The 576716-nt window shown below is 38.7% G+C and overlaps 3 protein-coding genes, 1 long non-coding RNA gene and 1 pseudogene across 18 annotated transcripts; 3 read left to right on the plus strand and 2 right to left on the minus strand.

The window, feature by feature from the left end:
- Positions 1 to 22327: 22327 nt before the first annotated feature.
- On the plus strand, positions 22328 to 64323 carry LOC125100654 (uncharacterized). Its single transcript, XR_007127622.1, has 4 exons — positions 22328 to 22468; positions 43310 to 43424; positions 56367 to 56504; positions 63707 to 64323. It is a non-coding gene; the product is annotated as an uncharacterized LOC125100654 (long non-coding RNA).
- Positions 64324 to 70261: 5938 nt separating this feature from the next.
- Positions 70262 to 385974, plus strand: ATG10 (autophagy related 10). 15 transcript variants are annotated; one of them, XM_047731007.1, is made up of 9 exons: positions 160425 to 160640; positions 168346 to 168454; positions 174773 to 174892; positions 218678 to 218785; positions 275290 to 275347; positions 309812 to 309950; positions 322629 to 322726; positions 383804 to 383901; positions 384530 to 385974. In XM_047731007.1, exons 3-9 carry the CDS (start codon positions 174864 to 174866, stop codon positions 384627 to 384629), a joined length of 630 nt encoding a protein of 209 aa, XP_047586963.1. In that variant the 5' UTR covers positions 160425 to 160640; positions 168346 to 168454; positions 174773 to 174863; the 3' UTR covers positions 384630 to 385974. The 15 variants fall into 15 exon arrangements, with proteins under 15 accessions (XP_047586953.1, XP_047586954.1, XP_047586963.1 ...); XM_047731001.1 differs by lacking the exon at positions 275290 to 275347 and having other exon boundaries at positions 384530 to 384645; positions 384791 to 385974; XM_047731000.1 differs by lacking the exon at positions 275290 to 275347 and having other exon boundaries at positions 384530 to 384645; positions 384943 to 385974.
- Positions 186348 to 187277, minus strand: LOC125100650 (nucleophosmin-like; annotated as a pseudogene).
- Positions 385975 to 398661: 12687 nt separating the features above from the next.
- On the minus strand, positions 398662 to 400471 carry RPS23 (ribosomal protein S23). The gene is made up of 4 exons (XM_047731361.1): positions 400331 to 400471; positions 399723 to 399882; positions 398961 to 399081; positions 398662 to 398852 (listed from the first exon to the last, which is right to left on the minus strand). The coding sequence occupies exons 1-4, from the start codon at positions 400332 to 400334 to the stop codon at positions 398706 to 398708; spliced, it is 432 nt and encodes a 143-aa protein (XP_047587317.1). The 5' UTR covers positions 400335 to 400471; the 3' UTR covers positions 398662 to 398705.
- Positions 400472 to 419109: 18638 nt separating this feature from the next.
- Positions 419110 to 443323, plus strand: LOC125100874 (V-type proton ATPase subunit S1-like protein). Its single transcript, XM_047731359.1, has 7 exons — positions 419110 to 419228; positions 426322 to 426365; positions 426623 to 426684; positions 428231 to 428466; positions 435025 to 435075; positions 437465 to 437705; positions 442209 to 443323. Exons 1-7 carry the CDS (start codon positions 419134 to 419136, stop codon positions 442509 to 442511), a joined length of 1032 nt encoding a protein of 343 aa, XP_047587315.1. The 5' UTR covers positions 419110 to 419133; the 3' UTR covers positions 442512 to 443323.
- The last annotated feature ends 133393 nt before the right edge of the window (positions 443324 to 576716 follow it).

Raw genomic sequence — 576716 nt, forward strand, 5'->3', positions numbered from 1 at the left:
TTTGGACAGAGTGTGATGTGATCTGCTTCTTGGAGGGCAGCTTACTAATTATATACTGATTTTTTTTTTTTTTTTTTACATTTTCAAGGTAACTAATAACTATTAACTTTAGGAATTACTTCAAAATTCAGAAAACATTACCACTTAATTAACAATCTGCTCTCTGCAATACCCTGTGACCTGAGAAGCCACTCTAATGGTGATATGCTGTTATCATTAAAATTAACTAACAAACCAGAAGAATAGTGCTGTTCAGGTCAGATATAAAGAGACCATAATTAAAAGAAAGTGAAACTAAAAACAAGTATCAGACCAAAGATCAACACAGTGTGGACGGCCACTGTGCCAGCTTCCCTGTTTTGCACTGCCAAAGCAGCTCCCCCCGACCTGTGTCTGTGTGAGTCCTCAGAAATTCCAGACCTAGGCCCTCCTTGAGAACAAGGTTGAGCCAATGTGGTGGGTGGTTAAACAAAATGGAGGCTCAAAGGGAGTAGGATGAAAAGTTCCTGAAAAGGACTTGCTTTTAGAGTACCTTCTATTATCTTTACACATAAGAATAAAAACCCATCGTTGTACATGTGTCTTATCTTTTCCTAGACTCTAGGAAAATCTTTCCAGTGACACAGGATCTTCCTAATGTAGAAAACTTCTGTTCAGCGAGATGCAATATAGGCTATCATGTGGAGGCCTTTCCAGCATTTTCCTTGCTGGCAATTCTGCCATTGCCAAGATGTTCTTTGGTTCAGGGAATGCAGACCTGGAAGAAAGGGTGTTGGAGAAGAAGAAAAAATTTTATGGCTAGGAAAATAGTTTTACATTACCTAGAAAAGATAATTCTGGAAAAGCTATAGGATGAAGCCAACAGGAAAGCAAAAGATTAGACAAGATAGTTCTCTATCTATGTATGGACAGCACAGTCCTTGAGAGAGGCAATATTTAAATTATTTGGGGATTTTCTTTATCACTGGGACGTGTTTCTTGGATGACATGACAACCTGAGATTGGACCTCCCGAATTTCAGCCTCAGTAGAATTATTTTGGGGATGATTTATACGGATAAAGTTCTACTACTACCCAGTTCTCCTGCTGCTAGAGCCCACCTGTCTTCTGCAGCTTATATACCCAGGGGCCTCAGAGTCATTGTTGGTACAGGACTCCTTACATAACTCTGATCTCCTGCTCTTGCAAAGCTTCCTCAGCTTTGTCCATCAGCTCCATCCTGTGTCTCTCCCCTTACAGGTATTTAGGAGATTCATAGCTTATAGGGAATGAAGGTGTGGGGTTAGTGCTACCTTAAAAGAGTTTAGAAATGGGCTCAAATCAGAGGGCTAAAAGCCACTATGAGTTAAGAATGGGTTTATTTGCCCTTTTTTTGGGGGGGGGTCTGAATTGATTATCTATCATTTACACATTGTTTCTTTGGGAAAAATGTGTTCTGGATTTCCAAACAATGAATGGATATAAAGATTTTTAAAAGACAACCTAATGTAGGTCTAGGGCTACCTTTCAGAATTCCTCTTGGTTTATACTGGTGTTGGTCTGATTTGATTTTTATTTCTAAAAAACACACTCACCATTTAATTTTTAAAATATGCATAAGTAGGTATTATAAGATTATTGATATATGCACCAAGATGCTAATCAGCAAAATAAGGTTATTGAATATGCACCAAGATGCTAATAATAATTATCTTTGGGTGGCCGTATTATAACTGATACTTTCTTCTTTATATCTTTATTTTTTCCACAATGAGAAAACAATAAGGTTTTTTTTCATTTTTTTAATTAAATAAGATTGGAAAATAAAATTTATAACAGCATCCAAAAACATTGTAAACATTTAGAGATAATTTAATAAAAGAAGTATAAGATTTCTATGCTGAAAAAAATATACAATACTGCTGATAAAATTGGGCGGGGGGAAGGCCTAAGTAAATAGAAATAAACATGTTCAGGGATTGGTACATTCAATATTGTCAAGATGTTACTTCTCCCCACAATGATCTATAGATTGAGTTCAATTCAAAATCCCAAAGGGCTTTTTTGTAGAAATTGGCATGCTAATTCTAAAATATATATGGGTGATATGCCTGGGTAGCTCAGTCAATTAAGCATTTGATTCTTGGTTTCAATGCAGGTCATGATCACAGGGATAACCCATAAGGGCTTGAGCCCTGCATCAGGCTCCATGCTCCATGTGGAATTGCTTGAGATTCTCTCTCTTCCTCTCCCCCTCCCCCCCACACTCTCTTTCCCTCTCTCTCTAAAATAAATAAATAGAATCTTTAAAATATATATGGGGGTGCCTGGGTGGCTCAGCCAGTTAGGCATCTGACTCTTGATTTTGACTCAGGTCATGAGATCGAGCCGCACATTGGGCTCCATGCTGGGCATGGAACCTGCTTAAGATTCTCTCTCTCTCCCTCTGTTCCTCCCCTGCCCACTCATGTGTGCTCTCTCTCTTTCTTCAATTAACTAATTAACTGATTGATTAATTAATTAGTTGAAAAATATATGGGAAACCAAAGGACCTAAAATAGCCAACACAACTTTGGAAGGGGTAAGGGAGAGAGAAAGAACAAAGCTGGAAGACTTAATCTACTGGGTTTTTATTTCAAGACTTACTTTAAAGCTATAATAATTGAAATGGACTGATATTGAGTAAAGTTTAGATAAATCAGCAGAACGCAAGAGAGAAGTTCAGAAGTAGACTAACAATTACAGGGTAAAATGATTTTCAACAAAGGAGCGAAAGAAATTCAGTGGGGTTAGAGGGATGGTTCTGCTAGTGAGAATTGGATACCTATATATGCCAAAGGATGAAACTGGACCTCTGTCTCACATCATATACAAAAAATTAATTCAAGATGCATCATATGGGGGTGCCTGGGTGGCTCAGTGAGTTAAAGCCTCTGCCTTCGGCTCAAGTCATGATCTCAGGGTCCTGGCAGGGAGCCTGCTTCCCTTCCTCTCTTTGCGCCTGCCTTTCTGCCTGCCTGTGATCTCTGTCTGTCAAATAAATAAATAAAATCTTAAAAAAAAAAAAGATGCATCATAGGCTTAAATATATAAGGGAAAATCTTTGCAGTGATGGGTAGGCAAAGATTTCTTAGACTATCCAGAGAAAGCACTCATTATAAAAGGGAAATATCAATAAATTGGAATTTAACAAATTAAAAATAAAACTGCTTATCAAAAAACATTGTTAAAATAAATAGTTCACAGAGTGGGGAAAAAAATTTCACAACACATGTATGTGGCTGAAGACTTACCTCCAGAACACATCAAGCATATCTACAACATAATAATAAAAAGACAACACACTTAAAGAATGGGCAAAAGACTTGGACATGTCACAAAGGAAGACTTACTTATAAGTAGCCAATAAGTATTAAAATATGCTCAACATCGGGACGCCTGGGTAGCTCGGTCTGTTAAGCGTCTGCCTTCAGCTTGGGTCATGATCTCAGGTTTGTGGGATCAAGCCCCAAGCCCCTGGTTCCAGGTCCTCGCTCCTTGCTCAGCGAGGAGCCTTCTCCCTCTGCCCCCTGCTTGTGCTCTCTCTCACCCTCACTCTCTCTCTCTCTCTGACAAATAAGTGAATTTAAAAAATCTTTAAAAAATAAATAAAATAAAATATGCTCAAAATCATTAATTATCAAAAGCCAAGTCAAATCAGTGATATAGCACAACGTAGTTGCTAAAACGAGCTAAGATTTAAAAGATTGACAACGTCCAGGATTGGCAAGGATGTGGAGTAGCAGGAATTCTCATCGCTGCTGGTGAGAATAGAGAACAGTACAATTACTCTGAAAAATTGTATGGTATTTCTTTTTTTCTTCTTCTTCTTTTTAATTTAATTATTTTTTCAGTGTTCCAAGATTCATTGTTTATGCACCACACCCAGTGTTCCATGCAATACGTGGCCTCCATAATACCGACCACCAGGCTCACCTAACACCCCCCAACCCCCTCCCCCAAAAACCCTCAGTTTGTTTCTCAGAGTCCACAGGTCTTTCATGTGTCATCTCCCCCTCCGATTTCCCCCAACTCACTTCTCCTCTTCTTCTCCCAATGTCCTCCATGTTATTCCTTATGTTCCACAAGTAAGTGAAATACATGTCTATGCTGTGTACACCAGTTCTACTCCTGAGTGTTTATCCAAGAGAAATTTTAAAAAATATGTTCACAAAAGACTTGTGCTATATTCATAGCAGCTTTATTCCTTAAAGCCAAAACAGTGGAAACAACTCAGAGGGGAGACTCTGCCTGGTCAGGCCCCCCACTACCTGTCTGTTGTCATGTCATCTTACATGAATCACCTTGCCCTTACCACCCTTCCATTTATACTCTCAGAATACACCAGTCTCTGTCATGTTTATGCCTCTGAACAGTGCAACTCCATCTGCCCAGAATTTCCCCTCCCTCTTTCTTGTTCTCCAAGTCCATCCCCTCCAGAATCAGCTTGAGTTTTCTGTGTTATCTTTCCTCCCTCCTCTTTGCAGTCTTAAGCTAGCTTTCCCTTAGGATCATGGAACGATCATGCTGCATTATAATCTGTTATGTGCATGTTCATCTTCTCCACTAGCTCATAAGCTTCTATCTTCTTACGTCCCTAGCACCTAGCCTACATCTAGCACACGGTAGCTATTAAAAGAAAATTGGTTAGATACATGTCAGAATCTAACTGATTCTGTATCTGATGCTGAAATATGTTCTACTAATTTTCTTTTATTTCCAAATGCAAATAAGTTTCATGATAATGTTGCCAATTGAATACTTTCCTCGGCATGACCCCCTATACCTTAAAGAGTGCCTGTGGGAAAGTTGAATAAATATTACTGTCATATTAATCAATGGACTGTGCCAATTATCACAAGTTCTCATTGTATTTTACCAGTTGTTCTTAGCCCTTTCAATTCTTTAATGATTTACATGCTAGTGTAGTGGAAGATTCTTAAGTAGACGTGTTTCTGAAAAGTGTGCTTTTTGCTTTTTTTTTTTTTTAAAGATTTCATTTATTTATTTGACAGACAGAGAGGCAGGCAGTGGGGGAGGGAAGCAGGCTCCCTGCTGAGCAGAGAGCCCGATGTGGGGCTCTATCCCAGGACCCTAGGATCATGACCTGAGCCAAAGGCAGAGGCTTTAACCCACTGAGCCACCCAGGAGCCCCTGCTTTTTGCTTTTTATAGTGACCTGGGCATGTGGGTTCTGCGTGGTTTATACCCTGTCATTGTCCAAGGAGATATCATCTTTTAAGAGTGGAAACTTTTCAAAAAGAGGTGGTTTCTTTGTTGTGGGGGCTGTCCTTTGCATTGTATGATGTTCAGCAGCAACCCCAGTTTCTACCCTTCAGAAGTCAGAAATACTCTCAAATTGTGACAGGCAAAAATGTCTTTAGGCATTGCCAAATATCCAGAGACATATACTACCACCAGGTAAGAACTTCTGCTCTATAGGTTAAGAGAAGTTCCCTGGAATCTGATCTTTGTTCACATTCATGCTCTGTCACTCAGGGATCCAGGTTAGGCTATTACCTTTCTCTATTCAGCTTCTTAATCTGTAAAATGTGAATTGAATGGAAAATTATGAAAGAATTCTAGTAGACCCAAAGATTACTGTGTATTTTCAGTTGAAAACAAGGCATGTATGTCTAGTCTATCCTTCTAGAATCTTTAATTCTATCATCTCTACTTTTCATTGTCTTTGAGCTACTTTATAATTCTGTAGTTTACAGAAAATTGATAAAATCGTAATTCTTTTTCTCTTTGTTTTTTAAGGAGAGAGAGAGTGGGGGTGGGGGGACGGAGGAAGACAGAAAGAGGATCTAAAGCAGGCTCCTCGCTCAGCGCAGAGTCCAACCTGGGGGGTTGATCTCATGACCGTGACTGAGATCATGACTTGAGCTGAAGTCAAGTGTTGGATGTTTAACTGCCTCTGCCACCCAGACACCCTGATAAAAATGTAATTCTTGAGGACAAAAGACCAACTTCTGTCTGGTAGAATGAGATCAATTATTTGCCTGTGAATACTAGTATACTTTTCCTCTTTTTGCATCTTTTTAAAAAAATATTTATTTATTTTAGTAAGAGAAAGAGTGCTTTCTCTCCTGGGGGAGGGAGAAGCAGAGGGGGTGGGTGAGGGAAAGGGAGAGACAGAATCTCAAGCAGACTCCCCCCTGAGCATGGAGCCCAATATAGGGTTCAATTTCACAACCCTGAGATCATGAACTGAGCTGAAACCTAGAGTTGGACATTTAACCCACTGAGCCACCCAAGTGCCCCCATTTTTGTATCTATTTTGAAATTCATTTCAACATACCTTATTTGCCCACATATAAGTGGTATTGTGAATTTTCCTTTGAATCCATTGAAACATCTTAATGGTTCCCTTATTAATTAACAAATGAAATGAAATCTTTGACATCTGTTTAAAAAAAAAAGTGGTTGCTTCTACAATGATCCACTCATTCTTTTAGGGATGAAAGCATGATACTTGCCTAAAGACCTCCAGAGCAGAGATTTTTAATATGCAGGCTGCTTCAGCCAAACCACTCTTTTGATTCATTATATCTCTTATAATTATGCATTAATGAAATAAATTATATTAAGTTATTTATATGAAATAAATAAAGGAATAAAATAAGGGTTTTGGAACAGTGGTAGTGTCTACAATGCTACTTTGATTCTCTGGATTCCTTGTTTTCACTGTAGAAAGTTACTAGTTCAAATGGCAATCTGTGCTAGAGTACCAAACACCATTGGTGACAAGAAGTAGAAAAGGATCCCTGATACCCAACAGGGACACAACTGCCTCATCATTTGCAAAACCAAAATGCACTTCATATCTTAATTGATAGAGATCGTATTTCCTATAGAAGTCATTATTTATAAAAACAGTTTAATTGTTAACTATACCAGACTGTTATTGCCAACCTGCTTATTGAAATGAAGTCTTCCAACATGAGCCTGTAGCTCAAAAGGCTTCAGAAGTGTGGAAAATTTACTTGAACTCCGAAAGAACTGTCTTAAGATCTATGAGAAATTGACTTTGGTTCTTTCTAGCTCTCTGCCCCTAATTTGTTTGTGCCCTTGGGGAAGTTCTTGGATCTTCCTGGATCTCCCTTTCTTCATCCATAAGGTACTTGAACTAGTCTACCCTTAGCTTATTGTCAGGTTCAAGATTCTATGACAGTGTGATTCTTTAGGCGTGTTCTCAAGAACCACATAGAATCTGCATTTTTCAGAGAAACCCAGGTACAGAATATCTGTGTGGATGTTCTCTAACTTTCCATTCCTCTTGGTTTATGACTCTCCACTGCGTTTGGTCCCTACCATCCGTCTTTGGTCCAGTAACAGGGCTGCCATTTGGAAACTGATACCCAGCAACGCCCTTAAAAGTCACCTTACCCTTTGCCTCTTGCTCCACATGGGTGAGAAACCATCTTCATGAAATATTTCCTCATTGCTATGGACAAAGGGATTTTTGTTGTTGGGGTTCTGCATTATTTTCAAGTCCAGCGATTCCTCCTTTATTGTTTCCATTTCCTCTGATTCCTTGTCCACCAGCTGCTTCTCTTTCATGGCTGAATGTTTCTTCATTTAGTGTTGAGGGCTAGGTCAGCAGCTGCAGGAGAACTTGATTAGTGCCTTGCCTCTGTGCAGACACATTTCCCTGACAGCATCGATCCTGGGCAGTTTCGCTTTGCAGGCAGCTCCACAGAGGAGGAGCTTGTGCTGCAAAGGAGGTGGACTGTTGTCTGATCAAGGTGAGTTTGGGGCAGGCTACTAATTCATGCCTCTTTGCTCAGCTGTTAATTTTGCTTAAATAGGAACTGCTTGCAAATTTTTATTTAAAAATCCACTGCCTGCCTGAGACCTTGTGATGTCAAGATTCAAAGATAATTTTTTATTGCTAAGTTATTAGTCCTTTGAAAGAAGGAAAATTTGATGTTTAATATTTAAACAGTTTCTATTTTGCTGAATTCTTTGATATCTGAATGTTAACTGTGTAACCATTTAAGGTCCATTTCTAGAGTCTTTCCCAGACATTTAAAAAGCACTACAGGAATTTATTTGTAATGCTCTTGCGTGAAAAATTGCCATCTATTTCTTACCATCGTGGTTCATTGCCAACAGATATGTCCATTAGGAGTGAAATTAAAAAATGTTTTATATTTTGATGCATTTCCATTTATCTATTATAATAGACTTTGGGGGGTTTTTTGAGAACAGGAGTAAATTCTTCTCATCTTTAAAATTTTATCACTTTCTTAATTTTGGAAAAATTAATCAAATTTAGCATAGGGAAATTGCAACATCTTTGGGCCAAGAGGATGACTCCAAGCACTTTTTTTCTTTTTTTTCTTTTTTTCTGGATTTCTGGTTTGAGGTTCAGGAGTCATTAAAAAAAACTAGCACAAGTGTGCCTGGATGTAGATGTGATTAAAGATTAATTTCTCCATGCTTTTAAAGACATGTCTCCACCAGGAAATGCCCAAACTTGGAAACCTTACTAAATAGGTAAACAGGGGCATCAGGGTGGCTCAGTGGGTTAAGCCTCGCCTTCAGCTCAGGTCATGATCTCAGGGCCCTGGGATCAAGCCCTGCATCGGGCTCTCTGTTTGGCAGGGAGCCTGCTATCCCCGCACTTCCCCCCTCCCCGCCCCGCCCCTGCCTGCCTCTCTGCTTTTTGTGATATCTGTCAAATAAATAAATAAAAAATATTTTTAAAAAAATAGGTAAACATAGCAATCACGTTTGCACCTCCCAGGTGACACCTGTGGACACCCGACATAGAGACACCCAATGGCAGTGACGAATCAGATCTTCTCTCATAATTAAAGAGTCTTAAAAGTGTCCTCAGATGACAGTCTGGTAATCATGAGAACTTGGGATCTCTAGTGGCCATTTTCAACCATGAGCATGTTGATGAATAGGTAGAGGGTACTAGAGAATGGAGATGTACAGAGAGAAGCAAAAGTAGTAAATTATGAGGTGACAGGGGAGACAGAGGAAAGTACTTTGGTTCTAGGTTTATTTCTTAATCCATCCAGGGACTGTACATTAATTTTTTTTTTTTCCTAGGATGGCCAGATGATGGCCCATTTTAACCTCACAATAAACTTCCCTTGAGTGGCTTTCTCTTCCTGGCAACAAATAGAGCTTTGGCTAAAACATTAATACCACAATTGAAAAGGTCATTACCAAGAGCACTGTAGATTTTATTGTATGAAAACCAAAAGTTTCCAACTGTCCTTTGTAGCTACCAACATGAAACTCTTTCCAGATTATGCTTTTCCAATTGTAAAATGCTGCCTGGACCACAGAAGATTCAAGAACAGTCTTAATTCACAGCATGGATTTACCAACTAGGTTTGAAAATACATTTCAAATATCATGAGATGTTACCCTCCAAATGAAGTCTCCTACTGGTCCTTCTTATATGAATTTTCAGATTCTAAAGAAGACAGCACAGGGTAGTGGAAATAACATAAATTCCAAAGTTAGACCCACATGGAAGTTCCGGCTCCTTGAGAGCTGCATGAATTTGGTCAAGTTATTTAACGTCTCTGAGCCTCAATTTCTTCATCTATACATTGAAAATAATATTTCTCCTTCAGTTTGTTGTAGGGAATAAATGAAATAAGTTATAGAAAGAGCTTGACACATTTCAGATATTCAGCAAATGTTCATCTCCTTCCCTTCACTCACCATTTGAGTCGTGGTTTTTTGTTTGTTTGTTTCACATAATACTATTCCAAATTAATAAGCAGGGTATGGAAACCAGAAGGGGAGGAAAAAAAAAGCCTCTTTTGACTTGTTGACCTAGTCAGCCAGCAAGTTTCTTATATTTGTGTAAAAAAAAAAAAAGGAAATACATAGGTATTAAAATCAGATTTTAGGCAAAAGGGACTGAAATTGAAGAGAGAACCACAGAGACCCCTTTGAATTCAGATATGCATATTTTGGTCAACAAGTTACTTTCTCAGTGCAATACAGCTGCTGCTAATACATGTCTAAGGTGGTGTGTGCTTGTGTCTACATGTACTAAGAGGGCACAGCCGACAGAGTGACTTTTTTTCCATCACATAAATTCAAGACTGACTTGTTAAGCATATCTGCTTATTTGCATGAAGAAAGCTAGAACGCTTCCCATACTGGGCACACTACTTCATTATTTAGTAATAAAATCTACTAAGCTTCATACGTTATTATTTAGCTTACAAGGGGAATATTCTTGACAAGAAAGCCCTGTGAGAAATGTAATACATGATATCACAGGAAATGATTTCTGGAGGATGACAATGAGTTTAACCAAATCATTTCAGACATCTCCAGCCCTGTCAGTCCATGAAACACTATAGAAAAATATGTGCATTCATTAAAATGCCTGATTTCCTGTGTGATAGCCAGACTTCAGAAGGTATGACCTGTTTGCTGCCTAAGATTCAGACTGCCTGTTTTCAATGGAAGGACACAAAAAGAAAAGAGAGCAAGAGGATCATACTAGCTACATACACAAATAATTATTCTTCAGGCAACCTGATGGAAAACATGGAAGAATCATGAAATACTTTTCCAAAGGGGACGCTCTCCACATTCTCTCCATCCATCTATGTCTAGTCCTGACGCCAGGACCAAAGAATCGTAAAGTGGATATAGAATATAGAGACATATTGTATTCTAAAAGAAGAACTCCATTAAAAATAAGCTGAAGAATAAGAACAATTTCCTTTTATTTGTATTATTTTTCTTAAACACTATGCTCATTACATGCTAATCCAACACTGTAAGGAAAGGTGTCAACAATAACAAATCAAGTTTAAGGAGGTTATTTAAATTGGGAAATTTGATAGCATACCAAAATTAATAAAGCAAAATCCACCGGTCCATAGTTTTATACCAGCCTCTGCCTATTTAAGGTCAATTCAGAAAAGTTTTCAAGCAACTACTCTAAACCTAACTCCCTTTTCCATTTTCCTATTTGATTAGTGTTTAACTAGATAAGTTCATGATATAAGCATTATGACTGTCAAAAAAAAAGCGCTCCCACTCTATCCCCCAAAAAACCCTCACTAATTTAGGTTAAAAACAAAGTAATGGCAGCAAAAGTGTCTTTAAGTTTTGCAATAATCCTTCCAGTACTTTTGCATCCCAAAAGGCTCCAGATGTGACCAGCCACTGCAAAATGGTTAAGTTGTTTATCAGCATTCTACACTGGGAACTGGCACCTGTAATTTTATTCTTATTTTGCGTCAGCATTATTAAAATACCTAAAAAATGACCAAGTGAAGGTTTTGTGTAATCCCAGATACACCTTCAGGGTGAAATGCCCTGTGGGCTGTCTGTCGTCCTGAAGGTGCTGGCGGCAGCAGGCAGCTTCCTTCTCTCTTGCCTGCGTAGCTTCTGTGAGCCTCCTTCTAGAGGGAGTTTATGCTGGTCGCTGGAGCTGTGAAATAATGGTAAAATGTTATTCTGGCAGCCTTTAAAGAATTGGTTGTTGATCACTTTTGATAATGCAAATAATCAAAATCCTTTTCTTGTTTTCATTCATTTTTTTCCCTTTCTTTGCCCTTTTTTGTTGTTTATAGTCATCTGTAGCTAGGAAGAGGTCCCTTATCCACCCCAGACTACGGTGAAAGTTTAAGAAATAAACATATTTGAATCACCTGATGACAATTAACCACTTTGTTAAACCTTAGATCCCCGTTTCATCTTTACCTCCTCTCTTTAACCCTGGGGCTGTCACATCCTGCCTAGTTTTCCTAGCTGCTGGCTTCAGCCTGCTCCCATCTTGCTAGAGGTGTAAAAACATGACCACCTACCTTTTGCTTGCTGGCACTTTAACAATGCGGATTCTTGGAACTTCACTTTTGCTTGACCGCAGATTTCTAACCCTATATGGCAACTGACTATAATTTGATACTGGTGTAAATTCAACAGGGGCTAGAAGTTTGCTTTTTTTTTTTTTTTTAAGTTTCTTTTCTTTGTTCCTGTAAAATGATTTCCCATTCAGATGCTTGAAAACAGGTCATTTTTAAAAAGTCTTCTTCTGCATAGTCTTTGAATACATGTTAAAGGGAGATGAGTAGGGAAACTGGTTTAGTGGTTTAAGTGAGTAGGTTTAAGTGGTTTGCCTCAGATTGCACAGTGAGTTATCACCAAGCTGAAGCTGGGACTCAGTGTTCCTGAGAGTTGATGGTCAGCATAGTACATTTGATTATATTACCTTTGGAATTAGGTTATATTACCGTAAAATTTTCCTTTCTGGTTTAACTTGAGCTTTGACTAGTTCTGTTTCAACTTCTTATTGATGGTGATTAAACATGTATTGATACTTTAAAATAATCCCCAAACCAAGGACAGTTTAAGTAAGGTTGTACAGAAACTTTTAATTGTTGCTGTATTGCATAAGCATCCTGAAGCTTTGAATGCTAAGAGTACCCAGCAAAACCTAGTGTAATCTTTATTTTCCTGAGTTAGGTATTAAATTATCATTTAGGTCAGAGATGGTCAAAATGTTTACATTCATCTGAATTACTGACCACAAAAAAGACTTTCCACTCTGCAGTTCACCTGGAGATCAATGTTAGGAGAGTCTATTATCAAATATGCAAGCTTGTGAAATGTGTTAGGGGTATGGGAAGACAAAAAGAAGTGAAGTGGTTTTATCCTTGCTCAGATGTACATGGGACCTCATCATGCATGACCAGCCAGATGGGAGTGTTCATGGTGCCCAAATGAGGACCATGTCAGGATCTATTAACACTTTATAACTTACAGGGTCCATCATTAAGCCTCTCCTCAACAGAGTTTGGGGGGTTTGAACCCCTTCCTCTGCATGTTGCTTTATTTTAAAAGGTTATTATTGGGGCGCCTGGGAGGCTCAGTGGGTTAAAGCCTCTGCCTTTGGCTCAGGTCATGATCCCAGGGTCCTGGGATCGAGTCCTATATCGGGCTCTCTGCTCGGCAGGGATCCTGCTTCCTCCTCTCTCTCTCTCTCTCTCTGCCTGCCTCTCTGCCTACTTGTGATCTCTATCTGTCAAATAAATAAATAAAATCTTTAAATAAATAAATAAAAGGCTATTATTCAATATAGGAGAAAATATCGATCATCAGAGGTCTCAAAAATAAGTTTTTAAATGTATAATAGAATATTTTCTAATATTATTTTATTTTTTAAGATTTTATTTATTTATTTATTTATTTATTTGACAGAGAGAAACGCAGTGAGAGAGGAAACACAAGCAGAGGGAATGGGAGAGGGAGAAGCAGGCTTACCGCTGAGCAGGTACCCTGATGCTGGAGTTTGATCCCAGGACCCAGGAATCATGACCTGAGCTGAAGGCAAATGCCTAATGACTGAGCCACCCAGGCACCCCTTATATTATTTTAAAGAAATAAAGTGACACTCTTAAACGCTCAAGCCAAAAGATCCTTCTGGTTTGGGAGTAGATGAAAAGACCCTTACCTTCTTCATCAGAAGTGTTTAGTATAGGAGAGTCCCTTGGGAGCAAAAGGAAGTCTAGAGAGAACCAGGATCTCCCCCTGAATCATCAGAAGCCCTTGGAGGAGTTCTAGAACCACCTGTCTCTAATTAGTCTCTTCTACTGTATTCCCTCAACACTTACACACTCATAATTATATTTATGATTGTAATTGTATTATATTACAGTTCAGATCCCCTTACAATAAATACTGTCATAATGAAAACCTCACTATTATAAAAAGATTTCCCAGCCTTAGCCTGTAACTTACTTATTTCAAGCATATTCGATACAATAAAATTCTAGTGAAATAAAATAATTTGGATATCCCTTCAATGCTGCAGTAATGGACTTTGACCTTGTAACTATTAACTCTTGTGTGATGGTATTTAAGCTCTTCCACTGGATGTGAGATCCTTAAAAAAAAAGTCCATAACACAAAGTTTTATACACAGTAGATGGTTAATATCCACTAAAACAAGTGAATGATTTGTAATAGAATTGAATGTGAAATAGAATCTAATTTCCCAGTGTATAGCAATGGCACCACTAGAATTGTTGAGATGCAAGTACATGGCCTTTATTCTTCATCACTATTTTTATCACTGTTTGAAGGAATTAAGTGTGGAACTGTAGCCTGTTATCTTCTAGGCTCTTTGTTGCCTGATGCGTTCTTCAAAAAGTAACCAACTTAATATCAACCAGTAACAGAGGGCTGTTTGTGGCAACATGATACTTACCACAGTGGCATTAACTGGTCTGTACTTGTCTGGCCTAGGATATTTCTGTTTCCCCATACCTGTAACAATACCAACAGTACCATTGATATAAATCCTTCATTACTGTGAAAAACATTTCCACATGGATACCATTGGTCCATAGTATTACTTTTATATGTAAAACATGGCACATATTTGTTTACTCTTCCAAAAATTCACGTATTAAGAGTAACTCAATAGCTCAGTCAGTAGAGGATGCAGCTCTTGATCTAGGGGTTATAAATTCAAGCCTCATGTTGGGTATACAGATTACCTTAAAAAAAAAAAAATCCACATTTTAAAAAGATAGTGCCATAGTGCCTACACTAAAAATAAAACATTTAAAGTTGAAACAATAAATGAGGAAAGTAAAAACAAATTCATTTTTTATCAAATATGAGTGGGATCACTGAAACAAAGAAGCAACATGAATATTAACACTTCTACCTCCACTTGATAAGAAAAGACAATATTAGAAGGTAAAAGAAATGGGGGACTTGGGGTTACCCTATGGGAAGATGTTTCTCTGGGTATATGCTATATATACTCAGGAAGAAAGTAATTAGTATATGAGAAGAAAAGAAGCATGTAGGCTCTGTATATTTCACAATGATTTCTTTCATGGTTCCAAGTAGAGAAGACATCTACATAAAAAGGAATAGGCTTGTAATTTCTATCAATAAACTCACTCTAATATACAAACTAAAGTGGCCTGAGAGCAAATCACTGCAATCAGAAATCTGGATTTTTTTGCACCAGCAACTTATGTAAGGTAAATAGATATTAAGCAAAAATTTTGTTTTCCATCAAGTCTAGTGTCAACATTTGCACAACCTTGAGGATATACTAATAACCACTGAGTTAAGTGTCTTTAGTTTTTAAAAGATTTTATTTATTTATTTGAGAGAGAAAGAGCACTAGCAGGGGAGGAACAGAGGAAGAAGGAGAAGCAGACTCTCTGCTGAGCAGCGAACCTGACTCAGGGCTTGATCCTAGGACCCTGGGATCATGACCTGAGCCGAAGGCAGCCGCTTAGCCCACTGAGCCACCCAGGTGCCTCATGTTTTTAAATCATTAATTAACGTATGGCATGTGAATTATGTCTACAAGGAAAAGGGAGTCCCCACGTCTTTTACATCTAGGTTTCACACTGTGTGTACATAGGAAGAGTCACCAGTTCCACACATTGCAGGGAAGAAGGCCTGACTGGTCCTGAGAGAAGCTGTGTATTCTACGAATCTACCCATTGATAAACCAGCAAACCAGGGGATAAACTTGTCATTTGTCTGAGTTCAAGTGTGTGTTATACTCGACCCTTGGCACTGGGCCTAAAAACCAACCCATTTCCTGAAATATAAAGGCAAATACAACCTTTGGGTCTGTGGTCTGTGGGTCTGGTTCAAGCCAGGAGTCAGACCCGTGAACAGAAGAGTGAACCAGGGAGTTCAGGATTCTAGCAAACAACATATACCTAAAAAAAAAAAAAAAAAAAAAAAAATCACCTAGTTCTGTACACGAAACAGAGCCAAGTAAACATTTGATTCTGATAGACACATTTTATAGATGGCAGTTGGAGCCAGTGAACCCTACCCCTTAGTCATCACCATGAGAATCACTGCAACAAACATAATACATAACCTCTAGAGACAGATTTTGTTCAAATCCCATCTCTTCTCCTTAGTAAGTATATGACAGTAGGCAAGTTATGTAACCTTTCTGAACCTCTCTTTCCTTGTTAGTAAAACAGGGCTGCTGGTACTGCTAGAATGTAGTTCGTAGGACTTTTTTGAGTATTAAGTGGCAAAATACAAAAATCATACTGGGCAAAAAGTAGTGTTCAACATTACTGCTATTATTATTTTTAACCGTTCTTTGTTCACAGATTAAAATTTGACATCATTTCTTCAAAGTTATTTTTTTCTACATGCCCAAATGTCTCTTATTAGATTCAGTTTTTTTATTATATTGCTCTCATTAGGGGATAGAAGCTACTTTCTCTTAAAACAGATAAATTAATGATCATACAAGCTTCATTCTTCAGTATTTTTGTAGCATTTTGGGATTTTATAGATCATTCAGGAAATAACACCGAAATTAGATTAAGCCTTCTAACATTACTTTTATAGTTGATAATTTTCCTCAAAACTGAAATTTTTATAACAATTTATCCAAGGAAGTTATCATCTGGGCTCTAAAATTCCTTCAGATTCCTATTCCTGATGAGAAAGAAAGCCATCAGGAACTTCAGATAAATAAAAAATGGGACTGTGGCTTTGGAAGATGCTTGAGTAATACTGTCTTCAAAGTTCTCAGGAATTAAAGGATGTACTTTGGAATAAAACCAGTACATTTTGGAGGTGGGACATTTGCACTGCAGACATGCCCCCCTAACTACCCAGACCAGCTGCTCCAGAGGGCCTTGCTGAGCCCCTCAGCCATGGGAGTTCCCCAGCCCCTCACAGCTCTTTCAATGGCACTTCATACGCAATCCAAACATAGCAGTTATCACATGGATACCTTGGCTTGGTTGGGCTTGTATTTCATCCAGTGAGATTTTTTTTTTTTCTAAAGAACTGAAATCTAAATACGTTTCCTTGTCTGCTCAAAATCTCTCCTACTAACTTCAGGCAAAGAATATGAAAAACAAAAACAAAACAAAACAAAAAATCAACCCCAAATTCTTCGATGTATCATCCCAGGCCACTTATGAGGAGCCATGCTTCCTTTTCTACTTCCTTCTTTTTCCACTCTTCCCTTCCTCAGCCTTTCTAGGTGCAACTACAGTGAACTGCCGCAGCCTGGGCCAGACTGTGGTCCCTCTTCCCTTTGGGTCTTAGACCTGTTGTTTCAATATCGTTATTGGAGCGCTGCCTCCACCATCCTCCTTCTCTAAACACTGTTCATCTGGCTGGTTGCTCTTAATGTCACTTTTTGTGGAAAGTCCTTCTCCCTCAAGATGGGGTGGGGTGACTCTTGAAAGTGTTCTCATAACTACCAATATATCTCCCAATATCACACTTAACACTCTGAGTTAAAATCTATGTTTTCTTTTCTTTCTTCCCTGATGGATATTAAGTTCATTGAGGGCAGGTACTGGGTTTTGCTTACTGCTATAGTCCCAGCTCCTAGCCCATTGCCTGGCAGATAAAAGACCCTTAGTAATTATCTGTTGAAAAGATGAATCCGAATCTACATGCTTAAATTCAACAAACACGATATTAACCTTTCAAATAATAAAGTGTATGTAACATGGAGAAACACTCCCTTCTTGCCAGCTGATGAGAATTCCTTTGTAGGAAGAGCCTTGCTTTGCAATAAACACTCATAAGCCAGCTTTGGGGTAGGAGCAAGGTTCCTGCTGGGGTCCTGGTTTTGTGCAAATGAAGAAGAATCTACTTGAGGGAGAGCAGGTGGGCAGGTGTGAGGCCAAAGGCTTCCTGAGGAAGGGGTCAAAGGAAAGATTTCACTGTTTGGTCCGCTTATAAAGGAACTTTGGGGGGAAATGCATAATGGGGGCTTTATGAAGTTGTTTCCTATGTGGTATGTGATAAAAACACTTTCCTCCATCCATCTTATTATTCTTTGGTAGTCTACTTTGATGATGCTTATGTGTATAAGGTTTTGTGATTTAGGAAGCTTAAAGAGGACAAGCAGGAATCAATGTATGGTTGAAAATATATTTTTAAAAGTGTACATCTTCCTAAGTCTTGCTGTTGACTTCCAAGCAAGTTAGGCTCCTAAGAGCCTGTAATGAGAGGATAACCCAAAATCGTCTTTAGGTCATATGGATTCATCCTCCTTCCTGAGGAAACAGGATTCAGCAAGGAGCAGTTGGGTCACTTGATTTCACCTTGAGGCGATGTATCTCCTATCATACAGCCTATCATACAACCATACCTAACTCAGGGTTTCTTTGAAGAGTTATTTTGTGCTAAGCATTTTCATGTGGCTAGGCAAATTTGGAGAAAGTGGAGAAATTTGGTGAAATGGCCCTGTTGTATAAAGGGTTTATGAGAGTGTATCATATGCAAGCAACAGTATAAAATCTAGCTTGATCTCATTTCCAAAAACTAGTAAATTCTACATGACTGATTAATATATTTGGTTTGAGAAGATGATATCTCATACCATCAGTGTTTATAAATGATTTGAGAGTCACTATAAGGACTATAAAGAAAGCTTTATGTGAGGCCCTTTGTAGCAGTATTTATTCCTCAATTTCTTTTCTTCTCAGATGCATAAAATCACTGTTTAAAATCACCCACTTCTGACTTTTTTTTTTTTTAAATCATCAGCACCCCAGACTTTGCACTTGGGCAGTTTCGTAATCAGTATTGTTCTTCCTCCCACATCTAGTACAGCATAGCTGGGTGGCAGGTAGCAGAGCTTTTGTATTGGAGTCCTTAGGCACAAAAGATATGTGTACTGGGAATCTTCTGCTCTCTAAGGGAAAATAAAGCTAAATACCTTTTGCCTGACCTGGGGGTCTATTGGCCATGTTCCTGCTATATTTTCCCTAGCTTTCTCATATTCCATATCCTCTCAAAAGAAGGAAAAGAAAAGAAAACACTAATATGTGTTAAGCATTTACAAGCCATCTGTCATGCTAAATACTTAATATGAGTAACCTCAGGCCTGCATATTTCCATAGGTATCTACCAAAGAGTTAATAGACTAAGGAACCTCACCTGGTTATGGGCCATTCTGCCATTGCCTAAATCAGTAGCATCCCAGCTATAAGGTTTACAAGTAGATTATTTGAGGCATGAAGATGGATTTTGTTTAGACTGAGTTTAAACTACCTTCTTGATTGAGAGATATCCTGGAGAACCTAGATCAAGATTTAAGGGAGAGGAGCTACTACTTATTGAGAACTTCGTAATTGACAACTGTAGACTAAATACCTTAAATATCATCTTAAAATCCACCCCCAGGATTTTAGTCAATTTAGCATGGTACCTGGAGAACAGGAAGAGTTTCACAGAGGAGAGCTAGCACCTCTCCAAGTTCTTTGGAATTCCTCATTTTAGGATGGGGGAGGGATAATCTAGAGCCTCTTTTTCCCCACTGATTTTTTTTTTTTAGTCAGAAGAAATCAACTTGGTGGTTCCTGACTGCAACAAATTGTGTGGCTCCAAAGCCAAATGGGTTTAAACTCAAAACATCCCAAAGCCATCAAGTTAGTAAATAGGTCACAGGAGGTCAGGACATACTCTGGTCCTCTATGGTGGCTAATTCTATTGGCACTTGGAAATATACAAATTGATACTCCAGCTTACGTAATATGTGTATGACTTCAGTGACTAGCACTCTTTAGAAAATAACAGATTTAGAAGCAAAGCATACCTATGTATGTTCAAAATTTTTTTTACTTTTTAAGAGAAAAAAGCCTATACAAGGGTTAAAAGGCTTGTAAGTGGAGGAATAGCATTAAAACATGTCAGTGTTAGAACCAGGTGAGATTTACTTATGAGAAAATTAAACATATAAATAGCTTTGTAGTCTATTGCCATTTTGGGCTAGTTGTAGTCAAAATAATTTTAATTCTTAAGAATAAGGAACATCATAAGTCTAAGATAAACATGAAAAACAATTTACTAAAATAGTGATTTAATAAAAAGTTATTTCTTTTTATTTTAAAAATCTTAAATCACATAGTAGCATTACCTTGAATGAACTTGGTATTAACCCTCAGCTATAAAATTATTTTCAATAATAAGTAGAGACATAATATCAAGGAAAGTTTCCCAACACAAATAAGAATGTTTAGAGAGGGATGCCTGGGTGGCTCAGTCAGTTGAGAGTCTGCCTTTAGCTCAGGTCATGATTCCAAGTTCCTGGGATCGAGTCCGCATTGGGTGCCTTGCTTGGCGGGGAGTGTGCTTCTCCCTCTGCCTGCTGCTCCCTCTGCTTGTACCCTCTCTCTCTGACAAATAAATAAATAAAATCTTAAAAAAAAAATAAAAGAATGTTTAGAGAGACTAAATAAAAGGTGAAACTTTTTCCATGAAACTGACCGAAGAAAGAGGCAAATTAAGAATTTACCTAAAATAGAGTAGGAACCCATTTTATTAGAAGTAAAGCAAAATGAAGTCTTCAGCCACCCAAAGTCTCACATCAGTGATTTAATTGGAAAGGTCTTTCCTTATAAACAGGATTAATTCCAATTAGTTGAAAATTCAAATTATGCTTATAAACACTAACAAAATCCTATCATTCCATAGCATATTACTTGCACAGCACCTCTCCTATAAGACATTTTATAAAAGACAAAGGTTCATTAATTTTGCTAATTCTCCATTTTATAGATGAAGAAACTGAAGTATAAAGCATTTAAAAGACAAGCCACAACAAGTTTCCAGAGAAGCTGAAGAATTTCATTCCCTCTTAGTCCTTTGTTCATGATAGTCCCACAAGGAAAATAAATAAATAAAAGCAAGTCCCAAGTAGCACAAAATGAAAAGGGGAAAGTAAAGTATTCGTTTAAAGATTTATTTATTTAAGAGAAAGAGTGAGAAAGAGAGAGTGGGGGGAAGGGCAGAGGGAGAAACAGAACTGCAAGCAGACTCAACATGAGTCATGCCCAACACGGGGCTCAATCCCATTACCCTGATATCATGACCTGAGCTGAAATCAAGAGTTGGACACCTAACTGACACTAGGTACCTCAAAAGGGGAAAGTTTTAGAAGGGTCTATAGCAGCAATCCAGAAGAGATTTGGAATTAAAAGAAATAAATATGTGTAAGTTGCAAAAATTTAAATTTTCTTCTCTCTAGCCCATTGTAATAAGGCATGAATTCAAGCTGTTGCTTTTTCCAGAGGAAAAACTTCTTTGTAACAAAGCTCTTAGGTTTGTAACTCCTGACATCCTCTATTTTGGACTTGGTGACATTTTATATCCTTGGAGCAAGTTGAGTTCATGCCTTTGTTGACACCACCAGTCACAGAGTCAACCTGGCAAAGTGCAGGTCCTTTATGGAGACCTGCCCTACTCTGTAGGGCCAGCTCAGCTTCTGACCTGCTGCTCTGGGACTGAGATCTCAATTAGGAAAGCTCACAGCCTGGCAGGTAGGAGCAAAATGCTGTCTGACCCAACAAACAGAGAAACACACCTGCTGAGATTCTCTTATGAGCTGCCCAAAGCCATTGTAAGTCCGTGTCCCAGGCCTTGAGTGGGGGTTGGGGGAGCACTAGAGAAAGCAAGAGACAAATAGAAAAAACAAACCCAAGGGACCTTTATTGCTACTTGCCTTCTTCCAGACGAACTCCTATGCTCCTATAGTTAGTTTACCAGCGGAGCCTAGGGCAGGAGAGGAACACCAAAAGATGTGTTTGGGGAAGAGGGAGGGGCCAGGTCAAAGAAGACCCGCACTGCTCTCATATTGAAGAGCTCAGATTTCGTCCAGGAGGAATTTGGAAACAGATAAAGGTTTCTAGCAAAGAAATGCACTTGAGAATGAGCATTCTGGCTAGTGCTTCATGGAGTGAAGTGAGCAAGAACTGTCTTGTCCATCACTGTAGCACAGTGTCTGGAGTAAAATAACCTAGTAGATGCTCAATAAATATCTGTTGACTAGATGCGTGAAAGAATGAGTGAATGGATAATTTTAGTTGGGAAGAAAGAAGAGCCTGGCAAAGAGCTCACTTTGTTGAAGGTTGCCAATAGTATCTTAATTGCAAGACAAATGAGATTTTCTAATGTGTGTGTGTGTGTGTTAACACTTTCTACTTCATAGAAATGATTATCTTTTAGGCACTTTCATTGGTGGCGGGGGTGGGGGGGAGGGACACAAAGACAGTTAAGTAAACTATTAACAAATTATGACTGGAATCATGAAACCATGGGCCAGGATAGGGAATAACAAAGGAGACCTATTTTGGAGGAGATGATGGAGGAAAATCTCCCTGAGAATGTGATATTTAAGCTGAGCCCCAAAGGAGGAAAAAGAATTAACTATGTGAAGAACCAATGTAAGGGCTTTACAGGAAGAGGAAGAGCTTATGCAAAGACTCTAAGGCAGGAAAGAGCTCATTTTATTCCAAACACTGCAAGAAGACCAGAGTGACTAGAGCTCAAAGCCCGAGCAGGAAAATAATAGGCAGGGCAGATCACTCAGGGCTGGCGTATCAGGAGCTGACAGCTTCGTCTAGCCAACCCATTCCCATTCCAGCATGAGGAATGCAAGGAATCTAAGGGAGGCAGCAGAACACCTAAGAACTGTAAGTATGAGGGGAATTTCAGACCAGGTTTATTCTAGATCTTCCCCAGAAGGATTGCTATAGCCTCGAAATACTCTAAAGGGAATGGAGTGGGTGCACTGAGAATAAAGACTCCGAGGAGATGCTCGGGAAGTCATATTCCTGGGTAAACAGCCTTTCTCCCCAGGAAAAAGTATCACTCACCTGCCTCATGGAAAGAGTGCGTTTTTAGTTTTTATTTTTCCCTTCAACATTATAGACCACCCCAAAGTAAAATGGACAAAGTGAAAAATGTGAAAGAAATAAACAGGGGTGAGGGGGAGAAGTTGCCAAGGAGGTGCAGAGCTTAGAAAGGAGAATTACTTTTTTTTTGCCTTTTTTTTTTCAATGCTTCCCAGCATCCTTTTCCTAATGGAGACTGGACTGGCTGGGTGTAGGATTAGGTGGCACAGAGGGAAGAGTTTTGTTTTGTTTTGTTTTTTTCTTTTTAACCTCCTATCCTCCTTCAACTTAGTGTATGTTATATTTTTAACCTGAACAAAGATACACCTACAAGGGATGTTCTTTTTACAGTGGGGACAATGTCCTTTTCTTTTATTCTCTTTGATAATTCCTGATTATAGGTCTTCAGATTTTGCTTGTAGCTCCATAGTTCCATTAAGGGAAGAGACATTTTGTAGCTAAAAGCAGATGGGATCCCAGTACTGAGAGGAGGAAGTGTGTAACCCCTATGAACTGGGAAAGTCTGTGAGATGAAGGACTAGTTCTATCTTGGGTATCTTGAAACGCCAGGTGGGACTTCTCCCTGAGGCTCATTCACACTCAGCGTTAATAAATATGGGGAAAATCCCAGATCTATCATTTACACTACAAGACCTTGAACAAGTTACTTTAGTGGTTCAAAAAATAACTTTTTTATAACTCTTTGTTTTTCTAAGTTTAGTCATCATTAATGGGTCATGAAATCAGTTTATCAGCTTGACAATCTTTTTTTTTTTAAGAAATAGAATAGAATAGAGAGTAATAGAGGGTTTTTGCTTTTTGTTTTGTTTTTGCTTATGGTAAGGGCTAAGTATTGTTCTGAAACTTTTTTCAGATGTGTTTACGTCACAATTTCAAATACATTGCTTCTTGTGGGTAGTGTAGTAATTAGAGAACTTTGAAAAATCTGATAACTTAGTTTCTAGCTTCTATTTCCCAAGTAGGGAAAGGGTTAAAATTGTACGTTAAGCCCTACTCAGCGTTTTTCAGTTTCAAATTGTCTATTTGGGGGTTTATTTCCACTCTCCCCTCCCCTTTTACTTGCTTTTCCTTCTCTTGTGTTCCTCCTTCCTTCTTAGACTGGACAGTCTTAGTCACAGTGCTTGGTCTTAATGGCATTAGAGCCTCAAGGAGACAAACCAAGCAGTAGTAAACCCCTAACTTACCAAAAAAGAGAGAACAGTTTCTTAAACTAACATTGTAGGTACCTGGGTGGCTCAGTGGGTTAAGCCTCTGCCTTCGGCTCAGGTCATGATCTCAGGGTCCTGGGATCAAGCCCCGCATTGGGCTCTCTGCTCAGCGGCGAGCCTGCTTCCCCCTCTCTCTCTGCCTGCTTCTCTGCGTACTTGTGATCTCTCTCTCTGTCAAATAAATAAATAAAATCTTAAAAAAAACACATTGTATACTATGCATATAATCTGCATATGAGCCTCAGTTTCCCTATCTGTTAAACTTGCTTAAACATGCTGAAGATCAGATATGCTTAATATTTAAATGTCTGCCACATTTTAGGTATTAGATAAACATACTGCTCTTATATTGCTCTAAGGCTTTCTTTAAGCTAGGCCTTGGTCTCCGAGAACTTAGGCTGGGATATGGATGGATATGGTACATAGAGACAGCAAAATGAAAACAAATCAATACATCAATGGAGTGGAAGGTATTTATATCATACTCAGGTCAAGTGTGTTTTATGGCCCATGGCCAAGCAAGATATCTCAACTGATGAATCCTCCAGGAAACTACCTCCAACATATTCAGATTAAAACAAAACAAAACACAAGTATAGTTAAACTGCATGGGCACAGGCAGGGCTAATGAACTATAAGCAAGACTGAGTGGTGAATGGGATGTTCCTAATCCCCCTGCCTCCCTGCCTTGCTCCCTTGTCACAGCCTGGTAACAGTCCTCTCACTGAGCATGTGGTTGTCTTCATGTTCCTTTCTCAACCCAATCCCCCCAACCTCCCTGAGAAGATTCTGATAACCTGTAAAATAAGTGACACCACAAATAAAACCCATTTTTATGGAAGTGTTCCTGTGGGAGATATATATACACATATATGTAATTTTTTTTCTTCAAGAAATTTCCAACAGGATCAAGGGACTTAAAGGAAACTTAATTTAACCCCCGTAATGGGCATAGCAGTTGATGGGATGGCTAGTGAGAGGGGAAAAAGGACCCATAGTCTAGCCACCCATGGGGCACACCCTTTCCATCTGAAGACCCTCTGCCCTATCCCTGAAGCAACTGAGATAGAGAAATGCCTCTACCCTCTCAGCACTGAAGCTTGCCTGCCTAACAGGAAATGAAAGGCCTCAACCCACCAGGTGATTAGACCCTAATCTGTCTCCCACTTTACTGCTGTATTGGTCAGAGTTGTTAAGAAAGAAAAATCCAACTGAATATATTTTAAGATCTCATTGGCTTTATTAAATGATTTATGAATCCAGCAGCACCCTAGTTAGCAAGTGAGAGCTCTGAGCTTGTGTACAAAATGGAAAGTTTATATAGAAAGAGGGTGGGGCAGGAAGCTAATAAGCAAAAGAAAGGAAAGGATTGTTCCTTATCATGCAGATTTCCTCATCTTCCTTTGGGGGTTGAGGAGGCCTGCTGATCCGAAAATTCTTGACTGAGCAGTTAAAACTACATTTCTGGGGAAGTTTGAAACTGCAGTTAGGTTACGTATTAAGTCCTGGTTTTGTGATTTGGCCTAAGTGAAGCCATTTTTGGCCTGTGGTTTTCTTTTTAACAGGTTCTTCAGAGAAATAGAACTGATAGGATATACAAAGAGAGAGAGAGAGAGAGAGAGAGAGATTGAGATTGAAACCCAGACTTGTTTGAAGGAATTTTCTCCACATGATCATGGAAGCTGTTAAGTCCAAAATCTCTGTTGTAGATGAGTGGGCTGGAGACCCAGGGAACAGCCATTGTTGTGGTTGAAGGCTGCCTGGTGGCAGAATTCCTTCTTGCTCTGGGGAGGTTAGTCTTTCGTCCTACTCAGGTTTTCAGTTGATTCTTGTGGGAGGTGGGTGAGCCCCATCCACATTATGGAGGGCAATCTGCTTTACTCAAAGTCCAGCAGTTTAAATGTAACTCTCATCCCAAAACACCCTCACAGGGTCATCTGGGTGGCTCAGTTGGTTAAGCATCTGGCTTCAGCTCAGGTCATGATCCCAGGGATCCCAGGGCTCCCTGCTCAGCGGGAAGTCTGCTTCTCCCTCTCCCTCTGCCCCTCTCCCTGCTTGTGTGTGCTGCTGCATGTGCGTGCGCTCTCTCTCTCTCTCTCTTTCTGTCTCTGTGTCAAATAAATAAATTAAATTAAAACAACACCACCGTCACCAAAACATCCTGAATAATGTATGACTAAATATCCGTGTACCCTATGGTCTAGCCATGGTTAATTCATCAAAACCATTATACAGCCAGAGCTGGCCTTCCCCAGCATACCAACCTTAACCCAAACTGTTTTCCAACTGTGGCATTCTTTCAAAATTCCCAGCTTCAAAATGTTATATTCTAACACATTTTAAGTTATTCAAGTGTTTAAAGATTGATCATGCTTGTAATTCCTTCTCCTTATTTGACCCACAGAAAGATAGTTTCATACAGTTGTTCTCAGAATTTTTGCATTCAGGACCCTCTTACACACTTAAAAATTAAAAATTGTAAAGATCTTTTATTTGCATGGGTCATATCTCTAGATACTATGCTTTAGAGAAATATATTATCACATTAGAAATGAAAAATTAGACATTTAGAAATATATTTTTCTATTTCTTTCATAATAATAATGCTAACAAATATGTTAACATAGATAATATATTTTTATGATTAATAACTGTTTTCCAAAACAAAAGAAGTGTGTCACCTCTTACAGTTTTGCAAATCTCTTTAATGCCTGGCTTAACAGAAGATGGTAGAATTATCATATCTGCTTCTGCATTTAAACTGTTGTACTATGTTTTGATTAAAATATATAAGAAAACCCAACCTCACACAAATGTGTCACTGGAGATGGGAAGACTTGCCCAGGTCTCTTTGGACTATACTTTGAGATCCACTGGTTTTATAGAACTACCTCTCCTTGTGAGTCAGAGACCCCAGGTCCTCATCTCTGTTTTGTCGGTAACCAGCTGTGCCTCATCTAAAGAAGTCAAGGAGTGAACATATATGTTGAACACCTCCTATGTGTCAGGCAGAGTGTATATAGCATTTAATGGAATCTTTATAACTACCTACACCATAAGCCGTTACATGATGGTAAATGCTTAACAACCAGGGGGGAATTAGTCCAAGATACTCACATGGGTGTGACTTTTATTGTAGAATGGGACATCAAACCCTAGAATAACAACCGCACTTTAATCTACTACCTGTGTGAATCAGTGCACACCCCTGATTACTTCTTTCCTGTGAAGAATGATGGTTTGGTGATCCAGGTACCTGCTTTTCCCATAAACCCCTCTACTGAATTAATAGAAGTTTTTCCTTAATGTATGCTGTAAAATATATTTGGTAAAGTGCGGTTAGCATTAAATTACTGGTTTCTGTTTCCGTCTCTCCTGTTCCTCCATCCTAAGGCATATGGGACAGGTGAGGGGAAAAAGCAGGTATCTGAGGAAGTAAGGGCAGGTAAAGGAGGGGAAGAGATGTAGTGGGAGGGGAAGAGTGAAATTTGAATTTGAATAGTGAAGTAGGGTTCATCAGAAGAGGAAAAGGGGGAGTTAGAGTTCACTCCTGTGAAGGTCAGCAGGTTAAGGTTAGCATGCTAGGGGAGCCCTAATTTGTAGCATTTGCCAGTTTCCACAGTATGAATACTTCATCATGGCCAGCTTCAAGCTTCCAATCTGACACTTAGACAAGGAGTTGGGAATAGATGTATACAATCGGCTTTCGAGAGCTGGTGCCCATATGAGCCTCTCCTTTTCACAGCAGACAGAAGGATGAAACTGAGGCCTATGAGATTAAAGGACTCAACTGAGAACGTGCAAGCACAGACACATCCCCAACACACTAAACAAAGTGAATTCAGATTATATTTAGTATAAATTCAGTCACAGAAACAGAAATACATCTGTGTATGAATTAACTGTACATAAATGATAAAAAAAAAAATGGCCAGACAGCTATGTACTGAACTATGCATACTGATTTATTTGGGGGAAAGCAGTGAAATAAGAAAGAAGAGGACAAATAATTTCTATTTTTTATTCTCTATGTTTCTGTATTGTTTTAGTTTTTTTACAGAGGCTGTAATTATTGCCTTCCTTGTATAATTTAAAATAAAACATTTTTCAAAGAGATGTAGGATGGATTAGATCTTAATTAGATAGCCTTAACATATATGATTTCAAAAATTTCAAAGGGCTTCAGAGCAGACTGGTAAATATCAGAGAAAGAGAGAGAGGAAAAAAGACTATATATTGTTGTGGTACAACTTCTGCCAGTTCCCTTAGCAATTCTTTTTTCAAATAATTTCTCTCCAGTGACTAAAATTATAGTATTGAACATAAAATGTACTATATTCTCTAGCTAATTGGAAAGGCCAGTAGCTTTTTGAGTAGACTAATATGAAAATGAAACTTTAGTCTCATATGTAAGCTGGGACTTAGGTCTTAGTTTGTCAATACATACTGAACTTCTTAGCTTAGTTGGGTAAATCTGGGGTCAGCACAAACAAGCTTCAAGTTGTTAACCTCTTATTCTCAAGGTGTGTGTGTGTGTGTGTGTGTGTGTTCATGAGCATATGCATGTTGGGGGGGGGGGTACTTCTTTTGATGACCTGGACTAAGTAAGGAAGAACAGAAAGGCAGTTTTCTCACCAAGATAGTTTTCTCACATGTTCCACAAATTAAGGATTAACTTACCTGTTAAAATCTTCTTCTAAGGGTAAGAATAAGAATCATCAATACGTGGGGGTGCCTGGGTGGCTCAGTGGGTTAAAGCCTCTGCCTTCGGCTCAGGTCATGATCCTGGGGTCCTGGGATCGAGGTCCTGGGATCGAGCCCTGCATCGGGCTCTCTGCTCAGCAGGGAGCCTGCTTCCTCCTCTCTCTCTCTGCCTGCTTCTCTGTGATCTCCGTCTGTCAAATAAGTAAATAAAATCTTAAAAAAAAAAAGAATAATCAATACCTGGACATAAATTAATTTAGATGGGTAATTGTCTTGCTTTTAACCTTACAACAAAAACTTAAAGAATAGGATAACTAGGGAGTACATAAAAGGTTTTTGTAGTATGGGGAACCAAATGTGGCGGTGTGGGAGGAAGGGTCGCTAGAAAAAGGGCAGCCGGGTTGTGAATCTAGTCTTTCCCTTTTTTAATTTTTCCATTCCTAGTGCAAATTTCTCACCTTCTCAGATACCAAATTTCCTGTACTATACAAAAGGGATTGTATAAATGACAAGATTGTTGTAAAGACATATATATGTGTATATATATATATATATATATATATAAACATCTGGCGTAGAGCCTCAGACATAGTGACTAGTCAATAAATGGTAGTTATTAATTTGGATAACAAGAAAGGATAGCCAAAAGACTTGAGGGAAATTCTCTGAATTGAGATACCTTTAAATAAGCTTAAGCTTCGTAAATTACTTTTTAAAAAAGATTTATTGGGGCGCCTGGGTGGTTCAGTGGGTTAAAACCTCTGCCTTCAGCTCAGGTCATGATCCCGGAGTCCTGGGATCAAGCCCCACATCGGGCTATCTGCTCAGCAGGGAGCCTGCTTCCCTTCCTCTCTCTCTGCCTGCCTCTCTGCCTACTTGTGATCTCTCTCTCTGTCAAATAAAAATAAATAAATAAATAAATAAATAAGATTTATTTATTTATTTGTTTATTTGAGAGAGAGAAAGAGAGCACACAAGGTGGAGGTGGGGGGAGCAGAAGGAGAGAGAGTCGTAAGCAGACCCTGATATGGGATTTGATCCCATGACCTGAGCTGAAACCAAGAGTCAGATGCTTAACCAACTTCACCGCCCAGTTGCCCCTATAAATAACTTTTAATTTAAGCACCTACAGGTTAGGTTATCAGATGTCAAAAGTTGGAGCCAGCCACTTTCTAAAAATGGGGTACCTAGCATACCAGAAACTGAGAGGTATAGAAAAGGGTGTGAAAAGAAGACAAAGGAAAACTCCATTCCATGATGACAGAGGAAACCTACAATCCTGTTTCTCAAATGCATGCTTATGGGCAAGAGGAGATTAAGCAAGAGTGATGGATGGTTACCATTCCTCTTTAACTCAGAAAACAACCCCAGTGGGCAGCCCAGGGAAGCTGGTCCTAATGCCCTCTTTCTAGAGCAAGAATGTGATGTGTTAATGTGTACTGTGCCTCACCCATAAGTAGAAAGGATGCTTCCGATAATGAATTAGATGAGGGAGGCCAGTTCTCCTCAGGCATTCTCAATTCAAATAGAGGGCATTTATACAGAGAAGAATGGGATGTGTGAAAAGCAAAGCCAACAGACAGGGACAGAGATTAGTTTCTGCCATCAGTCATCACTGACACTGGGCATTTTTTAGATTATTGTGATGGTCAAGGAAAAAGCCTTATAGGGGAAAATGAATCTTTTGGAAAGATGTGAGGTTGCTTAATCCAGAAGACAGAGGAGGGGTTTGAAGGAGAATAAGACTGAAGTGATGGGAGAGAAAGATTACTAACAGAGGATTTTGAAATGACTGAAGCAAAGAGAGGAAGGAAAATTAGTTTGCAATAGTTGAGGTGTGGCCTGACACAGGTAAATGTGGTGTGATGATGGTGATGACAGTGATTCCCAAGCTTATAAAGGGTATAACACTAAACTACCCGTATAGTTTATAAATTACTTCCACAACCATCCTTTCATCCTTTCATCCCACCCCCCCACCCCCGCACCATGACCCATAATACCCCAGAGATACATAGAGATGGTAAACAAATTGTCAGAATTCAACAACTGAATTCATTCAAAAAGCTGTCAACATTAGAACTGGGGGAAGTAGGGGAATGCAAATACCAAGTTTTTAAACTCATAGATTCATCACAACTTTAAATGAATTTAAGTGTTGGAGGAACAAAAATTTTGCTATTAAAATGTACAGTTAAGCATTGGCAGTATCATAGCCAATGAGGTTTATCCAAGGCACGACTATTGCTAATTAAAATATACAGTTAACTATATTATTTTTCTAGGACTATGAATTCTCCATCACAGAAAGTGTCCCTTAATATTAGTCAGCTAGAATCTCCACATTCCAAGTAGCAGTGGTGAAAATCCAGCCCACTCAACAATATTCAACCAATCTAGGTAACCGGATTGTCTCCATACACTGGCCATTTCCCCCTCTCTACCTAATATTACTGTAAAATACTCGAAAATCCAAATTAAAATAGTTGCTGTAAAAGCAGACATAAAGGATTAAAATAAAAATGGAAAGGACAACTGCTAGCAAAAGCATTGTAGGGATGGCAAATATTACATTTAACTCCACATTAATTCTCTGAAGGAATTCAACACAATTTCTCCCATTCTAACTCAAAAATTAATTTCTGTATATTGTCCTTGAGATTTGGATTGGGAATGAAAAGGAGAAAACCGTTGAAAGTGTGAAGATTTTATATGAATTAATCAACCAAGAGTTCAGACACTGGGGACTGAAGATTAAACTTTATAGTTTAGAAACCCAAGGACAGTACTTTTTCTCATGAGTGTACCTCACATCAAAAAAGTCTCTGCTGATATATTTGTCTCATTTACAACATTCAAGTTGAGAGGTAGTCTTTATGACATCCCAATGAGAAGGTACAAAGAGGTTAAACAATTTATAAAAAAGTCAAGGAGGATTCAAAATTAGAACAAGATGGCCACAGTCCTGGCATTATCTGTATTCTAGATGCAAAGATAATTTGTTTCTCTGTCCATTTATGTTAAAGCCCCTGGTGGGTGAGACATGCCAGCCTTGAAAACTCAGAGAAAGAAACTTGTTATTGTCTGTGGGGTATTGGTATTCAGAAAGAAACTGTAAAGGTCATAATCACTGCTGTGTTATTCCAGGAGTAATGGTGGCTCCATGGACCTATGACCATCTCTGTCCACTTCAGACAGCCTGTTGAAGCTGTCAGTCACTGCTTGAAAGAATTCAGTCTTTTCATAGAGGTTTCTCTGTCTTGGTCTCTCCCAGGGTTAGTCAGAAGTACTCTATGGAACTGACATATGGCTTAGCCTATACGGATGCCTGACTGTGTGGTAAGGGACTAACTTTGTAAGATTGCCTATTCCGGATATCACAGAGTATCTGAGTCTTTTCCAGAGCAAAAACTAAAAAGAAATGTGTGAGCAAATGGACCTATGAGATCTGCCAGCCTTCATTGTTTTCAAGTACCAGTCAACTTATAAAAGTCCAGAATGCCACATGGTTTGATTAGGGGTTGGGTTCCATATCCCATACAGTGAGCAAATTCTTCATCTCTGTCATACAAAATCAAGCTGGTGGACCAGACATAAAAGAGATGCCAGGGATAATTCATTCCATGTTAGACTTTAAGGCCCTTGAGACATGGTGATTTTTTCTTTTTCCCCTGTGCAGATCTCTAACACTCCCATATTGTTTGGTCTGTGGTACATACTCTTTTTGTGTATTCAATCAACAATTATTAGACACCTCCTGTGTGGTTAACCAGGTTGAAAAAAAATAAATATAATATGTAATCTTTGCTAAAGACTTCACAGTGGATCTGGGCTTACAAGAAATAGCTAAGAACATGTACAAACGTTATATTATATAAGGAAATTATGCATCAAGTATTAAGAGAGGGTCAGCGTGACTGTGGGGGTTGGAGAAAATAAAGAGAAGTAAGTTTCTCTGCTTCTTGGAGCTCTCCAAATATTCTATTCCTTCATTCTTTCTATACATGGAAAACCCCAAATAAAACAGAATTTGTTCACACTTAAAGATACTGAGAATTTCCCACTCCTAGGAAGCTGGAGTAGATGTGATTTTCCTCCAACTAAAAACAGTTGAAAACGCTGGATATTCTATATAAAACAAGCATGAGAAGACTGAAAGACAGAAAGAAGGTAAACTTGATAGGGACCCTCAAGATCTGAGGAACAATGTGGTCAGTGCCCTTGGTTTCTTTTTGTACATTTATCCTAGGCTCAGAACTGAGGAAGTCAGCAACCCCAAACACCAAAGAGCACAGGTGAAAAGAGCTTCAACCAAAAAGCCTACTCTCTCTAGCAAAAGGACAAGGAGAGGGGCAGCCAAGAAAGACAAAACTTTTAGACAATAACTGTTCTACTGTAGCCAAACACCGAAGAAAAGCTACGGCTTACATACACCCATACCAACAAAAGTCTAAGTGTTAAAGAAGGCAAAGCAGGGAGTCAGGACAATCATTAGCACTGGACTTACTGTGATAATGGACTAAACCGTTCCCATATATCCTAAGTAAGAGGTATACTTGGGGTGCCAAATTGGGAGAAAAAAATGTCATTCCTAGGACAATCCAAAATAGCAACTTTAAGAGCTGGGAGTGTGTAACAGTATTCTTTGACCACTCTAACAATTAACCACAAATGCTAACTCAAAGCAGCAGAAATGTATTCTCTCACAATTCTGGAGGCCAGAAATCTGAAATCAGTATCAGATTTCTGGGTGGAAAGCAGGGTATCAGCATTTTCTAGGGGCTGCTGGCATTCCTTGGCTCATGGCCTACCACTCCAATCTTTGGATCTCCTTCTGCTTTGCCTTCATGTTACCTTCTTCTCTGTGTGCATGTTTATTCCCTCTCAGCCTCTGTCTCATAAAGACACTTTGTGGAGTGCCTGGGTGGGTCAGATGGCTAAGTGTCTGCCTCTGGCTCAGGTCGTGATCTCCAGGTCCTGGGACGGAGCCCCGCATCAAGCCCCATGCCAGGCTTCCAGCTCAGTGGAGAGTCAGCTTCTGCCTCTTCCTCTGACTCCTGCTCATGCTCAAGGGCTCTCTCTCTCTCTCTCCCTCTCTCTCATAAATAAATAAAATCTTAAAAAAAGAAAAAAAAAAGACTATTTGTGTGGTAACATTTAGGGCCCACCCAGTAATCCTGAATAATCTCTCCTTTCTCAAATTCCTTTAAGTAATCACACCTGCAAGATCCTTCCTCCAAACAAGGTTGCATTTATAGGTCTGGGAGTTAGGGATAGATATCGTATGATCAGAATAAAATATTATTCTGCCTACCACAATGTGCTAAGCAATCCATTGTGTGAAAATAGTGTAATATATTTAATGAATCTATAATTTACAGAACATTCAGTGTGTTCTGTTTTTCTTTACCATAAACATTAATATTTTTTGAGCATCTGCTATATATCAACTTCTCTTCTAGGCACTGGGGATAAAACACTGAACAAAACAGGCAAAAACATCTCCTTCACGGAGATTATATTCTAGTGGGCAAGGAGGGACATAAGGAATGAATGGATGAGTAAAATGTATAGAAGGTTAGTTTATGGTCAGTGCCATGAAGAAAAATAAAGGCAGGAAGGATAGGAAGTACTGAAGAGCTGCAGGTTGCAGTTTTTTTTTTTTAAAGATATTTTTTATTTATTTGACAGAGAGAGAGAGAGGTCACAAGTAGGCAGAGAGGCAGGAGGAAAAATGGCTCCCTGCTGAGCAGAGAGCCCAATTCGGGGCTCGATCCCAGGACCCTGGGATCATGACCTGAGCCAAAGGCAGAGGCTTTAACCCACTGAGCCACCCAGGTGCCCCTGCAGGTTGCAGTTTTAAATGGGATGTCAGGCAAGGTTGGTGACATCTGAGTGAAGACCTGAATGGGATGGGACGTCAAGTCCTGTTTATTTATATAGAAAACAAACTGAGGGTTTTGGAGGGGAAAGGAGTGGAGGGTTGGGCGAGCCTGGTGGTGGGTATTAAGGAGGGCACGTATTGCATGGAGCACTGGGTATGCTGCATAAACAATGAATTTTGGAACACTGAAAAGAAATAAAATAAAATAAAATGAAAAAAAAAAATTGCAGCATGGCCAGAACAGCAAGTGCAAAGGCCTGAAGAGCAGTGAAGAGTCAGGGTAGCTAGAGTGTAGTGAGGGGAAAGTTGGTAAGGATTGAGATATATTTCTTGGAACTCTTCTCTACTTATTGCTAGGTGGGATTAAAACAAGGATTATCAATTTGTGAATGTTCCCATTCTTTTCTTCCTTCCTTCCATATCTGCTGGTCCCTTCACTTGTAGGGAAGACACATTCTTGGTCTTTGTGGTACAAAGGGAGAGAGGAGAGTTACCTGGGGCAGAGGCAGGAGGAGTACTTTAGGGCAGAGTGTCTGAGGGGGGCAAATTCAAAGCACAAGGGTAGTGAATTGGGAAAGAGGATGAAAAGAGACCGAATATATAATTCCGTGAGTCCATCTTTTCCATGGTGTTCAACGCTAATAAGTAAGTAAGTAAAGGGCGTGAGTTATTTTGAAATTACTTTGAACTGTGAATTTACTTAGAATTTATGAACTGTGTATTCTAATACACCATTGGGACCTGAGATTCATGGACCTTTTTTCAGGGTAGATTCCTACAAGCAAAATTGCTGGGCCAACAGGAACACTTCAAATTTTGATACACAGTATCAGATGACCCCTCCTCCCTGCCCAGAAAAGTTTTGTTATTTTATACCCCAAATAAGCTTGTTACCCACAGCTTCAACATGCTGAGTATTGGCACTCTTAATGTGTGTCAGTAAGATATGGGAAGAATGATTTCTCAACAATATTTGTAAAATACGCATCTTGGAAATGGGAGGGTAAATGTCATTTCCTATGTTTATTGACCACTTGTGTTTCCTTCTTGGTGAACTGTCTGTCCATATCCTTTGCCCTGTTTTCTTTTGAAATATTTATCTTCCCTTATTAAATTGATAAAACCATGTGTATTTTCAGGGTATTTTGCTTTTGCCCCTAAAACACTACAGAGTTTCCCACTGTATTGTTAGGGGTTCTTGAGTGTGTGCAACAGAAGGTAACTGGTTTATTCCAGCAAAACAAAAACAGAAACAACAATAACAACAACAAAAACCCAGTGTTTTGAAAGGGCATTTAGTAAATCACAGAATCATGGGAAAAGCTATGAAGCTAGACTCTGAAAATAGAGTAGCACAAAGAGAGGTGGGATAGACAGCAGCCAAACCACGCTTAGGAACTGCCTGGTGAGGGTCTCGCTGATACTGACATTAGATGCTGAAAACCACTCTCAGCACCTCTACCCTCACTGGCCCTCCACACTTGCTGCTACTGCCACCAAATTGGGCTGTCTGTGTCCCTGATTCAGAGTCCTGGGCCAGAGGTTCTGCTAGCTGATCCTTTGTCACAACCTGCATCCTAGTTGCCTGAAAGCTGAAAAGGTGAATACGGGGACTTTTCTTCTGCAGTGGAAAAGAGACCCTGGGTTAATCTAGAGTCATAGAGTGGTGAATAGCAGGGGCAGGCTATGGGGCGAAGGGGAAGAAGGGAGCCTTTATAACTTTCTTGTTGTTTAACTTTTAATTTTTTTTTTATAGTGCTCTTAGCTTTACAGAGAATTTAATTTTTTGGTGAATATAACCCAAAAATATCTTCTTTTATGATTTCTGATCTTAACAACTCTGCCATGACTTTTACCCTCTCTACCTTCCTGTAACATCTCTTCTGAATGGACTAGGTCTGCATTTTTTTCTTTTTAAGGACTTTCTGTGCTTTTACCAAAGGCTTTGCAGACTATCCTTTGAGTTTTTAGGCAGCTCTGATGTCCCAGGTCTTCCTCTCAAGTCAGCAATGTGCTTGACCCTGAAACATGTGTGGTTCTGCTCTGGAGGCTAATTATCTTAGGTGGTGACCCTTTCACCTTCTATGTTGGGAATCTATTACCTCTCAAAATGTTTAACATTCTGCCTTTTAGACGGGGGAATTTTTTTGACCTGTTCATCAGATATGTGCTTTCATGACTCAGGAGTCCCCTAACTCTCCTAGTCTCCTACTGCTTTAGATATATTTTATTGCTCAGTTAGTTCCAATTGACCTAGCAAAACATCATGGGATACTTGACATTTGGATATCTTAGGTATTAGATTGAAAAGCATCTAGTGGATCATTTTCATGCAGCCGTCCTAAGTTCCCCTTCCCTACTCAGAGGGATGTGGTATAGTCTTCAGGATATGTTGAATATTTTCTTTATTCATATTTGAGGGGCTTAGTCATCTTTGCTCTTCTTGTCTGCATGGCTAGAAACCTGTCCACACAGGTTGGACAGACCAGTAACCTCAACATGCACTATTACGGAGAAACTTTTGAAAGATTCTCTGCTCACTCTGTGTATCTTAAGTTCTAATGCTGACTCTCTATAACAACCCTCTCCAGACTCAGCTGTGGAAGGAAGGAGAAGAATTAGCAGGTTTGAAAATGATGTGGCCACTCTCTTTCATAGCCAGGGCAGTCCTTGCAGAAACTGACCCAGCATGGCACATCAGGAATGGAACTTGAGGGGTACCTGGGTGGCTCATTCAGTTAAGTGTCTGCCTTCAGCTCAGGTCATGATCTTAGAGTTCTGGGATCAAGCCCCACATTGGGCTCCCTGCTCAGTGGGGAGCCCGCTTCTCCCTCTCCATCTGCCCCTCCCCACTGCTTGTGTGTGGGCCCTCTCTCTCTCTGTCTCAAATAATAAAATATTTTTTAAAAAGAAAAGGAAAAAAAAATTAGAAAGAATGGAGGCTTTATGGTTGGAGCTATGCCTGTAGGAGCTTGAGCCCAGATGTGAGAGATCCAATGTAGATGAGCAGAGGCTTGGAGACCAAAGTCCCCGTGGATGATGGAAGGAACTCTACCAGAAAGGTGTCATCTGGAATGTGCAGAGACAGGCTTTAGGTAGCATCCCAAGCATCTCTTTAGGTAGGGATCTAGAAGAAAGAGACCTAAAATTAGGTGGAAGGAGCAGGATTACTAGCCGTAGGCCCCAGGGATTTGTGGTGAGGACCTAAGACCTCAGGCAGCTCATCACCACAGCACTGAGACAGATAGAACATATTAGAGTCTTGATCTTTGTAATGTAAGAGCAAGCTAGGGGCTGGGACAGACGAATAAAAGAGAAGCTTGTTAGGGAGGAAGTAATTAAGCGCATGGCTTGTACAACCACCCTGCCTGATTTCAAATTTCCCTTCTGTCACTCACTATCTGTATGACTTTGGTTGAGTTACTTAGTGTCTCTGTGCCACAATGTCCTCATATACAAAATGAGAATAATAACAATATCTACCTCATAAGGTTTTGTGAGAAGCAAAAGAGTTACTGTATGTAAAGTGATTAGAACAGGGCTAGCACAGACTAGGTGTTATAAAAGATAATTGTTGTCATTATTACTACTAGAACCGGCACAAATAATCAAAGCAGAAGAATCAACATGGTGGTCTTGATGTGAAATCACCAAAGTTATCCTGATTCTTCAGTTCCCTCTGAGTAGGCATGATTGGTCACAGATCTGGGGTGAGGCGAAGCTTCCAGATGGGGGTTACAGGGTGGGAAAGAGCAGCAGAGAAAAGGAGCCAGGCACATTTTTGCCAAGTACAGTTGGGAGAATGACTTCTTTTGGAGGACAGGTTGCAGATGGGGGCAAACTCTAACACATGGTCACTGTGGCCTGCAACGAGTCCAGAATTTCTGGGCTCCTGGGGAACCATGTTAGAGATGTGAGTAGTGAGAGAGCAGCAGTCTGGAAGGCTCTCTCCTATCCTGGGGACTCAGCTAGAGGCTGCTTCCTCTAAACCTCCAGGATGTACAATGGCCACAAGAGAGGTCATCCACTTCCGGCATTATGCTGGCTCTTTTCTCGCACTTAAGGCATTAAAAAGTACAGACCCTATTTCACAAGTCATGCCCTCTTGGTTCCCTGTTGCACACACAGAGACAAAACAGGACTTTTTAAAAGTGTTTATTTACAATCATAATAATGGCTGCCGTTGTTGGAGAGTTTAATCATGTGCCAAGGCACAGTGTATCTACCTATCTACCTGAGTGGCACTCAGGTAGATACACCATAATCCTCATAACAATGCTGTGGGCTGTGTCTTATTATTGTCCCCATTTTGCAGATGAGGAAACAGGCTCCAGAGGCTCAAGTAATTTGGTGGAGTCAAATAGCCAGCAAATGGTAGAGCCAGAATTCCATCTCAAATGGTTCAATGCTTGAGCCTGAGCTTTTAACACGAAGAGAGACAAAGAATGCTTCGGAGTTGCTATCTGAAAGGAAATACAGCATTTTTCACAGAAGCGAAATATGTGCCGTTTGCTTCCTTCCTTGGTGAGCTGACACCAACCTGAGACATTTGCTCCCCTCCCTGGGCAGCATCTGTTTTATTTCTCCAAGGACAACAATTCACTCTGTGGAGACTCTGTGAGAGGCCAAAGTTCCTTATAGCTTCTCAGATCACAAAACCCTTTTCAACAAGATCCCTCAGGCCCAGGGCCCTAAAAACCATGTAATAAATTTACCATCAAAATAATCTCACTTTGTCCCTCTGAGACCATTATGCTACAAACAAAGGTAACGTGATATCCCAATAAATATTTCTCCTGTGAAGTCATTAGGGTTTTTATCCCCTCTACGCAAAACTGTATTCTTCAAATTTAATATAATTTCATAGTTCCCCTAAATCATTCATGGGTATATATACAACACTCGACAGTTCCACATCCTGTCATTTGAATAAGAATGATTATTAAAGTTCAGGCTGAGACTAAAATGCAAAAGCATTTTACTGTTTTTATTATTAAAAATGCAGTAATGGAAATATTTTAAAACATTATAGTAATTATCTTTTCATTGCACAAACCTGAATTGTCAACTATGTCACATTAAAATGTTAAATCACTATTTTAATATCAAATTACAGAAAGAGATAGAACGAAACTGCTGAAATACATCTTCTGTGCAGTGTATTTCTCTCAGCATTTTAGTACATGTGGTCTGTCATGGTTGAGAGGTGCTGCATTATACAGGAAACACCACAGATTTTGGAGGTCCCAGAGTTGAAATAATGAGGAGTTATAGGAAATGTGTATTTTTTCATCACTTTAAAAATTTGGGATAATTAGCTATTTTTCTGGGTTCCCAAACCCAAGCCTGCAGGACATCACTGGCAAGTGAGCAAATCCTGAACAGCTGGGCTTGAAAAAATGAAATGAATCACAGAAGTCGTTCTGTAGATTGTATGCTTTGGGCATCAACGTCGTGGTCTTCTCTAGTCCTGCTGGGCCACCTGCATTGGGTTCTCACCAGCAGAGGTAACAGTAGAACAGTAGGGCAGCTCTTGTTGCCCTGGGACAAGTGTTAATGAGGAAGAAACATGGAGATGAGAGATACTGCATTCAGGCTCTTGCCTCTCAATGAATCCCACTTGGTTCTCACAATATTATCTATAAAACCGCGCTACATGTCTTGATCACATTGGATATAATCATTACACAGAGGACTTTGACCTGGGACTTTGTCCCATTAGGTGATTAAAATACAAAAAAGTACATTTTTAATAGATTTCATGAGGGGCTAATTGTGTATGGCTCTGATTGCTTATGGGAAACTATCAGACGAGGTCCATACTGGTCAGTAACTCACTTTCATGCCCTTTGAATCATGTGGTCTTATCTATGCAGTTTTTAAAAACGAGCTTGTTACCAAAACTGATAAATCATCTGAATAGTACCAACAGGTTATATTATAAATGAGTTACACTGTTTAGGAGGATTGCCATTCAGAAACTACTTATCTAACGGGCAGTTAGTAAATACTTCGCTAATCGATTTATACTGGTGTTATTCACATCAAATCAGCCTGAAGGGATGCTACAAACTGAAAGCTTCTAATTTAAAAGAAATTTACTTTATTAAAATTGAAGTAACTCCTTTTACCTGTCCCCTCCCCCCACATTAGCATCTTTGTTCGGTTCCTGGGTATCTTAGGTTTGATTCCTCAGGAAACAAAGATGAAAATAAGTGTTCAAGAATTTTGTCAGGATGTGCTTTGGAAAACAACACTTGTAAGTGGGTGAGGAAAGCAAGATTGGGCCGAAGGTGAGGTTCAGTTGTGATGCTATTGCAACAACGCTACAGCCAGTCCCACCGATGTCTGAACCTGGATTGTGCCTCAGAGAGGTCCCCAGATTGAGGCAAGAGGGCTGGGACTTGGTACCCCTCATCAACCAGTTATGGGATGTGGGCTACCCCTGCGGAAAGAAACATAACATTGGGCAAGACAGTTTTGGCTAAAGGCCATTTCTAGAGAGAGACTCAGCTCTGAGTGGTCAACAGGTAACGACCCTAATAGGTGGGAGAATAAGTGCCTGGGTCCTGAAGGTGGAATTTGGGGGCACACCATATCCATTACATTGGATTATACCAAAAATTCGCCACATGGGAGCTAAACTCAGCCTCTTCTTAAGTTAAATTTTCCTTCTGACTTTCCTCTCTTTGTAATCAGCATCACCATTTTTCCTTACCCAAGGTAGTAGAGTAGAAATCTGAAGATTTCTAAAAATTGCCTTGGGCGATTTTTAACAGTCTGTCACATTTAATTTCCAGCATATTTATCCTTTTAAACAATTTTAAATAATTCACTACAAAATGAAATCTGGCATAAGTCCTATCTGTCTTTTACTCCCTGAATTAACTGAAGAAGCCAAGACAACAGATTTCTAGGCAGTTTGGAAACTGGTGATATAACTAAGGAATGGGGAGGTGCTGTCTCTTTTTCCTCTTTTAGAGAAGAAAGCTTAAGTCCGTGGTCAGGCAAATAGTCAACTATTTTCTGGAAGTGCAACTCTGTTTACAAGAATGCAAATGAATGACCTTGAAAAAGAATGTTGTTATTTTATGAAAAAAAAATTGTATTAACATGAGAGAGATGTTTTCAGAGATTGAGATTTAAAAAAAAAAAAATCTAACTAGTAATTGTGGGTACAGTCTCACCTTCCCCTAGAATAACTATGCTGTCAAAGACCTAGCTGCCACTCCAAACACTGTCCTCGAAGTACTCGCACGGAAACACAGGGGATATTAAATTATCATGTAATTAAATTAAATTATCACTTTGCAATCCCACCAATAAGGCTGAGATGGCACTTCTGTTATGAATCCTTGCTTGCAAATCCTTTTACTCTGGGATGAGAACTCCTTCCTGGCAGCAGTAGTTTCGGTTTAAAGGTGAAATTGTAGATTAGATGACTGGACAAGAATGCTTGCACCCAGAGGATCCTAAGGACAAAAATTAAAACTCATTTGCTATTAATACTTATGATCTTTGGTGTTCAAATAATTTTACTTGCCCAAACATGGGTCTGTATTGTACATATTGATAAGTTCATGTTCTAAATATCAAACAGTTTTGGAATACCTTTTTTGGTTAAGTAGTACATGGGGACATCTTAACTTTTGGAACTTTAAGATATGCAAACAGATATCTGTTCCTGAATGAAGAGGCCAGAAACCAGTACTGATGGTTTGAAGCAAGAGCAGTGAAGGTCACCAGCGTTTGTCTCCGCCACACTTACTAGAAGCACAGCATTTACAAGATACCATAATGATGTTCACGGTGCAGGAAAAAAAAAAAATGAGCTCAGATTTCTAACAATATAAAAAGGAAAACTGGGCAAGAAGACTCTTGGGACTCCGTTTTCTTCTTTAAGCCCATGAGGTTTCTTAAGCAAGTCTTGTTAGACGCATAAAGAAGATGAGGTTTCTCCCAGAAACCACCCATAAGGGGCGCCTGGGTGGCTCAGTGGGTTAAGCATCTGCCTTCAGCTCAGGTCATGATCCCGGAGTCTTGGGATTGACCCTGGGTATGTGCTCTTGCTCAGCGGGGAGCCTGCTTTGCTTCTCCCTCTCCCTCTCTCTCTCCCTCTGCCATTCCCCCTGGTCATATATCTGAAGTATACTCAGGGGCACTTCTTTGTGTCAGCTATACACGCTCCATGTGGACACAGAGACTTTAGGTGTGGTTTTGTTTCATTTCTCTTTTCCTTTTCTTCCTTCCTCCCTTCCTCCCTTTCTTTCTTTCTTTCCTTTATTTATTTGACAGAGAGAGCCAGAGAGTATGAGCAGCCCCTTGTTTAAATAGTTTATTCAGAGCATTCCCAAGTGAAGCCTGCTGGGTCAAAAAATGTTGGCCTTTCATCACCATGTGTATTTCAGCAGGGCCTCTATGTGTCCACTCTGTAGTCCCACTATGCACGATGCTACTATGATGCATCCATTCATTGCCACCTGGGGCAGCTAAGGAGATCCCAAGGAGAATTCGAAGGATAAGGGCAGGGCAGTTAAAGACACTCTATAGGGTTCTCTCATATGGCTCATTCATGGCAAGGTACTCCTGCAATGAGAATGTGTACTTTCCTGTGCAGGCTTCACTTGGGAATGCTTTGAATAAACCATCTAAACAAGGGGCTGTTGAAAGGATGGCTTAAAGCAGAAACTCTCAAACTTTGGCCAGCTTCGGAGTCACATAAGAGTTTGTTAAAACACAGACTCCTGGAACCTACCCCTGGGGTTTCTAATTTGGCATGTCTGAGATGAAGCCTAAAAATTTGCATTTCTAACTAATTCCCAGGTGCTGCTGCTGGACCGTGGATCACACCTGGAGAGCCTGAAGAAAGCTTCCGCTGCTCTCTTCTGAGGTCCTCAGTTCATTCAAGTTGCTGGGCCCGGTGGTAAAGACGATGAAGGTGAAGCTGAGTGAAGGTTGAGCGAGTGTCTTCAGGTGGTGAAGATGAGTCAGTGATCTGACATGGGGCAGGGTGGGTGGAGCAGGTCTGCATGAAGACCTTGGGAAATGCGACTGGGAGCAATTTGCATTTCTCCTTCTTAGTAAATGGTATAGTAAAGTTGTATAGCTACACCTCCTTTCATAGATGCATTTTGTTTTGTCTGCACAGAAGAGCATTCCCGTTCGCTGGGAGAACTACTCTTCCCCCGACTCCAATCATTTATTCCTGGTGGGCTTACAGAGCATTGTGTTCTTGGGCCGCAGAGGGGGTACATGACCCTCTTCCCTTGGCAGATATTCCTGTGGCACATCTCTCATCTTCTCGCTCTCACCTTGGTTTGTAGTTTGCTTCTCTCTTGGGGTGGTTGTGGTTGGGTTTCTATTACTGGCAAAGGAGAGAATCCTGGCTATTATCCCTCTTAATCAAACCATTAAGGACAGAGGTGGAAAAAAGAAGCCACAGAAGGGTGCTGGTGATGAGATGCTTATATGGACTGCCAGGTTCTTGAGGGTACAAGGAACAGAGCCTCATTCAGGTCTCCCTAAGAAAAAGTCCAAGCACACATATGCAGAGATTAGAAGTGTAAATAAAGCCACCGAAAAACTGGGACAGGTTTAGAGCCAGCAGCTCTTTAGGTCTATCTCTTCTGGCCTCTGGTGCATGTCATCTCTGCTCCTCAGAGTGTCTGTTCCATTCTGCCTTCACTCTTATTGATCAATACTCTCTCCGTTTTGCAGTTCAGATCCCAGGAGGTCAGCTAATGATACTGCTGTTCTTGTTGTACAGAGTCCCTTGTTTCTGGCCTCTTGTGGGTGGCCAGCCAACCTCTCTGGACAAGGCACAGTTTCTAGTCTCATCAGAGCCCTGCCCTGAGCCATAATAACGAAAGCTGGGGAATTTAGAATGAGGCATTGTCCATTGTAAGAGATGCGTGTTCCAGAACAGTAGGAATGAAGCGTCATGATATGAAACATCAAACAAATATTTAAATACACATTTGCAACAGAAAATTTAAAGTGCACCAGAGGGTTGGGAATGGAGAAGAGAGAGGGCAAGGGCTTGCTGAAGTGATCTGGGTCTGAGCCAAGGGCTTCAGATACTTCAAAAAGCAAGACCAGGATGGACACTTTTAAACTCAGTGTTGAGGCTGTTCACAGCCCCAGCAAAGCCTTTGGTCTCGACTTGACTTGACTTATACTCTTGACTAGTAGAAACTGGGAATAGTCCCCACATATTCTACCCTTCCCACCATCTCTCCAGAACCATCACATATATCTGGGGTGGTATCCACATAGCTGACCTTGGATAAGTTTCTTAGCTTCAGAAACGTTGGTTTCATCTAAAGATGGCATTGTCTGCTTTCAGAGCGTTGTTGTGAAGAGCAAATAAGACAATGCCTGTCAAACAGCCTGGTCACAGGCACACTGTGGTTCATTGAATGGTAGTTATTATTCCCATATCATCATCATCATCATTATCTTCATTTTCATTATGATACTTTCAAGGTGAGTGAGTGTAATAGTAGTCCAGGGATACATTTGTGAACAAAGCCTACCTCTCTACCTGTTTGCCGATACTAGTCATTTCTCTAACAAACATCTCTCACTTACAAGGAAAATTAAAATCCAGATATAGTTAAGCTCTACAGTTGTATGACCAAAGTGAATACTACTTTATACAACTCAGAAGATTTTATTTTAGAAGACTTTTATTTAAAAAAAAGAAGAGGAAGAAGGAAAGGAAGGAAGGAGAGGAGGGATGAAAGGAGGGAGGAAAGGAAGTCAGAAGGACTTGTAGAAGTCTTCTTCCCCTTGTAATATTGTATACTTCATTTTGGGATTAATTTTTATTGTCAGTTGAGGTATCAGAGCAACAACAATGAAAATCAACCAGAAGAAAATACCTGAAAATCTTTTCATTTTATAATACAGAATATCTGGGTATATTTATGTAAGATATATACCTCATGAAAGATAGTGTAAAGTCATATCATACACAGACCTTACGTAAGATACTGTAAAATCATTCATTTGGTCTAACATGCCTCTAGCGTTATCAAAAGTTTACTTGAAAAATATATGAAAATGTTGTGGCTTAAAAATAATCTTCAAGTTTAAAATTTAATTTTACATACTGCCATGCTGTCTCATTAAATATGCAGGAAAGGGAAAAGGGGAAGAGTAGTATTCTTCAGACTTGAAAAAATTAATCCATGTTTCTTGGCATGGACAACCCTGTTATATTTAAAATATACATATATAATGTGAGACCCTTTATCTAATAAAAGTCATGAAATCTATGGAAGTTGATCAAAGAAAACTACTTCCATTTTTATTACATTGTTACTATTTTTATGGATAAAATGTAAAATGTATGATAAAAATCCAATATACAGTAATTGAAATGTACAGTCTGACCTCACATTGTTCTGATAAATCTGTTCATTTCTGGCCATTTTCAGTGTTGCTATAGTGAACAGTGTTGACAAGTGGATGAAAAAAAGCTTATAAATGGAATTCTGATCATAGATAAGACTGAACATAAACTGTCTCCCCACATTTCTGCATGTTAGGAGGCCCGGCTTGTGCCCCAGATGGCCATCTCCCAATAATACATAAAACATTTCTTGCTAGAGCTCGGCACACGTTGAACGCACAGGTCATTTGAACAGAACAATAATTCAATTCACTTAATAATGACCTCACTGGGAACAAACACAGACCCAGGATGATGCTGTTAGAAGAACAAAATCGTATTAGAGTTTTAAAAATGAAATTCTTAAAAAGCTGCCATGCTCTCTTGTCAAAATAGCACTTAAATGTATTCAGTGTTTAGCGACCAGGCAGGCTCACCGAGTTTATTTTAGTCTCTTGAATTTTACTGCTGTGTTTCTGTGCCACGTTTCTTCGGTTTTCATGCTAGTAGCTTTCCCAGGAAGGTCAGTGGTGTCCACTGAACCCTCTATTGGCTGATCGGCTGAGCTCATTGATGAAGAAGCCTGGAGTTCATCACTTTTTCTTTTCTTCTGGCTGAGATGGCAGTCAATGAGGAATGACTGCAGAAAGTTTCAGAAGGACGCATGGGAATCATTTAATCAGACCAATAAAATAAGCTATTTATGTATGTAACAGTTATAATAGCCTCAATCAACAAGGCAGTATTTCTCTAGAATAATTTTTAGGTTTAAAGCTGATTTTATTTCTAGCCTATAAGGCTTAAAATTCAGGATTCCCTTCTTTGGCAGAAACGAATGAACTCAGCCAGGAGAAATCATAATCTAGAATGACCCCTTTCTGGCATCTAGATATTTGCTAAGAAGATAGCTTCATGTTTTGACACCACTGATATACGTGAGATCAGGCCCCACCTACCCGGAATTTTTAGTCATGATGTTCATTTCTGTATTTTAAAACTAAGCCCAGGGGCACCTGGGTGGCTCAGTGGGTTAAAGCCTCTGCCTTCAGCTCAGGTCATGATTCCAGGGTCCTCTGGCTCTCTGCTCGGCAGGGATCCTGCTTCCCTTCCTCTCTCTCTGCCTGCCTCTCTGCCTACTTGTGATCTCTGTCTGTCAAATAAATAAAATCTTCAAAATAAATAAATAAATAAATAAATAAATAAATAAAATAAAACTAAGCCCAAGTGCTATTGAAATTAGGCCATTTATTGTCATAGTTTTAACTATTAATACCACGTTTTCTAATTTAATAAACATCAGGGGCTTTAAATATGTTTTTGCCTGATACATTTTATTAAAAAGATCTTTAACTTTCAGGATCCAAATCGTAAATTTGCAGAAAAGAGGGGTTCAAAAAAGAGAACACAAATACAGTCTGTTCAAATCATTATTATTTTAATGTTGGAGAACGGGGAGAAAATTTTGTAGAAATTTTGTCAGCAATTGTGTTATAATTACTTTATTATTTTATTCCTTATTCTCCCCCCCCCCACTCCCCATCTATCCTAGTAGGCTTGAAAAAACTAGATCTCCTTTCCAACAGAGCAACGCTTTTATGCATGTGAAACATATATCTTTATAGGAAGTACCCCTTAGCTTATTTCTGTACCTGCCTCATCAATATTAGTTGGAATACCCTGTAATAGTGGCAATTTACTAACCTCTGATGTAAAAGCAGGAGAAAGAACACTCATGCTATTTTTCCCCATGAAAATGTGTTTAGGATTAGGGGTGTTTTAGGGATATAGTAGTATGGGGGGAGATGAGGAGGGGTTAAAGAAGCAGAGTCATTTCCCACTACACATATATAAATTTTTAAGAATCAAAGAGGTATCTACAATCCAAAAACGATATCCCATTTTCCTTCATTTTCTTCTCCCTGCTTCTACTGATAACTTCTCCGAGAAGACATAGTCCTTGCCTCTAAAAGAACCTATTGTCGAAGGAGAGAAAGCACAAAAGACAAATAAATAAATGTAACAGGCAGCAGATAATTTAGGGACCATGTTGGTAGTATAGGAGTTCAGAGAAATTTGAGATCAGGAAAGACTTCTTGAAGGCATTGCATGACGTTGTGTGCAGATTTTGCTGCTGCCATCTATGAGAGGTTGCATCTCAATTCTCTATGAGGCTGAAGGGGGATTTCCCTTCCTCTCATATCCCAAGGAGCTACTCTCTCTCCCCACCTCTAAAGACGCAGGATGCTATGCCCGTCCTTTCAGTGGCAATGGCTTAGCTTCTCAGTTTACCTGCCTGAAGGCTATAGAGCCCGAGAATGGTGGTAAAGAGTTCTGCACCCTTTTCAAGAGAAAAGGACAGGAGTGGGGCACAGGGGGGCATCTGGGTGGCTCAGCGGGTTAAAGCCTCTGCCTTTAGCTCGGGTCATGATCTCGGGGTCCTGGGATCGAGCCCCGCATCGGGCTCTCTGCTCAGCGGGGAGCCTGCTTCCTTCTCTCTCTCTCTGCCTGCCTCTCTGCCTACTTGTGATCTGTCTGTCAAATAAATAAATAAAATCTTTTTTAAAAAAAAAAAAAAAGGAGTGGGGCACAGGAAGCCATACTCCTCTTCCAGCTCAGGCACCTGGAGAGGCAAGCAGGAGGCAGGAAAAGTCCAGCACATGCTGCTAATCATCACAATAGTAACATTTACACAGCACTTATTGTGCAAAGAACTGTTCAAAGCTATTGCCATGGGTTGTTAACTCAGGTGATTCTCCTGACCACCCTATAAGGAAGGACTATTGAGATCCCCATTTTACAGATGAGGCACAGAAAAGCTAATTAACTTGCCTAAGATCACACAGCTATTTAATTGACATAGTTGGGACTTGAGCCCAGGCACGGCTGGACCCCAGCACCTCTGCGCTTTCATGGTTCACAACTCGGGCTGCACATTAGAATCACTTGGAGAGCTGTTAAACAATATTGATACCTGGGCCTTTATCCCAGAAATACTGATTTAATTGATCTGTAGTGGGGCCTGGGGCAGGAGTACTTGTAAAATTTCCCCAGGTGATTCTAATGTGCAGCCAGGATTGCCAGTCTGGCCATTCTACCTCTCACTATCCTGTTACCTCATTATCTCAGCACCTCTCCCCTCCTCCCTGTTACTTGGATTATTCTGCCATGATCATAGACTCTGGCCTGCTCCATTTTTCCTCCCTCACAACATGGCTCTTGCAATGGTTTTAAATATGTCCGCCAATTTGACACTCCTCTCTTCAAAAGGTGAAGCCTAACTCCCCTCCCCGTGAATGTGGGCCAAGGAGGTGACTTGCTTCTAATGAATGAAATCTGGTGAAAGCGATGGTCTGTGACTTCCAAGACTAGGTCATAAAAGCCATTGCAGCTTCCTCCCTGTCCGCCCTCATGAATTGTGGGCTGCTTACTGTGGGGGAAACTAGCTACTATTCCATAAGAACACTCAAAGAGCCCTATGGAGAGGACCTATCTCATGGCAAGGAAATGTGGATTCCTGCCAACTGCCACTGAAGAGCTAAGGCCTTCCAGCAAATAACCACTGAGTGAGCCAAATTGGGAGTGAATCTTGCAGCACCAATGAATCCTCAAAATGACTACAGCCCCAGCTGACATCTTGAATGCCACCTCATAAGAGATCCTGACCTGGAGCCATCCTGCCAAGCTGCTCCCAGATTCCTGACTCTCAGAAACCATGTGAGCTAATAAATGTTCGTTGTGGTACGCTGATAAATTGTAGGGTAGTTTGTCATGTAGCAACAGATAACTAATAAAGCCGCTTTCATCCCCATCCTCCCACATTGACTTGGAGCTGGGGAAGTTGCCAGGACTGCAACAGAAAAGTGTTCTGACATCCCAAGGTGGAATTCTGAATGTATTTGCCATAGAAACATAGCTCCATGCATATTTATGTATGTACATATATGTATGTAAATGCCTAGGAAAAGTCTGGAAGGAACAAGCCATACTGTTGATAGTGGTAGAGCCAGAAATAGGAGAGGGAGTGGGATCAGGAGTGGGGGAGGAAGCCCAGGGGAATTTTCCCTCCTGCCCTGTAGACTACTGTTTTGTTTGGGTATTTCAAAATGAGAATGTATCTATGTATCACCCGGGTAATTAAACATATTTTTCCTACATAAAAGCAAGAGGAGTAAAAAAAAAAAAAAAAGGCAGCGTAACTGTACCTGAGTCTGGATTTCTGTTGAAGTAGAGTATTATTAGGAACATAGTTCTACAAGTACATTACGGATACAACAGTATTTCATAGTCTGTCCTGACAGCCTTAACGCCAGGCAGAACACTGCATTGCGGGTGCTGTAGTGATGAAGAATGAGAAGAACAGGCCTTGGAGGCTGACCCTCACACGTGTTTGATTCCCGACTCCGACACTTGCCAGCCTGGCAAGTCATGCAACTGTTCTGAACCTGTTTTCCTCATCTGTAAAGTCAAGATAATGATATGAGAATTAAATAGGGCTTCACACAGGGACAGATCCAGAGGCAGTACTCATTAAATGTCATTTTACGGAAAACTATGTTCCTAGTTCCACACATCTATATTTTGGGATCATTACATGTAAATAAATTGAGGGCTCCATGAATTATATGTTTTTGTTGATTTACCTTTTTTCTTGGTAGAAGGTTCATGACACAAAACAAACTTTTAAAGCACAATAACTGCGTGAATATTGCAAACATTGCAGTGGCCAAATATTTGTTTTTTATTTAAAGTGATAAAGACCTGAACATATTTCACATTTACAATGGAGAAACTGGGGACAGTGAAGATGAACATATAATCCCAAAGGGTTGAAACAGTGCTAAATCTGAAATCTACTGGACGTTAGCCTCAAAGAAAATTGGACCATCCCTCCTGCACACACACATTAGAGGTTGGACACGGGGAGCCTGCAGACCCCAGAATATCAACAGAGGTGTTTGATTTAGCCCATACAGTGTTTTTGAGAAACATTTTAATTTGTTGCCCACATTTAAACTTGGAAGATTTTATATAAATATACAGATTTCAGACAGCTTTTAGAAAACTGATGTATCTGGCTGTCATGGGCCAGTTGGCTTAGATTGAATCATGGATTTTTCTTTTAGTCAGGTTAAGGGTTTTCCAAGAGGCCACAATTCCTCCTTGGAATGGCTGGTGTTACTCATTAAGGTTACTTCCTTGTCCCTGTATGCATTGAGTTTGTACCTCTGAAACTCTGGATGTTTATTCCAATGCAATGAGAGTGTTACCGGGACAGGACGATCATGTGCTTCTACAATTATAAAAGTTGCCTAAGCATGCCCGCAATGCAGAGGTCCCAGAAATGAAGGCCATCTCTCTCTGTTAATCTTTTAATGAACTGAAGGGGGAAAAATGTAGAGCTCTCTGAAACACTTCTACAAGAAAATGAAGAGCTGCTATTTATAATCCACTATACTTCTACAATGAGCTAATATTTATTAGGAGGACCTCTAGTCTCTTAAATGCCCAGAAGTTGCATGTTATCATAGTTAATCTATTTGTATCATTTTTCCATTTGACCGAGTAGGCTGGGGTTCTTTTCCTCAATGCATGCTCAAATCCTACCAATGGAAGAAAAATCTGAACCATGACCCTTGCCTTTGATATATAGAGAGAGATACTTATCAACTTTGGTCATATTGAGTTCATTTTTAATATCATGGAGTCACTTGTAAATCAATACCTGTCCAATACTTGTGAAATAAATGTTCCTGTGTGGTCATTATTAAAAACAAAAAAAAATCAGTCCTATTTCCTTTGCTCTGCTTGAAAATCTCTCCATGGCAAAATTATTCCCCATAATTAACCAAAGCTAAAGATGAATTTGTGGTAGAAAAAAGATTCTTCCATTGACTAGTAATTTGTCTTAGTCTAGGTCATTTTCCCCTAATATTTTATTAAGAAAACTCTTTTTTTTTTTTTTAAGATTTTACTTTTAAGTAATCTGTGCACCCAATGTGGGGTTCACACCTACAGCCCCTGAAATCAAGCTCTACTGACTAAGCCATCCAGGTGCCCTAGAAGACTTTCAAACATATGGAAAAGTTGGAAGAATGACACAGAGAATACCTATATAATCATCCAGATTATACAATTTACATTTGTGATATTTACTTTAACACATATACATTCATTCCTCTATCAACCTATCACTTCACATTCACTTTTTGATACATTTCAAAAGTAGTTGCAGACATTAGTGCATTTTACCTCCCAAACACCTTAGCATTAGAATTCAGTATTTGCTTATGGGTTTAAAAAAATTATTTTAGTGTGGTACAATATGTGTAACATAAAATTTACCATTTGAATCATTTGTAAGTATATGATTCTGTAACATTAAGTACATTCACACTGTTGTGCAAACATCACCATTGTCCATCTCCAGAAGTTGCCATTTTCCCTAACTGAAATTCCGTACCCATTAAACAGTAACACTTCAAACCCCTTCTTCCCCTCCCTGCCCCTGGCAACCACCACGGTACTCTCTGTTCCTATAAATTTTATTACTCAAGGTACCCATATAAATGGGATCATACAATACTTGTTCTTTTATGTTTTTACTTCATTTAGCATAATGTCCTCAAGGGTCATCCACATTTTAGCATATGTCAAAACTGCCTTCCTTTTTCAGGCTGAATAATATTCCATTGTATGTACTTAGTGCATGCTGTTTATTCATTCTTCGATTGATGGACACTTGAGATGCTTCCACCTTTTGCCTATTGTGAAATAATGCTGTTATTATGAACATGGGTGTACAAATGTCTGTTCAAGTCCCTGCTTTCACTTCTTTTGGGCATATTCCCAGAAGTGGAATTGCTAGATCATATGGTAATTCTATATTTAATTTTTTGAGGACTTTATGGGTTCTTTTTTATGTAAAATTTACACACAGTGAAATACACACATCTTAATCTACAGTTTGATGGGTTGTGACAAATGCATACTCTAGTGGATATTTTTTGTTTCTTTTTTAGGTCCTGAATATATGTAAGTTTTTCAGTTAGAATGTTGACATTTTCTGTGACCAAAATCCTGATGGAAAGAATATGGCCTTGAATGATAACAAGCATTCATTTTCAGGATCTACTGACCTTATCAATTCTCATATTTTGAAATCTGTGAAAAATTCTTACAGTCGTGGGGCACCTGGGTGACTCAGTCTGTTAAGTGTCCGACTTTTGATTTTGGCTCAGGTTGTCTCATGGTTGTGGGATCAAGTCCTGTGTCTGGATCCACGCTCAGCATGGAGTCCGCTTGAGATTCTCTCTCTCTCTCTGTGCCTCTGCCCTTCCCCCTACTCACACTCTTTTTCTGTCTCTCAAAATAAATAAATAAAATCTTTTTTTTTTTTAAAGATTTTATTTATTTATTTGACAGACAGAGATCACAAGTAGGCAGAGAGACAGGCAGAGAGAGAGGAGGAAGCAGGCTCCCCGCTGAGCAGAGAGCCCAATTCGGGGCTCGATCCCAGGACCCTGGGATCATGACCTGAGCCGAAGGCAGAGGCTCAACCCACTGAGCAACCCAGGCACCCCAAATAAATAAAATCTTTTTAAAAAGATCTCACATTCCTGAAATCAGGAATTTGTGAAAACAATTATCTACGTCTTCCACTACTGACTATAATCACTTCAGCTCATGCAAGCAATGACTGCAGTTGTTTCAGAGAGAGATTTTTAAACAGAAGAATGCATGTTGAGCCCAATTTTTCCGCTCCTCACCATTACCAGGGATGAGGTGATCTCCCCCTCCATCTATCATGCAGATTTTCTGGAGCCTATAATGAGGCTCTTCCTAAAGATTCTAAGCAGTGAACAATATTTATCTTGCACATCAAGAATTTATATTATTGACAATGAAAACAACAATGTATATGGCAATCAGATTGGCAAAAGTGATAAGTCTCATTGTGAAGGGTGTGGAAAAACAGGCATTCTGAGATGCTGTAGGTGGCATTAAATGGTAGGACGATTTGTTACTTAGAGCTTGTTAACATTTTTAATATACTTTTCCAACCCCAGGAGTTTCACGTCTAGGAATTTTTTTTATTTTTTTACAGAGATGCTTGTACAAGCATACCCAGATATAATTGTACACTGTTGTTCTCTGCTGCATGGCTTATAGTAGCAAAAAATTGGAAACAACCCAAATATCAGTCAGTAGGTAACTGCTAAAAATAAATCCTGATATACCCGCATTTAACTGGTATAACTTGCTTTACCAGCTTGGACACAAATAAGGTTACATCGTTTTTATTTTTTCAAATTTCATTAGGCCTGAACATCTACGTGCCGGATTAGTGCCAGAGGAAGTCCACTGCCTGTCTCCTTTCTTAAGACCTCTTCCTCCCCTGAATTAGCCAACCACCCTGGGGCTTTACTCCTTGCAAAGTGGCCAGTCCTGCTTCTAAATGCCTCATGGAGAGAGAACTAGGGAATCTGATTAGTCTATTAGAAGTCTTATTTTCAGCGTCTGTTGCTTCTGTTTGCCATAATATGACTGTTGAAAGCTGAAAAAGTAATAAATAGGGTCTACCATTGTATAATAAATAATTTTTTAAAAAGGTTTGATTGAGACTTTGTTTTGAAAAAATAAAATATTATCTTATCTTTAAATGTGATTTATCTTTGAAGACACACATGTAACAACTCTAATTGCAACAATGCTCTAATTTTTAGAATAAACAAAGAAGGAATCAAGTGTTGATTTAGTGAGGGGGATAATTTTCCCAGCAAAATTATATGATAGCAAATTTTGACACCCTTCACTTCATGCTGACTTTTATAGCAGAATCATACAAAGGTCATTTTGAAAAAAGATGTGAAGGCTTCATCAATTTTCCTGAGAGCTTCTCTTAATCCTTTGATATTCAAATAATTCTCCTTTTGAAGAATTTATCCTCTTATCATCCTTGTTGTTTTTCTCATCTTTAATTGTTAACTGGTCTAACACTGCCGGATACTCATTTGCTTACGGAACAGTTCTCCAAAATCACTTTCAATGACTTCATAAAATTCTGCATCTTTTGCGAGATTAGCAAGCTTACATGGCCACTGAAATGCATTTTATTTACATTGTATTCTCAGATGTTTATAACATCTACCATCAGCAAAATTGACTGACTCGGTGGGGAGAGATGCTGGTAATAAGTTGGGAGGGCTATTTAAGTGGGGACTAATTTTAGTAAGTGGTCAGTTTATTAGTGGATTTTTTTTTGTTATGACCAAGTTTTGCTTTTCTACACAACTTAGCAACTACTGTGATTCAGATAATGATAAGGAATAGCTGGAAAACAAGAGATTTCTATATAATGCAGCACAAAAAAGGAATGAGGTATATGTTGAAATGGAAAAACATTTCACAATGCATTGTTAAATGAAAAAAACAAGTTCTGAAAGATATGAATAGCATAACAATGTTTCCAGGAAATAATAATAACTAGTAGTGTATGCATCAAAAATATAAATAAATAAATCAACTTGGAAAAGTATAGTCTATTAGCAGTTATTTCTAATAGGTGTGTGGGGGAGGGGATAAGCTCATCCTGGTAGCCTTGTTTTTAATGAGTATTTATTATACTTTCAACGATGATGAAAGCCAATTAAAAATATCTTTTAACTAATACAGCTGTGAAATAGCCAGAGGTTAAAAAAGGAAAAAGAAAAAGAAGAGAAAAATGGGCTGTTACTACGTAAGTGTGTCCAGTGTACTCTCAGGAAGAGCTTTCACTGGCCCATTTTGAAGGGGTATAATGGGATTCTTCAATATGAACGTGTTTTTTTATAAACACCCCAGGGCTCATTCTCAGAATAATCAAGCCACAAACATTTACAGAGAATCTGTTATTCTCATGGCACTGTGCTATACTTAGTGCTAGGAGGAATATAAGGGTCTATAAGACTACTAGAGCCTTTCCTCAAGAAGCTCACAGTTTAGGTGAGAAGGTAAGAAGCTCCTCACTGAATGAGGTGGACAGCAGCACCTGGTCCTCAGAGACCAAGGTCTGAGCAAGAGACTACAGTTGTGCCAAGGTGGAGAAACTGACCAGCTAATTTTCAGAGTCTTTGCTCCTGCTTAGAATTCAATGGGTCCAAACATTAGAGGAGACTCAAAATTGAGCATAGATATCAATCTTGAGAGAAGAATGTAACTCTTCATTCTACACAGGGAGATAAATTCATAGATTTGTCCAAAGACTAGCTAGAGCTCCATTCATATCTTGTGAGGGCTTCAGGGGGCTCTTGATGGGGATACTGATGAAATGAGACAGTGAAGAGCGGGGTTTGTATTTTTTTGCTCTTCTGCCCTGTTTCAGTGAATGGGAGATCTAACACCGACTCAAGGCTATTGCTGCTAAGGACGGAATCAGAATTTGAATCCAGCACTTGTGACTCTCGAGCCCGTTCTTAATTTTTATAATCCACTCCTTTCTCATTGCAGATTATAGGCTATTCGTCACCTCTACATGTGGAAGGAAGAGATTGTTTGGCATGGCACTGATCACTATGTGTATTAACGGGGAAGTTTATCCCCAGGAGAAAAGAAAAAACCAGCTGTGTGAATGGAACTTGGAGAAAGGTAATACCTCCTTGTAAACAACAATAAGATCCATGAAATCTCCATAGTCTTCCTGGAAAAGCAGTTGCCAAGATTTCTGTAGACTTGGTCTTCCTTTTCACTCCTGGAAATAATCCATTCAGGGCAGAGTTGAAACACATAAACAGAGTAGCACTTTCTCTTCTGCCTCTGTTCTGCTTAAGCAGTGAATAATCAAAGGTGCTTTGGATTCTGAATTTAGCTACAACAAAATTCACTAATAAAAATTTGCTGTTGGGCACCTGGGTGGCTCAGTCAGTTAAGCATCTGCCTTCAGCTCATGATGGCTTTCAGGGTTCTGGGATCAGGTCCCATGTCAGGCTCCCTGTTCAGTAAAGAGCCTGCTTCTCCTTCTCCTCTCACTGTACTCTTGCCCTCTCTCTCTATTACTCTATCTCAAATAAATCTTTTTAAAAATTTAAAAAATAATAATTTGCTGTCGATATACTTCAATTGCCAACTTACTTTTCTGTTTTGTTTTGTTTTTTAAAGATTTTATTTATTTATTCGACAGAGATCACAAGTAATCAGAGAGGCAGACAGAGAGAGGAGGAAGCAGGCTCCCCATGGAGCAGAGAGCCCGATGTGGGGCTCAATTCCAGGACCCTGGGATCATGACCTGAGCTGAAGGGAGAGGCTTTAACCCACTGAGCCACCCAGGCGCCCTGTTTTGTTTTGTTTTAAAGATTTTATTTATTTATTTGAGAGAGAGAGAGAGAGAGAGAGCACAAGCAGGGGGAGCGGCAAGCAGAGGTAGAAGCAGGCTCCCGCTGAGCAGAGATTCCATGAGGCTCCACCCCGGGACTCTGGGATCATGACCTGAGCCAAAAGCAGATGCTTAACCAACTGAGCCACCCAGGTACCCCTACAGACTCACTTTATATGACATATTCAAAATCTAGGATAAAAGTGTTTATATGTGCTATACAGCATAACCTATAGTGATAATGTAGTGTGCCATAATATTTCCCACTTAATTGTACCAACTTGTTCTTTAGAACTCCTGAAAACACAGGGAAAGTGTGACCTTATCATTAGAGTTTAGCCTGGATCTATGAGTCTTTCCAGGAAAGTTGAGAACTTTTAAAATGTGTACATTTTATTTTTTTAAAAGATTTTATTTATTTATTTGACCCACAGAGAGAGATCACAAGTAGGCAGAGAGGCAGTCAGAGAGAGGGGGAAGCAGGCTCCCTGCCGAGCAGAGAGCCCGAAGCGGGGCTCAATCCCAGGACCCTGGGATCATGACCTGAGCCGAAGACAGAGGCTTTAACCCACTGAGCCACCCAGGCGCCCCTAAAATGTGTACATTTTTAAAAAAATCACTTGATCTTTTCGGCAAAGTTTATTATATGTATGAGCTTGCAGAATAGTATCATAGAAGAACTGAACATAGAAAAAGATTGTTTTAGTTCAGTACTGTGGTCATCATGAAACACAAGACAACTTATTTAGGTCCCTTCCCTTGTTGCAGAATGAAAACAAACTGCTTCTTTCATCTACTTTTGAAACTCAAAAGTAGCCCCTTTTAATAGAAAATGTCTGGGAGTCACTGCCTTGAAAATTTTCTAAAAAGTACTCTCAACAGGGCACCTGGGTGGCTCAGTGGGTTAAGCCGCTGCCTTCGGCTCAGGTCATGATCTCAGGGTCCTGGGATCGAGTCCCGCATCGGGCTCTCTGCTCAGCAGGGAGCTTGCTTCCCCCCTCTCTCTGTCTACTTGTGATCTCTCTCTCTGTCAAATAAATAAATAAAATCTTAAAAAAAAAAAAAGTACTCTCAACATCCTAAATTATAGGAAAATAACTTGTGGATAATGAGCTACACATTCTTTCCCTCCTTCTCTACCCTCTTTATCTCTGAGAATGTGAGGAGTTGGCATTGAACGTAGCAATGACTTACGGACAACCTCAAAGGTCTATAGAAAAAAAAAAAATCTGTGGTTTTGCTGAGGCAAGCATCAGAATCCCAAGCATTATTGTCTGAGAACAAATCACTTGATTAGTGAGTGGGCTCAGCCATCCACCTGGTATTCTCATCTTAAGCAAGATCTTATGGTTCTCTATAATTGTCACATCTGCAATAAATCCCGAGAAAAGATAATAACTTTGTTTCTTTGTAAAAATCACCCTGAAAAGAAAGTCAACTGCCAGTGCAGTGCTGAAAAGTGATGGCATTTATTAATTTGCATTATCATATTTAGATAATTACATGATTATATTTATATTTAGATTGTAATTAGATGCATGCCATTGGAGCCTTCTTGATATACTTATAAATTTGAAGACTCTCTGTGTATACAGGCATTTCTCTGCAGACTGGCACATGACTTCTTTAAACAGAGATGGGAAGACACCTTCTGGTTTTACCTGTTGGTTAGGAAAAAAGAAAGAAAGAATTATATTATTATGGTTTTTTGGGGGGTAAGTACATTTGGAACCTAAAAGGTACTGTGTAACTGTCAGGGTCAGATTGCTGTTTGTCAACAAAAGCTCTCTTGGGTGAGTAGAGTGGTTTCTTTTCTCTAAATTTTGCTTTTAAAAAATCCTCTGTAGTTGACCTCATTCACCATGCAACTGAGAAAGGGCTCATTGTTTTCAGCTGAGAATTCCATATAGTAATCACAGTAATCCTAGAATTTTATAAACGACAGAATTAAGGTGGCTCCCCAACTGGATATCACCAGGTTGTTGACAGTGAAGAGCTTATGCCGTCTTTGACATACATTCCCAACACCCATTTCCCTGGAATGTTTTTAGGCATGTTAGGTTCTAACTGGAGGCTAAAGTTGAATCACTTATTATTCTGCACATACCCCTTACTGGTAGTCAGTGAAACTCAAATGAAAATAGCCTATCCAGCATTTGACTGTGATGACACATGGCAAGATGTCAGGCATCTTCGGAGGTCTTAGATGTTTGGCCTAACGCCATTTGAGAGATGGCCTCTGATTTTCATTTGGCCTTCATGAGAATGTTGCAAAACATTGTTCTCATAACTGGTGCTAGCTATAATTCTTCTCTCTCTCTCTCTTTTTTTTTTTTTTTAAGTTTTTATTTATCTAGGTGTAATTCTTAATGGTTGTCTTGGAAAGGTGGCAGCATCATATAGTTATTTATAGATCCTGAAGAATCTTTGTTGTCTCAGAAGAACTCAAGGAAACTTAATTTCCAAACCTGGGAAAGATTCATTTTTTTGAATCACTTTGAATCACTGTTGCCTTGAGTCAAATAAAGTGAGTTACTCTTTATGAAGCATGAACAATGCCAGAAACACGTCATTAGAACGTTAATTTAATTTGGCTTGTTGAGGTAAGAATCCAGACAGTTTGGTTCACCTAAAAGTGACTGGGATTAATAATGTTGTTGTTGTTTTAAAGATTTTATTTATTTATTTGAGACACAGAGAGAGGACATCAGCAAGGTGAGAGGGGCAGAGGGAAAAGAAGAGTGATAAGCAGACTTTCCACTGAGCAGGAGCCCACTGCGGAGATGCAGAGCTCGATCCCAGGACCCTGGGATCATGACCTAAGCTGAAGGCAGACACTTAACCGACTAAGCCTCCCAGGGCCCCAGTGATGTTGTTTTCGATCTGGAATAATTCTGGTCACATGAATGAGAATTCCAAGGCAAAAAAATGGAGGATAGTTATGAAGATGAGTTCACTGCCTTTGCAGTAGGTTCAGGGCCAAAGTATAAAGTTTACTTTCTTCAGAGCTGTTGATTGTGTGCTTTTGGCAAGGCAAAAGTTAAAAATCTATTTGGCTAATAAGTTTAATTGTGTGATCCTGAATTTTTCTTTTATTCTTCACTTCCCAGCCAACAAATTTGAACTGAAATGGAAGATCTCTTTTTCATATGCTATGAGTTTGTTTTGCAAATCACCAGCAGGTCCATAGTAGAAGTTAAAACTTTGCAAGCCAAGATATCACAAGAGCATTCTTTTTCTATTTGCCAAGATAAAATCCCAACTCATGGTTTGGGACCATACTGTAAAATGTAAATAACATTTTAATGAACACTATAGAGGAAGACTGTGCTGGGCCAGTTGCCCACCACTGAAGGGCTGGATTTAAGTGTACCTTGGGTCATAATGAAACTAGTTTGGTGGTCTTAGCCTCCCTAGTAGACATTTTCCCACATTAGAAAACCAACACAGGAGTTCATGCAATTCCCTACAAAGGACAATTGTAGCTCTGCCAAAAACCAGAACTGGAGTATGGATGGGATAACTGGAGGAGAAGCTAGAGGAGATCAGTGAGCCTTTTAATCCTAAATTAAACTTCTGTCTACATTTAGCAGGAAAAGGGAAAATAATTACATTGTGTATTTTATTCCTATCCACATTCTGTAATCTCAGACACTATCTAAGGACATCTCCTTGTTTCCATTTCCTTCACTATCCATATTCCTGAGTCTGTGAGAATACATTTTTCAAAAACATTGACTAAAAGCATCATGTTAAACTCTCTATCCTAGTAACTCCTGTTCCTGGGGTTACAGGACTGAACATCTCAACTAAATTCCATACGAAATATATTGATATCTTTCTAATCTCTTCCTGATTCCAGATTCATCTTCTCTAACTAGCTGTATCTTACCTGTCCCTTAATCGAGGCCCTGGCCCAGTTCCTACAGGGCGCTCTCTGTTATGACAAGAGCACACTTTCCTCTCGCCTAAATCATCTACATTTGATAACCACATTTCCTAGTACTGTTCTATTTGACTGATAGAAAATATAAGTGAATATTTAAAAGATGGATTTAGAAAAAAACAAACACCAAACCTCCAAACATAACATGCTACATTCCTGACGTTATTTCAACGAAGAGGATTCTTTAGTCCTTTTTCCTTTTTGGAAAAAGACTTGGGCTCTAAATCCCTTAATATTTCTACCTGATTTAAATCTGACTTTAATCCTGCATGATAAATGAAGATTCTGTATCTTTTCACCCTTGCTTTTTGGAGTAATTTGTCTAACCCAACACCTGCGTAAATAGATCAGATTGTCTAAGTGATCCAAACGCATTCCATTTAGGCAAGGTAGCATCAGCCCCAAGAGTAGCAAACAATGCCAACTGCCACCCCACCAGGGGACATCCTGACCTGGAGAGTATGTAGGTGCTTCTGGAGTGACTGCTTTTAGAAACCCACCCCACCCCCTAAAGGAAAGACATCTCATTCCTCTGATTTCATGTAGAGTTCCCTGAAAAGCCACTACAGGTCTCCATTTACAGTATTTCCAATGCCTCACCCACCCCCTGACCAAACTTAAAAAAAAAAAAAGAAAGAAAGAAAGAAAGAAAGTCCTCTCGAAGCTCTAGGTAGCCGTCTAGGAGAAATCCCGGCATTTTCCCAGCCCAGTGCTTCCCTGTGGCAGGAGAATGTGCCTTTCCCTGAGTGAGGCTGACTTTGCCCTCAGGTTACATTTCCACACAAAGAAGTCTTTAAGGGTGCTGTAACAGGCCTCTACACTGGAGGTTTAGGTCTGTCAATCTCAGAAAAAAAAGGAGGCCGTCATAAAACTGCAGGAGCCAGCAGTGGGGAATTACAACTCCAGGATCAGCGGAGGTCTGCCTCACAGCCCTGCTCTATGCTGAGAGTCGGCCTCTCTAAGGACAGAGAACAATAAAGCAGAAGGAATGTAAGTCAGTTGGCTGCTGGATTGCAGGAGCAGGACTCCGGGAAGGGGGCCCTTGTGGAGGGTGCTGCACTGACTCTTGGCCACTGCCACTGTGTCAGCCCAGCTGGGCCACCCGAGTCTGAGAGAATGCGAAAAGTGGTCCCAAGGCCAACAAGCCAAGAGGCCTGTGGACACCCAAGCAGGAGGCTGCGTGTGGAGCAGCCCGAGCAACTCCATGTGTAATTCAGTCGATTTGTAGTTAATAAGAACAAATACTAATTAAGATCTCAGTGAATGACCGCAGCAGGCAGAAAAACAGGAAATATATCAGAAGGTCACCTGAACACTTTGCAGAGAGCTATGAGGGAAAACAAAGGTGGTGGCCTCTGGGAGGGAGGCAAAGAGAGGGGTGAGGAAGCTACCAAGTGGATCTGATTGGTTCGGAGGATGGGGGGGCGGTAAGTGGGTAATGAGCTGAGAATAGAGACGGCATCACTACCACCTGTCCGGCAGCTCCACAGCCCTGATTTTGGCAGGGTGGCCCTGATGCCTGCGCAAAAGGCTGGTTGGACTTAGCTCGAGAGCTTCCTAAAATATCCATGGGCCTGATGCAATATCACTTTGTGATAGCACTGCATTGCGATGTGGTGACAGGATAACCTGGTGCTGAGGAAGGAGGGCCTTTTATGTCTTCATGATTGTGTCTGAGAGAGGCCAAGTGATGGGAGCATTCCCAAAGGAGAATGGGTCAGCTGGAAGAGTGCTTAAGCTTTCTGATGTGGAAGGAACAGAGTTCCCACCCACCCACTCCCACTGCAGAGGCTGGACACCTGGGGAGGGCTCATTTAGGAGATTGAGACTTAGGAGGACAACCCCTAGGGGCCCCTCAGCAGTCCACAGGGCATTCTCAAAAGCAGAGCAAGGGGAGAAGGAGCTGTGCTAACCAGTCTTCACCGAAAAAGCAGCAGAAAGAAGAGGGTAGCTTCCTTCTAAGTATGTCCTCTGAGCAAAGGCAGAGGAGTAGGTTTGGGGAAGGGGAGAGGAGACAGACCTAATCTGGAGAAAGCCACCAAGAGCCACCAAGAGCTGGTAGCACTGGCCAGGTTTGGCCTAGGTCTCCAAATAAAAACAATTTGCCTAGCTCCAGGCAAGCCCTTGTTCTGCATAATGACTTGAATTCTGAAATGTGAATTAAACCTTGCAAAGGAATGCAACTCTTTCTCCCTTCGCCAGGCCATTCTACCATTCTTACAGGGTAAGAGGTAGTTTTAGAGGAAGATTTAAAATTTTTGCCCCTTTACCAAAGCATGGAAAGCGGCAACCACATCTCCCGCCATCCCTACCCCCACTGTTCAAAGTGTTCGAAACTAAAAGCTGCAACATCTTTTCAGCAAGTAATCAGCACAAGTTGAAAGGCACATGCTGTCGCATTTCTGATCAGATTGTATGTTAAGCAGGAAAATATACCCCCTCTACACCCCCCTCTTTTTTTTTTTTTTTTTTGGCTAAATGCATGTCTGTTTAAAGAGCCACCAGGCAGTGCCTCTCACTTTGTCTTGGCAGGGCACAACCATCAGACGAAGTGGGAGGAAGAAACATTAACTTCAACAGCTGTTTCTTGACCCCGGCTGTCAGTCTTCCCAAGAATAAATTTTGGAGAGTCCTATTTGAAACAAAGAGGGAGTTTTTGAGGAGAGAAAAGTTGGTTGGTTCCAGGGAGGCCGCCCAAAGAAGCAGGGAACAAGATGTTTGCAGTTACCACGCAGCCTGCAAGCCTCTGCCGGGTGCAGGGATGGAGCAAAGTAACTTGAAAGCTCCCCTCTCGGCGCCCTGTGCCTACAGCTTCCCCCCCTAACGTGCGCCCAGATCCAGCGCCGGTGGTAAGAGCCGTAGCTCGACTACAGTAATTCCCCAGCTCGGGCGGCTTGAAACTGCTCGGGCTGAATAGCATTTGCTGTTCCGTCCTGCGGCCGCCTCCCGCCGCCGCTGCCGCGCTCCCTGCAAAGCAGCTCTCATTATCCCGGAAGTTGTGCTGACACAGTCTCGCTGCCACCAGAAGTTTGTCAACATCAAACTTCTCCTGTGTGGGGTACGTTCACCTTCCACGAGTATTTAATCGAGCCAACAAGCAAACAAACAAACCCAAATAAACCTGCCCGTGATGTCATGGTCTTTTTTTTTTTTTTCCTTCCTGGAAGGCTGGGGCCGTTAGAAATTTGGTGGTCGGAGTTTAGAGCGCCAGTGGGTTTTGGGGGGGGGAGATCAGGGGCAGCCCCCGGGGTGGGAGTGGGGAAGGGACTGCGGAGGGGGCGTGCGGGCGGTTGGAGCTGGGCGCAGGATAGGTGGTTAGGGGAGTGGGGCTGGCGAGTTGGTCCTGCAGCCTCCTGCCTACCGAGGGTTTGGATACTGCACCGTCAGGGGCCAAGATTGTCGCTTGGCGTCCCCCAACCACGCAACAAAGGTTACCTGGAAGCGCTGGCCAAGTCGCCGGGGGAGGGGAGCTTTCCACACTCTCACTGCTCTTTTTGCACTCCTGCAGGACATTTCTGTAGACACCTCTTGAGATCTTTCGCAATAAAGGGCATTAGGGTCATAAAATGTATTTTGGGGCTTCAGCTGCAACATAAAAGAAATCCTTGCGATTTAAGGGCAGGGATGTGCTACCTTTTCTGTCTTTAATAGGTCTGTTCTGATACCTTGATTAAACCATTCGTTCTAAACTTAACTGACTCCTTTCTCTAAGCCAGGTCTCGGGTTTAGTTCAAGTTGCTGCTGCCCAGTTTGGGTGTTTGTGGTTTCCAGTTGCTCCCCAGCTGAGACGCTCCCGGCGCGGCAACTCCCACCCCCTAACTCCCCAACCCCCCCAACCCCCCCCCCCCCCCCCCCCGCCCAGCTTTGGGGAGGAGGGGGAGAGGAGGATGCTGATTAACCCTTTCCATTCCGTACTTTTATCCGAACGTGATCAATCCTGCTCGGACTGTTGGAGAAGGCAAGGCCTAACTTGCATGGTTTTGACGCTAGGCATTCATGAAGCGGTGCCATTTGGGGGCCACAGGTTTTCCTGGAGGAGCTGGAAGCTCAGACACTGATATTAACTTTGAAAGGCTGTATAATAGCATTCAGACCCTGGAGATCAGAAAGAGGATGGCTGCTGTCCCCCACCTAATGTAAAGTCAGGTGTGGGTTGCTGAGAGGGTTGGATATACCTAAAGTAGGCAACCCAAGGTTTGCTGCCTTGAACTGGAAATCTATCCACTTTTGGGGGGCAGGAAAATTCTTTTCTACTCTTCAAAAATAAGTAAAAGTGTATAATGTCTCCAAAGATAATATTACCCGTTATCCCATTAGGATATTGTGAGTGGAGAGGAGGTTTAATCCATTTAGGAAGCCAGGTACTTCCTTTACTCTTCTTGTTTGTTGGCTGTTATTAACCATGTTTTTAGAAAAAATCATGTATACAGCACTGTATCTCTGATAACAAGAAGGAAGACACTTTTTCCTATTTTTCAAAATGTCCTTAACAGGAAAAATTGTACTAATCCCAAAGGGGTCAGTTTACCTTAAACACAAAACAAAAAGCCAAAAGCAAAATCTAAAGAAAATGCAATTCAGGTGTTTCTCGGGGACTAGAAGATACTTTTGAGAAACACAAGTCAAACTGATACAAATACAGTTATGGAGAAGGGAGTTCTTTAAAATATACACACACAACAACAAAAAACAACACAAATGTGTTTTCTTGAAAGTTTAGCTATTCACTACAGTGAATTTTCCAGTTGGCCATGCCTCAAAAATTTCCCTGCATTATTTAGAATTCTTTGGGTGGCATTTTAATTTTTATTTATTTATTTTCTTCTAATCTACAAAGTACTACTCAACATGGTTGTACCTTCGTGTGAACAGGAGTCCACAAGGACATGTGGAGGATTCCATTTCCAACACCACATGCATGAATTACTTGCCCTGGTTGTTAATCTGTCATAGCGTTAAAAACCTGATTTATAAAAGGCTAGAGGACTTTTGCAGAACAAGGTAGTATACAGTTTCCATGGTTGGGCTTATTTACAAATAAAACTATTTTCCATTTCTGTCCACAATTTCCTGGTTGCACAAAGATAATTTTCAGAGTTTTCAGTTTCTAGTTCCCCAATGGGAGCCGTAAGCATGAGGAAACAATTTCTTTTTTACAGTGATGTGAGCGCTATGCTCATCTGGATTTAGTTACTTCATAAGGTAAATATCACTAAATGTGCACTGGGATCTTTAGGGATCTAAGGTGCTGGACGGGTGAAAATAGTCTACTGTGAAATGCTAAAGAATGTCAAACAACTGAATTTGAATTGGTTTGCAGAGCTAATTGGGTCAACTATGGTATTTTTTTTTTTTTTTTAAGATTTTATTTATTTATTTGTCAGAGAGAGAGAAGGAGAGAGAGTAAGCACAGGCAGAGAGAATGGCAGGCAGAGGCAGAGGGAGAAGCAGGCTCCCTGATGAGCAAGGAGCCCAACGTGGGACTCGATCCCAGGACGCTGGGATCATGACCTGAGCCGAAGGCAGCTGCTTAACCAACTGAGCCACCCAGGCATCCCAACTATGGTATTTTTTAAAGTGGAAATTAATTTGAACATTTTTCAAAAGTATTTTCAGTTTTCTTTTGGTTACATTTAGGTTATTTTGGTCACTATGATTTTTAGAATTTTACCCCAGGAATTCAATTAAAACAGACCCATCTGAAAAATATACCCTTCAGTGAATAATATCTGCTAATGAAAGTGTAGGTTTTGAATTTCATGCTAATTACATTTTTAAATAAGGATGTTCTTGAAATTATTTTTATTTAAAGGCAAAATATCTGCATAGATAATGGCCAAAGCTAACCAAACTGCTTTAAAAATTAATGAATATTAATGAAGTTCATGAATAGCACAATACTGCCCCTGCCTGCCTTAGGAAAACAAATGTATTGACTTCATTCTCCTAAAATAACAATCCTTAGTTACTGATGGTTAAAATAGTTTTGTTGCTAAAAGCTTGTACATAGTGCAGTTTTTGCAATTAGTAAGACTTGGCCTTGTTTAGTAGACTTCTATCTCTTCCCAAAAAGTAAGCATATTTTATCTTTTTACATACCTGAATGCTATTTTTTTTTATTAATTTGCCATCTCGTGACATTTCATGATTTTTCTAAGTTCTCGTCCCCTGTCAGTTTAGTAGCTCACATGAATGACTTAGGATTTTCAGGCCTTCATATATATTTGGTATATAGATAATGGCATCATTAGTCAGCACTTCCATTCATCTAAATTTGTCTAAGCACATGGGAAGCTGCTTAGGACATTTTGCAATGAAAGTGACAAATGGATGTCAGTCAAGTGGCCCTACCCATTTCAACCTTATTTTCTATGATGTGTAAATGTTTGTGTATATTTATTCCATGAGATAGGCTATAGGCTATTTTTTGATCTGGACATGCGCCTGCTAAGGCAAGTTTCCCAGGCAGATCACTGGTTGGCATTAGACTAAATTTGGGAAATTTAACAAATGAATGACAAAAAAAAAAAAAAAAAAGAAATACGATATAAATTTACGTAATGATGGGATCCATTCCCTTAAGAAAAACAATTTTTGATACTGTAAATTTTTAAGATTCTATAGTTTTACTTCAAATGAATTTGTAATGAGAAAGGTAAAATCATTTCAAGTAAGCCAGCAAATTTGAGTCAAAATGAAAGCAGTTCTGAGAGAGAAAGAGAGAGAGAGAGATTCCTGCTTCCCATAGGCCTGGTTGGAATTTTCTATTTAAAAAAAAATACATATATATATGTATTTATTATATATTAATATATACAATGTAATATATTACATATATTAAAATATGTATATACACATATGCACATATATGCATAATATACATATATACCTGTTTAAATATACACACACATACTATACTATAGTGTCCTACTTCTGTTTTCATTCCTTGTTTTTAATAACTAGTCCAATCTCTAGTGTTATATGGTAAGCGAATGTGCTTATTAGAACTTAATGCCAGTTTTAATCTAAGATTACGTTGCACTTGAAACTCTTTTGCTGTTTTATAACCTGTAACATGTTTTTACATGTTTAGGAGTGCTGCTGCTGCAGAAAAATTCTGTCTCGATATTATAATGAGTTTATATGTTTAGCCAAAAAAGTGCAGTATGCTAAATTAGACAGTAAAAATTCTAAAATCCTAATGTTTTAGTAAACCCTTGATAATAATTGTAGTTCTATGGGTAAAAAAATATTGTAGTATTTTAATACTGCATAGAAGTATAGTTGTTGTTTCTTTCCTAAAGTTGTGGAATTTCTTTGTCCATAAGGAATATTAAAGAAAAAGTTTATCATTTTAAGTTATTTTATTTGGAAATGCTTTGGAGTGAAGCTAATCTTTACACCCAAGACTACAGATTGCAATTTCACTTACCATTATCCATGGCAAGATGTTTAATTTTACTCCTGTGAGCCAAAGAATTTTTAGTGACTTTTGAGAAGTGGAATGTAGGAAGTAGGTCCAGCTCATTGTGAATGTGGGAATTTGATAAATCATGCTTGAAATGACCATTTACTCTATGACTTGTTGTATAATGGGTAGACGTGAAAAAGAACTTATCAACTTAACTGTGAGTTTGAGTTTAGAATATCTTTTGATTGAGGGACAGTCAGAAGTCATCACAACAATTACATTTAGCTTTCAATATATTCTTTGGTCCACCCGTGCTTTTTGTTCCAAATTTCTGTATATAAGGGCACAAATGAGATTTTTCTAAATGCCTATTCCACAAACTTGCTTTCTAAAAATCAGACAGGGCATCTTTTTCTGTTTACATGTGGAAACAAAGAATACTGAATTAGGAGGAAAAAAATGACTCTCTTCCTTATGATTTGGAAACAAAGCATTATTTTATATATAATAATAATAATAATAATTTTAGCAGGCAAAAAGCCTTGGTTTTGTTAATAAACAATACTAACTCAGCTCAAACTACTATTGGGAATTAGATACGGAAAGGTTCAAGCTGTTCCGACTTAAATTTTCAGATATGTAACATATGTGATGACCACCCACCTAGTGGTTGAATAATATGTTTACTTTCCTACAATTTCCTGAGGCCACTTGACTTTGGAGATTTAAATATGGCATAAATCTCTGTGCTCAGGAACCTGGTGTCGGAACTTTGAAGTAGCAAGAGCCTCCAGCCTTGACTCTAGTTCCTGTCAGTCTTTGTTCCAAATCAGTGGTTTGTTCTCCATCCCACACACTTGACTCTTCTCTCCCTGTAGGGAGAGAGCCCCCCTACTGGGGCTGTCTGGGGCACCCAGAAAGCTGCTGTTGGATGGCTGTATCACATCCTAAGGGTATAGTTTGACAGGTTCAGCCTCACCTACAAGGTCTTTAAGACTAAAATTAGCAGGGTTCCACCCCACCCCCCTTTTTCCAAAAGGCTATATTTAGCCAAAGGATCTTAAACATGAAGAAGTTCTACAAGAGGCCTGTAAGCTGAGGTGGCATTTACATTCTGGTTTCTGAAGAATCCACAGTCCAGGGCCCAATGGCCCTTTGAAATGTTTTGTGATTGTTGGGTGGGGGGAGTGGGGGTTGGCTGTGAAGGAATCCCTAAATGCCATTAAAAATCCCAGCACCCTCCATCTCTTTTAGCCTGTGCTTGCAACCACACTGAGCCCATTCCCTTAACAAGGACATGAAGAAGCTTTTGGGTAGGCTTGGAAAAATGACAAGGATGGATGTTTCTCATGCCACTGTTCCAAGGAGAAGACTGGAGGACAGGCAGCTGAAGGGACAGATAGCCGGTGCAGACACTTGACAACTACCGGGCAGAGGGCCAAGTCCAGGGCCAAGCACTGGGCGAGGCTCCAGAGGCCGGGCCCATGCCCAGGGCACTCAGTGCTTCAAAGCTGGCACAAAAAGAACACTCCTGCCGGCAGGAAACTGAGTTGAACAGATTGGGAAAGAGCAAAAACAGGCTGCCCAGGAGGCTGTCTCCCAGGCCTCCAGTTTCTAGTTGTCAGTGGCAACCCAGGATAGAGCAGATTCTGGCTTTCCTCCTGCCTGAGGGGCTGGTGGAGGTGGACTGAATCCAGGGAGTATGCAGTGCACAAGGACCCAGAGCAGGAAGGCACAGAGGAGAGGTTTGGCATGTCCCTGCTGGAGAGAAGCCCTTCATCAACTTAGAATTCCCAGGCCAGCTTTGTCTTGGCTCTGAGAGTAAGTCCTGACGCTTTATAATTTCTGTAAAATGTTAGAACTTCCTTGCTGCGGGATTTACTTCAAGAAGTTTCTGTGGGAGGGTAAGGTGAAGAGCACAATTTTCTTAGCCTTTTATTTCATTTCTCCTATGTAGTGCTTACTGTGTTTATAAGAAAAAGAAACAGCGAAGACTGTGATCAATTCCCCTCCTGTTGCAATAGCATACTCATATTTTTGACGTGTTAAACCAGGACAGCTATTTCTTAAGGGCTAAAAGTTGGCGAATCAGTGCCACTTCCCTCCTCCTAGAGGAAGGCAAAATAGTTCTGAGCTTTATTAAAGAATTCTGGATGCTAAGGAATCCAGGCATTGTGTTGAAGCCAAAAGAAGAAGAAAGAGAATGAAGCTTTGGATATGTAGAAATCCAAATGGACTCCAGGTTAATAGCAAGGGATTTTGGCCAGTGGCCTCTATAATTAACAGAAAGAAAAAACAAAAACACAAAAACATTTCTTTTCCTTCTCTCCGTAAGTAAGACATGACTGTAAAACTCTATAGTCACATCAGACCTCCTGAACCAGCACCTTTAGGTGGAGATGGGAGAGTGTGTTTGGGAATCTGAAGCTTCAGCAAGTTTCACAAGTGATTTTTATACGTGCTGAATTTTGAGAGCTACAGCCATATAGCTCAGGAATAATGTCGTCCTTCCATTATCCTCAATCATGAAGGTAAATGAAGACTTAAGTGCTTAGCAAAGTATCCCCATTTTACAGATGAGGAAACTTGGCCATGGAGAGGTGAGGCAACTTGCCTAAGGACAAGATGGTGGCCGAGCCAGGTTTCACACACAAGCGTGGGGCATTAAATTCCCTTCTAGTCACTCTGTTCTGGGCAAGATATATCATCTCTATAGAATTTAGTTTTCTTGTGGCTACCATAGGGACAAAACCTACCTCAAGAAGGTGTGAGGGTGGGGCGCCTGGGTGGCTCAGTGGGTTAAGCCACTGCCTTCAGCTCAGGTCATGATCCCAGGTCCTGGGATCGAGCCCCGCATCGGGCTCTCTGCTCAGCAGGGAGCTGCTTCCTCCTCTCTCTCTCTGCCTGCCTCTCTGCCTACTTGTGATTTCTCTCTGTCAAATAAATAAATAAAAATCTTTAAAAAAAAAAAAAAAGAAGGTGTGAGGGTTAGATATTACTGTAAGTAAAGCTCCTGACACATAATAGTCACTCAATAAATGATTACTCTCACCGAGTGATGGAGTAAGTCAAATAGTGGGTAGTCCACACAGAGATAACCAGTAATTCAGAGGACTATCTGAATAAGCTTCATGGTTACATTTTATTTCACCTGCACACCTACTTCATCCTTATTTTGTATAAGAAAGTCATTCCCTTGTCTCTCTCCAGTGCGCTGATTTGGGACTATAATAAATGGGAGGTGAACAAACCACAGAAAGGCTAGAATCTATTGCCGGTTTTTCTAATGCCAATCTGGATGGAATCTAAAACTCATTTCCAAACACCCAGGATAACTGGCTGAATTTGTCTTGCCTAATGTATACAACATCTAAGGAAAATTTCTTAAAGCAGCTATGATGCCACATGGCATTTCTAGAGCTTTGAAGTCCATTTTAAGAAATTGATTTGGTTACATCATTGCTTTATTAAGGCCATAAAGTCTGCCTACCTCGCCTGGATCATCTCCCTAGACAGACTTTCCAACACTCTCCAGTATGCCTTCCCACGTGTTCTCTGTGCTGGAATATACCTTCTTCTCTCTCTCCCTGGAATGCTCCAATTCATTTTTCAAGGCCGCATCTCAAATATTACAGTCTGTGTGACATCCCTCCGTCCACTTCCCCAGAGAGAATCACTCTACTCTCTGCTTACACAAAACGCAGTTAAACCTCAGAGCACCATCACGAAATATCACATTGAAATGATTTGTCTTGTGAGCACTTCCAGGCCAAGGACCATGATTTACACATCTTTGTGTATGTCAGAAACTGGCACAGTCAATGGCACATTTTAAGTGCTTTAGAAATGCTTGTTAAATGAATAGAAAGTTAGAAGTGGGGCAGGGTTGGTTTTTCTTTTTTGTTTGTTTGTTTGTTTGTTTTTTAAATTTGTTAAAGGGAATTTGATTGTACAAAGCAAACCTCACTGGTTTTCAGCGAGCCAACCTAGGAGTTCTTGGTTGTTCATTGTGATTGAAGAAGTAAACACAAAGAAATGAACTTTCCTTTGTGAACGTACATATTGTCCTCATCTGCAGTGGGGGATGTCATGCTTATGAACTGACTTTGGACAGGTTAAAGAGAACCAAAAAAAAATGCCAACAGCTACAATGGCTGCAATTGAATTGCTAGGGGTAGAAACCCAGAGGACGTGGCCTTGGGTTAGCATCAGAGTTGAATTTGAAGTGAAAGATGGCCCTGGAACATTTTAAGATCAATAGTGCCTCTTCAATTTTTAGCTGCCCCATATTCTAAACTATGCCGTATTTCCCCCTCCTTTATTCCTAGAAAAATTCTACTCTTCAGGAGTACCTGGGTGGCTCAGTTGGTTAAGCATCTGACGTTGGCTCAGGTCATGGTCTCAGGGTCCTGGGATAAAGCCCTTATGGGACTCCGTGCTCAGGTAGGAGTCTGCTTGTCCCTCTGTTCCTACCCCAGCTCGTGTTCTTGCCCTCTCTCTTTCCCTCTTAAATAAATTGTTAAAAAAAAAAAATTCTTCAGAGCCATCTTGAGCTAGTGGTGAATGGGAAATTAAGGAAAAGAATAAAGTGAAATAAGGCATTTTCTTCATTTTTCTTTGGCTAGGACCAGCATCTTGTCAAGAAAAATGGTGTCTTGTAATTCCACGTGGTTGCCAGTGGTGGAATGAGTGGAGATTCTGGGCCCTACATTTTGTGGTCTCTGCTTTTCCTTTCCAGCATTATCAGGTACAGGACACCCTCAGTGTCTGTCTGCTCCAGCAACACAGGTCTTCTCTGTGTGCTGCTCCTTACAGAGATTACATAGGCAATTACAATTGCCAAGGGAGCCCTTTCATTCCCTTTTCATCAAATTAATACTTTCTCATCCTCAATTCAAGTATCATTTACATAAGGAAACTTTACCCAATCTCCCTGGCTAGGTCAGTTTCCTCCTGATAGCCTTCCTTTAGTAGTGCATATCATAGTTATAATTTTACATTTATGTATAAGTTTATCTCAGTGATGTCTGCCAGCCCTGTGCTCAGAAGCCCCACCAGAGCTGTTTTGCAACGTTATATTTCTAGTGCCAGATTCAAAGTGGGTTTCAATAAATAATTGTTCAATAAAGTAAGGCAGAGAAGCAGGTTCCAATGTGGATTGAATCAGAAGCAGGTATGAGAATAAACTACTTTTCTTCAAAGACATTAGAGGTAGGTAATCCTTGAAATGGAAGGCAGCAAATAACTGGGGTTCCACGTCCATTCACTGAGTCCTCCTGTGTGCCAAACACTGTGCTAAGTCTTAAGACTACATGGTGAATTTTTTTTTTTTATTTTTTAAGATTTTTATTTATTTATTTGACAGAGAAAAATCACAAGCAGGCAGAGAGGCAGGCAGAGAGAGGAAAGGAAGCAGGCTCCCCGCTGAGCACAGAGCCCAATGCGGGGCTCCATCCCAGGACCCTGAGATCATGACCTGAGCCGAAGGCAGAGGCTTTAGCCCGCTGAGCCACCCAGGCACACCAAGACTACATGATGAATGAGACACTGAGTGTTGTCCTTATGGTTTCTTTAAAGATTCTCTTAACTATGTATAAGCTAATTATACTGATGATAACAGTGATGCTAATGTAGAAGGGACAGTGAATATGTACAGTAGACTGAGCATCTGTTACATACAGGATACAGTAAAATGGAGGTATCTTATGTTCATCAGTTTACTTGATTTTCACACAATTTATAAGGTAAACATTTTATCATCTCTAAGTTTATACCTGAAGAAATGGGAGTTTCAGAGAAGTTAAATTTCTTTTCTTTTTCTTCTCTTTTTTGAGCCCTCTCTTTTTTTCTTGAGTCTGGCTAAAGGTTTATCAATTTTATCTTTTCAAAGAACCAGTCTGGTTTCACTGATCGTTTCTACTGATTTTTGGTCTTTATTTCATTTATTTTGGCTCTAATCTTTATCATTTCCTTTTTCCTAGTAGCTTTGGGATTTGTTCTTTTTCTAGCTCCTTTACATGTAAGGTTAGATTGTTTATTTGAGATCTGTCTTGTTTCTTTTTTTTTTTTTTTTTTAAAGATTTTATTTATTTATTTGACAGAGAGAGATCACAAGTAGACAGAGAGGCAGGCAGAGAGAGAGGGAAGCAGGCTTCCTGCTGAGCAGAGAGCCCAATGCGGGACTCAATCCCAGGACCCTGAGATCATGACCTGAGCCGAAGGCAGCGGCTTAACCCACTGAGCCACCCAGGCGCCCCTCTGTCTTGTTTCTTGAAGTAGACCTGAACTGCTATAAACTTGCCTCTTAGAACTGCTTTTGCTTCCACCTAAAGATTTTGGAGTCATTATGTTTTTGTTTTCATTTGTCTCCATGTCTTTTTGGTTTCCTCTTTGCTTTCATGGTTTACTTATTCATTTTATTTTTATTTTTTTAAAAGATTTTATTTATTTATTTGACAGAGATCACAAGTAGGCAGAGAGGCAGGCAGGGAGAGAGAGAGAGAGAGAGGAGGAAACAGGCTCCCTGCCAAACAGAGAGCCCAATGCAGGGCTCGATCCCAGGACCCTGGGACCACCACCTGAACCGAAGGCAGAGGCTTAACCTGCTGAGCCACCCAGGTGCCCCTAGAATTTTTCTGGTAGTTGATTTTTAGTTTCGTACTATTGTGGTCATAAAAGATACTTCATGTAATTTCAGTCTTCTTGAATGTATTGAGTCTTGTTTTGTGGCAAAACATGTGATCTATCCTGGAGAGTATTCCATGTGCATTTGAAAAGAGTGTGTATTCTGCCGTTTGGGGATAGAATTTCTGTATATATCAGTTAGCTTCTTGGGGTCTAACGTGTCATTCAAAGCCACTGTTTCCTAATTGATTTTCTGTCTAGATGATCTATCCATTGATGTAAGTGGGGTGCTGAAGTCCCCTACTCTTACTGTAGTACTGTAAATTTCTCCCTTTCTGTCTGTTAATGATTGCTTTATATATTTAGATGCTGTTATGTTGGGTGCATAGATATTTACAGTTACTCTATCCTCTTGTGGGATTGTTCCCTTTATCATTATGTGAGCTCTTTTTTGTGCCTTGCAACAGTTTTATTGTTTTTAAGATTTTATTTATTTATTTGCTTGAGAGATAGAGAGTATGAACAGGGAGAGGCACTGAGGGAGAAGCAGACTCCCCGCTGAGCAGGGAGCCTAATGTGGTGCTCAATCCCAGGATGCTGGGATCATGACCTGAGCCGAAGGCAGACTTTTAACCCACTGAGCCACCCAAGCACCCTGCAACAGTCTTATTTTAAAGTGTATTTTTTCTGATGTAAGTATTGCTATCTTAGCTTTTTTCCCACTTCCATTTGCATGGTGTGTGTTTGTCCATTTCTTCACTTTCAGTCTGCATGTACCTTCAGGTCTGAAGTGACTCTCTTGTAGGCAGTAGATAGAGGGATCTCGTTATTTTCATCCATTCAATCATCCTATGACTTTTGTTGGGGCATTTAGTCCTTTTACATTTAAAGGAATTATTGATAGATATGTATTTATTGCCATTTTGTTACTTGTTTTCTAGTTGTTTTTGTGGTTCTTCTTTGTTCCTTTCTTCTCTTTCTCTCTTACCTTGTGGTTTGATGGCTTTCTTTAGTCTTATGCTTGGATTCCTTTCTCTTTATTTTTTGTGTAAAAAAGTTAAAATTTCTTGTTCAAGATTACTCAGGACTCAATCAGATACTGGTCTAGTTAATTTTTAAGACTGTATTTTTGTAGATTAGAGATAGGAATGAAAGGCAGAAATGGCTCTGAAATCCCCCTAAAATCTTAACCGCTAATATTCTGCTTCCTGACCACAATTTCCTGTTCTTCCACATCTGTCTTTCTCTCATTCCTAATCCCAGTCGACCTCACAGAGACTCTCAGAGTTTCAACCTCTTTTTCTCCCTATCCTCTGGCTTCCTTCCAGCCCCACTTCTGTCCTCAGCTTTCAAAGGCTTGATTCCCTCATAGCCTTCTACTTTCACTGCATCCATCAGTGAAATCTCAGTGTTATGACCAACCTCCTCTACTCACATACAACCTTATCCTTACATCACTATCAAGGAGTTGATTTAAAGATTTAATAAGTCAGTACATGCACTCTCTAAGAAATACGTCACACATAAATAGTATTATTGTTTTTATTTATCCCCGAGAGCTAAACACTATTGGAAGAAAGCTTGTCTGTGCTGACTTGGTCAACTTTAGGTGGATCCCTAATGTTTTTGTCTGCCAGTTTTGTTACTTGGCAGAGTTAAGCCCCCATTTATTTTTTTATTATTTTTTTATTTTTAATTTATTTTATTTTTTTTAAAGATTTTTATTTATTTATTTGACAGAGAGAGATCACAAGTAGACAGAGAGGCAGGCAGAGAGAGAGAGAGAGGGAAGCAGGCTCCCCGCTGAGCAGAGAGCCCAATGCGGGACTTGATCCCAGGACCCTGAGATCATGACCTGAGCCGAAGGCAGCGGCTTAACCCACTGAGCCACCCAGGCGCCCCCATTTATTTTTTAAAACTATTCCAAATCTCTATTCTTCAGAGGTCTGCTACTCAACTCCCAATACCATTGGTATTAGCAAATGACCTTGAAAGCAGACCTCTGTTGTTGCTTGCTCACCATCCACTCCCCTTTCATTATGGTAATTACCACCCCCGCTCCCCACTTCGTCCCCATTCACCCTTCTCATGTCTGTGGTTTGTGTGAATGACCAGATCTTCTTGGTCATAGTAATTGCTTTAGGGGTAGGCATTTGACCCAAGGTGAGCTAATCACAAACTTTCCTAAGACCTCAGAAGCATGAATATAAAAGAGACACTTTCTCCTTTTGAGATAATTGTTGCTAAGTAGTATAAAAGAATGGAGATGTGAACACATAGACATAGCCTTCCTAGAAACAAAATATAATCAACAGAGCCAAGAAGAAGACAGATCTTGATTCTGTCTCTTGAGTATCTAGTTTTAGCTATACCTGGTGACAGTATACTCCTTTTAAATTATGTGAAGTAATGTACACCCTTCTTTTTTTTTTTTAAACTTTTTCAGATTGGTTTCTATCACTTGCACACTTGCAATTGGAAAAGTCCTAGGGTGCCTGGATAGATCAGTCAGTTGTGTGTCTCCCTTTGGCTCAGATCATGATCCCCGGGTCCTGGGATTGAGTCCCAGATTGGGCTCCCTGCTCAGTGGAGACCTTGCTTCTCCCTCTGCCTGCTGCTCCCCCTACTTGTGCTCTCTCACTCTCGTTCTAGCTCAAATAGTTAAATAAAATCTTTAAAGAAAGAAAGAAAGAAAGGAAGGAAGAAAGAAAGAAAGAAAAGGAAGTCCTGACTACTGTACTTCCTAATCACTGATAAAATGAAGGATAGTAAAATTCTTTCCTTGATGTTTGCTTCATTGGTTCATTTCTCTATATCATATCATTTCTTCTTGGCCCAGAGAATGAATGCATCCCCTGGTTCAAGGCTCACTCCCTACCCCTTTGCTTCCCTCTCTTTATCTTCAACTGCTCTCCTCCTTCTCTTCTTTACTCTTAAACTAAAATGCACTAATTTCCCCCCTTGTCTAACATATTCTATCTTTTTCTTTCCCTTTTCACCCAAACTACCCAAAGGGTTAGTTTATATCACTCTCTCTATATCCATACCTCCCATTTCCTTCTCTGCTTTCACATTCCACTCACTTTGGGTCTCCAGTGATTTCATATTGGCAAGTCCAATTACATCTTTGGACCTCTCTTTTACATTTGACAATGTCTCTAACTTTGTTTCTCAAAGCTGTCTCTCTACCTAGGTTCCAAGATGAGACACTGCTTTATTCTTAGTTCCCCCTAAAACCTTCCTAGCCACTCCTTCTTTATTCTCCTATAGATTCTTCTGCAATCCACTGCTTTTCATGCTACATTCTCTTTTTGGGTCATCTAACTACCTCATAATTTTCATTTTTATCATATGCTGATAACACGGAAATGAATTTCAAATATTTGCTATATATTCTAAGGGCATCTCAAATTCAACCTAATAAAAGCAGAACTTATCTTATTTTCCAAATCTTTCTCTGCTGTATTCCCTATCTCATTTTATACTGCCACGAATTCCAATAGATGTAAGCCTAAAGTCTTAAGAACCATTTTTGTTTTCTTTACCTCCCAACAACTTGTTGGTCTTCCAAAATATTTATTGAGTCTATTTTCTCCTTGTAGTAGACACTGATGGCCATCTGTCCGACAAACGCTCTCCCCACCTTCTTTTAACAGAATTCCAGTTTTGCAGGTATCCACATGATTGTGTAAAGCTATGTGCTTGAGGGAAAACTGGCATCAGTCTTTGTCCCAATTACAAAGGATGAGTCTTGATTTGTCTGTTTTATGCCAATCATGATAATTCTTGTTAAAGAAAAACTCAAAAATGTTTAGGTAGTTATCTACATATAAATATTTGCCTCATATAAAGGGAAACTCACTAAGTTATCGCCAATGAACAAAGATGAAACAACAGGAATTATTGGGTGAGGGAAGGAAAAAAACTCACAGACATTCTGGGAACATTAAATCTTGTTTTATATTCTGGATAAACCAATTAGCCTGCAATTGCTTTGTTCATTCTACAGCTGCATTTTGCAAAATCCTTTTACCCTCTCTACCTTCTGCTATCTCTACAGGTACCATGTTTTCTGGGATACCTTCCTAGTCAACTCCCAACCCCTGTTACATACTACATGTATTAGAAACCCTTTGTTTGGGAAGCGCGCGCACACACACACACACACACACACACACAAAGCATTACATGTTAGCTGCTAGATTATGCTTTCTCTAGTTGTATGGTTTGGGGAGTGGTATATGTGTCACATGCCAAATGTAGACCTGTTTGGGTATGGTGGATGTTTTTTAAAAGGGAAGAAAAGGCCATATTCATTGCATCTGATTAGTTGTGATTAAGGAACCTTGGTGATCTGCTATTCTAGAGGTTAGATTTTCTCATATACATCATTTCTGAAATGCGTGGTTACTAAAGTTGAACTCCTACAACTGGAAAGAGACTCTCTTAAGGAGACACACAGCTAGATCTGTCATTTATTTAGCATGTTACTCAAGTGTTATAAAGTGCTTCATCATAGCCTTGTTAATAGATGCTTGCCTGGGGCAAGTAATAATTTACTGGGCAAGGTATAAAGGTTCTCATTTTATTCATTTCCTACTATATATTTTGTATGGTGGAAAAAAACTTAGAGAGCTTTCAATTCCCTCCTAACTTTTTATTTTGAAAAATTTCAAGTACAGCAGAAACTCATCATACCCTTCACCTAGAATCATCATTAACATTTTGCCATATATGCTCTTTCTTTTCTTCCTTTCTACCTCTCCCCAACATGAACACACACACACTCACACGCACACACATAATTTCTTTTAGCTGAACAGCCTGAAAATAAGTTGTAGATACCATCCCTTTACCCTGCTACATGTTACCTCCTAAGAATAAAGACATTCTCCTACATAGCCACAATATTGTTGTCATATGGAATTTAGCCTTGGTACAATAAACATATCTAATATATAGTCTATATTCAAATTTCCCTAATTGTCCTAATTCTGATTTAGCTCTTTTCTCACTGGGATCTTATTAAGAATCATGCATTGTACTTAGTTATGTTTCCCTAGTCATCTTTTCTCTAAAACAGTCTCTCCGCTTTTTAAAAAACTTTCACAACATTGTTATTTCTGAAGAATCCAGACCCATCATTTTATAAAATGTCCCATAGTGTATATCTGTTGCCTTATGGTTGAATTCAGGTTAAACATGTTCAGCAAGAATATCACATGAGATATTTTCTTCTTAGTACAAAGAATGAAAAAGTTGTTCCATTATCGGTGATGTTAAATATGATCAATTTTCTCTCTCTGTCTCTCTCTGTCTCTCTCTCTCTCTCCTCCTTTTAGTGCCTTTCTCAAGTGAATCATTTATTATGGGATCCTCATAGAGATGAGACCAATATCTCCATTTACTGAGCATTTAGTAAAGTAAAATGAAGAATAAGATATTTATTTTTAAAAATACTTTTAAAATAAAATGGTAAGGTTTCAATTACCTGGATATTTTCATTAAAACATTTATAACATCTTAGGAACAGAATTATCTGCACAGTTGTCTCAAATCTGCAATTCTCTTTGTTCACACAGATCTAGCCAGCTAATGGCATCTATTATCTCCAATTTGCAAATCAGCACAAAATTTAAATGGCTTAAAAACAACACAATAGAGTGGAAAAAAAGAGATTAATCAAGAGCCTATAGTCGTCAAACTTGTCTATTGACCTTAAGCAAATCATGTGCTTTTCCTGGGCCTCAGTTTTCTCTTCTGTGTAATGGAAAATCAGGACTTTAGTGTCTCTAAACTTCTATCATTTTTTTTAAGATTATTTATTTATTTGAGAGAGAGAGAGAGACAAAGAGCATGAGCAGGGGGAGGAGCAGAGGCGAAGGAGAGGGAGAAGCAGGCTCCCCTGCTGAGCCAGGAGCCCCATGCAGGGTTCAATCCTGGGACTTCAGGATCATGACTTGAGCTGAAGGCGGATGCTTAACCAAATGAACCACCCAGGTGCCCCTAAACTTCTATCATTTTATCTTTTTTTTTTTAAGACTTTATTTATTTATTTGACAGAGAGAGAGAGAGAGAGAGATCACAAGCAGGCAGAGAGGCAGGCAGAGGGAGATGAGGAAGCAGGCTCCCCGCCAAGCAGAGAGCCCGATGCGGGGCTTGATCCCAAGACCCCGAGATCATGACCCGAGCTGAAGGCAGAGGATTTAACCCACCAAGCCACCCAGATGCCCCAACTTCTATCATTTTAAAGGTTTATTTATATCTGTAGTTAACTGCCATATACTCTGAATGTTTGACTCATAATTACAAATGCTTATGCCTTGTGCAAGATCAAGTTAACTTATTTTATTTATTTATTTAATTTTTTGGGGTGGTGGGAATAACAATTTTAGGAATAAGAAGGAGCTATGGGAATTATCTTTTTAGCCTCCCACCTGATGTGGGAAACACATCCTATTGGTGGCCATCTGGATTGTTCTTGAACACTTTAGGTGATGTTGTAGTAACCCTGTGAGGTAATGTATCTGTGTGTGAGCTCCGAAGTTATGCCTCAGCCATTTTTAGATCCTTCCTGATGATCCATGACATTCCCAGACTCACTGTCTTAGTCTGTGCAGGCGGCTACATCAAAATACCATACACTGGGTGGCTTTTAAACAATAGAAATTCATTTCTCACAATTCTGGAGGCTGGGAAGTCCGAGATCAGGCACCAGGGTGGCTGCGGCCTGATGAGAGCTCTCCTCATTCAAAGCTGTTTTGCATTGTTTCCTCACACAGGGGAGAAAAGGGATCTTCCTCAGGTCTCTTTTATAAGGGCATCAATTGCATTCCATACAGAGAGGTGCACCCTCATGACCTAATCACCTCCCCCAAACCCCACTTTCTAATACCACCACATTAGGCATTAGGATTTTAACAAGAATTTTGCGGGGTGGGGCGCCTGGGTGGCTCAGTGGGTTAAGCATCTGCCTTCCTCTCAGGTTATGATCTTAGGGTCCTGGGATAGAGCCCCCAACGGGCTCTCTGCTCAGCAGGGAGCCTGCTTCCTGCTCTCTCTCTGCCTGCCTCTCTGCCTACTGTGATCTCTGTCTGTCAAATAAAGAGATAAAATAAATTAAAAAAAAGAATTTTGCGGGGGAGATGAGGAATACAAATATTCAGCCTCTAGCACTTACCTTCTCTTGACCTCAGACATCCCTTCCTTCACTCTCCAGCAATGCACCTGTGAGTCTATACCTAGAATTCACAGCTCAGCTCTTCTCTGCCTCGGAGATCCAGGTATTTGGTCTTCTCTCCTTTGACCGTCCCTTTCACCTTCCTCATTGCTCTTGAATAACGCTGGGATGTAAAATCCCTGGACACTCTCCTTCCTCCCTATCTAGCCTACCAATTCCTTACGACTATATTTATCTTCTACCCAGCCTGGGCAATCACTTCAGCATTGCCCTTACAACTTCTTCAACACCCACAGCATTTCTAATTTTACCAGGTGTACTTGAACATTTATTTATATGTGAACTACTGCACAACATACTTGCATAATATAGAACAGCTGTGCAGAGAAACAAAAAATCAACTTGTGAAGAATGCCCTAAGGTGAGCATATACTTTTTAGAATAAAAATCTGTATTTAACTATATTGGTGATGTAACCAAGCAAATACCACCGACCAAATTGTATATTATTCATGTAGGGTAATAATGGCAACACTTCCGGGTGAAAATGAGACACTTGCCAACTTCCTAATGGGAGATTGAAAATATTGCACATGTAATCTCAAAGATCTTAAGACATTGAGGGCTACAGACATATGAGGTCAAATATTTCTTCTGTTGTGTAGTGATGTGCTATGGTTTAAGTTAGAGATGGAATATAATGATTGTAGATCACAAAATGTGCCCTAAGGGTTTGGATGGTTTTTTATTGTATTTTTCAAGAGTAAATAAGTACATCATATTTCAGAACAACATGCTTTTAATGCTAATGTAAATCATAGGTGCCTTTCTTCATATTTTGCTCCCAATACATTTCTTTGCAAGGTCTTAATGTAAATAGTTACATTTAGAAATCAGAATAAAATACTGGCACTGGAAGGACTCTTAGAGATCATTCATTCTGTGAGAGAACCGAGGCCCAAAGGGGCAAGAACATTTTTTCAAATCTTTTAGCTCTGGTGATTGAGCCAGATATAGAGCCTGGCTTCCAAGTCTAGCTATTTTCTGGATGATTTTTCAGCTGTTTATCTGGGAACTTTGGGTCTCTGGAGGTGTGTTAAAACTACCTCGGAGAAGACAGTTGATCATTCCTCATCTTCAGTTAGAACTATACTACTTTTGAATGTTTTATATTTTGCAGTTCTCCTTAAAAATTTAAACTAGGGGCGCCTGGGTGGCTCAGTGGGTTAAGCCTCTGCTTTCGGCTCAGGTCATGATCTCAGGGTCCTGGGATCGAGCCCCACATCGGGCTCTCTGCTCAGCAGGGAGCCTGCTTCCTCCTCCCTCTCTCTGCCTGCCTCTCTGACTACTTATGATCTCTGTCTGTCAAATAAATAAATAAAATCTTTAAAAAAATAAAAATAAAAAATAATTTAAACTAAAGAAAAGAATTCTAGTGTTAAAACACACATACTGGGGGAGGAGTCAAGATGGCGGAGAAGTAGCAGGCTGAGACTACTTCAGGTAGCGGGAGATCAGCTAAATAGCTTATCTAAAGATTGCAAACACCTACAAATCCAACGGGAGATCGAAGAGAAGAAGAACAGCAACTCTAGAAACAGAAAATCAACCACTTTCTGAAAGGTAGGACTGGCGGAGAAGTGAATCCAAAGCGACGGGAAGATAGACCGCGGGGGGAGGGGCTGGCTCCCGGCGAGCGGCTGAGCAACGGAGCACAAAATCGGGACTTTTAAAAGTCTGTTCTACTGAGGGACATCGCTCCAGAGGCTTAACCGGGGTGAAGCCCACGCGGGGTCAGCGTGGCCTCAGGTCCCGCAGGGTCACAGAAGGATCGGGGGTGTCTGAGTGTTGCAGAGCTCACAGGTATTAGAATGGGGAAGCCGGCTACAGAGACAGAGCCGAGGAGTGACTCTCAGCTCGGGGTTACCTTGAACCGGTCGCAGGCTCAGTCAGCTCGGAGCGCGGCCGGAGGCCAGGGTGGCGGGAGTCATTGGGCGCTGTTCTCTGGGGGCGCACTGAGGAGTGGGGCCCCGGGCTCTCGGGTCCTCCGGGTCGGAGACCGGGAGGCCGCCATCTTCATTCCCACCCTCCAGACTCTACGGAAAGCGCTCAGGGAACAAAAGCTCCCAAAAGCAAACCCGAGCGGATTACTCAGCCCGGCCCCGGGTAAGGGCGGTGCAACTCCGCCTGGGGCAAAGACGCTTGAGAATCACTACAACAGGCCCCTCCCCCAGAAGATCAGCAAGAAACCCAGCCAGGACCAAGTTCACCTACCAAGGAGTGTAGTTTCAATACCAAGGAGAGCGGCGGAATTCCAGAGGAGGAGAAAGCAAAGCACGGAACTCATGGCTTTCTCCCCATGATTCTTTAGGCTTGCAGTTAAATTAATTTTTTTTTCTTTTCTTTTTCAATTTTTTTTTCTTCTTCTGCTAAATTTTTTTAACTTTTACCCTTTTCTTTTTTAACATTTTTTAACTAGTTTATCTAATATATATATATTTTTCCTTTTTATACTTTTTCTTTATTGGTTTTCTTTTTTTAATTTTTTTTTCTTTCTTTCTGAACCTCTTTTTATCCCCTTTCTCCCCCCCGCCCACGATTTGGGATCTCTTCTGATTTGGCTAAAGCATATTTTCCTGGGGTTGTTGCCACCCTTTTAGTATTTTACTTGCTCCTTCATATACTCTTATCTGGACAAAATGACAAGGCGGAAAAATTCACCACAAAAAAAAAGAACAAGAAGCAGTACCAAAGGCTAGGGACCTAATCAATACAGACATTGGTAATATGTCAGATCCAGAGTTCAGAATGACGATTCTCAAGGTTCTAGCCGGGCTCGAAAAAGGCATGGAAGATATTAGAGAAACCCTCTCGGGAGATATAAAAGCCCTTTCTGGAGAAATAAAAGAAATAAAATCTAACCAAGTTGAAATAAAAAAAGCTATTAATGAGGTGCAAACAAAAATGGAGGCTCTGACGGCTAGGATAAATGAGGCAGAAGAAAGAATTAGCGATATAGAAGACCAAATGACAGAGAATAAAGAAGCTGAGCAAAAGAGGGACAAACAGCTACTGGATCACGAGGGGAGAATTCGAGAGATAAGTGACACCATAAGACAAAACAACATTAGAATAATTGGGATTCCAGAAGAAGGGGAAACAGAGAGGAGAGCAGAAGGTATATTGGAGAGAATTATTGGAGAGAATTTCCCCAATATGGCAAAGGGGACAAGCATCAAAATCCAGGAGGTTCAGAGAACCCCCCTCAAGATCAATAAGAATAGGTCCACACCCCGTCACCTAATAGTAAAATTGACAAGTCTTAGTGACAAAGAGAAGATCCTGAAAGCAGCCAGGGAAAAGAAGTCTGTAACCTACAATGGTAAAAATATTAGATTGGCAGCAGACTTATCCACAGAGACCTGGCAGGCCAGAAAGAGCTGGCATGATATATTCAGAGTACTAAACGAGAAAAACATGCAGCCAAGAATACTATATCCAGCTAGGCTATCCTTGAAAATAGAAGGAGAGATTAAAAGCTTACAGGACAAACAAAAACTGAAAGAATTTGCGAATACCAAACCAGCTCTACAGGAAATATTGAAAGGGGTCCTCTAAGCAAAGAGAGACCCTAAAAGAAGAGATCAGAAAGAAACAGAGACAATATACAATAACAGTCACCTTACAGGCAATACAATGGCACTAAATTCATATCTCTCAATACTTACCCTGAATGTTCATGGGCTAAATGCCCCAATCAAAAGACACAGGGTATCAGAATGGATAAAAAACCAAAACCCATCTATATGTTGCCTACAAGAAACTCATCTTAAACCTGAAGACACCTCCAGATTTAAAGTGAGGGGGTGGAAAAGAATTTACCATGCTAATGGACATCAGAAGAAAGCAGGAGTGGCAATCTTTATATCAGATCAATTAGATTTTAAGCCAAAGACTACAATAAGAGATGAGGAAGGACACTATATCATACTCAAAGGAACTATCCAACAAGAAGATCTAACAATTTTAAATATCTATGCCCCTAACGTGGGAGCAGCCAACTATATAAACCAATTAATAACAAAATCAAAGAAACATATCGACAATAATACAATAATAGTAGGGGACTTTAACACTCCCCTCACTGAAATGGACAGATCATCCAAGCAAAAGATCAACAAGGAAATAAAGGCCTTAAATGACACACTGGACCAGATGGACATCACAGATATATTCAGAACTTTTCATCCCAAAGCAACAGAATACACATTCTTCTCTAGTGCACATGGAACATTTTCCAGAAGAGATCACATTCTTGGTCCTAAATCAGGTCTCAACCAGTATCAAAAGATTGGAATCATTCCCTGCATATTTTCAGACCACAATGCTCTGAAGCTAGAACTCAATCACAAGAGGAAATTTGGAAAGAACCCAAATACATGGAGACTAAACAGCATCCTTCTAAAGAATGAATGGGTCAACCAGGAAATTAAAGAAGAATTGAAAAAATTCATGGAAACAAATGATAATGAAAACACAACGGTTCAAAATCTGTGGGACACAACAAAGGCAGTCCTGAGAGGAAAATATAGCGGTACAAGCCTTTCTCAAGAAACAAGAAAGGTCTCAGGTACACAACCTAACCCTACACCTAAAGGAGCTGGAGAAAGAACAAGAAAGAAACCCTAAACCCAGCAGGAGAAGAGAAATCATAAAGATCAGAGCAGAAATCAATGAAATAGAAACCAAAAAAACAATAGAACAAATCAACGAAACTAGGAGCTGGTTCTTTGAAAGAATTAATAAGATCGATAAACCCCTGGCCAGACTTATCAAAAAGAAAAGAGAGAGGACCCAAATAAATAAAATCATGAATGAAAGAGGAGAGATCACAACAAACACCAAAGAAATACAGACAATTATAAGAACATACTATGAGCAACTCTACGCCAACAAATTTGACAGTCTGGAAGAAATGGATGCATTCCTAGAGACATATAAACTACCACAACTGAACCAGGAAGAAATAGAAAGCCTCAACAGACCCATAAGCAGTAAGGAGATTGAAACAGTCATCAAAAATCTCCAAACAAACAAAAGCCCAGGGCCAGACGGCTTCCCGGGGGAATTCTACCAAACATTTAAAGAAGAACTAATTCCTATTCTCCTGAAACTGTTCCAAAAAATAGAAATGGAAGGAAAACTTCCAAACTCATTTTATGAGGCCAGCATCACCTTGATCCCAAAACCAGACAAGGATCCCATCAAAAAAGAGAACTACAGACCAATATCCTTGATGAACACAGATGCAAAAATTCTCGCCAAAATACTAGCCAATAGGATTCAACAGTACATTAAAAGGATTATTCACCACGACCAAGTGGGATTTATTCCAGGGCTGCAAGGCTGGTTCAACATCCGCAAATCAATCAGTGTGATACAACACATTAATAAAAGAAAGAACAAGAACCATATGATACTCTCCATAGATGCTGAAAAAGCATTTGACAAAGTACAGCATCCCTTCCTGATCAAAACTCTTCAAAGTGTAGGGATAGACGGCACCTACCTCAATATTATCAAAGCCATCTATGAAAAACCCACCGCAAATATCATTCTCAATGGAGAAAAACTGAAAGCTTTTCCGCTAAGGTCAGGAACACGGCAGGGATGTCCGTTATCACCACTGCTATTCAACATAGTACTAGAAGTCCTAGCCTCAGCAATCAGTCAACAAAAGGAAATTAAAGGCATCCAAATCGGCAAGGAAGAAGTCAAACTATCACTCTTCGCAGATGATATGATACTATATGTGGAAAACCCAAAAGACTCCACTCCAAAACTGCTAGAACTTGTACAGGAATTCAGTAAAGTGTCAGGATATAAAATCAATGCACAGAAATCAGTTGCATTTCTCTACACCAAAAACAAGACAGAAAAAAGAGAAATTAAGGAGTCCATCCCATTTACAATTGCACCCAAAACTATAAGATACCTAGGAATAAACCTAACCAAAGAGACTAAGAATCTATACACAGAAAACTATAAAGTACTCATGAAAGAAATTGAGGAAGACACAAAGAAATGGAAAAATGTTCCATGCTCCTGGATTGGAAGAATAAATATTGTGAAAATGTCTATGCTACCTAAAGCAATCTACACATTTAATGCAATTCCTATCAAAGTACCATCCATTTTTTTCAAAGAAATGGAACAAATAATCCTAAAATTTATATGGAACCAGAAAAGACCTCGAATAGCCAAAGGAATATTGAAAAAGAAAGCCAAAGTTGGTGGCATCACAATTCCGGACTTTGAGCTCTATTACAAAGCTGTCATCATCAAGACAACATGGTACTGGCACAAAAACAGACACATACATCAATGGAACAGAATAGAGAGCCCAGAAATGGACCCTCAACTCTATGGTCAACTCATCTTCAACAAAGCAGGAAAGAATGTCCAATGGAAAAAAGACAGCCTCTTCAATAAATGGTGTTGGGAAAACTGGACAGCCACATGCAGAAAAATGAAATTGGATCATTTCCTTACACCACACACAAAAATAGACTCAAAATGGATGAAAGATCTCAATGTGAGAAAGGAATCCATCAAAATCCTTGAGGAGAACACAGGCAACAACATCTTCGACCTCAGGTGCAGCAACATCTTCCTAGGAACATCGCCAAAAGCAAGGGAAGCAAGGGCAAAAATGAACTATTGGGATTTTATCAAGATCAAAAGCTTTTGCACAGCAAAGGAAACAGTTAACAAAACCAAAAGACAACTGACAGAATGGGAGAAGATATTTGCAAATGACATATCAGATAAAGGGCTAGTGTCCAAAATCTATAAAGAACTTAGCAAACTCAACACCCAAAGAACAAATAATCCAATCAAGAAATGGGCAGAGGACATGAACAGACATTTCTGCAAAGAAGACATCCAGATGGCCAACAGACACATGAAAAAGTGCTCCATATCACTTGGCATCAGGGAAATACAAATCAAAACCACAATGAGATATCACCTCACACCAGTCAGAATGGCTAAAATTAACAAGTCAGGAAATGACAGATGCTGGCGAGGATGCGGAGAAAGGGGAACCCTCCTACACTGTTGGTGGGAATGCAAGCTGGTGCAACCACTCTGGAAAACAGCATGGAGGTTCCTCAAAATGTTGAAAATAGAACTACCCTATGACCCAGCCATCGCACTGCTGGGTATTTACCCTAAAGATACAAACGTAGTGATCCGAAGGGGCACGTGCACCTGAATGTTTATAGCAGCAATGTCTACAATAGCCAAACTATGGAAAGAACCTAGATGTCCATCAACAGACGAATGGATAAAGAAGATGTGGTATATATACACAATGGAATACTACGCAGCCATCAAAAGAAATGAAATCTTGCCATTTGCGACGACGTGGATGGAACTAGAGGGTATCATGCTTAGCGAAATAAGTCAATCGGAGAAAGACAACTATCATATGATCTCCCTGATATGAGGGAGAGGAGATGCAACATGGGGGGTTGAGGGGGTAGGACAAGAGTAAATGAAACAAGATGGGATTGGGAGGGAGACAAACCATAAGTGACTCTTAATCTCACTAAACAAACTGAGGGTTGATGGGGGGAGGGGGTTGGGAGAGGGGGGGTGGGGTTATGGACACTGGGGAGGGTATGTGCTATGGTGAGTGCTGTGAAGTGTGTAAACCTGGTGATTCACAGACCTGTACCCCTGGGGATAAAAATATATTATATGTTTATAAAAAATAAAATTAATAAAAAAAAACAAAAAAAAACACTTATCTCCAAAAAAAAACCACACACATACTTAAAAATATTGAAAACTATGCCTTATCCATCCAAATGGTGTTTGAATTTTTTTTCTCTGTAGCAATTACTCAATACTAGTATGAAGTTATAAATTATATACATTTCACATATTTTTATTTAAATTGGTTCTTTAAGGAAATGCATCATAAATGTTGCTATAGATAAAAATGGAGATGTATTGGCGCCTGGATGACTCAGTGGGTTAAAGCCTCTGCCCTTGGCTCAGGTCATGATCCCAGGGTCCTGAGATCCAGCCCTGCATCGGGCTCTCTGCCTCAGCAGGGAGCCCGCTTCCTCCTCCCTCTCTGCCTCTCCGCCCACTTGTAATCTCTGTTTGTTAAATAAATAAATAAACAAATCTTTGAAAAAAAATGGAGATGTAGATAAACTGAATAAAATCCTTTCTTTTGCTATTTTCACAATCAGAAGCCTTCTTTTTGACTTTGCCGGCATGCTACCTAGCTATTTCAAAATGAAGAGAAACAAAATATGGTAGGTGCCCTGAGAAGAAATAAAAAATAAGCAAGTTTTGGTTTTGAAAACTCACCCTGCACTCACCTGTGGGAGCCTGATGTATTGTTGTACATAAGTGGCTAGAAGCCTATGATATTCATACATTATGTAGCAGGAACATTTATTTTCACAGCTCTATTCCTTCTCAAGAATTCTTCTCTGGGAATACAAATGTTGATTGATATCTAATTAATTACACACATTTTCCTCAGTTTTCTTGCATATTGCTATTAATAGTAACAGATAGCTTTCTAGCATTATGGTGACTCTAGCTATCCATGTCTTCCTAGAGTCATGGATTGGTATATATTTTAGTCTCTGTAGGCTTTCTGGCTTTCTAATTAACAGATATTTTCAGTTGATTTAGATTATCGGTGCCTGAAAATTTTCATTGATCATTTTATCTTTCCTTAATCCTACAGAGGATTTAATTGTCAAAATAGAGTTGAGCAGACTGTTAAGAAAACAAATTCCCAGTAAGAATATTTCTTGAAGTGGTTGTTTTCCCCATTGGGACATACTCAGTTTGCACAGTGATAATTCACAAACATTTTGGATTCCAGTTATGAGCGTCTCTCCTTTTAGAGCAGTTAAGTTCTATGAAAACAGAAGCTTATTTCAAAAATACCAGGAGCATGAATTTCACTTAAAATTTTTTAACTTTCACAGAAAATTGAGATTATCTGAGCTATAATTTGACTCCATTGACACCTAAAGAGATGTATAACTTTCCTCAATCTAGCTGTTTTTCTTCACTTTCTGTGGTGATGTGGTTACGATATTAAAAACCAAAGGCGTGGACGAAACTCTGGCACTGATGTTTCTAAACTAATTCAGCATGAGAAGAAAAGTGATTAGAAAGAAGACAGTTCCCAATGGAAGATGGATAAGCTATTTCTAGAAACTACCATCACTACGGGAAAAAAAAAAAAACTAATTGCTTTCCTCTCCTTTTTGGATATTCCCACAAGTTCAAGAAGGACAAAGTGTGAAGAAACTTTGCCTTACTGCTACTTATAATGGCTTCTTTCCTGAAACTGCTGAGAGCTTTCGATTTCCAAAGCAAAAAATTTTGAGGTGTGTTTGTTTGTTTATTTTTAGAGAGAGAGTACACACACTATTGAGGGGTGGGTTGGGGGTGGGGAAGGGCATAGGAAGAGAGAGAATCTTAAGCAGGCTCCATGCCCAGAGTGGAGTCCAATGCAAGGCTTGATTTCATAACCATGAGATCATGACCTGAGCTGAAATCAAAAGTTGGACACTTAACTGACTGAACCACCCAGATGCCCCTCCAGAGCAAATTTTTAAGATAATAGACTAATATGCTTATGAAAGAAAAGATGAAAATGTTTCTCTGTTCATGAATGATTAGATCAGCAATGTACTGTTGATTTAGTAGGTATTATGGAATTATTATTATGTGACAGGCACTGTGCTAGATAAAAACAACTAATGGAGAGTCTTTGCCCTGGATGGGCTTGCATATTAATTCTAATATGATGTAAATAATAATAGACAGCAAGAAAAATTACTATATGAGTCCTAGGAGAAGGAATGCCCCTAAATACAGATGGTCCTCAACTTACAATGATTCAACTTATGATTTTTCAACTCTAAAATGGTGATATTCATTCAGTAGAAACCATACTTTGAATTTTGAATTTTAATCTTTTCCTGAACTAGCAATAAGTGATACAATACTTTATCTCTCATGATGCTGGGCAGTGACAAAGAATCACAGCTCCCAGTCAGCCGCAATCAGGAGAGTAAACAACCAATATACTTACAACCATCTTTATCCATATAATCATTCGGTTTTCACTTTCAGTATAGTATTCAATAAATTACATGGGCTATTCAACACTTTATAATAAAATGAGCTTTGCCCAACTGTAGGCTAATGTAAGTGTTCTGAGCATGTTTAAGGTAGGCTAATCTAAGCTATAATGTTCAGTAGGTTTATTAAGTACATCTTGACTTATGGTATTTTCAACTTATAACGGGTTTATTGGGATGTAGTCCCATTGTCAGCTGAGGAAGATCTGTATCACCCTGTACCATTTAGGGGCTTTGCAAATTTGTTCTAAGCCAGTTCTACCAAAACTTACATTAGGCTAGCATTATATGGGTATGGCGGATATATATCTATTCTTAAGTTCTATGAAGTTCAATATAACAAACCAATAGTACATCATGAGACCTGATAATATTTGTGTTGATGGTGGAGAGCCTCAGAGTTGTCCAAGCGACTGTTCTCTATGGCGTTCTTCCAGTTATTCCAGTTTATTCCAGTTCTTCCAATTATTAATTGAGTTAGCAGAACAGTGCACTTAGTTTTTCTCAGTCTTGGTGTCCTTATATATAAAATTAAGCTAAAAATATCTTCCTTGTTGCTATGAGAATAAATTGAACAAATATATGAAAGCACTCTGTAAAATTTAAAGTCTAATAAAAAGTTACTTTTTTTATAGCAAACACACAACAGTGTCCATTCATCAACATGGAAACAGTACTGTTGTAGCCAAAGTACTAACCTTTCAGAGGAATGCTTGTCAAGTTTTCAGAATTCCTAGTGGAAAATGATTGCAATTCTGTGAGTGTTAATGGTGGATATTACCATATAGCTAGTTAATATTTTTAAGTAATGATTATTGGATTTTGTGGAAGGAAATAGGGGGTTACCAATTATATAAAATTTATATAAAACTGGATTGATAAACCAAAAAGACAAACTAAATGAGAATCATCTCCATAATCATATGACAAAGTAATAGAAACTTACCACCTAAAAGGAAAGGAATTGTATTGGTTGGGATATTTTTGGTTACAAATATCAGAAAACCCAGTAAACATGGATTTAAGTTAAGGGTGTTTACTGTTTATTTCTATGTCACAAGAGTCTAGTTGTCGGCAATCCCAGAGTTTATTCAGTGACTCGACAATATTAGAGTTCGGAAAACAACAGCAGCAATAACAACAGCCAAACAATCTCAGGGTTTGGTTCGGCATCTTTGGCATTATCTTCATCTTCTGTCATGCTGCCGCCTCACGGGCAGCCAGTCATAACACCTATATTTCAACTCCAAACATCAGGACCTTACATCCCTATTTTAGACAGGAAGAATAGGAACTTGCCAAGAAAACCTCCTTAAATACCTATCCCTTTGTAAGAAACCAAGATATTACCCAGAACGCCCGTAAACATTCCCCTCTGACATCTGATTGGCCAGAACTGGGTCATATGACCACCACCTGCTGCTGAGAACATGAATATCCAGCAAAAGAGGTCCTCACTGTACCTTGAAAGTCTTAGACCTATCATGTTTCATTTCCTGGGGCTAGGCACACCGTGGCCAAACAAAATCAGCATTTCAAAAATTAGAATAAAGGAGGATGGGAAAAGATGGTTGGAAAACTCCCTGATGGTGTCCCTCTGACATATCTGAATGTATGTATACAGCTAGTTCATGAGCTAGACCATGTACAAAGGAAGTATCATCATTGTCTTTTAGAAGAGAGATTCTGAAAACCGTAGACTGAATTGTAAGGTTCTGGTAAAGAAAGGCCAGAAGGTCAGCAAATACAATATTATATATTATAGCAAAAAATGTCAAATTACAAGCCAATTGCCTCTATCACCTCTGAAGCATATCCAATCTATGACTCAGTGGTTGCTTTCTCTCTTATGAAGTACTGATCCTCTGAAATGATTATTTTAATGTTTTAGCCAACAAATTCTTATCCATCCAAGTATGAATTCTGTGATTAATCACAAGGTATACAGCTCTTGTCAAGTTATCTGCCTTTTCTCTTAAGCCACTTAAAAATTAGTTTCTTAACTGAGGCCGGGCTTTGATAATATAAACAGAAACTCTTAAGAACCAACTCCTGCTTGCTAACTCAAATGAGAGCTATTGCAATTTGCCCTCTTTCCATGTTATGTCTTACTGATAGCTGACTTACATCATTCTCTGTTTCATTAAAGCTAGGTCTAAGTTGTGACAAATTGCTTTTTTATAAGTGCCATCTTTTCAACCCCCACTAGATCTAGCCAGAGACACACTATTTCATGATCCCACTGAATATCCTTTTATAGGGGCATCTGGATGCTCAGTGGGTTAAGCCTCTGCCTTTGGCTCAGGTCATGATCTCAGAGTCCTGGGATCCAGCCCCACATGGGGCTCTCTGCTCAGCGGGGAGCCTGCTTCCCTCCCTCTCTCTGCCTGCCTATGTGTGATCTCTCTCTCTCTGTCAAATAAATAAATAAAATCTTAAAAAAAAATCCTCTTAGAAGGAACATTAGTTTCAAAAGGAACATAAGCCAAGGACAGCCTAGAAAGGTGATGACAATGTGTATTAGTTCAGACTTTGGATCCCTACTAAATTTTAAAAAGTGATCAAGTCCTCAGGCTTATTTCTTTGGCACTTAAAATAAGAAATCTTGCTTTTTCCTCCTTCACAGTTTAAGTAAATTACAATAGTATTTTTATCATACCAGATATAAGATGAATGAGCCCCACTGGCAAAAAAAAAAAAAAAAATCCAAAGGAATAATTCAAACAATTACAACTTATTCCCCACCCTCTCTTCCCTTTTAGCTTACACCATCTCTCAGTCTGGTTTCAGATATTAGTAAGTAAGGGAATAATATACAGGAAATTAATAACCCCTCCCCTGCCCTGTAAATCAGAAAAGTCATTTACAGGAGCTGAGTGAATGGAGGGAGAGGTGTGTGGTGAGGGAATTGAACCTTAATGGCCCCTCAAGAGCTATAATCGTCTCTCTACCACTATATCTCTCTTTCTCTCTCCCTTCCACCGCATCTTTCCCAATATCTTTCCTCTCACCATCCTTCTTCTCTTCTTTCTCTTTCAGTCTTTCTCTCCCCCTACCTCTCTCTGATTACAGATCTCTCAGGCCTGGGGACTGTTGTCTTACTTAGTGGTGATCTGTATATTTTAAAAATTTATTTTTAATTTTTATTAAATTTTTTATTTTAATTTCAGTATAGTTAACATGCAGTATTATATTTATATAGTTTCAGGGGTCTAATATAGTGAGTGGTCTGTGTATTTTTTTTTAAAGATTTTATTTATTTATTTGACAGACTGAGATCACAAGTAGGCAGACAGGCAGGTAGAGAGCGAGGAGGAAGCAGACTCCCTGCTGAGCAGAGAGCCCGTTGCGGGGCTCAATCCCAGGACTCTGGGATCATGACCTGAGCCGAGGGCAGAGGCTTTAACCCACTGAGCCACCCAGGTGCTCCGGTCTGTGTATTTTAAACATCGAATGAAAAATTCTTCCAAGTACCTAAGTCATTCCTTGAGGTAAACTTTACTTTTTTTAGACAGTGGAGTATTTCATGATCGGTCCTCCCCAGTGGCCCCTGTTTTTTCTCTGTAGTTTCCTACAAGATGTTAATTTGTGGTTCAGTTCTATATGACTTGTGAAAGAAGTCAAAGTCATGGAAAAAAAAATCAAGATTAGTAAGTAAGAGATTCATCAAAACGCTGCTTTAGAATGTATTTACTACTTATATTCAAATATGGCTACTGTAGTAAACTGAGTATTTACAAGACTTCAAGCAAAAAAAAATGGATATTTCTATCAAGTTTTTAAGCAAAAGATATGAAGAGTCATAATTCTTCTCTTTCTACTTTCTGGTACCTCCTTTCCTTCTTTCAACTTCAAAGATACCAGTTTCCTTCTCAAGATACCAAGATATCATCTAAACTATTTAAACCTTGATTGTACATTACAATCACTTTGGGAACCTCAAAAAATACTGACATTTGAGTCTTTCCAGAAAATGATGTCATTTATCTGAAGTAAGCCCTGGACATCAAGATTCTTTTAAATGTCCCAGGTGATTACAATATATAACCACAGTTGAGAACCACCGATTGTTATGGAAAAACTTATAAAACAAAGATGGAAAACTGGTGGACAACAGTTTACTTTGTGAAGGACTGTATAAGTTAGGCTCTAAGTTTGACTGCTGTGATAGAGATCCCAAATAACCATGGGTTAAACACAATAAAAGTTGTTTTTATTTTATATTACAGACTGAGCTCATGGGCATCTTTGCTCTGAAAAGTTGTCAGAGGTCCAGGGTCCTTTTATCTTGTTCTTTGCTGTCATTCACATAGTACAGAACAACTCACAACTATGTCCATATTCTAGTTACTAAGAGGGTACATTCTCCTTTTAAGGAAAAACCTAGAGATTGCACATGTCCCTTCTACTCCCATCTTATTGGCCAGCACTTAGTCACAAGGTCACATCTCATTGCAAGGAAAGCAAGAAAAGATAGCCTTTTTTTTTTTTTTTTTTTTTTTTTAAAGAAAAGGTAGGGACACCTGGGTGGCTCAGTGGGTTAAGCGTCTGTCTGCCTTCAGCTCAGGTCTTGATCCTCCTAAGGTCCTGAGATTGAGCCCCACATCCAGCTCCCTGCTCAGGAGAGAGCTTGCTTCTCCCTCTCCCTCTGCTGCTCCCCCTGCTTGTGCTCTCTCTCTCTTTTTCTGTCAAATAGATAAATAAAATCTTTAAAAAAATAAAGAAAGGATGACCTTTAATGTGAGCAATGATGTGCCCTGATAAAACTTGGGGCTTCTATTACCCTGAGAAAGGAGGATGAATTATTGGAGTAAAACTGGCATTCTTTGCCATGAATATCTTAATGTATTTCCAAGGCAAAGTTCCAGAGGTCCTGAAGAGGATGGGCTCAGCAGGAGGAAAGGCATGGTAGAAGAGAGATAGAACTCTGTGGTTAGGAAGAGTTATTTCAGTGTTGAAGGTGTTACAATAGGAGTCGGCCAGGAACTGGCTTGGGTGAGTCAAGTAATGATAGATGAGATTTCCAGAATAAAGGAGGTGTAGGAAGCACAGGGCTACAAGTCTCACATGTGAAAACCACTGGTACCAAAGGCTGTTGTCACTTGATCCTGCACCGTGGATGCTGTTGCTTTTCCTATCCTATGTATTTTATAACTAAAGCAAAATGGGGCTATTTTTCAGTCATACTCCGATCCCTGGATGGGCTTAAGAAGTAATGATTTTTACACCTTAGAATTGCAAAACTTAGTGTTGGGTGAAGGATTTATACTTTTCTTTCAAATACAGGCCACTACTGGTGGGCATAGAACCCAGGTTGTGTTGATTGCTAACATGATTTATGGCAGTCTCTGTGTATTCAGCTACATTCCATGACCTTTCTTCCACAGTGTCCTCTGCCTTGATAAAATCACTCTAGTCTACGTCAAGTCCTTTTAATCCTTTTTTGGAATCAAGTATGAAACAATTTCCAGTGCATTCAACTCAAACTTTCTTTGCTCAATGTTTATCCCCCAAAGACTGAATAATACATTAAGAAGTTGAAAAATTGGGAGCTGTTGCTTTGTGCACAGGACAAATTAATTTTTTTGTCCAGGTTTTCAGCCTGGCTTCAGATAAACCCTCCCCCCAACCTTTTTTATACATAAACTTTAGGTTTCCAAAGTTAATCATTTGAGATTGCAATTAATCATTTATATCTCCAACTATTGGGCACATGAAGGGATAATTGTACATAGAAGAAAGAATGGTAATGAAATAGTTATGAGGAAAAGTAGTATCACAAAAATAAATAAATAAATAAATAAATAAATAAATAAGTGGGTCTTAGAAAGGATTGGAAGTTTAGCCCGTTTGTCTATGCATCTATCCATTTATCCATACATTTGTTTATCCATTAATCCAGCTATCCATGCATCCATCCATTATTCCATTCAAAAATCTTGTAAAATGTCAGTCTTTTTTGGAACTCGCTAAAATTCAAAGATATTAAACAATGTTTCCATTTCTTGAGGACTTTATATGTCATGTTAAGCAGACTCAGTTTTGATGCATAGTCAAGAAGAAAGAAATGAAGAGAGGTTATGCATCAACTGCATTTTAACTAGTCTGGGAAGCTTTACATATATAATCTTATTATGATTAAGGCTAAGGAAGACAAAGGCTAATATCACAGTTCAGTGGAAGAACACTGATGTATAAATAACTGTAACCCCATGTCATTGGTGCTATAATAAACGTAGGAAACCAGATAAGGGACAGGCTGATTCTGCGTGGAATAGATGAGGAAAATTCCCTAGTGGAGCTCCAACTTCAGCTGGATCCTGCTGGATGATCAGGAGATATCCAGATAGGAAGGTGGGGAAGGCATTGTAGGTGAAAAGAACAGTGTGCACCAAAGGGTAGTGAGGATCAAGGCAGATTTGGGCAATATTGAATGGTTAAGGGCTAAGAGGAAAAATTGGAGAGCTGGGTTGGAATTCCGTGTGCCAAGGAAAGGCATTTGAATTGTATTCTGTAGGTAATGAGGAGCTATTGAAAATTTATAAGCATGGGAGTTACATGATTGGATTTATGTTTTGGAAAGGTGACAAGAAAATAAGGAAAGGGGGAAAAGACTACATTTACTCATTTTCACCTAGCAAATATTTATTGCATTCTTACCATATGCCAGGCATCTTCTTGGGCTGGGGATACAGCATTACAATTGTCAAAAATTCTTGCCCTTCAAGTGGTGGAGGAAGACTGTCTATAGAGAAAAATGTCTAATTATTCAGGTAGTGATAAGTGCTATATTGAGAACATACAACAAGAAAGGAACATAGATACAATCTTTGCAATTGGGTGACCACCTTACCATATGTAACATAATCTTCCACTGAAAGAGATGAGAGAACAAACCTTGTGCATGTCTGCAGGAAGAGACTTTGATGCAGAAGGAATTGCAAGTGCAAAGGCTTCTCTCTCATAGGAGAGCTCTGCAAACCCCGAAATGACACAATTGAGGGACTTAAGACTTAAATTCCCGTATTTATATGAAAGGGGCACTTGGCCAAAGAAATACTGATCGTCTCTTATATATCATTTCAGAACCTCTAGTCATTTGTCTATAAGGATTTGAGTTTCGCCAGAACATGATCTTATATAGATCATTGTGGGGCGAGCATTTTGGGCAGAGGTAATTAAGCTGTTTTCTGCTATCACTCAAGACTGGCAATTTTACATTTAAGCACTGAAGCCTTGTCATCATGCCAAAGCCAGGAGGATATTGTTCTTTTTCTCTTTTGTAGTTTAAAACCATACATTTCACTTTCATATGCTCTGTACTTGCATTTTATATGCAAAATGAATAAATGTAGTCTTTTCCCCCTTTTCCTTATTTTCTTGTCACCTTTCCAAAACATAAATTTTATATTCAAGTACAGATGCATTTCATCTGCACACATGTAAGGGAACTTGCCCCAAATCTAAGAAATACGGTGGTGTGGATGGCACATGTGGAAAACCTTCAGCAAATAAGCAAGATGAGTGGAATTGGGAATGTGTCTGGCTGATGGTGATCTAGCTGAGTGCATTGCACACACTCAGAGATGAAAATGCAGCTAGAATCTGGAATGAGATCATTAGTGTATACCATTCTGGTACTGTAGTCAGACCACACACATATTTAATGCACTGAACCCACCTTGAAATGCCCCTCATCCCCAAGAGAACAAAGTACTAGAAAAAATAAAGGGGAGGGGAGGATGCCGAATGATCCATAATGCTGTCAATGTCACAATCCATCCTGAACACCAGAATAAAGTTAATAGGGAAAGTTCTTCAGTGCTTGTTCAGCTGCCTGCCACCCAACTCTGTGGCAGAAAGGCAAGGAGAAAATAGATGTATCATTATAGAATGTATCAATAATGGATTATAGAGATGACTTACATATAAGAAGTAGTTCCCTATATCTATTTGAAATATCAGTCTTTAGGGTTGTATATTTGACCACTCAATGTAAAAAAATTGGACAGTCTTGAATCATTTTTAAGACTATTGGTATTTTAAGAATTAAATTAATAAACTGGTAAAAAAATAGTGAAGACAGGAATTTAAAAGTGTCAAAAAAAATAGAAAAGAGGTAATATTTCTCCCCGTGTTCAATAAATAAAATTGCCTTGGAATAAACACAATCTATTTATAGCATACGTATAGGAACATCTCTGGAAGTCAAATTTTCTATCTGAATTCTAAGCATTATTTTTCAGCTCAGATGATTTCATGGTTTGGAGTAGAATATTTTCATTCCAAATCTAGATTCCTTTTACCTCCTAAAAATATTTCTTAAACTATTCCAGCATTGCACTACTTGGTTGTCGAGTTAAGAACTTATACAATTCAACCCACAGAGTGGCTATCAAACATTTATTTAGAGGTTAAACACATTCTATGTCCAAGGCTCCAACTGGGCAAGGGCTAAAAATGCAAACTGAGTAAAACCTAATGTGTGTTTACAAGGATCATAGGAGGTGAAGTCAAAAATGATAATACAATGAGGCAAAATATGTCAAGTAACCTAAAGGCTCGAAGGAGAGACAGATAACCATGAGATAGAGAAATCAAGGAAGTCTTCAAGGAAAAGTGGCATTTCCTTGAAGATTTCAGTAGGCAGAAATAGATTGGTTTGAATAGGGTGGGAAAAGCAATTCAGGTTAAGACAGGGCCCATTTGAGAAGAGAGTTTCCTGTTTTGCTGTAGTGTGTATATGCACATGGGAGTAGAGGGAGTAAAGGCGGAAAGGTGGGATGTCAACCCGAGGAGTCTGGACTAGATTCAGTCAGCAGTGGGGCTCTATCCAAATCACTGTGATATGATGTGACACGACATTGCTCTGTTTATGCTCCGATGCCCATGCTTTTGTACTCAGTCTCTTTCTCCCGCTGAAAGGGTGAGGCTGATTCTCCAGCTGCTGGGGGAGAGATTGGTTCTGTACTACAGATATACTTGGAGGGCAGAGCACAGTAGGAGTCCTTTGGGTGTATCCCTCCCCCAAGCCTGGAAACGTGTAGCTGCTGATTGTGGCCCCTGTGTCCTGGCCACTTGATATCATTTGAACTCCTGAATATTTTCAGAAGCAAAAGAAAGAAACATCATCTTCCACAAATACAAGTTAAGTGCCTCCTACATGAACAGCGGCAGTTTTACCCTGCTCTAGATTGGTAGTAAAGTAGCACTCAAATCCAGAAGCCATATAAAATCTTGACCTCGTATCAGAATAGTAAAGGGCTAACTTAATGATGGTGCCCCCAGTAGATAGGCCATTTCCAATACTGCCTTTGAATGCTGTACTATTATAATATCTTCTCAGCTAATTTTTTTGAAGATCTAATTTAGGAAAAGCAGGAACAGTGTTAGGGGTTTAGGGAGATTCAGAAGAAGTGAGAGCCATTCCTGAAAGACATTCGTAGAAACTTTAACCTATAAATAATACACAACATGTAATGTGATATACAGATAGTATATAAACTCCCAGGATGTTTTCTGCTTGGTTATGTTCAACAGACATGAATGTTGTTTAGACACCTTCTTACTGGGGGATCCATTCTGGGCTTCAGAGGCTAAGCTGCAGTGGTCATTTGGGTCCCTGTAGTCTAAGGACAGATTTATTTCTTTTTCTTTTTTTTTTTTTTTCATTTAAGTAATCTCAACACCCAACATGGGGCTTGTGCTCACAACCCTGAGATCAAGAGTTGCACACTGTTCCAACCGAGCCAGACAGGTGCCCCAACCAAATACAGATTTTTAATGGTACCTAAAATGCTTCTTCACCTTGAGACTTTTTAAAGATAGAGAAACCTTAAATAAGATTGACTGAAACCATTGTAGAATGAGAACTTTACAGTAGAAACTTATTTGATAAGACCAAAAGCAGTAATGGATTAATTAATCCAAAAATTTGGTTAAACTCGGAAGCCTAAAAAACACAATGATAAAGCATGCATAATTCTTCATTTGATGGTGTTTTGCTGTAGAGTCAATGTCTTCGCCCCTGCCCCTCAAGTGTAGATTTTTATTTTGGAGACCTTCTTGCATAAATCATATCCATAATGCATCTATTTCTAGTTTCAGTTTATTTAAGGTAAAGGTGGCATTTCTAAGGCAACCTAAATCTAGAACCTGATAGGACTTTCCTGATTCCTGTTACAATCTTTTACATACAACTATGATAATAGTCATTTTTTTAAAAAAAATGACTTGGAACTGTTGAGTCCCAAGCATTCAATTTCATTTTCTGAATAACAACGACTCTCTTCTCTGTTCTCCTTGTCAATTTTCATATTTAATTAAAATATGATTAATTTAATTAATTAAAATACTACAATCACAAGTCCCAAACATGTTTGGGAACAAACACTACTGACTTTTGGGTAGCAAACGACAACAGAGTGGGAGCAGAAGTCCTTGGGTACATTGGAGAGTAGTTACTGCCCTCAAGTGCTCAGCAAGTTGTGCATAACAGAAAATTCAGTTTGCAGGGAAATGGAGAGCATCTGTGAACCCTGTCGAGTTAGTTGAGGGGAAGTAGTTGAGATCTTGTATTCCGTAAAGCTAGCTAAGCATTGGATTATGTTTGTTTAACTATCCACAATGTGCTATGTGATTCTGGATTAACATCACTGAAGAACTGGGCAAATACACACAGACAAACACATACCCAAGAGCAAAAATATTTTTATCAGGTGTGTATAAAGGAGATGTTAGTGCTGGCTCTATTATGAACTTCCATTTATTTACTTGTTGATATTCTTGGGTTCTAGCCTGAATGTCCATGGGTACTGTAATATCTATGTATTGGACTTTTATATTAATTACAGAACTTTAAAATATCTCAATAAAATACAGATATTGATTACTTTGTAGGTTTTTGTAAGAATTAGTCAAACGATGTGTGTGGAATGTTTATCCCTGGGCTGATGAGTTTCAGCACCCTCTATTCCTTTCGCTTTTAAATGTGATTGTCCAAAAATCAGACCATGAGTACAGAGTCTTCATCAAAAGCTTACCGACCAGCTTGAGGGGTTCCCTCCAGCCGACTTTGGAATAATCCATGCATCAAAATGAGAACAATGACAGGAATTGACTGAACACATTGAATTTTTAAAGTATCTGTGAACTCATACAGATTAGGAAATAAACTTAGGGAGAAGGGGAGAAGGGAAAGCCTTTCTTGGGAAAAAATGCCAATTATAAATGTAGCAGTTATAATAGAATAGGAAATTATCATTTTATAACCCATTGTAATTACAACTATTTAGTCAAAAATTATCAGGGGATACTAAAATCACTGGGTAGAAAGAACATTAGGAAATAGGATATTCAAACAATTTCATCCCATAGATGAACCACAAAGGGAAAATGTACTTTTACAATGCAGAAATCTGGTGAATATCACCTTCGCCAAGAGACCACACTTAGTACCACCCATGAAGTACAAAATTGACATCATGAGGCTCCTTTTTTGATGTACACAATGTCATCTCTGAAGTATTTCTGCCCTACCTCTACAACTCCCAGTTTAACTTGAATCTAATTATGAGAAAGTAATCAAAGTGATCCAAATTGAGAAACATTCTGTAAAACAAAACATCATCAACAACAAAACATGCTCGTCAGTGTCCTAAAAACAAGAGAAAGACTGGGAACTAATTTAGATTAAAGCAGATTATAGAGATAATTGGGGGAATTTGACATGTGATACATAATGGTATTGTATCAATGTTAAATTTCCATCCTTTTTTTTTTTTTTAGATTTTTATTTCATTTTTTGCAAGAGAGAGAGAACGCATACACATGAACAGGGGAGAAGGGCAGAGGGAGAAGAGACTCCCTGATGAGAATAGAGCCCACCATGGGGCAAGGTCCCAGGACCCTGAGATCAGGACCTGAGCTGAAGGCAGATGCTTAACAGATTGAGCCACCCAGATGCCCCTTAAATTTTCATTCTTACGGGTTATGAAAGAGAATGTTTTTACTCTTAGGTGTAATGTGTCAACAAAATAGTAATAACAATAAGAATAATATGCATATTTATGTGCATATATATATATAAATGTATATATTTATTTAATTTACATATATAAACAAATACATACATACGCTGACAGGGAAAGCAAATGTGATAAAATATTAATAATTAGGGAACCAAGATAAATTTTATATGGGTGTACATTATACTCTTCTTAGGAACTTTCTGTAGGTTTGTAATTTTTCAAAATAAAAGCTGAGGGACGTAAAGGTGTATCTAAAGCTCTAGGTACTGCTCTTCCTAATTTGCTGTCACAGAGATCTGTGTAATAGCAGACCATCCAGTGCAGACTGCACAATTGTTCTCTGTCACCCAGAAATAAGTTTGATTTGTGTGGTTCAGTCTTCCCATAGCTGCTACCTATAACAAAACATGTAGAACTAAGGATTTTCCCTTGCAGAATAAAGCAAAAGCAGTTGCAGTATCTTTAAGTAGATTATATTTAGATTTTAATGAAACTTGTTAGTAGCAAGAGGCATAGAAAAGAGCAGTACTCCGGCTGGGCCTTCGAGGTTCTTGCTAAAATTCCCACGGTCCAAACCACAAGCCAGAACGTTCACAGAGGAGAGAAGGTGTAATAGAGAGGTTCAGGCTGACTTTCTGCCCACAGAGTTGATGGAGACACATCCAACTCTTGAGCAGAATAATTGAGAATGACTGTCTTAGAGGCTGACCAAGTTCGTGTGTAGTCAGTTCTTCCTGAAACTAAGAACTTACTTTGGTGTTAGTAAAGGGCACCTGGCGGCAGACAACAAACTCTATTTGAGAGAATAATCCCCTCATGTTAATTTATCCTGGAGTCACAGGACCAAAGCACTAATACCTGTGTATGATGGCAACAGAGCCACCTACCTCTGGTGTGAAAGGATGGTCATATTTGCTTAAGCTAAGAGCGCAAAGACATTTTGAATACACGCAATAGAAGTCAGTGTTAGGAGAAATATAAAAACCAAAGAGCCAAAGTAGGCAGCCCATGGGAATTAGTAAACATGTGAGCTGTTGCTCCACTTACATTATTATATATGGGTTTTGTGACCCTGGGATCAAGGTCCTGTAGGAATCACAAACATTCTAAAGAATATAAAACATCAAAAAATAAATGATTTAATTATTTAAATATGGTAATACATGGGATAACAATGTCTAAACTTTCCAAGTACTTATAATGTGTTCTAAGTATCCCATCTCATTTACTTCAATTCTATGACTTAGGAGGGCGACTATTCCCATATTACAAATGGGGAAATGAAGGCATAGGACAGTTAAATAATCTACCCAAGGCAGAACTGGGGTTTGAAACCAGGCAGGTGGGCCCACCTGCCCTTAACCATTGCTCTGTGCTGGAATGTCATTAACCATAACTATCATCTTTTTGGAAACTATTTACTGGCATAGCAAAATGTTAAAAAAAATTAAAAAGACTGGTTAGTACGTGCAGTATGTTTTAAAAACATGAAGAATAGGGGCACCTGGGTGGCTCAGTGGGTTAAAGTCTCAGCCTTCGGCTCAGGTCATGATCCCAGGATCCTGGGATCAAGCCCTGCATCGGGCTTTCTGCTCAGCGGGGAGCCTGCTTCCTCCTCTCTCTCTGCCAGCCTCTCTGCCTACTTGCGATCTCTGTCTGTTGAATAAATTAAAAGAAACAAACAAACAAATCTTAAAAAAAAAAACCATGAAGAATAAAGGATTGAGAAAGCAAGACTGAGAGACAGAAAGTAAGATCAGGCTCAATGGAGGAAAGCAGGATCAAGATGCAAGCAGCAATTTCTCAATGGCAGTAATTGCTACTTTCTTCTTTCTATTTTCATGAAGTTTTCAACTTTCTGTAGCTTTTATAATTAAAAAAAAAAACACATCCTATATGTCAAAGAAATATCCTAGAAGTTTAAAAAACAGCCATGTTGAGTATTCATAGAAGCAGTCCTAATCCTTGACTCATTGTTTCTCCAGATTCATCATTTATGTGCCACTTCCATAGTTTTTTACCACATGCATTTCACTCTGTTATTTGCTTAATAATCTTTTCAATTAACTCACTATTTTTACATAGCCTCCTAAGGCATATCTATGAAATCATGTTTTTTTACCATTTTATGGATTTTTAAAAATATAGATTAAAGTAAACACAAAACTATTAAAATGTCTTGAGCCACCAGAGTATGAATGGCCCACTTTGGGAAAGAATATGCTCCTCCTCAGGGCACCTGGTTGGCTCAGTTGGTTGGGTGTCTGACTCTTGGTTGTGGTCTTAGGGTCTGGAATCAAGTCCTGCATCAGGCTCTGCACTCCATGGGGAGTCTGCTTGTCCCTCTCTCTCTCCTACTGTCCTCCCCCCACTGTGTGCCTGCTCTCCCTCTCTCTCAAATAAATAAATAAATAAGTAGGAATATGCTCCTCCTCTACTGGCTTTATAATCACTTAGGAGAAAGAGGTAGGTTGCTGGATCTACTAAAGCAGAATTGCAGAGAAGGGTCCTGGACACCCACCTTTTAAACACATTCTCGAGGAGATTATTGTGCAGCATAATGTTTCAGAACTATCATGCTATGGTTTCTTAAAAGGATGGATAATGGTCAAGGATTTGGTATTGAATCTGAGGTAATTAGAGAATTTAACCAGATAACCAGTTTGAAATCCAGAGCTGTACTAGACCACCCCAGGAAGTAGCTTGAGGAAAGTGTTAGAGATAACCTGGATGATGGTGGAGGGGGGAAAGCTATTTATTGCAAAATAAATGAAATCCCTTCTTCCTTTTGTTGCCAAGAATGACACCCCTGGAGAGTTGCCTTGTTGTCTTGTTTGAGTGATAGTTCTTACTGATGATAAATTTATCACAGAATGTGTTAAGGTAGCAGTGTGTGACAGTTTGTGTTGAGGTTAAGGTAGGCTTATAAAGATGGAAACAGAGAGCTGCCAAAAACCAGAATTCCAAAAAGGAGGTGGGTTGCTGCAGCAAAGGGAGCAACAGAACCTCATTCCAGTGAGCCATTAAGAGCTGTGGGCAAAACAAGCAGCTGGCCAACCAGTGGGAATCAGAGGTATGAAGTTTTCGGTTTTGTTTCCCATGTAGCTGCCAGAAGAGAATTTCCATGTAGAAAGAGACCAGCCTTTGTTGAGAAGATATTTTGTTAAGCCCACAGTAGAGTGGAAGGAAGCCTCAGGGCCTGGTGGTAAGCTGGGGAAGAAAGTACCTGTTGCAGGCTGGAGAAAATAACCAGGAGACAGAGCTAGTCAAGGCCTAGGAGAAGGGGGCAGTGTCTGAGGAGAGGACTCTGTGGTGGCTTTCAGAGTCTTGGAAGCTACTGAGGTGGGGGGAGGTTGATAATGGCATCAGTGTAATCTGTGATAAATTAACCCATGCACAGAAAGGGACAGTGTTATATGGTTTATGCAATTAGTGGGGAATTTGTAGGTATGTAAGACTGGGATAGAGAATGGAAATGACTTTGTTCAAACATGTCACAGAGGTATGTGGGCAATGCACATTTAGGAGAGCACCACAACACACCAGATGAGGCCCAAAGAATCTAGGTCAGCACAAGGTAGGCTAGATGAGAGATGGGTATGAGTACAAAGCCCATGTAGTGGTACCTCTTTGGGGACAATATAGAAATCATGCTGTAATTTGAAAAGGGTTTGATAAAGATGACAAAGGGAAAATGTGGAAAGAGGACCAGGAACCCTGAAAAAAGCATCACCCTAACCTGTGACTTGGAAGCTGTTCTCTTTCTGTCACCATGTAACCTGGGGCCCTCGGGATCCATTGACTTGATTACCTCTGGCCTAGATACTCTTGCTTTTTTGGTTTAACTATTTCATAGACATATTCTAAGTCTATTATTTTCTCAAAGTCTGTTATTTCTTTTCTAAAGTTCTGAAATATGTAATTGCTATGTATATTTAATCTCTTCTACTATACACACATCATTTTGAATTTTGATTCCATCCTTAGTATTGGTGATTCTCAAGAATTTTCTGGCCCAACATATCCCTTGATTTCCCGTTGCCCTTAGTTTTCACAGAAGCCTTTTAAATACTGTATCCCCACCTCTCAACCTACCACTTCCACCCCTCAAAAAAAAAAAAAAAAAAAAATCTAGGGTAGCTGACCAGCAAGATGATTAGAAAAAGGAAGGGAAAGGAAATTAGCATTCTGTGGAATTGATTACCCTGGGGTTTCAGGGTGGTTGAGGCCATACACTCTGTCACATAACACTATGCAAATTGACTTTACCCTTCCAAATTTAAATGATACTGTGGTCAACAAAGAGATGATACCATGTTTGTCATGATTCAATGGATGTGTGTCTCTTTTCCCTAGTTCCACCAAGGAAGCTGTATTAGGGTGGTGACAAGGGTCAGCTGTACAGGATGTGGAATCAGCTACACAAGGGGGAGAATCAAAAGAGGCCTTTCACTGCATTTCTTACCCCCTACCATGTTATCCCGAGACCCCAGCCAAGTTACTTTATATGGTGACAAAAACTGCTCTGGGCTAGCTATAGCATTTAGGTTTCGGAAACAGTTTTTTCTATGTTATAAAACTATGTGGCCAAACCAGCCACTGATAGTATCTAACACCTAGGCATGTACATGAAGTCATACCGCAACACCGTGATGATGACCAGCATATGGACACAAGCTGTCATACACTCAGTGGGGCTTTATACTGACGAGGCACTGAGTATGGCAGGTCTGGCCATCACTAGTAGCTAAGCTGTTTGAGGAAGAAGGGCCCTGAGCTTGCAGATGAATTTACGGCCGTGAGGAAGAGGGAGGTGGTGAGGCAGGGCAGAAGTGGTGGAGTAGAGGGACTCCGGTTGGCCCCAAGAATCATTCCTGAGAGTGTGCCCAATATTGCACAGAAACATACCAACTGATAGCCACCACAGCCAGAAGGCCACTCTTTAGAACCCCTCTGCTACCATCAGTTGAGTTTTATATCTCCCCAGACCCAGGTAATTTCTTCTTCAGCCTGTTTCATCCCAGTTAAACTTGTCATTATTATTAATAAACTAAATTAAATGTTACATAAACATACAACATATGGGTACAAAAAGAAGGTTTTTTTGGTGAACTTGGTTGAATATTTATGAAAAGATTCAATGAAAATGAATTGTTGAGCAATGGTTAAAGTGGGAAAGCAATTATAAAAATCTAGAGGGACTTTGCACTCAGTTTGTCTTTAAGGTTTTTCTTCTTTTTAAAGAAATTATCACTGGAAATAGTAAAGGATTTGTAATGGGTGTGGTTTATGACAGAAAGATTAGGCCAAACTCCAGCTAACTGACCAACATTCAAAGAAAAAGCCTGGGCTTTATATCAAAAGCTTGGCAAAAGAATGCAGTTACTTTCATTTAAAATAAACATTTTGATGTGCATATCTGTAATTTTTTGTGTGTGTGTGATTCACTTCTTTAACCAGTATCTTCCATTAGCCAATGAATTCCCTGTCCTAAGTGCATTTGATAAAAGGGTCTCTGTGGAACATCCTCTTTCATCATTATTATGTTGAGATCCGAGGGATTAGGATTCCCACGATTAATCTCTTGTTTGAGGTATAGGGCAGCAGCATTTCAGGAAGACAGAACTTCTAAAGATTTTGTATAATTCAATTCTCCTTTAATTCTCGCCTAATTATGGCCAAAAAGGCACAGGTATTCCTACTCATTGGCTAAAAGTGGCACCACTATAAATCTCTTACATACTAGTTTTGAAATTGAGATTCTTGATAAATTTAGAAGCAATTTCAGAATTTGCATTCTTTCCATTTTGGGCATGAAGGCTTACTTTATTATCTTATATCACATAATTTCAAATTGCCTTAATTCTAATTTGCAAAAAACAGGATTGCTCTGTATCAGAAGCAAGTTTCTCCGCCTGGAGCACTAGAAGTAAGCATCTAGAAGAAGACCTTTCAAAATCTCTCTTCTTGTTGATACAAATGTTTCCCCTTGAGCTGGTTTTGGTGTAGAAATTTATGTTCATGATAATCAGTGATCTTTTCTGAGCCTTTTTTCTGGAATGAAAAAAGAGCTTTTCTGTTTCCTCACATGCTATGAGTCTCTAGCAATATTTCTGGGCTTCAGCTCATTCAAGTTCCTCTGGGAAGCTTGTGAATGACAGCAGTTTATTTTATTTTTAAGGTATAGATCCCAGATATTTATCTACAAAAGCATTTAACACCTCTAGGCAACTAGATTTCTTCAACATGTCTTTCTCTATCAGTAGGCCTCTAACAAGAGTGTCAAAGCACTCCAGACCCTTTCTAATACTTTCAGATGACCTGTTACAGTCCTTCAGATTAAATATGAGGCACTGATACACATTATCTTGGCTCTACCAAATAGCTTTGACTAGTGTTTCTCAAATTGAATTCTAGGACCTGAAAAGGTCATTAGAGAAATCAGAGGAGCAGGGGCAAGGACTCCAACATAAGGAACTATTCTCCTCTTCCCTCGGCCCTTCTGTCTGAATTTCCTGCTTTTATTCTGAAATAGTTCATTTATCTGGAGGCCCCTTACACAGTTACGTCAGTCAATTGGCTTGTTTTCTGTATTCAGAAGTTGAGCAAAAAAAGACTTCTAAACTCCCAAACTTATCAAAATGTCATTCATGATGTTTAGGTCCTTGACTCTTCTTTATAGCAACTTTGCTGAAATCTAACTCACGTGTCATAAAATTCAATCTTTTAAGTGTACAATGCGGTGGATTTTAGTATATGTTCGTTGTTATGCAACCATCACCACCATGTAATTCCAGATCATTTTCATCACCACCCCCACTCAAAAATCCCAAACTCATTAGCAGTCACTCCCCTTACTCCTCTCCCTTCAACTCTAGGCAGCTACTAATCTACTTTCTGTCTCTGTGAATTTGCCTGTTCTGGGTATTTCACGTAAGTGGAATCATGCAATATGTGATTTTTTGTGTCTGGTTTGTTTTACTTAGCATAATGTTTTCAAGGTTTACCCAAGTTGTAACATACATCAGCACACCATTTTTTAAAAGTAGCTGAATAATATTCTATTGTACGGATATATTGCATTTTATTTGTCTGCTCACAAATGTCGATGGACATTTGGGTCATTTCCGCCTATTGGCTATTATGAATAGAGCTACTATGAACATTTGTGTACAAGTTTTTATTTGAGTATCTGTTTTCAATTCTTGTAATAGAGGCCTAAAAGTGTAATTGCTAGTTCATATGGTAATTCTATGTAAAACCGGTTGAGAAATCCAAACTGTGGCTGCACCATTTTACATTCCTACCACCATTGTATGAGGGATCCAGTTTATCCACATCTGGTACTTGCTAGTTTTCCTTAAAAATAATTATGGCTGTCCTAGTGGGTGTGACTTGCTACCTCATTGTTGTTTTGATTTGCATTCCCTGATGATTAACAATATTGAGAGTTTTTTATGTTCTTATTCGCCATTTGTATACCTTCTTTGGAGAAATGTCTACTCCCAAGTCATCTGTTTTTTAAAGTGGGTTGTCTTTGTCATTGAGTTGTGTGTTGGTGAGTTATATATATCAACTTGGCAAGACTATGGTGTCCAATAGTTGAGTCAAACATTTGTTTACATATTGCTGTGAAGATATTTTATAGATGTGGTTGCCATTTGTAGTTGACTTGAAGTAAAAGAGACTACCCTTGATAATAGGGGTGGACTTCAACCCCATCAGTTGAAGGCCTTAAGAGCAAAAACTGAGATTTCCTGAGGAAGAAAGAATTCTGCCTCAAGACTAGAAATCCTGCTTGAGTTTCCAGCCTGCAGGCCATACCCCATAATCATATGAGCCAATTCCTTAAAATAAATCTCTTTATGTGTTTTTGTGTGTGTTTATAAGTATGTGTACAGGCATGTATTTTATAAATAATATATGCATAGATGTAAGCATATATATTTGTATATATGTTATATATACATATGCATATATGTTATATAAACATGTACACACATGCATACGATCTACATGCATATATGTTCCATTGGTTCGGTTTCTCTAGAGAACATTGGTTGATATAAATTGTTAAATTTCTTTGTATATTTATATATTCTGGATACTAAATTCTTATTAAATATATGAAAATAGGACTCTTATTTGCTTAAGTTCCTCTGGTTGTGTTCGATTTTATGGCCATATGCGGCCATAAAATCCTCAGTAAATCTCAAGTTTGTCTGAGGAGGATCAGATAGAAAAATGCAGGTAAAACACTTAGAACAATGCTTGACAAATAACCCAATTAATATTGTTATTATTATTTTATCACATTTGAATTCATTTAGAACTATGAGTCCTACCCCACTCAGTAAGCCCTAAAGATGTTCATTATTCAGTAAATGCTGATGAATCTCTGTTGTGTATATGTTCCTGTGTGGAGTGTGATGCAGGATCAACTTGGTGGTGTGCACCCTTGATAGTCGTTTAGGGTCTTGCGCCTGGTTTAGTGTCCTGCTGCCATCATCTTAAAATTCTTGGGGTGCCTGGGTGGCTCAGTGGGTTAAAGCCTCTGCCTTCGGCTCAGGTCATGATCCCAGGGTCCTGGGATTGGATCGATCTCTCTCTCTGTCAAATAAATAAATATAATCTTAAAAAAAAAAATTCTTAATAAGGGACGCCTGGGTGGCTCAGTTGGTTAAGCGTCTGTGTTTGGCTCAGGTCATGATCCCAGAGTCCTGGGATCAAGTCCCACATTGGGGTCCTTGCTCAGTGCGGAGACTGCTTCTCTCTCTGCTTGCTTGGACTTACGCTCTCTTTCCAACAAATAAATAAATAAATAAAATCTTTAAAAAGTAATAAAAAAATAAAATTTTTTTTCTAAGATTTTATTTGTTTATTTGACAGACAGAGATCACAAGTAGGCAGAGACATAGGCAGAGAGAGAGGAGGAAGCAGGCTCCCTGCTGAGCAGAGAGCCCAATGGGGGGCTCAGTCCCAGGACACTAGGATCATGACCTGAGCTGAAAGCAGAGGCTTTAACCCACTGAGCTACCCAGGTGCCACCCCCCAAAATAAAATTCTTATTAAGTCTTGAACAGGAGGCTCTGGATTTTTATTTTGCACTGGACTCTGCACATTATGTAACCAATTTTGTTACGACGACTAGAAATTTTTTTTTGTTCAGACTAATAATTTGATGTTTCTAAAAATTATGATGTGTTATTCAGGAAACATTAAATCTTGCTAAATATACTCTAAGAAGACTGAGAAATATACAGTACCTTTAGAAACATCTTGCCAAACATAATGTAAGTAAATGAGATTTTGACATTTAACAGGTAAGCTTTAGTTATCTGAAAAATTTACTTGTTTAGAACAGTCAAGAGCCTGATAAATGAAATATCAATATATATTGCAATAAAAAGAAAGAGAGAAACTGCAGGCTTTGTTGTGGTAGTAGTGGTTAGAAGTTGGGGAGTTTACATTGCTAAGGTTTTAGGGGATTAGGAAATAAAACTTTTGAAATACCTGTCTTCTCCTCAATCATTATTGGTATAATACACAGGAACTCACTGTGAGCCATGAGACTAGTTGCTTAACCTCTCTTAATCTTCATTTCCCTTTCTATAAAATGAGAATGATGAACAGCTGGCAAGTCTATGCAAAGCATCAGATTTTCAGCCCTGTGTCATATGAAATAAATATCCTTTTCCCTGAGGTTTCCCTCTCAAAGATGTATGGAGCACCTACTCTGTGCTATGCTTCATCATCAGCACTGGGGACACATTGTTGAGTAAGGGTCCTTGTTCTCAAGAAGATTCTGTTCTTGTAAAGAAAGAGAGATGATACACCTGCCAAGGTAAATAGGGTTCCTTCAGGCTGCAGTGAATGTAAATGAGGAGGATTAAACGGGTGGAACTGCCAGGAAAAAGCTTTCTGAGGAGGTGACGTGGAAGTTGAGATCTGAAGATGACCATGAGGAAGTCAGGTGAGGATGCAGAGAAACACGTCCTTAGCAGAAGTCACCTCAAGCTCAGAGACCTCATGAGTGGAATGTGCTCGGTTTGTGTGGAGACGGGGAAGAGGCTGTGTGATGTAGAACCAGGAACAAGGGAACAGGGCAGGCTGGGACAACAGACGGACAGGTGCCACAGCACATAAGTGCAGGAGTTTGGATTTCATTCTAGTTCAGGGAGAGGTCTTTGGAGGGTTTTAAGCAGGAGAAAAATATAATCTGATTTATGCTTCAGAAAGATTCCTCCAGCCAGCTGCTCTGTGGAGGAATCCAACGGATGGAAGGTTGGCAAGTCTGGTGGCAGTGACCCCTTCCGGGGTTGCTGCATCAGTCCAGGAGAAGGGAAATGGGACTCTGACTAGGGTCCTAGTCTTGGGAGCTAGTAAGCAACAGCTGGATTTGGGATATACTTTGGAAGTAGAGCTGACAGGACTTAGTGCTGGATTGAATATCAGGGTGAGGAAAAGAGAGAGTGTTTTGTTTTTCCCTGATGAAAAATTTAATACATGTTCACTGCAGAAAGCTTGGGAAATTCAGGGACGTGTTCAGCACGCTACCTGTTTTATTATGTAATATGATTTACATTTAATATTAAACATAGCTTTCTCTTGCACAAGGAGACCTTCACTCTTATTGACCATTATTGCTACCCTTTTGAAGACTGCAGTGTACCTTTACTTAGTAGACACGTGGAAGATCCTTGAAATTAAAAAAAAGAAAAGAAAAAGGAGAGAAAAACCTGCTTTACCCTACTTAATACAGAGTTTCCTAACTTTATTTGACATTTTCTCCTTTTTTTTTTTCTTTTTTAGGATTTATTTATTTTAGAGAGAGAGAGAGAGAGTACAAACAGGAGGGGAAGAGGAAAAGGGAGAGAGAATCCGAAGCAGACCCCATGCTGAGTACAGAGCCCAATTCCAGGATCAATCTCATGACCCTGAGATCGTGACCTGAACCAAAACCAAGAGTTAGACACAACTGACTGTGCCACCCAGACACCCTAACCTTTTTCCTTTTTGATGGTTGTTTTGTATAATATCTACTACCATCTCTATCAACTATCACCAGAAAACATGATCTAATACTGTATTGGTTCTTTCCCTCTTATTTCCATGTCCCTTACACATAAAAGTTAGCTTTACAGGTTTTAAGCTCAGAATCATTTATGGAGTACACCAACACAGCTCTTCATAAGGATTTCATGAGAACTTAACCTTCCACCAGATTTTATCCCTTCTCTTACCATTCTATGAGGAAAATGTTGCCTTGATTACATTGTTCTAGAGTGTTTTTAACTGTTTCTAATCCAGAGCTGTTCGATCTACCAGTTATTCTTATAAAAGAGGAGGGAACTTGTGTAAAATCTTTAAAATTGACATTGTCTCCCAAATACCTTAACTTTCTCTTAACGTACAAGGTAACAGCCAGTGGTATAGGAATTACATTGATAACATACAATTGGTAGAAATGGGGGAAACTGAGTTTTAAACCTGAGAATGCACATCTAGATGTTTGTAAGTATATACAGTCAAAATTCCTTATCTGTAATTTGTCCTAATCTGTAATTTGGGAGCAACCACAGTGGGCATTTTGTGAGGTCCCAAATATCCCATGTAGACAGAACAAAAATATATTTTCTTTGTCCTTGTATGACTTGGAATTGTCTAAAATGTCAAGAGGAAAAAAAAATCTCCTTAAAAAAATATTTTGGTTAGGTATTGTTAATAATAATATTGAAAGTTTTTATGCCCCAGTAGTAGTTGGTGCTGCTTATAAAACCATTGAGGGGGACATGGTGTGCCTTACTTACACTCAGCTTAATTTTAAGATTTTAATAAATGAAAAAGTCGGTAGGAAGTGTGGTATATCATCACACTTAAAGCAGCCAATTAAGTTAGTCTCTTGATATAAGCTACTTTATAAACTCATTTATCAAGTTAGCTTGGTCTGACCTTTCCACCCCTTCGTGGATAAGGATGGTAGCAATTTCTCAGTAGCAAAATTATCGCTTTTTTCTTGACAGAGCTTCTTTTCTAGTTTGAGTTTCTTTCTTTTGTGCACTTCCCTTCTTGTGTCACCTTCTCAGAGACTGGGGTCCCATTTACGTGTTGGCAAGAAAAATGCTGTTTGGAAGAGTATGGGAAGTTGTATCTCAATGTCCAAGCTAATTAGCCACACCCAAACAATTCATGAAGGCATTGTGCTCAGTATGGAATATTTATCTTATTCGATAAATAGAAGAACATGTTGATTATCTTTTGAAGCTTGGCCTATTTGCCAAGCAAATTTCAATCCTTCTTTTGTTGCACTATTGAGACTTGTGTGCTCTAATACCTTTTTCCTGAATTTTCACACAGATTCCTACATGTTAGATGATGATCATTTTGTCACGTGCAATACTGACATGGATTATTTGCTCAGCTAATTGAAAATGTTTCCCTTTATCAATAACTTTTCATGGTTTGGCAAGGTATTTCTTTCCAGGGAATAATTAGAAGGTAACTATAGCCTTTTGCCAGATTTGAGATATTTAAAGAAAATAACTATCTTATTACAAAAATTGCATCTGAGGTCAGTCTTCGTAAAAGATAAACATTTTCCCAGAAAAATAAGGGGGGCAGGGGTCATGGATGGAAGAGGACCTATACTTACTGTGTATCCATTATAAGCCAGAAACTGTGCTGGGAGTTTTATGTACATTATTTCCATTAACATGAGGTTTTTCTTTTATCTGCATTCCGTGGTAAAACCAAGGCTCACAGAGGTCAAATATCTCATGCACCAACTAATGGATGTTTGACCTGGGATCTAACACCAAGTCTGTTGGACTAAATTCCATTCCTTCCATTCTACTAGGCTTTGCTGCTTTGGTTGTCATAATCAATGGGATCCCCACCACTCTGAGGGTTGCAGCAACCCAGTGATCACAGCTCATTCAGATGCATGGCGTTCCGTTGGCTGGTTTCTCAGTAGTGTTGCTGGAGGAACAAGAGACCCTTATTCCATTACCCAGGGTCAAAAGCAGATAGTCTCCTAGTGTGAGTCTGGGATACCGAAAATCTCTGTGTGCCCTTACACAGAGAAATGAGACTATCACTGCTTCCTAAAAATGGTGGTTCGAGTTTTCCCTCGGTAGCTAGGATTTTGTTCTAAGGAAGAACATTATTATACATTTTCCTCTGTGCTACTTGCACCATTGCTGGTAACCACTTAGGCCAACTGCATGCGTTACTCGTAGGTCCAGTACCCTAGTATTCTAGCCTATTCTTCTTAGTATTCATAAAGCTGTTGGGATGTCTGTTTAAGAGAAACTAACAAAGAATCATAATAGGGACATTACTGTGCTTATCCATCATTTTATAAACATAACTGCTAAAAAGTAATTCCTTTCTGCTTTGGATTGTATTAAAGTTCCTTAAACACAGTCCATTTTTCTCAGACCACCCTTTAAAAGACTGTTGAGTTAAAAAGCAAACAAGTAAAATAAGAACTGGTCTCAGAAATTTTTCTTAGTAAAATATATTGACATTTCACTTAGCCCAATACCTATGATTTCCCCAGGCCAAGGTTGAAGTCACCAGGTAGCTTATTTTGAAAGAAGCAAAATGGATTCCATCTGAGTAGTCAAGTTAATTGCTTTCCAACAACTAAGGACATTAAAGATCCAAAGCAATCTCAAATTTTAAAATTTACTTCTTTGCTTTTCTTTTTTTTGGAAGATTTTTTATTTATTTGTTTGACAGGGAAAGAGACAGTGAGAGAGAGAACACAACTAGGGGGAGTAGGAGACAGAGAAGCAGGCTTCGTGCTGAGCAGGAAGCCTGATGTGGGGCTCGATCCCAGGACCCTGGGATCATGACCTGAGCCGAAGGCAGACACTTAACAACTGAGCCACTCAGGCATCCCCAAATTTGCTTATTTTCTGACTATTAAGGTAATGCCATTATACTAAAATTTTTAGAAAATGCACATGAGGGGCGCCTGGGTGGCTCAGTGGGTTAAGCCGCTGCCTTCGGCTCAGGTCATGATCTCAGGGTCCTGGGATCGAGCCGCACATCGGGCTCTCTGCTCAGCGGGGAGCCTGCTTCCTCCTCTCTCTCTGCCTGCCTCTCTGCCTACTTGTGATTTCTCTCTGTCAGATAAATAAATAAAATCTTAAAAAAAATAGCTTTAAAGAAAATGCACATGAAAGAAGAAAATTAAAATTATCTGTGATTATATATACATAAAGATAACCATTATTAACATTTGGTGTACATCTTTTCTTTTGTATTTTAAATAACAGTGCCGTATGAATCAGGATTCTTAGCCTGCAAGCCACAGAAAGAGTGTCCCCTCCTTTAAGTAGAAAGGAATTTATTGAAGAGATATTTGGTAGCTCCGTAATTCACAAGAACTCCTGAGGGACCAGTCCTGGGAAAGAGTAGGAGTAGAAGTAACCAAGGGCGGTTGAAAACCAGATACTATCCTAGAATTATTCTGATGAGGCTCCCATACTGCCACGATAAAGACCTTTCACTGAAGCCAATCCTTCTGCAACAGCCAGGCCAGACAGTGGTGGAGGTGCTGCCGGTCCTGCTGTCCTCAGAAACTGTGTTGTCTCACTGATAGGAGGAGTTTTTGCCGTCCTTGCTTCTGTGGGTCACCGGCTCCAATTCCAAGTCTGGGTCAGTCTAAGTCGAGGTTATGTGCCTACTCCGGCTGTCAGAAGATGATGACGTAGAGGTTCTTAATCCCTCGCCTCTGTAAAGGTAGGAGGCCTTCACTGCACAAGAATCATGTGGTGGGAAATTCCCCAAACTTGGGTTGGGAGTTTAGATGCTGAGCCGCCAAAATCCCACATGATGTCTGCCACAATGAGCTCATACAGCTTTATATAGCTCTGTATCCTGCTTTTCTCTCAAACATTAAATCATGACTATTTTCCTAAAACATGAAGTATTTTCCAAAATTAGGATTTTTGGTGACTCTGTAATAACAGTCTTGATTTGATCGGTAAATAGCATATGTGATATTAACGGTCCAAAAATGCTTGAGAATTCAGCATGGCAGTTACAAAGGTGGGAGCATTGATCTCAGCACAGAGCTATCGGAATTATTTTTCTTGCTTCGGGTAGCACTCAGCTGGGAGAAGTCAGCCTCTTGCACTGACTTTGTATCTTGGGGCACTGCCTGAAATGACCTAGTTAACCTGAATGAGGCACTGGAAAGGATAGGTTGGGAAGCTGCCTCTGCCTGATAGACTGGGGCAGGCACAGACCCAGCAGCAGGAGCTAGAAGGGAGTTCAGTCCAACAGCAAAGGAACTCTATATCTGGCCTGGTTTGGGTCCAGTCAGGAGGCTGCCAGCTTTGGGGCATTATGTAAAGGAAGAGTCCAGAAGTTGGTGACAGTCATGGATTGAGAATTCTAGCCCTTGGCCTCAGATTCACGAGCAGCCCTGGCCTGAAAAATAAAAAGGCGGGGCACCTGGGTGGCTCAGTTTGTTGGGCAACTGCCTTTGGCTCAGGTCATGATCCTGGAGTCCCAGGATCGAGTCCCACACTGGGCTCCCTGCTCAGCAGGGAGTCTGCTTCATCCTCTGAACCTCCCCCTCTCTTGTGCTCTCTCTCTCTCTCTCTCTTTTATTCTCTCTCAAATAAATAAAATCTTAAAAATAGAAACAAGGTGGGTTTTAGTTCTAGAAAAATTCATGATAGATTAAGTGACCAGGATGGGGACAAGAAAGAGCAGGGCCCAGTTACAAGACCAGTGAATAGGGTAGGACCAGGTCCTAGAAGCCTGGGTATCAGAACTAGAGCAGATATCCTGTGTTAGCTGGCCAACAGCGGATACTGAATTCCAGGCTCACTTACCTTAAGTTGTTCCTGAGTCTGGTTGGGTGTGGGAGCTAGGCTGTAGGGATGAGGTTGACAGAAGAACTACAGGTGGAGCCCAGGGATTCCCAGCTTCGTGGGTTCAGAACAAGGCCATGGGAGACAAGCTCCGCTAGTTGAGATGGAAGTCAGACTAGAAAGAAAGGGCACAGCCATACGAAGGCTCTGAGGAAAAGCTGCCTTCTCGCCATCATTGTTGTCTCTTCGGAGGCTGTGGAGACTTAACCTCTTTTGTTCTCCCTGGAACCATATTAAAAAGTCAGCTTCTCTTCCTATTCAGTTTGTGTGTGGTGTTTTGATCCCTATGGACTTTCTGAAAATTCCACCACAGTTTTCAGATGCCCCACTAATGATTTGCAGATACCATGGCTCAATGAATTTGCCCTGTAGTATCTCCTCTTTGGATGGTCTGCAACTTGCTGTGTGTTTGAAGGACCTAGCACAGCAATGCAGAACCAAAGGTACATGCCGAGTTAGAGCCCCAGAGACTAGGATGGAATTAACTGGAGGAGCATTTGTTATTCTCCCTCACGTAACATGTTTTCATTCCATGGAATTTTAGCCACAAGAACATTATTCACAGAGTGTGTTTGTGGCATATTTTGCACTGACTACCAAGAGAGAACACTGCATTGGCCACGACGTAATTACACTTCCTTCTGCATTGCTTCGTTCACGACTGACATGTGGAATCCACCCAGGACTGGTTGTGAACCCTCCGAAACCACAGAACGATAAATGATCGTCATCGTGCCTCAGAAGGCTGTGTCACATTTGCCCACAACCATTGGATGAACCTACCTTTTAAAAATAGATGTGTTTTTGCACTCTTGAAACTACTTATTTTCTTACTCTTTGTCACAGCCAGCCTAGTTTAAACTGACGGTAAAAAGAGGTTTTGGAGGTTTTCCACCACAAGGTTATTTAAAGTTCTTTGAGCTGCCGCCAGACCTTCATTTAGCATTTTAATAAACTTCCTGGGCCAAGGAGTAATTTTCCTGTATCCTCTTTGTCCTCAGCATGAAGTAATAGTACAAAAGAGGGTCATCATTTTTAGGCCAGTCATCTGCATTAATTATAAAATTATCCTTATGAATAACCAGATATAAGGTCTGGGATAGAGAAAAGGGGGGAGCGGGCTTCTTTCTGTGGTTAACATTTAAAAAGGGGAGTCATAGACACATCAAGGATTTAAGAAAGTGCCAACAGAAATATTTTTTTCACACAGATAGTTAGAAGGGACATTAAAAGAAACTGCACATACAGTCAAGTTGTTGCAAGATAACTAGAATTAAATTGCCTCAACGTTTGCTTACTTATGGTGTTCTTATCTGGAGACTCTCTAAAGGCAGAAGTACCAGTAGACTCCCATGTTTACATGGTGATATGGAAATCGGCCTCCAAAACAGTTCATTGTAAGGATCCCCAGAGAATTGTCTGGAACCCAAATCTCTGGGTGCAGTGTGATGTCACTTTTCAGTGTTTCTAGGCTTTGGGCCAAAACTCAGTTTCAGGAAAATAATTGCAAAAATGTTTAAATAATTTGCATGAGGTTTGTGAAAGCAAAGAAAAAGCTGCCTGCTCCATTCCCAAAGGAGATTTCAAGACACAATCAATGTTAGGCCGCAAAACACTGTTTAGACAGAATAATTATCAGCCCTTTCCCTTCTCTTTCATTATTAAACTGAGGCCTATTCCCTCTGAGGGTTTCACCTGGCATATGGAAAGACTGTTGTTGCTAAGTCCTCTTTATGGATGTTCAAATAGGCTAAGTAAATTCAGAGTTTACTAAATTGGCTCATTCAAGGTTATTATTTACATGAAGTTGCTTCTATGTCGTGATTACCTGTTTTGTTCCTATTCATGTTATAATCCAGTATGATGGAATTATCTAGGGCAGTTTCAAACTATGTGGAGAATTCTTGAAAATGGATCCCAACGCTGAGTTCATTTCATTCATTGTTGACTCCTTAAAACTGAGCTCAAAGAACCCTAAGTGACAGGATCATCAAAACAGCCCACAGAACGATGCAGTGGGGGGAATCGTATTAAGACAGAAAAGTGAAGCCGTGTTTAAATCGTGTTACAGCTATCAATGCCCAAATTACAGTACAGTTATTTCTTTAGGGAACTACTTAAAGTATTGTTCGAATTGAATCAAAGTTATTTTTTTACAGTGAGTCTTGAAATGACATTATCTGATTTAAAGAGACATGGCTACTTTTTATGTGGTAGTTTATTGATTTTGATAGTTCAGGAATGAATACGTTAAGTAAGCAGCACAGTTAGAGTGCACGCAAATACCATTTTACTTCTCCTCCCTCTTCCCATTCTGCCTATTTAAACTCCCTCTCTGAAATTCATTTTCCCCTCGCCTTTGGGGAGGGGTCGACTGGTAGGGACAATTATAAATATGTATTTATATGGAAATCCTTAGCTAACAAAATGTCTTTTGGACACTTTTAACCAAAAGTGAGACTTGTGTTAGTAATTAACGCCTACTCTGTGTAATAGTTAAAACTTAAAACACTGATTTGAAGGTAAGTATCTTTTTCCTACTTGGAACTGCCAGTAGGAAATGGGGAGAAGCTGACTTCTCTCTTCATTCTGCCTTTTCTTTTCTATCATTCACTGTGATTTCTGACCCCTCCAGGGTTGGGATGTGAGTGAAGGAGAAAATAAGGGATAAAGAAATAGGCAAAGGTTTCCTTGACGGGTATCCTTCTGAGCCTGTGTTGGTCCTCTTCAGAACTGGTGGATGGTTAAGCCTGACTTTTTCTCTCATGGGCACATCTATGGATTTTCTGTCTTTGACTCCCAAATCTCTAGGGATCTCTTACTTGGAAGGGCCTTTGGAAAACAGAGACCTGTCTCTTCCAGGTGGTTCTTTCTAATGCTTCCGTTAGCTCTTGAGTATCTCGCAGAAAACTTGTACCTCCTCATGCTCATTTCCTCACCTTTCCAGGTGCTCCTTCTGGGCAGATCCTTGGACGGCACTGGCCTGACTTGCTCATTCATGGCTTCTTCATCTGCTCCATGCAGCACTGGTCTGATGTCACTTGGACTACAGTGTTTCCCCTCCAATCCATGGCTGAAGGAGGCTTGTGCCAGTGCATATTTTTTTCAGGCTGTGTCAGTCATGCAGTTCCCATCTCATAGGGAATGGGATACTTTCTAGGTGGTCCCAAAAAGGGCCTTCTCACACTTGAGATGAAGAAATATCTCCCTCCCCACCTGACCTTTAGGGGAGTTAGAGTCTCAACCCAACTCTCTCCAAAGACATCTTTTCTCTTGGCCTCTCCAACCTCCTTTTTTTTTTAGGGTAGTGTTAATAGTTTCTGCCAACTCTTTTGTAAGTCCTGCTTAGATGACCTTGAAACTCACTTTGAAAATTTGCTGTAGATGAAAGCCAAGCCAATGGTGAATGATTACGCAGTTTGCATCCTACATAAAGATATCAAGCTAAGGGGATGAGTAAGTGCTGACTCCAGCCCTTGCTCCTCTAGCAACACAGGGTGCCAGCAGGGGCACTTTCTTGTAATCCACCTACCCAGTGGGGTTGCTTTTTTGCTTAAATGCACAAAGGCACCTATTGCCTTAGAGCCCTGGTTGAATCTGAGACAGAGTCCCATTTAAACTCCCATCTTTGGTTAGAGAATTGTAGGATTGGTGGTTTCTCTAGATGAAAACCACTGCAGCTACTGATGATACTTGTGACAACTATTCAGCTGACTGTCAGAAGTCACCAAGAAGCCAAAGAACACCCATTTGTTATCCTACTACTTTTTATTAAAACAAAATATCATATTTTTTAAGGTAGAGGTTTTTTTTTTTTAAACAAGAGTACCAAGGCAATTCAGTGGGAAAAGAATATTCTTTAATATAAGGTGCTTAGACAACCAGCTATTCACATGCAAAAAGAAAAAAAAAGACCCCCAACATCATGTACAAAAATAACTCAAAATGGGTTATAGATCCACATATAAGAGCAAAAACTCTTAGAAGAAAACACAAAAACAAATCTTTGTGGCCTTGGATTAAGTGACGGTTTCTTAGATACAACACCAAAAGCACAAGATGCTAAAGAAAAATCGATCAATTGGATTTAATCAAAATTAAACATTTTCTGCTTCAAAGGACACCATCACGAAAGTGAAAAGTTACACCCAAAACTAATATACTCGAATTTTTTAAAAAATTGTAAAAAAAAATTAACCATTACATCAGAGAAAACTCTTTACCAGGAGAAAAAAAAAGACAGTGAGAAGACAATTCACAAAAGGGAGAAAACTGTTAGCAGATTACATATCTGATAAAATATATAAAGAACTCACAACAACTGAAGAAACAACCTAGGGACATCTGACTGGCTCAGTTGGTTAAGCATCTGCCTTCCTCTCAGGTCATCATCCTAGCGTCCTGGGATCGAGTCCTGCATTGGGCTCCTTGGTCAGCAGGGAGCCTACTTCTCCCTCTGCCTGCCACTCTCCCTGCTTGTGTTCTCTCTCTCTCTCTCTCTCTCTTTGTGTCTCTCTGACAAACAAATAAATAAAATCTTAAAAAAAAAAAGACAACTTGGGACGCCTGGGTGGCTCAGTTGGTTGGACTACTGCCTTCGGCTCAGGTCATGATCCCGGAATCCTGGGATCGAGTCCCACATCAGGCTCCCAGCTCCGTGGGGAGTCTGCTTCTCCCTCTGACCTTCTCCTAGCTCATGCTCTCTCTCACTGTCTCTCTCTCAAATAAATAAATAAAATCTTTAAAAAAAAAAGACAACTTAAAAATGGACAAAGGATCTGTATAGACATTTCTTCAGAGAAGATATTCAAATGACTAATAAGCACATGAAAAGATGCTCAACACCACTAGCCCTTAGGAACTGTAATTAAAACCACAGTGAGATACCATGCCTCACCCACTAAGATGGCTATAATAAAAAAGATTATAAAAGGTTTTGATGACTCAAATAAATAAATAAATAAAATCTTAAAAAAAAAAGGGGGGCGCCTGGGTGGCTCAGTGGGTTAAGCCGCTGCCTTCGGCTCAGGTCATGATCTCAGGGTCCTGGGATCGAGCCCCGCATCGGGCTCTCTGCTCAGCAGGGAGCCTGCTTCCTCCTCTCTCTCTGCCTGCCTCTCTGCCTGCTTGTGATCTCTCTCTGTCAAATAAATAAATAAATAAAATCTTTAAAAAAAAAAAAGGTTTTGATGAGGGTGTAGAGAAATCAGAAACCTCACATACTGCTGGTGAAAATGTAAAATGGTGCTACTACTTTGGAAAACAGTTTGGCAGTTCCTGACAAAGTTAAATATCAAGTTACCACAACACTCAGAAAGTCCACTTAGGACATTCAACACAAAAGAGTTGAAAATGTATGTTCACACAAAAACTTATACATGAATGTTCATAACAGCATCATTCATAATGCCAAAATGTGTGTGTGTGTGGGGGGAGAATCCCAAATGACTATCAGCTCATGAATTTGTTAAACAAAATATGCTATATCCATACAATGAAATATTATTCAGCAATAAACAGGAAAAAGAACTGATTCATGCTATAAGATGGAAAAACCTTGAAAACATGCCAAGTCAAAGAAGTCAGTCACAAAAGACCACATATAATATAATTCCATTCATATGAAATGTCCAGAATAGGCAAATCCATAGAGACAGAAAGTAGATTAGTGGTTGCCGAGGTCAAATTTATTTTGGGATAGTTCATTGTCAGTGTATAGACATAAATTGATTTTTGTATATTTATCTTGTGTCCTGGATCTTTGCTGAACTTTTTTTGTTTATTGGCCTTTTAGTGGATTCCTTAGGATTTTCTGTATACAAGAATGTTTCAGCTACAATAAAAGTAATTTTACTTATTTTTCTATCCAGATGCCTTTGATTTATTTTCTCTGCCTGACCTCCCCGGCTAGAACCTTCAGTACTATGCTGAACTGACGTGAACGTAGGCATCTTTGTCTTATTCCTCAACATAGGGAAAAGCATTCAGTCTTTCACCATAAAGAATGATTTTGCCATAGATTTTTTGGAGAGTCCCTTTTGTCAGGTTGAGGAAATTTTTTTCTATTCAAAGTTTATTAATAGATTTTGTCTTTTCTAAGATCATGAATATATGTAGAATTTTGTCAAATGCTTTTCTATATCTAATGAGTTGAATATATGTTTTTTTTTGTTTTTATTCTGTTAATATGGCATGTTATAATGAATGATTTTCATATGTTAAGCCAATCTTGTATTCCTAGGGTAAATTGCACTTGGTCGTGGTATATAAACCTTTTCATATATTGCAGGATTTGGTTTGCTAGTATTTTGAGGATTTTTGCATCTACAATTATAAGGCCCTTTATATTTTGCTTTCTCTCAGCCTGTTTTGTCTATTTAACTTTGAGCATTGTATCTTTAGTTATGCAGTTTTCCAACTTTTATGTAGCTGAACTGGTCAATATTTTCCTTATGCTTTCATAGCATTTTTTTCTTGTTGAGAAAGATCATTCCTACTCCAAGAACATAAAACTGTTTGCCTGTAGTTTTCTTTAATATGATCATTATTTTATTTTATTTTTTTTAATGTTTAGAGAATTGGTCAGTTGGGAATTTATCTTTATATAAGCTATAAGGTGAAGACCCAATGGCCTGTTTTTAAAAATGTATTTAGTAACTCACCAATTTATTAAAAATCATCCAATAAAATTCTTAAGCATCTGCAAAGTGCTAAACACCATTCCAAGCATTGTAAATAAAACTTAAAAAACAAACAAACAGACAGACATGGTCCCTATTCTCATATAGTTTACATGAGAGATTCAACAAAAAATTAAACAAAAAAAGAAATAAGGTAATATCAGATAGCTAGAAGTGCAATGAAGGAAATAAAACAGGATGGTATGATGGAGAATAATAGAGCTTTGTTAGATACTATGGGCAGGGAAAGCTCCTCTAAGATAGTACATTTGTATTGAGGATCCAGCCATTGGAAGACCCAAGAAAAGAGGGTTCTAGGCAAAGGAGCAAGCACAAACAAAGGCTCTGAGGCTGCAACAAGCTTAGTGCTTTCAAGCAACAGAGTAAGACTCTCCTATGGATAAAACGACGGGAGTAAGACAGAGAATATTACCAGATGAGGCAGAGTGTTGGATTAGGGCTAGTTCATGCAGGACTTTCAGGCCACACTAAAGAAGACAGGGAAGGTGCCTGGGTGTATCAATTGGTTAAGCATCAGCCTTCAGCTCAGGTTGTCATCCCACGGGTCCTTGGATGGAACCCAGGTCGGGCTTGCTTCTCAGTGGGGTCTGCTTCTTCCTCTGCCCTTCCCAACTGCTTGTGCTCTCTCTCTCTCCCCCACCTAAATAAATAAATAAATAATTTTTTAAAGTTAAAAAAAAAAACAGTGAAAGTTATTAGTAGGAGAATATCTGATCCAACTTATAGTTGAAAAAGGCCTCGTGACTGTGAATGTGGAGAACAAATTATAGTAGGGCAGTAGAAAAAGTGGCCAGGGTTGCCTGGGTGGTTCAGTGGGTTAAGCAACTGCTTTCGGCTCAGGTCATGATCCCGGGTTCCTGGGATCGAGTCCCACATGGGGCTTCCAGCTCCACAGGGAGTCTACTTCTCCCTCTGACCTTCTCCTCTCTCATGCTCTCTTTCACTGCATCTCTCTCAAATAAATAAATAAAGTCTTAAAAAAAAAAAAAAGGAAAAAGAAATAAATGGCCAGATGAGTTAGAAGGGATGATAGTGGCTTGAACTAAGGAGGTACACATGAATATGGAGAGAACTAGACAGATTTAAGGTATATTTTGGAGACAATAATAGTAACTGACATTTATTAAACACATTAACAATGCATCAGCTACTGTACTCTTAAGAACTCGTTAATCCCAACCATTACCCTATGAATTGGATAATGGCATTATCCTTGTTTTACAGATAACAGCTTGATCAAGTGTAGATAGGTTGCCCAAAGTAACAACAGCGTTGGTCGTTGGTAGAGCCAGGATGGGAACCCAGATGGCTTGGTTTTAGGGCTCATGTTCTTAAGCACTCATTTTTACTCTCTATCCAAAGTAAAACCAGTGGATGTGCTGGTAGAGTGAATGTTGCAGGTTGAAGGAAAAGCAGAAATCAGAGATGACTCAGGTTTTTGCATTGATCACCTTGGTGGATAGGGGTTTATTTACCAAGATAGGAAATACTAAGGGAGCTATAACCTATGCTATAATCTGTGTTTATGTGTTTAGTGGTGGGATGGGGAAGGTAGAAGTGGAAGGGGAATTAACTTGGTCTGGTGTAGAAATATTAAATTTTATTTATTTATTTATTTATTTTAAAGATTTTATTTATTTATTTGACAGACATATAGAGAGCACAAGTAGGCAGAGAGGCAGGCAGAGGGAGAGGGAGAAGCAGGCTCCCGATGAGCAGAGAGCCTGTTGCAGGGCTTGATCCCAAGACCCTGGAATCATGACCCGAGCCGAAGGCAGCCGGATAATGGACTGAGCCAACCAGGCACCTGAAATATTAAATTTTAGCTATCACAAGTAGAATGTCAGATAGGCTGTTTATGCATAACACCGGGGTTTAGGAGTTAGATAAGGGTTAGAGAGACTAAGTTAGGACGCGTAGGTAGGGAGTTGGTATTTAAAGTCAGATTTTCAGGGGTCCTGGATGGCTCAGTCAGTTAAGCATCCGAGTCATGATTAAGGATCAGGTTATGATCTCAGGGTTGTGAGATCAGGCCCCAGTTCAGCCTCCACTCCTAGTGTGGAGCCCTCCCGAGATTCTCTCTCCCTCTGTTCTCTCCTCCCTCTTTCTAAAAAAATAAAAAATATAAAGTCGGATTTTCAGATAAGGGAGGTGTAAAAAAGAAAAAAAAGTAGGGTCAGTGTTCAAATCCTGGTGCACAAAGATGGAGAAGGAGAAGACAGTAAATGAGACAGAAAGGAGCAGCCAATAACGAATGGGGAAAACTTGCAGAGTGTGGTATCTTGGCAGTCATGACACAACTATTTCAAGATACAGTTTATTGAACAACCCATCCCTTTCCCAACTGATCTGAAATTCTGCTTTTATCATATTTTTAAAAAAAAATGTTTACTCCCCACCCCCAATATTTACCCAGGTTTATCTCCAGAATCTTCCACTCTACCTGTCTATTCTGCCCTAAGCACAAACAAGGTGTTATATTAACTGTTGCCTTATATTAGGTTGCAATTTTCAAAAGAAGTTTCTGGCTGCTGTCACATATTAGTTTTTCAAGATCTGCACTAACTTGTCATATTCCAAATAATCCCGTTGGAATGGCATTGAATTTACACAACCCCTTGGCAGAATATTGATGTCTTCATAACAGTCAGTTCTCAGTAGGCAAAGGGTATGCTCCTCTTCCATTCAAGTTGTTTCCTATACCCTCAGCAAAGATTTATAGTTTTCTTCCTGGAGGTCTAGCATGCTTGCTCGTAAATTTATTCCTGGATATTTTATGGTTCTGGTTGCTAACATATATCAGCTTCTTTTTACTGCAGTCCTTAATTGATTATTGCTGGGTTTATTAGAGTTCTTTGTTGTAACCCACAGATACCAGCTCTGACCAACTCGAGCCAAAAGGGAACTGAATGGGGGAATTCATTTGATTAAAGGGAGATTGATGAACCCAGCTCAGAATACAACTTTTTATAATAACAAGAAAAGGTGTTTTAATTAATATATTTTATAAAAGTAATAATCAAAGTTAAAATCTAGTAAAGAGGCTTAAAGTAGGAACATGTTAATATCTTTATTATATAAATAACTCCTAAAATTTTAGTATACTATGAACCCAAAAGATAAATGTACAAAGGACAAAAATAAACACTTTACAAAGTAGAAAAAAACAATAAACAAATACATGAAAAATTCATCAGCCTCACTATTAGTAAAAGAAATGTCATATAAGTACTACTTTTTCATCTGTCAAATTAACAAAGTTTTTTGTTTTTGTTTTGTTTCCTAAACCCGAAAGGATTTAGGAAACAATTGAGTATTTTTATCCACAGTTGGTAAAATGTAAAATGTAAAATGTAAAATCGTCTAAGAAGCGTCAGAAGCCTTAAAGATGTTTGCAATTGTATAAGGTCATTGACTTGGTAGTTAAACTTTCAGGGTTCTATCATTTGAAAATGAGCTAAAATATAGAATAAATTCTATATGCAGCTTTATTTATGAAATAGTAAAATACTGGAAGCAGCTCATATGTGGGACATGGTTAGGGATGTTATAGCACATCCACTTGCTAGAATATTAAATGAACTTTAAACGTGAGCCTTATGAAAACTAAATTATAACTAGAGTTGCTAATGTTAATATGTGGAAGGGAGAGAATACCAGTTGTCTGGAAGGAAATATACTGCAGTGGTATCTTTGTTTCCTAGGACTTAGGTGATGTTTGCCTAATTTTCTATATTTTTCCTAAATTATTTTCTATATTTTTCTATATTTTTCCTAATTTTATATATATATATATATATATATATATATATATATATATATATAATTTTCCTAAATTTTCTATAGTGAGTACATTTTACTTTTATAATATAAAAACTTGAAAAAATTTCAGCAGAGCCTATGTCTACTTTGAGTCGATTTTTCTTTTAATTCTTATTTCCTAAAGGCAAGGACATCAGACGTGAATTTTCCCATCTTTCCTACTCTCTGCTTCAAAACGCGGGTCTGTATCATCTTGGATGTTCTCTCTCTTTTCCAGGCTAAGTCGTCTTTCCTGGAATGCTGCTCCATCAATTTTCCTCAGTCTCCAGCATTTTCAATCTCTTCCTCTTCACTGGTTCCTTTCCCTCAAGCAACACTATGCACAGGTCTCATCTTTCTCCAAACAATCGTTACTTGACCCTGTTGCCCTTAATGCTCACAATCCTTTTTCTCTCCTTTTTATCACCATACATCCTTTCTTTCATTATCGTGTTTTTTCTCTCTCACCTCTATTCAGAACACATCCTGCGAGGTCACTGGCAGTCCTCTAGTTTGTCTATATTAAGATGGCCCTACTCTTGGCCAAACCATCTCATTTGTCAGATTCTGGCACTGCCATTTTTTGGCTGTGTCACTTTAGGCTTTACTTCAGTGCCTCAGTCTCTTTACTTGCAAAATGGGAGTAATATCGGAAACCTATGATGGAGGCGTCGTGGGGAATAACTTCATTAATGTATAAGTACTTTACCAGTGCCTGGCACGTGGAAACATCCAATAAAAGATTACTGTTTTTTCGGTAACCACTCACAAAAAAGAGAAGTTTTCACTGATGTGAGGAGCCTTGCCTGAGGCGGGGCGCACCAAGACTGGAGGCCCCAGTCCTGGTCAGTCCTCTTCCCCGCGTTACAGTTGTCCTCACCTACCTGTAGTTTCACTTTCCACCGTTTGGTTACTCATGGCAAAGCACCCTCTGGAAGCAGGTGGTCCTCCCTCCGACGGGCCGGGAGTGCACCAGCAGCTCACGGCTAGGTCCCAGGGCCTGGGTCATTCAGCTCGTGTCATCCCGTCACGAAGACATTTTATCGTGAAATATTTTGGGTATGTATGAGAGACCACATTTACATCACTTTTATTACAGTATGTTGTTATAATTATTCTATTTTAATATTAGTTATTGTTCATCTCTTACTGTGCCTAATTTGTAAGTTACTTTATCATAGGTATGTAGGGGAAAACATTGTGTATATAGGGTTTGGTACTATCTGCAGTTTCTGACATTCACTGGGAATCTGGTACATCCTCCTGCAGATATGGGAAGGAAAGAACTACTATATACTTCCTCTTAAATTCTTTTTTAGGTCTTCTTTTCTACAGCCTTTCTGTGGCATTTGCAATTATTGATTCTTTCCTCCTTGAAATCCTCAACTCATGATAACACTTCATTTCTCTATATCCTTTGATAAAGTTTCTCTTTTACCCCCTACATTTTTCCCAAAGTGCAGTCTTAGCCCTATGATTTTCTCCTGGTTTGCTCTCTCCCCTTAGTCTTATTATGTCCTGGCTTCATCTATTTCCTCCATGTGTTAATTCCCTGATCTGACCAAGACTGTGGCTTTGTACAACCCTAAGGTGTGCCTTTTACATCCTAGTCTATGTGAATGTGACCCCTTGGAGTTATGCAGTGCATGGCCTTATGTGTCTGTGTGCTATGACTCTGGTCCTGACCTCTGCTTTTAGTGACCACCCCATAAGTCAGATTGGTGTCAGACATTTCGATTTGAATGTCTCATCATCACCTCTAATTTATGTGTGCCAAGAGATGGCTTTTCCTCACCTTTTATTTCTATATAAAGAATCTCCATTCAACCAGCCCTCAGCGCCAGGTCCTAAATTCCAGGATCATAGCCTCCCTACTAATGTCTTATCACTCATGCCCAATCACTTTTTCAGGCAAATGAGTTCTGGTTTTGAAATCAGCACAAACCTAAAGAGAATGCAGCTTCCAGTAGTTCAACCGAGGCTGGTTTTCTGGAGAAGATGCTCAACTGGGTAAGACAAGGGGACCAACATGAACGATGGTGATGGAGAGAGTCAGAGGTCAGAATCAGAGCAGGAGTGGTCAGATGCAAAATGCGAGAGAGAAGTGTACAAAGACAACGAGGCAAGGGTTTGGTGCTGCAGATATCAGGAATAAGTCAAAACACAGAGTGCAAGGCTGAGTGAGAGCCAGACTATGAGAGGAGTGAGGTCTAGCCCTGAAAGGTACTGCTTTCAAAACATAAGACTCATCCCTAAGATCTTTTGTTTTTGTTTTTGTTTTTTGTTTTTTTTTGAAATGGCTGTCCTTTTCCCATTGCCATTATCTTAATTCACTGCCGTGGTGCTCTTTTTGACTGTTGAATCTCCTTGCTTCTGATTCTACCCCTCCCCTCAGAGTAGTCTTCTGAATTCTCTGCTTTGAGCATCCGTCCTAGCCTGTCCGTGCTGCTATAACAACAATTGCATAGCCTGGATAGCTTAAAAACAACATTTATTTCTTGTAGTTCTGCAGTCTGTGAAGTATCAAGATCAAGGTGCTGGTAGATTTGGTGTCTGGTAAGAGCTGGCTTCCTGGTTCATAGACAGCATCCAAATGCCATATCCAGGGGCAAATAAGCCCAGGAGAAATGCAGCCGGCTGCGTGAGTGAGGGTACCGTGTTTATCCGCTGAAGGCTATGTTTGAGATTTGGGCATCAGCCTCTGAGGCAAGCAGTGGGGTTCTGAGTGGGAGTCACATAGGAAAGTCTCCTCAGTCATCCCAGATGGGGGTCCAAAAGGGGCACTCAAGTAAGGAAACAGAGGGTTCATTTAAACAGAAACTGGTCAGAAGAACAGAATTGCAGATCAGAACAGTGTGTGAGCAAATGTGGGAGGGCAAGGTCAAGTACCCCGATGAGGGATTCAGGGCACCCCTGCTGCCATCTCAGCTGGCTTGTGCCATCACTGACAAACACGGAGTGACTTTCAACATGAATGGCACCTAAGTCTGTGCCTCTCTGTAAAGCAAGGCACAAAAATACCCAGTACTGGGCTTTTTTGTGAGAAACTTTAAGCCATTCTCCCCCCCCCCCCCCCCCCCCCCCCCCCGTAAAGCAGGACTTCTCAATACCTGCGTGGCTCAGCATGAATGCTCATGGAGGTCAGGATCAGAATCTTTTAAGTAATCATGAGGCATATGGAAGAAGCAGTATCACCACTGTCCAGGTGATGCTTTGTTGGATGCTTCCCTTTCACCATGTCCCTGCAGTGCAGTTTTCTGCCTCGGACCTTCCCGGCCAAACTGTGGACTTGGATGGAAGCCAGGCAGCTGAGGGGGAGTCTCTGTAAGATGGAAGGTGATGTTGCTCATGGGAAAACAGGTGGCGAATGTAATTCAGTTCCTCTTGGCTCTTTTACCTGGATGATTTTCCATTTTTATCAGATTTCAATATCTGATATTTCAATATCGGGGATTGCTTTTATTTAGGTCTCGAACAAGAGCTCAAAAGGTCAGAAAACTATGCCATGATGAGGAATTATACTAGAAGCAACACATGCATGATTTATGCTTATGAGAAATTGTTGGCGTATATGTAGATATATAGACAACTGTGTATATTTCAGGTCGCCAAACCTTAAAAAAGACAAAGAGGATAAAAAAAAATGAATATCCTTATAAGGATCACTAAAATGACTAAAAGGCAATGGTGGCTTTTGTTATGAGAACGGACTGAAAAGATTAAGGCTCTTCTTTCTACAAGGGGCTCGGCTGCAGCCTGTAAATCAAGAAGCAATGGGAATGCTAGGGCAAATTCTGTTTTGTCCCTCACGTCCCATGGCACAGCCACTTAGAATCCCACTTAAAGCTCGACAAAGGTCCTTTCAGTGCACAGGAAGATAGGTGAAAATGTACACATTACGTAATAAACAAGACCTGTGTTGTTTCGTGGGTTGTGCAAGCTGAAAACATAAAAATGTTCGATGAGAGTTTATAAACATTGATCAATGCACTATAATGGACAAGTTAGGGATTTTTGAAAAATACTCCTGATATAGACTTTTGGGGTCATGGAGAGAGATAGAGATGACATTTTGGGTTGAGTAGTTCAGACACATGAGCTAGTATAGCATTTCCTACATTATTTTGAGGCACCTCTTCATATCTTTAACATTGAAGTTCTGACCTTTGTTCTCATCATCTACACCTGTTTTTTTATTCCCTTATTTTAATTCTTAAACAGAGGGCAGTCAGGAACTCATGTACTGGATCTTTTGTTTTATCATAAAATGGTTTAAAATACGTATAGTTCTTTATGTCATTACGATTGGTGGAGGGAAGATAACCCACTGAAAAGTAATTGAAAAGTTGTGTTTAAATGTGAGGACTGCCTGGTTGGATCCAGGGTCCTTCTCAGTAGTCTGAAATTAGATTCAGAAATCTTTATTTTTAAGTCAGTTCCTAAAGGATACTAATGTAGTTAGTCCTAAGACCATGGTTTGAGAAACATTGAAAAAAGAGGGTTTCTTTAGCATTGTTTGAGCCCGTTATAGTGCCTTAGTGAGAATTGGATAAAGGCACTCCTCCCTCAAACACTTGATTTCCATATGCTGGAAATTAAATATACAAATCTACAGAGGTGAACAGTGCTCTGGAGCTGTGCAGTGCACAGCCTGCACACATGTATGCGGCCTTGTTTTCTTTCAAGCTTTCAGTTTAAAGCTTAAGCATCCTTTGTGCACAGGAAGCAACAGAGAGCGAGTGCATCTGTCCCTGGCAGGAGGCCCTGGCAAGACGCTTCTTATTTCCTTTTCACCCTTGTTATCGTAATTGACTTCCAACCAAAGCATGGGCATGAGGAGAGACACCTCAATAAAGCAAGCGTAGAGGAACAAAGAGGCAGTTTTAGGTTTTTAATGAAAAAAAAAATTAATCTGTAAATATTAATAATTGATACTAATAACTTAAAAATAGCAACAAGATTGCGGGTATAGTATTTATTTGAAAATAGTAACAACAATAAACTTCAAGTCTGAGTCTCAAAAAAGAAGTTGCCACTTTTACTTGACATTTTGGAATATTGGTCGGTCTCTGCATCAGTTTTCCATCTGCAAAATGGCAACGTCCAGTGCAGTTTCAAGTACCTTCCATTAAAGGTTATATACAAACAACTAGCAGTTTACTTTTCTAGACACAAGTATCTTTCCTGCAATGCAAGTTTCACCAATATCTTGTCCACTTTCTTTCTATCAGGCCTTATTTTCTTTATTTTCCCACTCTCTTTGTCTTTTTTTCTTCCTCGTTAGTGACACATGTTACAAGCCATGTGGCAGTTTCCAAACACTGTCACTCACTTTATCCACTGTTCTCCATCCGTTCGGTCCTCACCTTAACCATCTGCCATAATCCTATGCTCGGATTACTGCGTTCAGCAATTCTTGGTGTCTGTGCCTCTGGAGAGGCACAGATGTCTATTCTGGACATCACAGACAAAACAATTTCCTAAAATAATTTTTCAGAGTGTCTTTTCTCTAGTTCAAGAATTTAAGTCACCCATTCAGTTGACTTCTACTGTACCTGTCCAGCTTCCCTCTCACTGGCTCCTGTCCTGTTGATTGCAGTAACATCCGTCACAAACATGATTTTATCACTAGCTCAGTTCCTTTGCTCGAATGTTCTTCCTGCAAAGACATCTTAGGGCGAAGAGTGGTTTGTGTATCTATTTCAACACGCCCTTCAATGGTGGTCACCTCGCTTGGCTGTGCCTCTGAATCACTGAGAAGGAAAGATTTTCAAATACACAGGGCCTCACAGCCCTGGTTCCTAGCTGGGTGGGTCTGGGTGGGGCCTGGGCTCAGAGACAGTTTAAAAGCTTCACAGGCAACTCTGGTTGGCAGTTTCACTCGGGAGTGAACATGCAGCAGGTGCTCCGTAATGTCTGGGGGAATGAATGCATGGCATCACTTTCCCTAAAACATAACGATGGCTCCCCAAAGCTCTTAGGATAAATACTGACCTCAGTTTAGCACACGAGACTCTTCATGATCTGACCCTTGCCCATAAGTCTCTTGCTTCACCTTCCACCATCTCCCCACCTCAGGCTTTTCTGCACTCATACTGCACATTCCCTCCCCTAAGTCCCCATAGTGTTCGATTTGTATTTCTTACAGTGTAGGACATCTTATCTTCCATGTCAGGACCTGTGTCCATGCCTGAGCTCTCCTACAAGACTGTAAGCCTCTTGAGGAGAGATCTCTACCTGGTGCATACCCATCTCTCCCACAGTGCTAGCAGAATATCACACAGTATATCTATTGCCTAAATGAATACATAATTACCAATAATGTCTCTAATACACACTTGTATGAATAAGTACATTTCTCTTTTCCTTTCATTGTTCATTTTAGATCAAAACTTACTGTGCAATGCAAATTTTCTTTACACCTTTTTAAAAATGCCCCTTCAGATGGAGTGTTGACATGATTTTTAGCGCATAGTTTGTGTGTGAAACAGTAAATGAAACTAACACACAAAATCTTTTCATTAAGATTGCCATTGTTGAGGATATAACTGAGAGTGAAAAAAAATGAGGGCCCATAATACATTTCAAAGTATAATTATACTCATGGTGAGCATGCAGACAACAGTAACTATATTTCCATTCAAATTTAGGATAAGCTGTTCTTCAAATTTGCTTGACCTCTAGAATAGTGTTTCTCAAAGTGTGATCTAGGGACTGCCCAAGCCAGGATCCCTTTGAGGTGTATTTTAAATGTAAAGGTCTGGCCCTCACCTAGACACTCCTTGGTCAAAATCTCCAGAGACTGGGTTCCCAAACTCTGTATTTTTGACAAACATCACACATGATTCTTAATGCCAGAAAAGTTTGATACCCACCTGGCTAGAATTAAAATAAATGCTCCTTTGCATTAATTTAGTATGGATAATGGCCTGATTTTAAAGCATATTTTTATTAATGAGAACTACTTAGGAGAGGATGTATTAAATTAAGGGCTAGTTTGAATACAAGATAAAAGAACAAGATAAAAATCTCTTTGGTATTCATTAAAACGACATCCACAGCTTAGATTTTATGCTTCTCTTGAAATTTCTGAGGTACTTCCTCAGCAAGAAAATTTTTAGAAAGGTCCCATGGAACATATAGATATCTCAGCAGTCTTTTCGCAGAATTTAAAATTTGCAAAATATACTCTCAGGGATGGGATAGTTACCATTCTTGAACCTTTGACTGTGTTGCTGACTTATTTAGTAATTCTGTGTCACTGTTAAGGCATTGGGACCCACTCTCCATTATGTAGTGTCACACCAGCAACAGTGGAAGGCAGTAAAATCTCCACTAAAATAGTATAAACTTTTTCTGCAGAATTCTCTTTAAGGTTGTGTTAGTCTGTTCTGACTGCCACAATGAAATACCGCAGTCTGGCTTAAACAACAGACATCGCCCTCCCCAGTTTTGGAAGCTCATCCGTGATCAAGGTGCTGGCAAATTCAGTTTCTCGTGAGGACTCTCCTCCTGGCTTGCAGATTGCTACCTTCTCGCTGCATCTGCACATGGCCTTTCCTCTGTGCTCACTTGGGGAGTAGGGTAGGGGGGAGAGAGGACTGGTCTGGTGTCCCATCCCCTCCTTCTTCTTCCTCTTCCCTCCCTTCCTCCTCCTCCTCCACCTCCTCTTCCTCCTCCTCCACCTCCTCTTCCTCCTCCTCCTCCTCCTCTTCTTCTTCTTCTTCTTCTTCTTCTTCTTCTTCTTCTTCTTCTTCTTCTTCTTCTTCTTCTTCTTCTTCAAGATTATTTATTTGAAAGAGAGAGAGAGAGAAAGAGAGTAGGGAAGAGGGGCAAAGGAGTAGGGAGAAGGAGAAACTCTCAAGCAGACTCCCCACTGAGCACGGAGCCTGTTGGGGCTTGAAGTAGGTTTGAGGCAGGGTCATCTTACCACCCTGAGCTTGTGATCTGAGCCAAAATCAAGAGTCCCATGCTTAACCATCTGAGCCACCAGGTGATCTTCCCATACAATTCTTACCAGTCCTATGAGATTAGGGCCCCTTCTTATGACCTCATTTAACCCTAATTAACTCTGTAAAGGCCCTATCTTCAAATACAGTCATACCAGGAGTGAGGGTTTCAATATGTGAATGGGGGGGGGGCATAATTCAATCTATACAAGGATGCTTTCAGTGTCATCGACCTTGTTTTTCAGTCTCTCAACTTTAGGACACACAAGTGTATTCTATTCATTTCCATAGAATTTTTCTTTCAATTTGGGCCAAATAATATCAGTTCCTAGTGGCCATAGGATCTTACTGGGATCTTCTCTAGATTTATCTAATTTAGCTTTTTATGCTAGCTCACATAGCTGAAGCCATAATATGTAAAGGCTCTGTGTTGTAGGCTTCTTCACGGTGAGCCTTCTTTTGAATTCAGTGCAATGAAAGAACATTGCTCTTCTCTAGGCTCAAGTTACTAATTACCTGTCTCATAGAACACCGAACCATGACATTTGCTTGTGAGAATAACCCTGTCAGAGGTAGTATTAGTGAAACAAATAGATATCTAAACACAAAAGGGCCAGCTCCAAATACAGTAAATATAGCTATGTCTAAAACAGTGCTATCTGGGGCACCGGGGTGTCTCAGTCGGTTTAGCATCTGCATTCGGGTAGGTTGTGATCCCAGGGTGCAGGGATCAAGTCCCACATCAGGCTCCTCACTCAGCTGGGAGCCTGCTTCTCCCTCTTCCTCTGCCTTTTCTTCTGCCTGCTTGTGCTCTCTCTCTCTCTCTCCCTCTCTGTGCCAAATAAATAAATAAAACCTTAAAGAAAAATAAAAGTAAAACAGTGCTATCTATCCAGTGGAATTATAATGCAAGCTACAATGTAATTTAAAGTTTTTTAATAGTCACATTTAAAAATGAAAAAGAGAAAAAAAATGAAAAAGAAACAAATTAAATAATTTTTAATGTATTTACCTAACTAAACATTGATTTCAACATATGATCAATATTTAAAGATGTTGATGACATCTTCTAGATTGTTTATTTTTAGTAAGTCTTCGAAATATGGCATACCATTTAAACGTACAGCACATCTCAGTTCAGACTTGCCACATGTGGCCTGTGGCTAGTGTATTACACAGCATGGGTCTAAAATATTCATATCTGGCTATAAATCCCACAGCCTCAGAGGGAAGAGAAATCCAGGAGGTAGATTTTTTTTTTTTTTTTTGGTCATGTGAAATGTATCCATGTATACATTTCCACACAGTAGGAAACTACTTCTGTTATATTTTTTCACCCTGTGGTAGTAAGTGTCTCTCTCTTAGGTGTCATTATTATGACTTAAAGTTTTTCCTGACAATCAGGTGGGTGTCTGTTCTGATGTGAATTATTTGTCTACAGTGATGCAGAACTTTCATCATCTGCCATCACAGGACACGGTGATAAGTCTTGCTAATTAGAGGAACCATGTTTTCCAGTCCTAGCCCTTCACCGCCCAAGGCAAGAACTTACTGAAAGAATTAGTACAGCTTCCAAAAGTATATAATGGCTTGGTGGTAGCTTAGGTACCAGGAGATGATGGCTCCTTATGGGCAGGCAGGTATTAGATTTAAATTGCTTTGAATTTTTATTCATTTTCTTGAATAATAAAACTCACCGTCATTCATTACCCTTTGGGAGCAATGCAGGCTTTTCTTTTTTTGGCCTCGTCTCCCATTGTCCTAAGTCTGATTTTTAAATGTCACATTTCAAAATGTAGCATGGATGATGTCAGGCTTGATGAGATTCTTTAAGAGAGGATACTACAACTGGGCTCCTTGTTCATCTGCTTTGGGTGGAAGCATGTCAGTCTCATGCCCAAGTAGCTGCCTCTAACTCCTCTTTGGGTCTGCCACAGCTTTCATCACAGGACCCTGCATGTGACAGGTACTCCCCAGATGTTTTTTGAATGGATAAGAAAATGTTTTATAGCTAGATATCCCAGTTGAGCCTACACGTGCATCAAATTATTAAGTGATTGGAGTGGAGAGTAGAGGAGCTTTTTTGGGTGTTTGGGGCCAGGGACCAAAGCAACAATGAATTGGAGGGGATAAGGTGATATCTAACCACCCAGACCTGTCCAGAGAGCAGGACTAAGACGAGTGGCATGGTCATCCTCCCCATTTCCAGTCTATAGAGCCTGTAGGGAGTTTGGCTCCAGCGTTGGGAGGATTGATGGTATTTCTGTGACACTCTGAAGGCTTTGCTGAAGAAAATAGCACTCCAGGCAAGTCACCTTCCTTCCTAAGGAGCAGAGGAAGCATCCCCTTCGGGCTGTGGGGCCCACAGGAGTTTGTAGACATGATGGTTGCACAGAGGAGATTGGATGCAAAAGTAGGAGAGCACATGCTCTTGAAAGTACTGGAAACAACCCCCAGGGGCTACCAGAAGGACCTCAGGTAAAGGGAGGTATTGGCAAGATGCCAAGGTCCCACAGTTGTAAAAGTTGATGGTGCCCTCAAGCCACATAGGTGAGGCCTGGGACATATAATCCACAGTTCCAAAGTTTCAGCAGCTGAGCTAATGCTTAACACTCACAACAACACCCTCTCACTACTTGCATCCGTGCCCTGAATTCCACCTCCCTTCTCTTTCTCTAATCACATAGACATTAAGTAATCCATCACATAATACCCTGGGTACTAAAAGGGGTATCAGAATATACTTTCTTGCAAAAACCCCAACAATCATGACACGTTTTATTAGAGGCTAGTAGTTGTTGAGGAAACACTGAAGAGAAGGCTATTATTTTGAATAAAAGAAGCCTTTTAGAAGGATTGGCTCTATATGGCTTGGTAAGTATATAATTAAAGATCCAGGGAGTTGTATAATTTTATTAAAACCTAACTGTGGATCAAATGACTTAAACTTTTTGAATGTCAAACATTGATTGTCACAAATGAGGGAGTTCATTGAACATCATGTAATGCCTTTATGAAATGTGGAGCAGGAGGTTTCAGGAATGCATACCTGAGCAAATAAGCTGGCAACTCTTGAATTCTAGAAGGAGTTCGATTTTAGCACTAATGATATATTGGGCTGCTTGAATAACAAAGTTGCATAATACACATCAGAAGAGCTATTAACTTACATCAGTAAAACACACACACACACACACACACACACACACAATCACTTTTATATTTTTTGTGGTGGAACTGATTATGATAAAACCTGAACTGAAGGTACATTTTTCTAGTGAGGAATTGCCTTTGCTTCTGCCAGATGTCTGGGGGCATTACTGAGCAAGAAGCACTTGGAACAAACTTTCCTAGACCACACAAATTAATGTGCATACCAAACCTAGTGTGGGCAGGTTTGCGCTTATGAATTTGCCAGGTAAATTTTTTTTCCCTCTTACCTCATGATGAGGACTGTGAGAGACAGCTTTCCTTTAATGGTTCTTTTTTCAACAGATTCTCTCTCTCTCTCTCTCTCTCATCCTCCCACTGTAGCCTTTCCAAGATCTTCACTAATGTTTGTAAAGGCCTCTATCCTGACTCTCCAGTTCACAATTTCAAGGTATCCTCTCCTGTCTCCTCCTTTACCATTAATTATTGGAGTTTAATTTCCGTTTATGGACAAATCTCTCAGATTAGCTGGTGGTGATTTTCTTACCATACTGGTTTCAGCTTTTTTTTTTTTTTTTTTTTTCCAGTCTGGTTACTTTGGATTTCCCTATGTTATACAATTGCTTCTTGGACTTTTGGCTAAGATCAAGCGTGGATTTCCCTATATTGTACAAAGAGGCTCGAGGTGAACACCACCAACAGTATTTGGCACAGCCTATCAGCAGGTACATGTGCCCCCAGTCTCTTGCCATCTGGTGAAGAGGCAAGCTTAGTCTGGTGTGTGGCAGGATATACCGTGAGGTTCAACCTTTCTTTCTCTTCCCTCCCTTCCTTCTTCCCTTCCTTCCTTCCTTCTTTTCTTCCTTCCTTTCTTTCTTTCTCCTTTTTTTTTTTTAAAAGGAAGCTCTATGCCAAATGTGGAGCTTGAACTCATGACCCTGAGATCAAGAGTCACATGTTCTACTGAGTCAGCCAGGCACTCCTAGGCCTCCCTTTGTGAGTGAGTGTGAGAAGAGCCTTTCATGGAGTGGGAGTGCAGGTGTTGTCTTAACTTACTTTTTTAGCTGGGTATAAAATTCTTGGTGGCAATTTATTGCATCTCAAGCCTTTTTAACTATTATTATATGGACTTCTATATAATATTTGTATTATATCCTGCCAGTCTACATCCTATCCCATTGTAGGCAATCTGTTTTGTCTCTGTGGTAACTCTGAATACTTACTCTTTTACTTGGTGTTCTGAAAATTTGCCATGATGTATCTGGGTATAACTGTTTTTATTATCTGTGATCCCTGGATCTTAAGATTCTTATTTTTTATTCTTAGATCTCATATTCATCAATTCTAGAAAATTCACATTTGCTTTCTTTTTAAATGTTTCCTCTTTCCATTCTTAATATTCTTTCATTTTGGAATTCCTCTTTTTGGTCCTTCTCATTCTATTCTTTATGTCTGATAACTAAGGTAGCCAATCACCCAGTTTGCTTACTATGACTGAGGAATTTTCAATCAGAAAAGTCTTAGGCAGAACAGAATAGATTGTCTGCCTACTCTTAACTTCTCATATTTTTAATCTCTATAGTAGCTGCATGCTCTGTAATTGTTTCATGTCTTTCTTCTAGTTTACTAATTGTCTCTTTAGTCGTCACTGTTAAAAATCTGAGAATTTCTCACTTCTTGAAATACTGTTTTTCGAATCAACCTCTTCTTTTTTATAGTTTCTCAATCCTTAAAATATGATTTGGATTTTTAGTATCTTTCATATGATCATATTTTTACAGATTCTTGGCCCCATTCTGTCTTTACTTAATCAGAAAACTTGGTGGGAGGGGGTTGGAGCTCAGTAATCTGTGTTAATAATCTGGGTAATTTGGATGCACCTTAACTGAGAACTGTTGGTATCATCTCCTTAGGATTCAATTTACTGCAAATGCCAATGTTTTTTATGGAGTGGGATGTTGTTTTCCATGTGACCACAGTAAGTTTTCATGCATTGGAAAGCATTAACCCTCAACCTTAAGTTTCCTGCCTCGCCAGCTAAGACAGGGATATTAGATTACCTTTATACCTCTCCTTCCTATTACGTTGCAGTGTGTAGTACTACTTCTGTTTAAAGATCTGGGTTGCTTTTTGTTTGTTTGTTTGTTTTTTAAAGAAGTCTTGTCATTTAATTCAATAGGAAAGTAAAGAGTTTGGAAGCTAAACCTTCTTTTTTATGTGCCAAATGTGTTAAAAAATGTTGAACACCATTACTCTTAATCTCTTGTGCATTTTTATTGAGTAAGTAGCAGTTGAATCTTTGGATCTTTTACCACAGATCAAAGATACTCCCCTAGATTTATGACTTTACTGTCTTAAGTACTGACGAAAAATAAGCTATACTCAAATTGCCTCTCAAGTTTAACAGTGTCTTAACTAATTGTCAAGAGTGTTTCTCCAGCAATTATTTCTCCATGTAAAATGTTTTGATGCTCTTCTCCCTTTAGCAAACATGTATTTATCACCCCATGCCAGGTAACTGTACTGGATGCCAAGAATACAGCCAGAAGCAGGACTGACGTGGTCCCTATCACCACCGAGCTTAAAGGTTGGTGGAGAGATAGACAAGAGCACAGGTGGTTACAATACAGCATGATAAGTATTATGATAGGTGAAATAAAGGGCACTATTGGAAGTGCTCTCAATAAAAATGCAACATAACTGCTGTCTGAGTGATTTATTGCTCCTGATTATAAAATGCGCTCACAAGATAGAAGCTAACTCCTACTCATCCTTCAGGAGATAGTTCAGGTTGTCATGTCCTCACATCCTCTGGGGAGTCTTTCCTGCCACCCTCCCTACCCTGTCCCCCACCTTGGAGATTGGGGTCATTCCTACATTCTTCCATCAAATTCTGCATACAGTTCCATTACAGTACTTCTCACATTACATTCCAGAGGTCTATTCAAATGTCAGACACCCTGCTATATTCTAAGCTCTTGGAGAACAGGTACTCTGTTGTTTGTGTTTGTAATTCTAACACAGTGTTAGTTCGGTACCCTTTTGTACTCTCTTTATTGGGAGATTTAAGTTTGGTTTTCACTGTCGATCAATACCTTGAAAACAAAAACAAACTTAAAAAAAAAGATTTATTTTATTTTTTATTAGAGAGAGAGAGAGAGAGCATGAGTGGAAGGAGAGAGAATCTCCTGCAGACTCTTGCACAGAGCACTGAGCCTGAGGCCAGGCTTGATCTCACAACCTTGAGATCATGACCGGAGCCAAAACCACTAGTTGGATGTTTAACTGACTGTGCCACCCAGGTGTCCTGAAAAAAGAAATGCATTTTTAAAAATTGATCTTTTCGCTGCTGGGAACATGAATTCATTATAATCCTTTACCCCCAATGGTGATGCTTCTATAGAAGATGTACTTTAATATTACCTCAAAATCAGGATCAATAGTAATCTCTATGGAGTACAAATTAATTTCTAAGGATGATGGGAAGGCACTAATGAAAATATTATCTGGTAGATCATCTCTACTTCCCTTAAAAAATATGGCATATTGACAACCCTTAGCAGTGATGGCCATAGCATCTCTTTGGGGAAATATGGGGGACAAAGTATATGGATTGAAGTTGTGAATTAAAGTGAGTCTTTACAATTCCTTTGGCCGTTGAGCATCCAGATTCTCTTTGTATTTCAGGGAAATTTCCCCCTGTGTGGGTCTTAGCGCCCTAACTCCCTCTCTAAAAGCCCCATTAGCCAGATATCCCCTCTTCCCAATGCCAGCAGAGAGGGTGTGATCATGAAACCTGGGTTTGAGCAATCAGATTTGGGAATTTGAATCTGAAATGAATCATTTAAATGGGTAAGGATGGTTAAAATGCGGTCCTAGGGGCCAGTGTTTCTGGCATGGTGTCTAGCAGTATCTACCTGTGACACCGTTAGCAAAAGTATCCTAACTGAAGCTGGAGGTGACCTTGTGGTTCTCACTGTCTGATTGCTATTAGCTCCTGCCTGCTTTTTTTTTTTTTTTTTAATTTTCCCCCAGTCTGGTTCTTCAGCCTTCCTGTTGATTCTATGAGCTATTTGATATTCTGCCAATAAATTCCTTTCCTGCTAAAATTAGCCAGTCGGTTTCTATTGCTTGTGACCAAGAACTTCATCTTTATACTGTTTTGTTCAAAGTGCTTTGTGCTTACCGAATAAGTAGTTGTTGAATGACCAAGTGGCTCTCATGTTTTACATGTTGCCCAAGCATCTTTTCGGTGTGACTATATCCCTGATTTTATTTAACGGAGTGACCATTTTCCGGAATGTGTATGTTCTATGAAACAAGTGATATGATGAAAGATTTGTAGTGCAGCAGAAAGGTAGGGGGCCTCAGGCACGATCCTGTGGAGGTTGGGAAAGCAAACACAAGATTGAAATCCCTAAACCCATCCTAAGCCAAATCCCTCCTCCTAAGGGAAGGTCAGCTTGTGTTTCAGTCTGGTATTTGTTCACTGAGCCTTAGCCACAGTGAAACCTGAGATGGCAAGCCTCCCAAAGGCTTTACTGGGCCCTAAAAGCTTATGCTCAAGCCTCAGGTTGTGAGCGTGTGCTGAGGAGGCTAAAGAGAGCTGTTGGCTTCAGGATTTGAGGCTTGCATGTTTTGTACTCTAGGAATATGGGTGTATCATCAAAAGTTTTTGTTGCTTTATGTTCTTTATTCTTCCTTTTTATCCTCTTCCCGATTCCACAGCACAAGTTAGTTATTTTTAAAGGTTTTGATTTTTTGTTGTTGTTCTTAGTTTTATATCTTATCAATTTTATTACATTTACTTATGGAAAGTTTTGTCTCTGATCACTTGACATTGTTAGTTTACTTTTTATCTTCTAGACCCTATTGGGCTTTTTATTGAAAATTTTTCATATATTGACTATATTCATAGATTTGGTGATGTAGGAAAACTTATTCAAAGTGGATCTAAAATGGTTGAATGCTTCTCTCTGAAATTTGCTGATTGTAATTGAAATACTCATGTTTGGTAAAGCTTGCCAAGTGTCAAAGGAATAATGATCTTACATGTAATTTACATATAAGTCACATATTATCTACCTACAATTCATGTGTAGTTCTTTTCATAGCTCTTGTCATTTGGTACTCGGAATAGCAATCTATAATAGTGTTTCTAAAAGCATCTGAGAAATGTTCCATCTTGCATGCATAAAACATTTAAATTTAGCTTTCATGTGATTCTTAGGTATTATGTTTTAGAATGACATTATATAGTTCTGTGGTTGTTTTGCTATTAAAGCATTCTTAACTGATTTCCATATCAGTTGATTCTGTGCCTTGTTGTAATGTAAATAACCCCTAAAGAAACATTAAACTAGTGTTTGCTCTTTAGTAAACAGCTCTATCAATGACTTTTTCAAAGACATGGGCAGGTTTATCAATATTATCAATATCAATTCCTACCAGATTGCATACCTATCTTTTTTCTTGAGAAAGCTTTGCTTGATTTAGCCTTTAACCTTCCTCTCACAACCAGATCTCCCGAGCCTCATAACATGCCCAGGCTGAAAAGTTTTTCTGCATATTTGTCTGGGGTCTTACTGATTAAAAGCTCTAAACTCCTGGGGTGCCTGGGTGGCTCAATGGATTAAGCCACTGCCTTCGGCTCAGGTCATGATCTCAGGGTCCTGGGATCGAGTCCTACATCGGGCTCTCTACTAGGCAGGGAGCCTGCTTCCTCCTCTCTTTCTCTCTCTCTGCCTGCCTCTCTGCCTACTTGTGATCTCTCTGTGTCAAATAAATAAACAAATAAAATATTAAACCAAAAAACAAACAAAAAACTCTAAACTCCATTAAGGCAGGGGCACTGCTCGTCTTGTTCTTGTATCTCTAGTGCCTAGCTCAGTGCCTGGCATATGCTAGATTCTTTATAAATTTGTGAAAAGAATGGATGAACGTTAATAGGTTTAACAGTTTCCATTTTCCACAGAGAGCCTGTATGAATGTAGACCTACAGTGACAGTTCATTTTGTCAGCTTGATTGATCTAAGAGATGCCCAGATAGCTGTTAGAGATTACTTCTGGTTGGGTCTGTGAAGATGTTTCCAGAAAAGATTAGCTTTTGAATCCAGAGACTGAGTAAAGAAGATCACCCTCACCAATGTGAGTGGGCATCATACAATCCGTTGAGGGCCTGAATAGAACAAAATGGTAAAAGAAGGGCAAATGTACTATCCCTGCTTGAGCTGGAATATTCATCTTCTGGCCATCAGTCCCCAGTTCTTGGCCCCTTGGACTCAGGCAAGCACTCACACCATTAGCTGTCCTGGTTCTCAGGCTTTGGGTTTGGACTAGAACTACACCACTGGCTTCCTGAGCCTCTGGCTGGCAGGCAGTAGATCATGGGATTTCTCAGCCTTCATAATCCTGTGAGTCAGTCCCTCATAATGATTTTCTTTCTACATATCTATATATATCCTATAAGTTCTGTTTCTCTGGAGAACCCTGACTAATACACCCACCTATTTGAAACACAGGTCTCCTTGAAGTCTCTACTTTAGCCTGGCTCCTTTCCTCAAAGCCTGAAAGTATTGCTAGCATTCTCCTAGCTCCAAAGTGCCAAATCCAGATCACTTTACATTCCCATCAAAATTTTTCTTGAGTTGGTTCTATACCAATCCATCTGTACCATTTCTAATGTTCCTCCTCACCATTTTTTACTTAATTCTCCACATTCATCCAGATTCTTGGATAATGAAGGATAGTAGGAAGAAAGGCAGGCAGGCACACCTCCACCCCCCTAAGGGGAGACCACCCTTAAAAGGATTTTACACCACCCTGGAAGGAACCCTCCACCCTTTCCCATAGGATAGATGACAAAAACCTGATTGGATGGCAGGCACAGGGAGGGTTAATCAGATTAAAACAGTCTGCCAAGAAGCCCATAAGAACTCCTAGACTTAGAAACTCCGGGAGCAACCCTCTCGGGTCCCCTCCCTCTTCAGGAGCTTTGTACTCTCAATAAACTTCGCTTTGCTGCCCACCACTCTTCGTCTGATCTACCTCTTCATTCTTTGAAGCAAAATGACCAAGAACTGCAGGCTCTAAAGGAAAAGAAATCCTGTAACAGTACCAGGCTCACAATCTTTCTCTCTAACCCGACTCCTGCAGAAATCTCAAGGCCTTCATGAATGACCCATTGACTACAATAGTCTCAAGTTCGTGGTCTATTCAATGCTTATGTCTTCATGTCCATTCTATTTCAGTAGCCCACTGTGGATTGACCTCATGGGCCTTGTCCTTACCTGGAACTCACTAATCATACATGTGAAAGTTTACGCATCAATCTCTTCTCCAAATATACCCTCCTATTCTGCCTGTCATCTCCTGGTTTTACAAGCCTACTCTCTTAATGACATCGTGGTTATCTCAGTCCTTTGATTTCTTGCTTTTTCCAACTCCATTGATGCCCTCTTTTTTTTTTTTTAATTTATTTGATAGACAGAGATCACAAGTAGGCAGAGAGGCAGGCAGAGAGAGAGGGGAGGAAGCAGGCTCCCTGCTGAGCAGAGAGCCTGATGCGGGGCTCGATCCCAGGACTCTGGGATCATGACTTGAGCCGAAGGCAGAGGCTTTAACCCACTGAGCCACCCAGGAGCCCCCCATTGATGCCCTCTTAGCATTCTTTCTTTATCATCCTGATCAGCTCCCATGGATCTAATGTCTACACTCTTCTACCAGTGACCTTAATTTATTCTACACCTTCAATTCTTCTTCACTCATCTACTTTTTATACCCCTTCACCCAAGCAGGATGAATAGTACTGGAAAAAAAAAAAATCACACAAAGTGTCAGAATTAGTACCTCTGGAAATATGGGAATCTGGTCTTAAACCCTCAAATGCTATAAACTCTTCCTCAGCTTTTCTTATTTCCTTTAAAGACAATTACAAATTTTTACATGTGTTTTTAAGCCTCACTTTCAGAAATGGCTCCGCTAATGTCCCATTTCACAGAGAATGCAGAATCTATCAGAAATGAACTTCCCAGGCTCCTGGGTGGCTCAGTGGGTTAAGCCACTGCCTTTGGCTCAGGTCATGATCTCAGGGTTCTGGGATCGAGTCTGGCATCAGGCTCTCTGCTCAGCAGAGATTTAAATGAAAATTTAAATGAAATTTAATGAAAAGAAATTTAAATGAAATCTTTAAAAAAAAAAAAAGAATTGAACTTCCCTCAAGTTCTACTCCCCTACTCTTCTCTCCTAAATAAAAAGACGTTTATTTTCACCCCTGTCACAACATACTTCTCCTTTGTCCTCCTTCCAGGTAGTGCAAATTAGTACTTGGGACTCAACTTCCTTTTTCCTTGGGGGCTGGGAAGCCTCAGTTATCTCCTCTTTCCTTTTAGTTCTTGTGCTTGACTGATACACTAGGTCAACTCGCACCCACTTAAAAAGTGGAATGCCAAAATGCCCTCCCTTGCCTCAGATTCTCTGTTGCTTGCTACCCTATCCTTTGTTTTCCTTCATAGAAATGCTTGAGGTGTTCACTTCCTTGCTTCCCTTGTTTGTTTTTTTAAAGACCCATCTACTTTATAATCCATCTGAAACAGACTTAGGCCACCACCATAATATCAAAACAGCTCTTGCTACCTCATCATTGTCTTCTTAATTTCCAGATCCAATCAGTGATCACTTTTGACCATTTGGAATGATCAAAGGAGTACTTATATTCCTTGGTTTCTTTGCTTTATTTTTGATCTTGTTAACCACTCTTTGGGAACTCTCTGCTTGGTGTTTTATTATCTGCTCTTTCCTGCCTCCCTCCTAATTCCTTTAGAAAATTTGTGGGCTCGCCTATTTCTAAAATATTGATGTTCTCAAGGATTTTCTCCTCAGATCTCTTTTCTTACTCTGTATAGTCTCCCTTGATCAAAGCTGGAACTGTCACCTGAATATCAATGACATCCAAACACAGGGGAGTGACTTTTTCCAAAGGGGTTAGGATCTAAAGTCAGTGTGAAAGGCAAAAATAGAGTTAAAATGCATTTGAAAAATCTCCTCTAAAATCCTGTGTACATGATTCTGAGTGTATATACTATCAGTCAAGAAATCGTACACAGCCGGTTTTCCTCTGCTATTGGAACAGAAGGTTGTTTCTTAAGTTGAACACCAGATGAAGTTGTTGGCTTGCATTTAGGGTCCATGTTATAAGAAAAGTGTGTGGGGGTTTTTTTGGCTTTTTTTTTTTTTAATTTTGTTTTGTTTGTTTGTTTGGTTTTGGTTTTTTTGGCAAGCACATAGAATCAAGTTAAGTAGGCATGGGATGTAAATCCACTATATGTATTTTCAGCCTGACCTCTTTCATGAACTCTGAATCTATACACTGAACTGCCTACCAGATATCACCTTTTGGATATACCAATCTAAAACAATTGTTTTAGTTATATTTCTGAAAGATGAAGCTATCACATACTTGTACACTGCTTAGCAAAGGCATTTATTAAAAGGATACAGTGATGTGGCAAGGGTATAGCTCACATGCAGAGTGTTTTCATATCGAATGGGTTGATGTTCTTATTCCAGGCATATGTCCTCCAGCATTACACAGGCTGGCTAGAGCCATATGCAGCTTTGTATTGGTGGAATCTCTAAACCAAGTATCACACAAGTCAGTAACCCCTGACTAAATAACTTTATTGAGACCAAAGGAATTCATAAGCATCTAAGAAGGCATTGCAATTCTTTTTTTTTTTTTAAGATTTTATTTATTTATTTGACAGATAGAGATCACAAGTAGGCAGAGAGGCAGGCAGAGAGAGAGGAGGAAGCAAGCTCCCCACTAAGCAGAGAGTCTGGTGCAGGGCTCGATCCCAGGATGCTGGGACTATGACCTGAACCGAAGGCAGAGGCTTTAACTCACTGAGCCACCCTGGCACCCCAGCATTGCAATTCTTTACTGGTCTTTTAAAGCTCTGTGCTTCACCCAGTGACTCTTACATCACCCTACAAGACCATCTTCATCAGGCCAATTCAGCTAAGTGAAATAGCATTTCTGACGAGACCAAACATTTGACTATTACAAGTAGGATTAAGAACCAATATCAGGGGCACCTGGCTGGCTCAGTCAGTGGAGGGTGTGACTCTTGATCTTGGGGCTGTAAGTTTGAACCTCTTTGGGTGTAGAGATTACTTAAAAATAAAATCTTAAAGAAAAAAAAGAACCAATATCAAAGACAAGTCTGTATGGCAATAAACTTCACCTCCTCTTTAACAAACACACCAAACAGCATAAATAATTAAAAGCATCATAATACCGAGCAGTCAAACATTACATCAAAGATGTAGCAGCTCTAACTCAGCTGTGGCCTGTTTCATTTAACATTTGACATTTGTCCTCTTTCTTGTCATTATTCATGTTCCATAATATGCCTCTTAACATGTCTTGAGTATATATAGAATAAGGATGCCTGTTTATGTTCTTCTACTATCTCTGCCTATATATTTATACTATTAGCCCCTTAATTTGCAGAAGATTGAATGATGAAGGAACATTCTCCATGGCCAATAACTGGGTTGCAGAGGGTAGGAAATTGTACATTTGGAATGTCCCAATATCATCCTCTACTGGCCATCACATTTTGGCTTTTCTCCCTTTGAAGTTGACCTCTTTGCCTCCATGTTTACTCCCTTTACAGAACAACAGGATATAATTTCATCCAGATAACATTCTTTTCTTTGTGTCAAATATATATTCAATAAAGTTACACTGTAACTTTATTACGTTTTATGTATTATCATTTACAAATGATTGTAAATGAATGTAAATGTAATTATTATTTACAAATGATTGTAAATCATTTGTTCCCACCCAAAAATTGCAGACATCAATTTTAATTTTTTATCATTCTTTACATTTATTATGAAAAGTAACACATTGATGATACATTATTTCTTCTAAATTTGAAATAACAAAAAAGTACGAAGAAGAAAAGCCATTCATAGTCCCCTTATGGAGGGATAGGCATTGTTAATTTTTAGTTGTAACCTTTTATTATTTTTCTATAGGATCATAAATGAAGTCATACTTTAACATATTATTTTGTATCTGGTCATCTTTCTATGTTAGAAAACACAGATTATTGATTATATTAATGATTGTATTATTCTATTACCCTTATGTGTCAACCTCATAAATTTGAAAATGTGTATCTTTTTGTTTTTTCCACACTCTGCAAAGGTAGGATTATTACTAATTCTATTTTATAGATAAATAGATTCTGAGGTTCAGAGAGGGTAAGTGACTGCTTGAAATCCACACATCAAGTAAATGGCAGAAGTAAAGCTTGCTCTATGACTTCTTGCTGCCAAAACGGTACCATTTCCACAGTGTGCCTTCCATCTCTCTGAGATAATGCAGACTAAGGGGCCGAGCAAATGCACATTATTACTATTTATTTTAAGAGGCAGGCTAAAGAGAGTCATTACCTTGGGAGCAACTTCTGATTTGGTCTGGATCTAGGGCAGCTTTGTGAATTAAAATTGCACAAAGTCTTCCTGGGCTCCAGGCTGAACTTGTCTTAATGCAAAACATCATTATAACACACCGATATATCAATATGCAGTTGAATCCCACAATCAGAATTAACTCCTGATCAGTAAACATAGCCATAGAACATTAAGGAAATAGGTCATTATTGAACCAGGACATTTAAGTCCTTGTGAGTAAAAAGGCAGACCCTATGCATGTACACTGATCTCTCGTTACCCTCCTGGTATTTTCTTTGCTGGGTGATGAGTGGAAAGTCTAGCAGGGATAACAATCTTGCGGTGTATTTCTAAGGAATCTAAACTGTGGTCTAGAAGGTACAGAGAGCTTGAGCCAAAAATTCTGAGGAATTTGAGATTCTGTAGTTACTTCTTTATTCTCTACCTGTTGCTTTACAGATTAATGGATTCTGGATATAAGGTGCTGCAAATATCTGTATGATTTTTTTCCCCCCACACAGTCCAAAGGTGAGGCACATTCTTTTACCAAAGATAGTTTGCTATTTATTTACTTTCTTGTTTACTTTTTCTTCGGCCTCACACCATCTTGGTCAAGATTTTGGTTTGTCTGGGCAGCTGTCCTGTTATGCCTCCAAAGACTCTGGACTGCTTTCCCTTTGAAGGTCCTGAATATTTCAGTGAAACTTGGGACTGAAAGTCTACAGTGAGAATTTATTCCTGTGGGGTTCTTGGGTACAAATTGCCAGGTCTCTGTTGCAATATAATTTTTAGAGAAAGATAAAATCATGACTTCATACAGATACAAAAATGAATATATGTTAAAGAATTCATTTTACTCATGTGAGATCAGGAAACCAGGCAAAATGGCACAGAACTGATTTTTCCGTGGAGAAAATGGGGGAGTCAATTAAAATCCCTACCAGACAGGACAGAAGATACATATATCTATCAATTACTTACAATTTACAAAGGGCATCAAAATTGCTTAAAGACAATGAACAAAGCTAGAATCTGATAACCCAGAAAGATATGCTATAGACATACATAGGTTTTTCTGTACACCCCCCAAAATAAAAGAACAAAGAGCCCTCTCAACCAATTTCAGTGGGAAAAAACAAGCAACTTGAGTAATACCAGATCACTGCCAGAGTGATCCTTTTAGAACTCAATTCACCTGATGAATTTAAAACAAAAGTTTTGGTTCCTAAATGTCCTCAAGATCCTTGAAAAAAAAAAAAGTCCAAATAAGAATATTAGAAAACAAAGACTAAATATCAAAATCCACTAAAATATTCTGACCTTTTATTCAGACGATTCAAATTGGATTATTTCCTGAAATGTGTTATACTCTTCATCACACAAACTGGACCCTCAAGGATAAGATCTTCAAAATATAAGCACAGCTATCCAATCCTACTGCTATACGTTGTTAGCTACAGCATATGGCTGCTGAGATTCTATGTTAACATTATCCTTTGCTGTCATTAAGACTTTTACAATTTGGGGCATCTGGGTAGCTCAGTTGGTTAAGTGTCTGCTTTCGGCTTGGGTCATGATACCAGGGTCCTGGAATCGAGTTTCACATCGGGCTCCCTGCTCAACGGGGAGCCTGCTTCTCCCTTTCCCTCTGCTGCTCCTCCTGCTTGTGCTCTCATTCTCTTTCTCTCTGTCAATAAATAAATAAATAAATAAAATCAATCTTTTTTTTTTAAAAAAAAAAGGCTTTTACAACCAATTGTCAGTAACCTTCAGAAATTTTCTAAAACTGTTCTTGGGAAACACAGGTAATTACATAATTATAGATTGTCATTAAAATTGACAATTTTCTATTGCTATTTCCATACAAATACTTGAATCCATGGGTGCCATGCCAATTGTCCCTGACTTCATATACTTTAAGTACATATGCCTACTACTAAAAATCAAATGAAACATACAGTAGCTTAAGCTCAGCAACAAAAGTTTCTCTAAATTAGAATTAGGAAATAAGACAGGCCCTCAGCTAGGGAATGTGATCAATATAGAATTATAGTCAAAGAACACAACTTGTATTTCCATACTGATCCCAAAATATATGTCTACTCCTAGGCATTTACCCAAGAGAAATGAAAATATATGTCCAAAAAAATACTGAATGATTATTTACAGCAACTTCATTTACAATAGCCAGAAGCTGAAAACAACCTAACTGTCCTTCCCAGATGAATGGATATACAAACTACGGTATATTCATGCAGTTGAGTACTAAGCAGCACTAAAAAGGAACTAATTACTGATAAATGCATCAATGAACCTCAGAAACACGCTGAGTAAAAGAAGCCAGACACATATGCACATATGTACTGTATGTACTGTACGATATCATTTTCTAGAATCTGCAAAGATAGAGTGACTAATCTAGAGGAAATTAATGGTTGCTGAGGGTCTGAGGGTGGAGGAAGTAGTCACCTACAGAGGGGAAGTAGGCCACTTTTTGAGATGATAGACATGTTCTAGATTTATATATATATATATGTATATATATATATTCATATTTATATATATTAAAAAATAAACTTATATATATTAAAAATAAATAAATATATATATATTTTAAAGATTTTATTTGACAGAGAGAGAGAGAGAGAGAGAACATGCACATAAGCAGGGGGAGCAGCAGAGGGAGAAGGAAAAGCAGGCTCTCCACTGAGCAGGGAGCCCGATGTGGAGCTCAATCTCAGGACCCTGGGATAATGACCTGAGCCGAAGGCAGACATTTAACCGACTGAGGCACCCAGGTGCCCAGACGTGTTCTAGATTTTGATTATAGTAATGGTTACATGGGTGTATCTGTTTGTCAAAATGTACTGAACTGTAGACTTAAAATGGGAGCATTTTATTTTATGTAAATTACCTTTAAAAAGGTTGATGATAAAAATAAAAAACAAAAAACCAAAAAATAGGTCTGTACTGCAGGTGTACTAAAAGTAACAAATAAGAGGTGGCATGATGGACAGTTTGAATCAACCTATTGTGATGATTATTGATTTCCTAAAACCCCATTCTTTGATATGGACTATTGGTTTTTTTCAGTGTTGTTAAAAAAATTAAAAAACGTTTTTTTATTTCTTAGAAAATTTTTGTTTACAGGGGCGCCTGGGTGGCTCAGTGGGTTAAGCTTCTGCCTTCAGCTCAGGTCATGATCCCAGGGTCCTGGGATCCAGCCCCGCATGGGGCTCTCTGCTCAGCGGGGAACCTGCTTCCCCCTCTCTCTCTGCCTTCCTCTCTGCCTACACAATGTCAAATAAATAAATAAATAAAATCGTAAAAAAAAAAAGAAAGAAAATTTTTGTTTATAAAAAACTGAGCAGATTATAGAGAATTCTCATGTATGCCATTCACAGTTTCCTCTTTTATTAATGTCTTGCCTTAGTGTGGTACATATGTTATAGTTGATGAGCCAATATTGATAGATTGTTGCTAAGTCCATGGTTTATATCAGAATTCATTCTTTGTGTTATGTAGATTTTAGATTTTGACTGAGGTATAATGTCATATAACCACCATTTCAGTATCAAAAATGATAGTTTTGTAGTCCTAAAAATGCTGTATGCTTTTTTATATTCCTTTCCCCAGACTCTGGCAACCACTGATCTTTTTACTGTTTCTATAGTTTTGCCAACTATAAATTTTTTCTCCACTTTTTTAGGTAAGTGGCTATGTACATACAGGTTTATGTTTCTTATCTCAGCCATCCAATCAGATTACCTCCATAACTTTTTCTTTTATATAATTTATCTTTTCCTGAGGACCTCCTGGAGGGTGGTAGAAGAGATCTGCCTACTATAAGCTGCAGCAGAGAGAGCTATCCCTTCTCAGTATCCTTTCTCCCCTTCTTCCTTTTAATAATTAAAATAATCTCACTCTGTCAAGGTTTGACTGAGCTCTCGGCTACGACTGCATTTCCTACCTTCTTTGTATCTTGGTGTGGCCTGTGGGATATGAGCAGGAAGAAAATGTACAATTGATATGAACTGACAAGATTGAGAAAATAAGACATTTACCACACAATTTTAAAGATTTTTGTATGGGTTCCTGGCTGGCGTAGTCAGTTGGGCATCTGCCTTCAACTCAGGTTGTGATCCTGGGGTCCTGGGATCAAGCCTCACGCAGGTCTCCCTGCTCAGTGGGGAGTCTGCCTCTCCCTCTCTCCCTGCTTGTGCTCCACTCACTTGCTATTTCTGTCTCTCAAATAAAGAAATAAAAATCTTAAAAAAAATAAAGACTTTTATTTACTTTTATTTTAGAAAGAGCATGTGAATGGGAGGGAGGGGTAGACGGAGAGGCAGACAATCTTCATGCAGACTCTGCTCAGCACGGAGCCAGACTTGACCCAGAGCTCCATCCCAGGATCCTGAGATCATGACCTGAGCCAAAAACCAAGAGTTGAATGCTCAACCTACTGAGCCCCCTAGGTCCCCCCGCCATGTAATTTTAGACTTGTGTCCCATTCCTGGACTGTACTACCTAGAGAATATTGTGAATTAATATTATATTTGTGATGGACAAATAGACTCCTGTGAGGGTAAGTAAAGGAGTGGTCAAGTGAGCTAGAGGGAAAATCAGGAGACTGTGGTTTTATGGAAGCTAAGGGAAGCAAGACTTCGTAGATGTAATCAACATGTCAAATGAAACTGAGAAATCCAATGAAATAAGGAATGGGGATTTGATCATTAGTCTTAGTTTTCATATCTATAAAATGGGTATCTTGTGTGGTTATCATATGGTAGACTAAACTAAACTAAGCTCTGGCTTATAGTGGGTTCTCAATAAATTTTAGTTTCCTTCTCTTTTTGTGATTAACCCATTGTTTTATTCAACAAATACTTATTACTAGTGACGAACTCTGCAAGAGACTGGCTATGCAATCATGACAGACCCTGCCGTAAAGCACTCTGTAGTGTTGTAGGGGCCATAAACATAACATGAACATAAACAGGCCAGTACTATTCCTTTCCACGAGTGATATGATGAAAGGAAGTATATGGAAGTTACCTGATTTATTTTGTTTTGTTTCTTTGGTGTTGGCAGGTGAATTACAAAACTTAAAAACATCTCAAGTGCAAAAAAAAACAAAAACAAAAAAAAAACACCAAAAAACCAAACCCCCCAAAAACCTTTCTTTTTTTTTTTGTTAACATGATATTGTTGATGCATGAAAGTGTTTCTAGATTACTGAATACAATGCCAAGCAATACATTCTTATTTTTGTATGTGAAAGTTCTGTTTTTTGAGTAACTGCTTAAAGTTGAAGGAAACACCCATCCACTAAAGTTCTCAGTCCTTACTGCCCTGTATCAAAAAAAAAAAAAGTGAATACTTTCAATTGGCAGCTATCTAGTTCATTTATATCCATAGTTGCTCAAATATGTTAGGAAATTCATTTACTAGCAGTATCCTTTTTTTTTTTTTTCCTTAAGATTTTATTTATTTATTTGAGATAGAGAAAGAGAACACAAGCTGGAAGGAGGATGACAGCGAGAGGGAGAAACTGACACCCCCCTGAGCATGGAGCCTAATGATGACAAGTTGGGGGCGGGTTGGGGGCGGGGCGGGGACACGACACACTCAATCCCAGAACTCTGAGATCTGAAGGCAGACACTTAACCAACTGAGCCACGAAGGCACTCCTAGCAGTATCTCTTTTTAAATTGAGTTTTATTTTACATGCAGTAAAATCTATCCTTTTTATGAGCTCTGGCAAACAAAACAACCGTGTAATCACTAAGACCCTGAAAGTATAGAACGGTTGCATCCCCCCCCCCCAAATTTCCTTAGGCTCTTCTTTAGTCAACTCCATTCTCAGGTCACCATTTATCAGTGTTCTGTCCCTTTTTAAGAACTTTTTATTTTGAAATAATCGTAACCTCACAAGAAACCGCAAAAATAGTACGAAATCTTGTGTACCCATCGCCTAGCTTTCTCCAATGGTGACATCTTACATAACTGTGGTACCAGATCATAACCGTGCCCTGTAATGTTTGAAGGCAGGTTTTCCTTTCACTTCTTTGCCTGTGTTTACTTTTTTCTTTTCACACAAATGTAATTCTGTTGTGATAAAAGGAGCAGATGCTAGTTTTCCCTCAGATGTCTGCTGTTGTATTTCAGTATTTCAGTTCCATCACCCATGTTACTCCTACATCTTTCTGTGGTCTTTTCTTTATCCCACAGTCCCCCCACCCCCATTTTAATTCTGCGGCTTGATTTTTTTTCCCTTTTTTTTTTTTCTTTTCTGAGCTATGTGCCACAGATGGTTCTATTGTAATTCTCGAAATGCTAACTTCTACCTCGGTCCTTCCGTTTTTGAAGGAGGTAGTCGTGTTTGTGCTTAATTGTCGTGGTGCTTACAATAGTTTTACTGTGTGTGCGTGTGTGAGCGTTAGCCGATTTGGATCTCCAGCCTCGGGGAAGGTTTTTGCTCTAGCCTTTCTCCATTAGTCACTCATTCATTTTGCAGATATTTGGCTATCTGTTGGAAGAAAGGGTGCAGCGGCCGTTAAAACTGCTGGCACCCCCCTCTCCCAGGTTTCGGCTTGCCTACCACACCTCCCTAATGGGCCGCCTTTGTGCACTCAGACCGCACAGCCCTCGTTCAGTTCCTGGGAGGCCGGAGGGACGAGAGGCGGAGACTCGGCTCACTGGTCCAGGGCAGCGGGAAGGTCACGCCCCCTGGCCCGGGTTCTGCGCACGCGGCCCGCGACGTCAGCCACCCGCGTGAGCCTGGCCCCTTGCGCGGGAGGTGCTGGTGCGCATGCTCCGATTCGGTCGCTGCGGCGGCGGTGGGTGAGGGAGGTTTCGGTCTCCCTCTTGGAGGGCCTCTTGCGCGTTCCCTCGGTTCCTCTGCTGTCATCCCCGTGGCCCCTGGGAGCCTATCACTTTCCTCCCTGGGGCTGCTGGCTGGACGGCAGCTGGCAGAGCGTTGGGCACCTCACCCCGGCTCCCCGCCCCCCGCCCCGTTGCCCCGCCTGCGCTAGGCTGGGCGGCGGGGTCAGGGGCCGAGCGGAGCGGGGTGAGTATTCCCACAGCCTTTGCTGACCTCTTTTCCCGGCTCTGCTTCCCGCACGGTCCTCACCCCACTCCTGGGATGGTGAGGAAGGGCGGGTGCGGGTACGCGGCGAACAGCCCAGCCCTAACAAAAGAGTGGGAAACGGGGTTCTCGCCAGTGAAATGTAGGCCGAATCCGGCGGTCGTGGAGCGAGAGTAGAGGGTGGGCGGAAGGGGGAAGGAAGGCCCGCGCCCAGCCTGACCGGCACTCTTGGCCACTACTGAGCGCTCACGCCAACGTGGGTAGTCACTGCCCTGTGTTTTAAACCAGCGCAGGGATAGCAAGTCTGTCTGTGTAACATTGCAACAAAGGGTATCAAGTTGCTCGTGATTCCAGTGGCCAAGTTCCACTTAAGTTGAAGGGGTTTCAGATTCATTAAGTATCTGGAGGACTAAGTTAATATTTTTAGCCAATTTTTCGTCTTCCAAATAACCTTTCTACTCATAGTATGTGATATCATGAATTGGGGGTAGTTAACTGATTCATAGAACATTTATGACGACAAAAATTTATAAACACCTAGGAAAAGCAAAAGAATAGCTCAGAATGTAACCTTGCCTAAGAGGCCCACCTGAGGCTGAATTAATTATCTAGGGGACTGTACTGTTGCTTGACATAGTACTGATTAGGGCCCAGGCCCAGCTCTTTCTTTTTCCTGTGTGTGTGTAATGGAGATGCAAATTATTTCTGACTGGGAGGAAAAAAAAAAAAACAAAACAAACCACTCCTGAAGATTGTGGCTTCATTGCCCTATTTCCAAGATTTTTATAATTTTTACCACTCAGCTTACTCCATCATGAGTTCAATAAATCTTTGCCACAGGCTCACTTTGAGAGAATTATGTTTATAACTTTAAAAAATTACAGTTTAACAGGGCCTTACTCTTTAGTGGCAAAAGCTTAAATTTGTACTTTTTAGAATTGGAAAACATGGGCCCTTTATAGTACTCAGCCACATTAGAGGACCTCAAGTAGAATCCTTAACTTCTTGCTTCTGAAGAGTCAAATATGGACAAAAGGAAACATGTACAAAATGAAAATTTAATCAAAAAGGAAATGTTGAGCATTGAGAAATTCGAATTAAGGCATTGTAATTACAAGGATTAAAAATCGTTACTGGTATTTTAATTGAAGTTAGTGGAAATAGTTTCTAGTTCTACAATGGATTCATTTGGATATAGATAGACTATTACAAGATTATTTCTCCTTACCTTCTCCCATTGCCACTTCCTTTCCCCTTTTAATATTAACTGAAACACTGCTACATCACGAAGCAATCAAGTTGGGCATAATGTTTTATGACAAATTATAAATTGATAGTTCCCAATGCTTATAAATTTCTGAGAAAAATAAGCAACACTTTAGGAAAAATATGTCAGGTAAAGTTTACATAAGTGGATTGTGTAAGCCTGGGTTTGATTAGATTATTAATATCTTGATGTGTTTGGGACCCTGGAGGCAGTGTTTGAATCATAAACATAGTCTGGAACCATAACAACGACAAAGTACCGTAGAGATTATTTAGTGATTATGTGTTGAAAACAAACGTCTTCAGGGGCTTAGCAGACTGGGTATGAAACTATTGGAAAGTAGGGGAATGGAGAATAAACTGCCTAAAAGCATCCAGGTTAGGGAGAAGTTGCTGAAAACTGCAAAACCAAGAGGCACCTCTAAAGAACCTGGTACCTCAGGCCTTGAATTGCTGATCTCATAGGTTTACAGAATCCAGGAAGAGTACTTACTAATATAAGTTTAGCTTTGAGGTTAGGGTTATTTCATATCACTCTCATTTAATAGCCTTCAGAGAAAACTTTTAAAAAGCGTCTTTACCTAGCTCAAGGACCTACAATGGATTCTTACTGCCCACTGCTTTAAATGGAATTTTTTAAGAGTTTTAGGTTTATCAGTAAACAGCTTTCCTTCATCCAAATTGGCGGCCTCTCCATAGGCTAAATTCTCAGCTTCTTGGTGGCAAAAGGAAAGAAAGAAGCATACTACTTCTCAGGAAAAACACAGCTTCCTTGGACGTCAGTATTTATTGAGTCAAATGTAGGCTGGGATTTCAGATATCAAAGTTATGCTAAGAAACCTTATGGTTAAGTTTTCTAGACTTTGTTAAGGTTCTTTTTGTTTCATTTTGTTTTGTTTTAATATTTTATTTATTTGACAGAGAGAGAGAGAGAGAGACAGAGAGAGAGAGAGAACACAAGCAGGGGGAGAGGGAGAAGCAGGCTCTCCACTGAGCAGGGAGCTGGATGCAGGGCTCAATCCGAGGACTGTGGGATCATGGCATGAGCTGAAGGCATACTCTTATCAACTAAGCCACCCAGACGCCCTAGACTTTGTTAAGTTTTAACCTACTTCCCAGTGTTTCTTAAAGGGAGCTCAACTAGCATTTTGGTGGGACCGTCTCATACATTGTAGGATACTCATTGTATCTGCCCCCTGAGCACTAAATTGCAGTAGCAAATTATAACCCCTCCTCGTTGTGACAGCCTACTGCGATCTCACCCATTTCCAAATAACACCTTTGAGAATGATCCCTCTTAATGTGGGGAACCATTGGACCATATCTGCCTGTACTTTACTACCCACCTTATGCTCAAGTATTGCCATTTTATTTTTAAAACTTAGCAAACTTTTCAGGCCCTGTGTTGAGAAGCTCTTCCATCTTTTCGGCATGGCTTTGTCTCTACTTGGTAAGCCTTTACTCACATGTAAGTCCTTAAAGAACTGAATTCAACTCTTTCAGACTCCCTCTTTTAGAATCTTCTCTGATTTTCCTAGGAAATAATTTGACATTCCTTCCTGTGAGGATACATACACACAGCAAATGGTTAAGATATTGTAGGTGCCAAGTGAACGTAATGAAAGCTTGTGGAAATAAGACAGTGCATTAATCTAGTTGTTAATGAAGACTTTGTAAGAAGAAAAGGGGAATGTCTCTTTCATTAAAAAATGTCCAACTACTATTTTTTTTTAATGGCACTTGGTAGTATATTTTAAAAATGCATCACTATCATCTATTTTCAGAGAAGCACTGAGTCTGTAGCTTCTGATACAGTGCTGATTTTTTCTGTATCTTCTTTTTAGGGGGGGGTATTTTATTTTAAAGAAATTTTGTATTAATTATTTTTATTAACATATAATGTATTATTTGCCCCAGTTGTACAGGTCTGTGAATCGTCAGGCTTACACAATTCACAGCACTCACCATTTCACCTACCCTCCCCAATGTCCATGACCCAAACACCCTCTCCACGCCTCCCCTCCCCCCAGCAGCCCTCAATTTGTTTTGTAAGATTAAGAGTCTCTTATGGTTTGTCTCCCTCCTGATCCCATCTTTTTTTCATTTTTTCTTTCCCTACCCGCCAAAACCCCCACTCTGCCCCTCAAAGTCCTCATATCAGGGAGATCATATGATATTTGTCTTTCTCTGATTGACTTACTCCGCTCAGCATAATACCCTCTAGTTCCATCCACATTGTCACAAATGGCAAGATTTCATTTCTTTTGATGGCTGCATAGTATTCTATTTTATATATATATATATATATATATATATATATATATATTTATTTATTTTCACACACACACACACACACACCCCCCACCACCACCATATATATATATATGTATATATATATATATATATATACACACACACCACATCTTCTTTATCCACTCATCTGTTGATGGACATCTAGGTTCTACTGTGGACATTGCTGCTATAAACATTTGGGTGCACGTGCCCCTTTGGATCACTATGTTTGTATCTTTAGGGTAAATACCCAGTAGTGTGATTGCTGGGTCCTAGGGTAGCTCTATTTTCAATTTTTTGAGGAACCTCCATGCTGTTTTCCAGAGTGGCTGCACAAGCTTGCATTCTCACCAACAGTGTAGGAGGGTTCCCCTTTCTCCACATCCTCGCCAGCATCTGTCATTTCCTGTCATGCTCATTTTAGCCATTCTGACTGGTGGTGTGAGGTGGTATCTCATTGTGGTTTTGATTTGTATTTCCCTGATGGTGAATGATGTTGAGTGCTTTTTCATGTGTCTCTTGGCCATTTGGATGTCTTCTTTGCAGAAATGTCTGTTCATGTCTTCTGCTCATTTTTTGACGTGATTATCTGATTTTTGGGTGTTGAGTTTGATAAGCTCTGTATAGATTTTGGATGCTAGCCCTTTATCTGATATGTCATTTGCGAATATTTTCTCCCATTCTGTCAGTTGTCTTTTGGCTTTGTTGACTGTTTTCTTTGCTGTGCAAAAGCTTTTGATCTTGATGAAGTCCCAACAGTTCATTTTTGCCCTTGCTTCCCTTGCCTTTGGCGCTGTTTCTAGGAAGAAGTTGCTGTGGCTGAGGTCAAAGAGGTTGCTACCTGTGTTCTCCTCAAGGGTTTTGATGGATTCCTGTCTCACATTGAGGTCTTTCATCCATTTTTAGTCTATTTTTGTGTGTGGTGTAAGGAAATGGTCCAGTTTCATTCTTCTGCATGTCACTGTTCAATTTTCCCAACACCATTTGTTGAAGAGACTGTCTTTTTTCCATTGGACATTCTTTCCTGCTTTGTTGAAGATTAGTTGACCATAGAGTTGAGGGTCTATTTCTGGGCTCTGTATTCCGTTCCATTGATCTGTGTGTCTCTTTTTGTGCCAGTACCATACTGTCTTGATGATGATATCTTTGTAATTGAGCTTAAAGTCTGGAATTGTGATGCCACCAACGTTGGCTTTCTTTTTCAACATTCTTCTGGCTATTTGGGGTCTTTTCTGATTCCATACAAATTTTAGGATTATTTGTTTCAATATTTTGATAGGGATTGCATTAAACATGTAGATTGCTTTAGGTAGCACAGACATTTTCATAATATTTGTTCTTCCAGTCCATGAGCATGGGACATTTTTCCATTTCTTTGTGTCTTCCTCAATTTCTTTCATGAGTACTTTGTAGTTTTTTGAGTACAGATTCTTTGCCTCTTTGGTTAGGTTTATTCCTATGTATCTTATGGTTTTGGGTGTAATTGTATCTTCTTATTTGTTGAATAACTTTGGCCAGACTCGTACATGATCAGTTCCTGGTTCTGGCCTAATTAGCATACATAGAGATGGGAGTTAGCTCTTCAAGTCACACTTACTATTCAAAAGTAACGAGAGGGGCACTGGGTGGCACAGCTGGTAAGGCATCCAACTCTTGGTTTTGGCTCAGGTCCTGATCTCGGGGTCCTGGGATTGAGCCCCATGTCAGGCTCTGTGCTCAGCACAGAGTGCACTTCAGATTCTCTCTCTCTCCATTTGCCCCTCCTGCTCTTGCTGTCTCTCTCAAAAAATTAAATCTTTAAAAGACACCCAAAATGACAAGAGAGTTGGATGGATCAATTTAAATCATCAGAAGTGGTGGAACAGCTTCATTTATGTGCTTGCAGAGAAGTCTTGTTTTATATAAAAGTATGATAATATTAAAAATAATTACACTCATGGGGCACCTGGGTGGCTCAGTGGGTTAAGCCTCTGCCTTCAGCTCAGACCCTGATCCCAGGGTCCTGGGATCGAGCCCCGCATCGGGCTCTCTGCTCAGCAGGGAACCCGTTTCCTCCTCTCTCTGCCTGCCTCTCTGCCTACTTGTGATCTCTGTCTGTCAAATAAATAAATAAAATCTTAAAAAAAAATTATACTCATATCAGAAAGATGAGATGTCACATAAATCTATTGTCTGGTTGGGGAAAGACCAATTGGTGAATAAGCTTGAAAGTTGAAGAAATGTACTATGGAGAGGTAGAGAGATATAAAATAAATTCACTCAAAATTTTTAATTTTTCTTTTACTGATTACAACTTTAATGTTTATAGTGTGCCTAACTTTGTTGTAGATGCTAAGACACAGGCTTGTAAATCAGAAATTCTCAGATATTTAGACATTCCTCTGTTGACTTTTGGTGTTCTATGAAGGACATGGTGGAGGCTACCCAAATTTTTGTTCCTTTGTAGGTAAACTCTTCTTTTCTGCCTGTATCTTTGTTTGTTTGTTTTCTTTTTTAAATTAAGATATTCTACTAGGGTACTTCTAGGCATAGTTGTTGTTGTCATTGTTTTTTCCAATAGTTTTCTCAGAAACAAAGTGAATCCTCTCAATTTAGAAGAGTAAATACGTTTGATCCTTTTTTTTTTTTTTTTCACCAGCTCAGGAATAATTTTTCAGTGGTATGTTTGCTTATTATTTCAGTTCAGAAATGGCAGTTATTTGTAGAATTGGATTTGTATTTTTTGTCCTCCCTATCAATCAATATGCTTTGTTTTCATCTTGTTCTTTTTTCTTTTGTGTTTGGAGCGCATCTCACATGTATATGCTAAAATACTAATTAGATTTTTTTCCAGCTTCTGTACTCCTATTGCCTCTCATATAGAATTTAAATCTTTACTATTATTATATATTTGAATTCCCTTCCAGTTTTGTCTTATCCAGTTTCTTTTTTACTCTCAGCTGTTGTTTCCCACCTCATCTCTTGCTTTTAGAGGCTGTGTTTTTCTTTTCCGTTTGTCTTTTTCAGTTGGGAATGTAAAGTAGATAATTTCCAAGTTTTTCTCCTGATTTCCAGGGTAAGTCCACTACAGAAGCAAGCTTTCTCTCTTCCTCTAAATGGCGGTGTTCATCTTTCTTATGGTTGAAGAGCATCGTCTTGGTCCCACACTGTTACTGATGTTTTTGATTTTCTTAAAAATTGACGGCAGAGGGACTTGGGTAGGGATGGTATTGTTCACTCTTGTCAGAGTGAGCAAGCCCTCTGCGTCACTCTCACTACCTCTAGGTGCTGAAGGACTCTTCATCTACATGTGAGGTAGGAGAGCGAGCCGTTGGAAAGATACAACCAGATTTCTGAATGATAAATCTTTCTGTACTCAGAAGAGGTCTTCCTTTGCCGTTGTTTAATTTTTCAGCCCTGTGTCTATAACAAGGGGGAGTGTTTCTGTGTGATTTGAAACAGTTTATAGTTTTTTGAGTTTTTGCAGGGAAAGTGGTAGTGGTGAGACTGTAATCCTCTGAGGGCTCATTCTGTTCCCGCGCCTCCTGTTGCTGACTTCACAGAGTAGTATGCATTGCTCCTCTTGGCTTCACCTTCCACTTCTGGCCATGAACATTTTATTATTGAGAGAGAACTGCCTTGAAAGAGAATTAGCAATGGGCTTGGAAGCCAGTAGTGGAGGGGTTACCTCAGGGTCTTTTTTTTTTTTTTTTGAAGGAAATGTAGAATAGAGTAGAGCGAGATGCCTTTTTAGGCTCTTCCTAACTGGACCTCCTGCTGCGGAGGCTGTAACAAGCATCCAGCTACCAATTAACATTTTTCAGTTCCAGTCCAGGTATAATGTTGTATCCTGTTTAAACTTTATTTGGGATATATATTTCACTGGGAAGGCAAGGAGGGAGTGCTGAGCTTTCTAGTTAGTTGCTGCTGAGACTGAGACAAACTTTCTCCCTTTTGCTGCTTCCCTGTGCTATTTATTGAATTACTGGGTCTATCCCTGCTGTGCCCCATCCAGGCTGTCAAATGCCTTGAAATCCAGGTCACTCACTAGCCCTATCAAAACAATCCATCTTTTGTCTCAATTTCCTAGCATGATCCTTCCTCAAAAGTATGCCATGCTAATTACAAATATTTGTTTGGGGGATTTCAGAATCAGGTAATCTCTCTGGCCTGGGCCTTAGATTCCACATTTGAATCTGTACCCTGGCTCCTTCTTTGCTCTCTGACATTTGAGGACCACTGCCCAAGGACCCCGTTAGGTAAGTGATTATCTAAACGAATTCAAGCCAAATTCTCATAAAGGGATTGGGTTCAGTTTATGTCCTTAGCTAGTAATTGCATGTTTTTGTTTGTTTTCTTAGGAAAGAGTCTAAATCTAAATTTATCATAATGTGGAATTGTTACAGGGAGGGGAAAAATGCAGAAGAAATTGCCTACTTTTATTTGTTAAAAATTGGCTTTAATGTTTAGAGGTATTCATAGTATATTCAGTGGTATGCACATTTTAAGTGATCATAAGTTCTGGGGAGATTTATATTTCTTTAAGTGTTTTAGTTTCACTGTGATTCTGATGTACATTGATTTATAGGTTCATCAAAGGAAATGTCTCTGACCAAAAATAAAATAAAATAGAATTAAATTAAATTAAATTAAGTAAACACAAAGAATCAGTTTCTCACACATTAGATTAAAAATTTATAAAATGGAGAATGGTAGTGAAAAAAATTGTTTTTAACTAAAAAGGAGACTGAACAATGATTATACACAGTATTAGAATTTACTGGGGCTGTTTTCTGAAAACATAATTAGTAGCAGCAGAATAAGCTTCACACTGTCTAGTCTTAGGGCTAACCTCTAGTTTAGAAAGACTGCCTTCACTTGGTGGGAAGAAAAATTATTCTACCTTCCCAATCTTTAGCCTCTGCTGAAGCAGTTAAAAAAAGGTTTTGATTGTCTGAGCTAAAAAAAAAAAAAAAAAAAAAAAAAATCGAAAAGCTTTCCAGCAGGAGTAAGACTCAAGCAAAATAGATGCATTAACAACTTACATTTTATGTCATGAAAGAGCTCAAACTCATTTCTAACTTTAACTTATAATAAGAAATGAGAAGTTCATTGTTTAGGATGAGATGAGAATTGGAACTAGTCTTTCTATTGAAAGTTCACTTGTGTTCTGTTTTCATCTCTAGTCTGAATTTAAGATACCTTCAGTCTGGAAATGGAAACAGGTCTAAGGAGTTTTACATTTGCAAAATAAATTTTTGCGATTTTTGCTTAAACTGCAGTTGTGGTTATTTCCATTTTTTAAAAAAGATTTCATTTATGAGCCAACGAGAGAGAGCACAAGCAGGAGGAGGGGTAGAGGGAGACAGAGAAGCAGGCTCCTCGCTAAGCAGGGGGGCCAACGCAGGGCTCCATCCCAGGACCCTGGGCTTATGACCTGAGCCGAAGGCAGATATTTAACTGACTGAGCCACTCAGGCACCCCAAGTTATTTTCATCTTTGACCATAATTTCAGCCATCTCATAGTAGGAAGTTCTAATATTCTAATTTCTGCCTTTACTAGTCTATATATTTGGTAGAAGATCAGAGTGTTATATATTGTATTATATATTGAAAAGTACATATGAAAATGTTGATTGTATTATATTTTCATTTTTAATGAGTTGAAATATTCTTACTTGAGCAAAGAGACAATAATTATTCAGTGATATTTCATTATGGCATATTACGATGATTCAAGTTGAGATGGATAGCATTTTAATATAATACAGTTCCTAATTTTGTAATCAAGCTGTGAGTGTTTATATTATTATATGTAATATCCTTCAGCAAAGCCCAGTCTTTAGATAATTTTGTAAGTATTCAACCAAATATTAATTAGTGCTTTGATGTGCTGTCATCTTGTTAGTGGCACAGTGCTGTTAATTAGATAAACTATGGCTATTGAGTGAAATTTTATGTTTTGACTAACATTTTGAATAGTTCAGTAAACCTCAAGTAACTGGGGGGCTTTGGGAATGGAATATTTTTACTTTAGTTCAGTTTTTTTGTTAAGTAAGGGTTTGTTTGGAATTTATAAAATATGCCAAAATGTATTAGTATTTTTTTATGTATTAAATTCAGTTTTCATTTGACTTAGTATCTCTCAATATATGTCAGGGTCACTGTATCGTTAGAAAAACTAATTTTCCGACTGCTCCATTTTGGTCTTCCTAGTCTACTTCTGTATCCTCCCCCTGAGTGATCAAGTGTGCTCTGTTATCTATATAATGTTGATTTAAATCAATATGTCCGGCCCAGATTTCTCTTTCTTTCTGAGTTCCAGATCCATCTCAAAACATCCGCTAGATTCTCCTCACATGGGTATTGCACAGGTATTTCAAACTCAAAATCAGTGTGATTGAATTATGTCCATCTCACTCCCCAAATCTGTTCTTGCTCGGTGTATCACCACCTACGGTAAAGAGCAGGGAATCTTCCTTAAATCTTTTCTCCCACAGATCCCTCACCTACCAAGATCCATCAGTTGTCATGAGTATACTATCAAAATATCTTTTGGATCCTCCCCCTTTCTACCCTACTTCCAGTCTTTGGCTTTGTTTGGAATTATTCTGTCTTTCCTGTATTATTGCAAGAGACTTTTAATAGGTGTTCATCTAGTCAGGCAAGAACTGCAGTCTCCACCAGAAGCCAGAATGCAAATACCAGTTTACTCCCACAGTCAAAACCCTTTTGAGCCCTCAAGCTAGCAGGCTCTCCTTCCTCAATAACCCTCCTCTACCTCTGTATTTCAGTCAAGCAAGAGTTCTTTAATTACCAGACCTTCCATTGTATTCAGATTTTTGGACATTCTATTCCTTTGCCTCCTTCCTTTGCTTAGTTAACTTCTGTTCTTCCTTTTAATGTCTTCTTAGATGTCACTTTCTTATGTGTGCACTGAAGCACCTTAACCAGGATTTCGTGTATAACCCAGAGATACTTTAGCATACCTGAAATGTGTGAGAAGACTGCCTCAGTAGAAGCCCCTGCATTTTATTGTCTCTTATGTACTCAGAATTCCTGTACTTGGTACTTTTCCTTTCCCAAACCTGTTCTCCACTGTTCTCCTACCCTCTCAGATTTTCCATTGTGATCTCTGGAGCACACATCCCTAGTAAACAAACTTATCTTGATCCTTAACGCGTTATTGTCTTTACTGCATTCTGTGGAGTAAGTTAAGTGTTCCCAGAAAAAGAATTTTATGGTCAAAAGGGTCAGGAAACCCTGAGTTAATAGTTTCCCCATCACGATGTATATTGTGAATCTCCAGGGTGGTGGTAGTGAGTGGATACATACCGTGGATCAGTTTCCACACTTCATCTCACATGGTGTTAACATCTTCACAGGTCGCTGCTTCCACTAACTAGTTTTAGAGGAAATTTGGCTTTGGAACAAGAAACAACAAACAAAAACTGAAACTGAGTGGAAGCTGCTCCTTTCTCCAACCTACGAATTGTAGGGTCTGGAGATGACTGGTAGCCCCTACTTCCCCAGAGCAAATTTTAGGTCACTGCTTCTTTAGCTTCATGTAGAAATCCCAGCTCCTTTAGGCCTTCTTTGAAAATCTTTTGAGGAATTTTATATCCTGTGAAATTCAGCTCTACCCAATATAGCGAGCTAGGTCTTTTTCTCACATATTCACTGGTAGTGTCACATATCCCTTTTTACTGGCAGTGGCTCCTTTTTGCACCATCTTGAGAAGGAATCCAAGGCTGTGTTTTGGCTCATCAGGATCACCTGTATTAGTTTATTAGTGATTATTCTTGATGGATTTAGCATTATACACCATCTTCTACCATTTGTCCCTTGTCATTTACAAATCGCTCATTTGATCTTCCAGCTTCCTTAAAGAGCTCTCCACACCCCCACCAACTCTCCAGATAATTCTAAGTGACTTCAGCATCCATATGAAAAACAGCAAATATAAGCTTCATATTTTTCTAAACCTCTGAGCTCCAGTGACCTTTATCTGTAAGTTACTTTATATACTTGCTGAGACCTCCTGAAGTTCTAAAGTCTCAATGTCTTCTGGTCTTCCTTTTCCTTCCTTTCACTATGATGGTTCTTAGCCCTTTTTGGTATCTGATATTCTTTGATACTACCGTGTTTTCCCAGCCCCTTCAATCTTCTCTTGGTATTTTACTTTCCTGCCTCATCTGGAACTATGAGCTTATTCTCACCAGCATATTTTATTTCTTCTTCTACCTTTATCCTTCCACTGAATCAGCCCAGCAAAACCTCAACTTTGCATGTGTGCTCAGTGCAGCTCCCTGCTGGTTCCTGTACCTGGGGAGCTGAGCATTGCTAATGGTAATCACAGCACCCTTCCTTCTTGTGTGGCATGTAAGTCTCCCGTCAGAATTTTATTACTCTTCAGTATTATACCTTTGAAGCTTTACCTCTGCCATTCTGCTCCAATAGAGAGCAGACAAGTTTAACTTGCATGTGACTAGACTATATCTGCCTACACTTCCTGCATCATGTTTGTGAGATCAGACTTGGAGTTCTCTGCACCCTGACTTGCCTTTGTTCATACCATTCTCCCTGCTTGGACTACTATTCTCACCCTTGTGCTTTACACAATGACAGTCTGCACTACAAAAACTCTTGTATAACTTCAAGATGCATCTTCATGCCCACCCCACACACCCTCCCACACTATCCCCTCTTGGTAAGGGACTCAATCATTTGTATATACTTTAAACATAAATCCTGTTTTCCAGTGCTGTAAGGATTGAGAGTTGATCAATTCACTGAAAAAGTTAATTAAAGCTAGAGTTAAAAAAAATACATGTAGACATGAAACATTTTATTTAAACTTAGAACAGAAATACATTCCTGTCGATTGTCTCATGTATGACCAAGGGATTTTCTTTGAGTATGTATACTTGAATGGAATTCATTGTTCCTTCATGAATATACTGAACGCAGAATGCATCCTCTAGATTTCTAGTTTGCATTTAAAAGAAAGAACTCAAGCTATTTATGTAGCAATGTGAGCACAGGATCCTAGATTTGTATGTTTTTTTTCCCCCACCAGTCTTTTCAGTTGCATTGTCCATACCTACTTCAATAAGAGTTTTTTTTTCTTATGGAGACTTATCTTTATAAAGTCTTTCTAAGGCATTAAATCTTAAAAATAGCAGTTATTTTTCTTTTTTACTTGCATTTTATGGGTTTGGTTTGTGTAGCATTTAATTAAAGCATGTATTTATAATATACAAATGTGGTTTGTGAATATAAACTCAACTGATGGTAGCAGAGGTGTTCATGATCAGCATGTTGTAGACATCAGTATTTACCAAGGGAATGGATAGTATGTCAGTTAACTTGGCAAGTTGATTGACTGGAGGTTGGTTAAGAGAGTTTCTACTATAATGATTTTTATTGCTTATCTCCCTTCATTACAGTGTGAGCTCTTACAAGGCAAGGGATATATATATATATATATATATTTTTTTTTTTTCATTTTGTATATCTAACCTTCACCTATGCATAGTACCTACTGTAGATATTCAGTCTGTGTTTCTTGGCTGAATGAGCAAATTCTTCTCTAAGTCATACTAAATTTGAATAATCAGAAAGAACGCTGTACTAAGAATCAGCTAGTATAGACAGATCACTGGCCTTGGAGCCAAATTGGGGTTTGAATCCTTTCTCATTTGCATTTCTTGAGCAGATTTCTTTCTCTTATTCTTTTGGGGAATGGGGGTAACAACAGTCTTTGGGTTGTGTGAGGATTAAATGGGGATGTAAAGTGTTTAACGTAGTGCTTGACATAGTAAGCAATCAACAAGTGGTAATTTTCCTGATGATGCTCATTACCAGTGAGGAAAATGTAGGAATTCAGTTGGTCTAACTTTTTCATCAAAGGTCTTGAACTATATAATTTAACATTTTCCTTCTTTCTCTAAATTTCTCTTATTATAAACAATGGTTCATGTTTTGGACAGATTTTTGTAAGAAAATTGTGGCTATTCCTTGATTTGTTACATTTGTAGATTTGATAAAGTAGGTAATTACTTAGGTGATCATAACCTTACACCTTGAAAAACAAAACTTTCAGGCTTGAGAACATCATTTGTTAGTGAATTGAACTCTCTAATAAAGTGTGAAGAACAGAAGAACAGCTCAGCTTTACTAAGCACTACCACACTATCTATGTAAGAGCTAAGTAAGGTAGAAAGTAGAGAAGGAAGCTCTGAGGAGATTGTTCAGAAGCATTAGCTTAGAAGAAGTGAGATAAAATTAAGCTCTTGAAACTAAATTTATGGACAGATTTAACTTTTTGAATCATAGATGTGTATTTGTTAGAAATCTAGGTTTTAAGTTTTCATGTTGACCACATTTTCTTTCTGATTAAAAAATGGGGATTGGGTAAGAAGGATGGAAACGTAGTGCTTTTTTGGAATGGCTCTGAGGATATTTCCCATTCTTTGTCTCAAATTTTGGTTTGTTTAAAGAAGTAAGTGATTTAGCAGAATTCCTTTTAGCATTCATTCTACAGCTCATACTTATACTTAGTTTTTATATTACAGTTATCATTTAGTATGGAAGAAGATGAGTTCTTTGGAGAAAAAACATTCCAGCACTTTTGTGCAGAATTTATTAAACATTCACAGCAGATAAATGATGGTTGGGAATGGAGAACTTCGAAGGTAAGAACAGAAACTTTTATTTTCTATTTTAATAAAGTGTTTTTTTCTTTGGCTCTATAAAGCCTCAGTAATTTAAACTAATGTATGAAAGCTAGTTTGATTTAGTAAAAGGCTTAAATTGAAGACTGTTTTAAAACAGATGTCCATTTTATTGTTTCAACTATATATACTCATTATAATTGGGCTAATAAAGTATTATCTAGAAAAGTCCTTAGGTGACCTCCTTTAATTTAATAGATAAGAATGCTTAGCATATTAATTATCTGAATGTAAACAGATGCTTCTGTGGTGCTTTAAACCATTTATTTATACTATTTATTTTCTTAGGAAAGTGCTTTTGTCCAGAGAGTGGAAAGATAATCCTGAAACCAAACCAGAGTCAAACAATCACAAAGTCTGAAATATTGAGGAATGAATTAATTGGAAATTTCTTAATGATGTAAACACATTCCAAAGCATTCTTTCTTTGGTTCTATTCAGTAATGATGATGTAAAAGGTCTATGGACTCATCTATTTCTACACATATACTTAGTATGGATTATACTTAGGAAGGTTTCTCTCTCAAAAGCTCCTCGAGATAATTTTCTGATAGGATAAATTTTCTCTACTTGATTTCTTAATCTGATACCTAAAAAAAAGTGGTGATTCCCAATTTTTGTGATTATTGGCTCTGTTTGCTATATGAACTCTGAGAAATGTGAATACTTTAGAGCTGATTCCTATGATTCAGAAGTAGGCCAGGGAAATGCAGTTCTTGACCCAATCCACAGTGTCACCAGAGAGAGAAGCCATGATTTCCCTTTGGGTCACATGCCAGCTAAGCTTTCATGGGGCGGGAGTGGGGGAATATCATGAGAGACTCCAGCCCCACTCTTTTAAGTTTGTGACTGGACAGTTCATAAGGCATCTCCTGCTCTGGGATAACATGATTTTATTATTAGCACCTTTTATTAATCTTTTTCCTGAGTGTTTTATAATTTTGATTGCTATTGTGTTTGAGTGTTTATTCATCTTTATTCATCTTTTATTTTCTTCATCCTGACTTTATTTATTTATTTATAATCAGAGATAGAGAGAGAGCACACAAGGAGAGGGAGTGACAGACAGAGGGAGAAGCAGGCTCCCTGCTGAACAGGGAGACCGTTGTGGCACTTGATCCCAGGACCTTAGAGTCCTAACCTGAGCTGAAGGCAGCTGCTTAACTGGCTGAGCCACCCAGGTGTCCCCATCCTGACTTTAATATCATATTTCTGATAGATGGTTTCTTTAAAATTTGGCTGTTTATTCATTGGATAAATGTAGGTTTCTGATCCCGTTTGATCTGTAATAATTTGTATGGTTATTCCTGAGAAACTTTTCCTTTCCTTTCCACAAATTTTTTTTTAAAAATAAATTTTAAAAAAGAAATTTTCTTGTCTTAAGCTAGAAGTAGAATAATAGATGCTCCAGCTACTATTTCAGTGACCTGGTAGAATGGGGGGAGGAAAAGGTTAGGGAGGGAGATGGGACTGTGTGTGTGTATACATGTGCATGAGTGCATTTCCACGCACATGCACAAACACACACACACACACACACACACACACGTTTGTTGGGGAATGCTGGGAAGGGTCTCCAGGAGGGAGATTCATGATAATATTATATCTGTTAGAAATGTCTTCTGTGAATTTGTTGAATCTAGTGTGCCAAGAACTAGTTTCCAGGATTTGCTTTTATTCTTGTCTGTCCTCTGTTTCAGGGGTGGGGTATGGCTGTCATTGGCTTCTTGTTCGTTGCCATTGCCTGCTCAGTTAGGAAAGTTACCTACCCTTCAGAGTTAGAATTGCACCTCTAATTAAGGGCAGGTTTTTTTTTTGTTGTTTGTTTGTTTTGTTGTTTGTTTTTTAATGTGGAGGTGAGCCCATAGATAGTACCAAAACAAAACAGAACACTGTTTAGAGAAAATCTTTGTAACCTTAGGGCAAGGACTACAGACTCAAAAGCCCTGGAGTCCAGGTATTTGTAACATAAATGGATCAAGCTGCCAGGTACAAGACAATCTGGACCCTGAGTCCTAAGGCCTGTGCCCAGCAGAGTGTTTGCTCTCTTGCCAGGTTGGGAATGTGACACAGGGGTTACCAGACCTTTCAAGAAAAGTAAATTTTCAGATATTGGCAACTACTTAAAAAACATTTTTCAGAAACAGGACCAAACCCAACATGCTACTGATGAATAATATGTGGGATATGTGTGGTGATTTACATTCTGTTATTGGGTATGTGTGTGGTACGACTGTGGTTTCTTGCCCAGCCCTACTTCAGTGCATGTTGCTGATCTGAATTATGTAAAGGGGGCTCTCGGCAAAGCAGATACCTCTCTTGTGAATTTTGGTAGGTTAGTATTTTTGCCACTTAATATCTGCAGTGCTGTCCCACTTTTATGAAGGAAATTCTGAATCAGTCACTTGGTTTTTTTCCTTCAAACCTTCATTCAGTCTTTATCTCAGTCTTTTGTGGGACTGTTTGGAGAGAATACTTATACTGTTGTTTTACTTTATAGGCTCCAGAAATTTGTTTTTATTTTATCAAAAAAATAGTAGTCTTGAGGTAAAATTGGGTAACAACAAGCTGTGCGTAAGTGAGGCCGATGAACCCTCACTACAGTCAAGAGGGTGATCATACCCATTACCCCAAGAGGTTGCTTTTATACCTTTATAATGCCTCCCTCTGCCCCTGAAAGTCATCTATTATTTTTTTTCTCACAGTTATTTTTAAAAAGGATCTTATTTATCCCTTTATATAGAGCCTCCTTTAAAGAGTACTCAGACCTTCAGGTTTGTTTATAAATACCTCTCAGGAAGGTGACATACTCTTGTTGAAGGCCATTGTTTAACATAATGGTCTTTTAGATATTAAAGATATTCGTTAAGAGTATGGACTTCAGAGTTAGACATGGCTACAAATCCTTGCTCTACCATTTACAAGCTGGATTTTGGACAGATTTCTTAAAGTTTCTAAACTTCATTTTTTTTTTTAACCTATAAAATAGGAATAAAAATAATACCCACCATATAGTATGGTAGTTGTGTAGATTAAATGGGATTTACATTCAAAGAGTTTAGCACAGTCTCTGGCATATGGAAAGCCATATTATGGTTATGATTTTTAGCTGGTTGTTTGAAGTTTTTCAGTCTTTTATTTTAGAAATAATGCTATAAATGAAATTGTAGTTAAGTTTTCAGAAAACTCTGTAAAAATCTATTTACCACCAAATATACAATGCTGGTCTTTAGTGTATTATTCTGAGTCCTCCAGGATGAGAGGAAGAGCAAAAGATGGCAAACAACAACGAATGTATGCAATGAAGGTATTTTTTCCCCCAGATTTTATTTATTTATTTTAGAGAGAGTGAGCGGATGCGCACACACTCCTGTGTACTCGAGTCCAGGGTGGGATGGGTGGGGAGGGGCAGAGGGAGAGGGAGAGGGAGAAGTAGGCTTCCTGCTGAGCAGGGCACCTGACCTGGGGCTTGATCCCAGGACTCTGAGATTAGGACCTGAGCAGCCACTTAACTGACGGAGACATCCATTTCAGCCACTTCTGAAATACAATATTTAGAGAGACATAGAGAGAGAGAGAGAGAGAGAATGAACAAACACAGGGGAGAGTGGAATAGAAGAGTCTCCAAACCTAACTCACTGAATATTTTTGTTTTGAAATTATTAATCAAAAGGAAAGAAATAAGCATTTATCTTACCTTTACTGTATTATCTGTATTTCATGTTAACTAAATAGACTGATTTGATAAGGAAACTTTTCCCCCCAAAATTCCATCTGATAAATGTAGAAAGGATGGTAGAATTAGAAAATCACTACTTTTCAGTCCATAATGAAATGAATTAGGTGGCACTAATCAGTGGATGAAATTATTAGGTGAAGGGTTAATGGGGAATTTACAAAGGAGGGATTGAGCTATCATCACCTGAACCCTAGTGATTAATCATGGCATTACTAGGCATTACTAAAAATAGTACATCCAGATATTATATACTTGCTGAAGTTTTATAATTTGAATCACAGAGCACAATCCATGAAATATTCTTGCCCAAAATATTGAACCTGAATAGAATCAATTAAGAAAGTCAAGTGATGGAGAACCAAGTTAATTGACACCACAGGAAACAAATAGAGAATAAAGAAATCTAAAGGGCAACTGACTCAATTTCCTTAAAAAGTTAATGGTTCGGTAAAGAAGTGAGGAGAGGATTGCATATCTAACTATCTGGTATTGAAGACCAAGCTTGTTTTGTTTTTAAAGTACCCTTTTTGGGGGGTGCTTAGGTGGCTAGGTCAGTTGAGCATCCGACTCTTTCAGCTCAGGTCATGATCTCAGGGTCATGAGATTGAATCCCATGTTGGGCACCATGCTGAGCATGGAACCTGCTTTACATTCTCTCCTTCCCTCTCCCTCTGCTTCTGCCCCTCACACCACTCTCTAAAAAAAAAAAAAAAAAAAAAAAAAAAAAAGGTATCTAAATCCTTACTTTTCCTTTCTGACTTTATCTTACCTGAATTTATCTTATTGACCTATAACAAGGAGTTTGAGCACCGGTAACAGTTTTTGGATTGACAGCAATTAGTTCTTGAACTGACAACAGTTCAGACCATATTCTAAGCAGCACTACTCTAGATTAAAAGAAATTCAAGAGACATATCCTAATGTAACTTGTGAACCTTATTTGGATCCCAAGTCAAACAAATCAACTATAAAAGGACCTTTTGAAACACAAGTAGGGATATTTGATTATGGAATAAAGTATAAGATGACACCAATTTAGCTTAACAAAATAAAAGACAAATCAGGGGTAGAAGAAGCAAATGTGGCAAAATCTTGTTATGTATTGAATATGGGTGATGTGTGTATAGGTTTGAATTTGGTACTTTAGCATACTTTTTACATAGCAACACACCAGAAATATTTTGATTACTTTCTTTACAGCTTAGGAACAGCTGATTGAAAGGGCTTATTTCCTAATTTAGATAGAGTAAAATTTTACAATTTCATTTTATTCTTAGAAATTTAAGATGATTTTTTAATTCTTTCCTTTCAGTAGTCTTTCTGGTTAAATGCACGTTGCTTTTCCCTAAAAACCCCCTCACCATTATTCTAATTACATCAAATTCATATTTTTAAAAATAGATTATAAAATATGTCAATATTTTACTTTATTCCATCCTTTAACACTATCTTGGTAGAAAACCCAGGTTGCCATTCCCATCAATCTTGCTGCCCTCCTGAATTTCATACTTTGCTTATTTGCACAGCTGTCTTTATTTTAAATGTCTTATAAAAAAATTTCAAATGTACGAAAGTAAAGAGAATGGTATAATGAATTCATATGTGCCTATCACCTAGCTCCCACAATTATCAACTCACAGCCAGGTACATACTGTTTTAAAGCATCACTAGCGTATATAAAGTGACAAAACATATCTCAATATAATTAACTTGGCTTTCTTTTTTCCTGTCTTAAAATTATTGGTACTTCAAGTGCACTCTAAATTTATTTCTCATTATATACTAAAAGTAATGAATAAACTCAGGAAAAGATACAAAGACATATTATTTCTATGTTTTTTTTAAATTTTTACAATTTTTAAATTTTAAAAAAAATTATGGTTGGGTGCCTGGGTAGCTCAGTTGGCTAATTGTCTTACTTTGGCTCAGGTCATGATCTTGGGGATCCTGGGATCTAGACTGGCATGGAGCTCCCCACTCAGGGTGTGTGCTTATTTCTTTCCCTCTGCCTCTTCCCCCAATCATGCACACTCTCTCTCAGATAAATAAATAGATAAAATCTTTAAAATTCTGGTAAAATACACATAACAACATGTAATTTACCATCTTAACCATTTTTAACTGTGCATTTCAATAGAGTTAAGTACATTCTTACTGTGAATACAACCAAGTCCCAGAACTCTTTTCATATTGCAAAATTAAAACTTTGTACCCATTAGGGGCACCTGGGTGGCTCAGTGGGTTAAGCCTCTGCCTTCAGCTCAGGTTATGATCTCAGGGTCCTAGGATGGAGCCTGGCATCAGGCTCTCTGCTAAGCGGGGAGCGTGCTTCCCCCCCCCCCTCTCCTAGTTGTGATCTCTCTGTCAAATAAATACATTAAAACAAAACAAAACTCTGTACCCATTAAATACTAAAGGGTATTCCCATTGGCCCCTCCTCTCAGCTGCTGGCAATCACCATTCTATTTACTCTCTCTCTGAATTTGATTATTCTAGGTATCTCATATAAGTGGAATCATACAGCATTTATCTTTTAGTGACTGGCTTCTTTCACCTAGCTTAATGTCTTCCAAGTTTATCTATTATTTCTATAAATTTTGATTTGGGTTTTATGAAGTAGAGAGCTAAACAGAGAATTGGGATTGAATTTCTGTTAGATGAGGAATCCTGAATTGCATAGCCTCATTCTGTTAAGAGATTTCACTTCTTTTATTTCTAAAACACACTATTATTAAAGAGGATTAAAAATGCTTCCATGTATATCTGAGAAGACTAGTTCTTGACCATGTCTCAAATTTGCTGATAATATATAAGCCCAACTAGGTATTTCTATCAGAAACATAATCAAATTAAGGAGTAAATAATGGAATTAGTATTTTAAGTACAGTTACTTTGCCTACCCATTCGCGTTAGTGATATTTATATATTGAATTGTTGGAATTAATGATTTTTATTTCAAAAATGAAATGTTAAACACCCATTTTTTTTTATCTCTGCATACATAGTATGTTTTGATAGGTTCTTTGCTAAAGTTAAATGACAATTTTAAGGTTTACTAAAAGAAATAGACGTTTTTCATAGGTTTCTTAGATATCATGTTTTTTTATGTGAGTAACAAATCAATACCTTTGTTGGTTAATACTTAATTTTTGGTTAACTTTTCTTTTTCTTCTAGCTTATTTAAAAATTATATATCACTATATTAATAATCATTTTTAGGGAAGTTGTGAGCATGTTACTTCTGTTAAATTTTGGCATAATGCTGTATTTGTTTAAGCCATCCACTGTGAGTTAATGAAATATTATTTCTGGGCCCAAATGTCACTAGATAAAGATTAAATATATTGTATTGATATAGTCTCTTGATTAGACTAAAGTAGATTGTTTTTAGTGTATCTTTGGAGATTAGGAGAAAAATGCACTTGGAACAGCATGCTGTGTTTTTCTAATAAACATTGAATCATAGTCAGTTACACTAGATTTTTCATTCATAATTTATTGTGTGTTATGATATGATTTGTCACTTAAGCATATGCAAATCTTAAGCAATCATTTCAACAAGAGTAGGTTATATCACTTGTGAGTTAAATATTTTTGAGCATCACTTTTAAAGATTATCAAGAGTATCAGAGAAAGAAAAGCTATAATACTTTACAAATTTATAAATTAAAATTTAAATAGTGATAGTAATTTTGCATGCTTAACAATTAAAAGCACATTCTTGGCTCACAGTGATGTTTGGGTTTCCTGGGCAGGGTGACAGGCTGTATTTCAAAAAGCCTTGTGGAGAGTTAACTTTACAGTGGTGAGTTTATGAAGCCCAGGATCATCTTACCCTTGAGTTCTAAAGTTTATATATATAGAGAGAGAGAGGAGAGAGAAAGAAAGAGGAGAGAGAGAGAGAGAGAGAGAGAGAGAAAGAGGGGGATAGAGAGGGAGACAGAGAGAGAGAGAGAGTATAGACAGTCTAATTTATTAATTTATAACTAATAAAATTGTCAAGTGAACTGGAACGCTCCTGTCATGATGATTCATTTTTGCTTCGTAGATGGGCCAATCACAATTGTATGAACACAGAATAAGTACAAATTCTCATGTGTAGTTGTAATACTGAGATATTTAATGACATAATCTGAGAGTGGCATACCTCTTGCTCTGTAATAGGGGTAGTCTTACCATTGAGAAGAAATTGCAATTTTAGGTTTATAGGGTAAGAATCTCTTGCTTGAACTGTCCAGTGGACACTGCCAAAGTTTCCTTCACTGATATCTCTCTCTCTTTCTCTCTCTTCCTCTCTCTCTCTCTTTAAATTTTATTGATTGGCCAGTCTCTCTTTTGGTTGCTATCAGATTACAGTCAAATCTTGCTGGCTGGGGAGCCATTCTCTCTCATTAAATAATTCACCTATGTGCTCTACCTATTATGGGTTATTTTTAACTTGAAACTTGAACTTGAAAAATGCTTATTTCCAAAGCCTTGGGAAAGGCCTTCAACTACAGACAATATTATTATGATCATGGATATTTGTAAAAATATAGGGAAAAATTATCAAAAATCATACTACCCTAGTATAGTTGTAGTTGTTTTGATGAATTTACCTCATATGTCTATTTCCAATTGGTATTTTTAATGAATATTATCTTAAAATTTATAAATTTGGAGTGCAATTACATATCTATAACATTGTCTTACCTTTTAGGAAAACAAGTTTTCACTTTATTTTTTAAATTTAATCTTTTTTTTTTTTTTTTTCCCTAAGAGAGGGAGAGAGGGGATGCTCAGGCCAGAGGAGCAGAGGGAATCTCAAGGGACAGAGAGAATCTCAAGTGGAATCCATGCCTAGCATGGAGCCCAAAGCAGGGCTCGATCTCACAACCCTGATATTATGACCTGAGACAAAATCAGGAGTTGGTTGGTTAACCGACTAAGCCACCCAGGCACCTCAATAAGTTTCCACTTTGTTAAATTTTATTTCTTTATTTGTCAGAGGGAGAGAGAGAAAGAAAGAGAGAGAGAGAGAGAGAAAGTGCACAAGCAGGGGAAGTGGCAGGCAGAGGGAGTGGCAGGCAGAGGGAGAAGCAGACTCCCCGCTGAGCAAGGAGCCTGATGTGGGACTCCATCCCAGGATCCTGAGATCATGACCTGAGCCAAAGGCAGATACTTAACTGACTGAGCCACCCAGGCATCCCAAGTTTTCACTTTAAAGATTGATTTTGCTAGGTAGTTTTGGAACTGGTTAACTAAATGAACTGTCTTCTACCTCTAGTACTTTTTTTTTTTTTAAAGATTTTATTTATTTATTTGACAGAGAGAGATCACAAGCAGACAGAAAGGCAGGCAGAGAGAGAGAGAGGGAAGCAGGCTCCCTGCTGAGCAGAGAGCCCGATGCGGGACTCGATCCCAGGACCCTGAGATCATGACCTGAGCCGAAGGCAGCGGCTTAACCCACTGAGCCACCCAGGCGCCCTACCTCTAGTACTTTTAAAAATAATTAATTGGTGCTTTCCATGTTATCTGACATAGTGAAAATATGGTTTCTTTTCCAATATTTATGGCTTCATTTTGGTCATATTATTAGTTACAGTTTCCAGATAAATTGTGTGTGATAGCAGCAATCAAATGTATTCTTATTTTACAGCATTCTTTTTATGCTCATGACACTCATGTAAGTATATAGGGCGCTTAGGGCAGTCTTACTGTCTTCATTTTGTGTGAAGATAACTTGAATAAACGATAGACTTTGGCACCAAAATAACAACTGACCTGCCCGAGTTTGAGCTAGAACTGGAGCGAGAACTTAGGTTTCTGGACCACTTTGGTCCCGTGTTTAATGACATAAGCAGTCTCGCAGTTCAGAATTCTGTGAACCCTGAGCTCAGTGTAATCAAAACTGAGCTCATCATCTTTCAACCTCCTCATTTGAATTCTTTGTTTTAGTAGGTGTTTCCACCATCCTTCTGGCTCAGGCCATGAACCTGAAGACTTTTACATTCCACTGTCTCCTCAGCACCTACACCTAATGGATTATTCCATCAGTTTATTCCCCCTTTAAACATGTTTCATATTGACTCAGCTCTGCCTCCTCTGCTCTCCTTTCCATTGCCACTGTCTTGGTTCAGGGGTTATTCCTGGTCTCTGTGTCTCATCTTGCCCTCTGCCAACTTGCCTTCATCCTAAAATGCCAACCCATTACTCCCTGGTTAAATCCTTCAGTGATTCTTCATGACTTCAGGATGTAACTCTGGCACCTTAGCTAAGCATACACAGCTCATGCCTAAAAAAGATGTACTCTTTTGAGTCTTGCTTCTTTCTTTCAACATTACATTTATGTATAGCTTCATAGTCTATGGTTGGTCAGAGTTATGTTCCAACACCCAGAGCATGAAGGGTGGAGTAAGATTTCTACCCGCCTGAAGGATCTGTATGTGGGCTGGGAGCACATTCAGAGTTCAGGCAGGCTTCTAGTCTGCCCTGGCTTCTAGTTTCTCCCATATCCTCTGTGCATGTGTGCAGCCCTGCCATCAGCCAGGACATGAAGAGAGCCTGGTTTCCTTAAGACATGCAGATGGAAGGCAGCCAGGGTTGTTTGCAGAGTTCAAGTCCCTCTGTGGGTCTCTCATTACTAGGATCTTTCTGTTACCTTTCTGTTTATGTTGCTGGTTGGTTGCACGTGCTAACTGGGATGGCTACCTCACACTTGCTAGTGAGATTGCTTACTTATACTGGAGACACTGCAGATATATCACTGGAGATATTTTTTCCATATTAAATTTAAGCATTACCTCCTTCAGATAGGCAACCCTAACCCTCATGTTTAGCTAAGATATGCTCCCTTCTCTCTATTTCCATATAACTGGTGCACCATTCTATGTGGTGATTATCTGTATACTTGTCTGATTCCCCATAGTAGTCTGAAAGCTTGACTGCCAGCACTTTGTTTCTGTATCCTCACTTCTATATGCTTGTTGTTTAGCATGATAAGCACTCTATACGCATTTGTTTAATTGAGTTAAAATCATATAAGCTGCAAGGAGTTCTGCCAGGTTCGTTACTTATATAAATACATGTCATTGTATTTCATTTCATTGTATAATGTATTATTTGAAATAAGTGGGGTCATTGAGTAGTGTTTAAAAACCTGTTTGTTTTAGAAGAATTTTTATTAAATAGCAAAATTCTTTTTTAGTGGAATGAACCATTGGATACAATATTATGTAATGTCATCAGTGAACCCTAAGTTCATTACCGCTAAGCTCATTAGTAAATTACTTGATCTTTAGTAGTTTTTGACAGGATTTATCATTCTGTTCTTGTTACACTTTTACATTTGGTGTTTTCACTCTCTTGGTTTACCTCTTAGATTACTCTTCACTCCTTTTCAGTCTCCTTTGTTGTTTTTCTTTTCTCTATAACCTTATAATATTAGTGACCATGCTATGTCTTACTCTCTTCTTTTTTCACTTTATTAAAATACTGAGTTTATTTCACATGTATATTTTTGTCTCCTCACCATTCCATTTGTCTGACCACCACTACTACTATGTCTTATTGTAACATTCCATACATATTTAAAACCAAGCAAAGGGTGGAGTTCCAGCTTTAAAAACTAAACAGCATTTTAGACAACACATTCTTGGCAATGGAACCTGGACATTTATCAGACATAGAAGAGAAAGTTCTCACTGTGCATTATAAAAGGGACAGCCAGATATCAACTGTTTCAGAAATGAAATAAGATGGAAAATTTTAACAAACTGTTTAAACTGTTTTCTTGGAGAGACTTCCTCCTCTGCCAGAGACCTTCAGTGGCCTCTTGGTCAGTCATCCGGAAACAATTCTTGACGTGATTGATGAACTTGGCTTCTACTTTGTGAAGAGAACCACTTACTTGCATTTTTGCTTTAATGTCTTCTATAGAACAAGGTCCTTTCGGTGTTTTGGGAGTCTTTTCCTGTGGTTTGAAAGATTTTTTGATCTTGGTGTTGATGGTTTTGACTCTTTTCCATTCTGGTTTGATTTTTGTACATTTTTGGCTGGAGTATCTTGTATAGATTTCTTTACTGGAATCTTTTCTTCAGTTTTCTCATCATCAAAATCATCATCATTATCATCATCTTCATCATCGTCTTCACTGGCGACAAGTTATATTTTTTTTCTTTGGACGCTTACTACCCCTTCCAGGGGCAGAATGCTTTCCAGATACACTAAGGAGTTTCTTCCTTTTTTTCTTCTGACTCTGCATCTTCCTCCACAGCTACTAAGGGTTGTCTGCTAGTACGCACAGGCCCTGAACCACATTTCAACTGTAAGACCACAGGTGGTGTTACTACAGAGCCCCGAAGGGAAACCGTTGGCTGTACAGACATCTTCAAAGTTGCCAGTGTGGCTTTAATCGGACTGCGTTTGTAACTCATTGTGTCCGCTTCAACTGTGTCCTTTTCATCCTTTGCACCAACCCCTACACTGACCCTTCTTAAAGATAACTGGTGCTCATTTTCATCATTATCCACCTTGAAGGGATAATATTTGTCAGTCTTTAGGTTCACAACGGAAAGGATAGTTCTGGGGCCTCAGGGGACTCATGTCCATGTTCATTAAATCTTCCATGGTGTGGTGGCATGAACTTAGGTGGGAGAGAAGGCAGACAGAGATAAATGACTGCTGTTCCACAGGAGAGCCATGCAGGAGGGAATCACACCAGGGACTGTCTCATTCTCTTAGCTATTCTCATGAACATGGAGGTCATCATTTAAATTGCATCAAATGCTAATTACTTCCAAATATATATTCCCTGTCCAGACTTCTCTCTTGAATTCTAGATTCATCAGTCCAACTTCTTACTTTACATTTCTACTTTAATGTCTCCTCTTAGATCCTGAAGTCAACATATCCAAAATTAAACTCTGAATCTCCCCCCCACCCAAACTTACTCACCCACTACCACCCAAACTAATCTTCTCTCAAATGATAATACTCCATCTTCCCAATTGTTCAAGCTACTGGAGTTATCCTTACGTTCTCTATTCCTCTCAGACCCCACATTCAGTCCATTAGGTCATCCTGTTGCCTCCACCTTCATAATAATCTAGGATCAGGCCATTTCTCATCATCTCCCCTTGCTATCACCCTGATGTAAACAACCATCAACTTTCACTAGGATTACCTTCCTATCTGCCTGCTTCCACCCTTGCCTTCTGATGGTATAACATTACCTTTTAAAATGTGAGTCACGGGGCGCCTGGGTGGCTCAGTGGGTTAGGGCCTCTGCCTTCGGCTTGGATCGTGATCTCAGGGTCCTGGGGTTGAGCCCTGCCTCGGGCACTCTGCTCAGCGGGGAGCCTGCTTCCTCGTCTCTGCCTCTCTGCCTACTTGTGATCTCTGTCAAATAAATAAATAAAATCTTTAAAAAAATGTGAATCATATTGCATTACTTCTCAACTCTAGGTAAAAGCTGAAACATTTATTTCTAAAAACATTTATTTATTTATTTGAGAGAGATAGAGATTGCGTGTAAGTCCGAGCAGGGGGTAGGGCAGTGGGAGAGGGAGAGAGAGAATCCTCTAGCAGACTCCCCACTAAGTGCAGAGCCCCAAAGTGGGTTTTGATCCTAGGACCTTGAGATCATGACCTGAGCAGAAATCAAAAGTCAAATGTTCAACTGACTGAGCCACCCAGGTGCCCCACACAAAAACATTAATAATAGACTATAAACTATGGGACCTGCTCCTTTCTCACCTTCTTATTACTCTTCTGACTTCACCTCCTATTTCCCTTCCTTTCATTCATCACCATCCAGGCACACTGCTTCCTTGCTGTTCCTCAAACACACTAGAGAAACACTAGACAAACATTCCTGCCTGGTGCCTCTAAATGGTCTGGCCCCTTTGTGTAGACCATTCCTTTTTTAGATATGGCTGACTGCCCACAACTCACCATGCCTTCCTCTTTCATGTGTTCTCTCAAGACATCTCCTTCTTACCACCATTAACAATGTGTTGGACCGGTTGGTCTCCCTACCTGCCAGCCTCACTCCTGACTTCCCTTATCCTACTCCATGTTTTCTTTTTCTCATACTACTATTCACCTTCCAATGTGCATTATAATTTACTTTTTTATTATGTTTATTGTTTAATGTCTCTCTTTCCCAGATTAGTCTATGAGGACAAATATCTTTGTTATCTTTGCCGATATGCCCAATGCACTGAGAATATCACCAAGTATTAAGTAGGCACACAAACAAATATCTGTTAAATGAATGATTACCTGATTTTCTGTAAAAAATAAAAATTCAGTTTGTCTGAAGAACTTTATTAGGTGAAAAGTTTAATTTGAAAAATTATGAGAAATTTTTAAAAATGCCGATGTTCTTTTATCCCTTAATTGGTGAATTAGGATCCATGAAAACACCATAAAATTTACATAAAAAGTTAATAAGTATCATTCAAATAACCTCTTCAGGGCAGTCTTTTTAATAAAACTGGCATTTCTGTAAAAGTGGAATTTTTCTATAATGATATGCAGAATAGTGGAATTTAATGCATACTTGAGATTTAAAAATAACCATGTAACAGTGTTTTGAGTGGGACCTTTTTATCTTGTTCCAGAATTGCAGCTAAGGCCTTAAGCTGAAGACAAAATACCCTGAGTAACTAATTTTCTATATTTAGATTGTTATGAATAATCTACTAGCCACTGGGATCAGAAACCTGCCTGTAGAGATTGTTCTGAGGAACCATTCCTGAAAAACTGGGATCCCTAACCCCATCCCAATATGAGAATAGGATTCAGCAGAGGAGAAGTGCAGAATCTGTGATGAGGAATGATTCCTTCCCCTCCCAGAGCCTTCCTTCCTTGTCCATGGAACCATTTATAAACAGTATGGAATGCCCTCAAGTCAGAAGGAGGGTCATTTCTTTTCCTAGTTGAACATTTGCTTAGCATTGGACTGGCTGGTCTGCCCTTTTCTGCTAAACAGGGCTAAATGGAATTGAGAGTGATAGTACAGGGGGAATGTTTAATCTGTTTAATATATTCTCTCCAGAGAGTAGCTAGGCTTGGTCTATTTTTCTGTTGTCCTGCTCAAGCCAGGAGGTAAAGGCAGCTCTGCAGGGTTAGAGGGTATATGGTCACTGCCTGTATCAGTAAATGTCCAGGGGGTGGTTTCCCTGCACGATCTTCTGAAGAGTCCATACAATCACCCCACCAGGGAGCTGGCAGCTGTGTGCCTGCCACGAGCAGGGACACTGACAGCCAGTTAGTATCAGCCAGAGAAGCAACAGCAAACAGCAGAGAGGGTACTGTGACTCCAACCAGTTAAGGAAGGGGATAACTGTCCTTTCCGCTTCCAGTTCTCAAGCCATGGGCCCCTGGAAGCCATGGTGAGGGACGGCAGGTTACTCTGAGCAGGACTGTGCTTCATTTCTCCATTCCAAGCTGTAGAGAGTGTGGGTTGAACCAGGGAGAAAAGAGCTTCAAATCGATTTTGAGTCTGAAGGCTTCAAAATAACAACAACAGCAACAACAAGAAGAAGAAGATTGAATTCTTTTTTTTTTTTTAAAGATTTTATTTATTTATTTGACAGACAGAGATCACAAGTAGGCAGAGAGGCAGGCAGAGAGAGAGGGAAGCAAGCTCCCCGCTGAGCAGAGACACCCCGCCCCCCGCCAATGCGGGGCTCGATCCCAGGACCCTGAGACCATGACCCAAGCTGAAGGCAGAGGCTTTAACCCACTGAGCCACCCAGGTGCCCCAGAAGATTGAATTCTAATTGTTTGAAGGATAGAGTTCTAATAACTGAAAATGCCTAACGAGTTAGCGTGTGGTACTGAGTTGTTTAAGGATCCTTAATGTATCAGTAAGGTATTGCTGCATAATAAACCACTTTAAAACTTAGTGGTTTAAAGCAACCATTTGTTATTTCTAAGAAGCTTATGCATTAGCTAGACCATTCTGTTGATCTGTGACAGGCTTAACTGATGTCCGCAGGGCTTGTGTATGTCTCTACCGTCAGCTCATGGTGGGTGGGAGCTGGCTTGTCCAAGACGGCCTCATTTGGGATGATTTGACTTGGTTTAATGTTCCAGGAGGCTAGTCTGAGTTTGTTCTTACGGTGGTGGCTGGGGTCCATAAGCAGAAAGTAGAAACACTCAAGCACTCTTTAAAACTTATATTTAAACTTTTCTTGGAGGCCAAGGTCAGAGTCATTGTGGGAAGGCACTACCAAAGGGCAAGGATATAGTGAGGCATGAAAAATTGGGGCCATTAATGTGGTCAATCTGCCACACTTAACAGGTGGGAAAGGAGATTCCACACAAGAGAGTTAAGAGCAGTTATTGGGGGAAAAGTTGCGTATTTGTACTCTGAGGAGTAGGAACCCTTTAATCACAGGTTACAATTGATTTGAACTACATGGGTTCCTAAGATAGAGTCTGTTTCTTCTATATGTTCTTTCTGATGTATAAGTTTAACAGAAATCATTTTTTAATGATTGTGATTTTTTAGTTTGAGGGTCACCCTGAATTTGATGTATCAGGGGAAAGCTATATGCATAAAATGTATGGAATTTGGAGATGAATGCCAGAAGATGTAACAAGGAAAGTTGCAAATGGTTGCCTCTAGGTAGACTGACCAGAGCGTGGGGAGGGGTAAGAAAGAGCTGTTGATTTTTGTTATATATATGCATTTTAGTGCTGTTTGACTTTTAAAACTATGTGTTATATTGTTTTGATTAAAATGAGTCATAATTTTTTTTAAAAAGGAAACTCCATTTTGAAGGTATCATCACTGTGCTATTATTTACATATAGTAAATTCATTTAATCCCCACAATATCCCTATGAATTACCTATTATTATTTCTACCTCAAATGAGATAGAGAAGGCTTAGAGAAGTTAGGAGACTTGTCTAGCCGGTGTTACATTGTCTCTATGTAAGAGGCAGGGTCAAGATGGGAACCAAGGTGTGTCCGCTTCCAAAGACTACCACCTTAACCCCTAACCTGTAGTTTAATATGTGAATCGCTCACTTAGTTCGAAGCTGAATTTTAATCTGCTCCATACCAGAGTTTCACACTATTATGTAACTCCCGCAATGGAACTAGAATATATGTATTTTTTTTTCTTACTAACAAAATTGCTTCTTATCAACGTTTAGGCTTCAAATGGAAAAATAGTGATTGAGTAAATTCTTCCATCATATTCCAGGGGAATATGATGAATATCCAGCATGTTTAAATTTGTTCTGAGGAAAAAAGTATTTACTTTTACTTAATACTTAGATACATTAGATGCTTAGATTCCAGATATTGGATTATAATACCACATAAATTTAAATATTTCTTAAAAAGTATGCTTGTAGCATCTTTTTGTATAAGGAAAGTATTTATAATTAGGAGTTTAAGAAGAACTGATTTGCTTTCATGAATTTTCCAAGTTACCAATATCCAGCTATATTATCTTACTTTAGGAATTAAATGTGATACAAACTTCATCTACTAATTGCTTTTAACAGCTGCTGTAGATATGTATTGCAAAATGTCATTGAAAAGACAGATTTAATATATTAGTTTAGTACACATGGTGATTTAAAGATTAGAGTATGTTAAATAAACTGTGTCAGAAATTATAAATAAACTAAAATGAGTAAAATTATCCTAAAATTGCTAGACAAGTCTTCACATTTAATGTTACATTAATGAGTTTTGTACAGAGACTGTTTAGAATAAAATCCTTTTTCATCAGATGTTGCACATATGCCTTCACTGTTTGTTTTTCTTCAAAGTAAAACTTAATGAAACAGCTAATAAAACCCAATTTTACTCCTGATCCTTGAAGGAAAGAAGCCCTTGAAGTGCACCCACTGTTTATTCTTTTGCACTGGTTTTTGCTACTTTTCAGCATGTAAATTTTCCAGTAATGGAAAACAGTCAAAGCCATAAACCTTTTCTTCCAAGTTTTATAAACCCAGTATTTATTTCTTATTTGTAAAGTGATTGCACAATGGAAACATGCTTTGCACACATACAGAGAAGTTTGGTCTCAGATCTTCATGTTCACCTCCTGCTGGCTTCAGGAGGGCATAGTGCGTGTGCATTTAAATGGATCTTTATTATGTAAATAATGAAGAACCAGAATGGGGGATTTAACTCACCCCCTTTCCGAGTGCAAGGCATATATGAGACTCCTATACCCTGTTACTCTCATAAACCTGAAAATGTATTAGATTGGTGAATACCTTATGAAAAAGGATCGGCCTCCATGAATTAGAAATATACAGATGGCGGATGTGTGCGTACCCCAAGTGGCTTTTCACTACCCATAGCATATGCCATTCTGTGTCTTCCTCGTTCTTTTATGGAGAGGATTGTTTTTGACTTTGGTGACAGGATGGAGGTGGATATTTGGGTTGAGATAAGAGTCAGTGTTACTCAGAAGTGTGGCCCTGGATTGGTACCAGTGCAAGGAGATAAATGCAGAAATTGAAAATGAGTACTTAGAAACTTGTAAGTAATTTGACAGAATAGTATTATGTCTGTCAAATATAATTTGAAAATCGATACAGATAATAGGGGAAGCTGTGTGTATGTGGGAGCAGAGGTATATGGGAGGAACTCCACCTTTCTTTCGAATTTTCTGTGAACTTAAAACTGCTCTAAAAGAATAACAACTTTCTCCTCCTCCTCCTCCTTCTTCTTCTTTCTTTTTTTTTCTTAAATTGGGACTTATATTTTATATGTTTTGAATTTTTTAATTTCATTTTTTTTCTAGTAATTCATTTTAGTGTTTTTCACAAAAGCATGTCTATGACAGATTGGAAATAAAATTCCTGATCTTTTACCACAGATGGTTTGAAAAGCATTTGGTCTAGGATGAGATTTTCAAATGTTGATTTATGTTCCTTTGCCCCATTACATAGCATTTGGTATTCAAATCTGAGTAAAAAGAAAAGGCTATCATTTATAATTTCAGGACCCTAACAAAACCACTCGATGACATTGAATGTTTAATGAGCTAAGGGTTGGATAGTAGAACCTGAAATAAAGGTAGTCTGTGTTTCCCATTAAGGGCAGGTCCATATGCTCTAATGACCACTGGGTGAGAATTGGTACTGACATTCTCATAAGAAAATCAGAAGGCCTGACCAGGATTTGTGTCCACATGGAAGTAGGCTATTGCCAAATTGAGATTTTTAAAAATTAGGGCAGGGTTTTAGGTGGAGGAAAAGTGAAGAACAGAGAAAGCTGAGCTGTATTGTGTGTATCACTCTTCAAGGGTTAGGAAAACTTCAAACCACCATGGGATACTTTGTGGGCCTTGACAACAGAGTGTGGGTAGAAAAGGGAGAGCATCAGTGGCAAGCTTCATTTACTTCTCAGTTTTACCCAGCATATTTTAATGCTACTGAAAATCATGGTGAGAGATGTCTCTTTGATACGTATGTTATTCGTAGCTGATACCTGGACAATCAGAATATAAAGCTGAAATTTATGTGTTATATAACATTGAATCATAAAAGTGTTATTAAGTCATAGATGTTTAGCATTAGCATAGAAGGTCACATAATTTACCTTGCTCCTGATACATCTTCTAGTAAGATGGTTTACGATGAATTAGCTTTTCTCTAGCTCCTCTAGGTATGAGTTTATGCCCATGGTGCTGGAGGGGAGGTAACTTGGGATAGCATTCAGGAAATAGGGCTCCCAAACCTTGATTGATCTAAGGATGAGATTTACCCAGAGGATTGTCCAGGAATAATATGCTGAGCTTAGGAGAGAGACAAGAGGCTAATCAGGGAGAAAGTTGGAAGTTGAATACTTGAACAGTCTATAAGTGGGCTCAAGATACTAATGGTCATAATTCATTAACAATGTCTCATATACCCATTCAGAAATTTATAGTAATTGAAATGACATATGAGCATTATTTAAATGACTCTATATGTAAAGTACCTAAATTCAGCAGTTACTTTGGTGTGGCACCTGTGGCCAGAAAGTTCTCTGTATTAGCCATATCATATAGCACCTATGCTTAATGTTGGACCTTGAATCATTCCAGTGTGTCTGATTATGTACTTATGGTATACTTCTCATCAGTAATATTTTTTAATTTTTATAATTGTGGTAAGCATATATATATGCATATATATGACAAATGTACCATTTTAATCACTTAAATTAATTTTTAAAAATTATGGTAGAAAATGCATGACATAAAATTGACCATCTTAACTCCTTTTTAAGTGGTTCAATTCAATATAAGTTTTAGTAGTATTAAATACATTCATCATTATATAGCTATCACCACCATCCTTCTCCAGAACTTTTTCATCTTAGTAAACTAAAACTCTACCCATGGAACAAGTCTGCATTCCCTCTTCCTCCCAGCTTCAGGCAACCACCATTTACCTTTGTGTTTCTATGATTTTGATTTTTCTAGGTACCTTATTTAAGTGGAATCATATGGAATTTGCTTTATTATAACTGGCTTATTTCACTTAGCGTAATGTCTTCAAGGTTCATCCACATTTCAGATTTTTTCCTTTTTAAGGCTGAATAATATTCCTGTGTGTGTGTGTGTGTGTGTGTTTTATTTATCCATTTGTCTGTTGATGGATATTTGGATTGCTTTTATCTTTTAAAATTTTGTCTTTTAATACATGTAAAATATTTGTATTTTAATTTTGGCTTAATTTATCATTATCACCATCATCATTATTTTATAATTTTGCTGACTTAGAATTTATACTATGATTACTTTTATTACATTTTCTGCTACTGAGTGTTGCTAAATAAAACATTGATTTTGTTATTCTTGATTTATTATTTACTTAGTTTTTACTTCTGGTGGTAATAATTAGCCAAAGTCACATTCTTGAAAGAATTTTGGAACTATTATTTGTTTTTGGAAATTAAAAAATATTTATTTTTAAAAATCAAGTAATGATTGAATGTGATTTAATTAGGTTTGTTCATTAAAAGGCTTTCTAGCTTTAGAAAATACATTTGTGAAAATATTTCTAATCACACATCAGTGGATATGCTATATATTTTGTGAATATGTAAAAGTTTTAGTTTTTAGAATAAGAAAATAAATGATGAATTATTTGAACATTTATGAAATTTGTTTTGAAAACATTTTATTTTCTTAAAGATCTGATTTATTTATTTGACACAGGGACAGAGAGAGAGAGAGAGAGAGAGAACAGGAAGGCAGAGCAGCAGGCTGGGGGAGAGAGAGAAGCAGACTTCCCAATGAGCAGGGAGCCTGATGTAGGGCTTGATCCCAGGTCTCTGAGACCATGACCTGAGCCAAAGGCAGAGGCTTAACTGACTGAGCCACCCAGGCACCCCTGTTTGAAAAACATTTTAGTGAACACAGAAGATTCCCTATTCCTGCAAATAGATATCTGTAGTTGTAAAAGTCTATAGGCCCCATTAGGTCTTTATATTTGAAAAAGATTTAAATTTTACAGATACTGTACTTTTCAGTCTTAATGGATAACCTTCATTAAAGCTGGAGAGCCTTCATAAAAAATAAGTTGAAGTCACTAGTTAGGTGATGAAATGAGAATCATCCCAAATTTGAAGTTGTGAGCTCAGTAACTTTCTCCCCTCAACCTAAATGCAATACTGGCAGGAAAAATTATTGTGAAGACACACTACAGAGCAAACGGGGCTGGCACCTCACCACAAAAACTCATCCTGTGCAGGAAAAGACTGGAACATTCTTAAGTTTTGCAAAAGGAATAAAAAAAAAAATCTTTTTGAGATTGGTTCTAACAATGAGCTTTTTCAGTGTATTTAGATTAAGCTAAATAAACCAGTTATAAGATCATACCTATAAAAGCTAAAGCCAAGTTGCCTCACACAAGGATAGAAGCCCTCATTTTACCAGCCAATCTAGATGTCGAAGTCAATAAAGCAAAAGAGATGGAAAAAGCAGTACTCTCAAATAATACTTGTAAATACATTGATGATATGTCAGATGACATAAAGAAAACATTAATCCAGATTATTATTAAATCAAACACATGTTAGAAACTGCCAAATTCCAGTGCAGCTAGAATTCCTAGAGAGAAATGCTGGGAAGAATATCAGTTCTCTGTAAAACAATACCAAAAGAAATTATTGGGGATGAAGTATTGAAGGTGGTGAATTCATACTTTGAAACAAATAAGGTATTATGGAAACATGATTGGGTTTGTATACTGCTGGAGTGAGTGTGAAGACAGGAGGATGTAATGGCCGTCCATTAAAAGTCATGAAAACACTGGGTGCCTGGGTGGCTCAGTGGGTTAAAGCCTCTGCCTTTGGCTCAGGTCATGATCTCAGGGTCCTGGGATCGAGCCCTGCATTGGGCTCCCTGCAGAGAGCCTGCTTTCTCCTCTCTCTCTGCCTGCCTCTCTGCCTACTTGTGATCTTTGTCTGTCAAATAAATAAATAAAATCATTTTTTTAAAAAAAGTCATGAAAACACAAAGATTCAAATAATATGGTATTTTATTCTCAGAGAAACTCTTTTCTGTAAAAGTTTGCCTGTACATGAATTTCACATAGTCTGATGTGTCTAAATGGAGAATATGTATAGCTGAAGCTGCTTTATTCACATCTGTTTTCAGCTTCACATGAAGAAATGGGATTGGAATATAGCTTTCCACTGTTTTGTACTGAAGGGCGGTCTGTGTCCAAAGAAGCGTTCTGTCAAAGTTGATGAACTAGAAGGAGAATTCAAACTTTTTCTGTAAACAGTTCTTGCTTTGAAGATTTGTTAAAAGGTAGTTACTGCCTTGAAAAAAAAATAGTTTCATTAGGTGAGTGAATAAACCTAACAGAAAATTGCCAGGACCTCATGATAATATATTTGCATGTACTGATAAAATTTATGGATTCAGTGCAAAAATTTAGCCTTGGAAATCTTCTTAAAGAAGATTGATTTGTGGGGCGCCTGGGTGGCTCAGTGGTTAAAGCCTCTGCCTTCAGCTCAGGTCATGATCTCAGGGTCCTGGGATCGAGCCTCACATCAGGCTCTGCTCAGCAGGGAGCCTGCCTCCTCCTCCTGTCTCTCTTTGCCTGCCTCTCTGCCTACTTGTGATCTGTCAAAAAAAAAAAAAAAAAAGAGATTGATTTGTGGCATTTAGTTTGTTGCACAGTTTGAAAAGTAAAGGTTGATCATGAGGACAAGTAGAGCAACATCTTGTATAGTTAGGGAAGAGCTGCAACATGGATTTAGGTGTATGATTTATTTATACTATTGTAAGAAATTTTCACGTTGCATTTGTTGATGAAAGTAAAGGAAGGTCTGTTTGATTTGCTAAGTGATGGCAATTTTGAAGTACAATTTAGATTTGAATTATCCAAATTCTGGTTAGTGATGAGAAAGGAATTTCTATCACTTGTCTCTGTAGAGAGAGAAAGTAGATCAGCTTGGGGCTGGAGGTAGGAATGGGGATTGACTAATAATTTTGTAATATAAAGAAAATGTATTTAAGGTTTTTTTTTCACTAAGTTTCATATGGACACCACTGGATTCCCTCAAGTTTACTCCATTATACTGTTCAAATATGAATTTTCATGTGTGTCATGATGTGAGAAGTTTAGGAAGCAGTGGACTGAATCCTATAACAGTCTGGAAAGCCAAGGCAAGAATGTTAACTGTGACAGGTCTCAAATTCAATAAGGGACTTCTGAGAATGGAGTAAAAAGTGAGGACTGGGAGAAGGTCAAGTTTCAGGAAATATACCTACCGACTGGGCATGTGTGATGGAGCAGAGCCTGTAGTATCTTATGTCTTACTGAGGTGGGGATAGATATGGGCCAGCAGTAGTGGGATGGGTAGGTGGCAAGGGGATGATGAACCAGACTCAGCCGGACAAAGCAAAATAGCTAGTCAGATGGTCCCTTAATTATAAATAAATAGAATATATAAATCAATATATAAATAATATATAATTTATATTATAAATATATAAATAAAATTATAAATTATAAACTTTATTTATAAGTGTATAAATAAAATATTGAAGAATAAAGGCCTGGGAAGAGAAATAGGTTATTCTAGTCTTCTATAATTCACTCATGGGGACTGATCAAAATCAGTTAAGATTTGAAGGAGAAACCTATTTTGGGGGGAAAAATAACCCCACTTCACTAGTAATTACTTTGTGTCAGGTTCTATTTTTAGTGTTCTGTCTGTATGTATTAATTCAGTTTAATTTTATACTGGTTGGCAATAGTACTCATTATTATTCCCATTTTATAGGTGAGGAAACTGAGGTCACTCTTATTCATGGTAGAGCTGGTATATAAATTTGGGCAGTTCGGCTCTAGAGTCTGTGTACTTGACTCTATGCTCTACTTCTTCTCAAGTCTGTAGGAATCCTAACTACTCATTTCCTTCTGAACTCCCACCCTGATCTCAGTGCAGACTGCACACCCTGGGCCTTCTGTGAAGGATGTCGTCAATGGTGGGTGCTGTATTAGGGCCTCCTCCTAGGTTATTACCAATGGGCCCCACTTCAGTTGCTTTTTGGGGGGTAAGTTGATGAATATAGTATGATCTTAAGATGTCATCAGCACCCCATCATTTATGTAGCTATGCTTTAGCATATGGTGGCCACTAGGTACATGTGGCAATTCAAATTGAAATTTAAATTAGATAAAATCATATCCAATAAAAACTTGGTTCTCTGATTACAGCAGCCACACTTCCAAGTGCTACTGCCTACCATTTTGGACAGTGCAAGAAAGTTTTCCATCATCATAGCAGGTTTTATTGGACAGTAGCATTCTTGTTGTTTCTCTTCTCCAGGTCTGCTTCATCAGAAGTGAGAGCTTGTTTCCTATTGGCGTCTAACTCCTCAGGTTGCTATATACTTCAGTGGTTGGCTCCACTGATTCTGTCTTTCCTCATTTTGTAAAAGACAGCAATACCAGAAAATAATAGATTTTTGTGGCCATTAGTTGCTGGTTCATACAAGATTTGCATTCTTGAAACAGTTCTACAGTACTGTTGATCTTGTTCTCCTTACCTTATTCTGCAAGTATCTTAGTCACAAACTGAGTTCTAAGAATTCTGCATATGATAGCCTGTCACACTTCATTTCCTAATGAACTTGAAGGCATCTGTAGCTCTTGTGGCTTAAAAGTGGACATTACTGTTCAGCAAGAGCTCCTATAGGTATGTAGTATGTAGGATTTTTGCACCTAATTTTAGGATTTTTTTTAAGGTTTTATTTATTTATTTGACAGAGACACAGTGAGAGAGAGAACACAAGCAGGGGGAGTGGGAGAGGGAGAAGCAGGCTTCTCACTGAGCCGGGACCCCGAGGATGTGGGTTTGATCCCAGGATTCCAGGATCATGACCTGAGCAGAAGGCAGATGTTTAACGACTGAGCCACCCAGGCACCCCAATTTTAGGTTTTTTAATACAGCCTGAGTATCATCTCATTTTTCCCAGTTGTGACTGAGGTTTTGATTTGTTTTTTTTGTTTGTTTGTTTGTTTCTAAATTAAATGTTGATTTGATCACCTGAAAACCATTCTTATTATTATACCCAGCTTTAATAAGCATTCTTTTGTAGGTTGGCTAAAAAAAAGTCATGTCAGACTGATCTTTTTTTTTTCTTTTGATAAGGTTACCAGATGGGCAGGATGCTATAGAAGTAGTGTTTGATCTCAACCAACTCATTTAGAACGTTTTCAGGGCCTGGCAGTTAGATGAATAAGGACTGCAGAAATCACATCAAATTTGAGAAACCTGAGAATATTTAATCTGCAGAAAACTAGACTATTTTAGATATTCAAAAGACTGTGTTGAGTGAGCAGTGTTGATCGGGAGGAGAATTTACTGTTATCAGAGGAAGTTGTTAAGGTTACTTATGAAAAATATGAAGTAATGTTAGTATGTTTGGGGGAACACACATAATTTCCCAAGACCTTGGGGCAGCACTGCATAAGCAGGGGTAACTGCAGGATTTTTTCATTCTTGTGACCACAAAAGTGAAGTGAGCCAAAAAACACAGTGGGAATTAAACGAAGTAGGGTTAAGTTTTCATTAAAGGCTGTGCGGTGCATTCACCACTCCTGGTTGCCCTGGCAACCAGGCTCCCTTGCATGCTAATGGCATTATAATGAGAAAAAAACCCACATGCAAATGCAGTAAATAGTAATTAGAGGCAGAGCCATACATGGAGTGGTGAGCTCCACCTTGGGAAGTTCTGGGGAAGAGCTGCAGAAGGGTTTGTACTGAAGACAAAGAGGTAATGAAAGAAAGACTTCGAGTTATGAGTTACGTATAAAAGGGTTGAGTCCACATAGAGCACACTTCAGTATTTGCTTCCTGCAAATACCTGTTGTTTCTCCAAGCAGAATTTAAAGTCAGAAGTCATGCAGTTGTACATTCCCACTGTCATAACCATTCTACCTGTTGGCATCATGAAATGGAAAGAATCTTAGGTGTAATTTGCCTTGGATGTGGATCAGCTGCAACAGCCTGCTGGTTGGAAGGTCCATTCTGCCCACATTGGACGGGGCTGGGCCCAACCAGACAAGGGTCATTCTTGGTGAGGAGACAGTAGAGACTTTGTTCAATGTTGCTTCAGTTGAGACAAGTAGGACCAATGAGGGACCTTATTTGGTGAATATAAGGTGTAACAGATTAAGAATACATGCTGTCTACATCACTGGAAATGTGTCAGAGATGCTTGTTGACTGCTTCTCTCAAATGTGATAGTGTTTTTGATTTGTCCAAATGGTTAGATTAAGAGTCTATGAATCAATGTTCAATTTCATTCTCTTCCCTTTATTGAATTTTATTCAGGCTCTTCTTTTCTGTCTTTTCTATTTTTATTGCCACTTGTCTGTCTGTGTATCTTTCTTGGAAATGAGTAGAAAATGTTATATCTCCTGCTTCACGTTATCCTAATTCTTTGATTTATCTTTTCAGTGTCAGCTGAACCATAGATTACTGAGTGAAAAATCACCAAAAGTAGCCATGGAGATTCATAAATTTTTGCCATTCTTTTTCCTCTTTAAATTAAAAAAAGTTTAAAAATTTCACAAGAAATGCACGTCTACTTTGTAAAAATTTGCATTAGTATATTATTAACAGTTAAAGTAATATATATACATATATATATATATATGTATACATATATATATATATATAAAATAGAGTTTTTAAGTCCCTGGCAGTCACCTCTCACATCCTCCGCTAACTCTCAATCCCAAATGCCAGAGAAAGCAAGTATCAACATTTTGGAGAGTAAACTTCAAAATCTCTTTCTATGAATTTATATGTGTGGTTATTATTTATTATATACATGATTAAGATATTACTATCTAACACTTATTGAGTGATTGCTATGTATCAGACACTAATCCTTTTTGTACACTAATTCATTTAATCCTCAGATAACCTCCCTTTGAGGGATTTTATAGAGGGAAGAAGAAAGGCCAAGAAAAGTTAAGAAACTTGCCTAAGGTGATAAGCCAAATTTAGATCCCAGAAAGTCTGTTTTGGAGCTCATGCTTTCTCTCATCACACTATCCTGCCTGTTCTGCAGGTAACATACACATATATGTTTTCTTTTTCCATGTGTCTGGAATCAATCATTCCATAAGATTATTCTTCAAGTAGTAACTTAATATTCAGAGATCATTCCATCTCAGTAACTTACCTCATTTCTTTTAGTTATTCCATTTTATTCTCTTGTTCAGATATACCATAATTTAAGCAGTCCCCTACTGATGAGCATTTAATTTGCTCTAACAAATGATAATTTATTAAATATCCATGCAGAGAGCAGTTTTCATTGTGCTTCTATATTTCTGTAAAATAAACAGTTCAAAATGGAATTGCTGAATGAGAGACTATTCTTACTTTGCATTTTGACAGATACTGCAAAATTAGCACAGTTATCACTCCCTTCTTGAAAATACTCTGTATTTGGCATCTGGGACACTGACCTATCAGTGTCCTTCTCCCTTGAAACTGCTTCTCTTTGGCTTCCTCTGCTGGTTCCTCCTCATCTCCCAACAGCTGAACACTAGAGTGCCCCAGGGCTCAATCTTTGGACTTCTTTTCTTCTCTAGTTAGGTTCACTCTCTAGGATATCTTATCTGGCTCCTTGGCTGTAAATACTATATATTCACTGATGGCTCTTAAATTGTATTTTTGGTGCCTATCATGTCCCTGAACTTCCAGCTTTTATATCCAGCAACTTGACATTCCATTCGAATGTGTACATGACATTGCACATTTTCACTCATTTTTCCTTAACCTCCCTCTCCACCCCAACCCGCTTCTTCTACCAACTTCCCTATCTCAAGAAATATTAGCTTCCAGTTGCTCAGGACAAGAACCTGAGGTTCTTTTTGACTCCTCTCTTTCTCTTGCATCCATGTTTGAGCCATTAGTAAATCCTACTAACTCAATCTTCAGAATACATCCATAATCAACCACTTCTCGCCACCTGGGCTGCACCACCCTTAGCACAGGCTGCGTCATTTCTCGCCTGGCTTATTGCAGTAGCTTCCTAACTAATGCCCATTTAGAATCTGGTCTTTAAACAGCAGCTAGAGTGATCTTTTAAAAATGTGAGTCCCGTCATAGAATTCTGTGGCTCAGAGCCCTCCAGTGACTTCCAGTTTTAGAATAAAATCCAGAGCTTTGTTGATGACTTCTAAAGCCTAGCTGGTCCTCACACCATTTCTCTTATTCCCTAGTCTTAAGTTCTGTCATTCTCTTACTCTGTCATTCTGCTCCAGCCATACTAATGTGCCTGCTGTTTACACCATGGCGCCTTGGCACTTCCCATTTCTATTGTCTAGTGTGTTCTTCCCCCAGATACCTTCATGACTTACTCCCTTACTTGTGTTATATCATTACTTACCTTATCAGTGAGGACTGCTATCTATCTACCTTATGTAAAATAGCATCTAACTAACCCAATAATATTCAATCGCCCTTACCCTAATTTATTTTTATGGCACTTAAAACCCCCTACCTTACATATTGAGTTCTTTGTTATCCCTTCCACTCTGCACCCCGTCCTCAAGAATGCAAGCTCTGTGAGGAGAAGAACCTCTGACTGTGTTGTTCATTGCTGTATCACTGGGGCAGAGTGCAATACTTTGCATGAGGTATGTGCTCATAGTACTTGTGGAATGAATGAGAACGTGGACAAAATTTCTCTCCAAACATATTCTAGCAATTAATTTTCCCATCAAAAAATATACGAGTATGCCCATTCTCTGATACTGTACAAAATTAGAGATTCCTGATCTTTTTAAATTTTTTCATTCTCAAAGGTAGAAAATGATATATTGTTTTGATTTGCATTTTCCTCATTACATTGATGTTGAGCATATTTTCATATGCTTATTGGTCACTGGCATTTCTTTTAGGAATTTTTTGTTTATGTCCTGTGTCTGTTTTACAGTAGGGTTGTTTATCTTTTTAATATTGATTTGTAGGAATAACTTATATATTATGACTATCAATCCTTCATTTCTTATATGTACTGCAAATATTTTTTCCTAGACTGTCACTTCTCTTTTAACTTTGTTAATAGTATCATTTGTCATATAGGAGTTTTAAATTTTTAATAAATCTGCCCGTATTCTGCTTTATGGCTTCTGGGTTGGAGTTTTGCTCAGGAAATCCTTCCTAACTTTAAATTCTGAAAACATTCTCTTTTATTTTCCTCTAGACCTTTATTATTATTATTATTATTATTATTATTATAGTTAGGACTTTAATCCATCTGGAATTTATTTTGGAGATTGTGTGGGATAGTAAGATAGTTTATTTTATTTAATGGTAAACCAGTTGACTTCATGTTTATTATTGGCTCATCCATTCTTCCATCTATGATCCAACTTTTTTATTATATATTAAATTCTAACGTGAGTCTACTTCTAGACTCCACATTCTATTCTAATCCTTGATCTATTTTTTCTTCTCTGTCACAAAAACAAGATTTTAATTATTGCTAGTGCTCTTTAATTAATTTTGATATCTGATAATTATACCATTCATTGCTCCTTTTTTTTTTTTAAAGATTTTATTCATTTATTTGTCAGACAGAGACCACAAGTAGGCAGAGAAGCAGGCAGAGAGAGGAAGGGAAGCAGGCTTCCTGCTGAGCGGAGAGCCCGATGTGGGGCTCGATCCCAGGACCCCGGAATCATGACCTGAGCCGAAGGCAGAGGCTGTAACCCACTGAGCCACCCAGGTGCCCCCATTCATTGCTCTTTTTAAAAAGATTGACTACCCCTGTGCATTTGTTTAACATAAATTTTAAAATCATTTGCAAGTTTCATTAAAAAAACTTGTGATTTTTTTTCATGGTCTGCTGTAAAGTTATAGAGATTTCCTGATGTGGTAGGTATATTCCTGGATATTTGGCATTTTTTGTTCAAGCTGGGAATGGCGCATTTTATCTTTATGATTTATTGCTACATTTGTAAAATTATTGATTTTTATATGTGATCTTTTCCTGGCCACTCTCTGAAAGTCTCTTGTTTATTTTAATTTTTCTGGTGGTTCTCTTAGAACCATATCTGAAAATTCTGATTTAATATTTTTGGTTTGGTTTTCTAGTTGTTTAAGATAGGAGGGTAAAACTAGTCTCCATTATTCTATAGAAGACTAAAGAAACACTTAGAAGAATGTAAAACTTCTTGAAGGATACTAGTGTGTATTGCCATTATATGAAATGTAAATTTAATGAATACAGATTTTAAGCTAATGGTAGATATGCAGTCATTGGTTCAACTGATTTCTTTCCAAACCTAAGATTGGGAATATAGCAGTGGGACAATATAATTAACTCCTGGAAATGAAGAAGAGTTATTAAATGTTGTCTCCCTAAGATTTGTAACCTAAGTGTGAGACAAGAGGGTGTGCTTCTATTCCTTCTGCTATTGCATTGTATCAGCCTAGCTTTCTCATAGCTCCTGCCTTGACATGGAGGTAACAGACTTCCTTCTTCTTCTGACACTGGCTCATATCAAGCTATGGGAAGCAGGAGTTCTGGTAGAAGATACAGAAGGAGAGGACATTCACTGGAAGAGCTTAAACGTGCACAGGCTTGGAATGGAAATGACTATGAGGGCACAGATTGGGACTCATTCTGGGAAATATATCAGGGAACTTTTGTTACATTAATAAAAAAGTCTGAGTGGATAACATTTTCCCTCTCTTTTTCCACCTCTTCCCTCTTCTCTGCTGACAGTGCAAGTTTGCACTGTCATACATACCTGGTATTAGATCCAAATAGTGGCTATCAAATGCCTTTTGGCAAGTAGAGTGATTTTAGTAAAGTCTTCAATCTCATATTATCCAGGTGGGACAAAAAGTAGTAATTGTACTACTGCTGTGCAGCTTTCTCTAAAAGCTCTCAGTATCTTTTCCCCCATGATCTGTCAAAACCCTTTTGGTTTCCAGCAGGAGTCATGAGAATCTGGCCTAGTGTGCTCAGGCTGGAATAGCTTCTGACGTCTTGGCCATTGGCTCTATCCTACCTTGGCCTTTCTTCTGGGCAAGCTGCCTCTGCGTTAGGTGCAGGAGCTGTGTGACTACCTTTCTCCCACCTCTTTCTGCTTTGCCATCTCTACTGAGTTGAATAGTGTCCACCCCCCCCACCCCAGATTCATGTCCACCCAGAACCTGTACCTATGACTGTATTTGAAAATAGGGTCTTTGCAGATGTAATCAAGTTAAGATGAGGCTATACTGGATTAGAGTGTGGCGTAAGTACAATATGACGAGTGTCCTTGTAAGAACAGGGAGATTTGGACACAAGAGTGATCGACACACAAGGGAAAAGGCCACAGGAAGACAGAAGCAGAGATTGGGGTGATGTGTCTACAGGTTGGCAACAACCAGAACCCAGGAAAAGGTAAGGGAGAATTTTCCTCTAGATAGATTCTAAAGAGAGAACGTGTCCCTGCCCGCACCTTGATTTTGGACATCTATCCTTCAGATTTGGAATGGTGAGAGAAAAATACATGTCTGTAGTTTTAAGCCACCCATTTTATGGTACTTTGTATGGCACCCATGCCAGGAAGGACTTTCTCACTTCCCCTTTGGCTTTTTCCCACCCTTATAGCAGGAACCTTCTCTGAGTAAAACTGCCTAAATTCAGGTACCCTTTATTTCTTGAAAAACTAGGAAAGGTAATAAATTATTTGCAAGAATAGTGCTTTGAAATCAAAGTGACAGCTTGCTACCCTAATAATTTTCTACTGTCAGACTTTCAAATTTCTTTCAATTTAGTTTAAGTACAAAATTACTTCAGTACTCTTAATTCTCTTGAATGATTTGCTTAGAAGAGATAATGTTATAAAAAAGGAATTACTTATTAAAGGAATAAGATTTAGGGTAACTTTAAATCTAGAAATCAAAACAGGGAAGTTCAGAACATGGGTCATTTTTTTGTTTGTTTTTTAAGCTATATTAGAAAAGCAATGATAAACCTTTGAGAACATTTTAACTGGAACAAACAAAATATGGTAAATCTCTATAAAGTTAAATTGAAAGTAGAAACAGAGAAAATTTGTTTTTCTGCATCAAGTTTTCCACATGCCCTCTAATCAATTATAGTAGCTGTTGGCCATTCCTCGGGCAGAAGTAAGTAGGAATGCTCTAGAAGGCAAAACCAAATTGTTTAATATAAAAAAAGTATGAGGGCACGGATGGAGGTCCCACATCTATGAACTGAAAATTGAAAACTCAAAATGGGCAAGTTGGAAAACCTGAAAACATTATTAAAAAACAAAAGAGGAAAAGGAGAATGAAATCCCACAAAATGGTTAACAGTGAAATTTAATATTGTAGAGCTATCTGTTGAAGGTGTTAATAAGGAAAATGGAACCGACGTGATTTAAAGTTATTTTTGATGCTTTGGCTCTAAGAAAGGGAAGGGATTTAACATCATTTAAACTGTAATCATTCTTTAAAAAACTTGCATGAAATAGGCAGGCTGTGTAGGTGTGTGTAAACATATAAATGCATGCTCTCCCAGATAATGTCACCAGATTGGCACAGTAACCTTTTCTCGTTTGATAAGTGGCTAATTTTCTTCTACTCTTTTTTCTTTAGGGCCACTGTGCTTTGCTGTGCCTTGACCTGCATTTGGGAAAAGGGAGAGTAGTGAGTCTACCACTCGTCTCCAAAGTCAGGAAGGGGTGGGAGGTGAAAAGAAGGGGGACATGGGAAGTCTGAGAGTCTTGCCAGGGAAAGGGAGCCAGGACTAGTGTAAGAAAACCAAGTTTTAAAACAAATGAGCACAGTACTGGGCTTCCCTGTATGTTTTTATTGAATGAAATAGAAAATTGAAAGCCCTTAAAAATTGAAATTTTAGGTGACCAAAAAAATGCCCACTTGAAAAACAAAATGAAGATACACTATAATTCTAGGAAAGAAGTATCAGCCTTGTTTTAGATTAGCAACTAGAGGGTTAATTGAAAAAGGAGAGAAAGTAAAAACAAAAATTAACATTGTATGCAAGAACATTTTGTGGTTCTTAGAATAATTTTGATTTCAGAGTAGAAGGAAAATTTTAATGAATTTTCCTAATTCAGTCTTCCTAGCACAGTGTTTTTTCTTTCATGGGTTGGGTCTTTATTTTACTTTATTTGTTTTATTTAATTTTTATAAGGAAAAACAGTATATGGCCATTGTAAAACTCTGATAATACATAAATATATAAAATAAAATGAAAATATTTTCTTCCCTCTCTTCTGACTCCGTTCTGTAGTTTGTTTTCTATATGTGTGTGTGTGTGTAGAATATATATGTATATATATACATGAATGCACATTTATAATGTATTTACATAAATGGGATCATTGTTTTGAAACTTACTTTTTTCACCTAATATTATATCATGGCATCTTTCTTCATGAGCATATAGAGAAATATTTCATTATTTCTGATGGTTGCATAGTTGCATATTTCATATTTCTGATGGTTGCATACAATCATCCATTGTATGATTGAAAGCAAGGGGTATGTTTATTGGAGCCTCTATTGATGAAGAATAACTCCCTAGTTATTCTCATAGTTATCCCTGTAACTTTATTTTTTTTTAAAGATTTTATTTATTCATTTGACAGAGAGATCTCAAGTAGGCAGAGCGGCAGGCAGAGAGAAGGGGAAGCAGGCTCCCCACTGAGCAGAGAGCCCAATGCAGGGCTCGATCCCAAGACCCTGAGATCATGACCCAGGCCGAAGGCAGAGGCTCAACCCACTGAGCCACCCAGGTGCCCCATCCCTTTAACTTTCAACAACGTATTTCTACTTACTGATTTCTCATTTTTGGACAATGATGATTGATTTCTGCTGTGATAGATGAGGGACTTATTGTGCTTATACTATCTCCCACATTCCTTCTTTTTCTCCTTCTGATTTTAAAATTATATTATTATTTTTATATCATCAAGATTTATAATATTTAGATTTTGTTCATTAATTATAATTCGTTCTCTGTGCTTTGTTTATGGGTTGATTAGAAATTCAAATCTAATAAAAGTGTATAGTGAGTGTGCTCATGTAAACAAGATTGACTGCTGAACTAAGTATCATGATAGAAGACAGTGTAACCCTCTGACATGCTGCTGCTGTGGAGAGAATATTTCATTCAAAATCCTACAGATTCTCTTTTCGTTTCATATCATGGACAGGCTAAGAAGGCTCTTTTAACTGGGAAAAGCCAGAGAGCCTCTAGGCAAGGGCCAATGGTCACAGTGTTTTTGTATTGTTTAATTTCCAGCTAATGAACAAATGTGTTCAGTAGGCATTCACACATTAGATCACACAGGTAAAAGCAATAACTATGGGTTGTGTTGTGCACATGTTAAAGCAAGGGGGTATCAGCCTTTACTGGTTGGGACCCAGCCAGCAGATACAATTTTTCTCAAAAGGACAGCCCCAACTTCCTCAGCTGGATCTGAGCTGCATCTCCATTCCTTGCCCCTAGAAAGTTTTGAAATGAGCATGGGCTATTTAATAAATGACTGTTATGTTTTATAAACTCCAAAATACTACAAGACCAGGGAAGATTAGAGATGTACAAAGCTCTTTTTCAAAGATGAAGTATGTTATATCCTCACTTTTAGTTTTGCATTTTGGTTTCTTAAGTTTTTGGTTTCTTAAGTTTTTAAATTTTTACCTAAGTGAGTCAGTGGGTATATATTACCCATGGATTACTTTGACTGGATCTGGTCACTCTTGATACTGACTCTGAGGCATTAGAGTCAGCCATGGCCAAGATCTACATATGCATTTGGAAGGTTTAACAGGGATCAGAAATTGAAACCAGAGTTAGTGAGATTGGTGGGTGTTAGCTGTGGGCATGAGGAGGGGACATACTAAATATTTAGAATTATGTTTTGGAGGATCTCTAAATCCTTAACAATTACTTTCCTACACTATCTAATTCTGGCTTTTTAAAAAGTAGACAGATATTAGTTTAATGTCTGATCTCTTCAGTGTAATCTTTGCTTTTCAGCAGCACTGTTTTCTTTTTTTTTTTTCCTCCCTAAAATTAATCGGCTGTGGGCAGCTGCTGGTAGTATTGATTTGCTCTCTTACTGAGGGAAAGAATAATCACTTGAGATCTGTGTCCTAGGTTTGGCCTGTTCCTCAGGGTTCCACTGACCCTGAAGGTCTTGTTGTTTGATCAGTGTTGGCAGTGAACTAGAAACTTCCTGGTTGTCTTAATTGCTCTCCAACGGCCTTACCAAGCCCTTCCTGCAACTGGTCAGTCTGGGCAGTTCACTTGAGTTTAAGTCCTATACGCAGTACTTTGTTGTGATGTAGAGCTAAGGCCCTTAGATAAGTGTGTGTGTGTGTGTGTGTGTGTGTGTGTGATTTTTTTTTTTTTTAGATAGTAGGGTTTTTCTAGAGAAGATCATTAAATCTGTATTAAATTCAACTTAGAAGCCCTATGATTATTTGGATAGCTGGATTCCAACAGGCATAACAGCTCTCTGGGTGGGATAGTCCATAGCAACTTGTGAGAAAACAGACACAAACTTGTTCTATTAGGAGATCCTTAGATCCCCATCCAATACTCAGTCAGCAGTACACTAGAAAACTTGGTTGTCTCTGTAGGGTTCTATATGGCTTCCAGGACATTTTCTCCCTAGAAGTTCAAAATTGGAATTTATTACAGCAGTGTGATAGCCTGGAGGCATATGTTCAAAAGGCAGTCAATGAAGTACTTGTTCAATATGAAGTGTTATTTATAGGCACAAAAGGGTTTGTGTCTTAAAAAAGTAAGTTTCCTTCCTAACACTCCCACCATCCTCACCCAAACTTTTAGAGGTCACCAAAGATTCCAGTGTCTTGGGCATCCTACCAGACATATTCAATGCACCCACAAACACATGTGATTGTATTTAAATAAATGATAGCATAATATACATACATGCATACTTTTCAGCACATTTTTTCCCTTAATGATCTATCTTATTTATTATTCTGTATCAATTCTTACAGAACTTACTCATTTTTTATGGCTGCATAACATTCCATTATTTGACTATACTATAATTTAACCTCACTGATAGGCATTTAGGTTGTTTCCAATAGAGTGCTATTAAAGCAATACTTTTTACATATCATTGCATGAATTTTATTTCCTGCATGTGCAGCTATTTCTGTAAGATGCATTTCTGGGTAGAAGATAGGTGCATTTTTAATTTGGATAGTTATTGCCAACTTGTTCCCCAGGGAAGTTACACTAATTTAAACTATCCTGCCCATGGCAATGTATGACAGTGCCTGTGTATTTTTTCTACATTTTTATCTACACACTGTATTTGTTTTGACCTTTGCCAATCTGATAGGTAAAAAAATGGTATCACATAGTTTTAATTACATTTTTTCTTATGGGTAATGTATCTGATGAGTAAAATAGGTTTATTTTTATATGGTTAATATTCATATGTACTTCCTCTTTAGTGAACTGTTTATATCCTTTGCTCATTTTCCTGTTGAACTCTTGTCTCTTTATTTTTTAATTTTTATTTTTTAAAGATTTTATTTATTTGAGAGAGAGAGAGATTGAGAAAGAGATAGCACATGAGTGGGGGGAGGGACAGAGGGAGAAGGAGAAGCAGACTCCCTGCCAAGCAGACTCCTTGCCGAGCAGGGAGCTTGATGAGGGGCTCAATCCCAGGATGTGGGGCTCAATCCCAGGATCCTGGGAACATGACCTGGACTGAAGATAGCCACTTAACTGTCTGAGCCAGTTAGGAACCCCGTTTGTCTTTTTCTTATTGGTTCACTGGAACTACTAATACATGGGAAATGAAAACTATTTATATATTGATAATAAAATCCATTCTTCACATTTTGATATTTGTCTTTTAACTTTATGGTGTTAAGATTTTTTCCATGGAGTAGAAATTATCAGTATTTTGTTATGACTGTGGGGTTTTTATCTGTTTTTAAAATACCTTTAAAATACATATATAGGGGTGCCTGGGTGGCTCAGTCCTTAAGCGTCTGTCTTTGGCTCAGGTCATGATCCCAGCGTCCTGAGATCCAGCCCCGCATCAGGCTCTCTCTCTCACTCCCCCTGCTTGTGCTCCCTCTCTCACTGTGTCTCTCTCTCTCAAATAAGTAAATAAAAATCTTAAAAAAAAAATATAAATATGAAATTGTGTGTGTGTGTGTGTGTGTGTGTGTATATATTCCAGTGTTTTCATCTAGCACATTGATGGTATTGTTTTTCTCATTTAAGTCTTTATTCCTTATTTTATTGTAAGGTAAAGGTATTCTATGTAGATAACTTGAGTTTTGACTGTGAGGAGGAAGTGTTCTCTTTTTCATTAGTGGTGTCTGGGCTGCAGCACCTGGACATTTCCTATTGTTTCTCTTCTGCAGTGACAGAGTGAAGCAACCTGCTTTGTTGTGGATGGTCAGTAGGAGTTCTGATGGCTGAAGTGTAGTTGGACATGGGACAGTGACAGTGTTAGGTGGTCATAAAGACCACTTAACAAACAGTCTTGGTGGGGGGTGCCTGGGTGGCTCAGTGGGTTAAAGCCTCTGCCTTCGGCTCAGGTCATGATCCCGGGGTCCTGGGATCGAGCCCCGCATCGGACTCTCTGCTCAGCGGGGAGCCTGCTTCCTTCTCTCTCTCTGCCTGCCTCTCTGCCCAGTTGTGATCTCTGTCTGTCAAATAAATATATAAAATCTTTGAAAACAAAACAAAAAACCAATCTTGGGAAGACAATTATCATATGATCTCCCTGATATGAGGAAGTTGAGAGGCAACATGGGGAGTTTAGGGGGTAGGAAAAGAATAAATGAAACAAAATGGCATCAGGAGGGACACAAACCATAAGAGACTCTTAATCTCACAAAACAAACTGAGGGTTGCTGGGGCAGGGTAGGGGAGTAGGGAAAGGGTGGTTGGGTTATGGACATTGGGGAAGGTATGTGCTATGGTGAGTTTTGTGAAGTGTCTAAACCTGGCGATTCACAGATCTGTACCCCTGGGGCTAATAATACATTATATGTTAATAAAAAAATTAAACAAGATGAGAATTTGGTCAAGCTGATAGTTCGCGGAGGCCAGTTTAGCATATGGAGAGCTCCAAGCGAGCCATGGTATTCCTAGAGGTTGGGAATTGATTCGTGGCCATTACTCTTGAGACAGCTATGGATTACTTGGTTGACCCTGTTCTCAGAATTTAAAATGGCAGCTTCAGTGAATTAAGTAAAGTAGTTCTCAACCCTGGCTGCTGTCTACACTACAGGAAGATTCTGGTCTGAGGGGGACCCCAGCTAGGGATGAGAACCACTGTTTAACGTAATCGGTTTGCGATGCCTTTGAATCAAGGGTTGAAGTGCTTGTTGCCTCAGTGCTTCCAAATGTGTACACAAATCATCTGGAATCCTGTTAAATACAGATTCTGATTCAGGGTATCTGGGGTGGAGCTTGAGATTCTGCCCATCTAACAAGCTCCCAGGTGACGAGGAGGCTGCTGGATCCCAGACCACACTTGAATGGCTTCAGCTTGTTACTCAGAGTGGAAGGTGTGGGTTTACACGCCGTGAGAGTCAGTAAACATGTTTCTGCCATGATCCGGACTCTAGCAGAATTGCTTGGTAAAAAGAGCACTGGGTCAAGAGGCCTGACTTACACCTCCAGTACTTCCCCCAATTAGCTATAAGACAAGTCTTTTAAAAGTACTTCAGTCCTTTCACTCTCTTATCTCTAAAATGAGATGGTTGAACCAGATAAATTCCTCCCCAAAGTTCTCTTTGTTCCTACTTCTCCTGTTCTAGTTCAAGAGTTTTTCAGGAACCAGGGACCAGGTTTTTATATGGAACTGTGCTCTGTAGTTAGGACCCTTTCTTCCCCAGGGGCTGGGGCCTAGCCCCCAACTTTGGATTAATTGGGGGAAATAACACATGTCAAAAAATTAAAGAAAACTTTTTAAAAAAAGATTTTATTTATTTGAGAGAGAGGGAAAAAGCACAAGTTGGGGGAGGGTCAGAGGGAGAGAGAGAGAGAAGCAGACTCCCCCTGAACAGGGAGCCTGATGTGGAGCTCAATCCCAGGACCTTGGGATCATGACCTGAGCCAAAGGCAGATGCTTAACTGACTGAGCCAACCAGGCCCCCAAAATTAAAGAAAACTTAATGTTGAATTGTAAGCTATCTCAAGTACAGAAAGAATGCAGGAAAGATAGAGTTGGGTGTCTACCAGAAAAGTCAGTTGAGATTTGAGTCAGTTATCATTTATTGAGCCAGATGGGCTGTAGTGCTAGCTCAGGGGGCAGTTCTCATGCTTTTATGTTTGGTTGTTTCTACAAAAACAAACCTTCAACAGTGAAGAACAAAACATATTTTTCTGCCTTAAATTAAAACAGTGTAGGAGAAAAGCCTACTTTTGTGCAAGTAAATGTTTGAAAGGAAGCTAAAATGCTGTAAACTGTTTTTTTTCTATACTTAATTTTTCAAGGCTTATCTTGACTGTTGAAAGATTGATACCAAAAAGAAAATTATCATGACCAGATAGAGGCTGAGTCAAAAACCCTTCTGCATTTCCCTATAGACACTAATAAGTAGCATCAGAAATTATCTAAAATAGAAATAAAATACCTTAAATTATAGGTAATATTAAAAATGACATATTTCTTTACTTTAATTCATTGGAAAAGAGATCAGATAATACATTTAGATTTTATAACATAGGTGCATAGGAATTTTGGACTTAACCTCTTGATGTCAAAGGAAGTGTATTTTACCTTGTAATTAGGGTTTTACTAAATTATAGTTTGCCTTAGGAAGAGGTTGTATTATCAGCGCTCATAAAATAGAATAGTTACTCTCATTTGATAAATCAGATTCAGTACAAAAGTTTAGTTCTAACTCTTCTCTGAATATCTTAAGAGTTTTTTTTTCCTATATAGCTAGATTATTTTTAAATTGCAGACTGCTTGTACTTTTTGTCCCACAATCACCTACTATTGATGGCTTTACTATATTTGGTAAACCCTCTATATCATCAGCTATTGTTTATCTGTTATAATGAGGGTAATCATATAATACAGTAGAAACCATGTAGTTTATTCATTCAAGTCAAAGTATTTTATTGTTTAAGAGATTCTTTCTGCGGTTGTAGGAGGCTCATTTTCAACAATAGGAAAACCTCATCTAGTTTTAAACTAATAACATTTATTAGGTTAGGGTACAGCTAGCTTTAAGTGTGGTTGGTGTGAACACTGTAATCAAGAACTGGTCTGTCTGCATCTTGTGGCATTGCTTTCCTCTGCATTGGCTTCATTCTCGGGCTTCATTTGATTACGTGATGGCTGCCAACACTGCCAGGGCTTTATCTTCCTGGTCCAAATCCAGTAGAAAAGAGAATATCCTCCCCCATCCCCTAACTCAAGTCCTGAACTGTATTTCACTGGCCCTGAGCAGATTTCTTGCCCTCCTGAATCTCCGAGGCCAGTAGGACTGATGCTCCTATTGGCCGGCAGAGTCTGGTGTCCACACTGATAGGGGAGAAGGGAATGATTCCTCAGAAAGAGGTGGGCTACTGTTTCAGAAGAAGAGGAAATGGATACGTGATGTAAAAAGCAAGAGCAACAACTACAATCCCTACATCTTTCTCAATTTAAGCCAATATTAAAAGTCTTTTTGTTGTCTAAAGATTGTAGTGGTGGAAGGCCCTCAGGTGTACTTTGCATTTGGATGATGCAGAGCTAGAATTTAAAACAATAATTCCATCTACAAAATGTATAACTTTAAAGAAATAATTAAGGGTGTTAGTGTTGGGGTGACGAGGTGGCTCTATTGGTCAAGCATGGGACTCTTGGTTTCTGCTTGGGTCTTGTTCTTGGTGTTGTGAGATTGAAACTCCCATGGGCTCTGCTCTGGCACAGAGTCGGCTTGAGATTTTCTCCTTCCCTCTCTGCCCTTCCTCCTGCTCATGCCCATGCACTTTCTCTCTCAAATTAATAAATAAAGTAAAATATTTTTTAAAGATTTTATTTATTTATTTGAGAAAAAGACAGAGAGAGAGAGAGCATGAGAGGGGAGAAGGTCAGAGGGAGAAGCAGACTCCCCGTGGAGCTGGAGCCTGATGTGGGACTCAATCCCAGTACTCTGGAATCATGACCTGAGCCAAAGGTAGTCGCTTAACCAACTGAGCCACCCAGGTGCCCCTAAAGTAAAATATTTTTTAAAGGTGGTAGTATTGGCTACCTGATAGCTTACAATTCAGAGAGGAAGGATATTTAAATATTTAACAGTCTGTGACAGTGGCATCAATCAATCAAAATAAGTTGGGTCCAGACAATAGATCTGGTGCTGAGCAGGACCAACCAGCAGGGTTCTTTTGTGAGTGCTGTTGGGATGTCAGCCCAGCTAACTGGGAGACATTGTAGAGGTGCTGCCAGATTTCTTAGAAAATATAGTTCCTCTATTAGTTTCCTAGAGCTACCATAAGAAAGTACCATGAGCTGATTGACTCAAAACAAATGTATTCTCTTCCAGTTCTGGAGGTTGGGAGCTGAAAATCAAGGTGTCTACAGGGCCATGCTCCCTCTAAAGTCTAAAGAGAACTTTTCCTTGCCTCTTCCAGCTTCTGTTCGTTGGTGGCAGTTGTTGGCATTCTTTATCTTATAGATGCAGCGCTTCAGTCTTTGCCTCTGTCTTCCCCTGCCCTTCTCCCCTGTGTGTCTGCATCTCTATAGCCAAATTTTCCTCTTAAAAGGGCACTATTCATATTGGATTCAATATTCAGTTGGATACCCTATTCCAGTATGACCTCATCTTCACTTTATTACATTTGCATAGACCCTGTTTCCCAAATAAGGTCACATTCACAGGTTCCAGGGGGCACATGAATTGTGAAGGGACATTATTCAACCTGGTACTATTACCTAGAATCCAATGCTCTTCCATAGTTGGCATGATACAATTTTTTAAAAAAGATTTATTTATTAATTTTAGAGAAAGAGTGAGCAGAGGGGAGGGGCAGAGGGTGAGGGAGAGAGAGTCTTAAGCAGACTCCACGCAGAGCACAGAGCCTGACATAGGGCTTGATCTTGACCTGAGCTGAAACCAAGAGTCAGATGCTTAACCAACTATGCCACCCAGGCGCCCTGGCATGACACAAATTAAAAAAAAAAAAAATTCAATATTGAATCACTCACAAACACTGTAAAAATTTTCTTATTATGTAGTTAAAAACTGAATTTTTGAATCTTAGTAAAATTATTTAAGTGAATTATGAATGGTTTTAGTTGGAATGCTATTCTGTACTTTTGTTGCTGCATCAGATTAATCACATTTCCTTAATTATAACTATTAAATTCTGTTAAAATGTGAGTGTTAGTGTGACGGTTTGGTGGAGAATTAATAATACTCATTATTATATAATGAGTATATATATGAGTATATATAAACATACTCACATATGTTTGTGTATGAGGAGGTATTACATTTTATATATGACTTTATTGAATTCAACCAAGTTTTGCTTTTAAAAAATGGAACTGACCACTATTAGATAAACAGTGTATTTAAGAGCAAGTATAAGACAGAGGTGAGGGGCACCTGGGTGGCTCAGTGGTTAAGCCTCTGCCTTCGGCTCAGGTCATGATCTCAGGGTCCTAGGATCGAGCCCCACATCGGCCTCTCTGCTCAGCAGCTCTGACTACTTGTGATCTCTGTAAAATAAATAAATAAAATCCTTTAAAAAAAAAAAGAGGTGAGAAATACAACTGGTGAAGGGTTTGGAAGTCATATCTTCTATGGAACATTTGAAAATGATGGTAATTGTCTTCAAGTCTATGAAGAATGGCTTTGTGGAAAAGAGTTTAGCTTCTGGAGAGCAGAACTAAAACCAGTGAGTTAAGGTTAAAGAGTGCAATATAAAATAGTATTTTCTTAGTGAACTATGTAGCATATACCAAAATGGAGGTGGTGGTCATATAAGGAAGTAAAGCAAGGGTTCCTGGAAGTGCTCAGGTAGGCGCTGCGTAATTATCTCCCTGTGATGTTGTGACAGAGATCTTGCCTTGAGCAAGAAATTAAAATGGACGGTCCCTTCTAGCTTCAAGATCTGTTGCAAGTCCTCTTTAAATTTCTCTTTTTATATAGGCCATGAAATCAATATTAATATGTGAGAAAGTATTTCTGTAAGTTTAAACGCTTTTTAACAGCTGCCAACCTGAGGTTTTGCTCTATGACTTATGGGCTATGTACTGCTTGGAAGAAAAAGGAGGGGGGCTACCTAAGAGAAGGGGAAACATCATTAATAAGTGAGAAAAGTAGGGGATTAAAACTTCTGTTCAATGAATACCTACTATATGCAGGGTTTATTTGATGAGTTTCTTTATCCATAATATATCTCATATAATTTAATGTACTTAATTTTTTATTACTCGGTTTGGAACTTAAAAGAAACCATAGCTCTTAATATGATGAATTCTTAAAATGGCATTTTCTTATGTATTCTTCATGTGGAACACAGGACTGTTCTGAAGGCTACATGTGCAAAACACAATTTCAAATTAAACCTGGGACACTTGTATTACATCCGGGAACATCTGCCCACGTCCAGACATGTCTTCCCGTGGAGGTAAGTGGCTTACTAAATCATATTCTCCCTTTCAGTCATTGTGAAGTATAAATGAAACAATTTAAATCTGTTAAATATGTATTTGAAAAAAATAACTGGCATTGGATCCTGGGCCTACCCTAGGGGGAACATTGAACATCATTGGTTAGGAGATATTTTCTTCTATAATATTGAAAGCAGAAATTGTGGTAAAGTTAAGATCCGCTCTGAGTCAATACAGACTGTGGATCTGAAGACCACAGATACCTTCCATTGCCTGTTGACTTTTCTCCAGTGAAATCCTCCTAGGACAGCACAGACCTGTCCCCCAGCTGATTAGTACGTGACTGGAGATCTCTTTGCCTAGGCTGTCTGCATTTAACTGTTTTCTCCTATGCCCTTTAAAATATTCTGGATCTGGGTCTCATTCCTTAGGGGACTTTAACCTTGACTTGAAATTCTTGGTAAATTAAATTTTAATAAGGTGCTAATGGCTTAGTGATTTTCTGGGATATTTTCAATTTTATTTTTATCAAAATGCAAATAGCCTTCTTGTATTGTTATTGTTAGTAAGGAAATTTTTAATATATCCATGGCAAAAGCAAACAATAAAGAAATATGTAAAGAGTAAAAAAACTCCCATATGTCCTTTAACTGGAGATAGCCACTTTTAATATTTTAGTAAATATCCTTCCACACATTTTCTATCATCCAGACGCATATATATTTTTCCTTTTTTGCAATGTACAAGTCATATGTCATGGAGATCTTTCCATGTCAGTAAATGTAGAATTCCATAGTTCTTTTTAAATGGCTTCATTGCATTCCATCCTATGGATATACCATAATTTTGGAGAGCCCATACTGAAGTAAAATACTTGAATTCTAAAATAGAATTAGTGGAGATCTAATTGTTTCAACACAGTGGAAGAAAATACTAATGCTTGGAATTCTGAGCATCCTGGTAAATGGCAGAGGACACTTTTCTTGTGAAGGAAGAGCCCTTTCTCGGAACCTGTTAAATCAGCCCGATTTGGCAATCCAGTGTTAGCTCTCCCCTCCCCCACCCATATAGGACACTGCCCTGAAGTAACTCTTGCCAGTGTAATTCAGTTTGCAAGTTATTCTTGAGGGTATTGTATTTGGTAATAAGCTGAGTGCCCCTGGGTGGGCACTCAAATCCTGATTACTGCTTCATAGTTCAAATAGCCAACATCAAATCTGAGGCCAAGCATTTTAGGAAGCTTTTCAATTCATTATATATTAACTTTAAAAATGCACACGGAAATGGTGATTTTAAAGATGAATTTCCAGTTTATGCCTAACACATTGGTAGTGATTGGAAAGCATTAAAATGTGGTGTTGACAGTGTGAGGGAACTGACACTTTTTGGTTGATGTTTTAACTTCACAGAGTATAAAGATGGTCACATACTATGAACAATTTTTTCCAATTCTAGGAATTAACTTCATAAATAGAAGTCTTTTCAACATTTTTCATTTTAAACATTTTCCAAAAAATTTCAAACATGAAAAAGTTGCAGAAATTTTGCAGTCAACATCCATATTGTTATCACCTAGTTTCTACCATTAACATATGCTGTGTTTGCTTTATTTTATATCTGTCCCTTTATTCATCTATCAGTACATCTTATTTTTTGATTTAATATTTTTACTTCCAAGTAGATTACAGACAAATACCCATAGAATAATTAGAAATGTACACAGATTTACCTGCAAGTACATTCATCTCAACATTATTTATACTAGAAAGAAATGGGAACTACTGAAATGTATAACAATAATGGATTGGTTAATGATGGCACATCTCTATGATGGCATTTTTGATTCAGTAGGTCTGAAATAAGGCCTGAGAGTTTGCAGTTCTAACAAGTTCCCGAATTCTACTGTAGCTGCTGATCCAGGGATCACATTTTGAGAACCACTGCATTGATTTATGATAGAATGCTTGGCATATTTGAGATGCTGTACAGCTGAGATAGTTAGATCATTAGTTAGATCATTAATATGATATATGACAGAGTCAATATTACAATAATCTTGGTGGGATGAAAGATGCCTCAGGTTGGGTTTGGCAGAAGCAGAGCCTGGGATGGAGTTGCCTGTTCAAGTGATTTGTTAGGGATGGGCTCTTAGAAGAAAGAGAGTGACAGAAGCAGAATAAGACAAGGGATAAAAGCTAAGGAAGAATGTGGTCTCTGCTAGAAACTAACTTGGGTCTGATCCTGTGGGAAGCTACGGAGCACAAACTACACCCAGAATTAGTTCCACTTTGTGTCATTGGGATGGGTCTTTTGTACTCTGTGACAGTTATTGGCTTGTCATTCAGTCATTGGGTAAAGTGGAGGTGAAGGTAGCTTCCAAAGCCAGGTGGCTCCAGTGTTATTAATTCTGCTGTGTGTTGTTATCAGCTAACAATCAAAATAGCTAAGTGAGGATGGGTGTACTGGCCTTAAGGGAGCTAAAATGGGCATCACTAGTGTCCACTACCAAAGAGTGATGTGAAACCAACAAAATGAGATCCGCAGGGAACTATATATTTAAGTTCTGTATTTAGATGAAAGGAGGGAGACAATGCTGTTTTGGAAATGTGTTTATTTTTCATAGAAATATTTCATAGAAATACGCGATTATGTTAACATGTGTTTTAAATGAATGAATTAATTATAAAGTTTGGTTTTAACTGCTAATACAGTGAATGTCAATAGATAAAACTCTCTTAAACAGAAGCTCATTGGGATCCTCAGTGATTTTAAATGTGAAAACAGGTCCTGAGACCAAAAAGTTTGAGAACCATTGATGTAGAACAAGGAAATATTTCATTATTACATATGAAGAGCTCTGATAACTAGAACATATAATAAACATACAAGTAAGAGTTGAGAAATCATAATAAATAGAATATTTATCATAAGTAGAATTCATTCAGGCAGAGAAGCATCCCAGGGGCCATAAGTAGGCTTGCATATATTGCTATGAGGAATATTTGGGGGCTCTGGAGATGTTAAGCTGGAAGTGAAGACCTAGGAAAGTTAGTTGTCTTCAGATATCTAGAAGCCTGTTCTGTGGAAGAGAGAATAATAAGCTTACTTTGATTCTGAGGACAGAACTGGTTTGTGTTTGGAAATTATTTTAGAAATTCTCAATAATGTTTAGCGTTGTCTACAGTGAAATTGGTCAACTTGCAAAGTTGTATGCTTCCTCCCCTTTCATGATGATGTTTAGCAACAGAGTGAGTGTAGTGAGTGGTCATCAACTGAAATGCTTGGTTGCTTAAAACAGCCGGATGATGGGTGAGTGAAATGCGCTGATGGGAAGTGCGGTGGGGAAGTGGAGAAGGCATGACTCATCCAATAGGGGCAGCAGACCTGCAGCTCCAGGTGAATTTTAAAGATGAGGCAAAGATCTGGATTTTTGTGCATTGGCTTAATTAAAACAAAGCAAAACATAAACTGTGGAGGTCATGTAGACTATACTTACGGGCTGTAGGTTATCCTTAGGCCACCTCCCTATAACCTAACCTCTTTTATTATAGAAAGGAGTCCTGCACTGTAGAGAAGACTAAGCTAGGGGACCTCTGAATTCTCTTTAGACTTTAAAGCCCAAAAGTTCCATATCTCTCTGTTTCCAATTTAAAGATATTCTGCTAATAGTTGTTTCAGTTTTTTTTTTTTTTTAAATTTTGGCCATGTATAATGTGGGAAACTTGTCCTTCCTTGTTCTAACCAGAATCAGCATTCTTGATTGTAGAAAGATAGCTGGTTTCATGATTTCTTAGGAAATAAGAGTATCTACAATGGTATGCAGATAATCACAGGATTTTTAACATTTATTTATTTGTTTATTTATAGTTATTAATTCTTAAAAGATTTTATTTATTCACTTGAGAGAGAGAGAGAGAGAGCGCGCACAAGCAGGGTGAGCAGGTGAGGGAGAAACAGGCTCCTGCTGAGCAGGGAGCCCAACACGGGGCTCTGTCTCAGGACCCTGGGATCATGACCTGAGCCACCAAGGGACCCTGATGACTGGATTTTTAAAATTATTATTATTTTTTAAGATTTTATTTACTTATTTGACAGACAAAGATCACAAGTAGGCAGAGAGACAGGCAGAGAGAGAGAAGAGGAAGCAGGCTCCCTGCTGAGCAGAGAGCCTGATGCGGGACTCCATTCCAGGACCCTGGGATCATGACCTGAGCCAAAGGCAAAGGCTTTAACCCACTGAGCCACCCAGGCGCCCCTGACTGGATTTTTAAAAGCAAAGCAACATATAATGGAATATATAAGTGAAGTAGTTTGTGAGAATCATAATCACTACCTTCTTTGCATTTTTAACATGCAATTCAAAATGATAGTTAAAAGAATAAGATGGTATTCAGAAATCTAAATTTACTAGGGTGTTCTTTAGTACTGGTTTGGGAGAACAGGAATTCTTATAGTTTAATCATATTAGATAACACATTTATTGAGAGTAGTTAATATGATTTGCTTGTGACATTTCTGAATTTGTGAAATAACAACCAAGACTCTGGCAGTTTTTGAACAAAATATTTTATCAGTGACCGAAAGAAATCCATTCCCTCAATTTAAAATCTTGATATTTTCACCAGGACCCACAACTCTGGTCCTTGAAATATCTTATGTAACACTTATTTCTGTAAATGGATATTGGTGTTAATATTTCACTTTATCACCATATGATTTTTTGGATTTACCTAAATATTTTTCTTAGGTAAATTAAGATTTGATCATTTATTTAACAATGTTAAAAAACATTTAATAATTGGTCTGCTTTAACAAATATGAGTTTATTGTGAAAGTCTTTATTGAAGTCTTACTTATGTAAATTAAATAATAATTTAAGAATGAAAGTAGGAACACAAGCTGTATATGTCAATTAGACAGATATTTGATGAAAATTTGTCATTATAAACCTTTAAAATACATATGTATATTATTGCAAAATAACTGCTAAGCTTTAAAAATATTTTGTAGGATTCTAGGTTAACTCATTGGCTCATTGGCTAATAAAGACTTCAGTAACCAGTGCAGAGAAACAAGGTGATAGTTTTCTATCATGTATAGCATTAAACCACTCTTAATAAAAGGAAACAGTGAGATGGATATTCAAAATGGGCATTGACTATTAATAATCAATAGTAAAAATGACTGGTGAAGCCTCAAAGTGGAAAATATCTGAGAAATTCTTTTTCTTTTTTTTTTAAATATTTTTATTTATTTATTTGACAGACAGAGATCACAAGCAGGCAGAGAGGCGGGCAGAGAGAGAGGAAGGGAAGCAGACTCCCCGCTGAGCAGAGAGCCCGACGTGGGGCTCTATCCCAGGACCCTGAGATCATGAATCCTGAGCCGAAGGCAGAGGCTTTAACCCACTGAGCCACCCAGGCGCCCCTATCTGAGAAATTCTTACCTATAGAACTAGTTTTCTGGCTGACATTGCTTTGCATGTTTTCATTTTATCTCTGACTTCTTCATTTATGAAAATCTGAATCATTTTCATAGAATGGAGATGCCCAGACTTTGGCCTTTATTTAATCCATTTCAGGCACCTATATATATTTATTTTAAGTTGGTCAATTATTTTTTATGTTTTTGCAGTTTGGATTCTTCTGTCTAAAGTTGATTGCTAAAGTTCCATTTCTTCCTCTTGAAGAGGTATTAGAGATGGGTGTGGAGCATATTTTATTTATTCATTTACTATCTTCATTACTTTAGAGCCTCAGGTTGCACCTTCATTACATTTTTTAAAACTATGAAAATGATAGAGTCATAAAAATAGCAATAGTATGCTCCTGGAAAAAGGATTTTTGTCCTAGGGCCTCAGAGTTCACTAACTGGGACTTTCCTTAGTCCAGGGCAGGTAGAATATTATAGAGAGCCCTCAACAAAAACAACCTATCATAAATTCCCTGAAGCATAAAGCTGAGAATCAGTAACTGGAGATGATCTCAATTGCCAAAAGAACATATTCAAGAGAATGATGCTCTTCTGAGGTAACCAGGTCTTCAAATATACTCATTTGCCCTAAGGATTTTATTAAGTGGCTTCTAGGATGAGTTCTATTTTGTATGTCCAAAATAGATTCCTATGTCAAAATATCGTGGTGTTTTTTTTTTAATAATGGAATAAATGACAAGCCACAGTTCTCAGTGTTTACAGTTTTTCTGTAAAGCAACTGCTATTTTTATTTTATTTTTATTTTATTTTATTTTATTTATTTATTTTTTTTATTTAAAAGATTTTATTTATTTATTTGACAGACAGAGATCACAAGCAGGCAGAGAGGCAGGCAGAGAGAGAGAGAGGAGGAAGCAGGCTCCCTGCGGAGCAGAGAGAGAGGAGGAAGCAGGCTCCCTGCGGAGCAGAGAGCCCGATGTGGGGCTCGATCCCAGGACCCTGGGATCATGACCTGAGCTGAAGGCAGAGGCTTTAACCCACTGAGCCACCCAGGCGCCCCAACAACTGCTATTTTTAGACTAAAGTATAAACATGTTGGTAAATGTAAATGAGTAATAAGCATGATTTCCCCCAGTATTTGAAAATGTAATTATTAAAGTAATGTTAAAATGCCAGAAAAATCTTTTATTTTTAATGTGTGTAGACACAGATGGAAGCATGTATAGTAGTCACTCAGTGTTTATTTATTGATATGATTAATCTAATGTTGATAGGTAAATGAGTTTTAAAAGAAAATAACTATTAACATAGCAGACCCAATCCCACTTGTGTGTTTTCTTCAGATATTTTGAAAAAGTTAAAAGACAAAGCAAGTCTTGATTTTATTTAATTTGGAGTGTAAATATATGCCATAGAGTGATGTGCTATTTGACAGTGGCGAGTATAGGACGTTCTCAAAACCAATCAGGACTGATTAGGATTTACCACTCTAATTGTAATTAGGATTACTAATTGTAATGTGGATTATTATACTAGAGGTAGTATTTTTATGCAAATTATATTTCTTTACTATATGACAGAAGTGTTATCTTATTCTTAGAACTCATCAGAAACTACACATAAAGATGTAGCACTAAAACTGTTTGCTCTAATGAAATCTTAGGGGTGTTAAAGCAACTTAGTTTCTTTTGTGAGGCCAGAGGGTCTTACAGGGAAATGTTGCACATTCTCCTGACTCCTCTAACTTCTCTAGGTCCTTGGTACCTGAATAAGTATCACTTTGCAAAATTCAGAGAGTGTATTAAGTTCATTGAGAACCTATAACCTACATAGCTTTTAAAAGTTACTTCTACATTTGAAATTCTCTGTACTCTGTTCTCCCTGGCAGAGCAAAGTGAGAATCTGGTTTTTTGAGACAAATCAAGTTGAATCAATTCAGGTAGATAGCTAATTCCTTTTCTATTTATCAAGCTAGTAAAAAAGCTTTCATAAAGGCACCTGATACACTCATTGTATTTTAATTCAGCAGCACATTATATCAGAAAGTTTCCTTTATATATAGTTCTAATAATGTGGGTTTTTTTTTTTTAAATCAAAAGTAAGATTATTTCTAGTCGTAGATATGTACTTCAGAGAATACTGAACTGGTATTTCTGTATAAAAGTCTGACAGGCTTTCAATGTGGAATGCTTATGTTCAGTTGTAAAGCTCTAGCAGGAACCAATTGTTTCTGAGGAAGGACACCTAATGTATTACTTTAATTGTTCTAGTTACATGTTTCTCCCATTTCTTCTAATGAATTTGAGATGCTTTCCATGAAATAGCTTTAAAAAATATATTTAATGGATTGATAGACGGTTTCAAACTTTATGTGGGTCTTTTTTCATGGAGAATTTCTGAGCAGGATATCTTGATTTTATAATCAAATCTAAAATAAATGAAACTAAAACCATTATTTGGTACTTATTATCCCCCCCCCTTTTTTTTTAGCCAGTGGAAATGCCATGTGTGTAAAGGGATACATTGTCTAAATCTTAGTTAAATTGAACAGGTTAATTAAAAAAATATTTTCTGGAGTGAAAAATATGCATTAGCATAATTTCCTATTTTCCTCAAAAACAGTTTTGTCATATATATACTCTAAAGAAATTGAATGTTACAATGGAAATGTGTGATCGCATGGAAAACTATAATCTTCAGATATTTAGAGGGTTGTTTTCTGGGTAGCTTGAATGAAATTAGTTGCTTGTAGGGGTTTTTTTAATTGTCAGATAAAGATGAACTATTGTATCGAGTATTATTTTACTACAGAACCATTGCTCAGAACTAGGGACAGTCATACATGTAGATTGCTATTTATATAATAGGACTCTATAGCCCCCAATATTTCTTCCACTAGTACCTGAACTGCCTGCTATTAATGAGCCTTTATTAAAAATGCAGATGGATTATTTTGCAGGGAGAGAACAATACATTTTCAAATTGGATTAGTGGTTCTGAACCTGACTATTGATCTGGTTAGATTACTCTGATCACCACTGTGTTCTTAGAAGCATCAGTGCCTGGCATTAAAAAATGCCAAAAACTAATATAGTCTATATTTGATTTTTGTGGATTGAATTATCTAGAATTTCCTGTCTCCTAATATCTGCTGACTTAACTAAAAGTCAGCAATATTAGAATAAATATTTTATCATTATTAACTTATTGTCTATTTATTAAGTAGTACTTACAGAATGAAGTGCCAGGCATATTTGTTTAAGTTTACTTCTGAATTTCTGTGCCTAAGGGTGAATAATAGCCTTACTTTAAACTATTGGACTGTGTTAAAGGTTTCAAAGTGAAAAGCGAAGGGGAAAAAAACTCTAAGAGTAAGGCATCAAAGTGTTTTTAAGAGTTACTGTTTTTGATTGCATAAATGGGGTATGGGAACTTCATTTACGTTTTTTCATATGGTGCTTGCAGATTTACTGTTTTAGAGGTATTCTTTGCTCTTAGGACATTCTTAGTCTTTTGTATTTGTGATAAGCATTGAGAAGTCACATCCAGTTCTAGCTGACCCCAAAGAAGCCTTTGGATACAGAGTATAGGTTTGTCTCAGCTATAGTTTAGAATGGATTGGGAAGAGTAGGAAGGCTGTCAAGCCAGCAGTGTTATATAAAGAACATCCAGGTGGATGCCTGAAAGAATGCCTTCTTTGGCTCATGGGTCAGAGGGTATAGCATCCTGGCTGATTAAATGTGGTCTCTATACTCTTGTTGCTCGTCCCTTGCTTATTTTGAAGGAAAAGTAAAGTAGCTGTAATTTGAAAGGGACGATTCTCAGATGAGATAGTTAACACGACCACTGACTAATCTGAAGTGACGTTATTAATGCTTTTTTTCCAATAATTATTTATTAAATAGTTCGCTTTCAACCTCCCTTCAGGTCTGTTAGATGTGAAACAAAAGGGAAAAAATACATGATGATCTCAAATTATGAAATTCTCCTGTTTATAAACCTCCTTATTTTCAGCTGTATTCACTTTTCTCCCTCTGAATGTGCTCTGTACACGCTTTTTGTCTCAAGACCCTCGAAGATACCAGTTGCTTTTTTATTTCTCTTACCTTCTTTCTTAGTCTTGACCTTGCCGTCTCAGTAATGCCCACAATACCTAAGTTCCATGGTCCTGTACCTTTACACCATCCTTAGGTTGCCACTTTTTAGTCTCTTCTATAATCCTATCTCGCCTCTTTCCTTCACTACCTGATTTCTTGAATAAGTAATCTATAATCCCTTCCTTCTTGTCACTCCTTTCAACTTCAACTCTTTTTCTGTTGACATCTATCAAAATCAAGCTATGGACATTGACTTATTCTAAGTTACTAGTTACCTTGTAATCACCACATCTAGTGTGACCAGGTTACAACATTTGACATGATTGATTAAGCCCATTCTTCTTAAATTTTCTATCCGTTTTGCCTCTGGGACACTGGTGACAAATGATTGTTTTTATTCTAACAGGTTATTTTCATTATTTCTCTGTGGCTAATATCTTCCCTGAATCAGAGTCCATGGGGGAGTGTTGAAGGTCACCTCATGCAAACAAAGATGAATCCAGAGGGCAAGGGTGGGGCTGGAAATGAGAAACCATATCAGTAGTCACGACTGTAGAGCAGCTCATCAGGATCTTGGGCAATTACCTCAAATAAAGCTGAAGTGCCCATAGCTTTTCAGTTTGACAGCTGGCATCCTGACAAGTCAGACTGACTTAAAAACACATGGTTGGAATCTGGCAGTGAGAAACTGGAGGGCTGGAATTCCATCTGTCCCTCTGTCCCTCTGGCTGCCTTATGAACCCATCGACCAATCTTTGTTTCTACACTGACTCTCAATACTTAGGAAAGAGGCTGTAGCATATGCTGAGCATTCTTGAAGTGTGATTCTAACTTCCAAAAATGCTTTTCCAAGTCATACTCACTTGGTGGCACAAGGTGTTGTAATTAACCTGCCAGGAGGAGTCTAGTATCTTTTTTTTTTTTTTTTTTAACTGCTTATTACATCTTGGTTTCTTGGGAATGGCTGTAGGAGAGCTACATGGTGGTAAGTATAGAAGGCAGTGGTGGGAAGCAAGAGGGGCTGTGCACTAAAAGTAATTTTGGATGGAACGTGAGAATGTTAAGACTTTAAATTGGTTTGAGAAGTAGTTGAGTTTTTAGCATGGTTTGTCTAAATCTCCCCTTCTGAGGAGTAGTAGGCTGTCCATGTTAGGGCATTTACCAGGTTGTTGGTGTGTTGTTAGGTTCCTGAATTTGGGATTTCCATTCAAGTTAGTAAGGAGTACAGATCAAGTCAGAGCCTGTTAAGGAAAGCTGAGGTTGAAGTACCAGGAAGCTCAGTACAAACGTGGACCGCCTCCTCCCCACCCCATTCCCCTCCACCCACTCAGAGTAAAGGGAATGATGGTGTCATGGGTTTCAAATTCGGCATAGATGAGACTGCAGTGAGGTTAGGTGGCAAAAAATAGGAGAAGGACCTGAGTGACTGCCACAACCAATTTGGAGTGTGCGGGATCTTCTTCGCATTTCATGGATGAATGGCTTCGAGTATGTCAGACAAGTTTAAGGGGTGAGGCAGAGTGGAGAGGTAGTGTGAATATGTGGGAGGGAGAATCAGATGAGGCCTATAATTTGAATGCTTTCTCTTAGCTCTGGTCCTTGTCCGTGTTCCTTGTTTTAGTCTCTTGCTTACTTGAGGTATCTGGTGAGTCTTTCTGGATGTTCTGTGGCTGTTGCAGATATGGCTGGTAGCTGGGGTTATTTATAACTTTGATCAGAGGTGATGGGAAGCAGCTGAGTGGAAGCTGTGGTGTCTAGTGTTATCTCCCCTAATCGACTGCTGGCTCCTTGAGGACAGGATCCACAGCTTACTTAATTTAGAGCACTTTCTCAGGGCCTCATTTTGAATGAGGGGTATACCAGAGGTATTATAAAGAACAACCTATAGAAAGTTTTATTCTATAGAAGAGCTTTTTGTGAAAATATGCAATGTGGCGTTATTGCTGTATGATAGGCATTTTATGAAATAATGAAGAAAAAAAACGAGAATATACTTGTCTGAAATCAGTTGTTTATGGAGGCTCCAAGGTATAATAACATGAAATTTCAATTGCCATATATCCCAAAGGACCAAAAATGTCCTATTTGACAGATCTTTTTTTTTTTTTTTTTTAAAGTTTATACAGTTTCCACACTGGAGCTTTTACATATGATTGGTAGTTTAGTGTTCTTTTTAAAAATAATAAACAAATGAATGTTTCAGGAAACCTGTGATAGACTGAATCAGGTGGAACTGATTTAATGTTATGGATAATTACATAATTAGTGCTGTAAAAAATAAACCATACTATCTACTTGATGGACTGGAGCTGCTGAAGGAGGTGTGTAATTATACAATCAGCATCCTCCTCCTATGCTGATTCTAGGTAATCCTTTTTCTGTCTTGTCTGAGAAGGGACTTCCTGTCTTGTGTTGTATTTCCTGATGTTATTTAAGTGAACAAAGCTGAACACTGAATAGATTCCAGTCCCTTGATAAGTCTCTTCATGTTCTTTTTCTATGTGAGAGCATCCTCTGAGACCAGTGGCTTTCCAACTTTTTGATATAAACCCACAACAAGAAATACATTTTGCAGCAGGATCCAGTACACTCCACATACACATGCTTGAAACTGAGATTTCTGAAATCATTTGTTTTTATATAACCTGCTTTACTAATCTATTCTGTAGTATTTAATTAAAAAAAATGCTGGTTGAGGCCCACTACTTGATTTCAGAACCTGCTAATGGCTTATGACTCTTACTTGGAAAATACTTCCTAGACTTTTGGTGATTGCTAATGTTAGTCGAAAGGATTCTGAGAGTAGTCTAACTAGGCTGTCATGGGCTTTGGGTAGCAGGTGGCATAGCATGGTTGATAGAGCAAGGGCTTTGGAGTTGGGCAAATTTGGTTTTAAATCCCAACTTCCCTTCATTTTAACTGTGTACTTTGAACATGTTACTGAACCTTTTTGAGCCTCAAATCCCTCGTCTGTAAACCTGGGCCCCAAATACTTAAGGGCGTCAGGAGATGGGGAATCAGAGGCTGTGCCTACGTGGGGTTGATGTGTGCATTAAAGGATGTCATGGAAGAAACACCTGGCCAGTCCTGTGAAAGTAAAACACATGTTGCGGGCAGTCTTCATAACATTTATATTCCTTTCCCTGCTCTTTTTCAACATTGGATGTGGCCGCAGTAGAAGGGTGTGGAAGCAGTCCCTGCCTCACAGGGTGGTTTGTGAGGATCAGATAGGGTGATGGGTGCAAAGATAAGAAATGTTAATTTTTATTAGTGCATCTTAAGGCAGCTTTAATGTTTCAGAGTAAATGTGTGCAAGGGGGATTAAGTCCTACAATGGTTAATTGACAATAGTGGAAAACACAACTGGTTCTGAAATTCTGTGTTGTGACTGTTAGCAGCGAGGATTGTTTTGAGATACAGTGGTGTTGCATGTTGATATTGGAGAGCTGCTACCAAAACTGCCGAAGAATGATTTATGATAGTGCCTCTTACAAATTGCTACATACAAGTTGTTCCATTTTGCATTGTATGTAGAATTTAAAGAAACTTAAAAATTATTCAACAAAGGATTTTGCTTCATTAAGACCTGGAAAATGAACATCGGGAAAACAACTAATTACTTATTGTATAATATTTGTCAGGCTTTCTTTATCTTAACTGGAAACAGTGTAATAAATGTAATTGTGAGGCTTAAAAAAAAATGTAACCTCCATCTGACTGTGTGAAATCTTGAGGGGAGAATTATCATTGTACAATTGTACAATGTTGTTAGAAAACCCCCTCCTTTTCTTTCAATGTGTTATAGTTCTTACTACTTCTGAAATCGTTCATGACTTTGAAGTGCTGTTTCACTAATTCCAATTTTTAACTTTCTTGCCTCAAAGGAAATTTCTCAGTTTTTATGCTGTCTGTGCTCCTCTCTTCCATGCATCTTTCCTCTGGTGTTCTACAGATACTGTGGTTATTTAGTGGTAACCTGGGCTTTGTTGGTCATGAGAAGGGATATAAATCAGCTAAGGCAAGTATGAAGCAATGGCCAACTACAATGCATCTTTTCCATCTCTTGTTTTCCACGATGTCCAATCTCTGCTTGCTCTGAAATTTTTAGTGATATGTTGACTGATTGCACTTAATTTCTGTGCTTTTTCTGTGTTTTCAGCCCCTTCAATCAGGTTAAGAAATCCCTTACCGCTTGTGTTACGTTCAGCTCACCCTTACTGACAGTCATGAGAAAAGGCCTGGCTCCTTTAAGACAGAAGCACCTTTTTCTCTGCCAGAAAGCTCATTGTAAAACTGAAGGGCTTAACCAAAAAGGGCTTTAATGTAAATTGAATATTGATAGAGAAAGGAGGTTAATTGGCCTTAGTAACTTGGTTGCTAAGGAAGCATTTTCCTGATTGGGAGGAAACTCTCCTGGGTGTTGTGCATCTTGTTGTGGACCTAAGATGCTTTGTTTTATCTCTTGCTTTCTGTGTCTGAGTTGGAAAAGGAAAGAGCAGAAAGCTATCATAGGAATGAAAAGCTGTGGGAAGCAGATGGTTGCTCTCTCTTAGCTACAGAAAGAGAGAGCTAAATACTGACTAGCAACAAGCCAATGCCAGCAAGGACTCTTTGTTTAAGGCAGACAGTTGGAAATACCATGAGGGCTAGATATAAAGAACTTGCATAGGAGAACATAGAGATGCTGGACTAGGGTTTTATCAGTTCCTGAAAACATGCAGGTGAGAGAAATTAAAGGATATTGTGAGTGGATATCCAACAACCACATTAAATAATAAGGTTACATGTTTTCAGTGTGGTCGAGGTTATTAAGAGAAGTTATTCAGCTTGTATTTAGTTTGTATTTTGAAGGTTTTATACTATATTATATATGAAATTTAGTAGATTTAGATGTCAAACACCTTAATAAGGAATGTTTAGTTGCAGACATCTCTTTATGTTATCATATAGTTTATTGCTTAGTGTAATAAAAGTAAACTTGGAGTACATAAATTAAAGATTTTCAGGGAAATAATTTTTTTTCCAAAACAAAAATGTCTTGAATATTGACTAATTCATATATGCTAAGCTCTCTGACTATCTTTTAAGTGATTTGTGAAATATTATTTCCACATACTAAATGGTATTTCACTAACCTCAGGGAATTAGTGCCTATATTTTAGTTAATTTCACTTTTTTTTCATTCACTGCTTGATTCAACAAATATTTTTGAGCATCTGTTGAGCATCAGGTGTTATCTTAAAGGGTATCAAAAGAAATAAAGCTCTCGTAGGAAGAGTGCTTTAGGAGAGTGTTTGAAAAACTCTCAGGAGAGTTTGGAAAACAAAAGTAGTTTGGTGTCATTTTATAGCCTGTTCTGGCTTTTCTAGGTCTTTTTTCATTGTTGGCATTGAATATTACTATTTGTACTGAGTATCATTATTTAGTTTTTTATGACACTTTTAAATTGTGAAATTCTTTTCAACGGTGTTATTTGGATTTATTTATTTGTTTGTTTGTTTGTTTATTTTATACAATAGACCTAAAGAGACCACTAGAAGTTCTTGGTCCCTCCTGGGGTGCTCCTTGATAATCTCTCTGGAATTTACTTGTTTTTCCTGGCCATATAGTTCTTGTACTCTGAGTGTGATAGGAGGAAAAACAAAACATGGTGATCCGTTTGAGGGCCTCTGATCATAATGATATTCTCAGAGAAGCTCATTTACCATGGAACTACTTAAGTATAACCAGAAGGGTTGGTAAATATATGCGTGGTCATCAGTGATGACTCTCACCGCTGCAAGGCGAGACAGCGTGATCAAGTAAAACACGCTGGTAGACTAATAGACTAAATTGGATCCCCTCAATGTGATAGGAATAAACTAACATATTAAATATATGGAGAGTGCTCATTGATTGCCTTCCTTTGTAATATGAAAGTACCGGTACTTTCTGACAGTTAAAAGATTTGTATGCTAAGTCCACGTTTTCTTTTTTCTTTCTTTTGTTTTTTAAAGATTTTATTTATTTGACAGACAGAGATCACAGGTAGGCAGAGAGGCAGAGAGAGGAGGGGAAGCAGGCTCCCTGCTGAGCAGAGAGCCAAGGGGGGGGGGGGGGGGCTCTATCCCAGGACACCACGACCTGAGCCAAAGGCAGAGGCTTTAACCCACTGAGCCATCCAGGCACCCCTAAGTCCACATTTTCAGATTTATCTGCTCCCTAAGTCAAATCTAGCTTCACAGTCTCTTGGTTTAGGATTCTTATATCCTTTGTAACTTGGATTGTCTCTCGGAGATGTGAGGTTTAGTTAACGAATGGGGTCTTCAGGAGAAAGGAGAGCAACAGATACAAAGTTCAGTGTTAAGGGCGCCTGGGTGGCTCGGTGGGTTAAAGCCTCTGCCTTTGGCTCAGGTCATGATCTGGAGGTCCTGGGATCGAGCCCTGCATCGGGCTCTCTGCTTAGCAGGGAGCCTGCTTCCTCCTCTCTCTTTGCCTGCCTCTCTGCCTACTTGTGATCTCTCTCTGTCAAATAAATAAAATCTTAAAAAAAAAAAAGCCTAAAAAAAAAGTTCAGTGTTAAAAGATAAATATTTTGTGGATTTTAAGCAAAATGATGAATAATGAGAGAGCACAATGAGAGAAACTGACATGCCAAAATTTAGTGGCCCTTTGGATGTCACATTTATTTTAACTCAGTATTCATTACCTTGTAATAAGTGTATTGTTTATTTATTTATTTTTTTCGTACCTGTGAGAGAGACTGCACTGAGCTGAGATTAAAAAAATTTTTTGAGAACTCAACTGCTTCTATTAAGATGAAGCTCGGCTAGTAAACTCATTAAGTAAGGACCCTAGGCAGTTCTCTAGTGTCGAGACTGAAAGCACAGTATTGCAGACATCTTTGCATCACCGTCATGAATGACCTTGAAGGAAGCCAGCACTTCATAAAGCAAAATCCTCTCTGTGGCACTTCGTTCTGATTTGATTGATGCTTTAGAAAAAGCTGTAAGATTTTCTTTTCTTTATAGTGTAGGGCCTATACTCCTTATACTTCATAGATTTTTGCACTTGTCTGGAGTATTTTGTTGGCAGGTTCTTACAGGTTCTGATCTTTCACTGACTGTAATACAGGTAAGCAGTGAAGACTCTCTCCTTTGATCAATTATTATTAGGGAGTGAGGTCTTGGTGCATTGGGATCATAGTTTTTACGAATGGAAAAATACTGACTTTCTAACTTGAGTGTAATACAGTCATTTTTCTTCCATCATAATCTTTCCAAGCATCTCAGTTGGTCACAGGGTCTTTAATACTGACATTTCATGATTTATATTATTCAAAGGATATACATTTCTGTCTAGCCACTATCCACTCTGCTTTCTTAGATTGATAGTTCCCCTCCTTTTAGTTTTTACCTTAATGTTCAGTGAAGGTTTAGTGTACATTTTTATATCCAAAGAAGAGGACACCAGAAATCTCGGAAGATAAAATGATTATTTTACCTCTTTGGAGTTAACTTGGTCATCTCCTGTGGAAGACGTTATAAGTAAGGAGTAATCATTCGTCTTCTCTGAGCACTGCTGTAGGAACATCAGGGGGAAATTCTTTAACATTTTGGCTCTGGAAGATGTGTAAAAAGGCTATATGGAGACCCTTGGGTCTCGGTGTTTAGAAGTTCCTATATGCATTACAGTGAGGTGGGGGTGGAGGTGGCGCCAGGGCCGGGTCCAGACTGATGTAACTGCAGAGACCCTGTAGAGCCTCGTCCGCTCTACCAGCGAGCCCTGACAGCCCGGCAGCCCGTCACTCCAAACCTCAGTGCCTCACTTAACCCCTTTGGGATCTGAATTTGCTATTCCTGACCCATTTCTGCTAACTCGACACTGAATTTTGCATCTTGATTGGCCCACCTTTTTGCTTTTCCTTCTACTTGGTCCTGTATGAATCTCCAGCTGTTTCTGCCTGTACCCTTGTAATTTGATTCAAATTCCTGGCATCTCTTCCTTTGTTTTGCAGTTTGGTTTCATCCTGTATGGTTCTATCTGAACTAAGCTGGTCATTTGGGCTTTTTTGGGATAGACTTCCAGTCCTAATCATTAAACTTCTGTCTTATGAAAATAAAAGGATAAAATCAGACTTTTTTTTTTCTAGGCCCCTTGACCATAGCAATCCTTATCTCCTGGAATTCAGTGAAGTGACTGTATGAGAAATTTTGAAGAAGGTAGTAAAAATATGAGAAGTGTAATTTAGGAACACCTAAATACCTATTCTCTTAGATCTTCTCATTCGTTGAACCCAGAAATAGCTCAGTAAACAGGTACTTAGCCAGGCTGAGTTTGTTTGTTTTTCTTCAATTACTTGATTAACGTCATGTCTCATGGGCAGCTTCATTTTGAAGACCCTCTTGAGAGGGTTTGAACATCCTTAATTTATTCTAAATCCCTTATATAATATATTTTCTGACTGATGGACATCTAGATTTCTTTTAGAAGTATATTGTCAATGCATTGAGGCAGAGTTTCAGCCTTTTATCCAGCTGTTAGTAACTTTTCATTCTTTTTTTAACCAAACTGCTGAAATGATTAGAAATCCACTTACTTTCATGAAATAGAAAGCAAATCAGTAAATGTGGAAGACTGAGGTTTTAGTAAACAGATATATTTGTAATTTTTCCAGATAGTCACAATGAAAGTTTTCTTCAAAACTGATTTTATAAACTAGGTGTATAAACAGTTACAGCAGAAAATTAAAAATTATTAATGGCACACATAGAATAAAGAATTGCAGTGGGTACTCACTAAATTTCTAACAAACTGTTGCTCTATTAAGATTGTAAAGTAACAACGGATATTTGCAAAAATTTGTTAAAAAATTCTTTTAGAAAAGGTTTTGTAGCTTTGTTCAAAAGTTATATTAAAGGACTATTGTACTTCATATTAGGCCCTCAAATGCATTTAAAATGTCAGAATATTTTAATTTTATTTGTGAATTGGTTGTTCATTGATTATAATATGCATTTTGGGATAATAATGAATTAAAGTTGGTACTATTGAATTAGAATAAAAGCTTAAGAATTTTAAACAGATGTGACTGTGGATGTCACATAAAAAGTCTTTATTTTAAAAAAATTTTTAACTGGGTCAGTGGTGGATTCATTACAAGGTGTTTGAGTTTTTCACTAAATGATCAATTCAATTATCAACTTTTACTGAATAACTACTATGTACCACTTAGTAAAAAGAAAAAATAATTAAGATGTTATTCCTACTTCCAAAAAATGTTTAAAAGCTGCATATTTTAATAAACAGCTGAGTGGATTCTACAAAGAAATATTTTCTGTTATTATGTTACTGTTATTTATAAGCCAATTATAATTTATAATATGAAATAATGAAATAAAATTAAAAGTGGCAATAGAATTAACAAAATAAAACCATGAAAAGCAGCAATAGACAAATAAAATAGTACTAGCTTTAGGGATATAACTGAAATACAAAACATATGTATATTATAATCCTGTTTTGCATGTGCCTGAGTGATTATGTTTTAAGTATGTGTTTGACTCTTTATTGCTGCCTTAAAAAGCCACTGTAAAATGTAGTGATTATAAGTAAAATTCTGAGTGTAGAGTCACTTGATGTCTCAACTGGACCACACATCCAAGATGGCTTTTTCACTCAGGTGTTTGACCCCTTAATTCAGATGGCCGGAATTCTTAGCGCCTGGCAAGACATCTCTTTTCTTTCTACAAGTCTTCGCTACGTGGCTTTGGGCTTCCTCTAGCATTGATGTTTTAGGGTAGTTAGACTTCTTAGCCGGTGGCCTTCTTTCCCAGAACACAGAGACCAAGAGACCCACATGGCACCAGTAGGGATTCTAACTAACTTAACCTTGGAAGTCATGCCACATGACTTCGTTCACATTCTCTTGGTCAGAAATGAGTTTCAGGCCACCCAGCTTCAAAGGATGAAACCACACAGGGGCCTGTATATACTCAGAAGGCATGGTTTATTGTGACAGGGAGGAGGAGAATGAGGAAGGAGGAGTTATCACAATGTGTAATATTTTTTCATAAGTACATTATAATCATTTCAGCATAGATTTGATAAAATTTTTATCAGCATACTTACAAAATTAAAATTGATACTAATTTTACAAGGAGCAACATTTTATGGCTAAATTATACATTCATTTGTAGGTTAGTAAGGGTCTTAGTTGCAACGAGAAAAATAAATCTTTCCAAAATATTGGGATTAATCCTTTCATTTCAATTTATATTGAGTATATAGTAGGTATAGAGTATTGCCCAATTAGTTAGGGGAAGATACTGGGAATTATAAGACCCTGATTTACAAGACCCAGCACCCAAGCAAATGTTACTTTTTGAGGCAGGGTTAACATATCCAAAGTTAAATAGCAACCCACAGCAGTGACACAAATTTTCAAAGAAGGGAGAGATAAACATGGTCTAATTATTTAGGAAGCCTCTGTAACATAATTAAGACTACCCTAGGGACTGCAGAATGGGTGAAATGTTGGGTAAATGAAAAATCCAAGGACAGTATAAACTTGAATATGTAAAATCATTCAGTATTTTGAAAAGTGCTATGTGATAACGGAAATTGTTATTAATAGGCCTTAGGAGATCCATCGGCTAATGAATAGAACAGATCCATGTAATGTATGACTAAACTGTGGAGAGCTTTTGTATTGGTATCTGTTCTTTCTCCCTTTTCAGCTCTCATTTTTCACTTCTCTGATTAGGTACTTTTATTTTCCCTCAATTGATTCATTTGGTGAATATTTACTGAGCTTATACTATATTTCAGAAACTTTTTTTTTTAAGATTTTATTTATTTATTTGACAGAGCGAGATGCAGCGCGACAGGGGACACAAGCAGGGGGGAGTGAGAGAGGAAGAAGCAGGCTTCCCACTGAGCAGGGAGCCCCGTGAGGGCCATGATCCCAGGACCCTGGGAATATGACCTTGGTAGAAGGCAGACGCTTAACCTATTGAGCCACCCAGGCACCTCAGGTTTTTTTTTTTTTTTTAAGATTTTATTTATTTATTTATTTGACAAAGAGAGAGAGAGAGCACAAGCAGGGGGGTAGGGGCAGAGGGAGAGGGAGAAGCAGGCTCCCCAATCATCAGGGAGCCCATTACAGGGGGCTTGATCCCAGGACCCTGGGATCATGACTCAGCCAAAGGTAGACACTTAACCAACTTAGCCACCCAGGTGCCCCCAGACACTGTTCTATATGTCAGAGATACAATGGTAAATATCACTGTCAAAGCCTAGCCCTTAGGAATCTTCCTTTATGTTCCCCAACTGGAAATTGTTTTGTTAAGACAGTGAATCAAAGTGTCCTGCCCTCCCCAAGCCTAGGGTAAGCATATGACTAATCTAATAGAGGCCCAAGGATGGGAAATGGATAGAGTTGACTCATTCTGACTGTGGTGCCCTGAGGAGTCTCTTAGTTTTTCTCATCTACATCCTCAGAGCTAATATATTTCCTATCTTTTTCCTAGGCATAGTTAAGTTTTTCCTTAAATTCTAGTAACTACTGGGCCCCTGAGTGGCTCAGTAGTTAAGTGTCTGCCTTCTGCTGGGGTCATGGTCCCCGGGTCCTGGGATCCAGCCCTGCATCAGGCTCTCTGCTCAGGGGGAAGCCTGCTTTTCCCTTGCCCACTCCCCCTGCTTGTGTTCCCTCTCTCTCTCTCTGTCAAATAAATAAATAAAATCTTAAAAAAAAAAATTCTAGTAACTACCACCCATCCTTTAAAAAAATTGCTTTTTGCTTTGTTTAGCTTCAGAGTCAGTTTCGATTGCTTGCACCCAGTGAGTAATAAGGAAATATTGTATTCCTATGTCTTTTCCTAAGGGATTTGAACTAAATTGTGTAATCAGTAAGACACTCTTGGCAATTTTTTTTTAAAGATTTTATTTATTTATTTGACAGACAGAGATCACAAGTAGGCAGAGAGACAGGCAGAGAGAGAGGGGGAAGCAGGCTCCCCGCCGAGTAGAGAGCCCGATGTGGGGCTCGATCCTAGGATCCTGGGATCATGACCTGAGCCTTGAAAGCAGAGGCTTTAACCCGCTGAGCCACCCAGGCGCCCACTCTTGGTAATTTTTGAACAGAGTGATTGGTTGATTGATTGATTGACTTAAAGTAGGTTCCACACCCAGCCCAGAGCCCAACACTGGGCTTGAACTCACTAACCTGAGATCAAGACTTGAGCTGAGATCAAGAGTCTGAAGCTTAACCTACTGAGCCACCCAGGCTCCCCAAGAGAGCTTTATTTTTAAGGAAGTTTGGAGATGTCTTGATACGTTAGAACAGAAAAAGATTGCAATTAGATTGACCATAGGAATGCTGTTAAAATGCCCAAGTATTTAGGAATTAAGGGGTGAATTATGCTGAATCCAGGAGTAGAAAGAAGTAATGGGAAAGAGTAGGGCTGGGACTAGTGTGAGGCAACAAAGGCATACTCACCTAGCATGAGTGCCTCCTTAAATTTTTTGCCCTCCATGCCTCTCTTACCTCATCCTAGACCTCACCCTGGGGATGATTTATTTAAAGGAAATATTGAAGGTCTTGATGACTGATTAGATACAGGGAGTAATCACAGTCATAACTACACCTGCTACTATGTGCAGAAACTGTTTCTAAGCACTCTACCTTTAACTCAAAGATCCTGTGTGGGGTCAATTTTACTATCCCCATTTTCCTGTTGAGTAACCTGAAGGAAGCACAGTGAAAGTTTCAGGTCACCTAGGTAACGAGGGAAAGAACTGGGGTATAAGAAAAGGGATTGAAAAATGAGAATTCTACTAAACATGTGAAGAAAAACTAGTGCCAGTTCTATACAAAGCTCTTTCAGAAGGTGTAAGAAGAGGGAACACTTTCCAGTTCATTTTATGAAGTTAGTATTATACTGTTACCAAAATCAAACAAAGATCGTACAAAAAATAAAACTATAGACCTATATCCCTTATGAATATACATACATAAATCCTTAACTAATATTAACAGATAGAATTCAGCAGTATAAAAAATTGTATACCATGACTGAATGTGGTTTGTTCTACAGAAGCAAGAGTAGTTCAACTATTTGAAAAATAAATCAATATAATTCACTGTATTAACTGATTAAAGAAGAAAAATGACATGTTATTCAATATAGAAAATGCATTTGTTCATGATACAAACTGACAAGTAGGAATAGAAGGAAACTTCCTTTATTTGATAAAATATATAGTTAGTATTCTATTTAATGGTGAAAAATCAAATGCTTTCCCCCTAAAACTGGGAATGAGTCAAGACTGTCTCCTCTCACCATTCTTATTCAATTAGTGATAAAAGTTCCAGCCAGTGCAGTAAGATAAGAAGAGGAAATAAAAGACATACAGATTGAAAAGCAAGAAATAAAACTATCTCTATTTGCAGATGACATGACATGATTTTTTATGTAGAAAATTCTAAGAAATGTATTTAAAAAAAAAAACCTCAACAAACCTCGAACTAATAAATTAGTTTATCAAAGTCACTGGATATAAGAAAACATACAAAAATCAATTGGTTTTCTCTATACTAGCAATGAACATGTGGACAATGACATTAAAAATAACACTTACAGTTCTAAAGAACTGGAACATATTTAGGTATAAATTGAATAAAATGTAAATAGAACTTATATGCTGAGAACTATAAAATGCTGATAAAAGAAATCACAAAAAATAAATGGAGAGATAGTCTGTATTCATAAACTGGAAGCTTTGACATAGCAATGATATCAATTTTCCCAAAGTAGATATATAGATTTACAGAATTCCTGTCAAAATCCCAGCAAGATTTATTGTAGATATAGATAATATTGTCCTAACATTTTTATGAAAAGGCAAAGGAACCAGAATTGGAGGAATCAGGGTACCTGATTTTCAGACTTATGTAGTCACAAGAATAAGGATCATGTGCTGGAGGGATAGACACTTGCTCTCAATGAAGTAGAATAGAGACTCTAAAAATAGACCCACATAAATATGTCCAACTGACTTTTGACAAAAGTACAAGAACAATTCAATTGAAGAAGATATCCATTTCAACAACTGTAGCTGGAGAAATTGGACATCCAAATGCAGGAAATGAACCCTGACATAAGTCTTTCACCTTATATAGAAATTAACTCACAGTGGATCATGGACTTAAAAATACAATATAAAACTGTAAGGCTCTTAGGAAGAAAATAAGAGAGAACTTTTGGAATCTAGGACTATAAAAATAATTCTTTGATTTGAGACCAAAATCATTATCCATAAAAAGAAATATCGATAACTTGGACTTCCTCAACTTAAAAACTTTCGGTCTGCAGAAGACCCACTTAACAGGATGAAAAGAAAAGTTACAGAGTGGGGGAGATTATTTACAAACCACATATCCAGCTAAGGACTATTATTGAGAACGTAGAAAGAGCTCTCGTGGGGCTCCGGGTGGCTCAGTCAGTTGTGTCTGCCTTTGGCTCAGGTCATGATCCCAGGGTCCTGGGATCGAGCCCTGCGTAGGGCTCTCTGCTCAGCAAGGAACCTTCTTCTTCCTCCCCCTCTGCCTGCTACTCCTCCTGCTTATGCTTTCTCTCTTTCTCTCTATTAAATAAATAAATAAAATCTTAAAAAAAAAAAAAGAGCTCTTGAAACTTAAATAGCCCAGTAGAAAATGGGCAAAAGACATGAAGAATTGCTGGAGAAGATATAAAGATGCAAATTAAAACCACAATGAGATATCTGTACACACCTACCTAAAATTTTAAAACAAAATTTTAAAGTGGCTAAACTTAAAATTTAAACTAAAATTTTAAGTGGCTAAACTAAAAATTTAAAACAAACAAAAAACCAGATTCAATACCAAAGCTTTCAAGGATACAGAGAAACGGAATCACTCACACAACTGCTGGTTGAAATGTAAAATAATGTAACCACTCTGGAAAAAAAAAAATTAGTGTTTTCTCAAAAACTAAGCCTTCAACTACCATTTGACCCTAGGTACTTAGGTATTTATCCTAGAGAAATACTCCTATTTATCCTAGAGAAATGAAAATGTGGGTTCATACAAAAAACTGTACACAAATTTTCATAGCAGTTTTATTTGTAATATCCCCAAACTGGAAATAACCCTTTAATGGGTGAATAGTTTAAAAAAACAACAACTGTGGTATAGCCTTACTATGGAATGCTATATAGGAATAAAAAGGAAAAGTACTGATAGGTACAACAGCCTCGATGAATCACGGAAGAACTATGCTGAGTGGATGAAATCAGTCCCCCAAGGTTACATAATGTATGATTCTGTTTATATAACATTCTTTAAATGATAAACATAGATTGGAGAACAGATGATTGGTTACCAGTGTTAAGGAGAAGGTGAAGGTGGGAGAGAAATGAGTGTGGCTATGAAAGGGCAACACAAGGGATTTTGTGATGATGGAAATGCTCTGTGTCTTCCCTGTATCAGTGTTCATATTCTTGTTTTAATTTTGCACTCTCTCTATATCTGTATCTATATCTATATGGGTACTGATATCTATAAAGATATCTAGAGTGGTATCTATCTATCTATACCTATATAATATCTATATCTATATATCTATACCTATATATCTATATATCTGTATATCTGTACCTATAGATATAGGTATCTATCTATACCTATATAATATCTATATCTATATATCTGTACGTATATATCTATATATCTGTACCTATATATCTATAGGTATACATATTTTTAGATATCTATAGATATCTATCAACCTATCTACATCTATATCTATGTATGTACATAGACATAGATAGATATAGATATCAACCTATCTATCTATATCTATAGATATCTAAAAATATGTATGTTTTTAGAAAGAGAGTGTGAACAAGGTGGGGAGGGACACAGAGAATCTTTTTTTTTTTTTAATTTTATTTATTTATTTGAGAGAGAATGAGTGAGAGAGAGCATGAGAGAGGAGAAGATCAGAGGGAGAAGCAGACTCCCCAAAGAGCTGGGAGCCCAATGCGGGACTCGATCCTGGAAGTCCGGGATCATGACCTGAGCCAAAGGCAGTCACTCAACCAACTGAGCCACCCAGGCACCCGGGACACAGAGAATCTTAAGTAGGCTCCATGCCCAGTGCAGAGCTCAACTCAGGACTTGATCTCACAATCCTGGGATCATGACCTGAGCTGAAATCAAGAGTTGGATGCTCAACTCACCGAGCCACCCAGGTGCCCCTACTTATGCACTATATTTTTGTAAGAAGTAGCAGTTGTGGGGAATTGAGTAATGGACATATTCCTTGTCTTATTTTTTATAATACATGTGTATCTAATGTATGTTTATAACCACCTTGAGATTAAAAGTTTAGTCAAAAAATGATTTTAGATTTCAAAGCTAATAACAGGGAGAATGAAGGTGCTTTTTAAGGAACTAAGAAAATCCCATTCCTTCAATAAGTTTCCACAACTTATTAGAAAAATCCACTGAAAGAACAAATTAACACAAATGTGATGATGTTTGATAAGCTCTTAACATCTTAGAGATTTTTGTATATTTTAGAGAGAGAAAACTTAGTGACTGAAATCAATCTCTAATTGAGATGATTTCAAGCAACATGATCAAATTAAGTGGAGCAATCCTAGTAATTTGGGACGTTTTTGGGGGAGGGAGTAGTGTATAGCAGGCAGTTCTTTCTAGGGACCCCATTATAAGTCAGCTTTTTTGCTATGTCTGCCTTTCTAAAGCTTTTTTCCCTTCTTTCAATTCAGTAGCTTTTATGACAACCATAAAGGAAAATATGACAATGGAGTAGAGCTAAAAGGAGGCAACTCAGGAGTATTCATTTGAATGTATACTTTTTTACTTGAAGTTAAGAATTGATTTCTCCTTTAATATTGTTAGCATGCTTTGTGGGTAGGGACATAGGATTTAATCTCGCTATTATAATAATTTCCCTGTCTTCTTGCAGATTTCACACTAAGGGACTAGGAAAACTCCCAAGAGACCTGCATGTTGACAAAGTCCTACCTAAAATTTAACAAGATCTATTTTTCCCATACTTTTGTTGTGTGGAAAAAAAATTGGCTTGAATTTTATCTCATATTTGTAGATTGCAGTGAAAGCTTTTCAAGAAGTGTTTTCAGTTAGATTAATACTCACTTAAGGTCATTTGGTTAATACATAGTCAGGGAGCTGTAGAAACCGCATTATAAGATCAGGGTTAATTAGGACCAATAAAATCATATTATAGTGAATATAATACTAAAAAGTTTTCTGAATAATAAGACTATTTCCATAAGAAAATTTTGGAAAACACATGTTTCTGATTTTCTTCTTGAAATGAAAAAATAGTTGTATTTATAATAAAGTTTGCACATACATACTTAGAATGGAAATAAGGAATTTTTTTAATAGAAACACTACTAATTTGGTTTAATGGTTTTTGTATTTGAAAGTGAGTTTGGACATTTTTCTTTTGCATTTTCCCTTTATGTTATCCTCAAAATTTAGTATACGGTAGAAGTAGCATTCAAATCAATGGAGAAAAGAACAATTATTTATTAAATGTTTTAGGATAAACAGATAACTATTTGAAAAAACAAGATTGGGTACATCTTCATATCCTATGCCAAAACATATGCTAAATATACAAATTCAAATATAAAAATCTTTATGTTTTTAAGAATATGAAGTGGCAGGGGCTCTGTAAACATGACACTAATAACAACAACAACAAAATATGTTCCTGCTCTCCATTGGTAACAAACCATCCCAAAACTTAGTGGCTTAAACCAACAGTGTTATTGTATCTCTCTTAAGAGCTTAGAGTTTGGTGAGGTATTTCTTCCATGGGTTTCATTTGGACTCATTTATGAGGCTGCTTTTTTTCTGGTGGGTTGGCTGGAGCTGGAGGGTCTCAGAGGCTGCAACCTCTTCCTCTCTGTTGTGTCATTCCGTTATCCTGCCCAACTGTCTACATGATGGTTGGGTCCTGAGAAAGTAAAGGCAGAAGGTATAGGGCAGAACCCTCTAGAGGCCTCAGTGGCCTAGGAGGGCTAAGCTCCAGAACTCACACTCACTTCTGGCACATTTTAAGATTGATTTATTTAACGGGGGGTGGGGGGGACAGGGGGCAGGGAGGAATGGCAGAGGAAGAGACTGCCTCAGGCAGAGGGAGAAGGCGAGAGAGCCTCAAGCAGACCTGGAAACACCATCTGAGCCGAAATCAAGAGTTGGATGCTTAACTGATTGAGCTACCCAGGCACTCTTGAATAGAGATTCTGAGTATCTTTTCATGTACCATTTGGCCTTTTGCACTTTTTCTTTGGAAAAATGCCTAATCAGGTTTTCTGCCCATTTTTTGAGTTATTTTTATTATTATTTTGCTATTGAGTTGTATGAGTTCTTTATATAGTTTGAATATTAACTCCTTACTGGATATATGGCTTGCAAATATTTTTTTGACATTCAGCAGGTTGTCTTTTCACTTTAATTGTTTCTTTTGTTATGTTGAGGCTTTTTATTTTGATGTAGCCCCACTTGTTTGTTTTTTATTTTTTTGCCTTGGTTAGGTGTCATATCCAGAAAATAATTACCAAGGCCATGTCAAGGAGCTTTATTCCTATGCTTTCTTCAATGAGTTTCGTGTTCCGTGGGACTTTTTTTATATCTACTAAACATGTTCAACATATTCTCTAGTCAGGGAATGACAAATGATATCTATACACCAAATCTGGCCCACAAGATTTGTAAATAAAGTTTTATTGGAACAGAGCCATGTCCATTCATTAACACATTATTTATGGCTGCTTTTTGCATTACAATGGCTGAGGTGAGTAATTGTAACAGAGACTGTATGGCCTGCAAAACCTAAATTATATACTATCCCTCCCTTTACAGAAAAAAAAACAAAAACCTGACTCCTGGACTACTTGAACATAATGGAATACTATTATAATAGCTATTTTACTATGTTTACTTATTTTATCAGTGGTGTCATTTCTGGGTCACTTTCAATTGATTGATTTTTTGGCTTCATTTTGGCTTGTATGTTTCTGCTTCTTTGCATGCTTTTTTTTTTTTTTTTTTTTAATTAGAGGCCAGATAGTGGTGGATTTTATCTTGTGTGTGCTGGGTACTTTTTTGTATTCTTATAAATATTTTTGACCCTTGTTCTGGGATACAGTTAGGTTATCTGGAAACAGTTTGAACCTTTACAAATTTTAAGGTTAAGCTTTGTTAGATGGGACCAGATAGTTTTTTTCTAGGGCTAATTTTGCTCATTAATGAGGTAAATCTCTCCAGAGGATTTTATCTAATGCCTCCGAATTATGGCTAATAGGACCCCAAATTACCCTCTGCCCTATGCAGGTATCAATTTCTTCTAATTCTTTTGAATGGTTCTTTTCTTGAGCTGAGTTTTTTCTTCAAACATGTGAGCTAATCCATACTCAGCTCAAGATATGAGGGACTTCTTTCTTCTGTGCTGCTCTCTCCTTTCATTCTTTGTCCTGCAAAGTCTTGAGTCTTGGCCTCCTTGGATTCTCAGTTCCATCTCCTCTACTAGGGAAGCCTAGTGAGCTTAGCCTAGGTTATACCTCCCTGCACGGTCGCCTGAAAACTCTCACGAGGCAGTAAGCTGGGACAGTCTTAGGGCTTTACTGTACTTGTTTCCCATGTCTCAGGGATCACTGTCTTTTGTTGCCAGATGTCCAGTGTCTTGAAAAATAATTCTTTCATATTTTGTTAAGTTTTTTAGTTGTTTCAGGTGGCAAGATCAATCTCTTCTCTTACTTCCTCTTGGCTAGGAGTGGAGGTCTTCTAATAACTTCAAATGTCAAATGATATTTGTATTTTACTACATTAAAAATAAATAATAATACTATAGAACAAACTATAAACCAACTTGAAAGACAATTGACAAACTGGAGAAGAATTTGCCACTGTTGTGCCCCACTAAGGATTGATAGCTCCAATATATAAGCAGGTCTTTTTGTAAATCAAAAAGAAAAAGGTGAACAATTCCAGGAGAAAAATCGGACAAGGTATTTTTATTTGCTTATTTGCTTTCGTTAGTGGGTAGATGGCAAAAGAAGAAACTAAAATGACCAGTAAATAGGTGAAAAGATTTTCTGTTCTAATGCTAATCAAAGAAATACTAGTAGAAATGACTGAGAGATACTACTTTTCTCTCATATATTGCCAAGGAAGAAAACAAATGATATGTATTGGTGACAAAACAGGTTCTCATACCCTTAGGTAGAATGTAAATTTTCATAGCCTTTCTGAAATGCAGTCTGGTAATCTGTATGAAAATTTAGAATCAGTATTTGTCTTAACAATTCTAATCTCAAAATTTATCCTGGCAAATCATCTCATAAATTTGTAAACAAAACAATTTATTGTAGAATTACTCATAAAAACTGGAAATAACTTCAGTATCAGTTATTAGTCAAGTAGCTAATCTTTATATATGCAATTACTTATTATTTTAAATCCTATAATTATGTTTATAATTTTTTATAGTTATTTCCTCAGTTGTAAAATACAGGTATGTATATATATTCAGGATACCACTATTTGACTATTACAAACAATGAGGTAGATATATATTTATTAATACAAAAAGATGTCTTCAACATATTCAGTGAAGAAGGCAAGTTATAAACTAGTATGTGTAGGTGATACATGAGAAATATAGATACATAGAAACATACATACACATTCTCTGGCAGGTAGAATTATAGGTGATTTCTATTTTCTGGTTTCTGTTCCCACATTTAAAAATTTTTGAAAGTAAGAGCTTGTATAACTTTTACAGTCAGAGACCAACCAACCAACCAGAAAGGAAACCAGAAAGGAAAGAGAAATATTGTAAGGTTCTGAGAAACTACGTTATAGAATGAAGATGAAACCTGTGATTTGTCACTTGAGTGGTCTGGGTAGTAGAAAAAGCAAGACCTGGGTTTGACCCCCGATTCCTCTTTTTGTAAGTAGGGTGATCTTGGGCAAATAATTTAACATCTTTGACTTTAATAGTTCTTAAAGTCATTACTTTAATATATCATATAACTATTATATTTATGTCACAGGTAGTAGAAACATCCAAGAAAGAGTAGTTTGATTTTTAAAATTATTTCTTAACAAGTAAAATAGGGGACTAAGAATAGTTTTCACCAGGCATCAAATCTACTTAGATGATGGGATGCGTTTATTACTCTCATGGTACAATTAGCGAATACTAGTTATCTCTGTATGAGAGCCATCTTTAATTTCATTTGAGCTCAATTTTTATCTAAAATGTGATCTTTGATTAAGAGAATCACAGTCTTATTTCATTTTAACCAGGAGTGGTGTGTGTACTTGCAGCCAATAGCTCCTCTTGTCCTCTCTTCCACCAGCATGCCACAGCCCACTGTGGCTTATGCTTGGCTCCTTCGGGCTGGGGAGGGATGGCATTAGGCAGGCAGGGCCAAGGTTTATGTCATTGCTGAAGAAGCAGGACCAGTGATTTGGTGCCTTTCCTCATGAGGTTCTCTCAGCTCTCTCTCAGTCCTTCACTCCTAGACATACTGGCTCTACAGAGCAAGAAGAGCCTGTGTTTCTTAAAACAAGGTGTATTACTTTAGTGGAAAAATTAATAGACATTAATGATCTTGAACTCTTAAAAACATTACTGTATCCCTGTGTACCCTTATGACAGCCCAACTATGGAGACTTTGCAGAGGCAAGAAATCTATCAGTTTCTTTCCTTTGCCTTACATGTAGTTATTTGCCACTAATATTGGACAATAGAAACCAGAGTTTATTACCAAAGCTATTACTAATCTTTCAGATGAAAATACTGGCACATTAGCTATCACATGGATATCATTTTATAGTCCAATAAAGACTCCTAAAGCATCATCTCTACAGTCTGTCTGGGTTTGGAATATTTTTATGCACTGCTGTGAGAAAAGCAGGTGCACTCACACATCTATTTCTAAGATTTGTCTGTTTTGTCATATGATTTGGGTTTAAAATTTCTGCAGATGTCAATCTCAGCCATTTTTGCTATTAGTAGAGCAACTTAAAAGTTAGCTTTTCTAAGTCTAACTTCATATTTATTTTAGAACAGCTTAAACCTTGTAGCCTATTTTCTCTCTCAGATAGGGTTTTCGTGGAATGACTTAAATCCAAAGTTAGCTCAAGATGGAACCCTTCCCCTGTTGAAATATTGCTGTTTTAATACCTCAAAATCTTTTCCAGTTCATGGTATCAACACTGCTTTGCAATTTCTTTTGCTGCCCTCTAGCCCTTTGGCTCTCCTTTCCATTACTGTATTTCCTTGATGAGTACCTGTGCCAGGCTTGGAGGCATCGAGGGAAGGGGTCTGTAGGTTACAGGCTTACTAGGCGGGCTTTATTATCAAAGACTTGAGAGCTCATAATGAGACCCATCTTTACAAATGGCACAAAGTTTGTTAGCTGATGTTAGCATCCTATTGAGAATGATGAGCTGGCCTGGTAATTTAGCATTTTATCCAAGAGTGAAGTTTTCTTTGAACACATAACATGGACTAATGCCCTTCCTTCCCAAAGGAATTAACCAATTAATAATTCCATATCCTTTCATACTGTGCTCTGCCACACCCCACTGCCCCAAGTTTTGTTGTAAAATCATCTGATCGGATAATATTGTCTGTCTTTTAACCACTGTCTTTAATGTTCATACTGTATTATATTATCTTAAACTACAGAGAAATACCTACAAAGAGATACCTATGAATTATGTACAAAGAAATATCTTCTGAGTTACCTCAAGGCTAAGGTAAATTAGCTTTGTTTATGTAGTAGTTGTATATGCTTTTTGAAGCAATAATCGATTTTTAAATTTTGCAAAAATATATCTCCCTATAAAATTACAACCAGTTATATTTAAAATATCTTAAACTTGTTATATGTCTTGTAAAATAGAATTTTCAGTCAACCTTTTTTTTGTTGTATTTGAAGAAAAAATTTCTTTCTTGAGGAAGAATGCCATGTAAATACAAAATATTATTATTGTTATTATGGGTACTAATGACCTTTATCCCTATAAATATTAGTATTAAAATTTAAAAACACCTTCTTTTTGCCAAACCCAAACATTTCTGAATAAAGATCAGGGGTCACAAAACTATGATGATTCAGTAGTAAAATATCACAGTATTTAGAAAATCTTTTTTACAATTGCTTAAATTATGTGAAAAGGTTTATCAAAAGGTCTAGGACCATCTTAAATTACAGCATAATATTTGCCCAAAGAAGTCTCAGGAGAACTTACAATAGGTTCATGCTGCAAGAATTTCAACCTTAGCAACAAGATAGCCTTGTTGAAAACCTAAACCCAAACTAGAAACATGAATCATTTTCTTCATTTAATTTAAAAATGCATTTCCAGGGGTGCCTGGGTGGCTCAGTCATTAAGCGTCTGCCTTTAGCTCAGGTCATGATCCTAGGACCCTGGGATTGAGCCCCACATCGGGCTCCCTGCAGAGCAGGGAGCCTGCTTCTCCCTCTGCCTGACACTCCCCCTGCTTGTGCTCTCTTTCTGTCAAATAAATAAATAAAATCTTAAAAAAAAAATACATTTCCAATAATTTCCCATGATAGTAGATCCATTTTAATAGTTTAAGATGCTGGACTTAGAGGGTGCAAAACAATGGACGTATTTTTACTCTAGCAGAAGTTTTTTTAAACTATCATTCGTATTGCTCACAAAACCAAACAAAGCAATCTTGTAAAATTGGGGTGTTGTTTATTATACCCTGTTCACAGTGATGTGGGACTAGGAGAAAATTGGTATGTGGAGCTGGAGAAATAGGAAGACAATTGATATTTTAAAACTGGTTTAAGGGGCACCTGGGTGGCTCAGTGGGTTGGGCCACTGCCTTCCGCTAAGGTCATGATCCCAGGTTCTGGGTTCGAGCCCCGCATCGGGCTTTCTGCTCAGCGGGGAGCCTGCTTCCTCCTCTCTCTCTGCCTGCCTCTCTGCTTACTTGTGATTTCTCTCTGTCAAATAAATAAATAAAATCTTAAAAAAAAAAAAACTGGTTTAACAACAAAAAAAAAACAATAAAGATACCACGTGGAAATGGATCAGTTGTTGCTTCATGGAAATCTTGTTTCCCACTGTAACATTCAGTCTGGATCCTCCTGTAGTTTTGATTGTCTCATTTAAGATGGTCAAGAAAGTTGTTTTTCAGCCCACGCTCTCAGAAGCTAAGACCAGGTAAAGGCGTTGAGTGCTTTTAATTTAGATTAATTAATTGATTTTGAGACACAAAAATGAAACATTTAGTATTTCCTTAGGTTTAATATGTTAATATCTAAAGAAATAGTATTATATGATAATAGTCAACTAAGTTTATTTTTATTGAGCTCAGCCTCCCCCCCCAATTTATTTGCTAATATTAGTTTTAATGCTCTGCAAACAAAGGGATCATTGTTTCTCAAAGTCCATACTTGATTTGACCTAAAGACAAAGCTGTTAGCTAATGGGACCAATGAAAAATTTTCAGGTCCTTTAAAAATTGAATAAGATTCATTGAAACAGTCCTACCAGTCTGCTGCAAGAACAATGAGTTTCACAAGTACTGAATAGATAGTTCTCTTTTAAATGGTCCCCAGCAAGTCAGCTTGACCAAATTACATGGAACTTTGTTGAGTTCACCCACAACACATACATAGACTTGTTGACAGCATTGAAGCAAGATGGAAAAATGAATCTATAAAAGCAATAAAGCAACATTACATTTTGAATTTAATTTAATTTGGATTTAAGTGGGGACTTGAATTGCCATCAACCATGAACAACAATTAGACAAAGCCATCCTAATTTGTAGATTTTTCCCCCCTCACAAAAGGAAAAAAAAAAATGAGTGGTTCAAAATGCAACCTACCTAGGTTTATATTTTCTTAAATTACTCATTGGGGGATAAAAACCACAGAAAGAAGAAAAATGTAAATAATTTGTCAGCCAAACCTGAATGTTATTTAATTGGGAAAAAAAGTTTAGCTCCCCAAAGGAAAGAATGGATCCAGTTTGTCTTCTATTTTATGGCAGTGTAATAAATTTAAAAAATATTTTCGTTGATACCAATATTTAATAATTAATTTAAAAACAATGATTGTTTATGTAGAGTAATAGCAGTTAAGATGCAATATGCTTAAGGGATAGTACTGTAATTATTAATAAAGTATTATAATTTACTATGTATGTTTCTATTTTAAATTTAAAAAAATTTTTTTACTATGTATGTTTCTTAATCAGACGTAATAAGTGCATATTTAAATATTCTTTCTGTATATTTTTAAATTTTTAAAAATTTTTAAAAGATTTATTAGAGAGCATGCATGTGTGCTGTGTGCACACAAGTGAGAGGGAGGGGCAGAGGGACAAGCAGACTCCCTGCTGAGCTCAATCCCAGCACCCTGAGATCATGACCTGAACTAAAGTCAGATACTTAACTGATTTAGCCACCCGGGTCCTCCTGAATATTCTTTTTTTAATAAATGGAATGACATTTATAGATATAGGAACATTTAATTTACCGTGACTGAACCTACACAAATTAATGATTAGTGACAATGTAGTAAATATCTAAATGTTTTGCATTGTGTATGTTAGACTATGCCTCTTGTTCAGAAAATAGTGGTGTAGCTCTTTTAAAGTCAATAACAGTAATCATAAACAAGATAATTCCATCAGCACAAGTCAGTCTTACTCTGCATATATTAATTTAACACAGTATTGCACTTAATAAATTATCGTTAATCATAAATACATTTTCACATGTGCATATTTAAGTTCTGTAATGTTTGCTTCTTGGTTTTTCTGTAGGGCTAAGGTATAAGACACTCATTTCAAATACGAGAAACAGCATAATCAGTCTTTTGAAGCCCACTGCAATCAATATCTATGCAAATGGGGTAGTTATGGAATTTACACTGCTTTGTCAATCAATCACCAGTCAAGTCCCCACCCTACACTCAATGCACTAATAGATTTTTTTCTTTATGGGAGAAAAATTTTTTTTCTTTTTAAAGGAAGAGACTTCCTTTTTTGCAAGTATCTGTAACATAAACAAGTGCCTCTACCTCCTCACACTTACCTCCCTGCACAGTGAGTCAGCCCATGCTGCCAGTCTCTTTCTACATGGTGGTAGTCAGGTTCTGGGCTTCCTATGTGCCATGTGTGGCCTCCTATGGCCCTCTCCTGGGGCAGAGGCTCAGCTCCTGAAAGAAGAAGCAGGTCTTTGGGACCCAGAGGTGGTTGGACAGGCATCCCTAGTGTGTTGATTATGTGCTGCCTGCCCACTGGTAGAGAAGTCTTCAGTGGCTCAGTAAAGGGCTCTGTCTTTTGCCTTATGTCAAGTTCTTGCAAAGGACTGGGTGGGGACACAGAACACTTGTTAACCAAATAAGCAGACGACAGAAACAAATGAAGGATAGTTAATTAGGTGGGATACCAAAATTGGGGTTCAAGGTTTATTTCCATTGCATGGAGTAGTAGACTGTAAAAAGAAATGTAATAAGGAGAAATCTGAAATCTTATGCCTAGATTAAAGAGAAGGAACAAATTACTAAACGTATGCAAGTAGGGAAAGTTTGGTTTAAGGGTACTTGCAGTGGAAACCAAAACAAAGTAAAAACTAGATACTTTTTTAGCTACCTCTAACCGTGGTAGGAATCTTTAGTCTTGAGGACCGCTGAAGAAGCTGATGCATAAGACTGTCTTGGAGTGACAACACAGGAAGTGAATAACCCCTCTGTTTTCTACTGGTCAACTCATATCTGCTGGGTGCGTTGAGTTCTATTCTGAAACTTCTAAGGAGTCTGAAAAGCTTGAGCCTGTATGAAAGAGGGTGACCCCAATGATGAGGAAGTTGAAAAAGTTGGTTTCAAGTACAGAGGCTGTAAGTAGAATATGATATTGCTCTTCAAATATTGAAAATGTTAGGGCTCCTGGGTGACTCAGTCCGTTGGGCGGCTGATTCTTGGTTTCAGTTCCGGTCATGATCTCATGGGTCTTGGGATTGAGCCGTATGGCAGGCTCCTTGCTCAGTGGGGAGACTGCTTAAAGATTATCCCCCTCTGTCTCTCCCCACCTTGTGTGTACATGCACATGCACCCATGCGTACTCTCTCTTTCTCTCTCTCTCTCTAATATGGATAAATAAATCTTAAAAAATATTGAAAATGTATCTGCAGACTCAGTATATGAGTTAGGAAATAAGTTCCTGAGTTCTGTGTAACAAACAAACACATAGGTTATTCTTTTGTGTAGATGAAGTCTGGGGATGGATAGCCCAGGATAGCCCAGGGCTAGAAAGACAGCTCCACAAAGTCTTTGAGGATCCCAACTCTGATGTCTTCAGCAAAGAAATTTTGAATTAATTAATTTGAAATTATTTCCATTTTCAAGATCACCTCATGGTAAATTACTGGAGCTCCTGCAGGCACATCCCTATTCCAGACAGCAGGAAGAAGGATGGGTATGATACGGAAAGGCACACCTCTCCCTTTTAAGAACCCTTCCCAGAATTTGCACAGACATTTCTACTGACATTTTTTGGCCACAACTTAGTCTCCTGGCCAAAACTGGCTGCTATGGCAGCAGAATAAAACCAGTAGGCAGAAGCTTGAAAAGGACAAACTTTACTAAATATTGAGAAGAATTTCCTAATAGCTTTATGTGCCCCAAGTTGAATGGGCTTTTTTAGAGATGCTGATGTAACTATTGTTACAAAAGCAACTAGAAAATTGCCTATCAGGGGTGCTTGGGTGACTCAGTTGGTTGGGCAACTGCCTTTGGCTCAGGTCATGATCCTGGAATCCTGGGATCGAGTCCCGTGTCAGGCTCCCAGCTCCACGGGGAGTCTGCTTCTCCCTCTGACCTTCTCCCCTCTCATGCTCTCTCTCAAATAAATAAATAAAAATCTTAAAAAAAAAGAAAAAGAAGAAAAGAAAATTGCCTATCAGGGACATCTTAGGGGGAGACATGATAGATACAGTTCCTTTGATACTGTGTGCCAAGACTATTTCAATATATGTGTACACAGGCCATGCTGAGTTTTAGTTTGATTATCTTTTCTTATAAAAAGAGATTTTGATAAGATTAGACTTCTACTTATTACATATCAATAATGACAAATGTTCCTTAAAGTGAGTACTTAGTACACAAGTCTTTTCATGTTTTTCAGAAGCTAGCATTTTCTTTTTTGTTAAAGATTTTATTTATTTATTTATTTGTCAGAGAGAGAGAGAGAGCATAAGCAGGAGGAATGGCAGGCAGAGGGAGAAGCAGGCTGTTTGCTGAGCACAGAGCCCCATGTGGGACTCCATCCTAGCTGGGATCATGACCTGAGCAGAAGGCAGCCACTTAACCGACTGAGTCACCAGGCATCCCTAGCATTTTCTGTTAATGGAAGGCACTAGTGAAATGGTGTTCTGTGGACATATAATGACTTTGCACACTTAGCAATCCTTCTGATATTGAAGTTTGGGGCCTTATGAATTTTCTTATTAATTTGCTTCAGGAAGTATTATTGATCAATTGGTTGAACCAAATTTCATTCACTGTAACTATAAGACAGACACATTTTAATATTTGTGGCATATCAAATGTATATAGCTTCAGTCATTTTATGATGGATTTTTATTTTCTTTTGGTGTTTATGAGAATTTCTTCAGAAAATATTATGATGTTGATGTGGTATGTGTTTTTTATTTGTATTTACAATTCTATAATTAAAGAGATCTAACATATTGAAGTTACGAGTTTTGTAATTTTAAACTATAGTACCATGCCCACACCATAAGTCTGTTGGAGGTGGACTGAAAATGCTTTAGTACTACCTGTAGACCTGTGTTCATTCTTGCTGACACAGATGATATTAAAAACTTAGACATAATAGTTATTGGATGCTGACTCCATTAGAAGCAGAAGGAGAAAATCTATTGCTTGCCAAATTAGAAAAATGTCATATAAAAAAGAAGCTTTGCCTTTAGCTGCCATTTTGCGTCCCCTGTGTGCTTGTGCACCTAATCTCAGCTGGTCTGCTGGAGACCCCCTGAGCACCAACCCTAGTTCTCCATGTGGTCCCATTTCTGTTTCAACAAGATGAAAGGAACTATTATGAACCAGGAGAAACTCACCAAACTGCAAGCACAAGTGCGCATTGGTGGGAAAGGAACTGCTCGCCGAAAGAAGAAGGTGGTTCATAGAACAGCTACAGCAGATGATAACAAACTTCAGTTCTCCTTAAAAAGTTAGGGGTAAACAATATCTCTGGTATTGAAGAAGTGAGTATGTTCACAAACCAAGGAACAGTGATCTACTTTAACAGCCCCGAAGTTCAGGAATCGCTAGCAGCAAACACTTCTCACCATTACAGGCCACGCTGAGACAAAGCAGCTGACAGAAATGCTACCCAGGGTTTTAAACCAACTCAGTGCAGACAGTCTGACCAGTTGAAGGAGATTGGCTGAAGCTTAGCCCAAACAATCTGTGGTTGGAAAAGCCCCACTTGCTCCTGGAGAGGAGGAGGAGGATGAAGTTCCAGATCTTGTGGAGAATTCAGAGGATGCTTCCAAGAAGGAAGCAAACTGAACTGAGTCAACTTCTGAAGAAGATAAAACCTGAAGAAGTTTTTGGGAGATGGTATTTTATAGTATGATTGCTTTTTAAAATTTTGTTCATGGATCTGATAAAATGTAGATCTCTAATATTTTTAAGCCCAAGCCCCTTGGACACTGCAGCTCTTTTCAGTTTTTGCTTACACACAATTCGTTCTTTGCAGTTAAGCATGCCGAAGAAGCCTGGGAAGAAAGTTTGCAACAAGGTCAATAAAGTTCTTTGCCTAGTGAAAAAGAAAAAGAAACAAGATTCCAAATAAGAAACCCAGGTATTATTAAGCATACAATGGTAAACATTGCTAAATTGTGCTCTTTTAGAGACTGAAATGAATTTTCCAAAATATAAAAACATTGACCACACTTGGCCTATACACATTTTCAAGGCATAGTTTTGGTTATTTATACCTGTATTTGTATCTTCATGTATTGGTACATTTTTATCTGTATTTATTCTTCTTAGTTACAGAGAAAGCATTTTGCTTCAACCTGTAGTCCATATGGTATGATGCAAGGCAAAAAAGGACAGACTTGTGGGGAGCTCTTAGGGAGGCTGTCCTTCCCACCAGTGTGTAACTGATGCCCTTGCTTAATACATGGGCAGCTCAGCTTTTTGGAAGCAACTGTTAGATCCCAGGGCTTGGTCTTCCTCCTTATAGGCTTGTAGGTCTTTTCTCACACACAGTTTGAAAAGTTTTAGTTTGAGGGATCCTATCTTGATCCTAGGTTGAAATGCTTAACTAATATGATATGCACTATGTTGAACTGACTTGCGCTATACCTTCTAAAGATCATGATTTATTCTACAGGGAGAAGTATTAAATTAAAATGGAGGGATTGAGTACTTTTTTTTTTTTTTTTTAGATTCTATTTATTTCTTTGACAGAGACAGATCAGAAGTAGGCAGAGAGGAAGGCAGAGAGAGGAGGAAGCAGGCTCCCTGCTGAGCAGAGAGCCCGATTTAGGGACTTGATCCCAGGACCCTGAGATCATGACCCGAGCTGAAGGCAGCGGCTTAACCCATTGAGCCACCCAGGCGCCCTGGGATTGAGTACTTTTGCCTCTTTTTTCTTTCTTCCTAACTCCTCCTGAAGAAAAAAGGTTTGAACCTTTCCACCACTTGCATTTTTTAAAACTTTGCACAAATAACTCATCAGGCCTCAGATTCTTTATCTGCAGACAAGAATAATAATACCTATTATGTAAGGATTATGGTAATTAAATTCAATAAACATCTTCTGAGCTCTTTCTGTATCCTCGGTCTAGTAAAATGTAAAATAATTTCTTTGTAAAACTTTTAGCCCAGTATCTGGTACATAGAGATAAACAATTATGATTCTCTTTGCATTCTAAAATGAAGTCCTAATATAACAGGGACCCCAGTGAGCCCATAGTCCCAGCCCTTATCCCATGAACCTCTCAGTTGAGCTTTCTCACACTGTGCTTATGAGAGTGGGATTCACTCTCTCATAAACCTGACTGCCTCTTTATTTTTCTTTTTCTACCACTTTTCTTTAGTATGTTGATAGATCCATTTCTCAGCTTCCCTCTCTTGTCCTGCTTTCCACTTGTCTCCCTCCTCCCTGAAAGACTTATCTTTCCTTTAGAAGTCCAGATTAAATTACAGTACATGTATGCACGCCCCAGGTGGTCTTCACTGGCTCTCCCGTTGCTTCTGCCTACAGGTTTTTGTTTTTTTTTTTTTTAAGCTCAGTGAGCATTCACAAAGCAGTCACACCCATGTATCCAATATCCAGATAAAGAAACAGAACATTACCAAAACCATAGGACCCTCTCCTTAGGCTCTCAGTCACTACTTACTCTCCAATGGTTATGCTAATCTGATTTCTACACTTAGAATTATTTTCCCTCTTGTTTCTTTGTGTTTGTTTGTTTGTTTAAAGTTTCTATCTTTAAATAGTTTCTACACCCAACATAGGGGTCAAACTTACAACCCCCCGAGATCAGGAGTCACAATATTTACCGACTAACCCAGCCAGGTGCCTTTGCCTCTTCTCTTTTAATCTTATATAAATATGTCACATACTATATATTCTTTCATGTCTTTTTTTTTTTTTTTTTAAGATTTATTTATTTGAGAGAGAGAGTGCACAAATGGGGGGAAGGACAGAGAAAGAGAGAGAGAATCCTAGACAGTCTCCCCACTGAGCAGGGAGTCCAACACAGGGCTGCATCTCACTGAGATCATGAGCATATTATAGAACATAATAAGACAGACGCAAAAGGGTGCGCCTGGCTGGCTCAGTCAGTTAAGCATGTGACTTTTGGTTTCAGCACAGGTCATGACCTCAGGGTGAGATCCAGCCCTGTGTGGGGCTTCCTGCTCAGCAGGGAGTCCGCTTGGGATTCTCTCTCTCCCTCTCCCTCTGCCCTTATCCCCTCTTGTGCTCTCTCTCTCTAAAATAAATAAAATCTTAAAAATAAATAAATAACAGTGTTTTTAGATAATACTAAAATATTTTCTGTTGGTTTTGCATCAAACTTTGTACAGTTACAAAATGTCAATATAAAAAATTAAATACATGGGGACGCCTGGGTGGCTCATTCTGTTAAGTTGCTGCCTTTGGCTCAGGTCATGATCCCAGGACCCTGGGATCGAGTCCCGTATTGGGCTCCTTGTCTGGCAGGGAGCCTGCTTCTCTCTCTGCCTCTGCCTGCCACTCTGCCTGCTTGTGTTCTCTCTCTGACAAATAATAAGTAAAATCTTAAAAAAAAAAAATTAAATACATGGAATCTGTTTTTCTGGATAATAATCAGGAAACTGATTTAACATTTGATTTTGAGGTTAAACTAAGTAGTGATGTCAGTTGGTCAGATACTGTACTAGTTTTGGCTGCCATATTGAGATTAACTAAAGGCAATAAATAAAATAGAGTTATAAAAGTTTAAAGCTAATAGTTCTGAGGCACCTGGGTTCTTCAGTCTGTTGAGCGTCCAACTCTTGATTTCAGCTCAGGTCATTATCTTGCGGTTGTGAAATGGAGCCTGGTGTCAGGCTCTGTGCTCACCTCAGAGTCTGATTGTCCTTCTCCCTCTGCTCCTCCTCCCCCTGCTACCACCCACCCCATCCCTGCTTGTACTCTCTCCAAATAAGTAAACAGAATCTTTTTTTTTTTTTAAGATTTTATTTATTTATTTGTCAGAGAGAGGGAGAGAGAGCAAGCACAGGCAGACAGAATGGCAGGCAGAGGCAGAGGGAGAAGCAGGCTCCCTGATGAGCAAGGAGCCCGATGTGGGACTCGATCCCAGGACACCGGGATCATGACCTGAGCCGAAGGCAGCTGCTTAACCAACTGAGCCACCCAGGCGTCCCAGTAAACAGAATCTTTTAAAAATATAGATAAAACTTAGTTTTTTCATAAACATCATTCTTTTCTTTTCTTTTTTTTTTTTAAAGATTTTATTTATTTATTTGACAGACAGAGATCACAGGTAGGCAGAGAGGCAGGCAGAGAGAGAAGGGGGAAGCAGACTCCCTGCTGAGCAGAGAGTCTGATGCGGGGCTTGATCTCAAGACCCTGGGATCATGACCTGAGCCGAAGGCAGAGGCTTTAGCCCACTGAGCCACCCAGGCACCCCAACATCATTATTTTCTTAAATTAACTTTTAGGCAAGGGTCTAAGGAAGTACACCTTTCGAGACCTGCTGGTCTTAAAGGACACAGAACTTAAGCCTTGTTGTTGAAGTTCTATGTGAAATTATACTGAGTGGCCATCACTAAGATCTCTTCTTATTATTATTATTTCCTAGGGGGAAATCATCTGGAATATAAATTTATATTTGTTTATATGTATTTTTATTTCAAAATGTCTAGTATTTATTGAGGTAGGTGTTTTGAAATAAACGTGACATAACATGAGTTGATTGTTGTCAGTTCATACTGTGTCACAGAGTCTAGAAAGGACTGAGTTATTATGATGAACATGTAATAATGTCAGCATTTGATGTCAGACACTTGCATTTAATGACATAAACACAGCTAAAGCCTGATAAATGGCCTTCCTTGACATTTTCTCAGAAAATATCAGTAATTTCATTCAGAAATGAAATTTTCTCTACAGAGGCTTTCAGAAATTGCTCAGTACTTTACTGTACTGTTATTGGCTAATAGTGTAAATGGATTACCATAAGGAATGAAAAAAGCTTAACTTTTATTGGATACTATTTTCATTTTACAACAAACCACATCATAACTTTCCTGTGTTCATTCAATATTGGATATATATTATGTTAAATGAAAATGAATCACATATTCTGAATATTTTTTTCCATACTTCAGAATGCCTTTTTTAGATATTGTCTAACTGCCAGCTAATTTACAGCTCCGAAACCTTGTTGTATCATTTCTGAATAGAGCATTCAATAATTTAAAGTGAAGTGAATCACTGTATGATGAATTGCTGTTAAATCTTTTGGGATGTAAGGGTTTCTTCGCTACAGTCATATATGTGATTGTACATTTCAGTGAGGATGCCCTCGGAACGTTAGAGGACGTATTCATGAGCTGAATTTCCAAAAACAAATCTAATGTTTTGACAGCCTTGCTCAAAAGACAGCAGCTCAGCATTTCAGAGGTTGCCATGCATTGGATTACAGAGTCATGGTGAGCCTGTGAATATCCTCTGTGCTCTGACCTTCTGCTTCCTCCTCTGCCTGGCCGCTATTGTCCTGTGGCCCTAACAGGGAGGCACCTAGTCACCAACTAATCTCTCATCTCAGTAGTCACAGGGAGGGTGGGGGTAAATGTTGTGAATCCCAGCACAAGAATGTTGTCAGTGGCACATGGTCATGGCTAAAACCCTTGTTCTTGTTCACATAGCGATTCCTTCCTTCCTTCCTTCCTTCCTTCCTCCTCTCCCTCCCTCCCTCTCTTCTTTCCTTCTTAAAATTTTTATTTATTTATTTGAGAGACAGACAGAGAGACAGAGAGAGCATGAGTGGGGGTAGTGCAGAGGCAGAGGGGGAAGCAGACTCCCCACTGAGCAGGTAGCCAGACACAGGGCTTCATCCCAGGACCCTGGGTCGTGACCTGAGCTGGAGACAGATGCTTAACTGACCGAGCCACCCCGGTGCCCCAACACATGACAATTTCTTAAGGAAAAATAATTTCCAAGCTCTGCAGAATAGATTAAAAATACTATTTTGACATTCTCAAGCTGATTTCAACAAAATTCTTACTGCCTAAATGTTAAGAATAGAATAAATATTTTCATAAATTCTTTGGAAGTAACCATAAGCAGATCCAAATATATTGACTCTTTTTTCTATTTGGCTTCTTCTGACTAGACTTTTAATATTACTGCTTTTAATATTACTGCATTTCAGTTTTACAAATAATCAAGAATGTTCATGAAACCTTAATTTCCAACCAGAAGGATAATTGCTTGATGATCATTTACTTTCTTTAAAACATAACTGAATATAAATAGGATAGGAACTAAGAAAAAGAGTGCTTTTTAAACATGGATGGTATTGAAATGGCATGTGAAATCAAATGACATATGAAAAATGCACTCACTTTTTTTTTTTTCTGTCTTATACCTGTAACTCAAAGTGGACCTAGGATCTAGTTCATCTGTTTAGTCACAGAATCATAGATAACATCTTACTGATCACTAGTAGTCTGTAAGGTTGGGAAATGGAACCTACCCTGTTAAGAGATTTCCTTAGTAACAAGAGATAACTCCAGCATCTATGCCACTTAATTACATAAATCCACCGCTCTGCCCATTTACCTATGGTTTACCATTGTTCTTTGTTCATCGGCAAAGGTAAGATCTCATCTAACATGTTTTAGATTAAAGATATTTTTAGTACACTTGAAAGCACAGAAAACACGAATTTATGAGAAAAGACACAAACCTTTAACAGTGACGTCTCTACTGGTCTCAGGTTAATCTTTCTGAGATATCAGTTCTAAATATATATATACACATACACATACATATATATGTGTGTGTGTATATATATATTTAAACCATAAGGGACTCTTAAACTAAGGGTTGCTGGAAGGGAGCCGGGTGGGAGAGATGGGGTGGTGGCTGGGTGATGGACATTGGGGAGGGTATGTGCTATGGTGAGTGCTGTAAATTGTTTGAGACTGATGATTCACAGACCTGTACCCCTGAAGCATATAGTACATTATTTGTTAAAAAAAACAAAAAACAAAACAAACAAACAAAAAAACAGAAATAGTAACACCAAAAAAAAAAAAAAATTAACTCCACTAAGTCCTATCATAGCTCTTATGTACATATATGCCAAAACAACTGAAGTGTGTTGTGTGAATAAACATTCCCTGACCCAACCTGACTTTCTTACTACTCTTTCTATAAGCCAAGCAGAAGACCATTTAAATAAGAAAAGTGAAGGAAAACAGAGAAGTAAGAAAGGGCAATTTGAGCAGTAAGTGCACTATGGTATCCGTGGGACCCTTCTCCAACTTCATGTGATAGCGTGCAGTATAGAAAAGGTTCTTTCAGCAAGTGTTTAGGAAAGTGTGTTCCAAAAGATCTGCATAACATTAGTGTAACCAAGTGTTCCTCTATGTGGCTTCCTGTTTTGGAATTAAATGCCTTCAGGGTACTCAGAATAACTCTGTTTAGAAACACAGGGAGAATTTAACCTCTTATGTTCCTCATAGGTTTTTAAAAACTATAGATTAATTTGGAAAAAAAAGATCTCATCCTACTTTGTTTCTCAGTAGTTTTTAGCTAAAATTTAAACTTTAAAATTGCTTATATATAAAATAGATGGTTTAACTAAAAAAAAAACAAAAAAAAAGGTATAAATGGGAATTCTGACATTACCACTGAAATTGTAACATGAGTTTTGTCTCTTTATAAACAATTTTGTTAGACCAACTCTTTTGCAGATAGGGTTATTTCCAAATGAACTCAATTAAAAATTTCAACTCTGGTTATTTGTAGGAGGTATATGCAGGGAGCAGATGAGCTGAATCTATGTTTACTTCTTTGTAGTGTTATTGTTCAACATTCCTAACTTGCTGCTGCAAAGCCAGCAGAGGGAGCACCAAACAATATTTTTGTTTAGCTTGAAGCTTAGTAATGTAGTTGAAACTTTTTTCCACCATTTTCATTTAAAAAGCTACCTACACCTAGTTATTGGCTATACATTTTCACCATATAATGTAGTTCTGACTTTTTATATGCTTCTAATTCTTCTTTGAAATTAAAAGACTTAAAAGAGCCTTTTTGTGCAATTCCGTTCTACACATGATTGTTAAATGTGTAATATACTGTGTATTAGACTTCACAAGTCACAGAGAGTCAAAGGTGAATACACCGTTGTCTCAGTCCTTAAGGATTTTTTTTTTAAGACTTTATTTATTTATTTGACAGAGGCAGAGAGAGAACACAAGCAGAGGGAACAGCAGGCAGGGGAGAGGGAGAAACAGGCCTCCTGCTAAGCAGGGAGCCCAATTCCGGGCTTGATCCCAGAACTCTGGGATCATGACCTGAGCTGAAGGCTGACGCTTAACGACTGAGCCAACCAGGTGCCCCTTTAGGAATTTATAATCTAGTTGAAGACAGAATTGTAAAGATCCTTCTATTTACAGGTAAAATATGGGCCACCTACCTTGATGAAGATCAGTGGAGGTATTATTGAGAAGGTGATATTTGAATTGGACCTTGAAAGAGAGGTCTCCTAAATGGAAATTCTAGCCTGGAGGAGACAGTATAAATGTAGGGTGTATTTGGGGAAAGGAAATTATAGGGCGGTGCTTTGATAGAACATGGGTGATAGAGGGTATATAGTAGCAGATGAGGTCAGAAAGTAAGTTGGGGTCAGATAAAGGAGCACTTTGAAATCCATGCTTAGGAGTTTGAGTTTTATTCTTTTGGCAAAGGAGAACAAGCTGCAGACCATTAAAAGGAAAAAAAAATGGTGTTTTAATAAAGTAATCCTTCATTCAGGGTAAAACGTTACCTGGAGAACTGAGATATTAAAATTAAGCACTTTTTAAAAATTATTTTTGAGAGAGAGAAGGCAAGCAGATGCTTATAAGTGGAGGGCAGGGAAGAGAGAGGGAGAGAGAGATCTTAAGCAGGCTCTATGCTCAGCACAGAACCGGGCTCAGGGCTCAATCTCAAGACCCTGAGATCATGACCAGAGCCAAAGTCAGGAGTCAGATGCTCAAATGACTGAGCCACCCAGGTGCCTCTAAAATTGAACATTTTTGTCTAAGATAATATGAGATGTTCTAACAGCCTAGATAATAATGTCTTCCATTTGTATTTGTATACATATACATGTTTGCATGCATTTATATAGACACCGTTGTGTGGATGTGTGTGTATTCACACACATACGGTATATACAAAAATACTGTTCCTAAACTATATATATGTGTCGTTATCCTGTGATTTAAAGATTTGTACTAAAAATATGTTAGGCAATGTGTACAAGGTCTCAAAGTAAATTCAGGGCAAAGCTGGTGCTCAAATTCTAGGTCTTTTGAGTCCAGACCTGCTATTGTTTTCATCAGAATGTGCTGCTTTTGCATTAGATGTTGTCAGTGTGGGCAGGAAGGATAGAATGTGTGAGACACATTATGGAGGTATAAAAGGAGTAGATACAAGGACAAGAAAGGAGTAGAAGACAACTCCCAGGTTCTCATTCTCTGTGACGAGGAAGCCAAATGTGTTGCCCCTGCCCGCATTGAAGATGTCAGGGAAGATGCTGGTTGGCAAGAGGGGAGAGAGATAGGCCAGGGGTGGGAGGAGCAGGTGGAAGATAATTCAACTTTGGCATGTCAAATTCAGGATGCTGGAGGGCATCTTTGTAAAGATGTCTAGCATATACTTCCCATTTTAGGTTTGGAGCTCAGAAGAGGAGCCAGAGCTAGAGTTTGAGAGTGGATGAGATAATTCAGGGAAATGAGACTGAGAAGAGGAGTGAAACGAGAACCGCCCTTGGGGGATGCCTGTGTGTAGGCCGGTAGGGAAAGAAAGAAGCGTGGGCAGAAGCCTGCAGAGACACTGACAGAGATGCGAGCAGTCAGGAGAATGTCCCATTCGTCACTCAACAATATTTGCATTGCTGCTGTGTGCAAGGCACTGAAGCCTCTGTTTGGAGTGTGAAAGGAGGGTGTCCTAGCAGAGTCAGCTGTTGCGGGAGACAGTTGAAGACGGGAACTGAGCAGAGGTCACTGGATTTGTTTACTCAGGAGGATCAGACTTCCTAAATATGCACAGAACTTTAGTTTGTGTCCTAAAAACAAAATAGACTTCTGCCTCACAACTCTGTTTATGAGAAGTTAGATCCCAGAGGATCTTGGCTCAAGATCTATGAACTATGACCTTGATATCCATGTGTATTGTTTGTAGGTCAAACATATTTCTATAGCTTCCAAAAGATGTACAATCCCTTGTAACCTTGATTATTTATCTTTATTTTATGTCGACTTTTAATTTGATTTTTGGTAACAGAAAAAAATCACTGTTATCTTTGTATAATAAGTTCATTATAAAAAATTAAAATACATAGAAGAAATTTAAAAATTACCCCTCAGATAACCACCATAATACATTAGATAGCCAGAAATACACCTTCCTTCGCTTTCTACTTCCTCCTCCCTCCCTACTCTCTTCTCTCTAAAGGATTAAATGTATTTTTACTTAAATGGGTGAAAAGCAAAGGAAACTAAAAGGTACCTAAAAGAAATGTAGAACTTCCAAATAGGTACTTCACTACAAATAGTATACATATTGGAAGATCCTTAAAAAGATTTTGGGAAACAATGTTAGATTCATGATTTTCAGATGCAAATTTCTGTTCAGACCTTATATGTGATCTGTTTTGAATGATGTACATATTATACTCCACCTTCCTGTCCTCTCCCTATTTTTGTTCGTTATGCATTATTTTTTTACCAGTTTGAGCTTTATAGCATTCATATTCTGTTTGTAATTAAGGTCTATACTTGTTTAATTCTAGTTCTGTATTTAACTGGAATATAATTAACTGGAGTTCAGTACTCACTATGTTTTGTTTTGTTTTTTTACCTTGGCTTTTTCACCCTTGAATTTTTTTTTTTTAAGATTTTATTTATTTATTTGACGGAGAGAGATCACAAGCAGGCAGAGAGGCAGGCAGAAAGAGAAGAGGAAGCAGGCTCCTGGGAGGATGGACCCAGGACCCTGGGACCATGACCTGAGCCGAAGGCAGAGGCTTTAACCCACTCAGCCACCCAGGTGCCCCCACCCTTGAATTTTAATTTTGACTTTTATTTTAGTTGTCTCACTTCCATCATTAAGTAGAATTCTCTATGAATGTGTCATAGTGGCTGTTTCATGTTGAGAATGCCTTTGTTACATTTATCCTATGCTGTCATATTGGTCAGGCAGTCTGCTCTTGGGACCTAGTTTCTTTCCTTCAGAACTCTACGAACACTGGTCAGTTGTCCTCTGGTGTTGAAAGTTGCTGTAGAGAAATCTGATGCTACCTTAACTGTTCTTGGTTTTGTGTGATTCCCACTTTTTCTTTTCTTCTCTTTTCTCTTCCCTTAAAAAAATTTTTTTTTTGCATCCTTTATCCAATTTTAATGCTATAAGCATGTGGAAAATAGATTAAATTGAAATTTTATTTCAAAAAAATGCCCAAGAATAAAATCCTAGGTGGACTGAATAATTAAAAACTTTGAATGAACGCATACAACTTGTAAGTGAAAACACTGGTGACCCTGTAACTTTCTAAGAATGGCCTCAAGATAGAAACCATGAAGAAGGGGCATCTGGGTGCCTCAGTTGGTTGTCTGGCTCTTTGTTTCACCTCAGATTTTGATCATGGAATCTAGCCCTGTGTTGGGCTCCACACTCAGTACAGAGTCTGCTTCAGATTTTTTTTCTCTCTTTTCCCACTGCCTCTGCTTCTTCCCCGCCAACCTCTCCCACTGCCCACCCCCCATCATGTGTGCACTCTCTCTCTCTCAAATAAGTAAATAAATAAAATCTTTAAAAAAGGAAAAAAGAAACCCTGGAGAAATGGTCTGTAGTTTTTTGTTTTTGTTTTTGTTTTTTTGCATTGAAAGAAAAAAAAAAGAAACCAAGACCAACAGTAAAATATGAATCATGTTAAAGGAAAAATTATAGTAGGTAAAATAGTCATAACAAATAATGGATGGTGGATGTTTGTTGTATGTGTATGTATGTTTTATTCAGGATAAAATCAATACTGCAAAAGAAAAGTGTGTAAAGGGTATGTAGAGTCATTTAAAAAGTGGAATAATTCGGGGGGCACCTGGGTGGCTCAGTGGGTTAAAGCCTCTGCCTTCGGCTCAGATCATGATCCCAGGGTCCTGGGATCGAGCCCCACATCGGGCTCTCTGCTCCACGGGGAGCCTGCTTTCTCCTCTCTCTCTCTGCCTGCCTCTCTGCCTACTTGTGATCTCTATCTGTCAAGTAAATAAATAAAATCTTAAAAAAAAAAAGTGGAATAATTCGGGAGAAGACAAGACAATCATTTTATGTAGACATAACGGTGAACTTTTAAAAAAAGATTTATGTATTTATTTTAGGCAGAGGGAGAGAGCATGCATGCAAGTGTGCACAAATTGGGGGAGGGGCGAGGGAAAGAATCTCAAATTCCCACTGAGTGTGGGGTCCATTAGGGAGCTCCATCTCACAACCCTGAGATCATGACCTTAGCCAAAATCAAGAGTCAGATGCATAACCGACTGAGCCACCCAGGGCCTCCTATAAAGGTGAACATTTAAGAAATCAGAAAGACATTTTCCTCTTTGGAACACAAGATTTTTCAGGAGTAGTTACATATATTGGGTTAAATAGGCTTGAACATCCCTCAAGCTGTGAAATTCCATTCTAAGATGTTTATGTCTTATCCTTGGTGTTAGATTGTTTTTTCCTTGATAAGTCCAAGAAGGATATCTTATACATCTTTATGCTCTTCATAGTGCATTGCTCAGAACTATGTATGTACTGTTCCTGAAATAAATACTTACTGGGTAATAATTGTAACGAGCTTTCTAAAATTGGTGATTGCCAATTCTTGGTGATAAAATTGGTGATAGCCAATTGCTAGCCATTCTTTTATGAAATGTATTTGAAAATTTTAGAATCTTTTGTATAGATACTTTACTGATAGTAGATTGTTTTAGATTTTTTAAAGCAATTTTTGATATTTAGTCTTATATATAGTAGAATTTTGATTAATGCATTTTACTATTTAAATAGAAAGGTTTATTCTTTTATAGGGTAATTGTATACCTAAGCCTCATTTTGCAAAATTCAATCTTTGTTCCTTTTACTAGATGATCATATACAGATTCATATTTTTAGACCCTGATTCCTTAAGAACTACAAGGAATTTTGTTTACTTTGTACCTGGTTTATTGGACACAAATGCTAAAATTATTAAAGAACTTTTAAAATGATTCTCATGTGAAATGACAAAACTGGCATGAATATGCACATTTGCTTATATGGATAAAGGTTAGTGACTATCATTTTTGTTATGTCATTTTGTTGATATAAATAGGGAGACTGAAGGTTTTCTTAAACGAAGGGGCATATTCAAAGTGACAGTATGATTTTATAGCCTATTTAACAGCAAACTTTCTTTGGAGAACCATATGTATAAGCGGTTAGTGATATTAAAATTGGTACCAGTCTTGGGATACCAAATGTATTTATTTTTAACTTTTATGCAGATATAGTTATTAAAATGTACATTTCAAGTACATTTCAAGTGTCTTTCAAAGTAATTTTGAAGGATTCCATTTGAGAAGTAAGGAGATAGGTTTTTTAGTTATTAATCCAAATATAGTAATATAGTTTATTTTATTGATCTTTCTATGATTTTTAAAATTAGCAGTGAGAAAAGTCACAGACGCAGTTTGTTGACATATTGCAATCCATATGTGTGCTTCTCTGATAAGGAAGGTATAGCATATACCATCCCTCCAGAACATTTAGCACCAGATTTATGATTTTTCTAATTTGGTTTGTAGCTTGCCAAAGAGCATGTGAGTGCATATTTGATCAGAAGCATATTTTGCCTTGAATCAGATGAAGAATACTTAATGAGTCAATGCCAAGAAGCATTGCAGAGAAGATGCAGACTAGCAGACTAAAAAGGCTTTAAAATGCCGTAATGTGAAATATAATAGAGATAAAGCAATACTACATAAAAAGTAAAGTTTCTTAGTTTTTCATGCCCATTCCCTTAATAAAAATTTCCACCATAACTATTGAGAACGCTATTTTGCATTTATAATGATGCATTTTGCATTTTTAATGGGGGTGAGGACTTACTTTGAGTGCATTATATTCATTCTCTCTTGGCGGCTGAGAAAGACACTGGCTGTACCTTAGAGGTGCCAGTAGTTTTGTTCTCTCTAGCAAGTCTCTCTCTAAGAGTGAGTGCTAGAGTTACAAGATTACCAATTAAAATTACGTTTTTTCCTTGTTTGATAGGAATAAAAAAGGTATCTGTTTTGAATTTAATTTCTGGGTTTATCAGTGAAGTTAGAAAATTTTTCTGTTTATTTAGCCATTTGTATTTCTTCCTTAATAAGTTACTTATTCTTTGTCCATTTTGCTGTTAAGGTACTCTCTTATTGGTTTGAGATTCCTTATTTTTGAAGGATAGTAGCACTTTGTGGTGGATATTACAAGTATTTTGCCTAGCTTTTTGTATTCTAACTTGATGTGCAGTGTTTTTTGGCATAGATAATTAAAAAAATAATTAATGTCAAATCTAATAATCTTTTTAGTCTATGATTTCTATCCCTGTTAAGATTTGAAAGAGCTGCACCAACCCTACATGATATGAAATTTTCTTTTGAGAGTCATGTAGGAGCGAATAATCAGGCAAAGCCCTTATATTGCTTAGTTAAAATAAGCTATAAGGAATTACCTTTGTTGGAAAGTGTGATTTTTATTTATAATGGTTCATTTACAAATATACCATGTATATGGCTGTCTGTTTTGCCTCAGCCTGGGGAGGGCTCTTCCCAAATAAAATGTCTTCCAACATTACAACCTCCTCGCTGTGGAAGAAATGGACATGTTTCTAATGACACTCTTTTCTCTCCTTCTCTACCCTGAAGAGCACTTTTACATACAGAAATTATATTATGCATAATTATTTGGTTTCCTGGCTAGTGCACAATAGCAATAATAGTCTTTTCCCCCCTACTATTCATTGTATAAAATTTCAGCCATGTTTTGAGTTAATTGGGATTTTCAGGGTAGCCTGGGAACCTGGAGAAAATGGTTTCAAGTACAAAACAAGTTGCAAATAAACCTCGAGGACATAGGCCATTTGTAGGTTGTGTTGTGCTTGTCAGTCTTTTTGGGAAACCACATCTAAGGATCCTGGACCAGAAACAATCTAGTTGGTTTTGGATGGCTCTCCTGAGCCCTCAGGGATTCTGTACATTAGGTTTACAGTGAGACTTGTTTCTAAGTTCTGTAAAGTGAGAGATGGTGCATAAGTATGTCTTCTCTTTAGACTCTAGAGCAACATGACCCAATAGAATGCCCTGTAATGATGTAAAATGTGTATCATATGACTATTCACTTACCAATAGGAGAAATGTTCTGGATCTTTGCCATTCAGTGCCATGGTAGCCACTAGCCACATGTGGCTCTTGGGCAGTTGAAATGTGGTTAGTATGACTGAGAAACCGAATTTTTAATGTTACATAATTTTAATTGATATAAGTAATCACACAGGGCTAGTGGCTATTACATTGAAAAATATAGGTCTGAAGGTTTGTGTTGAATGAAAGTCCTCAGTTTCATACCAAATCACAGAAATTAATAAGTATAAAATTTAATGCCTATTAAAGTCTCTGTCCCTTATTATCTAATAGAAAATGTTATAGAATACATTGCTCTTAGTTGGATCCTGTTTAGGAAAAACAAACTGTAAAAAATTTAAAAGACAATTTTGTGACAATCTAGGATTTTTTTTTAGTTGAATAGAGTTGACACGCAATGTTACATCAGTTTTAGGTGTACGACATAGCAGTTCGACAAGTTTATACATTATGCTGTGCTCACCACAAGTGTAGCAGCCATCTGTCTCCATACAAGCCTATTATAGCATCAGTGACTGTATACTCTATGCAGTGCCTTTTATTCCCGTGACTTATTCCTTCTACAGGTAGAAGCCTGTATCTCCCTCTCTCCATCCGTTTTGCCCATCATCTTTCTCCCCTTCCCCTCTGCCAGCCATCAGTTTGTTGTTTATAAATCTAATTCTGTTTTTAATTTATTCATTTGTTTTGTTGAGATTTCACAGGTAAATGAAATCATATGGTATTTGTCTTCTTCAGTCTGACTGACTTCATTTAGCACAATACCCTCTAGATCCGTCCATGTTGTCGTGCCTAGCACAATCACGTCTTTTTGCATGGCTGCATAATATGCCTCTGTGTGTGTGTGTGTCTAACATCTTTCTTATCCATTTGTCTTCTGGTGGACACTTGGGTTGCTTCCTTAACTTCACTATCATAAATCATGCTGTAGTAAACATGGGGGTTCATATATCCTTTCAAATAGGTGTTTTCATTTTCTTTGGGTAAATACCCAGTAGTGGAATCGTTTAATCATCTGGTATTTCTGTATTTTAATTTTTTGAGAAACATTCTCTACTGTTTCCACAGAAGCTGTACCTCCAACAGTATACAAGGTTTCCTTTTTTTCTGCGTCTTCGCCACAATTGTTATTTCTTGTCTTTTTGATTTTAGCCATTCTGACAGGCGGAAGGTGATATCTCATTTTTTTTTTATTGTAGTTTTGATTTGCGTATCCCTGATGATAAGTGATACTGAGTATCTTTTCATGTGTTTTTTGGCCATCTTTGGAAGAATGTCTGTTCAAGTTCTTTGCCCATTTTTTTTTAGATTGTTTGGTTTTTGGTGTTCAGTCTAGGAAATTTAAACACAGCTTGGGCATTAAGTGATTTTATGGAATTTTTGTTACCTTTGTTAGGTGTGGTAATAGTGATGAGTTTGTGTTATTAATATATAACAATGAAGTTTTCAGATGGAACGTCGATACCCCAGAGTTTGCTTTAGGGGAAAAATGTATTCGTTGGGGAGTGGATGAAATAAGATTGGCCAATTTTCACAGTTCTAGAGCTAGCTGAAGGACATTTTAATGGTTTTATACTTTTGTATGTGATGAAAAGTTTTCATAGTAAACAGTATTGAATTGGGAGAGCTCCTTTTATGTCATATAGTTCAACCTTTTGTTCAAGTTCATTTCCTCAGCCATTAAAGGCAGAGTTAGTATTCAAATCAGTCCTTCAGGTCTGAGTTCAATTGATTTTCTATGACAGCACACTGTATCACAGTTTAGACACATGGTTCTCCATCCCACCTGCTCTGTGACCCTTGACAAGTTATCTTGCACATTTCCCTCTTGGGTAGGTAAGACCAAATTTGGTAGTAGAGCAGGGCACATAGGTTGGTAGAGAGTAGTCTTTCATGGCAAGTTGGTTCAGGTTGGCATGTTATAGGATCCAGATCTGAAGGCTACATACAGATAACAGCTTGGGAGGGAAACCAGAGGAGCAGTAGCAGTTGTGGATTCAAGAGAGGAAGAAGCAAGGTCAAATTCCCTAAGAGATTTGGCATAGATACATGATAGGACCAGCCAAAAGACTGAGAGCATAGTTTGTGCAGAAAATAAGGGTGCTGACTGCTAATTATTGGTGGGAGATAGGCTGTAGTCTAAGGACAGGTTTGCTAACTTGACATAGTCATATTGATATTCTTCATTGTGAAATTCTTGTTCCATTTTACCTGATAATCTCTATTTCTTTAATATAAAATAATTTTATTTAACATGAAATAATTCTTTAATATAAAATAAAATAATTTATTTGTCAGGGGCTGTTGAGGTCATCAAATCAACTCATTTATTTCTAAGTGTTAACAAATTCATATTATATTTCCAAAGGGTAGTTGGCATTGAATTATGCGCCATAAAGATTATAAAATTTCATCTTGTATGTTCTCAAGAAGATTTTGAGATAAGTAGGTAATAGTTATGATTAGTCAAATGATAACACATATTTGGTTAAATTGGTTATTAGTTGAAGTAGAGAAAAATAGTTTTATTTATAAAATGAAATTTATTTTATGAAACATAATTTATGAAATATATTTGCACTTATATTTCTAGTATCAGGGCTATTAGTAAGCAAGAATTTCTCTGATCAGTAGATGAATGGCCACATGGCATACATTTTATATGTATATCATAAGTGTTTTTGTTTTACATTTCATGCTAGGAATGTTGGAAAAAGGATGGCTTCCGCAACAAAGCCATTAGTGCTTAGGACTAAACCAGTAAGTAGAATGTGTGTGTTATACCATTACCTCACTAGGACATAACTATTTCAGAGCAAAACAAAACAAGATGTTATTGAACAGCATTGACATTGTGATAATTTTCTGTTATTTAGGTGCGCCTTTCTTGAGCTATGTGAATATATCTTTTTGACTCGTACTTCTGAATTCTTTAAAGCCAAGAAAAAGTATTTTTCTTCTCCTCTTCCCACATTATTCTACAATCAAAAGCAACAAGCTCCGGAACTCAATTTCTAAGTTTAATAGGAGATATTTGTACTTAATTAGGTACCATTAAATTAAGAGTACTATCCTCATTTGTTCACTCATAATTCATTATATTTACTAATTAATTTAACAACTTACTACCTCTTACCATTCAAGATGAAAGGATGAATAAGATACAGTTCTTACCTCTTGCTGTTCATATTTTAGCTGAGTAAACAGACCTGTAAGCAACTAATTGTGTGAGTATGCTGATATAATGGAAGCATATGCAAAAGACTCTGGGAATATTATGGAGAAAAGGATCAGCTAGGAAACAGAACGGGGATGGGTGACAAACAGTTTTCATGGAGAGGAATCCTGAAGAAAAAATTTCCAGTACTCATATTGGCAACTGTGAGAATCAGATTTTATAAAATCCATTGAAATTCTCTATCCTTAGCTTTAAACTTAATACTTCTGGTTTCATTTTCCCATTGTCTGTTCCAGATACCTTTTGTTCTACAACCTCTGTCCTATCTGGTTTTATTCTTCATATCTTGGTTGGCATTGTGTTCATTTTAGATAACTGACCTGACTTTGAGCTGTGTACTGTTAGTCTTACCTGGCTCTCTCAAAGGACACCGTTTTTAGTAACTATCCCTCTCTTTGACTTATTGCATCAAGAAAAGGGAGTTTCTCCAGCATGATTTTGCCAGGCCTCTAGAATCCTAACTTGAACAAGGAATCCAATGCTTTCCAGCCAGTTTTATTTTTCTGAGGTTGAGTATTTGAAAAGGAAGTTCTGAGAGAATGCAGTTGTGATATAGCTAAAAACCAGGATACAAGGGATTGAGAGGGATATGATAAGTTTGGAAAGGCAACTGAAGGCTGGACAGGGAAAACCATGGATCTGGAGCTTTATTCTTCATACTCAATAGGACTCATAAATTGTTTTCAAGAAAGCTGTGATACCATTACAGCAATAGTGTAGGAAGGTAACAGTGTAATGACTGGAACATAAAGAGGAGAGGTTGTAGTCAGAGAGGCCAGTTAAAGGAAATAGATGATGAAGCCCTGAAATGAGCAAGATAGTAATGATGGAGAGGAAAATATAAATCAGAAGGATTTCAGAGATGGAACTTATAAGAATCGGGGCACTAATTAGAAATTGAGTGTGAAGGAAAAAAAATTACTGAAGATATCTTCAACTTTTCTGCTTTGGGTGATTGGACAGATTATTTTTTCCTTTGTCTTTACAATTATAATTAATGTAAAAAGTTAATTATACTTGTAACTATTTAATGGATGTTTTCTCCATTGAACTAATCTTTCTGAGGAAAGAACCTTTGTCTTTCTTGCTTTTGTCTCTATTCCACAGCACATGGCATAGTGTCTGGTCATAATAATCAACTCAATTAATAATTATTGACCAGCTGACTAGCTTCATGAATTCAGTACATTTTTATTTCCAAATGTAAATTTTTAATAAATACCAAAACTCTTCTGGATGAATTTTAATACCTTTAACTAAGACATGAAATTGTGAGAATGAGCAGTTTCAGTGAAAAGATAACATTATATTTTGGACACACTGAACTGAGATGCCATGAGACATCCAGTTGGAGATGTGAATTTATCTAAACTTCAAAAAAGTGATTTTGGTAGGAGAATCAGATTTGAGATATAAGAAAAACGTGAAGCCATGGAATATTTGAGATTAATAGAAAGAGTAAGTGAAGTGAGGCTATTATGACTGAAGATAGAAGTCTGGGAAGTTAAGTAAAGAAGAGTTAATGAAAGCAACTTGAGAAGGATGTGCATAGTTTTAGGAGACAGATCAGGGGGTAGTGTTGTGTCAAAGGGAGGTGAGAAGAGAATTTTAAAGAGGAACATGTCTTGGGATGCAGTAGTAGTGAAATTTGAGTCCCTGGAGGAGTTCTAGGAAGGCCAGGGATTCCTAAAGTATTCTGTTTTTTGTTTTGCCTTAGAATTTGAGTTTGAACTCTTTAATTGATAATCAAAGTACTTACTATAAACTTAGAAGACTTTCAACTACATTATGCATATGAAATTAAAATAAAATTCCTTCTGTACTGGTATTGTTCAGTTAATAAAGCCTTAAGATTGTCACCTGAGTATGAACTGAAAGAAGAAAGGACAAAATTTGGAAAGAAGTTTCTATTTTAGATGAAGTGTATGTCCTAAACTAGTTTCCTCTTTAAATTTTCATGCTCCCTTCACTTGCATAAATTTTACTTTTCAATCATGATAACACTTTTAAAGCAATTAAAAGACAAATGAATTTCTAGCCATTATAAATTATTGTTAATGCATAAGGATATTATTATGATATTTGTGCATATACTAAATATGTCATAGAAAGGGGAAGCTGTAAGTCTTTGATTTGTAAGGCTTTCTGAGTTATTATGACTTTTTGAAAAAATAATAAAGATCAGAATTTTGCTTTTATTCTCCTGATTTTCTTTGGAAAAAGAAATTATTTTAGCAATAGAATAATTCCTTAACATTCAAATAGTCAGAACTAATAGAACAAAAAAGAAAAAAAATTCTTTGGAAACAGAAACACTTGAAGAATTATTTGGCTTCAGGAATTCACTGCTTATTATATATATGTATGTGTCCTCATGAAGATCTGTTTGGTAACTCTGAATTCATAAATTGGATGGGCTGCTACTCCTATAGTATGACAGATTTCCTTGTTAATAGAACCCATTAATATTGTACTGCGCACCCACTAGATGATTAGTAAGTTTAGGTTGAAAGATTGATTGTTGACAAGACTTAGATTACTTAATGTTTCTAAAATGTCTGACTCATTGCAGTTTTTACAAAATGTAGAGTCTAGTGATTCCCCGTCGGTTGTTTTACGTGGCAGAAACGAACCTGGATCATTGGTAGTCATATTGGGTCCACTGATGTTTTTCAGCCAGGTTCTGGGAACGTCTTCAATAATGGCGTAGATGTTATGGAACCATTAGCTCAGCAGAAAGTTTCAGAGCCTATGGGAAAGGCTCTGAAGTGTGGGGGAAAAGTCACAAAATAGATGGACTGAATACATATTTAGGACTTGGGTGTGAAAAAACTGTAGAAGGAGTATTTGTGTTTTCAATTTAGGCAAATCTTGAATACAATGGAAATGACTTGATTAAGGGGAATTTATCTAATCACCTTTACCACGGTTTCTTTTTTTTTTTTTTTAAAGATTTTATTTATTTATTTGACAGACAGAGATCACAAGTAGGCAGAGAGGCAGACAGATAGAGAGAGAGGGGGAAGCAGGCTCCCTGCAGAGCACAGAGCCCGATGTGGGGCTCGATCCCAGGACACTGGGACCATGACCTGAGCCGAAGGCAGAGGCTTTAACCCACTGAGCCACCCAGGTGCCCCTTTACCATGGTTTCTTAATAGAAATTGATTTTGGTGGTAGATAGGAGATGAAAAAGAATACTTGCTTCCACTTTTTCTGTTTGTTTTGTTTTTATTAGTCTCAGCTCTTTATTCTAACAAGTTTTGCTCTTTATTGACAGCATACTCTCTTTTCTAGGCAACATTTTCATCTCCCATGGCTGAGCAGAAAACTAAGTAGTTGGCCTAAAAGAATGATTATAACTCAGCCAAGATTTAGGACAAGAATCAGTAAGACAGTTTGGAGGTCTAGTGGCTTGAACTAGGATGGAGAGTAGGAGTGTTATCTGCCCTTTTAGGATGAAAGGGTTACAGTATTTCTGGCAGGAAAATCCATATTTATTGCCCTAAATTTATTTGAAAAGCTTATGAACTATGCTCACAAGACTTCAAAATATGTGATAAGATTGCATTCAACAAAATAGGATTCAATAACCCTAACATGGACCTAGGAGTAAGGGTTATACCATCCCAGAGCCCTCTTTCTGAAAAGGTCATGTCCCCCGTTCTTTTATAGTTAATTCTTCAGCTTGGTAAAAGGAATCATAACTTGGGGATTTCATGGAAACTCCTAAGGTGGTCATAGATTGCTTCAGTTCTGTGTCCCTGCCAATAGGAGCCACTGAGTGTCATGGAGCACAAATGCCCTCTTCACACATTTTCTGATTTGTCTGTTCACAGGTAAACCTACAGAATAGACTGAGCCCTTTGCAAGGCTGTGAATTGGACTGAGTTTCCTTTGGATATTTTTGCTTTGTTTATGGAGACTGCTTTTTACAAATAGAAGTTGGGGGTGGAGCTTATAAACCCTAATCCAAACCCAAACATTTGTTAAAATGAAAGGAAATGGTTGAGTTAAAAATAAACTATTTCTTGTTTAATTCCCCTTATGCCCATAGATAGTTTTTAGTATATCCAGCAGATAAATTTTTGTATGTTTGTAGAAAATGTTATCAATAAGAATGTTACTATTTGAATTTGGGGATTTATTTTGGTAAGAACAAAATTTGAAGCCATCTAAATAGGATTAAATTAGAGTAGGGTATATAAATTAATAACCTGTGATTAATTTTTTTATTAAAGCCTATTATGCTTTAAAGGGTTTCTTGTACTGATACACTTGATTTCAGCACTATCATTACTAATTAAGCTAATTAAGAAAATTGCTTTTGAGGGTTGAACTTTGAAGTGTCCTTTACTTAAAATATATGTGGACTGTGCAGAAAATGTTTCTTGCCTAATGCCCTCTTTTAGTCTCAGTCATAATTCGAGTTTGTAAGGGGGCATAAAAATGAAGAGGCAATGCTAAATTTTCATTTAGAAGTATCAGTCACAGTATACCCAGAAAAATACTGAACAGATGAAAAAAAAGAAAGAGAAAAAAAAACTAAATTGGGCAAAATGCCCAGAGATTCCAGCAAATGGAGCTTACTTGAGACCCCTCCCAAAAAGAAAATAATAATGAATATATAAAATTTATACCTAAGAGTAAAAAATTTCCTTCCTTTCCTTGAGGTAGTCTCTTCTGTCTTAAGGATCATTCTTATATATATTTTTATAATCAAAAATTCTTACTAAGGGGTGTGATTATAGACAGTCAGTACAAGCTATTTAAAAAATATAGAGAGTTCTGAAGTTTCCTTTGTGAGAAGATTTTTAACTAGAAACAGATTGTTTAAAGATACAGAGCTATTTAGAGTATTATTACTACTTTTTAAAGTGAATTTTGATAACTGTTCTTTCATGGATCTTATCCATTTTATCTAAATTGTAAAATTTTTGGCATACAGTTGTTCATAACATTTTCTTAGTATTCTTTTAATATCTGTACAATCTTTAGTGATAATTCCTTTTTCATTTCTAGTTTTGATGATTTTTGTTGTGTTTTTCTTTGTCAGTCTCACTAGAAGTCTATCAGTTTTATTGATCTTTTCAAAGAATCAGTATTTGGCTTATTTTTTCTCTGGCTTATCTATTTTCCATTTTGTTGATTTTGCTCTGATTTTTGTCATTTTCATTTTATTTGCTTGGGCTTTACTTTGCTCTTCTAAAGGTTGAAACTTAGGTCACTAATTTTAGACCTTTCTTCTTTTTTAAAATTAGCACCTAAAGCTACAATTTTTCCTCTAAGTACTGATTTAGCTGCATCCCACAAATTTTATATTGTATTTTTACTATCTTTAAGTATGAGATATTTTATAATAACCTTTCTGGTATTTTAATTTGACCCAATGATTATTTAGAAATATGTTGTTTAATTTGAAAATATTTAGGGTTTCCCTAAATATCTTATTTTTAGTGATTTCTAACTTAATCCTATTGTGGTTAGAGATACCATGAATGATTCCAGTCCTTCCTGATTTATTGAGACTTCTTAAGGGCCAACCATATGGTCTGTTATGGTTAATGTACTGTGTGTACTTAAAAATAGGGGCACCTGGGTGGCTCCATTGGTTAAGCATCTGGCTCTTTACTGGGACTCAGGTTGCTGTCTCAGGGTTATGAGATCAAGCCCCTGTCGGGCTCTGCACTAGGTGTGGAGCCTGCTTGGGATTCTTTCTCTCTCTTCCTCCCCCTCTGCCCCTTACCCCCACTTTAAAAAAATTAATATTTTGCAGGGGATGCCCTCTTTTATAAATATAAGTTAAATAATCCTTTATATAGTCACTAAATTTTTGTTTAGTTTTTCTATTGATTGCTGAGAAAGAGAAGCTAAAGTTTCTAACTATGATTATTTCTCTATTTCTTCCTTTAATTCTTTTAATTTTAGGCCATGTCATTAGGTCTATATACGTTTATGACTGGTGTCTGTCTGAAAAATTGACTCATCATTATGAAGTGTCCCTCTTTATCTTCAGTGATACTCTTTGTATTACTGAATTATACATGTAATTTTTATTTGAATTAATATATGTACCATGTATTTATGCCAGACTTAATGTATTTTGTTCTGTTATTATTATGATCTTTTTCTACCTACTTAGTTTTCTCTTGTAGACAGAGACAACCTTGTTTTCTTAAAATCCATTCTGATTAGTAGTGCTTTTTAAGTGAAGTGTTTAGTACATTAATATTTAATATAGAATACAACTGATTAAATCAGTAATTTTTTTCTGTTACTACCTCCTTTTTGTTGTTATTGTTCGTTTCTTCTTTCTTGCCTTCTTTTAGATGAATTTTTAGGCTCTCATTTTATCTATTGACTTTTTGGATATACTTCTGTATCATTTTATGAGTGATTATGTACAGCATACATACTTAACTTTTTGTAACCTACTTAAAGTTAATGTTATACCACTCTACATAAAATGTAAAGAAACCTTATAGTTATATACATCCATTTATCATATCCCACATCATCTCTTATATTATGATTGTCATGTATATTATACCTACATTCATTATAAACTCTGTTATGGTTTTTGCTTTAAACTGTCTTTTTTTTTTTTAAGATTTTTTTAAAGTAATCTTTACACCCAATGTGGGGCTTGAACTCACAGCCCCAGGATCAAGAGTCACACATTCCACCAACTGAACCAGCCAGGTGTCCCAGTATATATATTATTTTAAAATTTAAGATAAAATTATGATCTTTAATATTTGCCCAAATATTTACCTTTTCCTGTGCTTTTCATCCATTCCTCCAAATTTGAATTTCAACGGTATCATTACTCTTTAACTTGAAGAACTTCTTTGCCATTTCTGTAGTGTGGGTCTCATTTCTGTAGTGATAATAAATTGCCTTAGTGTTTCTTTATTAAAAAATATCTTTATTTCATCCATATTTTTGAAGAATATTTTCATCAGACGAGGTTTCTTTAAAAATGTTTCCTGTTGCCTTTTGACTTGTATTATATCTGATGAGAAGTTACCTAGTAATTGTAATAATGATTTCCCTGTGTGTAATGTGTTATTTTCTCTTTATTATTGGTTTCATCAATTTAGTTGTATGCCTATGTGTGGATTTATTTGCATTTATTAGATTGTGGTTTTCTTTTCTTTTTAAAAATTGTTTGTTTATTTATTTATTTATTTATTTTTGGGACAGAGAGTGAGCAGGGGGTTGAGATTAGAGGGGGAGGAAGAGGGAAGGGAAGAGATCCCAGGCAGACTCTGGTCTGAACATGGAACTTAACACAGGGTTCAGTTCTCAATACCTGGAGATCATGACCTGAGTTGAAACCCAGAGTCAGAGGCTTAACCAACTGAGCCACCCAGGTTCCCCTAGATTGTGGTTTTCTTAACTTGAGTTAGTAAATTTATTTCTCTCACCAAATTTGAGACCTCTTCTGTCACTGTTTCTTCAAATATTATTTTTCTGCTCAGTTCTCTCTCTTATCTGACTTCTGGTACTCCATTTTTGTATATGACTGATGCTTAAAATTGTTCCACAGGTCCCAGATGCTCTGTTTCTTTTTTATTGTTTTCCATCTTCAGATTAGTTGATTTCAATTCATTTACTCTAGAATTCACTAATTTTTGCCTTTGTTATCTTCAGTTTGCTGTTAGTCACACACATTGAATTTTTATCCAGGTATTTTTTACTTCTCAGTTTTGAAATTTCCATTTGTTTCTTTTTTGCATTTCCTATATCTCTTCTGAAATGTCCTGTATTTTTAATCAGTTTGAGTATATTTTCCTTTACTTTACCGAGTATACTTAAAATTGCTTCTTTAAAGTCCCTATTTGTTGTTTACAACATCTGGGTCAGCTTTTATCAGCAGATTGAATCACATATTCCCTGCTCATCCTATGTTGAAAAGTTCTGGAGTGTATCTTGGAAGTTGTAGCTATCATGTTTTGAAGGCTCTGGATTTTGCTACATTCTTCTGAAGAGTGTTGATATTTTCCTTTCAGTCTTCATTTGATTCAGTCAAATTCAAATTGTAAATTGTCATGTGTGTGGTGGGCAGTGGCTTAGATCTCAGTTTAGTTCTTTAAATTTTAACTGTAAGCTGATTTTCAGTTTGTTCTACTCCTGGCTGAGCACAACTTGAGGCTACATCTCATGATCCTGCAATCATGACTTGAGCCAAAACCAAGAGTCGGGTTTAACTGACTGAGCCACCCAGGTGCCCCAACGGCCTTTAGTTTTTTTTATCATAGTATGTTTGTCTCTCTCTTTTTCTCTGTCCTCCTTTTTCTTCCTATGCTTTTTCCCTCTTCTCCCCTTCATTCCTTTTTTTCTTTTTTCTTTTTTCTTTTTTCCAGATTTCTTAATCAGGCAATTGATTAGGAATTCATTCAGTGACTTTTGAGGAGGTCAACATGCTCCTACCTATACTCTTTTGTGAATGCTCAAGACAAATCTAACAGGAAGGTAGAAGTCACCAGAAAACTATACTTCTACAAGTCTTAAGCTCCAAAGAATTTTGGAATTCAGATTTTTGGGATTGTAGAAAAGTAATATAATTTTATAAAAGTAAATTCTGTGTTATGTTACATTCCCACTGATGTCTTGTGGGCAACAATATTAATATTTCTTTAGATAAACAATATGCACACAAAGTAGAGTGAATAAAGAATGTAAGTCTCAGGTAAGAATTTGCCACCAACTGAGTTTTGGTGCCAAACTTATGAAGAAATACATTTTTAAAAATTTTCAGAGCTTTTTAAATTTGAAAATTATGGCTAAGAGATTGGACACTTGTTGTTGAGCTCTTGCCCAGACCAGCAGTGGTGGTCACCAGCCCGGTGCATAGCCTCATGCCGTTTACTGTTCCGATGTGTGCTGTGTTTATTGCACACACCTGTAACTCTGTCTGAGGGCATTTTGTGGTGGCAAGGGCATGTCCTGCTCCCATGTGAGGTGGCCCTGCAATTCTAGCAGTTAGCACACCAAAGCAGTCTTTGATCAGTAACAGATCAAGAGTTGGTAAATACATATCCCAACTTCTGAACCCCCCTTAGGTGGGACAAGTGTAAAGTGTGTTTCCTGTGGGAATGAGCCCCAGTGCTCGCAGTATAATCTGCTTACTAATGTGCCCTGTACTGCTTTCTTCCCCCATCCCACCTCACTTCCTCACTCTCTTACTGGTGCTCCTGAAATCATTCATCGAATAGATGACTTGTGTTCAAATCCTCCTTTCAAGTTCTACTCTGGGAGTAACTCACTCTAAAACATGGACCCCAAATACAGCCTGGATCTTGGATTAAAGAAGAGTATTCTTGCAGACTTCCATGTAGTTATTAAACACTATTTGTCATGTTTTTAAATTTCATAACTTAGAGTTGGGGGATCTCACTGGACTAAGAAGAACAGGTTACCACTTTATAATTGCCACTGCTGACATTCACATACCCCCGTTCAGACCTTCCTGTTGCTGCTACAGTTTCTGGCTCCTACCTGCCATGCCGGGAGCCCACTGTCAGTCTGAAAATTTGGTTAACGACTAAAAAATTTTAGCTTATTATGATTTTTAAAAAAATTATTAGTTTTTTTAAAGGTTTTATTTGTTTATTTGACAGATAGAGATCATAAGTAGGCAGAGAGGCAAGCAGAGAGAGAGGAGGAAGCGGGCTCCCTGCCTAGCAGAGAGCCCGATGCGGGGCTCCATCCCAGGACCCTGGGATCATGACCTGAGCTGAAGGCAGAGGCTTAGCCCACTGAGCCACCCAGGCACCCCATGCTTATTATGATTTTAAGTGATGCATATTCTCCTGGCTTGAAGACATTTAAGACACAAAGAAGTTGATATCCAATGGCTAATTCTCTGGCTGATCCCTGGGCAAGTGGAAAGGTGATTTGGTCTGGAGAAGCCTTTCTTGCAGCTTCAGATTTCATTGTGTTGGGTGTAAAGGCTGAGTCTGACCCTTTGTTATTTATTCCTATAAATGATTCTGTGTTCACTTTCTTGCAAGTAAATTGCTTGAGTTAAAAGTTGAAGTTCTTGTTACAACTCTAAATTCATTTTTTTAAAAGTGAAATTCATTTATAGAGGAACTGAAATCATTAATTACGTTGTAGCTCCTTATCTTTTTTATGATACACGTATTGCTGTGAGTATAGTGCTCTAAAACATCTGCTCAATAGTCCGTTATAGCAGCACAAGAATGCTTTTACATGAATGCAATAAAGTAGCAGATGCTTTTTAACGACAACTTCCCAATTCATTTAGGAAACAAGTCAGTTCTGGATTTGGTTTTTCTTCCAAGTGTGGCAACTGTGCAGGCAAATGATTCCAAAGAGGTTAGAATTGACAAATCAAGACACTCTGTATAATTTTTTAGGGTTCTGTAAGTTAGTCTAAAAGCCTTATCTAACAGCAGTTTAATAAAATTAGCATTTTTCCCACTATGCAAATAATGCTTTACCATTATAAGTAACCAGGAAAATGCATTAATTCAGTATTACCGGTTTAAGCTTCTTTTATTTTCCGCTTTGGGAACTTCTGTTGAATGTTGATTTATCATTACCATTACAAATGGAAAAAGTGGTTGAATGCACAGGCTTGATAACAGGGAAACATGGGGATCCAGCAATTAGAAGTCAAATGTATCTATTTCCTTCTAGGAGAAGTTTCTGTTGCCTGAAAGACAGATTGTGAGGCACTGGTGATGCCTGCATGTCCCTCTGCATGGTCCTTTGCAGGACTGGTGTTCTCCAATCATCAAGAGATGACTTGGAGTAGACAGTCATCAAGAGAGTGTGTTCTGAAGGGCGCTGGAGAAGCCATTGCTGGTCCTCCCCCCCCCCCCCCCCCCCCGTCCCCATGTCTTGTTTTCTGTTACAGAAATTGTATGGTGTGTGGTGATTCATTAAGATTTCCCTGCTCAGGCAAACTTCTCTTCAAAGGCAAAGACTCTTGGTTGGATTAACACGTCTACCTTGTAACATTTACTGTTGGTAAATCAATCAGGTTCTTTTGCTTGGAAGATCAGATCAGAAGGTCTGAATTTGGAAGCTTTGTGCTAAAAGAGGAAAACAAAGCCATGAAAACTAGATGTAGGGGATGCCAAGGATAAATTTCATCTTCTTTATGTTTTGTTTAACAGTGGTGTGGGTCACTAGCTGATAGTTTTTTAAGTGGATGTTTGCACCCCAGAGAGCTTGCAAAAACAGTTCTTTGAGATGTAAGAAATAATGTTTGAACTGCTATTTATATTTACTTTTACTTACTTATTTTTTTAATGAAGCTTCACTAATATTTGAGCACAGCCTCATGGTGGGACTTCACACTGTTCATGTGTCAGAAAACCAGGTGTCATACGTCACTCGAGACATCAAAAGGCACAGGGGGACCCAGACGATAGACAGGAGCTAATAGTGGTGCCTTCATTCCTTCCAGTCTTTGTTACATTCTTCCATGTTCCGTGGCCTGGATTCACCAGGATGATACCATCCAGTTTCAGTTAACACAACTCCTACTGGTCAGACTGAGTTCTTTATAGATTCCTGCAAAGAACCTGTCACGAACAAAAGAAATGGCAGGGTGTAAAGAAATGTATAATCAGACCCTTCAAAAAATTAGTTGTCCAAATTTGAAACTTAGACTACTTCAGATAGGATTTATATTTACTGTTGTTAATGAGGACTCTTATCTTTTTGTTTTGCCTGCCAATAGTAGGAAGCTATCTGTGTTGATTAGCAACTCATTGAAAAGCATCCAGAACATGAAGACAAACCTCTTTTAGCTGGAGAAGGAGATTGAAATGCCAGGGTCACGGTCTGCTAAGCACAGCCTGTGATATACAGTAGCTGGCCTTATCCGCTCTTTGCTTTCTCTGGTTTCCGTCAACCATAGGCCAGAAGGAGGTGACCCTCTTGACAGATCCTCAGAAGGTCAATAATAGCCTAATCCTATGTCACAGTGCCTGTGTCATTCATCATCACATAGGCATTTTATCATCTCCCATCACCACAGGCAAAAGGGTAAGTACAGTAAAATACGATATTTTAAGATAAGCACCACATTCATATAAACTTTATTGCACTATATTGTCATATTTGTTTTATTTTATTTTTTTTAAGATTTTATTTATTTATTTGTCAGAGAGAGAGAGAGAGAGCACACAAGCAGGCAGAGTGGCAGGCAGAGTGGCAGGCAGAGGTGGAAAGAGAAGCAGGCTCCCCGCAGAGCAAGGAGCCCAATGCGGGACTTGATCCCAGGACCCTGGGATCATGACCTGAGCCGAAGGCAGTGGCTTAACTGACTGAGCCACCCAGGTGTCCCTTGTTTTATTTTATTATTAGTTTTCATTGTTTATCTCTAACTGTGCCTAATTAATGAATTAAACGTTACTGTAAGTATGTATGCATAGGAGAAAACTCTAGAGTGCATAGGATTCAAGTACCATCCATGGTTTCAGGCATCCACTGGGGGGTCTCGGAACATACCCCTGCAGATGAGGGGGGACCACTGTACTTGTTCCAGGTGGATTTGTACATCTTCCTCAGCGGTTGCAACCACTAAAATCACCTATCCAAAAAAAAGGAAAAAGAACTGAAGCCAGACCTTTAAAATGCCATCTCACAATTAAGATTTAAAACAAAACAAAATAAAACAACTGCAGCATATTCATATATAATCAAATTGTTCTTACCAAAATACCACTGGCAAAAAGGTATCTACACCATTAATAAATAAAATAACCATATTTTTCTATAACATTTTATTTATTGTATTGATTATACTTTTGGAACCCAGGGCTCTTTGTTACTGTGCAGATTAGAACAGGGTTCTTTATGAAGAGAAAGGCCCTTCAGAGTCAGTTTTGAGTTAAGTCTGTGTGCCCAGTGCTGGAGAGAGAGGCAGGACTGCTGGGCAAGCAGGATCTGTGCATTTGGTGTCCAGCTGTCGGATAGTCCGGGACTGTGATTGGGACTGGCTGCTTGGAGCTGGGAGCCCAAGGAAAGGCAGGCAACAGTGGGCTCATTTGCATGCTATTTACATGTGTGACCATTTTGAGGTGTTAAATTTTTCAATGTGTATGTTAAAATCAACATTTCTGCAACTTAATTTAGCCACAGCCACTGGCCCAGAAAGCTGAGTACAAAATGGGCAGGAAGCCCAGAGAGGTGATTGCAGGGTGCTAGTGAGGGTTCCCTGGTGCTCAGAGCAAAGAGGAGGATGGAAAGGCTACTTCTACCAGTACCCCAAGTATCACCTAACTACAACCATTACTGGAAAAACAGTTCTCTTTCAAATTGGTCTCATAAGTTTTCCATTTTAATGTATTTTATAATATATGTAGTATATTATACAAACATATAGGTTCATAATTGATCGAAAAGTGCATATTCACATATTAAAGATCAGTGCTTACATGTTTTGACTCCTGGAGTCCAACCAAGAAAAGTGCATAGCTTTCTGATTTATAGAGGGGAAATGGCAACAGAAAGTTTACACTTACTCTGTTCATTTATTTCATTGAACAGATATTGATTGCATGTCTCTCGTTTGCCAGGTAATGTTCAGGATGCTTGGGATACCTGAGTGAATAAGATAGGAATAAGCCCTGCGCTCAGGGCAACCTAAGGGATGTGTGTGTGCCATGCAGAAGAAGCCTTTCTTCGACCCTGGACCAGATAAGGCCCCAAGATGCTCTCTTACATTCTTAGATCATTTGTAACCCTTTAATGAGATAATTAGAATCCCTCTAGTTATAAGTTCCTTTGAGAGCAGAGGCCATGTCTGTTTTGTTCACCAACCTCTCTCCAGTGGCAGCGCCATGCCAGACACATAATAGTTGCTTAGTAATCACTAGTGAATGAGTGTGTCTGTGCTCTGTTCACACACCCTGTGCACAGGCACACACACATATGTGAGTAGGTGCAAAGCTGAGAAAGAAACATATAGGACATTGTCAAACAGAAACTGTTGTGGAGGGCAGCAGGAATGGAGTGAACAGAACGATGTGTGCAAGGAGATCTCTTAGTGGGCAGCAAGAAGAGCTTGTCAGAAAGAAGCTTGGATGGTTAGGGGTCACAGAGGTGACATATTCTAGGTGATGAGGAGTCTGGTGAACATGGACCAAAAAAACTCCTAAAAATCTATCTGGAGGGATGGTATGGTCATTGAACTAAAAGTAAACCTAGGGAAACAGTGATTGGGATGTTTAGGAGTTCCATGCTACGTAAATTGGTTTATACTTCAAAGAGCTGAAACAAAAATGGTTAGACTCTCATACAAAGAGTTTATAGATGTGATAAAATTATATACACTCTGGGGACTGTATATTTTCTCTAGTAGCACTTATTATGATGATAATTTCATTGTTATTTGTGTGATTGCTTAACGTGTCTCCTCTTTTTGGGGGCACACTGTCTGTTGTCCTGCCCTCTGTTCCCAGATACTAGGACTGTGTCTGGAACAACGGTTGTCACACTAATGCCTGCTGCCTATTTTTGTACAGCTCACAAGCTAAGAATGGTTTTTACATTTTTATATGGTTGAAAAAGAATCAAAAGAATAGTGTTTCATGACACATTAAAATTATATGAAATTTAAATTTCAGTGTCCATAAATAACGTTATATTGGAACAAAGCCACACTCAATTTACATATTGTCTAGGCTGCTTTTGTGCTACAATGGCAAAGTCGAGTGGTTTTGACAGAGACATGTGGTGCACAAAGCTGAAAATATTTACTCTCTAGCCCTTTAAGAAAGTGTCTGTTGACCCTTGGTCCAGAACACAGAAGATACCCTGTAACATGATGATGAATGAATGAATAAATTAATCTGTATACCTACTATGTGTCGGATAGTTTTAGACTCTATCTTGTTTAGTGCACTTCAAACAAGGGAATAATGGGAGAAAAGTGGCTTCATTTAAGAAGTAAGCAACTTTAGGCTCACCAGGATTAAGTGATCTGTCCATCCAGTGAGAGGCAGAGCCAGGAATTGAATCCAGGTCTAACTACAAATTCCATGCCTTTTTCCACATTTTTTTTTTTTAAAGATTTTTTATTTATTTATTTGACAGAGAGAGATCACAAGTAGACGGAGAGGCAGGCAGAGAGAGAGAGAGAGAGGGAAGCAGGCTTCTTGCTGAGCAGAGAGCCCGATGTGGGACTCGATCCCAGGACCCTGAGATCATGACCTGAGCCGAAGGCAGCAGCTCAACCCACTGAGCCACCCAGGCGCCCCTCCACATTTGATTATACTGTGTTTCTATAGTATCTGGCAGTTTTTATCTGAGATTTCGAGTGTATTCTTACACCCCAGTAGAAAGATGAGAACTTTCATTGTGCTCTCATTGCTGCTGAAATAGTATTATTTAAAAGGAATACCATGGGGGCACCTGGGTGGCTCATTCAGTTAAGTGTGTGACTCTTGATTTCGGGTCAGGTCATGATCCCGAGGTCGTGAGATTGAGCCCCACATTGGGCTCTGTGTTCAGTGCGGAGTCTGCTTGGGATTCTCTCTCCCTCTCTCTCTCCCCACCCCCTGCTCACTCCCTCTCTCTCTTTAATAAATACATTTTTTTTAAAATCTTTAAAAAATAAAGGTGACATCATGACTTGTCCTGGCACAGACACAGTTCCTGGGATGTGGTGTAGGTACCTCTGGAACTCTTTAAGGGCTTCTCTTGGTAACAAAGCCAACAAGTAAACAAACAAAGCCCTGTTCGCATCCGCATAACCGAGACACAGTCCTGAGGAAGTGGGAGGAGCTGCTGGCTTCCTTGAAGGTCCCCGAGAACAGTTCTCTGCTCTTTCCTCCATGTGCCGTTCTTGTGCTCGGGGTATGGGAGAGCCCGTGCAATAGGTGCACCACACTCTGAAAGTACTACAGTGCTTGCCTTTTGGTCTATTTATTAAGACCTTATCATTTTCACTCTTTGGCAGTGAAATTTACCCATTTCTGGATTTGAGTATAGAAGTTTATTCAAATGCTGAAGAAATTTGCAGTTTATTCATCAAGACATTTAAAAATCTCACTTGTTTAAATTAGGGTAGTGCTATCTCTGCTTTAGTAAATGACTTCATCCAAACTTCAGCCTATTGGATTCAATTAGCATCATTCTTTGAGGCTCGGAATTTATCCCCACGGTAAATCCAACGTAACATCCTGAGATAGAAAAAAATATAGGAAAGGGGGAAGTTCACCAAATGGAGATGTAGCTCCTTTAGTAAAGTTCTGCTTACTACTTATAAAAGCACAATAAAAAGAAATTAAAGGAGGCCTGAAGATGGGATTTGTAGGGATAGGTGGACTGAGGTCTATGGGCCATACCTTACTTTTGTAAATAAAGTTCCACTGGAATATAGTCCTTTTGTTTACATGCTGCTAATGGCTGCTTTTATGCTACAATGGCAGAGACATATGGCCCACAAAGCCTAAAATATTTACTATCTGGCTCTTTATAAGGAAACATTTGAGACCTCTGGAATTAGGGATATAAGAAAAAAAAATAGAAGAACTAGGATTGTTTAATATGGGAAAGAGATATCTGAAGGTAATACATTGGTTCATCATTTTGAGAGGTATTATAGAAAAGATGAATCTTGTTTCTTAATTCTCTGTGAGGGTAAATCTAGTGGAACCTGATTCACCCTATAGCATAGGGAAGGATTTTCTGGCTCTGGATTTAAAACAGAGTGGCTTATAAGGCAAGTCTTACACACTAATGGTTACATGCATGGTGCAAAACTTACTTCTTTTTAGCACTCCAAATTCCACTAGTAAAGATTCCTTTTGATTAGGGCTATTGGCTACAGATCTGCAACTGAATGTAATAGTCGATAAAGGAGTATTGTACTAAGCCATCAATGGCCACTGATACTTGAGCAAGAATCAATTCAAAGGAAAAAGAGAAATGAAGGGTTTTTATTTTGTTTTTGTTTTTGATAGGAGGAGATAAAAGAAAAGACCACTCTCTGTTTCCCTTGAGTGGGGATGGTGCGCTATGCCTTGGGTTAACAGAGCTGCCTAGAGTCCCACTGAGAGGAGACCAGTGACATAGCAATTCTCCTGAAGACACAGATGAGCAGCCACTGAAGGCAAAGCTGGTTTATTGCATAGTTTTGAGCCTTGGTGATTGGGCTTTCTTCATGGTGTAATCCCATAGACTACAAAAGTAAAGAATCCCAAAGTAGACCCTTCGTGTATTATGTGAAGTAAGTCTTTCTGGAGTGGTTTGCTGACCACTTGCTTTAGCATCACCTGGAACATTGTAAACAATGTAGATTCTTAAGTACCATCCCAGAAGTACTGAGTTCAAAAGCATTAGTTTGGGGATGGAACCCAAGAATACAAATGTTTAACCTTCCCTACCCCCTCAAATCTGATGGTCTTTGCAGAGTGATGGAGAAAAACATAGAAAAGATGTAAACTGATGCTGGTTTTTCTTTTCTTCTTTCTTTCTTTTTAAGATTTTATTTATTTATTTGACTGAGAGATAGACAGTACAAATAGAGGTGCAGGCAGAGGGTGAGGGAGAAGCAGGCTTTCTGCTGAGCAGGGAGCCTGATGTGGCGCTCAATTCCAGGGCCCTGGGATCATGACCTGAGCCAAAGGCAGCAGCTTAACTGACTGAGCCATGCAGGTGCCCCTGATGCTGGTTTTTCTTATGAAACAAGCAAAGGGGAACTCTGAATAGAATCACATTTGACTGAATCTGAAGCTCAGAATACCAGGTAAAAGTCTTTCCATCTTTCTCCAGCTAGTCCTGATTCCCCCAAGCAATGTCTGCTTTTAAAATCCCTTATCCTATGAACTATTTTTGCCTACAGCTGCTCAGGAATCCTAAAAAGTAGATGACAAGAACCAAACTTATCTTTTAAGAAGTCCTTCTCAGCACTTCTGATTTTTTTTTTTTCCTCTCAGAAAACAATGCTATTTATATATTGTTCTCCTGTCAGGGCTAATTGTCATTGACATATGATAGGTGCTATTAAACATCACTGTTCCCTCCCACCAGGGGAGTGGTGTTCTCTGGCATGGAATCTAAGCAGCAGTCTCTTTCACAGTCTGCGTGTACTCATCCGATTGGCTAGCTGTCCAACTCCAGACTCAAGCTGTCTTGCCATCTCTGGCACAGTCCTAAAGGGAACAGGAAGGGCCTAAGAAGCACAATGGAGCCAGCTGTAAACATTCAGAAAACTGCCAGATGTGCTTTGGCGGGTTTCTGCGTTGCTTCCCTCTTGCCTTGCCCTAGAGCATGCCAGGCTGCAGACGAGGATTTAATCCCTCACAGGAGACGGATTCTTTCTCTCTGTGGGAACCCACAGTGGCCATGCTGATGCTAATTCTCTCCCCTCTGAGGAAGCTGGGAAAGCAAAGAATCATAGGTGTTGTTTTTCTTCTTAAAAAACATCAGGAGGAGGAGTGATAATATTCCTGGGAACTGGGGAAACCTCACTGAGATGCTCTGCTTGGGATCATCTTGGTAACCGCCCTTTGTTTCGATGTCACCCTGGGTACTGTAAGACACATGCCTGCCTTGTGTCGAACCCTCTCTTGTGTACCAGATACTACATTTACAATTGCTGAAAAAATGCCATCACTTGGAAAGATTCTTGTGAGTCATTTACTCAAAGCCACAGAAATCATGAAAAAAAAAGTCATTTTAGGAGTGAAGACAGTAAAAAGACCACCCCACTGTAAAACATGTGAAACAAAAAAAGGGCTGCTTTTACTTAAAGTCCCACTTAGATTATTTTTATAAGTCACTTTATAGTTTCAATAATTAAAATTCTTTCTTTCTTAAGGAATTGATTTTTCATTGGTTTGTCAAAAAACTTCATCATGCTATCACTTTTTTAAAAAGATTTTGTATATTTATTTGAGAGAGAGAGAGAGAGCAGAGGGAGGGGCAGAGAGGGACAGACTTCCCAGTGAGCGTGGTGCCTAATCTGAGGCTCCACAACGGGCTTAATCCTAGGAACAGGAGACCATGACCTGACCTCAGAGGCTTAACTGATTGAACAGCCCTGGAACCCTCAGTCGTTATCACTTCTGAAGATACTAAAAGCTGTTGGCATAAGAACATCAACTGATGTTTTTTTCTGTAGCTCATTTTCCCATTGTGGTGAGATGGCTTATGTGTCCACAGATAGATACAGCTGCAGATTGTCTCTGAACCAGCATTGCCCCCTGTCACGCTTTGGCCTCCTGACTATGATTCTGCCCCATTACTGTTAGGTTTGAATTAAAGACCTGACTGGTAGAAGATAAACAAATAGACTCTCTTTTCCTCAAGGGGACATTATGAATAAAGCTTGTTACTTAGGTTTGCTCAGTAATAGTAATAGAGATTTTTGGTGATAGAAGAAAAGTTTTTCTTCCTTCAATTACTTTTCCCTGTAGGCTAAATAGAGATATGGATCTCATTTCCTAAGCCCAACACACTATTTGGGTTCGATTTCAATAAAATATCTATGAAGTGTCTTCAGCATGATCCCTGTTTAATGGGATTTAGTTGTAAAGCTTAATTCATATCAGATTTTCTAAATGAGAGATCACTGTCAACTTATTGTTAATTGAATTCAATAAAATCAAAATTTCTGTAATTAATGGGAACCACTTAATCTTTTTGCTCCTTGAATGGATGTAATTTTGTAAACACAAGTATCTTCTAATTTAATGAAATAGCAACATTTCGAGGAAAATAAGGGTACATGTGACTTCTTTTTCAAGTAACTCTTAAATTAAATATACCTAAATCCTTCTTTAAAAACCTAATAAAAGAAAAAAATTAGCAAACTTACTGAAAATGTTGCTATTAATCTTATGTTGTCCAGAACATTAGTGCAAATTAAGTATGGGAATAATTAAGAAGGGGCATACTACAGTACAAAGAGCAATGGTTTTAGTGTTTCCTCATGGGTTATAGGCCTATCTGTGCCTCTAACTAGGGGTGACATTGGGTAAACCACCAACTTTTCTGGGCTTTGTTGTTGAGTGTTGGGCTAGATAAAATGATTCAAGTTCCTTTCACCATTAGAGTTCCAAAATTCTTTATCCGGCAACATGTTTTCAGAAAACATTATTATCTTTTTTTTTTTTTTTTGGAAGATTTAGAATATTAACAAAAGTAGACAGAATGGTATAATAATAAATACCAGTGCACTCATTAAGCAACCCCATCAGTTACCACTCCATGGCCAAATCATGCCCCTTCTCTGCCTCCATCCACTAATCCCTCTCCTGTGTTATTGTAAAACAAACCCTAGACATTAGCCTGTCTTTACTAACCTGATCCATCTGCCATCTGTATTGTTAGCACCTGAGGTCTTAGAAATTTTAATTCATTTTTAACAAGACTCAAATCGCCTCACTATCTTTCCTTTTCATTTTTTAATAGAAATATTTTAGTTAACTGTAGATTCACATGCAGTAATAAGAAGTAACCAGAAAGATTTCATGTACTTTTTACCTAGTTTCGCCCAGAGGTAATGTCTTGTGAAATTGTTATATAATATCACAACCAGGAAATTGACATTGATACAATCCACTAATCTTATTTGGATTTCCCATTTTTGCTTGTGTGTGTATGTGTGTGTGTGTATTTGGTCTATATAATTTTATCACATGTAGGTTCACATATCCACCACCAGAGTCAAGATACAGAACAGTTCCATCACCACAAGGATTCCTCATGTTGCCCTTTTGTAACACTAACCCATGTGCCTTCACCCACCTCCGAACACTAATCTTTTCTCTTGTCTTCATTTCTAAAAATCTGACATTTCAAAAACGTTATATGAATGGAATTATATAGTTTGTAGTCTTTTTGGATTGGCTTTATCACTTGCATAATTCTCAGGAGAGTCACCCAGATAGTTGTGTGTATCAATAGTTTGCTCTGTTGAAGAAGTAAAAACCAAAACCACAGAAATACAAACAATTATAAGAAAATATTATGAAAAATTATATGCCAACGAATTGGACAACCTAGAAGAAATGGATAAATATCCAAAACTGAAGCAGAAAGAAATAGAAAATTTGAACAGACAGATTAGCAGCAATGAAATTGAGCCAGTAATGAAAAATTCCCAGTAAACAAAAGTCCAGGACCAGATGGCTTCACAGGTGAATTCTACAAACATTTAAAGAAGAGTTAATACCTATTCTTCTCAAACTGTTGCAAAAATTAGAAGAGGAATTCAGTGAGGCCAGTATTATCCTGATACTAAAGCCAGATAAAGACAGCACAAAAAAAGAGAACCATAGGTCGCCATCTCTAATGAACATGGATGCAAAAAATCCTCAACAAAATACCAGCAAACCAAATCCAAAAGTACATTAAAAAAGGATCATTCACCATGAGCAAGGGAGATTTATTCCTTGGATGCAAGAGTGGTTCAATATTCACAAATCTATCATCTTGGTCATCACATCAACAAGAGAAAAGATAGAAGGTAAGTCAGTCCAAGATGGTGGAGGAGTAGGAGACCTTAATTGTGTCTGGTCCCAGGAATTCAGCTACATAGCTATCAAATCATTCTGAACACCTGCAAACTCAACTGGAGATCAAAGAAAAGAATAGCCACAACTCTATGAATAGAAAAGTGACCACTTTCTGCAAGGTAGGAGGTGTGGAGTAGTGAATCCGAGGCAATATATTGGAAGATAGATCCCGGGGGGAGGGAGTCTTTGTCAGCCAGCTACTGGCAAGTGATAGATTAGCAGAGCATGAAATCAGAAGTTTAGAAGACTGCTCCAGTGAGGGACATCATTCAGGCTGCCAAGTGGGGACGAAACCCTAGCTGGGACAGTGTGGTCTCAGGATCCTTGGGATCACCAGAAGACCAGGGGTGTCTGAGTGTGGTAGAGCTCCCAGGCATCAGAGTGGGGAAGCCATCTGCAAAGAGTGAGCCTAGGAGTGGGCTCTCAGCTTGGGGTTGCCTTAAACCATGAATCACATCACAGTTAGGCCACTGCTTTCTGAGCAGGGGCCCAACAAATGACAGAACCCTCCTTCCTTCCCTGGGAGGAGCAGCTCTGCAACATGCCACAGGAGTCTGCAGGTTTTGGAGACTTGAAATGGGGTTGCATGCCTGAGGTAGAAATGCTTGGTCACAGGTTGAGTGAGCACAAAGTGTGGCCAGAGACCAGGGAGACAGGAGTGCTTTTCTCTGAGGGCACACTAAGGAGAGGGGCCCCAAGTTTTCAGTCTAGGGCCGGAGATTGGGAGGCCGCCATTTTCATTCTCGTCCTTTAAAGCTGCATGGAAAGCCTTCAGGGAACAAAAGGCACATAGAGCAATCTGGAGCAGATTACTTAGGGCCTCTGGCAAGAGTGGTAGAATTCTGCCTCCAGCAAATACAGTTGAGAACCAGACAGCAGGCCCCTCCCCCAGAAGATCAGCAAGAACATCCAGCCAAGACCAAGTTTACCAAGAATTGAGAATTGTAAAACTGCAGCTCTAGGGAAATACAGCACATAGAATTCGTGGCTATTTATTTATTTATTTTTACTTTTCCAACTAATTATTTTATCGACTCCTTTTTAAAATCCTCTTTAATTTGAATTTTTACAGTTACATTCTAGCCCTTCATTGTATCTAATGTTATTTTGTATATATATAAGTTTGTCTTTCTTTACAATTTTGGGATGCATTTTCTTCTAACAGATCAAAATACACCCAAAATCCAGGGTATGGCCCTGTTCTATTCACTTGTCTGATTGTATTCTCTTTTTTGTTACTGTTGTTTTTCTATTTTTTTTTCTTTTTCTTCTTCCCTTTCTCTTCTGTTTTTCTTTTTTGTCTTGTTAAAGCCTTTTTAAAATTTTCATCTTTACAGTTACATTCTATCCTTTCAATGTATTTAATTTTATTTTTATTTTTGTATATGTAAGTTTTTCTTTCTTTACAACTTTGAGATGTAGTTTCTTCTACCAAACTGACCAAAATACACTCAGGAGAAGCATATTGCTTTGTTCTATTCACATGTCTTTTGCTATCCCTTACTTTTTTATTGTTGTTGTGTGTTTTGTTTTGCTCTTTTGTTCTTTTAATTTCCATTTTTACAGTTATATTCTATCCTTTCATTGTATTTACCTTTATTTTTATACATATATATGTTTTTCCTTCTTTATAATTTGGGGTCTAGTTTTCTAAAAAAACAACCAAATTACACACAGATTCCAGTGTATTGCTCTATTCTGCTCACCTGACTGGTTATATTCTCTCTCTCTCTTTATTTCCCCCAGTTTCGAGTCTCATCTGATTTGTTTAGTATATATTTCTCCGGGGTCATCATTGTCATTTTAGTATTTTGTTTTCATGTTCATCTATTCTTCTCTGGACAGAATGACAAGATAGAAAAGCTCACCTCAAAAAAGAACAAGAGGCAGTACTGACTGCCAGGAACCTAATCAGTATGGACATAAGTAAGATGTCAGAACAAGAGATCAGAATAACAATTATAAAGGTACTAGCTGGGCTTGGAAAAAGTACAGAAGACACTAAAAAATCCCTTTCTGGAGAAATAAAAGACCTAAAATCTAACCAAGTTGAAATAAAAAAGGCTATTAATGAGATGCAGTAAAAAATGGAGTCCCTAACCTCTAGAATAAATGAGGCAGAAGAGAGAATCAGTGATATAGAAGACCAAATGATAGAGAATAAAGAAGCTGAGAAAAAGAGAGATAAACTGGATCATGAGGGGAAAATTTAAGAGATAAATGATACCATAAAGTGAAACAATATTAGAATAATTGGGATCCCAGAAGAAGAGGAAAGAGAGGGGCAGAGGCATATTGGAGCAAACTATAGCAGAGAACTTCCCTAATCTGGGGAAGGAAACAGGCATCAAAATCCAGGAGGCACAGAGAACTGCTCCCCAATAACAAGAAAAATAAGTCAGCATTTTGACATACAATAGTGAAACTTAGAAGTCTCAGAGACAAAGAGAAAATCCTGCAAGCAGCTCCAGACAAGAGATAAGTAACCTATAAGGATGGAAACATTAGACTGGCAAAAGACCTATCCACAGAGACATGGCAGGCCAGAAAGGACTGGCATGATATACTCAGGGTGCTAAATGAGAAAAACATGGGACGAAGAATACTTTATTCAGGTAGGATATCATTCAAAAAGAGAAAGAGTGATAAAAAGCTTCCGGGACAAACAGAAACTTAAAGATTTGTGATCAGCAAACCAGCCCTATAAGAAAATTTAAAAGGGATCCTCTAAGCAAAGAGAGAGCCCAAAAGTAACATAGACCAGAAAGCAACAGAGATAATATAAAGTAATAGTCATTTTATAGGCAATACCATGCACTAAATTCATATCTTTCAGTAGTTATTCTGAATGTAAGTGGGCTAAATATCCCAGTGAAAAGATACAGGTTATCAGATTGGATTAAAAAATAAGAGCCATCTATATGCTGTCTGCAAGAGATTCATTTTAGACCCAAAGGCATGTCCAGATTTAAAGTGAGGGGGTGGAAAACCATTTACCATGCTAATAGACATCAAAAGAAAGCTGGGGTAGCAATCCTTCTATCAGACAAATTAGACTTTAAACCAAAGACTGTAATAAGAAATGAGGAAGGACAGTATATTTTAATTAAAGGGTCAATCCAGCAAGAAGACCTAACAATTGTAAATATTTATGCCTCTGACATGGGAGCAAACAAATATGTGGGCCAATTAATAACAAAATCAAAGAAACACACTGATAATAATACAATAATAGTAGGGGACTTTAGCACCCCCCTCACCACAATGGACGGATCATCTAAGCAGAAGATCAACAAGGAAATGTGGGCTTCGAATGACACACTGGACCACAGTTATATTCAGAACACTCCATCCTAAATGAACAGAATACACATTCTTCTTGAGTGCACATGGAGCATTCTCCAGAATAGATCACACCCTGGGTCACAAATCAGGTCTCAACAGGTACCAAAAGTTTGGGATCATTTCCTTCATATTTTTGGACCACAATGTTTTGAAACTGGAACTCAATCACAAGAGGAAATTTGGAAAGAACTCAAATACATAGAGGCTAAAGAGCATCCTAGTAATGAATGAATAGGTCAACCAGGAAATTAAACAAGAATTTTTAAAAATCATGGAAACAAATGAAAATGAATACACAACTGTTCAAAACCTTAGGGATGCAGCAAAGGTGTTCCTAAGAGAGAAGTATATAGCAATATAAGCCTTTCTCAAGAAATGAGCAAAGTCTCAAATACACAACCTAACCTTACACCTAAAGGAGCTGGAGAAAGAACAGCAAATAAAGCCTAAACCCAGCAGGAGAAGAGAAAAAATAAAGATTAGAGCAGAAATCAATGAAATAGAAACCAAAAGAACAGTAGAACAGATCAATGAAACTAGGAGCTGGTTCTTGGAGAGAATTAATAAGATTGATAAACCCCTAGCCAGACTTATCAAAAAGAAAAGAGGAAGGACCCAAATAAATAAAATCATGAATGAAAGAGGAGAGATCACACCAACACCAAAGAAATACAAACAATTATAAGAACATTTTATGAGCAACTGCATGCCAATAAATTAGGCTATCTGGAGGAAATGGATGCATTCCTAGAGAGTAGCAACTACCAAAACTGAAACAGGAAGAAATAAAAAGCCTGAACAGACTCATAACCAGTAAGGAAACTGAAGCAGTAGTAAAAAAAATCTACCAACAGACAAGAGCCCAGGGCCAGATGGCTTCCTAGGGGAAATTCTACCAAACATTTAAAGAAGAAATAATACCTGTTCTTCTGAAGATGTTTCAAAAAATAGAAATGGAAGGAAAATTTCCAAACTCTTTCCAGCATTGAAGGAAGGGCCAGCATTACCTGGATCCCAGAACCAGACAAAGACCCCATCAAAAAGGAAAATTACAAGCCAATATCCCTGATGAACATGGATGCAAAAGTTCTCACCAAGATACTAGCCAATAGGATCCAACAGTACATTAAAAGGGTTATTCACTCTGGGATTTTGTCAACATCTGCAGATCAATCAATGCCATATACTACATAAAGAAAGGACCAGAACCATATGATCCTCTCAATAGATGCAGAAAAAGCATTTGACAAAATACAGCATCCTTTCTTGATTAAAACTCTTCACAGTGTAGGGACAGAGGGAACATACCTCCATATCATATAAACTGTCAATGAGAAACCCATACCAAATATCATTCTCAATGGGGAAAATTGAGATTTTTCCCTTAAGGTCAGGAACATGGCAAGGATGTCCACTCTTACCACTGCTGTTCAACATAGTACTAGAAGTCCTAGCCTCAGCAATCTACAACAAAAAGAAATAAAAGGCATCTAGATCAGCAAGGAAGTCAAACTCTCACTCTTTGCAGATGACATGTTACTGTATGTGGAAAACCCAAAAGACCACCCCAAAATTGCTAGAACTCATGAAGGAATTCAGCAAAGCAGCAAGATATAAAATCAATGTACAGAAATCAGTTGCATTCCTATACACTAACAATGAGACAGAAGAAAGGGGTGTTAAGGAGTCAGTTCTATTTACAATTGCATCCAAAACCATAAGATACCTAGGAACAAACCTAAACAAAGAGGCAAAGGATCTGTACTCAGAAAACTATAGAACACTCATGAAAGAAATTGAAGAAGACACAAAGAAATGGAAAAACCTTTCATGCTCATGGCTTGGAAGAACAAATACTGTTAAAACGTCTATGCTACCTAGAGCAATCTATATGTCCAGTGCAATCCCTATCAAAATACCATCAACTTTTTTCACAGAGCAGGAACAAATAATCCTACAATTTGTATGGAACCAGAAAAGACCCTGAATAGTCAAAGGAGTATTGAAAAAGAAAACCAAAACTGGTGGCATCACAAATCTGGACTTCAAGGTCTATTACAAACCTCTAATCATCAACAGAGTATGGTACTGGCATGAAAACAGACACACAGATCAGTGGAACAGAATAGAAACCCCGGAAATTGACCCTCATCTCTATGATCAACTAATCTTTGACAAAGCAGGTAAGAATATTCGATGGAAAAAAAGACAGTCTCTTCAATTAATGGTGTTGGGAAAATTGGACAGCTATATACAGAAGAATGAAACTCATCCACTCACTCACACCACACACAAAAATAAACTCTAAATGGCTGAAAGACCTCAAAGTGAGATAGAAATCCATCAAAATCCTAGAGGAGAACACAGGCAGCAACCTCTGTGACTTCAACTGAAGCAACTTCTTGCTAGACATGTCTCCAAAGGCAAGGGAAACAAAGGCAAAAATGAACTATTGGGACTTCACCAAGATAAAAAGCTTTTGCACAGCAATGGAAACAATCAGCAAAACTAAAATGCAACCTACTAAATGGAAGAAGATATATGCAAATGACATATCTGATAAAGGGTTAGTATCCAAAATATATTAAGAAAACTGATACAATTCTATACCTAAAAACAAATAACCCAATTTAAAAAATGGGCAAAGGAGATGAACAGACATTTCTCCAAAGACATACAAATGGCCAACAGACACATGAAGAAATCCTCAACATCACTCAGCATCAGGGAAATACAAATCAAAACCCCAATGAGATACCAGTCAGAATCTATAAAATTAATGTCAGGAAAAGACAGATTTTTGGCAAGGATGCAAAGAAAGGGGAACCCTCCTATAGTGTTGGTGGGAATGCAAGCTGGTGCAGCCACTCTGGAAAACAGTATGGAGGTTCCTCAAAAGGTTGAAAATAGAGCTACCCTATGACCCAGCAATTATACTACTAGGAATTTACTCCAAAGATACAAATGTAGTGATCCAAAGGGGCACCTGCACTCCAACATTTATAACAGCAATGTCAACGATAGCCAAACTATAGAAAGAGCCCAGATGTCCATCAACAGACGAATGAATAAAGAAGATGTGGTAGATATATATATAATGGAATATTCGGCCATCGAAAAATGAAATCTTGCCATTTGCAATGATGTGGTTGGAAGTAGAGGGTATTATGTTAAGTGAAATAAATCAGTCAGAGGAAGACAAATACCATATGATTTCATTCATATGTGGAATTTAAGAAACAAATAAAGGGGGAAAAAAGACGCACGCGCGTACACACACACACACACACACACACACAAATCAAGAAGGAGACTCTTAACTATAGAGATTACCAGGATTACCAGAAGTGGGTGAAATAGTTGTTGGGCATTAAAGAGTATGCTCATTTTGAAGAACAGTGAGTAAGGTAGAGCATTGTTGAATCACTTTTGTACACCTGAAACTAAACTAATACTGTATGTTAACTATATCGGAATTAAAAAGCTTAATAAAAATGAAAGCAAAAAAACCAAAACAAAACAGTTTGCTGTTTTGATTACTGAGTAGTGTGGAACACTGTATCACTGTTTAACCATGACCTGTTGAAGGACATTTGAAATATTTCAAGTTCTGGGCTATTCTGAATAAAACTGCTGTGAACATTTGTGTACAGGTTTTTTCATTTCTCTGGGATAAATGCCCATGAGTGTAATTGGTGGGTTGTATGTTAATTACCTGTTTAGTTTTATAAGAAATTGCAGTATGATTTTATAGCCAAGCAGCAGTGTATGAATGATCTAGTTTCTCTGCATCTCCACCAGCATTATCACTGTTTGTTATTTTAGCCACTCCGATAGATACATAGCGGTATCTAATTGTACTTTTAACTTGCTTAATGGCTCATTTGCCATTTGTTTATCATTTTTGGTGATCTTTTGCATTTTTATTTCTCCATTTCTTTTCAGACTTTGTGGTGGGGATGGTGTTGCTGGTGAATTAACAATGAAGTTTGTTGTCAAATACTTGGATGGGAGGAAACAGATCTGCTCCTGAAATAGAAAGTGTTGCTCACTATGGTTCTCAGCTCTGTGTTAGAGTCTCTGGGAGTACAAAGACGAATAAGACAAGAACCCTAGTCTAATACCATTTGGCACTTTCAGAAGGGGAAGCAGAAAAGATGTAGAAGATTGAGGTTTCCAAATTGCATGACATTTGCATGAGTATCATAGAGGTGACTGTGAATGATGGATAGATCCCGGCAGATATAAGCTGAGGATTCAAATTCATTTAATATGCAAAAATGTCTTTGCCCATAGGTAGCTGCCCAGAGCGAGGGACTGGGAAACACAGCAGCCCTCCCAGTGAAAGAAGTGCTCAAACACTCCTGTTTTGAAACCCCACAAAGGTACTCCTGCTGATGAGAATAGTGATTAGAGTGAGACTTCTCATGGCTCTTCAGGAAGCTTGTATGTCTGTCCCCTTTCTTTTTTATTTATTTATTTATTTGACAGAGAGAGATCACAAGTAGACGGAGAGGAAGGCAGAGAGAGAGAGAGAGGGAAGCAGGCTTCCTGCTGAGCAGAGAGCCCGATGCAGGACTCGATCCCAGGACCCTGAGATCATGACCTGAGCCGAAGGCAGCGGCTTAACCCACTGAGCCACCCAGGCGCCCCCTGTCCCCTTTCTTATTCCTTGGGCCTCCTAACTGTTCCAGAGAAATTGGATTTATGTCCAATTGATCACCACTGCAAGTACCTGGTGTCAACCCCAGTGCATACCTGAGTGTTGAATTTGAATTTAAGTGAAGGAGATTCTTTCTAGGAATTTTATCCTCCCTAGCAGGACTGAGTCTCAGGCAGTCTGTATCTGCAGTTTGCTGCAGAAATTAATGACCCACTTCAGTATTTACTAAGAATTGGACAGTGATTGTCTAAGGAGAGAAATAGCTCAGTAGAGAATAAGGAATAAACATACACACAAATTTAATTTACAGTAAAGGTGGCATTAAGAAGCAGTGGGGAAAGAAGGACTATTAGAAATCCTTTGGGAAAAATTCTCACACCATATGCAAAAACAAAATTTAGATCGACTAATGATCTAAACATAAAGTTAAAGACATCATAGGTATGTGTGTGCAGAATAAAGTTTAACATTTTTATAATTTTTAAGGGTGAGGTGGACCATAGTAGGTGGCCTTTTAATGAAGATGGGTAACTCAGAATCTGCAAAAAGAAGATGTATGGATTTTACTACATAAAAGTGACAAAAATCTTTTTTTTTTTAAAGATTTGTTTATTTACTTGAGAGAGAGTGAGAGAGAGAGAGCATGAGAGGGGAGAGGGTCAGAGGGAGAAGCAGACTCCCCGCTGAGCAGGGAGCCCGATGCGGGACTTGATCCCTGGACTCCAGTATCATGACCCAAGCCAAAGGCAGTCACTTAACCAACTGAGCCATCCAGGTGCCCGAAAAAAATCTTTATGATAAAATAAGAAACAAAGTTAAAAAGAAAACTGAATGAAAATGTTTTTTATATATACACACACATACATATACATACGTATACATATCACACATATCTTTGTGCATCTTTGTTTTTGTATGATGCAGAGGGATATATCTATATCCAATAAAAGCTATTTCTAATATACAAAGAGTTTAGATACTTCCATAGGAAAGGTGCAAACTAAATATCAAAAAATAAGCAAAGGGTAGGAACAGGCAAACCACAAAATAATGCAAATTACCAATACACATATGAATAAATGTTCACTTTCACTAGGAATCAATAAACTGGAATTTAAAACCAAAAAATGCTGGGCACCTGGGTGGCTCAGTTGGTTAAACATCTAATTCTTGATTTTGCCTGAAGTCATGATCTCAGGGTGGTGGGATTGAGTCCCAAGCCTAGCCTATGGAAGTATCTAAACTCTTTGTATATTAGAAATAACTTTTCTCTTAGCAGGGAGTCAGCGTCTCGCTCTCTGCCCCTCCCCCACCTTTCTAAAAATAATAGTAATAATAATAAATCTTTAAAAAAATTTTTTTTAAAGATTTATTTATTTATTTGACAGACAGAAATCACAAGGAGGCAGAGAGGCAGGCAGAGAGAGAGGAGGAAGCAGGCTCCCCGCGGAGCAGAGAGCCCGATGTGGGGCTCGATCCCAGGACCCTGGGATCATGACCTGAGCCGAAGGCAGAGGCTTAACCCACTGAGCCACCCAGGCGCCCCAATAAATCTTTTTAAAAAGGCAACAAAAGGGGTGCCGGTGGCTCAGTGGGTCAAGGCCTCTGCCTTCGGCTCAGGTCATGATCTCAGGGTCCTGGGATCAAGCCCCACATCAGGCTCTCTGCTCAGCAGGGAGCCTGCTTCCCCCTCTCTCTCTCTGCCTGCCACTCTGCCTATTTGTGATCTCTCTCTGTCAAATAAATAAATAAAATTTTTAAAAAAGGGCAACAAAAAATGACATTTAAAAATTCATCAAATACACAAAAATTAAAAGCAAATAATATTCAAGTACTTATGGGGTGCGGGAAAGGACATTCTCCTACATTCTTGCTGGGAATGTAAATCGATGCAGCCTTTTTCTGAGGACAGATTGGCAATTATCTATTGAACTTTAAAATGCACATAGCTTTTCATATAATAATGCCCTCTTTAGAAATCTACCACAGAAAAATAGAGGTGTATAAGGATATATGTGGTATGATATATATTATAGTATTAGTTGTAGTAGCAGAAAATTATTATCAACCTAAAATAGCTAACAATATGAAAATGCTAAAACAAACTATAGCATAGTCATGTAATGGAATACAGTGAAGCCATTAAAAGAAAGCAAAACAGTTGGTTAAGTAACTGCCTTTGGCACAGGTCATGATCCCAGGGTCCTGGGATCGAGCCCCACATCGGGCTCCCTGCTCAGAGGGGAGCCTGCTTCTCCCTCTCCCTCTGCTGCTCTGCCTGCTTGTGCTCTCTCAGGTAAATAAATAAAAATATTTAAAAAAATTTAAAAATGAAAGAACAAAATCTACAGCATTGACATGGTAGGACGTGATAAGATGTCCATGACTAAAAAGCAAAAAAATCAAATCAAGGAATATATGTATTTTGTTTTGGTTTTTTTTTGAGAGAGAGAATGTGTGCACATGCACGTGTGTGCGCACATGTAAGGGAAGAAGCAGAGGGGAGAGGGAGAGAGAATTTTAAGCAACCTCTCTGCCCAGCACGGGGCCTGAGGTAGGGCTCAATCTCATGACTTTGAGAACATTTCCTGACCTGAAACCAAGAGTCTGAAGCTTACCTGACGCACCCAGGCGACCGTATACATCATGATTGAATCAAGGGTGGATGGGTGGGTGTAAGTGTATGGGTGTGTGTGCACGTGATTATAGGCCAAACAATTGTGAAAGTCTGGGAAAATACTCACTGGTTAAAAATGGTTACATACTGGAAGAATAGAGGTGCTGGGATGAGGGGAATTTCCCTTTTTATTTTATATACTTGTGCAATATTTGCAATGTATTTATTTACTTAATTTTAAGAGAGGGATGAGAGGGTGCAGGGCAGAGGGAGAGAGGGTGAGAGAATCTGAAGCAGGCTCCATGACCATTGTGGAGCCCAACACAGGGCTCGATCTCACAACCCTGAGATCATGACCTGAGCTGAAATCAAGAGTCAGGGACTTTACTGACTTAGCCACCCAGACACCCCTGCAATGATTTTTTTTTTTAAATCTACAAAGACATAATGCTTTATAATGTTAAAAAAAAAAAAAAAGGAAAGAAATTATAAATACAAAACAAACTAATCTTTGTCCAAAAAGAAAGAATTTGGTTTGAAGAACTGCTTTAAAGGAGATACAGGTAACTGCCTAATGAAAAACCAAATAAACAGAAAAACCTCTTTCTTGCGACTGTATTAACTTTCTGTATTTGGAATATATATTTTGTTGATTTCTCTCTGGTTACTTAATTCGTTCTATTTAATTGATAGTGTTTACTGGAGTTTAGTGAAAACTATTTTGTAAGTATCTCGGTTGTGATTTATCCAGTGTAGTATCTCCCCCAATGAATTGACTGTGAGTGGGCAATTAGTAAAGCAGATACAGATCTGGAGAGGAGTCTGTGGCTTTGCTTATCTCCATAGGAAACCTTATTTCATATTGATAAAGTTTGAAATCTTTCCTGTAACTCTTTCCAATTGTTCATTGTTGTACAGTTTTAATGAGGGGTAGGAATGAGCCAAACCAACCTGCTTCTTTCCTTTTACTAATTTAATTTCAAAGGAAATTTTTCAACTCAAATCAACCCAAATAAATGAGTGTAGATAGAACGAGATTCTGACTTAACATGTCCAATCAATTGCTTCCAAACATTAAGATAAATTCCTTAGAAACACCCACAAATAATAATAATTTTTAAAAAAATCCCTCAGTAAAGAATGATTAGTGAGAAGTGAGCTACCTATAACCATCTTTACCTACAAAAACCGTGTTTAAGTTGGCATTAGCATTTGCCATTTATTCTATTATAAATATCAAGATATATTGTAGAAATATGCCACAGATAGCACAATAATAAAGAAAACAGACTCATCTCAGGTTTTGAAATGTACCTAACATACTCAGCCTCTTGCAAAATAACTTTCTCATTCAAAATGGAACTGGGAATTGTTCCGCACACAATGAATCATCTTTTGGCAAGTACAATAGAATCTTTAGGGACATTTCACAGTCTCTTGTTCAATTGTTAGGATGTTTTTAGCTTTCACAGGTAGGGAAGAAGGTAGCTTGTAGAGCCATCATCTTGTTGCTAAAATTGTACAGTAAAGATTTTTCAGAGTTGCTGTTGCAACATACCTTTTGCTTCCCCCCCCCCCCTTTCCTTCCTGTTTCTTTACCCAGAGCTGCTTTGTCTCTCAAAAACAATCTGGAATTACTTAATGTTAATGTTTTCTGGTTTTACTATTTACCCAGGACTCAAACATTAAACATTAGTGTTGGAAACTCCCTTTTCCTTACCTCATAGTCCTATATTTATTTAACTGTTATTTTGCCAGAAGAAACTCTCCTCTTTCCCTTTCTGTGCTAATGTACTCTTTTTTTTTTAAACTGACAAACCCATTTTGTTTTTGTTTTGCTTTGTTTCAGGAGGCTTTAGAACTACCCCCGGATGATTTTGAAGTGACTGAGACCACAGCGGGAAGTGAAGTGGTTAAATACGAGTATCATGTCTTATACTCCTGTAGCTACCAAGTGCCTGTGCTTTACTTTAGGGCAAGCTTTTTAGGTAAGACCATGTCGCTTGCTAAATGTAAATTCATAACATTTACATATAAGGCAGAAAGCAGATTTAGAAAATTATTCTTGAGAGGGAAAAAAAAATAAGAGTTAAAAATAAGAAAACTGTGGGTGAGGTAAGGTTTTACCAGTAAATTTTCTCATGCTTTAGAAAGAGTATCAAGACTTCAGAGTGAATGATATCATCCCAGCCTTAAGTCTGATCTTCAGATTCTTGGCCTCCTGCCCAACGTTGACTAAGTCCCCTGGCCCTTTTTCTTTTCCTTAAACAAGTAGGAACAACTTAAAGCTACAATGTTTGTGTACTTCTAACTTTACAGTAAAAATGTCTTTCACTCTTAAGTGATTCTGTTCATCAGAAGCCCCCATGCCACTTTCCCCAAATGCTAATAATGATTTCACAAACTCTTTATCAAGTAGTTCAAGCTACATTTAAAAATAGCACGAACATTTCCTTCGGCCGTCTATACATCTCCAGTGCCATAGCTTCCTGAGGTGCTGTTACTCAACTCATTCCCCTTGCCAAGAAGGTGGAACACCCTGTCTCCTCTGAGGCCTTGGCTAATAAAGCTTATTTAATCAGCAGCCACATGGAGTTCTCACCCTGTAGTGCGGCAATGACTCCCCCTTCTCATCCTCTGACTAAACCGGGTCAGCACTGCAAGGCCCTGCCTCCTTGGGCACAGGGACTACAGGAGCTCCCTCCCCAGCCCATCTCCTCCCCCATTTCTCCTTTTCTTTCTGGCCTTATCAGCAGCATTTTGCATTTTGAACAGCCTTCTAACTTTTTCTGAATAGCTAAGACATCTGAATTTAGCCAGTGATATTTTATTTTTAATTAAAAAGTAGCTTAAGCTGCTTTGAATGTGTATTTGGTAGATTTAATCACTTGCTGCCTTATATTGTTTAATGGTCTCTAATTTTGCAGTGTTGGCGGTTTAACAAGCACTTAGGATTTAAAACACAAGAACAAATTCTCATAGACTCCCTGGTGGGAAGATTTTAATCTGAGGTGCAGTTCCTAAGAACTGACAATTTAGGGTAAATTTTCAACATGGGACGTGGGGAATTGAGGACACTGATAGTTACTAATTCACAAGCTCTTGCTGCACATTTATCCATATGATTATTATAGCCTTTAAAACACTCACTTTATTGTTGTAATCCTCTTTGGTTTGGAGCCCAGAGGTTAAAGGAGGTTTATTGTCAGTGAACTCTGTTATTCTAAAAAGTAGAAGGGGATACATTTATTTACCATGGGGGAGGAGATATTTTTCTTGGTTTTGGTTTGCAGTGGCTCTACCTGGTACTTTTCTAGACTCAGAGACACATTCAAGGCTGCAGGTAGAGGAAATAGGACTCTACTTCTTCAATACTGTCCTTTCCTATAATTAGTATTCACCATAAGCAGTTAATCACCAGAGAAGAGCTCCCAGAGACAAAACAAGTTGTTTAGCTTGTCAGCATTAGGGAATCGGAGGTGTTGAAACATGACTGCTTCTAGCTGGAAGTGGGTCTTGCCGAGGCTGGTAGATGAGCTCATACGTGTACTTTGCTCTTATGTGCCAAGAGCTCCCCTTACAGTACGGCACAGTAATTGTTCCTGCAAGTCCAATTATATTTTAATGAAATTTGTAGACTTCCTAGATCTTTTCTTTATTATGGCTTTCTATTCCTTAAAAAAAAGAGAAGAGGAAAATATCAAAAAACAAATACCCCACTAGCTTTCTTGGATCCTATCTATATACTTGCAAGACACCCTTTATTTATGGCTGGTAAAAGAAAACCCAAACAAGTCATTTATTTTGTGTGGCAGCATTCCTCTTCTTCTCTCCTCCCATTCTAGGTTGTGTGGAGTGAGCACTAGGGATTTTTAAATTCCAGAATTCATTTAACATTTACTCAGGTACATTAAAATATCTAATTTAATTTTTCCAAGCACACTGAATGCTTTCTTATGGAGAAACATGAAAAATGATTCTTTCCTTTATCATTTTCTAAGAATTTCTTTTCTCTTTTCCACTAACTTAACCTAATGATGTCCTAAAAACTGTTTCGCCCTTTACTCTGGAGTCATAATTTTTCATTTATTCCCCTTAATCTGTTCCCTTTTTCTGTGATATCTGATTACTCTGGCCGTCCATCTGTTTGTTAAACAGATCTCTGTCAGTGTGGCGAATGGATTCCTAACATCTTCCTCTTATTCCAGGTCCAGATTTTTCTTTGTCTCATTCTAACAGAGTTCCGACCTAGAAAGAGGGTGATTATAAAAATTTCTTGCTTAGGGGTCTTTTTTGTTGCTTCAGAAATAGTTCACTTAGCCCTGTTTTTGACAGAGATTTAGAATTTCTTCTGCATTTGATTGTTAGTAAAAAATTAGTTTCTCTGCTCTGCTCTGGTTTTCTTCTGCTACTTTTTTTTTTTTAAGCAAAGCAATTAGTAGTAGTAATTCCCATTTAAATTGACATGACCTTTTCTTTTATCAACTGGTTTAGATTCCAGAAGAAATATTTATTGTGTTTCTTGAAATACAAATCCATTGAATTGTGATTACTTCTTATTCCTCTATGTTGGCCAGTGTCCACCAGGCAAACTGTGGCCTAGGACTCAGCTGACTTGGCACGTGCTCCTGTCACTCCCATGTCATATTTCATACCACATCATTTCACATTATATCACATATAATGTCGCAAATTTCACTATAACAGAATTATTTGTTTGCTTGTCCCCATTAGAGTGGTAAGCAAGAACATGGAGCTGTATGGTAAGAAGAGGAAGGAAGGAAATTAGTAATGAATACCTACAACCTGCAAAGTGACAAGCTTTATTCATGGTAGTGTATGTGTGCGTGCATTATACATATATGACATTTGTTATTTTTCTTACTCATTTTGATGCCCACAGTATCTGCTGTGATATAGTATCAACAAGTATATATTGAATAAATCAATGGTGGGCAATTTCTAACCATTTCTGCAGACAGCCCAAAGATGGGAACATTGTGATGGTACCTTATTTGAACTGCTCTGATGGCTTATAAGGAAGAGACTGATGTTGTCTTCAGGAAGCTCAGTACCCAAAACATCTCTATATCTTTACTCTTTAGTTTGATACTTCTCATAGACTGCAGAAGTAGTTGACTAAGGAAAATGGCGAATCTTGAGTCCTTAAAGGGTAGGCATCCAAGCTAGCTGAGCAGCTGCCCTGCTTCTATAAACACATATTTTTATTCGATCCTGGAAGGCTCATAGCCAAATTGCACCAGCATCCTGCTACTGAGTACCTCTCCTTCCTACTACTTGGACATTTAGGAGCCCGGTTCCCTCAGATTTAAAAAGAGAAATAAATCCTTTCCAGTATTCTTTTTTCCCCTAACTGCTTTTGCCATTTGAAGTTTGAAGGAAGTAATGGGACTCAATACCATTTGTTACCCCTCAGTGGGTAAGAGGTAACTACATTCCTGTCCAGTAGTAATAAATAGCTTATATTCGAATGGTGCTTTATATTTCATGAAGTCCATTCTCACTAAACACTGACATCTTCAGTGCTCACTGTTTCCAAACCCCCTCCACCTGTTTTTGAAGCACACTGTTTTTAAAAAGTATTTGTATCTTGCAAAAGGCTTTGTCTGTTGCCCATCATTCCAGTACACTTTGTGTCCCATTTTTCTTTTTTGAGAACTTGGTTTTGGTCAAAAACTGGTGGCAAGTGTTAGAAATGTAGTAAAAAACTCAGCTATGTACATAATGTCTGAGGGCTTCACCAGAGTCCTAAGCTTACATAGTTTTCCCTTTCATTACAACTGGAGATTTCTATATTTATTTCAGCTTGAATTCTGATTTATTCCTGCCCTGTCTTTCTTCTTTTCCTTTGTTCTCAATCTCTATTGAAAAATAGACCAAGTGGTTCTTCTCATTTTCAAAATATTTAATTCTTTGGCTGACATATGGGTTCTTCTTGGGAACTGTTTTGACATATTTCTTTAATTAGTCAGAAGGGCTGCTTTTGAATAGGAAGGCAACATTTCTTCCATTCAGCAACTGAATGTCTGTTCTTTCTGGAGATCTATTCTATTATTGGCCCAGAAAGTAAAAGTATAGAATTAAAAATGTAACCCAGATATTTCATGTGGAAGATTTGTCCACTTGTTATATGCGTAAAGGATGTTCATAGAGGAACGGGGAGAAAGAAATAGCCAAAGAATAATTATCTCTCAAAGGCAAACCGCGATAAAGGCCAGCATAAAGGAAGAATAATGGAAAGTTTGGACTTAGAGCAGTATATAAATCATCAAGGAGGAGGAAGAAGAGGCTTGTTCAACATGGTCTGGAACAAGAGGAAGTCTTTGGAGTGCATAGAAGAGATAACAGGAAAACAGAAAGATGAAGTTGGAAGAAGTCGGAGAATAAAAGTAAAATATCCACAGCTCTGTCCAACAATTTGCGAGGGAAGGTAACAGGTTGGCTTTTCTGAAGAGTCTGGAGAAAGCACTGGAGAAGAGGAGGAGGGTGAGTGCCAAGCTATAAGGCTGGAGAGAGCATGGTGTATTTGGAGAACAGTAAAAGCAAGTTTGGAGTAAAGGTTTCTTTAAGATGAACTGTGGACGAAATGTTTGGAAAGATATGCTGAGATCAAATTATGAAAGTGATGATCGGTTAGAAGGGGTTGCCAGCACAGTGAGAGTTAAGGTAGCTTGTTGAACAGGAAAGAAAAGGTGGGTTATAGAGGTCCTTAAAGATTGAGGTAAAAATGATTCTAGTTAATTATAACAATGAGCAGAACATAGAAAATGATTTGAAACATAATTTAATTTAGAGCCTTATTTGATTGTAGAGAAACTTTTAAGAAAGTTCATATGTGCCATGTAAACTTATATAAAGTTATGATAATGGAATGGAACATGAATTTTGGCACATTAAAAAGAGGTTCTATGGATTGAAATCAAATTTAAGAGCAAATAGTGAAAGTTATTAAGAAAAATAATGAAAAATTATTTTACTAATATAAAGCTGCTCAAATTGGAAAATCCAAACAATAGAGGAAATCCAACAAGAATTATTTGTTGAACCATGTAAATGTTTTGAAATAGTATGGGGAGTTAAGATGCTTGTTTAAAGCATATGACATGGGAATAAAATCCCATTGAAAAATCAAGTCCTGGTTTAAAAATGTTTTAAAAAAAAATGCTAGAGAAATGTGAAACAAAACTACTGGGAGAACTAATTAGCCAAAAGGTTTATTCTAACCTGTGTTAGTGCAAAACATCATATATACAAAAAGCTACAGATTTTAAATGGATCCAAGGCCAGGAAGAGGACATGAAAAGGTAAATTTACTTTCTTACCCGAAAGAGAATATATCTTAGCTTTCCTGGATAGATGAATGTTTGTGTTGTGTTCCATAAGGAAAAAAGATTTCTTTGCTTACTCTTGGCAAAATGGTTCCTGTTTGAAATATCCATGGGGCACCAGGGTGACTCAGTTGGTTAAGCGTCGCCTTTGGCTCAGGTCATGATCCCAGGGTACTGGGATTGAGCCCCGCTTCACTTTGGGCTCCCTGCTCAGTGGGAGTCTGCTTCTCCCTCTCCCTCTGCCCCTCCCCAGCACTTGTCCTCTCTCACTCTTTCTCTCGTGCTCTCTCTCATATAAATAAATAAATAAATAAAATCTTTAACCCACTGAGCCACCCAGGCGCCCCCCCTTTTTTTTTTAAGATTTTATTTATTTATTTGACAGAGAGAGAAATCACAAGTAGGCAGAGAGGCAGGCAGAGAGAGAGGGGGAAGCAGGCTCCCCGCTAAACAGAGCCCGATGTGGGGCTTGATCCCAGGATCCTGAGATCGTGACCTGAGCAGAAGGCAGAGGCTTTAACAATAAATAAAATCTTAAAAAAAAAAAATAGAAACATCCATTAAAACATATATGAGTGCCTACTGTGTGCACAGTATAGAAACTCATTAATCTGTTTTCCAAATCTGCTGGAAAATATCACTGCTCCACTTGAAACCAGATTACTGCACTTCTCCTTCTTTAAAGTCATCAAAGCAGAGCGTTTTAAGTCCATATATCAGGTGCCCCTAATACTTAGACCTGACCATGACAAGTAGAAAAGGACTTCTGGGAAAGGTAGAACTTAGAGGCAACTGGATACCTTAGAATGATAAGATTAAGGAATCTCTACCTTCCTTTGGCTTCAGTGGTGAAAACGGGGCTCTGCCTTCTACTGATTTTGGAATTTCTCTCCCACACTGGAAGTGTGTTTGGATACTGAAAAATCAAACATCTGCGATGTCTTCATCTACTTGGTACTATAGATGTATATGAGTTTTTAAAATTATAAATTGTGATTTTTAAAATCATGACAAATCAGTATTAAGAGCCATAACAAAGGTTAAAAAAATTGCTGCCAGGCAGAGTAGATTGGTGGTTGCCAAGGTTCTGGGCAATAGCAGAAATGAGGAAATATTAGTTAAAGGGTACAGATTTTCATTTATAAGATGAGTAAGTTCTAGGGATCTAATGTACAGCATGGTGTCTGTAGTTAAAATACAGTATTGTACACTTAAAAGTTACAAAGAGAGTAGATTTTAAATGTTCTAAACACCCCCCCCGCCCCCCCACACACAAATGGTAACTATGAGGTGATGAGTGCCATAAGTAACATTTTGTGGTAAATATTTCCTACGAAATACATGTTCAAATCATGTTGTATACCTTAAATTTACAGTGTTATATGTCCGTTTTATCTCAGTAAAGCTGGGGAACAAAATTGCTACCAAGGCTCAAAGAACAGAGATTTTCTTGAGCTGGACTGATCAAGAGAGACCATGGCTGGACTTGGGATTTGTCCATGCAGTGATGAGCGAAAGGGCAGGCCAGCCTAGCAAGAAACCCAGGAAAAGGCAAAACTCTGGATGCTCCTAGGTTAGGCAGTGTTGGTGGAGAACTACTAGTGACAACAACAGCACAACAAATACGTGTGCATTGTTTTAAATGGTTTGCAGAGAGCTTCTGGGTACACAGACGTTGAGTGTAGTGGTGAAGGTGCAGGGTTGGGAGCCAGAATGTCTTCCTTCTGATTCTTAGTTGTGCTACTAACTAGCTGCATGTCTTTGGGGCAATTATTGAACTTTCTGTTTTCTTTCATCTGAAAAAAAAGAAGCTGAGATGATAGTAGTAGTAGTAGTAGTAGTAGCAGCAATACCTACCTCATAGAGTTTTGAGGTTTGTCAGCTAATATATGAAATATAGTAGGGCTTAGCATATAGTAATACTATATGTAATACTAGCTGTGTTATGTATTTTGATTCTCACGGTAACAGTGTAAGGTAGGAGCTGTTATTATTCTTGTGCATGTACATAAAATCTGAGTGCCTGATGGGTTAAATGATTTGTTCAAAGATACATAGAAAACTATGTGGTTGAGATTCAAACTCTTCAGCCCATTTTTTTTAACTGCATGATATAGTAACCAGAAATTCAGAAAACGTCCAAGTTAACTGATGTCATATGTAAGTAAAGAGAAGTTGCCATAATCTGTATTTTTGGAATTTTCATTCAGATTTCCTGAGATTAATAAAGATATAAAGTGCTAAAAATGTATGTAGGGATAAATAAGAATTACAGAATTAGGCAGCATAGTATCTGATATGAATGCACATGAACAATTAACACTCATTTCGTGTCACAATGTAATTTTCTCACTGAAGCAAAAATGAATTTTCCCCTTTGTTGGAGCATCATCTCTGCCTTACTGTGGAGTATGACATGAATTTTTATATCCTTCAAAGCTCTCTTGAAGACAGTATATTGAATAACGACATATTGCACTGTGAATAATCCACCCTTTCCTTTTTATTTCTAGTGACCACATTCAGAACATTATTTTTAAACTTACCGTAGATAAGATATATTCTCTATAATCTTCATTTTAGGACCATGCACAGTAGGATAAAGGTGACTTCAGCATGCTTGCCCTAGAGTTAGGTGGTACCAGTGAAATCTCTCGCTGTTATTTGATTCATGAAAACTAATAGCCTTGAGAAATTTAATTTAGAGAGCTACACATTTTGAGTAATATATAGATTACTTGACATGTAGGTTATTATTCAATTGAGAGATTTTATATGAAAATTGTTAAATGCTACTGGCAGTTGCTAAAGATTGTACTTTTTAATTATTCTATTTTTCATCCAATGTCTCTTTTTCTTTTAACGTTGACAGTCTAGGTTGCTGACAGAATATTCCTTTAGCTCAAATGTGTGTTATCATTCCGGAAGATAGAGGCACATAGTAGGCATTCAATAAACACTTGTTAAATGAATGGCCTTAATTTACCATGCTTACTTTGTGGGTTGCTGCTGAAATTATTTCAGCTCCTGCTTCAATTTTTCAAGTAGGCAGGGGATTTTACTGAGCTTCTCAGCCTCAGTGTGATTAATGAAATTTCTAAACATGTTAAAATTGGTGCTATCGAATATCTTGGGTTTAAGACTAGAGAGTTGTTGATTGAGTATGCTTATGTCACCTCTGACTGAGGCCAGACAGAAAAAAAATAGACCCTCTTGGCAAGGTGTAAAGTTTCTGATTGAAGATACCTTCAATTGAACATGAAGGCACATAATAATGTGTTTCATGAGCTTAACCAAGTATTTGTTTATGTCCACAACTTAATTTTAAGTTGAAGTTTTGGGTCTTTGGTTTTCATAAATAGATTTAAAATCACAAAGTTCTTCAAGTTTCTGCAATATTTAATCTCTACTTTTATGGTGTGATTTTTTAAATATATTTGATGATCTCCATTTAATGGTTTCAGTGGAATTTCTGAAGGTTCCATTTGGTTTTGAAATAATTAGAATCACAATCATATTTTGAATACATTTTTTGCATCGATAGTGTATGACATGGTTTTGGAGATATTGCTGATTAGGTCAAAATTTTTTGTTTTAGCATAAAAGATCATGAAACTAGCTTTTGAATGTCTTTGATTGTAAGGCATGAACTGTGACTGGGCAAGTCAATGTAAAGATGTAGAGAAAAGAAGCCACATCACAGTCGTTATTGTCATATCTGTATGTGAGAGAAGAAGCTCTATTAGCCAGATCATCTCCAGTGTGGATGGTCAGCGGAAGCTGGAGAGATTGGCACTCTTGTCAGAGTAGCTTGCACGGGACTTGTTTGATCATCATTAACATATGCATTTTCTTTTTTTAATACATGCTTTTTCAAACAGTCTGTAAATGCATTAGAGAATGCAGTCACATCTATTCACTTAGAAAACACTCTTCTCTTTCTAGCAAGTGGGTAGCACTCTTACAAAAATGCATGTAGGACCATGATGCATCTTTTTATGTTTGAACTTAATATCTTTTTTTAAAGATTTTATTTATTTGACAGAAAGAGATCCCAAGTAGAGAGAGAGAGAGGAGGGAGCAGGCTCCCTGCCCAGCAGAGAGCCCGATGCGGGACTTGATCCCAGGACCCTGAGATCACGACCCCAGCCAAAGGCAGAGGCTTAACCCACTGAGCCACCCAGGCAGCCCTGAACTTAATATTTTTAACTCTGTAATTATCTGTTATTCTAAGTTGACCAGATCATTGTTTTAATTCCTGTATTGTAAGATGTTAACTTACATCTTGTAAATTTGAGATTATCTGAAAACACGTCACACGCCCTCAATTCTAGCATCAAATCTGATGAAATACTCTGTTGCCTTTGTTCTGGGTCTTTCCACATTGTTGTTAGTTGCTGATTATTGCATTTTGTATGAATGGTTCCAGCAGAGTATGCAGGGTTTTGACAGTGGTAATATCTGAACCCCCTACTTACTCCACCCTTAGATTGTAGGCTGAAATATTTTAAGGAGTAAAATTAAAATCATTATTGATGGCCAGATATTAAACCCAGCGTTCTTCTCTAAGTTTTCAGAGCCTTTCTTGGTCTTAGAGGAAATAAAGTTAAGGAGGGCATCCTTTCATTTATCATTTGTTCAGTAAATATTTATAAAACATTTGCAGTGTGTGAGTGGGGCTTGAAACTACACTGTAGGGCTACAGTGGTGAAAGGACAGGTGCAGTCTCCGCGCTCAGAGGCTGTAGGGAACGGCAGAAAGGACACTGACACCTGCCCCCAGAGGCTGCAGGGAATGGCGGGAAGGGAACTGAAACTTCAATTCCAGCTCTAGTGCAGTCATGAATTGGCTGCATGATTTTGGCTGATGTATGTTTTTCAAGACCTTGGTTGCCTTAATTATACCAGCTCAAACATTTTATTATCCTACAACTTGATTTCTTGTTAACATCAATGTCTGAAAATTATTTCGAAAGCATGTCATCTTTTTATAATTGGATTATTTGGTTTACCATCTGACATTAAAGTACCTAAGATCCTATTCCCCTCTTCCAACATCAGCACGTACACACACACACACACACACACACACACACACACACACATGCGTGCGCATATTTTGAAGATATGTAGAGCTTATCTTAAGGGCAAAGTTTGGCCCTGCTCCGTAAATGTGTACAGAAAACAATATAACACAGATACTGAAGGCAGCTTGGTTTTAACTTGTACCTAAACATGACATTCAAATGTTAATTGGATGAATAAATCTTGTTCATTTTACAGACATGGAAATGTCAATGGAATAAAACTATTTATCACAAGATAATGGTCTCCTGCCGCCAGATAAATGCCAAGATGAAAATACTTATTGAAAATGTATCAAAATATTCAATTGCTATTTATTAAAAATAAAGGTTGAGGAAAAGTTCAGCTTTTCAGGTCAAACATGAGAAATGCCCTGCCTCTAGTATTAGTATATCATCAAACACAATGTGCCTGGTGTAGAAACATGAGAAAATTCCAAGAAATAGTGGTCTGTAAGTGAATCCTTTAGCTTTATAATATGAGAAGTACTGGAGTGGTGCAGTGGGGGCTGGGAAGAGATACCTACTAGGTATTAAGCTCAGACTGTGTCCTTGGCAGTTTTGGGTCAGTGCACTGATGCAAGCCCATTCACATGCACAGGATTTGAGAAAGATAATTATACTCATTTATAGGTAAACTTGAAAGCCAAATAACTTGCAGTCACAGAGAGTAAGTGCTGACATCAGAATTCAAACTCAGCCCAGGCTCCAAGTCCAGTGCTCTTCTACAGTCTACATCTTTACTTAAACTCCATGAATCTGAGTACAATACCTTTTGCTTGGTGATGGGGGGAGGGGTTGGGGTACATTATTTCCCCAAGTTTTATTGCACCTGATGACCGAATACTTCTTTGGGTCTAATGATTTGATATATTGATGAGCTAGCTTTCTTTCTTTCTTCTTTCTTTCCTTCTTTCTTTCTTAAAGCTCTCAGGAGTGAGAGTACTTTAGTTTTTGTTTTTGGGTTTTTTTTTTAAGATTTTATTTATTTATTTGGGAGAGAGAGAGAGAGAGCCGTCATGAGTGGGAGCTGGGAGTGGATGGGTTTGGGAGAGGGAGATGCAGGCTCCCTGATGTGGGACTCCATCCCAGAACCCTGGTATCATGACCTGAGCCAAAGGCAGGTGCTCAGCTGACTGAGCCACCCAGGGCCCCCCTTGATGAGCTTTCTTTAAATGCTATTGTCCACTTGCCTAAGGGAGCATACCCCTAAGCTCTGAGCACCTGAGAGCTCTGAAGGGCCAAGTAGCATTAAATTCTAGTAGTAAGACCATCTTCTGTCCAGGGGTTTCAAAGTCTTTAGGTAATTTCTTCTTTCTACTTTATTTTACAATATTAGATACCTATTTCTCTACTTGTGCCATAGTGGTCTTCATAAAATACACTATTTGGATTGTTATGAATATAGGTGAATTGTTGTGATTGTTATAGGTTAATTGTTGAATTGCTTAAAGAAGGAAAAAGTGAATTATTGTTCGCTGTATGTTATCCTAATGTCTTCATGCCAATTCCTTCTCACGTCCCCCCCACCCTTCACAATTCCCTTGCTCCACCTGCCACAAACAGTGGATGTTAATGTCTCCTTCCTCTGGACTGACAGAGAACTGCAGTTTTCCTCTTGTCAACAACGACTTTCTATCTAGTATTTTGGTATTAGTATTCTATTGATACACTTGTCATAGTTTCCCTAGTAGATGGTAGGCTTCTTACTAGGAGAAACAGTGTGCTTTCCTTTTCTCTATTCCCCATAGTACTCAGCTGAGTGATTTGAACATTACAGATAGTTAGTCAATGAGAGAGTGAAAGAAGCGTGTGTACGTACAGTCTTTGATTTAAGAACTAGAGGAATTATTAAGCTTTCAGAGGTATTCGTAGTGTGCCCTTGTGAATATGGGAATCCATCCACCTGGTCCTTTGCCTGTGCTTGTATCTATCAGTTCTCTCTAAAATACATTTGGATTTTATTTATTTTGCAGAATTCCTACAGGCAATGAATGAGCAGATAATTTAACTGCTAGACAGTTACAAAGGAGAGAAGCTTGAATGTTTAAATTTCCCTCAGGAAGAAAATAGTAATTCATATAGCACTATTTTGATATATAAGTAATATGTGTACCACTAGCAAAGATTTAAAAAAAAAATCATAGCATTCTTCTAGGAGTTTTAGATAAACACCAAGCACCATTGTGTCAAATAGACTACTGACTGATGGTCTTTGCCATGCACTTTTGCAGATGGAAGACCTTTAGCTCTGAAGGACATATGGGAAGGAATCCATGAGTGTTACAAGTCACGGCTGCTGCAGGAGCCATGGGACACCATTACCCAACAGGTTAGAGAGTACTTTCATTTTATTATATGTGATTCCTTCCCTCTGCTCATCTTTTCTTCTAGTTCTCTCCTCTACCCTTTCCTATTTCATTCCTCTACATCCTTATAGATTTCAGTTCAAAGACAGTTTCCTTTAAAATACTTTCTCAGACCCAGAGATGGTTTCTCTTCCCTGTTACAAGCTCTCAAAGCAACCTGTAGTTTTCCTTTATAGTGCTTATCAAAATTTTCAATTATATATTTGGACAGTTTTTTTTAATTAATGTATTTCTTTGTCATTGTACTGTGCATTCCCATGTGGGCAGAACCTTATTTTTCTCTCTCTCTCTCTCTGCGCTGAGCTTGGTATCACAACCCTGAGATCATGACCTGAGCGGAAATCAAGAGTCGGATGCTTAACCAGCTGTGCCACCCAGGCACCTCTTTTTCTCTCTTTATTGTACACCCAGGATTGGCACAGTACTTATCATATAGTGAATGCTCAATAAAAATGTATTAAGTAAATGAGAGTAGTAACTAAGTTGGCATATTCACTAAGAAGTACATGATTTAGCTTGTGTCACCTACAATGCTTCAGAGTTTTGCTAATAGGTACATTTGCAAAAAAATAATAAACTTTTGATTAATAAGAGGTTTGCAATAGGGATCTGAAAAAAGTAGAGAAAATACATCTGCAAAAGTACATATAAAAAGTAGAATTGCAAAAGTAGGGAAAAATAGATCTGTCAATCATATAAGTCATTATTAGTGCCTTGCTAAAATCAGCAGTTAATTATTTTAGAAATTTAAAAATACTCATCACCTTGCAACCAATCATGGTCTCCTTAAAAATAATTTTTACTTATGTCAAAAATCTTATTTTTTCCCAGGCTCTGTTAAAGCTAATCAAAGCTTCCTTTAAAAATGATTTTATCAGCCATTAGAATTTTTATGCCCTCTTATGTGTTTGATCATAATAATGACAGTTTACCTCCCAATCAACGTAAGAATCCTTAGCATCTTGTAAGTAGTTCATTGACAGTAGCTGTAAATGACCATTTTCTAGGTTTTAATTGAGGACAAAACTAAGTTTAAGTACATGCATATTTCACACAGCCCCTCAAGTTAATCCTTTCCTCTCCTTTCCCACCATTGCCCTCTTAGATCAAGTCCTCTAGCCTCACCTGGAATAGTTAGTAAGGCCTCAAACCTCAGTCTTCTGCTCCTTCCTCCCTGCCCTGTCATTAATCACATCCTCCTAACCATGATGTGTGTATCTTGCCTATGCACAAACCTGCAGTAGTGGTCCAAAGGCCTATGGCATGTGGTCTAAATGCCTCACCTGGACTCCAGTGGCTGCCACTCCCTGGCTCCAGCCTGTCCTTTCAAGCTTATCTTTGACCCCACTGTACACAGTCTCAGCTCCTGCCAAACATGGCTGTTCGTTTCCCAGAAGCCATCCTGTGCAGTTTGTTCTTGGAAGTCTTTCCAGCCTTGTCTTCCCTGTTGCCTTTGTTGTATCTTTCTGTTTCCTTTTGTTCTCTCATGTTCCTTTATTGAAACCACTTCAGCTCACAAAAATGGTCCCCTCTGAAATTCCAGTTCTGTAGACCCAGGCATGGGTGTTTGCTCTGAAGAAGAAGAATAAGATACATAAGCAAATGCATCATAGAGATTTTTGGCAAGAACATTTCATTTTATGCGAAGCATTTTAGATAACCTTTAAGCATCAAGGTGAGTGCTAAGAGCTTCAACTTCCAGTGTCTTGCCTGTGACCAAAGGCTGTCTCAGATTGTATACTGTGGTGTCAGAATCCACAGGACCCAGAAAACGTTTGGTGGGAAGAGTCAAGGAAGATGGCAAAGGTTAGAGGCAAAAGATAGATGGCAAAACATCCAAAAGTACATCTGCATTTACCTTTAGTGCCTTTTTTCTCTGCTTCTTTTCATTTACATTTTACATTATGTTCTTGAGCCCATTTCTTATCCTTTCCCTTTTTCTGTCAGTGTTATCAATCTCAGTGCAAGCCTATAGCACAATTCCTGGCGATTTATGTCATTTTGGGTTTTAATTCTATGTGTCTCTGTTCTGACTTGTGACATATGAACAAGACTTTGAACTCAACTGCATTTTCTTAGTTTCCTAATACGATGTTGCAAAGAGATTTCTGCTGGTAGAACTCCAAGCTGCTAAACCGACCAAATAAACCAATCTGTACATTGATTGTAACTGAATTGACTAATATCTTTTAATCTGTAGTCACTTAAGTGTCATGTAGACAGCCTGTTAATGGACCATCTACTCCTCCTGTCATAGTATAGTAGTAATGATCAAATCCAATCACAATAAGCATTATTATTTCTAAGACCCAAGTGTGAGGGCTCACTTAATGGGAGAGATGGTTGATATATCCAAACTGCAACACAACTGGAACATTTAGGTCTTCCTTTGGGATTTGTCTTATGTGGATTGGTCCATGGACAGCTATCCCACCTTTGACAACAAACTTTGTGGCAGCTTTAGAATTGCCCTTTGCAGTGCATGTGTGGGCATTAAAGACCTAGCCAGGGAAACTCACTTGTCGCTCTTGTATTAGTTGGCACTCGAAAGTCATCGTGAATCTCTCCTTTGGTGGTCTTGGCTTTTATTCCTAGATTAGCTAATGGATTGGTATTTACATGCTCTTCTTTGCCTGAGATCTTTGAGAGAGTGGATCTTCATTTTTGTAAAACCACATGTGGAGAGAAACACTGAGTGTCCTCAGCTGGGAGAAAGGGAGGTTATGATAGAGCACTGGGGGAGAATGGGCTGATAGACTATCGGTGGCACCAAACAGTAGATAGTGTTTTGCAGAATTATAGTAAAGAACCATTAGCTTGCAGACTGAACGTGATAATAATATCCTGTCCTTCAGAGAGGCTCAAAAACAAAAGCAGCCTCTGCGCAATAGAAAATGCGTTTCACTTCATCTTCAGGCTTGATTGTGCTCATATAGCTTGTTGCTCTTCATCTTTAGTAATCACACTTCTGTTCTCTCAGTGTTTGTCTTGATGATAAGGACCTGTTCATGTCAGACATGAACCCTCTCTTTTGACGACAAGCCACTAATGAATCTCACACATTTGATTATGATGATTACTTACCTGCTTTTGTCCAACATTATGAATTACCTATTATCTCAACCCTGTAGCCTAATAAAGAACTTCTGAAAGAAAGTTAACAGATGCCTAGGTTGCATCTGCCCATATTGGTACAGTGAATGTTACAAAAATGATTACTTGCATGTGCGGGCTCCATGTCTTAGATAAAGAACTCCTGTGATCTTGGCACAGATTAAAAGTCATAACAAAGCATACTTTCAATTTTACTTGAAGATGTGTGTGTTTATGTGGAAGTGGTCAGATAAGTAATTGTTCCTTACCATCTTCTTATTTTTAAACCTTATATTATGAAAAATTATAAACATATCCAAAAGTAGATTAGTAGTGTAAAGCATTTACAAGCTAATGACCAATCTCATATATATATATATATATATATATATATATATATATATATGCATATATATATATAGTATCTCACCCAATCTGGAATATTTAGGAAGCAAATCTTAAACATTATATCTCATCCATACAAATTTAAGTATGTATCTTTAAAAGACAAGGACTTTATACCTAATGTTTATAGCAGCTTTATCCATAATAGCCCAATGGAAATAACTCTGATGTCCTTCAGACCATGGAGATTAAATGAAGTTGTGTGTCCTTACTAGGGAATCCTATTCAGTAGCACAAAGAAACCAACTACTGGTATACTGAACAACCTGGATGAGTGTCCAGAAAATTATTCTGAATTCCAAAAGCCAATCCCAAAAGGTTGCATAATACATGATTCCACTTAATCTAACATTTTTGAAATTAGAGAGGGGATTTGTACTTGTTGGGTGTTAGAGAAGGAGGTGTAGGTGGGACGGAAGAGAGTGTGGCTATACCAGGCAACATGAGAGGGAACATTGTAGCAATGGAAATGTCCTGTGTCTGACCTATCAATGTTAGTATCTTGGTTGTGATATTGTACTATAGTTTTGCAAGGTGTTATCATTGGGGAGCTGCTGAAGGGTATGAATAATCTTTTTGTATTATTTCTTACAATTGCATATGGAATCTATTGTTATCTCAAAAAGCTTAATTGAAAAAAATGTAAGGACTCTTAATAAACATAACCACATTTCTGTTATCACAATAAACTGATAATAATTTCTTAATATCCTTAAATAAACAATTAATGCTTAAATTTCCACAATTTTTTTTATTTTTTATAGTTTCTGTGAGTCGGATTCAAATAAGGTTTATATATTAAAATGTTTAACATCTCTAAAGACTTTTGAAAACAAGGATTCTCATTCTTTTCTCTTTTTTTTCCTCATACATTTTTGTTGAAGAAGCAAGGTTGTTTGTCCTGTAGTATTTGTATCTGTTTTTTGTTTGTTTCTTTTTTTCCTAATTGTAATCCTGTGGTACTGTTTGGTATGTTCCTCCCTGAGCTTTCTATAAACTGGTAGTTAGATCTGGAGGGTTGATCAGATTCAGGTTTGTTTTTTGGGGCAAGAATACTTCAATAGGTGATTCCGGATACTTCTATCAAGAGGCACATAATGTTTGGTTATCATTCTTTTTTGTGATGTTAGCAGCCATTCAGGATTATTATTTGGTTCCGTTAACTCATTAAGGGTTGCAAATGGCGATGTTCTAATTCCAGCATTCATTATTTATTAGTTGGGCTGCTTTATAACAGCAGTTTCCCTCACCAGATTAGTTACTTGACACATGCCTTGTATAGAAAATGCAGGATAAATGTTCTAGCTTAAGATAATGACCTTGTTTTCTAACATCCTAAGGTGACCAAGAAAGTTTTCTTATGTATCTTTGTGGACTCATGGATATAGATGTTTTATGCATTTCAATTCATTATAGTGGTTATCTTTATCGTTATTCAATTGTTGCAACAACAGGGATGGAACTAGAGGGTATTATGCTGAGTAAAATAAGTCAGTCAGAGAAAGACAATTATCATGTGGTTTCATTCATATGTGGAATTTAAGAAACAAAATAGATGAACTTAGGGGAAGGGAAGGAAAAATAAAATAAAATGAAAACAGAGAGGGAGGCAAACCATAAGAGACTCTTAACTCCAGGAAATAAACTGAGAGTTATATCCAACTGGGGTAACTGGGTGATGGGCATGAAGGAGGGCACTTGATATAATGTGCACTGGGTATTATATGCAACTGATGAATCACTGAATTCTACCCCTGAAACTAATAGTACGCTATAGTGTATTATTATCTAAATTGAATTTAAATTAAAAAAAATTTTAAAGTCTCTTTAAGTTGGCTCCTGAGTTATTTTGATATAACCCAAGTAGCTTTGATGGGTTCTTGCTTTTTGAATTGACCAATTGTTTCATATTCACATTGCAGAATTCATGCCCAGACTCACCCGTCCATTTTCCAAGGAGTCTTGCTTTCTTTCAGAGACTTTATCGAGGTGCCAGAACCAGACAGAGTGAGCACCACTGCTCACTAGCTGTATGAACTCAGGCATAGTTCAAAAACTCTGGGCATCTTATTTTTCCGTTAAAGATAATGGCAGCATCTACACAGAGTTGGTGGAAATATTAAAAAAGAGAGTTGCGTACAAAGCTCAACCTGTGTCATATGCCCCTGCAAATATTTTCCAACACTGTGCACTTTAAATTTGGAAACCAAGATTTTGGAGGTCCTTTGTTTTCTGATTCTTCATGTCTAGGAAAGGCTGTCCAAGTATGAGTAAATGAATGGGATTGGGTGGATAAAGTTGGAAAGAAGCTCATTATATTTCCTCATGTGATCGCACACAAGTACTATGAGAGAACTGGATTAAATATTTGCAGGGAGTAGAGTTAAGAGGAACCTGTTTAATACATATTTTACATACCCCAAATACCATTAATTTCATTTTGAAGACTTCATCATGTCTAAAACATGCAAAAATATGGTAATTAATTTCAGTGAGTTTTCATTATATTTCCATCATAAATCTCTCCAGATTAAAAAACAAAACAAAACAAAACAAAAAAAACAAAAACCAAAACTCAAACAACAAAAAAAACAGAACTCCTTAGGTACCTTTTGGTGAATAGATTGCTTTTGACTCTCAGTGATGCAGGAAGTCACTGGTTAAGGAGTCTTAAATAATGAAGCTTGGTATGTTGCCTGGTGATTTATAATGATGGCTGATAAACTGATGATTTAATTGTGCTTCCTCTAGTAATAATCTTAAGTGCTCAGTGAAGTTCCAGTGATTGGCTTTCTTCTGAACTCAGTCTCCCTGGAGTCTTTAGGCATCTCTTTTACACAACATCCGATAACTGACTTTTAACTGTTCCTATTTTAAATAATACAAATCAATTAAAACACACAGCTGTTTAACACAACTTCTCAGTGTTGGTATAGGTCTCGGTGGGTATTTCCTGATGGCTCATAATGACATCAATTTCGTGCACCTGGTAGGATCTGTGTGAACTGGAAGTGGCTTAATTCTTAAATGACAAGAAAATTAAGAAGCCTTTTATGGATTGCTGCTGCTGCTTTAGAATCCCTGCCAGCACCACTGCAGACTCTTTCCTCGTGGAGTTTTATTTAAATGGGACTACAGACTTCATAAGGTTGTTTTCTCTGTAATTTGCTGCTCATTTGTTGGATCTGGGTTTCTAGGTATTCGTTCTGGACATTAATAAGACACTTTAGTGGGTAGTTTTCTAGTGCCATAATCTACCTGGGGGACTTTTTATAGAAGCTTTCTAATGTTTCTACCAGTACTCGATGGTTCTAGCACCCTCTACTATCTTAGAAGAGTGAAATACACTTTCATCACCATAGCTCATGTTCTTTGGTGTTTTCGGGTAATGATGACAGTGCTATTTTTCTCTGTCTCTATCAGTAATTATTTCTAGATTGTCAATCTGTACAAGCATTGTGACTTTTTTTTTAAAGATTTTAATAAAGATTTTATTTATTTGACAGACAAAGATCATAAGCAGACAGAGAGGCAGACAGAGGGGTGGGAAGGGAAGAAGCAGTCTCCCAGCTGAGCAGAGAGCCTGATGCGGGGCTTGATCCCAGGACCCTGAGATCATGACCCGAGCCAAAGGCAGAAGCTTAACCCACTGAGCCACCCAGGCACCCGCATGGTGACTTTTAATATTTATCAAATGCTGATGCTATGGGTACTTCACTTTAATTCAGAAATATCCACTGTCTCTTATACACTTTTTGTGCTTTTCTTGTTTTGGGGGTAAAAACCACACTTTTCTTAATTTTTTTCTTGTTCTTCAGACTTTCTTTAGATTAAGAAGTATATGAAACTTTGTTCTCAATATCTTTGATGAAACAATTAATTTCTCTCAAAATTTTCTTTGATTTTTACATCCTGGAATGTTTTTGGAAAGCCTTAACTTTATCCTAAGTGCTCTTTAGGCCTTGGGATGATATTACTTTCTCATCCCACTTTCACTTTCTAAGGTTTTCTGGCCACTAGCCACTAATTAAGTGTTTAAATGACTCTAAGTAGAAGTGGGGGCTGATTTATTATGGAGATCCTTTTCTTATTAATTTTTAAGGTGTTTTGTTTTATTCCATCTTACTGAGAGTCCAAGATAAATATACAAGGAATGTATTTTTTTTTAATAAATAATCAGCTTATACTGGTATGTTTGGGTTTCACTTCTCTAAATTGAAATTTATTTCACTAGGCGATAAAGACAAGAAACTGGTTAATGTACTTTGTTATCTGTGTATCTGGTTGAGGGGAGGGCTGCTTAGCCTCTTACCGTCAGTCACACTGTTGACTCAGCACGTGTCTTGAATTTATAGAAGGGCTTTAAAGAATTTTCCAGCTTTTCACTGATCCTTAAAATTTCTTTTTCTAAAAAAGGAGCATTTTATAAGTGTCAGAGTAAAATACCACTTAAAATATTTATAATTAACTTTAATATGACTCATCTTAGCACATTTCATTTTGATAATTACCTACCATCAATTTTTAATTTTTAATAAACATCTTAGTTCCACAACTTTACATTTGAGGAATATTTATATTCTCGTTTCTGGTTTTTGAGAAAGAGGTTATTGGTGGGTAAGTGGAAAAACAGCTGCTATAGGTAGAAAGAGAAGCCTGGGGGAGCAGAAAGGCAGGCACAGGGCCCGGAGGGAATGGAAGGTATTGTGCAGACACACTTACCCACATAGGCTTTGAGTCCCCTGTAAGGGTATAAGCTTCCTAAGAAAGTTGCTGCTCATTTTATCTTACTTTTGGCATAATGATGGCTGCACATACATATTCTACCATGTAATTGTCACACATTTTTTTCATTCCTCTTCCTACCCCCTTCAGCCTTTTCTTTTTTTACATGTTGTTTTCCTGATTCTTTTCCATGTGAGCTATTACATTCTCCATATTTTATATACAGTTTGTATTTTATAGTTTAAAATTTAACCAATAAGTAGGGATAATACCAAAGTATATAAAGTATGTGTGCAAGTCATTACAAGTATTGTCTTGCATTGCTAATATTTTTTCACTATATTAACTATTTTCTACTTGTCTCTGTCCAGTCTGAATTTCAGAAATATTTCTAGTGGTGTCAAAGTACAGTCTAATATAAGAGTAATACATATACTGTAACCATCAAAGCAAGTGAATGAGAACTAAGCGGTGGAGGGTAAAAGACAGTTGTAGCAGGACAATCTAAGCTAAGGGTCATTTCTGAGTTTTCTTGAACAATAAGTAACTAAAAGGGAAAGCCAATTAAATCCATTTTTTATTGTTATGGAAGGAAGCAGACAAGTTTATTAAGAAAGACAAACTTTTCTTATGTTAAATTTTAGGAAGGTAATTTTACAAACATGAAAACCTGGTCTCCTTTATAGATACCACTTACACCAACTTCAGGAGATGGGGAGGGAGTGATGTCCAGTTGTAGTTGTGTGAGAGTTTAAATAATGTATATTGTGTGTTTAGGTTTATACAGCAAAGGCCCTTTTTAGCGGCTTCCTGTTCAGAATGAGCCTGCCGATGTATGCTGAATGCTTGGAAATATTTTTTGAATTTGAATGCCTTTGAACTGGATATGCCCTCTGTAGTTAATCATGGTCACTTACCTTCTTTATTGCCTCATACCTTGTCTACACTTACTTGCTTAGCCTACCTGTCTTCTAGAGCCCTTTGTGTTTGCCTATTCCATACAAAATACAAAGAAAGAGTTTAGAAATTCTGTATGATTCTGAATTTGTGAATCTTGGTATGTATTTTGGGCTACCCTCAGATAAAAGTGCTATTGTCTGGGCTTGCATTTTTAATAATTGCTATTTTTTTCTGATTAACGAAAGTAATACATACTGTTCATTTTTAGCAAGAAGAAAATAAAAATTACTCATAATCTCAAACATTCAGTGGTACTATTGTTAACCTTTCAGTGCATAGCTTTCTAAATATATTTATATTTATATAACTACACATATATAATACATATAGTCACATATATGTATATATTATATATAAATATACACAAATACAAATGAGATTATACTATGTACCTGGTTTTTGAAATTTACATCACAGACATCTTTCCGTGTCAATATTTAAATACATCTAAATTTTACTTTTAGTAGCTGCATAGAATTTGATTCTAAGGCCATGCCATAATTGTTTTAACTTTGAACATTGAGTTCTTTCCTAATTGTTTGTATTATAAACAATTCCTAAGTGAAGATCTTTGAAGTATGATTTGTGTAGTTCTCAGATTATTTCTTTGGAATAAATTATTAGAAGTGAAATTGGTGAGTCAATAATTATTGACTTTTAGAGATTTTGTTAAATATTTCCATGTCAATATCAGAAAACTCGTGCTAATTCTTACTACCACTAGGATGTTTGAGAATCCATTTCCCTAAGTGTTCACTGATGCTGGTCATAATTGTTCTTCTTAATGAGCTACAATCTGACATCAAGCAGGCATTGGATTGGAGGCAGATAGTTGAACACTGAAGTTCTGACGAGTAGCTGAAATGTAGGTATTTCTTGCAGTTCTTTGGCACATACATTTTAGACACTAAGGAAATTGACATATGGTCATAATTAAAGGGTCTGATTTCCATTCTTGCCAACACGGAACATTGTTTCTGTTGTCCAGAGGTGGCTCATGGGAGTACCTGCCAGCAAGGCTGAGGCCTTTTTTTTTTTTTTTCCTTTGCAAGCCTTATTAGATTTGCCCAAATGATTGAGCAGAATCCATGGTAGCCTGTAAATCCCGCTCCTTTAAGTACGAAAGATAGGGTGTTAGATAGCAAGATTTTTTTGCCAGCAGGAATTATCAGTCATCCACCTTGCCCAGCTAACAAGACTTGCATGGACTACTTGACTGAGTAAAACTGTATCTGAAGGGGCCTGCCAGATGATGTAACTATTAATACACACCCCTGCAATTAAGAGTTAGCGTTTTGAATACTTTCAAAGTATTTTCCATGTGGGTCCCAAAGAATGCCTTCCCAAACTGGCAACTTTGGTTTTGGCACAGACTTGAACTGGCAGTAATAAGCTGCTAGATTAATATATTCTTTAAATAGAATGAAGTCATCACCATATAAACAGGAGCTTGTCTTTCTGTTTACTGCCACAGGATATCAAGTACTCACTTCTTCTATGAGCATATGAAAGTGGGAATAAATTTATGTATGGGGCATGAATGCAAGTCTTTTAAGGTTAGAGTTTATCTTGTCTAAGGATTGTTCTGGTTACAACAGCTAACATTTAGGGGGCATTTCTCAAGAGCCGGGCATTCTTCTGAATACACATATTATTTCGCTTGATCTTCTGAACACCCCTGTTAAGTTGAATCTGTTCTCCAGATTTTAGAGAAGGAAAAACTGAGGCACAAAGGCATCAGACAACCTGCTAAAGTGGCAGAACCAGAATTTGAACTAGTGAGCGTGAGAGCTCCTGTCTTAATCACTATGTCTGAGTCCCTTGCACTATGCTAATCTCGTTCTCAAGATTGTTATATTAATACAGATATATTAAAGTAGATCTGACCCCTTTCTGCGTTGTGAACCCCTGAGAATTTGATGAGAACTCTGGAAACTTCTCCTAGGCATACAGTATTTTGCAGTCCTAATCAGGAGAACCCTCAAGAGGAAATCCGAATCTTTGGAACTCATAGTGGCTATTGTGGATTAGAACTCAACATTCATCCTACCCTCCTTCTCTTGTGTTCCTCCTGTACTGCAGACACTGGGCAGCTAAAACATAATTCTCCATCTCCCTCTCGGAGAGGGGTCTGAATTTGATTTAGGTTCATCACATCAGATGCAGGGGTACGGGATTTGGAAGGCAGAAGTGTTGAGGCTGCAGTTTGTTGGAAGCACTGAAGGTCATGGAGGTCCTCTGTGTGGCTCGTGTTCAGTTACTAGCGTTGGGTGTGTCAATAGGCAGATGACAGTCATTCTGGTGTGAATTACAGCAGGTGTGGTGTGGCCCTGGTGATGGCCACAGAAGAGACAGTTTCTGATCATGGCAGTGGGGGTCTGATTCTAGAATGGCAGATTCTTGATCTTGGAAAGAAGCAGCAGGTCCCGGGTGTCCAGTTCGCCAATAAGAGCTTAGAAGTTGTTCTTGGAAAGTCATATAGAATTTGTTTATTCAGCCCTTCCAATGAGGGCTTCAGCTAGTCAGAATAGATTCTGGTTTTTGGCAACTGAGCCTTGACTGTGACAGGAATGTATAGCTGGACCCGAGGATAGATTTTTCAACAGGTTGAGAATTTGGCTCCGAAGTCAGAAACACGTGGGTTCTTATTTAAGTTCTACTTATTAACATTGTGACCAAGGACAGATTACTTGACTTTCCCCCTTCCTCATCCTCAAAATGGAGAATTATTCTCTGTGGGAACTATTATAAGGACTACCTCACTGGTTGTTGTGAGAAATTATGTGAGCTAATGCATGTGATTCCTAGCGCTGATGCTAGGAATGTGAGTAACTATTATCATTAATCCATTAATACTGTGAAAAGGAAAAGCAGTGGACATAATTTCTGTTTCATATAAAATAGAACACTGCAGTGGTCAGTAGAATAATCGTTGAGCCTTAGGTTTCCTACAATGGTTTATTCACAGATACAAACTGATAGTTTATTAAGAAGCTGGTCTAGAACCTGCCCACTCTTTTCTAGAGACTTTGGTATACAAGCTGTCTTTTCACTGTACTTCCAGACAAGAATGTATTTTCCCTGTTTGCTGTGAAGGAGCAGCCCCTTCCCCGACCCCCCTGCCCTTAGCTGCCGCATCCCTGTAATGCCCCACTCAGCCTGGGCCCTGCCGCACGGGACCAGAGCGCCCCCATAGCCAGTGCCCTGCTTGGCAGTCCAGCACCAATAAACTCTGGTTGGGAACAAGAAAGAAAGAAAGGAAGAAAGGAAGAAGGAAGGAAGGAAGGAAGGAAGGAAGGAAGGAAGGAAGGAAGGAAGGAAGGAAGGAGCTGGTCTAAAGTACTTAGGGGTAGTATTTTACTTAGTCGACCAAATAGGAGTTTTGTAGTTCTCATTCAAAATAGCATTCGAAGAGTTCTGGTAGTGAATCTCCTGTCTCAGGAGAGACCTTAGCTATTTCAATGTGCTGCATTTTACGTGATGGGATTGGCAAGTCATGGCAACAATGTCCCAAGGCTGCAAGAACAGAAGTAGCCCATCTGGGCCTGTGAGAATCCATCTCCACAGTGCTTCTCCCTGAGCCATGCCATGAACAGTTTCCTTCTACAATCTGCAGTTGTTACTGGCCCCATGGCTAAACCCCCAGCATCCTACTGAGACATAGATATATCTTAGTATACCCTACCACACATCTAGAATTGAATGCTACAGATACTGTAGTCAATGTTTTTAGACCACTTGCTGGTAAAGGAGTTAAATTGAATTGAATACATGTCTAAGTAGTTTCCTCTAATCAATATAACCCTTTCTGTCAGTCTCTCTCCCTACCCACACCCTCACCCCCAGCCTTATTCACATAGTCATTAATAACCAACAGTGCAAGGGCCTGTCCCTCAAACCCTCACAGGACAGTAAGGCAGGCTTTCAAACTAAGATTTGTTAATATGCAACCAGTGGGGAGCTCCAGGAAAGGGCAGTGAGAACACTAAACAGTTTATATCACGGAAGGTTGCTTATATAAGCCATTTAAAATTTCCTAAAGCTTTCTTCCCCCCACCTTGATTTGCGGGTTGTCACACATTCAGTTTAATTGCAAACAGCTGATAAAGGAGAAAATACCTTTAAGAGTCCTGTAAAATGGTCACTTTGGATCCTCCAAAGTCCATCTCATACATAGTAAAAAAAAAAAAAAAAAAAATCAACAAAATTCAGTTATTTTCCACATTTTATTTAATTTCTTCACAGTCATGTTTGATAGCAATGTCACCACCAGGCAAAGCTAAACGACCATTACTTCTGGTCTCTTGAATATGTTAAGCTAGGCAACTAACCTCGCCTTGTTCCTTGACAAGGGGAATTTTCATATTGATACATGTCAAGTCTATCTTTTGAGAGAGTTGAGACAGGAATATATAAGTCTATATTGTTTCTAGCAGATTGCCCAGAAAAAAAAAAAAATGCCTTTTGATCTTAACTGACATCAGTGTGGCCAGGCCTTACTTTTGCATCTGTTAAAGTTACTTTGTGGACTGAGTGAATAAAAAGGGCTCTTAGATTCCATAGCCTTCGGTGTTTCAGAGTTCATTCTGTCAAAAAAGTCATTTCTAACACTAATGATAATGATTCACAAGGACGCTGATCAGGGTGTTTGAATTTACCTGACCATCCTGGCTCTTCACAAGCCACAGACTTTTGACCCTCTGGGTAAGTTCTTGAGCTCCCTTAGAATAATGATAGGGAAAAAACAAGAAAGAAAAGAAAAGAGAAAGAAAGAAAGAAAGAGAGAGAGAAAGAAAGAGAGAGAGAGAAAGAAAGAAAGAAAAGAAAAAATGTAGCCAGTTAACTTTGGAAACAAAGGTTCTTAGGTTTCCATAGCTGCCAGTAGTGTCTCCTTTTTTCTTTAAGCTCACTCGGCTCATTTGTACCTTAGATACAAAGGCCAATCTGCAGTCACACCAAGATGGCGCAGGGAAATCACCCAGGATGCCCCTTCTTCCTTGCTTGTGCAAAATGTGTTTTTACTCTTGTCTCATTCCTGCCTGGTTTCAAGTACTTTATTGTTTAACTCCAGTGTTGACACTCTCTGGTCCCATGACCTTGGTATTTGAGAGTGATTTTCCTGAGGCACAAAGGCTCTCTCTTGGCAACATTGGCTTGGGTCTTGGTTCCCTATGTTACTTGAAGAAAATTTCTCCTGTATTCTTCTGGCTCTCAAACAACAGATGTGGCAGGATCTTCCCAACCATCCTGAACTTTTTTCAGCCAGGACTGGATGGAGACTAAAGCAATCTGAAGTACACCATAACCAGCCAGTCTTACTATCATGGGAGATTTTTCAAACCATTCTGTCTAAAGACAGTGGGCACTTCCCAGGTGATGGTTAGGAAATTTTAAGGGCCCCTTATTTTATGTCTGTCTGTCTGTCTCTATAGATAAAATGATTTTTGCACCCACACCAAGTTCACATTCGGGGTCTCAGGTGACTGACCTCAGCTGAGTCCAAGTGCCCTGAGTACTCTTGCCAAGGGCTGGTGTTTATCAGGCAGTGAAGTCTCTTTCCTCATCTATGAGTGTTGTGTCCAAGTCCTGATTACTGTGTGATGTTACGTGCCCTGTCCACGGAGACGAGAAGCCCTCATTTTTCACAGTGAAAATATGAGTGAAAAATGAGGGAGGGACCTGGCCGAGGGAAGGTTGATTAAGGGATTCAGCTAGTAATGCCATGTATTTCCCTTGGGGTTTTCACTAAATTTACCTGCCCCATTCTAGATTTTATTCATAGACATTCTAAGTACCATTAGACCACATGTAGGTGAGCAGAATAAACCAGATTTGCATTTAATAACCAAAATAGAAGGCTAGGATAAAGGATGCACATTTTCTACATGTTTTCTGTAGTTTTGACCTCAATGTTAAACTCACTTTCAAAAACAGAGATTCCGCAACCTGAATCCCATGGTCTGAGAGGTTATTGCTTTCAATTTGCAATATTCTACAGACAGACAGCTGTTGTGTTTTAATTGGAAAAAAAAAAGAAAGAAAGAAAGAAAGAAAGAAAGAAAGAATCCTGGAATGGAACAGTACTAGAATAGGTTCTTGGGATTTGGGGAATTGCTTGAAGCTTTATTTAATTGCTGTTTTGCATGACTTTTCACATTGACTGTTCTGAAGACTGAACATACTAATTTTGTTAGTGCAAGTATTACTTAATAAGTTAAAAGCTTTACTTGTAACTTATGGTAAGGAGCACGATGTACCCTAAACATTTTCAGGTAGGTATGCATATTCAGCTCTCACACGAATACATTATATAGCTCTGTTCACCCAGTTTTTCCTGCAGAGGTTTCAATTAAAACCAGCCAGGTTCCTTTGATCATTTATCTCAGGTGCTGGATTTTTCAACTATAAATGCTAATATTGATTTTTTTTAATTTTTAAAATTTAAATATACTTAATTAGCATATAATGTATTGTAAGTTTTAAAAGTATAGGTCAGTGATTCATTGGTCTTACCTAATTTGATTTATTTTTTAGAAGTCGATTTCAGAAAAAAATGGATTTTTTTTTGAAGAAAGAACTTAGTAAAAATTTTGAAATTTTGGGTGGGAATGATAAATTGTTTCTATTATCATGAAAAAAAAAACAAGGTAAAAAATCTCCAAGTCAAACAAAAACAGTCTCACCTGTATTAGTTAAGTAAACATTTTTCTGGAAGAATGTTTACTGATTTTTTTCAAAATATGAAAACAGCATTTATTTCATGGTGAAATTTTTGTGCTTGGGAGGGATTGTCTCAAACTTTTTTTAATTAATAAATTTCCTAAGTTTTAATAACTAGAATCTGAGTCATTAAGATGTAATAAAAAGAGCATAGACTTTATTGTAAGCGAGAGGTGGACTAAAGGCTGCATCTGCTCCTTACAAGCTATATGTCTTTGGGCAAATTGCCCAAAGATTATTTTGCCTGACATTAACATAGCTACACCAACATTCCTTTGGTAGTATTTGTTTGATAGATCTTTCTGTACTTTTAATTATTCATCTTTCTCTGGTTTATTTTTTTTCCTGGTAAATAGAACACTATTTTTTAAAATTTCAGATAGAATAAATAGCCTTTTTTGGTGTACAGTTTTGTGAGTATTAATAGATGCATAGAATTGTGTAACTCTTGCCATAATTAGGATACTGAACAGTTCCCTTACTTGCCCCAGACTCCTAGGTGCCTCTCCTGGTAGTCAACACTTTCTCCCACCCCAGCCCTTGTTCTCTGTGCCTATGTTTTGCCTTTTCCAAAATGTTACATATAGATTTATACAATATGCAGTAGTTCTCTTTATCCACTGTTTTGCTTTCTGAGGTTTCAGTTATCACTGGTCAACCATGATCCGGAAGCAAATGATCTTCCTCCTCAGAAAGTCAGTAGTAACCTGACATCACAATGCCTATGTCATTCACCTCAATTCATCTTATCACACAGGCATTTTGTCATCTCGCATCACCATCAGAAGAGTGATGTTTCTATTGTTGATTTTCTGAAGAATCTCTGTAATGTTTTCACAGTGGTTACACCAATTTACATTCCCACCAACAGTATAGGAAGGTTCCCTGTTCTCCACATCCTTACCAACACTTGTTTCTTGTCTTTTTGATATTAGGCATTCTGACAGGTGTGAGATGATATCTCATTGTAGTTTTAATTTGTATTTCCCTGATGATTAGACTGTTGAGCATTTTTTCATGTGTCTGTTGACCTCTGTATGTCTTCTTTGGACAAATGTCTTTGCAGATCTGCTGCCCATTTTAATCGAATTATTTGCTTTTTTTGGAGTGCTGAGTTGCATATATTCTTTGTATATTTTATTTTATTTAAGGTTTTATTTATTTATTTATTTATTTATTTATTTATTTTCCATGAGTGGGGAGAGCGGCTGAGGGAGAGGGAGAGAGAGAATCCCAGGGAGACTCCGTGCCTACTGTGGAGCCCGATGCAGACCTTGATCTCATGACTCTGAGATCATGACCTGAACCAAAATCTCTTGATTTTGATTAACTGATTGAGCCACCCAGGTACCCCAGTTCATTATATATTTTAGGTATTAACCCCTTGCAGCATATATCATTTGCAAATATCTTCCCTTCAGTAGGTTGCCTTTTTTGTTGTTCATAGTTTTGCACAGCAAATGTGCAAACGCTTTTTATTTTAGTGTGTCCCAGTGGTGGGTTTTGTTTTTGTTTTTGTTTTGTTTTGTTTTTTGCTTTTGTTTCTGTTGCCTGAGGAGACGTATCTAGAAAGAAGTTGCTACTACTGATATCAGAGAAATTACTTCCTGTACTCTCTTCTAGGATTTTTAGTTTCAGGTCTCACATTTATTTAGGTCTTTAATCCATTTTGAATTTGCTTTTCTGTATGATCCTAAGAAAGTGGTCCAGTTTCCTTCTTTTACATGTAGCTGTCCAGTTTTCCCTAGCACCATATGATGTCCCTCATATATGGAATCTAAAAAAAAGAAGAAAAAGAAACAAAGAAACAAAAAACAGAATCAGACCTGTAAATACAAAGTACAAATTGATGGTTGCTGGAGGGGAAGGTGGGGGGAGGTGACAGGCAAAATGGGTGAAGGGAAGAGAAAAGAGGGAGATAGAGGCTTCCACTTACAGAAGGAATAAGTCGTGAAAATAAAAGGCACGGCATAGATTATATAGTCACTGACGCTGTAATAGGCTTGTATGGTGATAGATGTAGTGTAGATACCTACACTTGTCGTTGGGCATAGCATAATGTATAAACTTGTCAAATTGGGATGTTGTACACCTGAAACTAACATTGTGTGGCAACTATAGTAAAAAAAATAAAAAGGGTAAGTACAGTCCAAAAATATGCTTTGAGATCACATCCATACTTTTTTGCAGTATATTGTTATAATTGTTTTCTTTTATTGTTAATTATTATTATTAATCTCTTACTCTGCCTAATTTATAAATTAAACTTTATAATTGGTATGTACATACAAGAAAAACATAACATGTAGAGTTTAATACTGTCTTTGGTTTCAGGCATCTCCTGAGGGTGTTGGAATGAATTCCCCCCCGCCCCCCGCCCCAGATAAGGGGAAGAGGCTACAGTTTAGGATTTTGAGTCTGGTTTCTTTCACTTAGCACCACTTTGAAGCTCATTCATGCTGAGGTGTGTATTGATAGTTTTAACTTTGTATTGCTGAATAGTATTCCATTGTATGAAAGTACAACATTTTGTTTATTCATTTACCAGCTAAAGGAGCTTGGGTTATTTTCACTTTTTGTCAGTTAAGAATAACACTACTGGGACGGCTTGGGTGGCTTAGTCAGTTAAGTGTCTGCCATTGACTTGGATCCTGATCCCAGGGTCCTGGGATTGAGCCCCACATCGGGCTCTGTGCTCAGTGAGGAGTCTCCTACTCCCTCTGCCCTTCACCCTGCTTGTGCTCAGTCTCTTTCGCTCTCTCTCTCTCTCTTAATTTTTAAAGAAAAAAAAAAAAAGAATAACACTACTGTATATTAACTATACTTCAATAATAATTTTTTTACAAAGAATAACACTGTTATGAACATTCATTAACATGGTTTGTTTGTTGATGAACATTTTCATTTCTCTTGGATACTTAGGAGTAAGATTATTAGTCTATAGAGTAAGTATTTATAAAAAACCACTAGACTGTTTTCTGCAGTATCTGAACCATTTTGCATTTCACGGGCAGTTTCTGAGCTTTCCACTTGTTCCATATCCTCACCAGTACTTGGTATTGTTAGTTTTTAAATTTTTTTAACCATATCAATTAGTGTAGAATAATATCACAGTATAGTTTTATTTTATTTATTTACTTAATGACATGTTACTGAGTATCTTTTTGGTGTGCTTGTTTCACATCCTGTATATTCTTTGGTGAAATATCTATTCAAATCTTTTGCCCATTTTTAAACTGGATGCTTGTATTCTCATTATTGGATTTTAAGAGTTCTTTGCATATTTCAGATACAAGCCCTTTATTAGATATGTGATATACAGACATTTTCTCCCAGTGTGTGACTTCTTTGATTCTTTTAGCAGTGTGGCTCAAAGAGCAAAAGTGTCTAAATAATACGAAGTCCAGTATATCAAAAAATATTTTTTTAAAGATTTTTTATTTATTTATTAGACAGAGAGAGATCACAAGTAGGCAGAGAGGCAGGCAGAGAGAGAGAGGAGGAAGCAGGCTCCCTGCTGAGCAGAGAGCCCCATGCGGGACTCGATCCCAGGACCCTGAGATCATGACCTGAGCCGAAGGCAGCGGCTTAACCCACTGAGCCACCCAGGCGCCCTCAAAAAATATTTTTGTACTGTACTTTTAATGTTCTATCAAATAACTCTTTGCCTAGCCCAAGATCACAAAGACTTTTTCCTAGATATTTTAAAGCTTTAATTTTTACACATATCTGTGATCCATTTTGAGTTAATTTTTGTGTAAGATATGAGTATGGGTTCAGGTTTATTTATTTATTTTTTTGCATGTGGATGCCCAGTTGGTCTGGCACAATTTGTTGAGAGATTATTCTTTTTTGATGGAGTTACCTTGTAACTTTGTCAAAAATCAATTGGCCATATATGAGTGGATCTATTTTTAGGCTTTCTTTTCTTTTCAATTGATCTATTTTTCTGTCCTTTCACCAATACCACACTGCCGTGCTTATTGTAGCTTTATATTAAGTCTTGAATTCAGAGTGTAAGTCTCTCAACATTGTTCTTCTTTTTTGAAATTGTGCCCACTATTCCTTTGCCTTTCCATATAAATTTTAGAACCAGCTTGTCAATATCCACAAGATTTGGAATTTTAATTGGAATTCTGTCTGATCTATGTAGATCAATTTGGGGAGAAATAGCATCTTAATAATAATGAGTCTTCCAATGTGTGAAAAGGTGTAACTCTGTTTTTGTATGTCCTTTTCACTTTCTTTCATCAGTGTTTTTAATAGTTTTGAGTATATAGATTCTATATGTATTTCTTAAATTTTTACCTAAATATTTCAGGATTTAATGCTATTATAATCGGTAGTTTTTTAAATTTAAAATTCCACTGTTCATTGTTATTATATAGAATTAGAAATGCAAGTAATTTTATATATTGGCCATATATCCTGAGACCTAGTTAAATTCACTTACTAGTTCTAGAAGCTTTGTTACAGTTTTGAGACTTTTCTATGTTGATAATTGTGTCATCTGTGAAAGAAGACAGTTTTCTTTTTTTCCTTTTTAACCTGTATGCCTTTTCCTCCTTTCTCTTGCCACATTACACTGGTTAAGACTTCCAGAATAATGTTGAATAGGTGTGATGAGAGCCGTGATGGCTAATTTTATATGTCAACTTGACTCGGCCATGGTGCCAAGATATTTGTCAAACATTATTCTGGATATTTCTGTAATGGTATTTTTTAGATGAGGTTCACATACAAATCAGTAGACTTTGAGTAAAGCAGGTTACCCTCCATAATGTGCGTGTGCCGCATTCAATCGGTTGAAGGCCTTAATAGAAAAAGACTGGCTTCCCCAAGCAAGAAGAAATTCTGCCAGCAAACTGCTTTTGAATTCTAAATACTCTTGCATGGGTCTCCAGGCTGATAGCCTACCCTGCATATTTTGGACTTGGCAAAGCTGCCACAATCATGTAAGCCAATTCCTTAAAATAAGTTTTTGTCTATTTATCTATCTATATCATCTATCTATCTATCTATCTAAATACACATGTGCACACACAGACACACACACACACACACTGTTGGTTCTTGATGAAATTCATTTTCTCATTTCAGATATTGTATTTTTCAAAGTTTCTACTTGGTTCTTTTTTGTTTGTGTGTACCTGTGGAGAACTTCTCTTTTTTTCATTCATTTCAAGAGTGCTTCTCTTGACCTCCTAGAGCATGTTTACAATAGCTGCTTTAATGTCTTTGTGTAATAATCCAGTATTTGGGACATTCTGGGATTGGCATCTTTTTCCTTGAGAATTGGTCAAATTTTCCTGGTTCTTGGTTTGTCAAATAATTTTGAATTATATCCCGGTCATTTGACTATTAGGTTATGAAATTCTGAGTCCTGTTAAAATTCTGAAGACAATGTTGATTTTGCTTATTTGTTTATCTTAGCAGGCTGTCAGCCCACTGAGGTTCAGACTACAAGTTCTGTCTTATCTTCTCTGAGTGGTGTTTCCAATGTCAGTTTAATTTTCCAAGCATTTGCTATGCTGCTTTGCATCTCACCTTTGCGTGCACTTCTCAGGCATTACTCTGAGACTTAAGTAATATTTTGTTTAAAGATTTTATTTATTTGACAGATAGAGATCACAAGTAGGCAGAGAGGCAGGCGGCGGAGGGGAAGCAGGCTCCCCAATGAGCAAAGAGCCCAACGCAGGGCTCGATCCCAGGACTCCGAGATCACGACCCGAGCCGAAGGCAGAGGCCCAACCCAGTGAGCCACCCAGACACCCCTTGAATAATATTTTAAGTTGCTGTTCAGTTTTCACAGTTTTTGCTAGGCTGGTTTGGATCTGTCTTGGACACAGAGGCTCCTTTTCCTGATCCTCTGTCCAGAAAAACGGAGCTTCTCTTGGAGTTCTAGCCTCTTGATGTTCATGTAGTTTTATGGAACTGAGACCACCCTAGAGAAAAAGCAGCAGGAGAGAAGAGAGAAGAAGAAAAACAAACATGTATTCCTCTACAATCTTCAAATCACAGTGTCTTCTTTTCCCAAATGCCCTGACCAGACACAGATTTTTTTCATTTGTTGTTTGTTTTTCTCCAAGTTTTAGGTTGCCACTGCAGTGCAGGTCCATGACTGGGACCACCTTTGGGCCAGGACTGTTAGAGAGCAAAAGAAGGAAAGAAAACATCAGAGGATCTTCCCCTCCCATCCCTCCATCCTCTTCAACTCAGAGAGACCCCTTTTCCTGGCTGTCTGGCCAAAGAGGGGATTATCTAAGTATTTTTGTTGTCTATAGTTCTTACGCAGTTCCACAGTGGGACAGCCCTTGTGTCAAAGCTGGGAGAGAGAAGAAGAAAAACCAGGGAACTTACTCCCATGGAAGTTTTTCTTCAAGTTTGCTACTCTTTCCAATCTGCTACTATGTTTAAGTTTTCAGAGTCCTAGGATAGCTGCTTTTTAAATTTTGGTTTTTTAGTTTTAATTAATGAGAGACATAGGTTTAGTGAGCTTACATCTTGGCTGGCACCGGAACTATAGTGCTCTTATGTTTAAGTACTATACATATTTTTTCCTATATTGCTGTGTCTTAGAAAGGCATACATTTTTGTCGTTAAACTGGAGAGTTTAGTCTGTTAACTTTTATTGTAATGGCTGATATACATCAATTTTTTTCTACATCTTATTTGTGCTTCTGTTTGTCTTACCTTTTGGTTTCCTCCTGGAATATTCTTGTACATCTTAAGGAATGATGTAACTTCTATGAGACTCTTTTTTAAAATCTCTAAAATAGAGATAAAGGGATCTAGCTAGAGTGTTATTTTAAAGATTAATAAGATAAAATATTTAACATAACTAGCACAGTCCCAGATATAGTTAATTTAATAATATTCATTGAGCACCTTGCATGTGTTTCATAGCAGAACAGATATAAATTACTGCTCTTGTGGAACTTCTACGAGGGAAGTTATCAATAAACAAAATAAATAAGTAAATTACATAGTCTGCTATGGGAAAAATAAAGCAGGGAAGGGAATATGGAGAACAGTGGTAATGTCAAAGTGGCAGTTGTAAACTGGAGAGATCTTTTCTGTATGAAAAAGTACTGCTGGGTGCCTGAGTGGCTCAGTGGGTTAAGCTTCTGCCTTCGACTCAGGTCATGATCTCAGGGTCCTGGGATTGAGTCCCGCATCAGGCTCTCCGCTCAGTGGGAAGCCTGCTTCCCCCTCTCTCTCTGCCTGCCTCTCTTCCTACTTGTGATCTCTCTGTCAAAGTAATAAAGTAATAAAAAAAAATTTAAAAAAATAGTACTGCTTTATTTTTTGCATGTTAGCACTTTATATTTATGGCACTTTATATTTATTTGTATTGCTTTATTTATTTATATACTTACTTACTTACTTACTTACTTACTTATTGGAGAGGTGGCAAGGGGCCGAGGGAGAGAGAATCTTAAGCAGGCTCTACAAACAGCACAGAGCCTTACGTGGGGCTTGATCTCACAACCCCAAGATCATGACCTGAGCTGAAATCAAGAGTTGGATTCTCAGCCAACTGAGCCACCCACACACACCTGTATAGCACTTTATATGTCATTTTGCAAAGCACGTTAATATCTCATGGTTTATTTTTATTGATTCAACAAATGTAGGCCAGGCTTGTGCTAGACTCTGTGGAGAATAAAAACAGTTGTGTATCTGTAGGAAGTCTTTAGGGCTATTTCTACATTATTTCCATGTTAGAGGAAATCACTAATACCAGTTCACTTATCTCTTTCACAAATATTTCTTGAATCTTACTGTGTACCAGATACTATAATAATTGATAGATTAGCAAGTTTGACATGTTTGTAGTCTTATGAGTCTTATAATTTAGTGATAAGACAAATGTTTAAACAAGCAGTTGCCTTTTCTTGCTCTCGTAAGGAGATGATTGGAAGGGAATGGGACTGGACAAAGGGGGCCAGTTAGGAGCAAGAAGTCACCCAAGAAAAAATGATAATGGTCTAGATTGGGGTAGAGGTATGTGGAAATAAAGAATAATACTAGAGATAAAGAGAAACTTTATTTAGGAGGTGGAATTACAGTGCTGGGGAACATGGATGATGGATGATACCACTCGCAAAGGAGGAATGAGAAGAGTTCAGTTTCCAGGATCCCAAGTTTATTAGAGAACAGAGCATACAAGACATCCAAATGCCATGTCTCTGAAATTCATGAGACATGCCAGAACTAGAAATGTGGATTTGAAAGTTATCAGCAATAAATAGTAACTGAAGGCATAGGAGTAGATGAGGTCATCTAAGCATATATAAAATGAAAAGAGAAAATGGCCTAAAAGAGAATTCTGGGGCATTCCATCACTTAAGAGGTGAGGAGAAGACTGTCTATGAAGGCCCTAAGAAAGGGTAGGCAGAAGTATAGGAGGAAACACAAGAGGTGTTGAGGCCCTGGAGCCAAGGGAGGAGTGGGTTTCAGCACTGTAGACATAGTGATATGTAGAAAAGCCAACTAAGAGAAATTGAAGTGTGCCCATTGGGTCTGCCACAAACAGGTCATTTGTGTAGCTACGGTAAGTAAACAGACTGTTGTGGTGGGATGCCTGAAAGGGGGATGAGGAAGGAGACACAAAATTAATTGTCATTAATTGGAGAGGAAGATAGGATGATTCTTGGAGAGAAAAATGGAGGGGAAAGAGGATTTTATTTTTCACTGTAGTTTATTATTTTTTTTAAGGTGGAAAAGATTTAGATATTTTAAAAACTGATAGGAAAGAGCCAATGGAGAGGGAAGATATAGGAAGAAGAGAATTGAAGGAACAAAGTCCCAGAAAAGATGGGGGTGATTGAGGGACAAGAGACGACTCTTCCTTTTTAACAGAAGTTATAAAGAACAAGATATGGTTATGGATTCAGATGTATTTTTAGTTTGGCAAGAAAAGGATATTTTATGGTTTCTATATTTTCTGTGAAGTTGGAAGCAAACTCATCTGCTGACAGAGAGGTATTTCATAGCTTTAGAAAGAATGGAGAAGATTTGACTTCCTTCCATGGGGGATAGAAGAGTAGACTAGAGAAATATGTCAGGACAGGGAGGAGGCATGGAGGGTCCACTTGAAGCAAGCCAAGTTATATGATCTCTAGCAGTGCTCAGCAGCCTGGGTGCAAGTGCAAAAGAATCAACCAAAATTGGGATTTTGCCAGGTATTAAAATGGAGAGACAGTAGGTAAGGAAATTGAGAATATTGGTTAAAAAAAAAAAAGTGATTGAAATGACTAAGAAAATAGTCTGAGTTTAAATAGGAAGAAAGGAGTGAGCTCTTGGAAAATGTGGACCAGAGGTTCCCATGAGATTAAAGACCTGAAGTCTAGGGAATCTTCTGAGAAATCTGAAAAGATAGGATGCTTTGGTCTGACAATGGTTTTAGAAGGGGCAGTGACTCCTGATGTTGATAGTGGGACTTGAGGTAGAAGAGAAGGCTGAATCAAATGCTAAAAATTTAAGAGGCTAGATCAATAAATAACAGCAATGAGAAGGAGGTGAAAGGTTTTAGAATCTAATGGCAGGTACATCAAAGATTTTTTTTTTTTACATTCTCTTATGGAAGTACAACATATATTAACAAAAGTATACCAAATCTGATATATGCAGATATTAATTTTCATGTAGTGATTTTATTTGTGTAGCCACCAGTCTTTCGAGAAATACATTTCTGAACTCTCAGAAGCCCCCACCTCATGCTTGCTTCCAATCACTTTCTTTCGCTTTTGCATAAAGAAAACCATTTTCTGATTTCTAAAACCTTGTATTAGTTTTGCCTGTTTTTTGAACTTTATATAAATGGAATCATATGCCGTGTACTATATTCTTTTAATTCTGGTTACTGAAGCACAATATTATGTTCATGAGATTAATCCATGTTGTTGCGTATAGCAGGAGTTTGGTTTTTATTGCTGTATCATACACTATTTCATTGAATGACTATACCACGATTTATTCATCTTTCTACTGTCAATAGATATATCCCTCCCCCCACAAGTTTTAGCTATGATCATTCTATGATCATGTCTTTTGATGCCTATACGTATGTACTTCTCTTAGATATATACTGAGAATAGAATTGCTGTGTCATAGTATAAATATGTTCAACTTTAATAGGTAATACCAGTTTTTCAAAGCTATTCTATCAATAGAGACTCCTGTCAGCAGCATAGGGATTTCGATTACTCCATCTTACAAATACCACTGTTTGACATTGTGGTTCTTTTAAAATTTAACCATTTTGATGGATGTGTTTTAGTATTTCATTGTGGTTTAAATTTTATTTCCCTGATAATTAATGAGGTTGATACATTCTTTTGTGAAGTGCCTGTTCAGGTCTATTGCCGTTTTTGTTTTGTTTTTTTCTCTATTGGGTTGCCTTTCTCTTACTGACTCATAGGAATATTTTGTGTATATTTTGGGTATGAACTTGGTGGGCGTATGTATAATAGATAGCTTCTCCTACACGGTAGACTGATACCTGATTTCCTTGCTGGTGTCTTTTGATAATCAGAAGTTTTTGTTTTAATGTAGTCTAATTTATGACTCTTTTCATGGCTTGTGCTTTTTGCAGACTGTTTGAGATAATTGTCTACCCCAAGGTCATGAAGGTAGTTTATGTCCGGTGCTGTTCAACAGAAATTTTTCTAAAAATACAGATGTTGGGGCACCTGGGTGGCTCAGTGGATTAAGCCCCTGCCTTTGGCTCCAGTCATGATCTTGGGGTCCTGGGATCCAGCCCCGCATCTGACTCTCTGCTCAGCAGGAAGCCTGCTTTCCCTTCTCTCTCTGCCTGCCTCTCTGCCTACTCCTGATTTCTCTCTGTCAAATAAATAAAATCTTTAAAAAAATAAAATTAAAAAAATTAAAATGCAGATGTTTTTATCTGTATTGTCCAATGCAATAGTCAGTAGACACATGTGGCTCTTTAGACGTAGAAATGTGGCTAGTGTGACTGAGGAACTGAGTTTTAAATTTTATTAAATTTTAAGAAATTTAAATAGTCACATGTGGTTGGTAATTGTGCTATTGGGCAGCTGGTTACCTAAATGCTTTATTATTTTACCTTTCAGATTATTTCTGTGAGGCTCTGGAACCGTTTTGTGTGTGTGTGTGTGTGTGTGTTTTGTGGTATGAGGTGTACAGGTCAAATTTCATTTTTTCCATATGAATATCCAGTTAGTGGCATAGCACCATTTATCAAGAAGATTGTCCTTTCCACACTACTCTGTCACCTTTGTTGCATATTAAATTTCCATATATGACTAGGTCTGTTTTTGGATTCTCTGTTTATTCAGTTGTCTGTCTTTTTGTCAGTATCACTTTATAGTAAGTCTTCATATCCAGTGGAGGAAATTGCCCAATTTCATTCTTCTTTTTCTTAGATGTTCTTGACTCTTCATTTTCATTTAAATTTTATAAGCAGCTTATCAATTTCCACAAATTCATTCTGGGACTTTGGTATTAAAGTAGATCGGAGATCAACTTGAAGTTAGTGGAAATTTTTACAATAGTGACTCTTCCAATTTGAATATGGTATATCCCTCCTTTAATTTAGTTAAAATTTTCCCTTTAATATCATTTTATAATATTCTACTTATAGGTCTGCCATATTTTTTATTGAATTTTCTTAGCTTCTTGCTTTGTGTATGGCCTTCAGTATGTTGCTAAATAGAAGTGATATGGGCATCTCATTCCCAACTTAAAGGGAAATCTTTCAATACTTCAAGCATGAGATTTATGTTAGTTTTATTGTAGGTATTCTTTATGTGATTAAGGAAGTTTCCTCCTATGCCTAGTTTACTCAGTGTTTTTGGAATGTTGAATTTTTTAATTCAAAGCTTTATCTGCGTTTTTGAGATGATCAGTGACTTCTCTTTTACTCTCTTAATATGGTAAATTACATTGATTGATTTTCAAATGTTAAATTAACCTTACATTCTTGGGGAAAAATCCAATTTGGTTTGAATGTATTTCCTCTTCACTATATTGCTGGATTTTGTTTGCCAGTATTTTGCTTAGGACATTTTCATTCATATTCATAAGAGAAATTGGCCTACAGTTTTTCTTTCTTTTCTTTTTTTTTCGGTTTCAGATATTAAGGATACATTACCTTCATAAGATGGGTTGAGAAAGGATCTTTTTTTTCCCCCCCGACTCTCTGGAGGAGTTTATGTTATCTTCATGTTATTTCTTCTTTAAATGTCTGGGAAAATTAATGAAGCATCTGGGTCTGGAGTTTTCTTTATGGGAAAGTTTTTAATAAAAGACATGATTTCTTCTATAGATGTAGTACTGTCTAGCTTTCAGTCTAATTGTGGCTCCTTTGAAGGTAGTCATTTTTTTCCTCTGGCTGCTTTCAAGATTAACGTCTTGCTTTTTTTTAGCCATTATATGTATATTTTCTAGTCTTTATCCTCCTTGAGATTCATGGTTCCCTTTAAATGTGAGGCTTGATGTTTTCCATTGGTTTTTGAAAATTTGTGGCCATTTCCTCTTTAAATATATTGCTTCTGCCCCAGGCACTCTATACTCTTTCAGTGTCTCTAATTACAGGTATTTAAACCTCTTTACCATATCATATCTATGTCATGCTCTTTTCCCTTTCATTTTGTTTTTCTGTGCTTCATTCTAGATTTTTTCCCCTGACCTATCTTCCAGTTTCCTCTGTGTAAATATGCTATGAAAGCCTTTCATTGAGATCTAAATTTGAGTTATCATATTTTCGGGTCTAGCGTTTTAATTTAGTTCATTAAAAAAAGTCCAGTTTCCTACCAGAATGCTTAAGCTCGTCCTGAATATATTAATAGAAGTCTGAAGTCCATGTCTGCAAAATTATTTGGATCATGGGGTTGTTACTATTGTGTTTTTTTCTCTTCGGTTTTGGTGAAATCTTTTCATCTATCTATATATTTAACAGCTTCTTTTTATTAGGATCCAGATGTTGTATGTATAAAACTTAGAGAGATCCTCTAAACCTCTGTGAAATGTTATTTTTCTCCAGAGAGGATTTATTTCTGCTTCAGGCAGGGAGCTAGCGTCGGGCACTAGCAATTCCTGATCACATTGATCCGGTTAAGGATTGAGATGTTTGGAAGCTAGGCTTCAGTTGCTGTAAGGACTGATCTGTTTCTAGTTCCCTTACTTTTTAAGTTTAGCCCTTCTAAATCCCATCCCAAATCCTCATGTGTTTACCAGGGACCCTCTTCCTTGGTGGACTCTGAACTCTCAGAATCAGCAGTCACAAAGGCAAAAGGCACCTCCAGATTCCAGATTCACTTTGGTGGGCTTCCTTCTCCTCTTGATTCTTTGTCCTGTAATCTCATGTTTTTGTAACTTGTGGATGCCTTCTAACAGATGTTAAATTTTTTTTTCCAGCCTGTCTAGTTCCTAGTTGGAACCATGCTGGATATGGAACTTGTTTGAGCTGGGGCTTTTTGATGAAGGTTAGGCAGGGGCTGTTTGGAATTGGCAGTGAGAAGGATTCTCCCTGCCCCAGAAGAGTTTCTACTTGAGAGAATTACGAGGAAAACAGAATCTTAAGGGGTTGTCAGATTTTAGCCAGAACAAAAGTTAAAGGCTATGTGCTGAGAAAGTTGGAGAGTTTGGAGGAGGGGAGGATCAATGTAAATTTTTTTCCCTTCTTTTTTTTCTTTAGGATGGATTGGTTGAACTAGATGACATCTAAGTTTCCATATAATTTGAAATTCTAGGATTCTATTAAATGAGCTGGGCTTCCATTCAAGTTAATTTAGAAGTTTAATTAGAACTTAAAATTTCTCCTATAGAGATAAGGAGGCTTATCATCATAAAGAAAACTTCCAGGTTTTAATTTCAGCACAATAGCTTCCAGTTGTAAAACATCGAACCAGCTTCTTTCCATAGAGCACAATGGGATTCTAAAATCTTAAGTCCAAAGGGAACCAGTTGCTATATTATCTGCTAGGAATTTTCTATTCTGTGGATCATTATATAGTGTACATTTATGGAAACTGCCTCGTTTTTTAATATCTTATAGTGTATTATGATTTTATTATTTCTTATATATAACCCACACATTCTGGATCATTCTCTACCCATGATGTAATGGCCTCCAATTATCTAACTTCTCATGGATCCTCAGACTCATTCCCTCCTGCCTTTTCTGTCCCCCAACTAAGTTTCCCACTTCTCCCTCCATGCCATACTCTTCACTGTGCTGTCTGGAATTCCTCTTCTGTGGGGGAGAGAGTTTCAATTATTCTCAGCCTTTCCAATGACTATTCTTTTCAGAAGAATTACTGTCTTTAATGGAATCTGGCTCTCTCTTCTCCTGCAGCCTTCTCTTTCTTGAACATCTCTAAGTGTCATGTGAGGCTTATGCCCCCTTCAGCTTTGTGTAAAATCTGTAGCCCCTTATGGCCAGGGCTGTTTCACCGCCCACCATCCTGATCTCTCGGGACTGCCTCTCATTGCCATATTCATGTATTCCTGCTCCAGCAGCTCCCAGCTGCACTGAGTCCTTCCGTTCACTTACTCATTTGCTTTTTACACTCACCACCTCTGTACCTAAACATTCTCTATAGCGTGTGTAGGCTCTATGACCCAGGTCAGCACTCCTTCTCTTCCAAACCCTTTAATATCCTACATCTCTCTCCTGTTGTGCTCATCTTCAAGCAATTGAACATCTCTGGGGGGGAAAAAGTCACACAGCCATATTGTTGGAGCCCACTTCAAACTGATGACCACAAATCTGAAAAGGACACACAAGATGGCCGGGTCATTCAATGCCATTCCTCTGGTATATTCACTTTCCTACTCCCCTATTTCACACCTTTTCCTCTCATGGCTCAAGCTCCTCTTCCCTGCCTCAACGCCCACCGCCCCCCCCCCACAGTGAGAATAAACGCAGTCAGGTGAGTGCCATCTCATTTTCTTAGCATGAATCCTCAAGCCTACCAACATCTGTACACTGATACTCCACCTTTATTACTATTACTGTGGGGAAAGTGAACCTGCCCCTTTCCAGTCACAACCCCTACCTTGTGGCCTGGATCTTCTTCCTTCTCAGGGAAGTGACTCCCACAGGAATGCCCTTCCTCTCTTACATCACCATGTCTTCCTGCTATGGGGTCCTTCCCATTGCTATATTAGCACCCTTATTATCGCCTAGCTTGGAAAACTTTCCCTTCGGAGATTATGAAGAGGAAATCCATAGACAGGTACAAACAAGCATGTTAGATATTTGAAAAGATATTCAAGCCTACTCATACAAAGAAGAACGAAAATTACAACTACACTGTCTTGTCGTTTTTAACCTACCATATTAGCAAAGATATAAAAGTTTGAAAACACATAGTACTGAGACGAGTATGGGATGAAACAATATTTTCATACTGCACTATTGGGAGTAAATAAGTACAACCTCAGTGGACATCAATTTGACAATATCTAGAAGAATTACTAAATTTATATGCCCTTAGACCCAGCAATCCCACTTTTTTTTTTTTTTTTAAAGATTTTATTTATTTATTTGACAGACAGAGATCACAAGTAGGCAGAGAGGCAGGCAGAGAGCAGGGTGGGGAAGCAGGCTCCCTGCTGAGCAGAGAGCCCGATGCGGGACTCGATCCCGGGACTCTGGGATCATGACCTGAGCCGAAGGCAGAGGCTTTAACCCTCTGAGCCACCCAGGCTCCCCAGCAGTCCCACTTCTTGAGTTAATCCTTGTTAGACCTGCCAGTGCTAGAGTGCCCCCAGGGCTTAAGAGACCTTCTGTGTCTGCTTTTTCTTTCTAAGTGGTTTTATCCAGTTCCATGTCTTTTATATGCCACATATGCCATATCTTTTATATGCCAGCAACTCAAGTTCCATCTTCAGCCTGGAGATTCCTGTGCAGTCCAGACTAATTTATTTAAACTGTCTATGTGGTAGTTTCATGACATCACAAAGTTAAAGTGGCCCGAATAGGATTGATGTTGTTCCTCCCTAGTCCCTAGTCCCTAGTCCCTAGTCCACTCCTCCCCTCATCAACCCTTTTTCCTTTCAATCAATGATTCCACTATTCTCTCAGTTTCTCAGGCCAGCAAACAGACAGTAACTAATGACGTATGTGATTCCACTTAGTCCTGAACTTTTTGTCTTTATTTATTCCTTGGCGTCATTCCATTTGTACCTCACCTTAACTCAAAGACATTGAATTTGCTTCTCACTGTCCCATCTCTGTTTCATACTTTACCTTTGGACTTGAAACAAGTTCTCATCTTCCACACTTGGAGTTTGGTATCTCCTGACCATGGTTTTAACTTTTCATCTCTCCCCTCCCTTCTGACTGCTTCTCCCAGTCCTCCTTGGCGACCTTTTTCCCGCTCTGGCCACCACCTTACTTAAGCTCTTTGGGCAAAACTCAGAGAATGCTAACCAGTTAAGTGGCTAATAGGGAAAACTTAGAGTGTCCGTGTATTAATTTATAACTATGACAAAAGAAGGTGAGAGCTCATGTTAGCTGATCAGCATCGAGGGAGATGACTGGAAGCTATCTTATAATGCAAGTATTCGCCAGTGAACCTAGAAGCACGGCAAGGAGAGTTTGATTACTTTAAAGGCAACATCTAGCCTGGTGTGGCCACCTCCACCACGCATATTCCTGCTGGTTAGACTAGTCCCTTTGTCTGTCATCTGCCCCAGTAAAATGTAGAGTTTGTGATAGCAGGGTCCATACCTTTTGGGCTCGCCCTTAAATCCAGTGCTTAGCTCGTGGATTAATCCTCCTAGAATTCTCTGTCCTGGACAGTGCTACATGAACACTGCCAAAGTCTGCTCTCTGACTTCCATTTTCTCTGCTCTCTGCTAATTCTTTCTTTTATGTTGATACATTCCTATGAATTATTCAAACCAGAGTTGTGTTCTCGCCACTTAGATACTGTCTTTTAAGGTAACTTTTGATAACAATTGATCCCAAACATTTGGAGTTGATTTCACAGTTTGATTATGAGGTTCTGTCTCACTGTCACTTTGTCCCTCCTCAACTACTCCTTGACCTAATTGTGCTTCCAAAAGCTAGAAGAGTGAAATGTCTGCTCATATCTATGGACCTCCATGTGGTAATCTTTGAATGCTACTTTGTAATCCACAGATATTTAAATATGAATGACTTAAGATGTTTCTAAAAATGTAATTGATCTTCAGGAGTACAGATTTACCACCAAAAGAATGTGCCACAAAATCTGAAGGCAATGTGAATATAGTTGAGTTTTTTGACAGGTGAGACTAGAACAAAAAACAAGGCATGACAATGAGCTAAATGTATGATATTTTGTAAGCCTGATAGGAATAATTTAGTAGAAGCAGATGAAGACTAGTAATTTATGAAAGATATGAAGTTGCATTGTTGTCGCAACAATTATAATTGGGCTCCAATTATAATTACTATTATGATTAGACTAATGGGGTAAGTTTTTTTTTTTAATAGGAGAAAAATTTATTCAAGACCTGTTCTTATCCTTCATGTGTAAAAGAATCTGAGTAATAAAGTGTCACTACCTGCATATTCAGAGCTCTTGTATCTGAGAAGACTGTTGGCCCCTCAGAACAGGGGATGATTGCCCAGCCCAGGCTATAATTTACCAACGGCCTTCTATGGGAGAGCGTATCCCTGAGGCCAAGGGCCCTTTCATCACCTTCGGTAAACACTGATCAAAGTTCCTGTGGAGAACCAAATGCAAAGTGACAGTCAGGGAAGGGCATACAGGGCAGGCTTCTCCTGGGCCCAGAGGACAAGGACCACATGTGTTCCATTCTCCACAGCATTCCTAGAATCTAGCCAAGTGCCTGGCATATGAGAGGCTCTTATAAATATTTACTAAATAGTATGAATCATGACACTAGGCATTTTAGAGCGTTTATTTGTTACTTATTGCTGTACAAAAAATTACCCCAAAATTTAGTGGCTTAAACCACTTATTATCTTCCAGCTTCTGTGGGTAAGGGAAACAGGCACGGCTTAGCTGGGTCCTCTGGCCCTGGGTTTACTCCCTGCACTGCTGTCATGTCAAAGTTCAGTTGGGAAGGATCCACTTTCTGGCTCACTCATGTGACTGTTGACAGGACTCAGTTCCTCACTGCTGTTGGATGAGGCCTCATTTGGTTCCTTGCCATATGAGTCTCTCCATAGGGCATCTTCCAACATGGAATATGCTCCATCAGAGTGAGGGAGTGAGAGGGCAAGAGAGCATCAGCAAGAGAGGGAAAGAAAGCTGGTATTGTAGAAGCTATGGCCTTTTGTAACCCAATCATGGAAGTGACATCCCTTCACTTTGGCCATATTCTACTCATTAGAAGCAAGTAAGGAGATCCAGCCCTCATGGGGAGAGAGGGGATTGCACAAGGGAATGATTACCAGGAGATAAGGGTTATTGATCCATTTTAGAAAACTGCCTACCAGACCTTAAGTTTGTTTTTTTTTAAGTGATGATATTCTCAGAAAAAGAATTTTAATTTTTATATATCCTTTAAAAATTTTGAATTAGATATGACATATTTGTTAAGAAGCATCACTTCATTTTTTCCTGAAACAAACAAAAATGGTTAACACTGATAAATGAAGCACCTGCATTAAGCATATTTTAAAAAATATTTCCAGATTGTTACATTGTAATAAATAATGACTTTCTGAGTATTCAAAGACCCAAATAGAAGGGAGTGTATTGCAGCAAGCTTAATCAATGTTTAGTGATGATGGAATGTAAAATCGAAAAGCCAAGGATAGAAATCAAATTGCCTTTCTGCAGAAAGATCCTCAACAATTGAAAAACTGCTCCATAAAACTAAAGAACAGCTTGATGATTTAGAAAATAGAAACTGCAGAAATATTCTATAGTTCCTAGATATGTCCTCACTGCTTATTAGCTTGTCTGTTTGAGAGCGAAGAGGAAGGGCAACAAAAAGAGATTAAAATTAGTGAATTTTGCTCTGGCCCCAAGCCATGCTGGCTTAGGACTATTAACTCTTCAATATATCCTGGACTAAAAATAAATCTTCTGCCCTTTCATTTCCAAGTAATTTTCTTTCTGTATATTCAAACTAGAACACAGACGTATATTATTAATTTATATTCAGACTTATTTAATGGACCCTTGAGTGAATGAACTTTGATGTTTTGATATGGTAAAATTATTCATTATATCCACAGTAATATTATTGTTTTGAAATAATACAGTCGAATTAGTCAGCCCAGCAACTTGTGTGACTTCAGAATGCTAACTGAGTGTGTATAGAATGGGATCAATGACAGACGGGCAACACTTCAGCAAAAGCCACTTCTAGATACTTAACCTATGACCGGGAAATGTCTTAGCCCAGCAATAGATTATTCTAATATGCCTAGCCAATAAAGCTCATGCTATTAAGAGTTTTCACTAGATTTATTTGAGTTTACAACTGAAGAATGAAGGTAGCAGCGGCCACTTACATTTTCTTTTTATTTGTACCCATTTCCTAGAAGCAAATTGCTTAACTTCTGTAAGAATCCTTAGATCTGTAGTGAAGTTGGAAAGGTCATGGCTTTGTAACTAGGCAGGCATCAGCCTCTGTCTAGTTCCTTGATAGCTGTGTGACGTTGAGTAAGTTACTTAGCTTCCTTGGATGCTCAGTGTCCTCCTATATGAAATGGAGAAAGGACGGTGGTGGTGGTAATGATCACAACTGACATTTGTTAAGCACCTGTTATATACCAGGTACTGCATTGTTTTTTGATTGTGCATTACTTTGTTTACTCCTCATAATAACCCTATGAGTTGTGAATCTTAAATATGTCACATATCACAAACACACATACACACACGCCAAGGAATTCTTTCAGTCTGCCCATTACATGGTGATTTGACCATTTTCATCTTTACTTACCTCCATCCCAGAACCATCATCACAGATTTTGGCTAGACTCTGACTTTCTTTTAGTGGAAGACGCAAATTGCTTGTGGAAGCTTATAACGCCACAGATTATTAGGGGCCATTTTTGCTTTCTGTACCATGTGGTTCTTTTCTGCCACAGGTTCTAAATGCCTTTTTCTCCCTTCCTAATACTTTTTATTATACTGAATTCTTTGGGGTGAATCACCTTGAATTTGTGTGTCTTATTTTTATCTTTGGGTGATATGTGTGAGAGTGTGTGTGCAGAACAGTCATTGCTATTATAGCTTGCTTTTATTAAACAAATTCAGTTGTTTTGGGTACAACAGCCAGGAGGGAGTGGTGGAGATAGACCCATCAATCATGGAATATGTCAATTTCCTTCATCTCCTATTTACTATCCCCCAGATCGGGGGCTGTTTTTACACGAATCCAGAGTGTGTGCTTTTTCTGATATGTAGTTAACAATCTGAATGACATGTTCTTTATAGTACCACAATAATTCCGTCCATTACATCACTTAATTTATGGGAGTGCTAACACCAAAATCGATAAACATTATTTCTGAAATGTCAAGAGTGTTAATGGTGTGATTAAAAAAGAAAAAGATTCTAAAATCTCTCTGCACAGAACCCTTTGATATACTGTTGTTGAGGTGCGCCTATCCCAAGCTGTGATATGGAAGACTTAAATCATTAAGACTCCGTCAACTTTAAAAATGTGTGTCGGCAGGTATTTTTAGCCACACGAATCTTTTGTGCCATATTGTGGAATTCTGTTAGCAGAGAGAGGGAGAGACTATATGTCTCAGAGAAGATTGTCTCAGGTTGTTTTGAGACATATCAACAGTTGCTAAGGAACCGCCGCTAATGCTTCTGGGAAATCCTGTAATATTTCACTTAGAAATTGGGAGAAATTTTTATAAGAGCAAAGCTTCTTAGACAAGGAAAGCGCATAAAGGGTGATATTAGGGAACAGTTTCAAACTAGAAAAAGTATTTTAAAGTTTCCTAGAAGATTGAGTTTAAATGGAGTTTCTTAGCACCATATAATCGCCTCTTACAGAATCCTGGAAGCTTTCATTTACATCTGATTTTAGAACAAGTCGCATTTTGAAATCTGGTCACATTTCAGTTTATTTTCCATGATTGATGTTTTAAAATGGAGATTAGCATTTCTTTTCACACAGAGAATTAATTAGCATGCTACGATGGTGGTTCCACCAATTGTCTTATTTTTTAGTGAAAGACTATATTAATCGTTAACACTTAATAGGCACTGACTGTTTACTAGGGCCTACAGAGACATAGTCTTGGCATGTAATGGTTTTATAATCCAAATAGTTCCCTCTGATGCAGTGTGGCCTTGTAGGTAGTGAAGAGATTTTCACCAGCCACCTTCACCGAGGCTTCTGTTACTGAGGGAGTCGGGTTGGCAGCTTGACACAGTTCAGTGCACCGTCTGGGGAGGACGGCTGGGCCAACCACTTGCAACAGTCCAGCATCCTATGAGCTAGAGTCCACCTGGCCACACAGAGCAAGCTTGCTTCACACGGGAACATCACTTCTAGACAACTGATTTTAACCACACAATTTGATCTACCTGCTTTATTACTGCCAGGCTTACTATTAGAATCCAGGGGGAGAGGAGCGGTCATTCACTTTTTTCTCTTTCTTTCATGCACAAATAGTAAATGAGCATCTGTTACCAGCAAGGAGCTGGGGTTAGCCCTGGGGTTAGGACACAGCACGGAGTCCTGGCCCTCAAGGAACTTATATTCTGGTGGAGAGACAAATCTGCAAGCAAGCAATTGCAAAACGGTAGGGTAGGAGTCATCATGAAAGTGTGGAAAGGGCTGGGTGAGGAGCAAGTGCAGTTTTCCTGTCTGGGAGGAGGAATGGCGGCCTCCTAGATGGAGCCGAATAGTTTGGGGAAGAGGAGTAAACGGAAGCAAGCAGTGTGTGCAGGGTCCCAAAACCATGACCAGGAACAGGCGCTCTACTCAGTCCTTAACGATGAGGCCGGCGGCAGGAGAAAGAGTCAGAGACGGGGAAGGACAGGTGGAACACAGGCTCTGTCGAGGAAGGCCGGTTCTTCCAATGCTGACGCAGTGTTTCTCCCACTTCTTTTGAAACTCTAGAACCCCTGTGTTTTTTATTAGAAGACTACGGCATGGGCCAATAATAATAGGGATGGAGAAGTAATAATACCCAGAGGGAAATGATGTTACAGGGAAATACTAGGAGGGACAATATGTAAAGATGGGTGAAGGAGCCGGGGGTGGGGGTGCCAGTTGAGGAAATACGTGATCCAGCTTTCCCCCAACACACATAACTTCGTTCTCTCCTGTTCTCCATCCACCTATGGCCCTCTCCACACCGGGCTATTTCACAGCTGCAGGCCTTTGCTTCCTCTGCCTGGAACACTTTCCCACTTGGCCTGCTGATCCTCTCTGAGTTTTCACGGCAAGCCCTCACGATGCCTCTGGATTCCCTATTTAGAACACCAACTGGAATCTGTTCAAAGATATGTGTCTCCTACTTAAGTGCAGCCTCTTTCACAGTAGTGGCTGTATTTTGTTTTTATTTATGTAGCATGCATAAGCAGTGTATAACTTTTGCATAACTAAGGGCTAATAAATGTTCACTGACACGAAGCGATTTGATAGAGTTAAAAAAAACAACAACAACAAAAAACAAAAACCCTGCAGATCAGGTACCAAGTACCGTAATAATTTAGAAAACACCCACATGTCAGATGATCACAGGGACAGGGAGGCCCAGATGACTTGTCTTCGTATTGCCACTTGTCTTAGTGTCTGTTTACTTGGGGGTTTTTCCAACAGCCAGAGAGATCAGAGCCAAGGCAACGTTAGGCCATTTGTTTGGATTCCAAATCCACAGCATAGAGATGGTTCAAGGACTTGATGCTAGCAACGTGAGATGCACGTAGGCAAAAATATAGATAGAGATGAGTAAAACTAATGATAGCAGCGAGCAAATACCAAGTGCCAAATAGACGGTTCAGACAGATCTATGCTCGAGGAATACAGAAGTGGTACAGAAGGCCAATAGCCCTTGAATGTAGTTATTAGAATAGTTAACAGAATTAACTCAGCATTAATTCCAACTCTGAAACCCTGACTTTGGACTCCAATCAAAATAGTCACCAAATAAAGATTTAGCTTGTCTTTCAGTAAATGTATTAACAGAGAAGCTCGTATCAGAGTTGCATTAAAGGTCATGCTCGAAGCAGACCAAAATGTGATATTGATTAATGCATTTCTTCTTAGGCTACAGAAGCAGAAGCTATCAGAGAAAATGTCTGTGATGGTTTGCCCAGTACCCTCTCCCCAGTGTCATAGAAAGAATAGAAGCATTCCTGATGACTTTGTGCTTGTTTTACTGGAAACATCTGGTCAGACAAACTGTTGGTCATCACAAGGTCAATAATACAAACAATTGCATAGAACATGTTTTGTTGTGAAGGTAAAGATTCCTTGGAGGAAAACTCAGAATTATTAATATTAGGCACCTATCTATAGACCAACCCATTGAACACCATATGTTTGGAATCATGATAAATGTCTGAGATCATTTTTCTCCTGACGTGGCAAGACAGTAAGCGTCGCCTCTACTTCGCAGTTTAAGAGTGAAACTAAATAAATGAGAGGTAGTATAACAAACACAATGTTAAGAACATTGATTTAGTGCCAAACTGCTTGGATTCAATTGTTGGATTTCCCAAACTAGTTGTGAGCCTAGAGCAAGGTACAGAGCCTTTCCATGCCTCAGTTTCCTCATTTGTAAAATGGTGACAGTACTTCATGGGGTTGTTACATGGGTTAAATAAAATAATAAATATAAAATATTTAGGATAAGTCCTAACACGTCATATGCAACCACACAATAAATATTAGCTATTAGTGTTATTAATGATCTTACCTCAAGTTGATGATAAACATCATCTCCATTAATGAGTATTAAATTCAATACTCATAGTATTAAATGCAGTACTACTGTGTGGTTAGTATAGGACATAAGCTCAAATAACAAATAACATTATGCTTATATAGAGATACACTCATATTTTTTGCCATCCAACAGTCTTCATTTGGTGGAGCATTTGGCGATTGTAGCTTTATGGAAATCTGCCACCGGGGTAAATAGCAACGCACATGGAGATTGCCCCAGGCTCTGGAAGGTAGAAGACATTCTTCAGGATTTCAAAGGCACGTTGTCAACTGTGCCATTGCATAGGCATGAGTAGAGCTGTACATGCCAGGATAACAATCAAGACATATTGTTCTTTCAGGTTTCAAAGAAAATAAGTATCATGCTTAAGAAATTCAGTCACACCATCTCTGATACAGTCCTAAGAATAGCATTGTAATTTGTATGCCATATACTTGCTTTTAACAAGGCATTTGATTCTGTTAAGTACGTTGGTAGGTTAGAAAATCCCGCAAAGGCAGGCTATATGGGGAAGTTTATAAGCAACATTTGTTTACTCTGCGAGGAAATGATGGTGAGAGTTATAGATGCAGACAGAGATAGAAAATGCATTTATAGTGACTAATAGCACCAAACAAGGCTGCATTCACTAGACTTATTATCATCAGCTATCAGGTTTTTTGTTTGTTTGTTTGTTTTAAGATGCCCTTTTTCGCCTTCAAAGATTGTGATTCAGGTATTAACATGAAGGTTAGGTCAGATAAGAATGCATCCAATCTCTGCCATAGGTAGATGGCAAAAGCAAATTATTATTTAGAATATAAACAACCTTATTACATATTGTCTGCATGCTGATGACTGCACCTAGGTGCCTCACCGTCAGAATGATGAATAACAGTGGTTGGGTTGGTTTGCTAAGTTGTACATCACTTGGTCATGCTATCAATCCCTAAGCAGAGAATGCTTCTCTGAATTTTCTTGGATTACCCCTGAAAGTTAGGGAGAAGTTTTATCACTCCAGTAACATCATCTCTTGCCATCGATCCATGATAACCAACAAAGAGAGATTTAGCAGTGGTGTGTATAAGAGGCACTGTGATGGACAGCATTGGTCAGGAAATAGAAATCTATACCGTGGTCCCCCTTTCCAGAGATGGGGCAATAATTCACAGATTATACAGCAGAATTAATCAGCAATAATAAGTTATATAATAAGACAGCTCTAAAGAGGTACTATAGGCATTATATGAAAAGGTACAAGATCATTGATAGAGATTACAAGAAGAGTTTTATTGTGAACTGAAATGGTCTAGAAAGAGTTCCTGAAAAGAGAGAGGCTTGAAATTGTCTTTGGATATTTGGATATATGGGGAGGGAGATGAGGGATTATTCCAGATAGGGGGATCAGCACAGAGATGAGAAAACACTAGGTAAACTGAGAGTAGAGAACAAACCCGATTAAAAAGAGTATAAGATACATGAAGAGCTAGGTTTCCAAAACTAGGAATTGCATACCTTTGAGGATACGTGGTTGTAGGTCAAGGTGTGACAAGACACGTCAGATAACTGTGGGTTTCTAGAGTATGAGCAACAGTAGAAGCTTTGCTGTTTTATTTGCTGCTATGTCTTTGAGATTTAGAGAAGTTCCTGGCATATAGTGGGTGCTCATTGGAGATTTGACTCTTGCCTATGATTAGGGGTACTCTGACAGAATATAAGACTTGAAGAATAATTTGATGCCAGCTTACAGGGAAACCGAATCGAGGGCCACACAGCTCATGATACATAGTTTTGGATTTCTCATTTAAGGGTCACAAATCCTCAGGCTTCAAGGGTGTATGCAAACCCCTTGAATCATAGGCAAAAACCTGTGTGCATTTATGCATTATTTCAAGGTCCACAGCCCTTACTGGATATTGAAAGGGATTGATGCCCCCAAAAGGTTAAGCTTTGCTTAATAAGCAATGACTAATAAGGAATGATTTTGAGCAAGAGAGTGACATAAAATTGGTAATTGGGATGATGAATTGGGTATCTGTGCAGGGTCAGAGTGGAGAGAGGGGAGCATAGGAAACAGGCAGGAGGCTGTGGCAGGCTGGAGGGAAAGATGTGGTGTGTGGAACCGGACTGTCTTCAAGGAGACAGAGGAAGGGGTGGTAGGGTAAGGGAGGGACAGTAAAGGAAAGCTATGCTTTGGGGAATACTGACAAAATGTTTGTGGAGAAGATAGAGAAATGGGAGGCGGTGAAGTTGGAATCAGTTTCCAAAGAAATCAATTGATCAGTATTTACTTACACAAGCCTCTTGAGCCTTCACCACTTTCATGTAAGGCTTTTGCGTAAAGACTGTTCTTTTCACAATGAGAGCTTAGCTTATCCTTGCAAGATCTGATTGGAAAGATTGGGGTGCCTCCCTCTCCCCCACCCCAAGTAGTAAACAAGGACATCAGAGAATTGTAAATTGTAAGCTGCAAACTCACGTGAATGCCAAATTCAAATAGTTTTTCCCCCCCAAATTATCTGATTTCAGATTTATGGTTAAATTCATGGAAGTCAAAATACCTTCAGATGTTTTGGATGCTTCTGTTTTTTGCAGATGTTTAGTTGACCATTTGGATAATTAAGCTCTTTGATTGTCTTCGTGTCACACACTCCCACCTCAGGAGATTTCAAATTTTGTAGGTAGCTCAGAAACAGAATCCCTCATTTTCTCACTGCCAACTAGTTTGGCTTGCCCCTATTTAATGAGAGAATATTAGAATCCTGAAAAATAATATATTCCATACAATAAAAAAAAATGAAATCTTGTACCTTCCTCTCAGGTGCTACAAATATTTCAGGACCATCACACTATGGGAATGTTCACGTTTGCCCTTGATCCCCTGACTCAGTAGGGAAAATGAACCTTCTGGGCTCTAAGTGAACCCCACCTAACCATTTGAGGTTCATCACATCTGGAAAGCAGAAGCCAAGGGGGAACTATGGAAAGGAGACACTGCGTTCAAAAGATAAAAGTACTTTGCTGTCCAGGCAGATTCCAAGTCAATCCATCTGCCACAAGTGATCTCAAAACCAATGGCTTTGGCCCCATTTTCTGAAGGTGGATATGGCTGTAGCAGAGCCACCTTTAGGCCTCTGCTGCTGTTGCCTCTGCCGGAGCCCTTTGCAGACAACCTGGTGCCTTCCTTGCTGGTATCCACAGGGTAGGTATATTAAGGAGCCTGTCCTGCCTACTGGGTGATTGGATGGCTCTCTGGCGGTCTCTGGTGGTGAATATTATATATGCTTCTAGAGGGAACAGCTGAATGCTTGACTCCATTAGAGAGACACAAAAACAATCGTTTGAACAAATATGCTAAAATTCTCTGGTATGAACCGAAGTCTGATAGAAATTTCTAGTTGTTAGCTCAGAAGGATCACGGTATCATTTATTTATGACATAGAGTAGCATCTTAGAGTGAGTTATCCATATAATATTTAATCTCACTCTCCCTCCCTCCCTCTTCTACCAACAAAAACTCAATTTCTCCAGTAGTTCTTCTAACAGGCAATCCGCAAGATGTGTCTGTGGGTGTGTTTCGTTTACTGTTAACTTTTTGATAACAAGCTCTCCATAGAGCTGAACATTAAGTCTTAATTACCACAGTTACAAATGTCCATTTTAGCAATTTGCTATTGAACCAGTTAGTGAATTGGACGCACTAAGTTGTTATAGCAAAGAGAACTGCTATGTGTACCTCAATACATACATATCTGGGCTGCATTTTACTAAGTACATGAGGGTTCTTTTTAATTCTTAGTATACTGTGTATAATCAGTAACATAAACATCATCCATTAGTCAGTTCAGCCTTCCCTGAAGTATTAGTATGCTAAACAATCCCATTACCAAAGCATTATTTTGATACTTTATTAAAAGTCCTACAGCTCTAGCATTGCTATACTCAAACATAGCTTTATGCAATTAGGATTATAATGGAAGCTTTATTACAATGATATACAACTTGTATCATTCTAATAAAAGTTCCTGTACATAGCAATGCTTTAATAACGTTGTTTCTGTAACAGTGATTCCTTAGTAATGGAGCTTCTCTCATGGCAACTTCATTATTAGGAAATGATTTCAGTAATAGAAATGCAAATAAAGATTTTGAGAGGAGGGTTTTATGCATGGCTCTATTACTGACCTGCTATCTTTTCATGCATTACATCTAATCATTATAAAACTACCACGTAGATTATAGTTATGCTTATTACCATCCTGTTACATTTTAGCATTTGTGTCCTTCCGAATTATTGAAATTAACTGCCATTTTAAAATAAAATTCAAGGGTTAAAGTAATTTAAATTTTAATTAAATTTTGTTTCAAAAGCATTAAAAATGTTTCACAAAACCTCTAATTTGTATTGTATCAGAGCTTGAGTAGACCAGTCGCATTCAAACTGGAGTGTATGTACCCTCGGGTGTATGTGAAGACTTCCCAAACGGTGTGTGGGTATGGAGAATTTTAAAGGAATTAATTTCCAGATCTTCCAGTTCCATATGCATCCTCTCATAGAATCCATCTGTCTGAAAAGGCACTTGTGGCCAAGATTTTTCCTTTCCCACTTTCCCTTTTTGCCTTTATGCCGCGGTACAAAACAAAGGCGTAACTCATACCCATCCCAGCCCTTACTTACCATGGCGTATTGCTCACCTGGGCCACTAAAAATAATATATTGGACTTTATTTTCGCCTCCCTCTTCTGACCTCAATCTCTATTTTTAAGAGTCGTGATGTACTGGGCAGTGGTTAAGTGACTGGACTATGGAGCCAGAGGGTCTATGTGCAGATCCAGGCTCTGTGACCTTGAGACGTCATTTAAGCTTTCTCCACCTCAGTTTCCGCATCTATAAAATGGGGTTACTAATAGTAGGGTGTTGTGAGGATTAAGTGGACTAAATGGATTCATACATGTATGATACTACTATGATTTCCAAAAATAATTCACTTTTTATGTATTATTTTTTCCAAATTTTATAACATATTTAGTTTTTATTAACTGAGCACTATTAATAATTATAATGATGACTCAGTTGTCTTAGTTAATTTAACAGTTAGAGCAAAGTGCTCATGGGAAATTTTGGAAAACGAATTCCTTTCTATTTTTTGTTTACAAGAATATGATCAATAAAAAGCTTTTAAGCATAAAATATACATTAGGATAAAGTTCTTTGACAGAAGCAGAATGGAGATGAATTCAAGGAGAAAAATGTAAAAAATCCTATTGTTTGTATATTTTTAAAAATGAATGATGGTAGGTATCAATACTGTAACATTTATTTTCGATTGAGTACATATAACAGGTGACATCGTAATATTATTTAGAATTGCATATGTATAAAAGCATGTATTTAAAGTGGTCAATATTCATAATACACTGGAAATGACACCCTTTGTAAGTATTTATGGAAACATTTAGAAGTCAACTTATGTTCCTGTCCCTGGAGGGGTGTTTGTGTGTGTGTGTGTTTGTGTGTATCTTTTTTTAAAGATTTATGTATTTATTTTAGAGAGGGATGGAGGGGCACAGGGAGAGAGAATCTTAAGCAGACTCCATGCCCAGTGCAGAGCCTAACGCAAGGTTCAATCGCACAACCCTGAGATCATGACCTGAGCTGAAACCAAGATTTGAACACTTAACCAACTGCATCACCCAGGAGCCCCAGTTGATATATATTTTTAAAGTGTAGGTGTGTATAAGGAAAAATACTCAAAGACATTGGAATAAAACACTGATTTGTAGGCGTAAAGATGTAAGTGAAAGTACTGGCATAAAATTACCTTTCCAATTTATGCTTTCTGAGTACGAGGTGTTAAGAATATAGGTATTGGGATGCATGGATGGCTCAGTGTTGGGCCTCTGCCTTTGGCTCAGGTCATGGTCTTAGGGTCCTGGGATCAAGCCCCTCACCGGGCTCTCCATTCAGCGGGAGCCTACTTCCCCCTCTCTCTCTGCTTGCTTGTGATCTCTCTCTCTGTGTAAAAAAAAAAAAAAAAAAAAGAATATAGGTATTAAGAATAGTATCTTCTTTATCAAGTTGGGAAACTAAGTACAATTCTGGAATTCTGAGGCTTCCCTAGTGGAAAATTGGATTGACTCTGTATGAACTAACTTGGCTGAGTATCTCCAAGTGCTTAACAGAGAAGGTCAGGGCATGGACATCACACATACACTCCCAACTTGATTAGTGCATAATGCCTGGAAGAGAGCCCTCGCCTTGAGGGGGACCTGGATTTGTTCTTTGATATGTTTGTAGATAGGTCTGTCTCAGAGTGGATCTTGTCTTGAGGCCAAAATGGGGAGGCTATTCTGCTTGGTGAATGCTCTGAGAGTTTTACATCTTGCTGGAAAAGCAGCCATTATTACTACTAGAGGAGCACTAGCAAGGCCCTCCCCTCCCCCCTCAAAAAAAAAAAAAAAAAGAGAGAGAGAGAGTAGGCCTCATGAGGAGCATGCTAAAAATAATGTTTTCAATGTAAAAAAATAAAAACTGTTGAAGAAAATTCACATTCCCTCAGGTGTGTTTATTGCCGATTATATTTATATCAGTTTGACATTCTTATTTCGTGCCATGCTGCAAGATGAAAGTTTGGATACCATTTTCTTAGTGGGCAAGTTTCATGTCAGCATATCCATAGTTATAATCATAATGAGTATACAATGTTGTGTGCTGGGTTTTACACTTAACATTATTTTCCAGACCCTTGCCAAGTTAAGTCAAGAGCTTTTAGAGGAGTGATACGATAATACTATAGCCATATTTACACCAACTGCCACAGAATCTGAGGAGAGCATGAGCTTTAGTTAATGTGATTTCTTATGGCCTATTTTCATGGCCCCTTGAGACCCAGGTGCCAGCTTATTGGAGACTCGGGTAGGATCATACAGGCCTCCTCAGAGAGACTGAAGCTTTGGCATAGCTTCCTGAGAACATGGTGACCCTGCCCCAGCCAATCTGGAAAAACAGCATCAAGGACATAAGGTGTTTACGAGCATTTGAGAACGTCACCCCAACCCTGCCCTGAGCCCTAACCCTTCTCCATGTGTTTGTTCTCCTACACCAAGTCATTAATTCCCAAGGGTTGCATCCTATGGCCAAGTCAAAAGTGGCATAAAGCCTAAACTAGTTGCCTAGAGTCTTCATAAAGTCTGTGTGATGTTTCTGTGAAATAGTTCCAAGGAGGATTTAATTCTAACATTAAGACGGTGCTACTTTAAACAGTGAGGGAAGTTTGTCTTGGTGGCAATATACATTAGTTTAATAATATTGGAGGGAAATGTGATAATACAGATGAACAGCCATATAGATACCCCCACAGTTTTTACTTATTCCTGAAATGTTATAATGAGGAAATAATCCATAATGCATAATAGTATAATAGTATAAAATGTATAATAGTATAATAGTATAAAACTGGAAAATGGTTTAAATATCTAACAGTGGAATAATGGTAAATTCTATTATATTAGCCAGATAGAATATTATATAGCTAAAAAGAAAGTTATAAGGAGTATGCAAAATATAGAAAAGTATATATGAAATAATGTTAAGAGCTAAAAAGAAAAGAAATGAATCACAAAATTATATATTCACTGTGTACATAACTATGAAAGATAAGTAGATAGATAACAATAACATTGGGAAGAAATTAACCTTTAAGAGAAAGGAAAGACAAAAATTCAAGGATGACCTAGTCTGAAACAATCATAAGATTTATTGATTTCACTGTTGTGAAGGGACATGTAAGAGAATAATAGTGATCTCAGAGCTCAGCCTTGAGTTCATGTGGGAGGCCTGCGCGGATTTCCTGGTACCGGTTTTCTTTTTCAGTTTTAGACTCTCTTTTTTGTGTCCTAGGCTTTCTTGTCTAGAAAATACTGAACTAGATCCAAGCTATAAAAATCAGTTCTTAAAATTCCAGCAGAAGTTACTATGGAGAAATGAAAAAAAAATGGATTTGGTTGGAAAGTGGGATTAGAATGTACATTTTTTTAAATCCTAACTTTGCTTACATTTTTAATAAAATATCTTTAAAAATAAGTAGCTGCCATCCTTATCCAAATACTTGTTTGCACAATACCAGGATATAATTGTCTGAGGAAAATCTGCGATTATAGTTTTATATGGAAGAGTGTAGTTTCTTAATACTGTGGTCTATTAGTAGTGTTGTTTTTGTTACCTCATTTCTAATTATTAGTAGTCTAAAAAGTGGGAGCAATATCTCATAGTAGCTAAATTTTTATATCTTTGCCTAATACATTTCATTACTAAATAAGCAATAACAGATTTGTAACAGGTTTATCACATCCTTAGGAATTTTCTTCATGGAGTCTCTTTTGAGAGATCTTCTAAAGAGTAAAACTAATTTTAACTTGAATCACTGGGAAATCTGCTTCGGGGAATAAAAGGGATCTTTTTATTACCAAAGTTGGATAAGAAGCAGGAAGGAAATACATAACGGTTAGCTGTAAACTAGGGTTCTTTTATTAGGAATTTACTTTGATTATATTTTATCTGAAAAGAGCATTGATACTTTTTAAAAAATCATCTTGAAGATTCATCTGTATGTCTTTTTGTTGCCTTAAAAAATTGTGTTTGGCAGCGTTCTAAAAAGCAGTTAGACTAACAGACTGCTGTCTTATTCTGTGTTGCTCATAAAACATCTTTCCTGCACAATAGTTTTCAGATATTAACATCTGATTATCAATGAATTAGGTTGTTTGTTAGTTTGTTCTTGAAAATCCTTGAATTTTATGATTGCTGATTCACCTCTCTATTATACCCCCAACATCCCCAGCTCTAAAATAGTGTCACTGTTTTGGTGAGTATCTCAGAAATAGACTTAGTAAGCCAAAAATGGTCACCATTATGTAATATAGTGGAAGAGGGAAAAAAAAAGAATTAATGCTTGGAAAGAACAAGCTCCCAATTGTTTTCCTTTAAGACAAAAATAGAATAAATGTAATGCCTGCAAGTTGCTTCATGCCGAAGTGTTGCATTTAGTCCTTAGCAGGCTTGGCAGTGGCAGGGGAAGACTCCGTTCTGTTCTGGAATCTGACATGAGTCTCAGCTCCATCATTTCTGAGTGCTGTGACCTTGGACAGGCCACCCCTCTGAGTAATTTTCTGCAGGATGGGTGGAGGCTAAATGAGGGTTCTGTCTAGCCCTGCCAACCCTCAAGGGTTTGACTAGAGAGAGGCAAACCGAGAGTGTCCTCTACAGATGCCACGACCCATCAGGTATTTTTTTAAAAAATGGATGTTCCCACCAGAATAGAACATTTTAATAAGAACATTGATATGGGACATAACAAGGTTTTTAAGCAGAGACTTAGAGTCCTTTTTGTCTTCATTTAAATCTGTTTTATTTTTCTTTCTATGACGCTATATAAAAATCTCATCAATATACAAAATCATTCTGAGCCTCAGATTTTCTCATTTTCTCTGGATGAGAGCTTTGATTAGCTTTTTACAAGTTCTTCATTAGTAATTGGCTTGCTCTTTTGTTTTTGTTTTTGGCTGTTGTCTCTAATAAGTTTCTCTTCCATCAAAGAATTCTTTGAGGAGACTCTGAAATATGCTACTGTGTATTATGTTACAGAATATTACAATTTAATATTCTTTATAAAATGCAACCAACAAGTGCTATCGGGATTAAATGTTCATTTCTTCTTTTTGATGCTGGTGGCTGGGTTGGGTTGTTCAGTCTTATCATCATGCCTGACCTAGTTGTGCAGCCGTTCCTGTTTAATTAATAGACATTTACATAAGCTCTTTTTCCCCCAGCAAGCTTCATAATGGTCTTGTTGGTTATCTCCTCTCACCCTATGAAGTATCAGCAGTGCTATTTCTATTTTGCATATCAAAATACAGAGAGATTAAATAATGTACAACAAATTGATAACTGAAGAAGTTTGGGAACTCAGGATTCTGACATATTAATGGTGTTGCTTAAAGCAAAAACCTATATCGAGTCTATAAATATATTCAAACTCTGCTTTCTAATCCAGGAGTTGGAGTTAGGACTGTCAGCAGCCCAGGGAGGGAGCCCTTTGTAGATGTATGTAGGAGTGGGAGAATTAGTTTCTGGACTCCCTCTGGAGCCAAGAAAGGAAAGTTTTTGTTAGCAGAGGAGGTGGTGTCTATAAGAACTATTGCTGTGATGTTTGTAATTTTAAATAAATATTCTAGGAAGCCTGGTGGCTTCTGTGCAGCATATGAATTTGAAGAACTCCCCCCTTTTTTTTAAATCTGCCTTTGCAAACACAGTTAAGATTTTATTCCTAATTAACTGGCCACAAAATGTCAACAGGTGCAACTTGGGCCAAATGTGGCTTCCCTGAGCTCCCCTTGCCTGTCCAAAAAACAAGGAGAGACTTGCTAACCTTTCAGGGTACATGGGCAAGACTTGCATTTCGTTCCCACTTGAATCTATTTTTAAATATTCTCTCACTGTCCTTGTATCTGTAATCTCTCACACACTCATTTGGGATAGGTGTCTGTCCTGGGATATTTCTCTCCTCACCCTGTTTTTCCCTGTCTCTTTTCAAAACTGTAAGAAAGAATTGCTTGTACTTCAAGCCTTGCTTCTTTGCCTTGGCTAGGTCTTGATTACTTCCAGAGAATTCTTTGGATCTGACAGGGGTCGCTTCCGTTATTTAACAGTGTTGCCAACACACTAAACAAAAATGGCGTTTTTTTTCTTCTCTAACTTTACCAAACTTCTCAGTCCTACCTAAAAGGTGGAAGTCTGTGTGCCCCTCACTTAACTCCCTCCCCACTAAACTTGGAGTAATCTCTTTCTTTCTTAGAACCTTCAACCACAGGCTTCTCTTCCCGCACCCCAAGTCCTGCCAGCCATTTCAGGCCTGGACCGGATGAAGTACCATGTGTTCAGGAAGTCTTTGCTGCCTCCCACCAGTCCGAACTGACCTCTCCTTTCTCTGAATTCCTATATTCCTGGATTTGTACCTTCTGAGTGCTGCGCAATCTGTTATGTGTTACAGTGATTTCTATAACCCTTGAACCGTGGGTGCCCTAATAAGCAAGGGGAGAGATAAGGAGTGGGGAGGAGCTGTCCTCTTCCATTTGAGTCCAGGTCCCTCTGAGCTCATAAAAATATACACCCTGTGTACAGCCCGGTGTTTCCGACTACACTATACTCAACACAAGTGTTATGGAAACCCCTCACGGTACAATGAAATAGTAGTTGAGGAGGCATCAGGATCTCACCATGAGTACCACTCCGGGAAACAAAGAGTCTTTCCACCCATGGGTCCATGGCCCAGGCTGCCTCTCATTTATTGGCAAGCTCATCTCTGGCCTCCAGCGCTGCCGGCCTTCCTCAGGATCCCCAGCATCTCACAGCGGGAAACCTCTCATTCTCCACTAGTGTCCCTGAGATCCCTACAGTCTTCTCTGGAGTGGGAAGCCTCCTCATGTCTCTTCTCTAAATGATGAAAAGAAAAATCCCTCCCACAGAGGGTATCTCTCTGCCAGCTTTTCTGGTTTCTGCTCACAAGTCTCACTACTACCCCCACTCCCAGCATCAGGCCAAATGAAATTTCTGTTCTCCCTAAGGATCGCTTTTCCCATTCTCTTTAGAAATCCTAAGTGGAGGGGACTGAGTGGTGAAAAATGTATTTGACCTTTGAAATTCTCTCCCCAGAGGTCCAAACCAGGACTTTGAGTATGGGGTGGGGGAGGGGGTACAGCTGGATTATAAACCTCAGGAGCTGAAATAATGGGATGTTCTTTTATATCTTTCTACTACCTAAAACTAGACTACAAACTCCATGAGAGCAGATTTTGCTTCTGTCTCAAGTATGCTTATATCAAGTATGCCAACAGTGGCTGGCATATAGAATTATGCTCCATAAATATTGCTTTGAGTAAATGAATGGGCAGATGGATAGATAGATGGTTGAATGTTTAGCATGGAGTCTCACTCACAATAGGTATTCAGTGATATTTATTAACACATTCGTCAAAAACATGTGAACTGATACAGGAGTGAGTTACATATAAATTCGTGAGTTTATTATATATTTTAGTAGTGTTTCTTAGTTTCTTAGTCTGGGTAACACACCTTAGGGGGATACTGTGGTGTGGCAGGGGGTAGGCTAACTCAGAGAATTAAAATATGCATCTTGGCACATCAATTTTTTTCAGTAGTAATATAAGGTATTATTTTTTGGAAATAATAAACACCATGGAAGCCAATACATAGATCTTAGAATGTATTGCATAGTTGGCATTTTTTTTTTAAAGATTCGTTTACTTATTTGAGAGAGAGTGAGCAGGGGGAGGGGTAGAGGAAGAGAGAGAATCCTGAAGCTGACTACCCACAGAGCACAGAGTGGGATGCATTGCAATGCAGGGCTCAATCCCAGGACTCAGAGGTCATGACCTGAGCCAAAAATCAAGAGTTGGCCACTCATCCGACTGAGCCACCCAGGTACCCCAGTCGACATAAGTTTTTATATGGAGAGTTATTCCTGGCGTGCCTCTAGACCCTCTCCTTTGTTCTGAGATGCATTTTGGAAGAAATACTTGGAAAAACAGATATTGAAGTTCTTATCTAGAGACTCACAAATGTACAGAAGGTACTGCCCTGGTTTTGTGACAAGGTGAGAAAGTGTTTCTTTTCCTTGAACATCCCCAGAGCCCCATAGGGGGCCACTAGGGCATCCCCACAAATATGCCCCTTATAAAACAGGCAGCATATGCTGATAATTTACATTGGCACAGTAGCATGTTTTGTCTAGACAGTGATTCCACTAGCATTTATTGAGTGCCTACTTGGTGAAAGGCACTGTTACGCATGCTGAGATTAAAATAGTAATCAGAATCCTTCCACTGCCCTCAAGGAATTTTAGTTTAGTAATGGAAGAATCCTGTAAACTATTACCTAGGCAGAATGGTGTGGAACTAACCAGTAGGCTTAAGCAGGAGGTGCAGTGGGAACACAGAGGGAGGGCACCTGGTGCAGGACTGGGGTAAAAGAAAGCTGAGATCTGTGGGAGGGAAATGGGCATGAGTAGGTGAGAAGGGGTGGAAGGGTATTCTGTACAGAGAACCTCATGTACGAAGGTTTGGTAAGAAGAATAGTGTATTTGGGGAACAGCAAGTAGTTTAATGATAAACTGTACATAAATATAAGTAAATACCCAGTTTTCTAATTCTGAATAGGATTTTTAAACATAAAAATGATAAAAGAAATGAAAGAAAAAATATAGATTTACTTAGTTAATATTATATTCCACATGTAAATCTCCTGAGCAAAATTTAAGGACAATGAACAATCCAGAAATTTAAAGTATTTTGAATATTACAGCATCTTTTATGGGAGCTGGTGTTATTTGTCTGTGTACCACTCTAATACTAATATTTGAACTAGGGCATGACTCACAGTGATGGTTGAGTGAATGAAAAGAATTAGTGTCCTCACAAGTTATGGAAGAGCGAATACCCATTAATAAGAAACCCCCTGCAAATCCTCACTAGACAAAGAGTCAAGAAAACAGGAGCAGACATTTCAACTTGGGAGTCATTATTGGCTCTTTCTTTTTTCTCACACAGAACATTGAATCCTTCTACAAATCTTGGTGGCTCTCTTTTCAAAATAAATCTCAAACCTGACCATTCTCCCCCACCCACACTACTATCACCTAGTGCAGGCCACCTTCCTCTCTGAGCTACTACACCACGTGCTAGCTGCTCTTCTGCTTCTCCTTCTCCAATATCGAGACTAATATTTGAAACTGTAAATCAGAATATGTCACTTTCTTCAAAATCTCCCCAAAGTCTCCCCCATTGTACTCATCATAAAACTCCAAATCTTTTCCATGCCTTGCAAGGCACTCCATGATCTTACCTTTTGGCTTCCTTTTGCCACGATCACCCTTCATTCCACCCGGCCACCTTGTCTTCATACTGTTTTTTGAGCACTGCAAGCACTCGTCCTCAGGAGGATCTTGAGGTCTTTGCCCTTGTTGTTCCCAAGCTGAAATTACTCATTTTCCAAAGAATTACGTGGCTTGCTCTTGGTCAGCTCTTGGTCAGCTCTCTGCTCAAACGTTACCTCTGCAAAGAAGCCTTCCCTCACCAACTTGCTGAAAATAGCATGCCTCCCCATCATTCTCTATAAAGTTTTTTTTTTCCTTTTACCCATTTGACCCTTTCTACTTTACTTAATTCTGTGTAAATCATGTAAGAAGAGTAAAAGAAATTTCTTAAACATACCTCTTCTTCCCTCCCCACCCTTAGGCATCAGAAAAAAGCATATGTGAACTTCTGTGGAAGGATGCACTTATAATACTAGGCCTCAAAGAATTACTGCGTTTATAATTCTACTAGGTCACAATTTTAAAAGTACAGAATTTATAACAAGCCACTAGAAGCCAAAGCTTAACAAAAACAACAAACTGTAGTATCAGATGCTCAAATTCATATCCTAAAAATTTTTGATGCAAAAATACAAATAAATATGTTGAATATAATTATTAAAATGGAAGAAAATACAGACAGTAAAAATACAGGAAGAAAAGACTATCAAAAATGATCAGGTAAATTTAATAAACAACCAAATAGAACTTTTGAAAAGAAAGCAATCTAATTAGAAGGCCTAAACTAAAAAGCAGATAAATATAGTTAAAGGAAGCATTGATGCGTTAGAAGAAGACTCTGAACAAATTATACACATTGTAGAAAAAAATTAAGAGAAAGATGATAAATATAGCAGGCTAAGAGACACTAGGGAGGGAGGAGGACAAAGATGTGTCTAATAGGAGTTCCAGAAGAAGGAACTAGAGGGAATGAAACAGAATGAATATTCCAAAAAGCTAATGCTGAGGCTTTTCTAGGATTGCTGAAAGGACTCTGATATTCAGATGCAGAAAGCTCAGTGAATCCAAACAGGATAAATGAGAAGGAATTCACACGTGGATACATTTTAGTAGGGAAAGAGAAGATCTTATAAGAAGTGACAATGTAATCGAAAGTTCACTTCCAAACAGACAAAAATGGAAGCCAGGAGAAAAAAAGGGGATAATATATTCAAAGTGTTGAGAGAATGTAATTGTAACCTAAAACTTTTTACCTACAAAGACTTATTTTCAAAAAATGAGGGCAAGATAAAGCATTAACAATATGGGGCATTTACCGCCTACAGATCTTCACTCAGGGTTGTTCTGAGGGACGTATTTCAATGATAAAAAAAAATGATTCCAAAATGAATACCTGAGATATAGGGGGAAAATGGCAAGCAAAAAGAATAGTCAGATGTGAGTCAATTTCAAACACTGAGTTCAAAACATTAATAATTTCTAGTTCATGGGATTAAGAAACAAAAGATACAGCTGAAATACTGGACTATGATAGTGCAGATATCAGGAAAGAATCATCAGAGTTAAACACCCCAGGGCACTTGAATTATTTGGGAAAAAGGCAAATGTACTGAGTAACTATATTTTATCAAGTCAAACGTTTACTTAAAGATTGTGGGATAATTTCAAATTCATAAAAAGAGAAAAAAACAATGAGAAAAAAATTGAGCCTATACTCAATCCAATGGAAAGCAGCAAAGGAGGAAAAATGAAAAGCAAAAGAAACATTAAAAATAGAATAAGGAAGGGGCACCTGAGTGGCTCAGTCAGTTAAGCGTCTGCCTTCAGCTCAGCTCATGATCCCGGGATTCTGGGATCGAGCCCCACGTCAGGCTCCCTGCTCAGCGGGGAGTCCGCATCTGCCTCTCTTCCTGCTTGTGCTCTCTCTCTTTTGCTCTTGTTCTCAAATAAATAAAAAATTTTTTTAAAAATAGAATAAAAAACTCTAAGGGGCAACTGGATGGCTCAGTTGGTTAAGCATTTGACTTGATTTCGGCTCAGGTCATGATCTCGGGGTCATGAGATCCAGCCAGGCATCAGGGTCTGCAATGAACGTGGAACCTGCTTCAGATTCTCTCAATCCCTCTCTCTCTGCCAACCCCTGTCCACACCGTATACTCTGCCCTTCCCCCCATTTCTGCACATGTACTCTTTCTCTCTCTAAAAAAAAAAAGTCTAAAATACACTGGAACAAATTAAATTATACCAGGGATCACAAAGTCTATAAGTGAAGTAAGCACTCCATTTAAGAGATAGATTATAAAGGTGGCTTTCTTAAAAACCTGTCAGTGTTATTTTTATGGGAAATATATTATTTATATGAAACATGAGGATACTCGTTGAAAGGCAAATAATATTTTAAATGCATAAGGTAAATGGAAAGTTGGTATGGCTATATTTTTATCAAAAGTTCTTTTTGGAGGGCAGAACGCATAATCAGAGATAAGTATGATCACTTTGTATTAAAGCTTCATTCCCTAGGAAAATATATGCATTTAAATAAAACAGCTTCAGGATATATAAAGCAAAAATTGACAAACCACAAACAGAAATGGACAGATCCGCTATTAGAGGGGAGATCTGAACTTCCTTGAAAATTCGTAGATCAAGTGGATCCAAGTCTAGAAAACGTGGATAACACAATAACCCAGCTTGATCTAGTAATACCTGGAGAGCACTGTAGGCAACAACTCAGGGTTCCATATTCTTCATATGTAATTCTTAAGCACCCATGGAACATTTAAAAATTAAGAACAACAAAATAAATCCAAACAAAATATATGTAGGGAAAAAAATAGAAATAAGTACAGAAGTCTGTAAAACAGAAGACAAAGCAATTTCACAAACACCAACAAAAAAACGTATGGCAGGGAGTGGCATGTAGTTGGCTCTCAAGAAACATCTATCTGTTCAAATGAATAAAAAGCAATAGAAAACTACATGTGGGCCCATGATAAAGTTTGAAATTCACCAAATAGTGGTTAAATCTGAGTTGGGCAGTTTTAGATTATCTTGCTTTTACTCTGCTGTTTTCTGTATTTTCTGAGCTCTCTCAGAAAATGTATTGCTCTTATAATTTTATGAAAGCACATTATTTTAAAATAAAAACAAATAGATTTTGGAAGAGGTGGACTAGAGAGGATTAAACATCCTTGCTGCCCCCTCCGGTCAGTGGGGGGAGGGGGTGCCATGTAAGACTGGACTTTGGAAGTGCTTCACCTCTCACTCCCTGGGTGACTTTAAACGTAATCCCTTTGAACCCATTCCCCAAAGTGGCAAAAAGAAAGCCTTCCTCAAAGAATTACTCAGATAGGTGACCCCCATGCAAAGCATTTAGTACAGCGTCTCATTCTGTAACTGTTCAATAGCTGTGTTCCTTTCCCTGCTGGAGGAAGCAGGCTTAGGAAATATCCTCTCCATTTCTAAGGAATGTACCCTGAGTGGAAGGCAAATTTGATCAGTCTGGAATATGAAACTGGATGAAAGCTCAGTATGTGAAATTATGTTTGTGCCCTCCTGGAGAGCCAGGAAAATTAAGAAACGAACCAAGAAATTCATCCCCTTTATTAGATGTAAGAATGAAGGTGCAGTATTATCATTTCCTTGTGATAGTCATATCTAATAGTTCTGAAACCAATTCACAGTATTCATGTCAGACTTATTTTATGAAACATTTAACCATTGCTAAATTAAATTTCATAGGAGAATGTGCCTATATAACTCCTCTGGAGTTACAGAGATAGAAATCTGACCCATCATTTCTATTTTCACGGAAAACCATTTAGCAGAACTTTGTTCCAGTAGAAGTGTTTATTGAGTTGTAAGCCTAACACAGTTCATTGGCTGCATGTATTTCCACACTGACATTTTTCTCAGTGCAGATTTGCATCAGTTCATTAGTACTGACAGCAGATGGTAGCACTTTCACACAAATTTACCTTCTGAATTGATCTAAGAAATGTCACTAAAAAGATCCTGACAGTTTTGATGTTCTTCCATTTCTGAAAATGGTATGTTAAACAAATAAGGTGTAGGATTTTAGATTTTTTTTGAACTCCTGCACATAATTCCCAAACTAAAAATGAAAGACGGCTTTCATCTCTGATTCTGGCTGTCTGAGGGAGAAAGTAGAAAATACAGATAATCTTTCCAGATAGCATGAGCCTTAAACAATCTCCATTGTAGAAAAATGGCTTTTGGAGAATATTATCCAGATTGATTGTCTACACTGATCAGATGGCTTGAATTATTTGTAAATTCTCTACCTTGCCTTGAAAACAAATTGCCTGACTTGCAGAAGTAACGGATTGAATGTGACTGAAAGCAGAGTATTGGCTCAGGTCATAAGGCTAACTTTGAATTCTCTCACTTCTGCAGCATTAGGATATCTCTAAGATTAATCACATTTTTAAACTATGGATCCTTTTGCCTTGAGTTAGGGTTAAGTCATTATAAAATTATCAGGCAAGAAGACAATATTTGCTAAGTGAATAAGGGAATATATGAATTCTAATCACATCAGGGAAACTATTTTTCTACATTATATAATGATTATTACATTCATAATAACTAAGGTGATTATGTCTTAAGGTATTCAGTAGTCTTACATATTTAGAAACAAGGATTTGGGGGTACTTTTAAAATTAATTTTCCACCAGTATTTGAAAAGCAATTAATGGTTTGGTTAATTTGCCATAACTAAGAGAAGCTGTTGCATTTGAGAAAGTGTTGGGTGTTGGCCATATACAGTTTAACCATGGAAGTGATTATGGATGTTTTTGACACATTGCTAGAAGAGTGGTCATGATGAACAACATACTTAAAAAGATTTATTTAACAAGAAGGAGCTTTTGGGTTCCAAGTGCTCTCAAAATCAAGGGACCCTTCTTATTTTGTTCATGGCACTTACTATTATTTGGATTATCTTGTTTCTTTATTTGTTCTGTGTATTTATTGGCTGTCTCTTGCACTGGCATGTAAGTTCCATGGGATCAGGGACTTCGTTTATTTCTGAGATACAGTGATCTCTGTCACCATATCCAGAGCTGTTCCTGGCAGACACGTAAGAGATGATCAGTAGAGGTGTGTTGAATTAATAAATACTAGTTTAAGGCAGGTAAGGGGAGCCAGAATCAAGCTGGACAGAAGGACTTGCTATAGGCATCACACATTTGGGGTGTGACCTCAGGGTCTGCTCAGTGATGGGAGGGAGGGGTAGTGAAAGAGCAGAAAAGAGGGAGCCCAGGCTCTGCTGTAAGAGTCAGGCCACTGGACAGACTCTGGAGGTGGTGGCACTTGGGAGACCTACACCGACCTACACCCAGTCCTCAATCCTCATGAACCCCCAAACCTCCACACCCAGTGTCTCCAATACACAGTGGAGGTGCCTCCAATTTCCCATGAGTAGGTTTGTGCACATGCACATAGACGTGAGTGTTTTGGAGTTCGAGGCCAGAGTTAGCAGCAACAACCACACGTAATTCTTTCCAGGGATGCTCTGAGTTCAGCTCCTCCTTGGACTGGCTGAGAAGAGGAGAAGAAGCCAAGAGAAGAAGTTAGGCCCCTAGTCCAAATCCAGCCAACAGGCTTGTTTTATTTGGCCCAGTCTATGTTGGTTTTTTTTTTTTTTAAGTGCCAAAATTTAAATTTAGAAGGCTTTACATAAAAATCTGGATTCCTAGGCTATTTTGACAAACGGGAAGACCTGGCACACAGAACCTGCATTCCCACATGGCACAATTGGCTGGAGCAGAGTAGCAAGCCTAGTCTTGGCTGGGAGCACCCTCCAGGCCCCCACGGTCCCTGTCACCAGCTGGTGTAGTCAACTGACCTCGCTCCTTCAGGTCACCTGTGCAGTCTCTGTAGGTATTTGTCTTAGACTGCTTGGGCAGCTATAACAAAATACCATCGACTGGGTAGTTTATAAACAACAGAAATGTATTCCTCACAATTCTGAAGTCTGAGCTCAGGGTGCCAGTCTGTTCTCATGAAGGCCTTCTTTCAGGTCGCACACTTCTTGTTGTGTCCTCACGTGGCAGAAAGGGGTGAGCTAGCGTTTAGAGGGTGTCTTTTATTTTATTTTATTTTATTTATTTGTTTATTTTTAAAGATTTTATTTATTTATTTGACAGACAGAGATCACAAGTAGGCAGAGAGGCAGGCAGAGAGAGGGGAAGCAGGCTCCCTGCTGAGCAGAGAGCCTGATGTGGGGCTCAATCCCAGGATGCTGGGATCATGACCTGAGCCGAAGGCAGAGGCTTAACTCACTGAGCCACCCAGGTGCCCCTAGGGGGTCTCTTTTATAAGGTCCTAAATCTCACTCCGGAGGGCTCTACCCTCCTGACCTAATCACCTCCCAAAGCCCCACCTCCTGTAAGACCGTCACCCTGGGCATTAGGATTTTAATATATGAATTTGGAGAAATGCAAACATTTAGACCATAGTAGTATTTGCGGTTGCAGTCTTTGGCATAATGGTGAGTCTACAATGTAAACAACCAATAAATTTATTGTGAATAGTTGCTTTAGCGTCAGTACAATTTGTTCGAAGTAACTCGCTACATGGAAACCTCCTAGGGCTCCCTGTTGTTTGTCAAATGATGTGCATTCCCCGACCTTGGCTGCATCTGACCTGTACTTCTGTCTAGTCGTTCTCTTACAAAGGCAGTGGAATTCCATCGAATGGGCTTTTGACTTCCAGAAACTGCCCTATAAGCTTGGAAAAGACAGAAGGATAGAAACAGATAAACTCAGGAAGAGAGACAGACAGACAAACAGAAGTATAGCAATTTAAATAATGCAGGCCATTCTCCTGCCTCGTCCCCCTGCCAATTTACCCATCGAAAGTATGCCTGTTGCAGTACAGTCAGGCTCAAAACAATCAACATGTTGGCCTAGTTTCTGAAAAAAAAAAAAAAAAATGTGGAAGATTTTGGTCCCCTTGCAAAGAGGCAAATGAAATGCGTGGTTCAAATGGTCAGGCTTCTGGGCTTCGCAGACATCCTTGAGGGAAAACTGGAGAATAATTATAAGCCAAAGAGAAACACCAATTGACAAAGAGTTCAAGGGAACGGATAAAATTGATCTACAGTTCGTATTGTGTAAAAAAAAGCCGTGTAGCCTCCTGTCCTTGACTATACTACTTTATCAATTCCTAACTCCTTCTCTCCAGCTTCTTCTCATGTTTGGATTATGAATTACATTTCAAAACTGAAATTGATCTGTATCTTAATTTAGTAACTTGGAATTTAAAATACACGTTTATTTTAACAAACCAGATTGTGCGTTTTAACTTTTTCAAAGTAACTCACACCGGCTATCCCGGACCAACTCTGATTCCTACAGGAGCACCCAGTGCTTGGACAACCCTTCTTTGTACTTCATCCCTGCAAGACGAATGAATTCATGACTCCTGTGTTAGAGAATTCTCGAAAAATCAATAGGTAAGAAAACCATCAAGATACATTGGCTTTTACTCTTATTTTAAAAGTGTAAATCTTTTTATGTGACTCTAAAAGCTAAGCTAAAAAAGAAATATTTTTTGTAATAATAGTAATGGTTAACAGCTATTGATTTTCGCTGTGTGCTAGGCACTATTCTAGGTATTTTAGATATATTAATATGTTGGGTTTTTATAACACCCCTGAGCTAAGTTCCATTATTTTACCCAGTTTACAGAGGAGAAAGCTAAAGCACAGAGAGGTTAAATGACTTGGCCAAGTTCACACAGCTTGTTAAGGGGTAGAACTGGGATTTGAGCCCGGGCATTTTTACCTCAGAGCCATGTTCTTAACCACTCCCTCTGCTACCTTAGCAAATGTGGTAAATTTTAACTGTCAAATTGGAATCACCAAGAGGAGTCAGGAGCCTTAATGCCTTGACTCCTCCTTTAACTACCTCAGTCTCTTTGGATCTCAAGTCCTTGACCCGCAATGGAGCTAACATTTGGAAATGACTGGGATTCCACGTGGTGGGCACACACCTTCGAAGTCAGCTCGTCTTTTCTGTTGGTGGTAATTTTCCACCACTCATCCAACATTAGAGTTGCGTGTGTTTTCACTTGTTTCCTAGGAGTGTCAACTATATCACGTCATGGCTGAGCGTTGTAGGGCCAGTTGTTGGGCTAAATCTACCTCTGAGTTATGCCAGAACCGCCTCTCAGGATGAATGAAGTGTCACTTGACAAGGTAAAAAGGAAAGCCTGCGCTGAATGTTTTGCTATTATAAAGATCCTGTTGTCTCTGTTGCACTTGGGGTCACTACTGGCCCCATCAAATATTAAGTCTTCTTTCATCTTTAATAATAACGGCTGAATATGAACTGTTTGTTTAGGTTCCTGACCAACCTGTGCCCAAGCATTTAGGAAGCATTGGACTTTGCTATAATAACACTCACCCAACTACAGGAGTGGATGATTTTATTTCAGAATTGTTATTCTTGAAATAAGTCTTTACTGTTCAGTTAACCTTCTTTTATTCTCATAGCTTTTGTTTTGTTCTTGTTCTTCACTTTCTTCCATTGAGCCAAAGAACCTAGAAATTGCAGCATGAAGAACACCAAAAGCATACCTGGCCAGCCCTGGTTTTAATAGGACAAATACCATGCAGTAGTTCAACTCACCAAGATTTTGACATGGATTTATTTTTCCACTGGAAGCAAATTCTGCAGTAACCGACAGGCTGTGTCCCTCATCTAGAACTGTTGGTTTGGAGTTGCTTGCTTTGTTTTTCATTTTATCTTGCCAGGGGCTGAAACTAAAACAAAAATATAATTGTCTCTTTAGAGAATCTAGATGCAGGATATACTTCAGGGTCACCTGAGAATCTTTTATGACTGCAAATGCTGGGGTCAACCTCCTGGAACAGCCTCTTTGGAGTGATTATGACACACCTGCTTTTGGAGAACTTCTGGTCTGGATGTACTGTTGGTGTGGTATTTATTCGTATTGTTTGGGTCTCCCAACAGGCCTTTTCTAATTCTGTGTATAGCTCCAACAAGCTGGACTTACTTCCTAACACTGGGCATTGCCCTGAACCTCCTGGTCGGGAGGAATATTCAGGAGATGTGTCTGCAAGGCAGCCTGCTCAGAGCAAGCGGTCGGTCCATCGGTCTGTCGGTCGGGGAGAGGGGATTATCTGCTGGCCAATTGCAGAAGACTGTGCTTGTGCTTTTAGTCTGTAGGTTCGGGGCTGATCTCTCACACAGGGAGCCGAAGTAGAGAACGGGTTAATTCAAACTGCTAGAAAAGCTAAAAGTAAATTTTAAAATGCTGAGCTGCACATATTCATGCTGGGATGAGAGCCTGCTTACATGCTTGCTGGGCATTTTGGTATTTACCACTTAACATCTTTTCAACTTCTTCAGGGATTTCCACCCCCACCCCCACTCTCCCTAACGTAAACACAGATCTCTCAGCAAGTCATTTCTCAGACCATGTCATTCCTAGGGTAAAACAAAACAAAACAAAACAAAACAAAAAACTAAATAAATTATAATAATATGTTGTCTGGATGGTGTACCTGTCTGGAAATAATAGTTATTCTTTGCTAACAGATTCTGTATCGTTCCAATTTTAGTATATGTGCTGCCGAAGCGAGCACTGCTAACAGATTCTGAGATGATAGTAGTCAGTCACTGTAGGGACAGTGTGTAGGTTTTTTGTTGGTGTTGGTGTTGTTTTTTTTTTTTTTAAGATTTTTTTTTTTTTTTATTTGACAGAGAGATCACAAGCAGGCAGAGAGGCAGGCAGAGAGAGAGGAGGAAGCAGGCTCCCCGAGAGAGCAGAGAGCCCGATGCGGGGCTCGATCCCAGGACTCCGAGATCATGACCTGAGCCGAAGGCAGCGGCTTAACCCACTGAGCCACCCAGGCGCCCCGTGTTGGTGTTGTTTTTAAGTTAATTTTTTCCCCCTCTGATTGATGAAGACCTTAAAACTCATCAGTAGCAAGAAAAAGTTCTGAAAAGCTCTTCTAGATTCTAGAGACCTCCCTCCCCAGAGAGATCCCTTTCCTCGGGCTACTCTCTTCCTTTTCAGAATATTTCCACTTAACAAAAAATTTTAATTTTTGGTTGATAAAAATTTCCATTTTTAAGAATGCAGCTATATAACAGACTGTTATCCCAACAGTTATAAAACATTAGAAAATATTTTGTTTTCTCAAAGTAACAGTTCTTACTCTGCAATATGAGGCTTTTGCCTCTGGGTTTCTTCTCCAGTTAATATAATGCAAAACCCCTTCAAGCAGAAATAAGGCCGGTTAAAACTGCTTCCAGCCAATATCCTAAACTCTGCTTTTGTGTAGCATTGGAAAACTTCCTTCACCTCTTTGGTCCTCAGCCGTGTGATTTGTGAGAGCAACTGCAATTCTCGGGTCTGTGAAATACAAGTGTAGAGATCTAGACTGTGAGTTTGGTTAGCTGCCAGCTGTGTGACTTGGGCTAATTGTCCTCATCTTCATCTTTTACCATTTCTATGTTTAAAGGGTCCCTTAATACCCATCCCACCCACCTAAAAAGAGCAAGGAGGAGACCAAAATGGAAAGTCAACCTGAATGCGCTTCATAACCAGCACAATGGCACATGGAGGAAGAGGGATGAGGGATAATTGGCCCCTTGCTCCTTTTTAGCGTCAGCATACCCTCCGAGCTCATTTCAGGCTTGATTCCTCCCGACACACATGGGCTCCACATCCTTGTCTGACGGTTGTTCATGCTGGTTTGCACCTGGAAATGCTTTCTTCTCCATCTCTCTACTCGATTCCCAACCTACTCTATAAAATGCACTCTTACAAAGCCATCTCTGACTACCACAGCCACCACTGGTCAACCTGCCCCTTCGTTACTTACTATACTTAGTCATATCAACATTTAATTGTCTCCCTTTCACTCTGATTTCTTTCCCACACCGTAATGATGGATAATAAGTAACTTACCCACTTCTTCTTTTTTTTTTTTTTTTTTTTTGGTATGTTGTGAGGTGGCATGCAGAGAAGAATTGCTGCCTGCCCCTCGTAAGTGATCTGGGAAAGGCTGTCAGTCCAGGGATTCGACTGGGTGGGCGAGAAGCTGTGTTAACCATTCAGTACTAGCTTACAGACTGGGAGTTAAAAAACAAAACCAACCATCCTCCTAACACAGATGTATTAGATAAAGAGAAAAAAAAAAAAGACGCTAAAACTGGGTTTTTGCATCCATTTTTCCTAAGATAGGTATAGTTCTTCTTCATACTCTGAAGATATGAGAAAATGGAGGTCTGCATTGTCACAACCAGCTCTTACATAATTCAGGGAGCTGGTATTCCAGTGCGTTGGGGTTTTTATTATTTTACGATTAAAATGTGAGAGTAAGAATATACAAATACTCACTCCAGCAGATACCTATTGAGTTCCTCTTATATACTGAGTCCTAGGCTAGCTGCCAGGGATGATAAGCAGAAAGACATGACCCTGGCTCCTAAGAATGCCCCTAGTCCACTGGAAAAGACAGACAAGAAGATTCAGGGACCGACGGTTGTGTGCTGTGGCAAAGGTGTGCAAAGCAAGCACGTGGGAAGGTTCGTAGAAGAGAAATGTGAGTGGAGTCGTGACAAGCTTAGGATTTAGCTAGGTCAAGAATGCAGGAAAGCCCTTGAAAATGCACGGGGAAACGTCAGGAGTGAGGTTGGCTAGCAGCCTGGAGGAGATCGATTGCCACGCTGCGAATTTGTATTTGGTCTGAAAACCAGAGAGAGCCACTGAGAATTCAAGTAGAGGAGGTGAAGTCATCACATTTGCATTTTAGAAAGATCCTGTATCTTTAAAATGACAATTGCATATAACCAGCAGGTTCTGGCCCACAGGCTTTAGAAGGTAGGAGTGGGGAAAGTGCTGGGAGTATGCCAAGGACATTTTTCAGTTTTTGCCCAGGCTCTTCCAAAACAAAACTGCCAGTGTCCTGAAAAGCCTGAGTCTTGGCTATGTTACCTGGGGCAAGTCACTCCACCTCTCTGAGCCTCTCTTTCTGAATGTATTAAATGGAAGGAAGTGTATTAGATCATGTAAAATCCAGTTACTACTTTATGACCTATATATATGTTTTTATGAAATAGGATATGTCTGGGAAACACTCCCTGCATGTCTTCTTTATTCTCACACTACTACACTCACAACATTTCTGACTCTAGATGTGTGGGTTTTTGATACAACAAACAATTCTGCAGTACCAGCTGGGGTCCTACAATTCAGTTCAGTTCTGACACTATCAATCTGAAGGTAGGATCAAATCCTGTAAGTTAAGACTTAAGTCCCACAAGACTGGCCCACTTTAAGACTCCAGTCACAAGTCCCAGGTTGTGAGCTGTATTTCTAACTGACCAGTTATAAACCAGCATTACCATGACCCCTCCTTGGGTTCAGTAATTTGCTAGAATGACTCATAGCATTTAGGGAAACACTTATGTTTACCAGTTTCTTATATAACAAAGGATATGCAAAGAACACAGATGAATGGATACCCGGATAAAGAGCTACACAGGGCAAGATCCAGAGGGTCCCAAGTACAGGAGCTTCTGTCCCCATGGAGTTGGGATCCACTACCCTCCTGGCATATACATGTGTTCACCAGCCTGGAAGCTCTCTGAACCTCAGACTTTGGGGATTTTTTTTTTTAAGATTTTATTTATTTATTTGACAGAGAGAGAGAGATCACAAGTAGGCAGAGAGGCAGGCAGAGAGAGAGGAGGAAGCAGGCTCCCTGCTGAGCAGAGAGCCCGATGCGATGTGGGGCTCAATCCTAGGACCCTGGGATCAGGACCTAAGCTGAAGGCAGAGGCTTTAACCTACTGAGGCACCCAGGCACCCCAGACTTTGGGGATTTTATGGAAGTGTCATCACATAGGCATGAATGCTCATTAACTCTTCCTGGAGGATGAGGGACAGGGCTGAAAGTCCGAAGCTTCTAATCAGAGCTAGGTCTTTCTGGTGACCAGCCCCCATCCTGAAGCTATTCAAGAGCCCACCAAGAGTTACCTGCTTAGAGTAAAAGACACTCCCATCACCCAGGAAATTCCAAGGGATTTAGGAGCTCTGTGTCAGGAACCAGAATCAAAGGCCAGATATTAGAAGAGCTGCTCCTCATGCTCTCATCATTTAGGAAATGATAAGGTTTTTAGGAGCTCTGTACCAGGAACTGGGGGCAGAGGGCAGAGACCAGTATGTGTATTTTCTATTATTTTACAAATACATGGGGGAAAAGCGCATGGTAAAGATATTATTGTTTTCTGAAACTTTGGTTTCAGATATATTTACACATCTGTTTATATGGGTATGTGTGTATTTGCACACGTGCATACAAGGTGGTAATGTAAATATATTTCTAACTCCAGGGAATGGGGATTTGAAAACTGATGGACAAATAAGATCCCTCCCAATTCTAAGACCCTTTGATTCCTCCCTTATACTGCTGGACAGTAAGTTGCTTAGGGTTGTTCTAGAAGGATATAGGCAGTACTTAACTACTATTGTGCCCATGGCACTGAGATACTTAAATATGCACATAGGTCCTTTTATAGGGCTTGTCTGTAAAAGTGCTTTCACATTTTTATTCTTAAATGCTGTAGTGTTCCTTCAAACGGTACTGTAATGCGAAGTCCTTGCTTTTAACTTTTGTGTTGTCAATAGCAACACCTACTGGTAAAAGAGCCCAATTGCAAGTATCCTGTATTCTAGACTTAAAACTGAAAGTGATTTTAGGTATCACTAAGTCCCATTTGTAAATTATTAAGAACAAACTGGAAACTCAGATTTTTTTCCTACACTGAAATACACTTTCATTGAGAATAAATAAAACCTATGGTTGCCTTATGATTTCTTGTATTTCTTTGAAGCTTTTCAGAAATCACTGTTACAGCGGAGGCAAAAAATTAACTAAGCATACCCCGATAGGTTAACCTGGAAATCATAGGTCAGTATATCTCCAGCCTTTTGTGCCTTGTAAATTACAGTACACGTTGCATGCCAGATCTTCAGAGTTTAGCATGATGCCTGGCACGTGGTAATACTCAGTAAATCTTTGTGGAATGTTTGGATATGTGGCTGAATATTAAGCGCAGGGAAAGATCTGGTGATCTTTCTGCAGGCACCAGGAATTGGACCTGCTTTCCTCTTTTGAGAACCATGACCCACTCTTTTCTTTGAGAAGATTTCTTTTCCCTGGCACAGCGGTGTCATGGGATGTGTCTCCTCCCCCCATTTCTTCAATAGATTCCGAGAGAATAGCCAGGCCCTTACCTGCTTATTAATAGGGAAATGGCTAAATTAAACGTGATGCCGTATGGCAGTTAAGGGGAATGAATTCACATAGGCAGTTCTCATAGATAGTTGAGTTAAAATAGAAAACAGAAACTAGATGATAAATATGCATGCAACTTAATACTATTTATATAAAAAATACACCAGTACCACACATTTTCTATAGTACCTATTACAGTATATGTATCTGAAAACATTGAAAGTGATCTAGAAGGACACACCAAATTTGTAAGAGAGGTTACCTCAGAGAGTGGAGAGTGAGAACTTGGATTGAAAGAAATCAAAGATGTTGGCTCTTTTTATAATGCTACCCTTATCTAGCTGTAGACTGTGAAACTAAAATTCATTTTTAGTCCTCATAGATAACTTGGAAGCCACAGAAACATTTGAAGGAGAACATTTTAAATGTGCCTAAGAGTAAATCACCCATGGGTAACTGCAGTTAAATTTTATGTATTTCTTCATACTAGTTTAAACATAATTAATTAGGATCATTCCGTATATGGTTTTACATTACGATTTTTCCCATTTAACATTATATTGGCAGCATTTTCCCATGTCATGTTGAAGAACAACTTAAAATGACTAGTAATCTTCTATATCAAAATGTCCCAACTAGTTCTCCTATTGTTGGACTTTTAGGGTGTTTCTAATTCTTCACTGTTTAGTTAGTATACACTCATTGAGCACTCAACCTCGTACATGGTCAGGACCTGTGCTAGGGAGATAGTGGTCCATAAGGTAGACATAGTCCCCCTCTCAGAGAGCTTCAGAATGTAATGCAATGAGAAATGTGTGCAGAAATAGTTGCTCACATTTGGTTTCTTTAGGTTATACTATTACAAAGGGAATGAACAGATCAAAGAATATGGAGTGTCTTTAGACTTCTGATTCTTGTCGCTAAATTGTTCATCAGTAAGACTATAGGGATTTACATTCACAGCAGTAGTCTGTATCTTACCATTTCCTAAAATCTTTGAAAATAGTTTTATTTTCCTTTGCTTTTATTATGGAATCAATCATTTTTCTCTTCATGTCTTGGTAAAATTTGCATGGATGCTCAGCTTTGTTTCTTCCCAGTATCTATGCATTTCTCAGTGCCGCTACCGCAAGTTTTCCAGCTTCTTTATTGTCCATTTTATTGCCCCAAATCCCTGTTTTTTTACTATCAGAGCTGACTGTCCATCTATTGGTTCTATTACAACTAGGAAGCATAGAGTTAAACAGTTAGGATTTGTATGTAATTTTTAAAAAATATTATGGAAAATTTTATGTGTACTCAAAAGTAAATAATATAATGAACCCTCACATACATCAGAATCAGAATCTGTAATTACCAAGATTTTTGACCTATTTGCTTCATTTAACCTTAACTTTATATTTGCATAAATATTTTAAAGAAAACTGCAGACATTATGTCTTCTGTTTTTATAGGTGTATACTAAGTATTTTTCATTTGTTCTATTCTGACAAGTTTTACATCAGTCTTAGATGTTAAAACATCTTTGGGTTCTTGTCCTCTGCTCTTCTCCTGCGGTAGAGCTTTGCACCCTCTTTCAGATTTTGCCTTTGCCAGTAACATTGGGGAACTTCCCTCTAAAATGGCCCACTGTTGAACCCTCTTATACTGTTAGTAGGAATGCAAGCTGGTACAGCCACTATGGAAAACAGTATGGAGGTTCCTCAAGAAGATAAAAATAGAACTACCCTATGACCCAGCAATTGCACTACTAGGTATTTACCCCAAAGATCCAAATGTAGTGATCTGAAGGGGCACCTGCACCCCAAAGTTCATAGCAGCAATGTCCACAATAGCCAAACTGTGGAAACAGCCAAGATGTCCATCAAAAGAAGAATGGATAAAGAAGATGTGGTGTATATGTATATACACACACAATGGAGTATTACTCAGCCATCAGAAAGAATGAATACTTACCATTGATTGACATTGACATGGATGGAACTGGAGGGTATCATGCTAAGTGAAAAAGTCAATCAGAGAAAGAGAAAATCATATGGTTTCACTCATAAATGGAATATAAGAAAGGATCATATAGGAAGAGAGGGAAAACTGAATGGGAAGTCATCAGAAAGGTAGAAAAACCATGAGACTCTTAACTCTAGGAAACAAACCGAGGTTTGTTGGAGGGGAGATTTGTGGGGGGATGGGTTAATTGGGTGATGGGCATTAGAGAGGGCACATGATGTGATGAGCACTGAATGTTACACACAACTAATAAATTATTGAATACTACATCCGAAACTAATGAGGTACTATATGTTGACTAACGGAATTTAAATAAAAAAATAGTGTGTTTTAAGAAGACCTCAAAAAAATGGCCCACTGTTACATAATTAGGTCAGCTGGTACCATCAAAACAGAATGTGAACTGTATATTCTGCAGCCTGGATCCATGTAGTTTCACCACACTGGAGACATTTCATAAACGATGTCAAACCATAGACAACTTCTTGTGACTGTTCTCAACTGTGATTAAAACAGACAGTAATGTAATATGTGACTAAATCTGCTCACTGCTGTGTAGATTTAAACAATAGCTGGTTTCTTGTGAAGGTACGCCTTTATAAGTCTGAAAATGTATGGAACCTATTTTCAGAAAAATGTGTGTGTGATATATGTAGGTGTGTGTATGTATACACACAAACATCCCTGATATATATCAGAAAATTCTGCATACATGGGGCACCTGGGTGCTGAGCTGGTTAAGCATCCTACTCTTGATTTTGACTCAGCCAGCTCATGATCTCACAGTGGAGCCTGCTTAAGATTCTCTCTCTTGGGGCACCTGGGTGGCTCAGTGGGTTAAGTCTCTGCCTTTGGCTCAGCTCATGATCTCAGGGTCATGGGATTAAGCCCTGCATCGGGCTCTCTGCTCAGCAGGGAGCCTGCTTCCCCCTCTCTCTCTGCCTGCCTCTCTGCCTACTTGTGATCTCTGTCAAATAAATAAATAAAATCTTAAAAAAAAAAAAAGATTCTGTCTCTCCTTCTCCCTCTGTCCCTCCCCACCCAACCCATGCATCCACAAGCACGCATTCTCTCTCTTAAAAAAAAAAAAAAAAGGCAGGAAATTCTGCATACAGTTGCAGGAGGTACCTAGACCCTTTAAAATCTATGAGACAAATCCTAGATCAAGAATCTTGGTCAATAAATTGCATTCACAATGGCTTTCTTCTATTACACACACACACACACACACACACAAATATGCAGGCACACACGCATGCATTTATGTCATGGGCAAGAAAAAGGAGAGCATAGTGACAGAAAAAAAAACCCCTACCTAATTATAATCATTTAAAAATGTATAAAATACTGAAGGGACAAAATCAATTATTGCATATAGAATTAAAAGGGTTGGGGAAAAAATGGAACCTACTGGGAACCTGAAGAGGGGGGAAAGTGGTCCTACTTACCTGTAAATGTGCACAAAACAGCGCCTGAAGCTGTCAAACTATATAGAAAAAAAAGTTTAAAGACTTATAAGAAGCCTGGATACATTCACAAAGCTGATGGGGAAAAATGATATGACAAAACAGTCTATTTCGTATCACAATTTCCAAAGCAGGTGTTAATGGACAAAACATGTTTCAACAAGTAATGTTTCCCTCAACTGTTCTCAGCTGTGATTGAAACATTATTTAAAACGTGGCTTCCTTTGCCCACTATTGTACAGATTTAAACATTAGCTGATTGGTTATAGGGGTAAGGAAGCATAATAGTATTTTCATTAGCATCTAAACTTACTTGAAAATCTGGTTACGTTCAATATGTCCTACCTACTCTTTTAGCCCAGCCAAGTAACTTGACCCCTTGTTCCGTTTCTAATGAAACACCACTAGACTTTAAAAAAAAGAAGCAAAACCAACTCATTGTGAGTAGATTTAAGAACAGAATTCATGTCAATAACTTATTACCACAAGTAATCAAGCAGCTCACTGGTAAGTACTTCTCTATAAGCTGTGAAGGGGTAATCCGAGGCCATGATTTCCTCCTCTCCCTCCTGGGAGAGCAACTCTCCTTGGCACTTGAATTGCTGTTTGAAAGCTTCAGGTTGTCTGGGAAGCAGAATGTGTTAAAGGAAGGGATCGTGATGGTGCTCATTATGTCTGACTAAAAGTCCAAGGTGCTGGGTGTGAGGGGCCCCTCTTTTTTGAAGATACACACCATATATTAAAGGCTTGAGTGACAACCTCAATGAGAGGGCGACTGTGCATGTACAAATTTGGGAACGTTATTTATCTGTGGCTCAGGGCTCCCTTCAAATGTGACATTCTAACGATGACTTTCTCCTATGGGACATTTTATGCTCACAAAATTTAATGTTTTAATGCTTTGGTCTAGAACCCCTGTGGTCACGTTTTCATGATAATAAGATTTAAAATCCACTTATTTTCCTCACATACTAACAAACATAATAACTTCAGTTTACCAAATAATATGGCCGGAATCGTGCTAGAAACTAAGAATGCTCAGTACAACCTGCCAAGACAATCCCCCAAATATAATGTCTTAAGAAATGTGAGCGAATACTTGAATGATCCATTTAAACAGATTTTATAGGCTAAAATAAAGATTATACAAGCCACTGTTAGTGAAAATTTTATAGTGATATGGTAATTTACAATCTTGGTCTCTTTTCTTGACTGTGCTAAGCCAATAAAGAAACGTTAGCTACTTGGACAACCTTGAACCAGACTCCAGGAGTGTTATCCACAGCATGGCCATTATGACCACTAAATCCTGCCACCATATGTCTTCCTAGAGTGAAAGAAGGAAAGTCATGTATTTTGGAAGAGGATCATTTGTTTCCTTACTTTTGAGATTAGAAAGTTCTTTATGTACTTTTGGTAGTCTATTGTTTGGTGTGACTTGCAAATATTTTTGTCTAGACTGTGGTTTGTATTTTCATCCTCTTAATAAGATCTTTCAGAGTAAAATTTTTTAGAAGTCCAGTGTATCTTTTTTTTTTTTTTTTGTGGAAGGTACTTTTGATGTATTGTCTAAAAGCTCTTCACCTAATTGTAAGTCATGAAGATACTCTGTTTTCTTCTACAAGTTTTATAGCTTTACATTTTATTCAGATACTATGATCCATTTTGAATTAATTTGTTTAAGATGTGAGATTTAGGTTGAGGTCCATTCTTTTTTTGCAAATGAAAGCTGGTACTGTTTATTGTAAAAACTATGTTTCCTCCATTGAATTGCTTTTGTATCTGTCAAAAATCACTTGGTCTTGGTCTTACCTGTAAAGTCTATTTATGGATTCTATTTTATTGATCTGTGTCTGCCCCCCTTCAATACCACACCCTCCTGATTACTGTAGCTACAAATTGTCTTAAAACCAAGTTTTGTGATTCCTCCACCCTTTATTCTTCATTTTCAGTATTAACTATTCTAGTTCCTTTGCCTTTTCATATAAATTTTACAATTAGCTTTTCTATTTCTTTTTTTCTTAAAGTTTTTATTTGAGAGCGAGAGAGCACATGAGCAGGGGGGAGGGTTAGAGGGAGAGGGAGCAGCAGACTCCCTGCTGAGCAAGGGAGTCAGAGGACATGGGGCTTGATCCCAGGACACTACTCAGGTGCCCCAGTTTTTCTATTTCTATAGGGGGAAAAAAAAATCTGCTGGGATTTTGTTTAAATTTTGCACCCGGGTGTCTATTTTCTCTGACCCTACAGCTTCCATGTGTAGTCAGGCACAGCTTAGGACTGGGCACACACTTCATGCTAGAACTAAGAAGGGACAACATCTGTCATAAAGGTGGTGGGGGATGGGTGAGAGGAATACACAGGAGACAGAATGAGCCATAAGAAGGCAGATTTGTTTCAAAAATTGGGATTAGGGACACCTGGGTGGCTGAGTCGGGTTAAGCGTCTGCCTTTGGCTCAAGTTATGATCCCAGAGTCATGGAATCAAGCCCCACATGTGGAGCAGGGAGCCTGCTTATCCCTCTGTCTGCTTGTGTTTGCTCTCTCTCGACAAACGAATAAAATCTTAAAAACAAAACATTAGGATTAAAACAGTCACAGGTAGATTTGTGTCAGTCTGTCGGTCACTTAACTAATGGACAAAAATCCAGGGTACACCCAGCAGACAAGTGCAAACCACTGTCACAGGATGTCTTAACTCCTAGGTGTGTTGTTCTCTACAGGTTTGGCTGAGGTTTCAGCAGAGCCGGAAATAGGACATACTGGAGAGGGGTGGGTTGGGTGTCGGTGTCACCCCACCCTTTAGCCCTGTCCAAGCCTTCTCCACACTGCATGGCCAGGCAGCACCTCCTAGCTCTCTGCACTGCAGCTGACCCAGTGCTGATGCCCAGGTATGGACTCTTGTGGCCCTTGGGGGTCTCTTGCAGTTCAGGCCTGGGGGGTGGTGTGAGACCCAGAGATCTACTGGGTTGGGTCAGTTATGTCCACCCAAAAGCATCTGGTCAGCCTTTGAGAGTGACTTAACCAATATCTGTGTAACTAAACCAATATCTGTGTAACTACATACACTATTAAGCCCTGGAGTAGAAACCAAAAATAGCCCATCTTATTACCACATATAAATGTATCAAATTAACATGTACTTCTTAAATTTATATATACAATGTTTTATGTCAAACTTTAGTGTTTCAGTTAAAAAAACCAGCCACTCTCCATCCTTGTGGAAAGACAAATCACAACAATCATTTGTGGGAAGCATAAGCACCAAGTGTGCCATGTTTGGGGATCAGTGAAGTCTGAGATGGAAGCAGTAGGTGACATAAGATACCTCCTAAAACTGCACAGGGAATCCAAGTTTGAGCAAGGGGAGAATATTGCTGGACCAGGTACCAGATAGAACACACATTATCTCCTGGGCTGTGGAAAGGATCATGGTCTTGACCTTATGGGATATGGAAAGCCAAAAAAATGCCATTTTCCAAGATCCTAAACATAACCTAACACTAGGCTTTGATCAAAGAGAAAGTAACTCACCTTAATGCTGCCAATAGCAGTTCCTTTGATCACTTTCAAGAAAGACACTAAATTTTGGACACGAGATTTTTACCATTTTTCTCCTATGGAAATTTGGAAACAATTTACAGACAATACCAAAAAAGATTCTTAACTTTAGACAACAAACTGATGGCTACCAAAGGGGAGGTGGACAGGGGAAGGGTAAAGTGGAAATTAAGGAGTCCACTTGTCATGAGCAAAAGGTGATATATGGAATTGTTGAACCACTATGTTGCACACCTCAAACTAATGTAACACTGTATGTTAACTACTGGAAAAAAAAAATAATTTATGAACAAACCCCATGTACCTAACACCCACCTTCCAACAATTATCAAGCTACAACCCTTCTCCACTGTTTCTAACTAATTATACTTTGTGCCTTGAAATAAACCTCAAGGTCAAAACTTATCAGTTAATGAAGTCAGGATAAAGAGCATTTAGGTAATCTTTCTATAGTTTAACATCCTTCCTCTTAAACAAGTTTTTCTCCTGGGCCTTAATTTGCCAGGTTGTACACTTCCATTAACTCCTATCTGCTCAATCATCAAGTGCCTTTCTTGCTGTCATAAACACAGAACTGGAACATGGATCGTGAACCTTTACTCAAATACCAAAGCAGAAGCAACTTGAGGGGGTATCTGTCATACTGGGTCCCCAGGGAAATTGATCCCAGGATGTATGTTACCATGGTTTCCCAACATGATTGCTGCTTTAAGTGCAGTGAGTTTATTTAAACCCTACTATCCTGCATTTATTCCAGATTACTTACCATTTTCTTTATTTCATAGAGAGAATAACTATGAATCCCATTTACTCTAGAGAATTCTGAATTCATGATATTCCCAGTCTCCTAAAATGTCAAGGCATATACTGCATCTCTGTAGTAAGGAAAATAAGACACAAAACATACTTCTGGCTTATGAAAATTTATTATCACGTTTTTACAATCAAAATTTATGACCTTGGTCTTTCCTTCTTGCCTTTGTACAAGGCCAAAAGAGAGACATTGGCTACTTTGACAACCTTAAAGCGAACTCCAGGAATGTCACCGACAGCATGACCTTTGCGACCAAATCCAGCAACCAGAACTTCATCATTTTCCTGGAATAAAATCAACAATTTAGTTCTGCTGTCACTGGCAATCACTAAAAATATCCGTTCATTGTATAAAAAACTAGGAAAAACCATCACAGGAACAGAGACACTTACCTCAATAAAATTCAAACAACCATCATTGGGTACAAAGGCTGTGATTTTCTTGCCATTCTTGATCAGCTGGACCCTGACACACTTCCTGATGGCAGAATTTGGCTGCTTGGCTTCAACCCCTCTAAAACACAAACAGCACAACACAGTGAGCCGCCTTCTTGAGAAGCGATACCTTTTAGTTAGGCATAAACAATTTATTAGACATTACACTGTTTCAGCCTTTTCAGTCTAATCCTAAATTGGCAAACTCGTGTTTATCAACCAAGCTTTTCCTCAGTCTGCCACAACAGGGAAAACATCTGGCCCCTTTACCGGCTGTAAAAAAAATATGTATCAAGAAATGGAGCTACAAAGCTTGGATTCAAATCCTGACTGCTGACTGGAGCCTTAAACATGTCTAACCTTGGGCGAGAAACTTCTCTTTATCTTAGTTTTCCCAAGTAGAAAGACGCGATTGATTTCAAAGGTTAAACGGTTGACGGTGCCAATCGCTTAGAACAGTTCCCACACATTTTCAGGCTCATAACGTCCCTTATTTCATTACGGTCACTTTTCCCGCCCTCAATGCAACCCCAAATTCATTACAAGCTAACATTAAGAGATTAAAAACCTTAGTTACCTAACCCCCCAAACCCTCATGTTACCACCTTTCAGACACTGCTACAGAAAGACCTAGAATTTACATCACCGCTTCTTCCAATGTGTTTTGAGTTACCATAGTAAAATCAACCTCGAAGGAACAAACGGTGGCCTTCCACTTACACTTTTTCCAGCACAATTCCTTTTGCATGGGAAGCGCCTCCAAAAGGGTTGGCCTTCAGGGCTGTGCCCAAATGGGCTTTCTTGTACTGTTTATCATGCCACTTCTGATCTCGTCGGTGGCTGCGGAGCTTCCTGGCAGTACGGAGACCGCGACACTTGCCTGAAAGTCAAAATCCCTTAGTGCCTCCGAAAACACCCCAGACATATTTTACATCTTCCAAGACCCTAGCCTCACCGAACTACAAGCCGATAGGATTTTTCTTCACTCCTTAGCACATGGCCCAAACCTCCAAGTTTCCCTCAAACCAAAGAAGACGTTGACACAAGCGAACCACTGGGTGCATTTTCCCCAAAGAAGGAGCCTCCTCATTAACGCTCCCGGTCAACACTGCCACCCAACCTCCCTGATAAGGCGAACTCCACGGCCTTTGCGCCGCACGGGCCCCTTCCGCACCCGGCCATGTGCCTGCGACAAGGGCGCTTCCCTGACCTTCCCCATCTGGTCTCCCGGGGGCATCCTCCTCACCGCTCTGTTCCTTTCCGCCCTCCCGCCTCCGAGCCCCCGAATTCGGCTTGTGGTCCCCTCAGCCCGACCCCAAACAGCTCACCCATCCTGCCGGCGCCACGGGCCTCAGCAAAAGAGAGAAGCAGAGCAGGAAGGAGCCACAAGCCACTGCGAGCAAGCTCCGCCCAGCCAAGGACCCATGCAGCTGTTTGCGCAGCGCCTGGTCCGAAACTGCCCCCCCCTTATTTGAAAACGACGAGTTTGCGCCACTTTCCAGACTGCGTCTTATTTAATTTGTGTGAAACTCAGTGTTACCTAACTTGCATTGTTGTTTATTTCGTTTTATGTCAATACTAGAGACAGAAGGAATGTGGACTACCAATCCCAGAACTCTCTGCATGATATTCGATCCAGGCGCAGGCGCTCTTGGCAAACACACAGGGGCGGGGCTTAGTGGCGCTAAATCGGAGTGAAGAGTGGTGACCAGTGTATGTGTGTGGTAGAGTGATGCAGTTCTGCTTGTAGTCGGAAAGTTACACCTCTGAACCTTAAACCTTACTCACGAGCCGAATCGTAAAATGCAAAAGAAATTACTGAGGGGATATGTTGTAGTAATTGGAGACAGACAAAGCCTAAAACCAAAGCTTCCACTTATGGGTGGTTGTGCGAAGTTGGGCGATTCATTTAAAATTTTAAACTGAGGTTTCCCTGTAGAATGAAATAAATTTGAGAGATTTCTGGGATCATTATACAACTATTTTTTAAAAATGTTTTCTTCGTGCCAGGCGTTGTTCAAGGCTCTGGGGTCACAGTAGTTAAAGGAGAGTAAAGAGGTCTGTTTTTATATTCTAGGTGCAAGACGGCAGAAAAAAATATGTTATTTAAAGATAATCAGGAAAGTTTTAAATACTGATAAGGGTTATAGAGAATATAAAATTCGTTAGGTGGCAGTGACTTGGGGATGGGCGTGGCTAATCTGGAATAGGGTGTTTCAGAAGCCATCTCCGTGGAGATTACATTTGAGCTGAGATCCTAAAGAGAGGGAGCCAGTTAGACAAGTATATAGGGTAGAGCTTTCAGGAGGAAGGATTCTCAGTAAGTAGAATGGGCTGGCACTTTTCCAGAACTGAAGGATCAGGGAGGGAGGAGCTCTGAGTGAGGACCAGTGTGGCACTAGATGAGATCTGAGAGGTGCACAGGGAAAAGAACGTCATGGTAAAGGCTTTGTTTACTCTTTGTGTGCTTGAATGCCATTGGGAAGTTTTGAGCAGGGTACTTCTATAGAATCTCTCTGGCTTTTGTGAGGAGAATAAGAGATGAATCTGTGAGGCCATTTGAGAGGGTGTTACAGTACTCCAGTTGAGATATAATGATGGCTTAGATTGTCAGGTGGGAAAAAAGTGGGTAGATAAGATAAATGGTTGAGCCAGTAGGATTTGCTGAGGACTGTAGGATGGGAGATTGGAGTAATCGTTTTCAGTCTGAGCAACTGGGTGACTTGTGGTGTTATTTTTTGAGTGGGATATACTGGGAGAGGGACAGTTTTAGAAAGGGAAATTTAGAGTTCTGTTATGAATGTGTATGTTAAGTTTGGGATCCTGTTAGACATCCAGGTAGGAAGGGGAAGTAAGTAGTTGGGTATATACATATGGAGCTTAGGGTGGTCATCAGTGAACAGACAGTACTGATAGCCATAGCCCTAACTAAGTAAGATCACTTAGGGGCTGATTATATGTAGAAGAGAGAAGGGTTGGAGACCTGAGCCTGGGCAAAACCTAGTGATACAGAAGAGAGAGGCAGGTGAAGCTAAATAGTCTACAAAGTAGACAATGCTGTACTCTAATCAACACCAAGTGGAGAAATAGAAGTGAGCAAGTGTGAAGAGGGGGTAAGATGAGGACTGAGAATTGTCTTGCATTTGGCAATGTGGAGGATATTGGTGATTTTGTCAAGTGGGGCTGTGCAGTGGCAAAGATGAAAGCCTTATTGGATTGGAGCCAAGAGAATATGGTAAAGAAGGAAGTGTAGACAGCAACTGTAGACATGCTTTTGAAAGGAATTATCTATAATCTGCAGAGAAAAGAGGTTCTGTCAGGAGGAGGCTTAGTTTGTGGAGGCAGGATGAGTTTGTTTAAGATGGCCAATTTTATGACATTTTTATAGGGGATTGTTCCTGGTAGAGAAGAAAAAAATGGGTAGTTCATTAGAAAAAGGGGATAATTGCATAAATAGGTGCTTAAGGAGACTAGAGGGGTGCCCAAGTAGAGGAATTGATTTTAGAAATAATAACAGTTTATCTGTAGTACTAGAGAAGGCAGAGTATGGGGTACAACTATAAGTAAATTGGAAGGTTTGTTGATGGGGAGATGTGGAACTTCTCTTTTGATTGTTCTTTCCTTGAGTTCAGCAACGTCATCTGAAAGAGTAGGGCAAAGATGTTGGAAGAGAGAGGATATGGTGTGAAATGATCTAGAATAACACTATTTAAATAGTGTTATTTAATACTTATTATATGCCACATACTGCCTTACATTTATTAACTCATTTAATTCTTAATAACACTAAAAGACAGATACTTTTATTATCCCTGTTTTACTGAGGGATAGCGCTTTAGTCCATTCAGGCTACTCTAACAAAATACTGTAGACTGGGTGGCATATAAATAAGAGAAATTTATTTCTTGTGGTTCTGGAGATTGGGAAGTCCAAGATCAAGGTTCTGGCAGATTTGGTATCCAGTAAGTGCTTGCTTCTTGTTTCTTTGACATCTGTCTTTGCTGTCACCTCAAGTAGAAGGGCCAAGGCAGCTCTTTGGGGGTTCTTTTTTATTTGTTTGTTTGTTTGTTTTTCCAGTTTTATTGAGATATAGCTAGCATATTGGGGTCTTTTTAGAAGGGCCCTAATTCCATTCATGAGAACTGCACCCTTCTGATTTAATCATCTCCCAAAGGCTCCAACTACTAGTAACATCACTGGGGAATAGGTTTCAATTTATGACCTTTGCCTCCTAATCTAAAAGTGCGGGAGGATAGTCTGACAAGACAATATAGGAATGTTGAACAGTTCTGAGGGCCCATTTGACACTGTAGTTAGAAAGCTACGTCAGTCAGTATGATTTTGTGCGTTCTTCAGATCCATCCAGTATAATGACTTAGTAGGTGGAGAGTTGATTTTAACAGAGCTGGCAGTAGAATCTAGTCAAGTCAATGTGATGGAGGAAGGGCAAGGGAGTTGAGAGTGATTGCAAGGGAAGGATTGCAGTGAACCATGAGACTGAAGCTGGAGGAGTAAAGAGCCAGGAATAGTCAGAACACTTCTGAAGACCTGGCCCTACCAGATAGGAGAAATTTCTATGAAGCTAAATAAGGTAGTTTTAGTACAGAAGTAGGTCAGTTGACCAATGAAGAGAACAGAGAGGCCTGCAAGAGATTCATGAATGTAGAATATTTTTAAATAACAGAGTTAGATTGTCAGATCAGTGTATAAAGGGAAGACTGATGGAGCTGTACAAAATCTGGTTACTCAGAGGAAATTGGGTCACCATGTCAAGCTAGAAACAAAATCAACTCCAGATAGATGGAGGACCTACATGTCAACAACAAAAATTTTAATTTCTTGATAGAAACAAAGATGAATATCTTCATGAACTTGGGAAAGGAAGATATTTCTGAACAGGATAGGGAGAAATGAATTACTGAATTACCTATAGTAAGGGATAAGGAAGGACTCAGCTGTATTGCTTAGGGACAGAATTTGGAATAACTGTGCTACGATAGTGTTTTTTGGAAGGTATTTTTAAAAGATTTTAAAATTTAACTTAGAGAGAGAGTCTTAAGCAGGCTCTAGACCTGGTACAAAGCCTGACACAGGACTTGATCTCACAACCGTGACATCATGACTTGAGCCCAAATCAAAAGTTGGATCCTTAACCAGCTGAGCCACCCAGGTGCCCCTCTTCTGAGTTTTAATAATTGCTTCATAAAGTTGTTCAGACTTTCTGTTACGTGTGAATATATGAATGCTTATATATGCTATTGGGAGGTTTTTAACTATGAATTCAGTTTCATTAGGAAATGTAATACTATTCAGGTTATTTATTCTGAGTGAGTTTTGGTAACATGTACCTTTCAAGGAAAGTGACCATTTTGTCTAAGTTGTCAAATATATGGCCATAAAGTTATTTTTAATATTCCTTTATAATCCTTTTAATATCTGTAGATTCATAGTGATGTCTCATCTTCCATTCCTGATACTGGTAAGTTGTGTCTTCCCTCTCTTTTTCTTGGTCAGCTAGAAATTTATTAATCTTGTTGATCTGTTCAAAGAACCAGCTTTTGCCTTAACTGATTTTCTCAATTTCTCAGTTTTCAGTTTTATTGATTTTTGGTCTTTTGTGTATTATTTACTTTCTTCTGCTTGCTTTGGATTTAAATTTTTGCTCCAGGTTTTCAAAGTGAAAGCTTAGGTCATTGATTTGAGACTTTTGTTCTTTTCTGGATATTTAATGGTATAAATATCTAAGCACTGCTTGAACCGCATGCCAGGAGTTTTGGTATGTTATAGTCTAATTTTTTGTTTTGTTTTGTTTAGTTTGTAGATTTTATTCATTCATTTGAAAGAGAAAGAGGAGCTGGAGCAAGAGGAGGGGCAGAATGAGAGGAACAGGCAGCCTCCCTGCTGAGGAGGGAGCCCAGCACATGTCTGATCCTAGGATCCTGAGATCATGACCTCAGCAAAGTCAAATTCTTAACCAACTGAGCTACCCAGGTGCCCCTGTTATATTCTAATTTTCATTTAATTCAAAACATTTGCTAACTACTCCTTAGAGCAATAGATTATTTAAAATTGTGTTTCTTAATTTCCAAATATTTGGGGACTTTCCAAATATTTGTGTTGTTCATTTCTAGTTTAATTCCATTATGATCTAAGAACAGATATTTTCTTTTACTTTAAAAAAATTTTGTTGAGGTTTGCTTTATACCCCAGAATATAGTCATACATGATGTATGTTCCATGTACACTGGAAAAGAAAATATCTTCTGCTGATATCGGGAAGAATGTTTTATAAGTGTTAATTAGCGCATAGTGGTTGATAGTGCAATTCAGGTCTTCTGTGTCCTGTGTTCAAGATGATAATAGTGATGAGAGGTGGGGGGGGGTGAGGATCATAGTTGGATGTTGGGTTATGGTTTATTTTACGTAGTGAGTTTAATTATTACATTATTATAAAAACAAAAAACAAGGCAAAAACCAATGGTTAGAATGCGTTATGAATGAAGGATTTTGATTACGCTGGCTAAGAAAAGGAAAAAAAAAAAGAAAAGATCTCATTTTTGTTTTTGGACCTTTGAGTTTTTCATTTCCTGATAAAGCATTTAGTACTTAATTTGAAGCCTGAAAAGAGAAGGAATTTTCTTTGACCTTGGGTCTAAATTTCTTAAAAGGGCCCTAAACAAGAATTGGGTTTAGGAATTAGAGGGGAGAAAAGAAGGCTGTCGTGGCTGAAGCATAGCAAGTCAACAAGATAATAGAGGCAGGTAAAGTTAGAGACTTGGACAGGACAGCTCAAGTCCAATGTGCAGGCCAGGATGAGGAGTTTGCACTTTATTCTGACTATGATGAGAAGCTAGCCATTGGAGAGCTTCAAGTAAGAGAGTGACAAGATCTGATCTACATTTTTTTTAAAAGATTTATTTATTTATTTATTTTAGAGAGGGAGCACATGCACAGAGCCTGCAGCAGGGAGCAGGCGGAAGGGCAAAGGACCAGGGAGAGAGTGGGAGAGAAACATATTCCCCACTGAGCTGGGAGCCCATTGCAGGGCTTGTAATGAGCCATTGCAAGGGCTCATGACCTTGAGTTCATGACCTGAACCAAAATCAACAGTTACACGCTTAAGTGACTGAGCCACCCGGGAGCCCTGATCTGACCTACATTTTTAAAATATCACTGTGCCTCCTCTGGAAGGGCACTATGAAGGGGCAAGAGAACACTTGGTTTATCCAAGGAGGGGACTGACACAATAGCGCTGTCTTGGGAGATGAAGAGATGTCATAAAATTCCCAGTATAATTTGGATGTAGATCGTGATGGAAAGAGCAACATCATTGACATCACCAGTACCACCATCTGTAAAAGGTTTTAAAAGCTATTTAGGTGCCAGGCATAGGACTTCACATGCCCAATTTTTTTTTAGTCTTCAAAACAACACCTGTGTGGTAGGTGCTATTTTTAGCGCTGTTTTACAGAGAGGAAACTGAAACTTAAAGAAGGTAACTTACTTAACCAGAACATGTTTGTTCATTTCCAGATTAGTTATAAAAGCATAATCTTGATTTTTAAGGAATTTAGAAAAAAATTGTAATGAATGTTAAGTAAATAAGGCACAAAATTAATGAAAATAATTTTCTACCCAACAAAGTACATTCTTCATATTACCTTAGGTAAAGGTAAAGGATACATTCTTCATATTACCTTATTGTTATTATAAGTTATAAGATGATATCTGTAGGTTGTTAGAGGTACGTGAAAACTGATAGACACTTTGTTATGAAAGAATTGTGTTTGGTAGTTCTTGAAATGTTGGGGAAGTAGGGATAAGAGGTAGAACAAGCGTTTCCCTTTTCTAGTATTTCCTTCTGAGTAGAAGGAGTTAAATTAGTATAACTCCTTATTTCTCTGCCAAGGTACCTATTCTGTGCCAGCTAAGGGTAACATCTGTGGTAAATTATGAAAAATAGTCTAGGTATGTTCAGCTTTTTTTCCCTTTTGGAGACCCAGCCTCTCCATAGAGCATACCTTTCCCGTTTCTTCTGTGGTAGGCCTTTCTTCCTTCTTGAGAGCCCATGATGCCATGATGACAGTCATGTCCATCTTCTGCGAGAGGGGTTTGGTTACAATACATTTTGTTCCTGAACTAAGCTTTGTCTGCTTTCTTGGCCTTTCACGGTAAAGAGGGGGGTGTTTTGGTTGCCACTAGTCTTACCCCTTGTTTTATTTCTCAGTTGATTTAGCACTCTGATGGGGCAGAGAGATATTATTGTTTAACTTATCTCAGAGTCCCCCCACCCCCCCCCCCGAAGAAAAAAGAAAGGTCTTCATAAATTAGATCAGTTGATGAGATTTAGGTCACAGATGATGCTGATTCTTTGTACTGTATGAGAGAGAAGTTAGCTTTTGGGCGAGAGCAGCCAAGGGTTTTAACAATGTTGACAATTTGTATTGGAGCATTTAGAATAGTTAGAAATTACTCCAACTGTTTTAACTATAAAGATTGAGGTATTAGTTGCTATGGAAATGAGACAAGTTAAAATAACAGCTTTAAGTGAGAAAGAAGCAGCAGTAAGAATAAGACCGAGGATTACATGCTCTGTAAAACTACTAGTGATGAATGTTGAGTGCTTCATTTTACCTGATTAAATTATTAAACACAATTTTTCCCTTATCGAAAATGAACAAGATTTCTTGTCCTCTCATTCTAGCTACTTTTGGTAGAACGAATATTTCTTCTCATATCTATTCCAAGGTGGAACTAAAGAAATATGTGTGTATTACCATATAAACTTAACAATATTCAGGCCTGGTCTTTAAAATCTTGTTATTATAATTAAACCTCTGTGTAGGATCTAGGGGGAATTGACAACACTGTTCTTTGATGCTCTTTGTGAAGTTCCTGGAAGGGAGTTATCATTTTAGTGTGCGTATTGAAAGTTATTCTCCAGGTATTCTCTAACTTGGCTGAGAACCAAACAAAAGAAAATAGGCTTTTATTTCTTCAGGGATCTTTGAGTTGTAATAAATGATAAGAAATGATAATTTTTCTCACTAGGAAAAGAAAGATAATTTCTTTCACTCAATGGAATATTAGGTTTAAAATCTCATTCCCTGGAGAGGTTTAAAGAACCTGGTATATGGGTCAGGTCAGTGTTCTCTGTGAGTTCACTGAGAATGAGCTGATCTTCAGTGATGAGGAGTGGCCAAGGGTCAGTCTTTCAGCTTTTGCATTCCATGATAAAATGAAATTTCACTAGGACTATTTCTAGATTATTTAAATGTGAGAATATGTAAGCTATTGTAATATAAATATTAAAAATCCTATAAAAGTAAGTGCATTTTTATATCACAAAAACATTATTGCTTAAAGGACTTTAAATAGGGTGAAATAGGATTTCCCTGCCTTAAAAGAAAAAAGAAGAAGAGAAAAGGAGTGAGGAACTAGAGGAAGAGAGGAAGAAAAGACATGAGGGGTTCTGGGTTTATATAAGTACAAAAAGGACAGGAGTAATTTTTCCACTGATTTCACTATTGGTCCTAGCGGTCATTACTGATTATTAAGATAACCCAAATGAATCTGTAACCATTTAATAGATATGGTCATTTTTCTTTCTTTCTTTTTTTTTTTTTTTAGATTTTATTTATTTATTTATTTGACAGAGAGAGCACAAGTAGGTAGAGCGGCAGGCAGAGGGAGAGGGAGAAGCAGGCTCTCCGCTGAGAGGGGAGTCCAACGCGGAACTCGATCCCAGGACTCTGGGATCATGACCTGAGCCGCAGGCAGCTACTTAACTGACTGAGCCACCCAGGTACCCTCATTTTTCATTTTTAAAGGAATGTTTATTCAATTTATTTAAACTCAAAAAAACAAAAACAGAAAAACCCAGTTTACCCATTTTTCCCATCCTCCACTATCCTGTGCCCCTGGTAACCACCAGTCTGTTCTCTGTATTTATGAGTTTGGTTGTTTTGTTTTCTTTTTTACATTCCATATATAAGAGAGATTATATGTATTTGTCTTTCTCTTATATATTTCACTTTGCTTAATGCCCTTGAGGTCCATCCCTGTTGATGCAAATTGAAAGATTTCATTCTTTTTTATAGCCAAATAATATTCCATTATGAATAATATTCCATATAAATATAATTTATTTATCCATTTATTCATCATAGTTAATCACATTCCAACAACAAATATATAGAAACATACATAGATGTAAATTAGATGCCTGCCCCTTAGGTCAAGGTTTTAATATAAACAGGTGAGCTTCCCTCACTGTAAGTCTGGATGTGATCAGCTGCCTCTGAGCTGGGCCCTGGGATGAGTGATCTGAGAGAAAGAGCCCTTCTAGGGGCATTTCTTAGATCACTACTGTCTTGTGGGTTTTGAACATGAACCCGCTGGTTTTCAAAATTGGATGTTTTGGGAGCTCATCTCTCAAGTACATGTCTTAAAGGTTAAGGTGTCCAATGTGGAATTCAAACTCTCCAGTGCTCAAGAAGAAGCTCTGGGTTTGAGTTCCCCGCAGTTGTGGGTTGCCACACCTGGAGTGGTGTCCCGGCCTCTACTACACACTTAAATGATTTGGTTTTCTTCTAATTTGCCTGATGTGTAATCATCATTCAGCCAGCCTTTATGTTTTTTTAAATAGGAACTTGTTCCATGTGTAGTGGTAGACTCAGCATGTCTGTGGACTCAGCATGTCTGCAAGTTGAGGATCTTAGAACATAACCATTTTAAAACCAGAACTCTGCTCTGAGTATCATTTTTCATAGTATGGAATGTGCATCTGCCAACCAGTGTTTAAAATTTACTTGGACAGGTTTTTTTAAGTTAAAATTTCCAATGATATTAAAATTTACTCAGTTTTTTTTTTTAAAGATTTTATTTATTTATTTGACAGAGATCACAAGTAGGCAGAGAGGCAGGCAGAGAGGAAGGAAGCAGGCTCCCTGCCGAGCAGAGAGCCCGATGTAGGGCTCGATCCTAGGACCCTGAGACCATGACCTGAGCTGAAGGCAGAGGCTTTAACCCACTGAGCCACCCAGGCGCCACACTTAGACAGGTTTTAAGTTAAAATTTCCAAACTTAACTTTAACTATTTAGCAGACAACATCTTGGATTTGTAGCCAGTAGCTACATACAGTGCTGTCTTTGAAACTAAGTGTGCTGATTAATTTTTGTCCAATCAATTTTGCACTAACTATAAATGATGGCCTGATCTGTAGGGCAGCATCAAAAATAGCACATATCCTCAATATGAGTTTTACTTCAGTGAGTTAAAACTCAGTCTCTCTTGAGGTGGGGAATGTGGGACCTGCATGTTCCTAGTGAGCATTTTTGAGATTGTTGGAGGCCTTTTCTTCCTTAGGACCCAGATCTGTTAGGTTTTCCCTAATACTTAAACCCTCCTTTCTAATCCATGCCTCTAATTATCACACTAAATTTGGTACTTAGCATACCCTTCTAATAAAGTTTCTTTTGCACTATAACTAACAGAAACCCATTTCAGGCTGTGTTAAGAACAAAAGCCAAGTTACTGGAAGGACACTGGGATAAGTGACAGACTTCAGCCGCAAGAGATACATACTGACCTCATGAGAGAGTAGAATCAGGAATTGGAAAACAGCTTCATACTCTTCCAAAGAGTTAGTCATGTCTCATCTCTTGTCTCTTTATTATATACCTGCCTCCCTCTACCCCTCAGCCATTGCTTGGAGTAGAGGGGTGACCCAAATCAGTGGAGGTCACAGGATTGCTATGTGAAACATCCCTAAGATGTTTGCACTGGCAGTTTATGCTCACATTTCTGTACACCACGGGGCTAGGAGCCTCACGGCGGGAGGAGTGGGTCTTTTTCATCTTATATTCCTGGCATGTAGCATATGGCAATGAATATTTGTCTAATGGACCAATTTATGAAAGAGTAGGACTCTTATCTCAGTTTAGCTTGAGAACCAAGAACATAAATATATGCCACTAATTTGGTATATTATTTGTGTTCTAAAAAGCCAAAGGGGCATCAAAAGTAAGAAAAATTAACATTTAAATCAAAAGCACTTATAAGTATTTCATTTACTAACCCGATTCTAATCAACTCAGAAATTGATTTGATGAAAATTAGTAGAAGTCATGGCAGCAATTAGGCTCTGAACTTAATAAAGCATCTGTATTAGTCTGGATTCTCCAGAGAAAACCAAATATATATATATTTTTTTTTTTTCATGTATGGATGTATGAAATTAATGTTAATTAATCCTATATATGATTTATTACAGAAATTGACTTATGCAGTTAATGGAGGCTGAGAAATTCTAGTATCTGTTGTCACCAAGCTGGAGACCCAGGAGAGCCAATGGTATAGTTCCAGTCTTAGTGAGTCTGAAGGCCAGAGAAGGCTTCCCTGCTCCAAGACAGGTAGAGAAAGAGAAGTCTCTCTTACTGCACTTTTTTATTCTTTTCAGACCTTTAGAGGATTGGATGAGGCCCACTCATATTAGGGAAGGTGATCTGTTTTATTCAGTCTACTGATACAAATATTAATCTCACTTAGGAACACAATCAGAGACACAGCCAGAATAGTGTTTAACCAAACACTTGGGCACCTTGTGTCCCAGTCAAGTTGACATGCATTAACAGAGTCACACACCCAGAAGTACATAGTCTGGTATTTTGCTAATGAACTGATGTAACTTGGATTTTGTATATTTGTGTTTTCAAGATATGGAATTTGATGAAATACCTGTATTAGTTGATTTTCTAGTACTAAATATTTAGTCCTGGGAGTCACAACCATGTGAGATGAAGTGAGAATTTTCACAGGCTTATTCGTTATCCTATACACTTTATTGAGCATCATCTAGGACCAGCAGAACCTGAGGCTCTAGGTGTACCACTAGTTAGATGCAGTCCCTGCTGCCTTGGAGCAGACCTTCCAGTGAAGAAACACACTGTAAATAGGTAACAAGAAAATAAATGTCCCATACAAAGGTGATCTATGTTATGATGAGGGTGAACAGAATGCAAGGAGGGTTAGGAGAGTATGAGGCGATCTCTACAGATGGAACAATATGTATAGTTACTGAGGTGCAAAAAAGTTAGCATTTGGAGGGTGCTGAGCAAAATCCAAGCCAGTGTGCTGGAACATGGTTTGGGGAAGGGTTGACATAAAATGAAGTAATAGAAACCAGCAAGGGCCAGATCATGCAGGGCTTTGAAGGAGGTGGATGGATTTGGATTTTGACTCCCTGCGTGAAGACCATTGTGATTGATAGGAACATTTGACTATAGTAACTTTGGGTCTGAGAGCATTTAGATGATTAGAGACTGTAGTCTGGCAAATGCTAGTTATTCCTTCAGGCAAATATTATAATTAAGTTAGAGCCATTTTTTTTTCCTTACGATAATACAATTCTATATGGTCACATATGATATTGGGAAGATAGATCTGTGATAGTCAAATTTTCAGGTAACAGTAATATATCGTAAATCAAAACATGAAGCAAACACAAGGTATTTTCAGTTGAAAAGAAGGCAGCACGGATGGACAATCTCCTGTTCTCTCAAGAAAATTGTTGGGATATTATCCACACCCCTCTGAATTTTCTGCCTATCTTATGCGTGAGTCACTAACCTTTTTGTTTTGGAATATCTTTAGGATATATGTATAGTGAATGGCCTTGAAAGGTAGAAATAGTGTCTTTCTCTTACATAGGGCAGGTTTACTTATAGCCTTGGAAACTCAAGGTTTCTCCTGAAATGAAATCCACTGTGTGTACAAGCATCCACGCAGGTCCAGTGGGATTGCTCTGTGAGCATGAGAAATTGACACAATATACTGTTGCTCATGCTGCTTGCTTCTGTGGTGAGGAATAAAGTTCTTTGTCTCTGACCCTGAAGTCTTGTGTCTTCTGCCAACATCCTTGAAACTGGCAGCTACCTCGTTAGCTTATCAGGTAAAACGTCAGACCCGTCACAGTTCTGGACAGGGACTCTTCTGCCATCTAAGCAGGGAGGTGTAGTGCCAGGCAGGTGATATCCTAGCGCTTTGCAGCCTGCAAGTTATCGCATTAACATTTTTGTCACTGCTTTTCTCCTCTAAAGTCACAAGATGAGCTATTCTCTGACAACCACATCTTAAGTGTGACTTCTATTTTAAAATACATGTGTGAAACCTACTAGCTACTAATTATTTTACCTTAAATATTCTTAACCAAGTGGAAGAAAATGTCAACAACAGAAAGATTGCTATGTTGAAATTTTAGGATTATTGAGTCATAAAATATATTAAAATGAAAATGATTTAAAGTTAAAAATCTTGTATCCATTTGTATGCCTGAAAATATAACTGAGGCATATGTCCATGGAAGGATTGTCACATGGTAAGCTCTGAGGAGCTTCCACTCTGGCTTCTGAGTCTTAACAGTATCATAATTATCACAGTGCAGTATCTTCATGGGCTTGGCTTCCTACCTTCCCCGACCAGAAATTTGGGGAGCAACGGGTCAGGCAGTGCTGCTGCTGCTGCCATGGGACACCATGAGGTACTGCTCTGGCGGCTGGAGGATTTGTTTTATATATGCACCGTCCGGTACAATGACCCCTAGCCACAGGTGGTTACTGACCACTTGAAATTCTGGTTAGATCGACATGAGATGTGTGTAAGTGTAAATTATATACCAGATTTCAGACGTAGAGCCGAAAAAGAAGATAGAATATCTCGTTAATAATTATGTTTGAAATAATATTTAAGGATGTCAGGTTAAAGAAAAAATAGTAAAACTAATTTCACCTGTTGACTTGAACTTCTCTCAGTGTGGTGGCTACTAGAAAATTTTAAATTACATACGTGGCTGTCATTATCTTTCTGTTGAACAGTGCGATTCTAAATCCTTGCCACTCACAGAACAGTCGGCAGGCCAGCAGCTGCAGCTGTCATGTGAAAGCTTGTGAGAAACAAAGAAGCTCTCGCCCTGCTCCAGACCTACTGGATCAGAATTTGCATTTTAACAAAATCTCCTGTGATTTGTATGCATGTTAAAATTTGAGTAGCACAAAGCTCTAAGACTGGGATTGCCAGATTTAGCAAATAAAAATATAAGTTGTCCAGTTAAATTTAATTTTGGATAAACAACAAATGATTTTTTTTTGTATAATGTGTCTAAATATTGCATGAAACATACTTATTATTAAAATTTTTGCTTTTTTGAAATTCACATGTTACTGGGTGTCTTATATTTTATTTGGCAAACCTGCCCAAGACTAAACTCCTCCATTCCAAACCTGTCTTGCTACCTGAAATTCCACATAATCACGAAAAAGGCAGAAAGGCAAAAGACATGAGAAGTGGAAGTAAAATGAAAGAACAGAGAAGAAAAGGAAATATGATGGGAAGTAGGAATAAGATAGGCATGGAAAGGCCGCCTTGATAGTGGTGACCTTTTCTATTTCATAATATTTCTTAGCATCTTCCTTCGTTATTTCTCCATCTCCATTTCCACCCCCTCCCCCCCAGTTCCTAGTCATTGTGCTTTCATCTTCTCTTCTCATTTTCTGTAGGGTTCCTTAGAGCTATGTTAGAAGATGCTGTGTGTGCAAAGTAGATAGTAAGGAAGGGGAGTATGTCCTTAGGGTCAAGTCCCCAGACTTCCTATAATCAATCAGCTCTGAAATGTCACTTACAGATAGCCCCTTTCAGCTACCAGTACTTTGCCATTAAAGAGATCAAGGTTCTTAAGTGCCAAAAATGCTAATGCTTTTGTTTTGGAGAATTTTCTTTATTGTGGCATTTTAATTGTATTTTTTTTTAAATAATTATTTTTTTTAAAGATTTTATTTATTTATTTGTCAGAGAGAGAGAGAGAGAGAGCGAGCACAGGCAGACAGAGTGGCAGGCAGAAGCAGAGGGAGAAGCAGGCTCCCCATAGAAGAAGGAGCCCGATGTGGGACTCGATCCCAGGACACTGGAATCATGACCTGAGCCGAAGGCAGCGGCTTAACCAACTGAGCCACCCAGGTGTCCCTTAATTGTATTTTTTTAAAAAGATTTTATTTATTTATTTGTCAGAGAGAGAAAGAGAGAGTGAGCACAGGCAGACAGAATGGCAGGCAGAGGCAGAGGGAGAAGCAGGCTCCCTGCCGAGCAAGGAGCCTGATGTGGGACTTGATTCCAGGATGCTGGGATCATGACCTGAGCCGAAGGCAGCCACTTAACCAACTGAGCCACCCAGATGTCCCTTTAATTGTATTTTTAATTTTATTTTATTTTTAAAGATTTTGTTTATTTATTTGACAGAGAGAGAGAGAGAGATCACAAGTGGGCAGAGAGGCAGGCAGAGAAAGGGAGAAGCAGGCTCCCTGCTAAGCAAAAAGCCCGATGTGGGCCTTGATCCCAGGACCCTGAGATCATGACCTGAGCTGAAGGCAGAGGCCTAACCCACTGAGCCACCCAGGCACCCCTAATTGTATATTTTAAAGCCAAATAACTCTTTGGGATTTTGTTGTTTGGTTTGTGTTTTTGCATACATTTTAGGTGGCAGAGGAGTGAGAGTGAAGGCTGGTAAGGAGGGAATAACAATAGATAGTCTTTATTTAGCTAGGCATTGAAGTAAGAAAAGGCTTTCCTCTATTATATTTATTTATTTAAAATTTTATTTTATTGTGTTAAGAACACTTAACATGAGATCCACCCTCTTAACAAATTTCTAAGTGTATAATACTGCACTGTTAACCATAGGTGTGCTCTTATACAGCTGATCTCTAGAATTTATTAGTTTTGCCTAACTGAAACTTTATGCCCATTAATTGGTAACTTCCTATTTTCTCCTCCCTCCCCTGCTGCCCAACCCCTGGTAACCACCATTTCTCTCTTTGATTCTATGCTATGCCTATTCTAGATGCCTCATATAAATGGAATCATGTGGCATTTGTGACTGGCTTATTTCAATAATAATAATGTCCTCAGGGTTCATCCATGTTGTCACATATTGCAGAATTTCCTTTTTTTTTTTTTAAAGGCTGAGTAATTTTCCTTCGTGTGTGTATACCATATATTCTTTATCCATTCATCCATCTACAGACACTTGGATTGTTTTTACATCTTGGCTGTTGTGAATATCAGTGCTGTAGTGCACTAATACTTCTTTGAAATCCTGATTCCAAGTATTTTGGGTAAATACCCATACATGCAATTGCTGGATCATATGGTAGCTCTATTTTTAATATTTTGAGGCATCTCCATATTGTTTTCCACAGCAACTGTACTATTTTGTATTCCTACCAACAGGGTACAAGGATTCCAGTTTCTTTACATCTTTGCCAACACTTGTCTGTTCATTTGTTCTTTCTTACCTTCTTTCTTTCTTACCTTCTCCTCTTCTTCTTTGTCTTCGTCTTCATCTTCCTCTTCTTCTTCTTCTTCTTCTTTTTATAATAGCCATCTTGACAGGTGTTAGGTGATACCTCTTTATGGTTGTGATTCACATTGCTGTGGTGATGAGTGACATCGAGCACCCCCCCCCCTTTTTTTTCTTAAAGATTTTACTCATTTATTTGACAGAGAGACACAGCGAGAGAGGGAGCACAAGCAGGGGGAGTGGGAGGGGGAAAAGCAGTCTTCCCACCAAGCAGAGAGCCCAATCCGGGGCTCTATCTTAGGACCCTGGGATCATGACCTGAGCCAAAGGCAGATGCTTAATGACTGAGCCACCCAGGTGCCCCTGAGCACCCTTTTATATATATGTTGGTCATGTGTATGTCATCTTTGGAGAAATGTCTTTTCAAATCTTTAGCTCATTTTTAACTTAAGTAATTTGTGTTCTGTATGCTACTGAGTTGTAAGAGTACCTTACATATTTTGGAAATTAAAGATTTGTTAGATGTATGTTTTCCAAATACTTTCTCTTATTCTGTGGATTGCCTTTTACTATTGTTTCCTTTGCTCTACAGAAGCTTTTTAGTCTGATGTAGTTCCATTATTTTTGCTTTTATTGTCTGTACTTTGGTGTCATATCCATGAAACCATTGCCAAGAACAGTGTCGTGAAACTTTTCCCTATGCTTTCTTCTTCTTTTTTCTTTTTAAAGAATTTATTTATTTATTTGACAGAAAGAGAGAGAGAGAGTGAGTGAGTGTGAGTGCACAAGTAGGAGAAGCTGCAGAAGTAGAGCGAGAAGCTTGCTCCCCACTGAGCAAGGAGCCCAACTGTGGGGGTCCATCCTAGGGCCCTATGAACATGACATGAGTGGCAGGCAGATGCTTAAGCCACCCAGGCGCCCCTCCCTTTGCTTTCTTCTAGGTTTTAAGTCTTTAATCTATTTTGAGTTGATTTTTTTGTCTGGTGTGAAATAAGTCTCCAATTTCATTTTTTGCTTGTGGACATCTAGTTTTCTCAGCACCATTTGTTGAAAAGACTGTCTTTTTCCCATTGTGTGTTCTTGGCACCCTTGCTGAAGAGCAGTTAGCTGTATATGTATGAATTTATTTCTAGGTGCCTGTGCTGTGTTCTCTTGATCTATATGTCTTTTTTTTTTTTAAGATTTTATTTATTTATTTATTTGTCACAGAGAGAGAGAGAGAGAGAGAGAGCGAGCACACAAGCAGGCAAAATGGCAGGCAGAGGCAGAGAGAAGCAGGCTCCCTGCCGAGCAAGGAGCCCAATGCGGGACTCAATCCCAGGACCCTGGGATCAAGACCCGAGCCGAAGGCAGCAGCTTAACTGACTGAGCCACCCAGGCATCCCTCTGTATGTCATTTTTAAAAAATATTTTATTTATTTATTTACTAGATGGAACGAGAGAGAGCATGCACGCACACACAAGCAGGGGGAGCAGCGGGGAGTGGTAGAGGGAAAAGCACGCTCCTCACTCAACAGGGAGCCTGATGCAGGGCTCGATCTGAGGACTCTGGGATCATGACCTAAGCTGAAAGCAGATGCTTAACCAACTGAGCCACCGGGTGCCCCTGTACATCAGTTTTTAATGGCAATACTATGTTTATTTATTTTTTATTTTTTTAAAAGATTTTATTTATTTATTTGACAGAGATCACAAGTAGGCAGAGAGGCAGGCAGAGAGAGAGGGGGAAGCAGTCTCCCCACTGAGCAGAGAGCCCAATGCGGGGCTTGACCCCAGGATGCTGAGATCATGACCTGAGCCGAAAGCACAGGCTTAACCGTCTGAGCCACCCAGGTGCCCCTGACAATACTATGTTTAACTTACTGTAGCTTTGCAATGTATTTTTAAATCAGGAAATGTGACACTTCCAGCTTTGTCCTTTCTCAAGATAGATTTGGCTGTTTAGGGCCTCGATATATCTTTGCAACAGTTCTTCGAGTAAAATACTTTTGTCCCCACTCTGCAGATGGGGTAACTAGAGCTGTGAGTGCACTTGAGGGGTGTCTGACTCCAAAGTCAGTGCTCTTTACCATTATATTCCAGATCTCTTAGCACATGGAGAGTCATGAATTTAATAGGAAAATGTGAAGTAGGACACATATGTAAAATTAAATAAGTTTCAGATATTTTTATCATTTATTCATCTGAAAAATATATGTAATGATATATATTTTGTAGATTTTTGAGGAGAATATAATAGCTTCCTGAAAAGCAGTATGAGATTCTTACTAAGAGTATCAAAAACAAGGCTAGTTACGGGCACCTGGGTGGCTCAGTGGGTTAAAGCCTCTGCCTTCGGCTCAGGTCATGATCCCAGGGTCCTGGGAACGAGTCCTGAGTTGGGCTCTCTGCTCAGCAGGGAGCCTGCTTCCCCCTCTCTCTCTGCCTGCCTCTCTGCCTACTTGTGATCTCTGTCTGTCAAATAAATAAATAAAATCTTCAAAAAAACCCCAACAATGCTAGTTTCTAAAAAGAGGTTAATTGAAAATTTGCTCCCTAATAATCTTTCATGAATAAGCAAACATCCTAAATAGATCCACTGCTTTCACTCTACACTCTAAATTAAGCAGTATCAGGCCCCTCCCTCCACCCTCTCCCATGCATAATGCATCCTGGGAATATGGTCTTTTTATTGGTTGAATATGTTGTCAGTCACAAGACATGGAAAATACTGCCTCTGCTCTTTTTGCATTTAAGAATTAACAGATGTGCTTGCTTTGAAGAAATTGATTCATTTCTTGATGGGAAGAAAAATCTTCTTTAGTTTTTCACTTATCTTTTTATGTATAGGATTTTCATTAACTTTGGATCAGATACTTGCCAGGAAGAATGTAAGGTGAGTAACTGCACGTTTTTTTTAATTCAGTGCATCTGTAAACTTCAACACAAGTGTGAAATTAGATGGTTCTGTAATTTCTTTATATTGTTGCATAGTAATATTTGTTTATAATTCAAATTGGTTAGATTAGATCATTCTGTAGCTAATAAAATCATTGAACTAGAGTTTATAAATAAGAGATGAAAATACAGTATTTATTATAAGAGGCAAGAATTATTAAAAATGCACAAGAAGCATTTGTATTATGTATCAAAGTATATATGTGAGAAAATGACTCAAATCAGTGTTCAGGTTTCTTTTATACTTACAAGTAAATATTCATTTGATGATTTTCTCCTGCTGTTGTTACAAGAGAAGAGAACAAGGAAAAATTTAAAAACCTCAGAAACACATAACCTGTTCTTCAAAGAAAAGGTGTCAAATCATTTTAACTGGTAGGAGACAGTAGTTGTTTGGAGTACATACTGTTGAAAACTAACAAGCAAAACTTCTATTTCTGTATCCTTTGTCTTTTAGCTCTTTCCATCCGTGTGAGGGAGACTATAGAGATTTATCTATAAGGGAAGATATTCAGAATCTGAATAACACTTAACTTATGTTCTGTCTCCTAATTGCTCATCATGTGTCATTACAATAAATATCAGGGAATTTAGTGCAAACACAAAGGATAGCGCCAAGTAGGATGGTCTGCCAAAACTCATGTTAAAGAATCTTTAAGTCACCAGCTGATAAAAACTATAAGTACAGGCATATCCTATTTGTTTTTCCCATTGTTTCTAAATCAGTTAGTGCTTTCCCTCAAGTTCATTTTCAAATAATAAGAGACCTATACTTCTTAGGTTATTAAAGCTTAGTAAGGTTTCCTTACTTTGTTTTTACAGAGATGACTAATTTGTGTATTACACTGGTAAAATGTACACCAAATACTATAAAAATCCCAATTCTGTTTTTGAAGCAAGGTTAATGGGTTTAAATAATCTTAGCTTCAGAAGGGACCCTAGAAATCACATCAATTGATGATCATTTGAATCTAATAATGTAGCATATTAATTTATTATGAAAGAAACAACAGTTGCTATTTTGTGAATGTCTTCTAAATCATAGATCTGAAATTTAAAATATATCAGTTTTATGGGTCAATTCAAGGGTCTTAAGTCTCTAGGAAGGATGACTGTATTTTAAATTAATAGTTGTTTCCTAAGCTTAGAGAGAGTAGGGGTCACCACTCTTTTACATATTGCTTCCTCAAACTAGGTTTAAACAATTCCTTTAACAAAAGAAAATCTTTTGTCTCTCACACAGCATCCTTTGTGATCTCTCTTTTTCTACTTCTCTTTCAGACTTTGTTTATTAAATCTGTTCATTCATTCATGCATGTAGCACATATGGTTTTTTTTAAAATATTTTATTTATTTATTTGACTGACAGAGATCACAAATAGGCAGAGAGGCAGGCAGAGAGAGAAGAGAGAAGAAGGGAAGCAGGCTCCCTGGCGAGCAGAGAGCCCGATGCGGGGCTCGATGCGGGGCTCGATCCCAGGACCCCGGGATCATGACCTGAGCCAAAGGCAGAGGCTTTAACCCACTGAGCCACCCAGGCGCCCCAGCACATATGTTTTTAATACTTGGTACTTCTAAATAGCTAGGTGCTGTGCTAGGTACTGGGTCTACAATGGTGAGCAAAACAGATCTAGTCCCTGCCTTCATGAAGCTTTAAATCTGGTGGAGGAGGTACTCTTATTAGTCAAAGTGAATCATGCTGTGAAAGAAAAGTGTGGGAGGCTATGAGCGCGTCTAACAGGCGGATCTTAACTGGTCTGAGATGGTAGAAATAGTGCTCTTAAGGAAGTGACTTTTTTTTTTTTTAAAGATTTTATTTATTTATTTGATGGAGAGAGATCACAAGCAGGCAGAGAGGCAGGCAGAGAGAGAGGAGGAAGCAGGTTCTCTGCTGAGCAGAGAGCCCGATGCGGGGCTCGATCCCAGGACCCTGAGATCATGACCCGAGCCGAAGGCAGCGGCTTAACCCGCTGAGCCACCCAGGCGCCCCAGGAAGTGACTTTTAAGCTGTGATCTGTAGCAAAGGGAGGAAGAGGAGAAGGGGAGGATAGAGAACATTCCAGGTGGAGAGAACAGCAAATGCTAAGACTCTTAAGAGAGAAGAAGGAAACATGAAGCCTTCAAGGAGCTGAACTAAAGACTACTGGTTTAGCTAGAACAGACAGGGTAAGAGGTCAGCTGAGGTGAGTATAGTTAGCTCCTCTTTCCGGGCCGCAGAGGCCAATGGTGGGAATGTGGTCTTCATCCTGCACAGAGCCATGACAGAGCTGTTTCACCTTCACCTTCGTGAAGGTATTACTTTGCAGACTCATGAGGGACCACCGCGTATTTTAAAAAATATGGCACCAGCCACTACAAGCTTCGGGCTCTTGATTACTTTTCAAAGGTATTGCAGAGATCCCTTTTACTGAACAAGGACTGGAATATTTTAGAGACAATATAGGTTTTGTTTCTTTATTTTTTTCTTTAAAGAAATTTTTTTAACCAGTGTTCCTCAGTTTATTCACATGGATAACTTTAACCAGTTAATTCTTTACAATTCTTACTTTAGTTCAGAGATTTTGTAGTGATGTGAAAATATGTGTGTGTGTGTGTGTGTGTGTGTGTGTGTGTTTATAAAAGATTTTATTCATTTATTTGCCAGAGAGAGCATAAGCGGGGCGGGGGCAAGGGGCGGGGAACAGCAAGCAGAGGGAGAAGCAGGCTCTGTGCTGAGCCAGGAACCTGATGCAGGGCTCAATTCCAGGACCTGGAGGAGATCATGACGAGCTGAAGGCAGATGCTTAACCATCTGAGCCACCCAAGTGCCCCAGAAGTCATCTTTTTAAAACGAATAAATTAGAAAAAAACATCAAAGTAATGTATGTACATGGTTTTAGGAAAATCAAGTGTTACCAAGACACATAATAAATTATCGAAAAAGAAGTGTCTCCCATTTAGTCAGCTTCTCTAGTAACAAACAACTTCAGCTTTCCGGAATCATATGATCGCAAACATTTATTTCTCACTCATGTTACCTGTTGATAGCTGTTCAGTGGCTGTTGCAGGCCTGATCTAGCTGTTTCCCATGTCTTGTCATTCCAAGACCTAGACTGAAACAGCAGTACCTGTTTGGGCCCACCATTACCATGGCAGACAGAAGAGGACAAGAAGGTGACAGACACATGTAGCACCTTGAAATGTTTCTGCAGAGCTGGTACACTGTTGCTTCCACTCATGTTCCGATGACTTGACCAAGAAACATAGCTGAGACTTATTGTGGGGCAGGAAATATTCTCTACATACAGGGAGGTACTGCAAAGCAAATGGCCAAAGGCAAGGATATATACATCTCGGATGATTTCCAGGGAGTTGGGGACAACCATACAATCCACAACCCTGCCACATTATTTAAATATATGTAGGGGATTTCTCACTTTGTACATTTTATCTTATTTTTTTAAAGATTTTTTTATTTATTTACTTGAGAGAGAATGAGTGAGAGAGAGAGCACGAGTGGGGAGCCCGATGTGGAGCTTGATCCCAGGACCCTGGGACCACTACCTGAGCTGAAGGCAGACACTTAATCTATTGAGCCACCCAGGCACCCCTCAATATATACCTTTTCAACATTGTCTAACAACTTCTTATTCTTGGTGACAAGTTTTTGCCTCCAACACTGCCCTCACCTTTCTTTTCTTCATACCCCCCCACCCCTCTAATACATAGTAACATTACTACTTTCAGGTAAATCTATGCTGGCATCAGTGTGACTATGCACATATTATTTACTGACAAGCCAGTTAGCCTACTATAATTGTTTCTTTTTCCTTTGTACAGCTCTTTCCTTTTCTCTTAAGTTAAAGATTACCTTTTTTCATTTGCAATATTTAAAAATATATGTATTCTTTTTTGATTATTTATTTGAGAGAGAGAGAAAGAGAAGGGGAATGGGAAGAAAGAGAGGGAGAGAGAGAGAATCTCAAGCAGACTCTATGCCAAGTGCGGAGTCTAATGTGGGGCTTGATCTCCCAACCCTGAGGTCATGAACTGAGATGAAGCCGAGAGTCTGATGCTTAACCAACTGAACCTCTGAGGAAAAAATATATGTATCCTTAATTCTTTTCGCAAGTCCCCTCAGCTATCATGTAGTGTAGCATCTCAAATCCTTTTACCTAGAGCCCTCCCTCTAGGTCTCCTCTTTGGAGCTCTTTTGTCCTCTTGATCTGGATTGATGCTCCCTAGGTCTGATGTGCAGTCGGCATCCTGAAGTTTCTCTCCTCACTCTTCTACGTTAGAGCCTCTGTTGGTTAGTGCCTGTGCTTTCCTCTTTCTTGGTTTCCTCTCAGTTTACTAGAGCACATCCTCCTTTAGCTTCTGTGAAAGGGTGTGAGAGATATATTTTCTGAATCCTTGCGTGATTCTTGTTTTTTGTTTGGTTTGGTTTTCAATTTCTGGAAACTAATAGGATGATTTCCTTATCCCAAGCTCTAAAATATTACAAGTACCTCATCTCATAAGTACAACTTAAAATGGGTAACAGAGTTCAATGTAAAAGCTAAAACTTTAAAACTTCCAGATAAAACACAGGAGAAAATTTTGTGACATTATGTTAAGGAAATGGTTTAGACTCAGAAACACAGACAATAAAAGAAGAAAAACAAATACATTAGACATTATGAAAATTAAAATGTTTCCATTTTGAAAGTCACCATTAAGAAAATGAAAAAGGAAGACAGAATGGAAGAAAATGTTTTCAGTACGTATATCTGACACAGGACTTGTACCCGTGCAGAAAACTCTTTCAATTCAATAAGAAGAGGACAGTTAACGTAATTTAAAAATTTGATAAAAGATTTAAACACATAGTTCACATAAGAAAATACATGAATGTTGAATAGGCATGAGAAAAGATGCTCACTCGTTAGTCATCAGGAAATGAAAAACTATAATGTGATAGCAGCCCATACGTATGAGAATGGCTGAAATCAAACATTTACAGTACAAATATATTACAAGAATGTGGGTCCACATAAAAGCTCATAGAGTGAAATTGATTGGGAGTTTTGTTAAAAGTTAAACTTTTACTAAATGACTCAGCCATTCCTCTCAGTATCTATTCAAGAGAAACAAAAAAATATTCCATATAAGCCCTATACACAAATATATTTATATCTTTATTTGTAGTAGCCCCAAACTAGAAACATCATAAATGTCCATCGGTGAATGCCTACACAAACAAAATGTGGTATATCCACACAGGGAAGCATTCCTCAGCAATAAAAAGGAATGGAATATTGATCCATATAATAACCCCAATGAATTCTAGTCATTATGTTTAGACAAAGAAGCCGAGCACTGAAGAATATATATGATTCCATTTATAATTCTAGAAAATGCGAACTATAGTGACAGAAAGCAATTCTTTAGTTTTCCTGTGGCTGAAGGTGGAGGGAACATCTCTCTACTGCAAGAGTGCATGGGGAAACTTGTGGTATGTAAAGATATTCTGTATCTTTATTATGGTGGTATGTTATGGATATATGCATATGCCAAGACTAATCAGATTATACACATTTGAGTGGGTGTAGTTTATTGTACTTAAATTATATCTCAGTAAAGTTGATAAAGTGAGAATAAGTTTGTATACATGCAGGAATTTATTAATAACAATGAGTAGACATCATGGTCACCGACTTGTCATCTTCAGAAATTCTCATTAGATAATAGAGATTGTATTGCCAAGAGAATGATGCATTCATTGTGTAATTGGTTCCACATAATTCATTTTAAAGCATTTTATGTTACAGATTTAGTAACTCTTGAGCTAAAATTTATGTTTTGCATATGGACCAGTTATGTAATATGTATATATATTTCTCTAATTGTAAGTATATTGAGTTAATATAATAATTATTTATATAGGTCTTGGATAGCAATCTCTTAAGTATAGAATTTGATCTACATTCTTATATACTACAAGGTACAAGTTCTGAAAAATTTTAAATATACAATAAACAAAATTTTTATGATATTTATGACACAATTAGAGATTTAAGCCCCGATATGATAGTTAATGTTAAAGAAATTATTAATATTTTCTAGATGTAATTGGGCTATTATTATAAAAAGCCCTTCTCTTTTAGAAATACATACTTAAATCATATAATATCTGATATTTCCTTCAAAATAATACCAGAGAGGGGAAATGGGTGAGCTCATGGGTGAAACAAGATTGCTTATAACGTGATAATTACTAAAGCTGGATGGTGGCTACAAGTACCTGGGGGTGGGAAGAGGGCTTATGTTTTTCTATTTATATTTGTATGTGTTCACAATACTCTATGATAAAAGATGTATAGATCTTCTAAGTTAGGGTCTAAGTTATAATTACATAAGGAAATATTTGTGATATATTTTTAAGTTGAAGAAAATTTTGCAGGCTCCAAAGCAGGATGTTTACATATACCTGTTTTTGAGTTTTATAAAAAGTAAATTTATGTGCATTGTGTGTTTAGAGTTCTGTGTTTTGTGTGTGTGTAGAGTAAAAACCTGGAAGGATATACATTATAATTTAAATCCCCATAATTTTCAGAAATAGCTTTGTGGTAATTGAGTGTCTTTTTTTAATAAAAAGGATTGAATATTTTTGCTTTAATATAGTAACAGTACAATGAGTATAAAATTTCATTGTAAAAGATTTTATTATGCTTCATTATTTGATTATTTGTTTACTATTTATTTTGGTTAGACCTCAGTGTTTAGCACACTACTTGGCACTTGGTAGGCCCTCAACCATAGTATTCAATGGATAAAATTAGGGTTGATATTTACAAATTTTAAGAAGTTCTGACTTTTCCTTATTTTCTTTGAAGAACATGTATTATTTTTTAAAATCAGAAATTCACTAGGAAAAAGTGGACAGTTTTGAATTCTTTTAAGTTTCTGTCTTCTCTTGAGATGTAATAAACAAATATCCTCCTTAAAACTTCCTATGAAATCTGAAATATAGATCTTTGTTCAGCATCTTTTTTTATTTTTGTTTTTTCTAGTTTCATCTCTAGAACATCTTCAAATAAAGAAGTGGTTATAAATGGTAAGAACTGTATTTGCTGGCATGATTCCTTGAAGGGTTGAGGAAAAGGGTGTTGTTTGTGTTGGGCTTCTATAAATATGGTGATTGGAGCAGGGGTATCTCATGTAAAAATCTCTTAAACTGGTGTATTCTAAGGTTATGAGCCAGAAGAGGCCCAAGCCTCGTATATTTTATAGTGCTTAGCATTTTAGTATCATTCAGGTACATTAATCAATCAGTGACATTTAGCCTTTGTATTCATATCATTTATTTGACAGATAAGCAGAGTAATGGAGATGTGAATCCAATCCAGAATTTCACAACAGTACCAATCACTCAGGTAAGGATATATTAGAAAACTAGGTTGTATCTTTAAAAAAAAATTTTTTTTAAATACAATTGAATTAGGTCAGAAAAAATGTGAAAATATAAATAATAATTTTTTAATAACTAACATTCTTGCTTAAGCTTTGGGGGGAGAATGGTTTATGGTAGTCTTCTAGTAAATAAAAAACTAAAGTTTTACTTGCTCTTGTGTATTTTCATTACAATATTCAGTTTTGCTTTTGTTGCTGTCCAGAGAGGATCAGTATAGTGAGAGTTTATCTTTGGTTACTGGTAAGCTTGGATTGCTACTACCCCTTTAATTTCTCTTTTAGCTGTACTTATATTGGAGTAATTGGTATGGAATAGTTGATCTAGATAAGTGGATCTTCTTTCAGATATCTGTGACTTCAATAATGAAGTGCATTGTCTCAGATTTTGTAAGACGAAGAATGACGTTAGAAGACCCTGCTAGTTTTTATATATTCCATGATCTGGAGCTGCACTGTCCAAGGCAATAGCCACTAGCTACATGGGGCTATTTAAATTTAAATTCAAATGAAGTAATGTTAAGTGAAATTAAAAATTAATCTGAGTTGCACTGCCTCCATTTCCAGTACCATAATAGCTACAGAAGTCAGTGGCTGCTGCACAGGACAGTGCAGATACAGACTATCCAATTTTGCAGAATGTTCTGTTGGATATTAGTGGTCTGGAGAATTAGGCTTGATTCTAGAAACCTCTTGTTATGTTTGTTTGCACGTTAATTTCTTAATTTTAAAATCTTGCCTTATTTGGGTACCTATTTCCTGAAGAGATAAATTACTACCATTAGTTCATGGCATGGTGAATTTTTGTCTTTAATTACTAGACTTTTTTTTTTTTTTTAATAGTTTTAAAAGGGTTTACAGAAGAAATTGAACAAAATAGAAGATTACCATATGCTTCCTCAATCCCTCCCCCTCCAGTTTCCCCTTTGTTTAACATCTTGTGTTATTGTGGTATATTTCTTAAAGTCGAGGAACAAATATTGATACAATATTATTAAGTAAGGACTATAGTTTACATTCAGATTCACTCTTGGTGTTGTATATTTTGTGGGTTTTAACAAACGTATGATGATATCTGCCTACCAGTATGGTATTTTACAGAATTATACTTTTGTGGCCTTAAAGATCTGTGTCCCACCTATTCATCCCCATTATCTCTCCCAGCCTGGTAACTTTTTGAAGTCTATATTGCTATTATTATTATTTGTAAAGTTGGCTTTTTTTTTTTTTTTAACAATTTAGTCGTTTCCAATTTGGGTGCTTTGTAGAAGCACCCAAATTGTAGGTAGTATAGGTAGATTCGTATACCTTTCAGGTATACCTATCAGTTTAGGCTTGTTAAATGATTAAGATGGGCCCACCTGTCATCTCCTTTGTCTCACAGTAGCATGGACTCTGGAGTGAGAGAGATAAAAGTTTCAACAGGTTGTAAATAAGTCCTTTTGCTCCAAGAAGCGTATTGTGCCGTGGAAACAAACCTGTCTCTTAAACTTTGTTTATTTGGTTAATTAGACTCTCAGCTACACTCTGAGCAGACATGGACATTTAGAAAAAGAACCTTGGAATGCATTCAGCCACCATAGCCCAGTTAATGTCTCCATGGATGGAATTCCCTGCATTCTTTTCTGGGCCAAAGGAATAACAATAAAATTTAAGAATCAGACCTGGCTGGACCTTACAGATGAAGCTTTTGGCCAGAAGACAACAGTGGACATTAGCAACTCAAACTGCAGTGAAGAAAGTGCCATGTAAGTTGACTGCTTTGCTTGAGGAGACCCTTAGAGCAATTGTAGTCTGTTAACTGGGAAGCCAAGTTTTCTGACATTTCAGAAAACGGAAGTAGGTTCCTCTATAGTGAACTTGAAACACATCTCTGATGAAATGTTTAATGTCTAAAATGAAAGAAAAAAAATCAGAAATTAATTTAAAAAAACTTTTCCCCAAGCAATTCTCCTGTTACAATGCCTTGAGGAAAATCAGGGTTGTGAAAGTGAAGGTTTTCCAAATTCATTCTGAAAAATGAACAGGATTCCAGGCTTGGTATCAACTCCAAATGTGAGATGTCCAACGACTTTTGTCCTAGCAGGAAGAACTCATGTATCATGCAGCAGAGGCATACATTTCCCAATGGGTAAAAAAAGATAAGGCTGATTGTAGCCAGGGCAGATTTCTGCTTCTAGGGAGTGTTCTGAAGTAGTGGAACGTTGCCAATTTGCAAATGTACAAGGGTACCTTTGAATGGCTGTATTTCAGAGAATTCTTTAGGACATTTGTTCAAAATGATTTTAATAATTTCTTTTGATTTGAGATAAGCAGATTAAAAAATATCCCTTTTGAAGAGGAAATCAATTTCCAGTACCTTTCTCTGCTTTCTAGTCATCCAAGCAAAAGTTTTTGCTTGTATTTGTTTTGGTCGAGGAGTAAGTCTGGCATATCCCACTTGCTTTCTGTAAATCTTGCTTTCAACATTTGCTGGTATAATAAAAGCTTTTGGAAGATTGTCTGCATTTGTCCTGGCCTGGTTTAGATGGGCAGAATGCTTTGTATACTCTGTGTGTGTGTGAGTGTGTGTGTGTGTGTATTCATTTTATATACTTTGGCTGGAAATACTTTTTTACTACTGAACTTTACTTTTCATTTAAAAATTATTGATGATGGGTAAAAATGGATTGTTTTAATATTACAAGTTTTAGTAAGTATCTTGCTCTTCAGAATGATTATCTCTTATTAGGGAATTAGGAAATTTTAAGTATAAGCATCCAGAGTCCTCCCAGATTTGTTTATTCTGTGGCAACACAGACTACCAGAGACTCCAGCACTCCTGAGCGTTTAGGACTTTATCCTTGGGCTCTAATTAATTCCCTACAGGGCTTTTTATTTGTGGTCAACTGCCTGGAGAGAGCCTGATTGCCTGAGGATCATCTTGCCTGTCTGTGGCTGACTGGCCTGCCTTGATTCCATTTATTCTTACCCCAGGATATTTGTGGGGAAGATCAGAGCACCACAGTGTTTTTGTTTGTTTGTTTGTTTGTTTGTTTTTTTGTTTTTTTTTTTTTTTTTTTTTTGCTGGGTTTTAGAAATCTTAATGATCACTGGGAACTCAGAGACTGAAAGAATGAGAAGTTGGCTTCTAGTGCCAGTTCTGCCAGTGAGCTTTGTGACTTTACAGATAGGAGACACCATAGGATCATCATCTATGAATGGAGATGATGGCATTTATTAGTTGTAATAGGCCTGAAGCATTTGCCTTGGGCCGGGCACAATATCTGTTATTCCTCACAATACTATTGAGTCACAGACTGTTACCATCCAGAAGCAAGGCTCGTAGAGGTTAAGAAATTTGATAAGATCATACAACTTATTTGGTAATAGAGCTGGGACCTAAAATTCATCTTTTTTTTTTCTTTTAAGATTTTATTTATTTATTTGACAGACAGAGATCACAAGTAGGCAGAGAGGCAGGCAGAGAGAGAGGTGGGGAAGCAGGCTCCCCACCAAGCAGAGAGCCCGATGCAGGGCTCGATCCCAGGATCCTGGGATCATGACCTGAGCTGAAGGCAGAGGCTTTAACCCACTGAGCCACCCAGGTGCCCCTAAAATTAGTCTTTAACAATGATGTTTTACATCCTCTTTCTTGGCTCTGTCTCACTGCATTGTGAAAATCAAATTGGGAAATGGATGCATGAGAACTTTGAGAACTCTTCAAGTGCTATGCAAAGTAATAATATTATCTTCCTAACATACTAATGATAACTGGAGTAAAATAGTGCCTATGCCTTGTTACCTGGTGAAGGGACCTAGGGAAGCTTTGGTTTTCAGGACGCACAAAGGAATGATTGGTGGGACCTGATCTTCTGCTTGGTGAGCATCTACATATCCTACTAGGATGTGTCCTGAGTGAGCAACATCTACCTCCTGGAGTCCTGTCCAGGCGAGTGTGTGGACATCCTGGACAGCCCACCCATGGGGATGAATCAAAGGCTTCCCAGTACATGAGGCATGCAGGGACCAGATACTGAGACCATCCCTCATTCCTGTGAATCATGGATGTTAGTGAGATGCCTTTGTTCTGCTGGCAAGGAAATCTTATATTCTCAAGAACCAGGGAGGGAGTTGCTGAAAGAATAAAGCCAAGTAAAGACATAACCATGTAAGGTCAAAAGCACAGATTAAAAAAAGGTGACCTTGTTTTAGTGCTTGGAAACACAATGTTCAGGGAAAGGCAAAGTGTTGGCAGACTGATTTGCTACGGAAATCTTTCTAAATAGTGAAAGCCCTACAAACAGAGCATAATACGAGCATCTGGGGGTATTTTGAACTTAGGCAATTATGGTCTGAAGAATTCAGAGTCTGTTTTAAACGTGGGAGGTTGGGACACTTGGAAGAGTAAAAGCAGGTCTCTTTTGAGTGACTTGCTAGATTGTATTTCTCCTTCATGTTCCCAGGTTATGGTGCAGTGCCTGGCACTTAGGAGAGTCTCACTGAATGGTTGTTGAATTTGCTGTGTTGAAATCAGGCACGTTCTTTACTCTGCAGCAGAGCATGTTAGCAGCTTTCACTGAGATCATGACTGCTGGAGAAAGCTCTTGGAGTACCACAAGCTTAGAGGCCATGGAGCTGCTCCATCAGGAAAAGGGGACAGCAGTTAGGTGGATTCAGTATGGCCTTGCTTTGAGGTTTAGTTCATCAGCTACACAGTCATTTTATGGATAGCCAAGCTATTCTGATTCTTTGGAAGAAGTAGAGAAATTTCTGTTAAAGTTAGTGACCAAATTTGTAAAATACTATTCAAGAAAGAAATTTTATTTCATTAAAGTATTTTAAGTACTTTGTAATAGACTATGAGATATTCTTAGAGAAAGGCCTTTTTGGAGACTTGCTTTACTGAATAAATCAGCTTATAAAATGTTCATAAATGGGGGCACCTGGGTGGCTCAGTGGGTTAAAGGCCTCTGCCTTTGGCTCAGGTCATGATCCCAGGGTCTTGGGATCGAGCCTCGCATCGGGCTCTCTGCTCAGCGGGGAGCCTGCTTCCTTCTCTCTCTCTGCCCGCTTCTCTGCCTACTTGTGACCTCTGTCTATCAAATAAATAAATAAAATCTTTAAAAAAAAAGTTCATAAATGAATGCTTCTAATGTATCTAAGCTTACAGTGTTAGGAAATAGAGATAATTCTCTTAGTAACTTTATCTGGTTTATTTTATAAATATACAAAATATTCCCCTTTCCCCATAAATAGTATGATAATAAATTTCAGCTCAATCACTGACATTTCTATTTCTTGATAGGTAGGACCAAACTAATGAGATTACATTTGTGTGATATTGTTTCCAAGCTTGTAATTGAGCATTTATGGTTATGCACTTTTGCTTTTTTGGTTTTATAATGTATGTTGCGGTGTTATAACTTCTCTACATTATAATGTCACATAGCTGCATATCCTTTCTGTATTTAAAATTTTCACATTTTCTCATTTCAGTTCTTTAGCTTTTTCTCATTCTTATTTTTCAACCTTATTGAAATATTAATAAAATACACTAAACTGCACATATTTAAAGTACACAGTTTGATCAGTTTTTACATATTTGTACACCCACAAAACCATTACTACGATCAAAACAACAAGCATTTTCATCACCCTCAAGTTTCCTTGTGCCCTTTGTAATCTTTCCCTCCTGCCACTCCCAGGTCACCCCTCCAGGTAACCACTGGTCTGCTCTGTATAGTTATAGGTGAGTGTGCATTTTCTAGAATTTTATATAAATATAATCATATAGGGGCACCTGGGTGGCTCAGTTGGTTAAATGTCTGACTCTTGGTTTTGGTTCAGGTCGTGATCTTGAGGTTGTGGGACTGAGCCCTTCTTGTGCTCAGTGCAGAGTCTGCTTCAGATTCTTTCTCCTTCTCCCTCTGCCCCTCCCTGCTCTCATACACTCTCTCCAAAATGTATAAATAAAATCTTTAATAAATAAGTAAATAAATATAGTCATATGGTATATACTCTTTCAGTCTGGCTTCTTTCACTTAACATGATATTTTTATATTCTTCTACATTGTTACACATATCAAAGTCAAAGTGATGTTTCTTTTTAACTGCTGAGTAGTAAGTATTCAATTATATGGATAGACTACAACTTATTTATCCATCCGCCTCTTTTTTTAAAATTTAATTAATTAATTTATTTGAGAGAGAGTGAAACAGTGAGAGAGGGGGAGGGTCAAAGGGAGAAGCAGACTACCCGCTGAGCAGCGAGCCCATTGCCGGACTCAGTTCTGGGACTCCAGGATCTTGACCTGAGCCGAAGGCAGTTACCCAACCAACTGACCCACCCAAGTGCCTATCCGTCCACCTCTTGATGGAAATTTGGTTTTGCCCCAGAGTTTAGATAGCTTTCTAAGGAAAGTTGCTTTAAACATTCATGTACAAGTCTTTGTAGGAGTGTATATTTTCCTTTTTCTTAAATACCTACGAGTAGAATGGCTAGATCATATGGTATGTGTATGTTTAGCTTTTTAAGAAACTGCCAAAGTGTTTTTTTAAAGTCATTGTATCAGTTACCTTTCCACTAGCATTGTATGAGGAGGTTCCATTTGCTTTACATTCTTGCTGACACTTGGTATGGTCAATGATTGTAAGGAAAATATTTTTATGTTTCTTCATGATTAGTAATTTCTGAACAAATTTGACTGGGACTTGGGTTATAAAAAATAAGCCTTGGAGTTAGTAAGAGATTAACCACCTTAGATGAATGTGTTTCCTGTCAAGGAGTAATGAACCTCAGAACCATGGAAACATTCCAGTGCTTGGAAACATACAGAGGCTACTTGCCGTCTTCTTAGAGACAAATTTACATTCACCTTTATGGTAAACTATTTATTCCCATCCAAAGGCTGATAAAACTCATCAGCTTACATTGTGAGGTAGGTACCTAGTACTCTTCTCTTTTGGTATGCCAAGGAAAATCTTTGACACTAAGGAAGCAAGTGTTTCCCTCTCTCAAAGGGAACCACTGTCTCTCTCTTACATAAACTCCCAGACTCACAATTTTGGTGTTCCTCACTTATATTACAAATCACAGTATGAACAGGATGACATCTGACTCTCATCATGTTGCCCAGGCACAAGAATTGGGTTAAAAGGGGAACCAATGTGGTTATTGCTATGAATTGGTAATACTCTGTCTCACATCCAGGAAATCTTGTGTTGACTTTCAGAAAAGTGTCAATAATGTGGATATTAATTGCTTAAGAATAGGTTCTTTTTTGAGAGCAAGAATGTGGGGAAAGGACAGAGGGAGAGAGAGAATCCCAAGCAAGCCCCTTTCCCATTGCGGAGCTTGACACAGGGCTTGATCTCACGACCCTGAGATTCCCACCTGAGTGGAAACCAAGAGTCGGGTGCTCAACCGACTCAGCCACCCAGGCACCCCAAGAGTAGGTTCTTAAAAAAAAAGTTTTAATTATTTCAATTACTGTACCATGATGCTTTCATCTTATTGTGGTTTTATTTTATATTTTACTGATAACTAAGGATGCTGAGCATTTTTTCATGTATTTATTAGCTATATGTATACTTTCCTTGGTGGAGTGCTTGTCTTTTCACTATTTTTAAACTAAGTTGTCTTCTTATTATTGAGTTGTTAGTTAATTATATTCTGGATACTAGTTCTTTGTCTATATGTATTGTGGAAATATTTTCCCTTGTTCTTTGGCTAAGATTTTTGTTTTCTTAACACTGTCTTTTGAAGAGTAAAAATTCTGAATTTAAGGAAGTCCAGTATATCAATTTTTCCTTTATAGTTCTTTTATATTCTTATATATAATTTATATATATTTGTTATATATATAAATTATATAAATTTATATATATTTTTATATATAAAAATTTTATATATAAATTTTATATATTTTTATATAAAAATATAAAATACTTTTATATTTTTTAGTTTTTTTAAATTAACATATAATGTATTATTGTTTTCAGAGGCAGAGGTCAGTGATTCATCAGTCTTATATGACACCCAGTGCTTATTACATCACATGTCTTCCTTAACGTCCATCACCCAGTTATCTCATCCGTCCACCCCCATCCCCTCCAGCACCCCTCAGTTTGTTTCCTATGATTAGGAGTCTCTTATGGTTCTATATTTTTTCAAGAAACTATTGGCTGGTTCAAGATTGTAAAATTGCTATATGTTTATTCTGTAAGTTTTATTATTTTAGTTATATTTTGAGGTAATTTTTTAGTGTACTATGAAGTAAAGGTTATTTCTGTTCTGATGGACTGTGTTGTTTCTGTTTTCTTAGTTTGTCTCTGAAGTTTGGTGATGCTGAAATTCCCAAAGGTCTTGATATAAGGTAGGTGTGGATACTACTTTGAAGTGTCATAGGTTCAGCCCTTCACATTGGCTCCATGTAATTTATTCATTCAACATGTAGTATCAAGGGCCCACTATGTGCCAAGCAGTGACGTGTGAAATGCCACATATAACTAACTACACAGAGTCAGTGATATTATGGTGGGATCCTATAGGAATGATTTCTTTAGTTTCTACCAAAGCATCTGTATTGATTTTTCCTTCTTCAGTTAGGTCTTAGAAATCACATGAACCTGAAAATGTGGTACTCTTTTCCTCTGAGCAAAGAATATATGTAAAGCTCCAAAACCGAATCTCTGGTTTGAAGTTATTTTCTATATCGTGGCTTACAATGAATCACACTTATCACTTCATAATAGCAAATAAAGTCTCTGTAGCTGAATTTCCCAGCAGACAATCCAGGCCTCCATTTTGCTGTGTTTATGTCTGGAAGAATGCATCTGCCAACAGTGGTTTATTCAAGTAGTTAGGAACTCCTCCAGGAGTGGGGGATGACTTCAAGGCATTACATTTTTTTTCTTATAAGAATAAAATGTTTCCGTTCCTATAGGACCAACCTTTTAGTGGAGATAAACAGCTGTGTCTTTAACATTACTTGAAAAAGCAGCAGGATGTGCTAGGACAGTCTTTCCTAAGCTGTGTTCTATGGAACACTTATGCTATGTGAAAATATTTATAAGATTCCCCAGGGAAGGGGTTCTCTGGTCAAATGTGTTTGAGGAAAACTGCATACCATGTTCTTCTCTTAGAGATTCACAGTATTAATTTGTATATTAAAGTAACTGTGAAGACATGCTTTTAAGGAAGATTGCAGCACTTGGTGACTTTAATGAACCTCTCATTTCCTATGTTTACTTTGGAAAGCTCTTTCCTCAGAATATTTGCCTATATTTCATGGAACCACTATTGTTTCACTGGTAATAATTTAGAAAATACATGTCCTCATCTTTTAGATAAAATTTATAAGGAAAATAGAATCCCACAAGGTGAGGAAACATATAAAAAAATACATATCTGTTTGATATAGGAATGAGTAGTTTTTATTCAGCTAGCACTTTTTTTCCTCAAAAGGAAAATGGCTTTATTATTTTTTTTCTGATGATAAAGGAATGTGGTAGATGCTGTCAGTACCCCATCTATATCACTTTGAGCTTTTCCATTTGAGAGCACTGTAGTCTACCAGCTTAACTTTGAATTGTCAGCTTTTCTTTGCATAAAAGCTTTCTTTAGCCAAAGGGGTACACTGCCTCCCATCCCTACCCGAGCAACTCTGAACCAATGACTGAAAGAAGTGTATAAATACCCCAGATCCCTCAACCAAGGGTCAGATAACAGGCATGTGAACTACCCTCATTCCCAATGTACCCCATGAGTGTCAAACCCCACTTGCCCACAGTGGAAACTTGCTTAATAATGTGTCCTTTTGGGGTATCTTCCATTCCTCTGTCATTTTTCTTTTCCCTATTTGACATATTTTGAATTCCTAAATAAATTTGGGACTACCTCCCCCAAATACTTCCTTCTCTTCACATCATTGTCTCAGGGTCTGGTCTCTTAGAGCCCGATACATGACCAGAAAAGAAAAGAAAAGAAAACAAAACAAAAAAATCAGAAAATACTTCTCTTTATAAAAAGAACTTGAAAATCATTCATAATTTAACCAGTATTTGTAATCATTATTAACATTTGATCTCTGTCCTTCCTGGATTTTTTTTCTATGCAATTACACATTTATTTGTTCTTTTAATGAAAAAAATGATCATGGCATATTATAACTTTATTATTGCTGGGGAATATTCCATTCTAAAATGGCTAAGAGTAAAGGCTCTCGTCTCAAATTGGATTCGGAGCCCAGCTCCAATACTCAATGTCCAAGTAGACTTGCACAAGCCATTTATTTAACCCCTCTGTGTTTTGATTCCTCCCCTGTGAAATGAGGATAATAATAGTGTCTACTTCATGTTAAAAAAAATACACATAAAGAACATAGAAGGGTGCTTGATGCAGTAAAAGCTTTCTTTGGGTTATTTTTGACCATTATTTAGCTAATTCTATATTAGTTTAGAACTTAGTTTTTTTCAACTTTTTTTTGCAATAATAAAATCAAGTTTTGATTTTAAAAATGAAAATATAAAAGCTTTTTGTGTTTTTCTTTTCGAAGGAATTTGTACTATTCACTTTTGGGGTCTGCCCTATCATTTGCTTTCATTCATACCTATTAGGAGACAGGTTTAGCACTAGACGTAAACTCTCTGAGCCAGTTCTACTACGTGACAAAAGAGGGTGCTATTGCACTGCTCATAGATGATTTCCTGTGTCAGCAAATATCAGAGTGCTTTAGGAGTAATACTGTTTGTAACCATTTTCAGATTCACCCTTACCAATTACAACAAGTTGTACCTCCAGAGCTGGTTTAGTCTGCAGCGAGTTGAGATTATTTTCAATAATTCAGTCCAAGCAACTTTTAATGCAACTGGCATATATGCTCCGTCGAGTTATTCCTACCATTGCCAGCGTGTCAGCAGCCTGCAGCGGTATGATGCCCTCTTGTTGCCCAGCTACACAGATGATACGTCAAGCCTGTGGGAGGTCACGTTTGTTGATTTCCAGGTAATAAACTAAAACATATGCTCAGTGTACCTGTCTGTTTGGTGCCAAAGAAATCCAGTGTTGGAAAACACCTGAAATACAGATGTTTAAGGAAAAGAGAGGAATGGATACCTTTAAAATAATATTGGTATTTTTTCTTTATCTTCTAAGTCATGAAATGGAATAGGATAGAATATTACTCTCCCTGTGCACTACCCACACCCTACGCACTGCCTCCCACCCCCCGACTCGCTTTTACATTCACATTTATGCAGCCACTAATAATTATCAGTGAGGAATGCCAGCAATCTAAACTGGAGGGAAGCTGTGGCATGAAGCCCAGTGACTGACACTTCCTGGAGTGAGAGGCCCTTCTGGGGAGAGGAACTGTTGGATAATTATTTTATTTCCTTCAGGGAGTGGAGCAGTGATCCTATCAGGACAGATAAGCAGTACATCTGTAGCCTGGGTGACAGCTTTGGCAGCACAGGAATGGAACTGTCAGCCAAGAAGTAAAAATATCCCAGAGATCCTCTTGAAAGTATCTGGGGAAAGGCATGGGGGCATAGACGTTTCTTTTCACCACCAGAATCTTAGGCAGAGAGACATCGGTCAACTTCCTCTGTCCTGTTAACCTGTGAAAAGAGCTTCACTCATTCTTCTAACTCACTGCAATAGGCATGGTTTTGCATGTCCCTCTTATGGGCACTTCCCAATCTTTTCCAAATGTAAATATATTTACTTCCTCTTCCCTTCAGCTTGGAGAGGTGTGCAGCTTGGGGTAGGGAAAGAGCTTGCATTTTGGAGTTTGAAAGAAAGACTTGGTTTCAAATTGCTTGTCAGCTACCTGGGTAAACTACTTCACCCTCTTGATTTCTGGCCTTTCTTTTATGGAGGTAAAGTCATGGCCTTACTGTGTGGCAACAGCCAGGACTGTGTCAGGCATGGATTACCAGTAACTACTACTTATGAGTGCCCCTCCATCCTGTGTGTCAGCAATCTTGTGGTTATTTTACACACTTTGTCTTTGAAAGTTATCATAATGTTGCAGGATTGCCATCATTTATCCCTGTTTTAAAAATGGGATGACTGAAGCTCTGGTGATTACATAATTTTTCAAAGTGATATAACTGGTAAATGGTAGAAGCAGATTTTGAATTCTGTACTGTCTGACTTCAGAGGCACTTTATAATGTATATAATGTATATTTATCAATATTTTAAAAGTACATATTACTATTATATATTTTATGTATATATTATATATTATAATGTAAATTATAATATATAATATATATTTTATATATTAATTATTATACATATTCTTATTATACATATTTCTCTCCCTTGCATTTTAAAAAGAGAAGCAGGCACAAAGTAATATTGAAAACAAGGAATAATTCACACAAAATCTTGCCTGATTGAGAGGAACTGACTGATTTATATCTCTTTCAGAAATGATTTAGGGTGATTTAGAGGAACACTGGAAGAAAACAGACTTTGAAAAATGCACAAACCACTTCACACCCATTAGGATGGTTATTATTAAAAACAAACAAACAAACAAACAAACAAAACCCAAGCAAACCCAGAACAGAAAATAACAAATGTTGGCAAGGATGTGGAGAAATTAGAGCCCTTGTACATTGCTGGTGGGAATTTAAAATGGTGTAACTGCTATGGAAAATGGTATGGTGGTAGGTCCTCAAAAAATTAAACCTAGACTTAACATGTGATTCTGGGTATATACCTAAAAGAATTGGAAGCAGGGACTTGAACAGATATTTGTATACCCATGTTAATAGCAGCATTATTGACAGTAACCAAAAGATGAAAACAACCTAAATGTTCATTGATGGATGCATGGAAAAGGCTAGTGTATATGTGCAGTGGAATATTACGCAGACCTGAAAAGGGAGGAAATTCAGATATAGGCAACAGCACGAATGAACTTTGATACAGTGCTCAGTGAAATAAAGCAGACACCAAACGACAAATATTTGTATGAATTCACTCATATGAAATATCTACAGTAGTCAGATTTGGGAGACAAAAAATTAGAATGGTGTTGTCAGGGAGCTGGGAGAAGAGAGGCAGGAGGAATTGGTGTTTAATGGACTTAAAGTTCGCAAGATGAAAAGTTCTAGAGGTGGATGAAGGTGATGGTTACACAATAACATGAATGTACTTAATGTCACTGAACTGTACACCTAAAAATGGCTAAGTTGGCAATTTTTTTTGTTATGTATATTTTACAATAAAAATATTTTAAAAATGGGCGAAGACACGTGGCTTAAGAAAAACAAAGGAAGAAAAGAACAATTAGAGCCACCAGTGAGGTTGGTACACAAAACTGCAAGACCTTCTGTCTGATCTGGCTGGAAGGGGCACAGTGATTTGGCCGTGAAGCTTTGGAACATCCACTATAAGAAAGAATTGCTCATTTACATGTGCTTGGGGTTCAAAAGACTGTTGGAAGCATGCTTGTGGGGAGCACATCCATCGCTGGTAGGGTTGTGCCAGTATCTGTGACAGCAGCCTTACAGCGAACACAGCCGTGGATGTCACAGGTGGGCCTTGTTAAAACACCTTTGCTATAAGCACATAGTGGAGTGCAAGGTCAGTCCACGCAAGATGTGGTAGTGATAGTGATTCAGGTGTGTATATACCAAAGGCTGCATTCCACATAGGTGGCTTTGCCCATCTGATTTATTCTAAGAAGAAAGTAGCGTGATGTCACATGCATGGCAAACTGAGATGCCTTTGGTGGGCCATCTGAGGACTGGTGAAGTGTAACCAGCATCACAAAGAGTATGTTTATTCAACTCCAGTTATTTAATTTTTACTTCTTAAGAATGTTGGCTGTGTTGCTGGGTCTTCAGTTTTTCAATGGAAGCTAGAAGTCTGGATTTTAATAGGAAATTCTCAGGATGTCCAAAACTTTGGGCCTAACAAAACTTGCCGACGGGCTAGGTACAGGGTGTTTACAACCACTAGTCCAGAAAATGGATGGACAAGTTACCCTTGAGGCATTCTCCACAGATACTTTTCTCAGCCAAGTCTTAAGAATGAAATAACAGTCAATGTGAGGACATTCTCTTTGGCTGGAGTTGCAGCATCAGATGAGGCCATCTTTTGTCATTTTGTCAAGAGCGTGACTCTGCAGGCACTAGTCTGAAGAGAAGGCCACTTTGCCTCCAGCATAGAGGGATGGGCCAAGGACGCCAGAAGCCAGGTCAAGAGTTTCCTTTTGGAGCTGGTTTTGGATTCAGTCTAGTGCACAGACAATTGGATGGGCAAGGCCTCTAGTCTATGGCTACAGGCATTTTAGCATGAAAAAATGGCGAAGCACCCACTTAAGTCATAAAAATGAGTTCTCACTAAGCACTCATGGATAATTCAGTTTTCTGATGTACCTCTGTAAAATCAACCAGGTGACTGAGGTGATGTTGTCTAGCATTCAGTTCTAAAAGCCAACTAGGTGTGGGAACTGTCTTCTACAAATGATTGCTCTCGTTTAGAGTAGTTCCCCTGTAGCTCAGTTTCTTTCATTGTGACCGTATTTGGATACAGAGCCTGTTGTCCCTTTCAGCCTCTTCTAGTTCCAAGTATTTGAGCCACTTCGTTCGCACATGTACGAAAGCTCTTCTTTCCATTCTCTGGGCAGGATGCAAATAGGGGCTGGTATGCAGCTCTTCCAAAAGCAGTACAAGTATGTATGGTACAACTGATAAAGAGTGGGTGGTGGTGTCGGACTTGTAGAGTTGTAAACTGAGAAGTGAAGCCAGACTGCCTGGGTTTGAATTATAATTTCAGTGCACTTAAATAAGTGAAAAAGTAAAATGAATTGAAATATAAAATATCTTCACTGTACTTACTGCTACGGGACTCTGGGGAAGTTACTTAACTTTTCTGTGCCTCAATTTCCTCACCCATTAAGTACTAACATAATCATAGGCTCTTGTGATTTTTTAATGAGTTAAAGCAGTATCTACTACATAAAAAATCTTTGGGAGGTGTTAGCCTTTATTATCTGTATTTTGCCTCATTGGGGACTATGATAGCTTCTCTTAGGAGACTCTTCCTGTCCACTTCCTGTTAATAGAATCAAAGGCAGAGGAAGTGAGACTTAATGATTCTTTGTGAAATTTATGCTAACATTTATAAAATTTTGAGTGTACTTTGAATTTTAGAGACACCACAAAGTTATTTTTTAGATGAACTAGAATATTTCTAAGGATCAGATTAAGAGAGGTTTTACTTCAGAGACTTGAACTTCATGAGCCTCTTAATTATGATAACCATATATCTCAGAGTATCTGAGTCAGTCTTGATTGAAAATTGTTTCATTGTCCCCATAAGCACACTCACATTTGTTAGATCATTTGCTCAAATTAGTCAGTAAGTAGAACTTACTACCCATTGTCTTAAATTTGGTTAATTAGGAGTCCAGAACCCTCAGCACAGGTGCGAGGTAGATCTTAGGAGAGAAAGAATATGTCACTTGAGCTCTTTGTCCTGACAGATCCAAGGCTTCACCATCAAGGGGAGGCAGTTTGCCAAGCCCCGAGACTGTGCCTCCTCCTTCTCGCCAGCCATTCTGATCGGCCTGGCCATGTCCCTGATCCTGCTGCTGGTGTTGGCCTACGCTCTGCACATGCTCATCTACCTGCGCTATCTGGAGCGGCACTATGATTTCCTCACCTCTCCAGCCCACTTCCCCCAGCTGAAATCTCGAGATGCAGCAGAAGAGAAGGAGCTGCTGAGGAGCCAGGGCGTCGAGTGCTATGAACTGAGAAGCCCACAGATCTGCAAAATTTATGTGTAACGGCACAGGCCCCTCTTCCTCATGAAGGCCACCGTGGGCTCTGAAAGGAGTTATTTCTGTCCATCCTCTTTGACTTGTGATATAAAGTGTTTGCCTCATGGCTTGATTAAAAAAAACATACATGCAGAAACTACATTTTGGAGCATCCACTGGCCTACTTAGAGAGACTTGAGACAATGAAAAAGTTGTCCCAGGAACCCCACAGAGAAAAATATGATTGTTGCCCAAAAACTACTTTGAAAGCAAAAGCATATTTCAAGTTAGGAAGACAGAAAAAAACCAGTGATGCCACTTAGAGAGGGGAAAACATATTTGGTCCTTCTTGCTTGTTCCAGTTCAGATGTGATAATACGGAAATAATAATTCCAAGGTTATCTGGAAGTTCAGAATTTATTTTGTGAATTTGCATTTTTAGAAATTATATCCCAATTTTTAAAATTTGTTTTAAGAAGTAGTCTTTCCCGGAGCTGTTTGGGGAAGACTCTTGTCAATATGGTAGAACACTCTGTTCAAGGGCTTTCTTGTCATTTACTTTGCTGTTCAGAGGCACCCCAGTTCGATTTGTGAAAGAGAAGTAACAGTCTTGCAGTTTCTTTCCTATCTGGTTGTAGTGCCAAGGCTTGTCTCATTTGTCTGACTAGACCCCCATTAACTCTCCTAGGTACCAGTTGAAATAAGCAGCTGAACTAAGAACAGTGTCCTTGCTGTACAGACAGCTTCATGGCAGATACCCTAAAACCTTTTCCAGTGCCATCATGTCCCTTAAACTCTTCTTTAGTAGAAATTTTGCTGCCACCATTGCTCTTCTTTTTTTTTTTAAGATTTTATTTATTTATTTGACAGACAGAGATCACAGGTAGCCAGAGAGGCAGGCAGAGAGAGAGAGAGAGAGATAGGAAAGCAGGCTCCCTGCTGAGCAGAGAGCCTGATGCACGGCTCGATCCCAGCACCGTGGGATTATGATCTGAGCCGAAGGCAGAGGCTTTAACCCACTGAGCCACCCAGGTGACCCCCACCATTGCTCTTCTTACAGATGGATTTCTCCATAGTCTTTTCCAGTTCTTGACAGATACTGAAGATTGGCTTCCTCTGAATTTTCACCAAAGCTTCTCTAATATGCCATGTGTGCAAAAGAGATCTTATGTGTAAAAAGTACCTTGTATTTCCCTAACTAGCATTCCACACATGACCTGCACAAAACTTAGAAAGCAGATGGGAACGATGTGGGGTAGAGGATCATGCACATAGAAATTGAATCTTCTGGGCAGCTATGGTAATGAGTTTACAATCTAGTACCATCTTTTATGCCAAGTGTGAATGACAGTGATTGGGGTTTCTGATAAAACAGTCTTACGTTGGACATTTCTTTTGGCTGCATTACTCTTGTCTGTGACTATAGGTTTGGTTCCAGCCCTCTCAGAATTCCATAAGCTCCTAATACTCTGTAGTGAATTTTTTGTTGTTGTTTTAATACCTGGAGTAGATTCTGTATTCTATAATAAGAATCTTGATTCATGTGCTTATTTGTACCAAAGATAGTTATAGGGAACATACACTGAAGAATATGGGAATCTAGTATTGATTTTTTGGCCTTGTTTAGCTGAAAACCAAGAAGGACTCTTAGCACTAGAGAGTGGGAAACACATAGCTCACATCATTCTATAAAGAAATTTTCACTGTAGTTGTTTTGAGTGTCCTTTGGTGGTATAAGTGGTTATTGTTGGTAGACTATAGGTACTTGAAGGGTAAATATAGCTTATGGTCCAACTGGGACACTTCTGAAAGTGAAAATGTTATTATCAATTCCTAGATACAGACATAAGCAGAATGATGCCAGACAAGCTGGAATATATAGTCACCCTAATATGGGAAGACCGTAGAAGTATGGTGATTGCCCTATAGGGTGATACTGTATAAGGTAAGCTGGCTCTTTCTAACTGTGCTGGAGGGCTTACAGAAAGAAAATAATAGATTCAGATTTAAAATTCACAGCTCAAGTCATGGTTAAAAAAAAAAAATCCAGGGAGTTTCTATGACTGATCTACAAGGATCTCATACCTCTTATCAAGGGACTGACATAGTTGCAAATCAGACACACAGGTCTGACCCTGCAAATTGGTAAAATGTGTGGTAGGTGAATTCACAGCCTTGCTGGATCTCTTAATGGATATGAGAACACTGATTACAAAATAGAAGAAACTTGAAATAAGAATAGTAACTTTGGGCATAGACAGCTTTAAGGATACTGAACCCATAAATTCCACCAAGTTTTTCTTGCTAGCAGAAGCAGCCCTGTGAGATGAAGCTATTATGACCTCAGCAAAGATAGTTACTGCCAGGGGGTGCCAGTTTTCCTCAATGTCTCTAAATAATTAGAATCACATTCTAGCATATCCCAGGGAAGCAACTGCAAAGTCAAATATGGGAGAATAAAAATTGGAAGGTTTTGCTAATTTATGCAACAAAAGACGGAGGGATATGTGGAGGAATGGATTCGGGAGGTACTAGCTCAGAGAGAGAATTGTATAATTTTATATTGGGCTGAATTTTTTAATAAGTTCTCTTACCAGATTTTGGGTTAAATATTTTGGTTTGAGCAGCTGGCAGTGTTTCTAACTATTTACTCAATTGATTAAGATATGGCCTCAACAGTGACATGCACTAAATGAAATAGACCAGAAATTCACTGGTATAATATAGAGAAGAAAATAAATTTAACAACTTAGAGAATTGGAATATAGGAATGGACTTAAGCATGTCCTGCTCTCCATCCCCAAAACTATTTTCCTTTTCGAAGTCCCAGTGAACACTTATGTTGTCATAGCACTGAGCTGAAAAATACGCTGGAAACATAGCTTCAGCATTTTCGAAAAGTGCTCTAGTGGCTGTCCTCTGTAGGCTATGGATGAAGGCAGGAAATGCTATCCTTGATTCCTTAATGTCAGTGGGAATGCCTAGATCCTGGAGTGGCAGAGGTCAGATAGCATAACAATGTTAAGGGGTTGTAGGGCAGGAATGTTAACTGGTTTGGATCATGTTTGTTAATGGTAAAGTGATCTATGACAGATGTATGGGGGCAACCCACTAAAGAATCACAATTGTCTAAATAATCATAATCTTAATAAAATCTAGTCCTCATATAAAAACACCTTATTTGAACCATCATGATAGATTCCCAGAGCTGAGTGTCTTGATAACTCAATAAGAGAGCTCTTGACTGAAGAGGAGACATCCTAAAAAAGGGTCTGTGGTCTTCATATTTAATGTTGAGCATTACTATGAATGATTTTATGTTTATCCATTAAGTATATTTCTTTTTTGTATCACTTTGGTGTGTTCTGATCTTTAGGTGAAGAACTTATGCTATTCCCTTGGATACCTTTATTATTAACCCAACAGGTATGTGATTGCAGCCCCATAATTGTTAGTGCTACAGGAGCATAGCCTAAGAGATGTCTGGCGTCCTGGGAGGTATGGAACAATATGGCAATGAAAGTGATGTTTGATATAAGTAGGAGTTGACTGGGCATGTAATATGGAGAAGGACAGATATGGCAGAAGGAAACACATATGCAAAGACTGGACTTTAGGAGGAACTAAAGTACTAGGACTTTAGGAGGAACTAAAGGACATAGGAGAACTATGAATATATGTCTTTGGGCAGTCACATATAATGTATTTAAAGGAGTGAAATATTAACTTGGTAATAATCAAGGGAACAGGTCATTGTGCTCAACTAAGACTTAGAATCTTGACCTGAGGGAATGGAGACATTCCTGATAAGATTTTGGAGGATTTTAAGCAAGGGGATTAGATGGCATCTAAGTGTGAGTAGAATCAGGACAGATACTCCATTTGGAGATTATTGGAATAGTTCAGATGAAAAATAATAGGGCATAAACTTAGACAGTGGGGTGAGAGGAAAGAGCAAGAAGAAGTATTTAGGAAGTTGGTTCAATAAGTTTTGGGAACCAGCTGTCAAGTTACAAATGTCTGTTAGGTATCTTATTTGGGGTGCTAGGTAGATGGTGATACCAATTCTGCAATCAGGGAGAAATAGGAAAGGGTAGGAGTTTGAGATGGGAGATGCCTATAGGCAGTTCCTATAATGGAGGTCCGAGTAGTTTGGTTTACGAATCTGGGTCAGAATAAGGAGATCTGGACTAGAAATTTAGAAATGCAGCAGATGCTGTCCATATCCTACCCATACTTCTTTGCCCCTTAACTGCATCCTGACCCATCTGTCCATTGCCAGTTATTGCCCTCTAAGGCTGCCCTCCATGTGTTCATGGCAAGCTGGAAGTGCTGAAGATTTAATGCCTTCCCAGGAGCAGCCCTCATGCCTCGACTCTCAGGAGTTGTGAATAAATAACCCAGCTTATTTGTCCCTCAACTAGAGTATTTCTATAGTGTGCTGTACATCATTTCCTGGAGCTTCCCAACAGGACTTTGCTCTTTTGCCCTTGTGGTATCTTGCTTGATAATGTTTACTTTATTAACTCCCTCTCTTTTTGTCTTCCTTGCTCCTCTAACGTTTCCTAATGATGTTGGCATTACCTCCAAAATAAACTGCTTGTGTTTAAATCCTTGTCTCAGGATCTGCTTCTCAGGAAGTCCAAACTAAGACAAGCAGGGAAAGCTGACTAGTTGGCTGCATTTGAAAAATAGCTTATTTTTACAGCTTTTACAAAAACATGCAGTTATTAAAATATAATGCCCAGGTACCCTTCCAGGGCCCTGGAAGAGAAGCTGTAGAGGTGAGTGAGTGAGAGAGAGAGAGAGAGAGTGTGTGCGTGTGTGTGTGTTTGCAGAGCATTGACTTTATACACGATGGTGGACACTGGTTAAGTAGTTTCTGTGTGATTGTTATCTTCATCTTTGATACTAAAATTTGAAGTTTAGCACAGCAGGCAATTGGGAAGGGGAAAAGGACATAAGGTAGTACAGAGGAAGGATGAGCGAGAATCCAGGAAGAGCTGGGACTGTAAGAATGAACCGGGGCCTGTGTCAGTGTTCACTGCCTCCAACTTTGATAAAGTCGTGCCCTTTGTTTAAAATGGCCCAGAGTGGAAGGAATGGCTCAGGGATTGAAGATGTTGAAGAAAGATCCAGGAGAAGGTAGAGCATCTGCTAGCCTGGGTGCTGCCCTCTACCAACAAGGTGAGCCAGCAGATAAATGTTAATTTGTTTGAGCTACAAATGTACCCTGACCCCACCATGTGAAGGTTAAAAAATTATATGGCTGCTGCTTCATTTCTACCTTCTAAATCTCATGCAAATAGGTCTTTCTAATATGGCTTACCTTAACCAGAAACATACAGGGAAATTAATTCTGGGAAACATAGTTCAGCTTAGCTGTATTTTCCTTCCAGGGACAATGAACGGCCAGGTATATTGCTCAAAGTCCTGTCCACAGGGAGGATTTCCCTTTACAATGGTAATATGCAGGTTGTGCCTTGCATCTATTAAGTAGAGCCATCTGTAAACCAAGTCTGAGGTTTTGTTTTGTTTTGTTTTCCTTAGGAACTGCTCACCAAGGACCACCCATTAGGCCATAGGTACAGGCTGAGACAAGGCAGTTAGTAGGAGTGGGAGGCATGGACATCTAGGCTACTTCCTCACGCAACTGACTTTGCCTCCAAGACTTACTTGAACCTGCTTTCTAGGTACAACTCTTATTTGAAGCTGGAGTGTTGCTACTGTGCGTGCCTAACTTCGTGGGCTTGGTGAGTCAGACAATATCTACTTCATGATGGGCACCTCAGGGCACATGGTTACTTGGTGGCCCATGGTCAGATGTTCTGTCTCTACTAAGGTCAAGTAGAAAGTCAAAAAACCACAAGCTGTTTAGGACCGTCGACCTCCAGAACTATAAGATAATAAATTTGTGTTGTTCAGAGCCACTGAGTTGGTGGCAGTATGTCACAATGACAATAGGAAACCTGATGTGAAACTGGACCCAAGAGGAAATGAAGTGTCTGAGCAGAGTTTCCTCCCTCCCCGTGCATTCCTCCTCCCCTCCCTTTCTCCATCATTCTCCTCAAGACTAGCTCCAGGCAAGCTTACAAAGGATGCAAGTGGGTCCTCATTGCAAGACTTTCCTTCTACCCCCTCTTCTGTGTCCTGTCCCGTCAATTTTATTTTTTCAGCAAGCTTCCTTTTTAATTTTTTTTTTTTTGCTTACGATTTGAGCTCTAGTGGAAAAATGATAAGCTGTTAATGAAGCAGTAACTTACATTTTCAAATATATTTGAAACGCTTATATTTTCATAGAGTTTTTTGCAGACTGTCTTAGACACATAAAAAATTACTGGTAGAAATTTCAGTATTGTGGCAGGCTAATTCTAGGAATTTTGGAGACTGTCAAATTGCATTGGGTAAATGCCAGTCTATGTGCAGGGCATTTTCTGACTCCTTACTGCTTATCCCTGATGTCCACCAATGAATGTGTCCTGTTGTTGGGTTCGGCAAATCATAAAATCCTCGAAGATTTATGTCATTCAAATACAAACTTGTATTAGGGATATGATTTAGGGTCGACCACCCACTGAAATAACTAAGTTCTCTTGTCTAGTTTGTTTTGCTCCAAAGGTCTGCAGATGTGAGAGTGACCCATTTCCTGCTAAAGTAAGTCATTTGTGTTAGTGGCTCTATAGGGACAGTGAGTCTGTGCAGGAATGGGAGAGGTACTTATGGAAGATGCACGTCCATCTTTCTAGCCAAGGAATTTTAGTTAAAATAGCATACAGAAGAGATACTTTTTTTTTTGTGCTTTGATTTTTATTTTTACACCCGTTTTATGGAGATGCAATTGACATATACCATTTCATGAGTTTGTATATTTTTTTAAAGACTTTTATTTATTTGTCAAAGACAGAACACAAACAGGGGGAGCAGCAGACAGAGGAAGAAGCAGGCTCTCCACTGAGCAGGGAGCCTGATGCGGGGCTCGATCTCAGGACCCTAGGATCATGATCTGAGCTGAAGGCAGACACTTTACCCACTGAGCCACCCAGGCACCCCACCATTTCTTGAGTTTAAGTATATACTGTGTTGATTTGATACTCTTTCATACTACAAAATGATTATCACCATAGTATTAGCTGACACCTCCATCATGTCACATAATTACCATTCTTTGTGTGGTGAGAACAAATAAAATGTAATCACTTAGGAACTTTCAAGTATATAACGCAGTATTATTAGCTTTAATAAATATGTACGTTAGACCCCCAGATCTTATGCATCTTATAACCAGAAGTCTATAGTTAAAAGAGATAATTTTCAGTTGCCAGGGTCAAAATGCACCGTCTTATACCCTGACAGTGTTTGCATTGCTGTTCTTTGGATGAAGTCTTCTCTTAAACTGTTAAAACCAACTGTGTCTGTTTTTCTAGCTTCTAGCTTCCCATCTTGCAACCTTCTCTGTCCACAGTTCTGCCTTGTAAATCTATGCCCTGGATTTGGTTCTCTGTGTCCTATGACTCTCTCTATGGCAGAAAGGAGCCAGTAGGGAAAGGGAAAATAGCTCTCCTCCTCTGGTCTTAGAGCAGAGAGGACTAAGCTGCTGCTCCATCTCTCTCTTTTGTTAACAGGCCCTACCATGGGGTTGGGAAGACAGTCTGTGGTAGATTGTTTGCAGAGGGGCCACTAGTATTCCCCTCTCTCCATCTTTATCCCTTGTGTGATATCACTTCCCTTAAAAAATGGACTGTAGGGGCGCCTGGGTGGCTCAGTGGGTTAGTCTCTGCCTTCGGCTCAGGTCATGATCCCAGGGTCCTGGGATCAAGCCCCACATCAGGCTCTCTGCTCAGCAGGGAGCCTGCTTCCTCCTCTCTCTCTGCCTGCCTCTCTGCCTACTTGTGATCTCTGTCTGTCAAATAAATAAATAAAATATTTTTTAAAAATGGACTGTGTTTCTCCGGCATTTGAATCTGGCCTGGCCTGATGATTTGCCTTGACGAGTAGAATGCAGCAGAAGTGATAAAGGGCTGATTCTGAGCCTAAGCATCCACTTGTTCTTCTGGAATCCTCTTCAGCTGCCAAGTAAACAATTATGAGGCAGAGCCTGCTAGACGATGAGAGACCACCTGGAAGAGAGATGAACAATCTGAGCTGAGGCCATGCTAGACTAGCAAGCCTCCAGCTGACCCAGCAGCTGACCATGGCTGTCTAAGTGAGCCCAGCTGAGACCTGAAGAACTGCCAAGCTGAAGTCAGACTAATTGCCCACCTGCAGAATTTTGAGCTAAAAATGGTTGTTTCAGTCCCTGGGTCTTGGAGTGGTTTGTTATGCAGCCAGAGCTTACTTATTTGTCATCAAGGTTAGAAGCATTTTCAAGTTAGGAGTTATATCCACATCTGAATTATCATATTTTCTACATAAAAGGAGAGAAAGAGCAGAGGATGAAGCATATATGGAAGAGAAGAGATATAAAAGAAGAAATATAGAGTCAGGATGCTATTATTCTCAGCCAATTCTGGTTAAAATCCAATTTCTTCTCCCACTAAATCACTTACAGTTCAGCAGGAATCTTTTGTTTTCAAGACTCAGAAACTCCCCACACTGGCTTAAGTAAAAAATTCGTCTCAGGGGAATCTCATGGGTTCCCAAGAGTCTGGATCCCAAGACCTAGCTGGGTCTTCCTGAGTGACTAAACCTGGAACTGGCATATAATGCGGAACCAAAGGAATGGCATTCTCTGCTTGGTTGTCTTTCCATGCCTTTCGCTTTGGTGTAAGATCTCGTATCACTTCTGCCTGCTTCCTTCACTTTTTCTTTTCTCAGTTCTCTGAGTGCCCACAGCTTCAGCATGCCTCTTCCAAAACAGCCTCGGCTTCAAGTCTTCATGACCTACTAGCTCACTTTCCATAAATTTAAATTCCCAGTCAGAGAGAATCTAGTTGGTCTTCTGCGGTCCCTTAGGTATGCTTGAGTGGTCATTGGCAGGGCCAATAAAAATACCCTTTTGTTGACATTGGGCAAGCATCTTTTGTAAGAAACAGAGGATTCGATTGCTCTTCTTAATGTCTCCTGTTGGCAGGAGTCACCACCCTGAGTTTCTGGAATTCCTTTTCTACAAGTCACTGGCACATTTTTTACCTTTGCCTTCCAGTGGAAGAACCCCTTCTGCATCCTTCTATTGAGGAATATGAATGAGAATGATCAGCAGTTTCCTTTCCTGATGGGTTAGGGCAGGGATTAGAACACCTTTCTTAGCCCATTGCCTTCTGCCTCATAGGCATTTATGGTGCTCTCGGTGTCCCAAGATTTAGTTCCAGCCTCTCCTTCATATAAAGCTAGCTTCCAATGCTATAATGTTCTATTCAGCATCTGGGTCTGTCCTTTTTTTTTTTTTTTTTTTAATTCTGTTTTTGTTTTGTTTTATTTTATAACAGTCAAAATCTAAAAGGCTGCTGGTTGAGACACTCTCTAGTGGCAATTTATAGTTACATGGATTTTATGGACTCAACATTTTTCGAAAACAAATCTGAGTATTGACATATGGTTACCAGGTCTATATTTTGCCACATAAGGTCATTACAAGCTCCTATATTCAATTCAATCATCATCATTTAATGTTGGATTGAAACCTAGGAAATTGCTATTTTTGTAGGTCAAAAATAGTAAAGTATTGGCAATTTCCTGTGGTTCAGTATAGTATATTAAAGCATATTTTAACGTGAGAACTATAGAAAGGATATAATCTTATAAAAAATGATTAGCCTTTATAATGCATTTATTTAACTTTATGAGAAATGCACTCTACTTGCCTTAATTTCCTTGTTTCATGAATAGACCATGAAAACTTCATCATGGTATGGCACTAGTTTTTGATGTTTTCTTTAATCTTAATTTTAATTTAATTTAATTTTGTTGTTGTTGTTTTTAGTTTCCAGATTTTATTTAAATTCCAGTTAGTGGGTGGTGGGGTTATGGACATTAGGGAGGGTATGTGCTATGGTGAGTGCTGTGAAGTGTGTAAACCTGGCAATTCACAGACCTGTACTCCTGGGGCTAATAATACATTATATGTTTATTAAAATTTTTTTTAAGTTATAAAAAAATAAGTAAATTCCAGTTAGTTAACATTGGTGTGTGTGTGTGTGCGTGTGTGTGTGTGTTTTAAATACCAGTCTAGTGAAACATGTCTGTGTGATCCTCCTAGGATAAATTTCACCCCGAGAATGCTTTTTTCCTAGCCTCTGAGGGGTTCTGGCCCTCCCTTTGGCCAAAGTGATGCTCAGAGGCCCTCTTAAGTGGTTGTTGGGTGAATTCTTCACTAGCACCCACCTTGGGTATTTGGGAGCCATGTTTGCTGCACCCAGCTCATTGTCCCATTCCCCCTCATACAGTACACGGTCACATTTACAAAAGGAACCTCATCCACGTCCCAAGGCTCCTCGGGGAAATACGCAAACCAGTTTTCCATCAATCAGGAGTTAAAGATTCTTCCCTTGGATTGTGTTTTTTTACACAACTTTTCTATCATCTTAGACAACTCCCTCATCACCCTCTATTTCCTACACAAGGGATCTTAGTCTCTCTTATAAGCAGGATCCAGACAGATTGTATAACAAACTGGCTTCAGCTATTAAAAACATCTTTTTAGCTCTTGGCACAACAAGCAAAACCACTCCTGATGAAAAGAAAGTCTCTCTCTCCCATATGGTTCTCTAAAGAAGTACAATTTTCTGAATTTACTGTACATGTGAAAACAATAAACAATTTGCATTTCTTTCTTTTTCTAGTAATTCAAACTCTAACCTGGGGGTTTTTAAAGAATAGATTTAGTAATTTCTACATTGCACCATTTTCTGAAATATTATTGATTCTCAGTGAAGTAACTAAGCCTTAGCCAAGTGTTCCAGTTTATCTTTCTTTTTTTGTGAATCTGCAAATGCGTCAGAAAAACGTTTACTGTAATGTTAGAATGTGCATGTGTTGGCATTAAAAGTGTGGTTTTGTCCCTACGGGGAATCAAATAGAAGCAAAATTACAGTTAATTCCTGGTATCTGCGGTAATGGAGAACAGACTGAGTTTGTACCAAATAATATTTGAAAAATTTATTTTAGAAATTAGGTTGAACCTTGTTCTTCACTAAGCCTGCCAGAGAGCCACAAGTAGTCAAGTTGTTCTTCTCTCTGCTGCTGGCTCAGCCAGAGTCTGGGATAGAAAAATGGCCAGCAAGAAAGAAAGGTAGAATCAAAAGACTTATTCACAAATCTCATGGTCATTAGATTTTCTCAGCATGTTGACTACAGCTCTTTTGCGGGAAAAAGAAACCAGTCTGTAGTAAAAGAAGAGGACAGTCTTTCTGCTCCTTGGGTAAGGCATCTTGTCTGTCTTTATGATTTAAGAGATGATCGTCCACCAGAATTCATGTTACCTCCTTTCTAAATTCAGTTTTCATTTAATAACTGGAAAAAGTAGACAGATTACAGAGAATTCTGAAGCCTCTTTAAAGTTATTCTCTCAAAAATGGAAGATTTGAAATGTACCCCTGAACAGGAAGAATGCCACCACAGAACCATCTACTTCTAGCCACAGGCCTGCAAGAGAAAGGATTTATTTCATCTGGTTCAGTCTCTGACCCTTTGGGAGAGGAGATAATATACATGTTCTCTATGGCTTCTTGGCTCCCACAAGGGTTTTCAATAGACCAGAGGGTCAGGGGCTTACTTATTCTGGATCTGTAATAATTCCTGAATGCAAAGACCTCACATGCTTGCAGGGACAAGAGTGCGTTGCACTCGTGGTGTCCAGATGTGATACTCCAATGATGTCAGCCATTAATTTGTTCTGAAACTATTATTGTTATCTATTAAAGAAGATTTAGAAAATGACTTACAGTTTTTAAAAATCCTGGAGAAATTTGCAACTCTCTGCCACTCACAGTGGTAATCTTGACACAACTCTGCAAATGCTTTGGAGAGATATGTTTATAAAATATATATATGATTATGGTAGGGATACAAGAAACCTTAACTAACTACATTAGAGAATCTCAAAATACAAAATGTAATGATGGTTTCAAATAAGGTTGGATATCATAATTAGTCCCAGATGGTTCCTTTGTAGTCAGGAGAGTTCTCCCAAATAGCCACATATCTTTGTTTGAATGTCACAGTTGAAACTGAGTTAGTTTTCTGCACTGTGTTCTCATCCTCCCAGCTTCTTCAGGACCTTACAGTGTAGGCCTTGTGAGATGGCCATTGAGACAAAAAGATTGTGTCTCTGCTGCTGTAATGTGCTCTTTACAAGGCATTAGATGGTCTTACAACCAACCTCTACAACCTCAGAACCAAGGGTTTCTCTTTCCTCCCAGTTTTCTATATTTGCTTTTGGTAAGGGAAGACATTTTCTATTCTATGGTTCTTCTACCCAGGTGCCCAAAGCCCTGGAGGAGCAGGCCTCAGAGGCCTCACGGTATCATCCTCATTTGCTGTAGGAAACCAGACTCATCACCAAATAGGGAGCTCTGATTCTCATGGGGAATACGGGGTAGATCAGGGAGAGATGTCTTTAAGGAAATTCTGTTTGCCATGGAAAACCAGGGAAAATCAAACCAAAGGAAATGCAGTTGATTGCCGAAGAGGGTGTTGTCTTCAGTCCTTTCCAAGAGACATCAGTTGATTCTTGATATCTCTAATTGAAAACTTGTCAGAATAAATAAATTTATTTCCAGTTCTGTCCTACTAATAAGTTTTGCCAATTAAATTATTTAATTGGTTGCAGTCATCAGTAAGGAAAATGTAGACACACCCAGGCTTTTCCTATAAATGATTCCCCCAAATCTGCATTTGTTTTGGGATCCAAGGTTCCTTTTAAAAATTTTCAGAATGTTTCCCTTTTAAATAGATGGATTAACACACACAATCTGTTTCTTCCTTACTCAGAGAAAACTAAGTTAAAATGATTCATTGCTTTGGGTCAACTGGTATTGATTTAAGCAGTAGAAGCAGGCCTTATCTCCATGTTGTGGGTGGTGGACTTCTTAAAGTCTACAGAACAGTTAACAAAGAATAGAGAAAGGCATTTTGTATCTAGTTAGATTCATTTGTATTTAGACTCAAGGAAATGATATTTATTAGATAATATTTGAGTAAATAAACAGTGCTACTTCCTCTCTCTAGATCTATGTGTTCATTATATGTGCTTTTTAATTTTTTGTAATATAATAAAATGCAACCTATTTTGTAATAAATGCAATGCATAGGAGACCAATGAATCACACTAAAACTAAGGTTTTCCATGGACTAAGAATTACTCATTACATGTAACTATCAACTTTTCAGGAGAAAACTGGGGCTATTTCCCAGACCATGTGAAACAAAACCAGCCCTTAGTTTTGTATGAGATATTTAGTGGACTAAGCAAAAACAGTTCCTCTTTTGAAATATTTGGATATTCCTGAAATTCTCCACTCTTCTCTTTAGTGGATATAGAACCCAAACTTGCAATTTTAAAATAGATATATCTGTTTCACTTCCTGATATAAAAACACCTTATTTCTGCTTTTAATCCCCCCATAATTTGTATTTTCCCCATAGGACATTTTGCTTTTATAGCTAATTTGAAACAAATTATCAATATTGAGCAACTAGCAAAATGTTCATCAGCAAGCATTGATCACCCAGCAAAATTGTCATCAGCTTGGCATTCTCTTATTAATGTCAAGGTGATACTGATTATGCAGTCAGGGATTATCAAATGCCTGAGTAGCAAAATAGCATCTAAATTATAATAAATATCTTCAATTATAGTATGTATGTACTTGTTAATATTCACACATTTTACTGACCTATTACTTTTGATTTCAGGCTCTGTCCTCATAAGTTCATATGGGTTAGCATGACCCTATTATTATATTTAATAATTTGTTGCTGGAGCTGATTTACCAACTGCAGCATATTTTTTGGTTTTAGGAGCACTAAAAAGTTGGTATTAGAAGTGTGAGAAGCTAGGCAAGTCATTTAAATTAGTTTTATACTATTTAAAACTCCAAATGCTCTGAGGCAGAAAGCAAATACGAAATGTCCATTATTAATGCTATATAGCATTTGTCACCCTTAAAATAGACATTTAGAATAGAGATCTCCCATTCATTAATTCATTAATTTACTCATTTATTTGTTCATTTATTCACGAAATGGATACTAAGCACTTACATGTGCCACACTCTGGTAGATGCTGAGACACACTGATGAGAAAATTTAGATACAGGCCTTGCTTAGAGTCTGATGGAATAGGAAGTAGCATTTATTGAGCATCTTATCTCCAGTTACCTTGAGAATTTTGACCACCCATGAATCTGACAACCATGAAGTTACAATATGGGATCTATAATCTTGATGGAAGTCAAGATGATGAAAGTCTTCCTATTTCTCATTCACACTCTTGTACCTGGAGAGCAGAGGGCTGGGAAAGGGAACATGGCAGCAATGTGAGTGTAAACATAGGTAGCTGCTGCTGTTAGGAATGGGTTTATTTTTCTTGAAGGGTAAGGGTAGCTATATATGTGTGAGGCATACTATGAAGGGTGATGGTTATGTTCAGATTAAGGAAATACAAAGCTCAAGTCTCCTTGCCTTTCAGAAAGTCAGCACCAGTTTGGGAAATTTGAACCCCAGAATAATACTTCTGAGGTCTTTTATTTGCAGGTCTTACATTTCTTCCCTTGCCTAAAAAATGTGTTTCCTCTAGATTTCTTTATTGCAAAGAATGAGGAGTAAAAGAGATTCCTTAAGGCCAGTGAAATAAAGGAAGTCCATTTTCTGAAGGGAATTCATGTGGTAACCCCTCTCTCATCTTTGGAATTTCCTGGGCTTGCCACTAAAGGAGTGCATAATAATCTTGCACATACTTGTGTTTCTAAGTACGCAACTCATTTGGATATGCTGAGTACCATCCTTGGTAAGAGAGATTTGTTAGAGGACTAAAGAGAGTAGTGAGAGATTATTTGAGTGGATTTTAGTGCACCATTCCTTTTAGGATTTGATGAGCTCTCACCTACCTAGAAGTGAGATATGGATGTGTGAAACTGTATGGGTTTTCTGATCGATGAATGGAAACAGACTCTGAGAACTGAGAGCTAAGACTATATTGGTGTCCGCCCCGCAGTGGAGAGATGTTTCAGGCATTAAAGAGGTTGTGAGGTGCAGACTTATTGAACATCTTTGGAAATATTTTGGTGAAAGAAGTCGGTAAAATGTAACGGACACTGGGTAAAAGATGTATTAGGAGAGCCTTGCAGCGTCACTGAGCACAAGGAGACAGCAAAGTCTGAAGCTTGGGAGATAATTTTTGTAAAATGTAGTTCATCTGACCAAAAGGGAAGGCGGGATAACTTGATGATCTGGACACAAAGCTGGTGCTCATGTGCACACTGATGAATGGCAAACTACATGTACTGGGAAAATGACTCTTTTTTAAATTTTTACATTTTTTAAAGATTTATTTATTTTTTTAAAGATTTTTTATTTATTTATTTGACAGACAGAGATCACAAGTAGGCAGAGAAGCAGGCAGAGGGAGAGGAAGGGAAGCAGGCTCCCTGCTAAGCAGAGAGCCCGATGCGGGGCTCAATCCCAGGACCCTGGGATCATGACCTGAGCCGAAGGCAGAGGCTTTAACCCACTGAGCCACCCAGGCACTCCAGATTTATTTATTTTAAAGAGAGAGAGCTTGAGAGTGCTTGTGAGTGGGAGGAGGCGCAGAGGAAAAGGGAGAGAGAGAGAGAAGCAGACTCCCCATTGAGCTTGAGCCCATGACCCTAAGATCATGACCTGAGCTGAAATCAAGATTTGGATGCTTAACCAACTGAGCCACCCAGGTGCCCCAGAAAATGATGCTTTTAACCTGAACCTTGATTTCTAAGAAGAGCAGATGGACAGAGAGAAGCTCCAGAAAGGAACAATTCAGATGGGGAAAGTAAGAAATGTTTCAAAGAAATGAGTAAGTAGAAGAGTTAAATGTGAAAATATGAGCATAAGGAACTCATTATCTGCCTCGATCTATTATAGTATATCTATATACTATATATAATCTATTATATACTCTGCATGTTATAATGCATACATATATATGATTTTTTTCCAAGGAGGAATGGTGTACTTTAGATAGGGCAAGTATGCCGAGAAGGAAAAAGAATAATAGAATTTAAGACTCAGAGTAAAGTTCCTTCAAGAGGAGGACTGTTTTAGCTCATCTAGTAGGTAATAGTGTCAGGGATCAAGGAACGTAGCATGTGGTCCCACATATAGTGCCTTCCCCATCCCCATCTCAGGAACAGTGGCTCCCTGACCCCTCAGATCACACACCATGTGACTTCTCCTTGTGGGGGTATGTCAAGAAGCTTATCTTCTGACCACTTCATCCTCTCACATCTGAGGGCATGAGGGGCCGTGTCAAGGCTACCCTTTCTGCATTGGCAGTGTAGTGCTGTACAGGTTCTGAGATGAATGAGATGCAGGACCAAGGCCTGCCAGGTGACGTGCAGGGTATGTAATGAGCATCTGCAAGAGAAATGAAACTGCAGTGGCTTCTTTACAGATTGGTTTGGCTGCTTGTTCACATACAGCTTAGATACTGAACAATGAATTTTTTTAAGTGTTCAATTCATTTTGAATAACCTGACAGATATTCAATAAATATTTGAAAGAGTCTGTTATAAAGTAGTGTTTATTACATGTGTGGTGTGTTTCTAGAACTTTGATAGAACTGTAGGGAATTTTTTAAAAGGCTCCAAGGAGTTTATAATTTTGTTGACTTGTTTAAAAATGGATGGGCTAAATTCTTAAGTTCTTTATTTAACAAACATTTATATAAAGAATACTGTGTGCCAGGGATTTTTCTAAGTGCTTTACGGATATTAACGCCTATATTCATCTAGATTAAGTGACTCAGTGATTGGAAGTGCATTTATGAAAGACTTTTATAGAAAAGTCTTCTTGAACAGAGGGAATACAAAAGGTTGGGTATGTACTGTGGACATATGAAAGCCTAGAAATGGACTGTGATTTATTATTTTTCATGTCCAGAGCCCACTTTGTGTAAACTTGTCAAGTAAGCAAAATTTGCCTATGTGTTACTCTGCCTTCAGATATCAACTGAGCCCTTAGTTTGTTTTTTTGCTTCCTACAGTCTCTCATTCTGGTTTCCTGGTTGGGTTTATCTACCTGTGATTTCTGAAACACTGGCGCAGGCGTACACTGATGCCAGTTTTGGGTGCCAAGAATTATGGTAAGGTGTTCATGGATGCGGATCCCTGGGATGTGTTTTGAGGTATCCAAGGACTCTCCTTGCATCTTAAGTTTCTGACTTTTATCAATGGAAGATGTGAATTGAGCCAATTATCATGATGGTTAGGGTAATGCAGACTAGCAGTGCCCCTCACCTTTCACGAGAACACCCAGATCCATGGGTGATTTATGTTGATGAGTTGGCTTGCCAGAATTTCCATTTACCCACAGTGTGGCTTAAAATACCCTAATTGAAGTTACAATCCTCATGCTCCATTCCTTACCAGAACAGACATTCTTCTAATGGAGGCGCCAACCTGATCCCATCCAAATTCAGTGTCATTCCTAGAATAGCTAACAACCACTGCTAAATATTTCCCAAGTAAGCCCAGCTAAGAATAGTGTCTTACTTCTAGAGCTCTGACATGAGGAACTCAACACCCTGTGGGAGTCAGATAAGCGGAACATTTTTTTGAAAACTTTGTCCAAGTGAGACTGAGGAGGGTGGAGTCTGAGAGAGATTCAGGTTGACTGGAGTCTTGGAAGACTCCCTGTATCATCTGTGACATGGCATTGAGTGATGCTGTATGAGACCAGAAATGACTGTGAGCATGCCTAAATGCTGAACTGACCACCTGTCAGTGCCTTGGGCACCAAAGAGACCTTCATTAACTCTGTCCAAAAATCAAAGTTTCACTTTTCCTATCTTGTGGTTCTTTTTTTATATTCTAAATTTATTTTTAATTAAAAAATTTTATTTACGGGGCACCTGGGTGGCTCAGTGGGTTAAGCCACTGCCTTCGGCTCAGGTCATGATCTCAGGGTCCTGGGATCGAGTCCCGCGTCGGGCTCTCTGCTCAGCAGGGAGCCTGCTTCCTCCTCTCTCTCTGCCTGCCTCTCTGCCTACTTGTGATTTCTCTCTGTCAGATAAATAAATAAAAATCTTTTAAAAAAATTTTTATTTACTTATTTGAGAGAGACAGAGAACATGAGAGAGCATGAACAGGAGGAGCAGGGGGAGTGGCAGAGGGAGAGGAAGAAGTAGGGAACCTGATGTGGGGCTCTATCCCAGGACCCCCGTATCATGACCTAAGCCAAAGGCAGAGGCTTAACCGATTGATCCACCCAGGTTCCCCCTATCTTGTGGTTCTTAAACATTAGTTGATACCCTATTACACCTTTCCTACTTGTGCTACAATTTGTTGAAAAGTTAAATCTCTGTCTTGCTTTCTTTAAGCCAGAAAAATGTGTTTTCTTCTTAAGAGGTTCAATTTATAAGAACTCATTAAATTAGTCCCCAAATTTACTATCGTCTTGCAATTGATACGGTACTGGGTCCTCCTAAGGACATTGAAGGAGCTAGAATTATCATCCCATTCTTGTTAATGAGAAATAGAGGCTCAGATGGGATCTACTAATGGTTCATACTTAGCAAATAATAGCAGATTTTGACTAGACTGCAGGTCTTTGGACTTCTTTCTGTGATATTGCCATTACTTACTCCTTAAGTGTCCAAGGGCTGTTCCCCACTGCCTCCTGCTCATGTATTTATCTGCTTTAGTTTGGCAAGGAAAAAAGGCTTTGGAGCTAAGAATGGCCTTTATCCACAGCACAATGTTTGAGGCAAATGGTCTAATTTTTCCCAGTACCAGAAAGCGTCATTTCTACAATATTTCTTATGTGACTCTCTGTAGCCCACAAGAGTATCACAGTATTTTTTGGTCTGAAGTACAGACTATTGTTTCGGCATGGCTGCATTTGTTTAACATAGATGGTTTGTGTTTAGACTGCCTTGTGCTTTCCTCTCTGGCCTAAATTATTCCTTCCAAGTTGGAAAGGTTTTTTCTTCTTTGGCATCCATTAAAAATCATCAGCAACATGGCCACCCTCCAGAAACACTTCTGTAATGCCAACCACAGGACTCGACGTCTAAAAATACGAATTGAAAATGAGATTTAAGTTAATGCCCAGAAAGAAATCTTCCCATGCGTCTTTACTAAAATTTGTAAACCTATTCTAGGGAAAAGTGTGAACTACATGAAACCTTTATTGCTTCTTCCTACAAAACCTTTGGCTGAGTAATTAGCGAGAGCTCATTCTTTTCAACCTGACTCTCTCCTATTAGCCACTTTTCATCTTCTGACTTAAGATTATGTAAGTTCAGAAGAGATCCTCATTCTATCCAGAGCCCACAGCTGAGCAGCCTTACTGGGAAGAACCAGCACTCCTCAGTGATGTTTCCCAAGCTCTTGAAATTTATATTTTCATTTGGCCATCATTTCTATTTCCTTTATGGAACTGATTAAATTCACCAAATGATGAAACATGAAATAAAATAGTTTGGGAAAAGTGTGGGCAGTTTAAAATTTCTTTGACATTTAGTGGGGAAACTGTAAAATTAAAAAATTTATCTATCAAAATTAATTAGCTGGGATTTCTTCACCCTTTCTTCCATCTAAAACCCCCTTCCAGTTCATGCCTTAAGAATGATTATATGCTTTAATAAACCATTCTTAGTTGCCTCTTATGTCTTTACTCAGCTTTTTCCTACGTTTTTCATCTTCTGACTTTTAAGTACACAGTCTAATGATAAAGCCCTGTATACCCAGTCCAATCACTTATAATTCCTCAAATGCTCCAAATCTGGCATGTTACTCCTCCTCCCTCCCTCCCTTCCTTCCTTCTCCCTTTTTTGCACAGAAACTAGCATAGAAATTCTTAGGGCAGGCTGTTAGGGATTCGTAGTAGTTAAAATTACCTTTTCTAGGAGATATAAAAATAAAAGGCTGAATCCAAAGTTGAGACAGTAAACCCATTTAATATGTAATGATTGCTGACTTTTTTTTTTTCTTACTGCATTTTCTTATTTTCACAGCCTTTCTAAGTGGTTGGAAAAGGGCAATGGACATTAATTCTGGAGAACAATGGAACAATTCTGCAGCTGTTCTCTCTCCTCGAAAGTCTGTAAGCCTCGTGGCACTCAGATTCAGACTTAGATTAATGGATTTAGTCACTCAGCCAGGTTTTGAATCTGTCAGCCTTATTGCTACTTTCGAAAGAAACCTTGGTTTCTCTCTTCTAAATTCGACTGTCTTTATCTACTGTGGATTATTGTGCATTCATACAAACCTTAAACTTAATTATTTTTTCCCAGAATAATTTTGTTCTCTCTTGGTCTCTTGGACTCATATTTCTGGCAGACTTTTGTGTGCAAAAATTAGGATGTCACAAAGTTATAGATTTTAAACTTATGTGGCTATCCTTAGGCTATATCTGTATTTTTTCAGTAAGGCAGTCTTAGCTTTTGTCCCAGGCTGAATGTAGACTGCACAGTTTTCAAAATGTTGAGTTTTCTCTTGCCAAGGAGACCATGCGAGGATCCATTGAACCAAAAGGAGGATTCACAAGTCTGTGGCTCATAGCCCGTAGTTTTTGGTTGTGTGTGTGTGTGTGTGTGTGTGTGTGTGTGTGTGTGTGTGTGTGTGTTTTGTTCTTTCCTTCCTGTTCATTTCATGTTTTGCCCTATTAGATTCCTACTGTTTTTTTTTCAACTTTATTCAGGTATGATTGACAAATAAAAAGTATATATTCAAAGTATAACATGTTAATTTGATATACACATATACTGTGAAGTGATTACGAATGTGTGTGTGTGTGTGTGTGTGTGGTGAAAATACTTAAGATCTATTCTCTTAGCAAATTTCAAGGATACAATACATTACCATTAACATAGTCATCATGCTGTATGTTAGGTCTCCAGACTTAGCTATCTTCTAGCTGAACCTTTGTACGCTTTGACCAACATCTCCCCATTTCCTCACCCCTCAGCCTGGGATAACCACTGTTCTCTCTGCTTCTGTAAAACGTTCTGTTCAATATTTTTATATTCCACTTTTAAGTGGTGTGAAGCAGTATTTGTCTTTCTTTGGCTTATTTCACTTAGCACAATGCCCTCCACTTCACTCCTGTTGTTTCATTTCTTTCTTTTTTAAAGTTTGATTAATATTCCTTTCTGTGTGTGTGTGTGTGTGTGTGTGTGTGTGTGTGTGTGTGTGTATTGCATTTTTCTTTATCTGTTCATCTGTGGATAGACACATAGGTTGTTTACATATCTTGTCTGTTGTAAATAATTCCCATATCATGGGAGTGCAGGTATCTTTGAGATTGTGATTTGATTTCCTTTGGTTGTATACCCAGAAGTGGAATTGCTGGATTGTATGGTAGTTCTATTTTTAATTTTTTGAGAAACCTCAGTACTGTTTTCCATGAAGGCTATCCCAGTGTACATTCCCATCACATCATTCCCATCACATCTTTACTAGAACTTATTATAGTTTGACTTTTTGGTAATAATCATCCTAATGGGTGTGAGATGATATTTCATTATGGTTTTGATTTGCATTTACTTGATGATTAGTGATGTTGAGCACTTAATCATGTACATATTTGTCATTTGTATATCTTCTTTGGAAAAATATCTATTTAAATTTTTTGCCCACTTTTTAATCTGGTTATTTGTTGTTATTGTTATTGTTTTTTGTTTGGTTTTGCTGTTGAATTGTATGAGTTATTTATATATTTTGGATACTAGCTTCTTATCAGGTATATGGTTTGCAAATATTTTCTTCCACTGCATAGGTTGCCTTTTCATTCTGTTTATTTATTTATATATTTGCTATGCAGAAGCTTTTTAGTTTCATATAATGCCATTTGTTTATTTCTGCTTTTGTTGCTTTTGCTTTTCACCTCAAATCCAAAAAATCAGCACCAAGATTGGTGTTGAACAGCTTTTTCCCTGTGCTTTTTTTCCTAGTTTTACGGTTTTATGTCTTATGATTAGATATTTAAACCATTTTTATAATTTTAATTACATTGCAATTAATATGCAATGTTCTGTTTGTTTCAGGTGTACAATATAATGATTCAACAATTCCATATATTACTCCGTGCTCTTTAAGATAAGTGTACTTGTAATCCCCTTCACCTGTTTTCCCCATCCCTGCTCCCACCTTCCCTCTGGCAACCATCAGTTTGCTCTCTATAGTTAAAAAACCTGTTTTTTGGCTTATCTCTTTTTTTTCCTTTGTTCATTTGTTTTGTTTCTTAAAGTCTACATATGAGTGAAATAATATATTTGTCTTTCTCTGACTGATTTATTTTGCTTAATATTATACTCTCTAGATCCATCCATGTTGTTGTAGCTGGCAAGATTTCATCCTTTTTATGGCTGAATAACATTCCATTGTAGATATATACCACATCTTCTTAATCCATTTATCTATCAGTAGACACTGAGGTTGCTTCCATAATTTGGCTTTTGCACATAATGCCACAATAAACATAGGATTACATTTATCCTTTTGAATTAGTGTTTTTGTGTTCTTTGGGTAAATATCCAGTAGTATGATTACTGGATTATAGGGTAGTCTGTATTTTAATTTTTTGAGTAATCTCTATATTGTCTTTCACAGTGGCTGCACCAGTTCACATTCCCACCAGCAGTGCACAAAGGGGTTCCTATTTCTCCATATCCTCACCAGCGCTTGTTGTTTCTTGTGTTTTTTATTTTAGCCATTCTGACAGCTGTGACGTGATATCTCATTGTGGTTTTGACTTGTATTTCCTTGATGATGAATGATGTTGAGCATCTTTTCAAGTGTCTGCTGGCCATCTGGATATCTTCTTTGGAGAACTGTCTGTTCATGTCTTCTGCCCATTTTTTAATTGGATTATTTGTTTCTTTGGTCTTGATTTGTATTAGTTTTTTAAAAAAATATATTTTGGGTACTAAACCTTTCTTGGTTATGTCATTTGCAAATATCTTCTCCCATTCTTAGTAGTAGGTTGTATTTTAGTTTTGTTGGTTGTTCTCTTTGCTATGCAGAAACTATTTTGCAGTCCCAATAGTTTATTTTTGCTTTTGTCTCCCTTTCTTCCGGAGACATATTTAGAAAGATATTATGGTTGACGTCTGAGAAATTAATGCCTGTGCCCTCTTCTAGGACTTTTATGGTTTCAAGTCTCATATTTAGGTTTTTAATCCATTTTGAGTTTATTTTTCTGTATTCTGTAATAAGAAAGTGATCCAGTTTCTTTCTTTCATATATATATATATCTATATATATATATATATATATATATATATATATATATAGTTGTCCAGTTTTCCCAACCCCATTTGTTGAAGAGACTGTCTTCTTCCCACTGCATATTCTTGCCTCTTTTGTTGAAGATTAATTGACCATGTAATTGTGGGTTTATTTCTGGGCTTTCTATTCTGTTCTGTTGATCTATGTGTCTGTTTTTGTACCAGTACCACACTGCTTTGATTACTACAGCTTTGTAATGTAACTTGAAAGTCTGGAATTGTGATGCATCCAGGTTGTTGTTTTTTTTTTTTCCCCCCCTTTCTTTTTCTTATGGCTTTGGCTATCAGGAGTCTTTTGTGGTTCATTCCATACAAATTTTAGAATTGTTTGTTCTGGTTCTGTGAAAAGTGCTGTTAGTATTTTGTTAGGGATTGCATTGAATGTATGGATTGCTTTGTGTGGTATAGACATTTTAACAATATTTGTTCTTCCAATCCATGAGCATGGGATGTCTTTCCATCTCTTTGTGACAAAATTTCCTTCATCAGTGTTTTATAGTTTTTAGAGTACATTTCTTTCACCTCTTTGGTTACATTTATTCCTAGGCATTTTCTTTTATTTATTTATTTTTTGGTGCAATTGTAAATGGGATTGTTTTCTTAATTTCTCTTTCTTTTGCTTCATTATTAGTGTATAGAAATGCAACAGATTTCTGAATATTGATTTTGTATTTTGCCACCTTACTGAATCCATTTATCAGTTCTACTGGTTTCTTGGTGGAGTTTTTAGGGCTTTCTATGTATAGTATTTAGTTTTGGGTCTTATGTTTAAATCTTTAATCCATTTGAGTTGGTTTTTGTGTATTCATGTATGGGGTAAGATAAGGGTCCGGTTTCGTTCTTTTCCATATAGAAAACCATTTATTGGGTGAGAGCCTGAGATGCGTCCACCTGTGGGCAGCACATGTCCTGTGGGATGGCACACAATTGGGCCTCACAGATGATCTATCACATAGTTTGCACTCATTTGGTGAACTGAACATGTGGCTTGTCAGAAACATTTTTCTTCAATGTTTTAGCATGTGCCTTGTAAGGGAAATTTAATCCAGATGGTCAAAGATTCATTTACACTTAAATCATTAAAGCATTGTTCTGAGGTTTTGATGCCTAACAAGTCTTTCGACTTTTTCCAAGCCTTCCTAAATGCTTTGCCAAGGGCAAATCTAATGCCCAGCACCAGAATATCCAGGTTTTCTCCTTGAGTCTAAAATCCTTGCTTATATCTCAGGGAAAATGTTTTCTAGCCGTCAACATCTACCTGCTCCTGTTTCTAAGTGTCTCAGAGGAACGGCACTCTGGAAGGGTAAAATATGATTTGGCATGATTTACACATCTGGCCCCAATCTGGGCCTGTTTTCTAACTTGGCAGGAGGTACAGGATGTATTTTACTTTCATCTACCTCTGCTTCATTGGAGAAATTGTATGATGCAAACCCCAGACGATTCTGAGTTCATCTGGTCAATGGAAATGGAAAGGAGGAAGCCTCTCTTCATTGCAAGGATTTGGGGTAAACATATTAAAGAGCATGAATGCATAGAGAAGCATTATGTTTTCTATTGTTTTCAAGACCAGAGCCAAGCCACTACATATCAATCTGCATTTTACCAATAGATTTACATCCCTCGCCTGGCTAATAACTTCAGTTGCCTCATGTATGGTTAGGGCTGATCCCAGGGCCGTGATGCTGGAAAGGTTGCCGCCAGAAAGAACCTCATTTAGTATCTTTCCCCTTCTTGTTCCCTTTTGACATTTACCTTTAACTCTTTCCCTGTGCTCAGAAATTGCCCCAGATCCTTCTGGGCATCCAGGAAAAAAATGAAGTAAATTAAGTTCATGAAATTCCTACTGAGATCACACCGTTTCCACAGGACAAGTGACAACTTGAGGCAGGGATTATGTCTCTTTCACTTCCGTGTCCTTCGTGTTTAGTAAAATACCTGTGCATACAATTGGTGCTCAAGTCATGTTTGCTGAATAAATTTACTATCTTTGTATGTGAGAAAGTCATGCTAAATTCAAAAGGCTAAATTCCTGACCATGAAATTTCAGCTGTTAACCTAATCTCAACAAACAGCCTGTCTTTTCTATATTTTGTATAGTGATTTCATCCATTCAAACCTCAAATCCACAGCAGGAAATACCTAATACCACTTAATAACAGCCCATGGGACCTTTTTCCCACTATCCTCTAGTCACCCAGCGAGTGTAGGAAATGTAGGAAATGTCCAGCCTTTGAGAGAGAATGAAGCTGAGGCTTCTTTGCCGATTGGCTTGTGTTGGGGCAGTGTGTGGATCCACTTACTACCTGTGAGATTCTGGTCTTTTATCTGTGGGTTGAAGTTCTCACCTCTGTAATGGGAGGTGTAGACTAGATCAGTCGTTCTATCTATACTATTCATTTCATATGTCCCTTTTTGTGAAGATAGACTTCAGAAATTATTCAGCTTCAAGTTATTTGGGACAGGGACAGCGTCAGTCTTTTTCTGGCTATCCCTATTGGTCTCTCTACTGTAGTCTTGAAAACTCATGTTAGCCAATTTAGCCAATGACAAAGTCAGTTTCTTTTAGTGATTACAGGTCACTTCCAACAGTTAGAAGTAAGTGGGAACTGGATAGCTCCCTCCCCATCCCTAGTTACCAGGTGTTAGGAATAGTGAAAGCAATTCTTATACGTAATTCTACTATAATCTAACATTTTTTAGCAAGCAGTCATGTAATCGGCTTGATGACGTCCTTGGCCTTCTAGGCACTCAGGCTGAACACTTTGTGTAAATATTCACATCAAGGCAGATAAAATAGTATTTGTGAAAGGGGAAAAAAGCCCTCTAGTTTGAATAAGCAAAAAAAGTCCTTCATCAAATGGTGAAGACTGGACCAGATCTAGGGTCTTGCATTGAGAGGGAACATGACAATTTTTTACCCTTTTTCATAAGGTTAAGGTCCCTGCATACAATTTCCATTGAGCACTATCCAGAGCACCTGTTATTTCACTAGTGAAAATATTATCTAGCATGTTTATGTGAATTCTACTAGTGCAGATTTGAAAAGCCATGTTGAAAGTTGCTTGCAGTAGGCTTCTCAGAGAATGTCTGATTAGGGTCTTTTAAATGCTAACTAATCACCCCTGAGAAGTTCAGGTTAGTTAAGTTTCTTGTACAAATATATTGCTCTGTTTGTGTGCAAGTATTGTATTTTATTTTTTTAAAGATTTTATTTATTTATTTGATGGACAGAGATCACAGGTGGGCAGAGAGGCAGGCAGAGAGAGAGGGGAAGCAGGCTCTCTGCTGAGCAGAGAGCCCGATGTGGGGCTCAATCCCAGGACCCTGAGATCATGACCTGAGCCGAAGGCAGAGGCTTAACCCACAGGAGCCACCCAGGTGCCCCTGTGTGCAAATATTTTAACCCACTGAGCCACCCAGGTGCCCCTATGTGCAAGTATTTTAAAATAAATTAGATACTATAACATTAGCCTTGAGAACTAATAATTTTTATGATCCTATCAATAAAAATGTGATTAGCCTCCTTCCATATGTATGTAAGAGTCTAAAATGTCAAACTGAAACAATTTTGAACCCAGTTTAGTTGCATTGTTCTCTAACTTAACATCCAACAATATATAAAATGATCTCAGGCATCTGCTGTTTTTAATGTGTTTATTTTAAAAGAAAAATGGAAATAATACTTTTAAAAATGAAATTATTTATGCGATCAGTTTATTATTCACAACATAGTTAACATGGATATTTTTAAGGTCTTGAAATATTTTTGAATAAGTTATTTTGGTAGGTTTTAAAATTATATAACATGACATCTTTGTGAAATCATGTATTTGTTTAAGGAAATGTGATTTAGTCACAGCAGGGAAATTTCATCTAACTCATTCAAGCATGACTCGTACATTTGTTAAGAGTATGGTAATTATATTCTAGTAGAAGATTCTTTTATTCTGTCATTATATATTGTCATTTTTAGATACAAAACTAATTTCTGTCATATCTTGCCAAAAAAAGGGTCACATTTCCAAGCAGTCACATTATTATTTATATTCTGAGCATTTTTTTCTTTTCTTTTCTTTTTTTTTTTAAGATTTTTAAAAAATTTATTTATTTGGCACAGACAGAAAGAGCAAACACAGGCAGGGGGAGTGGCAGGGAGGGGAGGAGCAGGCTCCCTGCTGAGCAAGAAGCCTGTGGTAGGGCTTGATCCCAGGACCCTGGGATCATGACCTGACCTGAAGGCAGCCACTTAACCGGCTGAGCCACCCAGGTGCCCCATCTGAGCACTTTTTTCCATATAGAAAGATCTCCCTTTAATCAGCCATGCATGAATCTGGACTTCAAAGGAAATAGATGTATACATGTGATGGTTAAATGTGGAGGTGCCTCATTCACCTGTAATCCCCCCTAAGTGCCCACTATATGCCATGTTCAGCACAGGATTGGATGTGTGAATGTAGCAAGACGCAGACAGGCGGTACCTAGCTAGTGTCCTGGGCATATAGCCAAGTACCAAAGGAGTGACGTGCACTGGTTTCCTGGGCCAGACGACAACCTCTATGTCTTCCCACTCTGAGTTCCACCATGGCATCAGGGGTTGTCTTACTAATTTTGTTTTCAGTGAGTGGAGGTGGGGGGAAGTAAAACGGGACAGCGGTTAATTCTGTGTGTAAAATATCGCATACATATAATCACATACATGAAGACAGAGTGAAACAATCAGCATATATAAAAGTCTCCCTGGGGCATCACACACACTCTCAAAGTTTTAAACGCTACCCATACGCTGACGATGCCAAAATATTAATTTATAGTTCTCATTTTTCAGACCTGTACATGCAAATGCCTTCTGTACCCTCTATGCAGACATGGTTCAAGAACCTCAAATTCAAAGTGAGGTAAGGTGTTGCCCATCTAGACCTGTGTGCCTCAGTAAGTGGTAGACCCAGGACTGAGGCAGAAACTTGGGAGCCATTCTAGACTTTTCCCACTCTTTTAGACCCATGTCCAATCCAGTATTATATCCTCCTGATTCTGGTTCCTAAATACTCGTGACCATTATCTCCTCTTTATCCTTATTGTTTCTGTTTTAATGCAATGCCCTCATTGCAGACCACCTTAAGAATCAGAACCACCTGTCTGATCTGCCTCCTCCGTTTATCTTCCTCAGAGTCAAACTCCAAACAGCCGAGAGCATGATTTATTAAAAACACAAATCTAGGGGCACCTGGGTGGCTCAGTGGGTTAAGCCGCTGCCTTCGGCTCAGGTCATGATCTCAGGGTCCTGGGATCGAGTCCCACGTCGGGCTCTCTGCTCAGCAGGGAGCCTGCTTCCCTTCCTCTCTCTCTGCCTGCCTCTCTGCCTACTTGTGATCTCTCTCTGTCAAATAAATAAATAAAATCTTTAAAAAAAAAAAACCACAAATCTAACTGGCCTACTTCTTTATCGATGTCTCTTCAATGGCTTTACCTCAATTATGGTAATTGAGCATATAAAGCAATGTTTATACTGTGGGTGGGAACCCATCAGTGGGTTATGAAATCAGTTTAGTAACTTGTGATCAGAGTTTTAAAGAAAGTTAAATAGGATAGATTAGGATAGAGTAGACTAGAGTACGGTGATTCCCACATAGTGAGAGTAAGTAATACTTGCAAAACTTTGGTTGAAAATGTTTGTGTGTGTGTGTGTGTGTGTTACAGGGCAGGGCGACAATGAAAAATGCACTTCATTTTTTTTTTTTAAAGATTTTATTTATTTATTTGACAGAGAGAAATCACACGTAGGCAGAGAGGCAGGCAGAGAGAGAGGAGGAAGCAGGCTCCCTGCTGAGCAGAAAGCCCGATGTGGGGCTTGAACCCAGGACCTGGGATCATGACCTGAGCCGAAGGCAGCGGCTTAACCCACTGAGCCACCCAGGCGCCCCTGCACTTCATTTTTTTAACTGGGAATCCTGATTTAGCAAAAATGAAAGTTACTGATCTAAAGCACTTCTCAAAATTTGTTACAGAAATATGCTTAAGGACTGAAGAGGACGAATGTAATCCCCAGGGATGATAGGGATATCCTTTTTATAAGTAAAAAATATAAATAAAATTTTAAAATTTCTGTATTATCTTTATAATTTACTCATCAAATTTTACCTTTTTCTCACTAACAAAGCTACATTTGTCTTATCATAAATGCGATGATTGAAATTACTTATATGTGTTTCTTTACCCTGAGCTTTGCATGGTCCTGCCACAGCACCTGGGGTCCTCATTCCTTGTCTCAGAAGGCAGATCAAATGTTAATGGTCGAGCTACTCAGCAGGGACTAAGCTGTCTTTTGATGACCTACCCCTGTCTGTGGGGACTCCTTTGCCTGGTACTTTGGATTCCAGAAATACTCAGGTGCTCTTGTGTCTCTCTGTCCCTCCCCTTCCATGACGGTGATCTTCACGCCTTTGCCCTTCCTCTAGCTTCTGTCTCAAATGTCCTCCCTCTTGACCTTCTCCAGGATTTTTCCCCTTCTTATATTAGAGCTCAGCTAAGGAGTCATTCCCCGATGGGAAGCCACCCTGACCCACATTATCTGCTGAGGTGACCAGGCCGCTGCATTACCCTGCCCCAAGCTCGCAGGAAGAGGTGTGATGACATAGAACACAATCACGTTTAAAAGTATAGATCCTGGTGACTCTGTCGTCAGCATGACGCAATTGAACATTTATTTCCTGTTGTGTTATTGCAGCAGAACGTTACCTTGGAGTATTAATTTGTGTTTTGCCAAACTGAGGGTTGCTGGGGGGAGGAGGGTTGGGGGAGTGGGGTCATGGACATGGGGGAGGGTATGTGCTATGGTGAGTGCTGTGAAGTGTGTAAACCTGGCGATTCACAGACCTGTGCCCCTGGGGATAAAAATACATTATATGTTTATAAAAAATAAAATTAAAAAAAAAAGTTAATTTGTGTTTGGCTTGTTGCATGTTCCCATCCCCCCTTTTAAACGCTCGGCTGACAGGCCCTTTGGAATCCTTACCTCTGGGAGGAAAGTAGTAACCGTGTAGAGTGAAATCTGCCTGCCTTTTGTCAGGTAATCATATGAAGTATACCGGATGGAGAGAAAGGAGCAGGGCTGTGGGGGCACCTTTGTGGACAAGCAGAAAAGGAAAAGAGAGACTCCCAAAAGGGGAGATGGGAGAGGCTGGTAAATACGAGCAGACCCTTGGGCAGCCGGAAGACCTAAGGTGTGTCCAACAGGGACTGTTACATGTATAGGGGACTTGAGTTGTGCTTAAATTGATTTAAAGAACTTGGGAGATGTGTCCCCTCTAACTCATCTAGGTTTGTAGACTGTTTCATGTCTGTCATAGTATCCTTTTTTGGCTTTGTATTTGATATTTTTTTTCTTTTCCCAGGAATAGCTGACATTTGGATAAGTTTGTGCCTTCTGTACATTGGCTCATTGAGTTCACACTGTAGTTCTTAGAAGGTTGACCCCATTGCCATCTTTATTTTACAAATGAGAAAATGGCAACATAAAAAACCTGTCTTAAATTCTGGCTGAGTGCTGGAATCAGGATTTAAACCAACACGGGCTAGATCTGGAGTCTGTGCACTCACCCCCATCATCCTGAACTCACCGTCCTGCCTCACCTGTGCTGGGTGGGTGGTGGATGCCATCCCTCTGAGGACCATACCTTGTGCTCCTGTCATAGGGCCTAACTCAGTGAGGGTCACTGGAGGTGATCAACAGATATGAGCTGGCATCATAGACACTTACCTTCCTGTGGAAGGAGCTTAGCTCCTCAGTCTTGACCACATCTGACATTGTTTGGCCAAGAGGAGAAAAGTGGTTCAGGATGAACTCTTTTCTGTCTCAAGTCCCCCCAACTCTCCTGCCCTTTTTCCTGCCTGTCCAGCCAAGGGGAGAACAGTACTGGGTTAACCACAAGCTGGTGGTGTATCCTTTCTATGGTTTTGGTCTTTAAGATTCTGTGAGAGAGTGCTTAGTGAAGAGCTGAGGGCATTCCAAAACTGAATCGCGCAATCACTCTCCTTTCCCTGACCATCTCCCTCCAAGGAGTGTCCTTAGTGCATGGGGACAGGAACCCAGAGGATCCTCAGATGAATAGCAAGGATGTTTGGGGCTATCGTGGTCAAAGAAGGAACCCTGAAAAAAGTTTTGCTTGTGATCTGTCCAAAGATATTTACAAGTCTCTTCTAGTGCAGAGAGATAAGGCCCCCATAGAGAGCCAGATTCCCTCTCTAACTCACACTCTTCTTTCCTGGGGAAGAGGATTCATTCAGCTTTTGTGACTTGATTTGAAACCATTGAAACTGAGTGTCCCGCCAGGACACACGACATGTGCAGGGGTTGTCTGCGCAGCAAGGACCACAGTGTGAACCTTCCTGCACACCATATCCGTGCCTAGCCAGGGACGACCGGGGGGGGGGGGGGTCATTCCTGCCCATCTGGGGCTGCTACACTTGGTGAACTGCAGGAAGAAGACTTGTGACTGAGGGCCTTTGTAGCTCAGGGGCTGGAAGGTGAAGTACAAACCCCCTCTGTTTTCCTTCCCTTGTTCTTGCCTAAGTCCAAGAAGTGGATTGAGCTAAAGTCTGGGGAGACTTTAGAGCAAGCTGTTTCTGGAAGGTCCCCACAGGACTGTGGGACCTTTTTCTGCTAACCACTATCAGGCTCACCCCAACCTGTTCACTATGAGGACTGCCAGTCCTCCTTTCAGAATCAGAGCAACTCATCAAACACAAATGACTGCAGGTTGAATTAGCCTCTCCCTGAGGATTCAAGCTTGGTTGTTTGGAATATAGAACTAGGTGGTTTCTGAAAAGTGTTCATGCAGCTGCGTATGATGCCGGGGGACTCTGTCTTAGCTACATGCCGAACATTTGATTCTGCAGCCTGTGTGCTGGCCATGCTCTCAAGCAAGTGAAGAAGTGTTATTAATAATAGGTTGTGTTCTCTAAGGATTGCTGGAGAGAGCTAGTCATGAGCTAGTCTTCTGGCCTTTGCTTTAAGTTCCATGTTTGTTCAGTTGTATGAATCTATCCCTTTCCCAAATCTAGTAAGAGGGCCCAAGAGAATGTTTCTTCATGATAACAGCACTAAACTTGAGAATAAAGTTGCAGGACCCTCGTTCACATAGCCCCACTCCGTATTTGGAAGCCAGCCTTAAGGTAACTTCCTGCTGCACAGGTGGCCCATTGCAGGAGGGTCCCAGGTTTAATGTCGGGTACATTGGTCATCCCACTGTCCTGCATCTGGATGGGCACAGGCTGACAGCCTGCTCCTTGGCTTGGTGCTGGGAAAGCCCTTGGGACCTGTGGGTGGAGTGATGGGGAGACACACATTTACCTCTGCCTTCTTCCCCAGCATCAGACTCTACTGTGGCTGCTGCAGAGTGTGTGTTTCTGCAGCTGTGTCTTTGGCTCTCAAGAGGCAGATCGTTGGCTGGTCCAGTGCTGGGGGCTGCCAACGGGGGTGTCATGTGTTCTGCTATGTTTTTTGTCTGTGTGATTTTAATGTTCCCAGCTGGAGTTTTCTTGCTCTTTGCAACAAGGCCTCTCTTCTGTATATGTTTAGCTTTTGTTCTGTCTGTCGATGAAGGAGAAAGTTGGTTATAAGGGGACGGAATAAAGAAAGAAGAGCAGATGCTCTCTCACTGTCTTTCCCCCATAAACCAACATGCCTTTTGCCCTGCTTTTCCTGGCAGGACTCAGCTCTGCTCTGAGCCGTCCAAACCTGGGAATTGGCTGGCCACATCCGGGATCAGTTTTGAAGCTCAGCTCTGCACCACGTGGGGACAGCATTCCCCCCACCCCCAGGAGCATTGTGGTCTCCCATTCAGGACAGAGTGGGGATGATCTCTCTGAAGGGTAGAGGATGCCTTCACCAAAAATGGGTTTAAACCCTTCCTCTTTCATGGAGTCTGGGGCTGAATTCCTAATTCCTGAATTCCTTCCCCTTTCACAGAGTCTGGGGCTGAATTCCTAGTTCCTGAATTCCTAATTCCTACAATGGGAGAATGATAGGGGAAAAAAGAGACACACATGAGTTTGATTCTTCTGTAGTGTGTCCCCTTCACTCCCCAGATTATGTGCATGAGAAGAGACATGGAGGGGAGCTTCTGGCCTTCATTGCATACCACACCACTTCTACCCTCCTTCGGCCTGTGTACATACCCTCTTTGCAATCCCGTCCTGGGCCACATTTATTTATATATTACCTAGGTTGATAATAATATCTCATTTATGAATATGTCTACTTACGGGCAAACCCAGCTAATTATTTTCTCTTAATATTTGGCTTAAAGCACACCTGTAGATGTGAGCTTTTGTCACAGAGCTTTTGTCTAGGCGTAAATCTAAACCTCTGATCCTTTCTCAGAGAATTAGGACTGGTTCTTGAATTTTGGACACTTAGCATTTACTAGGGGAAAGTAGGAGAATGGAGGGAGTGAACATCAAAGCGCTGTATTGAATGCCATGGTGGGTAGATTTGCCAAGGCCTGGAAATGATTTCCTTTTCCTAGTTACTAGGGCAATTGATCCAACTTGCCAAAAACCAATTTGCCCATTGTTAAATGAGCAATTTGCTGAATTTACCAAATTTACCAATTTACCAAATTACATTTATGCATTTATAAAGACTTGAGGAATTGGCACAGGCTGGTTTTGCAGGGCCTGAAAAAGCTCTGGGGAGTCAGAAGCAATGGTCCCTGGGAACAGCCCTGCAGGTGACACACAGGAGCCTCTAGGGGGTGTCACTGACTAGATGGTGATGTGCTTTGGCTAAGTTGGGGAAGTTATTCAAGGATTCACTGCTGAAATACAGAGCGTTTCTGACTACTCAGTTCCTCTTTTTAAACTAGTTCTTATTTTTTACCACTATTGTGTTTAAAAGCTCACCAAGGTGTATTCTTCACTAGCTACCTATCCTTACACATTTCCCGTCCTTCTACCATGTCATTTGTTTAGCTTTTCATCTCTTCTCTCCTTCATTTTAGAGCAACACCAAATCTCTCATTTTTTACTGTGGAGCATGAGCAGAACAGGTTAGCTATCTCTTTATTGCTTTTATTCCTGATAACCCTTGTACTTTCAGGGTCCACCTTCTACTACAAAAGACTGACCAGAAGAAAAATGGTTTCTTCCCTAAGAGTAATTATGGTGCCAGCTTTTCAGTTAATAATAATAATAATAATAATAATAATAAATATTTTCTACACCTAAGCATGCTCTTACAATTTTGGAAAATAGAAAAAAAAAAACCTTCAAAATCTTACAAACCAAATGTCATAAACTTCATATATTAGGCAATAAATATTTTAGGGATTAACAGATGAAATAATGTGATGAAATAACGTAATGAAATAATGTGATAGCTCTCTACCCTCTCCCTTCTAAAGTCATAGCAGACTGCTTCACCTGGTTTTAACCCAGATCTTAGGGGAGGAAGAAAACTGAGCTCAGCATATTGGGAGATCAGATTAGGAGCTTGACACAGAAGCTCCTGTAGGAAATGAGGATTTTGTCTCATCTTTCCTGACTTCTTGAAATCCTCAAGTGTGACATTGGGGGCTGGGTAGGGACAGGCTATAGGTTCTTTAGACAAAAGATGAGAATGCTAGATGTCAGGGCTTATCTTGCAAAATTTAAAAAAATATTTTTATATATAAAGATTATAAACATAATATATTTAATATAATATATAAGATAAAAGTAAATCTATGTATATATTATTTATATATAAATAAATATATATTATATATACATATTTTATATATATACATATATATCCCATATATACATATGGGATTTGAAGGATTTATTTAAGAACAAAGACAAAATGCTTCATAGGGAGAAGGTACCTGCATGGCAAAGGGATCTAGATCAATGGCTCTGGTCTGTGGCAATCAGGTCTTGCTGGGATTAACTTCTAGACTGGTTGCATATGCACTGTGTATGAAACTGGCTATCTAGTCTTTTTGGGTTGCTATAACAAAATATCATAGAATGCCTGTCTTAACAGAAATTAACTTTATCACAGTTCTGGAGGCTGAAAGTCCAAGATCAGGGTGCCAGTATGGCCAATTTTTGGTGAAAACTCTCGCCTGACTAACAGGTGGTCAGCTGCTTTCTGTGTCCTCACACGGAGAAGAGAGAGTGAAAACGCTCTGGTGTCTTTTTTCTAAGGGCACTAATCCCATCATGCAGGATCCACCCTCATGACCTCATCTAAGCTTCATTATCTCTCAAGGGCTCCATCTTTAAATATCATCATCTTGGGTGGGGTGGGAGGGGTCGGGGGAGGGCTTCAAGGAGTGAAGTTGTAAGAGGAAGTATTGGTTAGGAAACTAGCTTGCTTTTACACTAAGATCGTGATCCTGGATTTGGATAACACAATAAAGGTATTGCCAAGTACTGCTCAGTGGTCTCTGCTATTTCCAAGTTGGATTGAACTAAGGAAGCAAACCAAAGGAAAAGGCTATATGCTTCTTTTTCTCCTTCTCCATGAGCCTTTGATTAAAAAACTCTCTGATACCGTACACTTCTAGGACACAGTTCTTCATCAACTAGCCATTTATCACTATATGTATGTTTATTGCATGGACCAGCCATTAACTTGATAGGTCTTTCGGGAAATCCTGCATTTCTACAAATAAGAGAAAACTGCTCAAATGTGGATCCAGGTTCAATAGTTCCTTCTGGGCCGGCTGCTTCTGTCACTGGCCTGACTCACTCCCAGTCTCATATCCAGGCTACTCAGAATTAAATGAAAAGGGCATCATCTAAAGTGGAGAATTTTAAAGATGAATAAGAGAAACCTGTTTGTGATCTTTGACTAGAACTTCAAGGTAAAGTGGGAGCTCAGATAAGATTTACAGATGATGTACTCTCAGTTTACCCCTATTCCTATTGATATAATTCACTCTTTCTGTTACTGAGGTATGATTAGTCTAAACCAGGAGGAATTACAGTCTAATGCCAAAGAAATGACCTAGAACAGGTTGGTGAATATATATATTTAATATATGATATACATCATATAATTTTAGTAGTTGCCTAAGAAAATTTGGGAGAGGAAAATGAAATTCCTAACTAAAATATGTACATAATAAAGGTTCAGGTTAAAATAGAGATTTATTTTGCTTTTACGACAGATCTGTGGAAATGACTTTTTATTTGTTAGGAAGGGTCATCTCTGAGTTTCCTGTAAAGTTTGGCATCATGTAGTCTATCCTTTCTGACTCTTCCTCATATATATGTATATATAGCCTGTCTCTATTTCCTGAGCTCCACAGTGAACTGACAAACTAGCAGTAATTTGAATCTAGTCCTTAAAATTTAATCTTCTGCGATAGTCCATTTCATGCCCCTGATGAAACGCCCCTGGCAGAGTAAGGGTGGAGATCTAAGGCAGCAATAGCACATTCTTACACTTACCTGAAAGTATATGCTGGTATGAGAGTCATGTAACAAAATCCAAGGGACTATCAGGGTGAAAGATGATGTAGGAGCCCTTGGAATGCATGGGAGAAATGCAGTCTTGATTGGATTCCTTGAAGGGCAACGTGTGGTTTCTGATGTGTGGACAACCCAGGCAAAACAATGAAAATGGACAAAGGCCTAGCAAGGACAAGGGCCCTCCAAGGCACTTAGGGCAAATGGAGTTATGACCTAGAAAAAGAAGAAAAAGGCGAGAGAAACAAAAGTAGATAGGAAAGTAAATGAATGACTCGAACTGTCCATTATTGAAGGTTTCCGGTGTTTCCCTAAAAGAGATCACCAAGTTACAGGTCTTAATTTTGCCTTACCAACATATTTCTGGTCATACAGAAATGAGTACCCACCTTGACCACTTGGGGTCTCTAGAGAATCACTGATCAGTGTCATTGGAAGAGGTATAGGTGTTTTATTTTTCCAACATGTTTTGTCACAGCAGATCCAATGCCTGAATTTTGTATTTCTGAAGTTTAAAACATGCATTTACTCCAGTGGGTAGCTACCACCTGAACTCCAAGAGGCACTGGCCGTCATCCCTCAAGTTCATCCCTTGCTGCATTGATGGCAGAACTTTCACAATTTCACTATTATTTCTTGGAGTAACGACACTGCTTCCTATTACAAAGGCAAATGGTCATGAGGGACTAATTTATACAATTATTATAAGCTCTTTATACCTTCGTATGACTTACTCTTTTACATTGGAATTTCCCAGAGTGCTTATTAAGGACAGATCAGAGCCAGCAGCAGGACACTAAAGAGGTGAAGACAAATTTCATTTACTTCACACCATTGCAGAAGTCTGACCCTGGGTCCCTTCTTGCCTCCAGGAAAGTGCTAACCCTGGGGTCAAGAGAGCAAACTGCCCTTCGTTTCCTTAAGCCCTCTTGTTTGAGAGGATGACTTCCAGACTTTCCAGGGACACTGACAGTATCACCTCCTGAGTCCTTAGTGGGACGCTTCCTGGTCACACAGACAGTAGCTATTTTGGACATGACTGACATTTTTGATAGTGTTGGTGATGAAAGGTGTGCATTTCAACATTCTTTTAAATAATTCTGTAATTATTTGGAATGAATCACTGATGAAATCTGGGGAATAATGAAATCCTTTCTCAATGTTTGGCTGATGCACTACAGGAAATTTTACTCTGATGCTCTCTCATTTTTATTTCAAGAATTTTGGATGCTGTTTCATGATGCATTCTGGTATACATTAGTTTCTCATACATTTATCCATCTCTCAAACATTTACTGAGAGCCTTTTACTTTCTACCTCCCCTGAAGGCTCTATGAATATAAGGATGAATAAGAATGAGGCTGGGCTCTTATGAAGTCCATCAACCAGTAGGAGAGACAGATGTATAAAGGCAGTTAGAAAATGAGTGATCAGGAGGGAAGTGTAGGGGCTCCTGGGTGGCTCAGTCAGTCAACCATCTGCCTTCAGTTCAGGTCATGATCCCAGTGTCCTGGGATCGAGCTCCACATCGGGCCCTCTGCTCAGCACGAGTCTGCTTCTCCTTCTCCTCTCCACTCATGCTCTCTCTCGCTATCTCTGTCTCTCTCTCTCAAATAAATAAATAAAATATTTTTTTTTTAAATGAGAAAAAGAACAGGGAAGTACAGAGTGCTTTGAGACCAAGCAAAAAGAACTTCTGGAAAGGTAAATTCCTTTTTTCAGCTTGTTTGAAAGCAACCATCTGTTATTGTTGTTGCTCTGTTATTTTTATCAGAATGCTAGTCTAATTGATAACTTACCTTGTTGCCTTTGATTCATTTTTAAATTACTCCCAGCTGCTGTAAAAGGCACAGATCACTGTGATAGGGAAGAGAGCATGAAAAGCAATCTGGCTAAGTCCTGCTGGTATAACTCATTTTGTAGGAGGGACCTTTTGTCTATTTTGAGGGAGACCAGTGACCAGTGGGGCTGCCCATGCTTTCACAATAGATATCCTGCAAATCCTGGGTCAGTCCTGCTGGAACGCAGACAACTTCCGACTAAAGGGAATGTTCTAAAGTGCGTATGTTCTTCCCTTCTGCAATTTTTCAAGGAATGTGGCCATCTCTCAGCAACCTATCCTTCTTTTGGAGACTTGCTTACAAAACAGACAGTTAGATGAGTGTCCGAGGTTTGGAAGTGTGTATGCACAGAAACGGAGAGAATATACCCTGTCTTTTGAGCGAAGAGGTGGGGTAGGTGGTTACCACATCTCTGGGGCCAGTATTCTCAGAAGGCCATCTATGCGGCTGGAGATCGTTTCCTGCAGCGTGGTGTGGACTTGTTTTATTTCTGACCTGAATAGCATTTGTACTCAGTTCTCTTCATGTGAGAGCGAATTTCATCTCTTCTTTGTTCGTGTGTGTGTGTGTCTGTGTGTGTGTATGTTTTGTAAAAACCCATATATTTATAATGAAATAGTCCATTTGCCTTTTTGCTTTCAGGTGGGCATGGACTTCTATTAATTCCAGACCCTGCTTTTTCCTTGGAGAATCACTTTTGTTCTTTTTAAAATTAAGTAGATCCACCATTTTCTGTATTCTTTCCTGTGATAACTCTTCCTGGAAAAAATATTATTTTCAAATCTCCAAACCACAAAGTGAAACAACAGGAAACAGTGTTCTTACAAGTGGGAAGACTTTGTGTGTGTGAGTGCGTGTGTGTGCACACATGGGTGAGGGGAAAGGTGAGCAGTGGATACATGTAACTTGTATATTTTAATGTCATATAGACCAACCTATTAAACAACTGAATAAGTCCTGTGAATAAGTCCTATGAAGACCTAAGTGGGTAACTCACCAACCAAGAATTTAAAAGGATTCCTAGGGGGTGCCTAGGTGGCTCAGTTGGTTAAGTGTCTGACTCTTGATTTTGGCTCAGGTAATGATTGGCCCACCTTCTCCCTGCTCCCCCTCCTCACACTCACTCTCTCTCAAAAAAAAAAAAAAAAAAAAAAAAAAGAAAGAAAGAAAGAAGGAAAGAAAAGAAAAAAAGGATTTCTGAGTCTAAGCTTGAACTTGTTTTCAAAGTACTGTTGTAGAGTCAATATTTTTATGTCCCTGAACAGAGGAAGGGAGAGTCTGTCATGAGACCATTCACAGAAGGCCCATGTGTCATCCTCCCTGTCTCACTTTCATTATAAGCACGACTTAGAAACCCCAGAGGCCTCTTCTTTGTCTTTCTGCTTTTGTGCCTCATGTCAGGTAGTCCTCACATGGATGTCCAAGAAAGCTTAGAATGTGTAATTATATCCGCATGCTATAGACATACATTTACATAGGTTGCTAGGTTTGTCATTTTTCCTACCCAGGGCGACTTTAAAGATGCAGGTGTTAAGACCACTCAGCATCATCTTGGAGGACCTAATTCCCCTCTTTGATACCTTTAGATGTTGGGGTCTTAGAACAAATCTGTTGTGTGTGGAAAATTACAAAATCTAGACAGAGGTGGGAGAAGAGAAGGAGGCCATTGGGAGCTTGATAACTGAAGAGCAGAGAAAATTAGTTCAGAATATGTTTTCTTGTATTAAATGTCATGTCAGCCCAAGTTTTAGGAAGAGGGGCTAAAGGGCCACATGAGGACTGGTCATCCCTTGAATCTCAGTCTCTCATCCTGGCTATCAGTTTCCCACACCTCTGATGTAGTGAGGACCCAGAATAATGGAATTGAGTTCAGATCAACATTTGAAGGAGAGCCCTCGTCCTGTTCTTTGCGCACATTTGCTTGGCTTTGTCACAGGTTTGGGAATTGGGGCCATTGGAGTTTAGCCTCTTGTTAATGATAGGCCTCAAGGTTTGACTTCTGAAGGCTTGTCCAAAAGCAGGTGTACATATGGTTATTAAAATTATTCTTGGGTCAAAGCACATGTTTACTAAATATAAATATAGGAAACATACCCTAATTTTTATAACTGTGTTTTGGCATCTATTCATTTTAAAAAATATATTAAATTTCCAAATTTGGAATAGTCTCAGACCCCTCTCAGCCTCTGAGAGGTCCTGAATTTACCACCAAACAGCAGCCAACATTTGAGGTCCCCTGGGCTTTTGTCCTGGGCCAAATAACCCAGCTGGTCCCTGTGCTAATAGATCCAAAAAACAGATTAAATTCACTACACATCTTGATCTTTCTTATACGAGTATTTCAAAATCGTTTTTTTTTCTTACATCAGTTTTTAAACTTTGCTCTGCATGCTTGTAGGACACTAGCACTTTCTTGATTTATGAGAATATTTTCCTCCTTGAAAAAGTGCCCCAATTGGGGACATTTCTAATTATTGAAAGTGGCAAGCGAAGGGTGGGCATGAGATTCCCAGAGTGCACCCAGACAAAAGTGAAATAGGTCTGAAAATATCTGTCTAGTACTCCATAGGAACAAAACAATAGAAATGAAACAGTGTTTGGTCTATGTGTGTGAAGGGGTATGTGTGTGTACGTGTGTCTGTCTGCCTGTGTATCTTGAGCAACAAATGTGTGACTGAGGCCTTATTCATACACAAATGAAACTAGCTCAAGTGGTGGCCTCCAATTACAACAAATTCTTTGTTTTGCCTTTCTCTGGGCTGAAAGTACTGCCAGTTTTATCTGAGCAATGTCTGGGGCCCATTTCCATTTGGATTTGGAGATTTAGGCCTCTAAACATACCCAAAAGAAATGTGCAGTTGGGTCAGTAGGGGAAACCATGATACAATCATAGTATACTTATTTATTGTTTAATTGCTGTTTCATATAAACATGTGTTTATATGTTATAAGACATATTTTGCTTAATTTTATTACCTATGCATTTTTCAGAGCATAAAATAATAATACATGCTTTTCATAGAAAATTTAGGAAGAATAGAAATATATACTATAAAGAAACTAAAAAGTCATGCATAATCTCAGCACTGTTATTTTAAGCTGACTTAATTCTAAAATCAGTTTTACTAATTTTTATTAATTTTTACATTGCAGTCATTTCATTGGAAATAGTAACATAAACATTAGAGTTTTATGCTTGACCATCTAAACCTATTTATTTTGACCCTAAAATACTAGAGGGACTTGTTGCAATGCCATCTAAAGTCCAAAGGTTATGTGATATGTACCCTGAATCTTCTCCTTTTGTTTAAAAAATGATAGTGAGAGGCAGGGAGCCTCTTCTGTCCTGCCTGCTGCTCCCTTTCAGTGTATTCAATAAACTCCTATCTTTTTAAAAAACAAAACATAAAAAACAAAAAAACCACAGTGGTAGTTAATGCTCTGTACCAACTACTGTTCTAAATTCTTTACATGGATTAAGTAATTTAATACTTACAACAACCTTATGATGAAAGTACTATTGTAATATTTCCATTTTACAGATGGAAAAGTTGAGTTGAGAGATAAAGTAGTTGCCCCATCAGCAGTTTTGTTTTCCGCAGTTTCGTTGAACCGCCTCCCTCAACCGCGGTCTTCAAGCTGGCGATTCTCCTGACGAATCGTCGGAAGGCCAATAGTGTTCTAACTCTACCTTATGTTGCCTACGTCATTCATCTCATGTCGGTCGTCTCATCCCTTGGCATTTTATCATCTCACATCCGCACAAGAAGAAAGGTAAGTACAGAATGACGAGATACTTTGAGAAAAAGACACCATGTTCACATCACTTTTATTACACTAGTTGTTACAATTGTCCCATTTTATTTCTTATTGTTATTAATCTCTTACTGTGCCTAATTTATGAATTAAACTTTGTCATAGGTATGTACATATAGAAAAAAAAAACTATATATAGGGTTCCGTACTGTCTGTTGTTTCAGGCGTCCAAGGGCGTTGTGGACAGCCCGCGTCCCCCGCAGATAAGGAGGGGGGCTACTGTATTAAGTAATTAGACCAAGGTTACACACTTGTAGGTGGGCTTCTGAACAGCACTTGTGTTCTGAAGCCCTCAGCAACCTTCTCCTAAACTTGACAGTGCTTAGTTTCATAAAGAGATAAGGCCCCAGCCATGCCAATAGGGCATTTTGAGCACATTAAAGGGCAGCAAATCACATGCCTTCCCTTTGATTTCCTCAGAAACAGTCCCTTGTATCAACTGGTGACAAGCCGCATGTGAGTTTTGCTCAGGCAACAGGCTGGAAATGCACGTGTGTGGCAGGCAGGCTTGTGAGATCACATCCGAAGGCTGGCTGGACTCATTTCAGTCCTTTGGAGTGTCGATTTAGGTGAGAGGGAGAGGATGCAAAGCCCGCTCCTTTGGCTTAGAAGATTATGGAGCTGCAACTTCAAAAGCTGTTTGCGATTTTATATTTGCGTCTTACTGCCAAGGTGCTCGCTTGTCTTAGCTCAAGTCAGTTGGCTGAGGCTGTTCGGAGTAAGCCGAGTGGTTTCCTTCTGCATATGGAAGGGAATCACAGGGGCAAGAAGAGGAGCGGGCTGTAGAGAGGTATGGGTGGCTGGGAACGTGATATGAGTGTAAGGGGGGGAAATAGGTGGAGAAGATGGCGGGAGGATCAGGAATGAGGGGGGTTGGGGGACAGGAGGCCCTCCCCCAATATGTGCTGCTGTGGGACACCCTGAACTCTAAGCAGAAAGAGCACAGAACTTGAGAGTCAGACAGACCTGGTTAGTTTTGGCTCCACAGCTTTGTGACCTTGGTTAACTAACTAAATCTTGCCAGCCTTTGTGTCTTTTTCTGCACTATTCTCTGTTTCTGGCTAGGCTCAGGTAGTAACGTTGCCCATAATACTCCATGCCCAGCTCGATGTGGAAGGAAGAATGCTGGTTTGGGAGGCAAGAGATCAGGATTTTTGCTTGTTTGTGTATTGTTTTGTCTTTCCTCTTCATCAGCTCTTTTCCTCGGCAGGACAAAGCATCATGATACCAGTGTCTTCACATGTCAAATCTGTAATAGTACATGCCCATCTCACTTCATAGTACATGCCCATCTCACTTCACATGGTTTTTGGGAGCCCCAAAGGGAATCAGGTATTTGAAAAAGATTTTGTAAAACCTAAAAGAATATCCAATGAGCTATTTTAGATGCTGGGCTAAAGGTGCAACTGTGCACAAAATGTGGGTGAGCTGCTTGATTCTCACTGGGGGATAACAGACAGGTTTCAGGTTTCAGTTTGTGACCCAGCTCTCACTGACTGGTGGTAGCTGCTTGGAGCTCCCCCGGACAAGGATTCTGAGTCTTCAACTGGGCTCAGTGGGAAGGAGCACTGGTATTGATTATTAGTATCTGCCCCAGACAAAGGAATAGGAGAATTGACTCACGTACCCTGTGTTTGCCCCATGATTCATATGTATGATCGATCATTTGATTCATATGGATAACTTTCTCCTGCTACAGATTTCTGATTTAGTAGGCCAAGAGTGAGACCTGGGGTGAGGGCAGGAAATCTTCATTAAAAAAAAAAAAAGTCTTTCTTTCCATGTTATTCTGATAGCTATGCAGGTTTGGGCACTATTGCTTGTATCTGAAGTAGAGGAGGGACAGAAATGGAGTCTTCTGGGCCTCTCTGAGTTGCAAGAACAGAGCACAGAAGAGTTAGGCAGCTTTTCTAGACATGGTCGTTAAGTTTTAAAAATGTAGATTAGACCTGTGGGGGGTTTTTTGGTTGTTGTTGTTAAATATTATTTATTTATTTATTTGTCAGAGAGAGAGAGAGAGAACACAAGCAGGGAGAGCTACAGAGGGAGAGAGAGAAGCAGACCTCCCACTGCCCACTGAGCAGGAAACCTGACATGGGCTCCATCCCAGGACACTGGGATCATGACTTGAGCCAAAGGCAGACGCTTAACCGACTGAGCCACAAAGGCGCCCCAAAGACCTGTGGTTTTTAGTACATTGCCTAACTTCTTCCCCATTAAACAAATTGGTTGTATTGTCTGTTATGACGATTCTACAGCTGGCTTTAGGCTGTATCCTTTTTTCCTTGTGGTTCAGGCACCATCTCCCAAATGGCCAAATCCTAACATCCATTCCCTCACCCTTACCCCCTGCTTTGAAGCTACATCAGTTTGGAACGAGTGGTTTTCATAAACAAGGAAAAAAAAAGATGAAATTAGCTTCCATGTTAACTAGATGTGCTGTGAAATTTCTGCTTTATATTTAAACATTTTGATTTTAACTTCCGTTATGACACAAACCTGCAAACAGCATTGTAATTGTGTATATACCCCCAAACATGCTGAGGAAGCAGCTGATACTTCACTATATGGAAACGGTTGTTCTTACAAGTGGCAGAGGAGCTGGAGGGGAGCAGGATGCCTGGGTCTCATTCCTGTTAATCTGTCATCTATCTGAGCTGACAGAATACCAGCATGTTGGCTGAGAAAACCTTGGAGAGAGAAGAAAATGTTAAACCCTAATTAGCACCACCCCCCCAAACCCAAATTCCTTCTCATTCAGGAATCAAAAGAAGGATGTTGTAACTTTGGAGGTTCTGGGGCTGGTATCAGCCATTTTGTCAGCAGACACAAACCAGCCCTCCTAGAACCCACCATGATGGGGACCCTTGTCCCAACTTGAGCTCTGCAGAAGAGCTCTTAGAAATGGTCCTCACCTTTGGTAAGAGGGGTAACCACACCCCCTGGCTGTTTAAGGATGAGCTAGGGAGAGTTGTGGTTCTGGACGCGAGAATCACTTCAGTGCCCACAGAATAGAGATGGGAGCAGAGTTCAAAGTTTTTGCTACTGTGAGAATTCTGATTATTAATAAGGAATAGGGGTACAGGAGGTTGGGGTTTTTGTTGTTCTTTGGGGAGTTTTGTTTTTGTTTTTAGCGGAAGGTGAGGCCTCTGAATCCTGCCTGTATGAGCAAAATGTAAACTGAGAGTCTGTATATTTTTTTCTGCCTTTTCTCCTTTCATCTGTCTTGTCTGGAAAAAATCTACACATGTCCCTAGGCGAGAAAAGAGGAGTTATAGTACTAGAGGGGTGTGTGTGTGTGTGTGTACATACATGAAACCAGGGGTTGCGAACTGGCAGCCCATCTATGATTTTGGGTCTCAGAAGCACTTTGGTTAATACCTTGTAACTTTGGTTAGTACAGTGTTTAAGGTTTTTTTGTTTGTTTTTGGTTTTGTTTTTAAACTAAGTGGAGATGCACACTCTAGTTTTCCACAGGTCCCTATTTTCCTATACCTAGTATTTTTATAGTTTATAATTCTGGTCAGTGAAGATGTTCAGCTTTGGGACTGTGGATTAAAACTTTGCCTGCCTTGTATCTTCTGAGATCTTGTGAAAAAGTGAAAAAACAAAATCCCAGGCATTCTGACATGAAGCTATAGCGTTCATTTGTGAGTCAGTATATCATTTTATAGCCTTTAATTTCCCTAGTAAAGGGTATATTTAGTCATAGCGAGTGAATCATCAAATTCCAGATATTCCAGGATGTGTACTGCCTCCAACTTTAAAGATTTTAATTTTTCTTGCTTTATTTTGCTTTGTGCTAAGAGTGGGAGTGAAGAGGAAATTCAGGGGTGCATAAGAAGGCAAAAGGGCAGGAATGATTGATGGTCATAGAAAATCCTGACAAATTTGTAGTCAATATTGTTTGTCTAGAGCAGCTTGTATGACAAAAGTGGTGTCAGCAGCCGCCTGAAGTCTCATTCTTCAGGACCGGGCCTCTGAGTTAGAATAGGGGGCTTGAGTGACATGCCTGTCATGGTTAATTGGAAAAATCACTCCAGATGAGTGAGGAAGGCTGGCAGTTATGCATTACAGGGAGAATTTAGTGTGTCTTACAAGGTTGATACAGGCACCAAAATTGACTGGCCTTAGTTTTTTCCTAATTAGGAAGGCCACTGGAAGGATAAAACGGAAGAAAAGCAGCAATGTGTTATTTCAGATCTGTACATGCCAGTCAGAGACTTACAGCCCTGTTAGTTTCATCGTCACCCCAATCTTTACTCCAGGTCCTTTCTTTCCTTAGGGTGTTTTTTTGTTGGTTGGTTTTTTTGGGGGTGTGTGTGTGTGTGTGTGTGTGTGTGTGTTTTGTTTTTTATTTTTTTCTGTTCTTGCTTTCTAATGACTCGGTGAATAGGGACCAGGGATGATTCCAGTAAGCATGTGATGAAGAGGGAGACATGATAGACTGTTGTGTTCCCCACTCCTTCTCCAGCTCTGAGTGTGAGTGTTGCCTGGCGGTGTGGGACTGGTCAGGACATCTCCAGCCTTTGCTCCATCACAGCAGGCTTGGCACATTCTCATTTGGTGATTTATCTGTCAGTGTTTCTCACCCTCAGACAATGTGGCATCTAATGGAGCTGCGGTTTCTCATTCAGATGAAGTCTGAGAGCTTCTGAATCTAGAGAGGATGATTCTCACTTCTGGTGTTGGTGGACAGCTGGTCCTCTGAGCTCCCAGGAACCTGCCATCTCAGGGCCGCCACCATGGACGTTGGGATGTATAGTTGCAAATTGGTCTCGGGGCTCTTCGGCTGGATTTCATCACACAACATGGGTGCATGGTGCATCATAGGATTTGTTCTCTATTGTGCCCCATAGATTTTTGAGAAGTGGAGGACAGCTTTGTGGCTTGAGGCTTCTGAGTCTGTTTGGCCTCCAAGACTTCAGCCATCAAGCTGTGAAGAAGAGTTTCATTTGTGCTCTCCCTTGGTGATGTGTAGAGGCTGGTGGCATTTTATGAAAGGATGTGGCCCTGAAAACTTAGCATAATTCAAAACTTGAATAATTTAGGCAATAGCCTCAATTCAGTTTTATAATTCTTTTGGCCTGCCAGCTTTGGAATTATGTTATCTTGAAAAGAATTTAAATTTGGAGGATGTACATTACTTCACATTTTGAGCATGAAGAGATTTTATTAATTTTTTTTTTTAGTATTATACTATTTCAAAGTTGTGTAAACTATAACCACACTAAGATATTCTGTTGGGGTTTATGTCTAGTAACTCTTCCAGTTTTTTAATGCATAGTCTAATTTGTGGGGCCACATATCCTAAATCCTGATTATAGAAATATGGGTCTAAATCTTTTGTAAGCAAGGGGATAAGCTAATAGGAGAAGTATTTTGGGATTGATTTTGGGGCTTTTTACTACCTCTACATGTGGCAGCTTGAGAATGTCTCAACAGAAATCAATTGAATTCAGTAAAGATTTATTTAGTACCTACCAAGGATCAGGCAGTGTAGCAGATGTTGGGGACTTCCACAAGGTCAGGAGTTGAAATAAAGTCAGTAAACTGAAGCTAAATGATCCAAGAATTTTTTTTAAGAGAGATTTTATTAATTTATTTGAGAGAGAGAGAGAAAGAGAGAGAGAACAGGAACAGGGTGAGGGGCAGAGGGAGAAGCAGACTCCCCAGTGAGCAGGGCTCAACAGGGGGCTTGATCCTGGGACTCCAGGATCATGACTTGAGCCAAAAGCAGATGCTTGACTGACTGAGCCATCCCATGATCCAAGAATTTTAAAATAAAACCAGCTATGCATGGCCCTGAACATTGCTTAATTTTTCTTATTCTCTACCTTTTTTGTCCTGTTTTTTATGAAGATGAATATAATATTGCCAATTGATGTGAAGAGAAATATTAAAGTATTTAGGATATTTTGGGGGAATGCCCAGAGAGGTAATGGAATGTCTGTGACTTTTTGTTTGTTTGTTTGATTTGGTAGCCTATGGATGCTTCCTGTCACTTCCTAGCTGTGTGTTATTGGGCAAGTCACTTAGCCTCTCTGTGCCTTTTGTTTTCCCTTCTGTTAAAATGAAGAAACTATAAGTCACCATCACAAAGGGTTGTTATGGGGATTAAATGAATTAATGTTTGTAAAGCTCTCAGAACATGCCTGACATATTCTAAGTGCGATATTATTTTGATAAATAGTGTATTTTTAAAATGTTGTCATTCACTTTTTTGGTTTTAGTTATGTATGGCATGCTTACACAATGGAATCTTTGTCTCTGATATAGAAATTTTTCAGAGCCAGCTTAACTTTCATTGTCCAGGATGACAACTCTAAAAATTCTCAAAACTGGGAGTTAATGTATACTAAATGAGGAACTCAACCCCAGTACCAAATTGTTTTGGTGAGATATATCTCTTTGATGATTATGATGCAGAAAATGTTCCAATCCTGGTTAAGGTGGTTGTAGTCAAAGTTTAATTGTAATTTGGAAATGTAGTCTTCAAGTGGTATTTGCATTATCACCAATGCTGAGTTCCACGATGATAACTGATGGTACTGAAAATGTGTTTTTACCAAGGGCTTTTAAAAAGTGGAGCAAATGTAGCTAACATACTGATTCTTTATCATCTGTTTAAAATTCAGCTTCTTGGAGGAACTTTATATTTTCTGAGATAAATGTCCCATTAAACCTATTGGTACATATAAATTTGGATTCACTAAATGTGGATTTGCTTAAAAACAAGATATGCCCAACTAACCTCATTTCCTTTTTTGATAGAGAGGAGAGACTGGTGGGGAGGGGAAATGCCACAGACAGAATGTGTCTGGATTTCAGGAAGACACTTGACAGACTCTCTGGTGACGTCCTTGTGGGAAAGATGAAGATAGGGAGCTGGGTGACAGTTAAACTAGGAGGACCCAGGGGCAGTTGATGTTGATATTCAAAGGACACTCAGGAGGGAGGCTTTGGTCGTTCATTTTTTTGACCCTATCTTTTCCACATGTTTGTGTGAGGTTTGGATGATCTCAATAGAGAGGAAATTTTAGAAATGAGAGTGAATAAGAATATGAAGTTTAAAATAAATAAAGTCTTCATTTCAGTGAAACATGTAGCCTGCATTTTTAGGCTGGGGGAGATCTCACTTTCTGTCTGTGAGAAAGGCTGAGGATTCTTGTTGACTGTGAGCTCTGTCTGAATATCAATGTGATGTAGCTGCTGTGAGAATTAAGGTTATGTTCAGCTGCCTTTAATTAGTAATATGGTTTGATAGCAAGGAAATAATAGTCCCACTCTATTCTGCTATCAGAAGACCATTTTGAGTGTAGCTCAGCACTAGACATTGTGTTTTGATTTTGTGGGGAGAGGTGACAGCAAGTGAACCCCAATAATCAAAAGCCTGGAAAACTAGAGTTGGAGGATCTGGGGCTGTTTAGGTTGGAGAAAAGAAGACTGGGGGATAGGGCTGGTGACTTGATACCTGGTTTCAAATATTTAAAGGAATGTCAAGTAGACCAAGGAATTGGCCTTTTGCATAGTTTTAGTAGAACAGTAGAATAGGACCAAAGGGTGCAAAACGTCGGGGAATAGGAGTTGTTTAAGCAATGAGAGCTGTTAGCTAACGAGATTATTTGCTCATTATTGGATAAATTCAAGAACAGGGACAGGACAGCCGTTTAGGAAGGCTGTGCAGGCCATATGTCAGGATGGCTAAAAGTATGGGCTTGGGGGTTGATGAACTGGTTGGTGCTGAGTTTCTGGTTTTGCTAGTGGTTGTGTGAACTTCAGCAATTTAGGTAACATCTCCATACTCCAGATTTCTCATCTATATAATAGTTGTTCCTTTCTTCTGTGTTTGTGAGGATTTAAGTTCAATAATCCATCTAAAATGCTTTGTATATTACCTCGTATCTAGCAAATATTCAACAAGTGACAGTTACTACTGTTACTAGTCCTGGTGTGACGGAGTGTTGAAATAGATGCTCTTCTTTCCAAAGTTAGCATTTTATATTTCTGATCCATATAAGGACTCAAAAAGGACAAATATATCTGGGCCATAGTCCTAGAAAACCTTAATTTGCATTTGAGTCTCTCTGCTTCCCAGTGCTTCTACTCAATGCTCCTTTCAACGTCTTCAGGGATATATCCTGGAGCACAAGTGTTGGTCTTCTTTTTCTCAAATATATGTCACCAAAAATGAAGTAGCAGTGGCCTTGAGAAGATGAGCTCCTTTCTGAAGACTTAGGGGCATGCTTTTGCTCATTTGCTTGGGAAAGGGTGATCATATTATACAGTAAACCAGAGAAGGATATGCCTAAATTAAAATTGTGTTAGGGATTTTTATGCCTACCAATTTGTTATTGTTTCTATGCCTTGTATTAATATAATATGAATTCAGTAAGTATTGAAATAATTGTGCAATTAAGGAGAATTGCAGTCATTGTTAGAGAACAAAAGACAAATGCACCAGAGGCATAGCCTTGTATTACGTTTTTACCCAACTTCCACAGCAGTTTGCTGACAGAACACCCACACCACATTTGTTGCAAGAAAAAACCATTTCCAGGAGTCTAGCTTCCCTTCCCTCCTTTTTCACAGCCATCTCCTGTCTCTAAATTGCACTGTCTCTAAATTGAACACTCAGCAGAAAGTCACCAGAGGGCATACTCAGACCATGTATTATCAAGGGACCCCAGCTGGGAAGAACCAGACAATTCTCATTTAGGTCTCCTTTGGCTGAAGAAGCAATTGCTAACTCTCACTTGGAAACACTTGGGAGTCTGAAGGCGGCCTTGCTAAGTAAACCACTACCCAACCTTAGAGAATCAGCAGAGACTTTTTACTGAGTGACCACATCCTCAGATCTTTCTGTTCCTGTACTGATCTCAGTACTCCCCTCAAAAGCTAGGGAGGCAACCTGGGCAAGCAGAAGACCTCTGACCTGAGAATCCAGAGACATGTGGAATCTGGCTCCGGCTTTAACTGATTTCTTGAGCTTCAGCAAACTAACTTTCATGCTCTAAATCTTAGTTTTCTCATCTGTAAAACAGAAGACTAGAAAGATTACTTTGAGTTCTAGCAATCAGTGGTTGAATTCCTTCCTTTGTCCTATCTCTATCCTCTCTTCCTCCTTGATTAAACTAAAGGAGAAACTAGGATTTACTGATACTGTGTTTGGGTAGTCAGTTACCAGCTTGTAGTGGTGAATAGACAGTTGATAAAGGATCGGCTTTGAGTTAGACTTCCCCGGCTCTTTTGATCAGGATTTCCAGATGGGGGCATGCCTACCCCTAAACAAGGAACGCTGTGGAACCAGTATAGTGCAGTACCTTGGAGCACTGATTCTACTCAAGAATTCAGGGGAAAAAAAGGAAGACGTATGACATTTTTATGTTAAACACAGATATTATGGAACATAGTTTAAATTTTTGCATGCATTTTTTGTGAAATCAAAGATTTTTTAAAATGTGGGGTTTATAAGTTGAATGCTTTGGATTATACTTCTAGATTTCCTGGTATTCTAATTATTTCTTCATTGCATTAGGGGTGCATTGGAAAGAAAGTTTGGGGAAGCTTAACCCTGAGGGTATGTTTTGAGTGTGTCTTAGGTTTGGTTCCCTAGAAGCAGAGTTAGAGGCAAACATTAAGCTGCATGCAGTTTACTGAGGGCATGCTCTTTAAGGGGAAAAAAAAGAAAATAAACAACTTGCTAATAAGTGAGGGAAACAGGATAGGAAAGGAGAAAGCTTAACAATGATGCTGTCTCAAGGAATAAAACCTGGTCAATGGGCATAATGAATAAATTACATCATAGAGTTGACTTTGCTTGAGGTAAGGGGGCTGGGATTTTGTACCTCCATATCAGTTAGTCATTGTCTGTGGCAATTCCCACACAAAGGCTGGAGGTGACTCTTCTTAGTGGGAATAGGAAGGAAAGAGGGGGGCAGTTCCCAAGAGGAAAAACAGCTGGGAGTTGTGTACAGTCAGTAGGGTGCTAGTGTCTGCTCATATAGCTCACCAGAGCTGGCTGTGTGCATTGCTTCCCAACTCCCCGGTCAGTGACCTCATCCTGATAGCTAGATGGGAGCATTTGCATCAGGAAAATCAAACAAAACCCAAACATGGGGGCTGTTTATACACCCATCAAAAGCCATTTGTTCAACATTTACCAGCATACCTCTGGGCAACACTCTTGGCAGCTAAGGGGGGATACCCTGGCTGGTGAAGGGGATCTGGGCAGGGCACCAACAGCGTCTACTACTTTGGGGCCATAGAAGACCAGCCCACAAATGACCTCCCTGATTTGTCACTGGACAAGCCATTCTTTTAGGATTGCTTTTCCTAGCCTCTTTCTAAATGCACACAATATTGGGAGGCATAGAACTAATAACTCACAACGTACTAGTCAAAATAGCTGATTATGTTTTTTTATGTGCAAAAGTAGGGCAGAGCAGTGTGAGAAAAGATCAGGTAAACTGAATTACCCACAGTAAGCGACAAGGTTACTTGCTCTGCTGTATTGCTCAGGGACAGAATTATGAATAATGATACTATAGTGTTTCCTAGGAGATATTTTTAAAGGATCTATTTATTTGAGAGAGAGGGCCTGCGTGCCCATATTGGGAGGGGGGGCAGAGGAAAAGGGAGAGAATCTCACTCACCTTTGAGCATGGAACTGGATGTGGGGCTCGATGGACCCTGAAAACATGACCAGAGCTGAAACCAAGAGTCAGTTACTTAACCCACTCAGCCATCCAGGTGCCCTCTGGGAGATATGTTTTGGAACTTGTTTAAAATATTGCACTTCACTGAGATGATGGAGGGAGGGTTAATCATTCATTGTGGGAAATTTATTAGGGAAAATTTCAAATATATATAATACATGTTGAGAGAATAGTATAATAAACTCTTGTGTTCATCACTCAGATTCAACAATTATTAAATTATGGTCCATTTTATTTCATTTATATCCCCATTCCCTTTCCCTTGGGCACAGGGGAAGTTTTAAAGACTTAGTTAATTGAGTAAATGTTGAATGTGGCCTAGGAAAAAACAAACACACACACACACACAGATCACCAGGGATTGGGGGAAAGGTTTTGACAGACTGAGGTCACGGCATCTATGACCACTTTCCCTAACATGTTAGTATCTAGTAGGAATCATTAGAAGCATATGAAATGCATTATATGAGACATGTATTCTGATTAATCCCAAGCTCTTTTTATCTCCAACTCCTCCTGAAATGAAGAGCTGGTGATGGAAAGAAAAGAAAAGTGTCAACAAGACTCCTATCAAAGGAGCTTAATATTCTTTGCTGTCTAAATACTTCTTATCCCCTTGGGCTTTTTCTTTCTGTTCAGATGTACAGGAGCAAAATATCAGGAAAACTATGAGTACAGATTCTAAATGATCTTCCAACCTAAGAGCAAAGGTTGTCACCACTCTAGGAAAATAAGAATCTTGACTCTTGTTTGATGGGTAAAGAAATTTCCTTAGAAAACAAACGAGCTTAGGTCTTCTTATGATAGTTTTACTGTGTTTACAGTGTTAGATTAATGGCTTATGTACTTTTCTTCGCTTTCTCTTTTTTTCCTTTCACTGTCTTTGGATATTTGGGATAAAAGATGGCCTCTGACCTTTTTTTGAGAATAGCAGGTTTCCTTCTACTTTCTGGCCATTCTGCTTTCCCTCTTACTGTTGTAATTCCAGAGATAATATAGATGTGAGCTCCTGACCACCTGGAGCTGAAAGAATAAGTAATGGGACCTGAGGAAGAGCATGTTTGAAAAATTAATAATTAATTCAGTATGAGTGAATAAACTAGGAAAGACTTCATTCAGTCATTGTATATTTATCACTTGGAACTTCTCCCAAGGCCAGTTGGAAGTGGACAAATGACTTGAAAAATTAGACCACTGGGAGCTTCAGAAAGTCAGTGCCAGGGGAGGAGTAGATATAATACCAGCAGAGAAACAACTCTGTCTAGGTTGTTGTCTAGCTCTTTTCTCATAAATTGGTTGCAGCTACTGTATTAGAATCGCTCATGATAAAGCCTGGTCTTTATGCATGGGGAGAACCTGAGAAAGCAGCTGCTCTGGTGCTGAGGACAAGGGCGTGAGCTGTTTATCAAGGGAGGGTTTTCACTTGCTGGTTGCATGAAGAGGTTGTTGACAGGTTGTAAGTCTGGGCCCGTATGGATCAAAGGCAGAAAATAAAAGAAAGCATTCTTTCCTAAAGGATGGTTACAGCCAAAGATTGGAAAAGGCTGTGCAAGTATCAATTCCTACAACTCATCTCTTCAAGCTAGTAAATCTTGAAGATGTATTTGTTAAGTTTAAAATTGACCATATGCTGGCTGAATTTCTGTTGAGGTTTTCTCCTGTTATTGGGAATCAGACTTAATTCTCTCAGTGGATTTCTTGGCTTTTTTATTGAAGCATACTTTTCATTGTTTTCTTTTCATTGAAGTGTCATGATGGCAAAGTAAAAACAGTTTTCAATCAAGGTACATAAATATTTCTGACATGTTATCAAAAAACAAATTTTCTAGAACATGTGCATATGTGTATGTATAGTAAAAGTTAGGTTTCATTTTTTAATAGTTTACTTTTTAGAGAAGTTTTAGATTCACAGCAAAATTGAGTGGAAGGTACAGAGATTTCTTATATAGCCCTTATCCCCACATTGGTACAGACTTCCCCACTATCAACATCCTTTATGAAAGTGGTACATTTGTTATACTCAATGAACCTACACTGATCATTTTCACCCAAAGTCTATATTTTACATTAGGATTAAATTTTGGCATTGTATATTCCATGGGTTTTGACAAATGTGTAATGACATGCATTCACTATTATAGTATCATACAGAATAGTTTCAGGATTTCATTTTTAAAAACCTAAATTCTTACATAACATTTATTCTCTTAGGGCACCTCAGTTTATCATCAAACCAAGCAGTATTCATGGTGATTGTATGTTATAGTATGCATAGAAATGTGTGTTATAAAAAGTACAGTTAAGCCAAAATTTCTTCTCAGAGAATATGCTTAGCAAATAAGGAGGAAGAGAAGTTTGAAATGTAAAGCTATTGTCCCAAACAATAAAGTCTACGGACAGCACGAGGATGTTGGTGTGTATTCAGTCAGTCCAGGTAGGGGGCTCCTTAAATTCAAGATCATTGTTGGTCATTGATCCTGAATCGAGGCCACCAGACAGCAACTTCAGAAATGCTTTTACATGAACCCATTTTGAGCTCCTTTTGAACTCCTGTCACCCAGGGTCTTTCAAAACATATACTCTCCTGAAAATAAGTTCTAATCAACCCGATTCATTTTAGTTTATGGTGAAACAAGTGCCAGCAGGTTTAATTTCCTCAAGAGGTGCTAGAATAATCTAAGGCAACCTAAGTGACCAGATGCTGAGTCCACTCGATGGTGAACATGTATTAGTGGCCTTAGTCACCCTGAGATCCTAACTGTGTAATGAATTTATGACCTAAAAGCTCAGTGTAAGGAATCGGGATCCCTTATGCAACTTAATTTGTAGTGACAGGTATAAAGGGGAAATAGAGGATTAAGATCAAATGAGGCAAGAAAAAATATAGAATAGGAAAATAGTAGGACATAAATGTCAAAAGTGTACTGGAGGAAAAATAATTTTCTCTCTACTCTTCATTGTTCTTGCCTGAGACTTCCCCACCCCATATTAAAAAAAAATTAGCAGGATAAAAACTAATTTTAATTACATACATATAGGAACTCCCAAATGATATGATACCTCAAAGATGGCCAGAAGATTGAGGCTTACAGACCATCCTGAGCTAAGGAAGGGGATAGGGGCTTCGGGCTTCAGAGGGGGAAAGGCAATTTACGGAACAACAAAGCAATCTGTAATGAGAACAAGAAATGTTTGGTAAACAAAGGTTGCCCTGAGTAGATTTTAAAAGTTCTCATCACAAGAAGAAAAATTGTAACTCTGTGAGGTGATGGATGTTAACTAGATGTATTGCTGTGATCATTTCACAATATATACAAATACTGAAGCATTACGTGGTATGCCTGAAACTAACATAATGTTATATGTTAGTTGTATCTCAGTATAAACAAACAAAAGACAGTAACAAATTTTGCCCTGCCACACAGATAAATCTCTCAGGTGAAAAAGTGATCTCTGGTAATAACTTTCTTTCTGGTACAGGTCCCCTTTCTAAGGTAAATTTCCCTTATAAAAGGGTAACTTTTACTCTGTTTCAGAGCTTCTCTGTCACACAACATAATCTTTATGCCAAAGAGGCAGATTTTGGGGTGGCATATTCTGCTACCTTTCAAAAAGCATGTAGTTAAAGAGAAAATGGGAACTGCTTCTGAAGTATGTGTCAGTTCTTCAGTCTGTTGACAGGAGTATTAGTACTGATCACCAAATGGCAGATGAAGGAAGAGGCCTGGCTCCGAGGCACAGAAAACTAGGTAAGCGTGGCTCTACCTGTCTCCTTGGGTTGCTGAGAAGATTAAAGAGATAATATTGTGTGAGAAAAGTACCTAACAAGCTACAAAGCTCTAGTTAAATGCAGATATTTTAACATAAGAATTGGCACTTATTCCAAAAGACCTTATGAGGAAACTAACATGAATGACATGTTATGTCATGAATGACATGAATGACAGAAGGGCATGTAATTGAATTCTAAATTGGGTTATGTAGATATCATTACTTTAGGAGCCCAGGGATGAGAAAAATCCAGGTAAAATGAAGTGTTTACTCAGTACTCCATGGAAGAGAATAGACTTGAACTTGTCCTTTAAAGGCAGGTAAAATAAACCATGAGAATGGTGGGTTTTGGTCAGGGAGGACTTAAAGTAGGTGAGGGTAGGTAATCATGTGTTGGGACCTGTGAAGAAATCTAGAACAAGCAGTATTGATTCATTTGTTTAATTATCATATAGGGAGCTCCAACTCAGTGCCAAGTGCTAGAGATAACAGAGACAATAAGCCAAGGGCTCTGGCCTCAAGGATTCAAGTTTAGAACATCTATGTTGAAAAGTGTTGGACGGGACCGCACAGGTCAGGTTGAAGATATGCAGGAAAACTATTCAGGGCTGAAAAGTGGACTTGAATTAAGTGATTATGGTCAAGGAGCGTGAGAGAAAAATTCAGTGGTAAAAAATAACACCAAGGTAAGAATTCAGATTAGTTTCTAGACAACTGAGTCCAACTTTCTACTACCAGTAGGTCCTTGGATTTGTTGCCTAACTTCTCCCCTGTCCAGTTTCTTTAAAAAGCAGCTAGGGATGAAAGACAGTAAGGACAGCCTGTGTATCTTTACTTGATATTGTTGATAATGTAAGGATTTGGGGTTCCCAGTGTGAAGGGAAAAGTGATTGGAAGGGGATGGGCAAAGAATCAAGAGTATGAAGAAAGACGTGTAGAAAACTGGGGAGAATATCAACAACAGAGGCATGAGGAAAGCAGGGATAAATGGGTAAAAGCCACAAAAAGATAATTTCAAAAAGCACAGGGAGCATGTTCAAATAAAAAGTAACAGAAGACAAAGCAAGAGGATAAAATGGGTCTCCAAATAGTGGGTGGAGATGCATTGGAATGGAAAGAGCTGGATTTGGGGCTTGAGTGCCTGCTCTACTACTTGAAAATTTAATGACTGAGTCACAACCTCATAAGTTGGTGGGAAGATTCACGGAGAGTAATGCAGCAGGAAACACCTGACACACAGTAGGCACTCAGCAAATACTTAAATACATTTAATCTAGGAAGATATATTTTTGCGTAAAGATATATTTTACTGTACATACAAGTACTTAATGAGTAAAACTAAATAGGATACAAGTCGAACATAAAGGACTGTAAATAAAACTGAGCAAATAGGAGACTTGGAGTGGTGTAGCTGTGAGGCTGGAAGTCCGGCATTTCCACAAACCTTGGCTAAGGGTTATTCTTTCTCCAAGACAGTGATATTTACTGATGAGGTAAACCTAATGAGCATCTGCTAGACTTTTCTGCCAGTAGCGGTACTGACATTGCCCACCTGGTCTTTCTCCTCTGAGGTCACTCTATTAAGGGTTTTATTATTATTTTTTTTAATGGCACTTCATTAAACTCTTGATACTTATGGACTGCCATATGCAGGAGGCCAGGAACCCTGGTGCTTCCCAGACATACTAGGTAGGGCTGCCTGGAATAAATGCTTCTGACCAAAGAAGACTCTGCATTTAACAACCCTTTGAAGGTGAGGTCTGTGTGGCCACAGGCCTGACCCTTGGTCCAAATAGTTGATATCGTGGTTGTGCCTTGGGTTGAGACATGCGAATCATGAAGAGATGTGGGTTTAAATACAGTAGATCATAAAGCACTGTGGCCATAGCGATGATTTGCTAATATATGTCTGTGACTGAGCCAAAGGGGTGACAAAAGGAAGGGATGTCCTAGCATTTGATAATCAGAGGGAACTGGAGGTGTATAGATACTTGCTGCTTGTGGACTCTGAGAAGCAGGACATTTTTGTTTGTTTGTTTGCCCATTTGAATATGAATTTTAATTAGATTGTTGCAGCTGAAACTGGAAGTCAGAAATTGAATAAATATCTGCAAACGTCTTTTAAGTAATATGAGAACCTACTCAGTCTAGCTGTGTGGAAGTCTTGGTCTCAAATTTTTTATTTTATTAACAACTTTTTTCTCTGCTATTTGCCAAGCTTTGGTTCAGGCATTTTGCTGAGTTGAAAACTGTGGAAATTTGTTGTAACTGGAGGGGGAAGAATCACATGTGGTTTCTTCCAAACCTTTTTCCAATTTTTTATTTTTTTTCCTGTTCTGAATTCCATGGGAAAATTACCCAGAAGGGTTATTTTCTTCTTTAATGATGCAACAATGCTTGGTTTGCTTCGCCTGTTTTTATTTTCTAGCTGCATTATAATTACATTTTCCCACACAACTTATTTTTTTTTCCTTCCAAATTAGTAGATATAAAATTCTGATGGCTCTTCAGGGAGCTAATCTTCAGATATTCTCTCCTTGGGCCATCCTTTGTGTGGGAATGGATGTTGCTGGACAGCCAGGCCCCAATCTGCAGGCTTGGTGGCCGTCCATCACCCTGGGCCCTTTAATTAGCAGTTGCAGGTGAATCATTAATCGGCCCTGCATTTGCATACATAAGCCAGAGACTTGCAGGTTTACAGTTATAAATCTTAATCATCCAGGCAGGGCACAAATGTTAGAATTCATCCCTCATTCCTTACAGTTGCCTCATCAGCTGTTTGCAAAGGGTTGTCCTATATTGGTAATTTTAAATGGGTGAAAAATGACTCGGCATATTAATTTGTTAGACAAGCATGGTATTTTGAATAAGAAAAGGCTAAGAAAAAAAAAACAAACAAGCAAAAAAACATTTACACCAGACTCCTTAAGACAGCGGAAGGGAACATGGTACTTGAAAAATGACACACGGTTTAACTTTTTTTCATTGCGTTGAGTTCTTTGGTGGCAATAAGCATGGCTAACACTATTAAAGAAAAGCCTTGAGAAGATTTTATACTTTCTTAGGACAGAGCAGTTTAAGCAACAACATTGAAAGTTCTTTACCCCGAGCCTATATTGATTCTGACCTTAAGGAATCTGAGAGAAATTCAGTTGTAGTAATGTTCAGTCTAATCAAAGGGACTGTCTGTTGTCTGAACTCGTCTCTACTCCTCATCAGTGGGGATGCCGTGGATCTTTATTTAAGAGGGTGCTTTGCTCATTGAGTTTTAATGATCCTACATCTGTCTGGAGGCAGAGATGCTCCCAGCTTACAATCATTTCTAAGAACATTGTAATTTGTAATTTGGTTAAAGACATAATTACCAACATCATATCCATTTACCAAAGGATCACATGTGTTGAGAACGAGACCAATCACGGGACAAAGCCTCTGTTCATCCTTGGTCTGCCACACAACAGAATGGAAGCACGAAGGCAATTGGTATGACAAATGTGTTGGCCTAATTGATTAACAACAATCTCAAAATTATGTATTCAGTTTCATGTGAAAGATAATATCAATATTTCTTTTGAAGGCCATGACCATGGGCACAGAGGGTTCTCAGGCTAATACAGACTAGACTAAAATCAAGTAGGTGTGGACATTAGTGAGAGATACCTCTGGCTTATGTTCCTACCAGTGTAATGCCACATACCAGGTCCCCAATGTCCCTTTTTCCTTGTAAGAAAATAAACTAAGGTGGATTATTTATTTATTTATTTTTAATATTTTATTTTTTTGAAGGAGAGAGAGGGAACACAAGCAAAGGGAGAGGGCGAGGGACAAGCAGGCTTCCTGCTGAGAGTGGAGCCTGACCAGTCCCAGGACCCTGAGATCATATCTATGCCGAAGTCAGATGTTTAACCAACTGAGCCACCCAGGCACCTCGAGATGTGTTACATTTTTATTTGAGATTATTCTAGTCCTCCAGTTGGACATTAGATGATATTGGCTGTGCTTCTCTCTTTGCTGACTGGAGGGTTCACTGATGGCCATGTTGATTTAATGTTTCAGCCTTAGAGGCCATCCTCTTTGATGTTATATGATGTCATTTTCCAGCCATTATGTAGATAATACTTTTTCCTTTTCCCAAGTTAACCTTGTATTGTCCATTCCAATTTCTCTTTCCTATTCCCTCCTAAAAAGACCAGGTGCTTGCTTGCTGGGGATAGAGAGAGAGGAAACAAGGAAAGGAGAAAAGTCACATTGTCTGTTAGCTTTCACAGCAATATGTTGTATAACAGACAAGACCAAATCTCAGTGTCCTACAAAGCAAAACATTAATTTCTCACATACAGGTTTGTGATCAGCTTTGACGCTATGTTCTAGCCTTGCGGGTCAAGTTCCTGTGTGCTCCATGTGTCTCTCATTTCAGGACTACTCGGGGTTTTCTCTTCTCATGGCAGAAGGCAAGCAGAAGTGAGCACAAGAGACCAAGTCAAACCATACAAGAACATTTAAAGCCTCTGCTTGGTTGTGACATGTGGGATACATTATGTCTGCTCTCATTCCACTGGTCAAAGCAAGTCGTATGTCCACGACCAATATGAATGGGGTAGGGGAAGTATACTTTTCCCACGGAGTCAGAGTCAGAAAGGATAAAGTGGATAAATAATCCAATCTACCATTCAGTGTTTCAATAGAGAGTTTTGGAAAATTTGGTGATGCTTACTCTGGGAATGATTCTGGACCCTAGAGAATTGAGAAAGAGAAGAAATAAGATTTAAAATTTATCATTGGATATTCTGAATGGAGTCTTCCAGAAATGCAAATGAATTATTTGAATTACTTTTAAAATACTTTTGGTATTTGGAATTTCTTTTCTTTTTCTTTTTCTTTCTTTCTTTCTTTTTTTTTTTTTTTTTTTTAAGATTTTACTTATTTGACAGAGAGAAAGACACACACGGAGAGAAGAAACACAAGTGGGGGAGAGGGAGAAGCAGGCTTCCCGCTGAGCAGGGAGCCTGATTTGGGGCTTGATCCCAGGACCCTGGGATCATGATCTGAGCTGAAGGCAGAGGCTTTAACCCACTGAGCCACCCAGGAGCCCCTGGAATTTATTTTCTTGAATGTAACGTTACTTTAAGCTTGGACCACTTAGGTCTCCTGAATGTTATGGATTATGCACATATTCATTAAAATTTGGTGCCAGACCCGTGAAGGGTTTGAAGTGAATCAGTGATATCATTGACTTGTTTGTGAGTGTTCTCACTCATCCTCTATGCCTGTGTTATTCGCTACTATGCCTATTCACTCCTTGGGAAAAGTAATGTGATTTTTAATGGCATGGCAATTCTTATAACTCTGTGGAGTTCTCTACGGCAAGACCAGTGGCAACATTCTAACTTCTTACAAGATTTTATCTATTTGTCAAGAAGCGTATAACTCTACAGGCATAGTGGATATGTGCTATATTTTTTATCAAATGCTGTTTTAATATAAGGACTGTTTAACAGTTTACTTCCAAAGAGAATAACCACTTTTAATGAAGAATTTCCAAATTTTATTTAATTCCTGATATGTAACTGTTACCTGACTACAAAATTTTCTTTCTCTCTTTTTTTAAAAAAGATTTATTTATTTATTTGAGAGAGAGGAAGAGAGAGAGCACAAGTGGGGGAAGGGGCAGAGGGAGAGGGAGAAGCAGACTCCCCACTGAGTAGGGAGCCCAATGATGAGGACACGATAATGACAACAATGATGATAACAATAACTATAACGATAATGACGATGATGTCAATGATGATGATGATGACAATGACAAAGATGACTACGTGGGACTCGATCCCAGGACCCTGGGATCATGACCTGAGCCAAAGTCAGATGTTTAACTGACCAAGCCACCCAGGAACCCCTGACTACAAAATTTTCAATTTGGAAGTTGCTTTTGCACTGCAGAAGAACTGGTTAATATTGCCAGTATAATTGACTTCTGGTTTACTAAGTTGTGAACAACAGCTGACTCTGAGTTGGGCTAATTGTAGAGTAATACAAATGACTGTGTTGTCACTGAATAGGGGTGCAGGGTTGGGGGTGTGGGATGTGGTTGAAAAATCTCCTGTATGTGCAAATTCTTTTCATAACAATGGCGATGCCTCGGACATATTTATTTCCCACAAAGAAATAACATTTCTTGATAAGTAGATTTCTTTTTCTCCTTAAAATACTTTCTGCTTCAAATTAAAAAAAAATTGTTCAATTCTGTTATAGGTATTTAGTAAAATGATGTAGTGGAAAGAAATTTTGGTGGCTCAGTTTGGTATAGTCAGTATAGCAGGTATGGAACTCCAAAAAACCTGAGTTCCTCTTCGTGATCTACTCTTTTGATATTGTGTGTTTTTGGTGAATGTACTTCATCTCTGTGAACTTCAGTTTCCTCCTCTGCATGGGGAATAATAGAAACTCTCTGATGGGGTTACTGTGGGGACTAAGTGAGGTTATAATCACAAGTTATTCAACACGAAGCCTTGCTCATAAAAAATGATAAGTAAATATTAGCTAGTAATATCATTAGTAATAGTGTTATTAGTGCTGTGGATAATGAATAGACATGTGACCTGATAGGTTGACATTTGAGTCACTTGGGGGAATTTTCTGTGGGGTTTTGAATTTTCTTTTTTTCTTGGCAAAAAAAAAGATTCAGGTTTTTGAAAAACTGACACGATCTATAACATAAAAGTGGTAAGAGAGAAATGATGATTATAACCATTAACTGAACATCATGCCATTTTTTTTCTTTTGGTCGTACAAAATTTTAACAAGTCTATTTTCTGTCTTTGTTGAAGTTATTTGGAAACCCTGTCTGGGACAAGGCAAAAGGTCTTTGCGCCTTATTCATATCCTTTCACTCTTACTCTACTCTTTTTTTTTTTTAAAGTTTTTATTTATTTATTTGGCAGACAGAGATCACAAGTAGGCAGAGAGGCAGAGAGAGAGAGAGGAGGAAGCAGGCTCCCCGCTGAGCAGAGAGCTCGATGTGGGGCTCGATCCCAGAACCCTGAGATCATGACCTGAGCCGAAGGCAGAGGCTTTAACCCACTGAGCCACCCAGGCCCCCCTCTTATTCTACTCTTATCCCTACTGTATAGACTGTGGATATACTTTCATATCACCTGGGAGAAAATATTTGCAAATCATATATATGATAAGGTGCTAATATCCAAACTATATAAAGAATTCATAAACTCAGTAGCAAAAAAAAAAAAAATCTGATTAAAAATGGGCAGAGGACCTAAGTTAGACATTTTTCCAAAAAAGACATATAGTTGGCTAATAGCTACATGAAAAAATGCTCATCATCACTCATTATCAGGGAAATGAAAGTCAAAACCACAAAGAGGGGCACCTGGCTGGCTCAGTTGGTGGAGCATGCAACTCTTTGTCTCAATGCTGTGAATTCGGGTTCTAGGTTGGGTATGGAGATTACTTAAAAATATATTTAGGAAAAAAAAAACCCCACAGTGAGATATCATTTCACACCTTTTAGAATGGCTTCTATAAAAAAGACAATAAATAACAAGTGTTGTAGAGAAAAGGGAATGCTTGTGCACTGTTGGTGGGAAAGTGAATTGGTACAGCCACTATAGAAAACAGTACGGGGGATCCTCAAAAATGTACAAATAGAACTACCATATGATCCAGCAATTCCTTTTGGGTATATATCTGAAGAAAGCAAAAACAGTAACTTGAAAAGATATATCACCTCTGTGTTCATAGCAACATTATTTACCTAGCCAAGATATGGAAACAACCCAAGTATCCATCAGTGGATGAATGGATAAAGAAGATGTGATATATATATAGTGAGACATTATTCAGCCATAAAAAGGATGAAGTTTTACCATTTGTGACAACATAGATGGACTTTGGGGGCATTATGCCAAATGAAATAAGTTAGAGAAAGACAAATACCGTATGACCTCACTAATATGTGGAATCTGAAAAACCCCTCAAATAAGAAAATATGCTCATAGATATCAGAACGGATTGGTGATTGCCAGAAGTCAGGGGAGGGATGAAATGGGTAAAGGGAGTTAAAGCATATGTACTTCCAGTTATAAAATAAGTAAGTCATGGGTTGTTACGTACAGCATGGTGATTATAGTTAATAATGCTATATTGCAGGGCAACCTGGGTGGCTCAGTCAGTTGGGCATCCAACTCTTGATTACTGTTTATGTTGTGATCTCACTGTCCTGGGATCGAGCCCTGTGTCAGGCTCTGTGCTCAGCAGGGAGTCTGCTTGAGATGCTCTCTCTCCCCTCTCCCTCAGCCCCTCCTCCTGCTGTCTCTCTCTCTTTCTCTTGCTCCGATAATAAATAAATAAATAAATACTTAAATTTTTTAAAAAAAATAATGCTGTATTGCATGTTTGAAAGTTGCTAAGAGAGTAAATCTTAAAAGTTGTTGTTAAAAGAAAAAAACGTGTGTAACTTTGTGTAGTGACAGATGTTAACCAGACTGGTGGTAATCATTTCCCAATATATACAAATATTGAGTCACTAAGGTATATACCTGAAACTAATGTAATGTATGGCAATTGTGCTTCAATTAAAAAAGCAAAGGAATAATAAGTAAAATTGAAATTCTTAAAAAAAGAAAATTTATGGTATCTGAGACCCACCCCTGGATATTCTTATTTATTGGGTCAGTTGAGAGTCTCTGGACTAGATCCCATTTCTGGAATCTCTCAATCCCTTTCTTCTCTTTTGCTTTTACTCTCTTATGATTTCTCATGTTCCCTCCAAAGCTCTCCCTGATTTCTCAGTTAGCAGAGCTGAGTTTATGCTGCAGGACCAACTCCCAAGTCTCAGTGGTTTAAAAGAACAAAGGTTGATTTCTTCTGGTACTACATGTCATCCAGTATTAGTGCAGGGGCTCCAGTCCCTGGCATCTTCCCTCCAGGATCCACATTGGCAGCTGTTCATCTCTATGGAATGTGGCTGGTTGTGGTGTTCAATGAAGAGGGCACAAGGACAGCAAACACTGACAATTCAGTGCTCTAGCGCAGAGGTAACATATGTCATATTTGCTTCAGACGTTTTGGCCAAACTGACCACCTAGCTACACCTAATTTCAAGAAGAGGGTTTATGCAAGCCTCCTGTATGCTAGAAGGAAAAACAAAATATTTGTAAACAGCTCCAACGTCCACACATTTGGCAACAACTTGCCGTACTTTCTTCCCTTTCCTGAATTCCCATTGCACCCATCTATACCACATAGATTTATCATTTCACGGCATGTTATTTTGAATTTTAGATGTGGAAGAGACCTTAGAAATCATGTGGTTTTTCTTCCTTTAACTTTTTTGCAGACTTTGGTTCTTAAAACTAAGGTGGATTCCAGTTTGTTTATTTTTAAACAAAATGATCAAAACAACCGTTCTCAACTTATTTTTTGTTTTTTCACTGAAGGACAGTATAACTTTTTGGAATGGAGAGCTACTGGAAGGAAATGCATTTCTGCATCTAGCTGCTGGTGAGTGCATTCCTCATTTAGAGGGGGCCCTGTACTTCATGACACACTTGCAGAATGGTTACTTCTTGTTCCCTTTTGGTCTTGTGCCTACTTGAACTTTAGTGATATTAGCAATTACTAAGGAAATAAGACTTTTGGAGAAATCTACATAATCTTGGTCATTCCAAAGTTTTATTGAATACATTTTTACAATGAAATAGCCTCAAGAGATAGGCAGGCTAATAAACTAGACATGATAATCATATCACGTGTGTAGCCGAAATTATGCTTATTCCCCAGTGAAATAAAACTTCTCAGGCCTCAGTAGAGACAGATCAATTTACCATTCTGTAGCAGCAGGGTGGGTCATAGCCTGGATGGCAAGCTATGTAAATATTAATGGAGATTCCAAACTCCTCCGTGTGTGTAGTAATTTCAGTGCTATGTTAGCAGTGGAAGGTCAAGGAAAAAAAAGAGAGAGAGGGAATGGTGTGGGTGGGTCTTGAATATTTTCTACTGTAAGGAAAATCCTGTTTATTTATTTATTTTTTAATTCTTTTTATCTCTTTAGCGTCTGTAGCCATTGTACAACCTCTACATGATGGTAGACGATACTTTACTCTGGAAATCCACTGATACTTTTGGCATAAGGTTATTTGACCTCTTTCTTTCTAATTTCACAATGTCAGTGTTTGAGCTGAATAATTTCAAACAGATTTGCCTCCCAAGAACCCTTTTCTTTGTGGAACAAACCATGAAGAAACACTTGACTAGTGGGTGAAATGATGAATACCTTCAACTTCACAAACTATTAGGAATCAATTTCTCAAGCATCATATCTAATTATTCTCCCTCCCCCCATTTCAATCCAGTAATCCCAAGGTTAAGGAAAAGCAGCTGAAAAAATAGTATTCTTGGTTGATATTCACGTACTGAACATTTCTTGTTTTATGTAACTGTGGGATGGGAAGGGCAGAGAACTTCCAAAATCTGTCCCTCTAATTGCCAAAAAAGACACAGAACATGCAGAGAAAGAAAAAAAAAAGTGCTATTTTGTAGAGATAATAGTGTTGCTAGGAATATTAGAAATCCTATTGTCTAATGGTTCTCAAAATGTGGTCCTGTGGTGGCACCAGTTTTTCTGAGTTGGGAGGAACCTAAGAAGGAATGGTTGGAAGTCCAGCTGGTGTGGATGCCCAGATGGGCCAGGAGGGAAAAGCTGTTTAACTAGGGTGCTGTGAAAAGGCAGACAGAGTATGTATGGGTAACACTGGAATGTATTTTATGTGTGGAGGTGTAGAAGTAGCAGGATGACAATAAGTGGAAGGCATTTGAAGTGAGAAGGCAGAAAGAGGAATTTGCATCGCTGAAGGGGGTAGGGAGCCTTTGTATCATTACAACAGGTCCAAACTTTGTAGAACAAATAGTTTGAGAATTATTCACCCAGTGTAGGTGACACAGGTAACAACCCGTGTCTGGATGTTAAGTTATTCAAGACAGTTGTCCAAGATAGTTTAAGATCAGGATAGTTTCCACATACATACTTGATAGCAAGTTTAGTGTTTGAGCTCCTTTACAGTCAAAATGTATACATAAAATAGTATTCATATTCATGAGGTAACTCTTGCTGATGTCCAAGACCACTTTTGTTGTTAGGTGCTCTGGAGATAGAGAACAGCTGATTGGTATAGCTAAGAATTGTTTTTGTTCCAAATGGTAGAAGTCCAGCTCCAACTAGCTTACTAAGGAGGTGATTTATTGGCAAATGTAACCAAACTATGGGAAGGGCAGGAGTATGGTTGGTTCTTTTAGTTCCATATAAAAGATATCCAAGGGCAGAGCTATGATTGACCCAGTTTGGATCACATGTGTTTGAATCTAGAAGGAATGGATGTCGTGATTGACAGCCCCAATAGAACCTTATGATAGACTCAGGCAGAAGCTCCTCTTCAAAAGAGGAACGTATGTTGTTACTGTCCATTCAGCTGATGAAAATCTTCCTTTTTTGATCTAAAAACTCACAAAGTTATCTGTTGGACTTGGTTTTCTACAATAATAATTTTAAGAATTAAATTGGAATAGATAATCTGATTAGAATCTCCTTGAGGGTAGGGATTACATTTTATAAGACTTCTGGATCTTCAGTTCTTGCTTAGGAGAATTTTGAAAATATGCTGTTGATTTGGTTTTATTACTTGTGATAATGGATGGATTCATAATATAAAAATTAAGGATTATGTGGGAGTTATAGGAAAACTTATGAGTTTGGTTTTTAGCAGATTTAGTTTTATAAATGTGCTCAGTATAAGAAAATATTAATAAGGCATTAGGTAAGGCTGTGAGTGGACTGGGTGGTTAGGAGAAAGTAGGTTGTAGTTTTATTTCTGTGTTAGGACTTATTTAAAGTTTTGTTTGTTTTGTTTTTGTTTATTTGAGGTGGTGCTTTTAAAAAACTCTCCTAAGAAAACATTAAGAATCTTACATTTAGAGTAACAGATTTTTCCTTATGATATACCTCACTTGAGATTTTCAAAGTAATTTTTTTTTAAAGTGCCTTTTGTAAGTTTTTGTATCACGTTGGAGGAATGGCCAGTGTCATTTTCAACACGATTAACCATGCTTGATCCCTCCTCACAACCATAAATTGAGGTTGAATGTTGGTTGAAGCAAAGGGAGATGGAATCAACCTATCAGAAGCACTGATTTATAGTCCTGCTACTCACATTTCTCAGCACATGGCTGCCTTCCCTCTTCCTGGCTCAAACAGCTTTGAAGCACATAGGGGACAAACTAATATGGTAGCTCCCATACCTAACTCATTCCGTCCAGAGCCATCTCCACTAGAAGTATTTGAGAACAGTATTTATTTTCCCAGTGTGATTTATGTAAACATTTGTCCTATTCACAAGTAGCATATTTTCATGCCTAATTCTGGGGAGTGTGGTGGGGTGGGGAGGAAAAACCTTCTCTGCCTGTCTAGACAGACCCTTGTTAGTGCATGTCTGATCATACGTGTGCTCATGGCGGTAATATGAATCAGTGGGAAGTGAGCCAAGGAAAGACAACCCTATCTACCAATTAAATTTACTGAGCTTACAGGGTGGTTTATAAAGTCAACATGCTGGGCAAGGTTTACATCTGACCAGGGAAATTGTTGTTTTCTGATCCCTGGCTGGCTGTCATCCACCCCAAACACAAGACAGATGTTGGCTTTACTAGGGTCAGGGTTATCGCAGAGTGGGATGAATAATCATTGACTCTGGGGTTTGCTACTTTTCCTTTGCTGATGAATAAGAGCAAATAAAATAATTTCTGAATGCATTCAGGGGTGGGGTGGGTTAATTTTGCAAAGCTGGATTGAGCCACCGAAAACCAGCATCACAGTGATGAACCTTCTGTGTCTCAGATGTTTCTCAGTTCATTTTGTTTGATCTGAGGAAGACTGATTCTGCTATCTCAAAGGGCAAAGGTTAACGTCTTCTCATAAAGATAACAATGATAAACACAAACAAGGTATTCACTCTGATATATTGGTTTCTTATCTGGGGATCAAGGCAAAAATGTGGGAGAACTAAAAACGCAGAATTTGAAGTTGCATCAAAGTAATTTGTTGGTTTTTGAAGTAGGACATTTTTTATTAATATGTTTTCTTCAGATAGAATTGAGGTATATAATAGCATGAAGGCTAAGGAAAACGATGAAGCTGGGAGATATTTTCTATGTTTGATATCGTGTCAAGTGTGTAAAGCCTGTACATGTGATTCCAACCCATTTGCGTTTGTCTTTTGGGATGGTTTAGTTTCCATTAGGTGCTAAGAAAACCAGTTATGCACCCTTGACTTCCCAGGAAGAGAGGCAGACCTGAGACAGTCCTGTCTGTGGGATGGACGACTTGTGGTGGGGGTTAGAGCAGTGAGCCCCAGTGCTGGAGCTTTGGGATCCATGTTGGAGACCGCCAGAGATGTCATCTAACACTGGGCAGTGAGGGAGAGGCAAGAGGCTGAGAGTTGGTAAACTTTTGGTGCCCTTCTGGAGGGACAAATACACAACACAGCCTTTCTTAAGGCTGGAAAAATACAGCCCGGTCGACATAATTTATTCTGGGGCTTGCATACTGAATTGTATTCCAGATACTAGCTTATATTTGATGGTTGACCAGGAAATAGTATACCGTTTGTCTATTTAAGGCTAAAAATCTCCAGCATTGCCTTTTAAGCTTACAATTGCCTGTAAAAATAAACAGATATTTCCCTCCTTATTCAAACTGCTTTTCTCATCTGCTCATTCTGGAATGCTCTTACAAAAGTTATCTGCCTCTCTGACCACATTTATCTTTCAGATTCTTTTCTCATTCATTGGTAGCTCTCTCTTCACCTCATCCACCCTATGCTCTAGACTTTGACTTACTTTGGCTTCATCTTGGGCTTCTGCGCGAGGTCTCATTCCTGTCCTCCTGGGTCTGAGTGTGTGGTCACCCCCAAGCCAGCCTCCTTCCCTGAACTCTTTCTCAGTCTTGTGATGGTTTCCTCAAAGCTCCTGTGGTCTGCCAAGCTGAGCACCGACTCCCTTCTCTTGGAAGATCCCTTGGCTCCCACACTCCCAGTGTTACTAAATTGAGGGTTCTTAACCTCTGACCTTTTCCAGCTGGAGCCTTTCAACCTAACTGATGCCTTCTAAATGTGTTTGCATGCCTATTGGGTGTTTTCTTATTATCTCCTCTGTTTATCAGTCCTCAGGTTTTGGGGTCATTTTGGCTGTTTCTTCTTGCTTTTTCTCAGCCTACATAGTGACTTCAGCATTAACATATTTATGAGATGCTGCCTGCACCAGATCTGAGGGCCCAACACAGTAACTTTCCTTCTGTAGAACGCCCCAGGGCAGTGTGGATGAACCCATCTGTTTGCTTTGAGAATACTGGTTATGTTCCGGTGAAACTATTTGGGAAATCATCATTTCATGCAAGACTCTGCCCTCCATATCCTCTTTCAACAAAGTGATTAAAACACTAGATCTGACAGTAAAATGATGAGCTGTCAGGTTCACAGAGATTTTAGGTAGAAGAGATGGAGTTATGGAACCCCAAGGCATAGATTCTCCTTTTCTTTCCCCCTTCCCTTCCCTTCCTTTCCCTTCCCCACCCTTCCCTTCCCTTCCCTTCCCTTCCCTTCCCTTCCCTTCCCCTTCTTTCCTTCCTCCTTTCCTCCCTTCCTTCCTCTTTTGGATTCTGTGGCATCACTGCTATCTTGTGGAAAAATTTCTTGCAGGAGGTTGTTCAGCTGTGAGTCAGTTTCTTTGCCTGAGAACATTGTCTGGGCAGTAAGAGAGCTAATTATTTTTCCTTCTACCTCCCTTGTTGTTATTATCTTTTTCTTTCTAAAGGGAAATTTTGGCCAAACTCTCTGATCTGTGGATTAGATTTTGGGTTTATGATCAGCTGAAGAAAGCTGTCTTGCCTAGGAGGGAGAAGCATAGGAGGGGAGGGGAGGGGGTGGATTTCGGTTGGGAAGCAGTACCCACCTGCTGACCACAGGGGCTGGTAGCTCTTCACCTCTCAGTGTTGCGGGGTCATCGGCCAACTTCAAAATTATGGGCTTTCTCTGTCTTGTTTCTGTGCTTCTTGATGCAGTAATGAATATGGACTGTATTTCAGAAAGCCTGTATTTCTATAGTATAATTGGACTACCTGTGTTTGTATTAAAAAAACATTTATTACACTTTAATTTTAGTTCACAATTTTTCTAATAGGAATGCTAAGTTCAGAAACATCAAAGATCCTGTCTTCAGGGTCTGGTCTCTCATATTCTCCCTGTGGAGATAAGTCAGTGAGTTACATACACTCTGGAAAAAAAAAAAGAAGTGAAAATTAGATACTGTAAATCTCATAGAGTCCAGAGATTTCCCATACTGTGTGCTTCTGCTTGCCCTTCATTTATATTGGACTTCTTTGAAATGACCCTGCTGTTAACCTTCCAAATCAAATTTTCTTTCAGATTTTTTTCTTATACCATATAACCATTCTTCTAGAATTCACTGAGAAACTTAATATTTCTATGAAAATGAATCTTCGATGAAAATCGTACTTCTATTAAAAAAAAAAACCCTTGTATCACATGATGAAAACTGTATAATCCACAGTTGTCCTTTCTGGCTACCATTTAAAGTTTCCTTTGGGTAACTTGGTAACCTATCCTTAGGGTATCCTAACCTTAGGGTAGGTTCTCTAGTACATTAATTCTCTACAAAACTGTCTCCCTACTATGTGACTACTTCTGTCTTTGTACTAATAACCCATTTGCGTATTTATATTTCATTACAACATAGTTCAAGTAATTTTTTAAAAATATTTTATTTATTTATTTGACAGAGATCACAAATAGGCAGAGAGGCAGGCAGAGAGTGAGGAGGAAGCAGGTTCCCCACTGAGCAGAGAGCCCGATGCAGGGCTTGATCCCAAAACCCCAGGATCATGACCTGAGAGGAAAGCAGAGGCTTTAACCCACTGAGCCACCCAGGTGCCCCAGTTCAAGTAATTTTTAAAAGGATTTCTGACTTGCACAATATGATAGGATGTTATAAATGAAAGATAATTAAGATAAAGTAGAAATACATTTGTAAGATAGAAGTACAATTCTGGAAAATAAATAAATAAGAGAAAGTAGCTTGTTTTTGATGAGGTGACAAGACTCCTGAGTATACTAATAGTATGTAGCAACATACTTGTATCTTTATTTCGTAGTGAAGTTGTGTTCCTCTGTACAATATCTTTCTGCTGGGATGAATTCAGAGTAGCTTTAAAATTATTTCCATAAAAGTTTATAGAAATATACTGAGAAAAGATTTCTCTATTATTTATTTTACAGACAAGCTTTAATTGTATAATAGCCTACTGGTTTGAAGTTGATAATAATTTATATATACCTGGGATGAATTAGGGCATATATGCGAAGCACTTATATAGTATAAACATGATGAAATATAATTTAAACTATTTTAAGAAGACTTTTTTTTTTTTAAAGATTTTATTTATTTGAGAGAGAGTGAGAGCATGAATGGGGATAGGGGTGGGGAGAGTGGTGGGTGGGGAAGGGGTAGAGACAGAGAGAGAAGCAGCAGGGAGCCCAGAGATGGGCTTGATCCCCAGACCCCAGGATCATGACCTGAGCCAAAGGCAGACACTTAATTGACTGAGCCAGCCAGGCACCCCTAAAAGACTTACTTTAAATACATTAAAATAATCAATTAGCAAATATATTTGTGCAATGTTCTTCATTAATATAGCTTATGCTAATAATTATAGTTGAAAAAACTAAATCATAATTTAAAATAATGTAATTAATATTATTGGATATGTTAGGATATTACTGAAATTAGTTTAAATATAATTTAAATGAATGATTAAAAACATCAATAAATCAAATGTTTTCTAAGTCCTGTCATGTGCAAAGTACTGTGGCAAATAAAAAGAAACATCATTTAGCTGGGGAAGCTATTTAATAATTATTAAATTTAAGTAACAGAAAAAAAAAATACAGTTGATGGGAATATAGCCAAATGAGATCAGCAGATAGAAAGAGCATTGTGTGTTGAATGGCACCAAATGGGTTTATAGGGAAACATTTGAACCTATTAATAAAGATCATAAATGTGGTAGATGGGATGGACATAGCATACTGACTAGCTTGGTAGTCTGTGAATAGAATCTTTTAGCCTGGGAATCAAGATTCCTGTGGGAGAATCTTGTACGTTCTGGAGAACTTGGAATGTAAAGGTAATAAATTTGAGTACTGAAAAGTTGTTGAGGGTTACAATGGTCATTTCTTACCAGGTTTATCTACTTCCAGTCAAAGTACATTTATTAAGCATTGGCTCTTCGTAAGAGGTACTGTGCTAAGTGTTTTAAGAAAGTAAAAAAAAATTAACAATTATGACTTCTGTCCTCAAGCAGTTTATAGTCTGTTATACAGGAGAAAATTCGTGTACACAAATGGCTATTGATTAAGCCAGAATATGACAGGGGCTATAAGTAAGAGAAGTGCGTACCAAGTATGAAGATAAAACAGGAAAAGAGAAGTTACTTCTAGCTGGGAGGATTAAGGAATATTTGAGGAGAGGGAAGGCATTTCAGTTGATCCTTGCAAAATGGACAACATCTTCCCTCTATGAGGAGAACATGGTTTTTAAATAGGAAAAGCAAGGGCATGAGAGTAGGAAATTGCAGAACAAATTAAGGCCTAGAAAATAGTTTAGCTTGGATATAATCCAAAGTGTATAGGGAGGAGTGAGAGGTAAGGGCAGAATTGTGGAGTGAGACCTGGACATGGAAGAGCTTTAATGCCAAGCTGAGAAGCTTATACTTTATTTTGTTCAGAGATTCCCTATGTTGCCTTTTTTTTTTTTTAATACTTTCATACTGTTTACTTATGCAGCATCTTCATTAGTAGCCTCTTTTATTTCTCAACCAGGTTGGGGAGAGGGTGGAGCTTAAAAAAGATCTTCCCTGAAGTTCTCAGAAGTACTTTCAGGGGTTCATGTTCTGGTGGTTGATACATATGGTGAATGATAAGAACCGTACCCTGGGGGAATTACAAGGAAAGGTGAACAGTGGGTGTTGAATCAGAAGGACGAAGTTATAGGAGGAAAGAACACTTAGGAGCTGTCACTATAGTATGGGTGGGTTTGTGAGGGTCAGATCTAGGAAGTTCTTTTCTCCCTCAGCTTTACTGACATATACTTGACATACAGCATTGTGTAAGTTTAAGGTGATTTGATATATGTATATATTGCAAAATGATTATTACAGCAAGGTTAGTTAACACATCCATACCTCGCATAGTTAGTACTAAGTTCATAATTAGCCTCTTATCAGTCTGCACTTTCTGAATGAGTGATGGGAATGTTAAATGGGAGACAGGTTTTAGACTTCTTGCCAGGGTATAATGATAGTATTCAACAGCTGACTATAAGTGGGAATCAAAGTTAAGGAGGAAGTAAGGATAATTTCATGATTAAAGTCTTTGTTGACCAAAGGACAACATCTTTCTTAAAAAGATGCAAAACATGGAGAAAGCAGAATAGGAAGAGTTATTCTGGTTGCCTGCAATCTAGTGTATCTGGGTCTAGGATTTCAAGAGGGCAAGCCAAGCATATTTATTTACCTGCCCTCCGTCTCTACTTCCATTGAGATCACAGCAAAGTGGTTGGGCTAGAAACTCATAACCACCAGGAGAAAGGGAGACAGAGGTCATAAGAAGATGAGAGTTTAACAAATTTCTGGAAGATAGAACACAGAGAACTGAAGAAGGAGACAGTATGGAGGAAACAGCTGACTGGTGGGCATATAGGAAATGAAAAAGATGTTTGGACTCCAGCTGGCAATCATGGACTGCAGAAAACTAAAGTGATGTTTTGAAGGTTGGTCAGTGTAATGCAGAAGGTGCAGCCTCCCCTACCTCCATATGTACAGCTGCTGGGAGGCCTGAGGGCTGCGCAGCAGCTAGACCTGCTGGTGGATCTTCTCTGGCTGAAAGTAGTCCAAGTACCCCAATAATTTCCCCCCCATACATTTGATGACTTAAAAGAGTTTGGCAAGCAGTGCTCTGCAGAAGATTGGGTGAAAACTGAGGCTTCTACCACTGTCCTCACTCTAGTTCCTTCCTGTGCACTCAACATTTAAAAACGTTCCAGCCCGTGATCACTGAATTTGTGGTCATTCTTCCCAGTCAGGGGAAGACATACCTAAAAATAGTACAGAGACAATCTCAATCGGTTATCTAGAAAGATATCCCAGACCTTTGTTCTTAAATATGAATGAACATCCAAGATTCCAGATAGTAGAGGAAAAGTAGTGGTTTTGAAAAAAAATCAAGATAAGATAAGCAAATATTTATAAAAATATGTGTTAAATACATATATATAACAATATATATTGGCCCTAGAGGAAGTAGAGGTAATTTAGGGAACAAAAGAGAACTTTTATTTTTTTTTAAATTGAAGTCTAGTTGACATACAATATTGTTTTATTTTCAGGTGTGCAACATAGTGATTCAACATTTATGTACATTACAAAGTGATCACTGTAATATATTTGGCTACCATCTGTTACCATACATAGTTATTACAGTTTTAACTACATTCCCTATGCTGTATATTACATTCCTGTCATTTATTCTATAACTGAAAATTTATATCTTTAAATCTCCTTCCCCTATTTGCCCATCTCCCACCCCCTAGAAGAGAACTTGCAAAAAGTTTATTCTATTAATATTGGCAGACTTTGAGAAGATACTACATCCATAAAACAAAAACAGGATTCCTTGAAAAAAGAAGCAAAATGAGAAATGAGTTTTACAAATTCCAAATGATTGCTAAAAAGTAAAACTCCAAGAACATCAAGCAAAAACAGAGTCACCAAAATATGAAAGACAAGATATGATAAATCTTTAAGATCTAAAATCAGATTAGTAGGAATCCTAGAAATGGAAAGCAGAGGAAAGAGAGAGGAAGAAATGAACAAAAGAATAAAAGAAAAATTCTCAGAGCTGAACATCAGATTAAGAGAATTCATCAAGGGCTTCAAAAGATGACTAAAAATACCCACATAGGCATGTTCTTATGAAATTTTAGAACATTTGGGATATTGATAAGATCTTATGAAGTTTTACCAAAAAAAAAAAAAAAAGTTCACCTCAAAAGGATGGAGAATTAGACTGGTTTCAGGCATCTGCTCAGTCATGGGGGCGGTGTTTGAATACAATAGAAAAATGCTTTCAAAATTCTGAGGAAAAAGTTATTTTGACAGAACAGTTTCATAACCAATCTATGAATCAAGTATTAGGGTAGAAGAAAGACAATTTTAGGCATGGAAGAATTCAGAAAATTTGCATACCATGTATATGCTTTTTGAAGACAATTCTGTGAAAGTAAAATGAGGGAAAGAGTAGAGAAAGAAGACACGTTACCTCACCCAGACGTTCAGTATAGGAGAGCCTAGGATGAGGCCTCCAGGTCATTAGTCCAGGTCTGTAGAAGAAATATTTCTTGGGAAAAGTAGATTTCATTACATGGGTTGAGGGTAAATTTCAGGATTTGGTAGAAGCATATATATCTTCTATTTATAAGGAGAAAATAAGACAAATCTCCCCTTTCTGTCCTCCAAATCAAACACAAAAAGTACAAGAAAGTCATGTTACAAATATGAAGCAAAACGAAATGTAACAGGATTTGGATCAATGAAGGCCATGTCATAATCTGTTTGAGGGTGAGGCGGAGTGCTGTCTTTGGAGTCACCCAACATAGTGACATAGGACTTGCTGAGAAGTAAAGATAAGCTAATGTATTTCTTGGCTTTGCAGTAAATAATATTTAGGTAGTTAAAATGACATAAGTACTGTTTGTTGGTTTTTAATTTTTAGAATCTATACCCAAAACATTAAAGACAAGTATGGTTGTACAAAATATAAATCATAAAAGTAAAGGTTTAGGTAATAGGATTTAGAAGAGAAAAAGGAGGGAGAAGTGAAGGAAAGAGAAGGGGCTAATATGTAATATCTTCATTATCTGACCCAGTGAGAAATCACTAAACCATGTCAGAAGTTGGAAGATTGAGAAACAAGTTAAAAATCTTTAAAATTTCAAGGATTAATTAATAATGATAGGAGGGTAATTAATAATGACCAGGAGAGTAATTAATAATGATAGTAACAATAGCAGTAGCATGTAGGGTGGATGGGAGAGGGATGAAAAAAGTGAGCTAAGTCCTTATTTTTCATAAGCTTATCTTTGAAAAGTTAAAAAAGAAAGAGGTAAACAACAGAGAAAATCAGAATGGTAAGGACTGCTTACCTCTGAGGGACAAATGGTGTGGGGAATTTATTTTGGTTAAAATAAATGCAGTTTAGTGAAAATAAACACACAAAAACCTAAAGAAAGGAAATACCAGGCATACCCAATGGTAGTCAGGTCTGAAAAATTTCTTATAGAAAAAAAATAGGTACATTTATTTACATGACTGAAATCAGTTTGGTTAGTTGGCAAAAAAAAAAAAAAAGAAGAACCCAGGAAGTAGACAGTAAGTTTAGTAAATAAAATTCAGAGGTTAAGTTCAGAATGAGAAGACTGAGAGTGTGTATAAAAGCTAAATTTCAAGAGAAGGACATTTTCAGGTAGTTTCCTGCTTTAGGATGTTATTAAATTTTTGGTAGTTTCTTAAGGATGTGGTAACTCCTGGTTTAAAGACTGTAATTTTTTAAATTTTCCTGATTATAAAAAGTAATAGGTGTTCTTGTAAAAAATTAGAAAATATTGAAAAATATAGAGAAACTCCAACCGAATTAGTATGTGGCAGCTTACCATCCCACTATTTTTTTTTTTTAAGATTTTATTTATTTTAGAGAGAGAGAGAGTGAGAGAACATGCTCCTGAGCAGGGGAAGAACAGAGAGAGAGGGAGAGAATCCTAAGCAGACTCAACCCTGAGTATAGAGCCTGCCTTGGGCCCAATCCCACGACCCTGAGATCATGACCTGAGCTGAAACCAAGAGTCACACACTTAACTGACTGAGCCACCCAGGTGCCCCACCACCCCAGTATTTTCACTTCATTCCTAGAGCTGCCAAACTCCCATCTCTACCCATACCACCAGGTAAAAATCACTTACTAGCAACAGGATAAAAATCAGTAGTCAAGAGGGGAAAAGTAGCTTAGCTTAGCTTAGCTTGCTGATTATATCTCTGAGCCGCTATCCAAACTTCTGGATGTGGAAAAAACCTCCTCCCTTACACTTCTGCTGCTCTGGCTGTAGACTTAGGTGCTACTCTCTCAGTGGTGGCAGAGAGCATGCAAGGACTGAGAATGAAACGCTCCTCAAAATTTAGTGTGTGTAAGAGTCATCAGATGTGTTCAAAAAGTGCTGATTTCCATAGCTTCAACTGGTCAGAGTGGAGCCTAGAAATCTGAATTTTTAATCAAGGACTCAAAGACCTTTATATACTGGATACTTGAGCGTAGCTCATGGGCCAGGAGCAACATAGACAACACCTAGGAGCTTATTAGAAATGAAGACTCTTGGGTTCATTTCAGACTTCCCGGATCTGAATATACATAGAAATAAGATCTGCAGGTGATTCAAGAAGCACTGGGCTAGGAGATCTTATCATTGTTCTGAGGGACCTTTTTTTTTTTTTCTTTTTTTGGTAAAATACCATCTAACCACTCTTAAAAGCAGCCCGCTCAGAGCCAGTGGCAGTAGCTTCCCACCACTGTCTCTTTTCCTTTCTTTTCTTCCTCTTTGGGGCTTTAATCTTTTCACGGACATTCAAGAGTTTCATTTGTGTCCTAGTCAAAGGAAGGAAGTCTTGCAGGACGGTGGGTAAGCTGGGACGAGTGAAGATGGATCTTCACAGAGAGAGCAGCTGCCAGGGACCTGAGGGATCCTTTTCAGCTGGGTCCTCCCTTGTTCACTGCTGAGGAATATATTAGTTACTGGTCAGAGTCAGCGAGATCTGTGGCATTTTGTGGTTATTTCTGTGTTGCTGGCAACAAGCAAACCAATTAGGTAAATTAGGACTTATTCTTAAGTCTCAGCCCCATGAGAAAACAAGCTGGAAGCAAACACCATTCAAGTTCACAGCTGAGCGATTTTTGGAAGTTGATGTACCCTAAGATATGAGAGACTTGACCTCTAGGACACACTGATTATTATGGAATAGGTTCATTCGGGCCAGAAAATGTTTAAGTGGGACTCACATTTTTTGAAACTCTACTATAGAAACCCTTTGATCTAGTTTTTTTTTTGGGGGGGGGAGTGGCAGTGAAAATTTAAAATTGTGTTTTCTTTCCATATTTTATTTGCTTTGAAATGTTATTGAAAACAGTCTGGGGTGTGTGTGTCAAAGTTGTATTTTATTCACTGCTGTCTCTTGCCTGTAGGCAAGAGTATATGGGGTTCATCCTTCCCAACAATATGAGATTTCTCCTTATTCTTAAAGCATTCTTCCTCAGAATGCACTGTAGACGTTATTGTAACATATGATGATTCAGTTGCTTAGCACACAGTTCATTCACTGGCCACTCTGGATCTGGGTACTTTCTGCTTGTTTTGGGTTGGAGCCAAGTCTGAGCCACGTCTGTCTGCTCGGGCTGGCTGGCTGTGCTCCGACTCCGGTCAGCCCTCGCTGTTATTCTCCTAGTCATCTTTTTATCTTCCTGGGTAATCTCGGGCTTATTTTGGTTCCTGCCTTTAATACTCCCATCTGGCGTCTTTCTTTCTCTCTCTTTTTTTAAAGATCTGTCTGAAGCCTATATAGTCGTCCTCATGACCAGTTGGTTTTTTAGAGTAATGCTTCTCTTCTTGTGTGGAACTGGAGTCTGTGATACAACTCCTTATACAGAACACAGAAGATATCAGCTATGAGTTTATTTAACTCTTTAGATGCTGCGAGAATGGTTAGGTCATTTTCTTCTTTGGTCTTTCTGGTTTGTACCTGTTCAAAGAAGGTACTTGGGGGAACAGAGAGTTTGTCATCAGAAAAAAAAATCTCCTCAAAAAAATCTCCTGTCTCTAAAGAGAATATCATTGTGTAGGCACTCTGTTCAAAGTGATACAGATAAAAGTAAGATGCATTAAAAAAAAAAAGTAAGATGCATTATTTAAATTAACTGTTAGATTACTTTTCTGGAAAAAGTTTCTCTTTTTTGCACCCATGCTTTTGTTTGTAAGCATCGCCTCTTGATTTTTTTTTTTTTTTATCATTCATCTTGATACAGTTGCTGAGAGATTAAGAGATCACAATTACAGGTAACAGGGTTTGCCTTTTCTTTACTTGATTTTAATATCAGTGACTAAATTTATCAATCCCAGTTGCTTGCTTTAAAACATAATGGCACATAACAGGGGCACTTGGAAATTTTTGATACGGTGAACATGTACTTTATGTTGTTTGTGTTGATGGTTACTGAACTATATGCATTTGTCAAAACTCATCAGATTGTACACTTAAAAACTCGTGAATTTGATTGTATACAAATACCTCAGGAAAAGTGATTAAAAAGAATTACAGTGCTAAGTAAAAATTACTCACATCTGAGATTTTCCTGTAACACATTAATGTTGTTATACTTTAGACCACCAAAATTATCTTCTTCCTTTTGTTCCTTAATAGCTATTGTCTAAAGTTAGGTTGCTAAAACAGAATATCATAGGCTGGGTGGGTTATAATAAAGACAGAAACTGGTACCGAGAGAAGTTAGGATGCTGCTATATCAAATACCTAAAAATGTGGAAGCTGCTTTGGAGCTGGGGGCTGGGTGGAGTTCAAGGCACATGCTGGAAAGCTCACATGGACATGGATGGACCTTTAAAAGTGATTCTGCAGAGGGTTCCAAAGAAAAGGGGAGAACTGTACAGAAAGGCTCAATTTTCTTAGAGGCTCCCTAAGTAATCCTGAGCAGCATGGAGGTGGAAGAATGGATGGTAAAGACTCTTCTGCTGAGGTCTCAGATGGAAGTGAGGAGCATGTAATTAGGTATTGGAGGAAAGGCCATCCTTATTATTGGGTGGCAAAGAATTTGGCTGAATTGTATTTACCTTCTGGTGTTTTGTGGAAGGTAGAACTTGCAAACGAGGAAGTGGGATCTTTAGCGGAAGACCTTTATAAGCAAAGGGTTGAAAGAGTGGCTTGGCTTCTCTTGACTGCTTCTAGTAAAATCCTAGAAGCAAGAAATGACTTAAAGATGGACAAATTAAGCAAAAAGAAAAAAGAACATAAAGACTTGAAAAAATTATAGCCTATGCATATTTCAAAAAAGCAAGAACATTAAGGGTGTGACCAAGTTAACCATTTGGTGAGGAGATTAGTATGGATCAGCCCCACAAGAGAAGCCAGGAGATTAGCTCCAAGGCAATGGAACAACAATGGAACAAGAATGACCCTGAAGTCATTCAGAGATAGTCAGAGCTGCCACTCTCATCATAGGCCTAGAGTGCAAGGACAAGGGATTGGGGCTAGGGCTGGTTGGGTTGGGCAGGGTAGTTTCGAAGGAGGGGCTTGTGGCACCTGCAGAACTCAGCGTGTGGTGAGATTTCTGTGGAGGCAGTCTGATCCGTGCCAAGGCTCTGCCCTACTGCACACACAGGATCTGAGATCAGGTCTGTGTCTGGCTGACAGGACAATGGGCATGTTCGTCATGAATGGGCACTTGGAGAGGGGTGGCTGGTGCCCAATTCTGCGTGTTGATTGTTATTTATTAGTACTAGTGAAGTTGTGTATGAGATTATTTAAAAATTTGAAAAGCATAACAGTTAGAAATACTTATTATTTTATTCCAAATTTTGCAGGTAGAGGAGCTCTCAACTTCCCTCCATCAATTCAGCATCAGAGAATTCATTTTAAAGGTAAAACTAACATGATTATAGATGATATTTGTATATTCTTAGTTTTTTTATTGAGCTTGAATAATTCACACATGTTTGATTGAAAACTTGTGCGTGCTGGTGGTTGGAATCCAATTTGCGGTAAGTCACTTGTTCATTGCCAAGGTTAACAGTTTCTAAGCTACAGAGAGATGAGGACAGCATTTGTAGTCAGTAAATTACCATTCTCCCCTTTTTGAAAAACATCATTCTAGGTTTCTACATTTCATTTATTAGCTCCATGGGTGCTGCTCCCTGCTATTCTATAACTAGATTACTTTTTTTGTGGCCAACACCAAATATACTTACCTTAGTATAGAAGTTTTTAGGATTTTCTTTTTAATATTGAAATTTGGAGTGCTGAGCAGTTATTTACTGACCAAAATTAATGAGAAGTAGAAAGCAGTGTGGTTAAGCACATGTTTGGTCAGATCATACTTCAGCTTCTAGTTGTGTAGCACAGGGCATATGATTTAACATCGGTGAGCTCAATTTGTTAATCTTTAAAATGGAGGCAATACTTGCTACTTCATAGAATTATAGTAATTCAGTGAGATAGGAGTCGTAAGGTGCTTCACACAGCACCTGCTATGTTGTAAGCGCTCATAAAAAGCTAGTTCCTGTTGTCGTTAATGATGATGTTGGACATGTTTTAGCCACCAGCATCCACTCTTTCTCTTTTGGTAGCTCTATCCCAATTTTCTTTTGGCAAAAAAACTTCTCTGCTATTGCGGGAAATCTTGTTGGCATCGTGATCTAAGGAGATTTGATGTTGCCTAGCTGAGGGGTCAGTGTCTGTCCTGAAATAGTTTAGACTTTCTCTTTTGGAACCTTGCTGCCTAATGGAGGAAGATGCAGAACAGAGGCTGACCTAACCAGTGCCTGGGGCTGACTCATCCTTGTGGTAGCTCCCATAGGATGGGAAAGCTCTGGAGGCACTCTGGGCTCTACCCAGCATGAGCCTTGTTCTTCAGGCCTTTGGTTCTCTGAGCCACACCCCATCCTCATCTTTGCAGTAAATTATCATTTGTTAAAGTTACTCAGAGTAGTGTTTCATTTTTTTACAACCAAAGAATGCAAAATAATATTAATTACATAAATATGATTAAGGCCAATTTTTCAAGGCTAGAAAAATTCTTTTTTGGCTCTCCTATTATATCATTCTGCCTATTCTAGGAATCAGTGAGCCACAGTTACTTAGAGGACTTCCCTTGTGGTAAGATCCTCACTGGTCTTCACTATTGTACTCTAGTAGAGGACCCCATGCCCTGTAAACATTTGCTGAATTAATGGAGGCATGTTCCAGCCTGTTTATATCATTTTGGGGTACAATCATGTTTTAATTCTTTTATGGGAAATAGGCCTTTATTATATACAGCTTCGCCGGAGTATAGAATTAAGTATTACGCTAGTACTGTAAGAGTATTGTTCCACTAATCCTCATAGTGATTTCAAGAGGTGGGTGTTTTTCATTTCCATTTTAGGTTAGTAAACTGTCAGATAAGTTCAGAAAACTGCCTAAGGTCACATACTTGGTAAGAGGCAGAGCCAGGGTTTGACAGAATCAGCTCTACCTAATTTCCAAACGATGTGTTTTTCAGTGGACTATGGAAACCTCTAAATTATCCCCTTTATTTCATGTTCTTTCATTCCCTGTTCTTTTCATTCACACAGTTGTCTGGCATCCTATTTTTGTGCATTTCCTTTGTAATACAAGGAATGCTCTTACGATTATCAAGTAATGAAACTGACATCTAAACCAGTATGTTCAAGCTTGCAAGTCTACACGAGTGTTGTCCTTTTCAAAGTGTTGATCTTGGGAAGCTGTGCCTTCTGTTAGTCAGCTTATTGTCTGCATGTCTGAGTCCTGTTCTCTTGGATGTCCTTAATGCAGCAACTCTTTTTCCTTTGAGAAAGGATTTGATCCTTAAAACAGCCAAGGCATTTGTAGGGCAGTCTGGTTAAAAAGATGGACAGTCATATTGAGAGGGGCCATTTTTAGTGAAAAATGAGAAAAGAGTGTAAGTATCGAGATTGGTACAGTTGTGGCTTTTTAACTGTCCTGAAGACTCCTCTCCAGGTGGGATCCCTGAACTCTTTTGTTTTGTCCAACAAATGTTGAGACCTGTGTCAATCACTGAATGTATTTGGTGACCCACAAGACAGACACGACTCTGGTTGTCATGGGATTCACAGTCTTGCAGTGAGCACAGATGTAACAAACTGGATTTTTATTACATTTGTAAGACGTGCATTACTGTGTAGGAAGAATCCAGGCTGGGGAGTAAATTACCAAGTAGTGGGTGAAGAGAGCACAAGGCGTGGTTTTTCACCCTCTACACCACAGATCTTTGAACTAGATAATTCTTTGTTGTGGGGCTGTCCTGTGCATTAGAAGATATTTGGTAGCATCCCTGGTCTCTACTGACTGGTTGCCAGTAGCATCCTCTCTAGCTGGGACAGCCATCATTGTCTCCAGGCATTGCTAAATGTTCATGGAGGGCAAAATCACCTAAGTGAGAGTCACTGGTGGAGGTGAAAAAGAAATGTCCGTGTTCCATGCAGAAGGAATGGTATATACAAAGCTCCAAAATGGGAAAGAGGAAAGGAAGCATAAAGAAAGAATACTGACAGAATGGTGGTGAATTATTGGGGAGACAGTCATAATGTTAGAATGGTTTGTGGTCTCCCATAATGCAGTCATCCCTGACCTAGTCATCTCCTACTTGGTACACCTCATACTTAGTCCCTGTCCTCATCTTCTTTCTCTTACTTCTTTCTTTCCTACTCTTGTATTCCTTCTTCCCCAGGTTTTTATAGAAGCCGCTAGTGTCTTTGTCACCTAAGCCAGGTCAGTCACCTAATGCCAGGTCATTTTGAACTCAGACACTGAATGTCCGGTAAATTTCTCTGTAGCAGTCTCCTAGTAATAACCTGAAAAAAATTCCTTTAGTTGGGGGGAGGGAGTTAAACTAGAGGTCATGACAAGGGGCAGGGGCTGGCCTGTGCATTGCAGGGTGTTTCTTTTAGCAGCATCTTGGTCTCTACCTGCTAGATGCCAGTGGAAATGTCAAGGGTATTTACAAATTTTAACACAACAAAAAACAGCCACCTTTGCAAGACTTTCTGGTTATAATGAGGGAAACAGAAGGAAACAGGCAGCATGGACATGGTGAAAAGCATATAAGTTACAGATTGGAGCTGATCCTCAGGGCGCAAAGGAGGGGCCTAGGTAGCCAGAATCTTCAGGCACTGCTTTTATTGGGAGCATTGTCAGCTGACCTAAGGGAGCAGTACAAATATGGCCATTATCTCTGAGATCCATGTTGTGAAAAAGTTAGAAAACAATGCTAGATACCCAAACTTGCTAGAATACTATAAAACAAACAAACAAACAACAACAGTACAAATTGATCATGAATGAGTGGTCTCTTTTATTTGTAAAAGGTTTGCAATTCAGGACCATAATTTAGCAGCTCTTCTCAAATATAGTTATTCATATCCTGAGTCCCATCCATAATGATGACAATTTGGTTGCTTGCTCTTACTGCCATTAGCAGTGCTATTAGCAAACTGGGGTTCAGGCAACCCATTGCTCTTTGTCCCTGGAAACTACTTCGGCACTCTCAACTGAATGGCAGCATTCCTTTCAGTGGAAAAATCATCCCTTACAGCTTTCTGCCTTCCTCCAGGGGCTGATTCTAAGCCTCTGCCAGTTCATTTTGTTCCTTTATGAGCCCCACAGGTGAATGTCCCTGTTTGAAGCCTGTCATCCTCACCAGATTGTAAGGTGCAAGCACAGCACCTGTTTATTCACATAGCATCCCTGCTGCTCAACAGGTATGTACCAGGTTCCTTGTAAATATTTGTTGAGTTAAGACAGTAATTGATTTGGGAAAGTAGAGGAACCCAAGGGGAAAAGACTTTGTAAAGAGGAAGCAGGGAGATGAGAGGAATTAGATTTTTTTTTTTTTTTTTTTTTTTTTACCAGACATTGGATGGATCTTGGCCATTTTTACTTACCCCCTTAAAGGTTTAGTTGACTTTAGCTCATATCTGGGTGAGACAGAAATTAGATGTGATAAGAATTTGGTTATCGTTTATGAAAATTAAAAAATAACTTGGCTACCTAAAAACTTTTCTTAATTAATTAGTTGATTTTTGAAGATACGAGGTGAGAACTTGTAGTTCTTGGCCTGACATCTCATATCAGTGTTTTTATACCTAGTTGGCTTTGCATGTGAAACAGTTAAGGAAGGTTGGGTCACTCAGAATAAGATAAGGGAACTTTCTGTACTTCCGTTAGCCTGAGCTGATAATGAGCCTTAATTTCTTAGGGTGAAACTTGTCTCCCACCCCTCATGAGGGGGGCTGGGGGTGGGGGGCTGGCATCTTCCTTGTCCTCTGCCTAACTCACCTTAGTGCCTTAACCGGTTTTCTTCTCTTCATGTCTCATTGCCTTTCCACACTCCATTTCAAAACGTGTCTGAGACAACAGAAAATCTTTGGGTGGCATTCTATTTAGGGCCCGCCAATACTAAAAAACAGGTTACCTTTAACTGTTGCAACTTTACATTTTGTGGGCATCGAAGGTTAACTTTGAAGTCATGGTTGTGAAGTCAGAAGCTTTCCCACCGGAATGAATATAGGTTGTACTGAGGGAAATGTTTCTCTAAAACAAAATCACAAGTCTCTGGTGGTTAGGGAATCATTCCCAATTAAGATTCATGAACAAAACCCTCTACGCTGAGTGTAGTTGGACAGGAGTTCCATTTAATTCAACAACCACTTGCTGAGTAAGACCTGCATTTCTGTCTGCTCTGTCCCATATATAAGAATTGCTCTCCATTACGTGGTGAGGTAGTGTGAAGTATAGAGAAATTGTTTCTGACAAACATTTCTGTTTGGAAATTGAACCTACTTGACCTAAGTAAGTTCACTTATTTTCTGAGAGTTCAGTGAGGTCGGAATGAAATTTGTAATTTGAGTTGTGTATAAAATAGAGAAACAGAAATACAACACAGAACATTTTGCCATTTCTTGCATCCACATTGTATTTTCCGTACCTTAGATGATTATACTTTTTATTTCCCCCAAATAAGATTTTAAGCCATTTGTAGGGATATACCTGGGTTTAACAAGTGTTCCCAAGCACGTATTACAGTGTACAGACACGGTAAATACTGACCGACTGAAGGGATGTGTGCATTCCCAAGGGTGCGTCCTCAGTGCTTGGTATTTTTCCGCGAGAAGCAAACCTAGTGTTGAAGCATAGTTCCTTTAGGTTGGGATGGTTTCCTGAAAAGTTTCAGCAAAATGACACTGATTAGCTGCCAGACTAATTGCTCTCCACCATCAACCTTGTTTCAGAGGCAGACTGTGCCCCAGGGTGAAATAACACGCATACTGAGGCAGAATTTCCAACATGTGCTCCTAAACCTTCCTCCTTGAATTGGGAAAGTGACCTTTTGGCAAACAAATGTTCTTTCACCTTCACTGTTTTAGAAGTTGTTAACACTGGGCGGGCTACATGATTGATGCCTGAGCTTTCCTCTCTTCTGTGGAATAGGTTCTGCTCTTTCCCCCCTCGGAGCTGTGGGCTTTTTATATTGTTTTCCCTTGATAAGGTGGCTGGGCTACCATAAATTTGTATTTTTTAATGACCTGGTGGCTGCTGAAAGAGTGTTATTCTGTTTTGTAGGCTCTTGGCTTTTCTTCTGCAGCTTACACTGCTGGCTAAACTTTTTATGAATGTGTCCTACTGTGGGTAATCTATTTGAAAAAAGAAAAAATTAAAGCTGGATTTCTTGCAATGGTTGAGTTTGGTTGTCACAGGCCAGTGAAAATATCTTTGTTGAGTCTTAAGGAGAGCAGATCTTTCAAAGTCACTTCTCTCCATAACCTTTAGTTTTCCAAGTGGAGGATGGAAAGGACAGAAACCTCGGTACCAGTTTTCTTCAGTGACTTTGGATTTGGGAGTGTGAGGGGTGGAGAGCAAGGATGGATATTTCCTCAAAGCCCACACTGCACAAACTGAGAAAGGGGGAGACTGAGATACTCTAGGAGAGTGATCAAGAATAAAGACTCCAGGGTGACGAATAAGACCTTGGGCAAATTACTTACCCTGTCCATGCCTCAGTTTCTTGCCTGTAAGATGGAAATAATGACAGGGCTTCCTTTTTAGGGTTGTTGTGAGGAGCACATGGGCTAAAAAGTGCTTAGGCCAGAGTGCCTGGTATTTCATAGGTGTTAGCTGAATGTTAACCATTACAATGTTTCCCAGCAATTCTGCAATCCTTACAAGCATAAACATTGAATAGTGGTCATATTGTTATTTTTAAACAAACTTATTTGGTGTCAAAACTGGACCTTAACTGATATGAGATTATTTCTGTCTTCATTTATGCCATTTAATGTGAATATTTGTAAACTGCTTTGGAAATATGAATGCATTTGATGTGGGGTGCTTCCCAGACTCCCAGCTAGATTACACGTGTATGGTGTATTTAATATATTACATGTATAACATCAGAAAAATTCTGAATTCTGAAACACGTCTGATCTCAAGGGATTCAGAGAATGGGCTGGATATGTGTTGAGATAAGATAGTATATTGGCAAAAATATTTGCTGTTCGATCACCCATCCTGCTTCTTCTTAGTTTCATCTCCTGGTATTTTCTTATAGGAATTAAAGAAAATATTAATCTCTCAGGCTATTCACTCACTTATTAAATATGTATTGAAAACCTGCTGTGCGTCAGTCAGTCATGTTCCCTTTCAGGGGCTGATTGGCCAGTGGTAGCTGGACTTTATCAAGGACCTACTATGTACAAAGCCCCAATCTAGGCACATTGTGAACATGGTCTTTGATTTTGCAGAAGAGTTAGTTCTTACAGATGGAGGAACAGAGATTCAGAGACACTAAGTAACCTGCTTGAATCTGGTGACTGCCTGTGCTGGGGCTTTAGCTCTGGTCTGAGTCGCCCCATAGCCTCTATTCTTCCCACCTCACTGTGGTACATTTTCTAAGAGCAAAGGGGCCTAATGACTCTTAACAAGGGTCTTGAGATTTGAATCTCTTCGTCACATGCCATGTTGTGCATGGCCTTGCACACAGAAAAGGCCCTGCCATGGGGTGGGCTCACTGGGTGCCATTCCCCTTTACCTTCTGAGGAGGGTTGGGTCACCATGTGCAGGAGGCACATGAGTAGCCAGGGGGCAAGGCCTATAAGCAAATGAAAATTGTGCAATGGGGTGTGTATGAAATATTGGAAAACTGCAAAGTTTTATTTAAGAACTCTGAAGACTTTTATTTAAGAATACTATGTAACATTTTAATGGAAATAAAATCTACATACAATAAAAATCAAATATCTTAAGTGTCCAGTTCAGTGGTTTTGGGTAAGAACTATGCATCCGCGTACTTAACCACCTTGACTACATTGTCTTCTTCCAGTCAAACCTCACCCATAGACGCCATTGTTCTGAGTTCTCTCTCCAGAGTTTAGATTTGCAGGTTTGTGAGCTTCATATAGATGGAATCAAACAGGACACACTGTTCTGTGCCTGACTTTTTTGTACAGTGCACTTTTTTTAGGATATATCCACATTGTTGTGTTTATTGGTGGTTCATTCCTTATTATTCTGTGCGGTATTACATTACCTGAATACAGGTTTCCGTAGTGTAGTGGTTATCACGCTCGCCTGACATTACCTGAATACACTACAATTTATTTTTCCATTCTTTTTTAGACATTGAGGGGCGGGCTTCTTGTTTAGAGTTACCAGATAAAGCCGCTATAAACATTATTGTACAAGTCTTTTGTGGACAGAATTTTTCATCTCTCCCAAGATTTCTAGGATTGGAATTGCTAAGTCATGAGCTTTTAGTTTAGTATGAAATTGCCAAGTAGTTTTCCAAGGTTGTTGTATGCATTTCACACTGTGAATGTCTGAGAGTTGTAGTTCTTCCACTTCCTTGCCATCAGGTGTTTTCTCGAGCGCTTACAGCAGGTGTGAAATGGTAGGTCACTGTGGTTTTAATCTGTATCAATTTGATGATTACTGGTATTGGGTATATTATTACCCTTGTTGGCCGTTTGTATATTTCCTTTGTGAACTTACTGTTGAAGGCTTGGTTCATTTTTAAAAATTGGGCTGTGTGTTTCTTTATTATTGACTTTAGAAGTTCTTCATATACAGATATTCCTCACCTTGTAGTGGGGTTACATTCCAATAAACCATTATAAGTTGAAAATACTTAAATTAAAAATGTATTCGCCTAGCCTGCCTTAAATGTACTCAGAACACTTACTTGGTCTGCAGTTGGGCAAAATCATCTAACACAAGCCTATTTTATAATAGAGTGTTGAATATCTCATGTAATTTATTGAATATTGTACTGAAAGTGAAAAACAGAATGGTTATATGGTACAGAATGGTGGTAAGCGACTGGGTTGTTTATCCTTGTGAGGAGTGGCTGACTGGAATTGTGGCTTGTTACTGCTGTCCAGAATCATGAGAAAGTATCATACCACATATGGCCAGCCTGGATAAAGATCAAAATTCAAAATTCAAAGTATGGTTTCTACTGAAAGGATTTTGCTTTTGTGCATGGTAAGGTCAAGAAGTCTTAAGTCAAACCATCATAAATTGTGGACTGTGTTGAGATACAAGGTTCTTCTTAGATAAGTGCATGTATAGAAATTTTCTTTTTCCCCTTTGTGTAGAAAATTACAAAATCAGTTCATTAAAAGTAAAATTTCTTGAGGACAGGCGTTCTGGTGTCTTGTCTCATGGTGATTGCTGTATTTATTGTCATGTCTTCCTCTTTCAAATAATGTTTGAAATGTTTGCAGTTGACAAGAGAAGGGACATTTGCAGAATGAAGTTCACATTGCCTGTGGCCCCCAAGTTATTCCCCTTATAGACACTCCTCTGAAGTTATAATGGGAACATGTGATTCACTCACAAAAATTTATTTTACCCTGTTTAGGATCATGCTTATTTAATTAGGGGAAGTAAAAATTACTGAGCAAATTAAAACAACAAAAACTGAAGACTTTTTTTTTTCCAAAAAGGGAACTTTTATAAAGATGTTTTAATTGTTTAAAAGTTTTCTTTTTAATTATGAAAGAAAGACATTTCATGCAGAGTGAATTGGCAAATATTTTTAAAGAGCACTGAAAGTTAAACTGGGTAATTTAAAAAGCAAATAAAACAACCCACAGATTTCTGACTTTTAGGATTAATCCCTATTTTACTTTTGTTAGACAAGCCATGCTGTATTTGTTTCTGAGGAGAAATGTGTTAACAATTCAAGAGATAACACTAGGATTGCCTCCTGCCTACATAACTGAGTAGTATCCTTTAAAAGGCTGAGAGATAGAACTGTTAATTTCCAACACCAGCTCTGCTCCATGTGCCTCCGTATTTGAACTCTCACCTAATCCAAGAGAATCAAATAAATTAAGACCACAATTAGGAGAAGGAAGCCTGAGTTACAGCCAGGTTTATCTTCTCAAGTATAAATTAGCTGTAACCGTAAAGCAACTTTTCCCCATTAGCAAAGTAGTAAAGTTGGATGACTATTCTGAGCTTTTTCTCCCATCTTTTGGGCTTGGTCTCTTCAGGGACACAGCATGTCTAGTGCATCTAGTGGTGGATTTCTGCCCATGTTGCTTTCCTAGCTCCTTAGCCATATTCCTGTCTGAGTGACTTCTTAATTCATGTGCCATGGCTTCTGTTCTAGGCTGAATTGCATCTCCTCAGAAATCATACGTTGAGGGGCGCCTGGGTGGCTCAGTGGGTTAAGCCTCTGCCTTCGGCTCAGGTCATGATCTCGGGGTCCTGAGATCGAGCCCCGCATCAGGCTCTCTGCTCAGCAGGGAGCCTGCTGCCACCCCCCCCCCCGCCCCGCCTGACTCTCTGGGGTATTTGTGATCTCTGTCAAATAAATGAATAAAATCTTAAAAAAAAAAAAAGGAAAGAAATCATATGTTGAAGTCCTAACCCCCAGTACTTCAGACTGTGACTGTCCTTGGGATACGTTTTTCAAGAAGTAATTAAGTTAAAATGAGATGATTAGGGTGAACCTGGTCCAATATAATTGGTCTCCTTATTAGAAGAGGAACTTGGAATGTAGATAGATTCAGAGAGAAGACCATGTGAAAACACATGCAGAAAATGGTCTCTTATAAGCCAAAGAGAGAGGCCTAAAAAGAGACGAACCCCATCAACACCTTGATCTTGAACTTCTTAATACTAGGACTGTGAGGAAATAAATTTCTGTTGTTTAAACCATTCAACCCATGGCTCTTTGTTATGGCAGCCCTAGCAAACAAATCAAGCCTCTAATGGACCATCACTCAACACCATAAATATTAAGTTTACTAGGTCGGGGCAGAGACTGAGCTAAATGGCAGCACATATATTACTCAAAGGCTCAGAACAATGACATCAATCACTTCTCTTTTTTACCCTATTTAGTATTTTAAAAATAAAATAATTATAGTTTATTTGATGGTTTAAAAATATTACATAAATTTGGTATTAATATGTATCTCCTGAATTCTACCTGATTTTCTACAAAATAGGTAGTCATGTGAAATACATCAAGTAAATAAATTTTTAAACTTCTAGAGTGAGGGAAAAAAAGTCTCCCTATGTTTAACCATATTTTTTTTAATTGGGGGAATTACTGAACATTTCTGTGCTCCAAATTTCCCTTCTAAAATGGGGGGATAATGCTAGTCCCTCCTGTTGTAATTGTTTGAGCATCAAGTAAGATTTTTTACTTATAATAATGTTGATACAGGTTTATAAGACAAAATTCTTTGGAATCTTAGTGATTTTCTAAAGATTTAGTAACTCATGAGATATCTACACACACACCCACACACACACACCCACATGCATGCATAAACACATTTTTTTAAAAAAATATACTTGTGTTGACTTGATACCAGGACAGAAAGAAATTTTCAACACATGAGTACCTACTCTGAGAAGTGGTGGTCTATTTTTCATTCCTTTTTAATATTCTGAATCGCTTGCCTTCAAGAGGGAGCTTCTGACCCTTTCTATTGCTCTCCATCTGGACTCCATCACTGCAGGGAGAGGCAGGCCCCTTCTGTCAGCCCCTCCTGGGGACTGACATTTGGTCTCCCCCCTTTTTTTTCTCTTTCTCTCACTCTCTCGCCCTTTGTTTCCTGAGTCTCCAGAATTTGAAGGCGGTCATTTTTCAAAGGTCAGTAAAGACTTGCTGGTCCTTCAAACATACATGGAAGTTTCTTCTACTCAGAAAATTAGCCCTTCTTCAGGAAATCCATTAGAGTTAGTAAGTTGTGAGGGCTCATAGCCATTGACACCTCCAATTTCATTACGTAAATCGGATAATCACATTGCTCCTCTTGGTACCAAGCCGGAGGTATGTGGTGTGTGAACACAGAATGGATAGGAAGGACAGGCCTGAGCAGCTGGAAGATGCTGGAGAGTGTAAGAGGCTCTGGGGAAAGAGAAGGAGCCTTGGGAACTGGAAGAGAGTATTTAAAGCCAGCAGCAGGATAAACTTATGCTGCTTGAAGTTTATTCTGGGCCCTTGTTGTTGCCTAACTGAGGGTAGAGTTTCTCCATTAGTCCTCTTCCCTGGCTCCCCCTCCCTCCCAACACACATTACTTAGTTGTGGGTGCAGGGCTAGCTTGAGTCATAGCACTGAGGTAGATGAAAGTTACCCTCTGCAAAACTCATATTTTTATTCCCCATCCCCACTTCTTGCCCAGGACTGTTACCTCCTCAGGCCAGAACCTACTGCTGCTTCTTACCTGGCAGGGTCGGGGTTTCCACTGGGACCCCACATCAGACTTGTGTTCCCCCCTCTAGAAATGCTCAGCACATCCTCACCACCTCCCTCCCTATCCCCATCTATTGCTCCTTCACAGTCAACACAAATGTCTCTTCCTAGGGAGGTCTTGTCTGAGCCCCAGAATGAGGTTAGGCTTCTGCATTACATATCTCCCAGCAGTACTAAACCTATAGCTCCCAGTGCCTACCTCAGTTTGCAGTGGTCCATTTATGTAAAGGAGTCTTGATTAACATCTGCACCCTGTGCTGTGCTGTAAACTGCATGAGGGTCTTTGCATCTGTCTTTTTCACCACTGCATCCTTAGACCAAGGATGATGTCTGGCATGAAGTAAACTCTTGATAGATACAAAGAGTAAACTAATGAACAAATGAGGGCCCTTGGAGCACACCTTTGCTTCCTCTGCTTGGTGGCCAAAGAATGAAGCCATCTTTACCTTCTAAGAAGTCCAGTAAGTGAACATGATCTGGAGTAATTCAGACAGAGAGACCAGTAGTTTCAAAGCTCTGGACCAGGTGGCTCCTTTGCCCACAGATCTTGGCAACATTTGATATGGATGGGTATAGCATGGGTGGTGGGGTGCAGTGGGGCTGGTTCTCTACAGGAAGTGCTCACTGGTGGCTATGGAGAACACAAGCATGATTTATGCATTTGTAAAATCGTCCCAGAGGAACAGAATTCATTAGAGGCAATTTGGTTCTTTCCCCTATAATTTCAACTGTTGCTTTCTCCCATGAGGCAAGATTATAATAACCAAAAACCTTATTTGGGCTGATTTTGCAATTGTTGACAAATGGTACAAATTTGCATTTTCTCTGGATTTTCATAGTGCTAAGTGTATTTATTATATGGTTATAGCTCAAAGCCTTTAATAGAGTGACTTATTTCTCATTTTTGTGGTTAGTAAAAATAGAAAAACAAAGTCTCACTTACTTTTGTAGTCTGTTGTAGAATTTTGATGATTTGAAATGAAGTTCATTTTTTCCCGAAACCGTAAAACAATTGCCAAACCTCACTCAGATGTATCAGATGCATGAATAATGATGAGAACTGCTTACATCTCTGTTATCTACAAAACTTCTCTCTGTGAGCATTGAAAAGTATCAGGGTATTTTGGAAATACTTGCAGTTTATTTGGAATGCCCTTTGTATTACCTGAGATTTCCTGAGAAGCTAGACTGTTGAGTGTTGAGTGAGAGTTTCTGGTGGTTTGTGCTTCAGGGTGAGGGCATGGGGGGTAGAGATGGGTGTAAAGGTGTGAACTGAATGATTTACAGTCTGCTTATTTAATGGGCGTAATTACATAACTGAGAACCTGAGACCTTATCTCCTGGCTGAAATGGATCTCATCGCACTGAAGATGTGAACTTCACAGTCAATCTTACTACTTCATATTTAGAAGAGGCCCTCTAGGTCAATGGGAGTACACTGGGAAAGGCATTAGAAGACCAGTTCCAACTCTGCCACTTTCTAATTATGTGACATTGGCCAAGGCATTTAATCCCTGACATCTCATTTCCATTTGTAAAATAGAAATTGTAATAGCTCTCCTAACCTACTGCATAGGGCTTGTGGTGATGGCCAAATAAGACAATGTAGGTTGAGCAAGAGACTGTGAAAATGTAAGATATCATTTCACTATATTATATTATTTTCTGTCTTTATTTTTACATATGTAGTCCTATTTCCCCAACCTATTCCAAGGCTTAAGAAATTTGCCCTACTTATTAGTTATTAGTCATAGTTCAGTGGGAAAAGTATAACCACTAGGAGATAGAGTACGTGAGATTTGTCATTACAGGCATTTAATTTTACATACTGGTTAACCAGGAGTCTTTGTGGTGGATGCTGGAGCCCAAAGTCTACTGGGTGGGCAATCTAGGAGGGAAGATGGATATGGAATGGAGAAGAACAAGGACAAATAGGAAGCCATAAGCATGGACCGGAACTCAGGTCAGTTCTTCATGTCTCCAGCTATGATGTGTATGTCATGTGGGAAAAGCTGGTGTCTTTCATCATAGAATCCAGCAAGCAGGTAAGCCTAAGAAGAATCCAGGAAAGGTGGAGCAGCTGCAAGGGCCCTGCTGCCCCATGCCAGTGTGTTGAGTCAGCTGATCAGTGAGAATATAGAGGAGCTACTAAAGCACCTGCCTCTCCTGTGGAAAACAATATAGGTCCTATAAATTTTATTTCCACGCTCTGAATCTTGTGCTGATATGTCTCTTATGGCACATCATTTCCATCATGTCCATGAACTGTACAGGCAGGGTTGACTACAGCATGTGTGGGGCAGTGCAAACAGAAAACGTGGAGCTCCCTGGTCAAAGAACAGAAAAAGTACTTTCCTTTCTTTCACAGCCTTTTTTAGGATATGTCATAGTGTTCATTATTTGCTACTTAATGCTGTATATCCTAACTTATGGGATACTCATAGTGTGTATGCAGATTTCACAGGCACCCTGGGCTCTGTCCCATGGCTTGGCACTCAGGGAGTGTATGCCTACCTAAACCCTCCCTGTCCTGTGTCCTGGACCCCAGTGGGGATAGCAACAGCCTATATGACAGGGAGGGGGAGTCTCAGGGAACCAGGGAGGCAGTAAGGGGCAAGAACACGTGGGAGCCAAGGCTATAAAGCTCTAGAACATCTACTATTACCCCACTGGGCTTCACTTACAAATACAAGTTCAAAGATGAAAGTAGTAACAATTTCAACACAGAGCCTTAAACCCCAGTATCGGTTCTCCTTCTGAGAACATGTCTCTGTGCCGTTGCACTGTCTGCATGTTCATCAAGCTTGTCCTGCTTACAGGGAAGGGATTCTGGGGAGCATAGTTTGGCCTAGCCAAGTTGACACGTTACAGTGTTTGAGGCCAGCACACCATGCACTCTGCTTACTTCCTGTACTTTTTTCAAAGGGCTATCATAACATATCGAAGCAAATAAAATAGAAGGTTGTAAACATAGCCTTGTTATTTTTCTGATAGTCTGCCATATGCAAGCCCATACCTCACTATGGCACTGCCAGCTACGTTTGTCTACTGCTGTTTCCCCAAGGACCAAGACTTTTGATGTAATGTATTTGAAGACATACTGCTCCCCTATGCCAATCCTTTAAATGAGAGATCTAAATTTTACAGTTGGGTTCCACAGGCTAATGAGCATATTTGTATAATTGAATTTTCTAGCTTGACAATGTAGTCTGTGAGATTTCTCAGGTGAGATGTTTAGAAGATGCACACTCACTACCTTGTTGGGATAGAGAGTGCTCTATGAACTTCTGCACTTTTACCTGTATGCTACACCGGCCCTCAGTGCTCTCTACCTGGGCTCTTTCTCAAGCTTGTGTTGGCAGAGAGCAACTCTAAGAGATGAGGCGGAGTCTTTCTCTGGGACAAACAAACAATAGGTTTGCCATAAAAGTAGTGGATTTCCCAGGTTCAGTGTTTGTATTCTTTTGCTAGGGCTGCCACAACAAGGTACCACAGCTTGGATGGGTTAAACAGAAATGTGTTTTCTCACAGTCCTGGAAGCTAGAAGTTCAAAATCCAGCCATTGGGAGGGTTGTTTCCCATAGAAGCCTCACTCTTGGGCTTATAGATAGCCATCTACCCCGTCCCCCATTGTCTCCTCATGTTTCCTGTGTCCTAATGCATACATACCTGTGTCCTAATCTCTTTTTCTTAAGGCACCAGTTGTATTGGTTTAGCTCCTCCCATCCATGCCTCATTTTAACTTCCTTTTCTCTTTAAAGACCTTGTCTTCAAATCTGAAATGACATGAAAACTCAGAATTTATAACCTGGTCAAAATGCCTGTTCTTGTGTTGGACAAGCACAGTATCTGTCCCCCTCTCAGTCCTCTGTGGGCCCTCCGCATCAGAGGAAGCTTGTGATGGAGCCGTCCTGAGCAGAGACTGTTGGCAACATTTTCTCACAAGATCCTAAGCCAGCATCACTGAGGTGACTGTATGTCTCTAAGAACATGCATGGCTGCTTCTTGAGGGCATCTGGTCTGTGAGGTAGAGCGGTGTACTTCACTGAGAGACCTTCACTCTGCAGAGCTAGGGGATGATGCAAAACCTTTTTGCCAGGAAGCCTGGTAGAGAAGGCCTCCTGAGTTCACAATTTAATCCTGCCCTTCACCCCCTCTCATGTGCTGAACTGTCCCCCACTTCCAGTTTCATATGTTGAATTCCTAACCCCCCAGTACCTTGGAATGTAGCTATTCTTAGAGATAGGGTCTTCAAAGAGGTCATTAAGTTAAAATGAGGTCACCAGGGTGAGGTGTAATTCCATATGATTTGTGTCCTTCTAAAAAGAGGAAACGAGAGCACAGACAGGTCAAAGGGAAGTCCACATGAAGGCATAGAGAAGAGACATCTGTCTACAAGCCAAAGAGACAGCTGTCTACAAGCCATCTACAAGCCAAAGGTCTTGGAAGAATACCGTGTTAGCACCTTGGTCTTAAACCTCTAGCCTAGAACTTCTAGGACTATGAGAAAATAAATGTTTGTTGTTGAAGCCACTCGGTCTCTCTCAAAGTACCACTTGGTCTGTGGTACTTTGTTATGGCAGCCCTAGCTGACTAATATACCCCCCGTTCACATACATTCTTCAAACACATAAAATGATAAATAAATGGGAAAAGCTAAACTGAAACTATTTAGCCATGTCTTAAAATAAAACATCTCTTTAACATCGCAGGGGATGAGATTTGCAAAATAGCCTAGGGAGGTACTAAAGCCGTGTGTCTGTTGAATATCAAGTTGGGGATCAGGCAAGCCATAAATATGTTTAAAATGGTATCTGAATAAAAATGCCCTTTCCAAATCAAACAGACAGGAATAGAGCCACCGTAGTGCTTGAAGCCAGGGGCAAAGGTGATTCACCCACTCGTGAATGGAGGCTGCTAATGGAAGCTGTTCTTAGCTACTGATGTGTGCTAATTACTGCATGCCTAGTGCATGGGAGATGCAAGAATGTGGACACCACCTTGGGATTGGCACTTAAGCCAAAATGTTCTGATGAAATCTGTGAGATCTCCAATGTCTTTAAGGGACAAGAGCTTCATTGAAAGCCTGAAGTCCTCAAGTTCCCTAGTTCTAGACTAGAAAGTTGGAGGAGCTGGGTGGAGTCCACTGCAAAACTGATGTAGAGGAGGGGGAGAGGGAGATATAAATAGAGATGAGGGGGTGGAAAGAGAGGGAGAGAGAGAATTTTTGCCTTTCACTCAAGGCGAGTCTGCAAACCAAAATTCCAAAGCATATAAAGAAAACTAACACCTGAACATTCAAGAACTGAAAGAAAGATTCACTTAGGCCCTTTGCTGCCTCATGGTGGGGGTTTTGTACAATAGTCTTCCATTCACAATATCAACCTGGTAGTCTGATAACGAGGAGAGACCTTGGAGGGGACTGCTTAAAGAGTGCTTCTCTTTAGCTATCAGCTACTTACAGTATCATCTGTAAGTGACCTCTTTAGCTATCAGCTACTTAGGGTTCTTGCAGAGGAAAGCATCTTATAAAAAAGACCTTATTTACAACTTATCAGTAGCATGCCTTTTAGGATGTGACTCCAGACACACAAAGAATCATTTCCTTGAATGTAGACTTGACGAGAGAAATCTTCTGACTCCAGTTGTGCTCTTACCACTCAAACACTAACCAGATATACAAGACAATAGAATTAGACTTCGCTAATTAGTAGAAATGCTATACTGGTGTTAACAGCTTTGTCTGGGCCAATGGATATAGGGAAATAGCATCCCATAGCTGCCCAAGTATTGTGTAGCGAAGTTGGTAATGGTAGGAGTGTTAACCATACTACATACTATTGGATTCAAAGGAATGATGTGGCTTCTGAGTTCTTGTGGTGTCCGCAGGACCAATTTAAAGTGGGAAGCAGTCTTCACCTCAATAAAGGGCTGGTTATTGAAGGTCTACTTATCTTGTGCCTACTTTAATGCTGACCCACCTATTAATTGAGTCTCTGAAGGAAGACATTTGGAGATTCTAAATCGCTGTCCCATCACCAGTCATTGCTTTGTGTTCCTAGGAGGCATGTACACCAAATGCTTTTCAGATGCAATTTCTATATAGTGAGTTTTGTCCCAAGAGAGATTTGTCTCCAGAAAATTCTAAAACAGAACTTGTTACACTGGAGTTGTAGGCAGGACCCCATGTGGGTTGAGAGAACTTTTTTGTCCCTCTACACTATGGTCTTTTCTTGTGCATTTTATCTAGGTTCACTACTTATCTTAGCCCAGGGACACTACGTTTTTCAGGAAGAGGACGTACAGAAAAGTGAGTGCACATAGAGAATTTCCCCATAAGGCCTAGAATAGAAGTGGATTAAGTGTCCTACTATATAATAATGAAGGGTTTTTTGTTGTTAACTTTTTTATTTTTAATTCCAGTACTGTTAACATACAGTGTTATGTTAGTTTTAGGTCTATAGTGTAGTGATTCAGCAATTCTAAACATTACTCACTGCTCATCTCAAGTCCACTGCTTAATCCCCATCACCTATTTCACCCGTCGCCCCATTCACCTCCTTTCTGGTAACCATCAGTTTATTCTCCACAGTTAAGAGTGATTCTTGGTTTCTCTCTCTCTCTTTTTTAGAATAAAGTTTTAAATGGAAAATTGACGTTCAGATTTTTTCCCCTTTAGGGTAGAAAAATGTCTTCTAAAAATTTATAAACATGCATATCTCTTAGGGTAGAGACTATGATTTATTTTCAAAGAAGCCTGACCTTTTGAGTTGGGCAAATCAACTTGTATTAGCCCTTTTACTAGGGCAAATGTAAAGCAAATCCTTTTTTTTCCCCTCTGATTTTTGGTAGAGAACCCAAATGCTTTCATATAACCCAAAGCAGATACTTCAGCCCTTACATGCTATGTTTAGTGAGTGATAGAATTTTATTTATGTAAAATTAGATACATTCCCTCCTGTATCTAGAATAAGACCACCCTATATTTGAAATTATAATGTGTATTGTGTGTGTGTGTGTGTGTGTGTGTGTCCCATTGTATGTGTATGTTATTCAATCACTTATAAGAAGTTGGAAGTAGGAAACTGATTATGGCAAAGGTGATATAGAAGCTTGGTCTTATATCCTATTAGAGGTAAGATCAAGAACTTGATTAAGTGGTGTAAGATGTACTGGGCTAAATTGCTGGTGTCCCACATATGGTCTTATCTCAGTTTGATTAAGCCATACTTTAAAAAATTTGTTCTTCAACTTAAAGATTCTTTAAGTTTTTTGAGTTTTTGGCCTAGTTTTTGGTGTCAGACCAAATATTTGGATGGATATACAACCCCAAGGGAATGTCTACTCCCAAAGCCAAACACCTTAGGAAAAAGGAATAAAATGGAATAAAAATGAGACAGCCCTAGATTGGGAGGGAAAGGATGGTGTTTTCTTTGTAAGGCCAGTGATAGGTTGGGCCCTAACTCTGAGGCATGGAGATTGATGTGTGTAGAGACAGGGAAGGAGCCAGACAGGGAGCTGGGTCAAGAAGGATGTCTGAGGTCTATTTGTACCCATGGACTCTTGGAATAACTAATTCAAGGATTGTGAGTTTTTCTCTGTTATTCCCCAGTCATCAGTAAAGTATTATTAAAAGTTACAGGCTGATCTCTGGAACCAAGGAGTCCCGGTCCACTTTTCAAAAAGACTAACAAAAAGGAGGGAGGACGTTATTTCCTCCACAAGGCCAGAATGGGACTTGCAGCTGAGGAGCCCAGCAAAGGACAGATGAATCCAGTAGGGGAGCCTCTGAGGGTGGGTTAGGAAAGGCAGCTCTGCGGCATGGTGACAGGGAGTCTCCAGGCAGGAAGCTGGGGAAATTTGCTAGGTCAGAAATTAGTGAGCATTCTTGGAAACTGTAAGTAGATCTAGGCCTAGATTCCAGGAACTGGAATCATTGGACCTTATGTCATAGTGATTTGGGAATAAAAAGGCAGTGCAACCTCTTTCCCAGTTGTAGGCTGATAAGTGATTATGAGGTTCCATCTACCTCTCGATTTAGAGTTTCCTCCTGAACTTCTTAGGCCTTCCAAGGGATGAGGGGCCGTCCTCTGTGGGAGGAGGCCTGGCCCTTCTTCTGGTTCTGCCTTCATAGAAAGGAGGAAAGAGAAGAGATTTCCAAAGGGCAGGAATGCACATAGGAGGAGAGGGCACTTAATGTCTTATTATCCTTCCACTGGAGACTCTGTCTTCTATCTCTGCTGGGCTATGATGTACTGAGGATTCCACTGAATCTTAGACCCACTTTCAGAGCTTTCTCCATGCATGTCATAAGTTGGCTACTGTCAGACTTCATGGCTACACACCCCTGCCCCCTAGTCTCCATGGCAGCTGCTCTCTGCCCCTTCAGCCCATCACCCATGTCTCTCTCCATGGTCTGTCTCATGCTACCTTCTCCCAGCCAGGGCTTTGCACCCATTGGGCACCTTGGGCACAGTATCAAGGACCTGGAGACTTTTACAGGCTTATAAGGAAATTAAGTCTTGAAAGAATTTTATTACCCATAAAATACAACTTATAAGTAAATGCCTTCAAAATTAAAATTAATAAATCTTGAATTGAATAATAAATTCTTGAATAACTCTTGAATAAGACCTCTTTCACAGTTACATACAAATTACTGTTAATGTGAAACATGGCTGCATCCTAAAACATTTATTGTTATATAGGTTGGGCGTGGCTCCCAAAGTTGAAAGTTCTTGGGGCCCGTGAGGGTCATAAAATAAAAGCTAGTTTTCACTGTCTACTCTCAACTATCCTCTGCCTCAAATCTTTTTCATATTAGCCTGTCACCTACCCAGATTTCTTCAGCTTGAGTTAATACCTGGGATATCATCCAGGAGGAAAAAAAATATAATAAAAGCCCAATGAAGAAAGAAATGCATTCCGTTCCCAAGGCCAAGGTCCCTGGTGCTACAGGACGCTGACTTGGAGAACTTGCCATCTGGCTTGGGGTGACACAGGTGTTCTGTTGAAAAGGAAATAACTCAGGCTGGAGAGAGGAGTAAGATGCTACATGGCTGATTTCTTCTCAGCCGGTCCCCAGTGAGCAGGCTCCTTTCTCAGCCTGCACCTGCACCCTCCATCCATCCAGAGCTGGGGATTGCCTGGGATTTGGAGCAACTGGTTGCCATTTTGTTGGGTCCTTGGAGGTTGGATCTTACCTGATGCCAAGAAGGTACTTTGCTTTTCCTGATCATGGGCGGACTAATGCTAAATATGTCACTGGAGAAGGAGTTTCCCAGTCAGCAATAACAAACCTTTATTATTCTTTAGACTTAGGGTCACTGTTTGAGATGTATGTAGCACACGAAACAGAGCCTGGAAATCTGTACTTCTTATCAACATGTCACTCTGCCCAGTTCCCAGCTTCAACAAGTAGAATCTCAGAGCCCCCTCTTCCTAGCCCCACAGCTCTGCAGTACTCTGAGTAGTTGAATCTATAGGCTAGAGGACACAAGGTGTGGAGTAGGAGCTATGGGCCAGGCTTGGCAGGGTGGCAGTTTCCAGCAGTGGAGCTTGAAGGCCAATAAGCTTAGTCTGAACCACAAGAACCATTGGAAATTGGAAAATGCATCCAGCACTGAATTAATACCAGTGCTCTGAGTCAAGTATGTTCACGCCAAAGATGGCATTGTGGTCTCTCTGGATATACTGGCTCCAGCCAGGGCTCGACTTTATTGCCCATCCCTCTGGGGGAGAAGGGTAATAGTTTGATGGCTGTTGACACAATGCCCAAAGAACATTGGATTGGGACCTCAGGAGACTTGGATCATGGCCATTAATTAGTTGAAGGATTTCAGGAAAATCCCTTAATCCTTCTGTGCATACGTTTACCATCTATAAAAGTGAGCACAATGATAGTGCATATCTTACAGAGTTGTATGAGAATAAAATGGGGTAAAATGTGCGAAGAACATTGGAAATAAATTTAACAACTTCCTGGGTGAGGGAGCTGAAGTCAAGTAGGAAAATAATGAGAGAATAGCTTCAGAACTGGGGTTCTAGTCCGAGCTTTGCCATTTACTAACTGTTTAATCTGGGGCCTTCTGGCTGGCTGGAGCTCTGGCGCCTCAGGAGTGGATAATAATCATTACAATAGCGAAAGTGTTGCAGGAGTTAGATGAGATACCACATGAGGTTATCAGCTGCACAGTGCTCTACAAGTGGTAATCAAAGCAGGGATTCGTCCAGTGCCTTGCTGGCCTCAAGTGGATTTGCTTGCTTATTTTTCTTTAATTAAAAACTATGGTTATTATTACCCTGATAAATCTCTTATTTATTGGACATTAGACTCTCAAGGCTCCTCTCTCACATTTTCCATCCATGTTGGGTGAGGAGAAAGCAGGCGGGACACCCTCTCAAGTCCTTTCTGCTCCTCTCCTCTCTCTACCACTTGCTGGGCGGGCCAGCACATCCCAGCACTGCCTCATTCCAGCCAGTTGTACAACTGGAGGTTTGGAGGTGGGTTCTGAGGGGTTTGCCCAGCTGACACTCCGAAGCAATGCAGTATTTGGCATCAGCTGCTTGAATCGAGGCTCTTCTGCCAGAGTAATTGGCCAAAGCCCCCTGGCCCTTGCCCGCTGTCTGACTGGTCACAAAATAGAGAATCAGATTCAAAAGGTCTGGAGAAACCTCAGAAAGATGGAGACATGTGGGAAGGTGGGGAGGAGCCGTGTTTTTCAATTGACCTTGTGGAACTCTTACCTCAGGGTTTGTGTGTGTGCTTGAGAAGACGCTGCTGCTTGAGCCAGGAAGCACTGAGCAGGCTCTTCCTGGTCCGTGGTTTCTTGCCCTTTCTTCTGAGGATCACCAGAGGCTTCGCTACTCATATCAGCAGTGAGCAGGGCAGAAAGCTCAAGATGGCTGCTCTTGCTGTTTTTTGCTTTCACCTGGCTTGGCCGCTTTGAGATTTGAAGGCTGCTGAATAGCAGTTCCAGCTTGTTAGGGCTGTGAAGGGGTAACAGGTAACCTTGCTTTCTGGTGGGAGAGGCAAAGTGCTACATGAAAACTGCCTGTTCCATTCTTCCATCTGCATAGCCCCATAGTAACCCCACAGAGGGCAGCTGCAGCCGGTCAGGGAAGAAATCAAACCATTGTTTGTCTACATGTGAAAATCAGAGAAGCCACAGCAGTTTCAGGGAAGACATACTTATTGCACAGTGTCAGACCAACCCTCCAGAAGCCCTCGGGCATGATGATGGCTTCTCTGGCCACCCCCAAGTAAAAGAAAGCCAGAAATGCACGGGCAGAAGTGGATGCCTCCCAAGATAGATGGGAATGGAATAGATTTATAGGACTTCAAGCAGGAGGAAAATGAAAGCAGGTTCTCTTGTCGTCATATCTTACTGAAGGCTGGAATAAAAAATATCAGAATGATTGAGACTGAATTGGCTTTTGTGCTTACATACCGTACTATAAATTGTGCAGCCGGAGTGAGGAGTGTTTATGGGAAGCCGATCAATTGCCTGTAGTTGATTCTGTCTCTGGTATGATTTACTCTCTAGTCAAGGAAGTAAATATCTTGAATAATAAATGAAGAAGACAAACAAACAAAAAGAAATGGGAAGAAAGGCAGGAAACAAGGAGCAACAAAATTTTCGGGTTTATTGCGAATTCACAAAGGGACTTGGGGCGGTCACACCAAGATAGATCCTTCCTCTTCCTTATGTCGTGAAGTTTTTTTCTAATGCTTTTTTATGTGATTCTACAGAAGAAATTTATTTGCTCTTTTCTCTTAGCAGTAGAGCTGGTCCTTGTTCTCCTTTGATTCCCTGAACCAGAGCCTCTTCAGAGGGATTCTAAGTTCAAGGCTACTCAAGGCACAGGGAAGCTTGACATATTGCCCCCGGAATAGGTGCAAGCGCATCTACCCGGGGTGCTGTAGAGGCAGACAGATTCCCTCCATCCTGACTAGAGGGCTGTTCTGGGAGCAGGGAATGGGAGTGGCAAGGGGTTGAGATCCTGAGAGGTATCTGTAGGTTGAAGAGCACGTCCCTGTCTTCTTGTACTGACCACGTTTCCTTCACAGGAGGCTGTGAATCAGAGCAAGAGTTGATGCCCGTGCAGTTGTGACTCAAAGAGCCTGCTTTGCTCTGCCGACAAGAGATAAAAGCAGGAAAAGCTAACCAGAACCAGGAGCATGCCCCAAGGACAGCTTGCTCTTCCTAGTTCTTCCTGCAAAAGAGAGAAAAATGGAAGATCATTTTCTTATCATTGGGTGACCTCAGTGTGGTGATGAAGGCAGTAAAGTGTCAGGCACTGCTGTTGGCAAAGAGACAGCAGAGGACTCAGAACTTCTTGGTTTCTGCCAGGCAGAAGCTACTGGCCAGCAAAGGGGCACAGTGACCACTTCCACTGCAATAATATGACCTTCCTTCTCTTCAGTCAGGGCTAGAGGGCAGTGCCAAGTGGTGAACAGAGAAAGCGCGGGAGCAGGCGAAAGAACTCACTTGGCATAAAGCGCTCACTCTAGTTGAAAAGGAGGACAGTTTTGATAGATGGTGTATTCCCCAGCCTGCACAATTCCATTTGGATCTGAATAATTGCAAAGGAATATGTTAATGAGACTGAGACTACTTGTCAAATTATTGTCATTGTCATTGTCATCATCATCATAATCAATCTTTGCATAAATAGCTCTCTGTTCTATGAAAAAAACTGTCCTTAGTGTTTTATAAATACTACCTCACTTGTGATCAATGCAGAAGCTGAGGCATATAAAGTTTCAGTCCAAAGTTATATCTGTACAGCTTATTTGGCGCTGTTAGAATTTGAACCCATGACCACTTGATGGCCAGGCCTGGGCTTTTAGCCACCATGATATTCTTAACTAAAGGAAGGAACAAAGAAGCTTCTTTTGGAATGGATCTGGGCCTTTCTCAAATCATTTGGACTTTATTTTATCTTAAGAAGTACTGGAGCATTTTATTCAGTTCTTTGTATTTTTTGGATAGTAACCTTTTATCAGACATGTTATTTGCAAATACCTTCCCCCATTCTTTAGGTTACTTTTATTGATTGTTTTATTGATTGTTTTTTTGATTGTTTCCTTCACTTGCAGAAGCTTTTTATTTTGACACAGTCCTAATTATTTTTGTTTTCGTTTCCCTTGCCTCAAGGGATCTACCAGAAAAACATTGCTAAGGCCAATGTCAGGCAAGTACTGCCTGTGCTCTCCTCTAGGATTTTGATGGTTTCAGGTCTCACATTTAGGTTTTTAATCCATTTTAAATTTATTTGTGTGTCTGGTGTAAGAAAGTGGTCCACTATATTGCTGTGCAGTTTTCCAAACACCATTTGTTAAAGAGACTTTCTTTTTCCGTTGGATAGTCTTTCCTGCTTTGCCAAAAATCAATTGACCATATAATTGTGGGTGTATAACTGGGTTTTCTTTTCTGTTCTATTGATCTATGTGTCTGTTTTTCTGCTAGTACCATACTATCTTGATGATTACACCTTTGTAGCGTAACTAGAAGTCCAGAATTGTGACGCCTCCAGCTTTGCTTTGCTTTTTTGAGATTGCTTTGGCCATTTAGGATCTTTTGTGTTACATACAGATTTTAGGGTTGTTTGTTCTAGTTCTGTGAAAAATGATGTTGCTATTTTGATAGGGATTGCATTGAATACTAACTTGCTTTAGGTAGTGTAGACATTTTAACAATATTTGTTCTTCTAATCCATGAACATGGAATGTCTTTTCATTTCTTTGTGTCATTTTCAATTTCTTTCATCACAAAGGGGGAAGAAAAAGAGAGACAAACCAAGAAACAGACTCTTAACTATAGAGAACAAACTGACGGTTACCAGAGGGGAGGTTGGTGGGGGATGGGATGGGTAAATAGGTGACAGGGTTTAAGGAGGGCACTTGTCAAAATGAGCCCAGGGTGATGTGTGGAATTGTTGAATAACTGTATCATACACCTGAAACTAATATAACACTATAGACTAAGTGCAATTAAAAAAAAAATAAAGTACTGAACATCTTCCTGAGTGGAGACCATATCCCATAAATGACTTAGGTACCCCATGGGACTATCTTGAGACTGCTGCTGAAGGAATGTAGGACCCACCTTTGTGTCTGACTTGTTGCCAGGGTGGAAGTGGGAGACTGGGGAGATGGGAGACTGTTGAGTTCAAAGTTTCTTACTCCTGCCTCAGAGCACTAATAAAAAGGAAAGTTTGCTTTTGCACAGTCAGTGGAACCTTGCCTTACTGTGGTTCTTGGGCCAATACAGATGGAGCTCCGTGGTTCCCATGTTAAACTTTTTGGTTCTACACATTTGTATTCAGTCTTCTTGTGGTTAGACTAACTGCTTTCTCTGAAGAGTCTCAGTGCTAGAATGTTTTAAACCCTATTATTAGCTGTGTGGATATGGCATCTGCATGAGTCTCGCTGCTTCATATAGTCTGAGACTATTTCATTGTGCGTGTATGCTTGAAATTGTTTTTTATCCCTGGTTCACTGTTCCTTTTGTCATAATTTAAGAACCGTCTTTATACTGAAGAATTTTTTTGGCTCAAACTCCAAGTAGTTCAATATTATTATAGCTATACCAGTTTTCTTTTGATATGTATTTTTTCTTTATTCCTTAATTTTAACATTTCTTTGTTCTGATGTTTTACATGTATCTATTCTAAAGAATGTAAAGAACAGTTTTGTTCTTTTTATCCAACCAAGGAATCCTTTATAACTGGTGAGTTCAGTGCACTTATTGCTGATAGATTTATTTATTTTTGCCTTTTTTGCCTTTCTTCCTGCCATCATTTATATTGATCCACTGTTCTTGATTACCTCTAGACTTCTAAACTACCTCTGCTAGTTTAGAAGTTAACACATTCTAGTCCTCTTCTTTTTAATGGTTACATTAAAAAGACTAACATGCATTCATGCCATAAAATCAAAATTTGCTCACTATATCTATAGTCCTCATGAATGTTACACCAACCATGTAACAATTTACCTCCAACCTAGCCCCTATTATTATTAGTTATTTTTTTAAAATGTAGTGTCTAGTTTTTATATGATTTATTACAGTATTAGGATTCTCCAGAGAAACGGAACTGACAGGGTGTTTGTGGGGTGGGGGGGTGGTATGTGAGAGTATACATACATATTTTAACGAATATATCTTTGCATATGCATATTGAATCCGAAGGTGGTCTTTTGGCAGGATTCTCTGTTCTTTGGAAGAGGTCAGTTTTTTTCTTTAAGGCCTTCAGCTGATTGGGTAAGTCCCATTCACATTATGGAGGAAAATTTACTTTACTCAGAGTCTACTGATTCAAATATTAATCCCATCCAAAAAGTACCCCAAAGTACCAAAATGCATCTGTGAAGTTTGACCTTCACAATGGCTCAGCCAAGGTGACACATAAATTTAAGCATCACAATTACCCACATTAGTTCTTAGTTACTGTTATTTTGCATTGTTGGGGATTTATTTAAATTCACTCTATGTTTACTGTTTTTTTTCCCCCCTGTATTTAATTCAGTCTTTTTTTGTAGACTCAGAGTCCTAAAAGAAAGCACTATCAACCCCACAATTTTATGCCCAGGTAATCCATTACTTGAGAGTTAGAAACAATTTGAAGACATTTTTCCAGACATTTCCGAAAGTTTACCCATATTAGAGCAACTAAAGGCTCACTAAAAACTGAAGTGCTTTGAAAATTATTTCATGTCTTCAGGCTGTTAATCAATTGAGAATGCTGTTAGTTTCTTTCTTTCTTTCTTTTTGGTAGGTAATCCTTATTTTTTTTCTCTTCTTTAAGATCTCTATGTCTTTGGCATTCTACACTTTCCCTATAATAAATCTACACAGGGACATTTTATTTATCAGTGTTTTAAACTTGTTATACTTGCTATATGTAAGGATCGTATATTTGAGGAATTCTGAAAAATTCTGAAAATTTTCATATGTTATTTAAATTGCCCTCTTTCCACTGATTCTCTTCTTTTTTCTTTTTTAAAGATTTTATTTATTTATTTGACAGAGAGAGATAGAGATCACAAGTAGGCAGAGAGGCAGGCAGAGAGAGAGAGGGAAGCAGGCTCCCTGCTGAGCAGAGAGCTCAATGCAGGGCTTCATCCCAGGACCCTGAGATCATGACCTGAGCGGAAGGCAGAGGCTTAATCCACTGAGCCACCTAGGCGCCCCTCCACTGATTGTCTTCTGATGTGACTGTTGGTTATATTGGAACTTCTCACTCTTCCCATCATGATTCTTAACCTCTCTTTCTCTTTATCTCTCTGTGTTGCATTTGGAATTAAGCCCTCATATCTAATTTTAGTTCACTAATTCTTTTTCTGGATATAGTTTGAACCAAAAGTTGGGCTTTTGATTTCAGTGCCTTTATTTTTAAATTATGTAAGTTTTAAGTTTTTTCAAATCTACCTATTCCTTTTAGATATTGTTTTGTACATTTTCTTGATTTTAATTTTTTTATATCTCTATTCTTCTAAAAGCGCATTGTTTCTGTAGTTCTATGATACTGAGTTCTTAATGTTAAATAGTATTATTTCTTATATCTCCTTCTCTAGTTCATTCCAAATTATTTCTTGAGTGTGTCGTAATTTTGGATTGTAATAAATTTTAAGAAGGATTTCACTTAAAGACTTTTTTTTCTGGTCTGTGTTAAAAGTATGTCTCTCAGGAGTGGTTCTGTGTCTGTTTTAGCCAGTTACCTCAAGGGTATCATTAGCCTTGGGTCTATGTTGTTTCTTACCTGGAGGATTTTGGACCCAGCAGGAAGCATAAATTTGAATCCCAAATCCAAGTGTGGCATGCCTACTCTGGTTATGTATTTTCAGTTTCATTCACCCAGATCCTAGGCCCCAATACACAAGCATGCTTGTTATTTCCCTAGCTACTAGAAGAATTTTTCTTTTCTTTTCTTTCAAAGATTTTATTTATTTATGTGAGAGAGAGAGAGAGAGAAAGAGGGAGGGAGAAAACAAGGAGAGGGAGGGGCAAGGGAGAGGAGGAAGCAGATTCTTCTGTCAGGGAGCCTGATGCGGGGCTTGATCCCAGGACCCCAAGATCATGACCTGAGCTGAAGGCAGACACTTAACCAAGTGAGACACCCAGGCATCCCAGAAGAATTTTTTCTAAAATATTCTTGCAGTGTAGGTGTAGATCTTTTAAAAAATTCTAATTTATGTGAAGGTCTTAATTCTGTCTCTCTCCTGTCCCCACATGGTTGTCAGAACTTAAGCCCTTTGGCTTCCTGAGGCTGGCAGATCATTCCAGGATTACCACTCTGGTTTTTACTTTCTCCTTCACTTTTGTCCCCTAGAGATTTCCCTTCCAAGTGTGTGAAATCAGATATGCATTTAAAGGGTGTGTGTGTGTGTGTGTGTGTGTGTGCGTGCGTGCGTGTGTGTGTGTGTGTGTGTGTGTGTGTGTTTTCTAAAGCAGGAAGTTCCTGTGGATATTTAGTTACATCCTATTGCTAGAAACAAAGTTATAAATTATTTTGTAAAGCTACCACCAAGATTTTTTATGGGTCAACAGGGCAAGATTATGCCACTGCTTTCAAGGCTTAGCTATCTTTTTCTGTATCTTAGCTTCCCACAATGATGCTCATGTTTTTTTCTCTCTGCCTCTGTCTTCTGTTTTATTTATTTATTTATTTATTTTTCTTTTCAGTAAGTCCTTATACCTTACCCAACAAATGGCTGACTTTCTTTCTTGTTAGGGCCATTTTTAAGTATTTATTTATTTATTTATTTATTACCTCAAGAAGTTAACAAAGGGCTTCCAACCACGAGATCAGAATCTTCTAGTAGATCTTAAAGTTGATTTCTGCTATAGGAGACTTTCTCCTGTTTTTTTGTCTTCTGTATGATTCCTAAAAATGAGTTGAGTACAGTCCCTGGTAATAATCTGGCTCCAATTCCTAGAGGATAGTGAGTGTGCCCAATTTGAAGCCATGTCAGTGAACACTGCAGAGAATGCAGAGGAAATGCTTTTTGACGTGAATATGATATTCAACAGCAAGAGAAAAAACAAATGCTTCAGAAATCAAAGTTTAGGTTAGTTGTTGCAAAATGTATTTTTATGTGATACTCACGGTTTATTTTTAAGTAATGAGTTGTTTCTTTTAGGATCATGCTGTTCAGAAACTGAGCAAGTACAGAAGCCATCAGGGAAATTAGTGAATTCCCTAAGTTTTGGCAGCTCTGTGGTTTTGTTGCAATCTTTACTTTTACTATGTTAAAGCTCAGGAAACTACTTTGTATATGCTGAGCTCTTCTTCTGTCTGCCAAGAGAAAAGTTTCACAAGCAGAGTAGATACATATCTACTAAATTATAGCCCAGAGGTTATAAAGTTCAGAGACTGTTATGTCTAAAGCTCATGTTTTAAATTTGAGAGATAAGTTATCGGTTCCTAGAAAATAGGAGTATATTCAACATAGTCAGATTCTGATTCTATTTTCTTCCTTCACTTCTCCATGAATTCTCCAGTCACTTCTTCCTGTAGTGGGTGAAGGGAAAATTTGTTCAAAGTATTTCTGGAATTCTATGCTGGTAAACTTCTGTATTTGCTTCATTAGTTTTTCTCACTATTTAAGTTATACACAAGATTTCCTCCAGTATCTATTTTTTCCTCCTCCCCCTTACTCTCCTCTTCCTTCCCTTCTTTTTGTTCTTTATCTTCATCTTTTTCGTCTTCATTTTCTTTTTTCAGAATGAGAACCCCCCAGTTTAGCTCAGCCTGTGGCCATACAACTGGAGACTACGTTTCTCCCTTCTTTTGCAGCTAGGTGTGGCCAGTGGGATGTAAGTAATGGTGGTGCAAGTAACTTTTAGTTCATGATCTTGTGGTGAGAATGGGGTGCCAGACAGCCATCTTGCTCTCTGTTTAGTGAATCTGATCAACTGAAGGGTATCCCCAGAGGTCTTATAATAGACTGTAGGGTCATGGGCTATGGTAGAAAGAAAAGGGCTTTTTACAGTCTTTTGCTTTATGTTTTCTTCCTTTTGATATTTCTGTATACTTTTAGATAGCATTTCCTTTTATATAATTCAGTGTGAAAGAAGTTCTGTGTAATTTCATTTTCCATGAGTAGATGATTACTGTATGGCATGATAAGGTCTTTAATATAAGTATGAACCAATGCTCAGGAATGGGAGAGGGCAGCCTAGTTCAGATTTGCCTATCTAAGAAAGGCTTTCTGGAGAAGAATAAACTTGGCCTGGAGGATTGAATAAGCTTATCCAGGAGGTTTATCCAAACAATTAATGGGAAATAGTCCAGGAAGAAGGAACATCATGGAAAAAGCCATGGTGGCATGAGAGAACATGGAGAATTCTGGGAATTGCAATCATTCTGATAACAGCATAGGGTAAGAATTGGGGAGTGAAAAGAGATGGTATAGGGCGGGGTGGGGAGGGGAGCTTTGTATGGCCACGCTAAGGTGTTTGTGTTTTATGTGAAGTCTGTGGAAGGATTTTAAGCTTGTGATGTGATCAGATTTGCACTTTAGAATGACCACTCTGTTAGCAGTGTGGAAAATGTGTTGAAGGGGGTCCAAAGACTACATAAAGTTGCAAGATGCCTTTGTGAAAGAAAAAAACTTCATTGATTAGAGTCACAACACAAGAGAATGAGATGGCCATATTGATACATCAGACTTCAGTGTTTTCTCCAAGACGAGTAGAGAAGTTGATTTCTTTCTGCTCTATAATCAGAATCTACAAGTTTGTTCCACCTCTTTGAGAATTTTCCCCAAAGGCTAAAATTTTTCATTCTATGTCCCGGACTTCTTGATAAACTGGAATGGAATTTCTCAATGTCTTTATCCTTTTAAGATGTAAGGACTTCATTGTGACCTTGCATGTCTCAAGGGTGTTTGGAAGGTAATTGGGAAGATCTTTTCTGCCTCTCTTAACTGACCGTTCAACACCATCAATGCCAGCTGGTAAGCCCATATTCCAAAGTAACACTTAAACATTTAATTCCAAGATTGTCCCTTATTCCTCCAAGAATAGGTCAATTATCTTACTTTGGTTTGGAAATAAATGAGGTCACAATTCTGCAGGCAGTGTGATAATTTGCTGAATGTGTTTCCTTTTACAAGAAAGACTTGGAGGGTATGAAAGATAGATTTTTTTAAAGAATATCACTTGGTGTTTCATAAACAGTGATATTACTCTTATTTATTGAACGTCAGAATTTTACAAGAGAGCAAAGAACTCTGTTAGGCAGATATAACCTGGGCCTATTGCCAAATTGCTCTCTGTAGTTAATATGAAATCAGTGAATAAGGATATAGGAGGTACCACATAAGCAATAGAATGTGTTCCATTTTGGTCATTGGTCATGCAAGTCCGTTGCAAATATATTCAGGGAAAAACCTGCTTGTGATATGTCTGTGGTAGAAGTACAAGGTGAGTCAACATCATTTTTGGTGTATGTTAGCTGGCATTAGAAAGAAAATAAATTGGATTTTTTTTTTTTTCCTTCAGAAAAGGAAGTCCCTGGACTCAGAATTTTTAACATGGCTTTGGTTGTTTCCTGAACACCTGCACTCAGGAGAAAGTTGGGTTGAGTGATCACCCCTCTGTTCTTCACATAGCAAATCGTAGGCTGTTTTTATACACGTGGACAACCTCAGAATGCTCTTCCACCCTAATATTGTTTTGTGTTCAGCAGATGAGGAGGGATGTTGTGACTTGGGGATTTAGGTAGGACAAACTTAGGACATTCAACAAGGGTGTGTAAGCTAAGCCTAGAGTCACAAGTTGGCAAGTTTTAAAAGCCATTAGAAAGGGGAAAGTGATAATATATATTTGGAAAAGGTCACAGTATTTATCTTGTAGAACAAAAGGAGCCTGTTTGTTGTCCAGAGAATAGAGGGGGGATGTGCAAAATTAAAGATTACAGAGGGTTCACAATATTAGTTCAAGAGAGGAAAACATTAGGGGTCCTTTTTTTTTTTTTTAAGATTTTATTTATTTCTTTGAGAGAGAGTGAGAGCATGAGTGGGGGCGGGGAGTTGGAGGTACAGAGGGAGAGGGAGAAGCAGACTCCCCACTGAGCAGGGAGCCCAATTCAGGGCTCAATCCCAGGATCCTGGGATCATGAGCCACTCAGCCGCCCCCACCCCCACACCGTTTTGTTTTGTTTAGGCTTTAACTGAATATGTGCTGTGTAGATTCATTGATTGTGGCAGTTATGTTCCCCTTTTGGGGCTTCCAAGTTATCAAATGTTCCTGGAAGAGTTCCATGCTATTTTCTGGGGGAAGTACCACCCAAGATGTCCCATTTAGTACTGGGGTGACCCTCTTTATCTGGAGGGTCCCAGTATTTGTGCCCTCCAGGTATATACTAGGTGCAGCTTTCAGCTATGAGTCCTTCCTATCAGTAGCTTCCTGGTAAATAGTGTAGAGCTGGGAGAGGTGGAGAAATAAGAGCTTTTCTTCAGGTTTGTGTTCTTTTTAATACTTCTCCATGACCATCTTGAATGAGAAGGTTGATTTGCTCGTTTGGTTTTAGGAGAACATTAGCTGTGTCCTCATTCTGGGCACGGAAGAAAGGAAATTTTTCTCCTACCATCTAGAGTCTTTTTTTTTTTTTTTTTTTTTTTTTTTTTGAGCTTGTGGCTAACCTCCTCCAATTTTGAGTAAAACAAGATTAGTGAAATTTGTATTTTTGGATGAGATTGATCAAATGGTACTTTGTAGCCACCTCATCACCACCACTTTCCTTCTCTCCATCATGATAGTGTTGGTCTTGCCATCATGAGGGCTTTGTCATAGCATTTTGTAGTGGTAACCTGCTGGAGATAGGATAGAGATGGATCTGTAGGTTAGAGATGGAGATGGATCTGTAGGTTAGAGATGGATAGACAATATGAACATATGTTTGGATAGATGTCATTGAGGAGTGAAAACATGTGCTAGTGGTTGGACTGGTAGATGGTTATATACTGGAAAGTGAGTGACTTCTGACAAGTTTGAAATTTGGAACAAGGTTGGGACTGAGGATGGATAATATCCTCTTAGATTAGTGCATGTAGGCCACTAGCCAGACCTGTGCCTCAGGAGCCCTAGAGTTTGGATTGGGTTTCTCCAGCTTTTCTGAGTGGCCCTCTGGTGCTTGAAATAGCTGGAAAGGTCAGTGCACCAAGAATGCCATCATCCCAAGAGGATCACTCTATTGTCCAGCAGAGTCTTTCCTTTTCTGGATTGTGTGTAATTGGGCCACCAGAATGGTGCTGACAGCATGATTTTGGGTGACTCAAATTGTTTATACAGACAGAGATTGGCAAAAAACATTTGCCCAGGTCCCAAATGTCCTAGGGGTGGCCCTGACTAGAGACACCAATTTAGAAATAGTTTGTTATTAAAAGTCATGGAACTAGATGAGATCATCTGGGAGTGAGTATAGATAGAAAAGGAGCTCACACCAAAAGTCCTTGGAGGTTGTGGAGTTGGCATGTTGACATTCTCTGTGTCAAGAGAGACCTGTTCCAGCAGTGATGGCAGGTCCCCCTTGTATGAAAGGGGACCTTACACAGATGGGCTACAGTATAAAAACAAAGTCTTCATAGCAAATGCAGGCAGGCATAGAATGCCACTTTCATATGACTCTCTAGCCAAAGGGCTTTGAGGTTTAATTATTTTTCCTCTTCATTTAATGTGGGTGGACATAGCCAATATAAAAGTAACATATAAATAATTATTTAGATAAATCACACTAAGATATTACTATTGGGGGAGAGGGGAGAGGTTTTCTAGGGAGAAGAATAGAGTGATGAATGTGTATGTGCTTGGGAGAGAGGGTGTGGGTAGGGTGGGGCTGATTTTTTCAACTTTTCCATTCACTTCTACTTATTTTGGTCCATTCTACTTGTATGGTTTCCTGGAGCCTGGATTTATTATCTGCATGGGCCAAAACAATTGAATAACTAACACTTTACTTTTGGCTTTGTAGATACAGAACTGGCATTTTTATCTGAAAATTTTTTTTTAACACTAAGCAGTTCCCCACTCTTCCTTCAATTGTCTGAAAGTTTTAGTTTTGGATCAGAATTATCAACACTTGTCTAAATTCTTTCCTTGACTACTTACATTAAACAAACACCTTCCCATCTTTCTGGTTCCTGACATAGGGACTTATATCATTTACATCCTCAATTAATATTTTACTGATGTTCATTGAGGCCGTAGTTCAATATAGATTAAACACAGAATAGGATGACAATTTTCTTGAATTTACATCAATAAAAACTAAAAGCATTAAAATAATCTTCCTCCCCCATGAAGGCGGAGCACCTTGAATTAAATAGCTGAAAAATATCTTCCTCGTAGCCAGTGGTTTTGTAGGAGACAATTAATTGGAACAGTTTTGGCTTTAAACCCAGTGAATTTGGTGCTCTGGAACAATGCTTGAGGAGTTTCCATGTCAAATAAAGCATTTGCTTCTCATGAATGTCCCCTTGGCTTCCTGTGCCTGTAATAGTCTAAGCTTTCCAAGATGACATCTGAGCACTTGGAACAGGGAGATTTACTGTATGTGAATGAATCCATGCAGAGTGTCGGGAAACATTCATCACTCCAGGAGCTCCCTCACTGTCCACTGGCTGGGTCACACACACAAAGGATCTAATGGGCCACTCTGAACAGAAAGACAGGCAGGAGGAGAAGAGCAGACAGAACATAGGGCCCTCTACTGAGACAGGAGAACAAAGGCTACTGTGGATAGTATTCTGGGTATAATTACAGTACAAGGGGAGTGCATGCTGCTCATTCATCTCTGAAATCCAGATCATATTCTCAGACAAAGCTGCTTGAAGACCAGAGGATACAGGAAGGAGCAGACATGGAGGAAGAAAAGGTCTTTGGGAGAATGGGACAGGGATAGATTGGGTCACAGTCACTCTCAGCTCCCTTATATGTTTAGACTGTAGATTTGCTGCCTCTTTGATATGCAGGTTGGCTGGAGGCTGAGGTAGTCATTGACCTCTCATGAGCTTTGGGCTCTGCAGGGCTGATCTTGGTGTAAATGGCTAACTAAGTGATCAGGAGCCCATCACCTAGGCAGTGTATACCATATGATCTCATAGGATTAAAAGTATATTCCCCACTCATGGTGTCTGGTGCTGCTTTGTTGGGTGTGTGTGTGTGTGTGTGTAGGGATATCCAAGTTAACCAGTCCATATAGAACCTGTACAAGTTCCAAGCGGCATGAGGATACCCAGTAAATCTGAGGATGCTGGAAGGAGGCTGTGTGTATTGGGGTGAGAGGTAGGAAAGGGAGGGGCACAACATAAGGATTGAAGGAGTTTTCTACTTTATAGTTTTTTTCTAGGCTAGCCCTGACCATTGGGGGTCAGAGCTTCCTGGATGAGAAAGTAAAGTCTTGAGGCAAATAAGCCTGTATTGTTAAAGACATTTTTTCCCAAGTGGGCCTTTATTCATTTTTGGGTTTTACTCTTGTTGTAATCCTCCAACTAAATTCTTCTGAGTTGAGATATAAAGAAAGATGAAGTAGGAAACATCCAAGAGTGAGCTTGGGGAACAGTAGTTTTGCAACATTTTTAAAAAGGAGATTTCTGGGAATGTTGTTCTATTGAAATAAATCCAACCTAGTTTGCCTTTACTGAAAACCGGCTATTTTCTTCAACAGATCTTCCCCCCTAGCTGTTTAAAGGCTCTTTAACTTCCCCTTTCTAGCCCTTTTAAGTGGGGGGAGGTTGTTGGGTTGTCTTTGATTCCTGATTAGTCCTGGAAATCCTGATGGACATTCCACATGGAAAATGCGTGATTTCTGAGTGAGGACTTGGGAACGTAGACACCTTTTTCAGCCAAAGGGTCACATCAAAACTGGCTCTGAGAAGTCTAAGATATAAAAACTTAAAAATGGCCCCATTTCCTTTATGAAATCTCAAGTTCTGGAAAGGACACTTCTCCCCCGACAGGTGATGTTCTGGAAAGCAAGTTTATGGGCTGCAGATTACTATAGGCCTGGTCTGAATCGTGGTCTGATGAACATGCACGAGCCCCTCGGCCTCAGCCTTCTCATCTGTAAAATAAGGGTTACAATATCTTCTTAGTTGTGTCATTGTGAGGATTAAATCAGGTAATGAGAGCAAGAGAAAGACTGGATAGTGAAGGGCTAGGGACATGCCCCTATGACCTGTAACCTGGGGAGCCTTGGCCAAATCACCTACTCCTCTCCTGCTTCCCCTTTTCATCTGGTAAGTGCTGGTAATAGTACCTACTCCATAGACTTCTTAGGGAAAAAAATGAGATAATAGATGCAGAATACTCAGAAAACTGACTCATAGTAAGACTGGGACTGTTAATAAAATGATTTTTCACATAGGAGTGTTCAATACAGGATAGCTGTTAGAATTATTATAAAGGAGAGAGGTTGGGTGACTCTATTTGGGTCACAGTGGCCATTTCCCAAAGACCTTGTTTTGCTCAGAATTTCCACCAGCTCAGTCATGGATTTTCCCCATCCTTCGATCCAGATCACTGCTTCTTGCATTTAAATGACTTCATTCCCTCCTGCAGATGATTGGCAGTGGCCTCTGCCTTCCTTTCCAGGCTCATAGAACAATTATCCTTTCAGTGTCCCTGCTCTAAGCTTGTAGGCAATAAACTCCATTCACCTATGAAGCCACACATTGTTGAGATGTATCCCTTTTCATCCTGTCCTTCCCTCCCCACACCCCTGTTTGTCTCCTTACAATTTTTTACAGTGCCTTAGCCTAATAAATTGGGTTCAGAAGGCAGCATTGCCAGTACTTCCTAATCTCTGTTTTGTAGTAAAAGACACAGATTATATCCCACAGCACAATTAGAGCTAGGCTGGCAAATAAAATCTTCCCCTTATTGATTATGCCTGATTAGTGGTCCTTGATGCCGGCCATGCGTTTCAGTACTTCATACTGTCACTTCTTAAAACACTCTGTTCCCTTAGCCATAATACCTTCAGTGTGTTAAGAACTATGTAGGAAGTTAGTGAGAGGCAATGGAGCCTTTCTCCCTGGAGTCAAAACCACCCAGAAGTATAAAGGACCATTTTCCCAAGGAAGGGTGATAGCCCACACCTTCCAGACAGACTCTAGAAATTGTAGTCCTTCAGAAATAAAACCTGAGGTATAAAGGAGTCATGTAGTAGATAATACTGGATAAAGTACATTTTTTTTTAAATTGTGAGAGAGGGAGTCATCTCATTTCCTCAATTTTCTTTGGAAAATAATGGGAATGTCTGGAGTGGAAAATGTTCCCATGGGGAAAATGAAAACACCTTATATTAATGAAACATAGTTTACTCACTGAGGGCTTAGGCAAACTACTTAATCCCTTTGAACTTTATTCTTCATAAAATGAGAATAATAATATCTGCCCAGCGTACTTTTGTGAAGTAGAGTAATATTACATAATATATATATATTATTTTATATCTATACATAGATATTATTACTTTAGATATAAGTAGATAATATATATTACTTTTCATCTATACTCAGATATAGATATATGGACATTACATATGTATCTACCTGTCTATCTACTCTAGAAACTTAAAGTCCCATTTAAGGAATTATATTTCTTCAAGTACTTTCCCATGCCTAACATGTTTTGTTTTCTCTCATTTATTTATTCAACCAAAATCTACTGAGAGATGGCCATGAACAAGGGACTGTGCCAGGTACTTGGGACACTCATGTGACCCTCTAAGAGTCATGGCTTAGTGTTTTAGGTGTACTTATGTGAGGGGGAGAGATACAGATGGGCAAAGAAGCACTTGAATACTAGGGAAATGCAGAGTACTGGGTTTATCTTAATGATCCAATTTATAGGTTGAGAAATTTTGAGGCACTACAGACTGGAGCTGATTTCGAGCAGATTCCTTGACTATTAGTATGTTTTTCTATACTAGCTCATGTTTCCTCGTGAGTTGGAGGCATGTTGAAGACTCAGAAGGATAGTGGCTGGCTGCTCCAGGTCTGGATTGAGTGGGAGTTGGGGGATAGAGTGTGTCTTCCATAAATATATCCAGGAGAGTTCTCCAGCATATCCCATAAAGAAAACACCTGGGAGGTGGGGGTGCCTGGGTGGCTCAGTGGGTTAAAGCCTCTGCACTCGGCTCAGGTTATGATCTCAGGGTCCTGGGATAGAGCCCTGCTACGGGCTCTCTGCTCAGCGGGGAGCCTGCTTCCCTTCCTCTCTCCCTGCCTGCCTGTCTGCCTACTTGTGATCCATGTCTGTCAAATGAATAAATAAAATCTTTAAAAAAAAAAAAAAAAGAAAACAACTGGGAAGTACTAATCAATTTGATCTCCAGAGGGCACTTCCAGCCTGACCAGCATATGAAAACACAGTAAAATAGCTCCTTGTCTACAGGTATAGTGACGCTCTGCTAAGGTTGTTCTCAAGGGGCCGGGGAAAATGCCTCTCCAGGTGTCTCGAAGGAAGCGGTTCCTCTGGGGAGGCAGAGTTCAACTCTAATTTGTGACTACTTTGGTCTCCAGGAAAGTTGAAATGCATACTGTATGGTTATTTTTGTTATAATGGTATGTATGCTATAGTTTTTTCACCTGTAAATTTGGCTCAGTAATTATTTGCCTCAAATTCTCATTATCTCAACCTGAAAACTCATTTTAAAACTAAGCCATGTATTTATTTGTCCATGATTGCACCCTGATAGCATCCTTTACTTAAAACGTGTATCACTGGGGTAGACATTAGAAATGTTGAGACCAATCTAAGCTGCTTCTTCCATTTATTGTTTAATAAACAAAACAAAGCATGTAGCCATCTCAGTTTAATTCCTGCATTAAATCCCCTCAGCTTGAAATCTGAGCCACCCAGGTACCCCAACATGCATTATTTTAAATGTAATTTTAAGTGAAGCTATAACTGACCATTGAGATTTTTCTAGTGGTACTTAAGTTTTTTTAAACTAGCCCTTTTTAAGGGCGTCTGGGTGGCTCAGTGGGTTAAGCCTCTGCCTTCAGTTCAGGTCATGATCCCAGGGTTCTGGGATTGAGCCCTGCGTCGGGCTCTCTGCTCAGCAGGGAGTCTCCCCTCTCTCTTGGCCTGCCTCTCTGCCTACTTGTGATCTCTGTCTGTCAAATAAATAAATAAAATCTTAAAAAAATAAACTACCCTTTTTATTAAACAGTTTTTATGCAGTATCTGCCATTATTATTAATATTCTAAAGAATGTCTTTGGCTATAAAGAAGTTTTTATGTTTTGGATTATGCCTTTAGTGTGGCTTCCGAGATGTGTGTTACTAGCTAAAGCATAGAACATTATGATCCAAAAAACGAAACTTGGAAAACAGAATGTAATTCATTCCTTTTAAGTTTGTTCAACATGAGCCCATGTTAAAACGTGTTGAGCAGTGCTGAAGCCAGGGTGACTGTGTCCACATCCTGGCTCCACCCCTCTCTGTGTGACTTAGAGTGAGTTACTAACTTCCATGTCCCTCAGTTTCCTTATCTGTAAAACCCTCATAAAGTTGTTATGAGGTTTAAATGAACTAATTTCTATAAAGTACGTAGAATGTTATCGGACACATAGTAAACACTATATAAATATTAGCCATTGCTGGTATTAATAATATCAAACGGGAACTATAAACAAGTTGTGAATTTCTCAGAGTGCCTGGTGCTGGTGGATACATCCAAGGAAGGAATATTAGAACCATAGAAGGTACAGAGGGAAACTTTTTTTTTTTTTAAGATTTTGTTTGTTTATTTGACAGACAGAGATCACAAATAGGCAGAGAGACAGGCAGAGAGAGAGGAGGAAGCAGGCTGCCTGCCAAGCAGAGGGCCCGATTCGGGGCTTGATCCCAGGACCCTGAGATCATGACCTGAGCTGAAGGCAGAGGCTTAACCCACTGAGCCACCCAGGCGCCCTGAGGGAAACCTTTCAAATAACAAGATAGGGGGATAGATTGGCTGGTTGATGGAGACAGAACCATAATATTTTGTGTTTCTGGAGGGCTTTACAGTTTATAGTCTTTTGATATTGGTTCTAACCGCCCCACCCTTCCTGCCCATCACACGTTATGTCTGTGAGGTGTAGGTCGTATTAGGAAACCGAGGCTTAAGTGACTGAACAAAAGTCCATAGTCAGGGAGTTGAGGAGCCAGGTCTTGGCTTTAAGTCTTACTCTTCTTAGCGTGATAGTTGATTACAATACAGAATCAGAGTTTACATAAACTGAATATAAATGGATTTATACAAATTCTGGAATAATTAAATAAAAGGGAGATGCCTCTCCCTTATTTTAGGATAAATAATAGGAAGTTTTACTGTCTGCTTACCTGTAAAGGTAGAAGGTGCTGAATTTATAAATAAATCCTCAAAGGACAAATTCTGGAGGAAATTCCATAAGTGACATCAAAACACTTCAAGGGCAAAATTAATTGTCTCTAAATCTTTTGTGTGACAGCCATAATGTGAGGTTGAATCCACGCTAATATCTTATAGCCAAAGTTGGTCCTCCCAGCCCTTGCAAAGGTGTGAAGGGTCTTTCACACTTGAGGTGTTTTTTGCAAAATTAGATGCAGACCAAAGAGTTCATATTCATTACTAAAACTTTGAAACTAAGGTTCTTTACATCTTTCTGGGAGAATCAGCAAGAAGGAAAAGCATAATAATAATTTAATATAATTTAATTTAATTCATTTGTTTCATCAACATTTACAGACCACTTTCTGGAGGATGAGGAACAGAGTATCTAATGAAAGGACTAGAGGTGCTTAGTGATGAAATTTTCTGGGCAGTGAGCCAGTGCATCTTTCCAGATTATGAGTAAGGAGCCTGTGGTAGGTAACACTGTAGCAACTCTATGCTTCCCTGTATCCTTATGGGAGAACTTTAAAAAATGGAGTTTTGGGGGTGGACACAAAGTTTTCATTTGGTTTCATTTTACTGAAACCAACTGAATTCTGCTGTGACCTTTCCAGTACCAAAATGCTGCTGCCCGGCATAACCCCAGAGTGGCACATTGTCCATCTGGGTTGTATTAGAAGGAAAGACCGACATTTTTTGGCTTCACGTTCATGGTGGCTTAATTTTCAACAGAAAGGGAAGATTTAAACAAAAGATTTCTTGTAAGGAGAGCCTTTTTCTCCTTTATTGTTAAATATTATAAAAATATAAGCTTTTCCTCAAGCTGGTATCATTGCACTACCACGCTTAATAAAAAGAAAACAGAATAGAAAATCTGAATAGCCCTGTGTCTATTAAAGAAATTGAAATTGTAATGAAATACCTTCCCATAAAGAAAAGGAAACAGGACATGACTTGATGAATTAACATTTTGCTTTCAGAAACTGGTTTGTGTATTTTGGCAGTTAAATCAAATTCTGCTTGACTTTGGAGCAAAACGAAGGTCCCTTTAATGTTGGCTAAATGGAGGTGTGGACACTTCACTGATGGGAGACACTGACTGTGGCACCTTCACAGAGGGTTCTCTTTCTGGGAAAGTCTGGGAAATTCTGGGAGAATCAGCAAGAAGGAAAAGCATAATAGTAATTTAATATAATTTTTATTATATATATTTATATATATATAATATTTATAATATATATAATATATTATATAATATATAATACATAATATTATATATAATATATAATATATAATATTTATAATATATATAAATATATATTGTATATATTTATATATATTTATATATATATATTTATATTATATAAATATAATTCCCAGTCTCAGCTTTCACATGGCTATGTGGTCAGCTAATGGTGGTTTTGTCTCTTTTTGCCTTTAAAAAAAAAAGATATTAATTGAATGGTCACTTTAGTATGTGAAAATGCAGTTCAAGTGTCCTGGGGGTGGGGGATGCCTAACACAAAGACAAAGAGTGAATGCAAATTGACTTCTTGAACTGTGACCCCTGTGAATTCTGATCTTTGCTGCACAGGAAGAGCTGAGTGTGCATGCACTGACTTCAGAAAAGCCATTTTCAACACTCTTCACCCCAACTTCATCCTTTGCCCCTGTCCTGAAGATATCCAGGTTTATAGTTGGTTTTTTAGTCTTTTCCTTAGGATGTATCTTCCTGGTATGTGTCCTTTATCTAGTAGTCATGATAGCCTTTAAGAGGAAGATGTCTAAAACTGAAATTTTCATTTCCACCTACACATTTTCCTCTTCTTGGTAATAGCGTCTTAATTATTGCAGTATTTCAGTTTGGAGATGTAGGCATTGGCCCAGTCATCTCCTTCTTAGCCACCTGCCTGACAGTTGTTAGGAGAGTAGGATGTACTTGCATCTGCAGATCCTTGACATGTGTTAGGGATAGGGTCCTTAGACTTTTAGAACCTGTAAATCTTCAAAAACTCTTCAGTTACAACTATTATTGTCCCATAGAATACAGCAAACTGTAACTTTATGCTACTAAAGAAAATAAAAAAGCTGCACTGAAGGGAAAACATGGGGCAGTCAGCTGGTCTCACTCATTGCTAAACTGCTCCTTCCAACAAAATGTGCTTATTACCAACGTAGCAACATGGTACATTACAGGGAACCCTTGCAGATTTAACTTCCTGGGCTTGGTTATGTGCTAGGGCCCTGAAGGTCCATTAAGTTCATTAATTTTGTTAGGCCAGCAAGACAAAAACATTTCATGAGACAACTCCAGCCAGCACTCTAGTCAGCACAAGAATTGTTCAGTGAGGGAGGGACTAAACTTCAGTGAAAGTGGAAAAACAGTTAACTTATGGTGAGAAGATATGCATAGGAAACATATGAGTCTTCAGGAAATGGGATGTGGAAAATGCAGGAGCACATACAGATATTTCTGTGAAGGACTAATGGAGTTGCTTCAGCTTTTTTCCCTGTATCATAGTGATTTTAGGAGAAAAATTATATGCAAGAGGTATATTGGTAAATATGGGATTCTTGAATCTCTAGGGATGTATTCTCTATGAATGGAAAGCATCTACAGAACTATATGTCATGAATCTTTAAGTTTGTTTATAAATAATAAGATCTATGATATTTGAAAAGAAATGTGTATATATCCATGTATGTGCTACATACTTGTATATACTTATATACACAGATGAACATATATACATAAATAAATGCATATGAACTTCCTTAATTTTTTTTTTGTTCTCTTGTGTATTGTTGATAAAAATTCTCAGTTGGTCCTGTAATTTCTGATGTGTATTGATCCTCACATGAAATAACTAAATTAATCCCTGGCCCCATGTAAGGCTCCCAACAACTGTAGTTGTTTATTTTCCCTGTTAGAAATTGAATTTAGCCCTCTAGTACACTTCATAAAAACCTGCAGATGGTAATTCCTTTCCAGGCTAGTTGGGTTGGGTTTGAACCAATGACCTATGTGGTTAAAACTCTTTTTTCAGTCTCTTGATGTATCCATTTGCCTAGTTACAATCTCAAAGTTGAAAAAAAAAAAAGTCTTAAAAATACTTCTTTGGGTTGTCTTGATCATCAAATTGGTATGTCCAAATATAAAATTAATCTATAAAGCAACTCTGCTAAAAGTGTCTTTTTACCCCTAATGTTTTAGAACATTTTTTAAAAGCGAGTTTTGGGGTAGGAATCAAGAAGTTGGCAAGTATGATTTTCCAAATGTTATGTAAAGGGCCTTTTACTTGGTAGGAGGGATAGATTCTTTTGGTCTAGATATTTTATCCAAGTGCTGTTCTTCATAAACAATCAAAAGTTTACTGTGCAGGGAACTAAGATTCCCAAATGCAGCATGGAGTAACTCTAAACAATAAAATTTACTGAGAATTTCGGGCTACTGTGAAATCTCAGTGTCCTCTAAAAATGGAAATAAGAGAAAACTAGTGTGATGGTGGTCTTTAAGTATTTACCCTTTGTTCCGAGCATTTCCCATAGGAATAAAGAACAAACAAACACAGGAAGGCTTATTTTCTATGGCTTGTCAATATGGATATCTGAAGCTTGATTGATTTTTGTGGGGATCAATGAGGTCATGCATAAAAGGCTGATGGATATCTAGACCTTGTTGCTTTAGACACTTATGTAAACTAGGCCCTGTTCTTCCCCAGAAGCTGTAGTCTGGTTACAGTTCAGGGTCACTGTAATTAACTCATGACCCAACACTCTCTCTGTTGGAAAATTGAGCTCTTCCTTTCTTTCAGTGAGAAAACATTCAGGAATTATTAACTTGGGTGGATACACTGAACACTCACTCTCCCCCATCTGCTCTGTCCTTTTTGTACGCTACCGGTGCTTGCTTGTAGTATCACTTCTGGCAACATTTCTTTATGGCGGTGTTCCATCCAGTTAGAGTCCCCCTTGAGTCTTTTTGTCTCCACTTCTCCCACTCCCACTCTAGAATTCATCCCCCTCCAGTGACCCTGCTATCCAATCCAGCTGACTTTCTACAAATTCTCTCTCCAGTATGGATTCTTACTGGTTTATTATCTCTGTTTCCATTGTCATCAACCCTTTTGAGACCACCATTTTTCTGCTCCTGGATCATTGCTGTGGCTTCTTTTTTTAGAACCAATACTGGGAAGTCTTATCCTTTGCAGTCTATTCTTCATTTGGCAGTAGTCAACTTTTTAAACAATGTACATTAAATTATGGCTCTCTTTTGCTTTCCATTGCACTAAACTTAAAATTCATATTTCCTAACCCTACATGATTTATATCCTATGTCAACATGTTTACCTTTCCTCCTGGACCTCTGTGCTCTTGGTGCTGCGGTCTTTTTTTTTTTTTTTTTTTTTGACACCCCCAAAACACTAGACTTAAATCTAGACCTGTGTACTTGGCTTTCTCTGTGACAGGATATATTTTTCTACTTCACACCACTCCTCACCAGATATTGCATAGCTGGACCCTTCTTGCTATTCAGTTCTGTGTCAGTTGATACATCCCTGCATGTCTTCCTCTGACCATCCAATCTAAAAAAACCATGAGGTAACTCTTAGACCAATCATTCTGTCTCAATCCTTTGCATAGCAGTTAATACCATATGATATTCTCTCTCTCTCTCTTTCTCTCATCAATCATGAATCTACTTACTGTTTTTCTTTCTCCACTGAAATGGATTGTAAGCTCCATGACATCATGAATCTGTCTTTAAGCCTTGGTGCCTGGAACTATGAGCTTGGCAAATGGTATGTGCTCAATAAATGTTTGTTGAATAAATTAGTAAACTTGTAGCATCTAGGCTAGTTATTAGTCATCAAGGTTAGAAAAGATGAGTTTCCCCATTTTTCTGCCAGAACCACATAGGTCTGTTGTTGCTTAAAAACAAAACAAAACAAAACAAACAATCAAAAACCCCCCCAAAACAAAAAAGCAACAAATCAAGTCTGTTATCATCCTTTACTTTCTGTTCTCACTCTGTAGTCTGTTCTAGCCCCTTTTCACTTCCTGTCTAGGATGCATCACGAGCCTCCTTGGACTATACGATGTTAGGCTCTTAATCCTTCAATCAACTCTACTTTCATCATATGTGCTCCCTATGTAAAAAAACTTTTAACATTCCCCAATTGTTTTTTAAGATTTTTATATATTTATTTATTTGAGAGAGAGAGAGAATGAGAGTGCAAGGGTGAGAGCAGGGAAGGAGCAAAGGGAGAAGGACAAGAAGACTCTGTGCTGAACTTGTAGCCCGAAGTGGGGCTTAATCCCAGGACCCTGAGATTATGACCTGAGCTGAAACCAAGAGCCAGTTGCTTAACTGACTAAGCCACACTGGTACCCCAAACAATCCCCAATTCTTTAACAAAATAAAATTTATTAAAATACTATTAAAAATGCTAAAACAGCATTTTAAAAACCAAAGAAATCACACACAGTCAACATCCTAATAGGGATTGTCTTTCCTTTCTCAATACTCGTGTTTCAGTCTATTCATACATAGAATATTCTTACATGGTCATAATAAGCGTGTGTACAGTTCTCTCTGTTCCACATGTTTACTTAATATTTCATAAATAGTTTCATTTATTCCATAGTTTTCCTATTTTGTTTGTAATGCTCACATAATGTTCCATTGATTATGTGCTGTAATTAAATGTCCAATAACAGAAGAGTGGTTGGACTATTTCCAGTTTTTTTGTTACTGTAACAGCTATGAATATTGTTGTACAAATGACTTTTTCTTTTCAGTTATTTCTTTTGGAGAAATTCCAAGTCATAGAATTAATGGGCCAAAGGTTGTGATCAATTTATGTGTGTGAGTGTGTGTATAGTGTGTGTGTGTTACTAAATCCCATATCCCCCTCCAAAAGGCTTATACAAATTTTTAATGCTATAAACCATGTATAGATACTATTACTTTCCCTGAAATTTGCCTGGATTAGATTTCTTCTTTTGTAAAATTTGGTTAATTTAGGTGTTTTATTATTATTTTCATTTGCAGTTTTATTTCTTCTGCAAATTATAAGGTTTTATGTGTTTCCATATATTTGCTTCATATTTGTATTTTCCCTTGTGTGAATTCACTGTTCACACCTGTTGGCTACTTATTAATAAAGGTCTTGAGGTTGTATACTTATATTAACCCTTTCTTGAACTCAACTTTGGCCTTAGTCGTCTGCTTTTGTCTTTTCCCCACTGTGGCCCCATCTCACCTCTAGCCCCATTGTCGACGACCCTACAATTACTCATCATATCAGCTTTGTTATTGACTTACTTCTATCCCATAATGTGATGCAGAGGTTGATGTTTATTCTTATTTCTGTGCCTTTTGCAATCTTATTTCATTTGATTTAAGTGAAGTAAGTTCTCTCCCTCTTTTCCAAGTCCTTTTGTACCCATAAAGTCTCAGATAATGAATACTTACCTGACTTGATTGTCCTGACTTATCTTCTCTTGCAATTACCTAGAGCAAGACAGCACTTACGGTGATCAAATGTTAGATTTGGGACTCAGAGACGATCTCTAAAAAAGAGATGTATAATCTTAATTGACAACATTCCCACTTTCTGTTTTAACATTCTAATGTTGCCTCACTCATAACATCTCTCCCAGAGCCTTGAGGTAATTAAAATGGGGTACAGTGTGTGACAGGTCAAATGTGATCTATGCAGTGATGCACTTAGGTTTTGTTGTTTTTAAATTGTTGTCTTTATGGTAAGTGTTATATACCCACTACCAAAGAACAAATAGATTTGTGATATATGTTTCAAAATTTGTATAATTCATGTAATGTAGTAACAATGTATTTCCAATAGGTAAAACACATTTTTTCTCCTCTGGGATCTTATAGGAGCCACTATCGACATGTGGCATTATACCCTTTGTCATGACTTCACAGGTCCAGTTTCTTCAACTACTACTCTGTGTAGGTCATGATTTCCAGAATCTTCTTTTGGATACCTTCTTTTGGATATTCCATGCTGTGCTCTCCTCTCCCTCCCATCTTAAATGGCCTCTTTAAGTAGTGGTCCCCCCAAACTGAGGAAACTATTCTAGTTATAGCTGGAGCAGAACAGACCCTGGCATTGTTCTTTCTCCTAAAAGTTGTGTACCTCAGAACAACTTGACACACATTTATTGAGCACTTTCTCTGTCGTCGTGCTTGACTCTGTTGTTTGCTTGAGTCTTATGTGTTCCTTGTACCTCACACACTGGATTGCAGGCACTTTGATGATATTAAAACAGTGTTTCCCCCATACTCTTCCCTATTGTCCACAGGGCTGAGCATGTATAAGATGCTCAGTAAATGCTTCCTGATCACTTGCTATTTCCTTTGAAGCTGTCGGGAGATTTTAAAGAAATTTTTCTGAAAGGACTGACCTGAGATGGCACAGCACTCCCCCAACAGATATGGTCACCCAAAGAAACATGGTCATTGTTTTCCTAAGAGTAGAATAAGAAAAGGACAGTATAGAAGGGAATTGAGGAGTAAGTCAATTGAATGAAAATGAACCATATTAAATATAGCCTTTGACTTCTGAATTTAAAAAAAAAAAAATCTGTAAAAAAGTATAGCACATCTTAAAAAATAAAAATGTCCTAAAAGTGACCCAACATTAGCTTTATTTATTTAAAAAGCCTCCTTTCTCCACTACATCCTGTCATTTATAGTACAGCATGCCATTTATAGTTCTCCTACAAAGAGCATAGCAGAGATAAACCTACAAAGATCTCCCCTGGAGAATGTCAGGAAAGGGAAGAAGTTGAATTATGAGAAGCAAATGGAAGATTTTTAGGTTAGTGAAACCTGAGGTCACCTGGTCTAGCCCTCTCATTTAACAGTTGAGAAGTCTGAGACCCAGAGAAGTAAAATGACTTGACGTAGATCACATAATTAGTCAGAAGGGCAGAAATGACATAGAATAAAAGAGTGTTGGCTTCCCTGTGTTTTTGTTTTTAACGGTGCATTGTACGGTTTTCCTTTTTTTTTTTTTAAAGATTTATTTATTTATTTATTTGGCAGACAGAGATCACAAGTAGGCAGAGAGAGAGGGGGAAGCAGGCTCCCCGCTGAGCAGAGAGCCTGATGCGGGGCTTGATCCCAGGACCCTGAGATCATGACCTGAACTGAAGGCAGAGGCTTTAACCACTGAGCCACCCAGGCGTCCCTGTTTTCCATTATTTAAATGAATTCTTATTTTAAAATAAAGAATGATAGTTAACATAAAACAATTTAAAATTCATGAATATCTCTTTGTTAAAAATGTTCCAGCATTGAATGCCAGGAAGACCTCAAGACCATTTATCAGACCAAGTTATCAATGTACGCCGAGGATCGCTAGGGTCATTTGACCTTCATCATTGTACCTCATGGGGCAGATAAAGCTGATACTAATGAATGGCTTGTAAACACAAGTAGCCATGCTCTATCACTTAATAATTTAGAACCTTAATTGGAAAGTAATCTTTGATAAGCTTTAATTGTGAATAATAACGTGCCAGATTTTTATGAGTCGGAGAGAGTATTCAGGTACAACTGGGTGAGCATTTAGAGAACAATCAATTTATTCCATGGGGCTGTAGAAGCTGAGGCAAATGATTATCTCTTGGCCTGAGCTGCTGAGATTTCTTTTTTGGAATTTGATGACAGGCCTTTTCATTTTTCTATGGAATCGGCTTCCTCTCAGCTTTCAAGATATATTTCGGAATATAGATTAATCAGGTAGATTCTGGATGAACTAAACAGAAGAAATAAAAAGCACGAGAGGGTGTTTGGCTTTTTGAGAGAGTTTTCAATCAGATATAGGAACTGTACATACATTATCTTTCCTATTTGCTATCCCATATCCATGCTAGGGATTTTGTTTTTTGAAATTTGAATTCATGGAGAATAAAGGAACTGCCTTTCTTTCTTCCTTTCTTTCTTTCTTTTTTTCTTTCTTTTAAAGACAGAGAGAGAAAGAGAGGGAGAGGAAGCAGGAATTTGTTGGGGGAGGAGAGAGAGAATCTCAAGCAGGTTCCAACACAGGGCTCTGTCTCATGACCCTGAGATTATGACCTGAGCTGAAATCAAGAGTTGGATGGTTAACTGACTGAGCCACCCAGGTGCCCCACTAGAACTCCTTTTTAATAGATTTGCTGATGCTTTTCTACCCCTCTTTCTGGGTATTAGTGATTGAGTTGGTATGGTATACTTGGAAGGGAGAGAGTGGTAGACTGGGGTACAGTCCTTCATTCTGCTTCCTGTCTTAACTTTAGCTATTTTGCTCACCAATTGTAGGGCACTAACACTAACATTCCAGGGTTCTCTGACCCATTGGAAGACCCAGTTCATTTCAGGTAGCAGGTAGGCAGGGTCTAGACCCCAAATGTATGGATGCTCTAACTCTGAATCCTGGGGTATAGTAGCTTATGAGTAGCTGGCCTCTCATTTCCTGGGCCTCATAGAGAGGATATTCTGGTTCCATTGGTTCTTTAGAGAATGGCTTTCTCTGCTATCTCAACTTCTTGGTCCTTGAGATGCCAAATACTAGAGTCTGTCTTTGTCTTTTTCTCCTCATATCCCCAAAAAGTAAATACATTTTCTTTTTCAGTTTCATCCTTGATTTACTTGATGGAGGTAGATATAGAAGTTGAACATGTTTTCCTCTTTTCCAGAGTTATGATTAGCATTTTATATTCTCCTCAAAAGCAAATGTTAGAGCTGCATTTAAGGGAAGAACAAGTTCTTTATTTTTTAAATTGTGCTTTTGCATTTTTCTTTCATTATTTTTCCATAGCTAATGTCTCCCACTGTTTTAGCTTCTTCCTTTCTCCGGGGTTCATTTATCAGACAAAGACAAAGCTGGTATTGTACCCCACCCCCTTATATCTGAACTTCATATTATTAGAACTTAAACAGTTATCACTGATAGCTGGAGAAAGGAGAATGTTTTCAGGCACTTTGTTAGCAGTTAATTGGAACAGGTTTTGTTTTTAGTCTAAGAAAGGCACTGGAAAGTTACTCTACAATTTTGATTT

This window comes from Lutra lutra, chromosome 5 (genome assembly GCF_902655055.1).
Source record: "Lutra lutra chromosome 5, mLutLut1.2, whole genome shotgun sequence".
Taxonomy (NCBI): Eukaryota; Metazoa; Chordata; class Mammalia; order Carnivora; family Mustelidae; genus Lutra; species Lutra lutra.

Bases quoted from the DNA above. Each gene is read 5' to 3' on its own strand.
- RPS23 (XM_047731361.1), bottom strand. The intron at 399,082-399,722 runs GTAAGTGGAAGG...TTTGTGTTTTAG, and splicing joins GGAATTGTGCTGGAAAAAGT to AGGGGTTGAAGCCAAGCAGC. The intron at 398,853-398,960 runs GTAAGTGTCTCT...ATTTTATTCCAG, and splicing joins GTTGTTTGAATTTTATTGAG to GAAAATGATGAAGTTCTGGT.
- LOC125100874 (XM_047731359.1), top strand. From the start codon at position 419,134: ATGGGAAGAAAAATCTTCTTTAGTTTTTCACTTATCTTTTTATGTATA. The intron at 419,229-426,321 runs GTGAGTAACTGC...TGTTTTTTCTAG, and splicing joins CTTGCCAGGAAGAATGTAAG to TTTCATCTCTAGAACATCTT. The intron at 426,366-426,622 runs GTAAGAACTGTA...TTTATTTGACAG, and splicing joins TAAAGAAGTGGTTATAAATG to ATAAGCAGAGTAATGGAGAT.
- ATG10 (XM_047730997.1), top strand. From the start codon at position 174,785: ATGGAAGAAGATGAGTTCTTTGGAGAAAAAACATTCCAGCACTTTTGT. The intron at 322,727-383,803 runs GTTAGAGAGTAC...TGATTCCTACAG, and splicing joins GGGACACCATTACCCAACAG to GAGCACCCAGTGCTTGGACA. The intron at 383,902-384,529 runs GTAAGAAAACCA...CTTGTTTCCTAG, and splicing joins AATTCTCGAAAAATCAATAG to GAGTGTCAACTATATCACGT.